This window comes from Ciconia boyciana, chromosome 2, assembly GCF_034638445.1.
Source record: "Ciconia boyciana chromosome 2, ASM3463844v1, whole genome shotgun sequence".
NCBI classification, from domain to species: Eukaryota; Metazoa; Chordata; class Aves; order Ciconiiformes; family Ciconiidae; genus Ciconia; species Ciconia boyciana.
In genome coordinates this window covers 106,627,260-107,203,975 of record NC_132935.1, presented here as the reverse complement: position 1 = coordinate 107,203,975, position 576,716 = coordinate 106,627,260, and the positions used below count along the sequence as shown (strand labels likewise).

The window sequence follows — 576,716 nt, the reverse complement described above, 5'->3', positions numbered from 1 at the left end:
CTTCAAATCTGAATAAATCTCAACTATAGAGCTTTTATGGGAGTTACTCCCAACTGAAAAAAATAAAAAGGTATCATGTCTTCAGTTGTCAGTAGAAGGGATTAACTTTAGGAAATTCTTATGTTTATCAATACAGACATGAAAGACATGAAAGAAAAAGCATCCTTTTTCTGAAGTGTTTCAGAATCCAAAAATGAAAAGCCTGCTACTTAGGTTACTACGGATTGACACATTGTTCATTTTGATATAAAACCCTAAACATTCCAATATTTGATAATATTGTTATATTTCATTTAATGAAGCTATTTTAATTATAATTAAACTATAATTAAAATTCCACATGCCTATTATAATACCTATCCCAATGCAGGACTTACTTTGCTTTTCACTGTAACTCAGCTACCACAATACTTGTCAGTACCTGATATATTTCTTAACCCATGCTTCCCTTTTCACCCCTGAAGTATTTGCAGATCTCCAAAACATCCCTCTTTTTGCATAGAGCTGTGCATGGAGCTGTACTTTGAATGAATCAGTGGTGTTGTCAATATGAGGAACCCTTACAGTTTAGCACATATGAACTGATTATTTCTGAACTCCTTTCATGATTCCTATTCCAGTAAAAGTGCAGGATCCAAAGCTATTACAGGAAGGGGTTAATGGTCACTCTCTGGGAGTCAGTCACTGAATTCACATCACTGGGAATTCACGTCACTGAATGTGTCAGCAGATGTTTACATCATCCAAGGTTAATCAGAGGGAATAAGGAATTAGGGTTATCAACATCATCATAGGTCAGTGGAATTGCATAGTCCATATATAGAGGGATTAATTTGTGAAGTGCTATAAGCATTAAAAAAGCTTTTGGTGTAAAATATGGACTCCACTAAAGAATACTGTTGAATAGTCTATCTTCCATTTACACTCCGTGCATGGAACTGGGAGGAAGAAAATGAAGTCAGAAAAGCTGGGCCATGTCTAATCACACAACTTTTCTTTTTAATGTTCCACTTGAGCAGAAAGCCTATGTTTTAGTCAAGTCCTCCATTTTTTAAAGTGATGTAGGGGAATGAATTTATCATTTCCCTCAAAGGTTGTTGATGTGTCACTGCTTCTGATTTTAGTATGCATCTCACAAGCCAACAGAGACCCACCCAATGAATTAATTTTTATCCTTTCAATTAAAAGAAAGGAGTTAGAATGAGGAAAAAGAACTTGCAAAAGAGAGGGAAAATTATTCTGAACTGTATTTCTTGTGAACTATAAAGAGATAGCAAGTTAGAAAAGAGATTGTATATGTAGATTCACATGCACAATGCTGGCCAAATGTCAAGGAACGGAAGGAGAGTGACTGAGAAAAAGTTATATTAAAAATTTAATTCTAAAGACAGAACACTTGAGCCAAGGATTGAATAACTAATTGAAAGGAGGTTTGATATAAAGGCCAAATAATTAAGCTTTCAACAGGAAAAATTTACAGGCTGAGATTACACAGCTGATAAATGAAAGGCATCTGGGATGGAAAAAAAACGAGGTACTGTTGAAAACAGCATAGAATTTTGAGAACTAAATAAACTGAAGGTCATAAAAAGAGTTAGTGTTGGAGATGAGAAAGAAGACATAAATTGGTCTCTTTGGTGCTGGGGAAAACGGTATATAAAATACAAACATACAGGTGAAAGAATACAGTGCTTCTTGAGAAGATTGGCCAAAAATAAGGGGGAAAAAACAGAACACAGTACTAGATGTTATTATCAAAGTGGAAATCACCCAGAAATAAAGGAACTTGGCTATAGAACTTATATGAAGATGAAGGAAGCAATCATCTTGCACAAGGGAAAACAAATTCTGTGCTGGATAGACAAAATATACCTGAGGAAAAGAAGAAACTATAGCTCTGACATGGCACTCGAAGTTAACTATGGCTGTGAAAGTTAAATAACATTGCAAAATTAAATGGCATAACCTTCCCCAAACCTGGAAGCCTTTATCTAGACAAAATTTTATCAGTGTTGAATAAAGCTGAGGTTTCTTTCATTGGTTTATGTAACTATGTGTTCACATATTCCTGAATAATATTAGGTGTTTTCCCCCAAAGATGTTGGTAATAAGCTTAGTATGGTGTTCACTATCACCCCCCAAATCCTCTCCCACTGAACCACTGCCACCATTTTTAGCTTATTTCACTATGTTGATTCCATACCATCTTTACAATTTGTCATTCTGAATTCTGGTTCTGTCCTTCCTTGCAACTTGCCCTCATCATCCTTAATGCTTATAAACACACAGTTCCATCATCAGAAAAATATTAAGAGCAGTTATTTTCATACAGCAGGTCTGAAAACATGTATTACTTAGAAAAAAAATTCAGCTGAAGTAATTCAGTCAATTAAGCAAACAGAACAGATGAGAATCAATGTGAGTCACTGAAGAAAATTATACCCAAAAAGAACATCAGTATGGAGTCATGTAGTAAACAGTAGGTTTATTTGCCAGGAGAAAAATTACTGCAGTCACAATCTGAAAATAGTAGGACTCTGAAAACGGAGGGGACCACAGCAGTAATAGTCATAGGCCTTCCAAGTCAGGTGTTTGTAGGTTCTAGAGTAGTCGCTATACAATTTTGAGTCCAAATAAAAGGCAGGAAGTGGAAAATAGTTTTGGAAGAATTCCACTTCACCTTAAAAATTTAATGTAGATTGCTCACCCAACCTCCCTGCAGCTTTGATAAGTCAGTTTCTATTCATTAAATCTTATTAACCAGCTTTAAAGATCCTTTATTAGGCATCCATAAAATAGTTAGGAGTCAATTCTTAACCAGAAACAAGCATTTCTCAAATAATTTTAAGTAGTTTATATTAATACTCTACACTCAGTTTCAGGTTTTGAATGACCCAGTAGGGTTCCCAGGACGTTTAGGATGCTTCTGATATGAATGCTCTGCTGGGTACAAAGATTACTTTTGTAATCACAGTATAGACAACCAGAGATGTTAAACAGTCTTTAAGTACACAACCTTGTGCATTATGATAACAACGTTACAACAATAATAGCAATCTTTCTGATCCATACGACTCAGATAACAGACAAAGATCAGTATTTGATCTTCTAAGTTGATCTTCTAAGTTCAGACTCTTCCAAGTTCAAGAAATTTTGCAGTATAACATGAGCTGATAAACACAGACTTCAGGGCAGACTTTCAAATACATTTAGGCTCCAACAGAATATCCAGTGGCATTTAAATAAGCACATCAGGTATCAAGTTTTATGATAACCATTTCACTTATCATCATTGTTAAACCTACCTTTGTAGACATCGTCTGTGGGTACTAGGTCTTTTTAAGGTAGACTAAAAGCAGCACCAGAGATAAAGAGACACTTCCTACACTGTCCACTGTTTCTTAGCACTTCTATAGTCACACAGAGTTGAGCAGAAGGCAACTAGCTTATTAGTTAAAAGAGCTGCAACAAAAGTAAGAAGGAAGAGTTGCCCAGCAGGGTAGTGGAGTCTCCATTCTTGGTGATCTTCAAAAGCCATCTGGACATGGCTCAATTTTCTCTAACATGATTCTAGTAAATGGGAGAATATCTGTATGTTAAGTCAATATAATACCTTCAGCGAAGTAGACCTCATGAAGAGTTTAAAGAGAGTACTAAGTTTACTGCATTAATCAATCTATGAATTTCTATTTCTTCAACAAATATAAAGCTGAATCTAGCAAATAGATTACCTTATTCATTACAATTACAGCTATTTAATTGGTTTCAGACATATAATTAAAAAAAGAAAAAAAAAGCTATTTTCCTGAGTACAGACTAAATATCATGGTTTCCTTCAGAAACTTTCTAAAAGCTCCCAGATCATAGATACTTTTTTCCCCATAGTGGTTTGTTTTTTTTTTCCATCTGGTTATGATATATAGGATACCAAGTGAATTATTTCAAAACAGTTTGGCATTGCTATCTTTTCCATTCATTATGACTGCTGATTGAGGTGACATGCTACTAAAGACATTTTGAACATTATGGTTTGTCTGAATTATGATTTGTCAAGAACCAGAGTAACTCAATATATGATTTATACTTCTTTCAGTTATTTTGACACAAACCTACATATAGATAGTTTATAGAACAACAAAAATGCACTTTTTTTTCCCCAAAATTAGCAAAAATGAAAACAAGGTGGTTTATATCAAAACGGATTGTGGTGCAATCAGAAAAAGCATATACATAGACAAGTTAAGTAAAAAAGTAAAAGTAAAAATAAAAGCATACATAAAACACTTTCTTAGGGTGTCCATCCTAATCAGTCATTTGTCTTCGCTTATCACTAATCCAAATTATGCTGGAACCTGAAAATATATTACATAATACACTGAGAATACACTTATTTCTTGGACACAATTATGAGCATAACACTAGAAAACATTTTCTAGTTCTTTTAGCCCAATCCCCTTCTTTTGCAGTTATTGCCCTATAGAATTCCCTTCATAATCTTACTGAGTTGCATCTTGAAAGTAGTCACTCCAATTAGGAGTTAACCTAATTGCTTTACAATGAGCTTTACAATGTTTTACAACTTCTTTGCATTTAAATATTTCTTTTTTTTTTTTGAGATAAATGCATTAGTAGTCACTTTGCTTATTTCTTCTTGTGCTAATACTATCCTTTAGCTTAAATATCTTTCTTTCTTTCATGTTGTATGCCCCACTAAGGTTTTTTCTAATCTTCATAAATATATTCCCTCTTCTTTGCTTTAGCTTTGCCAGACCAAACAAGCCAACTTCTTCTGCTCCGTTCTTTTACAATCATGTCTCCATTCCCTTAATCGTTCTAATAAGTATACTCATATCACTTTTTCACATGGCATGCATTTTCTATAGGAGTTATTCAAGTTGCACACAGCTTTTACACAGCCTTGAACAATGGCATTACTGTCCTTCTAATTTCTATTACAAGTATCTTATCCAGTAAACTCTAAATCACTTTTTCATTACTTCCTCACACTCAACCTGTGCTGAACACACAGATATTTTTCTTATTTCTTGCTTCTGACACTAAGTCTACAGCAGATATTCTTACTGCTAGTCTCTAAGAAAACAGCTTTATCATATCTGATCTTAACCCATTTCTTTTATATCAGTCCCCAAAGACATTCAAATTAGCTCCTTGCACTGACAGCTAGTTTAATCAGGATGTGTCTATTTTTAAATGCCAAGGTCATTAACAAAACTATGAAACAAGAATGTTCGCAAAACTCTTCCTTCATGTTCGCCATTTATAAACTCATGCCAGACTGAGTACAAGCCAGCATCTAACACTTAACACTGTTAACCTCTGCCAGCATAGGATTTTTCCTACCTTTTCATTATTTCCCCTCCCTCCATGATAGTTTAATATGTGGTGCTGAATGCCAGATGCATCACAAAAACACCAGAGAAGTCTAATTTTGACTTTTTTTCAGATTTTTGTCTACAGATGATCAGACATTTTAAATGAAATAAATTTGATCACCATATATGTAGTGATTTGCAACTGGTAAAGTTGTACTGCATTTTTTTGTGTTTTCCATGTTTCCTTCATAATTGTTCTGAAATTTGCGTCCTATTGAGGTTAGACCAATTTTGGTGTAGTTCCTGGATGATATTATTTCCCTCTCTTTCCCCATCTTCAGTGCAATTACTGCATTTGTAATTCTGTAAACAACCACATTTGAAGTAATCAGTTTAAATGCAACTGCTGCCCTGCATTCAGTCAAAATATTATTCATAACATAATACTTTTACATTAATTGTAAATGTATATTAATATTCTTTATTGCCTATAGCAATTACCAAACCTTCCTATGGGACTGCTCACTAGAAGGAATAGGCTAAAATTCCATTTTGACATGATTCATATTTCTTTGAGCTCAAGGTACTGAAGTATTGAAGGTAGTTTACTATTTAGAAAAACATACTCTGCTTAAAAGGACAAAAGGTTAATTTTTCCCTGAAGCTACTGAAAACTTTTTATCAACACCTATGTTTATGTGTGCGCAGTCTTTCAATGAGGTAATATGTAAAATGAGTGACCAACATTCCAAGTCTAAATCAGCTACTTCCTCTGAGTCATTTTCAAAAATATGAAGCTAAAATAAGTTAAAGAAGGAAGATTCACATAAAAGGTTTCCTCACAGCCAGTTTGCTGATGGATGACCTTTCTCACAAGTATTAATCTGCTCAGAGAAAATTCACAACCATTGCATTTTGTCTATTGAGCCAAATCTCATACTAAAAAAAAAAAGAAAATAAAAGAAACAACATCCAAGCCCTCCTCTTTCCTGAAGGTATGCTACACCTTGTTGTGATAAACTTTAAATGAAGAGAGTTCCTGCTGAGATTGAATAGCTGTTGCCATAGCAGGAAAAGAAAGTGGGTTGTTTTTTTTCTTTTCCAGAAGTGCTATGCCCTTTAGCTGGCACTCTTTGTAACTCTCTCACATATGTAGCACACTTGCTGAGTATACCCATAAACAATATTACAATCACCAAGCCTATCAAATTGCTTCTGATTTTTTAATTTAACATTTCCCCTGAGCAATTACCAAGAAACATGACCAATTTTTCCAACAATATCCAGAAACCATTTTTGGCTGAACAAATAAATTATAGATGAGTTAAATTTAGTCAGAGGTAGCATTGGTTTAATCTTTGAGAATGATGAAGGCAGTAAGTGTAACTTACTGTAATTCACAGCAAATTAAAACTTATTCACACAAGCAAGTAATCTTAAAAATCCCTTAGAGATAATTTGAAATCTCTTGAAATTAATTAATTAAAATTAATTGCTTTTCCTGTCCCATCTTAAAAAGGCAAATGTGGAGGGTCATAATTAAAAATAGATTAGAATTAGAACTAATAAGAATGTTTTCTCTAACGTTCTCCAAGAGAATGTTAAGAGAAGGTTTTGTAGAGTTTATTTTTACAAGGAATACATGAATGGTTTTGAATAGAATTGCACATTCATAATTGCCCCTGAATTAATTTGTAAAACAACGTGAACATTTAAATTTAATTTTGTATTAGCTAGCCATCCATTTAGATACCCTCACTTTGTTCCAAAATATTTATTCTCAGTTGACTACAAATTTCATATAAACCAATAACTTTGCTCACAAAAAAAGAAAGTGTATTTTTACCAGGTCTCAGTTTAGGCTATTTTTAAATATTTTTAGCAGGACATTTGAAGCTTCAGCCATCTTTTGACTTTTCCATAAAACAGACAAAAACACTGATTCTACCACTTATCTATACTTCTCCAGTTAGTTTTATGGCTTTCAAGGTAAGAAGCCTGAGAGCAGGTCTGCTAAGACAATACAGTTGTGTTTAGACCTGCATATCTTAGAGTCTAGTCATAATGCAACTCCATTTAGATATTTCTGAAAAATGTTTCTTCCAATTTCCATTTTACATAAAGTTTTCCAAAACATAAGAGATACCCAAAATAAAAGTTTGGAAATCAGACAGGTCTAAAATGATATGCCATTAACTTTGCGACAGCCTTTTCAGATTTGGATTTTTACAGACAGTGAAGTTAAAATTCTTAGGTGTGAATTACACATGTTTTTGAATATTAAGAAATGTTACAAAGACATTGAAACCAGAAAACTCCTATTATTATAATCTGTAGAAGCATATTGCCCATAACACATGTAATAACATTGTAGTATATTTGGTCTGAGACATAAGAAATAAACTGTACATTTGGTAATACCTATTTACTTCATAAACAGTTTTTTCCTTTTCCTCAAATTTTGATACAGACACACAACACTGTCAAATTAAAATTCAGCTCATTGTTTTGAGATGTAACTACCAAATTCTCTTGGAAAGCTAGTAATTTCACAGGTTAACATTCCCTAGTCATCTGTACAATTAACATGGACAAAACACTTGACTACAAAAGCAGTAAAAAACAGAGAAATATTTTTTTAGATTCAGACATAACAATGAGAAAGGAAATGTTTCTATAAGCACACCAAAAATTATGAAATTTAGTTCTTATTTAAAATCTAAGAAAACAGTATATATATCCTGAGATACCACAAAATAATGTAGGAAGCTGCCACTTGGTGGCTACAAAACTCACAAGCACGTCTATGCTCACAGCTCTGGCACCTGATTCAAATTTGAGTAGTTCATTCAGATTGCCATTGTCTTACCTTACAGGATTTCTACTAAATACAGAGTTGCAGTTCCCATTACTGGAGACTATGAGCACTTGAGAGGCATGCTATTGAAATCTACAACAGATTACAGAATCCTCCCTTGGTTAAGGGGAAATAGAGAAAGACAAAAAAATAAACCCACCCAACCTTAAACTTTAAATTGAAAATATTCTTGCTGATTAAAAACACTATGAAATGAACAAAGTAAAGTTATAAAATTCCATAATTTTGCTACCTGAGGGCTCAGTCCAACAACTTGCTAAAAGACTGTAGAGTACCTTTGGTGAAAGCCTTCTGACACCAGCAATATCTTTGTAATTGAGGTTTTATGGAGGACATGCATTCATTAAGCCTAACAGTATGAACTTAGAAGATGACTAAACTTGAGTCTATTAAGGATGTATTTAAGAAAACTATATTAGGAAATATATACATTTAAGGGGAAAGATGTCATTAACTCTGAACTGTTCTCCATTATGTAGTCTCTAACTACCACTCCATCACATTATAACACATTTTCTGTTGTGATATATATATATTGCAACCTGTTCCAGTGTCTCACCACCCTCACCATAAAAAAATTCTTCCTTATGTCCAACCTAAATCTACCCTCTTGCAGCTTAAAACTGTTGCCCCTTGTCCTGTCACTACAGGCCTTGGTAAAACGTCTCTCCATCTTTCTTATAAGCCCCCTTTATATAACGAAAGGCCACAATAAAGTGTCTCTGGAGCCTTCTCTTCCCCAGGCTGAACAACCCCAACTCTCTCAGCCTTTCTTCATAGGTGAGGTGTTCCAGCCCTCTGATCATTTTTGTGGCCTTTCTCTGGACCCCCTCTAACAGGTCCATGTCTCTCTTGTACTGGGGACCCCAGAGCTGGATGCAGTGCTGCATCTGGGGTCTCACAAAAACAGAGTAGAGGGAGAATCACCTCCCTCGACCTTGCTGGCCAAGCTTCTTTTTATCCAGCCCAGGATGTGATTGGCTTTCTGGCCTGCAAGAGTACATTGCTGGCTCACGTCCAATTTTTCATCCACCAGTACCTATCCCCAAGTCCTCCTCCACAGGGCTGCTCGCAATCCATTCATCCCCCAGTCTATAGTGACATTGGGGATTGCCCCAACCCAGGTGCAGTACCTTGCACTTAGCCTTGTTGAACTTCATAAGATTCTCATGGGCCCATTCCTCAAGCCTGTCAAGGTCCCTCAGAATGGCATCCCTTCCCTCTAGCAAATCAATTGCACCACTCAGCTTGGTGTCATCTACAAGGTTGCTAAGGGTGCACTCAATCCCACTGTCTATGTCATTGATGAAGATATTAAATAGCATTGGTCCCAGTACAGACACTTGAGGATACCACTGTTTTCCACCTGAACACTGAGCCATTGGCTGTAACTCTTTGGATGCATCCAGCTGCCATCATAGGATAGACAGGTGATGTTGAGGTGGGCTATTCCAAAGCTTGCTTCTCTAACTCTTAGGTTTCAAACTTGGGAATTGAGTATCAGAGATGGCATAAATCATATTCCAAAGCTAGCTGAAATATTAAGAAGAATCCATGTGATTTTTTTAATTTTGAAAAATAATCTTTAGAATCGATCATGTATATGTTCAGTATAACTCTCAAAACAGTAGGTGACATAGTAATTTCATTCATTTCATTACCCTTTGACCTTGATGCTACTTTTATAGATAGCTTATGCCACCCTTTCCACAGATATTCTGACAGCAAATATTTTTAAATGCCCAATGGAAGGGATAAGAAAATGGGGAGATATTCTATACTTTATAACATAAACTTTTTAAAATTGAGAAAGTGAAAAATTACAGTATACAAATTATAATTCTTTATAATTCTATGTGATCCAACTATGTTTAGAAAAAGACGGCTATCTAATTTTAGTCACTACTAACAGACCAGACAGTATAATTTTTATCTACTGAAGATACAAATTCTTCAACCTCTAAGTAGTTCAGGAAAAGTGGAATATAAAGACTATTCACTAAAAGCAAAAGATGCTTTGTAGTAAGAAACATATATAACTGATACTGATAAATAAGGCAAGTGGAAATTCATTTGAGGCTTTGACCTCTGTTAGCCTGTGTTAGTAGGTCCATTTGACCTACTATTTAGCTAGTACAGATGATAGAACAATTGCTGACTCAGAACAGGCTTCTGTGTAAGCTCTACACATCTAAAATAATAATTTAAAAAGTGCTATGCCATACTCCAAGCAATATTTTGTAATAACTGATGCTGATCAGCGATCTGCAAAGGTACAGTTACAAGTTTTAACATGCCCTAAAGGGATATTAACTTTCTCCTGAATACACAAAAAGTATTAGTATGAAAAAAACATTTTAAAGGAAGATAGTTATGTAAATTAATAACTCCAATATTTAAATTAAATATCTAGAGATTGAGACTGTCTGTGTGTATGTGTCTGTTATCTTTTACACTGAGATGAAAACATGGGTGGTTTCTGCACATTTTTCAAAGGGGTTAAGAGCAATTTTTATTCTATACATCAATGTTCTACTTTAATCTATGTAAGGTTAAGAAAAATGTCACACCTAGTTAGAGACATAATAAATGAACAGCTGTAATAAAGCATGTATATTGTGGGAAATGAGCTACATGGGTCGTGTAAAAAGCTGTTTTGTCCACATAACAAGGAGTCACATCTGCAATGTCATTATATTCGTTCACTGGAGTAAAGCTGTTCAGACTTACATCTCAGGCAATCAGCCACCTTGCTTGGTCCTATTGAAATAAAAATTTCTATAAGCTTCTTTGTGAAGTTCAAAATAGTGGAACTATAGCAGTTTCTATGATGTTTTATCAATTTCTCTGCAATATCTAAAAAGGTAAGGATACAGAAAAAAAATCAACTCTTGGTGAAAATACATAGCTGGAATACATTCTTGGGTAAGTGCTATGTGAACCTATCATAAGAAACAATTACTTTCTCATACTTCACTGGTCATAAATATGCCATTTGTCTAAAGACAAATTTTACGTGTAAATATTTTTCGTCAAATTTTGCATACACTCACTACAAAATGTGATTTTTATCATTTTACTCAGATAGCATTATTAATGACAGATGTTATTAACAAAATAATAAGTGAGCTGAGTCAAAATTAAACTCAGAAATTGCCAGTTTTGCATTTTGTATTTGTGACATTGGAGCTGTTTGATTCAACCCAAATATTCCTCATGGAATGAACTCAAAAATTCTATATTCAGAAATTTAACATTTCAGAGCAAATGTGTAGTTCTGATATAATTCACTTTTTACTTCTGTCACCCTTGCTTAGGGCACATAGATATAAATACAAGCATAGATACATATGCATACACACAGATGTGTCTATATATATATATATAGCTTTTGACTAGAAAAATGAGAGGGTTATTAAAAAATATACAAAGTCTTCAGCTAAATTCCTCTATTAATCCCTTTATTTTCTGCCCACACACTTCTCCTTTCTTCTTTCCAGGTATGGTCTTTCATGTATGTCTGGTTTATGCCTTTTTATTTTTGTGTATTACAGCTACATTATATAAAACTTCTTCATGTACATAAGCTTAAGATAAGTAAGATATCTTGGCAGTAAGATATCTCTATTCCATATTTTTGGTCACTTTTTAAACCTGGAGATCACAATTTGATATACTCTGGGCTTTATCAGGATTAACATAGTTGTACTGAAATTCATTCTCATTTGAGAGTGGTGATTACGTAAATTATAACAAAATGTGGGTTTATAAAGTAAACTGATTTAATTTCTTTTCTACATTGAGCTGACGTTTCTAAACCATACTGACATCTAACATATAAGTCTGTGTTTTATAGATAACAAGGTAGCAAGGCAATATTCACAGATGAACATATACAGAGCTTATGGTTTTATTCTTTGAGCATCATTATTTGTACCTGGGTTTGATGCAGTTTGTCTGTGGCTCTCATTCTGGTTAGGCTATAATCTTGAAATGGCTAGTTATCGTGCTATCTGATGCGAGGAGGCTAGTGGAGTTCCTTAATACTTTGCTGCCATCGTGTGGCTAGTGAGACAAATGAAAAGGCGGGGGAAAAACAGCTATCAAAATAACAGGCCTCTACAGCTTATCTGGAAGACAGAGACGGGATCCCATATGATGTTAATAACTTACCAATGAGCTGACTGACTGGACAGCAAGACTGAGCTGTTTTTTAGAACCGTGACATTTAGTCACTGCCATTTGCTAAAAATATCCACAACAAATGTTATGGCTCACTTCTCTCTTTCAGGTTCTCTAAGACACCAGTGTTTACACTGTGCCTGCTCCAGGTAGCATTTATCACCCCTTCAACTAGCAAAAGCATCTGACTTGCATTCAGTACCTTTCCACGTAAAGCCCTGAAGAAAAAGTTCTACAAATCCTGTGGTAGTAATTGCTATGATCAAAACCAGCTGTTCTCAGGAATACCAGGTTTTAGAGTCATAGCAGCATTTATTCTGATGAACCTGGGGTGAATTAAAAAAATGATAAAGCAAAAGAAACTATGGCACTGAGCCTTACTCAGTGTTACTAATACCAACCATGGTCCACTGTGTAATATAGTAGAAGTGAATAAAACCACGTAATTTTCAGTGCCTATAATTACTGTGGCCAGAATTTCATCTGTGAGCATTGATAATCCCATAACTTATCTTAAAAAAAAAAAAAAAAAGAGTCTTACAATTTAAAAAGTATGCTTTAACAGAAGTTCATTTCTGTGGCAGTGCCTGGTGGTAAATGAGTCCATAGAAACTTGGAGGGAGATACCCAAAACCTGTAGTATACTGCAGATACTTTGATGTTGACAGAAGGAAAATTATCTGGAGAAGCGTGCTGGTTTTGACTGGGATAGAGTTAATTTTCTTCATAGTAGCTAGTTTGAGTATATGTTCTGGATTTGTGCTGGAACCAGTGTTGATAACACAGGGATGTTTTTGTTACTGCTGAGCAGTGCTTACACAGAGTCAAGGCCCTTTCTGCTTCTCACACCACCTCACCAGTGAGTGGGCTGGGGGTGCACAAGAAGTTGGGAGGGGACACAACTGGGACAGCTGACCCCAATCGACCAAAGGGATATTCCATACCATATGATGTCATGCTCAGCATATAAAGCTGGGGGAAGAAGAAAGAAGTGGGAGGAAGTTTGGAGTGATGGTGTTTGTCTTGCCAAGTAACCATTATGCGTGATGGAGCCCTGCTTTCCTGGAGATGGCTGAACACCTGCCTGCACATGGGAAGTAGTGAATTAATTACTTGGTTTGCCTTGCTTGAGTGTGTGGCTTTTGCTTTACCTACTAAACTGTCTTTATCTCAACCCATGAGTTTTCTCACTCTTACTCTTCTGATTCTCTCCCCCATCCCAGTGTGGGGGGGAGTGAGTGAGCGGCTGTGTGGTGCTTAGTTGCTGGCTGGGGTTAAACCATGTCAAGAAGGTATGAGAAAACTAGACTGTATGGAAAGAGTTTGGCTGTTAATTGCAGTTACAATACTACTGTTTTCTTAAAAATGTTCTAGTCTTGTAGTTGGAATCCTTTTCTAAAATTGTTATGTAGCTTGTGGTATATGACATAGTGTGCTCAGTACTACTTTAACAATCCACAAGGCCACTAGCAAGGGATGATTGCATTTTACCCTTCTGGATTCTTGGATGCTTATCAGAAAATGAGGAATTCTATATGCCAAACTCTGGAAAGTATTACTTGGATCCCTGATAGATTCTTTTGGCAGTCCTAGTGGCAGGTTTATGGTTGCTACTGGGTCTGGTCTTTTGTGAGGCTTGTGTCAGAGGTGACTTTGTTCTTGAACACCGTTTTGGTCTTAGCATGGAAGTATTTAGCTAGATTTTGCTGGTTTAAGTATTCATTTATTGTATGCTTTTTTTATTGTATACAAATAAGAGATATACCCTCAGACTGAATACTTCGCAAGTACTCAGTTTCATAAAAATAACAAACTTTACAATCTTCAGTATTTCCTTCCTCCTTACCACAGATGGAAACCAAGATGGAAAAATTTAATCCAGTACACAAACACATTTTTATTAGGAACAATATAATTCCTATTTGTTCACAGCTTCTTTTTAAAAAATATTCTGATGTAAAACTTTCATATTACTTAATTATAAAGACAATAGCTATTAATGTCTTTATTAAAAAATAATATTTTCTTGAATCTCCAAACTCCTACTAGTTCTCCTCAAAAGGTTTTAAAGGCCAAAACCCTAACCACAAGATAGAATTTTGACTTGGAGGAAAAAAAAGTGTCACAAAGCAAAGACTTTTTTTTACTGATTTTACTCTAAAAAAACCCTCAATTTTTATGGTGAGACATAAGTTTAAAGCCCTGGGATACAGAAATGTAAAACTCCTGTGATAACGCTTTTCAGTCTGCATGCATGCACATGGAGACCATGGTTGAAGTACCTTGTTCCCAACATCTCTTTGCAAATTAGGAAAATTCAATAGCTTTATTGATAATACATTGTTTCTCTAAATCTTATAAGAGAATCTTTTCCCTGCCTTTCAACTCTAAAATGAGGGGGGAAGAATGGCATCTATGCCAAACAACATCAAACAATCACAAGCCTAACAAGTCCTGGGTCAGACCCACAATGGGTAACTGAAATGTATAACATTAACCTTCACTTCACTGAAGACAATGAAAGCAATGAGCCCCGGTTTTAAATAAATAAATAACGCATAAATCTAAAAAACATCCAAGTTGTTTTGCTTTCCAAAGGACTGTTACACATAAGGTCTAATGTAGCCGATACATGTTAATTTAAGAGATGTTTAAAAAGGAGATATGTAAGAAAGACATGTTTATCATTCTAATAAAGAAAAATTGGACAAATTGTTTAGAAAATAATTTGATGGAATATCAGCTTTTTATGCTCACCCTGCAGCTGGCTAAGATTTCCTAATAACTGAGTGAAACAATTAGGAGTAAAAAAAAAAACCAAACAAACAAAAAAACTCCTACATTTTTAACCTTTTTCAAATTTTTAAGATGAGGTTCTTACAAACTTGACATTCAAAATTTCAGAAGTTTTAAACACAAATCAAAATGAATGTTTTCATTCTTACAGCACTTACTATTGAAAATACTGCCATTTTTATAGAAGATGTGCCTTTTTCATGCATATTTCTGCCATTAAAATAAAGTCATTTACTAAAATATTTGAAGACTGTTTAGGGAGAGTATGAATGCTGTTAGAGAATGAATGTTGTTATAGAAAATTCACTGGTCATGTGAATAAAAATTTGGGAGTAAAAGTTATGTTGAGCTTTAACATTGAAAATATGAGGCTCCTTTCCTTGATCATCTCAACTTTTTTTTGACACTGTTGTCTTTATAAGTGTGCCAAATTCTGACATGTTTCTTACTATATACTTCAAAGCCCGTGTAAATTTCAGTGTATTCTCCTCTACCTACAATTTTCTACTGTATCTGTGAAACCTGTTTGAGTTCATGAGCCATTTCTTTAGCAGACAAAATCCTATGTCTCCAACACTGCAAGGTTTACTATTTTCCATTTCCTCCAATCCCTTTTTCATTTTGGTTTCTTCTTCTTTGCCACACCTATTTCCTTACCTGAAGAGAATTGGGGTTAGCTATTCTTCATCATGAATATTTTCCACATTCCTCCTTCAAACCTTGGAATAGGAAGGGAATCATGCTGCATGCACCAGATATATTGGCACAGAGAAACAGCCTTGTTCTGGTATGAGCTGTCAGCAGTCCATCTCAACTCATTCTCTGTGTTGTTGTTCCCTATTTCCCTCTCCATAAACTTGATCCGTGTCATGGAGAGGATGAACAACTACACCATCTATTAATTCCTTCTCTGATTTCTCAAATGAGTCAGTAGCCACCCCACAGCTTGTGAAAAAGTAATCAGTGCTTGACAATCAATATCACAGAAAGATTAACAAAAATTGTAAAACACATGGGTGAAAGTCTCTAATGCCTACATTCATTAAAGAAGCAGTTTTCACTTCACATCTATGCTTTAAACCAATGGGAAATTATTTATGTTTGGAAGAAATTTCTTCCTCTCAGAGAAAAGTTACTTGTTTGGGATTGCTTGCCTTCAGGAAAAGAACTATAACTCTGTGTTTAGTGTCCCTAGTGATTTTTTTTCTTGTTTTCCCTTGCTAAAAAAACCTAAAGCCTTAATTCACTACTCTGTCATTAATCTTAGGACCTCTGCTAGTAAGACTGTTATTAGGTATAGTCACAGAAGAAAACGTGGTTTCCACCCTCAGCTCCAACCTCATTTCAGAAAGCTAGTGAGATTCACTGGATCTTTCTCCAGGAAGTAGCATGATAGCTTTCCTCAGCAGGTAGTATTCACATCTGGAAATGTGCGGATATTATCCACGTTGGCTAGGACGGAGATCATTTCCTTTATATTTTGCAAGGAAAAAACTATTCTCCAACACCAAGTTGATGTTTAGCTTTATTGTGCATAACCAAAATGCCTTGTAAGAAGTTCAAAATTGTAATTTCAATTGATACAGTGCCAGACTTGTGTAAGTCCTCATAAAGACATTGAAATTCATGATAGGTGTCTGTAGGAACAGCAAGTATAGGACAAATTCCATTACTTTCTACAGAGAGGATGTCTGAATTTCTTCCTTGCTCTCAAACCATTTTTCACAGAATCCTATAGGTTGGAAAAGACCTTTAAGATCATCGAGTCCAACCGTAAACCTAACACTACCAAGACCACCACTATACCATGTCCCTAAGCACCTCATCCAAACGTCTTTCAAATACCTCCAGGGATGGTGACTCAACCACTTCCCTGGGCAGCCTGTTCCAATGCTTGATAACCCTTTCAGTGAAGTAAAATTTCCTAATATCCAGCCTAAACCTCCCCTGGTGCAACTTGAGGCCATTTCCTCTCATCCTATCACTAGTTACCTGGGAGAAGAGACCGACCCCCACCTCTCTACAACCTCCTTTCAGGTAGTTGTAGAGAGCGATAAGGTCTCCCCTCAGCCTCTTCTTCTCCAGGCTAAACAACCCCAGTTCCCTCAGCCGCTCCTCATAAGCCTTGTTCTCCAGACCCTTCACCAGCTTCGTTGCCCTTCTCTGGACATGCTCCAGCACCTCAATGCCCCTCTTGTAGTGAGGGGCCCAAAACCGAACACAGTATTCGAGGTGCGGCCTCACCAGTGCTGAGTACAGGGGCTTCTGTACTCAGATCACTTCCCTAGTCCTGCTGGCCACACTATTTTTGATACAAGCCAGGATGCCATTGGCTTTCTTGGCCACCTGGGCACACTGCTGGCTCATATTCAGGCAGCTGTCAACCAACATTTTGCTTAATGTTTTGCTTTAAACATTTTGCTTTAAACATTTTGCTTAATGTTTAAAAGGTTTTATTATTCTTATCATTAGTAACTTCATAAATTCTTTTTTTTTAAATACACATTATATTCAATGAAACACTGTACTGTCAAAATAAAAATCCTTCCAAAAATCAACCTCTTGTTTAACTGTGATCTCTGGATATACCTGTCTTTCCTGACAGAAGACTTTCAATTTGCTCTAAATCTAAACTTGTCATGTCTCTATAATGTACTACTACAGCCCAGTATTTTTTATATATAAATATATATAAAAGTATATATACAAATGAGGATATTAATTTCCATTATTCATTGAAGAATATTACAGCTTCTCTTGCTCTTTGGTACAGCCCAGAATAGCACAGGTGCTATGAGGAGGAGTCTCAAATTAAAAAATTAGCAAGACTGAAGCTGTAGGATCAAGCCGGAATATTTATATCTTCTACTTTTAATAACTACTATACTCTAGGGTACCTCTAGGCCACCTGCAAACATTGCTGAGGTTAGCATTTCTGTAATTTTAAGAACTACTTCAGCAACTGAGCTTTGTATTAAATTTATGTCTCTTATATTTAAGAAACTATTTAATGGTTATCACAGAAATCCCCAAATCTACCAATCTCCTGTCAACTTTATTATTATTGTTATTATACTCTTCCTTACTAGATCATAAAAAGGGACAAAGATCTTTCTTTCTATAAACAGACTTTGAAAACAAAAGGCTTCTAAGTGTTACTGATAACAACTCTTGGTGCCTCTCTTTCATGTGTTATGCATGAAAGTCATAGTGATCATCACAGTGAAAATAACAGTATGGGTCTCTTAAATATTATACAGAAAAGCACTCCTGGCACTCAGTGTGGAGACGAACACAAAAGATAATGACTCTTGAATGGAAATCAGTTCTAGCACAATTGATCTTACCTATTCATGTATTCATCAGTGCCATACTTGCAAAACCACAAATTTGATGATCAAGGTCAGAGGATGGGAAAGCAGTCAGTGATATTGCCAGACTTACTGCTATTGAAGAGGAAAGGAAACCATATCTACAGCAACTGGCTGTTCCTGTGCTAAAACGCTAAACCAGGGTGTAAAGCTAGTGTAGCTAAATGCAACTCCATAGAGAACCGGTACAGGGTGGATTGCAAGAGCTACAGGTACAACTTGCCATTGTGTGAGGCAGTAAATCCCAGACTGCAGGAATTCACAGGAGCCAGAGATTTGCACAGGGGCAAGATTCTGACAATGAGATAATTGCAAGCATTTTGCTTCTGTAATGCATAGGATCTCAGCTGGTGCCGATGTCCAAAACTTGAAGGAAGAAGAGCAATATATCAATGATATGCTGATCTACCAAAATGTAACTGAGTGGGGGCTCTTGTAAGCAAGTGGTTTTGGAACCAGAGTGAAGCTTGTGAACCTACTGACTTGACAATTACAAACTCTTCAATTCTAGCATTTGGTACAGTATGTACTGTCTATATGCCTTGTCCCTCTGTCCCCGTCCCATCATACTTTCTTTAGAGCTTAGAACCGTGCCTTCATCTTCTTTTCACCTCCAGCACTGCCCTCTTGAAAAGAGAGTAAAGCCAACATCTGAACTTAAATGCAAGTGATGAAAACGAAGTTGCATTAACATTTTAACAGAGCCCTACACCAGATACAAGTCATCTTTCTTGGCATCATTATAGCTTGATATTATTAAAGGAAATTGATTCTTTGCTTGGAAATACCAAATATTCTCATTTAACATAACTCAAATACACTGAAAAGCAGTAATTTTGAAGTTTTTCTTTATACTTTGTGTACCTAATTTGTAATCAATAATACTTTACATTCCACATTCTCTTCCCTAGGTTGTCTGGATTACCCTTAATATGGTTAACACATCAGTATCTCCAGCTTGTTTTTCCATCCACTACTTTAATTACATGGTTAATTCTCAACCTTTTGAGTTTCACAACATTATTCAACTAACCTTTTTGCCTTCAAATGAGAAAATGCTTAAGACCCCATATCATTTCAAACACATGAGTTAGGCCATCAGCCACAATCTTTTGCACATTCCCACCATAACCATCAACAACAAAGAAACATGCAGAACATTGACAGGGATACCAAATGTAAATAGAAAATCAAGGAACTTTGTTCAAGACAAAATGAACTTCTTCAGAAGTGGATAGCCTAAAGTTGACAGCAGAAAGTGTCCAAGACTGTCTGGTAGACTATTAAACCTGGAGACATAACAGATAGTGTGAAGGTAATGGCTATGGATATGGAGGCAGAGAAGGAAATGTATGCATAGCCAATGCAGAAAGCACATGATAGACAGTCAACCTGTTACATGGCAAGAGATAAAGGAAATAATATCTTCAGTGACGGTCCTTACATTAATAGGTTACAGAGACAGTCGTGAAACCAGTATTTTGGTCATCATTCTTATTTGAATATAATAAAAATGAGGCCCTGTCTGAGCTAGAATAAATAAATGTTACCATTATCATTAGAATAACAAAAATAAGTGGGTATTATAGATCTGTTAGTATCATATCTGGTAAATTATTAAAAAATCAAGAACTATCAAACAGGAGATACTAAAGGGAGCCATCTGAACTACTCAATGAACTCAGTGTTGTCTCTCCATAATTAAGCTGCATTGAGAGAAAGAGACAGAATATACCTTAAAAATATATTTCCTCTATCAACCAAATCTCTGGAAGAATATGGCATAAACAGAGAATGATTGTAAGGAAGGAAAGCCTTCTACATAATTGATGATTAGAAATATTTCATTAAGAATAATTAAGGTTTCATTATGAGATCCAGCAAGAAATAAACAGGAACATGTGCTTACCATGTAATAAAGCAACAACAAGGAGGCATCATACACTTTAGAAATTAACAAGTCATTTCTGTGCACAAGATATAATTAGACTGCTGATATTCATATTTCTACAGGAGCAGGAAATCTAATTGCACAGCTCTCAACCTTCTGTCTATAAACTATATTCCCAAGATTAGGAAGAAAAGCACCCCATAAACATTGCTTTCTATTCTCTCTTCTAGTATCTGCTAAAACCAGGTTTTGTGAAAATTAAGATACAGTCACTGAATTTTTCACATTCACTCTTCTCTATCTGTATTGTGATTTACATAGCTGAAGTTAAGTAAGACAATACCTATGTTCATAAATGACAAAACCATTCACTGCAATTCAGTTCTGATCATTCTTTGTTAATGGAAACTCATGCTAACTATTCATTTATACAATCTAGTTTATAGTACAATTTGAATCTACACAAGATACTTGGTCAATCAAGTTTGATGATTAACTGGAACTGTTCCCAAGTATAGAATATTTAGTTAAAGCCACAGTCATGCCATCAGGAAACAAAAACAATTCAGTGGGATTTAATTAGAATGTTCAAGCAACAAATTCCAATTTTTGAACTATTCATATGTAATCTATAGGCTTTCCACTGGCTATACTGTTTCATTTAAGGTAGTAATCTAACCAGTATACACATATTTTTGAAAGGCCAGAACTTTCTGTAAATCACTATGGCAACAGGGTATCTAACTGCTAGTCGTACAATAGGTGTATTGAGAGTTCTAGTTCTTTACTGGATCTAATTATGCAAATAGGAAAAAAAAAATGTTCAAAGGCAAAGCATGGAAATCCAGTATATGTAAATTTGTATTTCTTTAAACAGCTGTGCAAGATCTGCTTTCAAACTTATAAGACAACATATCAATTTATGACATCCATATAAAGATTAAAATCAGCAACTCTTGAGTCTTTTTATACAACCATATAGTTACATTTACACTGTAAAACCATGATATGTGAAACTATTTTCCTTACTATCTCCATTCCATTCCTTTCAACACAACAGTTTGAATACTCTAGGTTTAAAAAAAAAAAAAGCATCAAATATAAAAAAATACAGCAGTCTACACTTGGATGAAAGTCAAAGTCCCAGTAAACCTTCTTACACTGTTGCAAAGATTGCTGGTGTCACATTCAATATTTTGTTGAAATAAAGTAAATGAAAGAGGAGGGGAAAAAAGGAAGATGAAATAATCACATGATGAAGGAGATGTGGAAAAAAAAATATTTTTTAATGCATAATTCAAACTCAATAGTCCATTTTCCCTCACTTATTAGTGGCAGGGATCATAAAGTCTAACATGAATTCAGACTTCAAAAAGTCAAATTATAGGCCAATGGAAAAGGAAATGTCTTTGACCCACACCAATGAACTTCAATTTATTTTTGGCCTCTGCTAACATCTACTCATAAAGAGGAATGTACCTAGCAAGAGGAAATGTCAGTCTCAGCCTAATCAAACATTTATGCAATTCAAGAATGAATGATACTCGTTTTTAAAAGACCAGGAAGACCTGTATAATGGATTAGCTGCTTATACTCATCCTATGTAAAATTAAGTAAAACATTCCAAAATATCTGAAAACATATCACGAGACAGAGGACAGGAACCATCACCTTTACTACTGTCCTTTATTTCATATCAGGCAATGCATTAGCTTAAATACTTCTATTTGTTCAACAGTTGACTAGGTTTTTTTCCCTTTCAACAGATGCTTCATGGTCCAGACATTAAAAGTGAATATAGTTTTGCAGAGAAGAGGGAAAGGAAAGATATTTCCATTCAATGTGCCTGGAAAGCCACCATCATTGCTGACTTCCTTACTGTTATTAACAGATGCCAAGAAAAGAAAGGAACATGAAAACTTTTCTTCTAACAAAAATTAAGCACTGTCCAACACTGAGGTGTCAAGAGGAAATGTAACAAAATGATAAATTAAAAGGAACAATGCCCAAGGCTAGATAAATCTTTAAGAAATTTTTGAGTGAAATCTTAATCCTTAATGCTTACAGTTGAAATGCTTAAAAACTATTTCCAAGGTCTCAGGAAAGTAAGCCGCTTACTATCATTAAGTCCAGAAAAAGCAAGTAGGGTGGGGTAGACATAGTTCATTAATCTCAGGATAAGCTCAGTTTCTTTAAAATTAATAAGTAAATAATTGTTTTAAAAAGTCTATGTACTCTAGCTATAAATTTCTCAGTACAAAACAGGATAATCTTTTATAACTTAAACAGCAAAACAACTACAATTATTACAAACTTTTACACAATGCACAATTCCCACAACCTTTGGAATTTCCAAACACCAAGACACTTTTTATGGTTAGGGGATTAAAAAAATTAGTGATCTAATGACAAAAAGACTTCAAAACTAATGACAAAAAAACAGAATTCTAATTTTCTGGAATGAAAAACTGTATGGAATTATCATATTTCTAGGGAATAAGTCAGTTGTTTGCAGATGGAGGCTACATAGGAAACTTCCCTTATAGTAGAATATTCTAACTTTTTTTTTCCCTTTCTCAAAAGTACTCAGTATTCATTATTACAAGTCAAGAGAAAGTACTACTGACTGCTGCAAATCTGTTATTTGAGGTTCTTTCTTGAATATTTCATTTTTTCAGCTATTAGTTCAACTCCTTTTAGTGAATAATTCTGTTACTTTACAAAAATTGCATTTGTTTTCAAATAAAGGGGTTATGAAAAATTGTTAAATTACTTATTTTTCTCCAAATGCACTAATAGCATTGAGATATTAGGCTTACTTTTGATTCATCCTTATTTGTATTATTATTTTATATATATTTTTTTAGTTTGTTTTCTTAACTAGAAGAATGTGCCAGCCAATTATAGGCCAATAACCTGTAGGTACGCATATGCTTAAGTGCATAAGATTTTGTCGTTATTTTTAGAGAAGATTTAGGATTCAGATGTAACACTGATATTTTCTGAGGCTTTCTAGAAGCACTCATCCATCTGAATATGAAGTAATTGAAACTACATTTTAAAAAATACTGTTCTCATTGCAGTATACTGTGGTGGACACTGTACAAATATAAGGTAAGAAATGGTTTAGCCTTAAACAGCTTTGGTTATAAATGGAGAAGACATGCTTCTTCTCTAAAATAGTAATTATTTGTATTCTATTATTTTAATAATAAAATTTATTAGTAAATTAGTAAAAATTTATAAATAAAAAACTACTAATTTCACAGGCTTTTTGTTTTACTCTTTGAGTGCTAAGAGGTGAGCTGGATACAAAAAATAAACTAAGCAGAGTAAAATCAAGAGCAGAGATGCAGCCCATGGAGGACCCGCACTGCAACAGATTTTCCTGAGAGGAACTGCAGCCTGTGGAAGGACCCATGCCACAGCAGAGAAAAGGGGTGATGAGAAAGGGGGGCAGAAAGAAACCATTATTATCTGACTGCAATCCCCCCCATTTCCCCATCCCCCTGCCCTGCTTGGAGAAGAGGTAGAGGAGTTGGGAACAAACGAGTGAAGCTGTGTCTGCAAAAGGGAAAGGAAAGGTGTTATTTTAATGTCTTTTTTTTTCCCACTACCCGAAAAATATTTATTTCAATTGGCAAACAATTAAGTCCATTTTCCCCAAGCTGATTCTGTTTTGTCCACATCAGTAACTGGTAAGCAATTCCCTGGTCTTTATCTTGACCCACAAGCTTTCTCATTCCTGCTCTTCCCATTTCCTTTCCCTGTCCACTTGTGGGGGAGTGGAGGACTCAGCAAGCAGCTGGGTGGGAGCTTGGCTGTTCGCTGAGACTAACCCACCACAGCTATCAATAAACTTCCCGTTTGACTTTGAAAGTTTGTGAAAAGTTTTTCCATGTAAGTTTCCATTCTTTTATGTCTGTCACCCTCATAGCAAAATGGCCTCTGTTTTCTTCACTGGATTTTCCAAAGCAGCAGGTGACTTAGGTGGGTAAGAATTTAATATTTTAATGTCTTCAAAAAAAAATTTTCGAAAGAGTTGCTGTGGGTGTAAAATTATGACTGTTGCTTGTATGCAGGTTAAATTTCTAAGAATTATTGTTGGCATATCCCAACAAGTACAAAATTAAATGTGGAAGCAATAAAAGGGGTTTTTTTAAGTGGCTATATATTAATCTAAATTTATTCTATGCAAAAAAAAGATACTTTTAATCACATTTTAAAGTTTGGGAGTTTTTTGTTTGGTTTTTTTTACTTTCTGATACAGTTTCAGGACAAATTTTAAGGAATGGCCCCTATTCTTATTAACATGTATACAATGCACAAACAAGCTTGCTTGTACAAGGCCTTGAAATGTTAACTTCAACTTTGTCTACTTAAAACTAATTTTGAATTAATATGTCAGAAAATACTGGAAATTTATCTCACTCCTTCAGCTCTATAAATTCTAATTTAGGTGGATAGTGGTCTTAGTTATAACTCCATTTATCAGGCAGGCGCTTGTGCCATGATGACTAAGTAGAAGTTGTATGGGTCAGTGCCTGTTCATGATTTTCCAAAGTTTGTTTTAAAAGTATGTAACAATTTTACCCTCAAAAATAGACTGGACTAGGACTTAAAATGAAAATCTCAGTTGAAAACAGATAGAAATAGCATCAGTTTTTCTTATCAGAGAGCATACCTCAGCACAGTATTCCAGAACAAGCCTCAGAAACCCAAACTCAACTACTGTACAACCTTACCCTGTTTAGCTGTTGAAACAATTTCTCCATTTGAACTTAAATTGTGATATAGCATCAGTCCTTCATTAGTAATCCTCAATCAAGAGGGACAGTCCTAGTCATTTTTGCATGTTTAAAAAATTATTTCCCAGCAGGAACATTAGACTTGCTATGACAGCCATGCTATATACAAATACTTTTCCTTCTCTCAAATTGGACGATTTGACCTATTCCATCAACATATTTGATACAACTTCTTTTTGTCAGAGTTAGTCCATTCCCAGATAACCTGTGCTGAGAATTACAGTGATTGTTTTGTATGTATAGTTTTGTAACAAAGCCTTATTTTTTTCACCAAGATTTCAGGAGAAGCAAATTAAAATTTGACACAAATATACACATCCTTTTCCAGGAATGCCTGTAACTACCTAACAAAACTCAAGATATTCTAGTTTTATAGTCTGAAGAATAACTTCTTTCAATATCAAATGAGAATCCTTTGTTTAAGGATACTGGGCCACAACTGAATTTCAGTAGCTGAGTAACTTGTGTTTTCAAAACTCAATCAAACAGTCATGGCACCTGCAAAAGATAACAGTTGAAGTTCTTGATGTATAAAATTGAGTACAATGTAAGATTTTGGTATAGCTTGAAAATTCAGAAAAATACAAACTCATTTGTATCAATACTCACATACAGAAAATAGATTTATTTGAAAAGCATAAATGAGCTCTTAAGAAATGCAAGAGCAATCATTCTATTGGGAGAACACTATTTTCTATCATTAAAACTCTAAATGATGAAGTAAACACAAAAAAAAGACTCACAGGAAGTCAAAAATTGTGAGCCCAGTAAAGATACACTTTAATTTTACCACAGAATTGGTTGATGGTTTAAAAAAGTGGTAATAGTCTACTTAAAGGTCTACCAAAATAAACTAGTTAAAAGGAAAGCAGCAATTCAAAAGAGGAAGACTGATTTAAGCTAACATTTATATTATTTGTTTATGTTATTTCAAGGTAAATATATTTCAGTTATTAAAAACATATTTGGAAACAGAGGGAGTTCAAAGGACAGCCATAAAAATGATCCAGAGACTGGAAACACACACTACAATGAGAAGCTGCAGATTTTAACTCACTCGAAACAGAAGGCAGAAGGGAGATTTCATTGTTGTGCATACGTATTTAAAGGCAAATCATTTTAAAGGCGAGACACTTTAACTTTGTTGAATGTGACATTAAAAAAAAATGCTTGGCGGAGTTAGCATAATGAGTGTACAAGAAATTTCAACTCTGAATAAAGAAGTGATTCTTGTCAAGGAAGCTGATGAAACGCTGGAACAACTACATGCGTAAGGTGGTGAATTTATTATCTAACAGGGATCATTTCTAGTGAAAATGATTACTTCTCTAAACTATCATGTGACCTTGCTACTAGAAGGATCTCTATTCTGAAAGCACCGTCTATGTTGGTTATCCCAAGTGAATGAATCAGTGGATTAAGATCACTTCCTTCATTTCTGCATATTAACAACTTGTGCCACATAATAAAAACTGCATGCTTTGTGGTTTTAATGTATCACCTTGGTGATAATCCATCTTTTTGGAGAATACTTTAGCTTCTCTTTTGTAGTTTTGTTTTTCTGAACATATCAACAGGATACTAAAGGGGACTCACAGTTACTGTCTGAAAGAGTGCAGAAAACCCTGTCTTGCTTCAAACTAATGTTTCTTGCTCATGCAGTCAGAAGAACTGAGGTTAGAAAGGAAGTCTCCTACTGCTTAGAGTTACAATTACCTGTAGAAAGTAGAAATGTATGACCTGGTCATTCTTTGTTGGTTTATTTTTCAACTATTTTAGCTGAGCTTTGTAGCTATTTCTCCTGAACACTTGCATTACAGGGCAAACACATGCTATCTGGATTTCTAGGAACCTGCAACTTCATGGCAGTTGAGAACAACTCCAGTCTTTTATTGTTGCAATGGCTTAAATAAAAGGAATTATGACATATCAATGAAAGAAAAATGAACAGAAATTGTAGTATCTGCCTTAATTATTGAATCATAGAATCATTTAGGTTGAAAAAGACCTTTAAGATCATCAAGTCCAACCATTAACCCAACACTGCCAAGTCTACCACTAAACCATGTCCCTAAGCACCACATCTACACGTCTTTCAAAAACCTCCAGCGATGGTGACACAATCACTTCCCTGGGCAGCCTGTTCCAATGCTTAACAACCTGTTCGGTGAAAAAATTTTTTCTAATATCCAATCTAAACCTCCCCTGGCACAACTTGAGGCCGTTTCCTCTCGTCCTATCGCTTGTTACTTGGGAAAAGAGACCAACACCCACCTCGCTACAATCTCCTTTCAGGTAGCTGTAGAGAGCAATAAGGTCTCCCCTCAGCCTCCTTTTCTCCAGGCTAAACAACCCCAGTTCCCTCAGCCGCTCCTCATAAGACTTGTGCTCTAGACCCCTCATCAGCTTTGTTGCTCTTCTTTGGACACACTCCAGCACCTCAATGCCTCTCTTGTAGTGAGGGGCCCAAAACTGAACACAGTATTGGAGATGCGGCCTCACCAGTGCTGAGTACAGGGGCATGATCACTTCCCTAGTCCTGCTGGCCACTCTATTTCTGATACGAGCCAGGATGCCATTGGCTTTCTTGGCCACCTGGGCACACTGATGGCTCATATTCAGGCAGCTGTCGACCAATACCCCCAGGTCTTATCTGCCAGCCAGCTTTCCAGCCACTCTTCCCCAAGTCTGTAGTGTTGCACGGGGTTCTTGTGGCCCAAGTGCAGGACCTTGCACTTAGCCTTGTTGAATCTCAGACAACTGGCCTCGGCCCATTGATCCAGTCTATTCAGATCCCTCTGCAGAGCCTTCCTCTCCTCAAGCAGATCAACACTCCCACTCAGCTTGGTGTCATCTGCAAACTTACTGAGGGTGCACTCGATCCCCTCATCTAGATCACTGATAAAGATATTAAACAGAACTGGCCTCAATACTGAGCCCTGGGGAACATCACTTGTGACTGGCCGCCAACTGGATTTAACTCCACTCACCACAACTCCTTGAGCCCAGCCATCCAGCCAGTTTTTTACCCAGAGAAAAGTACACCCATCCAAGCCATGAGCAGCCAGTTTCTCAAGGAGAATGCTGTGGGACATGCTGTCAAAGGCTTTACTGAAGTCCAGGTAAATAACATCGACCACCTTTCCACCATCCACTAAGCAGGTCACCTTGTCATGGAAGGACATCAGGTTAGTCAAGCAGGACCTGCCTTTCATAAACCCATGCTGACTGGGCCTGATCACCTGGTTGTCCTGTACGTGCCGTGTGATGGCACTCAAGATGATCTGCTCCATAACCTTCCCTGGCACCGAGATCAGACTGGCAGACCTGTAGTTCCCCGGATCCTCCTTCTAGGCCTTTTTGTAGATGGTCATCACATTTGCTAACCTCCAGTCAACTGGGACCTCCCCAGTTAGCCAGGACTGCTGATAACTGATTGAAAGTGGCTTGGTGAGCGCTTCCACTGGCTCCTTCAGTACCCTTGGGCGGATCCCATCCGACTTGTTTGTGTCTAAGGTCACTAACCATTTCTCCTTGGATTATGGGGGCTTCGTTCTGCTCCCCTTCCCTGTCTTCCAGCTCAGGGGGCTGGGCTCCCCGAGAACAACTGGTCTTACAGTTGTAAGGCAAAGAAGGCATGAAGTACCTCAGTCTTTTCCTCATCCTTTATCACTAGGTTTCCCCTCGCATACAATAAAGGATGGAGATTCTCCTTAGCCCTCCTTTTGTTGCTAATGTATTTATAGAAACATTTTTTATTGTCTTTTACGGCAGTAGCCAGATTAAGTTCTAGTTGGGCTTTGGCCCTCCTAATTTTCTCCCTGCATAACCTCATGACATCGTTGTAGTTCTCCTGAGCTGCCTGCCCCTTCTTCCAAAGATCATAAACTCTCTTTTTTTTTCCCCTGAGTTCCAGCCAAAGCTCTCTGTTCAGCCAGGCTGGTCTTCTTCACAGCCGTCTCATCTTTTGGCACACGGGGACAGCCTGCTCCTGCACTTGTAAGATTTCCTTCTTGAAAAATGTCCAGCCTTCCTGGACTCCTTTGCCCTTCAGGACTGCCTCTCAAGAGACTCTGTCAACCAGGCCCCTAAACAGTCCGAAGTCTTCCCTCCGGAAGTCCAAGGTAGCAGTTCTGCTAACCCCCCTCCTTATTTCTCCGAGTTCTTCTATTGAGTTTTGTGATGGCACAACAAAGTTGTCACAATGATTGCTGGCACTTATATGTGATCCTTTCTGGAATACCAAGAACTGAAAGAACTGCAATGACAGAATCTTTGCCCTTATCATGCTGAACGCAGAGGCATGCCTCAATACAGAAAAAAGAGGAAGCTTTGCCAATGCTAGCATACTACCCCATACTACACCATGAACATTAAAAAACAAAGTTGCCTGTTTTAATGCTTTTTAAGGACGAATTTCATGAACATTAAATAATAGTTCATTTCATGATGTAAACTTAATCAAAAGCAAAAAAACCCCTGCCATTCTATGTAGGACTGTTTTTTCTTTTAAAAATGAAATTCTCAGTCTCTATTTTTCACTCTCCTTACACCGACTCTATGGAAAAGCCTTTCTGTCTAAGTGCTGTCAAGAGAAAACAGCTGAATGGCTTGCACTGAATGTTTGTGTCAATGTAACAAAACAATTTATTTTTAACAACTTTTTTTGTTGGGTGGGAAATTCTTAATCTACAACAAAATGTAATGCTGCTTTAATAACCTTTAATAATCTTTCAGAATACACATAAATTCCTGTGAATGATGAGCATCTTGAGCAACACAAATGATAGCCAGCCAGCCATAAAATAAAAAAAAAAAAATTAAAAAAAAAACCACAAAAAAACCAAACACCCCCCCAAACAAAACTTATTCTTACCTTACTTCTACTTTCTGTGTCCCTCTCCCTCAATCTGTTTTCACAACAACAGTTCTTTAACCAAAATATTTTGTAAAAGACAGAGACTCATTTTAGAGAACAATCATTCTTCAATCTCAGCTGAGCTGCCACAGAGCAATAGGACTCAGTTGTGTTCAGTTGCCACATGCTACTTCTTCAGTCTTCCTGCATCTCTCATTGTCCTGTGGGTCACATCACAAGCCTGTATGAGACAATATCCTCTGACTGGTCCCTCTCTCATGCCAATAGGAAAGCCTGAAATTATGCAGAACCCTGTTGGCTCGCTGGTTTGGCTCTTAAGGATTCAAATTGAATGCCAGCGAGGGAACAGCTACATGCAAGTCCAGTTGCACACATCTACTGTTGGCCATTGCTTGTCAAGAAAATTATTGCAACAGGATTATTATTCACACAATATTGAAAATAAAAGTACAAATAGCACCACTTATTTAACAAAGCTGATTTTGACAAAATGTTTCCCTAGTGCTGAAGTGAAGATTGTATATAGTCATGAGACTGAACTAAGAATGTTCCAGTTATATGATCTGGAATTGTGTCACAGTCAATGTATACAAATACAATGATAATGTTCCACTTATACCTTATATTACTGTTATTAACTGAACTGCTGCATGAGCTAGAAAGAATATAGTTTGACTATTTTCAGTCCCCATCTGCATTTTCAAGACTATCTGCTTTTTTAAAAATAATATATAAATACAATAGTTTTGATGAAGAAAATTTCCATAGGATTTTTTTAAACTATTGTTTTTATAGTAACTAACCTTTCATAACACACATGACTATAACTCATATGTTTATAATTAATAACAACAAAGGTTGTCCCTATACCACCTTTATTTTTTCGGATGGACATCGCTTCAGACAGTAAAATTAACATTTAAGATACCTTGTTCCCACTGATAAATTAGATTATATAGATGATAACTATTCTGATAAGAAAAATAAATTATAATATTAAAGAAATATTCTGTTCTCAGATTTATTATTCCCTTCTGTTAGTTTCCATCCCAGAAAAAAGTCACCACTTGGTATGAACTAGAGTTTTTTTCCAAAGTATGTAATATTAAATTTTAATTGCTAAAATGGTGCTGAATTTCATATATTAATCTTTAATCTAATTCTTTTTTATGACCATCTCAAAACGTGATCTAAGAAATTAAAATCAAATCAAATTTGAGGAATCTATTTATAGCCATAAAAACTAAGAATTGTTCTTTTAGTCCTTGGCTAGTTGGATAGAATTTTTTCCTAAAATAATAAAGCAGAAAACTCATGAGTGTTACTCATTAGATTGTAATATTCTGAAAATCTAGAAAGTTATCACTATTCTGAGCTGTAACAAATAGAAAAAAGTCAATTTAAACATAGAAGTTGATTCATAGTTCTGAAAGCCAGCACAATCATTTTGATGTGGACTCCTCTCAAGATGTTATTACCACACCAACAAAAGTTATTACCATAACTTTTAGAACTTCTGATTGAGTTGGACTATAACTTTTTAGAAACACATCAAGTTTGGGGTTTTTTACCTAGTAATAAAAAAATCCACTACTTCCTCAGTCAAGTTATTTCAACTGCTAATTACTTCACTGAAAAAAGACACAGTTTCTGATCTCAGTCGGTCAATTTTCAGCTTCCAACCAAGATATCATTATGCTTTCATTCACTGACACCAGAAGTTTTTGTTTAATGTAGGTGCTTTTAGTCTGTGACAAGGACAGCTCTTAAAATTCTGTTTTTCCTTAGTCTCACATCACAGAGCTTATATTTTTAGACCTTGAGTATTTGTTGTAAATCTTCAACCCTTTCCAATTTGTCATCAGTCTTCCAGATTTTTCATTGGCTAATTAAAGCAAATATCAGTTCAGCAAAATTTAATTAGGCTCATCTGTTTAGTTAAAACTACATAAAATACGATGTCAGACATTAGGGGTAAATTTGAAAATAATGTTTCCAGTTGCACAGATTAGGAAAACTGGTTGCAGAAATAGTTTTATTTAATCTTTCCAAGGGTCTTCAGGATCCTTGCCATCATCCCAAAGTTTATTCCTTCTGCATTGCACCTAGTCCAAGAGCTATGATAGCCATTATTTTAAAGTAATATGCAGTACAACCAGTTGCATTGGTAACCCTGAAAAAGATGAAGCAAAATTATGATCAGTTGAGCAGAAGCTATTATTCAGAGTAGGCATGCCATACTCAGTTTATTTTTAGTCTTAATACAATGCTCTCAGAGAAACAGTAAAGATAGATCTAGCAAGACAACTGTGCGTTTCAGATTTCTCATTGTATGATGGATAGAGACAGCATCAGCAATTCCAAAGAACAGAAGCACAAGAAATTTCATATTAACAAAGGGAAATTCCAGTTCAACCTAAGAGAAACAGAGAGGGAAAAGTGAAAAATAATATGCTAATATGCTAAAACAGCCAAGAAAAATTTTATTTTGAAATTATAAATAATGTATTTTATTTTGTGGTTTGACAGGATATGCCTTCATCTTCCTTATCTATTTACTCAGACATATAGATCTGCATTCATAAAATAAAGCTGTGAAAGACAAAATCAATTACTATGCTAGAGTTTAAAAAGTAATATAAACATTCTTCACCACTGAAACATTGTCCAGTGATGAAACTAGCAGCCTGGCATACAAAGTACCTCTGTAGGCATGAAATGCAACAGCGTGATTTGTCTAGCGTGATTTGTACTGGGACACCAGGAAACGTCCAGCTCCCCAAAATACCTTTGAGTGGCTGAGTTTGGTCTCTACAAGTAATAGCAGGTGACACACTTCAAAGGTTGTATGTAAGAATCTCAGTGAAACCATTTTTAGGTATAGGTAACTGAGAACACACGTTGGAGAAGACAAAGGCTTGGCTACACCCTAAGTTTTTCATTTGGGCTAATTAATGTGCTACAAATATACTTTATAATTCTAGCAAACTTAATAAGCCCATAGCAAAAATTACAAATACAACTCCATTGTTGTCCCTATTATAGTACACATGTATGCACGTTGTTTTATGTACAACATGTATAAGCACGTTGTATAAGCACGTTGTCCCTACTCCTGAGTTCTCTGTCTCTGTTGACCTTAGTTAAGCCAAATACTCCAGAAAGCATAAGTTAGAAACATACAATTCCAGGTCTCTGGCTCACTTAAACATGCAGGTCTTCCTTCTAACAAGGAACAGTTCCCCAAAGTTAGAAAATAGAAAAAGGCCCAGTGTAAATAAGTAATGCTGAGAAAGTTTTATCAGATAACTAGCAAAAGGAAAAACGTAACTACCCCTCTTCTGCTACACAAAGGCCACTGAAGATCAAACTGAGTTGTTGCCCTAACTTACCACTCAAAGAATCCCTACAGAACTGTATCTTAGTAGACAAGAAATGCATTTGTGCTGCCCCAGTACTTCTAGCACAGGCCTATACCTTCCTTGCTCTCTGCCTCCTTTTGGCTTGCAGATGCACTACCCATAATAAATGTGAAATAATAAAAAAAAAGAAATAATAAAAAAAGTGAAATTAAAAAAAAACAAAACAAAACAAAACAAAAAAATCCCCCACCAAAACAGTTTCTTTTAGCGGAAAAAACTTGTACTGTCATTTCTGAAAATAATATCTAGACAATGGAAGTGACCAAATGTGTGTCGTGTAATCTTCAGACTAAAGACATTTCAATCTGGACTTCTGGTGTAAAGAAATGCTTTCCTTTTCTAGTTTTTTTTACAATCTTCAGTCTTTTTACGCTGTAGTTAATGCCTTTTCGCAATGTACAGAGAAAATAGTTAGTATGTTAAGTACCAGTCTGCTCTGTAACTTTTATTCATGTGGCCTGAAATATGCCTTTCTACGCAATATTCAGAATCTATTTCAACTTACCTTTAATTTCTTTTTAATTCAGATAAATTATTTCAGATTAAAGTACTTTAAAAATTGATTCAAACAGCAATAAAAGTACTTTTTCCAGTACTGCCTGCTTAGTGGGGCTTTGGCATTTGATGATGTTTCTTTAGCAGCAAGTAATTTAGGGCTAACTTGTCATCCGTAAAGCAACATCTCAAAGATCCAATTTTTCTTTGATGCTCATGGCCCACAACATAAATTAAAACCTGCGGGCTTCCTGGTTATTGCTGGTTTCCATTTTTATCCTTCAGTATTTAGTTAAAATACCACATACAACCAAAAAACTTACACTAGCTTTGCTAATTTAATCTCTGTGTGTTTATGGAAGCAATTAAAAATAAAAATGAATTGCATATGGTCTGCCCTTGGAATTTATGTTAAGCTAAACTTCCTGCTGTCATTTTCTGATAGAGTAGAACTAATTTAAAGCTGTTCTACTAAGTTATTATAATGAAAAACAGACCACAAAAAAGATCAATTTGAGAATTACATGAGTTTTACATGAAAATAAACTCACTTTACCTTTGCAGATGTCTGTGCAAGTAAGGTCTACCTGAAATAGTGCAGATGGTGTGGAAAATTGAGTTTGTACTTTGGGCCATATAGCTGAGACTTGAACATCTGAAGCCAAACCTCATCTGCCCACCTACATTCTTTGCAGTGAAAGTCATACCCTACCATCTAAATTCATACATGTTAAAAATGACTTAGATATTCTTATGTGCATTAACTTGACATCTTCAGGCTTCCACAGAAACACAATGCATCATAGGGCTGCAAAGTGCAGAAACCTATCCTTAAGAAGTAAAACAACTAAAGAAGGAAAGAACTGAATACAGAAAACCTTTTCTGGAATTACTTTAGTACTTTAGACAGTCCCAGTGAAGCAACTATTTATGCTTTGGTCAGAACTCATTCTGTAAATGAGCAATTAAGATATTAAATATTTCCTAAAAAAGAAGGGGGGGGAGGGGTTGGTTGGTTGGTTTTATTTTTATTTGGATTGGGGTTGGGTTTGGTTGGGGTTTTTTTTAAAGTAGGGTTTTTTTTTTAAAGTAGAGGGGTTGTAGAGATTGATGAGTTTTAGAAAACTTGACTGTAAAGCATTTAGTAGTTTGAAATACCATTGTTGTGCTTAGACTATTTTATTCTGGAGATGGCAATTTGAGGAACACATATGTTCAGACTTTCAGTTTTTCTCCAGTCAAGTAGATCCATTCACTCTGAAGATGTATTTGTGTGAATAAAGGTCACAGAATTAAGCTCAGACTTCTTCAAAATACAAATAATGTTTTCACTGCAAAATCAAATCCTAGGAAGTCTGGAAAACATGCATACATGTTACTGGCACTGATGAAGTTATTATTCTTTCTATACCACAAAAACCTTAAATTTTTTCTCGGATTCTGCAACATTATGTAAGATATTCACCAATGGGAAAGCTGCCCCTATATTAATTTTCACATTAGCTGAAGAAGTTCTCAGTGACTGTTCCTAATTCACAAAATCCAAAACATTGACAGATTATTATTATTTTAAAGAGAGTTTTGAAGGTCAAGAGTGTGTAAACAAACTACATTAACTTGAAACATTTCTTTTTCCTACCTTTCCTACCATTCATTAGTGCATTAGGCAGTAAATACAGTTTGCCTAAGTCACCATCCTCAAACGCATTAAAAAGCTTTTCTAAAATCTTAGAGTACACGCAAGTTCTGGCAGTACTGTATATAGAAAAATGTATGCATGGGATACATGTTAGCTATATGCTAAACATGGTATAAAGTGAACACATAGGATGATATAACAAAGTGTAAGGATGATAGTGAAGATGTCCTGTTAAATATAGCTTATTTGAATCATTATCACACATCCACAATCTTAAACAAATATTCATGTAAATTTATTTCCCTTAAATCTTTCACAGAAAGAAATGCTTAGAATATCAAAGCCCAAGCTAGTGTCACATCAATTTGTTTACACTAATTCTCAAGTTCATCTGTGTTTCACATTCAAAAATCAGAGCTGCCTCTAATGTAATCAGTAAAGGTCAGATCTAAGAACTCAGATGTAATAATTCACATCAGTCTGTACAATTATCTGTTCCATTTTTTTCAGATACGTGTTTCATTCTTCCTTTTACTTCAACTAGAGAGGCATTCATATTTCCTGGATTTAAAAGCTGGAACTGTCCAATTTGTATAATCTTTTTTTCCCCCTCATGTTCTTCGAGGATAATTTCAAGGTATAAAGTGGATACCATGCCTAAAGTTCCAAATCTTTTTTTAATGCACATTGTCGTAATATTACTTTTGTTTTTCTTAAAATAAATATCCACAAGTGAAATAGATGACATAATTAACCAGGTGACTTCAAGGGCTGAGATTTCCAAAGCTCTTGCTGCACATACGGTGGGATAGCTGAAACAGTTACATAAAACCAACCATGAGCTCACCTACATCTTCATGCTATTTGCGTGCAGTGGGTATTACACTCCGTAAGCAATGTCGTATTCTACGCAATTTAAGCTATCAGAATCCTGATCTCATCTAAGATTGGCTTAAAACTGAGTAGCAGGATGTTTTATTCCTGTTATCACCTTTTTACTTAGCACTACTGTTGGTGCAGAATTTAAGTAGTTCAACATGACAAATGTTTCTGTGGAAACCACAGGACATGCAAGTGCAGACCAAAAGCAGTATCAACAGTTACCTCAAATCTAAAGATGAAATATGAGCTCAACTTTTATAGACATCTTGTAGGTATGACAAAGACTTTTAGATGTTTAGGGGTTTTTTTCATTCTCTTTTCACAATTATGAAAAACTTGTATCTTCCTTAAAATTAAAGAGATTTTGCTCAGTCTGTCTGACAAGACCTTTCACAGAGAGAAATCACAGACAAAACAATTGCAAAACAAATACTAGTGATTCCAAAGGCTGTTTTATTAGATTACATATGGTACATAATGTATTTATTTAATTGAAACAATAAGGCATTATATTTCCTTATTTGTAGATCTAAAAAATTACTTTTTTTTTCTTTCAAATGCTTACATGATCAGCACCAGTTGTACTGAAAACTGGGACCATTCAGCAGCAGTAGAAATGCCTATAAATTCATGCTTCATTCCTTCCTCCTTTCTGTCCTTCATTTTTCACTTTTATTTTCTTCCTCTCAACCAGGCTGGCAACTCTGCAGAGAGAGGATTAACACAAGCATTCCTGAAAAAGAAATCTTTCCCAGTAAGGTGAAATTGAGTAGAGTCATACCTTACAAAACCTGTAGTAGGCACTGGTTTATGATTCGGGGACACATTTACAAGCTCATCTTATTTTTTGAACACTTAATGGAAAACACTAGCAAATATCAATGTGTTCAAATTTTTAAAATACCAGAACTATTTTAATTGCTGAAAATTACTCAAGTTTCATAGTGTCTTTTTGTTACTGTTGGTTATTCAAATAACACTGTACACTATTGTGGTTACTCCAACCCCAGTGACAGGCACTGTGGCTACTCAAACCCTGGTGACAAGCACTGCAGTTATTCCAACCCACGACAGGCACTGTGTGCTACTCCAACCCCGGCGACAGGCACTGTGGCTACTCAAACCCCAGTGACAGGCATTGCAGCGGAAACAGAGTACCAACCCATGCCGGTATCAGTCCCCCCATACACAAGAAGAAATCTTGGAAGCAAAAGTCAGCTCATTTAGTAAGGGCTGAAGAAACTTCTCCTAAGAGGGAGCAGGAGGAAGAAGCATACTGACCTGCCAGCAAGGAGGCAGACTACTATAAAGCAGGGCACCATGAGAAGAGGAGGAGGAAGAGGAAGAATTCCCCACTTCCCCTCGAGGAAGAACTCGGCAGGAGGGTTCCTCCTCTTCCTTGGAGAGAGAGGAAGAACTCATAAATGAGACAGTGGGTTTTAGGAACCTACTCCTGATGGTCTGCACTCAACAGTGGGTCTTTATCTGCTTAAATGGTAAGAAAATTGGAGATCTAAATAGGCTAACATTTCCTGTGAAGAACCACATAGTGCATTTTGATTGAAGTTTTTACTTTCTGGAAAAGAAAAGGTGCCATACAAATGGTCAAATTCCTGATTGTGCAAGTTCTAAACATGTATTTAGATTATCCTGCCAGTGTATGCATTTCAGTAAGGTTATAAAACACTCACAGTACATAATTTATCAAACAGACAGGGTATCAAAGTTAGTCAGAAGCTTTAATGCAACATTGATTCCACAAATGGTTCATGGTAGTGGCAGTTTATTCAGTATTTACAGAGGCTTAAAAGAAACTTTTGAAGCCAGAATTGTGTGTTCAGTCACACAACCGCAAACAGCAAAGGGACCCATGAGGATAAACATAAGAATGCCTCCAAGACTGTAAATACTCATGTGCCCAGTTAGTCGTACTCACACAAACAGGAAACTTTGAGCTTGAAACATCAGAACTGAATGCCTGAAGGAATGCAGAGAATAGAAGGATATTGCAGTGAGCATCCAGGGGAAAAAAGTCTGAAAACAACTGAAAATGGATAATGTGCAGTTTGACTTGCAACAGTTATTTTAGTAAGTGTATACACTTTATAGCCAGGAGACAAATACTTTTCCTGTGACTTTTAAAATTAAGAAAGTTGAGATAGCAGGAGTGGTGGCCTTTGTGGATATTCAGACACCAATTCTCTAATAAATTATCAGACCTGTACATTGCCACGTAGAAGTAGGTTCAGTACCTGCCAATACAAGACTTCGAAAGTGCAAAAGTCATGGTAGGACAAAAGCTTGAACTTCACTAAAAGAGATTTCCATATGTAGAACAAAAAGCTCATGGAAATATGTTCAGTGTTTTCCTTACTGTATAATATTAGAAATGTAAAATGAGTTTTACTGAGGCTCCTTTAATAATTACTACAAACAATTTGTGGCCACATAGCAACTTCTACCTGGCACACTTTGATAGATTAGTTACTTGAACCCTAAAGCACAGCCAGTACTACCTAAAAGCTAAATAATATTCACATTAACTTGAGGCAAAGAAGTTCTTTCAGAAATGACACAGTGGCAGAGACAGGTGTAGAGCCCAAGAAAGAAGATGAACAAGCAATTAAACATACTGATTATCAACTCCCTGAAACTGTTTCTGCACTGGCACAGCCTGTTTTACTGTGCTAGAATTAGTCCCAAATCACTGTAATTGTAAAATCAGAATTAGCCCTACAAAAAGAAAGTTAAAAAAAAACCAAAACTCACTAATTCTTCAATTATGAGATTAAGAAAGTTTGATTTTTTAGAAAACAAAAACTATTTATAAAGGCATGTGGTCTGTCTAGCTTTAAGTCCCTTAAAAGCCAAGTATGCTTCTCCCTGATTCCACAATAAGAGTAGACTTGCCAGCATCCTCCAAATCTTTCTTCCACAACTGGCACTGAAATCCTCTTTGATTTGTGAAGTCTTTGAGGACCTAGTAGCTCACTTCTTCTTCAGTAATATCATCTAAAAAAGGCTGTTGCTTCCTCCCCCTAAGAAATATCTTTATATTCAGCAATACAAAGACAGTAAGAAGAGTGTGAGAAGAGCCTTCTTCGTCTCAAGTCACTGTCATCATAATTCATCACAATACCACCTAATTCATCCAAGTAAGGCTTTCCTCTTAACTCCCAAGACTCAAAGATTTGGGAGATGGGGAGAAAGGAGTAGGTCATGGTGACCTGCTAAGTCTAACCGAGATTGCATTTTTGTCCCTAATTTCTCTTTTTCTCAGTCTTCCAACATATACGTTATTTGAATGAGTTCAAAGATATTAAAAGTAAAGCCATCCTGTCTTCAGAATCCTGGAAAACAGGGAAGCCATCTGTAGTACAACCTCTGTCTTGTTATATCTGCTGTTACCTCCACTCTTTTTTCCCAAGAATTTCTGTGACTGATCTTCCAAAAATTACAAGTAATTTTCCTGAAAAGCATTTCACACAAATTAGTGAGACTATAATAGCTTTCTCTCCTTTCCAATCATCCACAGGATCCGAGAGGCATCCGTGGGCATATGTAGTAGAGGCAGTTGAAGAAATCGCCTCACTCAGCCATGCAAAGAGGCAGAGAAGAATACAACTACACTTCGGTCACTCCAGTTCACAGCCAGGTACCGTAGCACAGCCACCTTCTTGAGCAATTTAAGCTAAAGCCACGTTTTCATGCATGCTTTAAGGTGGAGCTGTAAAACAAGGTGCCTCCCCTAGCACTCGTCACATCCTTGATCCCAGTCTACACAATCTGAGTAGATTGCATGATTGCATGATGAAATGGATCAAAATTAAAAACTTAGCAGAAGAGCAGGACTGCTTCTTTTGTGCTGGTATCCTGAATTGGTGTTGAATGCAGTTTCTCTGATTTCCAATTAGTCAAGTATGACTGGGAAGTTTGACTGAATTCTCAAACAATGGTTTCTGATTCCAAATGTATGATGGGGTTGAACTGCATGCACCCATATATAGTGGCTAAAAATATGGAGTTAAGTTGTGGGGAACTCAAAGTTACTCAAAGTTAGATTTTAAAGTTCGAGTAACAACTATGAACTCTGTGATATTTCATTATAATATTTTGCAAAAATAGTATTGCATCATTTAATAACTTTTTTTAAAGTAGGTATATCCTGGTTCTTGAACTTCTTTTCATATCCTTCACACTGTGACATTAAAACATGCTGTGAACATACTGTACACTAATATTGTCCTTAAATGAGGCTGGATGACTTTCACAAATGGAAACAAGTTGTTATCTGATTGCAAAGATGATCTCCACAGTGGATGTGTTTCCTGCTGTTAGCTCACTTAGAATGTTCTTGGCTGAGAGTCAAGGTCATTCCCTGGCAAAGCTAAAAAAATAAATTAAAAAATGTCCATTGTCTTGCCTGCTTTTATAAAGTGAGAATCCAATCTCTTTTGAATGCTGTGAATTGTGCTAACTCTAATTAAGTTTAAACGAGTGTAATACTACTTATGTACATTATAATTAGAGGCAGCCTTGCCAGGGCACTGCATTGGGACACATGAGACCTGAGGCTCTGCTAGCACTTCTTGAGGGCAGGGTTTGACTCACAATAATGTGGTTTAAGAGTGCTTACATACAGGACAATCTTGATTCCATTGGAGGCTTTTAAATGTTTCTGAAATGTAGTGAAGGATAAAAGAAATAATGTTTTCCATCATTTGGTGGCATTTGCATGCTGCTCTGAATCAGTACTAATAAAAACTAACTAGCCCATGTACAGGAACATACTAGCTCTGACATCACTGTCATTGAAAATAAATACCAAGATAGAAAACACTTATGCTAGCTCATGGACCTTTCTCTTTTTTTTTTTTCTTCTGTTTTTCCCAAACTCTATATAGAAACAAGCCAAAATCCTTAAATATTTTATCAAGAGAGATAACCTACTGACCCTAGCCTCCTCAATCTCATGCAAGTTTTGGCAATTCTCATGCAAGTTTAGCAATAACCGCAGCAGGTCTGGAGAAAAGAATTATTCCTTTATTCTCTGTAGAAAGCCAGCAGCCCGTTTTCAGGTACTGAAAACTACAACTTCGTGAATCTTCGAGTTGCACCACTAAAAGCTAAAAAAAGCCCTTGCTTTATTATTACACCAGTTCCTGTTCTATTTTGATCACATGGCTGAGGAAATCTTGAAGGAAAATAAAGGTTACCCCTTCCTATTTCTCTCTGAAAAGCACCATTTAATATGGTAGACAGGAACTACATTTGTTTAATTTCTTTAGCATTCCTTCCATTGAAAAATAAAATTTAAGGTGTTCAGGTTACTGTTGTTACAACAAACAGATCTATAGGAGGTTTATGTGGTTTCTTTACATTTACACAGAAGTTGTAAATTTAGCCCAGAGCTGGCTCTTCAGTAACTCTCCTTCAGAAATTATGTCCTGCTAGCTAGATTCAGTTTCAGTTCCTCATGGTTTTTTTTTCTTCTAAAGGCAAGAAACTACAAGGGGATAAATGAAAAGCTCTATCAGATCGATTGACATCAGTTCACAATTTACCAGTGGAAAATCTAAGGTGTATAGTTTCAGAACTGTCTACCAGTAAAGGACTTCAAGTTAATTAAAAGTTGAAATGAAAGAAAAAAGATGTTGTGATTACAGAAGGTCTACGCTAATCTCTGTTCTGGTGGATTCAACTGAATACCTTGAAGTTTACTTTGAAGAATTTAAACAGCAAGTGCCTCAAGTTCATGTTACTTGTTATTCGGATAAAAGCTTTCTTCCTATTTCAGCTTTGAGAAGAGCAAAGGGGATTTACTTTCTTTAATATACAAAGGCCGGTTTAACTTCTTGACAAATGTCCAAACCCTGGTGGTTGATTTAAATCCTATTTACATGAGCATAGTCTTGAGGAAACATTACAGATTGTCAGGTTTTAGGGCCCAGGCTGTGGCGACACCTTTTTTTTTCAGTATTGTTCTATCAGATATATTCCAAAATTATAACCATTGTGATGGCCCTACACTAGAGGACTTGACACGCCAAAGACTACCTTCAATCCCCCTATGCTTTATTAGATTAATTTTAACTTCACTATACCTCACAAAAATATGATATAAAGGAGTATGCTACTAGCCCTCTCTCAATCACCTTGTTTTTCTTCAGAAAGGCACAGAAGGAATACAAATAAAAACTATTAGCACAGAAGCAAAGAACAAAATTCTAAAGTCCTACTGATTAAAACTTCAGCACAGCGTTTTGCAGTTATTTTTCATGACACTTAGTCAATTATTAGATCTTCATTCTTCTCTTGACAAGCAAGAAACAGGATTATTAATCCAACTTCCCCCCCCAAAAAAAACCACATTCCAAATATTGTGCTGCTGGATTTCCCTCATAGCAACAAAAGGTGAAGGCAGCATAGAAGGGAACTAGATTTCCCAAATGGAAAATGTAAACAAAGCACTTAGCAGCCTTTTAATAAAAGATAGAAAACTAATGGTTCTTCCTCTACTGGCTCACAGTACAATAGAATTGCTGCTGTTGTAAGAAATTCCAGGATTAGTACAGGAATTATGTTTCAAAACATGAAGTTTAAATCATTTTTTGAAAAAAAACCAGTATTTAAGTATAATTTTTTCTATTGATGCCCATCTTGTAAAAAAAAAAGGTACTTCCATAAAAATTTGGTTGAAAAAGAGAAAAAAAGAGTAAAAAATATTCAAGAATGCTCGATCTACCTATTTTCTCCATAAAGACAGCAAGTAAGAAAACTTCCACTTACTACATATATGGAAATTCCATAATTAAGGTATGCATATGGGTACAACTGCAAGCTGAAATAGAAGACTATTCAAGTACAACCTCATGGAACTCAGACTTTTCTCTTCTTCCCCGAAGTACCATATTCCTAAAATCTAAAACACCCTCTTTAATGAAGCGTAACCTTCAAAACAACAACAATGCACTTACCTTACAATTAGGTCAAACTATTTTTCCATTCCATTCCACCTAATCTGTATCAAAGTACTTCTAATGATTTTCTTCATAACCAAGTAAGCAGTAAATTAATCCCATAGATCAAGCTATAGAAAAGTTACATTTTGTACTCTGAATACCATCCTTTTGTACAGGAAAGTATGAATTATATGAAATGCTGCAAAATCCCCTGTTTCACTGCTGTTAATGTTTCTGGGATTTTATTTTAATAATAGATAGTTATTCATAGCATATATTTCATACTAATGTTAATAGCATAATAATATTTATATTTGATATGATAATATATTCCAAAGAATTTGATAATGATATTACTATGACTATATTGATTTTTTATACTAAAATCTTCAGCTTACTCCATTCTTTTTAAGAAATTTTGAATGCAAGAAGGCTGGAAACTAGCATAAGGATCTGAGAGGAAGTGTCAAGCTTGTGCTGAACTATAGACATTTTTCTTTGAGGCATGCCAGTAGCCAGCAGGTATAAAGTGGTCTACAGGCAGCAGTTTGTGGGGAAAAAAAAGGCCCTGAGATGTGGAAAACAATTGTTCCTATTTCAGGTGATGGCAAAATTATAGTATTGAACTTAGGCAGTTATGTTGCTATTCATCAGAGCAAGAATCAAAATCAAGAACACGGAAGCAAAAATACCTTACACACCTCTTCCTGCGATTTCTTTAACCATATCCAGTATTAGATCAGCAACTATTGTTTATCAGACTAGTGTGCCACCAAGGATTCAAACCCACTCCTAGAAAGTACAACCTGGCTTTCAGGCCAGAAGGGGGGAAGTCTGGTCACCTCAGCATTGTGCTGCTCCTACCTCAGCAGCAGTACAGAAAGGAAAGCATCAAGTTCATTTGGAAAGTAGCCTGATATAAAGTGGGCTTTGAGCACCGACACAAATACACATTAACATCAGGGTGTTGCGTTAAGAGTTACTGTCGCATACAAATAGGAATTTGAGGAGTGGCTGGGGGGGGAACCCTCCCGTTGAGTCACGAGGTTCAGACAGGACCCCCTTGCTTTCTAAACTCCTTCTCAGAGAGGAGTCTAGGTGCGGCTAGGTCCAGTCTTAGTCTCAGACTTGGTCAACGGTTTATTTTCTAAGGACTGTGCGTATAGCCACTTATTAGTTCAGGGCTTTCGCTAAGGCGACAGCATTAATTTTTTACACCCCCCAGTCTGGTCGTATTGAAGGAACTGTCACGGCCAGAGCAGTTAAGAGTGCAGCTTATTAGAGCAACAGACACACAGATTCTTTGGATTACCGGTGATAAATTCACTGTCTGCAAAGCACATGCAAATACCAAGAATATGAGTATGAATAACACGGCTGGACACAAACATGTATATAACACAGCCGGACACAACGCGTATATCAAGAATATGAGTAACACGGCCGGACACAAACGTGTTAAAGATAATAAAGCGACTCTATATATAGAGAGATTTCTAAGTTTTCCGTGGAGGCACTTGATATAACCAAGTGTTCGACCCAAAGGCATCCCGATGGGGGGGAAGAGAGGCTCAGCCCGTCGACTGATCCCAAACGTCAGAGTGGTACACGATGGTGTCTTCCCCAACATTCTCTTTCTCTTAAGCTATTTTATACTATCTTTCACCTTTCGGGTGGAGCTTGAGTGACTCTAGTCATACATACCTTTGTTTAGGATTGGTGTAAAGTTTTCTCGCTTCGCTTTTAAAGGTATAAGCTAGAAAAATTCAGTGCGCAAGCTCAGTGAGGGGTGGTCGCACCTTGGAGGCGGGTAGCTTTTGGGATGGAGGTGTGTTTTGGTATTATAATGATGTTATAATGAGCAAAGTTCACCAAAAGGACAGCATTTTGTCAAAAACGTGGCAGGCTGTTTGCCCAGGGTAGTAAATATGCAGCTTATCAGTTCCATGACACCTTTAAGTTCCCCTATTATTGCAGAGCCTAGCCGCGGCATCTCCACACCTCTCCACCCTCCAGGCAGCGCCTCTTAGAGTCAGCACACCAAGTTCCCCTGGCGTTACCAACATCTAAGGTTGCAGGTCTAGGGAACTCCCATGGAATGGATTCCTTACATGTCAGCCGCATTCCACCTGGGGAGCTTCTTCAATGCTGTGCCTTACCTAAAAGTGTGAATATAAGTTCTAATTTTTAAGTCACCTCAGCCATTATCCCACACAGGGAAGCAAAAGTTTTTGCCTCAGGTGCTCTGTAGTAATTATCCTGACCATGCTTCTGTTTTAGAACACAGGAAAGGTACGTAGAGATTGCTTGTTGGTCAGTGAATGGATTAGTAAAATGAAACATAATAAACTACAAAATGTTATAAAAGAGCAAAGAACAGTGTATTCTATGAAGTTGTTTGCTGGCTTGGCAACTTAAAATAGTAGTTCTCACCACCACAATTTAACCCTGGATCACTGAGCAAAGCACAGCCTGTATAGCCCAAACAACTCAGACATTGAAAAAAGGAAGCACTGATCTCCTCCTTCAGCCTGACACAATTCAATTCCTTGGCTGTATGTAGCTCAAAGGACCTAGTCCTGTTTTGGGGTCCTTCTCTTTCCTCTTTCTGGCTTTCCTTGTGTATTTTACTTCCTTTACACACTTCACTTGTGTGTTTTTACTTCTTTTTCTCTGCCTTTCCATCTCCATGTTATTTCTATATCTCCCTTCTCTGGTGGTAAAATTATTAACATTGAAGATTTGAAAAGTCTGGCTAAGAAGTTTATCCTAACTATAAGAACATTCCTTTCGACTAAAAGCTAAGAGTCTGTGATTCTTTCCAACTCCCCACTTCTGAGCTAAGATAACACTGTGTGTTCCACTCCTATAGGCTCCACCAAGAGTCATCTCTCCATACTGTCACATTATTTATTACTGTTTTATTTCCTCTTAGAATTGTGGCAGTTAGCAAGCCACTTAAGGAGTCCGTCCCTCCCAGGGATGGATACTTGGCCTTGTTAACATTGAAAAGATTATTTTCCTCACCTTTTTCTTTTTTTCTGAAACAGTATATAGGCTGGGTCTCTGCAACTGCTTGGGAGATAACAGAGGAGCAGAGGGGGAGATGCTGTCTGAATGTTCTCTCACTATGATCACAGTTAGTAAAGCTTCTGTCTGCCCTGTCCTAAACTGTACTTGCGTTGTTATGCACTTGGAGTCTCCAGATTCTCTGGCACTTCTTTAAACCTTTGATTACATTCTCACCATTTGTATGGAAGAAAAGAGACAGAATGTGCCAGGTTTTGCCAAATGATAACAGAGGCCAGCAAAAGACAACCAGTAATTAACTTTCCCACATTTGTTCCAAAAGGTCAGTAAAGTATGGTGAAGATTCCCATTGATTTCCATCAGTTTCCTGAGCATTACCTTAGAGTGGAACGCTTGCTGAGCAAAATGTACTGAAATCAGTGAGAAATAAACTTTTCCCTTTTCTTACATTGCAGTGTTTTTAATCTTCAAATACTGAATTAGAAGCATTGTTGTAGTAATGGTGTTCTACAGAGATACATGAGGCAAGGTGTCTTGGGAAGGCTAATTATTTTGTATTTAACAAACAAACAGATTTGGGGAAAAGAGAGGCAAGAGATCAAGCACACAAACCTTTCTTCAAATCATGTTGACATAGATTTAACATTGTTGCTCCTAGCTCCTTAAACATTTCCCAATTGTTCTCTCCTTCCGTTGCCTCCAGTATAATCTATTTTGGTCCAAAGTAACTCATGGACAAAATAATACAATTTATTTGCCTGATATTAATTCATTACATATGCTTTACAGGAAATCAAGGAAAAGGTGTCACTAAACATGGCAGATTTACACATGCCTTATATGATACTTACAACTGCATACATTTTCAAAACCATAGTCTCAACTGGGTAGTTCATCTTAACTTGGAAAAAAGTTCATTCTCCATGCACTTAAGCTTTTGTCTGCTGATCTCTTACCAGGACTAAGATTAGATACATGGATGAAAAAAATGTCAGAAACTACTACTTTTTCCGATAAGACACAAAGAAGATTAAAAGCAAACCTTAGTGATGATAATATTTATGTTACAGAAAGAATAGCAAGTAACATTTACCCATATCTGAATGTTTTAATTTTGCTTTTAACAACATGGTTTGAGAAAGCGTTTAGGTACCTTCTCTGTTTCTTGAGCCTTTCTAACTCCTCAGGAACATGATGCATATGTCTGTAGTCAGCATCAAACAGAACCCAAAAAAAAGAGCCTTTAAAAAATGGAAAATTAATTTTTAATTTAGTAAATGGCAGGTATGACTAAAGCAACATAAATATTGTAGCAATGCTAAAATCATTGGGCTTGCTGCAAAGGTACTACCAAAAGTTCTGTTTCTCCTTCTTCTTCCAGCTAATAAAGTGCAGATATTAAGTAATTTAATATTTCTTTCATAGTGCTTTTATAGCTCCTTTGAGTTCCCTGTATACTCAGTAGAGAGAAGTATGTCAAGCATGCAGCTCCTTTTCTCCCAAACTAAGACACCTAAAATAGCTCAAGTGCCTATTCTGTCCTATTTGCATCCTTTAGCATTAGAAGAGTCTACTGCGGCTAACATAAATGCAGAGGTCTACATCATCTAAGTGAATTCAAATTAGATTAATCCCTCCTGAGCAGTATTACTGAAATAAACTGGGTTCCATTCTAGAGTGAGACAATAGCTTATATTGATTATAGCATCAGATGCTAAACCATTCCCTTGTCCTTTAGTATTTATAATGCTATCTGGGATCTAAAAATCATTCAATCTATGTAGCAGTAGTTTTGTATCTGATCCTGTTGTCCCAAAAATCGTGGTTCATTTACCTGGCATGCAAAATGCCAATATACACACAGAGCAGAGGTATTTTATTGCATATTTGCGCAGGTATGGGTGACTGTCTCAAAATAGCACACCAAGCTTTCAAATTAAGTTATTAATACACAAAAGATTAACATATTCAACTTCCTAATACATATGCAGTATTCTTCTATTAAATGATTGGTTAAAATCTCTTTGCCAGCATGTAAATTAGTACACATGCTTAGTTGTTCTTCAACTTCATCATTTGAGTCGGTGGTATAATTGGGGTAGATGGTCCATGAGTCAGTGGTCGCAATCTCCACCTTCCGCAATTACCTTTCCCCTAGTTTCCTACTTTTTTGGCACATCTAAACATTTCTTTATAGTTTACTGACTAAACTAGTAATACATCAGTTAAATGTCTGCTTTTGGCAGCCACATCCTGCTTATTAGACATTGTCTAATTAGTACATTGTCTAAGTTCCTATGGAGATAGGGTAGGGCTCTACACTGGATTTCTATAGCAACATCAACATTACGTGAATTGTATACTTACATTTGATTATTACAACACTCCCACTAAAACACTGTCAATAACATACCAGACAAGAAGACATTATCCGTAATGAAAATACCATCTTCTCATCTATCCTCTGAGCTACCCAAGCATCTAATACAAAAATAAATGTATAAATCATAAGTAGCACTGTGAGAACAATCCGTTTTCTATTTCACTGACCAACAGAAACTTAATAGTTTGAGCAAATACTGTTGTTCTCTCTCCTGAGAAACAGCAAGCGGGAAAATAAGCTATTCTTTTGAAAGGGCTTCAGTAAATTGTTTTCTCCATCTCATTGACATCAGAGCAAAAGAGATTACAGGAAGAACTATACCTCCTGGCCAACATACTTTAAAGCTAGTCTTCACACGGGGTAACATGTAAAATACAAACCAATCCTCCAAGTACAGGAAACTGCCTGTTTCTAACTGGCAACTACACAGTGTACCTACAACTAGAAAAGACACTTTTGAGTTAGTAGACACTTCTGAGTTACATCTGCACCAGTATGGTATGCTACCTTTTTCCCATAAATTAAAGACAGAGTTCTGAAAGTGGTGCTCAAATAAGTGACATGATGGCTTATCCAGATATAGACAAGCAAGAACTTGTTTTGATAAAAACAACCAGTCACACAACTGAAAATGTAGAGAGCCATGTACAGCTCTCTCACTGAGATACAAAATGTAATAAATAAAAAAAAATCCATTGTGAAAAATAAGCTCCTCTTTTAAAATGACAGACAGTTTAGCACATTGTGTTTAACCCATGAAAAGGTGCTTTTTCCTATTAAACTCATCTTAAGACGAGTATGGAAAGATTTTGTTCAGCCTTACTTATATTCTTGGGGGCCTATCTTTAAATAACGTTGCTAATTCACTGGCCTCAGGGTGCCTTGGTTTCTGTTCTGAGACAGCTGAACTCCAAAAAGGTTAAGTGACTGTTAGCGGCTCTGTTGATAAAGCACACAGTTGTTATTGCTGCATTGCACGTTAGACTGGAGTGTTCTCATCTTCCAAGTGGAGACTATCGGCTTCCCCTAGGCTCTCGTGCCCCCATATGTTGAACTCTAGAATATCAGTTCCTCACACTTTCTCACTCTTGTAAAAGCTTGGTAACACTTGTGCCACATACTTATGCTTACCTTCTCAGTTAGGAAAAAAGATACGTTCAACTCTCAGCATGTTTTTATTTACATGGACAGAACAAATGTCAGCAGTTATTCACCCAATTCCAACCACATCCTTCAATGTTAATATTAAAAGTAACTTTTTAGTTCCTGTTGTATCACTCCTAAAATACACAAGTCTTGGTAGGAGCAGAAATCAGGTCCAGCTAGGAAACCTGATCTATTATTCTTCTTTTTTTTTTTTCCTAAGAGAAAAATATAAATTCCCCTTTGTAAGCTGGGGAATATATAAATCTTTGGTACAATTTCCTATTTAATATGGCTTTACTCAAAACTAATTCATAAAAATGATTTATGATGTAATGAAATTCTGGATTGGAATTTTTGCAATTTTTGGAACAACTTGTCCTTAGTTTCAATAATTTCTGTAAGCTATAGTTTTTTATTAATTCCTTGTTTTATTGTTTTATTAACAGCTTAGTTTATTATTAATTACTACAGGAGTTTTTAAGCTGTGGTTACTTTCTTTTAAAGCTGTAGAAAATTTTCTTACATACATTAGCAAAGCATCAAGTCACGTCACATCGCTGTAAGTCTACCAGACTATTAATTTTAAATTGCACTGTGTTAATTCTCAAATATTGTTTTATAATCAGATATCAAAAAATGAAATTAGAGAACTCCAAGAATAATTCTCAAGTCTGTAATTAGTGGTCAGATTCCACATGAAAATTTACTATGACTTGGACAAACAGTCTTGACTCAACAACTCAACATGCAGCTTGCAGTAATATGGAAAGTATGCAGGGTAAACCAAGTTTGTGATCCCCTCTGCAGTCACACTTGGAATACGTATGCATGCTTTATTCATCTGGTTGATTCCAAAACCTGCAAATCCATTATTTTATCTCTCATTTCCTTCTAGATGGGGACACTTACTTCTATACAGTGGATCATGACAGGATCCACTGTATAGATCATCACAAAAACCTCCAATGAAAGCAAGAAAATCACATTCTGTATAGTGCTCTGTTTAAAAGGCTCACATATGTGTTAAAGAGTATGGGATTAAAAAATAAAATTAAGCCGTAAACAACACTCAAACATACAAGAAGCTAGACTGGAGAAACGAAGATCTGTAAAGAAAGGTCATTTACATTGAATATGATCATGTAGAATCACAGGCCAGTTAGAATGGAATTATATATACTTTCTTTCATAAGGAGTAAAATTACTTTTCTTCCAAGTTTGTAAGTGAAAAAAAAAAACAAAACATGCCACTTGTGATTCAGAACAGAAACGGAAAGGTCCCACAGATGTTCTAATGGAAGACAGGCCCAGATGAACTTCCTCTGCCAGCTTCTGCTCATTTAGTCCAGTGTCAGTTCCACAGATCAGAAAAGATTTGCAGAACTAAATTGCACGTTCTGAAAAAAAATGAAACCGAGGGTATCATCTGGCCCCAATCTTTTAACTGAATACCTGATTTTATGAAGCTGTCTTCGTAAATGCAGTACAGTAGTATTTGTGTTAATAAAGACAGATGACAACCATTTCTCTACAAGCTGCTGAGAATCTGAGTTTAAAAAACTCTATCACATTTTCTCAGGAAGAAGTTACTACAAAACTTAAAAAGCTGAAGATGTTAGAATTGTTCTTATAAGAATACAGGAGATTTCAAGATGGCTACTAAGAAGTTTGAAATATCAATAGCCAGAATAAAATGCCAAAGAAGATCAATAAGGTGGGAAAGGCTTAGAAAGGAAGACTACAGCCTTAGGGCTAGATTTGTGTCAACATCCCTTAACAGTGGACAACACAAACTGGACAATGGCCCTAGAGCAGGCATCCACATCTGCACTAGCTAGAGGGAGTAATTCATTTAATGTATGCTATTTCAAATGTGCACATCAAATATTATAACCTAACTAGTATCGTGAAGAAAAACAATAAAGCCAGCACTCTACCTGTTCTTTTTCTCTTGGCTGGCCAGCTACTTTTATTGAGAAGCCTTTGAGCCACAGTCCACATCATGCCCAGAATCAGTTCTTAAAGAAAACACACAAGAGGGAAGGGAGGTCCATATTTTAAAACAGTAATTTAAGAGATAATATGTGTTCTACATCAAATATCTTTCTGGAAATAAGGCAACTGTTTAGTATGTTGGAAAAGTAAGAAGATCAAGACACATCATTTAAAGGGTAAATGTGTGAAACCAGGTTGCTTTCTCCTGGCACTTGGTATTGGAAATTGCTTTCCAAAATGCCTGGTATGTTTTAACTGAAAAGTTAACCTGTGAATCACTAAAACCCCAACTGTGTTACAGAAGCCCATGATAATATAAAGAATCACTATAAAGACTGCTTGGAAAAGCATGATTGACAGAAGTTTTGTTTATAGTTACCAGTTAATCTAATCTAGATTTAAGTAGTAAACAGATTTTTCACAGAAAATATGAAATGCAACTTGTAGATGGAAAGTAATATCCACGTTTTTCAAAGTGCAGTTCTGAGCTGTGCCTTTACTAGAACCTTGCCAAATGTCAATCTCACATCTGATGATGAGAGAAGGTAGGTGAGGGTGAAGAGAGATTTTGATCATACTGAAATAATTCTGAAATAACTAAAGTCAATGCAGTTATACTGACACATCTGGATGCACAATACATTTGCTTTAAAGGCTTATGAACACTTATTTTGATACAATATAAATTCAGATGTTGCAAACTTGTATTCTTGTATTTCATTGTAAATTCCACATATGTATAACATGTGAAGGGTGAAGAAACAGAATTCACTGCTGTGGGGTGCTCCACACTTCATGCTCTTATCTTTCATAAAGCTCTAAGTCTATAACCTAAATCAGCTGTTTTGTGAAACCCATCTGCATCCTAGTATACTGGAGTACTAAAAAATTAATCTGCAGGCTGCTTTTGGTGGACCAATTGCAGGCCTTTCAACATCCTTACAGCAGACAGATGGTAGCTCACTGATGAATAGACTGAATACGCTGTGGAATCTTTGTGTCACTGTTTCAGACTTTGGGGCTATTGGGTTACCTAGCTGCAACATGGCAATGTAATGCTTTCCTTCCCAGGGGTGTGGCAAACCACATGATATCATTTAGACACATGCTGATACTCCTGGCTAAGACCATCTGTTTACAAAGTGGGTCAGAAGGTCAAATCTGCTTCTAATATCCTGTTGATAAAATTGTGTTCAAAATGGAGTTAAATGTATTTAGCGCCAACTCTTTATAAGAAAATAACATAGCCACTTAAATAAAATTTATTCTTTCAATGTTAATACCTTTCACTAAATTTTTCTCAAGTCATTTTGTCTTTAGGAATCAAATATTATTTTTAAAATAACTCACTGCACATTCTGTTAAGAAAATATTAGAACACCAAACCAGAGCCCTTAAAAAGTCATACATAATTGTATATTCAACAAGAACAGTCAATTAATCCAAAGAATGAAAAGACAAATAAAACATAAGAAGTGTTGGAATGAATGTTACAATGGAGATTCCTTTCTATTCAGAAAGTGAACAATCAGAATATAGTAAAAGCAACACTACTCATTTTTTAACATCCCTATCAATCGTAAATTGCTAATACTTAATTCCCAGGCAAAGTAGTGAACTGAGAATTAAGTTTACTACCTCACTATCAATACAAAGCTGTTCTGTTTTGGGACTGCCTACTCCACAAATTGTGAGTTTTTAGAAAATTCTAAACATATATTCTATAAGAGTTCCTGAACAGTAGCTCAAATGAAAAATATATTACAGATATAATCTTTAAAATAATCTCTGTAATTTTTATAAGGGAAGGAAGGTGTTTGTACTGGATATTCCCCACAAAGTTATTTTTTTATGTGTATAATCTCTATAATATCCATGGCTTTTTGTAACCAGTTACATTCAAAAATCTTATTTTGTGCCTTCTTAAAAAGTCTGAATTTCAAAGGTATCCATTAGCACTACTAATTTTAGGGGAAACTGCTCTAGCATTTATCATTTTTTGTTGCTGCTGTGAAATTGGACAAGTGTTTTCAAATAACTAAATGCAGATTGAGAGCCCGACATTGCTTACTCATGATATAAAAAGCCTCATCAAATAAAAGGGAAATTTTAGTTTCCAGTTTCTTTCTGCAGCAATGAAGCTTGTAGTCATTCCCCTATTTCATTAAGGGCCCACGAATTGCAAACATGGCTAGCTTGGGAACATTATCCAGAATCATTCATAGGCCTACACTTTAAATTAAGGCAGAAGGAAACATGAAAGGGGCAAAGGAATGGGGAAGAGAAGGAGGGGGAAAGGGGCAAAAGAGGGAAAAGGAGGGAAGGGGAAGAAAAGGAGGAGGGAGAGGGAGGAGAAAGGGGGAAAAGGGGAAAGGGAAAAGAACAAAGGAAAAGCAAAAAGAAACCAAACAGGGAAGTTGAGGAATGCACCAGAAATTACACAGCATTCAGGACAGATTATCCCTGAAATTTACTCACTCTGACATAAAATTGAGACAATATAACACATGTATCCAATGGGGTCTGCTGAGGCTCAGTGAGTTAAATGTCTGTCAAGTATCTTTCAGATGTTCAACAGAAGGTTCTGTATGGATGAAAAAAGACACTAACTTGCTCACTGTGTTCACACCGTTCCACTTCCTGCCGTTACCTCAGGAGACCCACTCCTCACACAATTTAGACTTGTGCCTGGCGTTACTCCATATCTCAGGTGCATATCTGGCATTTGGACTTGTTCTATTTCATACCGTTAATGATTGTCCACTGCTCCAATCTATCTAGATCCCTCTGCAAGACATCTTGTCCCTCAAGGGATTCAACAGCACCTCCCAGTTTGGTATCATCAGCAAACTTGCTAATGGTGCATTCAACTCCTGCATCCAGATCATTGATAAATATACTGAACAGAACTGGCCCTAGAATTGAACCCTGAGGAACACCGCTGGTGACCGGTCACCAGCCAGATGTAGCCCCATTCACTACAACCCTTTGAGCTCTGCCCTTCAGCCAGTTCTTCACCCAGCGCACCATGAACCCACTCATCCCACAGCTGGACAACTTGTCCAGAAGGATGCTGGGAGGGACAGTATCAAAAGCCTTACTAAAATCCAGAAAAACTACATCCACTGCCTTCCCTTCATCCACTAGGCGGGTCACGTCATCATAGAAGGATATCAAATTAGTCAAACAGGACTTTCCCTTTGTGAGCCCATGTTGACTGTGCCTGATGCTTATTCTTTAAATGCCTTTCAATAGCACCCAGTATGATTTTCTCCAAAATTTTTCCAGAGACAGAGGTTAGGCTAACAGGTCTGTAGCTCCCAGGTCTTCCCTCAGACCCTTCTTGTAAACTGGAATAGCATTGGCTAGCTTCCAGTCAGCGGGGACCCCCCCAGACTCCCAAGACCTTTGGTAGATGATTGAGAGGGGTCCTGTCATAACATCTGCTAGCTCCTTCAGCACTTTGGGATTAATCCCATCAGGCTCCATGGACTTAGGAACATTCAGCTGATATAGCTGGTGCCTTACAGTTTCCGTGTCCACAAATGGAAAGTCACTGTTCCCACACTCGTGGTCCTCCAACTCAGGGGACCGGGCAGCCCAAGGTCTATCAGTATTATTAAAGACTGAGGCAAAAAAAGCATTTAATGCCTCCACTTTTTCTTCATCCCTATTTGTCAGGTGACCATCTTCAACAAGTATCCGTCCAATGTTTTCTTTAGACCTCCTCTTGCTCTTGATGTACTTTAAAAAGCCTTTCTTGTTGTCTGACACAACACTGGCCAGTTTCAACTCTAACTGAGCTTTAGCCTTTCATGTCTTCTCCCTGCATATGCGAACCACAGCTCTGTAATCTTCCTGTGAAGCCTGACCTCACTTCCGGAGATCATACAATTTCTTTTTCCTCCTGAGCTCCACAAGGATTTCCCTGTTCAGCCAAGCTGGTCTTCTTCCCGGCTTGCTTGACTTATGACACAATAGGATTGCCTGCTCTTGTGCTTTTAAAAGGTGGAAAGGTGTGCTTTTCAAAGTTGTCATACTGCATTGTGACTCATTGTACGTGAATTATTACAGAGTCCAGGCCAGCAATGGCCTCCCTGGTTTTCAAGGTATTCCTGTGATGTATGATGCGGGTGTCAGATGTGTGTTCTGTATCCTGTTTAGAAAGGTTGTCCTGCTTTTGGAAAGGTGTTTGGAAATTATTAAGCACTAGAAGCACCATTTAAGATATTGCAAAAAACATGTTTGGACATGTTTTCAAGGTTGTCAACCTTGGAAATGCCCTCAAATCAGGAGGGTTCAGGACTTGCTTATATTCAAAGAACAAGTCTTAAAAGAAAGAGAGCTGTGTCGTGCCCCTAGAGGAAATGTCCACCCCAGCCTTTTAAAAGAAAAAGCAAGGTTGGGCACCAGACAGCAGTCCAACCAAGACAAGAAGAAAAAGAACAAGCCAGGCCAAGCAGTGCAAAAGAGAGAAAACTAGAGAAAGAGGTCCCTTTCTACCTCTAGAAAAAGGAAATATATTTTTAAAAGGATGGCTTTGGTTCATGGCTGCTCAGAATAATGTACCTAATACAATCTGGATTTATTTGAAGTGTCCCCAGCACAGACCAGCATTGAAAAAACCCTGTTTATTGAGGTACGTCCACTTTCCACTGTTGTAGAGTCTGCACCTCTGGACATTTTCATAGCTGGGAAAGGTGAAGATTACATATATATGAACAATACTCTGCAAGATTGTAAAAGCTGACAGGTCCAACCTCAGAGCCAGCAAGGCTGTGGGCTTCACGAATTACCTGCTGGCCCCTGTTTTCAGCCAGGTGGATATTATGCTGGGGGATCAACCGATAAGCCAGAGCAACAACTGCTGCCCCTACTGCACCTTCATTGAGTTGCTTCTCAACACACAGTGTGTGTGACATGCTGTCCACACACTTATCCATGTGGCTGTTCTACAAAGACCCAGTCAGGCAGCAGGAAATAGTCATGCTGGATGGTATGGGTAATGAGGGGTTTAGGCAATGCTTGGCTCTGACAGCCCACAATAGGAGGATTGAACTATTGGGACCCCTCCACAGCAATCTGTTCTTTCAAGACAAGGTTTTGTTGGACAACATGGATGTAAAAATTAAGCTGAGGAGCAGCAAAGACAGTTTTTGTTAAAGGAGCTCCTCAGCAGCACAAACCTGCAAGCTACCTATGCCTTGCTGTTTGTTAAGAATGTGCTGGTGATGCCTGGTGTGTGTTTGAGGCATGCTGAGGCATTACTTATGGCTAACGCTAAATACCCAGTGGACTGAGTGGGCATGAAAACATTCAGCACATGAGCCAGCAGTCAGTCATGTCAGCAACCAGGAAATTTTGTTACTCTAGCTGCAAGGCTACTGTATTTCCACCAGCCCCACCTGCCACTTCCCAGAGAGCTACAAGGGCCTCACCAGTTGTACAGTAAAACTCAAGTTGGTGTTTTGTGGACATATTCTGGCTCTGGCATTGCTGGGCAGCGTGATGTAGAAACCACCCCCTGCCTTCCATCTTTTCCCCAAATGCTATCCAACTATGGATATCCAGCTGCTGCTGTCCAACTGTTAAAATTTCTGGGGCCAGCCATACCAAGTCACTAGCAGCTGTTTCTTCCTTTCCCTTTTGCAGTGATGATCTCAATTTTGTACATTCTGTCCCTACTAGGATTAACTTTTTAAAGTTGTTTAGGATACAATGTCCCCTCTATTGCTTCATGATCATAGTTTATTAAGCAGTACATAGATGTCTGTTCCCTTCTCACAATTTCAGTTACTATGAAAATTTCATCTTTGAACATGTACTCATAACCTTTCTCAAATCCCTCTTTTGTTCTAGACACCCTGCATGGTCTCCCTTTTTAAGCAGAGGTGCAAATTCTTTAATTTTAAAGATAACCCCATATATGGTTTTCCAAATCCTTGCACAATTTGAAGTGTTCACATCCACAAGCCCAGCTCTGATAGTTCTGCAGAAGCTACGGTTATACCTCTTTATAAACTCTGACAATACATCAGTGTGTGCCATAAAATATCTCCACATCTTGGTTTTGAGCATCCTGTTAAAATGCTCTATGACAGAGGTTTTTACTTCATTATTAGTAATAAAATGATGAACACTGCTTTGAAAGCTTGTTTAAAGGCTGGTTTAAAAATTCTGTTCCACAGTCAGTCTGTAATTTCTGAGGCTTGCGCACCCTGCTAAAGGGCCCCTGGTTTGCCTTTTGCCATGGCCCAGGCATGATTAGATAAGATGTCTATTACTGTTAAGATGTACTTCACACAATTGTTGCGTTTGGAAAACTGTTGCATAACCTGTACAAGTCTGCCTGCCATTATACATCTACCTCTGGCACAATCGCTTTGTTTCTTATTAAGAGCTTTCTTCCAGCCTTGTATAAGCTGTAAGCACCCAGACTTGCAAGCCATGTTGCCACTTGTCTTCTTGGCAGGCTTTTCCCCACCCCCCTTCTTTCCTGTATACTTGTCCCTTGCCAAGAATCATGCCATGTTCATGTGCAAAAGGCAAATTAAATGAAATTATCAAATGTCTGCTCAGCCTAAACTTCTAATTTTTTTGCACCTTGCAATTTTCACAAAAACTTCAGAGGTTTCTGAATATTCTGGAAATTTTGTTCCAAGTTTCCAGATTTGTATCTTGCATGGCTTAGTAGCGCCTCTAGTTACAATTCAGGCCAAGTTCCTGTCTGACAGCATGTGTGATTGGGCAAGAGCTGTCAACTGTGTGGTTCTAATTCTGTTGTTGTTGTTCTTGTTGTCAAGAAAACTTTGGAACTTTATTCAGAACACATTTCTAGTGTTTTTGTTAATATTTATTCCTTTTTTTTCTTTTTTTGAAGCACAGTCTATTAAATCATAAGATTATTTTTTCTTAAATCTTCCTGTTAGAGTAAGAAGATAATATTCAGATGTATGAGATTCAGTGTTGTTGTTGGCTGCTGATTTGCCATCTGACAACCAGAAAACAGACAAATTTTCGTGAGGATGAAGGTCTGGTGGAGGCATTCCCACGGTCTAGAACAGAAATAACACAGAATGAAAGATAACCTGTAAAACATTATACAATTTAGGGGGGACAAACTGTTCTGAGTTTATACTTCCTCAACAACACCGGGTTGCTTTCTCCAGGCACTGCCAGCCACACACTTACAGTCCAGCAGGAGGAGTCCAGGATAGCATGGGGCAAAAGGACCAGAATATATGTCTTTCCCTTAACATAATTCATAAATACCTAGCCTCCAAGTGAGTATATAAAGTTTTTTGCACATGTGTTGCTTAAATATAGTATATAACTACCAGCTGGAGTTGGATATTGAACACAAGTCACCCCACCTCATTCATTACGCAAACTGTTGAGAGCCTTATTAAAATTAAAGAAAGGTGAGACCCTTATTAAAGTTAAAGAAAGCATACCTCCACTGATGAACAAGAATGGTGACCTAGCATCAACAGATGAGGAGAAGGCTGAGGTACTCAACAACTTTTTTGCTTCAGTCTTCTCTGGCAACTGCTCTCCTCACCCCTCCCGAGTCAATGGACAACATGTTGGGGACCAGGGGGGTAAAGCCCCTCCCACCGTAAGGGAAGATCAGGTTTGTGACCACCTGAGGAACCTGAACATATATAAGTCTATGGGACCTGATGAGATGCATCCCAGAGTCCTGAGCGAACTGGCTGATGCAGCTGCCAAGCCACTCTCCATGGTATTTGAAAAGTCATGGCAGTCAGGTCAAGTCCCTGGTGACTGGAAGAAGGCAAACATCGTGCCCATTTTTAAAAAGGGTAGAAAGGATTACCCTGGGAACTACTGACCTGTCAGCCTCACCTCTGTGCCTGGGAAGATCATGGAGCAGATCCTCCTAGAAGCTATGCTAAAGCACATGGAGGACAGGGAGGTGATTTGAGACAGCCAACATGGCTTTACCAAGGGCAAGTCCTGCCTGACCAACCTAGTGGCTTTCTACAAGGGAGTTACCACATCAGTGGACAAGGGAAAAGCAATGGATGTCATCTATCTGGACTTCTGTAAAGCCTTTGACATGGTCCCCCACAACATCCTTCTCTCTATATTGGAGAGATACGGATTTGATGGGTGGACTGTTCAGTGGATAAGGAATTGGTTGGACGGTCACATCCAGAGGGTAGTGGTCAACGGCTCAGTGTCCAGATGGAGATCAGTGACAAGTGGTGTCCCTCAGGGGTCCGTACTGGGACCAGTGCTGTTCAATATTTTCATCAATAATATTGACAGCGAGATCGAGTGCACCATCAGCAAGTTTGCAGATGACACCAAGCTGAGTGGTGCAGTTGACACGCCGGAAGGACGGGATGCCATCCAGAGGGACCTGGACAAGCTGGAGAAGTGGGCCTGCATGAACCTCATGAGGTTCAACAAGGCCAAGTGCAGGCTCCTACACCTGGGTCAGGGCAATGCTCGGTTTCAGTACAGACTGGGGGATGATGTCATCAAGAGCAGCCCTGCGGAAAAGGACTTGGGGGTACTGATGGATGAAAAGCTGAACATGAGCCAACAATGTGTGCTCGCAGTCCAGAAGGCCAACCGTATCCTGGGCTGCATCAAAAGAAGCGTGGCCAGCAGGTCGAGGGAGGTGATTCTGCCACTCTGCTCTGCTCTGGTGAGACCCCACCTGGAGTACTGCGTCCAGCTCTGGAGCCCTCAGCACACGAAGGACATGGAGCTGTTGGAGTGGGTCCAGAGGAGGGCCATGAAAATGATCCAAGGGCTGGAGCACCTCTCCTATGAGGACAGGCCGAGAGAGTTGGGGTTGTTCAGCCTGCAGAAGAGAAGGCTGCAGGGAGACCTTATAGCAGCCTTCCAGTACCTAAAGGGGGCCTAGAGGAAAGACGGGGACAGACTTTTTAGCAAGGCCTGTTGTGACAGGACACGGAGCAATGGTTTTAAACTAAGGGAGGGCAGATTTAGACTGGATTTAAGAAAGAAATTTTTTACAATGAGGGTGGTGAGGCACTGGAACAGGTTGCCCAGAGAGGTAGTGGAGGCCCCATCCCTGGAAACATTCAAGGTCAGGTTGGATGGAGCTCTGAACAACCTGATCTAGTTAAAGATGTCCTTGCTCTTGCAGGGGGTTTGGACTAGATGACCTGTAAAGGTCCCTTCCAATCCAAAGCATTCCATGATTCTATGAATAAAAAATTGTAATAATAAGAAAAATCATAACATTGAGACACACAAGTAAAACAAAACATCACTGAATGTTGTCTTGCTCCAAAAGTAACAATAACTAAATATTTAATATACACTAACATTCATAAAGGATAGAATCACCCTGTAACATGCACATTATACCTTTAAGTCTTTTACAATTGCCAAAGAAGAAACTTCGTGCTGGAAGAATCCTCATTAAAACAAGTTATGTTATTTTTCCTTTTGTTGCATAAAGAACAGGACAAAATGAGAGCTATTAGTCTCAACCTTCCCTTAACAATTAAAACATCATTTTAACTTCCACAATACTTTATCCTCTCAGTAAAGACTACCTACATCTATTTTCAACTCCTAGACAATGATAACCCACAGACAATGACAGAAGAGCCACATCTGATGTCAGTTAGCCAACATTAAAAAAATAACAATACAACTGAGATCCATCACAGAAAACTCTTTATCTAAGCTCATCTACAGCAAATAACCACACTATCACAGTGTGATTGAAAGGTGAATGAAATTCCAAGTAATTTTGCCAAATAAATTTGTAAATCAGTTACCTGACATTGCAATTACAATAGCAAAAACATCTACTTGGCTTAAAGATTTGTCAGTTATTAAAGAAGTATTTCAACGAGACAGCACTGCTTCAGCAATAAGCTTCAGCGATGAGCCTTACAATACAGATTGTCTGCTTGCCACCATTTTATTCCTGCTCATGTACCAAACAGGTCCCTTGTTCTATCATACCTATTATTTGTCAGGCCATATTATGAATTAATCTACAATAAGATTTGGAAACTGATCCCTCTTTAAAAATTAAAAAAAAAAAAACCCTGCAGTTTACGGATACAGATGCAGCCTGAGAAAGTGCCACAGTCCTGGAAGGACTGCTGTGTGCAAAAAGAGGTTATTGTTGACAAAGCTTTGCTCCATAACCTATTTGTTTACTATATAAACATTGCTTCATAATCTAAGTAAACACTACCTTAAAAAAAAAAAACAAAACAAAAAAAAAAACCAAGCCATTGTTGGGTTGGCAACTTTCCATCGGCTTGGTTAAAACTAAAAATCCCATCTTCCAATTATTTGTAAATCTAGTTGTCTTAAGTTTAGTGCCCAAATTTCTTTGGCAGTTTAAAGTCTGAGTAATTCCTCTCCATCTTTTTCACAGTCTGTGGAAAAACCAAAGTCCTGGGAAGGGAAGAATCTTTACATACCCTCTCCAAATGCAATTAATTTTTTCAAAATCCAACAGAAAGGTGATTAATTTTCACACTGGACATTATTAGGTATAGAAGTTCCTTTTAAATTAATTTTTAATTTCTAAATGTAAAAGAGTGTTTTGCAAGTTGAAAAAAATACTGTATTTTACCCTGTGCTGCCTCTAGCATGGCTCACTGACTATGGAAGAGAGCCTAGGATTCAAATTCAGGCACTTAATTTAGGGAATTCTAACATTAAGTAGTGTAAATATCTCCATGAAAAAATATTTTTGGGAGAGAATAAGGGTGGGTATTTTGGATATTTCCAGGCTATGCTGCAATATTCAGGACTAAGATTTTACTGGTGACCACCTTCCTATCTAGCCACCTAACTATGAGCATTGCAATAGATTCCCTTTTCATGAAGGTGTCTGAAATATGTAATCAGATTAAAAATCACCACCAAAAGTATTTTCAGAATTTTGAAGGGGAAAAAATCTTCACTGGAAAATTTGATAAAAGGTGTCCAATAGTAGTTTCAGAATCAACCAATGAGGCAATGTAATGTTTCAAGGTACTAAGAGGTATCTCTCCAATGCTGCTTATGTTTTTTGTCAGAGATTCAGATGGATAGACAAAGATTATCTTCTGAAGGATAAACAACAGAAACTGTTTTTCTTTACTAATTGTCAATTTACAGCAAGTCCTAATTTTGTCAGTATCCTAATGACAATCCTCAAGAAAGGAAGACATGCCAGTGAAGGTCAGTGAGGCAACATGATGGGAAAGACAGCATATGTGAAAAGCAGATAAATATTTTCATAATTCAAGTTGTGCAAAGGTATTATAAGGTTCATGCCCAATGATTTTGGCATCAGTGTGTAACTGGGTAATTTTCACCAAAATCAGGTGCATCTTAATAGCAATTTTACAAACACTCAGGAAAAAAGTATATATAATAATTTTGTCTTCAAATTAAAAAACAAAATCCTAAAGTCAGCAGCCATCTTGAATTTATCACCTTCTTTACCACAAAATATTTTAATGCATTCTTCAGGCAAACTTTATTAGATCCTTTGCTGGTACGTAGTATGGTCAAAGCAGCAAGTTTAAGGTGATAACGCTAAAGAAGTATACATCTTCAGAACGAACTCTTTTGCCTAAGACATACAACAGACCAGCATATGTATTGTGATAAGGATCACAAGAGATAATAATTCCAGAACAGATCATCCTCAATATCAGCAATACTTTAAAAAATACATTTAATAAGTATTGCTGATAAGAGGACAAAAAGAGAGTAATTAAGTAAAACATAATGCTGTCTGAAGTTTACCTTCCAGCCCACAAAACTGCAACGAATGAAACATTGTTACAACTAACAACATTTACTGTAACTATGAATTTAGAAAAGAGAATTGCAGATTTGAAGGATGATGGCCTTTCTTCAGCCAGATTGAAATGTGTTTCTATATGTGCCTAAAGACAAGACGGGCTTCCTACAAATAGAAATATCTATATGTTTTTGCAAGATGTGTAATTTTTCTTTTGTTTGGGAGTAGATTTGCATTGTATGAAAAAGTAAAAAGGAAAGATCGTATTTAACAAATAGGGTAAAATTGTTCACAAGACCATAATAATTGGCTAGTAGATTTAGGGTAAGTATTATTACTGAAAACTAATTCTGACTCTAGGAAAAATATTACTGGATTTTAATTTGACTTCATGTCATGTACATTTTCAGCAATAGATATTTAAATAAAACTTCATGTAAATATTTTCCCCTTAATTTCAGCCAAAACTGAAAAACTTCTATTAAAATTATTGTAGGGAGAATCTATTATAAACATACTATTTCAATTAAACAGATTTCTTTTGTGGTTTGGATAGTTTTCTTCCTTCATGAAGGCTAATTAAATAAATCATAAACAGAAGAAAAAATCTGCAGATAACAATTTGCAAAGTAAATCGCTATCAGGTATCTTCTTCCATAAATATTGCTCATGTTTTTCTCCACATAACATAAGCCATACATGAGCAGCCCAAAAATTCAACATCTAGACACTCTGCCTTATAAAACCAGCTTTAAGAAAACAGCAATCACTGTTCACATCCATTGAATTTTACTTTCTTGGTCAGATGCAGTGAGCAAATGCTTTTCTTTTCAGGGTAAGGGACTGGGCCTGGAAATGTTCTCCAGAAAAAAAAAAAGCAAGCAAAATATTACTTTATGGGGCTCTGGCAGTTCATGTATTCCCTCAAAACTCAGACAAATCAGTTTATTCATGACCTTTACAGAAGAAAGCTTTGAATCAAACACTATTTCAGATGCAGTAGCTCTCAGTCAATGAGACTTTCATACACTGTTGTGAGAAAGGAGTTTATTGCATCAAAACTTTCCCTTGAATTGTTAGTAATTAGTAGTAAGACCAATGCTTTACAACATTTATTAGTACACTGCAGAAAATAAAAGCAACTCGGAAAATGTAGTTGTGAGTCTCCAGTAAATTATTATTTTGTATTATAAAAAGAGAGATATGGAGTAAATGTAACTATTCATAGTTCAGGTTTTTCTTAAATATTCCAAAGAATTGAGTATCAGCTGATCTCAAATTAAAGCCAAAGCATATAGTTACCTGCCAAGATAAGCATGGAACATTTTTAAGTCCACTTCCTATAACCAGCTGCTTAAAATATACTTGCACTATTACAACTCTTGCAAGAAGTTGATGGAATCAGGAATTTCTCGCACTAACTGGGTAAGCTGAATATATCAGATATAGTAGTTGAAAAAAGGAGAAGGTACATTTTTCAATGTGTTCCCTATTCATATTAGAGTGTACATATGTAGAGACACACACGCATATATTGTTAGGGGTTCTTTTCCTATTCTTTCCCCAAGTATGAAGGATTAATTTAATTTTCAGAAACTGATTTCAAGTCAAATCACCCCCAGTCTTCGTTTCAGAAACATTCAAAACCCAAAACAGAGAGATTATTTTTCCTAACAATTCAATTCCTATTCTAATGTAATAATAAAAACACTAATTTTTTGCCAGGTGTTTTTCACTGAAAAGTTCCTATTTTTCACATGGGCAACTGATATATGATAAATACTTCAAAATGTCTAATCTTTTATATTCTGGTGGGGTATTAAGACATTTTAAAAATGTTTTCTACTTCAATTCTTTCTCCATATCTTCTATTGAACTTGAACATCCTTAAAAAAATAACATATGAAACACATGAGAAGTTGGATTGTGAATTTTAACTAAATTAAAAATGTCTCATTTGAGCAAGATCAAGGTTAAATTCTTCTTCGCAGCAGGGAGGACGTCCCTAAATAATAAATGTTGCCCTGGTTTTTAAATCCTCTCTTTCAAGATGTCTTAGGAAAACACTAACAAAATGTGAAAGGTTTTATGGTGATTAAAAATAAACAAAATTGTGAGCATATACATTATCTGACCTTTGTGCCGCTTGAGGCTCATACAGGATGAAATGTTCTGGAGCGTCACCAGTTTGGGGTTACAAAATTGGAAAAAAAAAAGCTTCCCAGGTTAGTTTTTGTGCATAAATAATTTTATAAACACATAGGTATCACTCTCCTAAATTCTTGGTTACAACCTAATATGACCATGTTGAGTCCTCTTTGAAGACTGGGCCTGCAGTATAGTTCCAATATAAGAAATAAGATACCAGATTCTTTGCCTATTGCAGCTGGAAAACTTAAGTGAGTACATTGGGCCCAGTACTTTCCTCTTTAGTCCAATGAGCGCTGGCAATAATGAGGAGAGGAACTAGATCCAAGAGAAAAGTTAATCCACGTGGCCTCTGCTAACCATCTCCAGTCATTTGAGGGGAGGCACTGGAAAGCTGTGAGGAGAGACCACCTATCACATATGGAAGCCAAAAAGACATTATTTGTCCTCTGAAGGGTGTGTGTGGCAAAGACAAGGACTTTGCAGATAGAGAGAAACTCTGCCAGAGGCCTAGGTCAAAACAAAAACTCAGCAATACACCCTTTCTACGGTGCCTAGGTTTATTTTACTAATTCAGCCAAAAGAACATCCCCCAAAAAGTTTACACAAGCACATTCCTCATACATTTAGATATCTAGCTTCATAAAGAAAACAAGAGGACAAAACAAAATAATTTTTGTTGTTGATGCTTCCAGGACTTGCTGGGTCTGGCTGCTGCAGGACATATAGCTTGCCTTTCTCACCAAATGCAAGGGTAGTATATATTTAAGGTTTTGAGCCTAAACATGCCCCACTTGTATCTAATTAATTCTTCTCAGGAAGATTCTTCCAATTGCTACTCCAAAAATCCTGCTGGATTTAACTCAAAAACACATACACCCTTACATTCTCCTGTTTGGTGAAATCTATACCTCCCTTTCCCTAATCTTCAGTTTTACAGCAACAGCAGTGTTCCTCATGATCATAGCGGGCATGGAAAGACACCGCCACATTGGATTAAAGAAGGAAATGCAGGACTCCAAGGGATATCCCCCAAACCTGTCCCCAACGCACACAGTTTTATAGGAATACGATTAAATGCACATTGCCATTGTGGACAATTGTTCAGTGTAACACAAATTTGACATAAAGCTTGATGAAAAAGTTTAAAAACTCTTAAGGGATGCTACATAATTTGGCAGCATTTGCTTTTACCACAAAATATTTTTAAGGACAGTACTGTTTTGAAATATAGTCTGTGATGGGACATTTGAGGAATACAGGTAAACGCCTTTGACATGCAGGAAAACAGCAACGGGCAAAGAAACATAATGAGTAAAACTTTATATGCTTGCTTTGCTATGTGGTATTTCTCCCCCCCCTCCCCCCTTTTTTAGTGTATATCTGATATCAAATTTTTAACTGTGTTTAAACGATTAAGAATGCTGGCAAGATTTTGTGAGTTTGGAAACATGAACCTAGAACTACATGCTATACATTCATTACTGAGAGTGATGTCACATTTTTAATGGGTAATTTTAGTGCCTATTGCTGTGTAGTAAAGGTGTTGACACTAAGAAGCAAGCTCCAATGGGAAGAGCCATGTGTCTGTCCTTGGAGAGTATTTTCCCCTACAATGTGCATAAATTCCTTTATTTATTATATTTATCCTGCAGGGTTCTGAAAGCTAAAACTTTATATTTAACTTTATAATTTTATATTTAACTTTATATTTAACTTATATTTATTTTAAACGTTATAATTAAAATCAACTTTGCACTGACATTAGCAGATTGCTTCAAGGCAGAATTTTAGTAACCTCCAGAATTCAGAAGATGCAAAGACTTTTCCAAAGTATGTGAAAAATAGAAAAGTATAGCATAAATTTTTCTTACTAATATTTGATTCCAAATAATATTCCCAGAATTTAGTGAAAATAAATTCTGAAATGCCACAGTCCATTGACCAATCACGCATGTGAGAAACTTAAGTCATTTGAACTTCTCAAACTGATTCTTTACTCTTCACAGTGAGGTTAATCATCTAGACAAATACAGAAGTTGGAAGGAAATCCTAAATCTTTAGGTTCACACCCCTAACACTCAGGTCAGGTCATATCTTCCCATGTAATACTGAACTGAGCCCCATTTTAAATACAGACAAGTTTAAGAGAGGCCTTAGACATTTGTGTGTGTACAGTGAACATCAAAAACTTGCCTCTATTGTCTGTACTTGTAGAAATGTTTGAAAAGCTCAATTCTTAGCTCATAGAAATGTTTCTCCTAACTTTCAAATTGAAGGAAATTACAGTATTTATAGACAGCCAACATCTTTTAGAAAGCCAACTTTCTCTTGTGAAGCAGGTTTTCTATTCTCCCATTTATCCCTCTCTGCAATAGCTTCAATTTAATATGGTAGATTATATTCAAATGAGACTTGTTCAGTATGTTTTAAAATTACATTTACCTTCCTATCCTTACTGGAAATACCTCATGAAATACATTTGAGGACTTCTGCCTTTTTCATGGTGGGTAACAACACTGACACGTGCCATATAGCCAAGTCTTTCCATGTTAGATACTATTTCCAATTAATGATCCCTTAGCTTACCGTAAACATTCCTGATACACTCTAAATACATGACTTTTATGTAAATGCCTCCCAGCTTTGTGAGAAAGTGCATTTCATCAGATACTCCTAATTTTGTTCAAGATAATTAATAAAAACACAAGCCAAAACTGTTACAAATACCACTCACTGAATAACTCCATGATAGATTTCATTAAGCTTTTCAAAAATCTCATTAAACCACAACAGAGCAAAGATAATGCAGAATATACCACCAACTTCGCAGTCTGGAAAAACAAAGTATGAAGCATTCATTCAACACTGTTTAAGTGTCTTTAGTGAATTTACAAAATTGATGGACCAGCACAAAATGTATGTAAATATATGTACTAATAACTATATTAGTCACATGTGACATCTGAAAATGCACTTTTTACCACTGCAGGATAAAAATTATAGGTCATGAAAAAAAGAAGGATTAAACAAACAATTCTTGAAAAGAAATCCCATCAATTGTGTTATGTGTTAGATTATGTTCTTAAATTTATGCCAGCCAAGACCAATTCTTTTGAGGAGGTGACGGTAAATTCTTTAGTCCTTCCAGGCACAAAGTGTTTGAGAGCTTTGATGCAAATCAAGTAAGAAGAAGTACAAAGAAACAGAAGCTACTTTCATAATATATTAAAATCAAATAGCCAATATTCAGCCCCTCTTAGCCTTGTAAGACTATCATGAAAGCTTTCATTTAGCTATAAATGTCAGTAATGATGGGAAAGGTAAATGGATTTAACTGTCTCAATCCCAAGGGAACTTTACTAGAACCTTATGGACAAAAAGCAAAAAAAAAAAAATCATTGAATTGGTGCAGCTTAGCATACCAGACTTGAAAGACTAACGTTGTTATTAAATAAGTGGAAATACTAACTGAACATTATATACAGTCAAGGAAATCTCATATACAGACTGTCTCCAGGCACTTAGGAGATGTACAGGAAGCCTCTGTGATATTCCCAGAGCGCTCCAGTCCCATTACAGAATTCTGAGCTTAAAAGGTTTGAGATTTTTGTCCTAGACCTTCATAAAGGATTTCTTAAAAAAAAAATACTAGCGTTTAATTACAGTGAGACAAAGTTACTACTGGAAATACTTCAACTCTTGCTGGAATTTCTGACATTCTGCCTCTCTCTCCCTTTTCACAGATTGAACTTTTTTTAAAAGGCCTGGTAAGATAAATACATAATCTTAAAAAAATGGGTTTGTCAAACAGCAAGACATAGGCTGAATAGTGCAAGGAAAATAAACCCATCTCCTACACTCCTTCCCCAACACGGCAATCAGCTAGCAGCCAAGGATAAGCACGGTTAGCTTATAAGGCTTTCAAACTCAGCTCAGCCTGCCAAAGACACATTGACATTTGATGTCATTGAACATGGAAAGCCCCTCCTCACTAATTCACTGAGATAGCAGCCTCAGCTGGGCATTTATATATAATGACCGAGAAGCATGGAGAAGCAATTGCAGAACCATCTTTTATCTGTAATTGACAGTAGGAACACTTCTAGATGTTTCCAGTGTGAAAAGGCAGACATTAGTTTAAAGCATCCTTAGCATTAGGACACAGCAAGATGCTCTGCTCTGTGCTGCATCAGCCCTCATTGCCTCAAGTGGCAGCTAGCATCAGCTTACTGACTCCCCTTTGCCTTGTACAGCCAACATAACAGTTTATGATAATTTTACAGAACAGTACCAAAGGTAATTTAAGCTCACTCTTTGACTTTGCCCTGGACTGGGAGCATTCTCGCAGAGGCAGACTACAAAAGCACAGCCATCCTATGGGGCACTCGCACCTGACTCCTCTCCCTGGAGAGTCGGCATCATCCCACTGTGCCTGCTGCTGTTGGGGCTGGAGCACTGCACCTTGATGCTCCGCTCCACTCGTGCTCTCTGCTCCAAGTTCAGTGCACATGATTCTTTAATGTCTCAGTGAGAAGAGTGTTGGGCTCTAGCTTGGTCGTGAATTATGTTAAGTTACTATAGACATAAGCAGTAAGCATAAGTTATAGACATAACTAGTTATAATAGTTGTAACTAGCATAACTGTTTGCATGTACAGACAATACTACAGGAAACTGAAAAGACTGTTTGAGCTTACCAACTCACTGTAAACCAACACTGTGACAATGAAAATAAAATCTTAAAAAATAGAATTCTAAGTAAACTACTGCTGTATCTGAAAAATATTTCACAAGTGTCAGAGAGCAAATGCCCTGTGGTCCTGTAACATAAAGGCCAAATGGTTTAAAATGGTCTACTGCTAGTAAGAATGAGTAACTACTGCAACAAAATGCTGCAGTATTTCTCTAACTCAGTTCTCAAAAGTATTTATCACAAATAACTCTAGAAATTCTGACAAAACATCCGTTTACTAGATGATGTGCATTATAGATAAGCTTACAGGCAATATTCTTTTCAGAGGAACTTGTTTATTTAAAAAAAATCAATTATGTGGTTAATCAAGTTCAAAAATAGTTATCCTTTCTACCTACTACACAGAATGGTGGAATATATAATATGTACTAGTATTGATTAGAAAGATTGCTTAATTGAAAAACAACGTTCAAATGGGTCAAATATACCAGTACCTATTTTTTACTATTTTTGATAAATAGTAAAAAATTCAAATGAGTAATTGAAAGGATTTACTTAGGTCACAAACAAAAGGGAAATTTCTAAATTCTGCTAACTTAGATTAAATAAAATCAAAGAGGAAGTTCAGCTTTGCTAATCAAAAATCAAGCCCAGACTTGCATGCAATAACAATATTCAATGAACTTGAGTTATACACATGCACGCATACACACTCTTATTTACAGTCTTGTTCCTTCTCCAGATTTTAAAAAATTGGATTTTTGGAAGATTCTGATATTAGAAAATTTCTGCAAAGGAGATGTAAATTTTGGATCTGCTTTGAATTAACGCAAAAACTGTACTGCACTCTTCTGTCATAATTTAGTTTGGTCATTAGTGTTGCTGTTCAGTGGTACGTCAAGAGCTGTAAAAATATACAGCAACGCATCCTTTTTACTGATTTGTATAAGCGAAAAGAAATATTCAACAACCTTCCCACAAATGACTGGTAACTAAAACTGAGTGGGTTCGTACATTCAGATAAATCCTGAATTTTTTTTTTTTAATCTCTACATCTGGAAACATGGCTGACAATGTTTCACAAGAGCTGGTTGTCTCCTAGGATTTCCAGTTGTTTGTGGTTTCCCCAAGCCAAAAATAGACTAAAGAATAACATTTCTGCAAATATTTCAGTATTTCCGTTTCCAGGCCTGGTTCAAACCAGGAAGGGCAGAGGCACAAGAAGAAATAAAATACAATGAACAAATAAAATACAAACGAACTTTTTCAACCATAAAAAAGGTTCAATTTCAGGTTTATACAAAGGTACAAGTTCATTCTGAATCTTCAGTGCTAAATTTTCTTATGTCTGCCTGAAATAACATGCACCACACAAGATCTGTGGTTAAAATCTATGTATAAGATCTGCAAAGGATTTTTCCGTAGCATTTGGTGTTGACTGAACATTAAATGACAAAGTGCTTTTAAAAAATCCTCTAGGCATCTTTCTGCATTTTTTCACACTCAAAACCAATAAAAAGCAACATTAAAATCCAAACTTAAGTTGCTTGCAAAATGTACATGGAGATATTGACTGTGAATACATACTGAACAAAAATAATAAGGGCACTAGAGAAAGTGTTCTAATGATAACATGCTTAAAACCTGCAAGAGGAAAAAATATTAAATATGCACATTAAAAATGAATCAACATCAATAAATTTACTCACATCTTTGACACACTAAGAGTACTGCCGATTTACTTCACCATTGACCTGTTAATTGACGGTATGAAGCAATGAAGGTCTCCTTGTGTTCTGTCCTACAAAGAGAGGCTCATTTTCTTCCTGAACTCTTAGACTGAAGGAAATATATTTCCTGTTTGGTCTTAGTGGAATGTAACAAAAAGTGCTGGCGAGAACTAAGTTATGCCAGGAATTACATCTGTTTAATAGGGTTTTAAGAAGTTGCAGATGCTGAAGTGTTTAATTATTGTATGGCTGGGATGTTAAACTTAAGAGCTAGATAAAAACGTAAATTGTGTTAAATCAGCATTTCCTCCACTATCTGATGTATAAGAAAGCTTCCTATACTTTTCTCTAAAATGTTTGTCCCCAATACTTCAAAATGTGTTGCAAAGTGCCCTTTTATTCTGTTTTATTTCTAAAAGGAAGACCTGAACAACAAAAGGTCTCTGCAGACAAGGGGATAATACCAGCAGTCCTAAAAAAATGCAGCAATTTTATATATAGAATTGTGAAGGCCCAGGCTTTTTTTTAAAATTTATTTAATTCCTCTCTCTGAACACTCATCTAGACTTATCCCTGTTTTCAGTTACTTTTAGTCCTTGATGACATTTGTGCATATGCAGGGGCTTCTTCTCTAGTTGTCTTTTTACAAAAGTAGGGTTTGAATGCAACAAGTCCAATGCAAGCCCTACTTCTGCAAACATCTGGACACATGCTTAACGTCAAACACTTAAGTTTCTAAATAGTCTCATTCAAATCACTTGGACTGTTCTGAAGCTTGTGGGGAACTACTTACGTAAGTGCTCGGAGGAGCAGGGCTTTATACTCTGAAGTATTCTGCACTCTCTTGTGACATGCTGTAAATGCAGTCCCGAAAGGAGTTTTGCATATTCGTTATTTATATGCAAGGACATTTTTCAACACGTCAGCAAAAGCATATTAGGAAAATAAATACAGATTTATAACTTCATACAACACAGCATAGTAATCATAAATATCTAGTAATAAGTTGTTCGCAATTAAAATTCTAATATGTATCATAAGCACGTATTTACTGTTTTCTAAAATGTATTTATAAATGGCAAAGAAAATAATGAATTAGTCTTTGAGAGTAAACACATTAATTATGCAGCTAAAATCTGAAATTAGAGACAACATGTGTGGGGCTTTTTTGTGTGTGTTCCTTTCAATTCTCTGACCAGAAGCAATGAAAGGTGATAAAAATACACAATAGCCCTGATATGAAATCTATTAATCCTGCAGCTGGTACCCAGGGTAGTGTATGTATTATATATCCTGTATTAAGTTGCATGTATTATAACAACATAATATTACAGTATTCTGGGAAATGCTGGTATAATATGCTAAAACACATCTGCCCATTTAAATTACTGTATACATATAATACTGTAATTCTGTAAGTAATTCTGTACACACACACAGCAAATATACACCACAGAATAAAAAGGAGCGGGTTCTTAACCTAAACACCATCACAGCCTATTAGAGAATCAAAGAGCTACAATCCTGGTCATCCAAATACAGGTGCTTAACTAAGCACTGAAGAAGTTCTACCATATTTCTTGATTATCAAATAAAATAAATTGATATCTTCATAAAATGGAGATACAAAGAAACAGAGAGTATAGCAAAGACCCATCAGTAACAAAAATTGTACTGTTTCTTTCTGTTTGATATAAACACATATGCATCTAGATAGGATGTCCACAGTAGGAAAACAGTGTGATTCCTGGTTGTTTATGACTTTGGAAGCTAGGTTTCTGGGGAGGAGAGACAGAATTATTTTTAATAATATTAACTTCAGGTTTTTTACACTGATCTAAAAAAAATTAAGACATTACTGTTTATTGTAGAACTAAATATGCTTTTACTGTCAGCATACCCTGGCAGCGTGGAAGACCAACCCCACACTGGGCTGTATTGAAAGGAATGTAGCCAGTAGACTGGAGGAAGAAATTGTTTCCCTTTACTTAGTACTCAGAATACTCCATCCAGTTTTGGCCCCCCATGAAAAGAAGGATGTTGATAAACTGGGCCAAGTTCAGTGGAGGATCACCACGATGGTTGGGGCTGGAGCACTTACCCTGTGAGGAGAGGCTGAGGGATCAGAGCTTGTTCAGCCTGGTGAAGAGACAGCTTCAGGGGAACTTGATGGCAGTCCCCCAATACCTACAGGTAGGTCAAAGAGACAGGTCCAAGCTCTTTCTGAAGGTGTATGGTGGGAGGATGAGAAGTAGCAATCAAAAATAGAAATGGGAAGTTCCAGTGTGACACAAGGAAGAATTTGCACCACAAAGAGAGCTGCACAGTGAGTAGGTTGCCCAGCAAAGCTGTGTAGTCTCCATTCTTTGAGTTTTTCTTTGAGAAGGAAGGTAGACTAGAGACCTCCTGAATTATTCTCCAATTCTAAGATGTCTGCAGAATATAAAATCCTAAATTAAGCAAGTCCACATTGTTGAATTAATGGCTGCAGAAATATATCAGCAGTGATGGTTCAGTAGTGATTTGTATCAGTATCTGTTTACCTATGTAGAGGCAAATGTCCCCCCTTTTCAGAGAAAGTTATGTACCTCCTTACTACTTCTGTTCCAAACTGGAATACTTACAGGATTTGGTTCTGTACAGTTAATTTTAATTTGTCCTTTGAAAGTCTAAAATATACTTAAAAATCCAGAAATATTAAAGATGTATAAACTCATGATGAAAAAAAGGACCACAAAGCTGGAGGGGAAGGAAGTGAAGGAGAAAAAAAGAAAAAAGAAAAATTTCCAAGGAAAAAATATACATTAATTTAAAACCTTTTTTCTTCAGAACTTTTAACTCTAAAAATATTTATCATGTAGTTGCTAGAAGCAACAGTTATAGACTAACAAGTATGTTCATCTGCTTATATAATTTGAAAGTTGCTTATGGGATTGTTTCTTGACCATTTGTGTTTAAGTAAACTTTTCCCCTCTAGAAGCCTCACAAACCAGCCCCAATTCCTACAAAACATTTTCAGTTGACCACACAATAGAATAGAATAGTATGTCTTAAGACAGTACAACACAAAAAGAGGGGGGAAGGAAGAGTGATGCATTGATATAATGTTTGTGGAAACATTACATCCCTCTCCCATTTCTGAACCCAGGTTACTTCATACATTGTGGAACTTCTCTTACAGAATTTTAAACAAAGCAGGGAGATTCAAAATCTTTAAAACACAAAACAGAAGCAGCAAAGCAGTAGGGGAAAAAAAAAAAAACAACAAACGACAAACAATTAAAGATAGGAATGTTATATAGCAGAGAGAGGCCAGCGTCCTCCACTGCAGACAGCTTCATGTAATGACAAAATGAAACAGTCTGAGGAACCTCTTGGGAAAACTAAAGGTCCCATTCCCAGCTGATATGAAAGCAGGTAGTCATTGTAGCCAACAGTACTTTTAACCAGCTGAGTATCTGAGCCATATACTTGTCTGTTTTACAGCACTTCAATATTGCAGGATCATCCATCAACTACAAACCTGTCAAGAAATACCATTAAGTATAATCTGCCACGACAAAATGTGAGCTTTCCTAAAGACTGCAGGCTTCAATGCAGAACCTTTCTAAGGTTGTACTTTAACCATATTAAAAATGCCTCATTATAGAAGGCAGAACATCTGCATCTCCCAGATGCCATCAAATAAATCCCCAACCCCAACCTGAGCTTCTTCTGTGAGATCTGTCAAAGAACCATCCAGATGTGGCTTTGATTACAGTGATATATTAAGATGTATCGTTTAGATATCATGAGATCGCAAGCTGAAGTTCAGTGTCTTATCTGGATTTATTTTCATACTCCTATCTCCACCTTTCTCTAATCCTAGCCAGAAATAAGATCACACTTTCTACAGTATTTGTGGCTACTCTTGCATGTCATTCACACTTCCTCTTCTATCAAGTATTCCAAACTGTAATGTTCAAGTTTAGTTAATCTCACTTCAATCCTGGGCACTTTTCACATGACTGGTCATCCATCCCTAAAATTAGCTTCTGTATTAACTGTAGCAAAAGAACTAAATAGTCCTTCCAGAGGATGGTTTAAGCACATGGTGTTATAAAGATGGGCACTTTGCGTTGTGATCAATTTCTCAGTAGACCATTTCCAAAGCTAACAAATTGTAGTTTTCAGCAAGCTTTATAATTCAGTAATCATTTCTGCAAATAAAGCATTGTATTTTGAAATTTGTTTTGGGAATTGAGTGCTTTGCTTACTGCTTAGTTTTGTTATCTGTCACTATTACTGCAAACTACAACCTCACCTGAAAACACGTATGTACCAAGGAGTTCTACCCTTGGTGCCCCTTTGTTACAGGAGCACTCAAATTTCAGCCTTACATTTGTGAGCCCTGAAGCAACTGGCATTCGTAAAAGCTTCACACTTCTATTAACAAGATCTTTTCCTAATATTATCAACTTGAAGCCTATTTCTCTGCAGAACCCTGTAATATCCCAACACAATGGAGTATTTTTTCCTTTTCAGAGTGTATGGTGAACACCCAAACAGAACTAAGTAAGCAAAGGGAATTACGGGAAACAAAGGTTGGTGTTGTCCTGTTCCAGTTGACTCCAAAGCCCACATTTAAGCACTTGGGATCTCCACACATAAGATGTGGGACACTTGATACAGAGTCAACTAATATCAGTCAATAGAGAGAAATGTGCCTGAAATCATGCCTTTGCAAGGAGTATTAATGTCTGTTTATATTCAGAATTCATAACCCTGAATTCATTCCTTAAGGTAGGCACCTAAATCAACTCCTCCATGGAAAACACATATAGAGTTATTCTACTAACCCAATTATTCTAATCCAGTCCTTACAGGACCCATGCAAGATGTGGAAGACAACATTCCATTTCCTTATCTGCATGGCATGACTTATTAATGTAAAAGAAAGAAAAAGAGCATTGGCAGGAGATTATAACATTTAAAATGTCACATAAAACTAATCCTTAAATCTGAAATTTCACCAGGATTAAGGAACACTTCAACTTAATCTACATTTTGAACTTAATTTCCTACAGCATGGCTTAGGTGACAGTTAAATACCTAGGTCTTCGTACTGAACACTTAGATTCTTCTCCAAGGGATATATAGTTTTGGTTATATTAGCTGTTCAATGATTTAGATACAGTGTTAAATACACTCTTACACAAATTGCAAATACAGATAGATATTTTATGTGATGTGTGGTGTTAGTACACCATAATCACTTTTACATAGTATTTTCCTGGATTTTTATTGTCTTAAAGAAGACTCATAAAGTCTTCTATTTACACAACACTATTAACATAAATATTGACTTTTTTCTTCAAAAACATTTTTACACTAGGTTACCATGTTTATTTTTCCTTTGTTACCGGAATTACAGAAGACTACCAAAGATTACAGTGATATTCTGTTTCACAGTTTCTGATTCTTGGACATGATATTTATGTCTCAAACACCCCACATATTCCAGGTCAACAAGATAAATAAAATTTCAATATAATACAGCCAATGCAGCATCTGACTTTTAGACTGTAAAGATCAAAACAGCAGAAAGAGAATAAGACTGCCTCGCCCTTAGTTTTTTGGACAAGACTTTTATGAATGCTTTACTAAAACTTAAGTCCAGAGTTGTAAAGGTACTTAGATATCCAAGTTTCCAAAGATGTAGCAATATTAGCATATATTCAGGTACCAGAAGTTAGATGCCCTGCACAGTCCAAACTAATACTTTTAGTAAATTTCTCAGTTGATTTATTTCACAGAAAATACAGGTACAGAAAACACTAAAAAATTCTAGTGATCTGAAATAATGAGACATTATGTACCAAAAAAACCCCCACCTTTAAAAACATGGGTATTAATGTGTTCTTTAAGCTGCTTAAGTCATATATCACATTTAGGGTCACAGTCATGGATTTTCAGATGATGAAGAGATGCTTCAGTACAGCCTGCTTTATTTTGCTTTTGTATAAAGATGGTTCCCATTTTTCACAGGACATGAAATAATTTAATCAAAATTTTTCACTGAGTCAAGAAATTACGAGTTTGAACATTCCCCAAAAGGAATTCTAGACAGTCTAATTCAATAGGCAGATGGGAATTATATGCCTTAAGACATTTCCTAAAGATCTGAAACAAGCTTTTTCAAATTCCACGGGAAGCAAGTGTGGCATTTAAGACCACTGAAAATTACCTCCTGCTTTTCTTAGCACCTCAGAGCTAAGTTTTAGTATCTTATACCTAGCTACCCAGCTTCTTTTGCCAGTAACTACCGGTAGTGATGGCCTCCTAAAAGTTAGAATCTGTGCTATAAACTAAAAGATAAAGAGGACCATACGCTTAGAACTTCAATCATGAGACTCTGAAATGTGTTTAAGAAATTTACTACCTAACTGCTAATAATGTCTAGCACGATATCACATGATATGGGTGAATGGCCAGGCCCAAGGAGTAATGATCAATGGCACAAAGTCTACTAGGAAGCAAGTCACTAGTGGTGTACCTCAGTGGTCAACACAGGAGCCAACTGTGTTTAATATCTTTATTAACGACCCGGACGATGGGATAGAGCACACCCTCAGCAAGTTTGCAGATGACACAAAAGTGGGAAGAGTGGCTGATACACCAGATGGCTATGCTGCCATCCAAAGGCACCTGGACAGGCTGGAGAATTGGGCTGAGAGGAATCTCATGAAGTGGAACAAAGAGAAATGCAAAGTCCTGCACTTGGGGAGGAACAACCCCAAGCACCAGCACAGGCTGGGGGCTGAATGCTGGAAAGCAGCTCTGCAGAGAAAAGACCTTGAAGTCCTGGTGACCTCAAGCCAGCAATGCAACCTCGCATCCCAGTCAGCATTAGGAAGATTCTCTCCCAGGAATGAGAGCTACGTTCAGTTAATTAATAAAGATGTATCACAGGTACTTTTTTGTGGTAATACTGGCAAGTATTAAAGTAGTGCAATTATCCTCAGTAAAAAGATCAGATATCCAATCTACATAAGTTGATTAAATGCTCCTGAAATCCAACTTTGCAAATTCATGAGTGATCACTCCGAAAACCTTGGGTTTATGCATAATAATAAATCAGAATCCAGAAGTACAAAAGCAATATTTTTAAACCAGTGTCCTTTAACAGATTTTTGTAATTTCAAAGTACTGGTATTACAGTCTAGAATATAATGCCAATCCTTACTCACACTGGGAAGATTATTTCCTCTGCATAATGCCAGGAGTCTCCGAAGAACCTTTTAGAAGGCAGCTTCTGGAATATGCTCCTATAGCAATTGTGCCTCAAGGCAGAGGCTTATTTAAAGACTGATAAAACATCTGCAGTTACCTCTCCTAATTTTAATTGCATTATTTTCACAATGCCTTTCTTAGGTGCTGCCAAATACTTTGAAATCCAACACACCTCAGTATAAATAGGTTAATTTTTCCCTTGGGAGCTAACAAGCTAATCAACAGAGTAATTCATAAAAACAGCTGGAAGTCTATATTGGACTTGAATGTTTAAAATAAATTTTGAAACACAGACAAGCTTGATCCAAAAATAATCTTTTCATAATAATCAATATTTTGTTTGCTACAGTCTACTGACTTTTACCAGAGCTGGTCTTGAGATTGCACATTATGGTACTCTTGAATGCTTTACACTGGCTTCACCATAGACCTCAAAAGAACAAGTTACTCTGTAGTTATTCCAAGAAGAAATAGCCTCCTAGATTGTTTCTTATTCTAAATTAAATTAGTGATACACAACATCATGTTTTCTACTATGCAACCTACTTTAGTTGGTTTGCCCTCCCATGTGACTTCTAAAATTTTCAAATGATGGAAAGCTCCAGAGCAAGTATCGCTGAGTTTCTTTCATAGGTATATGCCTTGCATGTGCCAACATACATGTCCTACAAATACTCCAGCATAAAGACATTACACCAATGCCACTTCTGTTTCACCAACAAATAGCAAATTATATTTGAAGACTACAGCATTCAGAATTTTTTAATTTGAAAAGATATATGTAAGAAGTCAAACAATAGAATTCAGTAGTGTTAACTACAAACAAAAGTTTATTACTCACACATCATATCTACCTCTGTACACCACAGAATATACATTGCATAGCACATGCTACATGTAACAGTACCTTATGGTGCATTGACAAAACACATGCCAGTTACTGGAAATTCAAGCAGACTGGAACCTACTTTTTCCAAGCAAATTATGTCATCCTTTCTCCTCTTATGCAGGATTACCACAGGAGAACAAAGGCTCTGTTAATCTATCTGCCTGTCATACTCATTCTCACAGAAGGGTAAGCTCTTTCCTAAGAGTTAACAAATTAGAGGAATGGACTATATATAGGAAAATATCTCCATCCATTTTCTCCCTGGGCAGGTTTAGAGAACAACCTAATCCCCTTTTTAGATCTAATAACATCCCTGCAGCTGGACAACACAATGTCCAATGCCAAAATACACTTCAGAAGAAGAAGTAGGCAAACTAAGGTCCCAAAACCAAACTAGTTTAGTTTCAGAAGACAAAAGGGAAGAGGACCACATCAGTGAAATAGCTTCATTAAGAAGCATGTTTCCTGAAACTGGAGCTTGCACTGTGTCAATTCATCTATATTTTTCACTTTATAAAAATCCCATCCTTTCTATTCTTCTCCAGTCCTCAATATGCAAATAACTTATCCTCTCAACATGTGTCTGCATATAATAGAATGAGGAAGTCTCTCTATGTTTAATACTATGCAGACATGCAGATAATTAGAGAATTTGGTCTCCGAGTACCACAGACAGGATTATAAGTATCGTGCAATGACTGTACAAAATACTATTCAGTATTGAGAAGGTACACCATACTTCCTTTAGCTAACTTGACAGAGTTTCTTTAAGCAGCCCAACAAAGTTCTGTGTTTGTGGCTATGGCTCTCACAGGGAGCTGTACTGAATACCAGGGATGCTTCTTCAGAAAGGATATTCAGGCTGATATTTACAATGTAAATTATACTTAACAAATCTACTCCAGTCAGTACCCACCACTTCTGTTCCACTGAGAAAGTGAACTTCTGGCCTACCAAGCTTCTTATATCACTATATACTATGACTACTCAGACAAAGGATCATACTGATTGCGTGAGGACTGAAACATATCATACGTGACAAATTTCAGATAATTGTGGGAATATCCCCATGTAAATTCTTCTGCTTACCTTTTCTTCCTCACAACCTCTTCAGCTGCCCTTCCAAAACAGTCAAGTTTCCAACTCAGCTTTAGAGAAGTTATTTGTATTTTTCAAAACTTCCTATTTTCTTGGGTTTTTTTAAGAGAGAAAGGAAGTGAGTTTCCTGGAGAACTGCTGTGAACGTAATATACTAGGCTCTAGGTGCCAATTACCTGTAATGAGTGTACCACATTACAGGTGTCGTGGTTTAACTCTAGCTGGCAACTAAGCACCACACAGCCACTTGCTCACTCTCCCCTGGTGGGACGGGGGAGAGAATCAGAAGAGTAAAAGTGAGAAAATTTGTGGGTTGAGATAAAGACAGGTTAATAGGTAAAGCAAAAGCTGCGCACGCAAGCAAAGCAAAACAAGGAATTCATTCATTACTTTCCATAGGCAGGCAGGTGTTCAGCCACCTCATCTTCAGGAAAGCAGGGCTCCATCATGCCTAACTTGGGAAGACAAAACGCATAACTCCAAACATCCTCCCCTTCCTTCTTCTTCCCCCAGCTTTTTATTGCTGATCATGACATCATAATGTATGGAATATCCCTTTGGTCAGCTGGGGTCAGCTGTCCCAGCTCTGTCCCCTCCCAATTTCTTGTACACCCCCAGTCTACTCAATGGTGGGGCAGTGTGAGACAGAAGGCCTTGATGCTGTGTAAGCACTGCTCAGCAATAATGAAAACATCTCTGTATTATCAACACTGTTTTCAGCACAAGTCCAAAACATAGTCCCCTACTAGCTACTATGAAGAAAATTAACTTTACCCCAGCCAAAACCAGCACACAGGCTACTAATATTTTATCCTTTTAACAAAAAATAAACTATATTTTCTCATCAAAAACCAACATTAGTATGGATGAATAAAGAATAACCATGCTGACAAACTTAACTGTACAGGAACCTGAAAACTCAAAAAGCTTGTCTAAGAGGATAGTGTGACTTAGTATCTCCTACCTATTTTAAAGTATCAGTTAATCTTCTGGATTCTGAGAAAAGCTGTTCTCATAATATTTCCACTAAGAGCAGATGCACAAAGCCTCACAAATCTTGAGAATTTATGTTTGTGCCCTTTCCAGCACAAATTTTGAGACCCAAGATAAGCTTTAGGTAAGCATCTAAAACTTGTGAGAGCTTATCCAGACTGAACTTCTGAAGCTTATCCATTGCTAATTGTCTCATCAAGCCCAATAAGAGTACAGGATACAGCAACAGCTGCACCCTAAGTACCAGCTGTGTCAGCAGCTTGTTCCTACCATTTTGCAGTTTTGATGCAAAGGCTCTGGATATCACAGGGCAAATTTCTTGCCTGTATTGAAATTACTCCCTTGTGGTTTTTTAGAATTTCTGTAGCTGAGATGAACTGCAAAAAAAGCAAGTATAACTTTTAGATAGACTAATCTCTTACATGATACATAAAATAAAATACATATAAAAGTGAAATTAATCCTGGATTATAGTAATGTGTGGGCAAATAGAATACATATGGAGAACTTACGTATTTCTACTTTTCTGATATTCCCATCTTGTAATCTTTCTTCACTTCACTAACCATAAAACCATCCAGGTAGATAACAAGAAGGTATCTTTCAAACAAAAGAAACCACACAAAAACAAGGCAGGGCAAGATGGTTTCATAGAGTCTAACTTTATCCTGTGGAGGCTAATTATGTTGAGTCTATGGTCAGTTAAGTAAGAGAGGCTCCTCCAGGGGGCAAGTGAGAGCTCGTGTCTGACTTGAGACAGCTGGAAAGCTCTGTTGCTTTGCCAAGCTTCAGCCACAATGATGAGCTCACAAAGTTCACTGGAAACTCTAGAAAAGTCTAGTTTTTAAAATTCAGACTCATATATGACCCAAATATATGACGTCTGAATTTTGAACTGGCACAACTGACCAGACATCTTTTGTGAAGTTGCCATTTCATCTCAAGATTTAGGAGGCTTTGTGCATATTTCTTTTATATCCTGCCTCAGGCTGCTTAAGAAATAGAAAAATACCTTGTTCTGTATTTCTTGTGTTCTGCTTTCAGACTAATTCAAAAAGTGAAAATAAAAAACATAAAGGAATGTGTATGTGTATCAGTTATACTGAGTTTTAAAGTTTCAGAGTTCAGATCATGTTTGGGGTGAGAGAATGAGGATGGGAGGTCTTGTACAATGCAAGCAATCTGCCCGTCACTAACACTTAGCCCTTACTTAATTTGTTGTCTATTTTACTTAACTGTTTTCTTTAAAGCAGTTCTCACACAGACTTCCATGGGGAATGGCTGACAACTGTAGATCATTTCAGGTCCATTAGGAGTCTTAAAGTAGGATCAGACAGGTGAAATTACACTGTCTGCAATTCCAGAATTTTCCTTCATACTATTTATTAACTGTTTGTTTCATGTTTAGTGCTGAGCAACCATATCAGAAAGAATCAAATAGAGAAGGGAACTGTTGCAGAATTTTTATGGTACCCCTCAAGGCAAATTAAACACACGTTTATGCTTAAATATGAAAATTGATGATATAAAAATATAAATATAAAAAATTGATGAACAATGCATTGGGCAGAGTTCTACTACAATACGCAGTTCTATGTGGAGCCTGCAAAGATGCATCATAAGCCAATTCCTTATATACACTTGCACCAGCACCAATCCAGAGAGCAGTTGCATGGGGCAAGTCAGTCCAGCCCTGGGTCCATCCCCCAGCCCAGCTCTGCTGCCCAAAGGTGACCCCTGAGCTTGGGCCCCTGAGTGCTCACATTCCAGGATGGTCTACAAGACAATGCTGAGGCTGTTTCTTATCACCAAGGGAAACTTCACTCTCTCGAAAGGAGTCTGTTCTGTCTCTGGCATTCCTGCTTCCAGCCAGTTTAACCCCCTCCTGCAGTTGGGCCTCCTTACCCTCCATGCCAGATCATTCCTCGGTCACAAATTACCACTGCTGAGCAGTTACAAATAGCATTTCCCCTTGAGAAGTAAATGCTAACCAAGATCTTTTCCTGAACTGAATATACTGTGCATTTCTAGGTTGGGTCTGTCTCTCTGTCTTGCATTCTTTCCCTGTTTCCCCAGTTGCCACCCTCCTCCAGTGCCTCTAACCTAACAGGAATTTGCATTGATTTGCAAGTGTTTTACTTCTCTCCATTTTCCACAAACAAGAGCAGGAAAAGAAAGTGAGCAAGCCCTCGCTCTAGGCTGCCTGCTGTCCACAAAAGGGGTTAAGCTAATGTGCTTCATATGCTTTTTTCCCAGGAGAGTGCTCAACTACTGAGAACACACAGCTAAAAATTTCACACATCTATCAGTCAGATTGCAGTGGATCAACTGCTACAATGTTCAATTCATGCCGGGACAGGTGCTGAGTGGTGGCAGGTTTTTAGGCCAGAGAAATGTTTTCCTTGGCACTTAGCCCCACATTCCTAATTCTATCCAGCGTGTTTTCATTTGGGACAGAACAATAACACATTGCACCAAGAAGCCAGCCAGTTAGCCATGAAGGGCTGGCATTTACTAGAAAAGCAAAACAGCTTTATCACATAACCCTACTCCTAGATCCGGAACGTGGGGGGCAGGGAGGGAAATCTTCTAGCTATGCTTTGTGTTGTCTAGCTTTTTCTGACTACAGAGCTGTTGCCTCATTTGTCCTTGCAATGGGTATCTGGGGGAGGATAATCAGTGCTATTTCCTTCCATCAGCACATGAACTCTGCAACATCAACTCAAGTAGCAAGATGTCAAAAGAAACATTCACTGTAGTGAGCCTGCCAAATAGTAGCCAGACATTGGGAAAGACCTAATTAGTACAGTTGCCCACCTTCTGCTGTGAAGGCAGTGTGCACATTCAAAGTGGGTTATTAACAGAGGTGAGAATTACTGGATTCACCAAAAAGAAACTTGTCCTCTGGCCAAGTCCATGTGCTTTAATCTTATCTGTGCTTAGAGTTGTGCTTTAAAAAAAATCATATAGTCCACAGCTGGAACAGAGAACAGACTGTTTAATCACTGTCAGAGCCATGATTAATCTCAGAATTTCCAGTTCCCTGCCTTGTGTTTGGTGCCATGCTTCCTCTCCTGTTTATGTGGAGTTTTCCATTAAAGTTACATCGACATGCACATACTATGCCCCTTCTGCACACAGTTGGGACTGGAGGAGACAGGGCTCCTGGGAAAAGAGCTGGAAACAAATACAATCCTGAAGCCTCATTCTCAGTGTGAAGACTATGCAGCAGATTCACCACTAAAGGTTACTGAATTTAACCTTCATGGCAAAGACATTGGCCCACTTGAAGGAAAAGACCTCTTCTCCTCTGCTCTGCAAATATGAAACCAACCCCATTATTTGTTTCAGCTGCCAAAAGAGCAAAACTTAACCTACTCCCCAAAAAAGACATATTCATGACAGCGTTTCAGGACACTAGATAAGACAGACATCATGTCTGAAATAAAAAGACAGAGTTTCTAGTTGGTGCTGTTGCCACAGCTGAGTAGTGGAAAGTCATTAAGCCTGACTAGTTTTATAGTATGCCAGGGTGCAGAAGAGAAAACAGCATTAAGTTCTAACAACAGCCTCAGACACTTCCTAAGAAGAAAGCTTCAAAATTTGAGAATACACTCTAGTGACACAAAAACAATTAACTTCAGAGTTGATGAGGTTTCTCAATCATGCACAGCAGCATTTTAATTAACAAAAGAAATTAAAATCAAAAGGCTAAAGAACAAACTGCAGTGTAACCTGCTATCTGTAATATACAGGAAGAAAACGGAATAAAAGTGTGGGGAGGAAATGGAAAAAGTCTTTGTGTTCAGCACAGAGAGGTGCTGAGTAATTAAATTAAGATCTTTTCTGTCTTAAAAATGTATAAAACTAAAGAATAATAACTTAAACTCGTACAGTTTTGTCTCTTACACTGATGCCGAGAAGGAACAACAAGCTCAATGCTGCCTCTCACTGGGCAAGCAACATCAGTTCTGCACTATTCAGTGAATTACAGCAGTGACCCAAAATCTTGCTCATTTCCTCTGTTGCCTTTCATCCCACCACAGCAGTGATATTCGCTAGAACCTTTCAGAGCCTGCGTATTTCATTCTCTTTTCTCAAACTAGTGCCAGCACAGCTTCCACTTGTTAATACAGAGTGCTTCTCCTTGACGTGCCTTTCCTATGGAGTTAATCTATTCAATTCTTTGTTTCATCTATGCCAAAAATATTCTACAAGACAAAACAGTACCTTCTAAGTATTGCAAAAACAGTTGTCTGTCAAATGAGCATAGCATAAGTGCCTGGGAATTAATGTAATAGGCTGAAAATACTTCTCCACTCATAGGAATCTTTTCCAACCCAAGCATCAATCTAAATGCCAACTTCCCTCTCTACCACCCTCCATCCCTCCCAAAAAAAGAATCTGATCAAATTTGGACTAGAAAATATAAATGTCCCATAGGTTTACTGAGGCCATAACCAGTTTCTGCAGCTAACTTCGAAGCCATCAAAATATTTCTGAAAATTTGTTAGCTGAACAACCTAATCTTGAATCAAGGGCCATTTTGTTTTTGTCTGATACACAGCTAGCTGGATACTTAGTCTTCCCTGCAGCAAATGCTCATCTCCATGATCATGCTAATATAGAATAAAAGTTAAAAGAACTTGGTGAACAGTCTTGCTGCATTAAGTCTGCTTAGTCATGGAATACAATACAACTTGCTTGCTCTTAATTTAAAAGGCCTTTTAGAAGAGCAACAAAGGAACAGTGAGCATACCTGAAAGAAGGATCTAACAGTGTCTTTAGGAGGTTATATAGAATCATATCATTAAGATTGGAAAAGACCTTTAAGATCATCGAGTCCAACCATTAACCTAACAGTGCCAAGTCCCAAAGTGCCACATCATCTTTTAAATCCACACATCCACACATCTTTTAAATACCTCCAGGAATGGTGACTCAATCACTTCCCTGGACAGCCTGTTCCAATGCTTGACAACCTGTTTGGTGAAGAAATTTTTCCTAATATCCAATCTAAACCTCCCCGGTGCAACTTGAGGCCATTTCCTCTCATCCTATCACTTGTTACCTGGGAGAAGAGACCGACCCCCACCTCTCTACAACCTCCTTTCAGGTAGTTGTACAGAGCAATAAGGTCTCCCCTGAGCCTCCTTTTCTCCAGACTAAACATCCCCAGTTCCCTCAGCCTCTCCTCATAAGACTTGTGCTCTAGACCCCTCACCAGCTTCATTGCCCTTCTTTGGACACGCTCCAGCACCTCAATGTCTTTCTTGTAGTGAGGGGCCCAAAACTGAACACAGTATTCGAGGTGCAGCCTCACCACTGCCGAGTACAGGGGGACAATCGCTTCCCTAGTACTGCTGGCCACTCTATTTCTGATACAAGCCAGGATGCCATTGGCCTTCTTGGCCACCTGGGCACACTGCTGGCTCATAGTCAGGTGGCTGTCAACCAACACCCCCAGGTCCTTCTCTGCTGGGCAGCTTTCCAGCCACTCTTCCTGAAGCCTGTAGCGTTGCATGGGGTTGTTGTGACCCACGTGCAGGACCCGGATATTTTCCTATCCATAACCCACACCTTTCTTCATACACTATTATAAACTTAGCTTTTATCTGGGTCAGGTATGCAACACGCATACTGTAAAGATATAGGTCGAAATCATACAATTTACACCTAAATTTCAAATTTTCTAGTTTGCTTCCAGGGATTTGAGACTATCTATACTCAGAAAACTGTGCCCTAATATGAAGTCACTTTTCAGGATAACAAAAAAAAAAAAAAAAAAAAAACAAAACTCCAGATGATTTTGAACCACTAAGAGCCAAAAAAAGCTTTGGATCAGAAAGTTCTTGCAAGCAGCCCCAAGGGCCAGAGAAAAGTTCAAAAAGGCTGAAAGAAATGGGAAGGTTAGCTGACAGAGTTTTTAAGAGATTCAGCAAGACCAAATGTTTGGATTTAAGGCTCAAAATACAAATAAATTATTTTCTATTTAAAAGACAAGTCTTGGAAGAAAACTCTATACAGAAGTTTACTTCTGGGTTCTACTATATCTTTTATGGTTCAACATACCATTCCGAGATTCCGCTACAGGCGGTATTCATACAACAGACTGTATCATGATTTCCAACAGCCTAATTAGCAAGACTTCCATATGACTACTCTCAAACTTTTCTTCCAGAGACAAAAATGGACCCCACTATGCCCTAGACATAGTTTTCATTAAACAGCTTTTTTAAATCCTGGAGGAATGTCAAGACTTTAAGAATAGTTCTTCCAGCCTCCTGCACTTAAGGCAACTTATTTCTCCCTTATTTCTCCCTCCCATTTTCTAAATCAGTATTAAAAAGGGAAAAAAATTATTTCTCTTTCTCTGGAAGCAACACTTCTGCAATGAGCTCTCAATACCACAGGAAGAAGCACCAGGAGGGCACCAGACAACTTTTATGTATCCGTAGAAAAAGCTCCACTTTCTCTTCTTCCCTCCACAATCCAGAATGGGCAAACAGTGAATGGGCTGGGGAAAATCGCAAACAGAAAAGCACAACAGCAGAAGCTGCTGAGCAGGGCTGGCTCTTCTATTTTGCAGCAAACTTTCAGTTTTGAATTATGTTCTCCACTGAAGCAGAAAAAAGAAACTTTAGAATGTTTTCACAAAAGAGAATTGCATCAAATGTTTATGTTATGACAAAATAGTGTTCTTTGATGGAAGCACATTTTGCCAGAAATATTTCTATTGGCTCAGTATGAATTGGTATTGGCAGTAAGAGAAAATAAAGACATAAATTATTTCTCTTCAGGAACAAGCAAAGAGCAGGGCAGAAACTATCAATCTCTGAATCATAAACCTGACCCCCTCAGGGCTCCTTCTGGAAAATGTAACTAATATAGGAAGTAAAGAATCAATTTAATTCCACATATGCAAAATTTCAAAGTTATATGTTATCCAAATGAAAACATTATCATCACATCATTCATGTCCCAAACACTTGCATTTGTAAGACTGTAATATATCTCACAGTCACCTACCAATACAACTTTCTTACCAAAGTGAATCATTAAGTGAATTTAGGTTATCGAACAGGTCAAAAATATCAGCTGAATTTGCAGTTACCTCCCTGAGTCTTAAAGATCTTTCTTTCTTTTGATGTTGAAACATACTACAATTTAACCCCAACATGTGAAAATATCCTATTTGCAAACATGCCTTCCCTTAAAAACAAAGAATAAGAAGTATTCAGTCTTAATGATCAGATTACACGTGCACACATCACATTAAAAGACAAATGTGTTAAGTGAAATGAAAGACTTTATAAAAAATTATTTGTCACTTCAATTTAAAATAAACAGGGTCAGGTACATTATTACATAACTAAGTTTACTCAGTTTCTAGTGAAAAATTACAGATACACTGGCAGCCTCCCTAATAATGAGCATTCTTTCTCTATTTATTTCCATTTACATCTAAGGAAAGACAGAGGGATCATCCCACAGAAGGAAAAGATGTATGAGAACTACCAAATTATTTAGGAAAATACATTATTTCAGGACTTAATAACATTTACATTAGAATAAGGAAAAATGAACTCAAATGTTCTATTCTTTATGGAGCTATTTTGTATTAATCTAATTGCAAAGAAGAAATGAAGCCTTCCTGCTGAAAAGTAACATGGCTATGCAATTTACTCGTAACAGTTTCTTGACTAAACTGCATTTTTCCTCCCCAAAGCTGTCTAAGAGTTCAAATAGTAACAGCACATGTCTCCTTATAAACTGAATTCCCAGCCTTCCTATGTGGAAGAAATGTCAAGACATAATTTTGTCATTCATAGCCAGATAGCACGAGATTTTGTAGGAGACAGTACTTTTGTGGTAGGACATACTTTGTCTACCTATTAGCAAGCAGAAAATACATCAGGAGTTTCTTTTCTGCTGATACTTTAAAATGAACGAAATACAGAAGAATGATAAGTTTAATTCCCATAGAACTTTGTCAAGTCTTCCTAACAGAGCATGATTCATGTATATGAGTTCTGCCTCTCGGTCTCTTCAGCAGCTACTGTTGCATCTCAGTTGTGATGCCTCCACTCTCCTCATACCCCATCCTGGCTGTAGCTTGTTGCCCATTTGGGGAGCCCCTACCAACTACACCTTGTATATGGAGCCTCAGGAGCAGGGAAAAGGTACAAATGTTTTCCTGTTGCCCTCAAATTCTTCTTTTTCTGGCACATGCGACTTCATGCTTTAGTCTGTGTGACAGAGAGGACCTTGCTAAGTCTCTACTACTAGCAAGCACACTCTGTTGAATTTACAAGATGCAGTTATTTCCAGTGGTAAACACAAGAATGCAGTGATATAACTGAAGGCACAGAGTGGAGAGCTGGAGTTAACAGGCAACATAGAAACTAATCTGCTATTACTTAATAGATTTGTGCTTGTAACTTACCTTGGATAAGATATTTAAAGTGATTTAACAACATAAAAATGCATGTGCAAGGAGATTTTCAAATGTCCTTCAACAGATTAGGCATATAATTTCCACTGAATTAAAGTGAATTAGATTCCTAACCTTGTTTAGTACTTCTGAATCCCATAAATGACTAGCTGGTACTTACCACTTTTGAAAATATGAGCATGGAGAATAGTTTGAATTCCCCTTTGGCTCCTTGAATCAACAGCTACTCCATTAATTAATCCTCTACTTAGCCTTTTCTTCGATAAAGTACAACAAGTCCTAGTATCTTTGGTATTCTATATTTCCATCTTGAAACTGGAAGAACATAGCCATAAAAAGAAAAGCTTACTTAACAAATTTCTGGCACCCTTGCAATGATTATAGTACTTACTTCACGTGTCTTTCTTTAGGGTGCATGCAATTTTTTTTTTTCCAGAAGAAAACTGTTCAGTCAATTATTTTCTTATGAATGATAGGACAAATGTTTTATATTGGCTTTCTCATTAGCTTTAATTTTCTTATTGTGCAAAAGCAACAATCCCAAACAAGTTCTGCCTTTTAATTCTTTTAATCAATACATGGTTCTGAAAGACATGCAGTTAAGACCAAGCATTTCTTTACCATTTTTCCAGTGCCATTAAGCTAATTATTACCACACTACAATAACAGAAATATTTCTGCATTAAGTGCTCAATTTTTTCTCCTTCTACATCAATCAGCATGTATGTTGGAGGAAAACAAAAAAATCCATTTACTTGTAATTTATTTTGGTTTCAGCTCAGTATAACAGCAACACAAGTGAGATAAGTTAGAGCTGAACCACGCCATTGATCCGAGGCAGTTTAAGATCAGTACAAACTGAAGGGAAGAAAAAAATGAGAGACAGAGACAGAGAGACAGAGAGACAGAGAGAGAGTGCCTGTTCCTGGAAATGTGGGAGGTTCAGGTTGTGTTAAATTTATTGAGAATTCTATGGTAATTAGTATCGGATTAATTATTCTTGTTCATAGACTGTTTATTGAACAGTGAATTCTCTCAGAACAATGAGAGTATCCTATAGGAAGTGGCTTCCCTTCAGGTGATGACCTTAATATTTTGTTTGAAAGTGCTGTCACAGTCCATTTGGATCTCTCCAATTTACAGGACAACATACTCTGTGATTTAAACTTTATTTCATGAGCTCATTAAGAAATGCAACAAACACACATGATAAACAGGGGCTCAATCCCCTTTTGCCCAGACCAGTCTAGCACATGAATTTACTTACTCACCATTCAAGTCATAGGGTTTCATAACTTGTAACCTGTAACTCTTAATATCACGCACTTATGAGGAAAAAAAAAAAAGGTTTACCTAGCCAACAATGAGAGTGCTCATCCTTCTGCCTACATCACAGTGCAGGTGTCCCTTGGGTCACACCAGGAAGCATGAAAGCCTCAGGAGTCCAGCTGCTGTTGTATCTGCTTCAAAAGCTTTCTGGGTAAGCTGATGTTGTATACCTTCCAGCTTGGAGCACTGTTCTGTACCATTTCCATAAGTTAGTGGATTCTGACGAAACTGCCAGACAAAACATAGTTTCTGCAGCAGAGAGCAATTCTGCAGGAGGCAATGGCTGCATAATGGCCCTTTAACTTTGTCTGGCCACCTGTCCTGTCTATGTGGTGCTTTGGCTTTGACCTAGTGGCACTGCTCCCAGCATGCATCAGGCCTTAGCCAAAATCTAAGCAGAAGTTGAGTGAACAGTCACAAGTTCTCAATAGCTTTGTGTTCAGGCCATTCAGTCACTGGGGGGAAAGAACAAGCCAACTAAAAATACCTTATAGCCAGACAGGAAACTTCTCACAAATAGCAACTGAATCAAGAAGATGGTAGGTAGAATTTAAAAGTTCTGTATCCTACTTTGCCTTCTTATTGGGGCTAAAGGATAAAAAGGAACCCAGTCCTTTTCCGGGGGGGAGGAAGGGGTTGGAACGGTGTTTGATCCAGCTTTTGATTCATTGCATTTGTGAAACATGCAAGCTATAATTCCTCACAGACTCCACAGAAGAACCTGAAATGAATGTATTTTCAGATTTTCAGTTTTCTTAATTTAGCAGCTTTAAAGTATAGATCAACAGAGTTTTCTTACAATTAAAAGTTGTAAAGTGTATCTATAAAAATAAATGAAGTTTAACTTGGTTAAAAATTTAGTCTCCTTGTCTTTCACTTTCTCTGAAACAGTAGGAAGATCAATCAGGCCTAGTAATTAGAGGAGAGTCAGGATGTTAAAATTAGAATGCTGTAACAGAGGAAATAAATGAAGCTCTATCTACATATGCACTGTAATACTTTTATAAAACAGGAATTAGAATCAGTTACTTCTATGATGGATATGGTTACTACTATGACAGAATGTGATTCATTACAGTACCAAACAGAGCGTAAATTCAATTTTTTGCTGTATTCAGATCTACAATTACTGTTTGCACAACCATGAAGTCCACTGACATGTATGTAGTATTTGTGTAAGTTGGGTGTACTGTAACCAGTTACAACCCTTACATCCTTGTCAAATGTTGCACGGTAGCACATTTAAATTTGGGGCAATCCAGTTCAGCTGTGGCCAATTCTTGGCCATTCTACGGAAACAGTGTAACACAGGCATAGGACCAAGAATCTGTCTTCCAACATACTACGGTATTTTTCTGTGAAAAGTCTTTGTCTTTCTCCATTCGTTCCATGGCTTCCTTAACTTCTGTTCTCGTAACTACCAAGACATCCCATACCTTATATAGTCAAACGTCTTTCCTTTCAGTTTTTAAACAAACATGTCTGATCAGAAGTTTGGAAAAAAATACTGTTATTAAAACACATATAGTGAAAGACTATAGTTAATCATGTCTAGTTAATAGTTAATCATGTCTGCAACATCTGTTTAGGATTTGACCTTGTGTACATAATTCCATAAATCTATGCCTTGATAGCCCTGTTTCTGGAACAGGCTTCAAAGCATTTTTTTCTTCATCAATAATCAGAAGTGTAAGGTCAGATCGTAGTACCTGTATTCAATCTAGATAATGCTTACTCAGTCCTAGCCTCACTTAGCCTTCTTGGGACAACTCAAGAAAAGAATGTGGGATTCTGGCTCTTAATTATAAGTAATCTAACAATCAAAGTTTGGATTTTCAAAATAGTCTAAAATTACTGAAAAGGGACAATTACTTAATGGAATTTAGGAACATAAGTCTCTTAGGCTTCTCTGGAAGTCAGGGCCTCAAACCTGTTTTAATTATTTTTAAAAATAATAACAATAAATATGGTTTGAATTATTTCTTCGTTAATGCCTTGGTTGAGCCAGAATCACATATTACTCATGTATGGCAAAGTAAACATGAAAATCTTTTCAATTGGCTTTCTTTACTTGTTTAAATATGGTGTCTGAATAGCTTAGTTTTGTCTACTTGGAATAATATATTTTAGTAAAACTAGTTTTTTCATTAATCGCAACTGCTCTAAACACAAATCTGTGTTTCAGTTATAAAATTAATTAGATGAAAACCAAATACCCAGAAAATATATAAACTATGTGACCTCTATTCCCTGACCACTGTCCCACACACCCAATATACAAATAGCTCCATGCTGTTCAGGCATTTGCCTTAACTACTCACACTTCATATAGCAATACAAGAAGTCACATAACATAACACTCTTAATGGCAAGGTCCAATGCAGCAATTAAGCTGGAAATATGTTCAGTTAAATCTTTGAACATTGTGTGTGCAGTGTTTTCATTCACAGTATGAGAGAAACACAGCACAGTAAAGCTTTGACTAAAAGTCAAAGCTAACTGGAGCCACAGAAAACCCACAACTAGCAGAGCAGTTCTGCTTTGAAAAGTGGTTACTAAACAATAGCACTTTCTTGGCAAGTAAATGGAGCTGATCACTCTATATATGAAAGCCTATTTGTTAATTTCTGTAGCAAAAAAGAAATACATGCACATTTGTCAATTTTGCATAGAGATAGAGTACATGTATTTGACCCCTTTGAACATAGAAGGAAAATTAATGGTTGAATCAGGTAATGCTCTTGGAAAAATAAGTACTTAGGATAACATTGAAAATTGTGGTAAGTTCCCTGTTCTGCCTCAGCTGCTCACTGTGACCTCCAAACAAGCTACCTAGATTATATCTACTTACAAGATTAAAAGCAGAACAAAGTATGCAATACATTGCATGAAGAGCTCACTTTCTGCTCATTTTGCTTGTTGTGCTTCTCAAAAGCTGAGCTGAGGATATCTCTGTGCGTACAGCATTGTTGGCTTCCACACAGCCTTCTGTCCAACACTTAGAGTGGGAGTAGGCCTGCAAATATGGACCCTAAATTTGCAGTACTCCTGAATATAGTGCATGCCTGTGTGGGAATAATCCAGGGGACAGGCTAGCCTGTCAAAATCAAAATTCTTGACAACAGGCTCAGACTCATTGGCCACAATCAATGTGTACAAATACCTTTTAGCTCTTAGCGTTTCAGGCCTGGCATAAGTGAAATGTTCCCATATAGGCATGAAAAATATTTTTTTTCCTCCTCAGGATGTACACGGGTTGTTATTCTGCCTCACCAATGACTGACAGAATTCCTTACTAAGCTTCTGTTGTGGAATCTGCACTCTATGTGATGAAGCACAAGCCAGAAAGGCTGCTGCTTAGATCCCAAGGCTTGATGTGCAGGAAAGGTCATTAGGAAAAAAAGAGCCTTTCTTTTTACAGAAAAATCACAGAATTCCACAGTAGCATTCTTTAGGGAGTCACCTCTCAGAATTCAGCTGCTGTGGGAGAGCCCCTGAAAAACATAATCTACCATAATACAAATATTGGCATGAGATATATGGGGAAGAATTTTAGATGGGAAAATGCCTACAGGCCTGGCTGGAGTGAAAAAATAAACAAAATATTCTGAAGCAGAAGGAGAGTGTTTGAGCACTGATTTGTCCAGATTAAGGGCTGTACTGTGGTTAGTCCTGCATGGATGCACATGGAGGGAGATGTACTAGAAGGACCAAACTTTCCCTGTTAAGGGGGTGTTGATTAGTATTCTTTAATATTGTTTAGAAATATTAATTAGCTAATTTAATATGTTTAATACTATTTAGCAATTTAAAAATATAACAGAAATCAGGGTGGTCTAGCATCACAAGTGGCTCCAATACACTAGGAAGATGGCTGCAGCCCCTGCCTGTCCTATTTCTATATAGGTCAGCATGGCCTAGTGGGCAAACCCGAGGCATGCCTCCTGCTACAAAAGGTAGTACTCTAAATCACCCAGAGCCATTCTGGAGTAGCAAACTAGAGTGTCCTTACTGTCTGTACAACACACACAATGTTAGAAACTTCATCTCCTTATTCAGCATGGTAAAGTAGAGAGAATGCTAGCATAATAGCCTATTTTTTTTTTTTTCTTGCTGATTAGTCATTGAAAAAAAAGATGTTGAAGTTCTTTAGGGGAAATTAAGAGGTGAGATTTTTTTGGACTTTTAAGTTTAAATAAAACTCAAAAAGCACAGCCTACATCTGCCTTCTTGTTGGCTTCTGAAGCTGGGAAGGAAAAAAAAAAACAAAACCAACTTGCAACCTGAATCTATTAAGCACCCCACAAATCTTTGAAAATATTTGTGTGAAAATTCTCTCTAAAATTCTGTACAGATTTAATTTCTATAATTTTTTACCAATTTTGTTGATCTGTAGTCCAAACACATTAAAAAATATAAAGCTATATTTTCAATCAAAACAGGTAAGTGTGACCTGACAAACCAGAAAAACCCAAGCAGACAAGGGATACACTTTTTCCATTTGAATTGTTCAAAGTCTAGCCTGATTAGCTTGTAACTATGTTTGCTCAAAAACTTCACAGTCAGACTAGCTGGATCTGTCTTATTTGTCTGTAAATTGAAATGCTGAAGAAAAGGCCACATACGTTTCTGATTTCACAGTGAATACTGGATACGAAAATTCTTAGTGTCTAGAGAAATCACACACACACACAAAAAAAACCAGACAAAAAACATAAAGGGAATAAAGATAAGTCTTCAATAAATGGAATTTCCTTGAGGATAGGGAAATGGTAGTATTATTAAGAGAGAAATTCAATACTATTAGCACCGATGTACTCTAAAATCCAGCAATGTGGAAAACAATGTATGCCTGCATTTTTTTTTCTTTCTTTCATGCTTTTTCTTTCTTTCAATGCTTTCATGTCCAGAATAGAATAGACAGCAGTCATTAAAATTTCCTTAAGCTTGGCTAGGAAGCAAGGTCTTGAATGTGATATTCAGAATATTTCTAACAGGTACAGCATCAGTATTCAGGAGTTCAGTTTTGTATTTCCTGGAATTCTTAAAGTCCAGCACAGAACAGTTATGCAATGACTCAGTGTACTAGGAACTAGAACAGCGATAATACAACACATGAGTATACATCTGGGACTATATTTCACACAGGTGAAAGGCTAAGAAAATTTGCACTTCCAGATATTACCATGCTAAGCAAACAAAGTAGACAACATCCACACAGAAAGTAAACTGTGACATGGGTAAAGATGACCCTGCCAGAATGCTTAGCAGAATCCTGGATAAAATCCCTTCAGAATAATTCTGAGCATTAGAGGCATCTTTCTATCACAGGGAATGTCTAAAATAGTGAAGCAGACATGTAAAAGAAGCCTCCTCAAAATTTTAACATTGTAAAAAAGAAATCTCTGCATATTAATGAGATGCTGATGAGACATTTTAGTTGAAGTTATTTGCCCATTTAAGTTTTAGATGTACAGAATAGATCCCTACACTTCTAGGATTCTTAGGATCTAAGAATTCTTAGGATTCCTAGGATTCTTAGAAGTGTAATGTGAACTTTCTCATTTTGCAATGTGAAACACAAGTACTAAAAACTGTAATCTGGGGTGTAATAAAATTACTTTCTGTTCCATACTGCCTCAATCAAAGGCTTTGAAAGTATTCACAAATATTAAGTCCAGGGCTTAACTTTAATAAACCATGTAGCTCTTTGCTTTGCTAAATCAGGATTTCAGTGAAGTAAGGCAGGTTTGTAAAAAATGCTTAAGGACACACGAATCCCATTGATTTTGGTACTTGAAAGTTGTGTACTGAAATCCCTTAGATGCTTTTGAAATCCATACCTTCAAGCCACCAGGCTCTTGTTTCTTCTGCCCTCCCTTCCCTTAGTACATCTATCAAAGCTATAATTAATTTATCCGTCAAAGCTAAAATTAAGTTATTTCTAATGTACTACAGTTGCTGGGAGACATTCTAATATAAATGTCTGACAAAGCTTTTACTTTATTCCATCATTTTAATGAGGTTTCTTTAATATATAGGTAGAAAAATTTATTTTAAAACATATTACTTTTCCATCTTAGTAGGTATCTGAATCACAAAAAAAAAAAAAAAGTACTGGTAATTGTTCTGCAAGAAACAGTGCTATGGGATGAGATGTCTACTACCTACAGGAGCTGTCGTCATAATTTTCAGGTCACTAGATGCAAGTTTTCAGCAAGTTAAAAATGAAGGATTTTTAAGGGTCATTCCTCTTCAGTAGCAATGTAAATGCAGACTAAATCTACCAGTCTTTTAAAACTTCCCATTCACTTATTGCTAGCAAATGTTATTTTTTCCTTTCTTATTATTTTAACTTGATTACAGTTATTCCAAATATACAGTAATGTGATTGAGTGTAGAAGTTGATGACCACAGAACTTGGTCAATTTTCTAACCAAGATATATCCAACTTGTAATTTACACCACAGTTTATGTCTATACTCATCTCAGCCAAGTGAGAGCAGACATTGCACTAGGTTGCATATGGCTCAGAATCACATAGCTTTTTTACTTGAGGAGGCAACAGAGCGGCATAAGATGTAAAAAATAGCCATGTTGTTAAAGCATTGACTTAGATCTCAGGTGTTCTCAGATCTCTCAGGAGATCTCTTAGATCTCAGAGAGTTCCAGGCTTCTGTCACAGACTTCATATGAAGTATTGGGAAGTTCACATGATCTCTCTTAAATCTTTCTTTGAGATCAAATGAAACAGGTCTTAAAATCCATGAATCCTCCACTTTCTCCCATACCACTATAAAAAAAGAAAATCAACCAGAGCCTGGGGGCAATGAAATTGGAACTACCTTAAAGCTTTCCCTTATCATTTAACAGTAGTAAGACACTTTTTAAGTTCAGAAGTTCAGCACTTTTTTTTTTCCTTTATTTTAGATTTTCCATTTCAGCCAGAAAGGAATGTCTGAATACCACAAGAAAGGCTACTCTTGTACAAGTTTCCAACTCAGTCAAATCTAGAGAATACTGGAAAGTTCATGACAAACGTTGTTCTCGATAAATTTCCTACCCAATTTCCATATCAAAGAAGTTCTAATGAGTTTGTTTTAATTTAGAATTAATAACCCTACCTGTCCAAAGGAATCTCCAAACCTCCAGGCAATTCAAAGTAAGCCAGAGCTTAAAGGGTAAACTTGTTTTCTCATTACCAGCTAATTAACAACTTCCCCGAACATCCCTGTTGGATGTTGCCCTCACAAATAGATACTTATCTTTTTGTATAGAAAGAGTTCAGAAGTTAGCATTCTGTCCTATTCCCTACTACAGCTTTTTGGGGTCTACAAAGTAATGTGCTATTTCCTCTTTCTTTAAAAGTTTAACAAGGAATTCCCCAACTGTTCCAGTAGCCAAACTTTCTGAACAGTGTAGTTTCAATATTTTGCATTCCTGTAAAAACAGCATACAGGTGGGCAGGTTTAAAAATAAAAAATTGAAATAGCCAGCTAAATCTGAAGTGGATTAACAGGACCTTGAAAAGCCCTGCAGAAAGAACTGATCAAATTACATTGGCTGGATGGAGCACTGAGGTAAAAATGTGTGTGTATACACATACGCACACTTATGAACATAGAAATTATTTATTCCAAGTATAGAAGAAGTATCCTATAGCAGATTCAAATTGATTTACTTAATAGGGCAGATAGTGTTGGCAATTTATAGCACTTAGCACATGTCATTCTGGGATGAATACTGCAACCCATGTTAGCCCAGCTGTATTTCCTTATATTATATATCACTTCTATGAGCTTTTCAATCACTAATAAACCTGTCCCCCTTAGTTGGCTAAGAAGGCGATATGACAACAGATTGGAAAAGTAACCAGATATTTCATTGCCAAAAAAAGGAAAGATCAGAAGCTTTTCAAAAGGTGTGTACTAATAGGCAGATCTACTTTATTCTGTTGCCATTCTAGTTTAGGAAAAAAAGCTTGTTTCACAGCTTTATCGATTTTCTCCTCTGTTCAGAATGTGATTCCTATAATTCCTATAGCATCTAATTATATGTGCAATGCATTTAGTTTCCTTTGCTTAAATGCTGCTATACTATACATTTATTAACTGGTCAGATTTTATTCTGTTTAGTGACTTTCCCAACACCTCCAAGCTCTTATTCTAAGATATCTTATTGTCTAAACCCTCAGATAGATTGCCATTTATTTTGTTCTTGGAATAAAGAAATACTTTTTAAAATCTAACAAAAGTGTAAGAACAGAATCAGAAAGAAAATCTATCAGAGGTCACGTAGAAGTAGGGCAATGCAAACAGGAAATAGCCATTCACTACAAAGAAATAAAAAGAATATGGTCAGCGTACTGAGAACTTTTGTGGAAATCATATACATACATCATCATGGATATTATACCTTTGGGTCCATCTACTGGCCTTCTATCTTATTACAACTTTAGACTGAGATGTATCGTACACGATGACTAATGATTTTTAGTCAACTAGTATGTATGTTACTGATTACATAACGAAGTGTCTTAGTTTGACCATCATTTCTGGACTGACTTCGGGGATTTCCTGATGCAAACTCCAGTTCACACAGGTACTACATATATAACATTTCTGGAAACTATTAGCTGCATGGAATGCACTGAATTAACTTTGTGTTAAATACCCTTGCAGTTATTGCTTAAGGATCTGCCAGCAGTACTGTGGCCCATTATTCCTATCTCACTTTTTTTTTTTTTAATATATAAACCTCCATAGGTTTTATACCCATCAGTTTAAGTATATCCTAAACACATAAAGCATTATGATTTTCAACCCATTCACAATTTATGAACACTTCATAACTTTCTAATGGAAGTGCAGACCCTTTTATAATAAACATAAGCCGACTGACAAGCAACTTTGTTTCTCTATTGTCTGTCATATGGTCCCCACAAGCACTCAGAAGTTCTACAGAGGTCCATCCATCACCAGCTGAAAACCAGAACTTCTGTCCTACGTGGAGACAAAGCAACACAGGCCAAGGAAACATCCTTTACAGCCCACCTACCCTTGACTAGAACCAAAAAAATTAGCTGAGCCTATGTTATCCCTCTTATTGTCTAAACTGTTCAGAACAGTCAGCTTTTCTGAATGGAAGTGCCCACATAAATACACATACATACATTTTAAACTAGCTAATATATGTAAAAATTATAGTGGTGGTGTTTCACAGCATATTGGGTTTACATGGCAAGGTTTTGGTAGAAGAGGGGCTGCAGGGGTGAGGTCTATGAAAAGATGCCAGAAGCTGCTCCTGTGTTGGACAGAGCCAGTTCCAGACAGCTCCAGGATGGACCAAATGCTGGCCAAAGCTGAGTCAATCAGCGATGTTGGTAGCGCCTCTGTGATAACATATTTAAGAACGAGTAGAAAAGCTGCACAACAGCAGCTGGTGGAGAGAGGAGTGTGAATACGTAAGAGAAACAACTCTGCAGAAACCAAGGTCAGTGAAGAAGGAGGGGGAGGAGTTGCTCCAGGCACCAGAGCAGAGATTCCCCTGCAGCCTGTGGTGAAGACCATAGTGATCCATGTACTCCCTGCAGTACATGGAGGTCCACAGCAGAGCAGATATCCACACAGCAGCCTGCGGAGGACCCCACACCAGAGCAGTTGGACATGCCCTGAAGGAAGCTGCAGCCCGTGGAGAACCCAGGCTGGAGCAGGCTCCTGGCAGGAACTGCAGCCCATGGAGAAGAGCTCACACAGGAGCAGGTTTTCTGCAAGGACCTGTGACCCCGTGGGGGACCCATGTTGGAGCAGTATGTATCTGAAGGACTGCACCCCATGGAAAGAACCATGCTGGAGAAGTTCTTGAAGAACTGCAGCCCATGGAAAGGATCCACATTGGAGAAGTTCATTAAGGACCCCACGCTGGAGCAGAGGAAGAAGGTGAGGAGGAAGGAGCAGCAGAGACAACGTGTTATGAACTGACCACAACCCCCATTCCCCGACCCTCCATACCACTTGGGGGGAGGAGGTAGAGAAGTCAGGTGAAGTTGAGCCTGGGAAAATGGGAGGGGGGAAAGGTGTTTTTAGATTTCTTCTTATTTCTCATTATCTTACTCTGATTGGCAATATATTAAATTAACTTCCCCAAGTCGAGTCTGTTTTGCCCATGATGGTAATTGTTATGTGATGTCCCTGTCCTTATCTTGACCCATGAGCTTTTCATTGTATTTTCTCCCCCTGTCCTCTTGAGGAGGCAGAGTGATAGAGTGGCTTGGTGGGCACCTGGCAGCTAGCCAAGGTCAACCCACCACACACAGCTTCCAGTTTGGCCCAATAGGCAGATTAAAAAACAAACGAGGACTGCAATTACATGCTTTTTGCTGAACTTCTTAAAGGTGAATCTCTCTGTTACTTAATTAGGTAAATTATGTCCAGTGGCTATGTCTTCCACATCTCAGCCACACCTTTGATTTAGTAGGTGGACAAATAGGAGAAAACCAGCTTTTACTGCAAACCACGTGGCAGCAGAGCAGAAATACCAAAACATCAGTTGGGAATGTCTACCTGATACGAAGGGAGGCCAAGAGCTCTTGCAATGGTGAATTTGGCTACAATGTCTGCATAAGGATTGCCGAGTTTCTGCATCAGATATGTGACATTATTAAATTGCAATTTCTAATTGATACACAGTACTTAATATGATGTGACACTAGTTTTGAAGTATAAAATTTGCCTCATAGAGAAAAGTATCATCACTCTTGAATTCATAGGAGTCAACTAAGCATGAGTATTAGTGCACTGGTATTATCTTGTGCTAGGAGTAACTTGTGTCATAAAGTGAGTGGCAAAAGCTGGATGCTGCCATTTTGAGTGCAGATGTGCAGTTAAATGAACTCATCTTTCAAGAGGAAATCAGAATACCTTCCCAATTACCATTCAGCACATTTAATGAAAAGCATTTTAAATTAACTATTTATGCATAATTTGGGACATTCCTAGCAGTCAAAAACATGTTATATAAAGCATAACTGGAGTTCTCTCTACATATTTCAGGGCACACAAACTGAAAGCAACATTTTTCCTCCACCTTTTTGGCCAATTAAAGTATATTATTCTAAGAAGCAAGCCAAGTTCTCTCAACATTTTATTTTTTAAGCATAAAAACCTGAATATTTTTTCCATTTTTTTCTCCTCTAAGTTTTAGTCATCAAAAGAAAAAATCCTAATGACTAACGAAAAGTCTTTCTCTGCAGGAACACAGTAAGTAAAGAGATACTCTGTTAAAAAGCAATATTTAGTTTAGAAAACACAAGAGTATAATTTACATTTTTACAGCACTACTTGATGATGCAGGAAACTGCTAAGATATGAGAAAAAAAAATCTAGACAACCATTTCAAATCTAGACCAGTGACTTTTGTTCTTTTAACAGGTTCTTTCCAGTCTGTTTTCTATACATCTAAATCTGTACCATGGCAACAACTTAGCAGATATTCTCTGGTGTTTGAAAGTCACATATGACAATGCAGTATAAAATGTCCCAGTAGCTCCAGCTCAGAACATCTGCACAGGTTAATGAGGGGAACTCAAGCACTAAAGCTGGTGTACTGGTTTCGGTTGTGCTGGAGTTAATTTTCTTTGTAGTGGCTCATACGGTGCTATATTCTGGATTTGTGACCAAAACGGTGTTGGTAACATACCCATATTTCAGTTATTGCTGCAGTGCTTACAGACCATCAAGGACTTCTCTGTTTCTCACACTGCCCTGCCAGTGAGTAGGCTGGGGGTGCCCAGGAGTCTGGGAGAGGACACAGCTGGGACAGCTGACCCCAACTGACCAAAAGGATATCCCATACCATATGGTGTCATGCTCAGCAATAAAAGCTGGGGGAAAAGAAGGAGGAAGGGGGGGATATTTGGAGTTATGGAGTCTGTCTTCCCAAGTAACTGTTATGCATGATGAAGCCCTGCTTTCCTGTCAATGGCTAAATACCTGCCTGTCTATGGGAAGTACTGAATTAACTCCTTGTTTTGTTCTGCATGCGCACGCAGCTTTTGCTTTACCTATTAAACTGTCTTTATCTCAAGCCATGAGTTTTCTCACTTTTACACTTCTGATTCTCTCCCCCATCCCACTGCAGGGGAGTGAGTGAGAGGCTGTGTGGGGCTTAACTGTCTACCGGGGTTAACCCGTAACAGCTGGGCTCGCAATGTGGTGCTCCTAAGCTAGTGAATATGTTGTCTCAGACTTGTACTGTAATAAGTATATTACATACAGTACTGAAACAATTTACAACATTTCTAGTTTGGATGTTCCAGGACTATGCTACCTTGCATAAGTATAAATGTGCTTAAAGAGATGAAACAATAACATGAAGATACAGATTTGTTAAGTCTCACATGCCTAACACATTTTGGTGCTTAATTCTCATGCCTAACTCTCAGTGGGAGTTACAAAGCTTTTGTAGATCTGGGTCTAGAGGATCGTGAGCTATCAATAATGGCAAAACAGGCTCAATTGAGGTATGCTGAAAAAAAAAAGTATAAAATTTACACTCTTTCTTTTACTGTGTGGTAGTAGAGTCAGGTCTTCAGTCTTTAAGGCTATAAATCAGCTTTCATGGTCACTGACCTCCCTAAAAAAAGCACACTAACATGTACCCGTCAATTGACCATATTTCTTTGACTCTGTTCTTCTCAAATATTCAAAGCAGAGAAGTCCATGTGGAAACAGTATATAAACATTAATGACTAACTACCAGAGAGAATAATTTTAAATTAAAAAGTCATGGGTAAACTCTTTCCTTCCTTTCTGTTAGTTATTCTGCAGGAATGCAAAGTCCTATTTCCTACCAGATACCACAAATTTAGATATTCTCACAATAAATTATTCCCCTCCAAAATATACAGTACACATGGTCTGAGTGAAAGGTTCCTTGGCAGTGATGACATTCTGTGAAATTCCAACACAGAAAGAGGCTTTCCATGTATGGCCTAAGGCATCATTTTTGTGCATTACATTTTTGTGCATTTTGTGCGATACATGGATCCTAATTTAATACATGTTTGCCTGTATTAGGTATTGTAGCCTGCAATTTAGACTGTAATAGTGGTTCAGGCTAAAGCAGCATTCTTGTTTTCTAATCAAAAATTCCTGCTCTCTAAGAAATCTCATATAGTCTAATGTTCTTCCAGCCACATGCCATTAACATAACTTTACTACTCACCTAACCCTAGTATAAGTGAAATGTCCAAAGGCAGGCAAAGTAGAAACAGAGGCTAGTAAAGATACTGTATAAGTTTTCTTTTGTTCTATGTGTATCTTCTATAATTGTTAAAGAAACCTGTGTACAATAATACGTATCTCTTTTTGCTTCCTTCCTGCTTGCTGGCTGATAGCTACCATGCTCCTGCTCTGTGGGTCAGAATAAACAAGTCAGTCAAGATTTATCCATTTTACCCTGCCAGTCACCCTCCAGGCTTTCAAATATACAGAAGTGTATTTGGTGGAGGTGGCAAGATGTTGGCAGCAGGAGGGCTGCAGGGGTGGCTTCTGTGGGAAGAAGCTAGGGGCTGCCCTGGACTAGTCACAGCCAGTTCCAGCCAGACCCATCACAGGCCAAAGCTGAGTCCACCAGCAAAGTCTGTGGCACATCTGTAAAAAAGTATGTAAGAAAAGACATAAAACACCATGGGCCGGGGGCGGGGGGGACACGACAGGGACTGAGAAACAACAGAGGGAACACCAAGGTCAGAGAAAGAGGTGAGGGAGGAGGAAATGCTCCCGGTGCCAGAGCAGAGATTCCCTCCAGCCTGTGGAGGACCTGCACCAGTGCAGATAGTCACTGCAGTCCATGAACAACCCCATGCTGGAGCAGATGGGTATTCCTGAAGGAATCACAGCCTGTGTAGAGCCGACACCAGAGCAGATTTTCTTGACAGGAACTGCAGCCTGTGGAGAGGACCCACGCTGGAGCAAGGGAAATCGTGAGGAGGAAGGAACAGCAGAGAGGAGCTGTTACTGACTGACTGCAGCCTCCTCTTCCCCATTCCTCTGCGCCACTTGAGGTGAGGGGGGAGTAGTGGGAGACTAGAATAAAGGAGTGAAGTTGAGTCTGGGAAAGGGGGAGGGAAAGGTGTTATTTTAATGTTTGTCTTTGTTTCCCACTACTCAAATTAGTGATTACATTTTTATTTTAATTGACAACCAATTAAGTTAACTTTCCCCAGGACTAATCTGTTTTGCTCGCAACAGTGACTGGTAAGCAATCTCCCTATCTTTATCTCAACCCACAAGCTTTTTCATTCCTGCTCTTATTTTCTCCCCCAATCCTGAGGGAGGAGGAGGGATGAGCAAGCAGCTGGGTGGGAGTTTGGCTGTTAGCTGAGGCTAAACCATGACATGAAGTCATACGCATGTTTAGCTTCACTGCAATGATTTACAAACCATTTTCTTATGCTACTAGTACTAGGGAGCCACACTGGGCTAATCTGTACACCAAGACTTCCATCTTTAGTCATCATTATAGTCAGACCTCTGAAATATAAATAAATAACCAAATAAATACCACAACAAGAACAGTCTACCCAGCCTGAACATGAGGCTCCTTTGCATGCACTGGTGATCTGGATACAACAGGTCACAATCTCAAACCTAGAAATTGTTAGGTACAACAATAGGAAGATGCTTTTCCCCCTCTCAGTTCATCAGCTTAAAATCCAGTACCTTCTCCACTAAGATGTGCAAAAGATGTAAAATTCTTTTAGCCCAAATATTTTGCAATTCTACTCTATTTTTTTTTTTTTTTCATTTTTTCATGGCATCACAGTCTTTGTCTGCATTTGGAAGTAATATAGCACAATAAGGGCAGGTTTGTACAGCACAGCAGTTAGTGCTGAGGACTCGACGTCCACACCACATGCATTTGGAGGGCTTACTTTGGAGTAGCTTTAGTCTGGCCACCTAGACTGAGCACCTATTAGTGGTTAGAGTGCATTAGGTGCATTTTTGGAGCACATTTTCTGATATAGCTTTACAAGGTGGGGAGAGGGGGAAGGGGGGAGAGAGAGAGAGAGTAGTAGTTCATATACTCCAAGACTGTTTCAGGATATGAACAAAAATACTTTAAGTTGTAGCAACTGGGAGATAAAGTGCATTCTTAATGCAGCCTTAAACACTGATATGGATGTTAGTTATTCAAAGAAAGTTAAAAGAAATTCCAAGGACAAAAAATGCCTGCAGCAAAATAGGAATGCTGTTCTGTTTCTATTTCTTTACATGCAATTCCACTAAAGTTAACTTTACAAAATATGTAAGATAAGGTACATTAACAAATCCTTTCTCTTTCATTCTATACCACATACGCTACATCATACTTGATGCTTAAAGTCACAAAGTCCAGTGTATTCTGTAGTTTGGGTCCCTTCTATTTCCTGGCATATCCAAGCTCACCATTTTAATGGGTATGTAGTTATTTGAATGACATGATGTCTGAAAGTAACTATTTTTCAACAATAGGAAATTAAGGAAATTGTTAAAATATGTCAATCATTTAAGTAATTATTATATATTCTAATAGATATATGATTGTCTTTGGGTTTCTTTCTGGATGGTTTATTCCTCCTATAACCTGGTATTACTGATTTCACCAAATATTTTCCAACCACAGCCATTCAGGCAAAGAAAAAATAAATACCTATATTATGCAGCAAGCTGAAATAATGGACATCCTGTACTCAAAGTAAAGGGGACACTTAGGAGCACAGCTGTTTCTCCTTTCATAAAACTTTACCACTTCATTACTTACAGAAGATTAGTATAGCCATTATACACCAGAATATACTATAGTATCCATAATTTGCATGTGTCAACAGGTGTGTTACACAAAAGCCTGCAAAGATAATTAATCTATTTTCAAAAACATCTTGCCTTGGATTCACTGGCAGGCCTGGGAACCATCGCTTTAAACAAATGTGAACTACATTTGTGGAGTTTAAATAACAAATCCATTTATTTTTGGCTTTTGCAACATAGCCACTAAGTAAAATTTAGCATCCATAAATGGCCTCTGTGTCCTAGTGAATGGACTCAAGTTAAGGACGGGAGCTTTATGGTTGGCCCCTCTCCAGAGTCTGAGGCTTCAGGCTACATTCCTGGGATTTGCTGTCCATGGACTCTTTTTTGCTGTGATTAGGTAGTTCTCTGTTAGAACTCATGGCAGCAAATCAATGTCCTTTTCATATTACTTGCTCTGCTTTCTTAACCTCTTAGAGCTCAAAACCCAGAGAGGCCATATTTCATTCCAGCTATATATCATACTGGTAATTTCCCGTTGATTAACAAATATGCTACTAATGTTTACTAGTGGTCCTACCCTAATCCTTATATGCATGCACCACTTCCTGCCTGGCAGAGATGGCAGTGTGATCTGTCAAGGGAGTAGACCAGACATGTGCTCCTGGGTCAGCTAATTTGGCAACTGTAAGACATAAATACAAGAAGATAAAAATAAAATCATGTTGGGAAAACTCTAAGAAAAATGTTCTAACACACCTTCCTTAGGAATTGGTGGGATGAGGGCAAATGAACTATGATCCTTTCTTTTTTTCCCTGCTCTGGTTTTGAGCAGAGTATGAGGTGTCAACTACAAATTCAGTAAGAAGATGGTGGTACCACACCTACATTTTGTCCTCTAAAATAATAGATACAAATGTGTAACTGGACCACCTGAACAACAAGCTGTATTGCTGTTGGCGACGCTGTTTGATACTTGGTTAGGAAACTGCAGACTTTGAAAGTGTTAGGGCCTGATCCTAATGAGTGCATTACAAACCCTCCATGCCTTACCTGTGTAGGGGAGTGAGGCAGACACAATCCCTGCTAAAGAGCCTCCACTCACCCTGCAGAAGCTAATGCTTTTGCTCCAGCAATCCCAGTTCCCAGCAGGTCAACCAAGGTGGCAGCCATGCATACACATCTCTGAGCACCTGTGCATTGTTACTTATCACAGAATATGAAGATCACTGAATGCTGCCTCAGTTGCTTGCAGAATTAGAAATATGAAGCCACAAAGCAACTTTTAAACCTTTAAAACTGACTAAAAGTGTGAATGAATGGCAGAGCAAAAAATCAAAGCAGCATTTAGGCCATGATTCAGGACAGCTTCCTAAAATTATGAGGACATCTTCTGCCTCTTTATTAGTTCACACACTTCTAGTCATTCTAAATTAATACTATGGCTCAGATTACTTATGTGACAAGTGATTGCATTTTGAAGCCAATTTGAAACACTAACACACCAGGGCCACTTATAAAAAGTCCAAGTTTATGTACCTGATAACGTAAGATTCTCCTGGCTGATAGTGGGAAAAAACTTCTACTAGTTATCTAAAGATAACTTCTACTTTGCATCTAGAGTCCAAGTTTAGAAAAGCTCATAGTAACTCAGTCTTTACCCTCTCTCTTGAGGAGACTTTGCAATTAATTTTTCTCTTGCACACCCAAATTTTCAGGGAGCAAAAAAAAATATTCATATGTGTATTATGGAGAATGTAGCATGAACTTTTTCTGGTATTTAATGATGTGATTCAAAAAAAAAAAAAAGAAAAAAAAAATCACTGACGTTTTCAAACATACACAATTGGAAGTGAATCAAAACTTTACCATGGAGTGATCAGCTGAAGTGTTCAGTCAGAACCTACAAATTAACACTCAGCCAGAGCCTTCCTCCAGCATGTAAATGCTAAATAAGGAAAAAAAAATCATGCAGACCTTTCAGTCTTTGTCTTCTATGGAGTATCATGCACTGAGTCTCAAACAGGCAAAAGAAAGCACTCTCCCTAGCTTAAATTACGTGAGATGGAAGAGCAAGACAAGAAGGCTGCAAGTAGGAGGTCACTGCCTCCCACACAGCCTCACCAGGCACTCCTTAATTGCAACTCATTCCTGTGTTTTTCTCCAGAAAACCAAAAAGTTGCAGCACAGATACCCAGAATGGAGAGAATATGGAAGTTGGAGGTCATGCCATTAGGAAAAAAAAACAAATGCCAGAAAAATGAGGCTCATGCACTACCTGTGAAACTTTGGAGATTTTAGTTAGAATTCACTAGCAGAAAACCTTGCATATCAATGTTTGTGCTGCTCTATATAGCCTAGCATACACATATTGTAAAGAAGTTGATTATTTTATATATACTACAGCCTTTCTTCTGGATAAGTTGAACAAGATAGAGGTTTAAAGGAAGGAACACAGATGTTTTACCATGCCACAGTAGCATAAGAATGTGGCATACACTATTTTCCCCACAAGATACAGCTGCATAGTTTCATAACCTACCAATAAAATTAACGGTCAACCAGCCTCTAAAAGCTACAACTTCCAGAAGCTTAAATGAGATTACAGTGCTCAATAGGCAAAGTCAGTACAACTAAAATATCGTCAGCTTCTTCTACAATAAAAGGCTGATAGAAGACCAAGATTTAGATTTGCAGCATGTAGTACCCAGCTGTGATCTGCCATTCAGAGTAGCAGTGTTTTGTCTAAAGACACTTACTTTTCAATGCTATATAAAGAATTTCAGGTATTTGCTATTATTCCAGTTATTTTGCCTTCCCCAAATCAATAAGCCATAGGTTTGGACTGCTGTACTGTGGAAATAGCTGAAAGGAGAACAGATTGTTATCACAATGGTTTTGTGGGGCCTTTGCAATCAAATGTTCAATAGGGCTACAACAAGCAGCACCTCTCAAAGACAAAATAATCTGGATAAGGGAAAGACCATTTTCCTTTGACTCACTGATTGTTTTTTCTGTCGTGCCCCATGCTCCTAGCTCCTTCAGTGTGGCTTGCCAATATATGATGTACGGTCACTTTTCCTGATTTCCTGGTTATTTCTGAATGGGGGAGGGAGGTACACCTGGTGCAGCTTCCAGGTCAGACCAAAGGGCCTCCTTTTTCACTCTCTGCATTAGAAGCACAGACTTGTGGCTCAGCCTGCAGAAGATTGCCACTATTTACTCTCTTTAGGCACATATTCCTTAGTTCCCCAATGCAGGGATCAGAGTAAGAACCGAGTGGGTCACTTGAATACTTTTTAATACTACAATTCCCAAAAGGAGGCAGGGGGAGGGAAGGGGGAAAGCAAGAGACTCCATGACTATTACGTGCTCTGCTGACAATCATGTGATCAGCCAGGGTAGGGCAAGCAAGGTCTACAAAGTTCCTGTATAGTGGAAATTGGTAGGGGAGTGGCGAATATTTAGCTAAACAGCACAAAATATTCTATCTATTTAGCTAGATAATTACAAGGTCCTATCAGTGTAGTATCTGAGCACAACCAATATTTCTAAGTAGAAATAACATGCTTTCTTTCTTTCTTCCCTTATGTTTTTGGGGTTGTTTTTTTTAACTCTTTCTATTCTGTATGTAAGAGAAGCAGCTTAATTTATAGGATTTCAGTTCTCAGAAGAATTGTTGGTATATGTATGAGCAACTGTGCGTGAGGATAACCTAAGTCACAGAGCTAGTTGTATTTTAATGTTGAGAACAATTAGTTCCCCACTTATTCTTGTTACTTTCCCCATAATGACATTGTGGTGTTTTGTTTGTAGCCAAAGCTGCATCTTCATTAACCTGCTCTATATTGGGTTAGCACTATTCACATCTGAAAGTAGAAGTCTGCCTCCATCATGAATACACCCATCAGCAGTACTGCCAGCTTTCTCTACATCTCATCACAGCTTCCTTATTCTAATGTGAGGTACTCAAATAAAAAAGTGATTTTTCAGCTAAATGGTGCTAGTCTCTGAAGCAGGACCTCAAATAGATCTGTACATTACAGCCAACATAAGAAAACGTAAGAGTAGATCTTCTGCTCATAGATTCTAAGGATGGCTTCTCTTCTTGGTATGAGCTACAGCTTTTCAACATGTATTCGGTTTCCTGGCTCTATGCCATTGAAATTAGCATATATGAAAATGCCTCAGTAGGGCACAAATTCTGCAAAACATTCCCCTCCTCACCCAGCCAGTATCTCATCCATCTCGGATAGATTTGTCCATAGGGAACTATTAAGACAAACACTGAGAGTATGAGCATGGTTTTGGTCTAGAGGAAACAGAGTTCATTGCCCTCTACCTCTTCCAGTGTTTCTACCCAATTTCTGCCCCTCCTGTAATTTCATGCAGATAATAGGGGAATTCTTACATCCATATGATTCCCTAATGTTGAAAGCCTAAGCCATTTCAAATTCCAGATATGTAAAGGAAATTTGCACTACAGTGATGTAGTACTTTTTTACCATCAAAGGCACCAGTCTATACCAAGTTAGCTCTATCTAGATACCCAAAAGCAAATGCTGAAGCATCATTGCAGTGTGCTGTCCATGTGGTTTATTGAAGAACTGTTGTTGATTCACAGGCAGATGTAGCTTAAGGACATAAATACTCTTTAACTACAATTAAAACATATCACCCAAACATCACTATTCTTCTAAAAGTATTCCTAGAAACCATAGCTTCCCACATATCATAGACCCTTCTTAGCTCAGTACAGGCATCATGGCATTTGTGGTTCATTTATGTTGTTGCAGTTATTTTTCCTTCTTCCTGCACTTACAGTAAAAATGTATAGCTTTTTACTTTTAAATTCAGAAAGGAAAAAACAGTTGCAAAGGCAACTGAGTGCACTTTAGCAAGCATGACTACTTTTTCCATCCTTTAATGTTTTTCCCATAAGCGCAGCTGCCAATAGCTAGTCAAAGACATACTGCCTCTGTTTCTTACACTGTCAAACCTTCACTTAATTTCTCCAGCACCACCTAAAAATGTTAAAGTTGGCTAAGGTAAAAGAAAGAATAGCTTTTCTATAGGACACTGAGCAGACAAGGTTTTTGTTTAAAAAACAAAGGAGGTATATACAAAAATATTTTAAAAGCTGTTGTCAGGTGACCATTCATTAAGGAAGCCTTGCTCAAACCATGCCAGAATGGCCTAATGGCTGTAAATCACCACCATGCCAGTTCAGAGTAAGAACTGCTTCTTCTTGCTACAATACTTTCCGTTGTTTTTGTTCAGACTAAACTAGAGTCAAAATGGAAGCTACTTCTTGTGAAGTTTCCTTCATTTCAAAGTTCAGTAATATCTGGTATAGTAATCTGTACCTTCTTTTAAATGGGGGGGGATATAAGTGACAATTGTTTCTGAAAGCTTTGTCTTCGCTTATCTAAGGATTGGCACTGGAAAATCCTTGTAAGATTCTTTATGAATGAGTGACACCTGCTGGACAAAATAGGCTTTTAAAAAATATATATATCTCCCTGGAGTTCCATAATCTTATTCCTCTAGAAAATGGAACTTAAAAACAGCCACAGCTTCCTTTTTTTTTTAAAAAAAAAAAAAAGTGTAAAACATTGTATCTGCCTTCAAAGTCCTCAGTCAAAACAAGTGAAGTTTCTGCTAAAAACAAATGAGCTATCACATTAGTCTCCTCATTTTTCTGTCTGGAAGAGACAGAGAATAAGTAATAACCAATTTATACCAGCTAAAGACCTCATCGATATATTCTATAGTTGGTTATCTAGCTGTTCCTTGAAGTTGACTCCATATTATGGTTCAGCAAAGATGGGAATTACATTTCATGCAGGATTTCAAAGTCTTCAAATATAGTTTCATTTCTGTTTTAGACTTACTGTTTTCAAAGTTCTTTTGGAAAGAGAAAGGACCCTCATCTCCAGTGCATGTTGCCTGATGGGGTGCTGTGGAAGAGAGGCAGCAGTGGTTTTCAGCTTAGGTCTGCTTACTTGAATTTGTTTTAAGGGAGTGCATGTATCCAATTAGGGTGGAAAGAAAACACAAAGGAAAAAGAGAGGAAGAAAGAAAAAGGTAGCAGTCCAGTTCTGCAAAGAAACTGCCAGACAGCTAAGTGCCTGAGGCGGTGGGACGTCAGGAAGGTCTTTCTGAACGCTGCCCCTGGTTCCACTGGAACCACCTTCAAATCAGTCTGAACTGCTTTCTGGAGATAACTTACAGAATTAGGATGTTTCCACAGCAATCATCCACAACACATAAAAGGGCTTTATTAACATGGCATTCATACATATGGCCCAAAGCAGTAAATGTACCCTTTGCACAACTCTTATTAGTAGACACTAGTAGTGACACTACAGCTGGTAAGTAACAAAGCTGTTCTCTAGAAATTTTAGATAAAGGCAAAGAAAAAAGGGGGAAAAAATCTCTTTATTTCCCTTTAGTTGCCAAAGTAAGCCAGAAGAAACAGTTGGAGTCAGATGACTAATGCCAAGAAATACAAATTAGAACCATAATATGGAGTCAACTTCAAGGAACAGCTAGATAACCAACTATAGAATATATCGATGAGGTCTTTAGCTGGTATAAATTGGTTATTACTTCTGTAAACAGTACTTCTACTCCTGTCTTCCTTCTTTACACATTTCCCCCACTAGAACAAGTTGAAGAGTGGTCTGATAATACTCCGTCCCCCAGAAAGATACATAGCATATTCATACCATGCCTCAAGACATTTCATGGAAACACAAAGGACCTTACCTAGAATCTACCTGCTCAATAATTTTCTAGGCAAGGAATACATTTTTTAAAAAATCTTTCTTTGCATGGAACCTGCAAGACCTGCAATAGGAATAACCAAAAAAAACCCCACTAATGGCTACTTTACGCACAGACTCCTAACCTTTGTTTGAGTGCATCAGGACTTTTGTACTGCTTATAGAGTCCTTCCTGGTAATGTCACAAGTAAATCACAGGTTTCAAGTAATTTATTCCCAGCAAAACATGACAATCCTTGCAAGTAGAATTGTATTGAACTAGGCATATCAGCAATAAAAAAAATCAGTCCAGTCATACAGCATCTGTAGTTGATTATCTGAAACTCTTTGAATGATGCTCAGAAAAAAAACAGAAAACAATCCATGTATATAATATACACTATGTTTACCACTCACAAGGCACCGTAAAAACTATTGCTCTTGTGTACCAAAGCAAATCTAACAATCTATTATGGCTGAATTCTGTTATGCACATCAAATGTTTTTTTATCAGTATGGCTTTTTATTAGTGTTAAGTTGCACTTTTTTGAGCTACTACTTGGCCCTGCTTTCTTAAGGAAATAAAGCTCCTGCAATCTCACTGCTTGTGGAGGAGATTGCTGACCAGACTCAAGAGACAGCCAAATCATGTGGTATTTGATCTCTTTTTTAACTAAGGACAGGAAGATGGCAAAAAAGGTTCACCAATTATTTAGAAAGATTCCAGTGAACACCAAGAGACATCATGCCTGTAAGCCTGGTAAGCACTGGAAAAAGTAAAAGAGAGGAATATGATTAACAAACACATGTCAAAATAGATGTGTATACACACAAACACTATGTACTTTTTGAAAAGGGAAGCCTTGCCTCATAAACCTATTGGATCCCTCTGAAGGGTTCAACAGGCTTGTGAGTGTGATTCATCTCATGAGGAGAGGGAAGAGGAGAGGGGAGAGGGAAGAGAGAAGAAAATGCCCTATCTGTTCACAGTGGACAACCCTGACTAACTCTGAAGACGCAGACCTGAAAAGGAGAAAAACAAACACTGCTTTTGAGAGAAAACAGCCAGGCTAGGAGCCAGACAAATACAGCAAGGGACAGGTGTCTTTGCTAGCATAGATTAGAGGAGGAAGAAGAATAAACCTAACCTCCTTTTAGGGACTAAGTACACGCAGAAGTAGTAACTAAATGGGTTTTCAGAGAGGTTGTGGTGTTTTGGCTTCTTTCCTTTTAAAGGTAGGCTTGTGTCATATGAAATGCCGGGGAGCAACGAGGTGGGCTGGGCACCAAGGTGACCCCCTCGCTGGTGGGGTACCGCCCCCCAGGCCTGAGCCAGGCAGGCAGAGCTGCAAGCAGATAACAGGCTCCATCAATGGCCCCGTCATTGCAAGGGATGAACCAGGTCCAGGGGCCAGCCAGGAGAAGCATGAGATGGGGCCATCTGTGGGGGGCGCTGGGCCAAGCTGACCTACAGCCCCCTCTCAGGGCACCCATCCCTGCAGCTGAAGTGGGACCTCAGGCAGGCAGTGAGTAGAGGCCCCAGGCCAGGCCGGTCAGGGCTGTTAGGGCCTATTAGTGCCCTCAGGTCCCTGATGTAAAACAACTACTTCAATAATTATATTTTCTCCAACAGGCCAGGATTTAAAAAAAAATTTTTCCCTTTTGGATTTGACTTCTGACAACCATATTATGGCACCAGCAGACCCGCAAGGAGACTGTTCGCCAGATATTCAAGCATGGCACCTGAAACAACAACAAGTTTCCAAGTCAGACAGCATGTGCCAAAATGTCTGGACATGCATACCAGATCACAAGTCATATATTTTTGTCGTTCAGAATATAATCTTGACAGGTTATCCTCTCCCAGGATTTCCAAAGGAAAGGGATTGGGCAGTGTGGCAAATTACTCCAAGTACACTGGCTGTTCCTTATTTCTTACCTGGGCGTGTACTGTCAGCAAATTGGGATGACATAAAGGACTGAAGAGAAATTATTTACTGTCCTACCTGTGGTTACTCAACATTTTCCTCTTAAATCCATTAATCTCTTATATGTAAAGAGCATAATTCTATTTGTCTATTGCCTAATACTGCAATTCTTAGCGTTTCTACAACAGTCAAGAAATCCTCTGAAATACCTGCAATATATCCTGTCATTCTAGATTTTGACAACCTAGATAGTTAACTTATAAAAAGCTGTATTTTTCACTAATAGTTTCTTTCTAAAACTTAGTGCATTTTAGTTAACATTTTAGTTAAATAATTTTCTATTTGGTATAGCTTCCTGTAGTGTTAAAATTAGTAGATTGAACACAGCCATGACTGGGTAAAAACTTGAATGAAAAATTTTTTTTACAGAAAAAAAAGTTATGGAAAATATACATGAATTTTTTCACTTCTAGAAAAGTTTAGTATTCTTGCAGAAAAAACTATCAGGGTCCTGAGAGGACTAATAGGCTTTGATGGCCCTGAACAGTCTCCCTCGTTAGCCCCGCTCACTCCTTGCCCACAGGCCCAGGAGGGACACATCAGCTCAGGCTGGGGAACCCTCCCCTGCTCTATGCCATAGGTAGGCCTGGGGCCAGTCTCCTGGATGGACCCCTCAGACCCTCAAAGTAGCCTTGCCTCCAGCTCTGCCTTTGACCCTGCCTGCTTTTGCTCCTGCCTGAAGCCCACATCCAGACCCTCGACCTGGTTCATCCCTTGACCATGTCAGGGCTTGTCAATGGAGCCAGTTACAATTTCCTAGCTCTGCCCACCTGGCTCAAGCCCAGGGGAGCAGCAGCCCATTGGCGAGGGCACAGCCTGCACCAGTGTCATCCGCAGGTCCTGACTTGGCCAAGCTTGCACAGCCCCACTCCTGCTGCTCCCTGACAAACAAAAATGCCCATATGAAACACAAGAAATTTTTTATCTACTTTCCTTTTCCCAGGTCCATGACTTGTAAGCATCTGTATGAGGAACATTAGTGAAATGCAAGTTCAAACTATAGGCTTATTAACCTTTTGATAAAATACCTCCTGACATCCAGCACAAGCAGTAAGGTTTCAAAATAAGAACTGAGAAAGAAAAAAAAATCTCTAACCAAATGTCAGAAACAACTGAGCCCAAATAGCTGCCCATAAAGACACTGAGTTGGTCCCCCTAACCATGGTCCAGAAGTCTTCAGCTGATGAAGGTTCAGCACAGGAAAACCAAGTTCTACACTGTGTTTGTATGTATCATAAATAAAACACCCTTCCCTCCAAGGAACAAAGGGGAGGGAGACCCTATTAGGCCCTTAATTTATCCTTGTCTCTTTTTTTGTGGATGGGGGCAGGGGAGGAAGGAGGGGTGGTAGGAGATAATCCAAACCAAGAACAGTTTGAGCCCTAAGATTAGAGACTGTTGGATTTACTGCTGTATTGCTTCTGTCTTCCCTGAGATGCAGCTACAGCTTAAGCACTTCTCCTGAGTGGACACTGGGAGAAGGAACAGAAAGAAGCTGAATTAGAGAACCAACAGGTCATGCCTCCATTCCTGCATAGCACATTTCAAGATCAGTTGAGTGCCTCTAGTTCAGCTGCTTTGTATGCAATGATTGAGTAAAGCTGCACTAACAGCTAGACAAGTGAGACTAGCTACAGGCACCCCTCAGTGAAAGTAACAGAAATAAAACAAGTGGTTCTCCAACCCGAAGCTCAGAGCTCAAACCCAGATTTAATATATAACATTGTACAAAGTATAAATTTAGAAGGTTACACACACTTTAGGTAACTAAAAGATTTTAACATAAATTCTTTTTCGAAGTTTTCATTTTTACTTGTGAGTAATATAACCAGAGGTAAATAAACCAAAGTTAATTTTCACATTAGTTTTGAGCATCAAGTCTAAAAAAATGGCAGTAATGACAGCTGCAGTGATGAAACTTCTAATACGTTTACACTAGTTGTTAATGACAGTAAGTATATTAGCAAGATACCAAGTGTCTCGTCCTGGTCAGCAGGTTGCAAGATGGGTGAAACTTTTTGATTCCACGATGGTTTGTGTACCGACAAAGGCCGATCTCTGCTTGGCAGAGCCACGTGGCCAGTAGAGTCACAACAATGACTCAGAGGAACAGTCTGGCCAGCAACTTTATTAACTGGTGATTTTGACAAATGGACAAACTTAACGAACTGGCAAGCCCAGCGAACAAATAGAGGTGATTTGGCAATGGAGTTATTTTCCTGGCAATCCATCACAATTTATCCAAAACTTATATATAGTGGAAGAGTAGAGGAAGAGAGAAGTGAGAAAAGGAAAGGAAAAGAGAGGAGGAGAGAGAAATGAAAAGTATCACCACGCTTGGATCCCACGATGATGGTGACAGACGTGGCAATCCTCCGGTGATGGGCGCGCGCACGGTTCTCTGGAGGGCGTGTCTTTTATACGTTAATCCCCGCCTCCAGTTACACCCCTTGAGGACTTACACGGTTCTTGTTCTAGAAAGTTCTCAGTCTTCTGCGCAGGCGCTGGAGGAGGGGGGTGGTCGCAAGCCCCTTCCTCAGATAAAGGGGGTGTGTGACCTCTGGCCATATATGGTAAGGTCCGTTGGAACCCGGAACCGTGCATCCTCCGACGCACTCTCAACGTCCCGCTCTTGCTCTCCCCCACCCCATGCTCGCCGACCTGCCATCGCCATGCAAATCGCACGTCTCCTCGCCACAATGTTTGAGACATTAAATCTTTCAGTCTCTCACATCAAGGATGTAATACTTTAGACATCTTCACCAATATCACCCAGTAAGAGTCTAAGAGATAATGTGTTTGAATACATTCACCCAAAATACTTCCTTCAGGTATTTTTCAGAATCACAGAATTGTCAAGGTTGGAAGAGATATCTGGAGGTCATCTCACCAAACTTACGTCCTGCTCAAAGCAGGTTGCTCAGGGCCCTCTTCTACTGAGTTTTCATTACCTCCAAGGATGATGATACTACAGCCTCATTGGGCAACCTGCTACAGTGTTTGACCACCAAAATGGTGAATTTTTTTTTTTCTCCCTAATTGGAATTTTCCATGTTGCAGCTTGCATATGCTGCTTCTTGTACTATCAACACACACCTTTGAGAATAATCTGGCTTTATCTTCTCTACAGGTAGGTATAGACACCAATAAAATTTACCTTTAGCCTTCTTTTCCTAAGGCTGAAGGGATCTCTCAACCTCTCCTCTTAGACCCCTTCACCATATGCTGGTAACCAGCCACTAGACTTGCTCCAGTATGTAACTGCCTGTCTTGTGGCCCAAATTTGGGCACATCACTCCAGATACAGTCTCACAAGTATCACAGAGAGGGGAAGAACCACTTCCCTCAATCAAGGGCACATTGCTGGCTCATGTTCAACTTGTTTTCCACCAATACCCCTGATCCTGCAAAGCCTCTTTCCAGCTGTCTCTCCTGTTCTAGTGCATAGGGTTATTCCATCCCAGGCACAGGACTTTGTGCTCTCCTTTACTGAACTAACTCAAATCTGCTGTCCTGAAGTCCAACACGAATTCCACTGTTTGTCTTGCTCACCACCAGCACCAGGGAGAGGGACCAGGTACTTCCCTCTCAGGTCCCCAGACCTGGCTGCTCCCTCTGGAGCCTGTCTGCATTGAGGCCTCTGATGTGCCTGGGACAGTGGCTTCAGAAACCATGGCACATTGCTACCATAGTTGCACAGTGTCAAGCAGTCCCATCCAGTCTTGATCAGTGTTTCTGGGCCCTAGTCTGTCCTTGGGATAACCGCTGCAACAATTGTTGCATCTGTGTTAGCTGCCTATGTTTGCTGCAACAGAGCAAGTAGTAACTCCGTGTCATTCTGTATCTTCATAGTAACAAAATAACTATCGTTATAAAGCATGCTTTGCTGTCTTAACTTTTAATGAACATAGAGATGGGAACTTCAATGAGAAGAAAAATATCTATCACCTCTTCAGAAAGTCTTTAATTGTTATCATTTGGTTAAAGATTCTGGGAATAGACTCTTTCACTGCCCAACACCATATAAGGCGGTAATAGACATGAAAAGATACACCTGTAATGAGAAGCCACATTTATTTTCTATTAAATCATAGCAATGCTACAGTTGAAAACCACAAGCCCAGCCATAGAGCCATTGTTCATATAAGGAGACAACAACCCCTTTTGTAGGTCTACTGGTCTACAACCCTGAGAATTTACCACTGAGGATTATTTGCCAAACTGGACTGAACCTCTACACCTGTGTTAAAAAACAAACAAACAAACACCACACACACCACATACTACATGAAGAAGGCAAGAACTTGTGAGGCATAAGCCAAAGTGCCCTTTCAAGACCACCTAAACTTTGAGTGAGAACATATTCACCATACAGTCCAGAGAGAGAAGGAAACAACCTTGCAGTACTTTTGTGTCCAAGTCCAAAGTAAATATGTAATATCCAAAAGGGGAACATCTGGAAAAACATAGCCTCTAACAGGCAGCATCTATTTTGCTTAATCCATCTCCCATATGCGATGCAGTCAAGAAGCCAGTTCTTGCACCTATATGTGACATGGCAGTAATCTAGCTTTACCTCTGGAGCTGGGAACATCTTTACCAAAGTACTATACAAGAATGCAATTCTCATGAGGAGACAAACAGAAACCGATATTGAAGATGCTGATTGTGACTATGCTTAAAAAAATAAAATTCTTCTCTAACTAATTGGAAATAAAGCTATATAAAGTCTTCTCTGTGTACTTTTAATTTCTCAGTAGAAAGATGTGCTGGAACTAAATCAGTTATAATCATAGAACAGTTGTTCATGAGAACAAGCCACAAAGAACATTCTCTTTCTCAGAATACAGCCTTTCCCTGTAAGCCAGTACACTCTTTTCATTTCGTCCCTTCTGTCTCCCGCACCACACATACAAAAGTCACGTTGACATCCAGCTGTTTGCTGCTCCATCTTGTGGCCACCTACGAACAATGGCATTTCCTATACCACCACCACCCCAGTCATCTAATGCCAGTGAAGAATTCAGCAGTCTCTTAACAATTTAAGACCAACATAATCTACCAGTAGTTGCACTCTATGTAAAGATATAACAGTCAAAACTTCTTTAGAGCATTTCCTTCTAAACAGGATCAGTTCAGTCTTACTCCTATGTGGAGTCCACTGATAGAAACACTTGGAAATGCTGTCATGTTACAGTGTTCATTTCTTTTTCTCATAATAGAAAATAGTGGTTTACAGTTTTAAATTATAATGAGGTTATAGTAAGTAAAGGAGATACTTAAATAATAGTTAAATCCAAACCTCATTCAAGACAAAAAAAAAAGCAGTTTTCCAGTCTTTCCAAGTGTACTTTGAAAAGTATGCACAACAGAAAGCTGTTACTGTGTTCTCACACATGTTCCATAAGCTGTGTTTATTTAAAAAACAAAAACAAGCAAACAAAAAAAAAAACCCCAAACAACAACAACAAAAAACCAACACGTTTTACTGACCATAAAAAAATCAGGTCAGATCTCATGTTTGAATACCTCACAGAGGTATTCAAATTGTTTAAACCATAATCCAAGGTTTCAACACCTACACCAAGTCTGCTTTTAAAGCTACAAGGACCTAGAACCACACACAACAGCCAGGTCATCTCTGTTAGACACCATAAGTGGGACGAAACTCAGTCACAGCTCAACACCCAGCTTTCAGGGACCAGAGAAAATGTGACAAAGCAAAACTTCTCCTTCCCCAGGCTGTTCCAGGGCTTCGTTGGCCAATCAGCACACCAGCCAGGAAAGTTTCCCTCCTTTGTCAACCTAATATCAGAGCCCTGAAGTGCAAGGGAGGAAGGCAGCTCTGTAGCTGGGCCTTGCTCTGTTGGCTTACCATACAAGGCCATTGGGCAGAAAGCTCAGAGATCACACAGACAACTGCTGGGAGCCCAGCATCCCCAAATACCATTCCTTGACATGACAAGTTCTAGGGTTCTGTAGTATGTAGCCAAAAGCAGTAACTATACACTGCTACAGCAAGAGAGCAGGAGAAGTCAAGAGAACCAATGTTTTCCTTACTGCTCTGAGCAATGAAATGCAAAAGCACCTCTTATCTTTTCACTTTTCCCTCCCATGAACCATTTCAAGTAGAAATATACATATGAAGAAATGAAGAAAACCTATTCTGCATTCCAAAACTGAATCAAACCTTTTGGTCTCAAATATTCCAGGATTCTAAATCATGTCACTAGAATGGATCCATCCCTTTAGTTATTCATTTCTGCTCATCTACGTACTTCCAACTCCAGCTGTAATGGAATTAAAGCAAGAATATAGTATAGGACATTTCAATAAAAATCCTGTTTTCATACGATTTGCAGTATGTACAGTCACTTGCAGAGTTGAAGTTATATAAAAGGTATTTGAAGGTTCATACAAAGCATGTCAGACTTACGGTGGGATCAGGGATTAATAAACCGTGATCAGGCATTAATAAAACAGTTGTTAATAATCAAGATTTTCTGAAATTTACTCATTATTAAGTTCACTTAATTCACTTCTATTCACTCACTATTAAATTCACTTACTATTAAGTAATTTGATTCAGCATATCTATCTTGACACCTATTTTTAAGACTAAGTCCTATTTTTCACCTATTTTTAAACTTGCAGACCTTTAATTAGTCTTGTTAAATTAGTGCTTATTTATTTTGTTTGCAGATATTTACTAAAATTAAACTTTATGCTTTTCTTTTAAACAAAGTCCTTCACAACAGCAGTTCTAAGCCAAACAGATAAACAAAAAAGTCCTCTGGTGGAGTTTTTTGGAAAAAAATATTAAGTATTAAACCTTTAAGTCCACATTTAGGCATACAGCTGTCTTCAGTGGGAATTACTACCTGCTCAGTGGTGTCTGGAAGATGTCTACAAAAGTTATGCCCTCTGTCTGCAGGGTATTAAGTATATTTTTAATGCACAAATTATTCATACAGAACATTTCAAATCTTCACTGATTATACTATCCAAAAAAATGTCATGATGTCAGTTAATCAGAGTTCATGTCCAAAGCAGGTAAGTAATATTCTACTGTTTTGCATAAATGAAAGATACTAACAGAAAAAAATATTATGCAATAGCTGTTTTTTCACATAACTTGCCATAGCCACCTCTTTTGCCTCTAGAAGGGTATAGTACAGCTAGAAAGGTGACAAGTATGGCCAAAAGCTTCCAAACTAGAGATGAAACTGACTTTAAAAAGAGGTGACAGAAGGAGTAAAAGAAATCTGTAACAGTATGAATAGTAGAGATGTTTACACAGTTGTTTGCTCCTTCCTTCACATCTAAGGGTTATTGAGTAAAACTATCAGATACTGTTTACACAGAATCAAAAGTCCATTTTCCATTTTTTAAATAAGTAAACTGCTGAATTTACTGCCTCTGGATATTGTCAGTCACAGGCATTTAGAGATGGTTAAAAAAAAGATTAAAAATCAATTTGCCATTAAACCCAAAGACCATTTAGCACAAAGGTACAAATGTAACCTTCATAAGAATTAGCTATAACTAAAGATTAGCAAAAGACAGCACAAGGCTACCCATTCTGTTAGCTGCTAAGACACAATGCACACTTTTTGGAATCTACAAAATAGTAAAAAGGCAATAGGACAGTTTGTTCTACCCACTGGCTAGAAAGGAGAGGCTAGACAGCTAAGCAGCTCCTGGGCAGCTGACTGGCCACCAGTTGGACAAGTGTCTGGACCAAAACCATGTACTGCTTTCCCTGTCAACTGGACAGAATTAAAATAAGTTATTTTGGAAAATACAGAGTTTTTTTCGAGGGAGATGTAGAAGAGAGATGTCAGAGAGTTGGGGGGATGGGGAAAGGTGAGGCCTGATATCAGTAAATTGAAATCTTTACAAGCACAATCCTCTGCTTAGTAGTAGGCTCTAGCTCCCTGCCACCAGCAATAAAATGGAAATCGAAGAAGGCCGTGACATTCGCGAGCAGACAAGAATCAGAGATATTTGTGACCAAAAAAGGTCACTAAATGACCAAAATTAACCACTGAAGTGATTAATCACAAATGTATCAACCTTGCAGTAGGATCTTCATTGCTACATTCTGATTACGTCTACACCTCCAACATTAAACTGATTACTTCTATTTCAAATGTTTCATGTCAGAGAATATACTAAAATATTTCTCATTTTATGTAAAAGAATTCCTAAAGAATGTGAAATGACAGTTCCTATGATTTTAAGAAAACAGCATTGAGTACAGACATAAATTTTACTGCTGCAGGTTTTTTTCAAGTATTTTTACTAAAACCAGCCCATCAAAAATCTGCTGGCTATCAGCAGTAGAACTATGCTTTATGGTCAAATCACGTAAGAAGGGCAGTGGGTGGTACAGGAGAGGTCCTATCCTAGTCCTATTCCATATAACCAAAGACAATGGAGGCTGCATCCAGCAGTCTCTTCCACCTTCACCCCAGCGACTCTGTTTAAGAGATCATCAAATTATTTATACTCATGTGAATTGTGCTATATGCATACAATCCTTTAAACTTCATAGATGTTTGGAACAGCTGCCTTGAAATTGAAGCTTTTCAATGAAGCATGCCTTCTATTTATAGGCAGTTTTTGTGCACATTTATGCAATGGGTTTTGACAGTCTATTTTGCCAAACAGGCATCATATGAATATTCATTGCTGCTGCAATGATAGCTTGAAAGGAGCAACAGGAGCAACAAAGACATTATAATCTCTGTGCTAATTTGTGTATCTTCCTGAGTTCTTCACATCAGTTCTATCCTTGAGCTTTTCCTACTTCTCTTCTTCAATGAAAGTAAAACAAAATCTTACCTTCGGATAAGATTTGAGAACTGTACCTAGATTGCCCATCATCATCTAGTTCTAATAACTTACTTGGACTCACTTAGCTGTGGGCTACACCTGATAGAAAGGATCCGCTATAGTATTTGTCTGACCAACTCTAGTTCCCCTAGTTTGTTTAAAAGGATCATCATAAAAATGTGTAGTTTTTAGAAAAAATGGAGCATTTCAATAGTTTTAATTGGACAATGTGGAATGGAAAAAGATGATTTATTACAACTTTCACCTTTTAGCAAGTTGAGACCAACTGTTTTATATGGCGATGAGTCATCTGTTGGCAATGCAGCATCTATGTAGGTGAATTTATGCAGAAAATCAAAATATCTCGATCAGCCATAAGCACTCGTTCTTAAACTCCTTATCATTTACATTTTGATTGCTTAACCAATTTCTTCAAGGAAAAGAAAGGCCATCTAGTTTGTTCATTTTTCAGCTGTCTGGCCTGAACAGATGTGGAATGGGTTTCTTAAGCTATGTTTTGACCATTACTAATGTTCTTCAAGCCTTCTGAAAAAAAAGGCAAGGAGGTTATTAAAACGAGCAGATGTATAAGCATGTCTAATGGATTTAAGCCACCAAGCTGACAGACGCTGTTGCTGCATCCCCGAGATTACTAACATCTCGTAGTCCATTTGAAGTTTGGACATTTTCCAAAGCTTCTTGCTTTGACTAAGGAACTACATTCTGAATAGTTCAAAGCAAAGTGTTTATCAGTCTGTTAATTTTAGAATAACTATACCTAGAACAGTCTCTTTCACAGAGTAGTTTACAGTAAGCCAAGACTAAAATTGGAGGGGAGAGGAAGAGGGCAGGAGAACTGAGAAAAAAAGTCTGCTGTAATACTGAAGCAGAGTTGAGCTTATATGAAAACCACCCTCCTGCTGCAGTTTGCTTCTGCTTACACTTCCTTTCTGTTTTGCACATACACCGATCATGTGGCAGTAATGAGAGGTGTGTGAACCCTAAAACTTACTCCTTATCTAATTCTTGTCAAAGGACTCAGTGTTCTTATTTAATTGGGTCAAGTCACATTTGCCAGCCCTCTTCCCATCACAGAAATGCTATGTAGAAGGGATTTGGAGATAAATTTTGGAGCCCTAGCAAGAGAAGCAAAGTCCTGGAGGAAGTTAATTTGAGCCAAAAGGGGATACCCAAGAGGAGAGGGCTTTGGAAACAGTTCTTTGACAGTGAGTACAAAGCTGGCATGGCCCAGGTGGAGTCAAAGTAGATTATAGACAAACATCACTTTTTTCAATTGTAGAAAGAGGAAAAAAAAGACAATCCAAGGTCTTCAAAGTCTCCAGAGTATAGAAAGACCCAGACTAAACAAAGGAGGTGGGAGAGGGGGTGGGGAAGAAGGATTTTGTCCCACCCCCACTGTGCTTCTCTCCTCCCCGCTACTGATGGGAGGGTGGGGGGAATTGAATGTAACAGTCAGATAAATGAATGATAGAAGTTTAATATGATTTTTCAAGTAAGATTTATGGACAAAAATATAAGACGTTGTCCATTTCACCTTTTGGGGAGAATCTTGAATTTTCTTTCTATATGTTAAGTAGCTTTGTAAAGCTCTGACCAAAAAAAGGATACGGGGACCACAACAATAGGAAAGGTTTGCTATCTCCTAGGCTCACCTCTCAAAGGAGAGCACATTTGGTACAAGCCAGGAGAGAAATAAAAGGAGGTCATAAATAGATCTTACACAGCCCACTGCCTCTTTGCAGAGCAAAGACCTTCCACACACAATCTGCATATAACAACTCAGCAACTTCTGGAATCCCAGCAAACCCTGTGCTGCCTTCCCTCAGTCTCTAGAATGAAGGTCTTCCTTTCCAGCAAGGCCTGGTTACTTTGGCTCCTCCCAGTTCACCACAGCCCTCCCAAGCCCCTCGCTCTCTGACTACTATGGTCACCATTGCTGGCACCAACTCAAAACTCATGAAGGGACTCAGTTCCCACTTAGTCAAACTGCTCTCAGGCAGAGCCTTCCCAGGCCCTCCAGACAGCAACCAGAGCATAGCAAAGGGGCAACTCTCTTCCTGCCTGCCCACCCCACCTCCCAGAGAGATATCACAAAACAGACCCATGAACAGAACAAATGCCCATCTGTCCCATCCACATATTAACATCCAGTTAATATGTTAATCCACAGCATTAACATCCAGTTAACCTTTGTGGATTAAATGTAGTATATTAGTATGTCGCAGATGGAGTGAGCATGCACTTCACTCGTAAGAGAGAAGTAATAATATAGTTTATTGATACAGAATAAGGAGTTAACAAAGTTCAATGCGACAGTGTTTTAACAAGATTTGATGGCAAGGTACACTTGATCATTTACTGCATAGAGGACAGGGTCAGACAAAACTGTCAGGGAGACCCTCCTGTTGAGTCATGAGGTTTGGAAAAGGATCCCCTTGCTTTCTAAACTCCTTCTCAGAGAGGAGTCTAGGTGCAGCTAGATCTAGTCCTAGTCCCAGACTTGGTCAACGGTTTATGTCTAAAGGATCATATGTGCGCAATCAATCCTTCATATCACTTAGCTAAGATTTCAAAGTTTAGCATGCTATTAGTCACTTACTGAGGATCTGTTGCGCCAAGGAATCCCTCAACCTTGAGGAGTAACCTTGAGAGGTGTCCCTGCTCAAGGGGAGATCCTGGCGTGCAGCCCACTGCCGTGCAGGAGAGCTCAAAAGGCTCTTGGGCTGCTCACTATTTATGGGGGATAAGATGGTTGACCCATAGTCATATTTGCATGCCGACCACAGATTTGAGTTTCTTTGGTGGGTGCATTGCACAATAGCCCTAGGCTATTGTGTTGTTATCTGTCTCCTGAATCCACTTTGAGCCAATGCAGCCATCGTGACCAGATGCATCCATTATAATCACCACTGGTGGTTATCACCTGAGCAGGGTTGCAGGAGATAAAGGTCGGGGGCAGGGGAAGCACACCGTCACATAGTAGAACATAGTCACTCATTAACTTTAAGCTGCCAATGAACATGCTTATGTATTTACCTTCAGTCAAACTCTAAGCTGAGTTAGATAAGATTTCTTCTCTAAAAGACTGACTACCTGTCAGTGATCCTCTGTGTAAGCCTTAAATTCTCACTTAAAACTTTATTTTCTTATTTTAATTCTTCCCCTCACAACTTTTACCCATGTAACTATAAACTTCATATCGTTGCCATTTTATCTGTGCTGTGTAATAAATGAACATGAAACAATACCTGGTAGGTTACTAAATAAATACTCGCAAGAGCCTTGTTTCTCTAGGGCTAGTTCCTTGAATTCTCTTGTTTCTCATCTCACGCTTGAGAAGTCAATGTACAGTTAAAACTGTTAACACCTATAGCTAGTAATTACAGCCAGTTCTTACTTTTCAACCCTGGAGAATGCCATCTCAGAGAAAGGAGGAGAAGGACATAAAGTTTGAGAAGCAGTGTCATCTGAAGTGTGTCCATAGCATGAGGAAGCACAGTGAGACCAGTAAATAGGCTTAGCAGTACTTCAGATATCCTAACACAAGTTTCTGAACAATTCATCCTTTGAAGGCTGCAGCTTCAGGATTTGCAGGGAACAAATCTAACTCACTGCTATTAAATGGGGGTGGGAAAGTTCTGTTTGTGCTAACCACTCTCACCTATCGCAATTGTCAACACATTCCCTGCTCCTCCATTCCTCCAAACCGCTACTCATTGGATCTCCCTAACGCTAATGTAGCGAGGCTTGCTTCTCCAATTACATAGGAAATTACCTGGTTAGATAGGAACATTGGAATCAAGACCTCCCAGCAGAACAGAGCAATTAGATAGGCTTAGGACGTCTGTGAATCAGAATCCATAATAATAAGCAGCAAGTCAAGGCTTGCATGCTGTTCTGGAAGCTATTTCTACTGCTACCCAGATAAACAGAGCTATTTGAGCCTGTGTTAACACTGGGCTCACACTTTTGGATAACATGGCAGACATGCCCTTGGACTTCCCATGTTGGTGTGGAGTGAGTGATGATTCCTCACAAGAGTTCCCACAGCTGGAAGTCACCCAGTCCAGGATCCAAGTGAACTTCAAAGTGTTAGTCTGTAGACAGCTCCTTGCTTTATGCCTTTCTTACCTTTTCTTCCAAGCTAATATACACATCACTTTACCCCCCAAACTGTATTGGAATTTAGCCAATAAGTGGCTTTAACTACCACTTGTTATTTATGCCACAAGAAAGTCACAAACAGAGGAAGCTTCTCTTAGATCAGTCCATCACACATAAACACTTGAATGACAGGAGAACAATGTGCCAGTTGTAGGGTAACTAAATCAAGATTGGCATTTGCTTGTTTTAAGTCTTTTAAAAGCTTTCACTAAAAACTTACTTTGGCCAAGCATTAAAGTTTGACAAAGGTACCATGTTAGGTTTCTTCACACATCTTTTAAACAGCATTAATGTGAACGATAGCTACATAATTGCTGAAGCTGGCTCAAATTCAATTTGAATTTCAGTTTCAGAACTCCAAAAGCAGCTTGCTCTGCACAAAACTCTTAGCAATCTTTGTCACCGAAATCGGGAATCAAACTCCTTAACACCAATGTAGTATTAAGAAGCAGGCATTCTTTATTACGGCACCGGATGCACAGGGGATCATTCCACCTAGCGTGCATACCGCAGGTTACATCAACCAAAACTTATATTGTCCGATCACATACACATGCATCAAATTTCCCGGAATGATCATGCATATTCATTCTATTTCCCAGAACTAATTATCATACTCACGTGGTCATTACGCATGAGTCCTTGAGCTCTGAGGGGCTTCTGTGGGGGTCTCTGGTGGTCCTTGGTGGTTGTACAGGTGTGTCCTTTAGTTGATCCCTTCTTCTGGACATGCGCAATCCCACCTTGCTTATGTAACTTGCTTCCCTTCTTCATGGTGCATGGTCCCTAACAATGATTTGGCACCCTTAACACAAACCAATTATTCTAACTACCCTCAACTCTTTGTCAAGATGGGCTGGGGCTGTACTGGGAACATAGCAGCATGACCATACTACTCCTTGTCCAATTGTCTTTGGGCATAGTAGCATATCCATAGCCATAGGTGTACAAACACAATATTAAAGTATTTTCTACCCCGCTCCTATCTCTATGTTGCTTAGTTACAACAGAATGAACTAATAATTTTGGTTACGTCTGGTTACATCTTGACATTCATATAGCACTCCATATCCCAATATTTAGTGAAGCTATAGTCATAAATTCCCTGTGAGACCCCACAGTGGTCCTCCTTTCCCATTATATGGGGGATGGAGGCTAACAGATAAAATATAAAAAGATGCACCAGGCTAACATGCAATATAAAATTTGAGAGATCTGCTCTTCTATTTACTGAAGACAGCAGAAACACCAGAGATACAGAGTTCCTCTATGCAACGGCCTGCTCATTAACTACATTGACAACATGTGATGGAGCCCCAAATCAGCTAGAGCTTCAAGACACATCTGCCTGGGCCTGTCTTCTACAGCAAGCTGCTGAAAAAAGATCAGACAGTTTATAATCTCAAAAAAGCCATGTTTCATTAGCATATCAAATAGGTTATTTTGGTTTAAATGAGGAAGAAGAAAAACTCAGTGGTTAAGATAATAAGTTATATGAAAGGCTTAAACATAACATAATTCTCTTCCTATAGTTGCAGCCAAGAAAGGTGGTACTATCTGACCCCTGGAAAGGTATTTCTAGGTAAAAGTCCTGACAGTTCACTCACCTCTCTTCACAGCAGACTGCCAATTTTTCCACTTAAGTAGGGGGCTGGAACTCCCTCCTGTGAATTTTGAGCACTCTATATTGTGCAGGCTTGTGAACTTCCTCTCCCACAGCACAGCCTCCCAAGGCAGAATAACGAGCTCCCTTTTCCTCCAGGAAGGTCTGTCTAACCTCCTTCTTCCACAGAAATACAGCCCAAACGGATAAACAAGTAAAGCGAATCTACAGCTCATTGAACTATAATTTACCACTCTTGGTGGTCCAAGTGGCAACACAACTCAAGTGTCAGAATGTCATTGCAGGCCTTCTGGGCCTTATTCCATATGAAAGAACATTTTATAGTCATTACAGAATCACAGAATCGTATAGGTTGGAAAAGACCTTTAAGATCATCGAGTCCAACCGTAAACCTAACACTACCAAGACCACCACTATACATTTCCATAAACACCTCATCCAAACGTCTTTTAAATACTTCCAGGGATGGCGACTCAACCACTTCCCTAGGCAGACTGTTCCAATACCCTTTCAGTGAAGTAAAATTTCCTAATATCCAGTCTAAACCTCCCCTGGCACAACTTGAGGCCATTTCCTCTCATCCTATCACTTGTTACCTGGGAGAAGAGACCGACCCCCACCTCTCTACAACCTCCTTTCAGGTAGTTGTAGAGAGCAATAAGGTCTCCCCTCAGCCTCCTTTTCTCCAGGCTAAACAACCCCAGTTCCCTCAGCCGCTCCTCATAAGGCTTCTGCTCTAGACCCTTCACCAGCTTTGTTGCCCTTCTTTGGACATGCTCCAGCACCTCAATGTCTCTCTTGTAGTGAGGGGCCCAAAACTGAACACAGAATGAATTGCATATGAATTGCAATATGAGGTTGGATTTGATAAAAGATTAATCTAGTATCTCATAATAAAAAAATGATTGTATCGTGTTTCAAAAGGAAGGTTTGCTAAAAAAGTTTGAATTAATTTTTCTAATGAAGCAATCCACAGCAAGATATAATCATCTTTGGTATCATTACAATCATTATAATCCACAGGGAACATTTATACCATATAACTTATGTGACTAAATTAGAATCTTCAAAAAAGGCTGCGCTGTATTTATTCAGACCAGAAATGTATTCTCCTCAGGGGCAATTTGAAGTACCAAAGTGGAGATATTTCCTCTCTAAGACTTTTCCTCTCTTCATCTACATAAAAGCATCTGTTTCGTGGACTTTAACAACAGTTATCATAAAGTAGTGCTTGAATTACAGGTTCTCTCTTAGTAGAAATAATAAATAAATAGGTAAACAGCTACTTCTGCATTTTCCCTGTAAAAAACAAGTTGTTATTCCTTAAAAAAGATATACCAATTCCTCTGTTTCAGAGTCTTCTACTACCAGTTCAACATCAGCCAGTAAAGGCCCATTCCTCCAAGGTCAACTGCCCCAAAAATTCATCTGTGAAAATTAAACTGAAAGGAGGCGGCAATGATTTTAGATATTATACTCCTGAAAAATACAACTGTGTATAAAATTAGCGCAGTACTCTTTACAACCAGATTACTTAGAATAGAGGAGAAGTTGAGTTAAGATTTTATGAGGATACCTGGGACATCTTCCCACAGCATATTTTTTTAAACACTTGCCAGTTTGTGCAAGGTCATTCCAAAGGGAAAAAGAAGAAATGCTCCTAAGTATTTTTATGAACCTTAAGGGATCAGTTGTACCTGGCACAGGGAGTTTAGCTCTATCCAGAGAGGAGAACTCCAGAAGATAGAGTAATCATTTCTACTCCCTCGCTTCAATTAGATGAAGGAATTTTAATGCGAGAGACCAAGAACTGTGTTCAGCTCATCTCCACACTCTGCCTCACGGAAGCATGCTACAACTAACTGCAAGAGCAACATACGCTCCCTTCTTTCTCAAGCAATCCACTGACATCAGAATCAAGAATCTCCTTTCATTTACATTTACCTCAGTTAAATTTGCCTAACTGTAAATGAAATAAAGCTACATCAAAATAAGTCTAGCTTGAGGCCAAAGCTAATACAAATGGTAAGAGTTACAAACAAGACAGCAAAAATAGATTCCAATTTAATAGCATTTTACAACATGTCTCTAAGTCACAAAATATGTCCAGTGACTTGTCATTCGGATTCCCTTCATACATTAAAGACAATACATTAAAGACAAGGACTGACGTTTTGGTTAAGGTACTTGACTAAAGCTGAAAAGATGCCAGTTTGTTTTCAACTCCTCAGAAAACTGTGGGCAAGTCACGTAACTTCTAAAAACTCATATAATAACAACTTTACATCAAGATACACTCATTGGAAGAGACAAATATTTTGGCCAGTGTTCTAATAAATTACTCAGTCTAATTTTTCTTGATTGTGTACTTCTCAGAAATTCAGTCCTGTCCAGGAATTTCAACCACATCAGAGGTCAAAAGTCTGGACCTTATGGACCCTCATATTAATTATACAAAACATCTTGAGTCAAACAACATGTGCCAGTGTCAAAAAATAACTATGTGAAAATCTGTTTTTTGTTGGAAGTCCACTAGTATAAGTAAACAACTTGTGAAGGAGAGCAGTAGAAAAGCAATACAGGCACAGAGACTTCAAGGCCTTTTCATTGGCCCAGAAAGTCAATCATGGCCTGTAGAGAAGTCATGGATGAACTTCCATCTGCTTTCAGTATGATTAAATTTCCACTATCTGCCTCATGACTTGCAATTCTACTGCTGTTTCTTTGAAGGAAGCCCAAAGGAACATACACAGAACAGAGCCAGAGGTCCAAAGCTTATTTTTCTGAATACCTCATTTTTAGTATGCAATTATTTATCTTCCAAGCTACTCTGAGATTAACTGATCATTACCACTTCAACATTACCACTTTAACCAGTTACTTTGTAATATAGCATCTGTTGAAGCTAGCACAAACAAAATGATCATGTAGTTTTATAAATCTTTTTTCTCTTTTCCACTTAACATTTGGTGGCTTCCTAGGTTCATTTTGTACATTGTAAAATAGGTTTCACCTCAGTTTTGAAGTGTAACAGAGAAAGGATGTTTACTGATAGCTTGAATGAGATTCTCGTGTACTAGATTTATCCCAATGCTACATGCTGTCTCTCACCTGACAGGAGCAAAATGGTTATTTCTTCAGCCATAGTCATCTTGCTTTGCAAACTCCCCACTCCCTGCTGCTCATCAGATCACCAGCAAAAGATGAAAGCATCTCCAGATATCATAACTGTCTCTGCTCCTTGGTATTTCCATGCCTATTGTTGCACTTGAAATCCAACAACAGTGGACAGAGACTTCTGGACAAAGGCTCTAATTACTGACACCCTAAAATAATTGCAGACTCAATCCAATGAAATGGAGGTCTGAGAATTTAACAAAATGAACTGTAGCAGCATTTTTACATCTAACAATGGCATTAATCTACAATTCAGCATCTTCCCTGTCCTTCAAAGCCTATTACTGAGTATGTTACTTTCTTCTGTCAGGTAAAGTCAGGCTTTTTAAAGCTTGCAAGGGGCTGTGTCGCTGCAGAACAAGTTTTAAATATGTGGCATTGCTATGTCTACAAAGCTGAAATCATGAGGAAATATTCTTTTCTCTCTAGGCATACACAGTTTCTGGTGGTCAGAGCCATCAGCACACCCTGGGGAAACAAAGTAGATATCAATCTGATACAAGCAGGAAGTTAAACAGTGCTTGGCATCACTGAAGCCACGTGCTAGTGAGTCTGTTCATTATAAGACAGAGAATATTTCCCCATCAATGAAAGGAAATGAAAAATAATGTAGAAAGACTCCTCAGCAGCAAGCAAGAAATACGTACTTCATTGCTCTGTGGCTTCATGAAGGAAACTGTACTTCAAGCTAGTTAACCTTGCTTCAAATGGCCTGGCCTTCAAATACAGCTTGATGCCTAGGTCCTCTTCAAATCGAGATGAAGCTCTAAGTCTCAGCTTCAGTTCGCATCTTTGTCTACACGAACCTCACATGTCTCTTATTTCAGTATTCTGCCAAGATTTCATAGTAAAAAAAGAAAGCAATCTGACAACACAGTTATTCCATCTCAGTGAGTCAAATATATGTCTATACTGAAGACCACAGTATAATATGAATCATCCGATGTAACTTTAAAGAAGTCAGCACAGGTACCAATGCTAATTCACCTTACATAAAAGTTTATTTGCCATGGTTTGGCTTCTTCTAATATTTAGAGTTAGCTTTAAATGAGCCAAGTCATATATATCCATGTTAAGCTGTCATTTACATTACAAATATATGCTTAGTCTTGCTTTGTACTGTTTAAGAGGCAATAGACACACAAATCTGCTTGCAATATTTTACCAGGTGAAGTGCCCAAGTGTGGTCTCTGTGAGGAGAGGCTGGGGCTGCCCCGTGCCGGACATGGCCAGCTCCAGCCCACCACAGGACACAGCTGAGCCACTCAGCCACGGGCAGGCACCTCAGGGAAAGTGCAGCTAAAAAAGGGCAGAATGCTGCCTGGCAGTGAGGGGTGAGGGAAAAAGTGTGAGAAATAGCCCTTAAATTAATTTTCCCCAAGTCAAGTCTAGTTTGCCCATGATGGTAATTGGTATGTGACCTCCTTGTCTTTGTCTTGTCCCACAAACTTTTTCATCTTATTTTCTCCCCCTGTCCTGTTGAGAAGGGTGAGCAAAAGTGCAGCTGGGTGGGGGTTTGGCAGCCAGCCAGTGTCAACCCACCACAAATATCTATTGGAAGGACTGAGCATCTAATTAAGTGATTATTTATTAAAAAGCCAGTGCTAGAATACATGTACAAATAGAAACAGATCAACAGGTATAGGTAACATGATGCCAGGGTTGCTAACAGAATGATTTGGTTTTTAAATGATGGGTTTTAAAAAAAAATTAATTCAGTACTCAAAAAGTAACAAAAGGTAGAAGCTATTGAAGTAAAAAGAAAGGGAAGCACTCTGTCAGTCTTCAGAATAAGAGGAGGACTGATGCCAACAATTACCAAATCATAAGTCTAACTGGGGAACCCATATTAGAAAGGAAAGTCATTCTTTTATACTCATGCTCCACAGAGACACATGTGCAATTATATTCACACTTAGTCAGATAAAAAGCAGAATGCCCCATGTGATGCTAATGTCTTCCAGGTTTCTGACAACACAGCTGTTAGGTCCATGCTTCAAGAACTATAATCAGCAAGAATATATGTGTAAAAATCTAGAGGAAAAAGATGGTGTAACAAAGAATACCTGATTTTCTTTTAAAATTAAATATCTAAGGCAAGATCACACTGTGTAACTCGTATAACTAATTCAGATTGGCTTGGATACTACCAAATAGTTTGCTTCAGTTAGTTTGCAATGTAACTGAAGCAAAGCAAGAAAGCTCTCAATTTGTAAAATGAAGTACAGTATACAGTTAGCCACTAGTCAGCCCTATTGCACTCATTCTGTAATAACCAGGAGGAAGAGTTAACTATTAGAGTCTTAAATGAAGCTGCTGTGCAGACAGGCAAACATTGCAAAACCAGAATGAAGAAAATACCTGTGGTAAAAATGGACACGAAATAATCCAATTAGATAGAAACATAAATCACTTCTTCTGGGAAGGGAAAATGAAACAGTTTGAATTGGGAAGAAGAAACATGGAAACGGAAGTGACAGGGGGAAAAAAAAAATACACAGAGCTGAATTATGTGAAGAGCATTTCCTAAGCCTCTGGTGAAAAGAGAAAAATGGAATGTCCTAGGCACCATGCAGACGAGCACAGACACACCAGTCCCAGCCTCCGGAGGTTTGCAATTGCCTTGTCCGTCAAGCAGATGGGCTTAAACAAAGAAATGTGACTGAGTTGGGAAAACAAGGTAACAGTAAAACAAGAGTTTAGCATAAAAGCAGCTACATCTGTATTAGATGTGTTTCGCAGAGGAGATGTGAAGCACCAGCAATAAACAAACCATCCATTTCGGGGAGCAGAGCAGGATGGCATCACAGAGCAGGACAGCAGAGAGTCTCACTGTATATCTCAGCTGAAAAAGTAATTTGTCAAAAACTGGAAAGGAAGAGTAAAACTCAAAAGCTAAAATGCTTTCATTTCCTAGCATTTGGGAAGGAAACAATAAACATCCCCTTGGCTGAGATTTATAGCAAGGCACTTCATACGCTATTAAAAAAGAAATGTGATTCATTCTCCACTGGCAACAGGGCAGATGGGAAGTCACATAGCAATTTATATTAACTTTGTTGCATATTTTCACTTTTTTAGAGTGGAAATGGTGTCCACTATTTATACATTTATTCTCGTCCACTAGTGGGTTTTTGTTTACTATTTTACTGGAGGTACCACAAATTAAAGATGGAAAATACATTATTCTCTGTATAGTCTAATAAGTTTTCCTCATCCTTTCCAAAACAGCAGAAACTTCTTCACAGTTAGTTCTTCTGATCACTCTAAATGATTTGGTCATGACTTCACTAGTGCCTGTTGGCACTTGCTGTTTTAATCACTATAAATGAGGTTGGCAGGGTTCTATCCCAGAGAACATTAGCCTTTATATGTGCAGCGACTGACCCTTCAATGCAAGGTCAAGTCTCAGACTCATGTATCAAAAACAAGCCACTGTTGGCCTAGTCTCACCCTTATTTTTGCAACAGGAGATCACTGACTTCTGACTCATTTATCAGCTGCTGAAGATTTGTTTGTTTGTTTTTCCTTTTATTGTACCAAGTGCTTCTTAGATGTCTGCAAACTTTGTTTTCATTTTGTTTATGTTTTTCTGGAAATGTGTTTTCCTACAGAGGTTTCTGAAGCAGTCATCATCTCTTCTTTCCCAGATCTTTGTGTTTTGGGACACAAAATTCAAGTAATGACCTGTCTACTGCCAGATGTAGGATATCACATTATGTGTAGCACAGGGGAAAAATATGCCCAGAACCACAGATTTCTAAGAACTTCAGTCACTTATTCCAGGAATAATATTCCTGGTGTACACCATACTGAAGCCATGACCGCTGGGTGCTATGTTTATTCACATATGCTCACAGCACGGAGAGCAGTTCCACAAGCTGTACATTATTAGATCCAGCCAGTTTGCCCACTTACTAAGTCATATTGTATGATTTGTGTCTGGCATAACTACTCCTTGAAAAGCCATTGTCCCACATTTGTTTCATGCCTGAAATCAGTCAGACCTGAAGACAGTTCTCTCTCTGTGACATCCCATTATGCCAACCAGTACTCACTAACAAAAGCTTAAGGTATTTCACCAAACTTCTACAGGAGAAGAAGAATGGTGATTCAGTGACAACAAAAAAGACAGAAGTACATTTAAAAAAAATCAGATATTCACTTGCTTAGTCTTACAAAAACAGTGGCTGAAAAATGGTTCATTAACTCATGAGTCAGTATCCCCATGTGAGATACACTTGCATGATGGATTAATTCAAACTGAATCTGATCCCAGAGACGAGGAAAGCTGGAATCTCTTCTTTCTATTCTGTTATCCCTGTTCCTCCCAACTATACCTTATATTCTGGAAACATCTGTACAATATAGCTGTGTTTTCTGAAGTGCTAAATAATATGCTATCAATTTTATCTCCATTAGGTTGAACCCTGAGGTTAACCATTTCAAACCTATGAAATCCATCTATTGTATCTGATAACTAAAGTCCTTTGAATAATGCAGTGATCTTATTTTCATAATACTCTTTTAAAATAAACAAAATCTGATTATTTCTTACATATATGGTCAGTGAAAAGAAACCCAAAGAGAGCACTGTTTTACACCAGAAGTTTATGGCAAAGCTTAAAGCTTAAGCCTGGCTTTCTGCCAAGCCACTACTCTGAGCCTGAACCTCATAGGCATCCTTTCAGCTTCCCATTTATAGTCAAAAGTATAGTCTATTTACATATTTAGCATTTGTAATAGTTGAGTTGATCCCAGCCACAGTTCCCCCCCCCCATGCTGCCGTGACCACACAAACAGGGACAAAATGTTTCTGTTAGATTAAGCTGAATTAAGGAACACTCAAGCATAAGTGACTGTGCTTCTGACTTGCTCCAGTGGACTCTGTCTATGTGGAAAGGTGAAACCACATCTTTTCTAATTTGCTTTGGCATACAAACCCCTCCCCTCACCTGTTCTGCAACAGCAAAAGGTAACACGTGCCCATTAGATATACGTTTGCTCTAATGCCTTATTGTACAATTAGAAATTTCTAAAAACATTGCCACAATTCTTTTTCTGTCCTACTCATTTATTCACACAGGATTGCAGGTGATTCCATGGTAGAGCATTCTTTAAGCACTAGTTTAAAGTTGCAGCAGCCAGTTCTGTTCAGCTCCCTGAGGTCTGAGTAGGAAAAAAGTGTGGAATAGTATTTACTGAAGAAAATAAGGCAAAAAAATACAAGTGATTCAGGACTCGAATTTACACAACTAAAGCAAGGCACTTCAGCAATCACAGCATGCTGTGTAGCAATCTGTCACCAAGAACAGAGAACAATAAGACCACATGGGAGTTAAAACTATGCATTGCCTTATGGTAGATTGGGAGTACCTAACCCTGACAAATACCTGAAGATTTCTACTTTTTTGCACTTTCAGAATATCCTCATAAATGAAATCAAACGTAACCCATGTCTTGAGGAATAGAAACTGTCACTTCCCTCTTTGAAACAGAGCTTGCCCCTACATTGTAGGAATGAATTTGAAAGGAAAAAGTGAACTAGGAGAAAGCTTTCTGATAACAGGGGAAAAAATCCCTCATTTCCAAATTGCCTTTTCCCTGTAATCAAATTCCACAGAAAGCCTGTCATAGGAATAACATGACAGCCAATTGCTCACATGAGGGAATTCTTTGTAGGAGTTTTGCCTGGACTCAAAAGCTCCCATGTCTCTCATCTACTGCCATTGCTTTGATTAGCTGTTTCTTTTCATCTCAAATTCTGATACTATCAAATTCATGAAAGCAGGTAGTAAGAAAGGTAGTGGGGGGGTGGAGTGGGGTGGGGAAGGGGTTGCCTGCTTGGGTTCATTTAAAATATTATTTGTTGTTTTCAAAATATTTTTATAAGGGTAACTTGCTAGGGAATTGTCTGTAAAAAAACCACTGCTGCTCTCCTAAGTGCTTCAGGCTGCTGACTGCCAGAAAGTGAGGGTGAAATGGGAGGAGTTCAGCTGGCACAAATACATGCCATGGAAAAAATATTTTCAGTAAAACACTAAACTTTTTTTTTTTTCAGTTTAGTTCACTTCTTAATTTTTGGAAAAGTAGTCAGTGCTATTTTTCATTCTCTGACCCATTTGTAATGTCCTGGAAAGATCTCTTCTGTGTGCTGAACTAGACTTGGCAAAATGAAGAAGTTAGTCCCTCAAAAATCTATCTCCAGTTGAGATTATTTATTTTATAATAAAAGACTTCAGATGTTTTCAACCCACATTGGCCTATACATAGGTAGCAGCCACATGCACGTAACAGGAGGGATACTCTAGAGGACAGAGTCCTGCACACACATTCAAGAGGCAAGAAGTTTGTTTACACTGAAACACTACAAAGGAACATTGGCAATTAATTTAGGGATCACTAGCTGCTTGACTGTAGTGCCATATGTGGATATTCACAGGCCTTTGACAGACATCAGACCAGTTATCCCCAGGGTAGTTCAGCCCCCTGAACTGAGCTGGAAGACAGGGACAGAGAGCAAAATAAACCTCCCATAATCGAGGAGGAAGTAGTTAATGACCTAATACACCACCTGGGCACTCACAAGTCTATAGGGCTGGATGGGATCCACCCAAGAGTGTTGAGGGAGCTAGCGGAGGAGATTGCCAAGACACTCTCCATCATTTATCAGCAGTCCTGGTTAACAGGGGAGGTCCCAGATGACCGGAGGCTTGCCAACATGACGCCCATCTACAAGAAGGGCCAGAAGGAGGATCCGGGGAACTACAGGCCTATCAGCCTGACCTCAGTACCGGGGAAAATTATGGAGCAGTTCATCTTGAGTGCACTCAACAGGCATGTGCAGGCCAACGAGGGCATCAGGCCCAGACAGCATGGGTTTATGAAAGGCAGGTCCTGCTTGACCAACGTGATCTCATTCTACAACCACATGACCCACCTAATGAATGAGGGAAAGGCTGTAGATGTTATCTACCTGGACTTTAGTAAAGCCTTTGACACTGTCTCCCACAGCTTCTCCTAGAGAACCTTGCGGCTCATGTCTTAGGCCAGTGTACTCTTCGCTGGGTAAAAAACTGGCTGGGTGGCTGAGCCCAGAGAGTTGTGGTGAATTGAGTTAAATCCAGTTGGTGGCTGGTCACAAGCAGTGTTCCCAAGCGCTCAATTTTGGGGCCAGTCGTTTAAGATCTTTATCAATGATCTGGATGAAGGGATTGAGTGCACCCTTGGTAAATTTGCAGATGACACCAAATTGGGCGGGATTGTTGATCTACTTAAGGGTAGGAAGGCTCTACAGAGGGATCTGGACAGGTTGGATTGATGGGCTGAGGCCAGTTGTATGAGGTTCAACAAGGCTAAGTGCAAGGTCCTGCACTTGGGTCATAAGAACCCTGTGTAACAGTACAGACTTGGGGAAGAGTGGATGGAAAGCTGCCCGGCAGACAAGGACCTGGGAGTATTGGTCGACAGCCAGCTGGATATGAGCCAGCAGTGTGCCCAGGTGGCCAAGAAGGCCAACACCATCCTGGCTTGTATCAAAAATAGAGTGGCCAGCAGGACTAGGGAGGGAATCATCCCCCTGTACTCAGCACTGGTGAGGCCGCATCTCCAATACTGTGTTCAGTTTTGGGCCCCTCACTACAAGACAGACATTGAGGTGCTGGAGCGTGTCCAGAGAAGGGCAATGAAGCTGGTGAAGGATCTGGAGAACAAGTCTTATGAGGAGCAGCTGAGGGAACTGGGATTGTTTAGTCTGGAGAAGAGGAGGCTCAGGGGAGACCTTATTGCTCTCTACAACTACCTGAAGGAGGTTGTAGCGAGGTGGGTGTTAGTCTCTTCTCCCAGGTAACTAGTGATAGGATGAGAGGAAATGGCCTCAAGTTGTGCCAGGGGAGGTTTAGATTGGATATTAGGAAAAATTTCTTTACTGAAAGGGTGGACAAGCATTGGAACAGGCTGCCCAGAGAGGTGGTGGAGTCACCATCCCTGGAGTTCAAAAAAAGTGTAGATGTGGCACTCTAGGACACGGTTTAGTAGGCATGGAGGTGTTGGGTTGATGGTTGGACTAGATGATCTTAGAGGTCTTTTCCAACCTTACTGGTTCTATGACATTTGTCGGTGAATTAAAGTGAGCTGGCTAAATCTCTTGCTGATGGCAGGTACCCATCAGACTCCTGCCTGTTGTCAAACCCTGAAAACAGAAAAAAATTCGGCACAGAGTATTAAATACAATCAGCAGCTAACAGATTAACCTGATATGCTGGGCTCCACCAGTTCAGGAACTAGGCTGTGAAGGGGTTGGATGTCTGTGATTTTGGGGCAGCAAAGTGTAGTGGAAGATGGGATGTGCGGGAGGTCATCAGCAGTAGCAACTTCAGGGGAATAGCTAGCATGCTGTTAATTCACACTCTGACTTACTGAAGTAACTTTCCAGTGTAGACACCAAAGAAATTCAATTCCAGGTTCCACCTATGACAGAACTGAATCTGCTTCATGCCTCAGCTACCCCTCTATTAAAAAGAGATAATGTTATTCTAACTTAGTGGAATACTCTAAGGATAATTCCAGCAATGTTTGGGTAAAGCCATGATCAGTGATCAAGAATCAGTGGATAAATCTGGAAGGGACCTCAGAAGGTCACACAGCTCAACTTAAGTGATGAGGCAGATAATCTTAATGCATAGTTAATTAATGACCTGACTTCAAGAGCATGCAACTATGATCCTGAGCTGGCAATATGACAGGTAACTTACTTCTAAATACCAACACAGTCATTAAAAACTTCTCAAAACTCAGTAGTATGTATTGCCTTCTAATATTAAACTTAGTTTCATCACCTGACAAAAAGCAGAGTGAAACACAGGCTACACTCACAAGAAAGTTGGGAAACCCTTCTATTCACTTCATAGTCAGCATTAGGAAACCAACTACAGTAAACCTGATGTTTCCTGACTTCCTACAAGTTATTTAAAAAAAAAAAAAAGAGGGGCCTTTTCATCTGAAATACTGCATGTATGGAATTCTTAAAAAAAGAGAGAGAGAAAGAAAACTGCCTCTCTCAAATGAAGTAAATTATACAGTCTTCACTCTGAAATTCTTGGCATCTCTTAGAAGACATTTTGTAAGAATTTGGAGAAGATTCAAAGTACATTCTTGATAGGTGCAAGTAACTTAAGGACTTTTTTCTGCTTGATCTAATCAGTTGCAGTACCCATCTCTTCAACATACCCATCTCTTCAACGTGAGTGTCTAATGCTTGCAATCACTCATCATTAATATAATCTTTTTAGGCATCTACAGAACAGTTTCTTTAAAACATACTATAAATAATTATAGTGCTCACAGTATCACTTAACAGTTAATGTTTGACACTTCTGCCTAATTACTCTCTGACCTCATACAAAGGATGAGATGACCACATCATCTCTGACATGGTATAAATTATTTTGTGTCTGTATAGCAAAGAGTATTAACTTTGAAAAATAACCTTGATAATTCAGAGTCCCTCCTAGGACACCTACTCCTAGATACTATGTTCCAAATGGAAAACCGTATTCAAGAAATACGGTTTTTTGGACATATGGGAATACCATAAATCTCTGAAAGACCAAACTCCTAAAGAAAGACTCAGTGGAACTTGCTGGAGCAAGGTCAGGATAAAATACACACCTTCAACCTGTAAGAACAGGATTTCAGCAACCTCAGTCAAGATATTCTTCTTCCAAAGGTTTTCCATTTAAGACCAGCTATACCACACAGTCAAACGTTAAGCTCCAGTACTGCAAAATGCCATCCTTCATGTATGTATGCAAAAACATAAGGGCTATATGGACCCATTTCTAACACACAGAAAGGAATTTTATTTGTACACAAGAATTTGAATTACTAGGATCTACAGGGTCTTCTGTGTGTACTAGTTCTCATGCTGTACTAAAAGAGAAACCTATGAGCTGAAAAACAATGGAAAAAAAATAGATAAAAAAAGGAAAGGGAAGGTAGGTTCAACAGAGCACAATGCATGAGAAAAAAAGAATTTATCTCACCTAACAGGTCTTGGAAATAACAGCAGGGGAAACTGGTCCAGTTTGTTAGTTTTCTCTTTTTTTCCTCCAGACCTTTTACATTTGCAAGCAAACAGAAATATATCAAAGATATCTATTTCCTTTATAATTCTCTTCTCCTATGTGGAAAAAAAAGTCTGCAAAGCATCATGTTTAGAGCTAGTAATTGAGGTCAAAAGTGGTCACAGTATTTAAGTAACAATGTACAATAGAATATAGCTAGTTCTTTCTAGTCATTACTAGTTTCTGTCCATACTGATTTGCCTGTGAACTCAATTATTCACTTATTTTCTCAAACAAGTTTTCACTCAGAAAGTGTGTTGTCTCTCTCATTAATGTCAGGCTTGATCAATGGCTTGCTGAAGAGGATGAAATTATATGACTAGTTCAAGGGGCTTTGGAGTAGGTCCATGTTTCCAAACTACTCACCACAGCATCATTGCCAAGTAATTATGATTTTTCTTTGGTTTAATATTACCTTATGCCAAATAACTTCTCTTTGCCTTGCTGTTTGAAATAGTATCTCTTTTAAAGTAATAGCATGCATTGGGTTCAAATTCATACTGCTATTTTCAGTTATTTATTTTCTGCTGACCTGTTAGAGGTGTGTTTCCTTTCTTAATTTATAGTTCTTGTGAAGAATATTGTTTGCATTTTCTGTGTTATTTGACAGCTATCTTAGGACTAGCTAGGTTGCAAAACATTTTCTTTAGTTATGATTATTTTCTTTTGCATAAAGTTTTTGAGATAAAAAAGTGGAGCAGCTGTGGGGGAGAAGAACGTGTGTAACATAGATGTGCTTTTGCACATGTAATTTAAGATGAGCAGATCCAGATTTTCAAAAAGTATTTAGGTGTCCATGATATCTCATAAAAACCATCTAAATAGCAAAAAATTTACTGCATTATTTTACATATATAGTTATGAAAATCTAACTTTTTTGGAAGTTTCAGACACATCGTTTCCTTTCTTTCCTCCCTCTCTGCACTCCCCCACCTTTGTCCCCCGTATCTGAATATGCAATCTTTTCCTGAGCTAGCTTTAGGCTATTGCTGACTCTTTGCATGGCATACTTTGTATCTTGTTAGACTCTTTAAAGACAGACAATTATGAAACATGAAATTAATTTCATCATATTTTGAAACAGTGACCTGAAGATTGACATTTCATTTTCATAAATACCCGCTTATATATTTTTCAGGACAGAATATTATTGTTTCATTTAACATTTTTTTAACAATTTTTCAACTGGCTGTTGGCCAGAGATAGATCTGGAATAAATAAGTTTATCATATTTTATACTTATTAGCCAAACAGTTTATGATCCCCATAAATAATCCTACATCTGCTTTACATTGTGAAATCAGTATTTCAAGGACAAGATTTTGTTTGTCTGGAAGAGAGAGTATAAACTGCATTCTTCTTTGTCTAAGATACATTTTCAATTATGAAAACATTTGAAATTTTATTAATCAGATTGAGGATCTTCTTTTCTTTACCTACTTAAAACCTTCATTAGAATTTCATAATTGGAGCAAATGGAACCTAAAATATTTGTTATAAATGTATCACTTTGTAGTATCTCAAAAGTCTGTGATATTTTTATGGTTTGAAATACTACAAGCAGACTAAATTATATTCCCTTATATTTGAGACACTGAAATAATATCTTAAGTCTCTAATTTAAGTTTAACTCCACAAAACCAAAATTAAAGTCTTATTTGCAGTCATCGGATCAAACCCTTTGGACAAAGTTTATCTGTACTGGAGTTCATTCATATATGATCTACATGACCAGGATAGTTCATTCTACCCTTAAACTCCATAGCTTCTCCTCAACTGACCACGAACATTTGGCTAATGCCTAAAACACCTAAATCTCTGTCTTTTCAGTAATTCTCAGGAGCTTTTTTCAATTAAAAAAAAATACATTTTTACTTCTGTAACAGTGGTGGATTTGTAATCATTGGTGAAAAAGATTTTAGAGTTACTGCCTCATCTGAGGAAATATGGTTATCATCCCAAAATCTATCCTTCTGGAAAATCTTGAGCATCCTTCCACTTCTGTTTGTACTTTAGACCTAGTTCATGGCATTCATAGGATAAATGAAGTTCTTCTGAGCATCATAAGCAGACCTCCTTCCTTGTCAAGAGTCTCCTCTACCCTAACTAAAAACTCAAGTTTCACATCTAACATTTACTTTCTGTAGCCCCCATCATCATGCCCATTCCATCTTCCATCTCTGATATACCTGAAATTCACTCTCTTCCATTTCTTGCTTCTGCCTTTTTCTTTAGCAATATAATCATACACAGTATGATAGTCTCTCCTCTCCCAAAGAAACTCACATTTAATGCAACTTTCCTCATTCAAAAACGTCATCTTACTCATTCCTAAACTCATAGAATATATCCACTGATACTATTTTTCAAGTTTGTGTACTTCTCGTATTTTAGCTTCTACCATTTACACTCAGCTAAAAAACACTCTTAAAAATCTTTGCTGACTCCTTAAAATATCCTTGTTTCTTCAACTTTAGCATAAGTGACAACCAGACTCATTGTCTTTAAAATCTTGTCCTACCTTGATTTTTGGCTGTTCTCATTGTTTATTTCTTTCACGCGATCTTTGGAGGTTTGTCTCATTCACCTTCACCTTCTCAAATGGACTTCAAGAGAATGCCATTAATTCAACTCTATTGTCTTTCCAGATCACAGCCCTAAAGGAATCCATACCAGAAGTTCATTAAATCCTGTGCTTCATCTCCAACAACAGCTGAACACAGACAATAAATAAATAAAAAGAATAAAGAAGAATAATAAAGAATAAAGAAGCATATTTTAAACTTTCCTCTGACCAATTCACCCATTTGCAACTTAAGGAGTTAAACATATTTCCTCTGCATTTAGACGCCCTTGGTGCATTTCTGTGGCATATAATAATCTTGCCTCCCACATAACCTTTAGCCACAGGACATTGTAAATGCAAGAATTTCCTCGGCTTAACTGCATGTTGCCTGAAGAATTACCACCTTCTGTTTGCCTTGAACCTGTCACCCTCTAGCTTCCCATTATGCCCTAATTCTTGATTACAGCCTCATCCGGCACAATCAGTCCCTTTCCAAGCCACTAGTGATTTTTTTACGTGTCTATCATATCCTTCCTCACATCTTTTCCAGGATGAAGAGTCCTAACTCAGTTGTCCCTTAAAAGCAAGGTACCCATAGTAACTTACTGGCATAAGCAAATAATGTCTTCTTACTGCTCATCTGCCTTTCTAGGTGATTTTTAAGCACACTGCAGGAACCTCTGTTGTATAGAAGTACACTGTCACTGTGACCCTGCTAATAAACTTCAGTAAAAATTATTAAACTTACAGAATATCCAAGAAACTCTTCTCTAACCATTAAGCTGGTGAAGGCTCTCATCTTGCACCACTACATTGTACCAATCTATTCTCTAGCCTTGACAAATACAAGCTTACACAGCTTAAACTCATTTAGACATTGACTTTCCTAGTCCACAGTTCTTCCCTGGCCATCCCTTATTTTTACTCCTTCCCTATTATATCAAAGAGAAGCTGTCCTTCACTGCCCGCAATCTCTTATTCCATTACAGGGGGTTAATTCCCTGCTTGGAGAGGCCAATGAAGCCTTCATAGTTTACTCTTCACCACCATGTTTGTTCTGGACAAAGAAGCTGCATATAAACACAGAAAGACAATCTTAAGCACATCCTTTTCCATTATACCTCAAAAAATAACCTACAGTCAAACTTGAACATAAATTGTGAACCAATAGTCTAGATCTCACAGCCTACTATATTGTCTACAATCTTGCTCCATTAGTTTACTGCTTTGCCCTGCCAACTCCTTTGTATTTGCTCTCATATACTGTTGGAAAACTGTTTTGCAGAATGCAAAGCCTGGATAACAGGTTCTTTACCCACAGCTAAAACTCCTTGGCACCAGAGGCCATATCCACAAAGATATTTATAAACCTAACTTTCCAGTGACATCAGAGGCAAAAAAGGCAATTAAGTATTTTTATGGTCTGAACTCATGTAAAATAACATTAAAAGATGCATTTTAAAAATTTAGGATGATTGAAGGAGTTTCAGCCCTATTTAATAAAGACAGATTGAGTTTACATATCAAAGTACTGCTTGTTTTTATTGTTTGTCAGTATGTGCAAGATACACAAATCTTTGCATATCATTTGCAATTTTGACTATGTTAATATCAACCAACTGATGAACCTTAACTAGGAACAACAACAATATTAAAATCTGTGTTCTGCCAAATACACATCTGAATTATACAAAGCATAAATACATAAAACAGCTGAAACATCTGAAGAGAGTTTGAAGTTCTCCAAAGGACCCCTATTGCCTTCCACCAGTGTCAGAACCCTGCTGTTTAGAAACATTAAATGCTTGCACTCATTCTAATGTTTTGTTGTAAAGATTTTCTCTGTTTCATTCACTGACAGTACCTAGTTGATGCTGTCATCCCCAGCCACAAGGGACTTAGTCTGAAGAATAATTGTATATATCTTTTAACAGCTGTCTTGGATTTTTCTACATTTTATAGATTTTTGTGTCTAGTCCTAATGTTTCAACTCCATTATTTGCACCCATTATTTATTTTATACCAAAACCATTATTTGGCTTTGTTCTGTTAATAAGTATTATCACTAATCTATTGTTCATATTTCAACAGTAAGTAACCATACCTGCAACAAGTTTTTCACAACAGGTTTTATCCTTCCTCTGAAGAACCTCACTTTTGAAAGACTGTATTTTCAATATCTCAGGTTTATCCAGAAACATGTATCAGACCTATTTTCTGTCTGTTATGTTTATGTGGTTCTATTACTGTTCAGCTGATCCTGTTTATAAAATATAACTTTATTCTTTGGGTGCCTACCTTGAAATGCACATATTGGGGAAAAAACATCAAATTGACCCTAACTTCTCCATAAACCCAATTAAAGGATAAGGAGTAACCGAACTCCAGGGATAAAGCAAATAATATTGTATTATATGCCATATGGACTGACCAGCCAGCTTAGGGCAAGAGATAACCAATAATTTTTATCACATGACATAAACAGCAAGAGAGAACAGAGACAGGTGAAGCCTTGGAAACTCCACCTTGTACTTGGCATGGTTGAGGCTAAACTGGTACTGGCACAGCCTTTCCTTAGGGTTGTGCATAAGGCTTTTTCTTCCTGCTCTGGGACATCAGAAGAATGAGTATATTTTCTGTAATTTTTCATGTCTTTTTAATGAATCACAGCTGGCTATGCCCTACAAGACACAAGTCTTCAAAATATTTACGTCACCTCAATAACTGTAAGTTAATATGTACTTCACAGAGTACCTTCTATTGATGTTTTTCATTGTTGTATCCAAAACATGACCATTTAATGTTTTTCACAACATGCATGCACAACATTTGTTTCTCTCAAGTTAACATTAACAGTGTCTGAGAGTGATAATCTTGAATTTAAGACTTGTTTTTAAACAATCAAATGGAAAATAGGTCATTTCCCTTTCCAGGACATCCACTACTGCCACCATCATGTGCTAAATATTTTGGGGTATTTATTTACAACACAACCAGGAACAATTTTTATTCAAATGCCTAACAAGGAATATGGCAAAATTTATCGTAGTGTCACCTCAGGAAAAAAACTACTTTGTTGTTGTGGTCTTGACTTTGAGAAGCATCAGGAAGTTTGTTAAGAACTGCTGAGCTCCTAGGAGAGCTATAGCCCTCCCCTATGGGGTACTGCAAGCATCAGCCACCATGTTCCCCTCTGTACATACAGGCCAAGGATTATTGCAGTGAAGTAGACTGCAACCTATTTTTTCAAGTTCTTCCCAGAAACAGGAGTATACAACAAGGTTCAAGATCATCAGTTCCACACTATGAAAAAGCACCATCAGTGAGCAGCAGCATTTTTAGAGTAGCTGTGGATAAGAGCCATACAGAAAAGGAACTGAATCTTCAAGACATATTCTTAAAGATACTTAGGGACCAAAAGATATAGATACAGGCTCAAGTAAGTCTCTAGATACGATTGAAAAAATTATTTTGTACTTAAATAATGCTCCAAATTTGTCCCTGTTTCTCAGTATTTTCTTATCCTTCCTCTTGTCCCTTCCCTATCACACACTTCCCTATCCACTTACCTTTGGTGCACTGCCTTTGGGATACATACTTACATGACTGGCATACAGGGTTTATGTAGGTTTAGAGACATTTGGGTGACACGAACAGAGAGAAATCAAAGGCTTTTCATGCTGTTGGGGGCTGACCTTCCCCAGCCTGTCCATGTGCTTGCATCTTTCTTCCTGCACAAAATTATTTCACCTGATTTCTGTTCTCACCTGACCTCCCACTGCCTTCCTACTTCTCCTTCACCTGTCTCTATAGAAGCTTAACTCTCTTTTTAGAAAAATCCAGTCATCATCCCCAACTTTTACATATTATCGTGGTACTCCTGCTGCTTTACAAACTGGGTTGTGTCTGCCTGCGAGAGTGCATGTGTGATTTTTTTCTGTACTATACAGACAAAAGGGCAAAATGCCTCCTCTACTTCATCCAAGTTATAGTGAGTTTATAGGCTGAATATGAGCACAGCCTCACTAATCAGGGATAGCACTTTGCACAATGCAGCCCTTTTTTGTTTGTCCCTGCACAGTCCTATAATAAACATGACATTGTTTTTCACTGTTGTATGCCCAGATTTTTTTCTACGCACAAACCTGGGACAAAACACTTATCACTGCTTTTGATGGCACAGGAAACTCACTGCATGTACTTGCATAAGCAATACATGTACTGGGACAGGTTAGCAAAGAGCTTTGAGTGAACATTGCAGCTGAGTGCTCTCTGCTGCCTGAGATGAGGTGCAGGGGTAGGGGTAGGGTCTCCACGTGGTGCGGCATGGGACAGAGCACTGTGAGGACAACTGGGCTGGAAAGGGAAGCATCAGCGGTCACCACAGCTGTGACATGTCATCCCTTCCCAAAGTTTTCCACCACTGCACCTTCCCAAACCTGGACTCCTGGCAGAGAACGAACAGTCAGAAATAACTAATTTCTGGCCCTTCCCTGGTATAGCTGCCAGCCAGGCGAGGCAGCAACCTTCTTTGTCTGGGCCTCCAGGCAGCCCTTACGCTATGGTGTATGTAAGCTGTTTAAATCAACAGTTAGAAGGCACAGGCAAATATGGAGCAATGCAATAGGCTTTTGTGTCCTGCAGAGACCTAGCTCTTGCGTTCACCATGAGGAAATTGAAGTTCAATTGAACAGGCTGTTACAAGAGCCTACATTCACCATAGAAAGGAGTTTCTTTAATAGATTGTAAAAGGCTAAAACTCAGATGGTAGAAAGAAAATGTCTCTTAATTCCCTCCAAAGGATTTCTCCCATCTTTCACTGGAGCATCAGGCTTTAGTCAGGCACAAGGGGTGCATTTAGATAGATGGGGAATGTAAAGATGCTTCTTTGATCCAACACCACAGGTCTTTGTGTCCTCTTGGATTTTTCCTGGATTTACGTAACTGGTAAAAAAGTTTAAATAAAATATTGTAATATTGTAAGCATCCTCGGAGATGAAATTATGAGTCGTACTATTCGTACTATGTTAATAATGCAATGGGACGATGAACATGGTGACGCAGCACGGATGGCGCCGTCGAGAAACGGTTGTTTTTCCCCTGCTTGTCCGCTAGGTGGCAGTGCCGGCCCAGCGGCAGCGGGACCGCCCCAGGCCACGAGTGACCGGGTCCCGGGCACCCGGTGTCCGCCGTTGCCTTCCGTCTCTGAAGGGAAAACATTGCTGACAGAAAGACAAAAGCTCGGTTTGCTCACGCTTCATGAAGGGTAGGTGCGGGGGAGTTTATTTTAGCCTTTTACAGGGTAGAAAGGGTGCCCATGATGAAATGGGTTTTTTATTTGGTTTTGATGGGGTTCTTCTGCTTGGTAGAAGCAAGCAGATGCACAAGATTTTGGTTATCAGTCTGGAAAAAAGCAGGTACCTGCTCTGCCACAGTCACGTGAGGCGAGGAAGGGGTAGTAGGTGGGACTAGGCTGAAGGCATGTTCATTAAGGATGGAGCCAGCATTCTCCATCACAAGAGAGAAATAATGCCATTCTGCTTATGGGGTAACAAGACTGAACAGGAAGGAGACTCACTCGTGATATCACACCATTTCAGCTTTCAGCACACATTGGGGATGGGGGTATGTAAACTTAGAGAAGCTACAGAAGGAAGTTCATGCCATTTTGTTTGAGCTGGACTACATATCTTATGAAACATCAGTGGGCCTTGTTTAGTATTTGTGTGTAAAGCTAAAAGCACAAAAAAGGCCAACAAGGATGAGATTAAAAAAAAGTTCATGATTATATGGGTGTCTCAAACTGGAAAGCTGATACTTCTATTGAAGTTGTACTGCAGTAGCACTAAGATTTAATTCTCCTCCAGCTGAAAATCTCTCCCACAATACATTAGCAAAGAGTGGTAAATATGATGGTGAAAGCTAGAGGGGTGGATGGAGGACAAAAGCAGATATTAAGAAACTGGTGCATCAAAATGTTATATAATCTATAATCAGGCTTACTAATTTGAAGCAAAAACTCAGAAATTAAGGCTCTCCTGAAAATCTAAAGCACAGCCCCAACCACGTATCAGTTGAGCACCTGGAGAGCTCTTGTTTAGTGTTTGTATGTAAAGGTAAACTCACCATTTCCACCATGACTGCAGCCAACCCTGAGGACTCTGTGACTATTTTCAATTGAAATCATTACATTTTGGAAGAGACCCATGTCACAGACTTGTGCCTGCCACGTATTGGATCAGCAGAAGAGTTTGTATCTGAGACCAAGGTTATTTGGGTCCTGATATCTTTACTGGTTTCTAGGTCAACTCTCCATGACTTACTTCACCTCCTTCTTGACATTTACTTTGCAGCTTGAATGCTGCTTTCAGAAACTCTATGTTGGCTTTATTGTTGTCTTGGTTTTTGATATATATCCCTAAAATGGACGTTCATACAGACCGTGCCAAAAAAGAATGTTTCAACATACAGCTAAGAACAAATTTTATCTTTCCCATGCCATTGTGGAAGAAACAATGAAAGTGAGACTTTTTTTCCCCTAGCAATTCTAATTAATTTATTACACTGACATGCCACATTTACCATTCCTCTTTAATTACACAGTTGACATAAACATCTCATGATGCCACATCTGTGCTGATGTATACTGTTCAATTCTTTCTTTGTGCAAATTAAATGTAAGAGGGAGAAGGAATTAATCACTGTGACAAATTGTCAGAATAGCACTTTCAAAAAGATGAAGTGGTCACCTTGCAATCAGGAAAAGAAAGATGGGGGGAATGCATTTTAAAAGTTTGTCAAGCAAAGGCAAAGCTAAGCAGCTTTAATTAAAATACCTTTTACTGGCTTTCCTCCCTTGCTTGGGAGCCCTAGTCGTGGGCTGGTCTCCACACTCCCTGCACTACACCCATTTCTAATGAGGTACTTGCACAGCAGAGTCCATGTTCTCACAGCTGCTTTCAAGTGACCTTGGAAGGAGGTGGAGAGTCCTAGTGCCACTATAGATACAGCATCTGAGGCACATTATTCTTGCAAAAACAACATTGTTCTTTTAGAGAAATTATTGTAATGAACTTTTGTTATTATGGGCAACCTACTCAGCGGCAAGATTGTTAGAGCAGTAGAGGAGATTAGCATTGAAAAGGAATATAACACAAAAACATGTGATTTGGAGTGTGTGTGTGTGTGGTGTTTGTTTGTTTGTTTGCTTGTTTGTACTTTGCTATTATTATAAGCAGTTAATCTGTTCTGGTCTCTCATGAATTCCACCTAATACGCAATCCTGGGGAAGGGCACCATTTGAAGAATGCATTCAGCATTACTTTAGCTTCATCAAATGTTCTGGGCCAAATCTGCATATTGGCAGATCTTCAGTGGACCTCAGCCAGTTTATATTCAGCTGAGTATTTGACCCAGTTAAAAGTTTGATTAATACCATATTCAGTGTTCTTACCCCAATGCAAAGCACATTTGCACAGAACTATCACTTGTGTAGTAAAACAGTATTTCTGGGGAAAAGAGAGGATGTGACTGTATTAATTTTCAGAAGTTAGGAAGCATTATACCTTCTGTTTACAAGTAACCAGCAAGACCAACTCTGTTACTTAAAATAAATAAATATTTTATGATAATAATAATTGCCATAGGCCACACTGACCCAGTTTATACTAAAAGATGGAAGCTGATATCCCTCACAATTGCATTGTACTCACTATTGTATAACTGAAAAATCTTCTCACAGAAACATTAAATGTTTGTGTGAGTCCTCTAGATGCTTCACTTTATCACAGAGTTCTTTCCTCTGTATACAAGAAGGGGATATTCAAGCAAAAAAAGCAAAAAAGTATAAAGTATCACTTGTGCAATGTTTTATAAAATAAAACCACTCGTTATCAAAATATCATTTTGAATGACAACAATCTTCCTATTGTTTAGTGCTTTTCTTCTCTTACACCTCTTAGTCATCTCTGGGAAAAAAAGTAAGGCCAAGATTTTAATGTCTGTTGTCATCTCACTGCCTTTTTACTGAATCTCTTCAGCTTCTGCTATATGGCTTTGAAAATTAGATTTCCAACTCTGTATTCAAGATGGAATAGCCAACTCTAATTCCATAAGGGCTCTATAATTCCTTCATTGCACTACTTTACAAACTGCCATTTCTGATTGCTGTTGTACATCGAGCAGCTCCTTCCACTGACCTGCCTAAAGTGTGCCACAACTGTGAGCAGTCAAACATTCACAGCCTATCCAAAACTGATCAGCTGAAACTTTCCTCCTCTGTAACAACTTCATTTCTGCATTGAATTTAACACATCACTGGAGAAAACACTGTAGGCTAATGGCTGTAACACCATTCTTCCATTAGGCACATATGAGTGAAAACTCAATATGAAGAGTAAATAGGATCATTTTCTGTGATTTTCTTTGCTGGTGTATTGTAGCTAATTTCACCAAGTGAATAGTATTTATCTAAACCCTTAACATTTTCCAAAAATTTTGTACAAATAAAGCAATTCATTTTCATGTGGCTTATACTCCCAATATGTTTGCCTTCAATTCCCTTTTAAGAGAAAGGGTTTAATAAAAATGATACTCACATGTTGATACCACTTCTAAGCTGAAATGGACAGTTGGTTTTGAGATTATTAAATCTTACCTTTTAGGCAGAATAGGAAGAGAATAACAGTTTATTACCTATAAGGAACAGTTCAGGCTGCTTAAGGCAGCTTGTAATTTATCTTTTATGTCAAGTCTGTGCAAAGAAATGTCCATACTGCTGCAAAAACAATTTCTTAATAACTTTGAAGATATATATTTTTAAAAAAACTGATTTCCTTAGCTCTCAAGAAAAAGAACTATTAAGTCAGTCCAATTAGTTTTCTTCATCTTCAAAACAGTCTATAAATATACACCTCTTAAAAAGTAGTGCAGTAGATAGATAGGTGTCACACCACTACCTTATAGACGAGCAAGCTACATCAAAGAATTTACTTAATGCACCTGAAAGGAGAGAAGAGTGAGGCTCAGTAACAATGTTAGAAATCAGAAACCTTTTACGCAGAAATTTTCCTGCAAATGCATATATCTGTTGCTGTAGCCTTTTTGTTATTCATTAAGGTCTGATCTATTGTCCCCTGAAGTGAATGGAAATCCTTCCACTACAGTCCTAACTGGAAAGCACAGTTTGGGAAAAGCGCCTGCAGCCACACTGAATGGGAAAAGCTGGAACAGATCCAGCGGCAGAAGCTGTGCGGCCTGGTTGTCAAACACCCACTGATTATATCACCACCGGGCAAGTTTTCTGGGACAGAAATAACAGGGCTATTCAAGCAGCAATTAGATGCACTTCTGTATATATATATCTAGATGAGAAGGGATAAAATCTCTAAGGTGGCACCTTGCCAAATTGCCTTTTGGATCCTAAGACTTGTTCCTATGCTTCTTCTGGAAGAAAAAGCAAGGCACTTAGGGATGGGCCTATGAGGAATACAAAGACGACCTTTAGTTTCACTATCTAGAGCAAACATTAGAATTGTGCATTTGATCGTCATAGGAAATATATGTAAAAAAACAAACACTAGCAAAGTTGGCCATTGGTAGGTAAATGTCCTTTTCTGGTCTGTAAGGCTGAACTGCATGTAGCACAAGCAAGGATGGATGGAGAAAACTAACACCTGGCAAAAGGTCTGAGTCTCCAAAAGGGACAAAGTATTTCAAAAAAAGGTTGCAGCCAGCGTCAGCAGACCTGTATCAATCAGCAGAGCTGCTGCAGGCTGGAAGACCACACTAACTGGTTTTTAAACTCTACTGACCTCCGTTCTAGAATGAATCCAAGTCAGCCGAAGTTTCCTGGTAGGGACACCAGCTGTAACATCCCATCTAAACACCCAGATTGCTGGCTATGGCTTCCAGCTATGTGTGGTCTTTTTACAAATTTTTATTGGCATAAAAATTTCTAGTGATAGTGCTTTGGCCTCTCCAGTCTTTGCAAATTATTTATTAAACTCTTCTAAAAGTTATACAAAATACTATTTCTAACTCCTTGTAGCTGATGACATGATGTCAAGACTCAGCTTCTACATATGGCTGAGTGAGTAACTATAGGAGAAAGTGATCCGGCTTCATGGTGCTTCCTGGCAGATAAGTTGCTCATCAAGCAAACAAGAACAATTATCCTCCAACTGGGAGCTCAGTACAGTACAAAGAAAACAAAGTTCAAATCCAGGACAGGATTAGGAAAATATCCTCTAAAGACATTTCCATGGATTTAATAGAAAAGCAGAACAAGATGAGGCAGCCTTGAAATGGATCTGTAAGGGTCTATTACAAAGATTAATAGAAGCTAAGTTATTTTAACCTAAACCATGTGTATGGCAGTGTAAATGTATAAAAATGAATCCAGCTTATGAGGCACTGTTGGACAGCTGCAACCAAGGATAGTTTTTGATGTGCACTGTGCAGCTATATTTTCACTAAGCAATGTAAATTCTCTCCCAGTGCAACTCCCCTTCTGTACTCCTGCTGTTTGGGTGAACAGGAACCCACAACTATCTATTTAACACACTCTGGTCTGCTGTGTATGAGTACAGGCAAAATCAAAGACTTCTAAGTACTTGCCTGTAACCAGGACGTTTGATAGTTTTTCATAAGGGTATATCCGGATCACATATTTTTCAGGTTTGGCCTTTTCAAGTATCAGAGAGTTATGAAATGGCTTCCACAACCATTGTCAGCAATGATAGGAGCAAATACTGCTTAGTAATAAGATTGTTTCAGCTTCTTACACAGTTCATATTTTTAAATAAGACTTGCAATAAGATTTGATCAGAATGAATTCTGGGACAATTCAAAGTGTGGGATTTAAGTGACATTGATCATTCGGATTATCAAATCTGATTATCTTCTGTGCTTGATCATGGACTTGCAGTATCTGCATAAGCACTCTCTTTTGGAAAGTTCAGTAAGAAACATTACGTAGTAACTCTGCTGTTTTTCTCCTTAAATTTAATCACAGATTCTACAGACATCTTCCATGAGAGCCATAAAAATTGTAGGGATGTGGCTCAGGCTACATTACTCTGCTAGAATTTTGTAGGTATGACAAAGCTGGAAAAGCTCCACTTGTGCATCTAGGTTTACGCTCTGAATCCATCTTCACAGATGAGAGGAGTCAGTGACAGTAATTACAATGTTAAGAGCTCACTGTTGAGTTACTCTCTCCCTATTTCTTTTGAGAAAAGCAACAAAAGTAAGGCAGATGTTGGATTCTCCACAGAGCATTTCTCTACTTTCCACAAGTTTGCTATACAGGGCAGAGGTGGGGAAGAAAAGTGTCTATGCTAGCCAGAAGCAATTTTTTACATTTCTAAACTCCATACTTAATATAAAGCAGCTCACAATATCAAAATATTTACTCTGACCCATTGCCGTGGTTTATCCCCAGTCGGCAACCAAGCACCACACAGCCGCTCGCTCACCCTCCATCCCCCAGTGGGATGAGGGAGAGAATCCAAAGAGCAAAAGTAAGAAAACTCGTGGGTTGAGATAAGAACAGTTTAATAATTGAAATAAAACAATAATAATAATAATAATTGTAATGAAAAGGAAAACAGCAAGAGAGAGAGAGAGACGGGAACAAAACCCAAGAAAAAAAACCCAAGTGATGCAACCACTCACCACCTGCCTACCAACACCCAGCCAGTCCCCAAGCAGCGATCGCCGCCCCCCGGCCAACTCCCCCCAGTTTATATACTGAGCATGATGTCATATGGTATGGAATAGCCCTTTGGCCAGTTTGGCTGTGCCCCCTCCCAGCTTCTTGTGCCCCTGGCAGAGCATGGGAAGCTGAAAAGTCCTTGACTAGTGTAAGCACTACTTAGCAACAACTAAAACATCAGTGTGTTACCAACGTTATTCTCATACTAAATCCAAAACACAGCACTATACCAGCTACTGGCAAGAAAATTAACTCTTTAAGAAAAAGAAAAAAACAGGACAGTATCCACACCTTATTCTATACCATGTATATCATGCCCAGGTCCTACCCTTTCCAATACATTCCAATTAATCACCACCATTTTTCCTGTCTTTTGATATATACATACGGATATCATTCCCTTAGCGTATGGGCCATCCCTCTAAAATGTCTGTTGAGTTCTTTTAGTCCATGACTTTGGGCTGCATCTGTCATAACAGTCTTTCAGGGCAGGAGAGATGGTGTGTGGATTGTTGGATTGTTGCATGCTGGAGCCAGTTCTGGTTCCAGCACCACTGAACTTTGCTCGGTTTCATCAAAGTTCATTCTTCATTACTCTGGGTGATTCTTACTGTAATACTGTTGATATGGCATATAGCAACCATAAAAGTAATGACATACAGTATTATATAGCAATTAACATCATACCATTCAGTTCATTGGCTATTTTCATCCAAAATCAAATCCCTTTGAGGTACACAGCGGAATTCCCCATCCTGCCGCATCATCCACCAAGTGCACCCAGGACCTTGAGCAAAAGCAATCCCACAAATGGGCTTGTCTTTGCCCAAGGCATGGATAACCCAGACTGCCTTCCCCAGCATATTTTTTACATGCACTACAGGGCCTTTATCCCCTTCTACAGTATGTAAAAGTTTTGATTGGGCAGGGCAAGCTTGATTGGCAGATCCCCTAGTGTTGACTAACCAGATGGCCTTTGCTAAATGTGTATCCCAATGTTTAAATGTCCCAGCACCCATTGCTTTCAGTGTAGTCTTTAACAGTCCATTGTATCGTTCGATTTTCCCAGAGACTGGTGCATGATAGGGGATGTGATATACCCACTCAATGCCATGCTCTTTGGCCCAGGTGTCTATGAGGTTGTTTTGGAAATGAGTCCTGTTGTCTAACTCAGTTCTTTCTGGGGTGCCATGTCACCATAAGACTTGCTTTTCAAGGCCCAGGATAGTGTTCCAGGTGGTGGCATGGGGCACAGGGTATGTTTCCAGCCATCCAGTGGTGCTTCCACCATTGTAAGCACATGGCGCTTGCCTTGGCAAGTTTGTGGGACTGTGATATAATCAGTCTGCCAGGCCTCCCCCTATTTATATTTCAGCCATCGCCCTCCATACCATAAAGGCTTTAACCACTTGGCTTGTTTAATTGCAGCACATGTTTCACATTCATGGACAACCTGTGCAATAGTGTCCATGGTCAAGTCCGCCCCTCAATCACAAGCCCATCTGTATGTTGCATCTCTTCCTTGTTGGCCTGAGGTGTCATGGGCCCACAGAGCTATAAATAATTCACCCTTATGTTGCCAGTCCAGATCCACCTGAGCCACTTCAGTCTTAGCAGCCTGACCCACCTGCTGGTTGTTTTGATGTTCCTCAGTGGCCCAACTCTTGGGTACGTGAGCATCTACGTGGCGTACTTTTACAACCAGGTTCTCTACCTGGGCAGCAATATCTTCCCACAATGCTGCAGCCCAGATGGGTTTGCGTCTGCGCTGCCAATTGCTCTGCTTCTATTGCTGTAACCACCCCCACAGGGCATTTGCCACCATCCATGAGTCAGTGTAGAGATAGAGCATTGGCCACTTTTCTTGTTCAGCAATGTCTAAAGCCAGATGGATGGCCTTTACTTCTGCAAACTGGCTCGATTCACCTTCTCCTTCAGCAGCTTCTACAACTCGTCATATAGGATTCCGTAAAGCAGTTTTCCACTTCTGATGCTTTCCTACAATATGACAGGACCCATCAGTGAACAGGGCATATTGCTTCTCATTTTCTGGTAGTTTATTATACAGTGGAGCCTCCTCAGCATGCGTCATCTCCTCCTCTGGCGATACTCCGAAATCTTTGCCTTCTGGCCAGTCCATGATCGCTTCCAAGATTCCTGGGCAATTGGGGTTTCCTATTCAAGCCCATTGTGTAATCAGTGTGACCCACTTACTCCACGTAGCATTAGTTGCATGATGTGTAGAGGGGACCCTCCCTTTGAACATCCAGCCCAGCACCGGCAGTCAGGGTGCCAAGAGGAGCTGTGCTTCAGTACCAACCACTTCTGAAGCAGCTCAAACCCCTTCATATGCTGCCAATATCTCTTTTTCAGTTGGAGCATAGCAGGCCTCAGATCCTCTGTATCCCCAACTCCAAAACCCTAAGGGTCAACCTCAAGTGTCCCCTGGTGCTTTCTGCCAAAGGCTCCAGGTAGGGCCATTCTCCCCGGCTGCAGTGTAGAGCACATTTTTTACATCTTGCCCTGCCTGGACTGGCCCAAGGGCTACTGCATGAACTATCTCCTGTTTAATTTGTTCAAATCTTGCTCAGGGCCCCATTTGAAATCATTCTTCTTCTGGGTCACTTAATAGAGAGGGCTTACGATCAAATTGTAATTTGGAATACGCATTCTTCAAAAACCCACAACACCTAAGAAAGCTCGTGTTTCCTTTTTGCTAGTTGGTGGAGACAGGGCTGTTATTTGTTAATCACATCCATTGGGATCTGATGACGTCCATCTTGCCATTTTATTCCTGAAAACTGGATCTCCTGTGCAGGTCCCTTGACCTTACTTTGTTTTATGGCAAAACCAGCCCTCAGAAGGATTTGGACTATTTTATTCCCTTTCTCAAAAACTTCTTCTGCTGTATTGCCCCACATGATGATGTCATCAATGTATTGCAGATGTTCTGGAGCTTCACCCTGTTCCAGTGCTGTCTGGATCAGTCCATGGAAGTGGTAGGGTTGTGTTTCCACCCCTGGGGCAGTCCATTCCAGGTGTACTGGATGCCCCTCCAAGTGAAAGCAAAATGGTCTTCACTCTGCTGCCAAAGTGATTGAGAAGAACGCATTAGCAATATCAACTGTAGCATACCATTTGGCTGCTTTTGACTCCAGTTCCTATTGAAGTTCTAGCATGTCCGGCACGGCAGCACTCAGCAATGGCGTGACTTCGTTCAGGCCACGATAGTCTACTGTTAGTCTCCACTCTCCATAAGACTTTCGCACTGGCCATACAGAAGTGTTAAAAGGTGAGTGAGTGAGTTACTGATGACTCCTTGGCTCTCCAGTCGACGAATCAGCTTATGGATAGGAAACAGGGAGTCTCGGTTGGTGTGATATTGCCACTGGTATACTGTTGTGGTACCAATCAGCACCTGTTCTTCAACTCTCAGCAACCCCACAATAGCAGGATCCTCCAAAAGACTGGGCAAGGTGGTCAGCTGTTTAATTTCCTCCATCCCCAAGGCAGCTATACCAAAAGCCCACCAGTACCCTTTTGGGTCCTTGAAATACCCTCTCCTGAGGTAGTCTATGCCAAGGATGCACGGGGTCTCTGGGCCAGGCACAATGGAGTGTTTTTGCCACTTATTCCCAGTTAGACTCACTTCAGCTTCCAATACAGTTAGCTGTTGGGATCCCCCTATCACTCCAGAAATACAGATGGATTCTGCCCCTTTATAGCTCGATGGCATTAGGGTATGCTGTGCACCAGTGTCTACTAGAGCCTTATACTCCTGTTGGTCTGATGTGCCAGGCCATCGAATCCACGCAGTCCAGTAAACCCGGTTGTCCCTTTCCTCCACCTGGCTGGAGGCAGGGCCCCTCTAGTCCCGGTCATAGTATTTGTTACACACTTCTTGTAAATACAAGTCAGGACTTCATTAAAATCAGGAGTAAGATCAGCCTTTCTATTCTGCTGGGGAACTGTCCACTGGAAACCAGAGCAGCAATTTTTATGGAAGAATCCCCTTGTGTGATTGTTTTTCCTTGCAACTCACATACCCGTGCCTCTAGGATTAAGGTAGATTTTCCATCCGACTTCCTCATATCCTCTCTGTGGTCATGCAGGTAAAACCATAGGGTGCCTCATGGTGTGAACCATCTATATCCTCTCTCTTGAGCAGAGGAACACTGACTCCTAATAGCAGAGATACTGGTCCGTACAGGTGAGGAGCAGGACATATCCTCTTTGACTTGTTGGAACTCCTGGGACAGTTTCTCCACAGCTGAGACGAGGGAGGAAGAGATACTTTCTTCATATTCCTGGAGTCGCTTCATCCACCGTTGGTCCCTCTTCATCTTTCCAGGTCAGTACTGCCAATGAGTTGGCATATGACACTGGTGCACTTTGTACCAATTTCTGCCACATGAGTCATGTGCTCTTGACTTCATCTGGATCTTTGGATAACTGCTTGTCGTCCAGGTGATCATAAATCCCTTCCAGCATGGCTAATTCCCTCAGGTACTGGATACCTCTCTCCAAGGTGGTACATTTGCCTGGGTGATATATAACATCTTTCCTTCACACCTGACAGTAGTTGCCTCCAGAGGCTGAGGGCTTGTGCCCCTTTTCCAATCACTTTGTCAATGCCCCCTTCCCTAGACAGGGATCCCAGCTGCTTGGCTTCCTTACCCTCTAATTCCAGGCTACTGGCCCTGTTATCCCAGCATCGAAGCAGCCAGGTGACAATGTGCTCGCCTGGATGATATCTTTTTGCATATCTCACAGCTCACTGAGGGATAGGGATCGGGTGGTTTCAGTCTCATTTACGAGTTCTTCCTCTTCCTCCTCCTCTCCTCGTGATGGCCCTTCTTTTTCATCATCCCTTTCTAAACGTGCTGACTTTCACTTCCAAGATTTCTTCTTGTGTACAGGGGGGACTGATACCGGCACAGGCTGGTTCCCTGGTTCAGCCACAGTGGCTGTCACAGGGATTGGAGTAACCGCAGTGCCTGTCACTGGGGTTGGAGTAGCTGCAGTGCCTGTCGTTTTGTCATCAGATCCAGAGACCTTCTCTTCCCCTTGAGGGTACTGAATAGTGTTGAACAGGGCTCGGTAGGCATGGGCCAGGCCCCAGCACATTGTAGTGATTTGTGTCTCTCTAGAATTGCCAAGGTGAATTGACAATTCTCTCTAGAATTGCCATGCAATTGCCATTGCATACTTTTTCCAAATAGTCTACTAACTTTTCAGGATTCTGCACTTGTTCAGGGGTGAAGTTCCAAAACACTGGAGGTGCCTATCATCCTAGGCATTTGCCCATGCTATCCCACACCCCCTGCCACTCATAACTATCCAGCCTTGGGGCAGATCTCTGGGTGGTATTCTTAAATAGTTGTTTAACCTTAAACAAGGCCTGAAACACATTCAGGAGACATAGCACTAGGAACGTGCTGGTTTGAACATCCCAAGGATATTCAAAATTCTCAAGAGCTATTGTAATCAGCAGGGAGGAGAAGGGGAAGGTGAAGGAAGGTGTCTCCCCTGTAGATTGGCTCTCCAAGGAGAAGAGGTAAAAAGTGTAATTATTAATAGTTTCTGTGAGATGGCTCCCAAAGTACGGGGATGCAGCAGTGCTGAGTACAATCTCACAACCAAGAATTTTATCATACCATAAGCCAGCAAAGGGATAACTTTAATCCAACTCCCAGAGGTGATAAACAGCACCACAGGGAGTGCATACAGCAAGTAAGGTGTTACATAACACAGCTCTGAGAACAAGCACAACTCTGAGAGCAAATGAATCAACATTGTGACCAGTGACTATTCAACTAATATAATGAATGCTTATCACAAATTTGTTTTAACATGCTCTGGTCAGATCTGTTTTTATCACAACCCTTCGAGCCCCACATTGGGCCCCAAAAAGGAATGTCGTGGTTTAGCCCCAGTCAGCAACCAAGCACCACACAGCCACTTGCTCACCCTCTGTCCCCCAGTGGGATGAGGGAGAGAATCCAAAGAGCAAAAGTAAGAAAACTCGTGGGTTGAGATAAGAACAGTTTAATAATTGAAATTTAAAAAAAAAAAAGTAATGAAAAGGAAAACAATAAGAGAGAGAGAGAGGAACAAAACCCAAGGGAAAAAAAAAGCAAGTGATGCAACCACTCACCACCCGCCGACCAACACCCAGCCAGTCCCCAGGCAGCAATCACTGCCCCCCGGCCAATTCCCCCCAGTTTATATACTGAGCATGATGTCATATGCTATGGAATAGCCCTTTGGCCAGTTTGGCTGTGCCCCCTCCCAGCTTCTTGTGCCCCTGGCAGAGCATGGGAAGCTGAAAAGTCCTTGACTAGTGTAAGCACTACTTAGCAACAAGTAAAACATCAGTGTATCAACATTATTCTCATACTAAATCCAAAACACAGCACTATATCGGCTACTCTATCCCAGCTGAAACCAGGACACCCATGTAGATAGCAACTACAAACATTAGCAGGGAGCAATCCAACCTAAAAAGCCTTTGAATAAATACCAGCTTTTCAAATTTCCTACAGATTTCTATAATTTCCATATTTAGATGCCAGCATTGTAAACTCACTAGAAGTGGTAAGTGAGAAAAGAAAGAAGCTATATACAAGCAGATTTAAAGTTTCCAGTTTGAAGTGTAAGAAGAGATAACTCTAATACAAGAGAGTTCAAAGAGGTGGTTATAAAGGCCTGCTTGCACAAATGGGAGTGGGCATTGCAGTTTCTTCACTTCAGTATCAATGTACTAAGAAGGTGTTCTATTTCTCTTGATAATCCAAATGTCTTATCATTTCTGGATGTTCTCATGGCAAAGAAATAAAGACCAAAAAAAAAACCAAAACCAACCAAGCAAAAAAACCCCAGCAAACCATGCCACAAAGCCCTTAAGGGACAAAGCAAAAATGCTTGTCTAGGGAACACCCATTAACAGCATATTTGACTTCATTTCATCTAAGCCTTAGGACCGTTTTGTTTCAATCCTCCAAACAGTGTTGAAAAAAACATCATGTTTTTTCAATTTTAACTACACATGGAACATGCAAGTTCATAATTGGCCTCTAATTGCACAATAGAATAAAATTTTCCTCCAAACACTATGAGGCATTTTTGGAATGATATTGTGCACAAATTCTGCTAGAAATTCACTTACAAGGTGTTATTTATTAAATAACTGTAAAATCCATTCCGAAATGAGCTATACTAACATCTTTAAGGAAACAAACGTCTGTATGTCAGGGTGTGCTAGCAAAGAATCAGACACAGTCCAGGGTAGAGGCTAGTGATACAGCACGAAAGAGCGTTATCCTGCCTCACTCACAAGTCTTCATATTTCCCTCTGGGTTTGACCATGAGCAGCTGGAAGGAGGTGCAGTGAGCTAGCAGAGGGGCCACAGTGGGAGTGTGGGGGTACAACTCCCATAAGAGGGGCACCAAGAGCTCAGGGTCCTCCCCAATATGTTTCGAGACCCCTTTCAGACACTTTTCATTGCCCATGTCCACCACAACCACCTCCCTCATTTCCTGCATTTTAGAAATAAAGTGGCACCATTCAGTTTAAACACAATGGCTTCAACTTTAGAATACAACAAAGCTGAACTACTTATGCTGTTCAAAAGGACCATCTCCTCCAAGGGTACTGACAGACACAATATGTCCCCTGTTTTCTGTGGAACAAGAAGTGTGCATATCAGTGTGCAATTACTCTGTGTAATCTTAATTAGCTGACAGCACCTAGAAAAGTCAAATTTAAGAGAATTACAGTTTTACATTCCCAAGTAGGTCTCAGCCACTGTACAATCGTGCCATCTGCTGGGCAGAAATTTTTAGCTATCAGCAAAAACTTTTGAGGAGCCTGGGCAATATTTTGGAAAGCATACTGCAGTCCTGGCAACTGAATTTTTACAACTTTTTTTTTTTTTAAATTGTGTCGGGAGAAAAAGGATCACCAGGTGGCACTGCCACTGCTGGAAATGGAGGTGAAAGGGGCGACAGTGCTGGTACCTGAGGGACATCCAGTCAACCAGCCTGACCCCACTTCCAAGCCTTTCTTCATGGATGGTTAATTCCAAAGGCTGAGAGGACCCCTAAACAACAATCAGTGGCTTTAAAACACCTAAGTACAATTCCAAGTACAGCCAAGCACAAACAGTAAATTAAATGCAAAAAAATTCCCAATAAAGGGTTCAGTTTCCACCCCAACCATCCTCTTCCTACTGTGTTCTCTCAGCAATAATAAAAGCAGATGCTCCTGAGGAAATGAGCTGAAATAAACTTGGGCACAGGAGTAATTTGATGGCCATTGGGACTGTCAAGGGCTCTGAAGTTAAGGTTTGGTTTTGGCTCTGTCATCACCTTGCATGGCCAGACTCCGTAGATTTTCCAGACTTTCATTTCCCTCCATTTCAGTATATACAAAAATATAATACAGTGCACATATATGTATATATAAAAAATACAACACAATTAGTCCATGCATGACAACTTTGATTCTGGAAGTCTTTGGTTAGCATTTTGGTTACATAAGGAAAACCAAACTCTATATACAAGTTAGGCAAAATGACTTCCACTCTCCTCACAGATCTACTTATATTCTGCCAAACTTTTCCTCACATTTAGAAATCATCACATCAGTCATCAAGAAACCAGTAGGAAGTAACAGCACCATTATACACATTAAAAGTCTTTCCATTCTCCTGAACTACCTGGCCATTCACCCCATCACTCAGACTCTCCACTGAACAGACCAGCACTCAGCAGTTAACTCCTGAATTTCCATTTTGCTTGCGTTAAAATGCACAGCTTCTGAAACTCAAGTTCCTGTAAGTTAGTACACTGTATCATTTCTATAAGAGCAGAAGTTCTCCTCAGATAGGATAAATTCTAATGAAAAGGCAGGAGCAACTATGTAAAAATTGACAAACTGAGTCAGACTGTCAGATACGTGATGTGTTCTTCTTGTCTGTGAGAATGCAGGAAAACAAATTAATCATGCCCTCTAAGATGTCTTATTTATAAAAAAAGTTTTATGTCTATTTCATATGTCCCTGAAACAGTAGCTCCTCTCTGTTCTCATCCCTTTTCTATAACCAAGCTGTCCAAGTTGTGACAAAAATTCTCCATTCCTCTGGATAACTTACAGCTGTCACACAATAGCTGTATTGTCAGCATCACATTGTTAAACACTGGTGAGCATGCCACTGATGGAGTATCTAAAGTACAATCAGCTGCTGATCTGCAGCAAGGAAGACCTTCAGTCTAAGTGTAATTTTGAATGAGATATTGGAATCCATGCCGAAGCAGAAATAAGCACCATATGCACAGCCTAGTAAGCTTAACAGGTAAACATACAGACATACATATACTTCTATAGATTTAATATTATTATGTGCATATAAGATTGCTGATGTGGCAGAAAAATAATATATTAAAATGGATTCTCTTTGGCATTGTGAAATTTATATAGAAGATATATACACATACATATAAATAAGACATAGGTTAATGTATATGCACCTGTATTAAAGGTGTTCAGATGCCTTTCCATGATATATTCAAGCAAGTCATCAGTTAAGCCAACAAATTTATCTCTATACATTACCACACAAATGCTCTCTATAGGGTCACGTGCATCCCTCATGCAGGGAACCTCTACTTTAAATTGGCAATAAGAGATACCAGGAATGGCAACAAAGATGCCTGTAGTATGGCTTTAAACAGCTGACAATTAAACAACTAGAGATTAGCAGATTTGGTTATAGCAAATAAAATAAATCTATTTCCTGGTTTATATACACGTCAGCTTTCTTGCTCCACAATAAGAGCATCACAGAGGAGATTATTGCAAAGCTATTGCGTCATTTAAGCTCACACCTTTGCCTAGGCCAATTTAACCCTCCAGTGGAGGAGACTCCAAGGAAGATGCAAGTGAGCTTTACAGTTTTAGAACATGGTATCATGGAACAGCCCAGGTTGGAAGGGACCTTGAAAGATCATCTGGTCCAATCTTTCGTGGGAAAGGGAGCCTAGATGAGATTATCTAGCACCCTGTCCAATCCATCTTGAAACTCTCTGCCACGTGCCTGAGAAGGTTATTACAGTTTACTCCCTTCCTAGACAGGGATAAGAAAAAAAAAAGGGGAAAAAAAATAGGTATGTTTCTATGCCTGCCTACCAATGCCTAAAGCATAGCTGTCTCATCCACTGTCACAGCAATGCTACAGCCCTAGTGTCAGGGTTCACATTATGCTACAAGCAATCTCCAGACACAAACAGGAATCATACAGTCTTGTGAGCCTCTTCTATTCACAGAAAAACCCAAAGCACTAAAACTTTTCCATTTTTCCAAAGTCTGTATCATTCAAAAGCAATCTTCTCCCTAGTTCATACAGCATCCTGAGTGCCATAACAAGTTAATGCAGGCTGCATAGGATAGGGAAAAAAAAAAAATTATTCCTTCATTTGCTCCCTTCCCTTTTCTTGCAGGAGACTGGGTACTTATTAGCAACCTCTTAGTCCTCTAATTTCTAGCCTTATCTAGGCACTCCATCCCAGCAGCCCCTCTGTTCCTGAATTTGATAGGCAAACTTTCTGCAGGAGTTAGACAGGTCAGCTCCCTCTTCCCAAAATGGGCCAGGTGATAAACAGCAAGCAAACTTTAAGGGTTTAGCTAGGTCCTCCTCCGCTGTATTCCTTGCCTCTTGCAGCTGTCATTTTTTTTACTCTCCCTGCCTCACTCAGCTACCCAGGGCCTGCAGATTTGCAGGTCTCTACTTCCCAAATCCTTCCCTAGCTCTCATGGTGGTAAGGAACGTGTCCCACAGCTGCCTGTGCCACAGCCAGCAGGGTTGGCCACTGCTGCCGGAGACCTTGGGACTGCTGCACTGTGTGCTCGCATTACCAAAGTCTGTTTGCTGAACACACAACCTGGAAATACCTATTGCCTTCCACCTGCCAGGCAACAGCAGGACCCACTATCTTTACTGCCTCCCCGTGCGGAGGTGTATGCTAATTTAGTGGGTGTGGGAAGACAGGAAAGGCATAGGTCCTTTCACGTTCTGCACAGTAGCTCCTAGTTGCACTGTTTGTCCTTCACAGTGGCTAAGCTTGCAGTAATACATGGCACACATGGACAATGATCTTGCTCTTGAACAACATCGTAGTACAGATAAATGAAATCCCTCTCCTAAAATGGCCTGTCTCCCTGGACAAGCTTTGCCTTCAGACAAGCATTGGAGTGCTTATGATGCAAGGTTATGCTTTGCAAACTGCTCCCCACTCAGCAGCTGCCCGGCACGCAGCACGCCTCACCCTCACTGTTATATGGTCAAGTGCTTGCACGATTCCTGCTGTTGAGGGACACATGTCCAGCTCCCCTCTCCCCTTCGGTGCCAGCCCAAGTGCTTGTGGGGTCCTTGCCTGAATGGCAAGGGGGACAGCATGAATGCTAGGATGCAAGCTAGTAAACCTCCAAGGACAGACAGAACCAACAGCCCCCAGACGATCTCAGAAACACGCAGTGTCACACGTAGCTCCCAGAGTAACTCAGATACTGTATTTATCCAAACTATCCAAAACTGCATTGCAAAAGAACATGTGGACATCCCATAAATATGTTTGCATACAGTCAGACAAGAATATAAGTGACATTGTGTTAGATTACCAGATGTATAATGTAGCGCATTGATCCACCTGGTATAATTAATTATCTGCATATTTCTAAATATGTTCCATAAGATGTGCATTTGCCACCGGCAATTCTTACTGATTGTAAAAGTCAGGTGATTCTTTCAGTGTTATCTTATACAGGAATTGATTCAGCAAAGTGATTAAATTTGCTTATTATCTATGATTCTGTCTCTGTACAGCAAAGCATTGAATCAGAAGCTTCACAGCATTGCCAGTCCATGCATGTAACTTAACATGAAATAGGTTGTAGAATAGTTGGTATTTTAATTTAAAACCCAGCTGCTGGAGTCATGTATTTATGAAGAACTTCTCTGGTTTTATTTTTACCCACATAGTGTATTTCCAGACTTCATAATTAGAGATATGTAAATGTTAAATGCTAATATTCAGGAGGCAATTGTATTTTTTTAAAAGTGTGAATGGTGATCTTAAAAAAATCTCACAATAATTGTTCTAAGAAAATATTTTTTCTGTTTTTAAACATTAAGATAGACAGCTATGCATGCCACATCTCCTCATAGTAGATATCCAGACTTTGATATAGTCTCTAATCTTAATAGAGAAAGCCCTGACTTTTCAGTGCCCATAATAATTAGATTTGGAAACTACCAGCAGCCATTGGTTTTGCTAAATAGTTTTTTGTAATACCCAATTTCACTGTGTGTCCAGCATTTAAAAATTGTTATCAAGATTCAAATACTGATTAGGCTAAACCAATTCATTACATTTAGATATGTTTTATGTGTATGCTATTGCTGGATCGTGTAGTGCTCATCCTGAGAGGGTTTTCACTGAAAATTAGAATGCTATAACCTTTCTTTTGAACAAGAAAGAAAAGTAAGCTACTAACTTGATTCCACGTCTTGAAGCCTTAAAAAACCACCCACAACAAATGATGGCCAGCTCTTCAGAAAACTCCAAGAGGCTCAGCAGTACTGATGGTTCACTGTGAAGAAACATGAGTTTTCAGTGGTGTAACAGCATCTATATAATTTACCTCTAATAAACAGAATCCAGCCCATTCTGACAGTACATAGGTAGCAAAGTACTTTACAAGATAGATTGGATGTTTCACTAGCACTTAGGGTTTTGAAGGAGTGGCATGTGGGGGAGGGTAGAGTTCTTTTTTTGTTGGTGAGTTACGCTATGAAAAATGAAACAGCTTACTTAATAGTGAACACGATAGATGTTGCATTCAAACTACAGTAACTCCTGAAGTGTACTACAACTCAATAACCAGCTACATGCTTTATTATAGGTTCACCAGCAGATGGAAGTGAAGTTCATTTATTGGATCATTGCTTGCAGTGAAATTCAAAGACAATTGAATTTCTTTTATGCTGTTCTGGCAAAGTGGAGGGAAAAAAGAGATTCTTCCCATCATCATGTGAAATGCTGTGAAGGAGAAAATTTTACTTCTTCAACAAAAATGTGTATAAATATGAATTGTGAGGTCATCAAAACACTTTGAGTTCTAGTCACAATTGTTATGAGGAACAATAAGGGAATAGTTAATCCTGCTAAGGAAAAATCTGATCATGTTCCAGTTTCTTATTCGCATATTTCATGCACATATGGGAATGGAATACTTCAGTTGGAAGGGACCTACAATGATCATCTAGTCCTACTGCAAGATCACTTCACGGCTGACCAAAAGCTAAATCATGTTGTTAAGGGCATTGTCCAAATGCCTCTTAAACTCTGACAGGCATGGGGCATCGATCACCTCTCCAGGAAGCCTGTTCCAGGGTTTGACCATCCTCTCAGTAATGAAATCCTTCCTAGTGTCAAGTCTACACTTCCCCTGACGCAGCTTTGAGCCATTCCCATGCATCCTGGCAGTGGGTATCAGGGAGGAGAGACCAGCACCTCCCTCTCCACGTCCCCTCCTCAGGAAGCTGCAGAGAGCAGTGAGGTCGCCCCTCAGCCTCCTTCTCTCCAAACTAGACAAACCCAGAGTCCTCGGCCACTCCTCATAGGACATGCCTTCCAGCCCTTTCACCAGTTTTGTTACCCTCCTCTGCACACATTCAGGGACCTTAACATCCTTCTTAAGTTGTGGGGCCCAGAACTACACACAATACTCAAGGTGAGGCTGCACCAATGCCGAATACAGTGGGATAATCACCTCTTTTGACCAGCTGGTTATACTGTGCTTGATGCACCCCAGGATGCGGTTTGCCTTCTTGGCTGCCAGGGCACACTGCTGACTCCTATTGAGCCTCCTGTCGACCAGCACACCCAGACCCCTTTCTGCAGGGCTGCTCTCCAGCCGCTCCTCACACAATTTAGACTTGTGCCCAGCATTACTCCCAGGTGCAGAATCCAGCATTTGGGCTTGTTAAATTTCATCCCATTAATCATTGCCCAATGCTCCAATCTATCTAGGTCCCTCTGCAAGACATCTTGTCCCTCAAGGGATTCAACAGCACCTCCCAGTTTGGTATCATCAGCAAACTTGCTAATGGTGCATTCAACTCCTGCATCCAGATCATTGATAAATATACTGAACAGAACCGGCCCTAGAATTGAACCTTGAGGAACACCGCTGGTGACCGGTTGCCAGCCAGATGTAGCCCCATTCACTACAACCCTTTGAGCTCTGCCCTTCAGCCAGTTCTTCACCCAGCGCACCATGAACCCACTCATCCCACAGCTGGACAACTTGTCCAGAAGGATGCTGGGAGGGACAGTATCAAAAGCCTTACTAAAATCCAGAAAAACTACATCCACTGCCTTCCCTTCATCCACTAGGCGGGTCACATCATCATAGAAGGATATCAAATTAGTCATACAGGACTCTCCCTTTGTGAGCCCATGTTGACTGTGCCTGATGCTTATTCTTTAAATGCCTTTCAATAGCACCCAGTATGATTTTCTCCAAAATTTTTCCAGAGACAGAGGTTAGGCTAACAGGTCTGTAGCTCCCAGGTCTTCCCTCACACCCTTCTTGCAAACTGGAATAGCATTGGCTAGCTTCCAGTCAGCAGGGACCTCCCCAGACTCCCAAGACCTTTGGTAGATGATTGAGAGGGGTCCTGCCATAACATCCGTTAGCTCCTTCAGTACTCTGGGATTAATCCCATCAGGCCCCATGGACTTAGGAACATTCAGCTGATATAGCTGGCGCCTTACAGTTTCCATGTCCACAAATGGAAAGTCACTGTTCCCACATTCGTGGTCCTCCAACTCAGGGGACCGGGCAGCCCAAGGTCTGTCAGTATTATCAAAGACTGAGGCAAAAAAAGCATTGAATGACCCCGCTTTTTCTTCATCCCATTAGTCAGGTGACCATCTTCAACAAGTATCAGCCCAATGTTTTCTTTAGACCTCCTCTTGCTATCAACATACTTTAAAAAGCCCTTCAGCCCTATCTGACACAACATTGGCCAGTTTCAACTCTAATTGAGCTTTGGCCTTTCATGTGTTCTTCCTGCATATGCAAACCACAGTTCTGTAAGCCTCCTGTGAAGCTTGACCTCGCTTCCAGAGATCATACAATTTCTTTTTCCTCTTGAGCTGCACAAGGATTTCCCTGTTCAGCCAAGCCGGTCTTCTGCCCCACTTGCTTGACTTATGACACAATAGGATTGCCTGCTCCTATGCTTCTAAAAGGTGGTTCTTAAAGACTGACCAGCACTCATGGACTCCTATGCACTCAAAAGCAGACTCCCAGGGTACTCTGCTAAATAGCTCCCTGAATAGCTTGAAGTTTGCTCTCCTGAAGTCCAGGGTAGCTACTCTGCTGTCCTTTTTCTCATTACACTGAAAATTTTAAACTCAACCATTTCATGATCACTGTGGCCAAGACAGCCACCTACCATCACATCTCCCATGAGTCCTTCTCCATTCACAAACAGCAATCCTAGGAGGGCATCTTTCCTAGTTGGCTCACTGAGTACTTGTGACAAGAAGTTATTTACTACAGACTTCAAGAATGTCCAACACCTGCTTGTCACAGCAGTATGATATTCCCAGTTGATGTCTGGGAAGTTGAAATCTCCCATAAGAACAAGAGCTACTGATCCAGAAATTTCTCCTAATCGCCTATAGAATAACTGACCAGTGCTTACATCCTGGCTGGGCGATCGGTAGTAGAAACACAGAAGGAATCACAGAATTGTATAGGTTGGAAAAGACCTTTAAGATCATCGAGTCCAACTGTAAACCTCACACTACCAAGACCACCACTACACCATGTCCCTAAGCACCTCATCCAAACGTCTTTTAAATACTTCCAGGGATGGCAACTCAACCACTTCCCTGGGCAGCCTGTTCCAATGCTTGATAATCCTTTCAGTGAAGTAAAATTTCCTCATATCCAGTCTAAACCTCCCCTGGCGCAACTTGAGGCCATTTCCTCTTGTCCTGTCACTAGCTACCTGGGAGAAGAGACCGACCCCCACCTCTCTACAACCTCCTTTCAGGTAGTTGTAGAGAGCAATAAGGTCGCCCCTCAGCCTCCTTTTCTCCAAGCTAAACAACCCCAGTTCCCTCAGCTGCACCTCATAAGGCTTGTGCTCTAGACCCTTCACCAGCTTTGTTGCCCTTCTCTGGACACGCTCCAGCACCTCAATGTCTCTCTTGTAGTGAGGGGCCCAAAACTGAACACAGTATTGGAGGTGCGGCCTCACCAGTGCCGAGTACAGGGGCACGATCACTTCCCTAGTCCTGCTGGCCACACTATTTTTGATACAAGCCAGGATGCCATTGGCTTTCTTGGACACCTGGGCACACTGATGGCTCATAGTCAGGCGGCTGTCAACCAACACCCCCAGTTCCTTGTCTGCCAGGCAGCTTTCCAGCCACTCTTCCCCAAGCCTGTAGCGTTGCATGGGGTTGTTGTGGCCCAAGTGCAGGACCTTGCGCTTGGCCTTGTTAAACCTCATACAATTGACCTCGGCCCATCGATCCAGCCTGTCCAGGTCCCTCTGTAGAGCCTTCCTACCCTCCAGCAGATCAACACTCCCGCACAACTTGGTGTCATCTGCAAACTTACTGAGGGTGCACTCGATCCCTTCATCCAGATCATTGATAAAGATATTAAACAGGACTGGCCTCAACACAGAGCCCCGGGGAACACCACTTGTGACCGGCCGCCAATTGGAGTAAACTCCATTCACCACCACTCTTTGGGCCCGGCCATCCAGCCAGTTCTTTACCCAGCGAAGAATACACCCGTCCAAGCCATGAGCAGCCAGTTTCTCGAGGAGAATGCTGTGGGAAACCGTGTCAAAGGCTTTACTGAAGTCTAGATAGACAACATCCACAGCCTTTCCCTCATTCACTAGGTGGGTCACCTTGTCCTAGAAGGAGATCAGGTTGGTCAAGCAGGACCTGCCTTTCCTGAACCCATGCTGGCTGGGCTTGATCCCTTGGTTATTCTCTACATGCCATGTGATAGCACTCAGGATGATCTGCTCCATCAGCTTCCCCAGTACCAAGGTCAGGCTGACAGGCCTGTAGTTCCCTGGGTCCTCCTTCCGGCCCTTCTTGAAGATGGGTGTCACATTAGCTAATCTCCAGTCAGCAGGGACCTCCCCAGTTAGCCAGGACTGCTGGTAAATGATGGAAAGGGGCTTGGTGAGCACTTCTGCCAGTTCCTTCAGTGCTCTCGGGTGGATCTCATCAGGCCCCATAGACTTGTGAGTGTGTAAGTGGTGCAGCAGGTCACTAACCATTTCCCCCTGGATTATTGGGGCTCCATTCTGGTGCCCCTCCCTATCTTCCAACTCTGGGGGCTGGGTACCCAGAGAACAATTGGGCCTACTATTAAAGACTGAGGCAAAAAAGGCACAGTACCTCAGCCTTTTCCTCATCCTTGGTCACTGTGTTCCCTCCCCCGTCTACTAGGGGCTGGAGATTCTCCTTAGCTCTCCTTTTGCTGCTAATGTATTTGAAGAAGTATTTTTTGTTGTCTTTTACAGCCAAATCGAGCTCTAGCTTCTTCCCCGCTGGCTCATCTTTCGGCACCTGGGGACAGCCTGCTCTTGTGCCTTTAGGACTTACTCCTTAAAGAATGTCCAGCCTTTCTGGACTCCTTTGCCCTTTAGGGCTGCTGCCCAGGGGACTCTTTCAACCAGTCTCCTAAACAGGCCGAAGTCTGCCCTCTGGAAGTCTAAGGTGGCAGTTTTGCTGACCGCCCTCACCACTTCTCCACGTATCAAAAACTCTATCATTTCGTGATCACTCTGCCCAAGACGGCCTCCAACCATCACATGGCTTACAAGTCCTTCTCTCTTTGTGAACAAGAGGTCCAGCGGGGCACCTTCCCTAGTTGGCTCACTCACCAGCTGTGTCAGGAAGTTATCATCTGCCACACGCTCTAGGAACCTCCTAGACACCCACTACAACATCTCCTTTATTTTCCATCCCCCTAATCCTCACCCGGATGCTCTCAACCACATCATCACTAACGGTAAGGGCTGTACAATCAAACCTCTCCCTTACATATTAGTGCGACACCTCCACCTCACCTGCCCTGCCTATTGCTCCTGAACAGCCTGTAGCCCTCCATCCCAGCACTCCAATCATGGGACTCATTCCACCAAGTCTCACTAATACCAATGATATCATAGCTCTGGAAACTAACCAACGCTTCCAGTTCATCCTGGTTCTTTCTCATCCTGTGTGCGTTGGTATACAAGCATTTCAGATATGCTCCTGAGCCCTCGGTGCTCCCAGGAGCAGTGTAAATGTTCCCACTAGCATTGCCGTCCTCAGGCAATGCTATGCCAACCCGTGGCTTAACCTACTGCAATCCTGTTTGTATCTCCTTCCCCCATTGATTCTAGTTTAAAGCTCTCTCGATCGGTCTTGCCAGCTTAAGCCCAAAGATGCAATTTTTTCCCCATCAGGATAGGTGGATCCCATTGGCCCCCAGCATACCTTCTGTCTTGAAGGCTCTTCCATGGTTTAAAAACCCCAAAGTTTTGGTGGCAGCACAAGTCCTGGAGCCAGGGCTTGATATCCTGGGCTTGCCTTGTTTCTTCCAAAGTCTCCCTACATTACTGGGAGGATTGAGGAAAACACTACCTGTGCTCCCAGATTTTTTAGCATTCTTCCCAGGATTCTGAAATCTCTTTTGCTCGACCGCAGATTTTTGTCGTGACATCATTAGTACCCACGTGAAAGAGCAGGAATGGATAGTAGTCTGAAGGTTGTACTAGGCTCTTCAGTCTTGTGGTGACATCCCTAATTCGGCCCCAGGGAGGCAGCAAACCCCTCTGAAAAGACGGTCCGCTCTGCAAATAGGTGCCTCCATTCTGCACAGGAGGGAATCGCCAATGACCATAACTGGCCGTTGTTTCTTCTCGGCACTGGTCATAATGCAGGTTTTGATGCAACAGGGTTCGTCTCTCCGACCTTGGCAAGACTACTTGCACAGGTTCCTCCTCTTTCTCATTATGCACTTCATCTACCTTACCCAGGGCCTCGTACCTGTTCTGCAAGGGTATTTTAGAGGGTAAGGAGGGGTTTCTCTTACCACGCCGTGCTGTGACCTTCTTCCACCGCTCCTTGTCCCTTGTGACGCTGCCTTCCTCCTGGCACAAAGCAGATCCAGGACCTGCCGCTGTAGCGACCATGCTGAGTTGGCTTGCATGCATCATAGATAGCAGCGTACAGCTCCATTGATCAATCTCCCTCTCAGACTGTCAAATACTCCTCAGTCTGCCCACCTCCTCTGGCAGCTCGGCCACCAAGCAAAGCAGTTCATCAGTCTGGTCACACCTCCCACAGGCTTGCTTGCAATCACTTTCCATCTCTAGGAATATCCCTTCACGCATCCCACAGTCAGAAACCTGGGTAGTCGCATGCTTGAACAGGAGCTCTGTCTGTGTAGCTGCATTGGTTCTACCAGGTGCTAGAAGCTCAGGTGAAGTAGAGGACACTCCTTTTTGCTGGGTGGTCACCATGCTGCCACGTGCCTGCCCACTGGGAAATATTCCATTCCAGTCACCTGGGCTGACTGTTTTCGCCTGCTTAAATCTCCCGCGCTGCTGGGTGCAGGCTCCGCCCCTTGCTGTCTAGTCCAATCCGTGGGTCTGGGGTCAGTCGCTCGGGGAACGCCCTCTGTTTGGACAAGCCTCTGCTTCTCCACGTGTATCCCTCCGCGTGTGTCCCGCCACTGCTGGTGCTCCTCGCACTGCTCCGGTGTCCGATGCAAGTAATAGTTACTAACTGAGAAGTAGAAAAACGGAGTAACAGCTCCCTAGGAGCTGCTCAGGCATCCTCCTCCATGGGGCTGTGCTACTGTGAGCTGCATCACTACAGCTCTTTGGCTGCATCACCCCACCAGCTTACAATAGGTCAGATCAGGAGTAGACAATAAGGAAAAAAAATCAGCGCTTCTTCTATTGAGTTTTTTTGATTGTAAATATTTGACACAAGAGCATGCAGAAAGGGAATGCCTTGTTCACATGACCAGAAATCCCAGCGGTAACTTGAAGTCAGAGCCATCCCCCTGGACACTCTTCAGGCACACCCAGGTCCAGGGCAGAGTTTACAGAGATGTGAAGCAGAAATACAAGCCAAGTTCCATTATATAGTGTAGGTATCCTGTAAACAGCCCTATAAACTATGCTGCTGACTCTCACAATCTTATCAAAGGTCTCATGGCATTTTGCCTTGTGTTCCCATAAAGGTCCCGGAGTTGGCTAATTAGACAAGAACCTGAGCTATCAGTTTTAAAAATAAGCATGTTTCTAACCCTGAAGAACTCCTGAAGAACTAAAGCCAAAAAAACAACAACACAAAGCAACTTTTGGGACATCCTTCTGATTTCTTGAGACTTTGTAATTTTGCAGTTCTCCAGGTCAGCATTTTTTTGTCAACGGTGAAAGTCTTTTATATTTTCCTTAATTACCTGTTTATATCTAGATCTTCCACTGTATTTTAAGAAGTATTTTCAGTTTTTTCCTATATTACTGCTATTACATTGACCTAAATGTAAGGCAAATGCAAGTCTTAAGCCACCCTTCTAGAGCAGAAATAAGAACTAGCAATGTTGATGGTATTTAAAAAAAAAGTTAAATCCCCACATATTCTTCCTTTTCACCACAGCCCACTTTCCAAAAACTCCATGCCTAGTTCTGTAGCCTCCTTCTTTCCAAGGCTCAAGTTTACATGTTTTTCCACAGCATACTGTACTGCTAGCTGTCTCTCTAGGCATGTTGCTCTTTCTCTCTCAGCACAGCCAAAAGGACATTGTGGATAGCGGCCAAGTTTCTACATGGGTTTAAGGGCACAAAGCCCCATAAGCCCACACACTTCTCAACACTGTTGGTTGCAGCTTGGTTTAAAAGCACCATACTCAGGACTTGGGCAAGCCTTGGGCAGACCAAGCAGTACTCCTTCCCCTGATGCCATCTAGCCCAGGTGAAGCTTTGAGCCATTGGTGGTGCCCAGACCCTCTTGTTTCTGTACCCTTTGGCTGGGGTGGGCGCTCAGCCAGGGCATCCAATATTGATGCAGAGCCTCATCTTGGGAGAAGCTTGGACCTCAACTGAAAAGAGCAGACATATGTGGAGGGTGTGTTGATCAATAGACACAATGCAGCAGCATTAGTGGTCTGGGCTACAACCTTTCTCATGCCCCACTTCCTCTTGTCTGACATGAATGCAGCAGGAAGCCCAAGTTCCTCATCTCTCTTTTCTCCTTCTCCTTTTTGTCATGAAACAGCCTTTATTTTAGTGTCCTCCTGCACTGGGTCAGGGAGCCCATGTGTTCCTGCCCAACACCCATTGCAGCACAGCCCTTCTCAGCCAGCTCCAAACAGCACAGAATCCTGCCAGTCCTCAGAAAGGGCAAAAAATGGTAAATCCATTTTTCTGGGGCACATTCTGGAAATGTATCTGGAAATATTGGGCAAGCTGGATTTTTCAGAAAGAAAGTTTTGATAAACTATTTCTCCTATTCCTGAGCCAAGTAGCATACACACAGACATTCACTCGGACTATATGAGTGAAATTGGAGAGCGTTAAAACTATGACTGCTTAAAAACTGGTTAAATCCCATCATCCTTAAACAGCTTTGGAATCAACCCAATACGTACAGAGATATAAACAGCTCCTGAGATACTAAGTCAACCTCAGCTACTGCCATTAAACATAGGAGGAATGGGTAAAGATAGGCCAAGGTCCTCATTTTTCAGATGCACATCCCTAGAACTTTACTACCATCTCAGAAATCACAAGAACAATTCATAAATTTAACATAGTACTAATGTTTACAGGCCCACTACTCAAGGCATTTGCCAACAACATCTAGCATGTCTAGTTTATAGACATGAACTTGGGACTGGATTTTTCCATGCAGAAATCTACTGTTTTATACATGATTAATCATCTTGTGAGACAAGTCTTGTGAGACACTTTACATGGTTTCTCTTTTACAGTGATTCCAGCCATTTCAAACTCACATGGGATTTTTATCTCTCCAGCACTTTCTAAAAATCTTACCTATTGCATCTCAGCAACATATTGCTTTAGTCTGAAAGTACATACACACTTAGATAACCTTATTGAGAATGTAGTCGTTACAAAAGGCCTTTGTATGACTATGCACACAGGAAAACGTATACACAGACTGCATGTCACTCGGTGAACTGGACTGAGGTTCAGGCATGAATGTAAAGGTATCCCAAATCTAACAAATTTATCGGAGGTAACAGCAAGCAAAATTCTGAGCTCTTCAATGAGTCATTCTAACAAAATGAGGCATAGGACTCTGTGAAATGTGACTGAATATTACCATTGCAGAGATACAAACCATGTTTGTTTCACTTCTTCTGAGGAACAGATATGGGTGGTTCCAAGAAATAACCCAGAACAAATAAAATCAAATATCAAATCTGGACGTTCTCCAATTAACTAGACAATGCAAGATCAAATATATATTTGACAGGAAAAAGTTCATATCCACAAGTCTCAGTGCATGTATATACCATATACTGTTGGTTTGTCACTACATGCTCAATACCACCTTTTGGGATTTTTTTAGGTAACTGCCTTCTGAGGAAACAGACTGACACATGTTAAGCCATATTTCCTCATAAAAATCCTTCACAGACTTCTAAGTGCTATTTCAAATGCCTTACATTTGCTATGGAAAGAGACTAAAGTGGTAAAAAGTTGTCTGAGTGCTCCCACAAGGGTAACAATTTCATCTAGCATTTACTTTCAGGGCTTGTTGTCCTTCTTTGTCACTTGGAGCAAAACATGCTTATATGTGAGAATATGGCTGTGAGTTTGCTATAGTACTCAGTTATATGAATGCGTTTTAACTACTTTCATATGCAGGGAGAAGTTTGCATGCTGGGAAGCTTCCTGCTGAGGTCCAAGGGCCTCCTCTCATCACTTGCATGTCCTAGGTGTAAACAGCTATCATCCACTTCAAATGAGAGTTTCACATTAGCTTGTGAATGAAAAGGCTGGAAATTAGTACTTCAATATACAAATCAACATAGTTTATTTTTACAGCTGGATTATTCTACTGCAGTAAACATAAGCACACAGATTTCCTGGACTGATTCCATCCCATATTTTGATTGCCCATCCATACTGCACTTCATCTAAGTTTGTTTTCCTGTATTTTCTTTCACACCTGCCATCTGCTTTTCAAACAAATCATGACTTGTACATAATAGAGGGGGCAACAGGAGAAAGCCCAAAAGTCACATTTAATTAGGCAGGAATAGCTGTAGATAAAAAAAATATTTGAGGACAGTAGGTACAAAATACCAGAAAAAAGTCATTGTTATGTAAAAAGCTAATTCTGCTTTTTCAAGAACTCTTGAAACAACTCTTTACCAAAGATTTTAGAAGATTTTTACAATGATGAAAATATACTTTAATGATTTTAAAGGTTTAGTTTTTTTAAAAGGTCATGCAGGAATTTGAGGTGAATCAATTTTTAAAGCCTGCTTAGATCATTGGAAGGGCACAAGCAGTTGGTTGCAACCTGGAACAGTTTCCATATAACACTGCCAAAATGGCGTCCCTAAGAAGAAATCTTTACAGGGCAAAGCACCAGCTGTTTGTGGATCATAGAATCATAGATCATAGAATGGTTTGGATTGGAAGGGACCTTAAAGATCATCTAGTTCCAACCCCCCTGCCATGGGCAGGGAGACCTTCCACTAGACCAGGTTGCTCAAAGCCCCATCCAACCTGGCCTTGAACACTTCCAGGGACAGAAGTGTTCCAACTTCCACAACTTCTCTGGGCAACCTGTTCAGTGTCTCGCCACCCATATCATAAAGAATTTCTTCCTTATATCTAATCAAAATCTACCCTCTTTCAGTTTAAAACCATTACCCTGATCCTATCACTACACTCCCTGATAAAGAGTCCCTCCCCGTCTTTCCTATAGGCCCCCTTTAAGTACTGGAAGGCCGCTATAAGGTCTCCCCGGAGCCTTCTCTTCTCTAGGCTAAACAACTCCAAATCTCTCAGCCTGTCCTCATAAGGGAGGTGCTCCAGCCCCCTGATCATCTTTGGGAAGTCAGCATGGCTTCATCAAGAGGAAGTCATCCTTGATCAACCTGATAACCTTCTGTGATGAAATGACTGGCTTGGTAGATGAGGGGAAAGCAGTGGATATTGTCTTCCTGGACTTCAGTATGGCCTTCAACACCACCTCCCATAACACCCTCATAGACAAGCTGTTGATGTAGGGGCTGGATAAGCAGACAGTGAGGTGGATTGAAAACTGGCTGTATAGCTGGGCCCTGAGAGTGCTGATCAGCAGTGCAAGGCTAGTTGGAGGCCAGTAACTACTCATGTACCCTAGGGGTCAATACTGGGTCCAGTCCTGTTTAACATCTCAATCAATGACCTGGATGATGGGGCAAAGGGTACCCTCAGCAAGTTTGCTGATGACACAAAACTGGGAGGGGTGGCTGATAGGCCAGAGGAGCATGCTGGCATCCAGCATGACCTCAACAGGCTGGAGAAATGAAGTTCAGCAAGGAGAAGTCCAAAGTCCTGCACCTGGAACAACCCCATGCACCAGTATATGCTGGGGACCACCCAGCTGGAAAGCAGCTTGGCAGAAAAGGACCTGGGGGACACCAAGTTGAACATGTACCAGCAACGTGTACTTGCAGCAGAGGAGGTGTGCAAGCAAAGTATTGCCAGCAGGTTGAAGGAGGTGATGCTTTCCTTCTACCCAGCACTGATGAGGCCACACCTGGAGTACTGTGTCCAGTTCTGGGCTCTCCAGTACAAGAGAGACATGGACACACTGGAGACAGTCCACTGAAGGGCCACAAAGATGATTAAGGGACGGGAGCATCTCTCCATTGAGGAAAGGCTGAGAGAGCTGGGACTGTTCAGCCTGGAGAAGAGAAGGCTCACGGGAATCTCATTAAGGTCTATAAATACCTGAAGGGAGGGTGCAAAGAAGATGGTGCCAGGCTCTTCTCCATGGTGCCCAGTGACAGGACCAGAGGCAATGGCACAAACTGAAACACAGGAGGTTTCCTCTGAACATCAGGAAATGCTTTTTTACTGTGAGGGTGACCAAGCACTGGCACGGGTTGCCCAGGGAGATTGTGGAGTCTCCATCCCTAGAGATATTCAAAAGCCGTCTGGATGTGGTCCTGGGCTCCAGACAGCCCTGTCTGAACAGGGGAATTGGACCAGATGACCTCCAGAGGTCCCTTCCAACATCAACCACTCTGTGATTCCACAAATGCTAAAACATCAACATGGGTACAAACATTTGTGCTTTATGCAAGACACTAAATGTCTGCAAAGGAAGGGAATAGTCCTGGTTTGATATCCCTTGCAGTGACATGTAATGCAAATCCCTTCTCAGTTATTCAGCAAGACTCTTAAATTCCCTAATAGCTCCCCTTTGCCCTCTTGGTAGTCTGCCAGACTTGCTAAGTCTCCTGCAAGCTTCCTGTTTCTGACTTAATGCTTTTGAGAACTTCTTTAGCTATTTGCCCTCATAACTTCCTTTGTGCACACTGCCTGATGTAGTTTATACTATTGTAACCCTTGCACTAGGTGTCAACAACAGCAGAAGCAGAGGAGGGGTTTACTCTGCCTATCTGGTGGGCCAAGTTTTTCTGTTCCAAGAGTTTTCCAATATAAATATTTTAAAAATCACAAGGCAGCAGCTTGTGCCCCTTTTTAAAGAGTCTGTCTGTTCACTTCAGGGTCCCTCCAAAGAAACAATTTAACAAACAAAGAGTAAAAAAGAACAGGCCTCTGCACCCTTTCAAAGACAAAAATGTAAGGGCTGAGTGCTGACTTGTTTAGCCTTGCCAAAGGAAGACTGAGGGACACAAGGAGGGGGGTCAGATCTCTTGCTATAAATACCTCAGGGAGAAAACAGTTATTCATGCTAAGAGACAATGCTGGCATAAGAACAACTGCATATAAACTAGCTGTGAATACATTTAGGATGAATACTGAAAGTAGATTTTCATCCACTGGAGCAGAGAGACCCCAGAGCAGGCTTCGAAGAGGAGCAATAGCAGCACATGTGCGCACAATGGCATGCGAGTTCAAGAGTTTAACAGGAGACTGGACTCTGACACAGAAGATCCATTTTGCATCCTTGTCATCTGTTCCGCATTATAATTCACTCTGATAAAAGATGAATACTTTTAATGAATAACTATTGCGTGTTATGCCCATGCTTAAACCTCACGATGGCCTGTAGTGATGAATGACAGTCAAGCACACTGGATGAAAAATTCCTGCCCATCTATGCCTCATAGAAAAGGCATCAGCATGACATACCGGAGTTTATCAGTCTCAGAAATAATCCCAATAAAGTATGTATATAACTCAACCTTCAATGTGCGGCTGATGCACAGATTTTGTATTCAGAGAGCTATTTCAGCTAGGGGTTAGATTTCTCACCCCCCTCATGCTCCTCTGGAAGTTTTTCCAATGTAGTCACTGTGGAGGCACAGTTAAATGGGTACAGACATCTCAGAAGGTGACATCATACATTCTTCCTTCTTACACTGAAATATGCAATGCAGGCAAAAGGCACTTTTAATACCATTACAACCGCAAATGAACTAAGAAAATCATATGCTTCAACTAGAGTTGAACCACTAACACAGACTCATGTGAAGCCAAGTCCTTGAAAGAAATCTTTAAGAAACAAAAGTAAACCAGTTTCAGCACACAACCTATTCTTACTTTCACCAAGAAGGTTTTGCTCATTAGCTAGTTTTGAATGCCAGAAGGTAACTTTCTTTCAGAACAGACTGTTCTGTAACATTGTGTTGTGAAATTTCACATTCATAATTTTATTATAATCTGAATAGAGGCGATATCTGAATAGCACAGAAAATGACTATACAAAGAATTTATAGAACATTCATTTACATACTGGAGACCTTTGATGCTTCTTTACAGTTTCAAGAAAAAGGCAAAAATTTTCACTAGTAGGTAAATCCAAGAAGGAAACATTAAGTTTTTAATGATACTGTTGGATACATGGAAACCATTTAATTAAAAACATGGCTTTTAGCATTTTTGTAGTTTAACACTGTACGATTATAGTAGTACATTTACTAAGCAGGTTAATAGGAGTCTGGCTAAATACATGTGTCAACTTGCTGCCATTAGTTATGAAACTGCATATACACATCTACCAAAAACCTTGAAACAAAGTGCTGTATTAACTATTTAGTCTTGTATTTGCCATGAACGTAAGTTTCATGAATATCTTTCTACATACACTACACAATGGTACATACGGAACTATTTTGCTTTGTGCATTTTTTAATTCATTAAAAAGCAAAAGCATGTGGCAATATACCATCCAAAGGAATGCATAATAGAAAACCTCCCTTAGAAACAGGGCAACTTCTTTTTTCCCACTTACCAAGTAGAGCTAAACTCCCAGGAAACAGCACCAGGAGTGTCAGCATTCAATTCCTTATGCTCATGAATTCAGCAGGCCTTGAGAAAGCACAAGGAATAAAAAATAAGGCCCTGAATGGAACTGATAATACATGGGAAAAAACAAGACACTTTATTTTCAGTCCAAAGGCCAACACTTGGTGTCTAACACTAAAATTTAAGTATCATCTACAGAAGTGAAAAAATATAGTAAAAAATTCCTCCTCATTTCAATGCTCACAACACATCAGATTTAAATCTGACTGAGACTTAAATCTAATTGAGATGTCAGCTGAAGAAATTCACTGGGCTCCAACTGGCTGACTAGATTATGCTACTGGGTTCTTCGTGCATCAAAAGAATATTAAAAGGAAACTTGTCCTCACATGTTTCAAAAGGATCAAAGCTCCTAAAAGTAAGAACTGCATTCTTTTTTGGATGGTACATAAACACCATTTAAGTAGTATACCTCTGTGTCAGAAGAAAATAATTATTTGGTACAAATCAGAGGCACTTGCCTTTGTTGCTTCAACGGTAGCTGCTACGCTTTGGATTGCTTCACCCTTCTACAAACATCCAGTGCCCACTACTACTAATACACCACTTCCTGGTCCAAATACACTAAACTTCAAATCTTTCTTCTTTCTCCCTCTCTTCCCCACTTTATAACACTTTATAAAAAAAGTTATAAACCAAAAATAGTTCCTACAGATTAAAAAAAGCCAAAAAATCCCCCAAACGCCAATAAAAAGGGGGCCAAAAGAATCCACAAATATATATTAGGTAAGGGAACAAATGTTACTACCAAAACAGTATTGCAGAGACAGGAAATGGGAAGTATCTGATTGTAAGACAAAGTCAAAATATGAGACTATTGTCTATAGCAAGGCACAGGCTATACACACTTTTACTTATGCAAAATAGCACTAAAGAGGCAAAGCTCAACAATGGTCTAGTTTAAGTATATCCATATGACATATCAAGATCTGAGATCTACTATAAATAATCTGGCACAGGTGAAAATATATAAATTATAAAATTTTCTTCTTTGCTTTTCCCTCATTTTTATCCTGCAATTATTAAAATAGAGAATCTTCCCTGCTTAGTTCTCTGTATAAAAAAATAATACAAAAAACCCCAACTACAGAATAGGTGTCCATGCAACCTTTTTTTTTTTGTTCTGCCACCTCTCCCCTATTTAAAATTTTTCAAACTAAAACAGCCCAGTCTTCTTAACACCAAATGCAGAGCAATCTCCCTGAATATTCCACGTTGTCGTTCCTTTCTTATCAGAAATCAACTTACACAAACCTTCTTTTCACATACATCTTCCCCATTCTCCATTCAATTCCCATCACTGATCACATAAAGATGAAGGAAAGAGCAAATAGTCTTCCTCAGACCATGATTCTCTTAAGAGCATGTTTGCAAGGCCTATAGCTACTATTGATGCAACTATGGCAAGTGTCTTTGCGGAGGTTATATAAAACATTTTCTGCACAAAAAAGTAGCACAGCCTAGTGAGTATTTCTGCTCCAATAAATGATGAGAAACAGCATGTGAAAATGTATTAGAAACCCTTCAGGAGAAAAGTTTTTCACTTATGCTTCATTCTGGTATGGGCTACATGGGTTTGGGTAGCACCCAGCTTCTTTTGTTTTGTCCTTTGATATAAAAACCAAGAAATAATGCTTTGTTAAGTCAGAGGCATCCTCAAAGAAAAGGCTGAACTCTTGCAAACACAATGCAAACAGACCGTCCTCTGCTTTCCTTCTTGGGAATGACAATATTCAGACATTGCTGCTGAACAGGCTTTCTCCCTCTCACAGTGCTTTCCTTCAGTGAAGTCAGTGAAGAGCTCTGAGTCAAGGATGGAAAGGCATCAGATCTTCTTCTGGGATCCGATCATGACCTTTGATACAAAGTTCACAATGGCGCTGGCAGGCTGCTCTGGATCGTGCTCTGCAAATAGGTGGCATACATTGTCTGTGGCACTGCCTTGCTTCCTGGCAACGAACCCAAATACTCTGCAAGGGCAACAATCACAGTATATCAGAGACAGACAGACAGGCATTGCCTTGTTTCATAAAGCAAAAAAGATACTGCAGAAACCAAAATCAGACTTCATCTATTCTGATGGACAAGGTCCTGTGTGACTGCTAAACACAGTGGTCCAGACGCACCAGCCAACTCGGGAGCTCCTGAGTGGCTCAGGATGGCCAGAATTGGAGAAGGAGACTGTCCCCTTCCTTCTTCTGTCTATATTGCATCCTGTACTGTTTGCTGTCAGAGACATGCTGCTGACCCTGGGGATATATTTAGTCTGATTCAATACTGCTGTTCTCTTACCTACCTTGGGGGGTGTGTGGTGTAGTGTGTCAGGAACTGCCTAAAGAGAGGTTTTAAGGGCCACACATCTCACTGGACAGAGTACTGGAAATAGGACTTAAGCCATCTATTTCTGTTCCTTTCTAGAAATCAGTGCCTGAGCTCTCTCCATTTAGGTTTTTTCTTTTGGTAAAAGGGGGACAACGATGTTTGCCTTCAACAGAAAACATGTTGCAATCCACTGGTAAATATATATTTATGTCACACACTAGTATTAATGAGTGTTTTCATCTATGTGTCATGTGTAGGATTTTTTTTTTTTTTTAAAGCTATCAGTCTAAGTGAGACAAATAAGCTTGTGTTAGTATTGCTGGACAAGTGGAACACAAAACTAAGTAGCAAATGGCTCTGTTTTAATTTCTGAAACTTCAGTCAAATCACAGACCTGCGACCTAAATAAACCACTCTAGTTCTTGCTCCAGACATCCAACCACCACTAATTAGGCCCTGACTTGCAGAGGTGCAGATGAAGTAACTGAAGTCTAATTACAGTGGCCAGAGAGATTTTTGTCTCTGAACAGCTGCTTCCCCTTCTACATCTCTGACAAAGGTAACTGAGAACACTAAGAAACTGATCACTGTAATGATATTCCTAAAACATTCATTTAAAGAGACTCAGACAGGTGTCCACTTACTTTGCAGAAAGGCCATCTTTCATCCATCTTGTCCATTAAGAAAGCAGTAAAAAAAAAAAAAAAAAGGAATGGAGAAATAGAAATGAAACATATGTTAGGGTTTTTTTGTAGATCAACAATACGAACAACACATTAGAAATACTGCTTGTCTTCCTTACTTTCTGTCCTGTGGATCCAAAGCACAGAAAATAACAGTGTTGACTGGATAATGTCGCCGAAAAAAGAGTCTAAATAGGAAGAAATAAAACAAGTTTTAGGAATAGTTAAGATGCTTAAAATTTTAAACAATAAACAGATCTGAAAAATAAATTATATTTAATCTAAATTTAATAATGACGATATATTCTTTTTGCTATCTCTGAGTGACTTTGAAAGCCACCTGAACTGCTCCAACCACATAAATCCATATTTAGAATAGTAATGTCAAGTTTTTGAACCGAAAGAAAACTGACCCTCAAACTAAGAAAAAGAACTAGAAGTATGAAATGTATTTTTTCTAAAAACTTCCCATTCAGATACTATGTCAGTGGGAAATGCAACTTCTTGGAACTTGTGAATAATTTGGTTATATTAAGTTTCAAAAGATAACCACTCCTAGGCATTATAATTTAAGGCTTTGTCCTTGATCTGCTATAAACACTTGCAGACCCCATGGAATCAAGAAGTCTGGCACTTTTTTTTTTTTTTTTAAACCTATAATTAATTCCTGTTGTCCCTCCTTTGTTATTGTCAGTTGTAAAATCTGAAGACTTTGTGGTAGCCTTAATAGCATTCAGTACAAAGTACATATAAATTAACTTTTTATCATAGTATTTTACAGGCTATCCAAAGCACTATTTCAAATATTGGAGATACACAGTGTCTGCTTAGGCCAACTCTGTTCAATGATACTGGTGAAAGATACCGTGAAGATAAACTATTTCACTGAATAGGTTGAATATCAAATGCTGGCAAAGCCATTACTTTCCCTTTTTATAAGAAATAACGATGATGAAAAAAATGCCATGGCAAAGTGACCTTCCAGAGGTAAAAGCTGCCACGTGGAAGTAATGTTCATAGCTTAAAACATTCATTCTCCAGTACTGCAGACAGCTGACACTGTCACCGTCATTCTTTAGATAATCCTGTTATCCTCTCAGACAGACTGCAGAACATAATTAGGAAAATCAAATCAACAGCAGCCAACACTTGTTGGGGACAAGGCTGGATATTCTCTTCCCACCCCTCTTTTGCTTACTTTCTTTGATTATCTGTCAATGTGATTCCCTGCGCAGACACCTTGAAATGGACAACGGTTGAGACAGGAGAAGGATCTTGCATCAGCGTCAGGCTCAAGGCTTTCTGTACTGCCTGGTAGCCTGTGAGGGACTCCATCTCCACTGAATTCAGGTACCAAACGTTACACGCTGTAATGAAAGAGGGGAAAGACTTTGAGAGGTCATTACCCAACAGCAAGCAAACAACTATCTTCTGAACAAAACCAAACAAAATATAAATTTTCCACCGTTGTAAAGCAAACAGGGAAGACCGGCAGCAAACTACCAAACCTTCTACGTGTGCCTCACCTTGTCCCACTGTTGCTTCACAGTTTAAGACTATAATTTTGGAGGTCAAAGGCCTTTTGCTGTCCCTTTGTTTTTAATAACTTTATATTTAAGCCAATGACTGTATTTATCACCCACAGATCCTGAAATTTAAATAAATACAAGACAGCAGCAGAGAGAGGCCACTCATAAGTACTACTACAGCAAAGACATTCCTGAGGGGAAAGAATGGGGATATTTTGCTTTTAAGTTCAATTACAGCAGCCAGTAAGAAAATACACATTTCTGCAGCATACGTGCACACATTTTGCACTTTCAAATGATATTTAAACTATATTCAAAGGAATTCACTTGTTTGGCAAGACAAGAACATTTTCACCCCATAAAGAATTGAGGGTTGCTGCAAAGCTCACTTGTCATTAATTTCATAGTGTTTTGCATGTTTAGTGATTTTAGGGCAAACAAAACAACTTCCACATTGAGAAAAATTACTGACTTATGTATTTTTAGGTCTATTCTTTACCTCAGCATGCACTTATTTTTAAAAGCCCTATTCCTCTCCTAGAGATAAATAGAAGCTCATTGGTTTCTAAGGCTACTGAACAGTTAATTATTTTACTTGGTCTCATATCAAACCTGCAGTGAGCACTAGGAAAAGAAGTAGTAATATTATATAGCATTATATAGTAGTACTACAGGACTGTATAATACAACATAGTACTACATGGTAACAGTGCCATATAACATTATACAGTATTATTATTATTACTATATAGTATTAATAGAATTATTCACATGCTTAAATACTTTGGGACTGTGGTATAGTCAAATTTACAAGCAGATTAAGAACATTTTTGAAACCGAAAAGCCGCCTTAGTCTTACTCTACAGCACAAGCAAGAATGATTAAACACATCCGTAACTAAACACTGGTACGAACAGACTTTGTGTTTTCGTAAAAACATTTGTGTAGGTATCCAGCACAGAATTTACAACTCTGGCAGCTGACATATGCAAATTACCATTCTAATATTTCATTTGTTTAGCAGTTTAGCTTGGCTTGCCAACCTTACTATGAAAGCAAAGATTAAATTAAATCTAATAGCTTCTCTTTTCATATGGCTATCCTTTAATCTGATTAAAGCTTTCTCCTATGACTATCTACATAAAATACACAGCTAGACATTGGCACTTTCAAAGCAACGAAGCAATTGTACAGTTAAAGACGGCATAAGTGCAAGTTTGATTCCAGCATGATAATCAGCCCAATAACTTCAAGCTCTGGAGTCTGTCAGTGAAAGAAGGGATCCAGAGGTTTGATTTATTTGATTTGTAAGTGTAAAATTTCCCAAACATATTTGCATACTGGTGTGATAGTTTCAGTAACCTTTGTCTGAATCAATTACTATACAATTCAGGCAGAGAGGGACTTAAGATGATGAATGGCAAGTTCAATGAGGCCTTCTTCGCTGAACAGCTTTCTGTCATGTCTATCCAGAATTGTAAATGACATTCCAAACCATAAGCTCTCATCTTCTCACATCATTACTGTGTATGTTTGGTACAGATCTAAAGCTCTTCATTATCCTGTAAGCCTTTCCCACCACAGGAAGCTTGCCTTGTTTCACAGTCACACTCATCACCACTTCTGAGACCCAGATGAAAGGTTTCCCTTCCTCTTCTGCCACATGTTGCACTGGTGTCAACAGACTGTGTTCAGGTTTTGTTTCTAAATGAAATCACCAAGCATTTTGTCTAGATTGACGTCAATGTGATAGTTCAAGAGCAGTCACCAAATACAGTAGATTCCTTTACTTCTGTAGCACAAATAAATGGAACCTTTTTCAAAAGTGTTGGAAAGTACAAAAATGTTGGCTTATAAAGGAGATTACAGGAAAGGAAAGGTTATGAGAAAGGCTGAAAGATTTCTCATTTAAGAACATCATGCATGGTCTGATGGGGCATCGAATGACAGCAATCCCACAGAAACCATACTCAAGGCTAGAACAAAAGGCAGGCATCTGTGTCTTTCGTGCAATGCAGCTGCCCTGCAATGTTGTTGCTCTCGTCTTCCACAGGTGGCATTTGTAGTCACGTCTGTGCTACCACCAACAGCTACACAACGTGGCCATTTTGAGTAACCCCTGCTGCTTTTAGACTGGGAATGTGCTTTGTTCAGAATGCTTAGTCCCTTGACTGTATTAGTGGAAACAGATACGAAGAACTGGGATGTATTCTGGGGCAGAGAATTTTGCTGCTGAACAGGAAGGTTAATAAAGTAAGGTCTGTTCTAGGGAAAAGCCACTTATCTGTATAGTTTCTAGTCTTCAGTTGTCACTCTCTAGGAAGCAAAGGATTTCTGGTCAGCTTCTGCATTTAGAAAATGACTGGAAATGCTCATTAGGTTTTTCAGACAGCTATAAAAAATGATCATTATAGGAACACACATCTTCATTTTTTTGCTTGTGGATTGGGAAAAGGGTGGGGTAAAGTAGGGCAGGGAAAAAGTGCATCTGCTTTGACTAAACTGCAGGTGCTCACACAAGCTCAGATAGTTGGTAAAGAAACAATTTACATGTTTCAGGTCTGCACTTCAGTGTTGAACTCCACAGCCTGAATATCTCTATGACTGGAGAGGGACCTCTGAATATGGAAAATCAGTGGTAAATGACGTATCAAGGCAAAAACCCTCCAAGAATCTCTTTTAGCTAATTTATCTATTCAGGTTCCAAACCCTTGTTTAAAAACAAAAACAACAACAAAACAGGGAAAAACCAAATGTACCAAGTTCCCCAAATGATCCATGATGTGACAGCCCCCATAAGGAGTTATCTGACTACTGCCCCAACTGAAGTAAGAATTACTTTTTTTCTTTGAAAAGCATTGCCTGAGCAAGGAGAAACCAACATTTCTCAAAAGACAACATATGACCCTTCTGCTGGGTTTTAAAGAGGGAAAGTTCTACAAAAATTCATTCTCCTCAGTTTTTGTCCTGTTGGCTGCAACACACACCACCAGCACTGGCAGACAGAAAGGCCAACACGTTTTCACTCCTGGCACAGCCTTGCAAAGGCTTGCCATTGCCTCAGCCACACATTCCTGCTTGATTACAGCACTCAAAGTGGTACTTCAAATTTTTAAGTCAAAGCAGACTGCTGCACAAGCAAGGAGCAACACTCTCTCTCTCCAGAGCTGCTCAGCTTGGCAACTGCCACCTTCAGAAGTGCCCTAAAATGGGTGAGGGCAATGAGACAGCATTCTTATAAAGGCATGCTTGACCACAACACTTTTGCTTGTGGCTCCAGTGCCACGCTAAACTCAAAGGAGAGTGGCAAATGTGGTGTATTCTCCTGCTCTAATGGGACTAATCAGGTGGACAGAGAGATCCTGGGGAGAATTCATAGCAGCCTGAAAACCAGGGACCACAGGAGGGTTTGGACTGGATCCCCTGGGCATGCCCACTGTACAGGGGAATAACACAGTGGCTGCATTTCTACTAAGGACAGCCTTAAGATTATGAAGTACTCAGCACCATGTCCAATAACGGTGGGTTAGGACGCCACCATACTTTTTCAGACAGGCTATTTCACTAGCTGTCTCCGGGTCAGCTGCACACAAACAAAGCAGATGAGAAGCAGAGCACACCTCTACACAGCTGCTGCAAATACCTCTATTTGAGAGTGATACAGATGGTACCAATGCATATAGCATCACATCATTTGGAGGTAATCTTGTCAGGGTTCTTCTGACACATCCATAAGCTCACAGTAGGACAACTTAACTTGCCAGAATGGGTGCTGCAGTCTGCACGAGAATCCATAAAACAGCATCCAATGGAGAAGACACTGGACATTTCCTAACAACATGCAGCATCAAGCAAAGAACAGGGCAATGTTTGGGTTTTGGTTTGGGTTTGTTTGTTTGTTTGTTTTTTCCTTCAGATTGATGGGACAGTAAGCATTTTCCAGTGGTATTGTTGACCTCTATGCTGAGAATTTACCACTACTGAACACTTTCCTTAGTTGCCTTTTGGAGACCTCAGACACAGCTCATGAACCTCTGCAAGAACAGGTTGAAAATATCTTCTCTAAGTTCATCAGTTATGAAAGCAATGTCACCGCTTAAAAATTGCTGGGCTTGAACCAACCCTACGTGTACCTCATATTCTCATGGGAGGCACGATTGGATAGCAAACACAGAGTTGAAGAACTTAAGAGCTGGCTGCAGAAAACAGAAAGAACTTGGTACATATCCTCACAGTGCCCTTTACAATTCTACACAGCACTCTAAATGTAACTGCTCTCTTTAAACATCCTCCAGTCCAGTCTAAGCCTCAGCTTCTCCCAGCCTGTAAGATACAAAATTTGGTGACAGTCAAATGCAAGGAAAAAGTTTAACAAACCTGCACCCTGTTTGAGAAGCTCCGCTGCTGAGTTTGCAGCAGTTTGTGGAGAAGTTTCTGCTATCTCTTCCAAGGGATCTGCAAACAGAAAACACTGTCCATGTCTTGTTTGGACTTGAATTGACAAATCAACGCACATGGTCAAGTATGAGTTTAGCTTTTGTAATTGTGATCTCATCTACTGGACAACTCTTGGCCAGAAACATGAAACAATCTTGTATCTGCAACTATAACCTTCATGTGGTTTTTGTGCTGCATCATTTTTTTTCCCTCCAGCACTGCAGGACGGATGCTCAACCTTTATTTCCTGACAGTAAAAGATGTAATTACATAGCATATGCTGCAGGGACACACATTATGTCACATTAAAACAATATGAATAGCTATATTTCCTCATTACAACCTCTAAATTCTTTAAATAGTGCGATTTTAATTATCTCATTTAATTTGTATAATTTACACTAATTTAGGCACAAAGACTTGTGTGTTTCTATGATGAAATCAATTAACCTTATTTTCATTCAGAAGATGACAACATAATCCTTCTTTCTTCATACTTATGTAGAAAACAAACATCTGAACTATTAAGACAGCAGTGGAATGTTTGCCTCCAAATCTTCTGCTAAAATTAGTGAGGTAACTGTCCATCAGTATGTTATTTCAGTTATATAAATGCATGTAAAAAGATCTCACTTAGTGCTGTATTTAACATGATGCATGCTGTCTTTGAATACATTCAAATGAGGAAGAGAGCAGTAATATGGTGTGTGACACTATTCACATGTTTAGAGTTATCCATGTGCTTTAAATACTCCACACACTGTGTCCAGAATCATTAACAACAGAAGATCATCCTAAAATGCGTGATCATATGGGATTCAAAAATAAATCCAAAATAAAATTTCACTGTGGTATATTTATTCAGGACAAGGCAAATGTTTCAGTCCTGCACCTCTGCCAGAACAGAAGGAGCTTTCCATTTTAGGTGACGAGGATAAGGAGAACCTACCACACTGGTTTGCCATATAAAGAGATCTCTGGTCACATCTACCATAGCGTGTTTTTGTGCTAAAATGGTTTCATTAATGTATTTGCATAATTCAAATGCTATGTTTGAACACTGACATATGACCTGTAACAAAAGTTTAAAGAGTTCAGTAGAAAACCACAAGAATGTTTAACATTTCAATAATATATCTGGTGTTAACTTCATGTGGGAGAGTAACAGACAACTGAATTATGGGGCAAACATAGCTACATTTTGCTGTTGTCTCAAAGTGGTTTATGAAATCACCATAACCAAAATTAGAATTACAGTCCCATGATGCAACATGGGCTTTTTGATCATATACTTAAACAATATTGGGACCTGTGTAAGTTGCTACTTCCTTCCTGCTAGTGTCACGCTCAGGGCACCTTCTGTTCTTTACCTACTTGCCTTCCCTAAAGCCCTTTTGCCACCCAGACCTGAATGAGTGGTTACATCTAACAAGAAGTACGTTTGTCTTCCTACATGCTAGATTACTGTGTGGATTTCCATGATGCATATATGTTTATGACTGGAATATCACAGTACTATTCTGCTCACAACTACAGCTTAGATAAGAGCCATCAGCAGTACTGAAGAACCACTTTTAAAACACAGCTTCCTTCCCTGTGCATTCTTGCTTAGATCTTGACTTGTGACATGTTCACCTGCCTTCAGACACTGGCACTTTGAAGCAGAGCTTGGCTGGGTATCTCTCTTCTGTACTTTAACAAGCATACCTCTGTCTGGGATGAGGAGCTTGCAGGGCAATGCCAGTGGAGTGATGGAATGTTGATACACCAGAGCTGTCAAACTCCCTGTGGTCAGAAGAGTAACAAGACATGCACAGTTAACTTTGTGGATAACAAGAATGCTTAACAGTTATGTTGGCTCTCAAGTATTTTATAGACCAAGGGGCCTCCTGCCCCTGCCCTTTAAAAATAATTCTCTTGGCACCTAAGCCAAGATCTTCTTCGGTCAACTTTAGTGTACTCATGTCTCCCAGCACTGTCCCAGTTGGATGTACTTGAACTCATTAATCACAATCATACACTCCCTCTCCCTCCTTAAACACACTGCTTAAATCCTAACCTAAATGGCTTTGCTTCAAATGGAGAAAGCACAAAAATGACAAAACCAGTAACATAAGGAAGTCAGTAAATTCCTTTCAATGCTCTTAAATTGTGCTACTTGAATTCTTACGAAGATGGTAAGAGCACAAGGGGTCAATGCTATGTGATGTGGCAGAGAAAGAGTGAGGAGTTCTGCCTCTTAGCCACCTAGTCTGCACTGTCTAGTGCTTTGTCTACACGCACCTCTGTTTTGTGCTTCTAAAAGTATAAAAGACGGCCTAGAGAAAACCTCCTCCATTCAATACAGCAGTGATGTACATAGCATTCTCTATTAAATTATTCTTCTTTTCTCTTCAAAGTCACTTTTGTCATTTGGACTTGGCTTACTTAAGATAATTAAACATTATTCATCCTTGACATTAGTACATGAGACTATATTCTAAGGAGTGAGAGGAAGGCGTAATATTCATCAGTCTGTTTGTACAAAAAGCCATCCTTCAATCCCATTTACTAACAAACATTGAACATTATAATCATGCACTTGAGAAAAATCACAGTTCCACCAAAACCAACCTCATTTTCACAGCCCATCAAAAATTTCTCTGAAATGGAAAGATGACCCCATTCTGCAAGGGTCTTACAGAAATGCAAAGACCAATTGATACTATTAGTCCTTCATGGTCTTATCCATACAAGTGTGTGATAGTGCTTGCCCACCTACTTTGTGAAGCAGTTTTGAGGCTGTATACACTGAAAGATTAGGAGATGCTCAAACTAAATGATTAGTAGGACTACATATGTGCCATAAACAGGTACTTCAAGATCAAGGTAGGACTGGGCTAAAAATTCTGATTTGAAATAAGTCTTGTGCCAAGCACTGACAAAAATCAATCCATCTTTACTTCAAATAGGATTTGTCATTTTACACTTGTTCATTTTACAGTAGGTGACCCTTTCACAGGTGTATTGGGTGTATGAGACAAGGTTGGTAGGTAGGGGGTGGGAAGGCTGCAGGGAAGAGGCCAGGGGCTGCCCCATGCCAGACACAGCCGGCTCCAGCAGACCCACTGTGGGGCACCGCTGAGCCACAGGTGGGATGCCTCTGGGAAAGCGTATCTAAGAAAGGGCAGAAAAGGCCACACAGAGACAAGAAGGGAACAAAAAGCGTGAGACACAGCAGAGGGAACACCATGATCAGAGGAGGAAGAGGAGAAGGAGGTGCTCCAGGCATCCAAGATGACATCCCCCACCCTGCAGCCTGTGCAGGGCCTCACACTGGAGCAGATGGATATTTCCTGAAGGAACTGTGGCCCACAGAGAGCACATGCCAGAGCAGATTTTTTTCCTGAAGGATGGCAGCCCATGGGGAAAGCCCACACCTCAGCAGGGGAAAAGTGGGAGAGGGACGGAGCAGCAGAGAGGAACTGTTCTGCAATGACCATATGCCCTCCAGCCCCTCCTGCACTGCCTGCGGTGGGGGTGAGGAGTCTGGGGGGAAGCAGTGAAGTTGAGTTTGGGAAAAGGGGAAGGAAAAGTGTTATTTTAATGTTTGTCTTTCTTTCTCACTACCTGAATATTGATTTTAATTGGCAAAAAATTAAATTAATTTTCTCCAAGTTGAGTCTCATTTGCCCACGGTAGTAACTGGTTAGCAACCTCTCTGTCTTTATCTCGACCCATGAGCTTTCTCATCCTATCTTCCCCTCCCACCCCAATGAGGAGGGCAAATGAGTGAGCAGCTAGGTATGTGTTCGGCTGTTTGCCACAACAAGTAATGCGCTTTCATCATATTACATTACGTAGGCTGATGCAGCATAATGTACTTTGTGAATGTCCCACTCCGGTGTCATTTTAGCCAGCTAGTATACAGTATAAATATAACACAGGACAAAATAAGGCAAAGGTCCTGAATCAATAAGGCCCATAACAGTCATCTAGTTCAGCTGTCTGCAGCAGCATTGGTAGTGGTAGACAAGCTTGACCGCTTGAAGCTTGGTCATGTGCATCTGTGCTAGAGTGCCCTGCACATATACTTAAGGTAAATGTGTACAAGGCTCCTATAACCTTAGAATGGGTTCCTACAGAAATCATCAGGACTTGAGCAAAGTATTCTCTCATTTGCACTCCATCCAAGTCTATAAAACAGCTCTGACAAATGCAAACTGTTTCCACTTTCTGTGTCCCTGCGATGCACAGTACTTACCAAAATATGGTTCATTTGGGCATCCTTTCAAGCGCACCCCCTTGTGAGTGCATTCAATTAGAAAATGCCTTACAAGTTCATTTGACAAATCTCCAACTGCGTTGAAAAAGAAAAAGAAAGCTCATGAAGAGAAGCAACGAACTGACAACAGTCTCACAAATTAGCAGGTCTTTATGAAGCAGTTTTCCACATTACCACCAAATGTTTTATATACAGCATGCAAAGAATACACTAGACCTGCTCTGCTGCAAGGTTACAAGCTGTAGTAAAAAGGCCATTTTGCAAAAAACAAACAAGCAAATAGATCGCTTTAGACAACCAGAGGAAAAGGTTTTATAATCATAAGCGATTGACATCCAAAAATACACTGGGGTCCAAAATTTCCAAGCGTGGTCCCAGCTACAGACAGGAACAGAAATCTGGAAAATGAATGGTTAGAAATTCTGATGCACTTGCTCATTAGAAGAACTTGTATCCAATGTGACAAGGGAGTAAAAGTATGATAAAATACTCAGATTTCTAGTGAGAGTTCTGCTCGCATAACTTTTCCAGATTAAAACAACAGAAGATTTAGCTACACAAAGGTAACAATGCCAAGTCTCTCAGTGAATTTTTAAGTTTTAAAATGTTTGCACTTTTATGCTAAGTCTTTGCTCCTGAAAACAAACAATTACATGAAACACTCACGTTTCACTAGATTTTTAAAGGCTGTTTTTATCTCTCAGGAATCTAGGACAAATCAAAATTATTAAGTTGGATGTAATGAGGAGATTCAAAGTCCAAGAGGCATATAAAAATTCCTTGAGATTTAGCATTCTTTTGAACATATACATACATATGCACACATATAATTAAGACAACTTCATTATTTCTTGAAAGACTGGTTCACAGTATTTCACACCTGACTACAAACTGAATCTCTCTCCACGTAATTAAAGGGTTATTTCATAGCAACGGGACGAACCTACCCAACCATTCAAACTTTAACAAAAGAGCCACAAACACAAATGCTCCCTTTGACTCTGATCTATCAGCCACAGTCCAGGAAACACATGACATCAAGGGTTGACTTTCAGGCTAATACAGATGAACACATTAATCTGGACAGCAGAAACTTCTATGCAAGCAAATACTGCATAGATCACCTTTTCAAACAGCTTACTGTTTGCCGTTATGCTCTCACAATATTCAAAATAAATGACTACAACAGTATGTGGGAAGGGGAAGCCTGGAACAAGAAACCCTGCAGAAGACTGAACAAATTTGTGCCTTCTGGGATGAAACAGTGGGAACCAAAAAAGCTAAATATCACAGAGCGAGAAGTGGAAGAATGCTACAGTCTCAACTAAAATTTTCCTCTTACTACCACTCACCTGTGGTACAACTAACATAAACTGGCTCTTAAAGGCTAGTAGTTTGAACTTTCATGTCTTCCTGGACTTCACTGATCTGATGATAAAAAAGGATCACTAAAAATACCTTAAAAATACCTACTCTCTGTTTGCCTCCTTGTTGTTGCTATCACCACCCCAGTGCACCCCTATTGTCTTCATTAAATAAGACATTGCAGTGGTTCTGCTGATGTTTCTTGGCAATAAAAGGAAGGATTACACGGCAAATTTTTATTAGAAATTGTCTCAAGATACCAGATTAAGTATACAGAATTTGAAAGTGTTATTATAATAGAGGTGGACTGCTAACCTTGCCTGAGAGTAAGCATGAAATCTAAAAAAACCAACCAAACAAAAAAAAACAAACCCCCCCCCCAACCAATAGCCAACCAACCAACCAACAGACAAAACCACACTTCCATAGCCACAACACTAAGAATCACTGCTTTCCTGTGATCTCAGTTCCTTACCTCACCAGGCAGCGTGTACTAATGAAACATAATAAGCTTTGTAAAAGGAAAACAGCAGCAATGAAAACCACCCCACTACCCTTGCAGTAGCACAAATGGAGCCAAGAACACTACAGATACTGGCTGCTGAGTTTCCATACATTGATTAATACTTTCCTTATGTTGTTCTCATTTTACCTTTCACAACTATCAGGCAAAGTTATACGTGGAGTCACTGGAGCTGGGAGAGCAGGTGTATTTCATCACTTCTTTTAAACAACTACCATCTTTCCTTAGGGAATCTCCTCAGATGTGTATCTAATGTAGAACTGTCTCAAAACAAAACCTTGGGGTCAAAAATATTCAACCTTCCAGCCAAGCAAAAGCTTTACATGGTGGTATGTGGATCAAATGCAGACTGCTGATTGCTAGGGAGGACCCACTACTGAGATGACACCGATTTTCTATTAGGTTGATAAGGTACAATACATGCAGAGCCACAATGAACTTACATTTACAAGCCATGGAGAAACTGTGAAGTACAACAGACATGTTACCCAGTCTCATTTAACAAAGTACCGAATGGAGCCTGTAATTCAAGTTGCACTTACTAGAAGAGGGGAGATTCCTCCAGATTATTACCCAGTAATAAGGAATTCCTACTACGTATGGCTTGTTAAATAATAGATAGTACAGTACCTTTCTTGTTTAACTGCAGCACAGAAGGAGGTGGTGTAGCAACTTTCATTGCTAGCCCATAGGCTCCCCGGAAAGAATGACTGTCTCGAACAATGAATGACCCAGGTTCCTTGTCCTTAAGAACAGCAATGGCTGCAAGGGATTCCAGGAAAGAGAGAGAAAAACAGTTCCAGAACAATGCACACACCCGAAAAGTACAGAAGTACAAATCTATAATTAATAGGAGACTAAAGGAAGCAAGATCCTTTTCTCTGTCTCCATTGCTGTAGAACAGAATACAATCAAGCATATTTGGGGGATCAGAGTGGAAACATCTTGTGCAAATCTCTCAGATACTTATTTCATGAGAAGCCTGAAGTACAGATCCCTACTGATTTTTAAACTGAGCAGGACATGCAGGTCCCACCAGGATTCCAACAATCAGTGAAAGAGCAAGCTGATTCCTCCTTACATTTTGCCAACTTGTTAGAAGCGTGACAGAGAGCACAGCTCGCTCTAATTCCCAGGCTGACTAGTCAGTAGTTTTTCTTTTCCTATGCATCAACAGGCGGAGTACATCAATTTTCATCCACCACCAAGTTTCTGTCCCTGCAAAGCAGTCTCACTCCCTTACTAGTTTTAAAGCAAGGGAAGGGATGTAAGTGAATATTTGCTTTTTGACTGTCCAAGCATTGAAATGTTTTACATCTATATTCTGTGATCTCTGCTGGAAGTGTGATATGAAGTCCTCTCCAGGAGGAACCATGTGCAGGGAAACTGCTCTTGCTTTGCATGAGTCTGCTGCAGACTTTGAAATCTAGTAGCCCAAAATCTTAAACTCGCTTTGAAAAAAGATGAAAGGTTCATCTACTGATTGATCTTAATAAAACCATAGTACTTCGGGTTTTTTTTTCCTTGAACTTTTTGGAAATACTTGTGTTTGTTTCCAGAATTTCTAACTATCAGTAAGCATTCAAAAAAACCCTGGAAAAAGCCCAAATTTGACCCTGGAGTCTTTAACTGTCTGTATACACAGATCATGGAAATTATGCATATGGGACATGAAGCCATATTTTGCAAGGCCTGAGCAATGATTACATCATAAACACATTTTTTTTCCATGAAAAAAAAGTAGTAACAGAAAATTGGGAAAATGCAGACATAATTGTCTCTCCTGTTTAAGTGAGTAAAGTAAATGCGTATATATTCTGTGCTATTCATCTGTCAAATGGTGAAGAAAACAACTACTTTCACAATAACCTGTCATGTGTTGAGAGGAGGAGGGTGAATAAATAAAACCCTGCAATTCAGCAGTACTGCATAACATTTCTAAATCCGCAGGGGGACAGTAATCTTTTGTCACAGGAGCAGTCCATTAAGCACAGGAAAAAAGAACAAGTGTCCCCCTCCTCAGCAACAGTATCTTAACACACTTTTTTAAAGGAATTTTACTTGGTAGGGTGAAAAGAGGCATACTAAAAGGTTGGGAAGATTTTCTTTTCATTTGTTCAAGCAGCTAGGTTTAAACTTTCGTTATGACCTACTCCCCTCTCTGGACTTGCATCAAGTCAGGAAATTTTTTTTGCACGTTTAAAGACTCAGTTCTCATTATGGATGGGAAGTAGATAAGGGGAAGGGGACTGGACTGAAAGGACCAATAAAACATCAGCCAAAGATGAATTAATGATCTGTTTTCTATGATCTTTATTCCCCTGGGCTCATATTTACCACTACACTATAAGAGGCACCCTCACTATTTGAGAAACTATGAACTAGACAGACACAGCAATTCATCGTTTGCCAATAGCTGAAGGCTATTTTGGTTTAGTGTGAACTTCCTTCCCAATGCAGAACTAATTTGTCATTTTTCCTTTTTGACAACCACATTTTAAGAAGCCCCGTTTAAAATCCTGCCGTAATTCATTAAATACAATTCAGTACAGCTGAATATTACAATATGGACACAAGGACCGTCAGACCAATTGCATTTGCAAAGCACCCAGCATGCTTTATTTATGCATTGTTGCAGGGACAAGGTATAAGTTCACATGTATACATTTTCACATATATAATAAAAGTTTTATCCATCTCATTGAATAATACATCTACATATAGATGTACTATATCTGTATTGTACAACATAAAGATGTTGTTCCATGGGAGTGTTATTTTGTGACCTGTAAGAAATAATGTATGTCACTTGCAGCTGACAATGAAATTCAGGCTACAGAACGACTGGTAGACAAGGATGCTTTTATGATGACTTCTAGCTAATGAATTATTCTCTGATATTTAGCGTCTCTCAACCTATTACCTGTGCAGGGAAACACACATGGCTGAGATCATGCCAGAGCAGCACACTTGTACTCAAAAGGTTTCTGAGAGCAGACAGTTGTTTGGTATTGCGTCATGTGTATCTGCCATTCCAAAACCTGAAGCTTTTCAGTAAAGTACATTTGCAGCAGCTACCACACACAGATTTAAATTAGTTTGTAGTTAGTTCAGTTAGGCTAATAATTTGTCTGATTAACTGAATATTTTTTAACGACTACTTGACTGCCCTCCACTCTCAAATTCAGCCTTTGGACAAAATAAATTAAGTGAGGTTGTCTGTGGCCCTTCTAGGTTTTATGTTTCTTCTTGTATTTCTCCTAGACATCAGGTATGCATCAAAAAAATTTAAGAATTCACCAACTAGCCTTTCTGTGAATGGACATGCCAGAATATATATCAGTTGATATACCTTGTTCTCTTGAAATATCTGGCTTATACCAGAACTTGGATGTGTCCTGGACAAATTTTACAGTCACGTGTTTATCCGTTGTGTTTTCTGTGAAATAAAAGGGAAAAAAATGTCAAGAAATTTTTTAAATACAAAAGCATTTTTTACTTTTCTTATCTACAATCTTATCTTTCTACAATCACCTTAATTATTCAAAAAAGTCATGATTAGAAGGACAATTGAGAGAAACTGAACTGTTTTAGAACCAGCAAATATAATACCATATACTAAGATTCTGAAAGCATTCTTGAAATTTCATTTTGCAAAACCCATAAAATATTAAAAACTCTTACATTTATAAAGCTGCATTAAATACAAAGCTTCTCAATGGAGTCCAGTGAATACACATCTACATGTTTAACTATCCTTGACACAAGTCTAGAAAGGCGCAGAGAGAAGCCAGCCCTTATTAAAAAAAAATGGGCTCCACACCGCTCGCTTGTGGTCTGGCAGTTCAAAAGGTAGGCTGCCCTTGGCTGACATCTCAGGAAGCACAGAAAGAATTCTGCAGCCTTGTTCTCTGAATAATACATCCAAAGCCAGTGAACTGGCACCACTTACTGCAAACATTCAAGTCCTCTGTGCCATTTGCATTGCTTTTTTTTCCCCCCTTCCCACTTTTAAAATCCCCTAAATGCTTTTTATAAACTCATATAAAATCTAATGTATTTGGCATTTCTCTGATGCAGAACCTACCTGGCACTGGGGAAGTGCTTAACATTTTTGAGAAATCTGGGAGGACATTTGGGAAGGGGATGCTGATTGTGCTTCCACTGTGGGGGCTAGAGAAGCCACTTGAAGAAGGTGACACGGAGGCAAAGGAACGGTCTCCTTCAGAGGACCTCTTTTTCTCTGGAAGAGGTGGTTGAGCATGTAGGTTCCCTCCATGGTGCTGCTGAACCGCACTGTTCTGGCTATTGTGTCCAGAGGCCACTGTAAGAAAGTTTTGTGTCAAAAAGCCATTGTCCTCGGCACTTGCCACTGATGAGCTCATGGTTTTAGGAGAGATGCTAGTACTGGCTATGAAAGTAGCTTGTTTCTCATCTCGGGGGGAGCCACTGCCCCTGTTGCCCCCACTGTAGCTCAGGTAGGCCCGGGCACTGCTGCTGACAGCAGGTTCTTGCTGTGGCTCTGCTGGTGAATTCTCCAGGCTGCTCAGGGTGACGACTTGCAGTCCTGGAGTTTGGAAATGAGACAAGAGAGACACATCTTGCATGGCGTTTGAAAATTCAGAGGGCACAAGGTAACCTCCTGGCGGCCTGCTGTTTCCCATTGAAATCTGGAGCGACGGGGAAGCTTTAGGGCTGCTTTCAAGCCAAGGACATTCTGTTGCAGAAGAGCTGTCACAAAAAGCCAAAAATTGAACACAAAAATAAAACAACAGCCAAATCATTCCCTTTAAACATCCCTGTACAACCCACACTGCAGCAATCATTGAAAGCACTGAATCACCTCACCCAGGACAATACCTGAGGGTGCTCTTTGACAACATGCTAGACCTGGTGATGCAGCTGGATCAAGGGATTCCAGCCCCACCCTGAATCACTCATTTCTTCAGTGTAGGTCATTACTTTCTGCCTCATCTCACCCTCCACCTAGCCATGCTGATGGGACAGTTTCTGAGTTTGCACTATAAACCAGGCCATCAAATTAATCACAGTTGAAAATACTCCTCCTTCCCCCTGTTTGAGAGGGTTACTTTTAATATGAATCAATTCAGTGAGGTTGTTCACAGCATTGCTTCACACACAGTGGTCCTGAAGATCTCTACATGGTGAGCTGCTACCTGGAAAAGAGCAGTAGGAGGCAAGAATGTCTTAAGCCAAGGCTGCCATCAAAGGCAGAGGTTTATGGAAGAAAACTGACACTGCCACAGCAGTTCTTACATGCAGAGTCTCTTATGCTCATTTAAAAAAAAAAAAAAGAAAAAAAAGAAGAAGGAAAGAAAAAATAAAAGAAATGGGCTACGGAGGTAGTTGTGCACCATCACACAATAAATGAGTAACTATGATAAGAACATAGTTCACAAGATCCAACTTTTAGACCAGGTCCCTTTTAATATAATTTATATTAAAAAAGGAAGGGAGGCAGGTCCAGTGGTTAATTTATTCGATGATGGAATCATTTTGGTTGATAGAATTAAGTAGTTCAACAGTAAATGTTAGATTTTTCTACTGGGTAGCAATTCCACCTGCCCAAGCAAAGAGTAACTAATATCCTTCTAAACAAGAAAACTAACTTTCTGATTAAACCATCTGATAAGAGTTTAAATTGTCTCCTTGCTTCTAAAAGTGAAATACCCTTAAGACTGTAGGTGGAAAACATTACCAGCAATATCAAATGTAGAGAGAACAAACTCATTGTGAGATGCAAAGGGAAAAGAGCTGACATAAGATATATAAAAAAAGAAAGGATATATAAAAAAGATATATAAAGAAGATATATAAAAAAGATATATAAGAAAGATATATAAAAAAAGAAATTAAAACTGTGGAAAGTGATACCAGTAGATTTGAACAGATCAAAGTAGAATGGCCATAAAGAAATGGCAGGGAAGCAAATGGAAGAAGACATCACTGCAAGAAAAAAAAAACCAAAACCACAGCTGTAGCTATCTGCTAGATTAAATGAAAAATGACAGAAAAAATATTTAGAAAGAAGGGAACAAAATTTTCTAGATAAAGTTTGAAGGAGGAATGTAAACTTGGTAATGACTGCATTGCCTCATAAGGTTTTAATTCATATCCACTAATAATGAAATGTTACATTGCCTCCTCCTTAGAAAATACTAACGTACTTTGTTCAGTCTTATGATTCACATTCATAATCACAAAATGAAAACATTCTTTCACAGTCCAAGTACTGACTGAAAATGAAATAAATTAGATGGGAAGATAAATAAAAGATAAATAGGTATCAACATACTTGAAGTCTTCACTGAGAGTCTGACACACCAACCAACAGCATTCCAAATACTTACTGTGAAAAAGGAGCCAATTATCCAAGAACAAGAATAGGATAATTAGCCACAAAGGAATGTTGTTGCAGAGTGATAGAGAAGGAAACCTAATCAGCTGTAATGTAACACCTCATCTATTAAGTAAATATAGGGCACAGATAATGACTGACCATTCATTGTCATGGTCTTCTGAACCTTCTAACAGTAACCTGGGACTCCTTGTTTGTTTGCTGTGTTTCATCTTATGCTGTAAGCTCCTTGGGACAAGGACTATTTTCTAAGTTTATACTATTCAAGCTCTGGTCCAGAGCCCTACATGTTTACCACAACATAAATATGAAATAATAAAATCTCTCAGCCTGCTGAGTACTTGAAAGGGAGTCAGCTATTCACTACCAAAAACAAATCCTCTGACATTTTACTGACTAGAAACGCCCGTAATACAGTGAGAAGAGTGCTCCGTCTCATATACAACTTATTCCAAGTGAAATTTCATTAAATGCTTTTCAGTAAAGCATTAGAGAAGCTGGTTAAGCACACAGGAAAACATGTATGAGCTTGTGCTAGCACATAATAAAGTAACTGAGCTATAAGGCCCTATTTAGTTTTGTATTCCTATTTATCTTCAAAGCTAATTTATATGTCTCTGACATATAAATAACATCTGTGTACGTGGTAAATTCCAGCTGGTGGACAACATCATCATTAAATGTCACAACCAAACTCGAAGTCCTTGGACAAACGATCTGCAATGAAGATGCAAGCATAACATCTTGGCTGGAAACTATAGTTATGAGAACTAAACAATAAGGTAGGAGAATCTTTTCCTACCTTTCTCCCCCTGGGATACGACCGTTACTTGGAACAGTACATGAAGATCCAAAACAGTGCTGAAAGGAAGGATCCGTCTGCATGTTGGCCCTCAGCAAAGCAGGGTTAGTGCCCACAGTGCTGTCAGACATCACCATAGAGTGGTTAACGGCTTCTGTGTAACTTCGAGATTCTGCAGCAAAGGAAACAAAGTAAAAGGCAAGTTAAAAAACAACTCAGATTTTTATGGACCTTGTACTAAAAGAAGTATTTATAAAACAATCTGTTTTTCTCTTAATAGAACTATAAAGAAGAGTTTTTATTTGTTTGAGCAGTAACATTTTATTTCACAACATTACATTGATTGCTGAAAACATCCAGCAGGACAAATGGCAGAGGGAATAAAGATTACAGAATTGCACCACTCAAACTGATCAGTTCTCTAGGGTACATTCTCTAGCCCTAAAGATGAGAACAGACCCATCTGTTCCAAGTTGTTTTGCATTCCACAGTCCACAGTGTTAATCAGATATGTCTAGTCAAGTGTCTGATGTGACTATACACACTGTCAGTGTGCACTTAAACACCAAAGTGATAGAAAACTGGAGTATTAATTCAGGCGGCCCATTCAGACCACTGCTGAATGGGGCAGGGGACGTGGTGGAAAACGACACAGAAAACACTGACGTACTCAAAACCTTTTTCACCTCAGTCTTTACCAGTAAGACAGGCCTTTGGGAATCTCAATCTGCTGAGACCACAGGAAAAATCTGGATCAAGGAAGACTTACCCTTGGTGGAGGAGGACTAAGCAAAGAAGCACTTAAACAAACTGGACATATGCAAGTCCATTGGGGCCTGACAGGTTGCACCCACAAGAGGTGAGGGAGGCTGATATTACTGCAAGGCCACTCTCTATAATCTCTAAAAGGTCACAGCAACTGGGAGAGATTCCTGAAGACTGGAAGGAAGCAAGCGTCACTCCTATCTTCAAGAAGGACATGAAGGATGATCCGGGGAACTGCAGGCTTGGCTAGCCTAACCTCAGCCTATGGGAAGGTGATGGAGCAACTAACCTTGGAAACCATTTCCAAACACATGAAGGAAAAGAAGATGACTGAGGGTTGTCAGCATGGATTTACAAAGGGGAAATCATGCTTATCCACCCTGATAGCCTTCTTCAGTGAAGTGACTAGCTTAGTGGCTAAAGGAAGAGCAGTAGATGTGGCTTATCTTGACTTCAGTAGGGCTTTTATCATGGTCTCCTATAACATCCTCATTAACAAGCTGACAAAGCATGGGTTACATAAGTGGACAGTGAGGTGGACTGAAAACTGGCTGAATGGCTGGGCCCAGAGGCTTGTGATCAGCTGCACCAAGTCCACTAGGAGGCAAGTCACTAGCATTATACCCCAGGAGTTGACACTGGGGCCAATACTGTTCAACACCTTCATTAACAACCTGGATGATGGGATAAAGTTTCATCAGCAAGTTTGTGACAACAGAAAACTGTGAGGAGTGACTGATAAACCAGATGGCTGTGCTGCCATTTAAAAGTGGGAGAAATGGGCCAAGAGGAAATCTCAGAAGAAGTTCAACAAGGGGAAATGCAAACTCCTGCACCCAGGAAAGAATAATCTCAGGCATCAGTACATGCTGGGGACCAACTGGCTGGAAGACAGCTCTGCAGAGAAGGACCTGGGGGTCCTGGTGGACAGCAAGCTGACCATGAGCCAGCAATGCAACCTCATGGCAAAGGCAGTCAACAGTATCCTGGGCTGCATCAGAAAGAGTGCTGCCAGCAGGTCAAGGGAGGTGATCTTTCCCCTCTGCTTAGCACTAGTGAGGCCACATCTGGAGCTCTGTGCCCATTTCTGGGCTCCCCAGTACAAGAGAGACATGGACTTGCTTGAGCAAGTCCAGTGCAAGGCCACAAAGATGCCTGGAGCATCACTGGGACTGGAGCATCTTTCATAGCAGCAGGGGCTGAAAGAGCTGGTGCTGTTCAGCCTGGAGAAGAGAAGGCTCAGGGGTGTATTATCACTGTGTATAAAAACCTGATGGGAGGGAATGAAGATGAGGGAGCCAGTCTTCTCTCACTCTTCTGCTCACATGAGGAGAAAAGGACAGAACTGGGGTTGAAAGGCAGTTGAGCAGCACAGAGCAGCACAGGGTTTAGTTACCATTATAGATACAGATTTCAGGTGTGACTTTGTTCACACCACACAGACAAAAAAGTAAAGCAACTGTAAACTTTTCTTTCCTAATAGCTTGCAAAAAGCATTGGAGTAATTGGTTTCTAAATTGATTCAAGTCTGAACTATGTTCAACTTAATTATACTGGACATAAATACTATGGGATATAGTTAAAATGGATGCATTTGGATAAGGAATACTGTGGATGCTATTACTGAAGAGCTTTATAAAGGAACAGCTTAATCCCCTTCTTTACAGGTACATTTGAATAACCAGTCAAGCTCTAATGAGGATTACTTTAATTATTCTGGTATAGTCTATAGCAATCCAACACCTATTCACATAAGCCCAGGTTCAATGGCACTATTTTCTACCACAGAAAAGGCCATGCACTAAGATACTGCAAATACCTGTGCATCTGAATAGCTTCATGCACCTGAATAGTTCCATTGACCTCAACACTTGCAGGACTGGAACTCAGTAAGACAGTCACAGATGAAACAATCTCTAATTACTGTCTCCTGAGTAGATATACTTCAAAAGACTGAGGGAGAAAAATTACACAAGAAAGTTACAGAACAATTCCAGTCCTACATAAAGTTAAGATCATGTTAATGTATCTTTTCCATAAGGGAATCTTTCTCATGTAAAAAGGAGGAAGGTTCTCAATATTTCTGTGAGCGCCACTGAAACAAGTCTAAATAAATCTTCTTTTCCCTTCAATTCACGGCAGAACCTGGCTCTGCTGTTAGTTGAATGAGGAGGGTGCAAGGTACTTAAAAGAAATGCCTGAGATAAGAAAATCTGCAAATCAGTGCCATGACTGAAAACTATTTGAATTCCTCACATAGCACACATACTCTACAGAGCAAACATTTAATTAGATGAGGGAAACATTAGAAAACTGCAACACTGTATTTTAACTGTACCCATTACTTTAATTATAGCCTCGTCAGCCATAAAAGTGAACTTTAAGGAAATACTGCAGAAATGTGTGTGATGTGGAAGAGCTAGAGAAATCTGAATCTGTATCTATCTAATAGATCAGATATATTACACTAATTCTCACACTGGTGCAAACACAGTCAGAAAAAGCTGGCTGTATAAACCCATGATTTGGGCCATATTCCTACTTAAATCAGTGGTGCTTGTTTACACAAGTATTACAAAGATTGACTGTCTACCCAAGTATTATAAAGATTGATGTTAAGCCTTGAGCAATGATGTCAGCGTATAATAAAGTAATATTACTTTGTCTTAACTATTATCTGAGAAAAAGCCAATTAGTTGAAGGTGGGTTGGTCAAACTAATGTTGTATGTCTGAAGACTACTACAGCGTCCCCAGAAACACAACTTTCACTAGGCTAAAAGCAGATGAATCTACCGAGAGCAGCATCTGTAAGACGAAATATCATAAGTGCAACAGATGTCTCATCTCTGCACGTGAACCTGCAGATGCTTCCCAATTATACTGCAGGTTGAGATGACTCTGCTACTGTGGGAGAGGTTAATGCACTCCCTGCAGGCATAGGAATTATGATTACAAGCTTAACTCCATATGCTTGCTTGTTTTCGTGCCTCTATGTCTGCTCCCCTGATATCAGACTATATAGGGGAGTCACTGGACTCCAGTTACCAAGAACCTGGGGGCAGAAGTGGCACTCCTTCTGAAATAGCTTAAAATCTCCTCCCACTCTAATATGATCTCAGCTATGTGCATAAGAGTTAATCCAAAGCATTTATACACAAAGTCCTCTCCTTCCGCCAATAACAGCACCTGCTTGAGGAAATGGACCAAGACCCAATTCTTCCCTGTTTCAGGCCTTGTACTGTTACTATTACCTTTAGAGCACCGAATGCTGCATGAGGGAAGGACCACTGTCACACTCACAGATGCAGCATTTCTTTTCATACCCAATTTTCACAGATGTAAAATACTAAACTAAGAGTGAAAAGCCAGTGGCAGCCAGGCATGTAATCTGCAGAAAGAATGCAAACTCTGTACAACTCTTCCCAGGCTAGAAACAAGTATATCTGAAATGCACTTCCCATGAAAGCAGCTTTGTTTATATTTCAATTAAAAACAAGCTTGCTGAATATTTCAGCTATGTCCTCTCTATTGTCTCATGCCAGAGTCCACACTCACCGGTACGCTGTTAACTCTTCATCTCACAGAATCATTAACTCAGTGCAATCTCATAGCTTCTACAGGATTTCTGTATGCATGGTAGTGAACTCTCCCGGCATGTTTGCTGCAAAGTATTGGTGCTTCTTGTTGCAGGCCCCTACTAAACCTATGCCATTATATCCGTGAGAACACTGACAATGTAAAAGTGCAGCTCCCTACTCAAAGAACTGACATGACAAAACCAGGATCATTCATGTTCATGTCTCTTCATGCATGCGGATCAGACCTGCGTATCTACATTTACTATCACTGATCATCAAACTTACAGGCAGAACCTAAGAGAGGAACTGAACTCTTTGCATCATACCCTGCTGAAAAGTGACATTCAGGAAGAAAACAAATACTATTGTGCCCACATGCAAGGCAGAAAAATATTCAGCTCGCTCTTCTACTGTCCCACTTGGCAGCAAAGGGCAAATACTTGTAAAAGTTGCAAGCTTCTTTCAGTTGTAAGCAGAAACTCCTGGATGTGCCTAGGACACAGCTATATAAAGTAAGATGTTATAGATTAACTTGTATTTTAATCTACTAAATCTGTTAAAACAAAAAAGAAAAAGGAATCCCCAAAAAAAACCCACCAAAAAACCCCAAAGTGGCTTAACCCATGCCATAGTCCACATAAAAGATATGTAAAAATGTCCCTTTTCCTCTTTCTTGTAGCAGCTGAAGGGCAAAATCGCATCACAACTTTAGAGACAGTGGTCCAACAATGGCAGGGAAGTGAAAGGAGCAGTCATTCCACTACCATACCTTTTATTTTAGCAGCTTCTCAAACATTCCCATCTTTGTAGTCCTTTTTGTGAGAAGATGATAGCTAACCTGCATTGCATGAGCTTGAAAACTCCAGTCAAGATCCTCAGTTACATCTTTTGGGGAAAAGGAGCTCTAAGTCACTGTTGCACTCCCAAAACCCTGAGCTGACCACCCCCAAATCATCTCAGGCCAGCCTAAAAGCTGAATGGACACAGAAAAGCATATTGCTATAAAGTAAGCCAAACTAACTGAGACACTGCCAACCCTAAAGAGCAGCAGAAGGATAAGAAGCTTTGTGCAATACTTTTAAATTTCAGCGAAGCCTCCGAGGCGAGCAGCTCTGAGACAGAGGACCGTGTCGGGGGCCCGCTGCTGGATCGGCTAAACCGCGGCAAAACCGCGCAGGGAAGGGAGGAAAAAGAAAAAAAAAGGGGGGGCACGGAGAGAGAGGGCTACCGCAGCCACGCCCCGACCCCTGAGCAGGAAGGAGGGAGCTCCTGACGAGGGCCCGGCTCTGACTTAGCGTGGGCGGGGACAGGAGTGACGGCGGCAATTCCCTTCCCGTACAAGAGCATCTCCCAGGGAGCGCGAGCGACCAGGACGGGCAAACAGGGCGTGGCGCGTCAGTTTGCGTAGGCAGGGCGTGTAGGGAAGGTGAAGGCATCTACTAGCTCAAGAGGTACTGTGAGAAGTGAGTTCATTCGGTAGTCCCCATCCTTCCAGAAGAAACTCAGCTATGGTCTTCACTCGTCAGAAAGCGATGCCCTCTGTGCTCGCCAGAGTGGATGTGGCTACCCAGACAGAGCTCCCACAAAAACATGCAGCCTCCCAGGTCTCAGGCTGCAGGGAGTGCCTGGGCCTCTCGCTGTTCACGCATGGCAGCCGTGCGGGCAGCTGTGTGAGGTGCGACCAGGTCGATGATTTGCTCTGCATGGCAGCAGAGCTACGGGAGGAGGTAGAAAGGTTAAGGAGCATCAGGGAGGCTGAGAAAGAGATCGACTGGTGGTGCCATGCTCTGCCCCCCCTGAGACAGGAACAGGAGCAGCATCAGCCACCAGTAAGAACCCATGATCAAGGGGATCCTCTATCCCCCCCCCCCCGCCCCCCCCCCCGGGCTGAAGGCAACAGCTCAAAGGAGGAGAGTGAATGGAGGCAAGTCCACGCTCATGGTGGCAGGCGAAGGCCCTCCCTGCCCACCTCGCCTCCCCAGGTGCCTCTGTACAACAGGTATGAGGCCCTGGAGGTGGAAGGCCAGGCAATGGAGGATGGGGACGACAGTCTATCTACACCAGAGGTGTCACCCAGGTCAGAAGAACGTACCTCTCGTATTAACACCACCTCCACAAGGAAGAGAAGACGGGTTATAGTTGTGGGTGACTCCCTTCTGAAGGGAACCGAGGGTCCGATATGCCGGACGGACCCTCCTCTTAGGGAATTCTGCTGCCTCCCTGGGGCCCGGGTGAAGGATGTCACGAGGATACTCCCTAGCCTGGTATGGCCCTCGGACTATTACCCCCTACTGCTCTTCCATGTGGGGGGCGATGAAGCTGCAACACAAAGTCCTAGGGCAATCAAAAGAGACTTCAGGGCCTTGGGATGGCTAGTAAGGGACTCCGGAGCACAGGTTATTTTCTCCTCTCTCCTTCCAGTTGTGGGCAGTGACACTAGAAGGAACAGAGACACCCAATCTATTAACTCATGGCTCCGTGGCTGGTGTCATCGCCACGGATTTGTTTTTTTTTTTTTTTTTATAACGGGATGGCCTACACAGCACTGGGTTTGCTGGTGTCAGATGGGATTCATCTTTCTCAAAGGGGAAAGAGAATCTTTGCTCAGAATTTGCGGGGCTCATCAACAGAGCTTTAAACTAGACTCGAAGGGGGAGGGGAATAATATCAGGCTTGCCTGAAGGAAGCTGAGGGACGACGTGCCACAGTTAGAGGGAGCGGGTGCCAGCGAGGGCACTCGGCCTGTGTCTCTGAGATGTGCAGGGTACGCTGGGGCACAGCCGAAGTCGAACAGAGTTGAGCTAGGGGATACTGAGGCAATAGGAGCCAAGAGGGAAATGCCAGTGAAACGCCTCAAAGCACATAAGGGGTGTTCTTCTATGAAGGAAACATGGACAACAGCCCAGCTGAAGTGTCTCTACAGCAATGCATGCAGCATGGGCAACAAGCAGGAGGAGTTGGAAGCTGTTGTGCATCAGGAAAACTATGATATGGTTGCCATCACAGAAATGTGGTGGGATGACTCGCACAACTGGAGTGCAGCGATGGATAGCTATAAACTCTTCAGGAGGGATAGGCGAGGCAGGAGAGGTGGTGGGGTAGCCCTATATGTTAGGGAGTGTCTGGATAGTTTAGAGCTCAATGATGGTGATGATAGGGTGGAGTGTCTATGGGTAAGAACCAGGCAGAAGGCCAACAAGGCAGATATTGTGTTGGGAGTCTGTTACAGACCACCCAACCAGGATGAGGAGACTGATGAACTATTCTATAAGCAGCTGGGAGAAGCCTCATGATCACTAGCCCTTGTTCTTGTGGGGGATTTCAACCTACCGGATGTCTGCTGGAAATACAATACAGCGGAGAGGAAACAGTCTAGGAGGTTCCTAGAGTGTGTGGCAGATAACTTCCTGACACAGCTGGTGAGTGAGCCAACTAGGGAAGGTGCCCCACTGGACCTCTTGTTCACAAACAGAGAAGGACTTGTGAGCCATGTGATGGTTGGAGGCCATCTTGGACAGAGTGATCATGAAATGATAGAGTTTTTGATATGTGGAGAAGCGGTGAGGGGGTTCAGCAAAACTGCCACCTTAGACTTCCAGAGGGCAGACTTCGGCCTGTTTAGGAGACTGGTCGAAAGAGTCCCCTGGGAGGCAGCCCTAATGGGCAAAGGAGTCCAGGAAGGCTGGACATTCTTTAAGGAGGAAGTCCTAAAGGCACAAGAGCAGGCTGTCCCCAGGTGCCAAAAGATGAGGCGGCGGGGAAGAAGACCAGCCTGGCTGACTAGAGAGCTCTGGCTAGAACTCAGGAAAAAGAGGAGAGTCTCTGACCTTTGGAAGAAGGGGCAGGCAACTCAGGAGGACTACAAAGATGTAGCAAGGCTGTGCAGGGAGAAAATTAGAAGGGCCAAAGCTGAGCTAGAGCTCAATCTGGCTGCTGCTGTAAAAGACAACAAAAAATACTTCTTCAAGTACATTAGCAGCAAAAGGAGAGCTAAGGAGAATCTCCAGCCCCTAGTAGATGGGGGAGGGAACACAGTGACCAAGGATGAGGAAAAGGCTGAGGTACTTAATGCCTTCTTTGCTTCAGTCTTTAATAGCAGGGCCAATTGTTCTCTAGGTACCCAGCCCACGGAGTTGGAAGATAGGAATGGGGTCCAGAATGGAGCCCACATAATCCAGGGGGAAATGGTCAGTGACCTGCTACACCACTTAGACACTCACAAGTCTATGGGGCCTGATGAGATCCACCCGAGAGCACTGAAGGAACTGGCAGAAGTGCTCACCAAGCCCCTTTCCATCATTTACCAGCAGTCCTGGCTAACTGGGGAGGTCCCTGCTGACTGGAGATTAGCTAATGTGACACCCATCTTCAAGAAGGGCCAGAAGGAGGACCCAGGGAACTACAGGCCTGTCAGCCTGACCTTGGTAGCGGGGAAGCTGATGGAGCAGATCATCACATGGCATGTAGAGAATAACCAAGGGATCAAGCCCAGCCAGCATGGGTTCAGGAAAGGCAGGTCCTGCTTGACCAACCTGATCTCCTTCTAGGACAAGGTGACCTGCCTAGTAGATGAGGAAAAGGCTGTGGATGTTGTCTGTCTAGACTTCAGTAAAGCCTTTGACATGGTTTCCCACAGCATTCTCCTCAAGAAACTGGCTGCTCATGGCTTGGATGGGTGTACTCTTTGCTGGGTAAAAAACTGGCTGGATGGTCGGGCCCAAAGAGTGGTGGTGAATGGAGTTTACTCCAGTTGGCGGCCGGTCACAGGTGGTGTTCCCCGGGGCTCTGTGTTGGGGCCAGTCCTGTTTAATATCTTTATCAATGATCTGGATGAAGGGATCGAGTGCACCCTCAGTAAGTTTGCAGATGACACCAAGTTGTGCGGGAGTGTTGATCTGCTGGAGGGTAGGAAGGCTCTACAGAGGGAGCTGGACAGGCTGGATCGATGGGCCGAGGTCAATTGTATGAGGTTTAACAAGGCCAAGCGCAAGGTCCTGCACTTGGGCCACAGCAACCCCATGCAACGCTACAGGCTTGGGGAAGAGTGGCTGGAAAGCTGCCTGGCAGAAAAGGACCTGGGGGTGTTGGTTGACAACCACCTGAATATGAGCCATCAGTGTGCCCAGGTGGCCAAGAAAGCCAACGGCATCCTGGCTTGTATCAAAAATAGTGTGGCCAGCAGGACTAGGGAAGCGATCGTTCCCCTGTACTCGGCACTGGTGAGGCCGCACCTCCAATACTGTGTTCAGTTTTGGGCCCCTCACTACAAGAGAGACATTGAGGTGCTGGAGTGTGTCCAGAGAAGGGCAACAAAGCTGGTGAAGGGTCTAGAGCACAAGTCTTATGAGGAGCAGCTGAGGGAACTGGGGTTGTTTAGCCTGGAGAAAAGGAGGCTGAGGGGAGACCTTATTGCTCTGTACAACTACCTGAAAGGAGGTTGTAGAGAGGTGGGGGTCGGTCTCTTCTCCCAGGTAACTAGTGATAGGATGAGAGGAAATGGCCTCAAGTTGTGCCAGGGGAGGCTTAGACTGGATATTGGGAAATTTTACTTCACTGAAAGGGTTATCAAGCATTGGAACAGGCTGCCCAGGGAAGTGGTTGAGTCGCCATCCCTGGAAATATTTAAAAGATGTTTGGATGAGGTGCTTAGGGACATGGTATAGTGGTGGTCTTGGTAGTGTTAGGTTTACGGTTGGACTTGATGATCTTAAAGGTCTTTTCCAACCTATACGATTCTGTGATTCTGTAAATTTCACAGTGTATTTCTCGATCCATCCTTTGACGGCTTCAGCAATGATGAAAAAATCCAGCCTAACGGAAGACTTGCAAGAAGCCACATCAGATGTGGCTGTGAAACATTCCTCGTATCAACACTCTCATTCAGAGGTCCCTCTGCTTCCACCCCTCACTGTTCACACAAACAGCTGATGAGCCCATTCCTTTAGACGGATTTCCTGACAAACTCATCTACAAAGAGAGAACTGAAGGCATCTAGGAATGTAATGGAAGAGTGTTTGGTATCCTCTCTACACAGTAGAAGTAGTTTTTTGGTTTTGGATGTTTGTATTCCACTAAGGACTTGATATTTCTCATTCTCCCAGGGCTCACCTTGGACTTGTCCTACCAGACAAGCATTCTCAAACGTCTCTGGAAAAAAAGCACACAGTACTCCCCAGCATTCACCAAAAACCCCATGACACTTTGCAGCTCGGCATCCAGCTGGCTCCAACTACCATTTGGAGTTTACATTACTGCCAGTGAAAACTCCAACACAGTGCTGAGCTGTTCATCTCTCCTTCCCACATGTAGGGAACTGTAAGAGTTTCTATGACAATAGTCTCTGCCGATACAACTTTATTTTATCCAGGAGACCAAGGGTCAAAAGATGGCCACTTCCCTTTTCCAATATTAAATTTTAATACTCGTTAAGCAAGTTACTCCACCATTCACCTGAATGTCTTGCAGAAGACTTAGGCTCAACTCAGAGCTGAGACACATACAAGAAAAGGTAGAGCGAGGATTGAAGAAAACCCTAGCCTTTAGCATTAAGCATCAGAACAACCCATCTAGAGACACAGTATATGGCTCCATGGCTTGAAGTATATCAGTAAGTCAAAAAGTACTGGATGAAGATCTTAAGCACATCTTATGAAGAAGGTTTGTTTAGATATATTTCTTTCCAAACCTTAAAATCTACAAAAGGAAAAAAGTGGAGAAAGCTTTATCAGGGAAACAATCAATGAAAGCAAAGTACAGAGCTAATGATACTGAGTAGGCACAATTTTAGTTCTTCTAAGACATTTTGCCAATATTTCAGCAAGGGAAATGTTTATGCAAAGATTAGTTGGAAAATCACAGTTTTGAAGAAAAAATTGAAGCAAGGAAGAAAGCTTCAGTGGAAGAGAGCTACTGACATGCAACGTCCACTGACAGCTTAATTGGACTGGATGAAGTGAAAAGGAGCACACAATTCCAGCTGCACAGTGTGAGTATGGAGTAGCAGGGGCTTATGCTACTATGTAAAGCCAGAAACCTTGGAAACAGTGAATTCATCACAAAAGGCTTTGGCTCCCTGGGAAAAGAGTCCCTCCAGCAGCTGACAGAGTGCTAACAACAGAATTGGCACTGGTGAAGCTAAGGAGCTCCTTAGCAACCTCTACAGAGGTCATGAGGAAGGCCAGAACTAAAAACCCTGCATATGGAGAAAGGAGACAGCAAGATGGCCCACTTGAACCAGTTCACAAACTAACACCTTTCCAAGGCCATTAGTATTGTAAGGTTCTTATGGTGTAGCCATCTTCCCCTTCACTCTCTCTCCTGCTTTTCCAAATGCTAAGGTGCCAAAATTAGTAAGAGAGACTGAGATAACACTGAAACTCTCTCTTGCTTTCAGTCTGGAAACTACTGACTTTACTGAAACTTTGACCTTTTGTACTTGCTATATTCCGCTTTCAATTTCACAAAAATACAGTGAACCAAATTATTCCCTTCCATGAAACCCATCAACTTTGGTCCCACTGTTCCTTCCTTTCCATAGAATACGTGGAAATCAATGAAAGATGCTTAAGATCTTGTCTTTTATAATTTCAGCTGCCAGGGAAGGGAATAACTGTATTACCTCTTTTGCATATGCTATCCTTTCCAACACAAGTTGTTCCACCTCTCATTCAGGGCTAAATTCCCCCAAGCTGTTGCTGCTAGCCAGCTTCCACCATTATTTCTTAAGTGTTTCAAACAAAGAGCTCTGAGAACAACAGCTAATTTACTGTATTGCTGTTTATTTTGAGTTAAAACACAGGTAAGCTGACCTGAGCCATACACACTGAAAGCAAAACCCCTAACAAACCCAGGCAGCAACAGAACATCTTCCTGTTCATTGTCCTCAAAAAAGAAGTCAATTGCTTTATGCTCTTCACATTTCTGATAGGACAGATTTGGAGGGTTATATTTTAGAAAACAGGTATCTGTTAAGAAACTTTCAAAATAACAACTTGTAGACGGAGATAATGATTGTCATCATTACCCTACTTTTCATTCCGGCAATCTTCCCCCGAAATCTGCAGCAACCAAATGCTGAATCATCACCTTGCCATTTGGCCCACCATAGTCACCAAGCTATATAATAAAGTCTCCACTGCCACGGAGCTCTGAGGAAGCATGAAAATCGGCAACATTTTCTACAAGTATATTTAATAAATAAACTGGATTTTATACTACTAGTCAGCTATTTTACTGACTTTGACTGTAGCAACAGAACCTCTGCTTTTCCCAGTATTTCTTTAAAACCCTCATTTATTTAGAAAAAAAGAAAATCCTAAAATACTAATATACTTTTTATCTTTTCATGTTTTTTGCTTTTTACTTCACCTTAGACAACAAAAATAAAGGCATACCAACTAGAATATAAAGACCCTGTTTTGCTCAGATTAACTACCCCTCCCACAAATGAATATTATCAATTCACAAGAAATCTGGAAATCCACCTTTTTAATTTTCTTAAGAAAATCTGAGAACTTAAAATAAGGGTTAATGTCCATAACAATGATTCTGCTTCATCGAACCACACTGATAACGAGAAAAGGGATAATATTAAGCTCATCTTTAAGAATGGCAGTAAGTATTGGGACCTCGGTGAACTTGAGGACTGGACCAACAGAATTCTTATTTAAGATCAATATGAAATAAAAAAAATCTGTACCTGGTGCAGAGAAAGACCTTGCAACAATACAGGCTGGGATCCAACTGGTAATTAGCAGCCTTGCTGAAAAGCATCAGGAGTTGCAGTGGGTATCAGGCTGGAAGAGAGTCTTCACTTTGCTCTCATCCCAAATAAGGCATACTGAGCTACAGCAGGAGGAACATGGCCAGTAGATCAAAGGAACCTAGTTATTACCCCTCTGAATCTGATGTTGGGAAAGCTTCACCTGGAATACTAAACTCAGTTTTAGGCCACCAGTTCAGGAACATGAGAAACTGGAAGGGATACAGTGGAAGGCTACCAAGATGACCAGGGACCTTGCTCACACAACCCATGATGACAGGATGATGGAGATGGGATTGTTTAGTCTGGAGAAGAAAAGCAACTAGGTGAGGAATCTAAAAGCAGCCTAAAACTACTAGAAGAGGGTCTCTTCTCTACCAGAAGAGACAACAGAGCCAAATTCTTCTCAGTAGTGACAGACAAAAAGGTCTTGGGAAATTCTTACTAGAAATCAAAAAGAGCTTTGTCCCTATGGGCAGTGCAACACTGGAAGAGATTAACCAGGGTTGTGGTGGAACCTCCATCAGGAGGGGTTTTCCTAACTCAGACAAAGCACCATCCAGCACTTGTGACAGTCCTGTTCCAAGTCACAGGTTGGACTACACACTCCCAGAGGTGCTTCCCAAACGTCATTTCTATCTTTTTATGGTAACACTAATTTCCTCATGCAGAAGAGTCTAACACAGTCATTTCCAAACTTTTTTAGTTGCATACCCCATCAATAAGGAATTTTTGAACACGCAACCCCGATATATGCAAATTTATTTAATTATGAATTGTATACATGTACTACTGAAGTTCTAATATTTTCTTCCCACACCCCAATGGATTGTCCTGTGCATCACCTGGGGTGCACACACCCTACTTTGGAGACCACTGATCTAACACACTGACAGAAAAAAAGGGCATGCAGTTAAGGGATAAAAAGAGGGGTTTTTAGGTTTTGGTGGTTGGGGTTTTTTGTTTTTTTTTTTTTTGTTGTTGTTTTGGTTTGGTTTTTTGGTTTTTGTTTTTTTTAATGGATGAACAGGGGTAGTTTCTCTGTTGGCCTAGAATCTGCCGGTTTTTATGCACATCCATAAACTCTTCTTCGCAATTGCCTAAGTTCTTTCAGAAGAAGAACATGTCGTGAGCCAAAATCATGTACCATCACGGAGGCACCTGCAGTTTCCCTACTTTTCAAAAACCCACCAATAGCAAACATATGTAATATAACAGGGTTTTTTCATGCTTGTGAAGGAACAGACAAAGTTACTAGTGCTTGGAGATTCTGCTAATGCCTGTTTGAGTCGATCAACTCTCTTTGCAAGTAACCAAATCAGCCGGGCTGAACCTGGAGAAGCTATGAAGATGGTGGCTCTAGCATCCACATACTAACCTCTCTGCACTAGAAAGGTCAGCTTCAGTTGCTTCATTAAACAGTACTGAGAAGGATCTCAGTGGAATATGTATTACGTGCTTGGCTCCTACAGAAAACACAACAATGTGGTGGCTGACAACCTGGGAAATAAAACACCAAATCTGGAGAGGCCGTAAAGTATTTCTCAGAGACATTTATTTGGTGGAAGAAATAACACATTCAACAGCTAGAACCCAAACTGCTAGTAATAAAAGGTAAGCTACGCTGCAGTACCGAAGGCTTCTAACTTCACGCGATTATTTATTGTGTGCATTTAGAAAGTGTTCACTGTGTTTTGGGAACCTTTCAAATGTATTCAGAAATAAAAAAATCCATTCTTGTCTTATGCCTAAAGAGGGCTGTAAATCATCCATGTTGCCCCTTGAGGAAATATTCTTGGCACAGCAGCCCTCCCCCGCAAGCACTGGGTGAGCAAGGCTGGCGCTTCGCCACCTCCATGGGAGATTCTGGCCTGCTGGCAAGATGCATGACAAGACTGGGTGCACACTGGGACATTCCTGTGTTCTGGAAACTTCTAGCTCCCTAACGGCCCACAGAGGCTCCTGCCAGTAACAAACAAATGCAGCCTCTGAAGCTGTGCCAGGGGTCACCTTATCTCCAGACAACCCTAGGATGAGGGAATTAATTGCACTTACCCTCTGTCCCTGCCTGCACAGGGATAAGTATCAAAAGGATGATTTATCAGACCCCACTTTCCCCCACTCACAGTCCCTGCCCTGAAGATCTTACCATCTTGCTTCCTTTCTACTGAGGAAATCGCCATTCCATTGACAGACCCTTACACTGTTTTACAGACACTTGGTATCAAATATTCATTCAAAAATACCAAAATACAAGTAACTCATATTTGCTGAACAGAAGTTGCAATACAGCATCTTCAAAGCAGTAAATTTTTAATCACGCCTTTCTGAAGGACTTTCTTATACTAATTTATTTTCCCAAATAGTACCAGGAAAAAAAAAAGAAACTTCCCCAGAGACTAAAGCAATCAGTTGCATATGTCTTCTCATGTATTTTCAAAGATCTTGCAGATGCTCTGCTATTGACTTTAAGCATAGCTTTGCTGTCTTAGGAATGCAAATCAGCTGCAGAGGCATCTCCTCAAGCCATCGGGTCACATGCAAATGTAAAATGTGACATTTATTAAAACACTCCTTAGCAGAAAGCCACTGTCAGTCCATAATGCATAAACAAGAGCACTACTATTCTGCCTTTAAGTACAGCAGATCATTCAATGATGAACAAAAACAAATCCAACAAAACAATTAGAATATAATTATTAACATGCCCATATTAAGTTTTCACAGCAAATTAGCTAAGTGGCTTCAGAAACAGTCAATTCCATTCTTATCGTGGTTTATCTCATAATGGAATTTCAGATATTCACACTGCTGAATACGACAATTTCCATCAAATTGTAAAACTAAATTGCAATAGTTTTAGAGGAGAAAAAAAACACTAGGAATCAGAAGTGTACAAACTGGTACCTTCAAAATGAATAGTAATACTTTTTCAGGCAGAACGCCCTGAAAGACCAAGCACCTTTCAAGAAAAGAGAGAGTAAAATGTCTGCCCTGTGCTCCAAAGTTCATTAGCTATTAAAATTGCTTGAGATGTGGGAGATGCAGGTCTGGGTTATCTGTGCTGAACTGAAAAATGCAACTCATGTCTACTGACAGATCCACTGCAAAGACAATGCAAAGGGGGCAAGGGTGGGGGTAGGGGGTGCAAACTGGAGCAAATACTGAGTGAACAAAGACTGGACTGAGCTTGGGGCTGACTTTCTGGCATTCCTGGAAAGCAAGCACCAGGACTCATTAGTGAAATTTTCAATTTTGTGGTATGGTCTTATCTACTCTTCCTAAGGCAAAAAAGAGGGAAAGAGGGAGTTTGAACTTCCCTTTTCCTGTCTCAGTCCAGTTCCCTGGTGACGGCAGGCACCAGAGAGGTCCGGGTATGCAACTTTTGATGTCTGAAGAGTACTTACCTAGCAGGAGGAACGGAAGCAATCAAACTGATGTTGGGACCTTCTACCAAAAGTCTCACTTTGGTCCTGCTCTTCTACTGTCAGAAAAATTCTGCCCAAACGTGACCCTCTTCAACCTGTTCACTTTTCTGGAGTCACTTGCCTGTAACAAATGGCTGAACCCAGCTCGCTACAGCCTGAATACCAAAAGTGAGGGCTGCTTTTTAGTTTTAAAGTAGTCTACCTAAACCATTTTCATTTTAGAACCAGAAAAGGAACTGATTTTTCAGAAGCTGTTTTTAATAATCTGGAATTGAAACAGGTAAACACAAACTCAGTTCAGTTTATCTTCAGTGTTGTTCAGTATCACGTAACAAGACTGAGAAGTGAAGCTATTAGGTGTTTTCTTGGCCTCTCTCTTAAAAATTGTGATTCAGTAACTCTCCTTTTAGGGTTGCAGTCCTTACACAAGCATCTGCTGCTACTGACTGAACAGAAAAATTGTTTGCATTAAGGCCGTAAGAATCAGGCTCTTTAAAGTATTCTGGTGCATCCTGCACATCATACCATGCAATAGCTGGCTGCTCTAAGACTGTATTATTTTTTGATGGAAAATTCAAATCTGAAGTAAGAAAGCAAGAATATTTTACATGTACTGCCTGAATTAGAAGAATTACTCTGCCAGTGCTAGTGGCACAATACACTGTTTTTCTCATTAAGCAAAAAAGCAGGAAAACTGTGATATTCCTCGTTCAGGAAGGACTTATGTTTACAAAGTCAGTTCATTTTTCATGCTTTTGAAAGGAAATTTAATGCTGTTATAACATTACTAGGAACTCCTCGGGGGAGGAAAAAGAATCAGCCTAGACAAAGTTTTTGTACGTAGTCAGCAATTATACATGTTCCAGGCAGTCCCCACTTCTTCTACTTTGAAAAAAAACCATCACCACACACAAAAAATTAGAGTCTTCCTCAGCAGAAAAATAACTTCACAAAGCTCATGAACCCTGCCTCAAGCCCTCTGTCATTCCGCTAACGATCACAGGAAAAAAGCTCATACTGACAAAACTCCTTGTCTGCAAAGCTTTCCAATTTCTCTGTGGACTCCAAATGTTGCTACATAACCACACAAGGCATAATTCTTCCCCCTACTTCTTTCCGTCAGAACTTGCAACCAACACAGCAGCACAGCAGCACACCGCATGCTCTGTGCACCCCCCCGCCCCCGACCTGCACGCCCGACCCCGGTGCGCTCCGGCGGGGCACTGCCGGAGCGGTCTGTGTTCGCTGTTTTTAACCCCTGCCTTCCCCTACGCCTCGCAGGCCGGACGAACGCATACGCAGGCACACACAGAACGCAGATCACATTTCACTGCCGCGGCGCGGTACCAGGAACGCGGCCAGTGAAACACAAGCCCCACAAAACGAGTTTTCAGACTGAGGAAAACGCACAAAAAAGAGAGCAAGCAGGAAACCAAGAACCTACCTATGGAAGCCATCATGACAGAAGCTCTCTCGTGGAGCACGGGCTGCGCGAAATCTTTGTTCTCTCCTGCTGAGCCGGCTCAGAGGAGCACAGCAGCCAGGCGAGCCACTCCGCCACGCAGAGGCTTGGAAAAAGCCATTTCCCACAGTTGCCAGCTGTAATACCATCTGCTCTCCCCCGCGCGTTAAAACTTCACAGCAAAGAGGATTCCAGTGTCTGCAGCGAAAGAAAACCAGGCTCCCGCTCTCAATACAGCCACTCAGCTGAAGACAGCCAGAGTTCACTCCATCCAGGCGGAAAATAACTCCCCGATTGTTGTTGGGCTAGCTCGCTCTCCAGCCAGGCTGCCTATGCAGGGCATCCCCGCTCTGCTGACTCCACCTCACTTGAATGTGACTCCCCCCGCCCGGCTCTCGCGGCGGCTGACGCCGCCCCTCGCACGCGCAGCGGCGCTCCCAGCGCATCCTCCGCTCGAGGCAGCGCAGCGCCTCGGGGGCCGTGGGGGCGCCTCGGGGGCCGTGGGGGCACCTCGGGGGCTGGAAGCTCGCTGCCCTCCTCTGCCTCCCAGCACACAAGCCGTAGCGTTGTCTGTTTGTTTCAAGCAGATGCCTAGTTCCCCCACCCCTTCATTTGACCTCAGAGGTTTGCTTCTTTCAGAGAGATGTAGGACACGAAACTGAGAACCGACAGATAAGTGCCTTTTAATGTGGACCAAAGCCCAGCTGCTCTGCAGTGCCAAACTGGCTCAACGCTCTCCGATAAATTTAGCATCCAGAGCTCTGAATAAAGTTTGACTCACTTCCCAAGATTTCTTTCACAAAACACCACGTGCAACCCTACTGTGTTGCATTCAGCATCACCCTATCATTGTTCAGAGCAGGTTTTATTTACGGGTCAGGAAGATGAGTGGAAACACTGCAGCGCCGCAATGGGCAGCACATTTCCTCCTCAGATTGTTCTTCGGTGTCCCAGGGCACTGGATTTTCTGAAAAGATGACTATAGGAAATTACTTGATATGGACAGAAACAAGAATGACCATTTAAAGCTTTCCTGTAATGAATTACTCAATTGCTTTCAAATTTCTAACAACATGTTTTGAACATGTGTTAGAACACCCTTTCAATAGCTTTAAAATATGCAAATTGGCTTGATTATAGAGATGAGTAAACTAATTAGAATTTTGCTTTCTTCCACAGACCAAAAGGTATACTAAATCAAACTATTCCTTTATAAGAATATTCACTCCTACACTGATTTTCTTCATAGCAGCTGCTCCTATTAAACAATTTCGTAATCGTTGCACCCAGGAGACCCAAATAGCAAGGATTAGTTGTGATATACACCATCCTGTCAGGTAAAAAATGAGGGACAATCCTTGCCACAGGGGCAGAACACATTATTAATGCAGCAGTCCAGAACTGCCATCAGTTACTTTGATTCATTTATTATACAACTACACGTTCTCTTTGTCTTGGATGCTTCCTGGCAGAGACAAACGCAGTCGAACACAGTCTTCAAACTCCTATAAACAATAATTATTAGAGAAAATTGCTCTCCATAGAAAGCATTCCTGGCTCTGCATAAAAAGCACTGTAATCACAGGAAACCTTTGGATGTCCCATTTCCTTCCTGATTTTCAAGTCTTGGAAGCTTTGCTTGTTCAGCTATTTACACTTGCTGAATTAGAAGAGAACAAGGATAGTAACATTTAACCAAGAAAATAACAGTGGTCTGAGATACCATATGAAGGCTGGGTTAAGTGAGAAAGTGTTCATTTCCAAAGTAATGTATGAATGTAATGTAAGTAGAAACCAGGTAATTAAAATCATTAATATACTTGAGTTTTGTCAACATTTTATCAAATTCACCCTTCGTTAAGGTATTTTTTTGCATGTAGCTTTCTAACAGAATCAAACTTGGTTATACTTAGGGGGCTGTTCAGCAACAAAACCTCTTTGACATGAACACTTTTAATGACAAACAAAAGGCACTTGAGACAAAAACTTGCCTTTTGTTCGTCCTTCTGTCACAAGTTCAAAGTTTCAACCAGCTGAGTTCCAGGGAAGAAAAAAAAAAAAAAAGTATCTGAAACTCTATAGCCAGGAGAAAAAAGGACCAGACTGAAATTTTATTGTATACAAAAGCATTTCTATGAGTTAGGAAGGAGAAGGGGGTGTTGGATGTCTCAGGTGAGGAACTGGTTGGGTTTAGGTGAGCGCAGTTTGTGAGATAATACCATCCCAAAAGGAGAAGGTCTGTTATTTGGCAAGGAGAATTGGTTTCATGGCTGTGCCAGGCACAGCACAGAGACAAGGATCAAGTCCTCCATCCTCTGCCAGGTGCTGGTATTAACTCACATAGCAAGGCCTGTGTACAGTTCTCCTAGGTAAAGTGCGCAAGATTCCCAGTTTCATCAGAACCATCACACTGTAAGATCTATACAAAGTTGCTTAAAATGCAGGGCTTGAATTGTAACATGCACCTTTCTCCAACAGGAAACCCTGCAGAAGGGTGGCTATGCCATGGCACTTAGATGCAAATTCAGCAAACTCCATGGTACATTTCCCTGCTACTCCCATGATTGACAGAAATACGGGAGTCAATCTCAAACAATAGTGCATTTCAGATTTTGTCTACTACATGTCTGAATATGAATGGCTTCGTGAGGTAACATGCCTAACTCGGGCATAGAAGAACACAGACTAATTTAATTTTCTCCTCTTCTGCAAGAGGAAATAAACATGAAGAGAATTAATGCAGGGGAGAACAGCATCTTAAAAAACATAGAGCAATATGGCCTTTGGACTGTGAACACTTAAGTGGGACTGAATATATATTTTCTCTATGTCCTCACTCAACACTGGCAGGTCTGTAATTCTGAAATTACAGAAAATCTTTGACTTGTAAATGCAGCAGACCAGACCTTCCCAGGCACCCAAACACAGGATCATTTTAAGACTTTAATTATTTTGAAAAGGTGTGCTCACAGCTGTACTTCAGTTCCTGGAGCTCTCTTCTCCTTCAGCCCTTCCCTCAAACTACGTGGATTACTCTGGCACATCACAGTCATTGAGTGCTAGGTCATATAGTAGGAGGCCTCACCCTGGAAAACTTGAAAAAGCTTGTTTCATGTAATCATAGCAAGGCAAGTAGTTGTTCCCATGGATTTTTGTTAATTTAAGCTTTTCCAGACAAAAGGACTACTAACATCTCAAAAATGCATGCTACCCATGTGCACTGCTAATTAGCATCAGCAGGTACATGTAAAAACAATCCACATCTGCCAGACTGCCAGCTCATCCAATCCTGTATTTCTCTTAAACTGCTGATAACTTTCTGCCAGTCTTCAGAACAAGCAAAAATTAGTGGTGGAATTCTCACCTTCAGATTCTTCTCTTTTTTATATATGTGTAAGGTATTACTCATATATACTTCAATGAATACATGCATAGATAGTTATTGGTCAAATGACAGATTTATATGGGGAAATGCATGACTTTTTCCCACTGAAAGGGAAATGTAGAAACCAAACTCTCTAAAACTTAGTGCTTCAGAAACCTCTCAATTAATTAATTTTTCACTGGTTCTTAGAGAGGAAAAACAAAAGTTAAAAAAAAAACCACACCACCACCACCCACCAGTGCATTATCAGGGTGTATTTCAAGTTTAACTGAAGAGGCACATCTGCTTTGAGACCATGATCAAAAGTTACAACACTGAAGGCTTGTATAAACACATTTTTTCCTGTGTAGTAATTTGATTATGTAAACAACATTTTTTTGGTCTTTACAACTTCGGAATTACACTGTTTATTTTATCACCTGAATTTTAGAAATGATGAGCTCTCATAGATACCAGTGAAGATAACAAAAAACTGTGTTCAGCACCTTTGGAAATGCCATCATCTTTTCAGCTAATACATGTATATTCCAAGTATAGTTATCTTGGATGGCAAGTATAAAAAAATCTTTAAATAAATAAATAAATAAATACCAGATAATGCTACTGCTTTTTCTCAAGAGAAAATGCCTTTGGACTAGAGCTACAGGAAGGATGTCAGCTGCACACTGCACAATTAAACTTTCAGATGTATCGCTGCTGAATGGAATTCAAAGCCCCAGGGCACAAGCCTGGATTTGCCATGTAATAGATGGGAAATGCGAGCTTTGGAAGAATCATGTCCATTTGGTCACCTAAGACTAGGTAATAAACACTGCACAAGGGAGGTTTTATGCTACTGTAGAAAGCTGATAATTCCAGACCAAATAAATATTTTTACATGAATTTCACACTTACAGACTTCAAGTAGTCTAATAGAATTAGCCCTTTATCCTCTATACTATTCAGAGGACCTCCTCTAAATCAGGCCACGGATTTGAATTCAAGTTTTCCTCCTGTGGGAAGCTTGCTCTGCCATTATTCTAACTTGTATTAAATAGTAATGTGTACGAACTAAGCCAGAAAAAGAAATTTCGATCAAAAGCATCATAGTTTTCAGACTTGCATAGGAAAGCCTGGTTCAAGTCCTGCAGAAGAGGGAGACGACCTTGGACCTCTCCTGCGACATATGAATACTCTAATTGGCTGATAGATTTGCATGGAAAAAAGCTGCTCTTCCTTCTGAATGTGATTTAGAAAATGTCTAAGATTTAGGTTCAGCTGGTGGAAAATGGAGAAGACAATCACACTTGTAAATGCCACCGGCTTTAACAGCACAACTGTTACAGATCTGTCAAGACCTGAGTGATCACACATAACGTCACTGCATTGAAGCCACAATATTTACTTTGCTGGTTGCAATGCTGAACTGAATGCCCACTGAACTCACAGCCCTCAGCACTGGGAGTAGGAGGAGGATTCCTCAGACTGTAAAGTGCCAGAGCTGCAACCGTCAGTGCTAACACTCCCTTGCTTTGGTATTCTCTTCTGGCAACCCATGGTCATTTTCTGACCTGCTTTTCCTCTCAGTAACTAAACCTGAAGTTTCCAAAATGCATCAATTTCCTGAATGATGTCTGAAAACAGTTATGTGACATGCAGGTATTTATGAGCCTCTTAGTGCATCTGCTTGGTAAGCTGACTCTGGTGCTTAGCAATGATCCACACAGACTGGTTGTATATTATGCTCGCTGACAGAGCAAATATAAATAGGAATGAAATTTCTAGAACAAATATTGCACACAGAGGACATATTTTGAACATATTCAACATTCTCTATTTTGTTTTCTAATGTTTTCTTAAACTTTGTCTTCTTTTTCAAACATACTTTATAATAAATTAATTGCCAAAATATTTGTGGCAATTGAACACAGGCAGGTAGAGTTTTCAAATTGCTAGGCTGCCACTCAGACATAGAAATAAATGGTAAGATAAAATAAATAAAATGTAAGCACAGCAGAAACCTTTTCATTAACATTGTACTTCACTGTTTCATATGATGTTTGAGCTTGATCTTATAATTTCAAGGGATGTGAGCACAGTATGAGGTCCCTCTTATACAGATATACAGGTCTCAGCTTTCATTAAAATGCACAGTTTATGCATACCTGAGTACTAGGTAGTTTTATCAACTCTCTGAATGTGTCATCTCCCAACTGGGCATCAAATCAGTTTGCAGAGAATTACAACCAACAGCACCCTTAAAAGCACTGAATGAAAGGTATTAATAACATCCTCTCTTTTGACCAGATATGAAAGCATCGAAATAACAACAATGAAAAAAGAAAGGCACAACTGATGTGTAATCTCAAGATATTTTTAAAATACTCCCACTGTTTTCCAGAACAAAAAATATTTTGCTAACCTTCGGATAACGTTTTGCTGTGACCAAGTGTAGAATGGATTTATAATCTAATGCATCCCTATTTTAGGAAACTAGGAGCTGCATCTATTCTCTACCCTCAATACAGAGGGGTTCTTGAGTGCTCAGGAAAAAAACCCTTTTCTTGACATAATTTATTCCAATTTTTGCATTAAACAGTTTTAACAAAATAAACACTATATAAACTTTACTGTCATTTATATGATTCAACTTTCTGATATTGGTGGGTAAATGTATACAAATGAAAGCTCAGCTTGGCTGCAGTAATTAAACACATCAGAATGAATGTTCCCTTAACCTTATACATTTCATTAACTTGTCCTCCATTAATCTTCAATGAAAAAAACAGTGTAAACAGCAATCTGAATATAATAAATGATAATAACAAGAAATCACAGAATTTTTCAGGCTTTTCGAAAGCAATAAAACTCACATGGTACAATTTCATCTTCTTATAAAGAAGTCTATATAATTTTTCTATTATAATTTTGATCTCCTAGAGTTTATATGGTACACAGATCAATTCAGGGATCCCAATGACTATCCCACAGATCCAGAACATCTCACCTGCAGCACTACATTATCTTCATAGCTATTTTATAATCTCCCAGCAAAGAATTTCATTTTTATTTACTTTACTCTTGAAGCTTTCTGGACAAATTCTTAAAACATTGTGAGAGCACTGACACAAACTAAGAATATTCAGGAAGTCCAATTACAATAGCGGGCACAAACTAGCGGTGTGATTGAAATACTCAGATTGTTTTTCTTGAAACGCTACAGATGCAGTACTATTCAGACTTAATTTTATTTACACCACATTTAGAGTTTGGGCTTTTAACACAGTGTTTGATGAAGGACTGAAAAAAAACAAGAATGTATTCTGCTCTCTGTACTAGTTCTTCTTAATATACCTTCATTACATCCCTCAGCCCCTGCTATAGCGACTCTACTCCTCCCCAGCTTCCTTCCTGCTGTTTCTCCCCCAATACACGCACGTAGTTTTTTCCTCTCCAGGAATTTTCTCCCACTTTTCCCATTCCAAGTTCTATGTCAGTGCCAAGCCTTCTGGGAATGGAGGAGAAAAAATTCAATGTACCTGTGGGCCCTCAGGGATCCTCAAGTCACTTGGGAAAAAAGTGTATAGCTATATATATATATATTAGAGAAATCTCATATATCAGGTTTTCAGAGCAGGGGGTGGTGGAAGAGGGCAGGAGGTGAAAATAAATGAAAGCAAACTGACAATTCCAAAGGCTATTAAAGGATTTGTGTGATTTTTCAAGACTTTTTGAAACTAAGAAAGCAATATGCAGACAATAAGGATTAACCTTAAATCCAGTACTTAAATCAGAAGTTTTAGTTGTTTCTTGTAAATGTCTGTTTGTTGGATAAAATACCTATATAGTTAAATAAATATAAGAAAATGAAGCACCACTTAATCTGTTTACAAAGAAAAATATCAATGAGCATCTTCCAGAACACACAACTGGTTTTGCAAAATGGTAAACAGAGACAAAGAGAAAGGGAGAGAGCACACAAGTCAGTGCTCACCATACAATCTCGGTGCAATTTACTAACCATGGTAGTGTATCTTATGCAAAACTTCATTTTTACAGAGAACAGGAATACACTAAAGGTGATAGTCCAAAAGCTCAGTACCTATCACTTGATAAACATAACCACTTCTTAGAATGAATCAAGCAACTCTGAATTTCCTAGCATACTGTTTTTTATTTCCTTTCTGAAATACCAGAAAAATGGTGGGCCACTTATTTTTCCAAGTTGCTACTGTAATTCATAAGTATATTTAGTACATGTATTAGCAGCATATTTGTGTGCTTCAGTTGGTAATGCTGACAGTGCACAATGAACAGAGATTAACATACAGGTCACAAGGTTTTTTGTGTGTCATTTTGAAATGGTGGTATGTCCTCAAATTGCCCACGTTTCTAACACCTAATTCAAATTATGAGGGTTCTTCAGTCTATCTCATGTTTATTTTGCAGTCACCAGTGAAGCATTTCATCATATAAATGCACTAGACAAAATGCATAAACCTCAGGTCCCACCCCTGCAATTTCCCTTATATTCTTTGGATTTTCCCCCTCAAATATGCAGGAAAATCATGCAGAAGAAGCATGCTTTATAATTTGTTGACAATACCACAAGGTTCGTGGTCATTCTGTTATGCACTGTAAATTCTACACTTGGGGGCCATCTGTTGAAAAGCGTCTGTCCTAAGTACTCACTAGTCTTACTTCGGTGGCAGGCGCTTCCATTGTTGCAGTACAGCGCAGCCATGCGGGGCACTCAAGGCCACTGATGGCCAGTCTTTGAAGAGCTTGGGAGCATCTGCAATGCAGGCTTTGAAGACAGAATCAAAGCCTTAATATTGTGTGGCTGTCAAGATACGCAGAGAAGAGAGTTTCTAGTGGACTGTATTGCCAAGAATGCAGGTGCTGTTTTCTGTGTTGCTGCTGGTTCCAGGTTTTTCTCAGTTAGTAACTCCTTTCGAAAAAAGGCAGTTGTTTCATTTTAAATTCACAGTGTTATAAAAAGTGAGTCAAGACCAAACAAATAGTAGACAGACTGGATTAACGTGAGATGCCCCAAATAACGGATGAAGTCTACAGGGTGGGCCTTCTTGAAGGAGAACCTATCAGCAGTTATTTGCTTTAATGGTATTAAGTGTAGGATTGAGGAGCAGTCAGACCTGTTGAGCTACCATTGATGGAAGACTTATAACGTGTAAGAGACTTTAAAGATGTCCCAAGCTAAATGAATTTCTGTAGGACAGCATTTTCGTCACAAGATCTACCATTCCTTTAACACAGTTCAACATTTGACTTGAGAACAAAAGGAGTGGGTGAGAAAGTGGAGAGCTTGTTTCTATGTTTAGGGTCCCTGCCACTTGGATACTCATTTCCCTGGGAGAAAAATTCATTCGCATTTGCTATTTTAGGCAGACGACTCCATGTAACTTTTCAGCAGTGTCTTGGTTCAAATGGATAATGCAGACAGTGCCAACTGGCCTCTGAGAGGGCTGTTAACTTTCCCTTTTTAGAGGGACAGTCTCAGTCTTGTATTTGCTTATCAATCAGCACTGTCCCCGCATGGAATGAAAAGTCATCCAGTAAAACCAAGAAAAAAGAGCAATGTGAATACTTTTACAGAAGGTGAAACACACAGTATAAACCAGAAAGTCTTTCCAAATCAGTATGTGATTCATTCTCCAACGCAATTTTAACAGGGCAGGATACGGCTTAAAGCTTGTTCTGATCTGCAATCACAGTGTTTCTGTCCGGATGGAAATCCTGCTACAAAAGTGAGGGTGGGAGGAAGAGGAGACAGTGATTAGCTTCACTGATCATCTCTTCAATGTAATGGCTGAAGCACCCAACCTCTCTTTGTCTTTTTTTTTTATTCTGCAGGATTATAGAGCAGCTGCACACAGAATTACATACCTGTGCACTAGATTATGCATTCTGCTAGCACTCAAAGTCAACGTATTTTCCATGACCATCTGTAGCACATGACTTTGTCTCATGTCCAACATGATATTCAACCTGTAGGTCACACCAAACCCCATCCCTTGCAGAAGTTTAGCTCACAGGGCTGTAAGGACATCCTACCATGAAATATCTTTGTCTTGACATAAGCATCAGATTCAAAGAATTTTTGATTCTGTGATCAGATACAACATTGGCTACAAAGCAAAATATATTCATGTTCCAGAATATTTTATCAAACTACAGTATCCAAAACCAATGCAAGACAGAGCAATGAGCTCTGTCTTTAGACAATGAGCTTTCTTATGAAAATTCAGTAACAAGAATAGCATCTTTTTTCAGCTTTAACATATCAGCCAAAGAAAAAAACATTTATATTGTCCCACTGCTTCTTCATCACATACTATCTTCCATGGACTTGGCACTCCCTAGCTTTTTATATTCAGGTATGTATATTTGTATTCCTTACTGCTCTGAAACAATGACATGTCAGAATTTTTAATGAGTGGCTAAAATATGTACAGATTTTGTAAAGTTTTATGTAGAGACACATAACATGGCTAAAAACAAAAACAGTCCATATTTAGCTAGCTAAATGGATTAATCTCTAAATCATTTCATTCTTATCTCTAAGCCAGAGAATAAGGCTTTGGTAAGTTAATCAGTGTGCACTGGGAGAGTACCTCCCATGAAAATCTTAGCCAAACTGGGGGGGGGGGGGGGGGCTCAATTAAACCTGATTACTAAACAGCTCAGCTGTAGACACTTAAACTATAAGTATTTTGGTTAATATTGCTCAGTAAAAGCAGGCATAGACTGCAAGTATTTCAAGTTATTTTCAGTTTCAATTTGGTTCTTCTGTTACAACATATTTTCCACCATTCAGATTGGCATGAATTAAATGGAACCGTTAAATCCATTCAGCACGTGAGATGGAATGTTATTACCTTTGCTGTGAATTTGGATTATCAGACTGAAATCACTGATAATAAGCATTGCTTCTTTCTCCACAGGCCAGACAAGAAACACAATTTCCATGTTTGTATTTGAAAGGTATGTTAAGAACTGTATTATAATCAGTGGCGCAAAGGGAAGGAGGTCTGTGACAATAAAGACTTGGAAATACATCATCTCCAAACTTCATGCAATAAAAAGTTTGTAAAAAGGTTAGTTTTACTGAGCTGAACATGTCAATGAAAGTAATTCAGGGAGGAAAAAGTGTGACACAGATCATAGCACATTAAATTTACTTCAGTGTTTACAATGGCCAAGAAGTGGCCTCTGAACATTTATGACTATGCTTTACAGCATTCCATGTGCTCTTTCTAGAAGACCTGACTATGTTCATGTTGGTAGAATCCAAACAGGAGAACTGAGTCCTTTCCTACTTGCTCCTGAACCCTATGGAGGCTTCATATGCACTAGTAAATGACAAATTTTATCATAACTAAGAAACATTAGCTGTTTCGTTATAAAAATATTGTGGAGATGAGCACTGTATTTAGCCACAAGATAAACATGTCAAGGTCAATTGCCAAACAATGAAAAACATAACACAGACCTTGTCTATCTTCCTTGTAGTAAAAATCATAAATTTCCTGTCTCCACTTGTATTTTTTGTTGCTCATTAGTAGCCTCAATGTTTAAAACAAACAAACACCCCCCCCCCCCCCCCAACTAACAAAAGAAAACAAAACAACCCAAACCCAAAATCACAACAAGAGCAAAAAAGCAAAATGCACCTTTTTTTCCAGGAGAACAGAGCTTATGATAACCATCCACTGAAGTGGATGCACTGATGTTCTAAGCAAATAAAGCCAGATGTCGGAAAACTTCCATACCTATCTCTTGCTTTGGACATGTATACCTTAAATAAACAGTTAAGGGGAGGAGAGGAAGGCAGGTATAAATAAATATTATATGAAACCTTTTCAGATTGTGGAGGAAGTTTTTGTACATCATAAACTGGGAATTTTTCCCTCTCACAAATTAGTATCACTTTTATTTCCTATGCTATTAACCCTTCTGACACACAGAAAATGTTTTCAGTTCAGAACCGTGACTTTTTTTATCGAACAATTAAGCAATACGTTTCATTTGCCTTGCAAGCCAGTGACTAGAAGAAATTACAATCCTGGAATAACAGTATGAAATTACAACAGTATAAAATTATAATCAGTAACAAAATTATGCAGTAATGAGGATATCTGTTAAGTTGTGGTTTTGCCTTCCGAGAGATTTATGAAACACTTATCACTCTACTGGGTGATGTAACAGAGTAAGCCTATGTTAGTCAATGGGGGGAATTTAGGATTACAATGTTTCTGTCAGATAAAAACAGAGTCTGTATGAGAAAAACCGTGGAAATATGCCAGTGTCTGGTCTTGAAGAGTTCCATGACAGCATGAGAAGAAAATATGACCTTTTGACAACTTTTAGAAAAGATGCAGCTCATATGCGTAACACAAGCTTTGAGTACGGTACCTAGGCTAAGCTCCATGGTGGGTATGAAAAGGCAAGGCCTTACACATGCTTGAAGGCTCTGAGATTCCTCATACCAGCAGCAGTGCTATCATTCCACCATATGTACTGCTTGAACTATGCAAGTTTACTTAGGCTGTTCAGAAAAGATGGAAAAACAGGACATCATGTCCTCCCTTTGTCAGTACACAGATAAAGGATTATAGACAATCGTCCCTTGTTCCACAGATCCTTGCCTTCTGCTGCAAGACAGCGCCTGCTTGTGAATGCAGATTTTTTGCAAAGCTCTGTCTATGCTTTGGCCAGGGCTGAAGAAGGGGCAGCTCCTCACATCCAGCCTGAGGAATGGAGTGGCAGGGGTGGTTAGCCAGAGTTCAGTCCTCTGGCAAAGAGCTTCCTATGGTTTTATTTGTTACTTCTATATACAAAGGGACTTCAATTAGCCGTACCCTGTCTGAGACAAGAGAGCCTTTATAAGCTTCAAAATGGCCTACAAATAGTGCTTCTGTTCCTTCACTGATGTGTGGGACTCTCCCATGGGATATACAATGGCTATTGTGTTACTCAGAGAGCTGTATCTGGGTTCTATCTGGAGCCTGCTTTTTCATGGGGTATTTATAAAACTAGCCAATTTATAGACTGCTCAAGTTTGTCTTAAGAAACAAGGTGTCTTTCAAAAGATGATTCAAAATGAACTCCATGGGTGCTGTATTACTTGCAAGCTATGTAAAGTGAGGAAAAGGGCAATGAAACCATGGCAGCAAGTGCTCACTGGAGCAGCAGTGCTGACATGAAAGGACTGCGTGCCTGAACACAGACTGAGGGAGGTTGCTCCCATCTGAGAAAGAACAAGGCTCTGGAAAGGAATTCTGCTCTTTCTAGCTGGCACAGGCAGGCGTCTTAAAGAAATGTATGGGGAAAAAGAAGAGGTAGGGCATAGCTAATGAAAGGGAGACAGATACATAACACCACTGGACTGACTTTCCCTAAGAAAGTGGTTTCACCTGGAAAGAAAATTAAGATTTCTAGGGCTAACAGAGCACCATTTTATACAGGGTTTTGTCAGGCTTCAGTGAAGATAGTGCCCTTCACTTCAATAAATAGTTTAAGAATCAGAATTAAATGCATTCAAGATATGATACACAGTTTACAACAAGACTAACTTACAAAAGAACAGATAATTTTATCTTTATGTATACATAAAGACTGGATGTCATTGTAATTCTTGAATATAAAATACACAAAACCATGTATTGCTCTTTTAAAATGTATGCTTTTATACTTTTCTAAAACCACAGTAGTTCTCCCTTGATATGGTAAGTGCTAACTACACTGAAAACTATTCTCTACAAGGAAGTGGGGAGGAAGTAAGACTAATAGATCTAGATAATTGGTAGCCAGATGTTACAATATCCTCACTACTAACTTGGAATGCAGATAAGCAGCAAAGCTGAGACGCAGAACAAAACAATTTTGAATTCAAGGGTGATCTGAACTGAGACAAAAGGGGCAATATCTTAGTGGCAGAAATTAAGACTCCAGAGTCCATGACTGCAAAGGCCTCAATCTGTTGAAAACCTCTGGAGAAGTCAGTATGTTTCCCAACTTCTACCAAAATAAAAACCATGAAAGCATTTAAAAGAAGAGCAAGGCTGCAAAGGAAAGTACTAAAAATCTGGGCTGTAAGAATTCTTGCGAAGTGCATACTGTTAGAGTCACCTTTGTCCCATGCATTAGAGCAGTCTGAACCACAGGAACAGCTACTTCTGTTCCCTTCAGATTCTTGGCCTCATTCAACACACAAAACACAACGCTCTTGCTCTGGCCATGAGTTAGGGATTGGTAGCAAAAGTAATGAGAAGACGTCTCCTTCACTTCTTGCCAAAGTCAGAAGACACAGAAGCAAGTAAATAGATACTTACTGTAGATACAGGCAATAAATAGAATAGTGAAGGGAAAAGAGAGAAAAGAAAAAAAATATTTAAAGTAAGATTCTAATATTGCCTCTGGCAATAGAAGTTTCCGTGTTCTGGTGGGAAAGTCACCCAACTCACATTTCTTAGAGGTGCTTGCTAATGGTGTATTGCATGTTTTCTAGCTGACCCACCTCATACACCTTTAACCTTTATTTTCAAAGTACATTATGTTTGCAGCTAAAAGCAAAGCCATAGGGAGCTGAGCACTTAACCTGTAGCATTCAGTACACCTTGAGCATCATTTTTAAAGGGGCATTCAAAGGGAGAATTATCTGTTTTGGTCTAAGCTAGACTAATTATTTTCAGTGTCCCATTAACTGAGTATCCAAACCCAGCATTTGAGAGATGACAGCATTTGGAATTAAGCAGGAGAATCACCAACACGATAGAGAAATACACTGAAAGCCACAAAATTTTCCAGGGCAAGTCCTAACTCTTAGCAACAGTGATGGAAACCATTTAACAACAAAGTGTTCAGCAGATTAACTCAACGTAAGCAACATGCAATTGATTTGCTGAAGCTACGCTCCAGAGGATATCTACCACTAATTGTTTAAGAGTTGAGAGAGTAAAGGGCAAAGCCACAGCAACTGAACCATAAAGAGATGTCTTGAACTGGGTAGAAGACTGTTTTATTACTAAAGATAATTTTATTCTGTGTTGATGTTGTTTGCTTTTGATAACTATTAAATGAGGCAAATTAAACAGCAAGGTTTTTTTTCCAAAGTTAAAAACACAAAACTAACTATTATTGCTTCAAAAGCCACTATCAAATTTATTGGAAATTCTACTATCAAGATCCTGCCTGAGAAGACAGTCATAGCCCAAGCAATAAAACCATATATACACATGAATTATCACCTGAACATCTTCTAATGCATACAATTTAAATGAATGTCTGTGATTTTTATTCAAGTTTTAAATAAATTATGTCGACTTCCTTCTATGTCCAGCACTTTTGGATGCAGTCATGTGAAATACTTTTTTTTAAACTTGTTGTTTTAAAATAATTTCACACAGAAAAGGTGACAGCTAACAATAGCTGTGCTAGTTTTGGCTGGGATAGAGTTAATTTTCTTTATAATAGCTAGTATGGGGCTATGTTTTGGATTTGTACTGAAAACAGTGTTGATAATGCAGAGATGTTTTAGTTGTTGCTAAGTAGTGCTTATATTAAGTCAAGGACTTTTCAGCTTCCCATGCTCTGCCAGGTGCACAAGAAGCTGGGAGGAGACACAGCTGGGACAGCTGACCCCAACTGACCAAAGGGATATTCCATATGACATCATGCTCAGTATATAAAGCTGGGGAAGAAGAAGGAAGTGGGGGACATTAAGAGTGATGGCATTTGTCTTCCCAAGTAACCATTATGCATGATGGAGCCCTGCTTTCCTGGAGATGGCTGAACACCTGCCTGCTGATGGCAAGTAGCAAATAAATTCCTTGTTTTGCTTTGCTTGCTTGCACAGCTTTTGCTTTACCTATTAAATTGTCTTTATCTCAACCCAGGAGTTTTCTCACTTTTACTCTTCTAATTCTCTCCCCCATCCCACCAGGGGGGAGTGAGCGAGCGGCTGTGTGGTGCTTAGTTGCCGGCTGGGGTTAAACCATGACAATATTTTTAGCAGCAAAGAGTTAAGGCCTCAAAGAAGAATCCTTTATTAATAAAATTCATAGCTACATCACATTAAATCATTAACCATGTAATCATCTATTAACAACTACTTTTCCATGCTTGCACATTTACAAACTGTATTGTGGCAAAAAACCCTCCAGAACATTCACTCCTTTGATTAAGGATCTCCTTGACTTAAGCATAGCTACTATTTGTCAAGCTCTATTGTCAGCTTCACCTGCCTGGCAAGATGGCAACATGGATATCACCCCTCTTTCCTCAGATGGAGACAAAACCTACTAAAAATCACAAGGAACTCAAGTCTCCTGACAGTACTGTTTTGATATTATCAAATATCAGCAGAGAGATCATGGAACATTGAAACCACACAAACACATACAGAGAACAAGAGCAGGATAGCCTCAAACACTGAATTGCATTTCCTGTTATTGCCATGACGCAACTGCCTAATTGCTCCACACTGATTTTGGACACTGAACATGAACATGGGACTCCCTGTTGGCAATTAACGGTATTAAATCTTTCTTGGATAATTCTTCATTGTTTACTTCTTTTTGATATGATCAAAATAGTACTGCTAAATTCTATTTCTCCAACTTGCACATGTCTATTCCTATTTATAAAGGAATTTCTCCAACTTGCACATGTCTATTCCTATTTATAAAGGAATAACCACCATTGTGTTAGTTGCCTTCATACACAGTTCAGTTTCAAATTATTTAAATAGGGGTATCTTACCAGGACTGGTTCTGTACAGCTCAGATGGGCTGCTGACCTTTTGGCTGAAGGGAATCCGCTGATGGTATAGTGGAGGTGTTTTCACTAGGAGAGAAGGGAAAGTACAATTCCTCTTCAGTAACAGCTAAAATGTTAATGGTGCTATTAAAATAAATAAATAAAATGAGACAGACATTTCCTTACCATATGATGTCTCTGGTAACAGGGGAAAAGCTGGTGTGGATGGGACAGCTTCATTTCCATTTTTTGTTGGGGAGAAGATTCCCCCGTCTATTTCGTCTTGGTAACGTGCAACAGCCATCTAGAAAGGGCACAAAAAAGCAAAATTACAGTGTGAAAGTTCCCACTTACCCCTACAACACAGTGGGGCATTTTTCATCAGATTACAGAAGGCTCCATATAATCTAGTCCACTGTTCCAGCAGAGAGATCCTGGAACACTGAAAACATGCAAACACACAGAGAGGACAAGAGCAGGACATCCTTAAACACTGAATTGCATTTCTGAGATAACCACAGTAATTTGTTCTTCTTATTGCCACGATGCAAGTGCCCAATTGCTTCACATTGATTCTGGACACTGAACATGAACATGGGACTCCCTATTGGCCATTCGCTTCAATAAATATTTCTTGAAAATTCTTCATTGTTTACCTCCTTGGTCTCCTCTACAGGAATCGGTGATCCTGGATTTACAGCCTGGTCAGCAGCAGGAGACTTCATCCATTCACCCCTATTATACGATGGCTGCCCAGGGACATCGTTGTCATACTGCCCAACACTTAACTTTCTGATCCTTCCCCCTGTTGCATCATCATCTTGCATACCTGTTGCTGAAAACAAATAAGTAAACTGATTAATAAACTAATTTTTTTTTCAGTTAGAGCTGTTAAAACAAACTTCACTATTGTGCCTTCAGTGATTCTGTTCAAGAATGCTCATGAAATAACTGGTTTCATAACTGCTTTACAAAACCACACAGGTGGGGGAATAAAAGTCACTTGTAGTTAGCCTTGCTGACGCAAGTTGGAACATAGTTGCAGTACACCTGAGGTTCGAGAGGAGTGAAGCAGTATATTTTTGGAAGAGGTTACCCCCGGTGCCTCCGGTAGAGCCTGCCAGCAGGGGCCGCTACGGGCAGCCAAATGGGAAACGTCTCTTTCCATCCCTAACGCACAGCAGCTCTCGGCAGCAAAACGATTGCTGCTTTCCAGGACTGCATTTTCCCCGAAAAAACAGCTTCTTTTTAGCTAACACAGACCCTGGCCCTTATAAACCCCAGCTCACTGTACACCTTTTGTGACACACATGGCAATCACACTTAATCACAAAAGTTAGGTATTAGATATGCACAGGAGCTGTAACCTTTTGGAGTCTGAGGAAAAGAGCACAAGAGTAAGCTGAGCCACCAGAACAATCCAGGATATTCAAGGGCATAAAGCAGTATTTGCTTCCAAAGTCACTATTAAGAGAGTGTCATTAGATACAGCTTTATGATTAGCAGGACTTTATACTTAGTCATCCACTCCCACCAACAGGCACTTTCAGAATATTCCTGCAGCAATTTCTTTTTCCACCCTTCTTGGTAAGAATAAGTCAACAATAAGGATCCCACAGTCCTTATTGTGTAGTCACAGGACAGTACAAAAATAACCATATGCGTAGCAACTTTTCAGGTACTCCTCTGAGAGTTTTTATTGTCTATATATGCAAAAAGATCTTTGAGAATTAGCTATTTCTCTTAAAAGAGCTGAGGATTTCTGAAAGAACTTATTTTCATTGCTTGGTGTCATTTAAAACTCTTACAATCATTTACAACTGTAAGTATGTGTTGATTAAGCACATCTCCTACACACCCTGATCATAGAGCCATAACAGTAGGAGTCCAAAGCCCTTCATCTAAACCAGCAGGAGGGCAGAACCAGCCACTTCGGTAGAGAAAGACAAGAGTGTACACTTTCCACACACATCCATTTCCTAATTGGATGTAGCTGACAGAAGCCAAGGTGTAAAATCTGGTGTGCCTGTATTACAGACATTTCACCTTGATTATATAGCACAATTATAGAGCATCATGCACAAATAGGTTTCTGTATAGGAGAACAGTTTTTATTCAAGATGAAAATATAGACAGGGATTTCAGACTAAAATCCATGGCACTTAAGTGATTCTGCATTGACATACATATGTATCAACCTGAATAACTTGCTGGCAAGTAGTGGCTTATCCTAAAAATATTAATAAATCTCTTGTAAAACTACAGAATTAGACACTTTCAAAAATCCAGGTCTGCTACCATCAAAGCCAGTGTGATAGTAACTACTACTAAAGCCAATAAATAAATAAAACCCTGCTAGTCACTTATGAAAATTCCACCAATATGGTTAAATTTCAGGGTCCAAATTTAGCCAGTTATTTATTTTATTGAGTCAATATAAATATACCTAGCACATCTTGGAAAAGACACAGCTAAGATTCTGTTTTTATGGTACAATTTTGAAAACTAAAATAGTTTTTAAGCACCTGTATTTTCAACAATTATTTAACCCTTTTTTCCTGACTTTATATGTGGTCTTTCAGGTGGAAAGAGTATCTTCTAAAGACACTGTGAGCAAACTAGATGCATCAAACATGATCTTCGAAGCTAGAAAAGAAAAGGACATGAAATCACAAATCTCTTCCAAACTTCTTAAGTGATGCTAAAAAGTCATGAAGATTTCTACTGACATTGAAGGCACTTAGGAACGTAGACAGGGTTCATAGTACTCCAGAATTTACCGACTTTTTGCATTGGAATTCCTTTTTTATTTGTAATTTCTGTAAAGAAAAATGAGTGGGAATCACTGTGCAGAATCTCAGCCTTCGAAGAGACCATCTGAGACCAGGCACTCCCAGTCCCACCACTCCTCCATAGGAGGCAATGGGAGCCAGGAACAGCACATCAGAGTTTCACTCCATTTGTAATGAGGTTATTAAGGTACAGGCAGTTTCTTTCTGAATGTGCCTCTCCTACTTAACACAGCCACGTAGACTCCTTTATGAGAGAGAACATCTACCTTTTGGATGGGTCGAAACAGACCTTAAAATTTAATGCAGATTTGTCACGCTAATGAGAAGGCTTCATCATCAATGATATTCATACACTCGTGTTATTAGTGTTCATACACTCGTGAAGCTTGTAATTTCTACAAAGTTAATATAATCCTCAGAAAGCTGCAAACAGATATCTCAGGGAAACTGGACATTCTCTTGAAATAGACTGGAAGTGCTTTACATATCAAATTCCCAGCAGATGTTGGACAACAGAGGGAAGAAGTTGAGATGATACATTGCAATAAAGCTTAATGCAAATAACTTGAATCTAAGATGAAAATTAAGTGAAGAAGTCAGCAAAAAATGACTTTTACTTAGTTTATTAGTTTCATGAATGTACTTCAGAGCTGCCTCACTTAATGTAACAGATGCTTAGAGTTATTAATTTAAAAGATGTCTTTTACAGTGTAAAGTGTCAGGAGCCAAGACTTCCTAGAAGTCACATCATTCATTTTTGTTCTTGTAGTTTAGCTTAAAGTTTTGGCAGAGCTTCGTAAGTATCACAGGAGCATATATTTATTTCTTTGAAAGCATTTTGTATACTTTCATTTCTCTCTTTTTCCCTTGTGAACTACAAAAATAATTTTGTTTTCCCTGAAGAACAAATAATAACATTCCAACAGATTGGCATCAGAACAGCATCAGGCATTCATCTTGTCAGATGGTTATCACCATGCCAATGCTACAGCTAACAGAAGCATGGCCAGTGGTTAAAGGTTAATCTTTCTTTGGTTTCTTTAGCTGCTTAGCTTTCCTGGAGTACTATTGAGAGGTATTTATAACTACCAGAAAGAAAACAACACTAAGCCAAAAATCTTGTCTGCAGTGGCATGTCAACAACAGTGCTCTATCTTGTATATTAGCAGTTGTCCCGGCTGAACTTCAAAAACTGTTAACTCTTCATGTGTTATACACGTTTGTATTCACTGAGTGCATGAGGCACACCATTAAAAAGGTCCACATTTACTTTCACTTACCACAACAACTAGTAAGATGATGCTTACATGTTTCCACTTGTTTCACAGGGCTTGTAGGCTAGCCTCAAAACCGGCTTTATGTGACAGTGCGGCAAGGACGGCGGTAGGACTCTCTGGGAAGAGGTAGGACTCTCTGGGAAGAACTTTTCTTGTGGAGGTGGAAAAACAAGCTGGACCAACAGCCCTTCTGCCCATCATTTGTAAAATAGAATTATCAGTCTTTTCCAAAACCCAGCATAGTCCATCGAAGACCCTCCCTCAACTTCTACCTAGTTTGTATCACAGCCAACTGTGCAAATTACAGTCAAACTGGAAACCCCTTACAACAGGTAATTATAAACCAAAGTTCATAAGAAATATGAAAGTTTCAGCATCTTGTTTACTCCTCTGTAAGGGGCTCTAAATCACATTATAACTTTGTGCATGAAGAGGTGCGGTCACCTTTAAAGATCTGAATATTACTTCAGGCCACTCAACTACCCTTCTATTCCTCTGCATTGTTTTTCTTGGTAGAGGTTTTTTCTGTAATACATTGCTTTTGTTGAAAAGCAAAAAGACTAACATAAACTCTATAAAAAAAACTTATTCAAACTGGTTTGAGGCGGGGGGAAATATTATGATACATTGAATCACAACAGGATTAAAATGCTTTAGAGTCTCTAGATCTGTATGTTATCCTGGTTACCATTACAAATAAGTAAAAAGCATATTTAGCAGTTATTTATCCCTTGAATAACCTCCAGGCTCCATAATGTACTTCAAATTATCAAAATAATAATAATTTGCTCTCCTTAATCAGATTCCTCTGATTAAGGAATCAGAATAGAATAGAATAGAACAGAACAAAACAGAATATTTCAGTTGGAAGGGCCTATAATGATCATCTAGTCCTACTGCCAGATCACTTCACGGCTGACCAAAAGCTATATCATGTTGTTAAGGGCATTCATTGTCCAAATGCCTCTTAAACTCTGACAGGCATGGGGCATTGATCAGCTCTCCAGGAAGCCTGTTCCAGGGTTTGACCATCCTCTCAGTAATGAAATCCTTCCTAGTGTCAAGTCTACACTTCCCCTGACGCAGCTTTGAGCCATTCCCATGCGTCCTGGCAGTGGGTATCAGGGAGGAGAGACCAGCACCTCCCTCTCCACATCCCCTCCTCAGGAAGCTGCAGTGAGGTCGCCCCTCAGCCTCCTTCTCTCCAAACTAGACAAACCCAGAGTCCTCGGCCACTCCTCATAGGACATGCCTTCCAGCCCTTTCACCAGTTTTGTTACCCTCCTCTGCACACATTCAGGGACCTTAACATCCTTCTTAAGTTGTGGGGCCCAGAACTACACACAATACTCAAGGTGAGGCTGCACCAATGCCGAATACAGTGGGATAATCACCTCTTTTGACCAGCTGGTTATACTGTGCTTGATGCACCCCAGGATGCGGTTTGCCTTCTTGGCTGCCAGGGCACACTGCTGACTCCTATTGAGCCTCCTGTCGACCAGCACACCCAGACCCCTTTCTGCAGGGCTGCTCTCCAGCCGCTCCTCACACAATTTAGACTTGTGCCCAGCATTACTCCCAGGTGCAGAATCCAGCATTTGGGCTTGTTAAATTTCATCCCATTAATCATTGCCCAATGCTCCAATCTATCTAGGTCCCTCTGCAAGACATCTTGTCCCTCAAGGGATTCAACAGCACCTCCCAGTTTGGTATCATCAGCAAACTTGCTAATGGTGCATTCAACTCCTGCATCCAGATCATTGATAAATATACTGAACAGAACCGGCCCTAGAATTGAACCCTGAGGAACACCGCTGGTGACCGGTTGCCAGCCAGATGTAGCCCCATTCACTACAACCCTTTGAGCTCTGCCCTTCAGCCAGTTCTTCACCCAGCGCACCATGAACCCACTCATCCCACAGCTGGACAACTTGTCCAGAAGGATGCTGGGAGGGACAGTATCAAAAGCCTTACTAAAATCCAGAAAAACTACATCCACTGCCTTCCCTTCATCCACTAGGCGGGTCACATCATCATAGAAGGATATCAAATTAGTCATACAGGACTCTCCCTTTGTGAGCCCATGTTGACTGTGCCTGATGCTTATTCTTTAAATGCCTTTCAATAGCACCCAGTATGATTTTCTCCAAAATTTTTCCAGAGACAGAGGTTAGGCTAACAGGTCTGTAGCTCCCAGGTCTTCCCTCACACCCTTCTTGCAAACTGGAATAGCATTGGCTAGCTTCCAGTCAGCGGGGACCTCCCCAGACTCCCAAGACCTTTGGTAGATGATTGAGAGGGGTCCTGCCATAACATCCGTTAGCTCCTTCAGTACTCTGGGATTAATCCCATCAGGCCCCATGGACTTAGGAACATTCAGCTGATATAGCTGGCGCCTTACAGTTTCCATGTCCACAAATGGAAAGTCACTGTTCCCACATTCGTGGTCCTCCAACTCAGGGGACCGGGCAGCCCAAGGTCTGTCAGTATTATCAAAGACTGAGGCAAAAAAAGCATTTAATGCCCCTGCTTTTTCTTCATCCCATTAGTCAGGTGACCATCTTCAAGTATAGGTCCAATGAGGGACTAGGACTATATACAGACCTCTGTAAACGAGATTAAGGATTTATTTACAAGGACTCAGTTTATATTTACAAAACTCTGTGATTTTCTGGTTAAGAAATGCATCTAAGTGGTATTTCAAAATAATCTATAAATTTCAGAAGACAAATACCATTACACTATTTTGAAATTCCAAAAGGTTAAATTAACTTTGTGTTTATCCTTATATCCTAAAAGGCATGGGGGCTAAGGAGGATGTAAAGTGGAAAAGGTGGTTGCAGGAACCTTACAGTAAGTGCTAAAAATCTTTTTTATGGCTGTCCCTGCGGAATGAATAATCAGTTCACATTAAGAGGAAAAAAAAAAAAAAAAGCAGGACACTCCCTTAATACTCCTGTTCCATCACAAACAAAATCATCACAAACCAAGTTTTTACAGTTTAGATAACTGTAGTGGCCACTCAACTAGTCAAATGTCTTTAAATTTATAGTCTCAAGAAAACAAAGATGTGTTGGGTCCCCACTTTTCCCAAATTTCTATCTCTTTTAACTTCTTCTTTAGCACCACTTACCCTATACATTGCACAACCAGAAGTCACTCTTCACAACAGAAATACCACAATATAGTCAAAATTATAATAATACTCAAAAGACAGTATTAGTCAAAAATATTTTTAAAATATGAATTGTTCCAACAGTACCTGATTTTGTTTTATCTAATCCATTTAGACAGGGTTCACCAGTACCTTAATCTCACAGGTTCATAACTTCAGGTCATCCCACCTTCAGAGGGCTAAAATGTAGTTGTAATTTCAGAAAGTCAGTCTTCTAACAGGATTGAAGACACTGAGCTTCACAACATGAAATAATACGGATGTGAAAAAAACACGACCTGAACCGTACATTTCAGAAGCTCAGACAACTCCTTTGTTTTAAAGCGGTTATCTTGGATTCAGTTACTGAAAGATAACAATCCAAACAGTCTCCATTTCAACAAAAATTTATACATGACTTTGCAGCTATTTGAAAGGTCACTGGAATGCCCATTGTTGCTACCAATCCTAAAACAAAAACCCTTACTCTTTTGGAGTATGAGCTCCACCAAAGCCAACTGAAGCAAATGATAATTTCAACAAGTTTTAGATCAATCCTAAAAAACAGGGTTATTTTTTCTAAGAAATTTAAAGCCTCTGAAGTGGTCTAAGAATAAATAATCACATTGTATTACATTTCTCCAAATTGTTTAACGTAATTTTTTTTTCTGGTAACTTCCCTTGTCAACATTTCTCCAAATTGTTTAACATCACTTTTTTCTGGTAACTTCCCTTGTCAACCAGAAAAATTATTCAGCACTAGAAATAACATTCATCTGATCCTTCACAAAAATTGTCTTTGGATGGAAATTCACTGATGTATTGTCTATTACAAGGAAAGAAGAAACAGGTCACAGTCATGTAAATGGTGACTAAGAGGAACTTCTGTGCAATCAGTGATCTATGCATGTCCTCCACTCCACAAGTGAAACAAGAAACTTATCCAAAGTCTCTCTGCGTTTTTAGAAGCCACAATTATGATCTCCGCTTTCCATCAAGTCTCTTCACAGTGTCAAAGCCCGTTCAGTGGGTATCAGAGCATCAGGAGCTATCTCTGCACAACATGCTCAGGAACTTCCATTTCCATATGCTGCAGAAACCACCACCAGGACCTACATTCTCCCAGCCTCTCTGCAGAATGCATATCCTCATTCATTACATATACTGAGGTGCATGCATACTGATTAAAAAAGCTTGTCAAAATATGAAATATAAACAAAATACTAACAGAGTATGAAAAGTGATGTGAAGCGTCCTGGCCTTCAGCATCCCACTTGATTAAAAGCCCCTACTAAGCTGCAGTGAGATTTCAGTATGAATTCTGCCTTTTTTAGTTACACTAGCCTAAGAATACTATGCTACACAAAACAAAAACAACCCACCAAACAAACAAAACCACAAAAAACCAACACCAAACCACCCAAAATATTAAAAGGTCCCATGAAGATGTAAGGTTTGCACATTCTGTTCCATAATCCAGTTTATTCAATTGTAACATGTCTCTGTAGAAACTCCATCAACTTGGTCACCAAATAACATTTAGCTGTGGCTACATATATTGACACAGCATACAAAAAATAGTCACAGATGAGAGTTGTAAAATCAAAACTTGTACTAGTTTTCAGATGCTAGCCTCAAAACGTCCATAGTGGCTATACAGCTAAAGTGATCGCACATTTTATAACTGCTGGCTTAGGTTTAAAAGAGTTTAGAAAAAATCCACGTCACTTAAAAATGACTGAACATATCCTTGTACAGCCAACGGAAGTTGTAAGGCCTCCTATGATGCATCAAACCAACTCATCTTGAAGTATGGGTGGAAGAAATCCCTACCTGTAACTATCAAGAGAATCCAGAATTTATAAACCAGCTAACATTACTGTATAGATTCATAGAGCAGGCAGTGAGGTGGACTGAAAACTGGCTGAATGGCTTGGCCCAGAGGTGCTGATCAAGGCACCAAGTCTAGTTGGAGGCCATTAACTAGTCATGTACCCTAGGGGTCAATACTGGGTCCAGTTCTGTTTAACATCTTAATCAATGACCTGGATGATGTGGCAGAGGGTACCCTCAGCAAATTGGCTGATGACACAAAACTGGGAGGAGTGGCTGGTAGGCCAGAGGGTCATGCTGGCATCCATCATGACCTTGACAGGCTGGGGAAATGGGCTGACAGAAACCTCAGGAAGTTCAGCAAGGAGAAGTGCAAAGTCCTGCACCTGGTGAGGAACAGCCACACACATCACTATACGCTGGGGACCACGCAGCTGGAAAGCAGCTTGGCAGAAAAGGACCTAGGGGTCCTGGGGGACACCAAGTTGAACATGTGCCAGCAATGTGCCCTTGCAGCAGAGGAGGCTACCAGCATCCTGGGCTGCATTAGGCAAAGTAGTGCCAGCAGGTCGAAGGAGGTGATCCTTCTTTTCTACCCAGCACTGATGAGGCCACACCTGGAGTACTGTGTCCAGTTTGGGCTCTCCAGTACAAGAGAGACATGGACACACTGGAGACAGTCCACTGAAGGGCCACAAAGATGATTAAGGGACTGGAGCATGTCTCCACTGAGGAAAGGCTGAGAGAGCTGGGACTGTTCAGCCTGGAGAAGAGAAGGCTCAGGGGGATATCATCAATGTCTATAAATACCTGAAGGGAGGGTACACAGAGGATGGAGCCAGGCTCTTCTCCATGGTGCCCAGTGACAGGGCATGAACTGAAACACAGGAGGTTCCTTCTGAACATCAGGAAATACTTTTTTACTGTGAGGGTGACCAAGCACTGGCACGAGTTGCCAAGGGAGGTTGTGGAGCCTCCCTCCTTGGAGATACTCAAAAGCCATCTGGACATGGTCCTGGGCAACTTGCTCTAGATGGCCCTGTCTGAGTGAGTGGAGGGGAGGTGTGGATAAGATGACCTCCAGAGGTCCCTTCCAACCTCAACCATTCCATGACACAAAATAATCCCCATCTTTCAAAAGGCCCAACACAGACTTTCCTTGGTGTCTGCAAATGCTTCCAGATATGGTTTGAGTAAGTGTAATTTCAGATAGCAACAGCCTCCTCAGTGCTTTTCTTAACTTAACAAGTTGGTTCTGCTCAGACAGGTGATGCAAGGGTGCGTAACATGCTTGGCAGGGGGACAAAAATGCTTTAAATCAGACCATCCTCTGATTTAATAGCTACAGGTTGGAATTTCAGATCGTATTTTCTAACATGTCTTTTAACCCTACAATAGATTTCTGTCTCCGTATGTCTCGTCTCGTAATAATCAGCTGCTAGAAAAAACTAAGTATTTTAAATTAAGATTAAATTCAATCAAGATTACATGCACTTCATCATATCTGTAAGACACACTCTTTTTCTTAATTTATGGCACTGGCATGGAGTAATCCCATGAAACCGTACAGGCTTGGTAGAATAGAAAGCAGCTATGAATAGAACTGAATAGAAAAGCAGCTGAATAGAAAGCAGCTATGCAGAAGACATGGTGATCTTGGTTGTTGCCCTTGTGGCAAAAGTCCAACTGCATGCTGGACTATAATAGCAAGACAGTGGCCACTAGGTCAAGAAAAGTGATTACTCCCCTCTATTCAGTATTTGTGAGGCCAAATCTGGAGCACAGTGTCCAGTTTGGGGTCCCAAAGTACAAAAAATTGGACTGAATCCAGCAAAGTGTTACCAAAACAGTCAGGGACTGGAGTACCCAACATGACAGGAGGTGGGGGAAATTGGCTTGCTCACTCTCAATAACAGAAGGTAAAATGGGCCCCCACTGCTGTCTTCAACTGCCTACAGGAGGGATTACAGAGATGCAGCCAGACTCTTCTCAGAGATGCAGAGTAGTAGGACAAGAAGCAACAGACAAGTTGCAACAAGGAAAATTCTGATGAGATATAAGAAAAAAGAGCTGCCCAGGGACAGGGGTCAATCCCTGGAGCAGGCGTCTGGAAATGCCGTGAAATCTGCAATCTTGGAGGTTTTAAAAACTTGACTGGACACAACCATGGGCAACTTGATCTAACCAAATCTGCTTTGAGCAGCAGGTTGGACCCAATGACCTCCTGAGGTTCTTTCAACCTGAATCACACTGTGATTTTGTAATGCATGAATTAGAATAAAGTAGAATAGAACAGAATATTTCAGTTGGAAAGGACCTACAATGATTGTCTAGTCCTACTGCCAGATCACTTCACGGCTGACCAAAAGCTAAATCATGTTGTTAAGGGCATTGTCCAAATGCCTCTTAAACTCTGACAGGCATGCGGCATCAGGGACTGGAGTACCTCTCCAGGAAGCCTGTTCCAGGGTTTGACCATCCTCTCAGTAATGAAATCCTTCCTAGTGTCAAGTCTACACTTCCCCTGACGCAGCTTTGAGCCATTCCCATGCGTCCTGGCAGTGGGTATCAGGGAGGAGAGACCAGCACCTCCCTCTCCACATCCCCTCCTCAGGAAGCTGCAGTGAGGTCGCCCCTCAGCCTCCTTCTCTCCAAACTAGACAAACCCAGAGTCCTCGGCCACTCCTCATAGGACATGCCTTCCAGCCCTTTCACCAGTTTTGTTACCCTCCTCTGCACACATTCAGGGACCTTAACATCCTTCTTAAGTTGTGGGGCCCAGAACTACGCACAATATTCAAGGTGAGGCCACACCGAATACAGCAGGATAATGACCTTATAAAGCAGTTTTATTTGACAATACTGCCTTCAATCAACTGCAGAGCCATTTAGACAATGCCAGATGGTATCAAATCACCAAGAACTAACTTCAAATTGGAGCCATTAATTGTAAATTTTTTCACATTTAAATGTAAGACCAAACACATTTTCATTTAGAGTATCTTTTGGAAATTAGCAAAGATCTACATCAGCTTCAATGCTTAATGAAAATGTGTTAGATTGTTAGATTTTATTTGTAATTTTATAACTAAATGGGTGATCAAAGCTTGTGTATAGATGGTGGTTTGTATTTTTCTAAATCAAAAGGTGCTATCAAGCTTTGAATCTAATACTATTAACTGAAATTTCACATTGGCCTTAACAAGTTTGAAAAATTCTATCATACTGAAAATCTGGAAAGCAAGAATTGCTGCCATCAAAAGGGAAGAAATTGATTATTCAATTTTTACAGGATATTAATCTTAAAAGTTCTGTGCTGAAATTATCCGACAGGTTGCAACCATGGTGTATTGTTATGGCATTGAAATATAAATGTCAGAACTTGTAAAACTAATTTTAACCACTTCAATCATCAACACTTGAGTAACAATTAAGATCATCTTCTCTGGATAGAGCTTAAGCAATGTTAACTATTATTTCACAGATAGCTTCTCAATTAGTTAACTTTATTTATTCCCCAGCAGGATTTCTGGAATACTGAATTCATTTCAACACTATCCCTTTCACAAGAGACAAAAGGTAACATCTATACATTTAAGAAAATCTGACAAGCATGTACACCAGCCACATGTACACGGTTTCAGAAAACCACATGTGGTTTGAAGAAACAAAAGGAAAACTTACTAGGATGTATGTTTAATCAATCAACCAACCAATACAACTTAACAGATACTGTAATTAAAAAAATAATACCCACAACAAATAACAGACTGCAGACACACAACTTGGAAGTCTTTGCTGTGTACAAGCATGTTATACACAGAGGAACACAGAGAGGAACAAAGCAGATGCACTTCAAGTGAGCTTCTCACCATAGCTTCAACCTGTGTGAAAAGTTATCATGACGTAAAAGAGATTCTACCAGTTTAACCCACAGATCAATAGAACTCAGGGTGCTCTTGAGAAAGATACAGTGAAAACTCCCACAAGGCTGTTTTTTCCAGTGCCCCCTTCACAGACCTCAGCATAGTCATGAAGGCTGAAATAAGACTCCAGGGAGAATTATGTTAGCATTGCAGAAATTCCAGATGCTGCTGCCTATACAGCAGTTTAAAAAGACCTGCATAACTCCAACTACTCATTACTGTAAAACACGGGGATTCAATCCAACAGGAAGCTTAACAATTCATCAAGAAAAAAAGAAGTCTCTAAGTTAACTTCTAATAGAGGAGGCTTCAGGGACTGCCCCACATACTAAAAAATGTTACCACAACACTATCCAAGTCAAAAGTGATTTCATTCTCTGGCACCATTTATCTTCTACAAAGTTCAAGATTTTTGCAGAAGGCATTTAATGATCAAGCTTTCAAGACAGCTTTATGCTTAAACCAAAGCAAATCTATTTTAGGAATCTAGAATCAGCTTCACAATCACTGTTACAGATCTAAAGGAAAAATAACATCTTCAAAGACAGCAAGACAAAACTCGAGCTAAACATTGTTGTGGTGGAAAAAGGACAAGCAAATGTATACCCTGTTGAAACAAAATTATAGATTTCCAATGCAAGTGCTAACAGAGTATCTTGTTATGCTCAAATTTTCAGATTCACAACTCTATAGGAACACTGTTTCAAAGTGATTAGTCAGAACCAAAGCCAACTGAGCTGTGTCTGTGATATCTTTAGTGCCTTAATCTTTCTAAAATGTAGTAGGAAGTGCTACTGCAGCCAGAAAAATCTCTCTTGAAAAAAAATATCCGATGTTTAGCAATTATTTACAAGCAAACTATTCTTTTTTCCCCTATCCAGAATGGGTAGTAGACTAGAGTCCAAACTCCTTATAACCCATTAGTCTAACAAGCAAATGAAAAGGTTTAAACTCTACCCCAAATCCCAGTAGGCCATTAAACCTGTCCACGTAGGACACAGCAGCTTCACAGGTCTGGCCACTTTAGTTTCTTAGCCCTTTTACACTGTGCCAAGCATGGGCAGCAAGCCTACTGCAAAATGCAAACTGGTATCTCCAAACCCATACAGAGATGTCATAATGATGCTATACTCAGGCCCACATCCTGAAAGTTACAGGATTGATAAAAATTTGTGGAACATGACATAAATTGTGGAACATGACAAAAATTTGTGGTACATGACATAAATTAAATTAAAAATTACTGTGCTGCTAAATGTAACTAAAATTCCATTTTTAACTTTAGCTTAAAAATTAATGTAACTAAATTTAGTTTAGTTTAAAAAATTGAATTTAGTTAAAACTCCAGTTTTAACTTGAAAACTCAGGTTTTAATTTTAGTTTAGCTAAAAACTCCATTTAAATTTACTGTTAACCACTGTAAAATTAACTCCAAGTCAGATACCAAAATTTTCCTGTGCGATGGAAACTACAACAGGTTTTGTAGTGTATTGTTAGTACATGTAAATAAGGCACATGAGGATTTGGACAAGCTTTGTTCTCCTGTCACTTTACAATTTATTTCAGATGGACTGGGTTTGCTCTCCCACAGAATATCACAGAGCGAACGGGAACATCTGGAACAGTTCAATGCTTTAAAAATTATTATTTAATAAAGTATGCAAAAAGTGTTTCTTCTCCTCTCCTTTGTCTGCAGATACACTGTAGCATGATTTATGATACTGTAATTTGGACCATCTTCAAAGATTTATTTTCAATAGAGGAAAGACCTCTGAAGATGTTCCAGACACTTGTAATCAGATGTTTAGCGACCTCAGTTTTATTCATTTTGCATGTTGGGATTTTTTTTGAGGGAGGGAGGGAAGATGGGATGGAGGGAGGGAGGGAGAGAAGATGGTTTTGTTTAATGCTCAATTCTTTACTGAGCTAATAAACTATATAAACTCCACACAGAATGTAAGGCTGTGTGAACCGTGTATCTGTGTTGTCCCCACCACATTAGGTGACCTAAGGATGTTTTAAGATGATATTTTCAAACACAATAACTCATGCATGAAGAAGAATTAGAACTAGCTGAGAGCAGCAATGTAATTTCAACCTTATGGAAAACACAGTCCCTCTCTTCCTCATGCTGGCCGATTTAGATAGACATGCATCTCTTGGTTACAGCAATGGAAACAGGCTGCCCCCAAATATTGAATGCATGTGTTCGTGTGCTTTGCCTTAGATTGATCACATAATTCTTCAACTGCTTCTAACATTCTTCTAAAGAAACAAATTGTAAGATTTTAAGAGTGAAAAAGTGGGGGGCGGGGATGAGATGTGGGTGACAGTAATGGTAGGTTTTACTGAAAATGGGTAAAAACCTTTCTGTTCTCTATGTTTATTAACAGATTCTTGCTTTTAGAGTTTTCTAGGTAGAAGCAAAACATTGTTTTAGCTTTCCTTCTCTACCCAATATGCATAAGCTTTGTAATAAAAGATGGCTGGTCAAGGAAATAAGTCTTACAAATTATCTTTAACATTAGACTGAGGTCATGTGTTGTTAGACATGAAAGAATATACATAGAGTCAAGTAAAGGGGGAACATAAGGCTGCAGAGAAAAGCTTACATATGCATCAAAATTTCCTCAGGCTACCAACTTTCCTGTTATTTAAAATTAAGAACTACTGCAGCACTGTGTTACTAGTAAATGGCAGCTTCATTTACTACCAGAAACTCAGCTCTGTGTAACTCAGCTCATGTAAAAGCAAAAAACCTGGAAAATCTTAATATACAGTGTACTGATTCACCTCTGATAAGCGACGCACATAGCACTGAAGGAGAAAAGGGATCATCAGCCACTGTTCTACATGGTTAATAAAGACACATCCTAGCAAAAGGAAATTCAAGGATCACTGACTGCTTCTTCCTGTTCTCAAAAACACTGAGCACTTAACCCAAGACATCATTTGGGACAGAACCCAGAACTCTGCTACATGGGCAGTCAATAGTTTGTGCCATGTTAACCTGTGTTAAGCGTACATGTGTATAAAAACCTCTAGGAAGAAGCATGAAAGGAGAGGTAGCTGCCTATTTGTCAATCAGTGCAGAAACATAAAAGCAAAAAGAGGCAAGGATGCACCATAATGTACATCCCAGCTGACACACACACATTTCATTCTTAAGCTCATTCTTCCAGCTTTGCAGGGCACTGGAAACATGCACATGCCTTCTTAAGGTATACATTTTCTGCACACTCATGCAGGAAACCAGATAACCTCACCATCCTCTCGTAATTCAACCCTCAAGTTAGGCACACACACAACGTATCACATCAATCCCATTCATCTCCAGCACTGTTTGCTCCCGCTCACTCGGAATACCTCATTCGTCCATTCAACCTCACTCAGAGCCATTCAGCCCTGATCTGCCAACTCCCTCCATCACAGGCCAATTCATTCTCTTGATATACTTGTTACGTCAAGGACTGTTTAAGTCACAGGGTATAGAGCTCCCCCTAAAACCTGACTGTGTAAAACCAACCATTACTCATCAGTGAACAACTGCTGTTTTGGTTATCCTTTATTCACAGCTATTTCCTCATCCCCATGGCAGCCAGCATTTCTTTGTACTATCAGTTACACCTCCTGCGCTACAGTAGTTTCAACAGCTAATTAATTGCCTTGGAGAATCTCCTGCTTATCCTAATTCTATGTGTCTACTCCAAGGTAAGGTAAACCACATCCAGCAGGCCTGGGCTCTGTTAACACAAACTGGCAATGAACAACCATGTATTATTGTTATTTTAAGGGATTATTTAGCTTATATTACAAGGTTTTCTTTTCTTTCTAGTATAGCACGTTTACAGCCTTTCACTGCAAGTATGCTGAGCACTTCAGCTTTACTGCATGTGTGTGCATGTGCAGGGGCATGGAGTCAGACTAAACTGATGCTTCACCTCTGCACTGTGGAGGGAAAGCAATGTTAAAGTCTGAAGAGGAACTTTCCATGACATTATACATTAATTTGTTCCCACACATGCAGGAAAAGACTTTTGACTTTAACCAAGCACAATGAGTTATGTTTTCATCTGATTTTTTTTTTTAAACTGTTTAACACTTGCCATTTATCCCAGTGAGTACAGAGGATATTTCTTGTTATTTATTAACCCTTGCACAGAAGCACTAATTCTCAGTAGGAGTATGAAGACAACAGACTTTTTAGGGGCTTGGGTTTGTATACTGAAACTCTAGAGCATTTGACAGACCTGCCTACCCTAAGGCTACTTTCTTTACTTCTCCTCACATAGATAATGCATACTGTCGTGGTTTATCTCCAGTTGGCAACTAAGCACCACACAGCCACTCGCTCACTACCTCCCACAGTGGGATGGGGGAGAGAATCAGAAGAGTAAAAGTGAGAAAACTCCTGGGTTGAGATAAAGACAATTTAATAGGTAAAGCAAAAGCCATGCAAGCAAGCAAAGCAAAACAAGGAATTTATTTGCTACTTGCCATCGGCAGGCAGGTGTTCAGCCATCTCGAAAGCAGGGCTCCATCATGCGTAATGGTTACTTGGGAAGACAAATGCCATCACTCCTAATGTCCCCCGCTTCCTTCTTCTTCCCCCAGCTTTATATGCTAAGCATGATGTCATATTGTATGGAATATCCTTTTGGTCAGTTGGGGTCAGCTGTCCCAGCTGTGTCCCCTCCCAGCTTCTTGTGCACCCCCAGCCTACTCGCTGGTGGGGTGGTGTGAGAACCAGAGAAGGCCTTGACTCTGTGTAAGCACTGCTCAGCAATAACTAAAACATCCCTGAATTATCAACACCATTTTCAGCACAAATCCAAAACATAGCCCCATACTAGCTGCTATGAAGAAAATTAACTCTACCCCAGCTGAAACCAGGACACATACCTATGGTCCCCAAAGACAAGTGAACTGTCAAGCATGTTTGAAAAAGGAAGGGAGCTAATAAAGAGTATTTCCTTGTTTCTCAAACTTTAGGCTTGCTGCTCCTTTTCCCACCTACAGTCAAAATTGACTAATTTTGCTGTTTCAATTTATCTACCTATTTTCTCATACAGCTGAGGCTTGGGAGGTGGTAGGGGCTTCTGCAAACAGTAGGTTACTTCTCCAGTATTCGGTTATCTGCCTAGCAGAATATTGTGATGTTTGGACTACACTTCTGGATTTACTCCTTTAAAGTGCTATGCAGAGTTTGAAAGAACATATGAGAACATCTGTGTTTTATGCTCAGAACTATGACCATCATCTGGATTCAGATGAGACATGAAATTATACTCCTGCTGCTTCCATCTGACCACCCCAATTCACAATTTCTCCTTGCAGCTAGAATGCTCCCTTTCCATCAGATGATGTATCAAGGGAAAAACATTCCAGGTCTTCCTCATTCTTAACATTCATTCAGTCAAACTGCTTTTTCCCCTTGTATTGTGCACACCGTGCATAAATGATTCTGTATACATCAGTGGGGCAAGTCCAGATATGTAAATAAATAAATCCTACAGCATTTGGAAAATCAGTATGTGCTGGTGACCTCCTAGTCTCAAGCAGAGGTGGCAGCATGCCACATACACATATTGTTTTACCTTTGGAATCATGGTTAGTTTTAAAATCAAGCTCTTACTCATATAAACTGAATGATACCTGCAAAAGTCAGAAATGAACATTTTAGCACTTGACATAAAGGCAAACTTAAAAAATTACTATTATTGCGCTAAAGCTATATGAAGGAATATTTCTTTCAAAAAATCTTTTGTTTAATTAAATGCTATTCTTATGTTACTTACTCCAGTATCACATGCTGAAGCACATGCAGAAAATGACAGGTGAATCCTGACATCTCCAACCTTAGCCTTGGAGCTAATGCCCTAAAATACTGAATTTACCTTTCTCATAGCTCTGCCCCAGTATTAATCATAATTTCCTAATGGTGTTTGGTAACACAGTGGAATAACTGTGTTCCTCACAGTGAAGCTCCTACAGATCAGATCCTGTCACAAAGATATAGGTATGTGGTTTCAAGATAAACCTGTTCTGTCTAGTTTAAAGGCTGCTAAAATGGCCGTTGTGCTTGCCCTCCACTGCCAGCCATGTGCCCTCACCTCTCTTTTTGCACATGGCATTTAGTGATTACCTGTCCACATTGCAAGTTTAACTCTCTGATCTGACAGAGAACTAACCCATAAGAAAACCTTCAAACCATTAAATTAACAAGCCAATCCAACAAACCCCACCACTGCAGAGTTACCAGATCCGATGCAGAGATGAATGGGGTAATGCATGTCCAAGGATCATGGAGGCAGCATAAGGCCAACTCTTTTGGGAACAGTCTGCTGCTTTTCAATTGCTTTAGACAACGTAAAATTGCACTGTTAAACACAATGTACTCAAAGAGTTCAAAGGGCAGGCAAGGGACTCAACACACATCTAAAATTGCTGCTTACCACTCAATAGCAAGGCACGTCATCATTACACAAGGGAAACTCCTCAAGACACTGCCTACATTAACCACAAGCAGAGGTCTTTAAACTTTAGGGCACTCAAATGCACTCAGCTGCCTAAAGGCCCTGACTAAATTAAAATATCTAAATCCTTACTATTCCTACTCTCTGCCTCTTCTACCAGAAGATGCCATCCTCTGAAGTAGCAGTTGTTGAAAATGATGGTGCTTTAGCTTACACCTCCAGAAATGTAAACTAATAATGCCTCCCCACACCCCACCAAATTAGGAGCTGGAGGAAAGGAAAAGCACCCATTTAGTTTTGCTGCCTTTGATGAAATGAACTATAACCTCTCAACAAGGACCACCACAAACAGATTTCAGTTGAGAATATCCAACACAGTTTTACACTAGCATCCTGTTTCAAAGAGACTACTAAGGCTAGAAGATGCTAACCAACCTAAACAACAATGGCAGCATAAGGCCCTGAAAAATGGAAGGTAAAATGAAGAGAAAGCACTTTAAGGGTTAAACTTTTAAAGGACTTTTTCCTAAACATAAATATCCTAAGTCACTATAAATATGACTAGAATGAGGCCCATAAATCTCGAGGATGTAAGCCAAGACTAGAGGCCAACACAAGCCTCCAGTCTTGCATCCTATATCCTGGATTCCACACATTTTAGGCTCTCTGCAGTGCTCAAACTCTAGATACAGTTCATTCATTTATTTTGGGCTCTAAAAATGCAAGGGTAACCCTTTACTTGCCACCTTCCTCCTTAAGTCTCTAATGTCAATGAAAGTTTTGTGAGAACTTCAACAGAATCTGACTTCAGGACAGTAAAAGTGTGAACGGAGTAAGTACTTCCTCGAAGCAAAAATTTAAGAAAAGATTTAAAGACCCAAATACTAGTTGATTCAACTCCCTGATTGTCCCTTAAATAATTAGCCTTTTTGCCAGACAAGGTATACCTAGTATGCTGAAATAAAACATCATGCAGAAGTAGTCATGATTTGGTAGAGTGCAGAACTGTCCACAAAATACTGGATGGCACTTCTCCTGTAAGTTCTCGATTAAACGAAAGTGTGTTGGGATCTCATCAATGTCTATAAATACCTGAAGGGAGGGTGCAAAGAAGAGGGAGCCAGGCTCTCTTCCATGGTGCCCAGTGACAGGACCAGAGGCAATGGGCATGAACTGAAACACAGGAGGTTCCCTCTGAACATCAGGAAACAACTGTTTTGCTGCAAGGATGACTGAGCACTGACACAGGTTGCCCAGGGGGCTGGCTGTAGATAGGAGACAGTCAAAAGCCATCTGGACACGGTCCTGGGCAACTGGCTCTAGGTGGCCCTGCCTGAGCAGCGAGGCTGGACCAGATGATCTTCAGAGGTCCTTTCCAACCTCAACCACTCTGTGATTCTGTGATTCCAGCAGGAATGTGGGTGCTGCTTTGGAGCACAGATAGAGGGTATGGGGAAAAAATTCAGTGTCAGAAACAGAGTTGCTGCTGATAGCAATTAGCACTTACATACCACTTCCAGTATACAAATTGTGCTCACCACCTCACTTTCAGAGACATATACTCTATGTCTAATTAAATCCATCAAAGAAGTCTTCTATTAACTTGAATTGGAAGTGGATTAGGAATCAGTTAGGTTACGTTTGAAGCTCAGTATGATGTAAACATCCTGTAAGGATGTTCAATGTTTCTGAGACAGGTTTAAAAAACAAATGGAAAAAACATGAACCCTCCTTTTCCCTTGCTCAGACTGATGAAGGAGAGAGAAATGCCTTGCCAAAGGCAAGGGCATGACAAAAAGTGAAAGAGCTTCCTGACTCCTAACTCCTTTCTCTTTCATACTATGCCCTGTTGCACCCCCAGAATTACCCTGGATTCTAAATGCTGTCTGTATATTCATATTTAATTCCAAATTCATCACTACCTTTAAAACAAATCCTCTTTCAGAACATGCCCCAAGGACTCATATTCTCACCAGTCTTTATTAGGGCAGGAAGTTTACCTGCTTTACCTGACTTTACAAATGGAAGGGAATTGACAGTGACTCCTACTTCCTTTGGGAGACAACCAGAATCTGTGCGAAAAATTCAAACAACTCTTTTTCAGATTCATATCTTTAAACACAGAATTGTAAAAGGTGGCTTATTCTAAATGACCCTTTTATCCCCTTCACTAGCTTTACTGTAAACCAAAGAGATGAGTTCTCTCCTGCTGGAAAAATCTCATTTTCAATTTGTCAATCATTTGGAAAGATTCAAGAGAATTACAAACTAATGAATTTAATCCTGGAAGAACCACAAAACACATACCGTGTATTAAAAACAAACAATGAAGCAGCTCATATATATTCATCATGGATTTCTGGACTTCTTTAGTCCTCAGTTACCCTCCTAAACACAAAATTGTAATTTCACCTTCTCTACAAGAATCACCATCCTTGATCACATAGGCCTGCACATTAATAGAAACCACACAGTAGTTAGGCACAGTCATCACTGAATGGTTTGGCACATCCAACTGGGCTTGAGCTGAAGCAGCTCATTTGTGTCCAATGAGGCCATGGACGTGTTCTGGCATGTTGGCTGATACCAAATCAAATCCTGGAGACACAAGCAAGTCTTTTATTGCACCAAGACTGGAGTTAGGAACAGGGAGAAGAGGAAGAGGGAAGGGAGGGAAGGAAGGGAAGAGGATATGTTCTGCCAGAGGAATTAGACCACACAGGATTTTCATACATGACAGCAAGACTAGCAAGACACTGTCACAAATTTTAGCTACAGCATTAATGAAAGGTTTCGGTGGACTTAAGCAGAGACAGACTACTCATCCTTTTGCAAAGCTGCTAGTTCTAGTAGCATCACTTAGGCAATATAGTCAGCAAGTGTTGCATATTTAATTCCACTAGTTGATTTCTGCAATCATATCAGAGCCAGAGATAACAAACAAGCACTGTGATTTCTGAATTTTTAAACAGAACAAAGTTTCAGAAAGAGTATGTTTTAAAATACTTTACTGGCAAAGTTTACATTATTTATAAAAATACTGCACAGAAATTTAATGCCAGCAGCATTACACTAAATTTGAAGATAAAATTGTTGGAGCTTTTTCTCATACTTTAAGTGGAAATCATAAAAAATAATAATAATAAAAAGCATATAATCATAAATCATAAGCCATTTCACTACAGATGCCTTCCAAAAATGTCTCAATGTAGGAGTTGTAGGAATTCTGCTCCCTTATCACTTAGACTTACAGCAGCAAAACATCCCATCTGATGATCAGGTAAGAATTTGCTGAACAGTACTTTTTTCAAGCAAAAAACAAGCACCTGCAAAACTCACTTATGTTACATCAGTTTGATTCCATAATTTCTTGGATGGTTATGTAAAGACGGTATCAGAAATAATCCCTTGGTAAGCATCCTGAAAGTTGTAAGTCATAACCTGAGATCCTGCTGTACCATATCAAGAACACACAAGTGCTAAGAAAAGCATTATATTCAGAAAGTATTACAACAGCTTACCATGCCGGGAGGGATTCCTGTTTGTGACCTCTAATTTGCCATGGAAGCCAGGACTCCTGCCAAGCCCTTCCACGTCTACATCAAGGCTGGTGAAGCCATTTACTTGATTTCTGTCCCTGGTGACAGTGTTAATGCGGGTCGGGATAGGTTCAAATGTAGGGTCTAACTCCAAGATCAGCCTGTTCAGTTGTTCAATGGACTGATCAATATCCAAAGTTGGAGAAGCTGGCAAGTCCCCTGCATTCCGTCCCAGATCCAGACCATTTGTGTCCCTCTGAGGCACTGGCCTTGACTTAAAACTCTCGGCACTGGCATGTTCTGCAGCTTCAGCAGCACCTGGCATGCTTCCTAGCCCCCTCTGCACAGCATCTCTGCTGCTGGAGCCACGTGTCGGCGTGTCTGGGACTCGGGACTGGCTCTGGATGCTACCTGAATTCTCCACAGTGTTATGAATGCCAACCCTAATTTCATTCTCTGGGGCAAAACCATACTGGTGAGCAGTGACCATCTGCTGCTGGCGTACCCAGGTCTGAGTAGAGTAGTTACTTGGGCCATAGGCTTGAGGCTGGGGTGAGACAGAAGGATTCCCTTGCAATTGCTGAGTTGACTTTGGCTCAGTGCTTCCAAATGATCTCTCATAGATGGGATCCACACCAATTCCCAGGTCTGGGGCAAAAGCATTGTGATGTTCTTCCCCAGTATTACTTCCAAAGCCATCTGAAAGAAGTGAATTCTGACTGCTCTTGTGGCAACTGAAGTTCCCTAGGTGGGTGGAGTGCTGCCCTTCTGAGGAAGACAAAGTCCCAATGCTGTCCACGCTGTGAAGGTCATGATTAGGCATTTCGTCATCCAGAATATCAGTCTCCCTATCCTTCAGTTTGGTGTCTCCAGTCACATGAACTTGAGCTGGCACTATGTGGCGAGTCCCACTGTACTTGCTTCGGGCATCAGTCATATCCTTGGTGGTGTTGACAGAATCCTCCAGACCAAAGCCACTAAGTAGCTGGTCCAGTTCTGCCTTCTCTTGTGGACTCAGACCTCGTTTGACTCCTGGCACAAGGCGCTCCTCAGTCTTGTCTGTCCTGATGGAAGCTGTTGAGTGTCCTGAATCACTGCTGACAGACAGGGTATGATCACTGTGATCAGGACTGCCAGTCACAGGAACACCCTGAGCAACACCAGGAATGCTGCTGTCTGAAGAGCTCTTCTTTCTCACTTTTGCATACAGACTGCCATCAATGGGACCTTGGGTATGCAGCACTGTGGAGAGATAAATAACAAGGAAAGGGAGAGAAAAGGACAAGGCATTATAAAAGGGCTTTGACTGGTGTCATACCACATGACAGAAGTACTGCTAATACTAATGGTATTGTTTCTGCAAAACTAAATTGGCTCTACAAATACAGCGTCAACCAATGGCACTATCTTCCTTCATTTTACATTTCAATTTATAACAGTTTTCTTGATGGAAATATAACATGCCATTCATAGCTCAAGATCAAATACAGTTCTCTCTTTTTATGCTGTTTTGAATGCATGTTTATGGGTCCATAAACTCTTCATACTAATTTGAAGAATTACACTATTACAGTGCTAGAAATGTGAGAGGCAGCTACCATGCATTCCATTCAGAGCAAGAATGGTAGGAACCTACCAGCAATACTTGCCTTGAACATATATCATGCAATTACCAGTTCATCCATTTCTACTTGATGGTCTAACTACACTATGAAGAATCATTTACTCCTTTTCTTGGTGGTGCAAGGAAAAAACAGGCTTTCAATCAGAGCTGCAGTCCTTGGAATATATGTAAGGCCTCTTCACAAAGCCATGCACGAGGAAATGTTAGACTACGAAATTTCTACATATGTGTGGTGGATGTGGTATGCATTTCACGTTTCAATTTTAACAAGCAAGGCCATAATCCCTTACAAATCAGAATATAAATCCTTCCTCATCAGTGATGGGAAGAACAAGAACCTAACTTTATTTCTGATCTCTGAGGTACTCACTCAACTAAAGTTTATGAATAACACCATTCATAATAAATATGGGCTAGATTTTTCCTTTACTGTTTAGAACATCTTTAGAAAATACAATTTTTCAGGAAAATGCATCTACTAACTTTACTAAGGCTGGGTGTTGAGAACAGACAAATTCCTGCTTCCAGTTGCATGAGCACAACTTAGCATGCTTCACTGACATCAGCTATGCACAGATGCACAGAAGAACTGGGTGAGCCAAGTTTTACCTTCTTACAAGGCTAATGAACTCAAGTGGAGGGCTTCACTGAAGTGACTATACTGCTTTTGATCCCAGAATTATTACTGGCATCCATGAACCCTGCTGCTTCTTGCTATCTCAAGGCACACATCCTGTATTTTTTAATCTGATATATTGCTTTTCTTTCATGCTGCAGCCACCAGCCCATCTTAATTACTTCTTTTCAATAATCAACAAAAATGAATGTAAAACATACAGCAGAAAGACAAAAGAATCATAAGTTAGAGACTAAAATCTCAGCCTTAGAATTGTCTCCCTATGTACATACCTCTACAAGTTTTATCACATATGTAACATTTTAGATATTATGCTATACTGCTAACAGGAATCACATAAAATATATACTCAACGATAACAAATACGAAATACACACAAAATTGGTAATTAAAGTTATTGAAAAAATATCTTTTTGCTTCCCAGAAAAAACCCCACAAACTTGAGTAGATTTTTATATACAATCAGGAAGTAAAAAATCCATTAGAGTTAAAAATACTACTATGAGAATAATCTCTTCCATGTTATTTCAGTACTACCAACACTGGCAATGGATAAAACCACAGAACACTGAATACAGCAATTTCCCTCTGGAACATTTTAAAAGCTCAAGAGTTTATTTGAATCCAGCTTATTTTATCCAAACCACTTTTTCCCACCTCTGCCTGTCAGGGCTTTATTAAAGCTCTCCTTGACATTATAGATTAAGGAGACGAAACGAAGCTGTGGGAGGCACATTCTTATGATCCTTTATTGGACTTGTTTGTCCAATTCCCACACACATTACACAGGTTAGACCAATCTGACATAGAGTATGGCTACTGGGCTCTTACCCAGTGCTGAAAATGAACACAATTAATTCTGTTTCTTATTAAAAGCTTTAGGAGTAAATATTGCTACTGTCTGCCAAGCCAAGAAAGTAAAGCGAGTGGGTCTACTTTCAAAGCATTTCATGTTCATTTACCAAAACATTTATATTAAGCAGAAGTTTCTGAATCACTTTTCCTACCCATAGTTTGAGAATTGTTTGATAACAAAAAAATTAGACCATTGCAATTTAGAAACAGGCAGATTTTTGTCAAAGGTAACCAACAACTTAGTCTACATCTGTGGCAGTTCCAGAATCAAAAGAGCCATGGAGAGCCCAATACATTTCAACATCAACTCTACCACATGTTTTCAAAATATACTTAAAATGGCATCATGATCATGAAGCTTCCGAACTAGGAAACTTTTCTAGGCAATAGCATTTTAGAAAAGGCATTACAATTCAGAAACTGTACCCACGATGGCAATGAATTCATCAGTTTATAATGGCAAGAAAAGTGGTCTGGTTGGAAAAAGCCTTCATTATGGGACACACTGCCAAGTTTCCATCAGTTAAAATACTTAAACACTAGAGGCTGTATGATAGGTTTAATAGATTTTAGCTAATAATTAAAGGACAACTTTTTACTTTTTAAGGACTAGGTACTATTCCTTGTCTGCTGTTGATTTTAAAAAGAGCACATGCAAAAGACCAAAATACTCCTTTTCAGAACAAGTCATCAGGCTAAGGAAAAAAGAAAGCAATTCCTCTTGCCGTAGAATTTCTCTATGGGCAAACTGTTAGAAGTTTGCTGAAGGTTATGATGCGTAAATCCCATGGTGAAAAGAGCTGCTATGCATGAGGTTGAATGTCTATATACAGCTATTTAAAACCAACATTTATGAAAAAAATACCATATATAAGGAAAATACAACCAACTGAATGTTTCTCAACCTCTTTCATGCTGTGATTTCTCATAAGCTCTCACTACTGCTAGGACAATGAAGCACACTTGGCACTTCATGTGGAATTATTTAATACCGTTACCACAATGAATTGCAAAAATTAAAAAAAAAAAAAAACGAAACCAAACCCAAAGCACTAAGAGTAACTATCAGGTGATGTGTTTTTCTTTTCTGTGTGCTTAGTTTTGAGTTTAAAAACTAGAAAAGAAAACAATACAAAACTGGGGTTTTTTTAATAGTTGAATATCCTGACACAAAATAGACTTGAAGAGGTTACAGGTCTGAACTGGAACGCAGTTAAGTAAATACAGGACTAGTACACTTGAACCATTAAGAAGTCTTCCTGTCTAACTTTTCTGTTACCCAAAACTATGCACAGTGCTGTAAATCCTTCAAACATGCTAGTCAGCCATAAATGCCTCACACCACGTGAAAGATTCTAGCATGCAGATTTGGTTTGCCATACAGAAATGTACAAAATCTGTCAAATTCTCAAGTACAGCCATGGAAGCAATGGAAAACCTTAGTGCATTTCCCTCCATTAGCCCTCCCTGTACCATCACACAGTGCCATCCAAGCATAGCAACAGGAGTACAGACAAGAAGACGGACAGACTGCCAGTGGACTACTGACCTGAGGGTCTTGCACATGTGCACTCTGTAAGGTTGAGAGATAACACTGCCCAGTACTGCCCACTAATACAAAATTATTAAATTTATTCTGCATGTTGCCTGGAATGCTGAGCAACCACAAACCATTTGGAGGTCTCCCAACTGTGAACCATACAGCTTTCGTTCTGAAGGAGAGACATGAGTTCAGCTTACCAGTAGCATCTCTACTTAAAATTATGCCATTTCATTTGGGAAAAAAAAACCCGGAAAATTAAATACAAACAACAAACCTACAGTCACATAAGCAGATTATAAATCTCAAGAATTGTTCATCTCCCCTCTTTATGTTTCCATTTGAAACAAAGAAAGCTTTTTTAGAAAGTTGGGGGTTTTTTTAAAACATCTGTACGGTATCTCTACACACAAATTGGGAAATGTGCAAAAATAATTCCTCAATGTATTTTTATGGTGTTAAGAATTAGCACCATTGGATATAAATATGAAAACAGCTTTCAGCAGAGGATGGGGTTTTGGTTGCTTATGATCTTTGTTTGCTTTTTACCTATTAAGTATGCAAACTAGAGCACTCAGGTGCTTCTTTACATTGGACTTTGGAGTGGATACAACAGCTTTACAATATTGAGGAGTTTTTGGGGGTTTTGTTTTGTTTTTTTCAAATTCTGAACAATTTACGTTTTTTAGAGACTACTCCTTTTCATACTGCATTTACGTGTCAGTACAAAGCTTGGACTTTACTTCAGGATTCTAAGATGTCTTTTAAGTAAATTTAAAAGCATCTTTTTCTGATAAATGTAGAAGTTAAATGGCTGTCTTTGAACTCTCAAATGATCCCATTGCTGGCTAAGACATTTAAGTAATTACTACTCAAATCCCAGTTTTAATCTGAGCTATAGTTCATAGTGAACACTAAGAAGAGATTGTAAAAAGTTTCATGTTTCTCTGAATAGTTAGCGTTAACTGGTAAGTGTCAAGGAAGGGTGTAGGAATGTTTTAGACAAGTAAATGAGATGAAAGGAAGAAAAATTTTGCTAGAGGAATTTCTTCCTCCCCTAACTGGTTATGTAGATGAATGAAAATGTCTTTTTTGCAAACAGAGCTTTTCAAAAATACTTAAAAATATAGATCCTAGTAGGCATGGAGGTGTTGGGTTGACGGTTGGACTAGATGACCCTAGAGGTCTTTTCCAACCTTAATAATTCTATGATTCTATGATCTCTACTACAACGAAGAATGGCATCTGTACTCATTAGAAGCCTGACTGACAGAGAGATACTACTGGGAACAAGAGTCTTTCTGGGACTTCTCATAGGGTTTGTCTCAGGATGGGCCAACACAAAATTTGGTTCGAACAGAGGCAGCAAACTTAAGAGACTGAAAGGTTCATGGCCAGGAGAGGGAAGCTTACGCACAAGTCTGTGTATGTTCATGAACCTGTATATGGAAACATCTCATTTTTATGGGGAAACCTCTGTAAATCTGATCGGAAGTTTTAACAGTAGTAACCATGGTTTTGGTACAGTATGGTCCTGTTCAAAATAAAATCTCTGAAATTTGAGATTCTCCTAAGATGACTAGAACCACCTGTACAAGCAACCAACAACTGTGAGCTGTCTGGGCTTCCCAATTACTAGATGTGCTAATGAATCACACAGCCCTGTCAGAACTGAACACCATGGCAGAAGGGATGATGTCAGCCCACTAGCATCTCTGTGAAATATTTCAGCACCACAAAACTGGCAACTAGGTTTTGCGGCATTCAGTGTCTCACCCTGTTACCTCAAGATTGCTGGTATGTGGCATGCCAGTGGATTAAAAAGCCTGAACAGCTGTGGACATGAGTACTATCTTATTCAGCATCAGCGTAACTGTGTTCATAACCAAAGTAACAAGCCTACGTATACCACTTATTAAGAAGAACTTAACAATGAAAGAAGCTAACAGCTTGAAATATGTTATACACCCTGCATTATTACCTGATAAACGCAGATTACCTAAATTGGAAGGAAATGCATATACATGAAAGGAGAACCAAGAACTCAACTTGACTAAACGAGCAAACCATTTACCAGGATTCCCAGTCCTGCATGAACCATTTAAAGTGACTGCCCAGCTACATTAATAAGGCATTTAAGCTGCACAAGGAAAATGTAATCAGTAAAGCATGGGATCTAGATGTCCTACTTAAGTATCCGTATCTGCAAGTCTGGTCCACTGCCAAGCTTCAAAAATCCCTAAGGCAATTTCTCAAAGCAGTGGCTCCCCAAACAGAGGTCGCACCGGTCACAAGTAGGATGGTGAGCCTAACAGACACTACTTTTGATATTTATGCTAGAACTTGAGAAGTCGTATTATGTTATCTGACTGCAAGTGAAGCAAGAAACAGAAATATTTGGGACCTGCTGACTTTTGGCTGTGAACTTAAAGATGAATACAATATTCACAGAATCACAGAATCGTATAGGTTGGAAAAGACCTTTAAAGATCATTGAGTCCAACCATAAACCTAACACTACCAAGACCACCACTAAACCATGTCCCTAAGCACCTCATCCAAACGTCTTTTAAATACTTCCAGGGATGGTGACTCAACCACTTCCCTAGGCAGCCTGTTCCAATGCTTGATAACCCTTTCAGTGAAGTAAAATTTCCCAATATCCAGTCTAAACCTCCCCTGGCGCAACTTGAGGCCATTTCCTCTCATCCTATCACTTGTTACCTGGGAGAAGAGACCGACCCCCACCTCTCTACAACCTCCTTTCAGGTAGTTGTAGAGAGCAATAAGGTCTCCCCTCAGCCTCCTTTTCTCCAGACTAAATAACCCCAGTTCCCTCAGCCGTTCCTCACAGGACTTGTGCTCCAGACCCTTCACCAGCTTCGTTGCCCTTCTCTGGACACACTCCAGCACCTCAATGTCTCTCTTGTAGTGAGGGGCCCAAAACTGAACACAGTTATTGTTAGACTTCACAACGAAACACCTGCGATTGTGGCATAAAACAATTTACTTGCAACTAGACCATTTTGCTCTAGTAGGCAGCTGCCTTTCTAGAAACCTCAAATAGCCACCTGTCGTGGTTTAGCCCCAGGCAGCAACCAAGCCCCACACAGCCGCTCACTCACCCTCTGCCCCCAGTGGGATGAGGGAGAGAATCGAAGAGCAAAAGTAAGAAAACTCTTACTTATAATTGAAATAAAATAAATTAAAAATAATAAAAATTGTAATGGAAAGGGAAACAATGGGGGGGGGGGGGGGGCGGGGGGCAGGGACAGACACACACAAAACCCAAGGAAAAAAAACAAGTGATGCAACCACTCACCACCCGCCGACCAACACCCAGCCAGTCCCCAAGCAGCGATTGCTGCCCCCTGGCCAACTCCCCCCCAGTTTATATACTGAGCATGACGTCATATGGTGTGGAATAGCCCTTTGGCCAGTTTGGCTGTGCCCCCTCCCAGCTTCTCGTACACCTGGCAGAGCATGGGAAGCTGAAAAGTCCTTGACTAGTGTAAGCGCTACTTAGCAACAACTAAAACATCAGTGTGTTATCAATATTATTCTCATGCTAAATCCAAAACACAGCACTATATCAGCTACTGGAAAGAAAATTAACTCGATCCCAGCAGAAACCAGGACATCACCAAAAAATTATCATTCTGCATTATAAATAGATGACAAAGAATGAGACTTACAGCTAAACAAAAATCCAGCTGCTCCTGAGGAGTCTGGATATTTCAGCTTGCAGCTACTGATCATGAAAACACAATGGATATTGCACATAACAAATTTAAATTATTTTCAAATTTGCACAGTTGTAGGAAAACATTCTTAGATTAATTTGGGGTTTTTTTTATTTAATTATGACAAGCACTTATATGTAATTACCCAGTAAAGATAAAAAAAATTCTGGTGTGTGATGCTGAACAGCATTAGGAATTTAGCTTTACCTCAGACTTGTGTAAGATTTGTCACTGCAAGTCCAGTGGAAAGAATACAACTTAGTTGAGGTAAAAAATCAACTCTACCTAGAATTTTTTCCCTCCTAACTTGGTTTAAAAGGAACATAAAATGCTGTAAGAGGCAAAAATCATAATTTTATTTTAAAATATAGCATTTCTGTCGGGGGGGAATTAAATATACAGTATGACAGTCTGTTCACAGAGTCAGTAGTTATAGTGCCCATGTATATTTCAGTGGTTTTACCCAAATGTTATACTGGGCAGCCTGAGGTATGTTTCTGAACCAGAGTAACCCAGAGAATACTTAGATATGACTTATTTTAAACAGAAACAACCACCAAAAATCTATCTGCAAAGGTTCAATAATATCATAGCAGAGAACATGCAAATAGTCAAAATAAATACAAAATTTAGATTTTTATTTTTGTGTGTACGTACATATAAAATACATATATGTACACTATTTTTTATATATAAACTCTCTATATAAACTATATATAAGAACTATATATATAAATAAACTATATATGTATAGTTTATTTGTTCATAAAACCAGGACAAATGAACTATTCAAATACTATAAAACTTCAAAATACAAGGTTTTGAAGTGCTTCTTCTTGTATTACGTAACACCTTCATTTCATATTCTTCTTTTTTCTAAATCATAATTTTGGAATACCTCTCCACTAAGACTTTCGGACTTCACTTTACTCTGGTTCTCATCCACATTTTCTCCCAAAAAGTGATAACCAACTTAATTGCAGAAGTGAAGCTATGAATATTGGCAGGGAACATTTTTGACCACAGAAAATGAGAAAATACACTATCAATGCAAAATTTTATTCTGTGCACCTTGCTAAGTAATGGTACTGCAGAGGCCCTATGCATTCAATACCTCATCTCAATGCACAACTCAATCCCCGCTCTCATTTTTTCCAAGGAAGCAACACTCTGTAAAATGTTGGAGTAACACAGCTGTCAAGAAACAAGGGAAGTTCACAACAGTGGAGACCTAAGTAATGCTGGAATTTAGTTAACCAAACCGAAGGGGCCCACTTTCTTTCAGCCTGACCTCTCTTCCCAGGAGCTGTTCCAAATCCCTGAACTGCCCAGGCTGAAGCCTGACAAAATTCCCACGCTGAATCTGAATTACACACCCCCACCCCTAGTATCAGGGACTCTCTTATAAATGAAAGCCTCAGAGCAAAGGGTATATGTGTATTTTCACTCCCATACCTAATAGACAAAGAACAACTTATATAAAAATTAGGAGTTGAAATACCAACACATACCAAATTCAGTGGCCTTGTTCCAAGCCTGTGTTTCCTGGCACTTCCCTCCTTGAAATCCAAATACCCAAAGGCAGGCTTGTGAGTTAAAAAGAGGTTTCAGTCTTTCAGCCTTTTGACTTGTCCCCACAGATACCTCCTGTCCATTCACCACTTGTGAAAACACATACAAATGCAAGCCAGCTAGGTAAACACACATACCACAAATTCAGCAAAAGCCTTTCTGACCCAGTCCACCTGAACAAAAAGAAGGTTGCAAATACACAAACCTTTGCACACTGTACCCTTGTTCATGTTGCAGCAGGAAACATTACAGGAGATCTGGATTATTTTTTTCAACCTCATAAATAAATATTTCTACCTTCAGGCAAACCTGGACAAGTCCAGAGCTGCATTCCTTCAAAGTTAAATCTTTTTATGTGTGCTTGTCTTTTCCTTTCTCCCTCCCTAACAAACACAAGCCCTCATTCCTTGAAAACTCTTCCCATATAATTCCTATAAAATCCATACAGAAATATACCTGGTTCATATTTCCAGCTCTTGAACCACAACAAAGCTTCTTACCTCTTCACTAGACATGATCAGGAACTTTCTGCAATAGTCAATCATTGGCTCATTTAAATCAACTAACATTCTCTAAACAAAACCCTGCACAGAGGAAAGGCAGAGTTACGGCAAACACCCCAGCTTAAAAAGGCAAGAAATGTCTATACTCCTGCTGTTTGAGCTGCAGCTGCTGTTCCTGCTTCTGGAGGTAGATGGTCTTGCTAAAGAAGCATGAGACTTGTATCAGCCAGAAAAAGCAAATGAAAATGTAAACACAAGGGAGGAGCCTGAGGGGACAATCAGGTTCAATGAAATCTGAACTCGTGGAGCCAAGGAGGAGTGGAAATGTGTTGGCTGGAAAGGTAATTCAGTCTACAAGCTATTTCCTTACAGTGGTTCTTTTCTCAGTCTGTTTCAATATCTAAATGAAGCCGAGTGAGTTTCAGCTCCCAGATCATTTAGCCACACACTTATGATTGCTTGCTTTTGATGTCTTTTTCCTAAAACGAATAGCCTTTAGAAAATGTTGTTCTTCCACACTGAACAATTAGGTCAGACACTCTCATCCGCTTCTTGAAGAATTTGTGTATTATTGGAGTTCTCAGGCAAGAAAACCTTTCTGGAAGTCCTGCAGCGACAATGCTTATTTTTATGTAGCAGCTGCTGCTCTCAAGCTCCCAAACCCCATCAGGCTTTGACTCCTTCTCTGTCTCTGGAATGAATCAGCTAGTTCCTCCTTTAATAACAGCTGTATCTCACCACACGGCAGCCTGCAAACTTTTGCTCTAAACATTATTACAAATGTACACATGCACCACCACCAGACAGCCATGCCCCTAGACAACACTCATTTTCTATTTCAGGGACTGTCAACACTTCAATGACTTCTCAGTTGAAGGAAGGATAAAAGTGGCTCTTGCATCCACAAAATACATCTATCTGTTCATTGCTTATGAAAGAGTTAGAAGTTAAGTTCAAACCTAATTCAGAAAGTACACACTTTTCTGTTCAAGTGTTGCTGTTCTTTCAAATCAGTAAATGGCTGCACATGAAACCAGTCAGGACTCTGACAAAAGACACAAACCACACAACACAAGCTATGTTGGCAGTACTTTCCCAGAACCAGAGAACTGGCTCTCTCCTCTGGGACAGTGCAGAATTGCTTGTAAGCTGGAAACTTCCAGCATCTGCCTTGAAGATATGAAAAGAAACAAAAAGGTATATTCAAAACTCTCAATGCAAACTGATGAGTCTCACTTAAGATGCAAATTCAGTTTTAGTCTCACTGTGTTTTGGTTCTGTGAGGAAAAAACCCCAACTGTATTCCTTGCTTCAATTACAGGCCTCTTCTGCTCCTTCATAAGCCTGCACTGCACGTGCATGCTGGTGATCTTGGACCATTAGTACTCAGCATGCTTGAATGCAGGCTGAGGCTCAGCACCGACACCTGCACTAGCTAGATTACCAGAAGAAACCTAGACAAGGTTACCAGCAGCTCTGCATAAATTAACTTATCCTATGGATAGTTTACCTGCAACAGATTCATTCAGACAGATCACCATGCTGCTGAAATGTTATTGTTCTAGATAGCCTTAGTGGTGCTCCACACAATCATCACAAGAAAGCTTTGGGAACTCAAGCAAGCCTACAGGTTAAACCTCTCCATGGATGTGTTTAGAAAGATGTTCTCAAACCATATCACTCAACTGGTTTTGCTGGTGCTTCCTGTGTTATCAGTTCCAGGCTTTCTGGGACACATCACCCTTTGCAGTATTGGGTACTTCTGGTTGTGTGCACGTTGCCACATCTGAGGACTATCAGATTACTAGGTGTGCCAGTCTGGTCCAGTTCAGGTATGGAACATTTAAATTCTGTAAACTAGGCTACAATATACACCTCTTCAATCCTTTATGCTGACTGTTGCGAGTACAGATGATACCTGGTCTGGCACAGGTGGCAGAGAAGGGTCATGTAAACGAATGGATCACAATGAACTGATCAAAAGTTTTGGGAGAAAGATATGGATCAGCATTGTGAATCCGTATCATCTTAGACCTTTGCATTTTCTACAATTTGGAGACCTAAAACTACATTTAGTGCAACTCTCAAACTGTGATATAAAAAGTAGGTCCTGATTTGGTAAATGGGTCCAAGGCTGCAAGATCAATTCCTGGTTCATAAACATTCATCTGGCGATCCTTTAATACATTTTTAGAGAGTTTTTAGAGAATTATAATTTGACTGGAAAAGAAAGGAAAAAGGTATGAAGTCATCTTCTACCACTGTTTTTCCTTCCCCTGACTATCCAAGACATCTAAGCAAATGCTGATGTTCATATATGCATTCCATTTTAAAGAACTAGTTTTCCAACATGAAATAGCAGTAGCTAACTCATCAGGAAGCTGTTAGGTTTGCTATGCTTCTCAAGTCCCTGACTCTAACAGAAAAATAAAGGAGGCTGAAGAAAACAAGGGATGTATCACAGAAACAAAAAGTGAACAAACACTCTGAAAGGAAACCAACTGAGGGGGTTGCTGTTACCAAAATGCTAACAAGCAGGACCCTCAGGCTCACATGAGATCCCTACACCCTGAATGTTTTGAGAAGCAAAGGAGAGGGCATCCAAGACCCTAAAGAATCTTTATGCTGTGCAAATACTAATGTATATTTCTCAGCCATTCAAAAGGATCACATTTGTACTTCAATGGTTTTACAAGTACTCTGGAGTAAGAAAAAAATGCTTCACAAAGCACAGCTTCTAGACTGGAGGCTGGCTGCTGTCCAGCCAGCATGGAACACAGGCAGAGCCAGCCAGCACAGACTCACCCTTAGAATACTACTGTAACATATTGTCCCACTTTTCCCCACCTGGGATCAAAAGAAAATAATACTTGTGCCATGATCCAAAGTACAAACAACAGACATACATTTATTACTGCAACCCGATATACAGAAGCTAGTAGCTATTGTGTCATTTTGATTCTACTTCTGCAAACTTTTCTCAGTCATTTAAGCATAGACTTAACTTGAAGTAGCCTGTGCTTGGATAACCAGCAGAAGAATAGCAAAACATCATGGTACAGAAACATCACTACAAGTACAAAATGCTAAGCAAAGTTTAAGGGCATTACAAAGTCACTGAACTATGTGAAACTATTTCCTTTCATTCATTCCAAAAACAAAGCCCATCTTCAGGAACACTCCATTAATTTGCAAGTGTGTACTCCAAATGTTGAGGTTCAGCATTCACAATTATTCTTCCTTACAGCTGGAACAGCACACTCACCTTGAGTCATGGCTTTTCTCTTACTATACTGTTAGGCTTCCAGCAAAAATTAGTTATGGCCATTAAATGTGAAGCAGCAGAAAAACACTGATGACTCTACATGGTTGCTGGAAACTGTACAGGACCACAGTAAAAAAAAGAAAGGGCTTACAAGGGCTGTCTAAAAGGTCAACATAATGAATTTACTCTTCCTGTTGAGTATGGAACGTGTAATTTAACAGTATTACCATTATTAATAAGATTGCTCCACCACTCTATGGCGCTTTCAGTAAACTGATCTTCAGGCATTTCTAAACAAGTCCACATAGCGGAAAGGGAAGCTAAGGCACAGATACATTTAGCAGAGCTCTTTGATTTCCTAACTTACTAATTAAACTTAGAGGGTTTTGCACTGGGTCTTTGCATTCAAGAGACTTGTGGCTTATTTTCAGGTATTAGAGCAACAGCAGAAGTAATATATAGGAACCTTATATGATAATAATTATAGTATTTACCTTTCTCAAAAAGAGTATTTGATCTACACATGCCCAGTACAAGCATATACTAACATAATAAAGTAGGTAGTTTTGGTGGAAAACTTCTAATGTGCTTAAATGACTTAGAAGCAAAAGTTCTTCCTACAAAGAGTATTTTATGCTTATTTACTAAAAGGAACACAGGGAACAGCTTGATGCCAGAAAAGTAAGATGAGCTTCAGAAGTTTAGCAAGTCTCTTAAATGGGTAACAGATTAGGACACATTCTTCAAGGTCCAGAATAAGATAGAGAAACAATATAGAACATGAAGAACCTGGAGATATAGTCTAGCCTGTACTACTTGAGAGATGGCTCAGTGCCCAGGGCCATCTCAGAAACTGCACAGATGAAGGCTTGTGCCACAGTACTTCCACCTGTGCCTAGTAAGAAAAAAAAAAGACCTGCCCTTTCAGCAGGCAACATTTATATATTGATAGACTCCAGCAACAGAGAGAACAATAGAAAAGAGCTCTAGTAATGCAACTTTTGCTTTCACAGTTGGAGAGACAATGTCCACAATAAGAAGTCGGCCTGGGTTCTGACAAAAAACCTTCCCTATGCTTACTGCAAGTTGCCTCCTTCTGTTCGGTCCAGAAGGAGTTTGAACTAGCTGCTCCTCCTCAGCATTCAGACACTGTCCATGTTTGAAAGCAGAATCTAGAGGAGGTATCATCAATACGCAGGCAGACCTGAAGTCTGCCCCATCTCTCCATTTCCCCTTATTGCTTAGCAGTCTGACTGAAAGCTCTCTGATGTTCATGGAAATCTTTGCAAAGAACTTAAGCCTTAAATAGAACGGATCACAGATAAACATTTAACACTCAACAAGTGAAACTGCTAGAGCAGGGGTAGAGATTCCCAGGACAGCTTTCTGGGATCGATCCTTGAATAAAAAGTGTACTATCTTTAGCAAAGCTTCACTTGCAACTACCAGGTACCACTGAAAAACTAGCAAAACACTACAGCTGACTGCACTAAAGGCTGCTGCTATTTCTGGTACAGCTAAAATTCTGCTGTTGGTCACTTAAAAAAATTTATGATCTCATGGTTTGGAGGAGTTTATTCAACCACATTTTACTATCAGAAGTGCCTGTGGTTTATAGTGCTAAGAGGACACTTACAGAGTGGTATGCTTCGTTCTGTACAGACTATCAAATATAACAGGTAGCTCTTAAAAATGAGACATTGAAATCAAAAGTTGTGGGACTCAGGAGGGCTAGTCTTTCATTCTGCTCTTTTCCAAAGTCAAGAAAAAAACCACCAGCACATATATGAAGTGGTTGTGTAAGTATTAACATCACTTTGGAAACACATGCAAGGGGGAAAAAAACCTCTCTATATATCTTTCTGTGGTTCACTAAAGAGAGCCACTATTTGCAGAGAAGATGCTTGCTGCAGAAACCTTTCCAGGAAGAGACCTCAGTTCTTCAGTACCTGCTGTATGTATTCAATGGCAGAAACTAAGACGCATATTTCATTAACTAGCATGCCGGACTCAACAAAATGGACAGTTCCAGGATAATCCCAATAGTAACGCATGCCCAATTTGCTGGAAGAGTCCTCCTTCAAAAACCAACACGCATTATAGAACCAAGCCTTCCTGACAAAATCATTAGTCTTCTTATGAAGGGAGTGGTGTAGTGGCTAGCTGAAACCCTGAAGCAGGACCAGGAGAGAGTCATTGAAAAGGAACCTCGCCAAAGAAGGCAAGGTGCATGATGTTAAAGGCTAGCAAAATGGGCATAATTACACCCAAACCCAGGAACAGTCACTCAGAACAATCTGATTACTTCAGGGATTTATCAGAAAAAGGATTGCTATTGCTTCATGGTGGCCTCAGAAACCCAAGAAACTCCAATCACTTTCATGCTGAAGTTTGTCTTTTGTTTTGTAAGTCTTCCTAGAGATTTGCCATTTGGGGATTATCATGAATTTGGTATCATGAATCACGAGTTCAATTCATGCACAGGCATTCATTTAAGAGAGAGCATGACCTCTTACGTTGTGTGCAAATGGCACGATGACTGATGATGCCCTCTGTTCACATTTTCATTGGTTACTGGACTGAACACTCAAATAGAAAGCATGATGCACAAGGTAGTTCACTGTATGCGTGCTTGGGTGCAGGCACAGACAGTGGATTTAATTGCTTCTCTTTCTGGTCTTAGGAAAGTCACAGAACAAACAAGCACCAAATCCTAATTTGTACTAAGGCATTTTGGGTTGTTTCTTCCAGTTACACTTTCAATCTCTGATGCCATGCTAATTTACTCCCAAGCAAGTAAGGTGTTACAGGAAAAAAAGATACCCAGTACCTACACCATCATGAAGGTTATTTTTCCTTGTCTAATGAAGCTAAACAGGTGGGATGCCCTAATGCCTTCACAGAGTGTTGTTCAGGAAGCAGGTGCAGGGAAGGAACACACACCTCCTGCAGAGGTTTGCCTTTCAGGACTCTTTATTCAACCTGGGCCATTAAGCAGATTGTAAGGTTGGGTGAAAAGGCTTCTCCTCTGCTATCTATACATGGAAGGTGATATTGATTGGGACATTAGTGTTTAAATTAACAATATTAACAACCATAGACTGTAGTTGACGTGACTAAGAAACAGGCACATGCTAAAAGGTAAATGCAAGCCTGCTCAATAACCCAAATAAGCTGGGCGAAGAAAGACTTGCTTGAAAAAGCAGTGTTACATGGCCCCGAGATAACAGCCTTTGGGCAATATGGAGAGAATATGGGAAGCAGAAGAGAGAATGCTAGCCACATTCACATGTGTTACCTTCCTCTGAGCTTCTACTGTCTGAATCCTCCTGTGCTGAAGAGAGAGGTCTTTTGCACAGTCTCATAAAAACAGAACTGCAAAAGATATCTGAATGTACCACAAACTACCATAAACATCTATTAAACCACTCAAATTTTGCCCTGTGGTCTTTGGGTCTAAAAGTGTAATGAAAGCCTTTGTCAAAGGGCTAGTGAATAACATCCTTGGGATAACAGCACTGCCTATTACTGAGACAGGACAGAAATCAATTGGAGGACATTAAAAACACATTTTTTGAAAGCAAATAATTGGCTCTGCAGTAGCTTTGAAAGTGTCTGACATGTGCAACCTGTGCTTCAAATAAACCTGTGCACTGTTAAAGATACTGCTGTCGGGGGGTGTGGAGGCAAGTGTGCCCGAACAGCCTTCACAGAATGAAAGGCAGAGCAGCTACAGGAGAATATATAAATAGGAGCTGACAAAGATTTAAGGGCAAAGGAATTCATATGAAAGAGAAAGGGAAGTACAGGCAATCAGAGGCAGGAGGCTAAAGGAAAAAAACAGGGGCCTAGGGTAAATGCCTAGGGAACCCCACTTCTAATCTGTTCTTGTTTTCAGACATAAGACTTCCAATATTTATCTTAAGTATAACTGTCCCTCTCTGGCACTTAGCATTTTGGGGGGTTTTTCTGTTTTTATTTGAGATAAATTTAAACTCAGCAGAACTGACAAATGGTACCTAGCAAAATCAATGTCCCAGTGCACTAAGTAAAATGCACATAATTCCTCACTTTGGACACTGCCTTATTGATACATTCACACGTTTGGGTAAAAGGAAAAAAATATTTTTCAATAGAACTTGACAGGCCAAGTTCTGGAGCTCAGCTTAGCACTTAAGTAAACACTCAAGACTTTCAAAAAGGTATTCAGTATATCTTAAGAGATACGCTTTAAAAATGAGCCAAAAAAAGTCACTTTGAATCAGTAAATCCTTTGAAAGTCTGGCCCCTGACTACACTTAACTGTCAGCTCCTAACTGACCTATCCAAAATACTCTAATACTTTTTTTTTTGGTTAACAAACAAAAAACCCCCAACCAAACAAACAAAAAACCCCCACAAAACATGAAAATAAGATATTACAGTCCAGAGCAATCTTAGCTAATCAAGCACAATCTTGAAAACACCTGCATGAACTTATATTTAGTCCCTAACACATTGAGCTAAAAAAATATTTAAGCCACAGTACTGTTACAATCAATGCTGTATTAAAAGAGGAAGAGAGAATTAACTATTGCTGCGCAAGTAGAAATGAAACCTTGTAATCCTATGTTTGCATTCAGTATTACTGACATACAAAAGAAACCATTTTATATTCATTTATCTCCAACTCATTGTCAGCCTCATGATTAAGAAGACTAACCAGTTTTAAATTACATATATAAAAAAAAAGAACATAGAGAACTTCAAGAAATAGAAGACACCGGTTTCCTCAGAGAAAATCAATTAAAGGCAGACACTCCAAGGCACTTCAGATACTGTTTCAAGCTGGCAACATTTTATAGGGTAATTTTTTCTATTTTCTGTAGATGTTTCTATTTTCACTGTCAAATAGAAAGAGGGGAAATTGTTGTAGGACACCTTTTCATCCCTACCTTCTAACAAATCTCTCTTTGTCTCAAAGAATACTGCATCCAGCTGGTGACTAAAAGCTGGAGTTACCATTTATTCACTACCAATTTATCCTTCAGCTTCACTCACCAGAAATGGCATCAAACCTGCTATTTTCTTTGGTAGGCATCTGCATTCCTGTTAAGGTACCAAAGCCAAGCAGTTTTGCCTCAGCCCTTGAGTTTTGCAATACTGAAGGGGCCCTCTGGGAAAACAAGCGTTTAACTACATGAGAGGGCACCTCCCCCTTGAATAGCTATTTACTTTGGGTTGAAGAGGAGAAAAAATTTCAATAAAAGTCAAACGTCCCATCTAATCACATGACATGGGTGCATACCAGAATGTTGGTTATTGCCTACCTGGAGACACTTCTCAGATACTTTCCTTTATGAAATTAAAAAGAGCAGGAACAAACCAGTTTATAAATATTTGGCACTTTCTGACTAATTGGTGTTGATTACAGTTACAAAGGGCTAGAAAATTTGTAAAGGAACAGTCTCAAGATACAGGAATTTGGATTCACTCAGACGTACCCTATTTGGCTTGAATTAAAAACATCCTTTTGTTTCCAAAGTTGTTTCTTTTATAGTTATCAAACACTGTTAAGCAAGCAGACCCATTTTGCTAGGAAACAAACAGTGAGGTTCTGTTGAGAAAGATACTGCCTTGTAAAGACTTGCTGAAAGTCCTTCTCTTGTCATTTTAAGCCATTTCTAACATGTCCGCGTGTTCTTTTCTTTCCACACATTGTAGAGCTGGCAGACGAAAGAGTGCAGAGGGATTTAGTGGTTGTTAAAATAAATGACATGTCTTAAAATGGAACACTGAACAAGAACCAGGTGCATTTCTGTTGCCAATCCACCGAATTCAGTCAAACTAAAACAAACACTATTTTGGCCAACTATAACCTTTGATGCTTACCAGTTTTCTTTATTAAAACAAAACAAAACAAAAAAATCCTATATCTCGAATAACTGAATGCTGTGCACACAAATGGTAGTCTAGCATCCCAGTCACACATATCCCACAGTCATTGTCTTAAGACAGAGTTGTTCCTTCATGGTAGATTCATTCTCTCTCTAGAATAATCTTATCGTGCTATCAGGGTACTTAGAATAAACCTGAGACAAAGCAGTCATAGTGCAAAAGGAACAGCAGCAGTAAATTTTTCTTCCAATTATTCACCTTCTCTATCAAAATGAGTTTCTGCTCTTTGACAATACATTTAATTTTTATTTTAATATCTCTGATCTTCCTTTCAGAACAACCCAGAGCCCAGGCTTGTACCAGGATCTGCCAGTGGGTTCCACACAAACTGATGGTTCCTATCCAAAAGGAGACTTGCATTTTCAGCAGGAGGGAAGTGTTTGTTTTAACAATAGTCTCTCTCACTCACTCTGCCGAGTAATAATCCTGAAAATTGTCATTGAGGACTAAAAAAAAAAAAAACCTCAACAAAAGACAAGTCAAATCTTTTCCATTTACCTCTTCCCTCTGGTCAGGGGGAAGCTTTTTTCAAAACTAGTTGTCATTTGGTATTTGAGAGAGAGAGAGAAATATTAGTAAGTGTAAAGCATATGAAAAGTTTTTCAGGGAGTGGGAAGGGATTACTTATTTCTTTCAACTTTCTGTTCCCATAGAAAATACTTGATCCTCATTTATCACTACTCCCCCTCTCCCTGCCCCAAATGCCATAATTACTAGTTTTTAATGATAACAATAACTACTAAGCTCACATTACTTCACTTCAAACTACTCCCAAAATACTATCATGAACAATCCCAACCCCTATTCAGTCTAAATATAAAGGAGATGCATATCACCTTAGCAATCAAAAGGAAGACAGACAGTGAAGTGCGGCTGAAAGTATGTGAGCTACAATATCCAAGTTATAAACTGAAAAACATGATTATCAAGAGGAATTGGGACACATTTAAATCTCTTGACATAACAGAAGATACAACTCATTTGTGGCCACAGGTGGTATATCTTTGTGGTCAACTTGCTATTTTGCAGCAAATGAGCAACCTTTCGTAAATCCATACAGATGTACTGTATAGTAAGTGATGTCTTAAGGGGGAAGAAAAAAAAAAAAAAAAGAGTACTCAGCAAGACCAAAAGTCATTTCTGTTCCTTCCTGCCCACAGAACACACACAAGACTTGATGAGTACCATGACTTTAAAACCACAAGAAAACCAGTGGCAACTATCTCACACTTCTACATGGCAGTAGGAAGACGTTCTGATTCTTATGGTTCCAAATCCTGCGTTTGACTGCATACTTTTAAATCAGCATAACAGAAGTCTCTGTGCTAATGTACTGCTCGAGGAGGAGGAAATAAGATACAAATTTAGAATTAGAAACTTAATAAAATCTTCAGTCTATTATGGAGGACCATTAGTGCAATATACAAGAGACACTTCCCAAGGGATCTGAAGAGAAACAGTATTTATGAGAAGAAATTTAAATAATGTATTGCTTTCCAGTTGTCAAAATTCCTATACTGTTAAGAATGAGGGATAAGGAACTCAATCCAGAGAGCAAACTGTCAAAAGCCTGGCTATATTCAACACAAATGTACACAACCTTATTACCATCAAAGGGTTCAAGATCATTTAAAAGGCAATTGCTTCTGTCTGCAATACTGTATTCATGCCAACAAACCAAGATACTTTGGGTACATTTTTCTTTTATCATATCTTTTTATCTTTTGTTCTTTTGGTAACAAGGCCAAATAGGTGTAGGATTTCAAAAGAGACATACTGCTTTCTTATTCATTTCTAATTTTCCATTTTAACACATCAGCTTGGAAACAGCTATTCCACACATATACCTACAAAGCAAATCCTGTTCATTTCACAAAGCTTGGCTGTAGCCTTGCTGGCCACCTTGATCTGGAATTTCATAGGCACGCATTTTTGAAAGAACAAAAAGAAATCATCTGTCACATCTCATATTATTCCTATTGAAATTCCTGTGGGAAAACAGGTAAGTACAACTGTGAAGACTAGTTCCTACATAAGGCTAGGAGTTTAACTTATCATGCAGTATATCTGAAACAGGCACTCTGTATGAGATTTTCCTGCATCTTAAAGATACCACCACTGTTATGCAGACTTTCAAGTGCATCACATCTTGTACCTTAATCTTCTCTGAGGTACAGAAAAGATTCTCCCTCTGCCTTCAGGACTGTAGCTAAATGCTTCAGACTCTAAGGTTTTTGACTTTGCTCACTTTCTGGATGTGAAATCAGCATCTTCTCTTAGTGGTCTCTCACCTGTGGTGAAAACTAGGACTCAATACATCTTTTTAATGCAAAAGCACAGTATTGAACCGCTGTAACAAACCATAAGAGAATTCTGTCCTGGTGTTTATAAATCCTACGTAAAAGAAGATCTAAGCAAACTATGTTTACCTCAAGCAGCAGACTAAGCTTACCTTTGTGTTGAGTACAGATCTCATCCTTAAGAGAAAAATCTAGCTGTCCCCTGTGTACATGCTTTAGCCCCTCCTGATCTTTTGCCTAGCCTATGCAGAGACAAATGCTCTGCCTACAATTCAGTTGTTGAGCATCATAGGATAACACCCTGCCTCCTAAATGTTTGCTTGAGAAAAGAGTATCTGGATACATCTCATGTTTTTATGGTATATTCTCTAGCTTCGACTCTAGTGATTTCTCTGCAGATGCACAATAAACTTCTCAATATCTATGCTAACACATCACATTTATGTTGTATCTCAGGTAATTAAAATATATCATGCACACAACTTACACATAAAAGCCTATTAAGTGGCACGTATGACTTCTGAACATCAGGAAAACAAGCTAATTGTACTTGTGAAAGGTCTGTGATCAAGTCTTCTACAAGACATGAGCAGCATACAGTTCTGTATCTTCCAACAGTGTGCTGCCTACACATTTATCTCTGCTTTCAATTTCCTGTACTGATGTAGTTACCTACAATGCAATGCATGAGTATGGGAAGGTCAAATCCATCTATCCAATCAATCTTAGGAATTAAAAAATATTTGACATCAATGCATTGCTTGCTGAGGGCTATGTATATACAAAGGATGAGGAAAAGGGTGGGGGGAAAAAAAGAAGGAAGCAAATGATATGGAAATATCCTGGGTAGAAATTGAGACATCTTCAGCCAAGATTCAATCTCTCTGATGTTACTCCTTCTAAAAGACACTGTACAGTCTTATCCAACTATAAAACCTCTGATGACTCCCTACAGAGTGCTCTACCTGCACCATGTAACGGTGCCAAATGACTGTTCTCTTCCCACCCTCTGTTCTCCCCTAGTTTTCTACAGACTGGAGTCTGCTGTGGATTAAGAAATGCTCCTGTACAAGAGTGGAAAAAAGTCAAGCTCCCAGTATGCCTCCGCCCCTAAAACCCTCACCGATGTAGTCGTTAGATGGTCAATGCTGAATTCAGATTATAAAAATCAGTGGAAACTGAGCCTAGAGAGCAGCTAATTAAGTATCCCAGCTCTACCTCTCTCTCATTTCGTAACAGGAGAGTTGTAAAAACAAGAACTTTGGCATCCATTCAATACCTTCTCACATGTTTTAACTTGCAACAATGTCAGGCTTGCATGTGCACTGAGGTGGGCAGACACAGGTGTGACATTTTGAGTCCTTACAGGAAAACTATATCCATTAAAAGCACAACATTCACTCAAGCAAAGCTATAGGAAAGCATCCACACTGCAGTCAGAATCTGAAGGCAGCTACTGGAGGCTTTCATCTTCTGCTAGTATCAGCAGATTACAGAAGAAAAATCTAAGAAATAAAAGGGCAATTCGGAAACAGGTAAATTTATGAGGGGAAATATGCAAATATGCACATCCTTTGCTGTTTGCTTATCCATAACTTTACAGCCTAGTGCACCTCTTGCAACACTCCAGGTAACATAGTAAGTACTGAAGGCTACAAACTCACCACATCATTTTGTTGTTCTTAAAATTCTATGTTAGGATTCCAGCTAGAAGCTTTAGAACAAAAAAATCTTGTAAGCATATTTACAAATAATAAAGTAATTCATATCAACCAGTTGTGTCTCACTCCAATTCAGTCCATTAACAAGAATCTCTCTTAAACGACTACTACAGCTTTCTTTCCATTAGAACCACTAAAGCTAAATAGGGAAGTGTAGACAGCTACTTAACACACCAGTGAAGTGGCATTAGGTTCAAGCAAATGAGCTCTCCTTCCTCCCTTTCAAACGCTCTGGCACAGTTGCAAAAGGTTTTGCCTTGGTCTCATGTGACCAAATTACTCACCTTCCCCATCAGGGCTCATATTTTCATAGGAATCCCAGCGTATTAGTGGGTCTGAGGTATTGTAATCAACTATCACTCCATGGTCATTCTGAAGGTGTTCACATCCTAAGAAATAAACATCTGTTTGAGACCAAAAATTATCATAGCCACATTTGTAATGATATACACACACATATGTATGTGGCCTTCTGACAGCAGTTTGCTCCCTGAACTGTAATACCATATTCTGAAATGTAAGAAGCAGCAATAGAGGAAGAAAGGTTATATAAACCACCTAAAAAAAGCTTAATTTATGTTTCATTACAGAAGGTACAAGTAGAAAATTTTATCTTGAGATTCTTGATTATGATGTAGCTCTGATAACCTGGATCAGCTCCTAAACACAACTAACACAGATAATCCACCCAGCCCTATAGGCAGGCACTATAAATAGCTTTTCAGAATGAAACCACAAGTATCTATAAAGAGATGGTACTAAAGGAATGATAAAATAAGACTTTGTTACAGATTATCATTCTGATACCAGAGCAACTTATCAGTAAAGATTAATAGGGAGAGCTGAAAACTGCCACTCCGTGTCCCTTCCAGCTCCCCCAAGGTGCCAACTATGCTGCTTCATCCATTCTCCAGCCTCCTGGCAGAACCTGAGATTGGGCAGCTTGCCTTTAATGCGTTTGGCTGCGCTTCAGTACGCTCTGCCAAACGTACCTGGAATTTTCAGCAGTAACCCACGTTTCTGTGCACTTAACGAGGCATAAGATAATATTCAGCTTTTAAATGTATACCATGAGGAATTTAGGTGTGGTCCAGTGATTCAAAAGCAAAGCATGGGCATCAAGAACTCAGGACCTTGGACTTGGCTTTGACACTGATACAAATCAAATTCTCTTTCTGGCTTTGCTCCTCTATCTAGATTAGGGAACAAAGAAATCCTCAGTTCTCAACTCTTCAGCTGTGTCTGGAGAAGCAAGTCCTATTGTAAATTGTTCTAAAGCAGCAGAATGTTATGCACATGCCGTGACTTTCAAAACAAGGATAGTTAAAATTAGAAGGAGAAGAATGCTATGGTCCTGTACCTTTATATGCAGGCAGAAAAAAGCCATCTGTAGAGAGTTTCTGTAACACTGTCACAAGGCAGATTTATGAAGTTTGTTACCTAAATACTTAGGTGTCTCATCTTCTTGGCAAGTGCATTCTTTCTTAAAAACTGTATCATAGTCAGTTATTTTCTAGAATACTGTGTCCAGTTTTGAGCTACAGAATACAAGAAAGATATGAATAAAGTGAAACAAGTTCAGAGGAGGGTGACCAGGGTGGTCAAGTCTGAAGGACTTGCCCTGTGAGGAAAGGCTGAGGGACCAGGGCTTCTTCAGTCTGGAGATTAGATGGTCTTGGGGGGGACCTGACAGCAGCCCCCCAAAGGCCATGGAGGAGACAGAGCCAGGCGGAAGGGCAACAAGGAACAAGCATAAATTGAATCTAGAGAAGTTTAGAGTCAATATAAGGAAAAAATAAATCCACTGTGAGAACAGTCAGACATTGGAACAGTCCGCCCATTGAGGTTGTGAAGTCTCCATCCTTGGAGGTTTTCAAGATTTGACTGGACAAAGCTCTGGGCAACCTGGTGCACTCTCACAGATGACCTTGCTTTCAGCAGGAGGATGGACTAGAGATACCCTGCAGTTATTCTACAATTCTATAATATTTTCAGATGTGGAAAAGTCATTTTGCAGAAATAGTAAATAAATATTTCAAGGTGAACTCTTCTTCCTAGCCAGTTAATCCCTTAGATAGCAATTTAATACAAATTTCCAATTACTTAGAACCTTACTTTCCAACAACTTGGAGCCTGCTAAAAAACACACTTCTGATTAGCCATCTAAGGAAGGGAGACTTGAAAAAATTTTGAGCCTTTTTCAGACATGTCAGATGGCCTCTCTTCAAGCATTTACTATCCAGAAATATTTAGAACAAGCTGGACAAATTTATTTATTAAATTGCTTTTCTTATATGGCTTTCCAACAGGGTCAATGAGATCTTCGTGTTCAGCTGAACAGAATCCAACTTCTTACTCGCTGCTACTACAAGTTTCTAAGTGATCAAACTGGTGGAAAACAAAAAAGAAAAGGAAAATATGCAATTCACAGGACACTGAATGGGACTATGTATGAGACAGACAGTTAAGAATATTCGGTTTTCATTCAGTTTCAGGCAGAATCTGTACTTTTTGGGACACCATAAAATGAGTAAACATCCATTAATGGAATTAAACTGCAGTATAAAGCATGATCTTAAGTTCTTATTGCAGGTTGTAATTATTTATGATCTTAGACATATTACAATAGAATTCTGGAGGCATACAGGCCTACAAGCCAACTTCAGAGCAGAAGCGTTTCCAACAGAACTATAGCTGTATCTCTTCATGCTAAACTGAAGACAGTCCAAACTTCACCACTGCAAACATAATCAGTTATGACAACATCCAAAAAAGGTTATGGGATAGGCCACTCCTGTCACTTATGCAGAGCCAAACTACCTATACTATTCATGTTTTACACAGACATACAAATGTTTTCTACTAGTTGTCAGCAACTGTTCTGGTATAGTTTTAAAACAAAATCTGATCACTCCTATGCTGATGTAGAGTCTTCATTAATTTTTTCAAATTTAAACCAGTAACTATATTACATATTTTAACAGTAAAGTTGAATTTCAGATCTTCTACAAGACAAGTGGAATAAAAGAGGAAAAAAGGATTTTTAAAAAATATATACATTTCAATGTGGTTTATTTTCAAAGTAAGCATATTTTTTCTTCTGTATACTCACCTTGAATTTTCTCTGGAGTTCCTGAAAACACTAATTCTACTTTGCCATAATCAGGGAAACGGTCATCTGAAAACAAGCGATAGTATTTCAGCAAGCTATCTCCCAGGAAAGCAGTTCCAAGGCACTCAGAAATTAGGATTCTCTATAGTTATTAATACACGTACCCACGTCACTCTTCCCTTCTCACTTGCAGTTTAGCGATTTGCTTCTAAAAGAGCCACATTCTTTGCCCCACACATTCTTCAGAAAAGACCACATAAGTGTCAGCTGGAGTTTTGTTTACTTCCAAGAATAGTCAAAAGCAGAAGAAATGTACAGTTCCCAAACCCCTCTCTAGACAGACATGGCTGGCTTTGGCTTTTAAAGGAAAACACACCCAGGAGCAAGCTCAAATTGTTCTCTATATTGGCTAAACTACAATTCTTGACCACAAAACTTTTGTGTAGCCATATGTTGCAGGAACATATGTTTGATTTTAGTTTGCTAGTAACATAGGGTGAGGGAGTTACAATCCTGCATATAAACATAAAACTGAAGTAATAATTTGGAAAATACAAAGACTAGCACAACACATTTTCAAATGTGTCTGAAAACTTTGCCTCCATTTTTGGATATTCTGAAGCATATTAAAAGATCTCCATACTCAAGCAGACTAGGTCAGAAACACAGTATCAGACTTTGTGACTGTTTTCATCAGCCAAAAAAGGAATTGGCTTAGCTCATCTTATTTCCTGTAATGGTGACTAACAGAGTCACCATTTAAAAAAAAAGTCTGTTGTTTTTACAAATGTGAGAGGAGGTGATAAGGACTATGCAGGAGTATCTGAATTATTTTGATAAGTTAACTCACTTGAAGCACTTTTCTCATTAGGGGTTTACCTGTGTTACATGCTATGAGTTGACTAACACAAAGCAGTTTCCCTTTCCCTAAAAACAGGGATGGAAAAAAAACAAAAATCCTTTTGAAAACAGGTCCCAAAGATGATGATCACATGGCACACACGTACACCCCCACACACATACACATCCAACCAACCACAGAAGGCAAGTACCTTTGTTGGCATTGTCCAAATCCTCCTTGCCAAACACCAGGCCATGTCCTTGAATAGCTCCAGTGTGAAACTGAAGGCGAAAAACCACATCACGAGTAGCTGACCGGTATTTTTTGTGATAACACTTCAGCTAGAGAGAGAAAAACATGTCAGGAAGTAATTTCTTACAAATCTGAACAAATGTGTGTATATGCATTAGTTGCTAAGTAAACCAGCCGCAGCGCAATTTACTGCAGACACCTCTGATGTTGTAACAAGCTGGGTATGTGTTATTCAATACTTTAAAATTATACAGGCCCAAGGCAAGATAGTTCTGGATGTGTAAAAATAATAATTACTATTTTCATCACTATCAATCAGCAATCAGTAGATTATGATTCAGAATCACATTTCTCAGTACAATGTTGGAATGCTGACTTATACCATACTTCTTCATGATACCAAATTAATATAAAACTGAATTATAGCACACTCATTTCAAAATAACTGAAGAATATTCAGAGTGTTTAGAAGCAAACCTGCAAGCTGATTACATCTATTTTAGGACTTTTTAAAAACCTACTCTAGTGATGATAGGATCTTGTTTTATGTTACTGTGGGAAGTTGGTATTAGTTTTGACACCTTGGCTGGAACAACACAGAACTCTATAAAAATAACATCTAGTCTGAATTTCAGCAGATAAAGGTGAACACAATACAACTACTCTCTAACACCAGCTTCCCTTAGACTAGACCTATGGATATTTTACCTACTAATTCTCCGAGTCAACTGTAATGCGAAGCCACTCAGCATTCTTACAGGAATACATAAACATTTTGGTAGCCTTACTCAGAGGACTAAAAATTTTATTATATTATCCTGATGATATCAGGACTTTATGATAAAGCAGATGTTACTGAAATGCATTAAAAAGACAACAAAAATCACCTTTTTTAAGGCAGACTGAGAAAAGTGTTCTAGACAGAAAATACTGAAGAACTGAAGAACAAACAGTTATTCAAACTGAAGTAATACAAGAAAGATGTAGGTGTTTAAGAGGGACACTTCTGAAAGTTGGGATTAAAACATAGTTACGAAATTCTTCTCACTACAGGATTTGAAAATCTAACGTAAGCTGTTGCTCTCTACCCTTCATTATAGTAAGTAACCCCATGATGCCTTAAATTCTGGAAGTTAATCAGTGCTGACCATATACATGGCACATAGGACAACTTCTGAAAAATTTCAGTCCATATACCAGAGATGGGTTTTTTTCAGATATTCTCTAAGCAAACCACATATTCCTAACTCTTTAAAAAGGCTGGGAGATTCTCTATGCAAGTAAGCATTATTTTATCTGAAAGTGAGGATTCGGGGTTGTTTGTTTCGTTGTTTTTTAAGAGAGAATCCTCTACAGCATAGTGGTAATAGAGGTAAAATAGTATTTGCTTCTTATTTTAAACAGTGCTTTACACCCACTAAAATTAACATAGTGTACAAACCCCTGCGTATTGAAGGGACCTACTTCCTTTTAGTCCAACACAACTACCAGCATAATTTTGCTAGAACCATGGCCGTAAGTCAGTCCCTTAAATTACCGAATCAGTAACAGTGTACATCTATACCCAGGATACCGAAAACATCTTTTAGTGCTTGGTGTACATAATAAGCTTTCAATGAAGTCTAACCTTAACTTTGAATTCTGACTCCACTACCTTCTGATGCCAGAATTAATGCAAGCCACTGTAATATGCTGGGAAATACCTATATGTATTTACAGATGTCAGTGCAGCTTTTCAACAGCTGTGGCTGTGCTGTATCACCACATACTATTCACATTGTGTTAACAAATTCTCTAAACCTAAGACAAGAAGGTCTCTCTTTTTTTTTTTTTTAAAACCCATGCACTTCAAGTGGTTAAACCTTTTGGAGTTGGAGGCGGAGCACCCTATAGGTTTTTCTTTTTCCTGAAGCCACTGATGTTTTTGCCTAGACATAGTAAAAAAATCTTCACAACTGAAATGAAGTCTTTGTTTAGGAAACAATACAATGCTAAGTAAAATGCTGGCTTGCTCAGAAGAATTACCTCAAATAATAGCAAGGGATTAATGAAGTTGATCTCTTTTAAAATGACGCAAGCATTACTGAAAAGCTATGTGCTCATTTTTCATTTTAAACACACATTTGAGAGGTACTGAATTTGCCTCAGACTGATTTCTTTTGTGATCTATTCCAGTTCCTCAGGCACCAACAGTCCTCTGATGAGTAACAAATCTTTCTGAATTTGAAACTGTCCCAAACCTCCAGAGTATACCAATTTATAACAGTATATTTAAAAATTGTTACTCAATTTTTCAGTGAAAGAAAGAAAGAATAATATGCTAAACTGAATGGGCGGGGGAAGCAGGAAAGGGAGAAGGAGGAAGGATAATAAAAAAGTTTATTGCAAAAGAAAAAAAAAAAGAAGGGGGGGGGAAAAAAAAGAATCTGTTACCAAGGACCCCTTACATTGAGGTGCAACATTTCTCAAAGTAGTACATAAAACAAAAAAACATTCTGAACCCTCCTAGCAACAGACCAGGAATACTTTCTGACAATACTTCCCTCCACCATTCATTCCACATGTTCTTCTGTCCTCTTAGTTTAACAAACTGAAAGGCACAGCAACTATCTTTCTTCACTTTCTCTATGCATAACCATGTATGACAAGCAAGAGAGAAAGCAGAGAGATTTAAAATGATAGTGCTGCAATTCAACCATAGTCATGCTTTGCACACAGGGTATTACACACACTATATTAGTATACATTGCTTTCTAAATACTGCATGTGCTTGTAGAATCAAAAACCTTTTATTTGGTATCACACCTTTTTGAGTCCCAAAACAATTTAGAATTAGTTAGGTATTTTCTTTACAGCATATAGTTTCATGATTGGGCATGTTGCCTGCCAAGTTACAGGACAAGGTTATTTTAATGCCAAGTTACAAATACTCCCCAAAGCAATTTTTATAAAGAAAATAGCAATACTGCACTTGGTGATGCTATGAAATGGGTATGCTGAGAGCAACTGTTTCGTCTCCTAAAAACCTTCTAGTCTGAGTTTTATAAGAATTTTGATTCCTGTAAGACTCAAGGATGATGACTAAATTAACTTACTAACCTATTTTGTAGTACGTCTGCAACCATTTGCTCAATTTATTTTTTTACAAGAACGCAAAACAGGTCAGAGACCGTAAACTAAATGGCAGAGTACTAGATTTTCATTCCATACTTACCATAATATCTCCCTTCAAAAGCTGGGCAGGGTCTATAGCAATGCAGATTCGGCTTTGATTTTCTGGCCCTACACTACTTAACAGGAGAGAAAAGAAAAATAAAATTTATGGTTTAAAGAAACAAAAAAAACAAACAAAAAACCCCCAAACCAAAACAAAACAAAAAAAAAAGAAAAAAGACAAGACAACTATGTAATTGTCCAATTATGAGAATTTAACCCTGGATTCAAACATAAAGGAAAATGCTTACGACTTACTATATTCCAGATGTGTAAACTGGTTGCATAGCCTGGTATAACTTCAGAAAAGGACGGCAAGCTGAAAGGAAGTCAACAGAAAAGACTATTTTGTAATTATTTTCCTTTATCTGAATATTACAACTAGGAAGCTTCATGCACAACCAGACTGAGCAAAGTGGCACAGAAGTGGCACAATGTTGACTGTCAAAATATCCTTCAAAGCAAAATTGACTTTGACAGATTCATTTTCCCCCAAAAAAGTATTTGATTATATTTTACGAAAAAGTAACTTTTTCCTGATCTTCACTAGTTCTGAATTGGGGAGGAAGGGATTTTAAAGAATTCCAATAAGGAAAGAAAGAGGGAACACTTTGCTCCTTATTAAATGTCTGGCTGCCTTCCTTCCCACTTCTTCTGCAGGAAAACAAAATTATTAATAGAAGAAGGAATATGGACAAAACAAAACAAAAAACCAAAACCAAACCCCAAAACAAAATAAAAAGCATTTTTGAAATTAAACAAAGTATTTGATCTACAGTTCTGTTTCAAAACTAGTAAGTCCCTTAAATTTCTTACTACAACAAAAAATACCTTGCCTTTATTGAAATAATTATTTTGGAAATAAAACCAGACTAAACAGACTAAACAACAATGACAATAGAGCATTGCAAATTCATGCTGATGACATTTCAAAAGACAGGTGCTATTTAACTCTCGGATGATAAAAATTATCATAGTAAAGTTATACTCCTTTACTAAGCTCTAGCATAATATCTCAGTTTAGCATTTTAATTTTAGAGCCACTTCTTATAGCAGGCCACCTTAGAAGCACACCATATCCAAATGGCTTTTCTACAGAAAATCCAATCTCAAAACAGAAGAGAGATTATGTTTATGATTATGTTTATTTCCTAAACAAGGAGGAAATGACTGTGAAACCTGACCAGGTTCTCAGCTCTTTTGCAGGGACTGGGATCACAACTGTTCAGAAACTAGGCAGACATGAATAGCATCAAGTCTTCATTTAACAAAGGACAATAATTTTATTTCACCTGCTGTAATTTATACTCTTAGGATATTTCTCTCCTCCTGGTTCTTTTATTGGGAATATTTGGACTGATATCAAGGAGCATCAACTCTACTTTGAGATTCATGCAGGCTTTCTAGAAAGCTCCAAAACGAAACAAGTCTTTGAGCCTATGCTTGGATAGGAAAAGTTAGGTAATTTACCTCCCCCAGCATCGAAGGTTGGGATGCCATGAAGGATAACATAGTGCAGGAAAAGAGGGGTTGCATTCATTTTCACAGATGCAGATAGAAGGCCACTTAAGAATTGCACGTATCTAAAACCACAAAATTTATCTGAATTAAATAAAAACAGTATTGCAACCATATCAGGGAAATACATTCTTTACACATTAATATTTGTAGGCCATGGGTAGTGAATAGCATTGTGACATTACACATAACTCCAAAAGAACAATCTTCACAAAACAGCAAGAAAAGACACTTTAATTTACCACTTTATTAAATCTATGGCTGTTACATTGCTATTGTTGATATCCTCATTTTAGTTATTTACATCACTACTCTAAATAAGAAAGGAAGTAGCAAAGATAGTAAAGTCAATCATTTAGGTATACATTTCTAGCTCCAACTGAAGGTCTCAATTGGCTTTCACAGCAGCACAACATGGATCCCCCTCCATTTACAGTGAAGCACACTTTATTAAAACAAGAGCAAGAAGTTCCCTTGTCAGAAATCTTTGCATTAAGGCTAATGCAGGCAAATAACATATTCTTAATGAGAAGTGATCTCATTCAGCACCAAACAGAGGAAAACTACCATAGCAACAGAAAATCTTTGTATTTCTGCTATTTAATACCTGGTTTGGTCACAAGTTCACGAGCAAGTACATGCAAGTGAACATCACTGCAGTGTGTGTTAAACAAATTCCTCCTATCTCCTTAAATAACCAAGGGAAATCAGTCTCCTTTAATTTTTCTACTGGCTTTGAGTCCCTTTTTCTTCCATGCCCATGACATGACCTTCATTTAACTTCATTCTCAGGAATGTACAGAAAAAAGAAAATCACCTCTTTTTCCCCCTTTATGCACAGATCTCATTAACCGATCCCTTACTGCATGCTCCTGGTAACACCACAACTAAAGATATCCTGCCCAACGACAACAGCTTTACTAACCCAGAATGGGGGTTGTGGTGGTTTAAAATAGGTTTCATTTTATAGACAGCTAGCAAAGCTCACTTTATTTTGAAATGTTAAGAAAAGACAACTTTGCTTTTTGGTTTCTGAAAATATTTGGTACATCAAAAGCAGAAATTTACAAATTGTCACACCTACATGATAAAAAACAGTGTGGTAAAACATTTTGTCAGTGACCTCTGAGTCTGAACATTTTCTCTCTACCACTACCTGTTTTTAATTATTCCAAAAATTTGACTGAATTTTTTAACACCTTTCTCAAGGTAGTGCATTTAAGAGCCTTATAGGCAGTTGGCTTGTTTTTGAGAAGCGTGTTCAAAGATTTATCCTGAAGGTTTATGAGAAATTTTTAAATATGAAGGGTCAGTATCTGCACTTCTTATTCAGGCAAACCTTCAAATGCTTATCTAAGTATCCATTTTAAGTATTGTCAGAATAGACTCACAGTAGGAGATCTGGTCTACAGTTGCTTTTCTTGCCACTGTTACAGCATCCAACTAGCAGTGAGGAAAAGCTAAGTGATTTTTTCAGGACTGATGCAGTTTATGGTCACAATTTATTTTTTTCTGGACAAAACTTAGTGGAGAAAAAGTTTCAAAATACAAATAATGGGTGTATTTTCAAATTTTATCATTTTGATATTCACCTAAATTATACCTGTTTATATCAACTGAATTTTAACAAAGACATCGCTAATTAATTATCCAAGAATGGTTTCAGAGAAAAAGCACATTAAAAAGGTGATTCGGGCCACTAACTGGTCAAAATGGGATCAAAAAAGGATTATAAAAATTACCCACAAATATCACAGAGTTGGTTTTCCTTTCTCTGCAATAGGACTAGTAGCCACTGCCAGGCCAGGGAAAGGTAGGAAAGGCCAGGTTCAGGAGGAGAATGGTTCTGACAAATGGTTTGGAGAACCTCCTCTGTTCTCATGGGGAGTGATACCCCAAAGTACCTGTGTGCGCATGTGTCTGGAAGACGGTAAGGGCAGCTCGAGTTCCATACTGCTGAGCAAAGATGCTAATTCTATCCATCAGGAGGTGAACAGAGTCTCTCAGACTTCCCCCTCTCCACCTCCTAGAAGAATTAAGCAAGTGTCCTTGAAGAGGGTAGGAAAGCTAGATACTGTCATTTACACCTATTTCATCTCTAGCTTTAGGGCCTGCATACAGATCACCTGAGTTAGTAGCTACTGAAGCTTCCTGTCAACATGGTTGTAAAAACTGCCCTGATGCACAATTCACAGAGGCTGCTGTGAGGGTTCCTGGCTTTCATGGAAATATGCCTGCTGCATAAGGCTTCTTGATGGGAAGATTACAGAATCACAGAATCGTATAGGTTGGAAAAGACCTTTAAGATCATCAAGTCCAACCATTAACCTAACACTACTAAGACCACCACTACACCATGTCCCTAAGCACTTCATCCAAACATCTTTTAAATACTTCCAGGGATGGCAACTCAACCACTTCCCTGGGCAGCCTGTTCCAATGCTTGATAACCCTTTCAGTGAAGTAAAATTCCCTAATATCCAGCCTCCCCTAGTGCAACTTGAGGCCATTTCCTCTTGTCCTATCACTAGTTACCTGGGAGAAGAGACCGACCCTCACCCCTCTACAACCTCCTTTCAGGTAGTTGTAGAGAGCAATATGGTCTCCCCTCAGCCTCCTTTTCTCCAGGCTAAACAACCCCAGTTCCCTCAGCTGCACCTCATAAGGCTCGTTCTCCAGGTCCTTCACCAGCTTTGTTGCCCTTCTTTGGACATGCTCCAGCACCTCAATGTCTCTCTTGTAGTGGGGGCCCCAAAACTGAACACAGTATTGGAGGTGCGGCCTCACCAGTGCCAAGTAAGGGGCACAATCACTTCCCTACTCCTGCTGGCCACACTATTCCTGATACAAGCCAGGATGCCATTGGCTTTCTTGGACACCTGGGCACACTGCTGGCTCATATTCAGGTGGCTGTCAACCAACACCCCCAGGTCCTTTTCTGCCAGGCAGCTTTCCAGCCACTCTTCCCCAAGCCTGTAGCATTGCATGGGGTTGTTGTGGCCCAAGTGCAGGACCCAGCACTTAGCCTTGTTGAACCTCATACAATTGGCCTCAGCCCATCGATCCAGCCTGTCCAGGTCCCTCTGTAGAGCCTTCCTACCCTCCAGCAGACCAACACTCCCGCACAACTTGGTGTTGTCTGCAAGGACGACAGATTAAGAACATCTATTTCCTTTTGCTCGTTCAGTTCACATGTCTCTATCTGATAGGCACCACTCAAATCCTTATTATTAAAATGTGATATACATATATGCAGGCATAAAACTAGAAAAAGAAAAAAAAAGAGAGACCAGTAAACTTCTAGTTATGAAAAGTTTATTTCAAGTCTAATTGAATGCTGTGTTACTATTTTTCAAGTGAAAAAGAGCTGTGCAGGTCACCAAATGGGTTCAAGAAGTAACAGAAAAGTTTTTCTTATTTAGAGATTAACAGAACCAAATGCCTTATGCTCATTGTTACTACTTATTTTTCTAGTTTAATTACTAGCAAAGCCTTATCCTTTAAACAACTTCTAAAAACCCTACTATATAGATGCTGATTAAGACAAAAAATGAACAGGAATTACTAAATCAAATCCAATGGATAATTTATGTTTCTAAAAGAAGATTCACCTATATCACAACTTGCCTGAGGGATATCAATCTCTTTTGGTACTGAATCCTTCATTACCTCTCGTCAAAACGAGGTAAATAGCAAACCCCAGAACTATTCACTTTCCAAACTGCTTACTTTGAGTCCTAACTCAATCTTATACATGCAGACAGACTGAAAAGGTAAGACATCCAGATAGACAGAATGAATAAAGCATGCTTTGACAAACATTTACTGGCACAGACATGGGGCAGATGCATAATCTCCAGATCCTCCAAACAAGTGGTAATAAGATCTTTATTGCACACTAATCAACACACATCATTTATGCCACAGAAAAATGAGTTGATTATTATCTTGGAGCAATCAAGAAATAAACTGTGACATCTCTTTTTGTTAACAAACAATGCAGTAAGACCACATAGATAACAGTGTGGTACAAAAGGTCTTCTCTGTCTTGGGCTATGTGCAGGAACTGAATGAGAGATCTCATCAATCAAAGAATATTAATATAAGATAAAGTGCTGGGAGTTCAGGAATCACTGGAGGATCTTGTGGAAATAGCGTTCACATAGCAGGGGAGGGGGGCAGAAGATAAGGGATGGGGGCAGAAGATAACGATGCCATTTCTTATTGGTATGAATTAGAAACAAATTAAATACCTTCTTTGGGATGGCTGCATTAAAGCTGAAACTTTATCATCAAAGAATTTCTTCATAGCAAATCTGTCTAGAGCCTGATCAGCACTGTCAAAACAGAGACACAGATACCGTGTTATTCCAGTTCAGGGTTATCTTGGAAATTCAGCAGGTTACTGCTTGAAGTATGCCAAAATATTTGGAAGGAGACGGGAGAGGAGGGGAGAGGAGGGGAGAGGAGGGAGAGGAGGGGAGAGGAGGGAGAGGAGGGAGAGGAGGGAGAGGAGGGAGAGGAGGAGAGGAGGGAGAGGAGGGGAGAGGGAGGGGAGAGGAGGGAGAGGAGGGGAGAGGAGGGGAGAGGAGGGAGAGGAGGGGAGAGGAGGGGAGAGGAGGGAGAGGAGCGGAGAGGGGAGAGGAGGGGAGAGGAGGGGAGAGGAGGGGAGAGGAGGGGAGAGGAGGGGAGAGGAGGGGAGAGGAGGGGAGAGGAGGGGAGAGGAGGGGAGAGGAGGGGAGAGGAGGGGAGAGGAGGGGAGAGGAGGGGAGAGGAGGGGAGAGGAGGGGAGAGGAGGGGAGAGGAGGGGAGAGGAGGGGAGGAGAAAAGCACTTAACTAGCAACTCTGGCACTTAGAGGTCAGACAAGAATGTTTTTTCCACTGACACCTTCTCATTCCACACCTTAAGGCAGTTTCCTTCCTGAGGCAAAGTACCTACTCCCTTATTCAATTAACTGGATTGCATATTTCCAACGTGAGTATGTTAAAGTCATAATGCAATAAACTTGAGCAATTCAAGCAGCCCAGGCTGCAGAAGAAGGATACTTGCCATAATTTCCTGAAAGTGCCACTGGGAAGTTCTCTCTGCGAAATACAAATTTATTCTCTTTTTAAAAAAGAAGCAGCAACATTATGGAGATGAAAACCACTGCCTAGCTTTGACTGTAGTACAGTACATGATGTGCAAAGGATGTCGGGCTAGCGGACCATTTAAGCAGCCAAATAATTCATTCAGTCTTTGTTTCCTGTGCCCTGAGCCACCAAGGGAGAGAATGTTTAAAATAAAAGTGTCAGTCTTTGAAAAATAAATGTTTTGCATCAGACAACCACAAACTCTTCAAATGCACAATTAAGCAGCAACATATTTAGAAAAATACATTTTCTTCCATTCTCTATCCGGAATGGCTCTGATGTGGGTCTTCTGCATCTGTGCAGAGGAAGGCAAGAGGGTATAGAAAAAAGAAATAGAAGTGCCAAAAATCAGTAAGAATGCTGTTAACCACATATGTCAAGTAACATGCTATGCTGATTCTGTTGTATCTACACCAGATAAAAACAATGTGTCTCTTACAGATGTAGTTGACAGTGTTAATTAACATCAGGACATAAAAAAAGCAGAAGTTTCAAAATAATTAGACTCTGGAATCTCAAATTTTAAATTCCACATCTAGTTCAACCTAAATGAGTTCTGAGGAAAAAAATTACGCAAAGTATACATATGCATATCAAGGTAAAAATGGAATTTGTACCTTTTCCAAAAATTTATCAGAAGTTACCGATTGTCTTGATGGGGGTGCTGGATCAGGCTGTAAAGTCATGCCTTTTCTTCGTGGATGTTAAAGATTACATAGTGTGTGCTTTGAATATTCTTGACCCAAAAACTCTCTTCTTCACCCACCCCATCACAGATCTTCAATACATCTTCACCCACACTACCACCCAGAATTAGGCAACCCACTCATAACTGTCCAAAGACTGCCAGTACTTTACTTGTTAAAACAGAGTTTACCAACTATTACAAAAAGCTCTGTTTGCCCTCGTTAAATTTGACGGCACATTATTCCTTCCTAAATGAGAAAATCAGATACTTATAGCATATAACCAAAAGGGGTTTGCATCATCAGGCTTTTTCACTAAGCCTAGATTTTTTGGCATGTGCATGCAGACAATTAGGAACTTTATTTAGTGTGAAATCCTCAAAGTCCTCCAAGTACCATTTCTGACACAGCAGCTGGTACCCTCAACAGCAGCACCTGCAGTAATTTCTGCTTCTGTGAGGTTGCTGTGTACCATTTTGAAGAGTCTTGATAATGCTAGGAATATACAAATCCTAGCTGGGAAACTTCCCCAACCTCATTCTTACACAGAAAAGTTAGGTTTTGGATAGGAACTGACAGATATCCAGAAATTTAAAGGAGGGCTGCCAAACTCACTCCTCCCCTGCAACCTAACTGGAGGAATCCTGAATTTGTTTGGGGTAAAAGACAATGTTTTTCATCGGTGGGCTTTACAATCACATCCAGGTGTTGTTCTGTTATGGCATTACTAAAATGTATTTATAGCCAGGTACCACCTTTAAGGATGACATAACATGGCAACACTGAGATCACAGCACAGTACTATCCTCACTTGACAGATTTTGTCATTCACAATACTTCCCAACAAAATATTATAAAATTGTGGCAATCACTGTCCCAATTACTACTTGAAGATATATGTATTTATTTTTTCAGCACATGTTGGTGTGTATAATGCACTTAATTTCTTAGTCTACAATCACCTGTCGATCAAGCTTACCAGAGTGAACACAGATTATTTTCTGAGATGCTCATTTTACTGAAATCCACGAGTAATTTGCCATCAGCCTATAGTGATTCAGGACTTCATCCACTACAGTATTGGATGAAATCTATTACTGACAGACTGGTGTGAATTCAGAACCAAATTTGATTTAACCATGGCCTTTACGTGCATTTTTATTTTAATGCATTTATATACATATATACAAAAGAGAACAAGGGAAAACAATTTGATTAAAAACCAAACAAAAAACCCAAAACAAAACACATTTCATCCTTCTGAGACCATTTATCAAATTTTATCTTTGCTGACAGAAATTGTCAATTGTCATTTCATAATTTGGGCACTCTAAAAGAAACAATTAAAACCAAGTAATCAGACACCTACTGTTTGAACTGACTGCAAGATAAAGTCTAGATTATTTCTTAAACTGCATTCTGCACTTTGATCAATGTCTAGGAATTCCCTATTCAAATATTGATTCCAAATTCTAATAATTGTTTTCCCTAAGTACTTTAGGAATAGTTTCTCATTGATTCAAAAGAAGCAACTTGATGGATGTGGCAAATAGATGGGTTTAATAGAATAAAGATGGTATCATTATATAAAAATGGTTTCTTGCACATTTCTTCATTCATCTCGAAAGACCCTTTAGAGAATTTTCCTGCAGAATCATTGAATATCTGAGATTAGAAGGGACCTTAGGGTGTCCAACCTCCTGCTGAAAGCAGGACCACAAGAAAACTCTGTCATGAAAGCAGGCTACTTTAAGACATGCTCCAAGACTCTTTGAGAAGAAAACCTGACAAACCTTAACTGACAAACAGTAAGCTGACAAACAGTACTACAATTAAAAGGCATCTTTTTCTGATGTTTCCTTAATTGTAAAAAACACACAATATGCATTATTCACAACTTACCTTGCAGAAACATTGGTGAAGTGCATATATGATGATATGACTACGCCTATCCTTCCTTTTCCTCCCTGTATTAGGAAAAAGGGAATTATAACTTTTTAAATTTATTACATTATTGAGCACTATTTTATTTAAGACCCATAGTAAACAAAACTTTAAGACAGGAGATTAAGAGAGTCCTATTGCTCATGCATCCCTTTTGTTGTTGGAAAGGTGGTAACGATGGGCAGCAGCTTGTCTGTCTATGCAAGCTGGCCGACAAGTGACATAAAAAATACTAAGTAGGATTTCTATGTGTGTGCCTGTTGAGTCTTACTGACCAAAAGGAAATTATAAAAAAAAAATTTTGACCAGTAGTAGAAACATTGCATCAACTATTCTAATTTTATATTACTTTTTCCAGAGATCATTCAAGACAAGTCTAGATAACGTTGCAATTTCTGGCATGAAATGCTATAAAATACCTATTTCAGAAAGCATATGAGTTTCTGACAGGTTTGGGCATTTTTACCTCCCCAGCACCTGAGATTTATAACAATTACTACTTATTTTTCTATGGATAATTTAAAAAATGTTCCAAAAATCTTATTCAATAATTTACATGACATAAATTCAATACAATTTACCAAGCAGTAATTCTCACAGATTTCAAAACAATTTCAGTCTCTCAGCTGATACAAGTAGCTGTTATCTATCTTTGTGTTTGGAAACTTTAAAGTCATTACTGAAAGGCATTAATCAACAATGTGCATTACCAATTTGTATATAAAATACCTAGGAATACTTTGCCCCCTTTTCTTTTGTCCCATGTATGGGCCATTCTCCTGGCTGCAGTCCTGCAACTAGTGAGAATTCAACAGAGTTTCATACAATTATGGCATTCTCCCTGCAAGCAATTCAGGACTGGGGATTATACAACTGACTTGAAGAGAAGTTTTGGTCCCATTATAACCCTCATTCTGTTTAGAGTAACATCTGCCAGTGATACAGAGACAGATTTGCCTTGAGTGTCACCAGCACACCTACCAACTCAGTTCTAAATTCATTTTATCTGTATTTAATTAAGGCTTCCCTTTACTTCTCTTCATTGTGAGCAACCAAGGAGAAGAAGTAACACTGCACAATGATAGCTTTGCTGTAAGGCACTGCAATGATGCTGGCAGTTAGAACCTGTCAGAAGTACCCAGGAGGTACTTAATGCCCTCATTTCCTACAACCATACGACAGTCTAAAGGGATGAGCTGCGGTATGTTGCCAATCCTTATCCCACAACAAAATCCATGCATGTCGCAGAACATGAAGAGCTTCTAAAGAGTTTGCTATTGAGCTGGAAAAACCTCAAGCTTCTAAATACACTCACAGAAGTAGCACTGACCTTTGAAGGAAATGAACTGCAATGCTATACTCAGAGCAGAGGCTAGAACCTTAGTTAGCATAAAAAGCAATATATAACAAGCATGCAACGTCAGTGGATTTAAGCTTACTTAAATCAACTGAAGATCTGGCACACTGTTTCCAACATCAAAAACAGATCAAACTTCTTTTTTTATTTTTTAAAATGAGTAAGAATAAAGGACAAGGTTTTTGAAAATCAATACAAACTGATAGGCGATGTGTATACACAAAGCTCACTTACTCTGCAATGGATCACCACCACATGTTGAGGATCATTGTTCAGCCATGACTCCATAGCTTTGCAGATGGTGCACACCTTATCAAGAGGCGGAGCATGGAGATCAGGCCACCCCACATCCATAATCTGCAATTAAACAAGTAACATTCACAAGAGACACCTTGACCCTAATACTACATACTAAAATCTGGCTTCAAATAATTGTGATGGTGAAGAGTCTCCACATTTTTCCCAGCCCCAGATAATCATGTAATTTGAATGCCATGATGTAACTAAAATATGCTTATATGTCTCTCAAGGGGAAGAAGGGGATTTGTTTGTTTTTTTAAGATACCAGTACTTTTATAAAAACAAACAAACAAACAAAGAACTCCCCCCCAAAACCCACCCACCACTCACAGGTGACAACATTTCTGAAGATCTTGATTTCTTAAATAATTTTCAATTAGAAAAAAAAAAAAGAGGTATTTTATAATAGTAAAATATTCAGAAGGTCAAATTAGAACAAAGAACGTTAACTGGCCTAGTCCAGTATTTTCTGATTGTTTTCTATTCAGCTTTAGTCACTATATAATACTGTTTACTCAACCTATTATTATATGCATATTTAACCCTAACAAAACCAGTAACCATGAACAACTTAAATCCTTCATGATCAATAAAGCATTCAAAGGGTCAAAATTAAGAGTTCTTTTCATATTTTCCTCAGGTAGCATATATCCCTGTAAATCCACTGCTATAAATATACATCTGTGCTACTCTGGCCTTATAATAGCTGCTGAAGACTATCTGCATATCATTTTTTACAACAATTGGTGAGGAGGAACAAAAGACAGACACCAATAGCTCCCTTCCTTTACATCTCTATTGTGCAGAGAAACAACTATGGAAAGATAGTGTAAAAGGGAAGTCTATATCTGAACCGAGTTCACTAGCTTCAGCTATCAGACTATATTACAGTATATAACCCCTAGTATCCTGTGACTGCTGGTATACTGAAAGTATACCTGGAGTAAAATTTATATCACTCAATAGGAATTTTTCAGTAGTCACAACAGGCTTCAGGTCCTGTGTGAAAAGTCTAAGAAAACAACAGGAACGGCTATGTAAAGCACAGACCTAACAGACACAAAAGAGAACTTGGGAAAAAATAAAAAGGGATTCATGTGGGGTTTTTTACCATCTTCCAAAAGTTGTTCTCTTACTCTGTATATCAACACTTGCATAGCTTCAGGGCTTATCGGGCCATTTAAGTTGTATTTAACACTAGAAAAAGGTATGTTATCGAAGACAACCAATACCTTTGGGTTAAGCTTGGCAAGGTCATATCTCTTTTCAGAGAGGTTTAACACCTGTTCAGAAAGAAAAAAACGTCAACCATCAAGACTTCATAATTTATGTAGCAAATAGCTGTATTTGAAAGACATGATAATTACAAGACACTACAGTGGTAAGGCTTCAGGTTTGCCTACTGTTTTACTAAACTAAATTAACATTTGAAGTCAGGTAGCACTAGCAAATGTATTTCAGGTATTCAGTTATTATACAATGAAACTAAAGATGAAACTAAATGCACATTTTGAAAAAGGACAATTAAAATTCTCCTACATTTTATTTATTTCACATGGCTTTATTTTAGTCAGAGGTATACTGAGAGACCTGGGTACCATGCAAAATAACTGCACGGCGTAAGAATTAACAAAGAAAAGTCTGGGAGGGCGATAGAGTCTTAAATACTTCAATTTGAGTGTCTGGCAAGAAAATATTGGTCTGTCAAAACTTCACAGGGATGATATGGCATAGCCATTTAACTACAGCTTAGCCTGTGAGATCTTCCAACTCTTCTGTTAATCCATTAGACAGTACACTTAGTGCTAAATAAGGGACAATTAAAGAGATAGACTGCTAAATGAACATAAAGAAAAATAAAAATAAAGCAGTGTATACAAGTGTATCTGACACTTTCATTAGGAAGTACCTTTAGGAAGTACATTAAATCAGTATCAATCAATAGCAAAAAGCTGAAATATCAATACTCAACAACTGAAGCAATGCTACTGAGGCAGATTCTCTTTCATAGTGTGGCTATTTCGCATCACAAGGAGTTAAGTATAAATGACATTCATAATAATTTAAAAAGCCTCATTACACTGCCAGATTGGGATAAACAGACCATAAATATGAGAAATAGTAAATATGAGGGATAAGTCCATTATACAGTTCACTACTACCCAAGGACAATTTAAGAACCCTTTTCTAAAGTGTGTCATCCCGTTTGGCGTTAACGAGCACTCTCATCAGCAGTGTCAGCAAAGAAGCCAAGAACTGAACAGGCTAAAGAAACTATATAATTTCGCTTTTAGAAGCTGGTGCCTGCTGCTCACTGATGTGGTACTTATCTAAGTTGAACATGCAAGCCCATCATGGACACAGTGGAAGCAGGAAGACATACCATCTTTAGGAAAAAGTACACTTTTTGAACAAAAAAATCATCCAGAGAAAGAAGAAACCCCCAAATTAACAAGGTACCTAAGAAAATAGCTTCTATTTTAAGCTGCATAAGGTTCTGGAATCACACATGATATTGACCATGAAGGGTATACACCACTTTCATTGACCTCAAACCCCAAAGGAAAGCATAAAACATCTTTATATGATGAGGAACATGGTCTTTATTCCAATATATTGTTTGCATTTTAAACAGATTACTGCTGAAGAGCTAAATGGCAATCAAAAATTCATATGTGCACTGCCCATATTATTTTGGATCAGGAAGATGTATCAACATTTACAATTAAGACTATAGTTATCCATCCAGAAATACCAACTGTAATTTAACAGGAATGAAACCAGAAGCGTCGTATACAAATGACTCACAAAAATTTCTGTAATTTTCTATCAGTCTTAATATTTGCAAAACAATTTAGTGGAGAGCTGTATTTCTCAGTACGGAATTCTTAAAATTACTGTTAAAGCTATGTTAAGAGATCAATTACCTAAAATTTTCCACAGAAAAAAAAGTGCTATTTGGTGCGGACTTTTCTTATTCATCTTTCTTGTTGATTTATATGCAAGATCAGTTTCAAATTCCTGTGTGTCAAGATATGGCCCTGTTCATGATGGGTATTTGTCATTGCTGGATCAGATGTCAAACTCAAAGATGCTGTTGTACCCAAGTCCCTGCCAAGCTATAGAGTAGAGATCAAACTGAGATACTCTAGGAGCCCTGTCAGTGCAGAATAGAGACCAGAAGGTACAGGAACCAACTCTTCACAAACAACAACAAAAGAGGTCACAGAATTTTTTGAAGAGAAGCATATGCTATAAATAGATGTCAGTGGAAGATTAACTGCATCTTTTTTAGCCCCTTTTTGGCATACCCTAGGTCTACTGACTTATATTTTGGTACAAGAAAGAGGAGCATTAGCCTTTAGTTCTATGAAACTTAAACATTTTGCCCTAAATTTTAGGACCTCATCTAAAGAATAAAAATTAAGGAAGATAAAGCAAGTGGGGAAAAAGAAACCCTTCCTCCTTATACACAGTGGAGAGGAAACATCCCCCTCCCCCTTCCCATATGATTTAATCCTGAACTGGGAAGTAACCAGTACTATTAAGATAATATTAATTCTCGCATTCTGCTGAATGCTCAGCAACACCATAGACCAAAAATAAGGAGACCTTTTAGCTGGAGAAGAGACCTTTATGAAGGTACTAATGGGTCTTAGATTTGGTCTGCTCCTTAATCAGACAACCAGAAATACAAAATCTCATGCGAAAGAACAGAAACAAATAGCACGTAGCTGGCAATTTTGGAAAGCGAAAGATGTACTGTGGTCATATGACACAAAATACTGACTGGGGAACAATTCACCAGCCTACAGCTTGTTCCATTAAGGAGAAGAGACTGGGAGAGCAGGCAGGCAAAACTCTTCTACCAGGTGGGACCAAACTTGCTTGCCAAAAACAGCGGTAACCTTGTGTTGAGTAAAGAGCAGGGCAAAGAGGAAGGTGGCCAAAACATAACATAAGCTAAAATTAACAAATTGTTCCAACTAGTAAAGCAACAGCAACACAAGCATTACGATATCATTTACATATGCAAGATGAAGAAAATGCACAGTAGTTATATTAGTCTAACCTAGTAACAAATACGTATATGCTAAGACTGCAGTGTAACCACTGAAATCTTTTTATAAATTGTAGCAGTGGGTTTGGGGTTTGTTTCACTTTTAAAAAAGAACTGACCATTAATTTAGACAATAGTATTTATTATCAGATTCCTAATGCCTTTGATATAAATGAGTTACTGTTCATCAGCTGCTCTGTATGCCCCTATGTAGATATCTCTCTAACTAGTGAGCTAATTTAGAATAGTTTACTCCTCAAAAAACTTGATTACCTTTCAGTCACTGTGGATACAAAAATGTAACTGGAGCACACTAATACAGCAGCAGACAGAAATAAGGTAACTTGCTCATTTATCACTGCTCTAAATCAACATCAAGCGAACTGCTTTGACAACTGTAAGTAATAAACACAGCAATAAAACCAGTTGGAGTCACTGAAAAAAACATACATATTTATCTATTTTAAACACCAAAACATTCAGTTTTAGGAAATGAGCATAAAATCAGACAAATATACAGACAAGCTCATAATGGGTTTTTTTGGTTAAAAGCTCAAAATATCTGAACAATTGAGCATTACTCCTCTCTAACAAGTGCAATGCATGGCAAACATTTCAGTCAAAATAGCATGACAAATACGTTACTGATGAAGTTGATCGAATGGTAACATAATGGTGAATTTATTTTTGCAAACTGAGTTTTTCAGTTAACAGAGCAATTGTGTCATTTAAACTGTTTTTTGCTTTCTGACAAATGTTTGCACTGTGTGTATTTTGAAAGTACCGGTGTAAACAGCATTCACTTGGAATCAAGCCTTTGAATCTTGCAATAACATATGCATTCCTTTGTAACCAAGAGACAATTTTATTAGGGAATAAAAGGATGCTTCATACTATCCTTTAAATCCCCTTACTTTGAAAGGTTTGGGTTTTCAAATAAACATTTGTTGCAGAAAGAGTCTGTCAATGAAAATACGCTGCATGAAAGCAAACATATCAATGCACTACTGTTTCTTGGCCACTTTAAAAACTATGTTTTAACAAATGTATTATGGAATATTTTATCTCTCTCATTTCTTTCTTTTCTCTGTCTAATCCAGAGATTCTTAATTGATGATTAATATAAAACAATAATAACTTAAGGATGAGAGGGAATGGCCTCAAATTGCACCAGGGGAGGTTTAGATCGGATATCAGGAAAAATTTCATCACCAAAACAGTTGTCAAGCATTGCAACAGGCTGCCCAGGGAAGTGGTTGAGTCAGTATCCCTGGAGGTATTTAAAAGACCTGTAGATGTGGTGCTTAGGGACATGGTTTAGTGGTGGACTTGGCAGTGCTAGGTTAACAGTTGGACCTAATGATCGTAAGGGTCTTTTCCAACCTAGACGATTCTATGATTCTACTCTATGATTGAAAAAGTCTTCTGCTATTTTTTACATAAAAGCTTGCTTGTTATAATGGCCAATTTCTAAGGGCTATCAGCATTTGAAGAACAGGCTTTTACAACTCTACATGAATTTTGGACAACAAAGCAGAGAAAAATTTACTGTAAGCTATGGACAGGCTTCCATCTCTCCATAATGGACTCTGGTCTTGGACTGTCGAAGTATAATGCCCTACTGTTAGAGAAAATGAGATACTTATGATTTTTTGTTCATACTCCTTGTAACAAACTGAGACTCAAACAGACAACAATGCACTCACCCAATTCTTTGGGTGTATCATTCTCCTTTTCTGTCCTCACTATCAACTGTAGTGGCAACAGTTGAACATATATAAAAATCTGGAGGGAGAACAGCTAGATAAGAAGTGACAAATGCTGATTTGTAGTATACGTTCTGCTAGCTGAGACCCTGACCCTGAAAGTGTAAAACTGTTCTCATCAACTCCAACAGAACTGCTCACTTGCATACCTTTTTTGAGGGTTTTGGCGGGGTATTTTTTGCTGCTCTACACGTGCCTCTTGAGCAGACTGAAGCAGTCTTTGAAACATGAGAAACAAAAGATAGTTTAAAAATGAGCCCTCTCGATCTACAACCTGGCTGTGGTTTGCCAGGGTATCTTGCAAATTTGCGGAAACATACTTGGAGCAGAGTGCATCAAAATTCCTTTTGACCAAGCCAGCCGACTTCCAAAGTACTCATTAGGATATAAATAAATAAATAGAACAAAACTAAAACAAAACCAAAAACCCCCACAGATCCAAACTTTGCAAGAGAAACTGACTGCAATCCCACTTAGAGAGAGGACACCCTAAATAAGACTTACCATGTATCAGATTTCGTAATACAAACAGGTGTTTAGTGAGATTTAACTGGACTGAGACTACAAGCTTATTTCAGAAATACCAAAACACTGCTGTTGCATGGGAAAGGCCACTGAGAACAGGTGAATTTGAGCAAGAAAAGCTCTACATACAGGTCACCTTCAAACTATTACTATCTTGTGCCTTACAAGCTACCAACGCCTGATGGAAGGGAAGCCAAGGGCAAGAAGATGGCATGCTGAGGACATCAGACCAAAATACAAGCATTACAAGTGCATCTTGAGGACAACAGCTGGCTCATAATGCATCTATGACACCTCGGTTTGTGAGCAAAAGGTAATGTATTTAAATCATTAGGTGGAATCTCTCCAGAAACTAATTTCCACCATGAGTCAAGTTCGTGCTCCTGAAGCCATGGATTTGATTGTAATAGTTTACACATGCTAACTAAAAAGACAGTAGAAGTAAATAAAATATTGGCCCTGTTTTAAATTCACCTTAAATGAACAAGCTGAGACAATTCACACCATAGGATTTAGATGCACTAGCCAGAAAACAGCACAGGAGATTAACAGTTTGGGCCATCATTAAAAAAAAAAAAAAAAAATCTGCACACGGAGCTCATTATAGATTTGCTTACAACTTAATTTCCTATAGAAAACTAAACAGCAGGAAAAAATGCATCTAAATCAAGTTAACAAGAAAGAGCTGGACAGAACACACTAACAGGAACCCTACTTTGATATGTTGTTTCACAATATATAGTAGAGACAGCCAAGACATGATGGTGAGAGACCATCAGATACTCAGCTGAGGACCCAGATGTAGCTGGCTGCTAGAAAAAAAGAATGTACTCCACATTGCAGGGTGTGTATCTTTTAAAAGCATGCTTTGGACAATGAAAACGGTCAGTGCAATTATTCTACAGCATTTGACTATGTGCTATCATAACAGAGACTGCAGTGGCACCAGCAGAGAACTGCTTTTAATATCTGCCCTTGCCTAACAGCTTAAAACACTACTGAAAATCTTGCTGTTGCTTGCAAAGCTGTAAAGGTGGACCAAAGAGACTTTAGATGAGTGACTTTTGGTTTATAATGGTACATGTGGACCTACAAGTGGTATTCCTGCAGGACAGAAGAAGATGTATCACAAAAGACTGATCCTACACATACCAAGTAATTATCCCCATGTTTGGATTTGAGCATTCGGGTTACATCTTGTAGATTGTGGAGGTAAGTTTCCTCAGAACAGCTAGCAGGGAAGGATACAGCGATGATCCGCTCTGTGATGTAAGTGAGGTCAAGTTCATAGCCTTCCTCCATAATGTGATCAAAGTCTGCACTTCTGTGAAGAAATGAGATGTGGCAGTTCAGACCAAAGCAGCCGAGAACAAACATAGCATATTAATGAGAAGAAACTGCAACTTGGACTCATACAGTCAAGCATCCGATGTTTCCAATATTTTCATTACAATTACAACTTATCAAATGCCTACAGAGCTCAAATTATTCAGTTCAGTACACAAATGGAGTTAGCCGAACATCAGAGTTCTTCACATCAGAACTACAGTGAAAAAATCTCTGCCACCAATAATGTAGAAAAGCAGTAAAACAAGCAACTTTGACAAACACTAGTGCAACAAATATGGGAGTTAAACAGAAAACATATACGTACTTATGTCTGCACAAATCTCTCTTTCTGTGGAATTCTGAAAATGCTTTACAAATTGGTAGATTCACCAGTGATATGTAAAACACTGCAGATAGATACCATCTTGAAATTTGCTCTGAGTAACACTGCAGTGAATCCAAAACCAGTCCCCAAACTGCAACAGACATCAATGTAATGCAATTAATCTCACAGGTTAGCCTACACATACTGTTTACTCTAACTTCTCCTTTTCCAGGTTGAGGGCACAACTGGGCACCTTACCTTGTCCTTCTTAATAGAATAATCAGAAGATCACAGTCATTAAGTTAAAAGTAAGCTCAGCAAATATGCCCAGTTTTTTTCTCAGATAGGAATTGTAAAAATGGTCCTTGCATAGCAGGACATGTCTTGCAGAAGACTGAACTCACAGAAATCACAACCACAAATAACAAAACCTAAACCCACCACAGCATTATGTGATACTATTGCACAAAATATGAAATAAATACTTGCCGTGATCCTTTGTCACAACTGAAAGAGGAGTTCTTTGAAGCACTGCTGGAATTCTGGAACAAAGAAAGCAGAGCGGTCAATTCGGTACCTTCCTTGCTGCCACTCATGTCAATGTTCCTGCCTTTTTTCCTCATTTATTATGTACATACTGTGGAAAACTATACCAACAATAGGATAAGAGAGTATCATCGCCTTATGTTTTGACTGCAAACACTGTGGTTATGGCCAGGTTATGCCCAACTCTTCATACAGACTCACTACTACCTCTTCCAACTCACTACATCCAGAGAAGGACTGGTTGTCTTCTGTGCTCTTCTTGGTAACTGCATTAAGATTAGAGAAAACATTCAATGGAATTCTGAGATGAAGCTTGAATTTCTGTATAAACCTGCAAAAGTAAGTTCCTCTCAAGTGATTCTCCTACGACAATATTGAAAAATATACTCAATTTATTCCAGTATTAGAGTCCTGGGAGTTTGAATAGAAGCCTGAGCTGCAATGGTTTTGCTTTATGAGAATTTAGTGTGTGTCTTTTGTACTTCCATTTGTTCAGTAATAGTAACTATGTGTTATAAAGTGTCAAAATGTTCTTCCCCATGAACTTTAGTAACAGAATTTTTCTCATCTAATTTTAGCTGTCTCAGAATTAAGCGCCAGTGCGATAGTCACCCAAGCTCTCTGTACGTAATGGAGAGAAACAGAGACATCTAGAGGGGGCAGTATCGCTTCCTTCCAGGACAGGTTTTTAGAAAAAGACAGCTATTACTATACTAACATTAAATAAAAATTAAAAAAAATATTTACTTTTCATTTAGATATATCTTTTTACACAGAAAATCAGAAGTTCAATTTAATATCATGCATCAGTAACTCCATAACAGAAAGAGTATTCACTCGTCTTCCTGCCCTGAATTGATACTTACTATACAGAAAAATGCACAGAAAAGCTTATTTAGATGAAGGGTAAGAGCTGGAAAGTTGATAAACCCTATCTATTTTGGTTACACACCTGACAAATATTCCCAAACCAAATAAATTGTGTTTGAATGGAAGAGGCCTTAGAACTTTCCATACAGTGACGCTGTATATCAAAATCTGGGAACAGCTAGGACACATACAAGCATGCAAGGGGCACGTTTCCTTCCAAAATTTCTGGAAATGAGCTGTTCTGGCAAATTTTAAAGCACACCTGATGGCATAAGGTGCACCTCACCAAAGTGCTTGGTCCCAGTTCCACTAGTTCCTGTCTTTACTTAGACAACAAAAAATAAGGAAACTTCATGGTATTTTCAGCTTCTGTTTACTCAATCCTTTCTTAAGGTTTTAAAGGCTGTAGGTAATACACCGTGGATGCCAAAACAAGTAAATAACTAATAACTGAAATTCAAGGCAAAGCTTTTAGTTTGTTTTGTTTTTGTAACTAGAAAGCAATTAGTGGGACATGCTTCTCCCTCCACTTCCTTGGTCTCTGTTGGTCACACAGATGTATCCATTGCTTAAGGAGTACTTCCACCACTTTTAATAAATTCTATAACTAAACCTCCATGTAACCTGAATAATCAGTCACTTAGCGGCTTCCTCTGGTAAGAAAATAAGTGATAAAATCATTCTCTATTGCACACTGTTGTAGCATATAAACTAGCATATAACCTAGTAGCATGCAGCGTATACGCATATGAACAATAACATAATGCAAACCACTAGCAGAAAAAAACCCTGTTAGTGAGATCTATATTTACTGTATGCATGCTGTGTCACCTACTGAAATGCGAAGTACCCTTTCCTGCTCTGTGTACAAAAATGGATAATCCTGACAACTTCCACAATTCAACAGGTGGTACAACTTAAAATTTAAATTACCAGTGCTGTTTGAAAAGAAATTGTCTTCAAGTACCTATAATACAGTTTAAAACTCTAGCTGATAGGTTGCATGTAAAAAAATATATCAGCTTAAAAGGACTCTTCTGCTGAAATCTCATCTGGGTATCACGTTTCATTGCATGGTCTCGAATAGCTGCAATACTCTTCAGTCTGTCATTATGGGTATGCTTTTATACTTATTCTGGACAGCTCCCAAAATCAACAGAACCCTACCACCTTCAAAAAATACTTTGATTCAGACCATGAAACTTCCCATTGCCTGTCTGTGGTGCACCAAAGTACTAAATTTTACTTAACCCTACATAAGGTCAAGATCACCTTGTACATTTTATGTTGACTACAGACAATGACTTGTTGGCAAATGGACAAACAGTCAAGGACATACCTCCATTTTTCTGCATGTCCTAGATTATAGTCACTCCCTCCTCTCTTCCATGGCTTAATTATCTTGTAGCTAGCGATGCCTTGTTTTTTCTTCAGTTTCTTCTTTTTACTATTTATTTTGTTTACTAATTATCAATGACTACACCACTAACTTTTCCCCTCACAGCTAAAATATTTAGCAAAATCCAACAAAGATATAATACATGATTTACTACAGAGGCAAAATGGTTACTGAAAAAGCTTAAAGGTTTGATGAAACACATAGAATATATGCACACACCCCTAACAACATGTTCTCAAACACATGAAGAAGCTGTTACAGCATTTCTCACAACAGGCAACCTGTAAACGTGAGACATATCTTACCATGCTTCTGACTGAATTCAGGTTTAATAGTCAAATAAAACCAATCTTGAACTTCTGTGACTGCTTGTCTCCCCCCCCCCCCCCCCTCCATTTCTGTATGGTTTCAGGGTCACTTCACTGATAAGGAGGAATTCTTTGTTCTGGACCAAGTTATACACACCTACCAGCAGAATACAAGTTTCACCAAGCACAGCAACAGCACAGGGCAGACTATCCATAAAGGCAAACCATCTCCATCCAAGTAAAGAAAAAACACTATTTTCTGCCGTGCTGCACACTGGGGGGATAACATTTTGCACATTTGGCTAATCTTCCAAGACAGCAAATGCCATCTGGCATCTGCCAGGATGGACAATTACACAGAAAACCTTGTAAAACTAGATATGATTTTCATTTCCTGTCAACCAACAGCAGTAGAGAAGATGAAGGGGAATGAAAAATAATGGCTCAAAAAGGGGTGTTTAACCACACCTGGCTAAAAATTTGGAGTTGTAACTAGGACAGATCCAGTGGAACTAGCGCTTGGTTTGTTGCCAGTAGGACAGACCACCCTGAGATTATTCTTCCTTGAGCTTCTTGCCACAATTCTTGTTCCCCTGCTTCCCTGGGACTATCTGGCAATGCAGACAGTATAACCAGTCATTTGAGAAGCAGAGTTTTGAAAAAAGAAAACACCTCCCATTTACCTATTAATTAAGTTTTAAGGAATTTTTATATCCCAAACAAACAGATCAATCCCAAACAATAACACATAAAAGTTATCCCTATGTAAACAAGTGCAAAGAGCCTTTTGGTCAGACAAATTTAGCTGCAGTTGTTGCATGAAAGCCAGAAGGGGGAAGCAATTGCTTCTCAAAAAACAACTGTCTTCTCTCCAGCCACAGAATGATATTAACGAGAAAATTCATTGCATCTAAGGTACGACATCATTGCCCTTTACCAGTGAAAAGTCAAGCCACGCACCTCTTTCCTTTGACATCCTCCTTACTGCTTCTTTTACCATCTCTGGCTCCTGAATCTAGTCCTGGGCACATTGCAGAGCTTGCTATCCCAACTTTCTCAAAAATGCAGTCCTCGGACAAGACCATCCCACAGTCCAGTACAGCCTAAGCATGATACAGAAGCTAATAAACAGGCCCATATTTAATTCTATATTGTTTTCACCAGGTTACAACAGTCACTAGAAGGTAAGTTTCCCAGCACAGCCTGCTTGCCAAGGAAGCGGGCAAGAGCAATTAAAGCACAGCTTGGGCAAAACAGGCTTTTGAGATCAGTCCTGTTTATTCACCTTCCTCTGACACCAAAGAGGGTGAACCTGCTTATGGATTACCTAGTCTGCCTCAAATAGCAAGCTTGTGCTGTCCCAGGCAACAGGCTGCATCTCATACCTTTACAATCTCTTTTCCAGTCTCTCCACAGCTTCAGAGCAAAACCACGACACAGGTATAGTACAGGCCATCTCACACAGTGTGGCACTGAGGTGGCATTGAGACACCTTCTGCACTAGTCCAGAAACAGAAGGAGTAAGAAATAACCTCTCTGCTAAACCTGCATCCCCTTGCCTATGACGAAAGGCTGCCTCTCAAGGAAAGAAATGGGGACAATCAAGTAAAAAAAATTAAAATAAGTCATATCTGTAAAAAAATTGTGTCTCTCAGCAAGATGATCATCCTCAACCTTTCCAACAACTGAATAAGGGAACTTGGGTTATAGCTAGTAGGCTATAACCCAAGTTAAAATGAAGTGGCTTTAATCCACTTCATAGGCTAAAGTCCTCTGTAGTAGGACTTCAGAGACCAGAAAGATCATGGAAGGGACAAAGGGTAAAGGGTGATCAGTTTTGCCCCAGATAAATTCATTTGCATTTTGTCAGTACACTGATTTACTGTCTTTTATATGACAGATCTGGGGAAAAAAAATAATCAAAAACCTAGTATGTAAATGGCTAGTTTCCAATACCAAAGGAAAACTAGACATGTGGACCACACATGGGCTTAGAAATACCAGGTGGGATAACGACTTACCCCTTTTAAGATTAGAATCAAAGGCAGGCTAAGGAAGCCAAATGAAAAATCATTCAGTAGCCTTTCCCAAGGCCCTGTTCCTGGCATTGAACTATAATATAATACAATATCTGCTTAAAAGTGATCTCAGCAGAATATAAGAACTACTGGTTTCAAGGACCAGGTTGTTTTAAACAGCTGAGACAGCTGTACATCAACTATATGCTCCTCCGAGAAACAGCACTACCGAAATCCCACAGCTCCAGAATCTGACATGCGTTCACACAGTTCATCTATTTCTCTCCTGGGCTCCTTCTTAAATGGGAGCATTAACAAGTGTAAGGACCAATGAGTAGAAACTACAACTATCTGAAATGTAAATCAATGAGTAATCTGTGTCTTAAAGGTAACAGAACATATTTTGAAAGAATGACATGGATCTATTTGGGATATAAATATTTTAATGTTGATATAAACATCAGAAAACTTGATTAGCTAATTTGTCATAAAATTACATGCATTTTACACAGCTTTTAATTAGCTTGTGAAACTTTTTTCCACACAAATCACCATTCAAACCGCCACAAATAAGAATATGAATAGAGAGACTGATCAGTGGGGGACCCGAATGCATTTTAACCAAATTTGTGACGGTATTTTCATTCCCCAAGCCATGGACAGGAATCAGAAGAAATTCTCTAACCTATTCTAAGGCATAGTGTAACAGTTCTATATACTCCAGGGTACTGCAGAAAAGACAAGACAATGAACTACACTGATCGTTGGACTGCTCCACCATGATAATTCTTACTGACACAGTAAGCTGCTTTTAGAAGCTACAGTGAAACATGTTTGGATGTCTTGGATGAGAACCAAAATTTGCATAATCTTTTGGCCTCTGGCTTTAGAATGATTCCTAATGCGGAAAAATAAAGATTCATGCCTTGAGAATGCAAGTGTCTCTATGTTACTGTGTATCTATTCCTGCAGTAAATATTAAAATATTAATAAAAAAAAATCTTTTTTGGAGTTGACTCTCTGCAGAAGACATTTATGATTATTTCTACTGCAAACAGCTATTTGTTTGGCTATACATTTTACCTGTGTTCTGTATACTGTGTTCTGTAAAAATAATGGTCTGTTCCCCTATGTAGTGTAACAGCAAGAGTCCAGACAGATGTGCCCCTTGCAAGTAGCAGTGTCTGCAAAAGTTATAAATCCCAGCTTGCTGTCTCCCTGACAAAAACTACCCTGACTCTCAGCTGCTGGCAAAGCTGCTCCCACGATTCTTCCCTATAAGACTTCAGCCAAGACAGGTCAGGCTCCCCTAAACAAGTTAACTGTAAGGCTTTCTAATCCAGCTCATCTTTATCATGTTCGTGGGGTACTTGGATATGGAGTTCCATCTACCAATCTGCCAGGGCAACAAGGAACTAATCGAGGCAGGAAGATCATCTTCCAACTCACTTAGATTCAGAAAAGCAGCCCTGCTCACAGCCTGAAAGTCCCTGGTACAACTGGGTCTTCTATCCATCCTTTTATCTTCTTTTAAAAAATTGAAATTCATAACAGAGAGAAGCATAACATAGCCAATTTTTGCTACTAAGGGCTCTTTAGGAGAGAGTACTGCATGCCTGTAAAGTCCATATTTTCAAGTGAGAATGCGGCACAATTGATGTTTTACTTCATATACAATTTTACAGATACACATATTTACATTTGGAAAACCATAATATTTCTGAAGCCTTAGTTCTACAATGTCTCAAGACTAGGAGTTCACACTGAGCTTCATGAGGCTAGCACCTAGCCCTAACCAGTGCTGTGTAACACTGTCCCTAGCATGCACAGAACAGGAACACACCTGCCTGGGTGAGTTAGAGTCGTGTCAACACTCAAATGACTGTGTTCCACTGCAAACCTATGGGGAAACTTACTACATCAGTATTTAAGTACTACCATGTTTAGTGTTGGGTAAGGAGTTTACCTCAACTGACTAAAATAATACATGTGCTCCAGCTCCAGTTGTAGCATAGTTTCAAAGTTTCATAGTTTACTCCAGAGCTTTGAAACAGCTTCCTGAATGAATACTATCCACAGGCAATGTAATTAAGCACAAAAGACACAGCACAGCTTAAAAGTTTCTGCATTAATTCACACCTACCGCGTTATGAGGCTGTGTAGAAGTCCTGTACAGCATGACTCAGTAGCACCTAACGCAAAGTTCCTGTATGTATGTGCTCTGCTCCCTAACTCTGTAAAAAGATAGTGATGTTCACAGTGGAAAGAAAAAATGTGGTGGCAGAGGGAAAGACTTCAGAAGTAGATCTCCCGAGTTTCTCTCTGACCTAGTCAAGATGCAAGAGATCAAAACTGAAGCAAACAGTCTTCATCACAAATTTAGCACCCTATTAACTAACAGAAAATTATGTGCCTGCAATTCTTGGATAGAAAGTGACAGAATCACTTCTGCCAGCCTTTAGTTGAAACAAGAAGCTTCATTTATTTGTTTCTAATATGTTAATATTAAGAATAAAATAAGATTCCAGTCCATAGGGGCATGAGAAAGCCCTCTAAATGTAAGAAAATGCACTTCTGACTTCCTGAGTAAGACAGTGTTATCCATGCCTCAGAGCTATCCCAAACATTAGAATTAAGCTAACAAAATTTTGGTTCTGACTCTACCTAGAATTCAAGCCAAACTCTCTTTGTTGAGGTTTACACATCTTTCTTATAAAGCAGTAAGGGCTGATGCTAGAAATATTCCATTAGCAGCCACATTGCTAGGAAAAAGCAGGAGAGCTTTTTTTTCCTGGACCAGATGCCATGGAACAAGATGCAAAGGAGAGAGAGGAAGGAAGAAATCACAGAGCCAAAAAAGGGTCAGACAGGTTAAAGCAGTCTATTCCAATTTAGTTAATAAACCAAAAGGAGAGTAAGTACGGCACAAATTTAGAAGGAAGAGAAAGCAGGAAGACGAAGAATGCACCTCCCATTAGCACTACACAGATGGGATGTGAGCTGCAGTCATGGGTCACAGAACCAGAGCTGCAAAAGCCTCATGCAGGCAACGGCTGCATCTAGCCCCACTGTCTGGAGACAGAACTTTCTTATGAATCCACCAGCCTTGCAGCTTTACACCTCCTCTCTTTTCCAAACAGGAGTATGTGTTCCTACCACTGTATTTCAGTTGGGAACTTTATTCTATTTCCCAGCGACCCCTTGCCCCTCATCCATGTCACCCTTTGCTCCTGGGGTATACTGGTCCACAGAAAGTAACTACCAAAAATTTCAGGAAACTTGCTAATGGTCAAATAATAACTAATGCAAAATATAGTAGGACAAGAGGCACAGCTGAAAAAGCACTGCTTGCCATTAAAGCTGCCTTCAAAATGGCTGTGCATGAGCTACTACATATACAGAAAAAAACCAAAAAAAAATGACCTTGGCTTGTGTAATAAGCAACCAGTACAAACAGAAAGCCCTGTGAAGTATTCAGATGTAACACAATGAAGCTAAAAACTTCCAACTAACAATAGAAAATTATCTGCAATTATTTTCCTCATAATGTATCTCATTATTTTGCTTCACATTTGTTACACTAGAAGCAGCTGTCAAAACCAATTATTCACATGCAGATAACTAAGAAGTTTGCTCTATTCTGATTTTTTTATTTTAGTTAATTTGTCTAGTTAAGGAAGAGTGAAGGGAGAAACAATCTTGTCACTAGACATTTTAGCTGGTTTCAATATCAGATATATTCTAGCAACTTAGAAATAATTATAATTTTACTGGAACAGTGTGGATAATAGCATGGACCCAATCACAGAGATGACCTCGGTTGTACAAAAATATTTATCACCACCCCAAGTAAACAATACAAATGCAACCTCTGTGAAGTTCTCCTGCCTATATAGGTAGTCAAGGATCAGAACTGTTCACCCCCTGCACAGAGTGGCACCAGCAGAAGCCTGCAGCACTGAACCACTGACGACATCGCAAAACAAATGCAACGCGCACACGACTAACACTGTGAAATAGATGTTCATTTATTGCGAGAGAGCGCTGCTCTTGAAAAATGAATTGTTGGAGACCACATGCATCTTGCAAGTCCTTTCCTCTGCCTCTTCTTAAATGTTAACTTCATCTTTACAGCGGTGAATCAAATACCTGCATCACAGTTGCCTACTAACAGACAGTTACCCAACAGGCATCTCCCATAATGAATTTAGAAATCAAAGAAACTTGGCATCTCTGATAAAAGGCAACTGCAAAGGACTTCAAAAAGTCTTTTCTTCTTGGTCTTACTTATTTCACAGAAATTGTGCTAAAAGTACACTTGTAAGTGCTATCAGTATTGAAATGTGCAATACTTCCCATTTGCAGAAATTTCTACATCACTTAGAAGACAGGGTTCTACTACACTTCAATAAATGTATTTAATACTACTTGTACCAGTAGTACTACAGCAGCAATAATAATAAAGGATTGGGAAGGGGCATTTAATTTGTTTTGTAAATAACATGGCACAGTAACTTGAACAAATAAAGCCTAAAAGATCAATTGCATATTGACCACAATACAAGAACTAATATTCTTCCTGCTGGAAAAAAAAAAATCTCTTTAATTTCTGAACTCCTCTGGATACAATCAGTCTATGAAGATTTTAATATTTCTCTTTACTTCTCCCTTGCTTGATTTCGAAATAAGGAACACAGAGTTCATTTCATTGTTCCTCGATAGACTGGGAGGGGGGAGGAACCACTAATTATCCTAATCAAAGGCTAATTTCACACAGTATAGAAACCAAAGTGCGTGCTCTGAAAATGGCTACCAACAAACGCTTTGTGAAGATGTAATACAAATAAGCAGCCACAAACAGGAAAATAAATCAGGCCAAGTAAAGCAAAAAAAAATAAATAAAATGCAGTTACTTACAGTTCTGGTTACATGATTTTTAACAGCCTCAGAGTTATTAGCCTGCAAAAGGAGAAAAGTTAACAAAACTAACTTTAATTTTCCCGATAGTTTAACTATATTCTAAGAAATCCCCTCCTAGCATATACACACAACAAATAACATCAATCATTCAGAAGTACACATAAGTTCTACAGTATTAATAACCAAACTATCTTTTAAACAGATACTGAAAACAAATTGATATTATCCTGCATATTCAGGTCTTATAAGCCAGCACTCAGCTACTGAGGGTGCTTACTCTAAGTTACAATATACACGGATAAGTATGCTGTTAACCATGTATTCCCTTTTGCATTTTTTTCCCAACCTCTCATTTTATGCTTTTTCATGAAAACAGACACTTGCATGGGTATTGATAAAGTGAACTGCCTAGGATTTTCTTTAAGCACTGTGTAAAAATCTCTGTTCAAGGCTTTAAAACATGCTAAGTTGTATCTGTGGAGGTTTAAAATAAACCTTTTAAAAGAAAGAGCCAATCCATTACCACGAAAATCTAACATGAATCACCAGAAGCACAACCTTCCATGAGTACATGCTTTTCTATTGATGACTACAATCAACATGAAATCAAAGTAATGGAATGGGAAAGTACAGTAGTAAAACTGGGTTAAAAAAAAACCCTCAAAATGTTTGCTTAAGACTTCAACAAAGTCAAGATTTGGCATTTCACAAGAAAAGATACCCTAGATTAAGGGTTTTACCATTTGGAATTATAATGGGAGAATAACAGAAGTATTTCACCTTGAAAAACACTCAAAATGAGAAAACTAAGTAACACTAGAACTAAGTCACTGCTGTACGTTAGGTAAGACTGCACCAAACTTCAGTGTTCCCCACTCCGCAAGTCTGCAGAGAGTCCATTGTGCACAGAGCAATATCTAACGTTCAACTGCATAAAAACATTGCTTCAAAAGACAATTTCAAATTCTGTGCAAAAATCAACAAGGTTTTGCTCAGAAGACATTAAAGCGAAATTGTAGCAAGCTACATTAGTGCTGTAGCAACAGCATTATCATTACAGCTAACACCCCATCCGCATCTTTACCCTGTGGAATGCAAAATCATTTCACAGTCTGGAAAATCTTGCATGCAAATTTTATACAGAACAGGAATCACTGAAATATATCCACCACTGAAATATAGACACCTCTGGAACAAAACAGCCATTAAAACAGCACTCTGCAACACTTTGCAAGAGTTTAAGATCAGAAGTGCAAACTTTATGCAAATCAAACAATATATATCTTGTACATTTAAAGCATAAACCTTTTAAGGGGCAGGAAAGGAACACGTAAAAATGCACGATGAAACTTGGTTTTCCTCTTCATAATTTTCATTGGCACTACCACATACAGACTAAGTGACAGGTAACAGAGTAACTGGTATTGGAGAACCAGTTGTCTTACTTATTTGGAGAACACACCCAAAGGAGGGAAAAAGTCTCAGGAAACTGCTTTCTGATTCTGGGTAAACAAGCAGACCATCTTAAAATGGCACAGACAATAAAACGAAAACCCAGTTCTTCCTGTTGAATCACTTCGCTGACCAGAGCTAGATTCTCCTGCAACTTCAAGACTGTGCAGTAACTTACAGCTTAGAAAGTGTTAAAAAAAAAAAAAAGCTAAAGCAGCACATACACACACAGGAACAAAATGTTTGCCTGAACTAAGAATACCAGCCTCTGCCCAAGACAGGTTATGGGTACCCCAGCATACTTGCATGGCCACACAACTCCACCATGCAGACATCAGTAGTGGTACAACTGAAAATTTTACTCCAAAGCCTGCTGTGAGAAAGATGCTTTGAACTAGAGATGCAGCTTTATAACTGTCAACTCATTTTTTTGGTAGCTCACTGAAGTTCGGATGCACTCTAGTTGCAAATCTCAACTGGAAACACAGTTATAGATTTTCAGAGTGTAAATCATAGTAGCAACACCTTGCTTAATTCAATGAGCCCACACACAATTTGCCAGGGCATACATCCTGCACTAACCATAACCCTTATGATGCAAGACTGGCTCACAGTTAACCCTTGAGAATAGACTTTGAGGTTGCTTTATTTTTTATTTAAAAACTTAACTTGCCAGCTATCAAATCTCCACAGTGTTAAACATACAAACCTGTCAGTCAGAAGAACTAACATATAGACTGACCAGTGCTATTAATTCAAGCCAGAAACCCTAAATTGATTGAAACTTCAAAGTTCTCAGCAGATTAAAGGTGATATATAGGACAAACACCCGTACCCCTATAACCTTAGTTACTACTATTTCACAGTCTTAGGACACTCACTGCTACTTAGCAGATATAAACAGACCCATATAGGAAAAGGCAAAACACACAAAACACAGATTTTTTTTTATTCACTTGGGGGTCTCTGTACAAAGAGACTTCATGGGCTCCATGAGCAGAGCACCTGGGAAAATGTGCCACCTGCTTTGTTCTTCACCAGAAAGTTAATACACAAGCTGAACTCAGCACCTACCCTTCCAGAACCACCAAGCAGCCTATTTGTGTTATTGCATATAAGAGAGACATAAATGAGCTTTATACCTAATGTTTGCCAGCTCAAAGGGATTTTTTCCTTGTATTGCTCAGTTTAGCACTGGATTGGTGTAGTCTGAAAGTTTTCCAGGAGAACTAGTAGATGGAACACGGGATAAGCAGCAAGAATATCCTCTTCTCCTCTTTCTTTTTTAATGTTTTGAATTTGCTCTCCAGCCTGTCCCTACTGAAATGCGTCATATTCTCTCACTCGGCTAGGAAGCGACAGCTCTCTCCACCTTAATACAGTGAGGGAACACAGAGTGCTAGAGCAAAGTGCTTGACATAACTATCTCAACTAGCAAGAACACTGTTCCCTTTTTCTTCTGACTTAAGGGGAAGAGTGCTGAAATGAGTTGTGGTGAGAAACCCATCTCAAGTAAACACATGTGTTTGTATATACACATGTATGTGTGTGTGTATAAACACACATATATATACATACATACACACAGTAAGCAGATGCCCTTTCTTTCAAAACTGGTTCACCTAAGGATGTACACTCAAGTCCCCATATGCTCCCTGCACAGCTTTAAAATGGTTGCCTCCAAGCCAAATACTGCTACTCCAGCTGCCTATTCATCAACTCTAGGATTAAAATTACAAATAAAACTCTTCCGTGGCTAACTACTGTGGTACACTCATTTGAGACGTGGAAGATCCAGCTTCAAGTCTCTGACTGGACACAAATGAAGGGGAGCTTTGAAAGTATATTCTAATATCCACGCTAAAGATCTTAACCAACACTATTCACCACATTAAGATGGAAGAGCTACATCTCAAATTTCTAAAGGTTTTAGTGAAAGCTTGACATTTCTTCTTGAAACTTCATCATTACTTTCTACATTGGCATGGGGTGACCACTCTAAGACATAGTTGTGCCAATTATAAGTCTTCCTGTCTTTAAGTCCTAGAAGAGAAAAAGGAAAAGAGATGGCAAAGAAGCCAGGCTGGCATAAGTTTATGGGACATCCAGGTGAAAAAAGTAAAGCAAACCAAAAAATTCTAAGCAGAACAGCCAAATTTACTGATCTTACAAAGCCCTCCCCTCCCTCCTTCCCTACTTCTACAGAGACATCAATGCTATTCGCTTCACACCCGCTTTTTCTAGTTCCTGTGTTCTCTCCCACTCCTCTCTCCCAGTTGGAAGACACACTGCCATAGGCAAAAGACCTGCTACCTCAAAATGGAAAACATCACTGCACATTACAATATCTTATCATGTCTCATTTTTGGGGTGTTTTTCCCTAAGACTACCTGTAAAAGGAAGAGAAATGCTACTATTCTCCATGGCGAAACTGTGACCTATATTAAGAGAATTACTTTCCCATTGTAAGATTAGAAATCAGAGATAATAGGAAATTAGATGCCTCTCACATCTCATTAGCCCCATGTGCAGCCATTATACTTTGACCCAATATAACATACTGAACACTGTGATGACAGTATATTATAGCTAATGTGTGTTACTTGTGCACCTCACCAATCATAGCATTTCAAGAATATCAAACACAGCAAAACATTCTTGTCTGCACCCTCCCATAAAGCCAGTTCAAAGGAAATTAGATTCACATGGTTAGAAATAAAAACCACTTTGCTATGGAACGAGGAAAAATTGTTCCAAAAAACTTGTCCCACCTCCCCCTCCTGCCATTCCAGAAGAAAACCATCACAGATTCCTGCCAATGGCTCCCTAAAAAAGCCTCTCTGAAGGAAGAATAAAGCAATTAAAGCAAAAGATAAAATGACACTCTACTTCAAAAAAAAGAAAAAAAAAAAAGAAAAGTTATATTCCTTTTCGTAATTACAAAAAAGGAACACACATCAGCCCTTAAATGAATGCCCCAGGCAATGCTCTACCCACTTCGTTCATTCAAGACACACAGTTTTTTCACCTTTGTTAACTTTTTGCTAATCAGTAGGGCTATCTTGCCCTGAAAGCTTCTCATTTGGATTCCACTTTAAAGACACCCCAAAACCAATGAACTCCAGCTTCCCTCACTTCCTTTCCTGAATCTACCAGGTAGTGCTGTGACATTGCTCAAAGAAACAGACTTGAGCTTTGACCTCTCTCACTCTAGTATTTAATGACATTAAGTGAGAAGAATCAAAAGCAAGTTCATACATAACACTTCTGCCACACATACTTTGTTACTTATATGCAAGTACTAAATTTTTGAGCCAATGTGAAAAACATTAACCTAAAGCAAATTAAACCAGCATGATTTCTGACATGACAGTGAACTAAAATTGAATGGGATGCTAGGGACTGAAGATTAGTTAAGCAATGAGCAAATATGATCCACCATTATACAATAGTCAGACAAAACATCAGAATTTAACTTAAGGAATCACATTTGCTTCACAGTTCTGTCTGAAGAGAGGGGTCCACATAGATACCTGTGCTTATTACAATGAATACTGACTATAAGAAAAGCTGATTTTTAAGTTAACACTAAAGGATTTGTCTTTTCCTTTTGAAAGACAGGTGGCAGTCCTCCACAACACTGTAATACTTAGGGCTACAGTAAATTTTTTTTTTGACTGGCAGACACTTTATAGAGATGGGATTGGTACTGTTCTTTCCTTTCACACATTCCACTGTCGAGAAAGCATTTTCAAAGACTAACAAAAAGCATGTTCGCAAGGGACATAAGATCTGTCACTGTCCGCATAAGCTATGAAAGAATAGAAAATTATGCAGAAAAGCAGAAAAGACCTACCCTGGAGTGTGTAATTTCCCTTTTCCAGTGTGAGCTGTCAAGCAGAATCTATGCAAGTCCATTTGCTGTTCAGTAAAGTCAAACACATGTAAAAAGTCTCTATGCCAACTGAAAACTAATGAAATGATACTGAGGAGTCTGAAACATGGATAATTTCCCTTTAGCTAATAGAGAGCTGGGAAGGCAGAAAGAAGCATGCTATACCTTTCAAGAACATCATGCTACTGGATTTAGCTGCTATAGCAGCTAGTGTCACATTTCTGAAAAGCAGATGCTTCTGCCCCGGAACAAATATTTATTTTCAAAAATAGTGTCACATTTCTGAAAAGCATATGCTTCTGCCCTGCAACAGTACCACTCTAAGTGGATAGCTTAGGAGTCAACTTGGAGAAAATAAACATACAAGCAAGCAAACCTGGCTCTGGAAACTAACAAACGTTTCCCTCGCATTGATCCCCTATTTCTGCAGATTGTTTTTGTTCAAAGAAAGCCTGATTTTCATTTCATTTTGGATGAACACCAGGGACTGAACACAGTGCATTAAAACAAAACTTCATATTTAAACTTTTATTAAATCTTGTACTCCCTGGAAACAAATGAGCCTTCCCTCCTGGTAAATATAATGACTGACTTTTGAATTTAGTATACACTGCACAGCTCAATTCAGGATCACTACGTTTCATTAATTTGGGGGAGTGGGGTGTCCATATTCATGTAGTTTGATTCTCTGTTCCCTTTTATGGCTATGTCAGAGACATTTATGAACAAGGCACCGACTGCACTTTAAAACAGCATTTTTGAACCTCTACCCTGCAGACTTGTGAGGTCCATGGCCTTACTCTGGTAAGCACTTGGAACATAAAAACAAAAACCAAACCCCATAGAAATGCCTTATATAGAGGCCCACATCAATCCCATTCTGGGGATCCGCAAATCCAAAAAACTTTGAAAAATAATCGTGTCAAGTGTTTCAATTTAGGCAGCAGCTCACAGGTTTTGTCAAGAAGGTGTCTCATCAGTCCGTGCTTCTGCTATCTGAGGGAATGCGGCATTAACAAATCACAAAATCAAGAAAAGTAGCAATATTATTCATTGATGAAGCTGGAAAAAAGGAAGGGAAGAAAAAAGCACAGCTCAAAATTTAATAAAGCAAAACTGAATAGCAAGAAAGAGATAGCTTTAAAAAAAAAAAAAGTTTCAAGGCACTTCTGCTTCCTTATCAGTTCAGGAAAGTGGTATGAACCAGAATTGGAGAAACATCTCCATAAAGGTTTCTCCAAAGCCCACAGATTTCTTCACATGGAGACATAGGCACTATGGTTCTGGATGGTGACAAAGCAGGAACTGAACGGGCAAATATAAACCTCCACTGGATATTCCCACCCTTTGCAAACAAACTAGAGAACAGCACAGCCCTGTTGCATTTCCCTTCCCATTATGTGCAGGCACGTTCATGAGACAGGCAGCTACAGCCTCCAGCACTCCCTGGCAGAACTGCTCTGGTGAGACTGAGGAAAGGAGGCAGGAAAGATCAGAGCAATGAGGAGGTCTGGTAGACTTTGTGTGCCCTTTACCTCCACCAAATCATGCTTGCTATGTGTGTACAACGCTTGCTTTGAATGCGTCTCATAGGTCCTGTGACCTAAAGTTTGGATGTAGCAAAAAGGGGAAAAAAGTCAGTCCCTGTAAATAACAGAGTTGGGTATTTTCCTAGTTTTCCATAAGATTTCCATGCTATTGCTTGAAAGAAGAAAGAAAAAGGATACCCAGAAACAAATTAGCCATAAGTCACAGAAATTTATTATAAATCAAACCCACTTGACGCAATTTTCCAGCAAAGCTTTTACTGATGTAAGCCGGAAACCAAAATCATAGCATAGAGAGAAATTGTTGCATATGTCAGTTCCTAATTCCGCTTAGTCACTGTCACCATACTCCAGGGTATTTGGAGGTCATACCTGATTAACCCAAGTTAAAAATCTTACATCTTCTAGTACTGAGGCCCCACTTAAAATGAAATTGGACAATGCAATCCTTCATCTACATGCTCAGGTAGCTCATGCTACAGCCCAACAGCACAAACAGTAATTTAGCCTCGGATTTCTCAAAAAATTTATTGCAGGCTCACATTAAAAACAGATGGGCTGTGCTCCATGGGAACAACAGAGCGCCTCACATTTTTTTTTCTGGGAAGATGCGTTTAAAAAGTAAATTAATGCAGTAAGGATAAAAATACATGTTGTCTTATCTACTGATCTTTCTCAGCCAAAGCACGTGGGGAGGATTGCATTCACCAGGCACCATGGAAAAAAAGGAGCGGGAGGTTTTTTTGCTAAAAAGGACTAATTTTCTTTCAAACACTGTTAGAATACCACATTTTCTTAAAGTTTTCTGTTCTCTTCCTCTCTTTCTCCATATATACTTGGTTCTTTGTTTTTGTTTTTCTTTGTATCATAATATATTTTCACAAAAATTCACTTTTAGTTTATTTTGAGAAAATGCTGGCACTAGGTTGGACACATGAAGGTATGTGTTAACTACCATAGATTTCAAGTAAAAATGAGATATGCATTTAGGATGAGGCCTTTGTAACTCCGCCACTCACTTCTTCAGCCATTTTTTCAAGGTATTCTCCCATGCCTTCAAAAAAGCAAACAAAAAACACACACACCTCCCAAAAAAAACCAAAAAACCCACCTACACAAACCCCCCCCTTTTCTCCCACAATTAGTTTTATTCTGTTCCCCTCCTTTTTTGGGACAGGCCAGAGCACAGTCTGACTCACTGTTCAAAATCAGGTTTTTCATTTGTTAGGAGGGGCCTGAATGTGAAAGTCTTTGATTTTTCTCTTAACAAGCAGAAGAGAGGCTTGCATACTTAAGAAAAACAGAGTTAAGCAAAACAAAAAAAGCAGAACCACTGCCACGCCTCCCCAATTTCTATCAAAATGATTAAACTTCCACCCAAGACTTTGCAAAATAGCTAAACAGACTTCAGTTTGAAGTGATGTTACAATAAAACATAATTAGCTGGGTCAGTGTCCACTTAATCTTTCCGCATTATAACAGCTGTTTATGAAATGTGATGTTTAAATGGCAGCACAAAAAAGAAGAGGCAAAAAAAAAGAAAGGGTATAAAGGTTAAATCAGAAATTTCTCTGGTAAAGAACACTACTTAATCGTGCCTTAAATCTGACAAGTCATGCAGTGATAAGGACCATTCAACCACCGGAGTAATTTTAAGATAAGAATCCATATACGCTAAGAGGTTCGGGCCTTCACACCACATTTCATTACCGCAAGACATTTGGAGGGATATGTGAGGGGCCTCTGAGGAATTAAGATTTCATTTCCTTTATTCTTTTCAAAGATACACCATCATAGAGGATGGAAAAAATATTTCAGCGAAGGAGACAAACTTACTGCCCTCCTTGAAGCATCTTAAACTGTCCTAGAATACTTCCTAGAATCTAAAAATTACCTCAAAAATAATATCCTTCCATTGGCTTTACTTTTATTTTTAACTTTTTAAAGTAACAGATGAAATGAAAAGTATTTGGAGCTCTAAGGTTAGGGCTTAAAACCTCTCTTCTTTTTGCAGCACTAGAGAAAAAGACTTGTTTGAGAAAAATGTGTGTACTTGTTAGCAAATTTTTTTTAAATTACAAATGTTGATTTTAAAAGATAAGATCAACTGAGTAATTGTCAATCTTTCAAAATAAGATCCAACAATTCCAGAAAAGGCTGTTTAAACAGACTTGCCATCTTTGATTCTTATCAAATTTTAGGAGAACTGTTATATAGGCTAAGTCAGCTCTTAGATTAAACAAAAAAAAACAAAAAAAAACCCAAAAAAAACCAGTGACCATGGCACTTTTTTTCCTCCTTTTTTTTCTTTTTTAAAATCTTTGGGTCATGCTATGTATCTCTGCAATGAAAGTCCATTGCCACAAATAACCTAATGCCTCTTCATTAAATAAAATGAAGTGCACCAGAATAGGTCATCTTTGCTAAACATTTGACTTGAATTAACAGAGCTGGACTAACATCGTCCCCCTTTCTCCGGTCAGAGGAATATGCATGACAACATAAAGTAAGTAGTACTAGAACACTTAACAGCGGCTGGTTTATATTTTAGCACCTGAAACTCCTAACAGCTGCATTGGGTTGATAAATGAGGGTCATTACAAAGCTTCAAGATACATGGCTCATGAGAAATGGGAAGAAAGGGCCTCTTCGGAAACAGACATCCAAGCTGAAAATAATCAATAAAACCCACATTCTGAAGAAAAAGAGCATCTGTGAGTTTCATCAGGCTTCAACAGTCTTCCAACATAACACTGAAAGTAACTACAGTTCTTGCTATAAGCCACATTAAGGAGAGCAATACAGGCAATGATTACATTGGCTAAATATATGTAGCGCTAATTTAGAGCAGGCGTATGCATCATTTATTTATGTGAGAACTAAAAGGTTAGAATTCCTTGGCTGGAATGAATGGGGATAAATCCATGGCTCAGCAGCAAATTTGATGCAACCAAGTTTTGGTTAATTTTAATTAACCAAACTACCAAACAAAATACTGCCCTCCCTATTATCTAAAGATCTCTACTACTTATTCTTGATCTTCTCAATATTTTACACTCAACATAGTTGTAAAAGAAATTGCTTACAGCTAATATGGTCACAGATTATCCTCCTTCAGAACAACAGAACTCTTCACTAAACAGATAAAATTCATTTGTGCTCAAGGCAGACTCCTAATCTAAAAAAGTCACCACATTTCACATCAAAAGCAAAACACATTGCTCAGTCTCACTCTCAGTAATAAGAACGTATTGCACACTATGTAGTGAAAGTATTTCACCCACAGCCTTCCCTGCAAGAAATTTAAATAGAATTCCACCCTTTCTTCTGCCTAAAACTAGTAAATGTTTTATTCAGGGACTGAATATACCTCTGGCTACATCCCTGCTAGTAAACTAAAACAGATTAGGCCACTTTTGCCATCCATACTGCTCAACTGTCAGCAGGTCACAGAGTCACTTGGGTCCAGATCACCATCACTGCCCCATGTTCATAGTTCACATAAACCAAGTTCAACTAGAATTATTAAGGGTAATGACTGGTAACACATCCCACAGGTTGCTGTATGTTTAAAATTGTTGCTGAATCACAATGACAAATTTTCCATGTCAGAATCAATATTCAGGTTGTGTGTGAAAAGAGATAAAATCCCCAAAGACAAAAAGAAATGTTGTAAATATCTTGGTTGCTCAATGTTTCCTTTTAGTTTCCCTTTCGCAGATAATTTAGCCTAGCTTGCCAGTATTGTTGGCCTTAAGTAAGGAAGCTTAGATAGTAGAATTGCTAACAAGCATTCTTTATTTGAAGGAAACCTACATATGGTCTTTCCCCCCCCAATAATAACCATTAGAGTAAGAATGCTTTGCCTGTGTTAAATCCTTGGTTAGCTGAGATAGTTGCAATGTAGATAGATAAAAAGGAATTCTTCAGGCCCTGTGTCCCTGGAAAGGGCTGATAAGGAGAAGCTGCACAAGAACCACCTAGTTTTGGATACGCAAGGAAGGTATGAGCAAGACAAAAATGGACTGAGCATGCGTAAAGACAAAGTTCAGTCAGCGGTCAGAGTGATGAAGACTACTGACTTCCTCCAACGACCACCAGAGGATCCCTAATGACCACCTAAGGACTTAAGTACACATGCGTCAGAGACATTTACATATATTAATGAGTTCCAAGAAATCTCATGTTTATATAAATTAATCTTATGAATATGTATGATTTTGCAACATACAACCTCTGCGATCTTGCTTGTTTGTCGGAGAACTTATGGTGGAGCGATCCCCAGTGCTGCCCAGCGCTGTAATAAAGGATGCCTGCTTAATAGTAACTCCGTTGCTATTGAGTTTTATTTCGGGAGCACTCTGAAACTCTGATTCACCTGTTGGGAGATTTGGATTTTAAAGGGTAGTCTCCACGAATTTTGTTTCATGTGCACAACACAAATGAAATAGCAACCGCAGTTGCCAGTGTACATCTAATACTGTGGAGCTGTAGACATAAGAAAGGGTTTCTTTTCTATTTATAATTTTAGCAGTAATGCCATACAGGATCCTCAGACTCTGACGTGGGTTAATTCATAAAATTACTGGGTCAAAATTAGGAGAGACCTCCCATGAGTTGATATTCACATTCCTCATAATACTGCAAATCACTGATTTAGGTTTCCAGCCTTTCTTTTAAAGGATAATAATTAAGAAAAGCATGAACCAACACTTCTATAGCACCTTTTTACTTCTGCGGTTCATATTAGATAAGTATCATTACCTATATTTTTCCAGCAGGGAAATCAAGACACAAAAATATGCAAAGTGACTTGGCCAATTCACATAGCAAGGCAGAAGCGAGATGTAGGATTCCTAATTGTCAGTTGCTGCATCACATACCTACAATACACAGAGTTCTTGGCTGACACTTGGGCATCAGCTGTTGGCTGATCAGTCCTAGTAATGACACTAGCAGGTGGCACTGGTGGTTCAATAAATAACTGCTACACCCCACCCTCCAGGCATCATTCATATTACCCTTGGAGCTAAAATAACCAAATTCAGTCATGCAAGCCAGAAAAGGCTTATCATTTTCCTATCCTGAGCAAGCATGGGTTAACTTCCTCTCTTCCACCTTCAACGAAAAATAACAGGCCCCAACCAAATCGTCTGCTATTTGTACTTTCAAACTGACATGAGACATCTGTATGTTGAAACAATTAACGTCTGTCTTTTTTTATTTAAAACACACAAACAAAAGCAGATAATGTAATATTGACAAACTGCACATGGTTGCTGCACCACAGGCAGGTCGTCCAGACCAGTTTAAGAAGAATCCTAAACAGCTGAAAACATTTCACCCAGTTAATCCTTAGCCTTGCAAAATGCTCAATAAAACAACTAGATTTCTGCATGGGATAGGAGCTTCAGTAACAAGCTTCAGGAATAGACCCTTGATTTGCCAAGCCCTCACAGGGGAAAGGTGATGGCACAGTACTGAAATAACAAGAGATTATAGGAGGCTAAAGGAATAACCTAATCTATAACCTAATAAAACCTGATGGCTATCAGTAGTGCCAAAAATACTTACCAGTTCGTAGTTGCTTGGAAAAAAGCAGGGTGTCACCACCTGGAATAAAAAAAAATAATAAAATAAGGGAAAAAAGATACTTCCTTTGGACATGACCCAATCATGTTGATTGAGCTCCCTCAAATACTGTGAAATTCAGGCAGAGTCAAAGGGGCACCAACCAGACCAGGTGCACAATCTGAGTGTCCACAGCTGCTCTTGGCTGTATTACTTTCTCTCAGCTCCCTGAACAGTCAGCATTAGCTCAATGCTAACTCAGTGCCTTGCTCACATGCTGTAACCAGTGAAACAGGTTGAAGAGTAATGCCTTCCCTCAGATCACATATGCAGAGAAACATGGAGGGCTTTATCCCCCGCCTCCATCCTTTGCAGCATTCTTCTAATATCATCTCAGTTTTAGTTAATAAATAAGTATTCTGCTTTTCAAGTAATCCAGAACTTCAGCAGTTCCCAATACCTTGTCCTTGTCGTGGATTTTTTTAATGGGGTGTGGGCTGAGCAGAACAAGCAGAACAGATATTCTGTGGACTCACATAATTTCAGATGCTTGGCTCCAAGTTAAACATTTCCTATGGAGAACATGTTCTGTATACGTTGCACCAAAAAAACCCCCAAACAACCTTGTTTGAATACGGTTCAAAACCAAAACACAAAGAAAGACATGAAAAGCATGACTAACTTGGATTACGTGATGATCTAGGGAAAAGCAAGTGTTAGCTTCTTTCTACAGTCCCTTTCTACAGTCTTTCTACAGCAGGCACCCTCAGACCTCACACATACAGTCGAAAGACTGTGGTTCATCAATTTATGCCACTCAGCTGAGCTTCAGTAATAGTCATCATGCATGCTCACTTTAACAAGCACCTTCAGGTTAACCCCAGTGAAAACTGTTTCATTTAACATGTTCACCTTCACAATTACAGCTCTCCAGGACAGACTTGCCTCTCGGCCAGCAACTCTGTGCAACTGGAGCCAGAAACTCTGTGGCAACACCTGGACTACAAAGGTGGAGTTTTCTCTCAGGAACTGTTGGTGAGCTGTCCTACCAGCTTGCAAGTCATGGAATACAGCAGGGTTACTGAGCAGAAGGGGCTTGATGTGTCATTTATAATCCTTAGAATAATAAAAAGAAGATGCAGTCCGTGCAACAGAGCAAGCTGCAAGAACAAAAAGAAACATCAGTCCTGTAGGCAGCACAGACAAAACGACACAGACCTGACTACACCAGGACAACCCACTCTGGTCTTAACTCTCAGGAACAGCTTTTAACCACTAGCATGGAAGGGATGGCATTTGCCTCCATAACTGCTTGTGAAAAATATACATCTCTGATTCTCAACGCTTCTTAAATCACAAAGTACTTATAAAAAGAAAAAAAAAAAAAAAGTAGCACATTGATTTTCAGCTCCCAGCATCCTCATGATCACCACACTATCCCTAAAGAAAACAGGACAGATACGAACCTTTGAGGTTTATCTGCTGCACCCTCTGACTCGTCAGTGGGCTTGCAAGTCCAAGGTCTTAATAAGCTCAATTTCTGCAGCTCATTTCACGACTGCCACTCATGATTCACTAGTCTATCCAACTGAATACCCATACTAAACACATGGAAGATGTTAACTAAGCTGTCATGATAGCATACCAGTTGCTGAAAGCAAAGACATCTGCCTCTGTGACCTCTTGCCTGACACAGCATGTAAAACTTCACCTACCACCTTCAATTACAACCACCAATTCTCCTTTCAAGCCAAAGTGGCAAACCACCAGGCAGAGCAGTCCGTAGCAGGAAGAACCGAAGCCACGAGCACCCTGCACCACCACCATGAGCAGCAAACACTGCATCTATGGAATAAAGACTGTCCCCAGTTGTACTGACCATGTGATTACCTAGTACTTATTTATAAGCACTAAAAATCAGTTTTTGCTAGTGTTCTCATTAGCAACGCCTAAGGTTAAAATAGATAAAAACTGAAATTTCAACAATTACTTTTCTCTCACTGCCTATACTAGGAAGAAAAGAGAATTAATGGAAACCCCGAAGGAGTTTGCAGGCTGGCTGGATAGTGCAGTGGGAAAGCAGAGATGAACTAATATTACATGCTCACATAATTAATAACTGGAGCCACTGCAGAATAAAATTGTCGTCACAGGAGTGCATAAATATCATCTCTGCTCTCTCCCTTCCCTCCACTGTTAAAAACCCTCAAGGAATCAAGCATCTCCTTTCCCCTTGGCTAACCAAACCACAACTCTGCTGTGACCTCCTCAATAATTACAGTTGACTCACTGCCTAAGAAAAAGAAAAATCTCCTTTATTCTGACACAAGAGCACTGGGGAAATCCACTGGAAAAGAACTTCAGCAGAGAATTATGGATCTTTTTTGGCAAATCTGTGGCATCTTATTCAGGCAACTCAGACTCAGGTCTGTAAGAAGGTGAGAGCTAACGTTACAGGTAACGCTTGATTTTTTTCTTCTCTGAGCTTCACTAGGCCTACAACAGCTATATATAGCAACCTGACTTTACAGATAGACTCCATCTTCTCCTGGTTGTGCATCTTTTGCACTTTCTTTTTACAAACATCAACACCAGCGTTAGATGGTACTGTTCTAGGACTACCAATCAGTCACATAATACCCGTTCTGGTGTACACAGCAATCCCTTCACCCTTGCACACTGCCACTTATCAGTATGTTGAACTGTCACTAACTGCAGAGCATTCAAAATGCATCACACAGCCGAAGACTTGGATGCACTGCTACTGTTTTCGAGCTACAAAACTCAATGCAAGACACACTGAATCACCCAAGGTGCACTGACTTTTTTTTCGTCTGACTCCATATACACAAATAGTATATTTCTTCCCAGATTAAGCAAAATAGTCAAGATCTCTAATGTATCCCAATTTCAGTTCTCATGAGCAGTTGCAACAAATTCTTCCACTGTTAAATCTAGACACAGGTTAAAAGCAAAAGAGCTGACGTGTTCGCAGATAACAGAGAGGCTATCACAAAGTCTAGACAACCTAAGCTGAGGATATGAGTGGCCCCAGCTCTTTTTCCTGGTTTGCAAAGGTCTGAGGTGTACTAAAAAATCAGCATTTAGAGGAAAAGTATAGAGCTGGAAAGCAAGACTGCAGGACTTCAATCCAGTACCAATGCAGAGATAGAAAATAGAGTATAAACGTCTCATTCATTGGTTTAAAAAGTTAAACACACTGTGTACCAACTGCACAAAACAATAAACTTCAAAAACACTTTTCTGATTCCCCCAACTGAAGCTACAGCTAATCTTAAAACAGACATTTGCAATCACCTGGTTTGCCAGCTTTCAACAGTATATTTATTCTTGTAAGAAATATACTGGATATGCATTAGTGTAATATTTCCTAGTTCTACACAACCAAGGCATATTTAGCTTCTGTACTTCTGCAACGTTCACTTATTAACAACCAATACCAGAATAGGGGAATGCCTTGCCTGATTTTCAAAAACAGTTACCTCTTCATTGCCCGGCGCATACACACACATGCATATAGACACATTAGTCTACCCACAAATAACCAAGTAAATACTTGAAAGACAAACTACCTGTTCTTGCATACACAGTTAATATGGAAACACTTTCCTGGTGTGATACTTCCTGAACCGAGCGTTAGTTTGAAAAAGTCCCGTATTGATGTAAAAAGATTTAAAATAATTACTTTGATGAAGAATTCTGACTCCAATGAATCTGCGGGTAATTTTCCTTCATACGACTGTAACACCAGTCACATCAGTTAATGAGTAACAGACCAACATGAGATAAATGTTAACTCAAACAAGAAAAAATGTCAACAAATGGCAGGATATCTCGCACTAAGAAAATAAAATCTGTCCCCACTGGCTCTAACAGAGACACAACAGTGCCCCCCACTGTTGTACAACAGGTCATTCGCTGGGATATCCGGTATTTACATTTCAATGCTTTGTTTTCACTCCCAGATGCATCTTTCATTTTTATCTTCCTTACTTTTTATTTTTGCAAGAAGTAGGTGATCTTTCAGAGGAAGAACCATCTTCAAAGAATGAGCCAGTTATTACCAAAGGTGCATTTCAAAGTCCAAATCTCAAACACTATTATATTGCTTTTGCAAAAGCAATTTAACCATTTGGCTATAATGAATCACTTCCAAGCTACAGTTTTACCAAGTAAGAAATGCTGGCATGCCTGCCACAGGTTATGAGTAACATGAAATATGTGCAGGAGGAGGAATCTTCGCCAAATATATACGTGACCTGCTAAAAAATCTGTACATTCTAGTTCACTACTAATCATGTTACAAAATTGATGAGAAAAGGTGAAAAGAGCAAAATGAAGCCACTGACATCCTCCAAATAATCTAAAGTTACAGTGATGTTAGGAGACCTTGTGACTGTTGCATAAATAACTGTCAGGAGCCCAAATGGTAAACTCATGGAAATATTTAATTTGCGTTTTTATATTTTTAACACACACACACACTTATCTATTTATTTAAATCTATAGCTTTGGAGTTAAGTCTTGAAAATGTAAGAAATTTCTCTGCTTAGTTTTCTTCTTTTGACATGCTTGTCAGTTATTGTCCTTGTTCTCCAACCCACCCCCCAGAACACTAAATCATAAATCCCCTTACTCACTAAGGAAACAAACTACAGGACACTGAGTGCAGTATATCTTCAAATAACTCTGTGCTCTCAAAGATGCAACTTGTAACATGACAAAATTAAAGATGTAATTCCAAATTTAGAATAAAAAGGGACATTATTGGGATATTAACTGGGGATTTAAAAGCTACAATGGTAATACATGACTTTTTTTTTTTTACATAGAACATCTCCAGTTGTGCAATATTAATATCTAACTCAAACTTTTGTCCTGGAGATGTTAAGTATCCTCAGCACTTCATGCCCGACAGAACAGCTCTAAAGCATGCCTGAAACCCACTGAATTTTCCTCTTCAAATTAAGCATTTTTGGACGCATTGAAAACAGCAACCTTAAAGGAAGATTTACCAAACACAGCAGGAACTGAACAAGCACTTTGCAGTCACCACAATATTTTAATAAACAAGATATAACTGTGTTTCCAAAAAGAAAAAAAGATAATAGATACAGTAAAATCAACACTGAGATTCGGTGCAGCTATACACCATTTCCACTCTCACTTCAGAACAAGAGATTCTTTTGCCTGATGGAAACAATCCTCCTACTTAATTAGTGTAAAGCAGTTTTGTAGTTAAGTTTGGAAGAAACAAGCAAAAAAATTGCACTGTAAATTGCAAAGACAACTACAGTTGAGAAACTGTTAATGGGCTTGGCTCATGATTATCAATAAAATGCAAAGATTTGTTCATATATAATGCTATCGTGCAGCAAGCAGAAGCCAAGTAACATCAGAAAAGCTTCCTAACAGATTACTTTTTTTCTCTCACCTAGTTCTGTGATAAAGTTGCTACAGGGAAAGACAGAACAAAACACAGACAGGAGCTCTCTGAATTCAAAACAAATTCCAACAGTGATATTTTAGCGCCACTTAATTTCTCAGCTTCAGTATTTTTTTATTTGCTGAAATAACACTAACACAACATGTACCCACTTCATCAAGGTGTAAAGAGGATCAGCTGAAGCTTGAGAAACTCTCCACGAGTTTCTTGGAAAAAACATGAGTAACTGAGTACTGTAACATCTAAGCCATGTTCCTACAGTCCCAACCCATGCACAACTCCTTTCTGTCTACTTGGGATTATGCCTTATGAAACAAAGTCTGAAACCAGCACCTGAAATGGAAAGCTACGTACCTTCAGGAGGTATTTCAAAATTTAGCATATTTATGTGCATACAGATCCCCGTTTCCCAAGACAATGCAACAAAGCTGTTTCAAACAAAGACGCTGAAGGAAAATAAACTTTTCACAAGTAACTAGGAATGCAGTTATCCCAAGATAGAGAAATTTATTGTTCACGTATCTTTGCCACCTCAAAGTCTGTCTTTCTTCCATGCTGTGATATTTGATCTTGCAAAGTCACAGTCCTGACCTACGTTGTGAAAGTTGTTCTCCAGCTCTCCGAAGAACACATACAGGGGAAGACATTTGGTACACAGCTTATTTGGAAAAAGGATAAAATAGAAGAACCTCTTCAAAACTCCAACAAAACAGAAGATTCCTAGAATAAAAAATGGATGAGTTTCTCCTGATAACTGTAAAACAGTAACCAGAGATGAAGTCCTTTCCTTTATCATATCACTGGATTTGCTCCAAAAGAGTTCAGAAGCAAAGGACAAGAAACTCAGTCAGAGCTTGGGTGTAGCTAACAGGGGTTAAACCAGCCAGCAGGAGCCAAGATCCTAAAACTAGATTTTTACTGGACTTTGCACTAGCCCTCTGCACTGTGGTTTATTTTGCCAACGTGAACTGTAAATGCAGTGCTAGCTACTGTCCCTCCTGAGTTAATATGTTTAATGACAGGTTTATAAAGTAGGTTGAAATGATTTGATGCTAAATGAGTGCAAAAAATATAGTATCTTTGCTCAAAATGTCTCATTTTGCTGCTTCTTTAAAGAACAGTTAAAAAAATAATCCTAATTTTGGCTATTGTATACATCTTTGAGAGACTTGACTTCTGCTTTCTTTGTATCAGATCTGATCTCTCCAAGCTTAATTAGGTACACATTCCTCAGTGAGCTATGTTATCCTTTCAGGATTCCAGGCCTATTTATTCTGGTATAATCCCCATGAGAAAACATGCTTCATTTGTAAAGTCAAACAAATCTTGCAACATTACCAGACAGGGAGGGCCCTAGCAAGCAACGGGGATACAGCTCCATGGGCATTTTCCTCTCCCAAAGGAACAAACTACCAGCATGGATTGGATTTTCTTGAGCGGAAACAAGCAGTGCACCAGATCTGTAGTACCTCAGAATTTTGGACCTTTAACACATATGTTGGTGTCATTTCTCAGGGTTTCAGTCTGCTTCCAACATCTGAGCAATGGTGACAAGAGCTACAGGCATTATGGTTCCTGTGGTCACAAATGGCAGCACACAGTCAACAGTATCAGAAGTTTCAGGAGGAGGAGACGGGAGCTTTGTCACAACAAACTGCAGAGGTCACTGCTCAGCCCACAGGTTTCACTGCTTCCAGTGTGCCTCTAACATCTGGGACAGGTAAATGTCCATCAAATGAATGTATTAAAGATAATATGAAATCAATATTTACTTAGGATAAAATAGGGGGAGTGGTTCTTTTTCTTAACACATATTACAGAGAAGAGGGAAATGTGGTAGAGAAGGAGGGCTCCAGAAGGCAGCAATACCAGTCATTTCTACTGAACGTCACAGAAAGATATGACTTGTTGGTAAGTCATGTCTTGGTAAGTCAGACTTGTTGGTAATGAGTTTGGGAGTTTTTTGTTTGTTTTTTTGTTTTATTTCCCTAGAGTTGAAAATCATCCATCTGCAGGATGACTCTCTGCATCTCACTAAGGCCAGTTTAATGCATAATTGTGTTAAATCACAAGAAGGAAAGATAGCTCTCTGAATCAGGCAATCCAAAGATAATGTACAGCAATTTAGCACAGTCCTGGTTTCAGTCTGTGATGGAAGGTCTGCAAGAGTCATGTCAAAAAGGCAGAGTGACCTCTCCAGCAGGAAGTTTACAGAAATCCTTTGGAAAAACTGTTGGAGTACACTGCTCAGCAAATCAAAGGAGGCCAAAGTAGCCCAAAGGGTTAAGAACCAAGGAGGAACCTTCCACTTTCCCACCAAAATGTATACTCATGTTTTAAAGAAGGGGTCCCTCAACGAGATCCCAGTTCGCCCATTTTTGAGATTGAAAGCACTTTGTTGGAGGCAGACATGAAGGCACTGGAAGCATCTGAATTTTATTACAGTATTTCTGACTTTCTTATATTACAATGCTGACTTTCATAGCCCTCTAGTCATTTTAACAAATTTCCCTCCTCTCAAAATATATTAAAACAAAGTCTTAAACATGTACATTCCAAATACATCTTCAATTTTCCAGCTATTCAGAAAAGAGATAATGCAACAAAAGGGTACAGAATGCTCTCCTTATGACAGACTTAAAATACGTATTTTTTTATCATCAAAACTAGCTCTCCCAAACGGACAGTTTTCACTAAGACTGAATTTGCTTTATTATGCTTTAACTGTGGGAGGTATTTTAAATGTTTTATTCAGCACAACAGACCAAGGCAAGGGAAGCAGCCTTTTACAAACAATTACAAGTAAAATACTACGAAATGCTGTGTTATCACACAGAAGTAGTAAAAGCTAATTCTAACGAAGCTTAGACACTTCAGCTTGCTGATACAAAACAGTCAGGACTGCTTCTGGGATAGTGCTCATAACCTTCAAAACACATAGTACTCATTCTCTTTCATTCTATATTTCCACAAAATTGTGGTTATTCATGATGATGCCTATAACTCATTTTCCATTCTTCCATCAAGTCAGTAAGGCAACTCCTTGCAATCTAAGGCTGGGGTGGCTCCAACTTTTTGAGATGCAATATTGCAAGAGGGAATTCCTAGGAGTTCCTAGGAGTATGCACTCTTCACCAAAACCCCCAACAAAAGCAATACAGTATGACACAGCAATGGTGCAAAATGCTATATATCATTGGGACATTTTGCCTGCTGACCAATTACAGTCACTGTTTATGTTCAGAGTACCCTTCAAGATGTTGCTATTGCCTTTAGCTGCAACAGTGGACACAAAAGCAATGCCTCTTGCGTAAAAGCTAAGAGCATCAGGTACAGTAAGGGTAAGCAACTTTTTATAACAGTAACTCACAACAAAAGCAGTGGTATATTCTTGTAAGCTACTTGATTCCCATTTTCCAGAGACGAATGTGGCATAACGTGACCTAAGAGAGCATTCCAAGCAGCAGCAATCATTCCCACATCGTTCCCAGGTTCTTTGATCCCACTTAAAAGGCTGACAAATGCTTTCTACCTCTCTTTAAAAAAGTTACACAGCAAGTCTGTGTGAGATCTCCTGTATCTATAAAAAAAGGAAAAGAGCTATCCAGAAAATAACCGGACCAGTAAAGACGTCCTTCCCAGAACCAGCCAAAGCAGGACAGGGCACGGGAGGAAAAAAAACAAACAAAAAACCCCCAACTCTCCTAAAACTTCCTAAGATTTTCCAGTGGAAAGTTCACATCTGTCATGAAAATGTAACCTATCCATATTTTGGTGGTGAATAAAGAAAAGCAGAAATTGTTTTCTTTCCTTCCCTCAGTAACATCATCTTATCCTCTTTTCCCCTTGCCAACAGCTAGATTTATTTTTAAAAGAAAATCAGCAAGGAAACAAACAAACCTTGAAGTTGCACATGTATCAGCTGGGTCTTGTACAACATAGCCAGCTATCTGAAACAGTAAGTCTAAATGAGAGTTCTTATCTAAAAACACTAGCATACTTTAAAATACTTTTTCATTTTTGGAAAGCCCCAGCAAATTAACTGCCAAATACACAACGCTCCAGCACAGCACTTCTGCTCCTTAAACAATGCAAGGTTTATGCCCATAGAAAGCAATTTCAAGTCCTCACGTCCCAGCATACAGTTCTGGTTGAATCTGAAGGTTTATTCATTACGCAGTTCATTACAGCGATATTTTATCTAACAGAGGACAAAATATTTTGCAGACAGGAAGATCTGCAACATACTGCTCCTGGGTACAATCAGGAAAAATCTGAAGACCCCTTTGAGCTGCAAATGTCAGTTACAAAACTCATACAGTTATCCCCTGGACTTCAACTGCGAACATTTTTATTCTAGCCCAACACCAGACAGCACTAAAAGGGTTGCATGCATAGTAATATAACATGCTAAACACTGCCTATGAAGAAAAAAAACCCTTGAAGTCTTCAGCGTTATTGAATGTGTTCGGATTTATGAATTCCCACAAAATGTGTCAACCACAGAGGTTCGTTCACTCATCTCCTGGAAACAACATGACACAAGTTTCCATTTAAGTCCTTGATTCCCTCTGCCCAAAATCTGAGAGGGTTAAGGAGAACCCATACTGGAAAAAAAAAAAACCAACAAGCAAAAAAAAACAACTCACATGAACCCATTTGAGAAGCTAAGTCGCCACTATTTGGTCCACTGCTGGTCATGAGAGTTTTAATCTACACTTTCAACAGTGCCATATTAACTAAGGTCTAAAAGTTGACAGTATTTTGCTGACCTCAGCAAAGCAAATCTTTTCCAGGTTGCTCAATTATTTTTAGAACGAAAGAGCTTTACTTCAAAACCACTTAAAAATAACAATGTAATGATTGACAAACCCTGGGCATTCAGGTGAAAAGTTTGTGGTATTTCATTTGTGTCTCTTCCCCCAAAACTGCCTTTATTTTTCTGAGAAAGTTTGACACATTATCTGTAGTGCTTGAAATGCAACCGAGTGTAAGTATGAAACAATGTTAGAAAGTTCAAGAGAAACACTGTGTTTAAACTGTCACTACCAAAGTAGCAGCCATCTCTTTAGAAAGTAATTCACATTTTGACATCTTGCAAATCTGGGTTCTGCTCTAATTTTGTATTGTTTTAAACATTCAAAGAGGAATTCTTTCCACCCTTTTGAATACACATGCTGAATTCCCTCAATAGCAAGCTGACGCAGCATGCAAACCAGATAGAAAAGAAATAATTATCACCCTCAAAAAGAGAGAACATTGGCAATAGTTTGAGAAACTGTAACATTGAAGATACAGTTGCTTTCCTTTCCAAACTGACCAAGTATCAGTGTGAACATACTGGGCCAACCTTCACACCAATTTCAGTGCAGTAATCAAAGCAGCAGCACAGATCAGAGATTAACAGGAACACAGTAACCTTGGAAACCTTGGTGACTTGCCTTTTTTTTTTTTTCATTTGAAGAGAAAGGGCCTCACCACCACTCTGAAGAGTCCAGCCCACTGCTTACTCGCTTCTGCTATCAGTCTCTTCCCTGGTTTCACCTTCCTAATTGAACCAGTAGTCTAACAAGACGGACCAGGGTGCACTTATGTTAAATCCAGTTTGGGGTTTTTTTTCCCCGAGTCCCCTTGCCTGGGACTACAAGTCAAAATTCTTTCTTACAGCGCTAATGGAAGTCTAGAGAGATGCTCCTTTACGTTCTTTACTCTTCAGCAATGAACAACAAGTAGTGTCCTTCAATCAGGACACACTGTGCACTGCACACAGAGTGAGGAGTCACCACCCTTCTGCTCACATAATTTCAATGCAATACAGAGGAGCTGGAAGTGAAGAACTTTTAAACAGAAAGTCTTCTTTCAAGTCTTTCTTAAAAAAAAAAAATCAAAGAAAGCCAAGCGTGCACATTTGAGATTAGGATTTAAAATAAACTCCTGAAACAGGAGGCATAAAAGTAAAAACAGAAGCAGAGAGGAGAATGTGCAAAACAAAAATTAGATTCAGTATTCTTAATATAAAAGAGGACTAAAGGTAAAAATATTTAGGTTGGGGGGTGGTTGTTTTGTTTTCATTTGGACATTATTTACACAAGTAGTAGGAAAACGTGAAACTAATCCACAATCACAAATGAAATACAGTTTTGGTTATTATATGCTAATAAGAATGCATTGTCCATAAGTCAATTCTGAACAGTTAATTGAGCTGTTTAAAAGATGGACCAGGGTGCACTAATGTTAAATTAAGGTAATGGTGAATTTCTGACAAAGTTCAGGGGACGTTCCAGTTACAATGAATTATAGTGCATTACATCAGACCTCTCTTTATAGAGAAGCCAGACCAGAAAAAGAAGGAGTACCTCACATAGTTGCCTTGCTTGCATGTGTGTGTATGTTACAAAGACAAACACGTATGACAGAGAGAATATGAGCATGTATATATGTCAGCCACTTGGTGGGAACCATTACATTAGACATCATTTCAGGAGTCTATACTAAATTTCAGGAAGGTAAATGAAGCAATAGTCCACCTGATTTGCCCTGGAACTTTTGGCAAGGATGACAAAAAATATGCCATCTCTTTTCCTCAACCTTACACAAGAGAGAAGGATCTTTCCTTCTTGCTCCAAAAACACACAAGAGAAATTGGCATATGGCAGTGCACCATATATCTACCTCCTAAGTGTCTGTCCCACTGGACTGCCAAGGACCACTGATTCTCTTCACAGGGCAGAAGTATCTGCCTTCATGCCCATCCACTGCAAGAGCCAGAGCCCAGCCTTACAACCTTAACAAGGCTGCCCCAAGTAAGCACAAGGTTTATTCACAAACCAGTCCAAGAAGTGCCCAAGTGACAAAAGTCAATAGAGCCTTTTGAGAGCCAATACAGCTTGTGCTTTAAATGTCCAAACTGAAAATATCTGACCAATATTAGTCTCTCTATATATACAGATATATAGAGATAGGTAGATAGAAGGTTCTTTATTTTCACAATACAAGTTGAACATGCAACCCAAAACCAACTGTCACTCCTTGCTAATTTTTATTGCTGTGATTACTGTCACTCTCCCTTCTATAGCACTGCTAGTCACGTTTTTTACAGTAATTCAAGTTAAATTTTTGTTTATTTCTATGCATTTTTCTGTAATCATGTTCATATTTCCTAGACTATTAAAGAGACTAAGAAAGAAAAAGATTAGGGTATAACAAGGGACTACGGATTTGGCGGCAGTGGGGAGCCTTCCTTCACTCATCTTCAATCAGCAACAGCTTAAACAGTTTAAAGAAAAAGGAAGGGCAGGGTCAAGGGAAGAATTACATTTTCTCAGATACAAATGCCTAGAAAAAAAGAATTAGAAAAAACATGGCCTTTGAGAAAAGTAGCAGGACAAAGTGTCACGTCAGAGTTTATACCTTTTATGATTAAAACAATTTTGGTGGCTTTATAAATGATAAAATGCTAAAAACATATTAGAAAACTGTTATTTCCCTACAAGAAATAAACTACAGAATTTGAAAGTAATAAATTGTTTGGTCTAGCTTTACCAGCATTCAAGTGGCATACTACGGCTCAGGAAACTAGTCTAAACAAGGATTTTAGACCATTAATAGAAAATTCTGAAGCTTTGATTAAATCTGCACTCCACTGAGATGTCTAAGACAGCTTCTTGAAAGGTGAAGGAGGAAGTGTGCTGAATCAAACCCATATATAAATAAATTAATCTTACTGGAAATGGAAAAAGGCATAGAGCCATCTGCCTGGGATATTTGTTTCTTTGAAACATAATTTCAGACTAGCAAAGAATCAAACTGTAAACTTCTTTATATCAAATTATGTAAAGAAAATGTCTTTTTGGCTTAAGCATAGCAAAAATACCTTCCAGGTTGAACTGAGGATACATGCAATGTTTGCTAGGCAAAGGCATAAAGCTGGATCACACCTGATTCAGCAAAAGACTTCAACAAATACTTAAGCTTACCAATTGTAAGAGAATTTAAGCATTTGCTCACAAACTTAATAAAATCACTCAGTTCTCAAGAGGGAGAATTAGCATACAACAAACAGGTCAAGAAAATACAGTCAAAACATTCCCCCTTCTGCTTTCAGTCTTCCCACAGGACAGGAGGTAGAAACTGGTTTTCAAATTCCCAGACTTCAAAGAACAAAGTTGGCTAGAGTCATGAGATGATGGCGTTCAATGCCCAGCTCTATACCACATACCTAACTGACAGAGTAAAAGATGTAAAAAATGGTATCCCAGGACAGAGAGCTAAGTGAAAGCCTTGTGGTGGGACAAACAAGTATTCCTACATCACAGAGAGACATGCCCCAAGACGAAGCTACAAAGCAAAGGGGACTCAAGTTCCCAGAGCAAAATCCATGGGCATTAGACATGCTGTAGCTTCAGAAATCTCAGGGAACACTAATTAGGCATGTACATCTGAACAAATAGCCATACAGAAACATTTCCAAGTTAAACACACATAGACTGAGGCCATACAAGATAGTAATTACCTAAATGAACTGGGATTTATACAGCAAAACAAAATTCTTTCAGAATTCATTCTTACAATGTTTTTCAGAGTGAAAACAAAAATGTTGCCTTTTAGAAAGAGTTTTAAAATACAGGAATAGCAAACAGTTTCCTCTAGAGCGGTTTTCTGCCCCCATTACTTTAAAGAAAAAAAAGCAGAGATTACTAAAGCACAAAAAAAATATTTTTCTAGTAAACTGAGATAGTATTATATGCTGGTATAACGTAACAATTTGAAAGGTTGGCTTTAATTCTAAATAAGCCTGCTGCAAAACCAAACATATTATAATAGCTTATCTATGCAAGGTCAATAACAAGTTTATGAGGGCTGCCCATGATCAGAAGAAGCATCACTATGGTCCAGCAAGTTAACAACACATCAGTACCGTTCAAGCAGGGCAGCATTTTTAGGCTCTCTTTTCTATCAACACGCAGAAAAGTATGGTTCATCAGGCCTCCTTGATGAGCATGCATATATGTCAGCAGGACAACACCTCACTATGAGTATGTACAGCCAGAATACTAGAAAAGTCACATTACAGATACAACCATGTGTCTTTCTATTACAGATACAACCACGTGCCTTTCTATTACAGATACAACCATGTGTCTTTGCTCTGAGGCTCAGAGCAACAGGGCTGTCCTAGCTCAGCACTGCCAATGCACACCATGCTGATGGGTGCAGAAGAGGCCCATCAAGCAGTACACAGGCAAAACAGCTGTCCTGCGAGGCTGTACTGAAATCAAATGCTTCTACAGACCCCAGTGCACACCAAGATCTCTGACATTGCACTGGCAGGGATGCAGCAGACAGTTTCACAAATAGGTTATGAGAGTTCGCACAGGCTACAGGAGTTGAGGGACATGTTCAGAGCAGACTGATGGACCAGCTCATTTGCAGCACAGTCCACTTGGAGCTCTATCTCCCAGGATACGATTAGATTGCTTCAGTCCTGAGTAACCTCGCTGCTTTTTATCTGAACAAACTTGCCTGGGAGACTTGTTCACATATTCATTGCTCTCTGTGTGAAATACTGCTTCCTGACATCTGTTCTGAATTTGTGGATCCTTAATTTCCATTAGTTCATCCCTGTAGCCATGCACCCACCCTCCCTTTCAGGGCTAAACTGCAAATAGTAACCTGACAGAGATGGATATATCTCAAAGTTTTATATCCAGACATACACTACATTCACTTTTTTGTTTGTTTTTCTTTCCACAGACAATTCCAAGACAGCGGAATTTGGGCTTTTGGAACTTTTTTTGGTTGGGTTTTTGGGTAACTTTCTTTTACAGCTCATCCAATTTTCACACTGGTATCCATCCACACCATCTAGTGGATTTATGCTACATAATTTCAAATATTATAATCTTTCTGCAACTGGTATAACGGCACCAAATGCAACAGCCTAAATTGGTGCAAACTAATCTCTGCTTCTTTTCTTTTGTTTTTGCCACTTCAGATTTTCTTCCAGTTGTGCCCTAGCTTTTGAAATACTACTACACTGCTTGCCTGCATTTGTTATTTTGTACTCAATTATGTCAGGGGCAACTAGAAAACCCTCACAGAACTGGTTCAGGGTTCATCCTACAAGGCAGCAGCTGACACCCCAAACAATTCCAAAACGTGATTCTTCCTTCATTTGTACCTTCTGATCAAATTCAGAGTTTACTTTATTTTCAGGTCTGCATAAACTTTATTTTCGTCTATGATTTATATAACAAGAAACATGTTTTTCATTTGCAAGCATAATAGTGGTATCGTCTTGAGAAACTCTTGAAAACCTGCATTGTAGTGTTGCCAGTGTAAGGCCTGAGGTGCTGTTTTTACCTGAACACATTTATGACATTATCTGTTTTGTTACGGGGCTTTATGGCTAGACTTGCACATAATAATGCTTTTATGAACACTCATGACCCCAGTAGTCTTTTGAGTAATGCTCTACTGTGCTGATGCATTATTCTTTTCCAAAATGACTACAGGATCTTGCAAGTGCAACGTTCTTCGTTCTCACTCACTCCCTTTCCACATGACTGTCAGCTGACTAACTGCTTACACGTTTTGTCTTGGGGAATGTTTAACTAATGCAAAAATAGTTACACCCCATAAAATGTGGACAGGGTAGTTCTATAGAAAATGCAGGGAGTAATACTTGTCTTGGAGGTAAAATATATTCTAGGGAGAAGAGAGACTTGCCAGATCAGCTGGAGTCCATGAAACTCTTTCCACACACCTGGATCTGAATCAGTGCATATGATTATGGCTACAGGTATCCTGAAGGTTGCCACATCCTTAGATGGTCTTAGTACATTCTCAGTCCAGCTTAAAAACCACCATAGATATTCCTGCCTTAAACTGATAACCAAATGAAAATATGGATGCCATTTTAGGCAATAAAGGCAAAATTCAGATCTGAATTGGGATGAATGATGTAACACGATTATATACAACATTGCTGTGAGCCTCATATAAGTAGTCAGAAAATAAAAGACTTGTAGAAAAATTCTCAATTTAAGATACTTTTTGGCTTACTATTTCTCTGAAAATCAGAAAAAAGCCGCTTGTAAGAAATAAGCGATTATTAAATTTGGTCTTGTTCCCGTACCTTATTTTTCTATCTTCTGTAATACATGCTAGTAATTTCTTTTCAATTATTTAACAACCATAAAATATATCAGTATCTCAATGATAGTTACACTACTATATACTTTTGGCACTCCATATATTAGTCTTTTCAACACTCAACACCCAAATGCCTGAGAGCATAAATACTAGTTGAAATATAGCTTCCCATTTTTAACATATGGCACACGTATGAAATTACTTGTCTCCAAAACAAGTTTAAGGAATTTCTTACCACAGTCTCCAGCATCATTTACATACCATCACCTCTGGAAACTCTAGACCTATGTAGCACCTACGCAAGCAAATCTGCAAGCTACCAATGTTATCAACAAACCAGATTCTTCCCCATGGAAGAAGGTAGAATTCCGTACTGCAAGTGGTATTTGCAGAACCAAAGCTACTGTGCAAAGAGGGATCAATTACACCATCTGGTCTAATAAGAAATACTTCTTTCTATTAAACTGTTTCCCTTCTACTTCTAGACCACCATTACTATATTATTATTACTAACCATTACTGAATGTATATAGTTGAGGAAAACCTTCAAAATGTAATACCTTACTTGCAAACTTAATTACCACTGCATGTACTTTATCATCTTACTTCATGAAAAACAAAATTCTGCATTTATTCAGTGTACCACATAACACAGCAATTTTCAAATGCACAAGTACCATTTTCCCATTTTCACTCAAAATGGGAGATGCTTAGCCAACTGACACTTGTATTTACTATAATTTCCCCAAATGGCCTGACAAACCTCCAAGTCCTTCACTAAGTAGAAGTTCTTCTCTTGAATTTAGTTATATTTCTTGGAAGCACTGAAACAAACAAATCTTTGCACAATGCCAAATATCAAGTCAACACAGATAGTAGGACTAGATCTGTGGTCTCCAGAAGCTCCGTGCTCTAACTACAAAAAATGCTGTCTTCATGGATAGCAAGTACTAATCAAAAGTTTTAGTTAAAAGCAGGGAATATTATGCCATGAGGGTGGCTCTGGTGAAATAAAGTAAAGGCCTCCAAGATTGCTAGATTTAGGCTGCAACACTCTGTAAATGTCTTTGATTTACACAAATCTAGGGATGGGAAAATTTTAAGTCATCTGAGACTATGGAAGTACTGATCTCACCTTGTGTGAAAGGGACTCAGAGTTTTTAAAAACTAACAAAAATATAGTAATGAAACTGAACTGGGTGGAAACTATCCACAGTAGACACTGAAAATAAATTAATAATATGCTTATACTTTTCATAATCCAATGCCAAAAGTTTGCCTTAAAATCTCTGTTGCTGTAAAAATTTTATATATATAGGGGGATATATATATACACACACACATTCACACACACACAGGTGTGTGTGTATATATATATTTATAGGTGTGTGTGTATACATATACACACCTTATTCACTCAGATACATTTTTTCTTTTCTGGTAGAACCGTGTGGTTTGTATTTCACCCACTTAACTTGCTGTTTTCAATGTGAAACATGTCCTCCTGTGGGAGGAATGAGAAACTCAACCACTGGTGCAGATGTTTTGACTACATAGGGACCTGGTTTTTATCAATAGCAAGAACAATACCCCAGGAAAAAAAAAATACTTTTTTAACAGCTAGTCATCTGACTTAGTAATCATCTTATTCTTAATTAGTTGATATAGCTTTTGTAGTCTCAACTTCAAATACATGTGGATCAACAACAAGAAGGGAGGCAAATAAATATGCTTACCTTTTCTTCACATTTCCTGTGGCACGCATACCTGCAAACTAAAACAAAAGCAAATAAAATATATGAGTAAAAGAGTGGGTGGATTCTCCCCTCCATTTCTTTAGATCAGCTTTCTACTAGAGATCTGGCCAAACTCAAGTCTGTAGATATAAAAGTACTTACATACTTCAAAACAAAACAAAAAACCCTAAAAAAATGCATTTAGTTTTTACCCATTCCTGAAAGATTAGTTAATTACAGCAATGTTATCACATTTGTGCATTCTATCAGTTTCTGATAACATATGTCTGGTTAAACTTCATGGGTTGATTGTCTTGACACCTACCTTTACAGCTTCACATGCACCAGAAGTGTTACCATCTAAATAACACAGATAGTAAGATCAAATTGTTCCCAATGTATCCTGTGAATCTTAGTCATATCACCGCTTCCAGAGACCCAAGACAAGCAGGGTGACTTCAAACTCACAAGTGACCACAACTGTTCAGACTTTAATGTCTGATTGTGAAATACAGTTTACACAATGTTCCAAACTACTTCCAAGAGGCAAGCACCTGATTTCTTTTAAATTCCTGCTGACCTAAGAGCAGGAAAGGATGAAATGTACTAGCAAGTTTAGATGCAGAAAACAGCACTTAACTTAAAAAGTAGCCAGATGAGCAGTGATGTAACTGTGATGCAACAGCATAATCGCTAAAATCTGACAGAGGCTGGTTTTAATAGATTTTTCCATTTATACGCACTTCTTTCTTTACTCTGAAATTTCCTTTATTTCCATGCAATGTCTGTCCTTCAGGTTACTGTGAGCTAAACTGTATTTTAAATTCAGGAAAAATTTACTTATTCAATCTCCAAGATCAGTAAAAGCTGCAGAATACCACAGAGGTTTAGCTGGAAGATTAACTGGGGCCTAATCTTAGACCACTAAAGCTGAAAGCCATGCTCATTCTCAGTGCTTCTACCAAGAGAAAGATATTCTACAGCCTGACTCAACAGAAAAGATACAGCTACCAAGATGTGAGGTCAGCAAATACATGACCATGCCCATTTCAGATTCAAGTGCATTGACTGCTGAATGAAAAACTCTCATGCTCCAGTCACTTCTCAGGTAAAAATAAGTAAGGCTTACTGACCCATTTTCTTATGCAATCTTGTAGGTGCTACGTTCACTTATTCTCCCCAGGTGTAAGTTAGGAACTAGTTCTTTGTTCATAGTGCTTCACAGGATCAAGAACCTTTATTCTAAAAATTTATTAGTGTTCACACAAATACACTACTCTAACTATCAGCATTGATAATGATCAATAACCACATACCACTTACAAACGCTGTCAACCTTAAAGCAAACAGAAAATAGTTTTTTATCCATGAGGAAAAACTTATTTTTCTTGCGTGACAGCATGGGGGATGCCCAAATTCATTAAGTGATTTCATGTACCAAAACTGCTTATTTAGTAGAATCCATATTTTAAATCAGCATGATTAGCTTTGACTTTGCAAAAGGCTAAAGATGCTCTAAAAATATGCATGCATATTATCTGTTTCCTCTATAACCTACTTTGAGATCTCCTGCAAAATGGTAGGGGGAAAAAAAAACAAACACAACACACCCCCCCCCCCCCCCCCAAAAAAAAGAGACAATCACAAAAAGTAAAGACTAAAACAGTAAATCCATCAGGAAGCCCTGATATTACAGACAAGGTTCTCATCTTCTTTACTGATGCTTAAGCCTAGATTTCTGGGGGGCAGGATGAAATACAAAACAAAAATAGATTTCATTCCATGACAACTTCCATGATTTTGCTACTGGCTCATGCAAAACCAAATCACAAATGTCACCAACAATACACAAAATCTTTATTAAACACATAGATAACAGTAAATGCAGCCATTGAGTTTTTTCAGTTTCCATGTACATGAAAAGTCAGTTTGCTGCTCTTGTGTAACACAACAGTACTGTCTTCACCGGAAAGAAACCACTGAAGTCAGATGTGAGTTTAGCATAGATAGCAACAACAAGACTGAATCTTACAGCAGCATCCCATTCAAACTCATAAGCAACACAGAAATATGGCATACAAACTCCATACATAATTAAAGGAAGAACACTTTACAAAGCATTGCTAAATTTATGAGATGCAAAGGAAACAAAGACTAAAGCCTCAAAAGATAATTAGCCAAATACACATCAGGTAAAGCTCCCTGACTGAAACAAACCACGTATTTTTTCAGGTATTTAAATCTGTAACATTCTGAGGATAGAGATCCAAGTCATTCATAAAAACAGCTTCACTCCTCCTCAGCATCCAGAAATACCCTATTCATATCTAAATCCAGCACTTTCATGGATTAGACTGTTAAGTCATTACCTTCACTCCCTCACTGTCTAATAAAGCTGATTATGATAATAAAACTGGATAGAAATAAGGACTCTGAAATGAGATCACTGACTGTCCAGATGCTGGGAGCAAACAAAGCATTCCTTTGTGCTCAGAAGCAGAAAGGAGATTCTCCCCCTTCCCTCTTGGGTGAACGTCAAACTGCTCATGGCATACGTTGCTCCTAAAAGGCACACCAGCTACATCCCAACAACAGAAATGGATCCCCAAGCATAACAGATCCAAACACCAATTCCCTTTTCTTGGCAGGTCTGAATTTCACTAGTAGACCAAATCTCTGCCCAGAACAAAACTTAAAATGACTGAGTCCATTTTGACAGACAGTTCTTGGCATTTACCAGATGCTCAAGTGTCCAAAGCATTTCACGTAATGTATGTATGTCCCACTGAGGTGCAGAAAGCGTCACAAGTTTTCATTTGCTGGTAAGGTAATCTTTTTATGTATATGAAGATCTATATAAGTATGTGTGTGCATATAAACATTTACAAATACACATATACATGTGTGAACATGTGTGAACATATGTACACAAATATATACATGCATATGTATGCATATACACACACTCCAGAAACCACAAAAGTCTTGTTTGTAGTAAACATACAAACATTTGCTAAAAACAACTAAAAAAAACAGGCAAAAAAAGAAAAAGGCTGTTAGCATAGAACATTGCTTAGGAATTAACAACTGACTGGAAGAAAGTATACCTTGGATCACTAATCTGCAGCCAATTATCAATCTCTAGATGATAATTCCTACCAAGAATTTTATAGCTACTGTGGTCGAGTCATGAGAATAAACTTTGAGGTTGTTTTTAAAGTACAGCTAGAGTTAAGTCAGAGTACCTTTAAACTAATTTGTCCTTCTATTTTCTTGTCTCCTCTGTTTCCCACACCCTCCATCCCTTCTCTGGAAGAGAGGGGAAAGAAATAGGAAAAAAAAATATATATATATACACACATGGCGGGGGGGGGGAGGATGAATGGAATAAGAGTGAATGGAATAAGGGGCGTGCTGCAGCAGTCACAACTCTCCAAGTATCTGAGCATAGAAGAGTTAGTGGAGAGAAGCACCACTGCCTTTCCAGGCACATCCTTTTACAATGCAATTCATATGGTTTTCTGCACTATAGCTGCTAACATCATGAACAGTGAGAGATCCCTTCACCAACACTAGCAAATTAACCACTCACCCACAGAGAAAAATCAATTTGCTTGATACTTCATTACTTAGAATTCATCTTGCCACAGCTAATGCTACTACCTCGCAGAACTATCCTGCCTGGATGGTTGCACCCCCTCAGCCCAAGGCTGGTTTTGTCTCAGCCCAAGCATTTACAGTACTTGCAAAGAGACAGATTACCTCAATCATTAGATTGCCAGAGAGACTGAATCATGTTTCAATATGCCGGCTGTTTTTATGGAAAGCCTTGAATAGTAGACAGATGCACTTTCAGAAAATTTTTAAAACCAAAAAAGCAGTATTATACCACAATCGTGTAACTTATGCCCTTTCAGTGCAACAAACATGCAATGCAAAAACATATGAACAACTGAGCATACTCACAGTACATCAATTGTTCAGGAAAATACATGCAACTTACAGTTAAAAGGTCTCAACAAGCAGCTTCTACTGAATGCTGGCATTCTTCAGGCAAAGCTTACAAGTGAAACAGCACTCGGCTCTTCTCAGGACTACAGCCCAAGTGTATTCAAATTTAAAAATGTGCCTGAAACAGTCCGGAGGACTTAATCAATGTCACACTCAGCAAGGCTACTTCAGTTCTTCAACTGAACAGCTGAATGCCTGCATCCCACACATCAGCTCTCGTCAAATACCAGACTTTCCAAATTTGTGTTTAAGGATTGTGGCATCAGTTCCAAGAACAACTGTCCCAAGCTGGCTGGCAATGAAATGGAGGCCAAGCCATATTTAGTCAATTTACTACACTTCAAAACAGTTCCTAAACAATAGCTCTGAGAATCCATTTTTTTTAAAAGGGGAAGAAAGAGAGGGAAGGGGAAAAAAAAAAAAAAAAGACATTTCTTTGCATCAAAATGAAGATGTGCTAACTCCTGCAAGTTAACAATACTGCTGCCAGGGTAAAGACAGAAGGATAAGCATAATGAATCTTATTTTTCAGACTTAAACTCAAAAGTTTTTATGAAATGAAAGTTCTTCTTACATTCAGGGACGTAAGATGCTCTCTGAAAACCAGTAGCAATGTATTTACAAAGCAAGAAAGTACTTCTGTACTAACCACAGAATGATTTATGGTTTACCAGGACAAAGAGCTTAAGCTTTTCTCTGTGTGGTAAGGGCTTCTCACCTTGTCACATTTTAGCATTTAATGGACATATGGCATGGCAATATATTCCATATATTCCCTACAAACATTCTGTCACACTGTACATGCAGTGAATATTAAAACATGACTAGTTTACAAGGACAACCTCCCACTTAACCTCAGCTTTTATCAAGTGATTCTCCATGGTGGGTTTTTGTGTGTTTGTTTTTAAACAACTCTACGTATGGCAAGGGTACAAACAAGATAATTCAGAAATCTTCTTGGGGCAGAAACTATAAATAGAGAATCTAAGAGATGTAACTCAGTTTAATACCTTACTGATCCCTAAGAAAGGTTGCTTGCCCCAAAAGCATGTACTATAGAGCTCTTAATATTCATTTTTAACTTCCTGGTGAAAAATAATAAATTAGGATACCAAATTACAGGCCTAGCTGCTTGAAAGATGCTTTCTTTCCCTCAGCATCTCCAACTCAGCTTCCCCAAAACAGACACATGCTATTACAGCTATTTTTTGACAGGAATAGAAGAGTCCTTGATGATCCAAAATAAAATGTAATCTAAACCAATCGTATAAAAAGATTTGTGTAATCAAGACTTAGTTTTTATAGTTCCCAATTCCAGTCTTCTCTCTTAATACTACAGAAAGATGGGTGTCAGAGTGTCACAGGAGTGGTAAAGCCCCACCATTTTAGTAACTAGGCTAGTGATACCACTACTGAGCAACATCTCCCTCCTGCAGGAAATGTTTTGCACCAAATCCCAGGTCTGTCATTAGCTCTGAAGAAAAGATGTTTTCCTTTTTTCAGAAACCAAATCAAGATGTTTTAACAAATGCATAGCAAAGCCACCAGAACAGGGTCTTTTCCAGGCAGAGCTTGGTATAGAAAGACATCCATGACCAAAATGTCCCAAATGGAGAGAACTGTGAAACTTGCTGGCCATTTATATTTTGACAAGGGTTTAGTAACATTGTCATCAGATTACTAGAAAAAACTCTCACCAACACACATACGCTTTTTTGCTGACCTGTTCCTACCAGCTCTGCAACAATTCAACTCAAGATAAAGATCCAAAATGAAAGCAGTATGAAAAGCAGACACATGGAAATTATTAACTGTAGCATTAAAAATAAGATGGCACGCAGTCTTGCGTGGGGCAGAGATGCCTTTGGGTGGGGGAAGAGTCCTCTAGCTGGAAATATTGGGCTTCAGCTGCAAAAGTAAACACTTTTATTTTTAAGAAGTTATCAGAGTCACATGCCAAAGATGTCGCAAGTCTAAAAGCCACACTACAGCAACATCATCTGCTGGTGCATTTCCTGTGCCTCAAACATTTTCCTATATTTTCTTCTGGTCTTTTTTCATATTCAGCCAAGCATTGTCTCTTCATCTGAATATTGCTCCCAGCACTTCATGACAGGGATTGCAGACATTGTTTTTGAAGATGAAGCCTAAAGACAGTTATGGGAAATTTGTGCAAAGCTTCATAATTTTTTACTTGGGGTGCCTATACAGTAAAGAGTGTTGTGAATGAGCTTTCCTGCAGATGAAATATTCCACTTGCTGTTGCTGACAACAGCAGTGAAAAAACTTTATTGAGAGAAAAATATTTTGGCACTACTGCTGCAATAGTATGTCTGTTCTTTTCCTTTATTCCCACCTTCTTCCTGTCTTGTAGAAAGAATCTTGACCACCAAGGTTTTTTGGGGTTTGTTTTTGTTTGGTTGTTTGTCGTCCCCCCCCCCCCCCCCCATAGGATTTATAGTCTAATTTTAACTCATGGGTGGCTTTGTTTGTAATTTCCCATAGATGCTGTTACAAAGGCAGAACATGAGCACAGTGAAAACGTTTTCACATTTTTAAAAATAAAGTACTCATACAGCAACTTTTTCTCATCTTTTTAAGCTACACTTGCAAGTCAGGTAGGAAATGATTAAACTTTAATCCAGTTTGGAACCAAAGGTTATTTTTAGACCTCCTCCCTCCAGCTGAACAGACAACCCCAAGTTGCAACATTTCATCCACAAAACCATTTCAACCAGACTATGGTTTACTGTAGCCAGCAACCCACATGAAACAAACAAACAAAAAAAATGGCTGGACTGTCTCCAGGTTTGCTGCAGACAGTGCAAGAACTGTAAGATCTCAAAAGCTTGCACGCCCGTAATAATCTTGAAAACATATCCTGCATAAATTATGCTAAGAGCAAGGATCAGAGAAAAAAAAGAGATATTGGCTTAAAATGGGTGATCTTCAAAATAAGAAAGCCAATGTTGTTAAAAACTTATTTATTATGTGGATAAAATAAGATTAGGTGGATGAGCCCTAATGGGCTTGGAAGGTTTGATTCACAGCTGTTCTTAAGCTCCTACAGAAAACTTAAGTGACAAAGACCTTCACCAGAAGAGAAAACAATACAGGATATGCAAAGGAGATAATCAACATGATCCTCCAAATATTTATAGAGTTGTAGGCATGTTTTCCAAGGATATTTTTTAAACCTCTTAATGACAATAGATGGGGACTCTCCATAAAATCAGCTAACAACTCCCCCTCTTACCTATTTACAAGTTTCAGATCCTGAATGTGTCTAAATGGAGTTATGTCTGTAGCCCAGCTTAGTTTCTTGAAGCTTTCTTCACGTACCAGAACAAACTCTTCAGCATTACTTACAACACATTTCTTCACCCATCTCTTCTTTATTTAAACTTTATCTTCCTATACATTATTTGTCTCCTATGGTAGTTCCCCCTCCCCCCCACCTTGTTTTGAAGCCAATTAGAAGCATGAGGTTTTAGCCAAATGCATCAAGATTTACTTTGAGGTTCCCTTCCCCACATGGCATATCAAGTTCATCACACTCAAATTATATTATAATGATAGTAGCATTTCATTTCAGATTTTTGTGTTAGAGCAGATAATTCTAACTTCAATTTACCCTTAGGAACTTTGGGTTCTCTTCAAGCGGGCTAAGTTTATAAAATTGCAGGTATACCAGATCACATAGCAATCATAGGTTTTCCTGGAAAAAATGCAGTGGGGACCACATGGGATCACATTACTTTGCGCCTTTTTTTTTTTAATTTATTAGCTGTGATGAACAGAAGCTGCAGCTTTTTAGAAACTTTAGTGGTTTGAACTTTAACTTTAAAATAATTTTTATAACCACAGATCAAATTCTGGCATGACTAAGTCGGTCCTTATGAGGTAAACAAACAGGGAACTCATGTTTTCACTACAGACAACTTTCTGAAAAATAATCTAATATCTGTGCCGCAGCTATCTGCTATGAACATTAAACATTCCACTAGAGGTTTTTGCCTTGTGTATTTTTTATTTTTAAATTAGTATAAACTTATCTTAGAGATTTCTGCTAAAATTCCTCCTCCCTCCCCCAGTTCCCACTGGGGTAACACCACACCATCAAAGGATGTCAATTTTACAGCTTGTCTCATCTCCAGAGAGGGCTGTGTTCAGCCAGGATGCTTGTGTATGACTTGTGTAATGCCTACTAATTACAGTGGCTTCTTCCGTATCTCTGTATGCTCCAATAAGTCTTTATTCATCCTTCCCTTTCATGTCTTTGCTGTTGTTATGCACATAGCTTCCATGTTCTGCTAAGCTCTGTGCTGAAATATGAATGCATAGCTTGTACAGCTGTGTTAATTAGAATACATTTTACTAGTCCAGTGGAAGTTGCTATTTACTGCGTGCACCTTTTTTCTAGAGAAGAGGGGCTGACCTTCCCAGGCTTCTGGTGTCACAGATGGGCTGCAGTCCATGTTTCTCTTTCCAGCCTCCTCCCCCTCAGAACAGTACATGCTGTGTCACTCATATCCAGGTCAACATCCAGCCATTTCTGAGGGGTTCCTAAAAAGACTTCTCTGCTGCCACTAGATCAATTCATGCAGTCTCCCTTGGACATCCTTCCAGATACCTTTCACAAACAAGGCTGATGGTCAAATGAGGTTTTATAGCAAGAACCTGGGTCCTTACTCAACCCATCCTTGTTTGGGCATTCCATAATCCCTCTTCCTTGGAGTTCACAGCAGCTACAAGCTATTAATATGCTCTAGGGATAACAGACCACACTCCTTAGTCCTACAGCCTGCATATCTGGGTTTACATGTAGTTGTCTGTCTGCCATATCACCAAATGTTGGTTGTAACTGAAAACATACAGTGCTAGCAAAAAGAAATTATGTCTCATTTTCTCACAAGCTCATATACCTTTTAAATTTAGAGGTAATTAGCAGTTAATTGCTTAGGAAAATAGTAAGGTTTTCTGCTGTTTCTTGATGAGTCTGAGCCATACAAGAGATCCACCATTACGAGTCTTAAAAGTATTAACTGAAGCAGTTATCTTAAAACCATCTTAAAACAGTCCCACAGAAGGCAATACAATTTGCTGGATCAGTGCTCAAGAAAACATGTAAGTGTACATACAAACATCACACAGAAAGCAAGAGTGATACGATGAAAAATTATTTTAATTTGATGACAGTCTTTTCATTCTCTCAAAGATCTCCTGAATTATAATACTAATATAATTATATGGGTATGCCTATTGCCATAATTAACCATAAGATGGTTATGTTATAGTTATACTGAAGTTACAGTTAATATATATATGTATTATAAGATCAATAGATGGATAGATCTCATAATACATCCATATAAGTGCCTAGTAATACAGGATCTTATTTCACAGGGATCACTCCATGGAAACCAGGGAGACACAAACACCTCTACCCCACAAATACACACTACATGCTTCACCATTTAGAGTCAACTGTAATGCCACTCGGCCAAGCAGGATACAAATTCCTTTGGCATTTCTAGCTTTCTCATTTGTCTGCCAGAACTGTAACCACAGACATGCTTTGCACATTATTAAGATATTAATATGTTATTACTGAACTTAGCACCTACTGAAAGATAGAGTACATAAATCACCTATCATATAAGATTAAATATGCATATATTTACACACACAGTACGCACAAACAAGCTTTAAGAACAGTTTGTCAGCTCCAAATGAGTCTCAATATAAAAATGTATTTTGTCTTGCCAGAAGCAATGAACGTTTGATTAAATATAGAGAACTCTTTGTATCGGGTAACTCCAACTAACCCAAAATGAGATTTTAAGTGGATCGCCAGCCGTGACCACAAGCACGATCACAAACAAGCAGACGAATTTCAAAGGAAAATACCAAACCTCTTTAAAAGAAAAACAGCTCCAACTGTCTTCAGATCCTGATCTATGGTCTGTAAGCGGCTGGAAGCTCTTGATTAAACACAGATATTGTAATTTGATGACAAAATGTACTTTCTACTATCACTTCATGCTACATGCTCAAGGAAACAGTCCAGGACTTAGTTACTGTAAGCCAATCAACACATGTACGAGACCATATGTTAACATGCCTTACAAGACAGAAGCTATTATACAGATTAATTTTAAGTAAAGAAGGTGAATTGTATTCTTTATTACACTCAGCTTGCACACAATAGCATGGTAAGCATTTCTCTGCTTACAATATAGCTAACAGTACTGGTCAATGTAATTTAACACCTCTTTGGCTAGCATTTATACATGAGAAAGTTCAAAATATCAGGAAGAAAGCAAAATACACATGTAGTCAAATCATCAAGGAAAAAAGCTTTCATGAAAAAATAAAAAAAACTGAGGAACTAAAATTCTACAAGCGCTCCTATTGGGATCACTCCAATACATATTCCCAAAACCAACATATTCCTGGCTAGGTTAGATTAACAAAAAGATACTCAGTTCATTCAAACTACCATGAATTGCTTTAAGTTCAAAATCTAGTTCATGGAATGCTTTGTATTGCATGTAAAGCCTCACTAGCAGCACCTAAACATGTTAACTTAATTATCAACTGGAGGGGAGAGGAGTTTTATCAACAGAAATTTATAAAGTGCTTCAATTCTTCATACTTATTTCACCCATCAATACTCTGAGAGCTAAGAAATAATACTGCATTATTTAAAACTACTCAAATTTCCCAAATCTAGTCTCCAGTTTTTAAATTGCCAGAAAAGTACTTTCTAGAGATTGGAAGATTCAGAGCATCTAAAAAGCTCTCTGTTCTACACTGAGTCATTTGATCACAACACAACAAAGATAAATTATAAAAAGCATAGGAAAATAAAGTAAAATAGAAATAAAAATGAAATTTATATTTTACATATATAAAATATAAAAGAAATATAAAAAATAGAAATTCACATGGAAAATACATAGAAATTGTATAGAAATACATTCACATAGAAATTACATAATTTTGACAGCTTGTTTACAAATAAAGTAAAATACTGAATATTCAATATCTAGGGTAAGTAGCTTAAAAAAAATTAAAAGGCTTTTGTTACACTGCAGCCCTTTGGCTAACTATGTAAATGTGCATGATTAGGATGTATATCCGCCCAGCCCTGAATTAAAATTAACTGTACTGCAGGGAAGATCAAACCAGAGCTCAAAAGCACATGAGTTTCAGTTAGTGCTGCAGAGACATGGGGAGTCATGTGGTCCTTGGTTTACTGCAGAATGTGCAGGTACTGTAGAAATCAATCAACAGCTGTTTGTCCTTTCTTCATAAGAAGAAGCTGCATCAAAGACACAGCTACAAACATACTTACCAGGTAGGGAGACAGCCAGGAGCTTCCCCTTCTTCAAATCTGCCTTTCCTTTTTGCCACTGTTTTTGTAGAGCTTGTTAAAAATAAATTCACTGTAACTCAGTATGCTTTACTGAGGTGGACTGAAGTATACAAGGACAAAGGCACATCATCATTCAAGCGTACCTTTCAGTCAATCATTCATTTTTCATAGAAACCTTTAGGCACTGCATTCAGACCTGGCTACTAGCAAAGGACACATTTTGCAAGACAGAGGTAAACAACACACCTCCAAAATGACTGCCACATACTAACAAAAACTTATCTAACCAACACAACACCCAGTTATAGCTTTTTTTTCTTTCAACAAGTAGATGATTCATTGCTAGATAAACAGCAAATACTATGTAGTGACCATTCTGGAGCCTTTCCCCTCCCCTCATTTCTCTTGACACGTAACTTTCCTTTAACTGATAAGATGTTATAGTCTGGAAGGAACCTGCAGTCTGTACAAAGAGCTATTATTTTCTGAGGAGAAACTCTTAATAAGCAAGATTTTCTCATTAATACATAAAGGAACTTTATTTCTTCTTAACTAAAGGCTTTTCTTCTCCCTCCCCTCCCCCCAACGCCAACTTGCTCACTTTCATTCAGCAACATCAGGGAGAATTTACCAGAAGCAGCAGCACCAGGATTTGGCTCTGAAACAGCTGGTTTATTTTTCTTCATATTAACAGAGTTTCACAGTACTAGGGTACATTTCAAGTACTGCAGTGCTGGCAAGGAAACAGACAACTTTTAGTTCTATCTTTTCAAAAACTCTGCTTTATAAAGCCCATGGCTGTAAGTTAAAATACAAATAGGTTCTTATTAAACTGAAAATACTTAAGAGTCATCACTTCACTCTGTGCAACTCTGTTGCTCCCATCCCACAGGTAAGTATCAAGCAACTAACAATCAAAATGTACCAGCAGCAAAGGTGGATGGTGGGTCTGCCTAGTGCTCACATCAACAAGAGGGGCTATGGGATACTATCAAGGGGCTCCTTCTGAATATTGCACCCAGAAACCTAGAGAAAATTATCCCAGACTTAGACATGGACATAGATGTATCATAGCCATGAATGTATTGGTTTGGGGAGTGTGTTGGAGGGATCCCTGTAGGAGTGCTTGTAGAATTTTAGTTCCTCAGGTTTTTTGTTTTTCCTGAAAGCTTTTTTCCTTGATGGTTTGAATACATATGTGAATTTTGCTTTCTTCCTGATATTTTGAACCTTGTATAGCCAAAGAGGTGTTAAATTATGTTGGCAGGTACTGTTAGTCTCTGTATTTGAACCAAAGCTATCATACACTGGGGCAAAAGGAAAACTTGCTCAGACTCATCCTAACCTCTGACCTGTTTACAAGATATATGGTAAATCTCTTAGCACCTTTGGTAGGTAAGCACACTGACACAGCTTTTGCAAATTTGATACTTCTAGCTTCGGGCTGTGAGAACTCAAATTCAGAGCAAAATGGCAAACATTTTTTTCTGTTCCCACCCCCAAGGCCTTTCCCTTCAAAGTACTGATTCTCTCCTGCTACAGTGCTTTTTACACTGAAACTGATCAAGTGGGTCTTCAGGCAGTTCCTTTACTAAGCAGGCTTCCTTCCAACAATACTGCTTCTGCTAAGTTGAAAACAACTAAATCCTAAGAGCTTTGAAACCAACCTTCATAAGGACAGACAGAAGAAATATGTTAAATACATACATACATAACTACCACTCCTATGATGATAACTGTAATGCTAAACAAGTGATGTATTTTACATTTAGCTGTTCATCTGCAGTCTGCCACAGGAAACGGCCACATTCCTTCCACATCCAAATCTCTCACCTCCCTCTCAATCCCTCAGAGGGATCCTAAGGTGTCTGAAGAATATGGGATGGAGGATGTGGGAGAAAGAACTGGGAAGTCGTGCAAACACCTCTAAGTGAAAACAGCGACTATGCTTTGGATGAAGAGACAATAGCATTCTCTTACTAGGAGGCAAACCACGCATGCGGCAAGTAAAGAGACTGTTTTATTAACATGGAATAACAGGAGTTGAATATTAACCAGGCTAAACCAGGGGATCGAAACCCCTACCCCTGGACAACTTGCAGAAAGGACCTATGGAGTTTTCCCAAGATTTAATTCCGCCACAGGTATCCCATGGAGAAGAGGCAAGTATGCTCAATTCTACATAGCAAGGGAGAAGAGTGAGGGAAAACAGCAGTAAGGAGCAGGCAGCAATCCCTGAGGTGGCTGAGTCTCTGCAGTCTGTGCATCCAGGAGGACGATCTCTTTATTGTTTCTGTGAGTGATTAGACTGAATGACATTAGACTGTGCACACCTCCCTCACATGCTCCTCAGAGAGCCTCCACAGGCATTGCCTTATTCTGGAACCTGCCTGAATAGCACAGTAATAAAAGCACATCATTATACAAGTCCAATTACCTACTCCCCAACAAAAAGCAGGGAACACTATTGTACAAAGGAAGAAAATAAATCGAGGTAACATTTATATTTAGAGTCCAGGGGGAATTCCAGAAACATGGATTCCTAGAAACTTTAACATCAATATAAAATCAATTTCCTTTACACAGCAAGAAAGTAAACAGCACATCGTATGTTACTCACCTCTGCAGGAAATGCCTTGACTATCAATTACTTGTTTGCAGATTCCACAAATTTTGGATTTCTTGAAAGACTTGTTTTTGAAGGTGTGAGACCTTGAAGCTGTTTCTTGAGGCTGGAAGCAAAGGGAATAACATCAGACCTTCCCTCAGCTTTTGAGTCATACTTCTAAGTGAAATACAGGTAATTTTAAATTAAATGTAACAGTAGTGTGTCAGTAGTATAATAGCAGTATGTCAAAGTGCTCTCTCTCTCTCTCATCCTCACTCTTACTCAATAACATGAGATTTCCACTCTCAAGTATGGGAAGCAACAGAGTGTGAAGAACCGCTCACATATCAGGACACAGACACCGCAAGACATTATTTATCATAACTTCAGAATTCACTCTATGACTTATCTTTTAAGAGGAAATACAGAATAATCTCTATTATATGAACCAACAACCTTCTGATCCAAGGTCTTATCTACATAAAAAAAATTTACATTGGTTCAGCTTAAACTTGTTAAAAATAACATAAGTAATGCTCTATCACAGTAGCCAATTTAACTCATCTGGTGCAGAAGACACCTTGGGCTTTACATTTAATAAATGAAAAACGTCCATGCAAGCTGACTTTGGCACAGATTGCTAACTTTAAAATCACTTTTGCTTCTTTCTTGCCCATGAGAAGTACACTAGTTTAAAGTCTGTACTTTAAACTAGTGTACTTTTATAAAGTAATAATAAGTAATAAGTAATTGGTAATTAAAAAATAAGTAAATAGTAAGTAATAATAAAGTGATATTATTTCCACAGTGTGTCACAGTAACTGAAATATCATGTTAAAATATAACGCAATAATGAAATTTCTAATTGGGGACAGAACTGTAAAAGTCAATACCATATATGCAATGGATATTATATGGTTTCTATAACTTAGGCAACATTTAGGTAACACAACAGAGGGGTCTACCAAAAGACTATGACAGAGTCAGTATCTCCTCTGGAAGGGTACAACAACCTACATTTTCATTGGCAGATTTTTTGGAAATATCAGTTATCTATTCAAAAGCAAAAAATATATTTCGCCAGACCATGAAAATCCCCAAATGATTCTTCACATTCCTCGTTTTCATTTCGCATTTGCACCTTACTGTCCTTAAATTCAGTACTGCAAACTGCATTCAACATTTCAACACGTGAGCTGAGCTTTAGCAGCACAAGCGTCTAGAAGCAGAAAGCTGTCCCTCCACACGCAGCCAGGTCAGGCCACCGCAGCGCCAGGCTTCCACCCATACGTCTGATGAGAAAGTTTCCCAGAGTGGTGCAACACACAAGTCTCCGGCAGTAAGGTAACATGGGATTTCTTTGTGGCTTTGAGCAATTCAACATGTGGCTCTAGGCAAAATGTTTACTGTCTCCAAAACTGTCTACAACACAGCTGCTCAGCAGGCACAAGAACAGCCACAAAAAAAAAAAAAAAAAAAAAAATCAATGTCACCTTCCAAGTACTGCCTCCACAAAGGCCTACCCGAAACTCCAGAGGAGCCCCGAGGAACACAAATGGCAGCGACTGACCACCCTGAGCAGGCCTGGGTGCTTGGAGGCCATGCTCACCAGTGGGGATGCAGAGTCAGCCTGATCTTAAGAATAGCTTCAGGAAACATTGTTGGTCTTACCCACAGTGTAAAGCCAAGATAATTAACAAACTCCCATGAACACCACGGTAGAAATTACTTAGGCTGAAGGAATACAACTCAGGCTGGACTCTCAGGAAAATCTTTCCACCAGTGAAGTGTATTAATCAGCAGAAATTAGTGAAAGAAATAGTAGAAGAGTCCATACCCTCGAAAGGCTGAAGCAGGGGATGAAACACTTGAGAAATACATTTGAATTGTAATTACAGTGCTTCATTAGACACTTCGATCACTCACTGGAGAAGCCAAAGTCAAATATTCCCCTGTAACCCCACTGCTGACATTTGTATCATGTAACTTCAGGTCAAATCAAAAGATGTTGTCAGAATTATGATTCATATTAAAAGTAAGCCATAAAGAAAAAGAACAGCTGAACTCCAGCATTATGTAGGAACACACTTGATAGAAAACAGATCAAATTTATTATTTTCAAAAAATCTCTGTCACAAATGGGTTTTTTGCATTTGAAAATACAGGAGATGTTTTTGAAGAGACAGAGGTCTAGGAGGAAGGAAAAGTGTCATTACATCCAGGTAACTTCACTAATCTGATATGAGGAGGTTCTGCACCATAATGGGTTCAGGCATCGTGCCCAAAGAGCTGAGTCCCCCATCTCCTCAGCCTCTTCTATGTAAAAAATTAGCAATGCCATCATCTCCGCTGGTTGCTGTAGTTTCTCTGCTTTGTAGATATCTAGACAAAAACCAGAATTCTCATTTCAGATTTTATCCACTCTTCTTCCCTGCAGAGTTCCACTTCTGGGTAAAGTTTACAGGACATGTCTGCAACTCTCTCTGAAAAGGACAGTTTTGCAGAGCTCACAGTTTTGAAGAAATTCATGGATAAACTTCACAGAAAGTTTATTCTGTATCTAGGCCTGCTTCTCCTTATTTCCTACCTCCCAAACATGTCTTCACAAGCTTCGACGCTTGCACTGTTCCAAAGCAAGACAACTGTCAAGAGAACTCACTGTTCAGATACTGGAGTTTACTGTAAGTAGGTCTTGACATTACTCGATCAACTAGTCAATCTGTCAATTTCATTTGTAATGTAAGCATCAGATAAAGTAGTTTTCCTCTGTGGCATTTTGGAAATATTCTGCAATGCAGCCTTTCCATCTGAATTTAAAAAGTGTGCATTTTTTTGTTCCCTGTTGTTCATTTTAAGTACATACCACTATGGGCTCTCTAAAATTCACTTAAACAGTTCGTTTAGGAGATTCAGTACTCACAGCCATTTATACAAGAACTCTGTATAATCTACTGTGAAACCTAGAGCAGCCTAGACCAAGGTTTCTTTGTTGTCACCTGGTACAGCCTTTATGGTTCTCCACTAAGGAAGATGCCAAGGAAAAAGAAAGGAAAGAAAGAAAAAAAAGAAAGGGAAAAAAAAAAGAAAGCAACCATGGCAGGCAGCAAGCAATGCTACTTTCATGAGGCTCAAGGCTGGAATCTAAACTGCATGTAATTGTTAGGAGCAAAAACTGGAAGAAAACAGTGCAGAACCACAGGTTACAGACTCAATTTTTGCCCAAGGAAGAGGCTGTAATTATGTCTGGTCTCAACTGCTAGCATTATGAAACTCTCTTTTGTTTACCACACAAGGAAGTATTTTTGGCCATGCTCTGCTCTCTATGGCACACAGAAATCTAATGAAGCTGAAAGTTTATCCCAGACTTGCATCGATGTAACACAAAAGACTGTAAAGATTTACATGGGCATCCTCAGCTATGATAAACTGCAAATACTCCTCATCATTGACCATTTTCATTATGTAGCAACATGCTGACCATCATCAGATAAAAAAAAATTCACAGCAACTCTGTAAAAGACTTTTGAGACACATAACATTTTGAGAAAAGCAGTTTACACAAAAAACACTCTCCAGATTTCAATTAAGCCAATACAGACTAAAGCACTCAAGATACACAACTTGGGTTTTGGCAATACTGATACAGCAATTCCTCCTTGGCAGAGACTTAACACGGGTTCATTACACCTATGGAAGATGCATTCACAATGTTATTCCCGAATACCATACTACATCATAACAGTTAATTATTCAATGAAGAATAGAACCAAGCAACATTTGGTTATTTCAACTCCAGGGTTCCAACATGTAAACTGCAATTGTGATACTGGTTCATTCTTTAAAAAGGTAGTCACAGGGCTTAGATTTTTTTATCAAAGAATCAAGCAAAATTAAACCTGTTTAAACAGCCTTCAAGAAAAGTGTATAACTATATTAATATATACACATGCTCAATTAAAAAAAAGAATAATCAAACTTAGCTGATTATTTATTACTTCTACAGAATCGGTTCCCTCCGAAGTCATCCAGGCACTGACTAAATTATACTTACGAGGAAATACAAGTATCAACATAAATAATTAGACTTTTTAAAGGAAGTTGTTAATTCCAGATGTTACTCTCTGTGGAGGGGAAAAAAGAGCCAGAAAACTGTTTGTACATTATTTCGCTATCTCCAAAACTTGTAACAATCCTTGTCATATATTCCAGCTAAGAAAAAAATTATAAACATGCATGCAAAGCCCCATTAACTGTCCCTATGTCAGACACTACTCCTGCTGAATTTTACATGGCCCATAAAAACCTTCTTAGCGCAGCAGCAAATTCATATAAAGCAAAGATGTTTTGTTCATTTCCCATCCACAGTCATGCAAATATGATCCCTTTTCCCTATCCTCTAAATAACTTACCAACCAATACTGCAATTTCCTGGGACTCTCTTTGTGCATTCTTCTACTCTCCAAAGTAGCTTTAAATCCACTGGCTGATATAATGCTTATGACTATTATTTTAAATACATGGAGGGAGGGAGTAGCAGTGTATTAGCAGAATGGGTATTTCACCTCCTTTTACCAGCTAGGGAAATTTCCATAGGGGATGTCCAAAAGAAAGTTCAAATACAGAATGACTGAAAACAGTCTTTATGAAAAGGCCGAGCCTCAGTTAAAAAACCTTTGCAAAACTAAGCCATATATCTATTTCTGTAAGATTGCTCAAAAAATAAATCACACGACTAAGGAAAAAACAGCACAGCTAGCTGAGGGGAATGCCAGACAACTCACCCCCTTTCAGCCCCTTCTGTTAAAGTTACTTGCCATTACTTCTGTCACCTCTCTACTTCCTCTCCTCCCATCTCTTACACAAAGTCTCCACAGCAAAAGTCCAATGATTTCTGCACAGTTACTTACAGCTCCCATGGAGAAATCAAAGAATAAAATCCCATCAGGTTACCTGCAGTTCCCCGTAACTAGCATTCCTGAAGCGAATACTGATGAGACAGGACTGCCCAGAATACAACAGTTGGTATTACTGGTAACACAAAATAGTTTAGAGCTTTTCTCTTTCCTCCCTGTAGCAAACAGCATTTTTAAGTTTCCTAGTCCTGAACCAGCATTCCACATTTGCTGCAAGTTTCAATTTCCAGAAAAATATTTAAGAGTGCCTACCATGCATACAGGCCAAGTAATAGGATATTATCCACCTACCCTCTAAAATGGCTTTTAGAACAACAGGGCTGACCACAACTTTTGGTAACTATAAAAAGTGATTATGTCAAAAGTCTCACTCACACAGGGACAAGATGGATATACAATGAAGAATCTTCCAGAAATAGCAAACACCATAACACATGAGATTCTCTGCAGCTCTTCCATATGAGAATAATTTATTGGAAAACATACTATTGCTTCAAAAATAGCACAGTATTTTAGCCAAATGACATTAACTGAACATATCACACACGTTTAAGTACACACACAACTACCACCAGTGAACATATAAATTTTGTAGAGCCCATGCTACATGACAAGAATACAGGATGGTGGCAAAAAAATGAAAAACACCAAAGGATTTTTACGCAAACTGAAATACGGCATTTTTGGTTGTTTCACTCACATTCAGAGATTATTTCTACAGTGACAGACATAGCATTATATATATATATACACACACATATATTTTACACACACACACAATAAAATGTACACAAATAGCTAGTTATACTACTATCACTACCATTTACTGTTACCAAACAAATTCAGAGGGATTGCAAAGACAAGAGAGTACTTGTTAAACACCCCATTTACTCCCCATTCATTCAAGACATTTCACAGAAAGACAAACAAGCAGCCCAAGCTAGACAAGAGAGATTTTACTTAGGATCATGCAGCCTGAGCTGGCTAATATCCCTCCCAGTGGAGTCTGCTCCTGATTTGTGACTCAAGTAAGGGCACATGGAGACGGTGGTGAGGAAAAAATGTCTCACTGAACCAGCTGAGTAAAGTTCATGTCAAGAGGAAAAAAATCGTATGATTTGGTAGTACAAAACTGCCTTACTGTATGAGCATAAGGGGCCAAAGAATAATAGAAAATGACAGAAGAGTACTTTTTTCCCCCCATTTAAAATATTTGGTGCTATAATTTTAAGCAGAAGAAACCTTTGTAGTTTCTCAGACAAAAGAGATCAGGGGTCTGCATTGTTTTAATAAGAAACTCTGCCTAGGTACCAGGGTTTCAAAGCTATACACTTTTCTGAACCAAAACTAAAAAGGAAATTTCTGTCCAAATGACCTTACAGGACTTACATAGATTTAAAGAAAGAGGTCAGAGATGTGCAAAGCACCTACATTCAAGGTTTACTCAGTGCATCAACACCCAACTGTAGAACATAAGGCTCAAAACATAAGGTATGCCTTACTGGGTCAGCAAAACATCCATCTCACCCACCCAAGCACTTCATCACTGTGTCAAAAGGAGACACTATTCAAACAGAGCAAGCCAGCCCTGCCCCTTCTGTGTCCCGCTCCCTCCCTGCTCCTGCTGTACCAGGGACGCTGGAAGGTCCACCCCTGACCCATCCTCTTAGTATCTGTTAATGGACCTGTTTTTCCCTAATTTTGTCAAACTCTGCTTTGAGCATGCTGGTATTGTCTGCCTCATGAACTTCTACAGCAGCAAGTTCCAGAAGGTCATACTCGCCCTTGTTTAAAGTACCTTCATTTGTTCATTTTAAAGTGAACTCCCACCAGTTCTGACACTTGTTAGTTTCTGCACTGTGGGACTGCATCTTTATGTTTTTGTAAAACCTTGATCATACTCCCCCTAAACTTTTCATTTTCCAAAATGAAGAGTCCCAATCTTTTCAGTCTCTTCCCAAAAACCAGCTGTTCCATCCCCTTGACCATTTCAGTCATCCCTTTCTGGACACGCTCTCATTCTACCATATGCTTTTATACATACTGGGACCTGATACATAATGTTTCAAAGTTTCAAGTTAACAATTGAAATGAAAAGGATAGATTTGCTCCACAGCCTGTTCCACTCACATAGCCTAGCACTTGGGTCTCTAGATCTAGATTTCCAGGTATAGCTGCTTCTAATTCCAGCTGCCAGAAAAAAACACAGTGGTCATGAGCTGAAAGGAAAATTGTACTGGCTCTCACACACAAAGCTTTTCACCTTAGCGCTCTCACAGCTCTGAAGTAAAAAGTTAAAAGCCAGATGGACACAAGGCAGCACAAGATGCGATAGAGAAGCAGAAGCACAAACCTAGTCTGCCACAGGGTTCTGGAACAGGAGTCTGCAGCCTCAGTCGCCCTACCAAGTGACCCGTCCAGAGGGAGCCATGACTGAACATAACAGCAACTTCACTGCTCTCTAACAAGAGACAGGACTTATGCCTCATGTATTATTCTTTCATGCCACGTACATTTACATTTGTCATTTGTAGATAGTTCACCTTGGAAGAGGTCCTTCATCTAGACTGTCAATTGCGCATGCTCTTCTCAAAGTTTTAAATTCTTGAGACAAAGCAATACCAGCTTTCTTTGAAAGATGGTTTCCACAGGATGCAGAGGTAATATAAGGGACTAAAGTGTTTGGAAAAGACTGATCAGCAGATAAATCTCTCTCCCCACTTTAAAGTTTGAGGTTGGTCACCTCAAACTTTAAACAACATACAGGAACTTTTTCGTATTTGCTGTTTTCCCAGACAGTTTCAAGTCCTATGATTTGGCTGAGACTTCAGTTCAAAAAACAATAGGTCCAGGTCTGCCTAGAGGTGGGTGACATGCACTGAAGAAAAACAGTGCCCAAAGGTGTCTGAATGCATGCCCATTAGAAGCCCCCCCACACTCCTTCCAGCAGGATGCAGGCAGAGCAGCACACCTGCTGGAGAAAGGCAAGACGACTGCCTTCCTCTGGCCAAATCCTCACTGCTCTCCTTCATCCAAATATCGCTAGGAATCGGTTGCCTGTAGAGAGCAGTGGTTCATCCCCTCTCCTCCCAGTAGGAACAAACAGGGGGGCTTGTGGTCACTCCTCACTCATAATGTAAATAGCAGCAGCTCTCACATTTTTCCATTTCATCAGTTCTTTGCATTTTTGTTTCAACACCTTCATTTCTCCACTGCACATGAATCTGTATTGGTGGAAAAGCAATTAGGAGACAGATGGAAAGTCCATTAAAGACAATCGTTACTCCAGACACTGGAAAACTTGTCTTTTTCATCCTCATCTCATTGGCAAACCGACACTTTGTTCTGTGTGGGAAAATACTGTACAAAGGAAATGCCTGAAAACAGCAAAGGACTATGTGCATCATGAGAGCTCAGTGTTTGTCAATGGCTTTTTTTTTCTTTTTTTTTTTTTTGTTAAAAGAACTGGCCTTGACATCTCTGAGGCTACAAAACTGCTTTTATTACATGAAGACCGGAACTCCCACATATTCATAGCTAGACATCTGAAGACTAGAATTCATGTCTTTAAATAACAGGGGGGAAAAGCTATTTCTGAATATACCTGGTTTATCTTCAGTTCACAGAAAAAACAATGTTGAAGGACATAACAAAAGTAAAAATTCAGAGACATCAGGTGTCTACCCTTGAAATGCTGACAGTTAAATTATATTTTTTTTTAAATCATCTTCATATAGAATCTCTAATCAAATCTCTTCCTGCTGCAGATGAATTCTTGCAGGTACACAAAAACATAGAGCAAAGTACATGCTTCTATGCATATTTCCTCCCTCTGTCTTGATAGTCCCTAATGAACCTGTTTACAAAAGCAGCAAATGCACAAAGGACTGCAGTGACATACAACATAACCCTCCTATGACATGATGCAGTTCGTTAGAAGGCCAAATACCGAAGAGCTACCAAGAGCTATGTCTCATAGTAAACAATATCAGATGTGATAAGAAAGAACCAGATATTTAAAAAAAAAAAACAACCAGGAAAGTTACCAAAATCTGCAAAGCAAGTGGAGAAAGGGAGAGCAGAAGCAAAAGAAGAGGTCAGACCCAGGCTAGAACAAGGACAGACAGCAGCAGCTGTGTGCCAGAACACTGACCAGGAAAAACAGCTGAGAGGGATGAAGATGCATGTCAGTAAATCAGTCACTGAGAAAGAGAAGAAATATTATTAATACTAATGCAGTGAATAACTTTAGCAATTTCATATAGGCTAATTTTGCTACACAGCTTGAGCTTTCCCCTCTTACCCTCACAATCCTGCTTGAGGCAGGTGTGCTACACTAATACATACTCAATTTGGCACTTTAAGTTCATGCAGGTACTCTGTTGTCAGCACTGCTACCTTTCAGATATATCTTTCTTCCCCCCTACCCTCCAGAGAAAGTCAGCGTCCAGGCTAGAAATACACAGAGGTAAGCAAGCTGATAGTTGCACACTTTGTATATGTGGTGCATTTAGCAGCTGCTGTGCTAAGGAAGCAGGCACACTGAAAGTGCATGCATCAAGGAACAGCATGCATCAGGTCATCTGTCAGGATCTGCCTTCTGTAACATCACTATGTTACATCTTCAAGAAGTAGATAATACATGCTTTCCAAGTCTGCAGGAAAATCTCATTAAAGGTGATTCAGTAAGATGGGAAAATGGCAACCTCAGTTCAGTTTCCTCCTCTCCCTGCACACATCCTTGTTTAACTGCTTTATTTCAACCCAGGCTATCAGTGTGGCTCTTCGGACCTACTGACACAGACAGTATTAATGACTTCGTGAAGTCTACCTGGCCACTGTACTTTGAAAGGCTAGAGTCACACTAAGCAGGGAACAGAGTGCACACCAGCATCTGTGGCCAGAACATCTTCACCCAACACCTATGCTCCCCACCCCAAAGTATGTACTTCAATTTATTCCCCTAGGCCAGAAGCAATGGTATTCAAAACACTCCTGCTTCAGTATGTAAACAGCTCTAGTTAAACATGCAATCGTCTCTCTCTCTCTCTGTACGATTGGATTTATGTACTTAACCATTTCCTCAATTTATAGTTATCTTACTTCATAGAGTTAAGACTATTCCAATCAGTAATCTAAAACAGTATATTTTATACAACAATTTAAAATAAGCATATTTTCTGCACTTCATTAAACCTGAGGATCCAAAATTCTTGGCTTACAAAATTTTGTATTCAGTAATTTAAGAAGTGGGGGAGAATCCAATGTGGAACACAAAAGTCTTCATTGTGCACTTTTGGGTAGAACTTCATTTATTTCGTAACATCTAGTTTAACTTTTTTGCTGCTATTTTATTGAAGCTTTCCCATTTTTTTCCATCAAGTTATAATCAACCATTTGCAGGAAACGGAACCAAACTAATATTACACAGACTTCTACAAAAATTTTTTATAGGATAATGTAAGTGCCACTCCAAAAATCAGAAATGTTTACTCAACAATCCTGCTCCAGGATGTTATTTCATTATTTTCATCGGACAGCAGACAACTTGTGGTTAGCCATTTATTTTGTATTTTTCCTGGTGTTCCTGTGTGGTCTTGTCAGGTGAGTCTATGGGAACACAAGCTGATGAAAAACGCTCTACTTGCAACTGCAGATTTTGTAAGCCTTCTATTTATTTTCCTCTGATATTACAAGATTAGTTGTACCAACCACTCTGAACACATCTCTCAGTGTTTATCATGTGATAACAGTATACTAAATCAGAAAGTCTCAATCATATTCCCCTATTGCTATTAACGACAGATTATATTGTACAGAGTCCACGCTCACCTAAGCCCTAACAGACAAACCAGAGGAAACTTTGAGAGAGCAAAGGCTAGTACTAGGTAGGTTTGTATTTTTACTGAAGAACATGAACCACACACACACAAAAGGAAAAAAAATTTAAAAAAAATAAACAACACAACCAAAAACCAAACCACACACCCAAGCAACAATGTCAAAACCTCCTGGTTAAAACTATCATTCATACTACAACAACACTTTCATGATGCACAACTATTTAAAAAATGCTAAGGAGGAATCAAGGTTAGCATGACGGCAACAGACACATCACTCACTGTGGCAAACAGCAAAATGAGGCTCCTCTTCTGATCCTCGCTCTGCTTCCAAGCTCTAAACATCCTTCTTACTCTGGTACCCAAACCAGTACTATGGAAAACAGGCTGCTCAGGCTCTGGCAGACATGCCTAGCACAAGATGCAGTCACGCTCTGCCATACAGAAAGAGAAAGCACTTGCCTTTGTTTGAGAGAGGAACTCACAGTAAATGTATTAAATTATATAATGTTCAGTTCACGTATACATTCTGATGTTTGGCATGCAGCTCAAAGTAAGAAAAAATTCAACAGCAAAGCATACCATGTTACAGTAAAAGAATGCGTCTATAGCAAGCTAATCATCATAATTATACCTATTTCTGCTGAACCACAGATTTTTATACCTAAAAAAATTTGAATTAAGTTACCCTTACCTCCACTTTATTATTGTAACCATTTTCAAAGTCACGTCAATTACAGCCTGGAGATAGGATAACACCCTTGCCTGCCTGCCTGAATGGTCTCCGCCTTCCCAACTAGCTATTCCCATTCAAATATTAACCTCTAGTATGAATACAAGAAAATAGCCATCTTGACAAATGACATCAGTTCCAGTCACTGACGAGTGCAGGTTGCTACTAACCGGGAGCCCTGTGTGCTCCCACCCAGCCAGGAAAAGATTTGTTGCTACTGGCCTGAGGCTTGGAACTTCAGTTCCTCTCCTTTGCCATGTAAATGAACCAGGATAATGTAAAATGGCTTAAGCACAAGGATCACATTCAGCTACAAGACCTAAAGCTCTTGTGGAAATGGAAATCAAACACAATAGACATTTATAAAGTTATTATACAGTGCCTGCTCTGTAGCTGATTAACTTGCTCATTCACCCAAGGACAAATAGTTAAACTATTATGTTGAGAAAAACAATTACATAAAACGCAACTTTAACTGACCTGCTCCTTCCTTGTAGCTCAAAATAACTATTCACTTTGAATTTCCAAATAACTGTCGTAGTATTTCCCTGGCACTAAAATCAGGACCTCTTATCACAGTGAGTAAAGAAAAACTCACCAAAACATATGTTGAACTTGACTTTCATGATCCCTTTTTTTAAAGGCCCAAAGAATCCCACCTGAAACCCTAAATTCTTCCTTCTAATAACCAGGCACAAGCCCTTACTCTTATCAAATCTCTCCAATCTCATCCGTATCACTTCACCAGGGTTCTTCAGTTTCCATTCTCTTGTCTGTTGCACCAAGGGTACCTTTCACATTAGCACACTGGAAAAGTACTCTCTTCTCTCCCTTCTCTCAGAACAATGACAGTTTCCTTTAAAGCATTTGTAATTTTTACTCTATTGTAGCTTAGATTTCTTGCACTTTTAGAGGATTTAATTCATTATCGCAACAGCTACTGCTCCCTCTGCCCCACAGAAAAAAGAAAACATTCCTAGAACAGATTCTTCAAATAAAGCAAACTTCTAGATCACAGCAATTTACAAAAGTAACAGTCCCATGGTACACTGACAAAACCTGAAATAATTTCATGGGAATGTACAACAAAATACAAGTGAGACTAGAGAACACTCATTTCCTGGTTCTGACATCCAATTGTTCCAGTATGTTCTTCACTATTACAGAGCACATCACACAGTATATCAATATTGCTACCGAAATAAAATAAAACTTCTGAAGTAACTTCACTGCCTAGACATGTTTGTTGGCAGATCTGTGGACAAGGCAGATCTGTGGACAAGGCAGATCTGTGGACAAGGCAGATCTGTAGGCTGGTATTTTTATAAATGTTGTGAAGAGAAAACACAAATACTGTTTTTTTCAAGACTTGAGCTGTGTCTCTGAACATGTATTAATGAAGAACAGGTAATTGTTCAAAAGAAAGCTACCAAGTCTCCATCTAGCCAAAAGTATTAGTCAGCAGGTATTCATCACTCAACAGATTTCACTCAAAATACCAGGACCATCAGAAGTTTTACTCTTTCAGGATCTTTGATCTGACAAAGGAGGCTTCTTTACAAAGAGCAAGCCATTTGACAAAACCAAGAAACTAAGAGCAATCAGCGATACCACAGCATTACGCAGATACAACCTGCAAGCGTACGGTTAGCTATTCAAGATTTGTATGTTGGCTTTTTAGTATATGTGACTTCCTTCATATAATGCCGTTCAGGGCAGGAAAACCTGTAAAATTTTCAGTCTGTTTTTGTTGTTCAACCTGACACTATATATCAATGTAGCCCTTTCCCTCTCCTTTACAGCAAATGTACAATTTCCAAACAAGAACCCACTTTTCCACAAACACATAAAACTTTATTGACCAAACCACAGTCAGAACATACACTGTTCTCCCAAGCAAGAGCATACACAAGAGAAAGGGAACAAGAAAAAGAGAGGAGAACTGCCTCTTGCTAACATTCTTTCAGCAAAAATTTATAATCCCTTAATTTTGTTATTCAAACAAACCTGATGCCTCCAGCCATAAAAAGCCTAGTACCTGTATGCTTGTTTTATTTGTTAATTTTCATTACACACATGGCTTTAAGGCAATAGAATTGTTTATAGGCTGCAACCCTCAGCAGCAGAGAAACCACAAGGAATTCACAGATGTGATTACCCTCTTCCAAGTTAAAAGCATTACTTCAGAAACATCAGCATATAAAACAGGTTGAATTGCTGAGGAATGAACATACCTTGGTTTGTCCACCAGCCAACTCTCCAGACGAACTGTTGTCAGCCTGGTTTAAACAAAAGATTGCTTTAATTAGTGAAATATTACTAACTGACAGGGCAAATTCCAAAAATACTTCACTACAATTAGACACCCCCCCCCCCCCCCATTAAAACAAATTTTAAATAGCATTTAACCCCTACACAGCCACATGGGTGTGCTCCAAGTATATCCATTTCTCCTCTGTACATCAAACAACAGTTAAGTAAGCAATAAAAATGTTTCCCAAAGCATCTGAAAAAGCTTCCCAATATTATTACCAGAGGATCAAGGCAACATTTCATTTCAGTCCTGTTTCAGATCCCACTGGGACTGAAGTTATTGCAGTCTAGCTCTGCATTGAGTTTAACGGGAGGGGCCGGGGGGGTGGGGTGGTGGTGCATAAAGGAAAGCGAAATGCCAAACAACTGTTCAAACCAGTTTTCAGTTCACGTTAAGTTCAATTCACAGCTTAGTACTATACTGACTGTAGTTGTCACCTTCCCCTAGCTGCAATTAATTTTCCATCTTTTCACTTTCTAGAAACTGTTCAGTTATTCTTCCACCACCTTGAGCAACCTAACAGGCCACGGTTCACCATGCACTCACGAGACTCCAACCTGTCCCCACACAGTCCCCCACGCAGCCACCAGCAAGTTGTGTTTATGCACGATAGCAACTTGAACTGTGCAAATCAAAATCAGAATTTACTGCTGACAGAAGAGGTAGTAAGACATCAACCAGTGCAGATCTTTTTAAACAAAGAAATATCATTCTGCAAGCAAATAAAGGGTGGAGCTTAGTATTTTTTTTCTTAGAAGAAGTGATAAAATCCTTTAAAGTTAAGCCAAACCAAGCCCTGGGATTTAGTAACCTGAACTACTGTACTCTATACACTCAAGCATGACAAATGAATCTTTTCCATGCAAAACATGCACATATACAGAAGATAGTAATTGTATAATACCTGTAGAACAACATACAGATGCCCTTTTTGTTCTTACTGCTTGTATGTCTTGCATGTACAGACAGATGCCTTCAGACTAAATGAAATGTCTCGTCATAATGACATTTTGCAGAAAATTTAAGATCTATTCCTCTGCCTCTTTGGAGGATGGCTGTGTTTAACTGTCTCTCTGTGACTGAATGTGGTCACAGCAGCATCCTCCATGAAAAGGAGAGGACTGCTTATAGACTTCTTGGTTTATGTGAGGTATTCCCCAAACATAAGGCTCCCTGAACTGAGATTAAGATTAGATTCATGCAACTCAGTGTTACAGTGACCCCAGTCCCAGGAAAGGTGATCCTGCAAGGTCATCTAAGTGAAAATTTCTAGCAGAATCAGACTACTTGGAATTTAGGCTTACACTTACAGCTGTCCAACTCATGCCATTATTTATAGCGGCCATAATTTCCAAGCATTACAGCCAACATGAGCTTGTGTAGCTTATAACCTACAGCAGTGCTTGCTTACATCATGACCTATGCTATGACTTCCTCTTCAGTGTCGACTGATCTATCTAAATCAGGAAGGAAGTATTTCCACAGGGACAGCAAGATGCAATCATCCTCCAAGGACCTCCAAAGATCCTCATATAATAAGTCCTGATATCTAACACAGTTCTCAAAAAACTCATTTTTGCAGCTACTACACAGTTAATTTTCTTTCACTCACTCAACTTGCTTTAGTCATCAACTTCTTTTGTTCAAGAGACATTTGTCAAGAAAGCAATTCAATTATTAGGAACCACTTAATGCTCCTGTAAAATGGTGGGATTTGTCAATTTTTCTTTCTTTTTTAAAACATTACCATATCACCTATGGAAGTCAAACGCAAGACCTCTTAGACATAAAAAAACCATGCTTTACTTGGTTTACTCAAATTTAACCTCAAATACACAAACTGGAGGCCCAGCCACCAGCAGGTGACAAAAAGTCACCTTGAATTTAAGGGGATTAAATCACCCCCACAGCTTCTTTTAAAAAGGCCTCTGTGAGGTGGGTGAGAAGAGTCCTTGTACTCTTTCCTTAGGACCCCAAAGCAGCCAGAGTAAGCCACCAACTACAAAAGCAGAGAGATAAGGGAATAGTGTTGTATCTAATCAAAACTGAGGACAGACTATAATTATTCATCCTGGAACATGGCCAAACCCCTTGGTCAATCACATTTATGAACAAAATTCTGTGAGACCTTAAAGTAATCAAAGAGACAACAGCAACACTCCAAGTCAAAGCAAGCCCCTAAAATCTTTAAATGTAGATGTATAAGGAACACAGGAAAAATTCCACTAAAAAAATACTATAAGCTTACACCAGGACTCTGGCTGTTACGTGCTGCTATTTTCTATCTTTAACAAGAAATAAAATTTTCACTTGTGGCATGATATACCCTCACAGAGACAAAAAGTTCCAAACAACACATGTGCACACACAAACCTTTCCAAAGCATCTTCTGGGGTGAGGGAAGAGATAGGAGATCAAATCTCTTTGTAATCTGACCAGTGCTATCTTACCTGCAGGATAAGCACCCAGGCAGAATTCTGAGAAAATCCAGTGTGAAGAAAATCCTCATACTTTTGGAAAATCTTGACTTAGAAGAACAACTTGAGAGGAGGCAGGGCAATACGAGTTCAACAGAACACAAGTTTAACGATCTTTAAGAAGTTTGGTTGAGAAACAGAGCATAATATTTGATATCACCAAATACTTGTCTACTTTCAGGTCACTTAAATATATATAATCATTCCTACTCATATTTAAGATATCAGAAGTTGAAATAAACAAGAAAAAACACTCCCATGAACATCATCAGGTTAACTATTGCGGATTATTGATGAAGAAAACTTTCCTAAACTCACTGAGGTTTCTACACAGTATCCATGTCCTACAGGCAACCACACTGTTATACACTAAGGCACAGAGGAGGCTGAGAGTGCTACTGAGCAATTTTACTTCCCTCACCCTGCAGAATACATGGTGTTCTAGATGCAAACACACATGGATTAGTGGCCATTTCTTCAAGAATCATAGCTTAAATAAGAGTTGTGTAGCCCTGCTTCCCTTATACGTTTTTCTTGCATTCCCTCTATCTAGTCTGGAACTCCAGCTCAGCAGACAGAGCAATGTCTTCCTGCAGGCAAGAATGAACAATCTCTCCCCAATTACAGAGCCATGTGTGGGCTATGAGCAATTTTCCAAACATAAAAGAAAGGAGGGAATTCGCTATCCATATATTAACAAGCTAAAACAAGCCAACCTGCAGATGGAAAGGATCAAAGTGTCTGTTTGAGTCACCTCAAAATTAATCCCCTCCAGGAATGTTCACCACCTCCCCCCTCTCCCCACTACGTTTCCCCAGTCCCTCCCAGAGCAAAAAGTCAAGCTCAAAGAATGCATCTAGCTCTTTTAGATTAATATGATACTCCCCAGAATACACACACCCTCCTTTTCTCTTTGAAAAACTATGTTCTTCCCCCTTCCCCCTCCATCCCCAGACATGCACATGCAGATAGCTGAGAGACAATTTTATCCCCATTGTCTATCAAACATGATACTATGCTTCATCAAAAAGATTCACTGCAGGTTCAGGTTGGAAATGGCACCTGCATCACACAGAGATATGACTGTCCTTTCCAAATGCTAAAGCAGCAAAAGTAATATTTATCATCTGTAATACAGATTCTTTGAAGCAAATTTGCTTTATAAACAGGAAAAAGTGAATGTGAGAAACTAAAGATATTAGGAAAAGCAAATATATACATTATGACATGTATTCTTCTAGCATTTCCAGGATATTATTCACATTCAGCTGCCACTGCTCAACTGTATTTTACACAATACCTTAGTTAGATGTCTAAAGGGCATCTGTGATGTCAAACTCTTCTACATCTTTCTCTTAAGCAAGCTGAAAACTATCATGATTTGGAGAGGGCCTGAAAAGAGATTCTTGTTCTGCTAAACTATGGACAAAAAAAAGCTATATTCTTCCCAAAAAAGCCTAAAGCAGCTCAGTGTTAGCATAAACAGCCCAGTTTCATTCCTACAGAAGCATCAAAATTCCCATTTTTCAAAAAAGGTGTTAGAAACTTGAAACCTAGTAGCTGATGGGGTTGGTAAGAGCTACAAGAGTAACATTAACACAGCCAATTCTCACCACATCAGAACACCGGCCAGATTAAGGAGGCAATGCTGCTGGGAGTTTACAAGCAAATCTATCCTGCTATCACCCACGTTACATCCATCACCTCCACTATACTGAAGAGTGTATAATTTGGGAAATTGCCACGTACAGAATGATATGGCTCACTGACAAGCGACATCAGTTGCTCCAACAACTCATGAAACAACATGAGTTGTGCCAGGCAGCGTTAATAGGAAGGAAGTGATGGACTGGGAACAGGTGCTTTACCTTCAAATTCCACCTGCTAAATCCATCCTTGGGCTTTGAATTTATCTCATTTCATTACCGCTCACAGGCTTGCCACTGCCTCCTTTGCAGAGAAGCTATACACAAAATTAGATAAAAGGGAGCTAAGAGACAAACCATCTCGGCTACCATCCCACCATTTGGATCTTGGAAATGTCAAAAGCTCCCTGCCTCACCACAGACCTCTGGAGAAACATGGACAAACGGCTTAGTTTTTCCATGCAGCTGTGCACCATCTCTAAAACAGAGATACCAGGTTTTTTTAAGATTGGGATGACATGCAGCTAAGTAACTTTGAGAAGGAGAATAAACTGTCCACAGTAACATATAATGTAACAGACAGGAATGAAGGTTAGTACATTTGTGCATGAACATACTTGAAATTTCAGCAGTACACCAGTTTCACTACACTTATAAAAGAAAGCTAGCAATAAAGGAGGAGGTACTCAGAGGACTGGTTTCTAAAATTATATCACATTTTTGGAAGCACTACTGTGTATATGGACACCAGAATTAATAGAAGAAAAGGTTTGTTTTTTTCTTCAGTGAACTAGTATATTTCTCTTTCCCCTTTAGAAAGTTTCAGTCATTTGGTTAGGAAACAAATTTGTATACAACTACTCATGATTAATCAATAATCTTGTTGCTACAACATGGGTAACTAATAGAATACAGCACACCTTAAAAAAAAATTATTCGACTACAAATAATGAAGAAAAATAGAAAAGGCATCTTGAAGTATTTCACCACCACCTGGTATAGACCTTATAGCCAAATAATGTATTATTTTTCAGAGTATCTTGCTGAAGTCTGTATGTGTAAAGTTCATCTGTCATTGCCCCCCCCATTTATTCATTACAAATACATCACCCTAAAAATTAAATCTTGATTCCTAGCAACAGACAAATAACTATAAGAGCCAAAACACAATCAAGAAACGCTCTTTCTGCTCCTGAAGTACAGAAAAGTCTGGGTTAAACGTCAGATCTGCCAATTCTTAATCTCCATCAACACAAAGGCCTAACAGCATACGTAGACTCTGCGGCCCCAAAGGGATCTCAACTGTTGCATCTCCCAGGAACTCTATATTCAAAGACCTATGCAGGTTGAAAATATCACCCCAGAAATGCTCTTTCCTTTCTTCTCTAGGCCTTTTCATACTGCTTTTAAGCAGGAGTATTTTCATTTTTCCCCATGCTTTCCCACTGACTGCCTCTCTCTTGAATACCTTCTCTCTTGCTGAATGCTGCTCAGCAATAATCACGATACCTAGGAAATTGTCTGTGCCTCTAGGCAACATGCCTAAATCTGTGAAATCCTCAGTTTGTATTCTTGTAACCTCCGTCAGGTGAATTCATACTTTTCCCAATCACTAAATTTTGTCATTAGTTAATGGATCCAGCTACACCTGAAATACTTCATTGTATCAGCCATATCACACTGAAGTTGCACTCAATCTTCATGTGAGCATAACACTTTTCTTTCAGGAAGTGCAGGAGAACTTCAGTTCTGAATACCGTAAGTCAGAGTTACTTGAACTGCAACTCCCAAATCTATTGGCATGTACAGCAAATTTCATGGCCATGGTAAACAAATAAAATTGGTGCCCAATTTGGTGTCATTAAGACATAAATGGAGCAAGCTCACCACTCTCCCTGAGAGCTGTCAAAAGATAGTTAATGACTCATAGGAAAACCTTGATTTGCTCTGCACACATGCTTCATTTCCCTCACCACTTCAAGTACAATGAAGTGAAAAATTCTGCCTGCTTGAACACTCCTACTCTACTTTGAAATGTTTTTCCCTTCTCAGCTCTACAGGTCTTCAGAGCACTTATTAGAGAACAACTACAAATAACTGTAACAGCAACCACATGGGTAAGCCAAAGCAAGTAAACTGAACAACCCAAAAATGTTTATACAGGCAATGCTCCCTCTACAAGCAAACTGTAAAAAAAGCATCCATTTCCTTGAAAGACTTGAAGGAGAAAGAAATTGTTCCAGGATGCCCAGGAAAGGAATGACATTCATGATACTCAGAATGCAAGCTGAAAGCAGAGGAACACGACTCAAAGCTCAGAAGTGCCATCAGGAAAGAGAAACCGCATTTTCCTGCTGGCAAGTGTCTGATTCTCAAGAGTGACAAGGCCCTCCAGCTCTCAGCTCTTCATAAACTCCAAGCTTAAAAGGAACCACGAGGGCTTTCTGCCCGTTAAGAGCTTGCCCACCCCTATTAGCAGAACTGCCCAGCCTCCCCAAGCAGCACACTTCACTGGGCCTCCCAGCAGGCAGCGCCCTTCCCTTCCTCTTCTCCCACAGCAGTAACACGCACAGCCCTGCTCTAAGCACAGGACGCACAATTCCACCTGGTTAAGCAACAACAGGCATCACCATGCAGATGACACCCGAGAACCCGCAGTTGCTTTCCAAGAGGTAGGAACGATTAACGCCTCCAAAAAGGCAGAAAATGGATCCCAATGAGGCTAAGCAACAAACGTTTTCACTGTGTATCGTTTTACATTTCAAGCTATGATGACAATACCGGCGTGAGCCAGTGACATGGAGAACATGTAACAGTGAAGTCTGCTTTGCTTGAGCTTCAGTCCTATGCTCCAAGCATTAGTCACCACATTCTTTAAAAACAAAATAAAACCCAATCAAAAGAATCTATTAAAAGGAAGAAAAGCCATTACTCACATTTCATAACAGCTCAGCCTAACCATGTTTTCTATTAAGCAGAATAATTATGTTTTCATAAAATCTCACACCTGCAGGGAACACAGCTTCACTTAAAAGCACAAGGATAAGGCACTAACCAGCTCAATTGGGTGTTTATATGAAGTGTTAATTCATTAAACCAGGAATGACAAGGTGCTTTCCCCTTCTCAAATGAGCACAAGCCATTAAAAAACAATTCTCAAAGATGCTTCTGATTATTTATCAGTTCCTTCTGGCAACACATTTCTTTAACCACACAATCACTGACTATTTTGATACTATTATCTAAAACTAGACTATGAATCAAGGTTTCAGTCCTGGTTTTCCCCAGAAGTACTGTTCTAGACTTGCAGATTCCAGATGTCACAACTGAACACAGCCACTCTTTCCCAATTAGCTCCCAAATTTTCTTTCTTGGGGAGTAGCACCCTATCTCCTGCAGGCCATAATCAAAGCTGGGGTGCCTCATGACCTAGTCTCTCATGTTCAGGAAAGGTCAACTTGTTGAGACACTTCATGCCCCTAACGTACAAAAAGAACGGCTATTATCTCTTCAGGACAGAATGAGCATCTCCATTTCAAAATAAAACTGAGAGTAACAGCATGCATACACACAGGAAACACTCAAAGTGTTTCAGTTACATGAAAGTCAAAACTGTCTTTTTAAAAATTAGTGTTCTCTTCAAAAGTACCTTTGCACAGCAAAGAAAGCAGGTATTTGACAAAAGAAAACTCACAGCAAGAGCCAAAAGATTTTGGCACGCTACTCTTGTGCTTCCTGGGGGATGGAGTTCTAGCTGGCTTCTGGCATAATTCCTCTAGAGATTAGTTTCTTTAGCGAGAACTACAAATCCCATGATGCACTTCAACTAACAATAAAACCATTCTGCTTCAGGAAAGTCACTACCTGGAGAAAAGTCCAGTGCTTACCAAGAGGGAAAAAAAAAAAAATTCACAAATGAAGCATATCCCATGAAGCAGCACAGAAGTAAAAGCAAAATATTATATTGAAAATGCAAAGTTTTTAAGCCTCAAAAGGCAAGAACTCTATGGAAGAAAATTAAGTTTCCAGCCAGAATTAAACCCATTTCTTCCCCTGCCCCATCATTAAGCATCTTGAAACACATATGTAATTTAATATAGACAGACGAATCTTAACATAAGATTCAAGCCTACACACTTAAGTATGCTTTTGTACAGCAGCCAGACAAAGGAGTGGCAAGATAGCTCTGAAGTATTTTAAGTAACCACAGTATATAAGACAGAAAGAAATAAGACAAGTAAAGGAATATTGGCATCCATAAAAATACTGCAGAACATGAAAAGTTCTCCAGATAATGCAGAACAGCTGGACTCAAGCTGCAGCAAGGCCACTGCTGAGTATCTGCTGAAAGGGAACACCTGCAAGGTTACAAAAAGCACAAGACATGGAACTTTTTTCTGAAAATGACTCAGAATTATTGTCAGTCACTTCTTTCCAGAGTCGCAAGTTATAAAGAAAGTGTATGAGACTTGCCAATATTTACTTGTCATATTTTACTTTCGTATTGAAGATGCACTTCTAAAACAGGTGTATTGCCGATATTTGAAAAATACAATTTTGCTTTCAACAAACCATAATCAAAGAGCAAGAGCAGCTAAGCCAGAATAGCAGTTTTTTAGATGTTCATAATCTTACAGCTCAAAAAAATCCAGTATTTGGACTAGATAGGAGAAAGCAGAGAGGAATTTTAAGAAACAGACTAATAACAATCTCGGTGTTTTGCCTGAAATCTACTAATCTAAAAATTTATTACTTAAAATTCAGTCTACTACTGAAAACGTACATCCTCCCCTCGAGTCTGATCTTAAACACCCTAATCTATTGAAACTGTCACTGGAAATGCCAGGTTTCCCAGAAGCTGCAGGAATAGGTCATAAATTGTACTTGTCTCTTCATCTTCCAAATCAAATCCATCTCAACTGAAAATAAAAATAATTCTGAAGGCTGAGAGTTGCTGATAGCTGCAAGAATAAGTGAATGACTGCAAAAAAAGATAGCACACCTCAGGAAAGGTTTATTTTTAATTACTGAGATACCTCGTGTTCATAAGGAAGTGTTTTCAGAGGTTCTTCAAACACAAATTAAATTGATTACATACTAAAATCAACAGCAATGAATTTAGCCATACACCTAGTCAGGTTCCAGGCTTCTTCCAGGTCACTTCTTGACCACAGCAACAGGCTGTGTGTTTATGAACTAAAATCAGATAACAACTCCTTCATCAAACCCAAAGGGAAAAGTTTGTTACCGAAATGCACGCAGCTGAAGTTTCCTCATATTATATATAAAATAAAAAAGGCAAATTACCCATAAACTGGCAAAAGTACAATGTCAGCAATTCGTAAAAAATTACATTTGGATTGCAAACACTATAGAAAGGCTCAGATACACCAGGTAAACAAAACCTAACACATGTTCAGGAAATTGCACGTTCCCAGACGTACAAGCGTGCAATATCCACAAAGATATTCTTTGCTCTCATACTTGATATTTTCAGGTTAGTGACTGCTAGGAAAGCCACTAGCCACCTATTAATTAAATTAATTAAAAGCCACTATCACCTATTAATCATGAAGGCTAGACAAAACAAAAGCTTGCATGCACACAAGTTGCGTTTCCATGACTAATTCCTTTACAGCTTGGGGAAAACTCATAGAAGGCCTGTGGAACACAGATCATGTCGCACTCTTCACTAGCCCCAGGAGGGGCAGAAAACAAGGACACCCACGATGTGGTACCGAGCCTAACACTGCTAGAGCTAGGTGTTACAAACCACCCCACCTCCAGAAGAAACCTCTAATGGAGTAATCCATTAGCTTGTGGTTGGTATCAGCCAGGAATGCTTGAGCTATGCCTGGCCAGAGCACCTCTCAGTCTCTCCCGGTACAGCAATTCCACTTCATACTAAAGCACCGAAGCGGGAAGGGGAAAGTCTGCATGCGCAGCATACAAAGGGGGAAGACCACAGGACCTCTAAGCCAGTACACTCTCCTGTGAAGTGGAAAGCTCAGGTTCAAGCTCCTGCTCTCCTTTGCAGATGAGCACCCCAAACACCGTGCTACAGTACCCATGTCTTCCTGGCTCCATGAATACTGGATTATTTACTACAATGGTCTAGTCTCAGATCCCAAAACCAACTTTTCCCCCTCCCTCCTTCCCAGTGGAATGCCCTCAATTCCCCCCACCCTTCCAACTACCAACTTTTCTGCCCGATAGCAACAAGTCATCTCCGCTAGACACTACAAACCCAGCTGTTGCCCTGAAACAGGAGGACTTACGCTAGCCAGCACAGAGGACTGAGCTACTGACACTGCAGCTGCCAGAGGACAGGAGGAAGAGGAAGACAAGGCAGCCACTTCTGCAAAGACAAGAAGCAACAGCAGCAACCTGACACTGACCAGGAGGCTGGAAGGAGGTGCAGAACATAGCATACTGCTGTCTGGGCCTTCCTCATCCCCTCCAGAGAAAAGGTGGCAAGCCAGATGAAGTGTCTCCTAGGCCACTTTCAACTGCAGCACTTGCTGAATCACTAAAACAGAGATACAGAAACCTGAGGGCAGAAAAAAGCCTCAAAATGTATTAACTGGGATGAATACAAGTGATTAGGACACAAAAGTGTCCTAATTCAGCAATCAAGAAGCCTTGCAAAAACCTGAAGTTTTTGCCCGAGATATTTTCATGCTGAAAGACAGAAGGTGCAATGTGCTTTATTTTTTTTATTGGTGCAATGAAACACTGCTACAGGAAATATTTCTGCAGAGACCCTCATAACCAACAAGACAATATTATGCAAATGTAAATAGCCCTCATAAAATTACATACTAGTGGCTTCTTTTTTCACCTTACCTTCTCAAATGAATTTTACTAGTACTAGCTTCAGAAAAAGGGCAAGTATAGAAAGACCTATGGAAGAGGAAGCCAACCCATTTTACTTCAACTAAAAAGACAGCTGTAAATACACTTCTATCAATCAGAGGGAATGTGCTTACAAAACATACAGTCTGAGAAACAGTAAGCAAGGGACAAGAGGGCAGGATGGTACATTGAAAGTTTTATATATGGTCTAATGATTTTTTTCAACACAAGGAAGAACTAAAAATTCACTTACATTGCAGGATTCCACAGTTTATCCAACTAAAATTACCTCCTTCAAGAAAAAAAAAATACAGCATTTTAATTGAAAGTAAAAACATATGTTTGCATGTTCAAGTTATGATCACTCACTTTTTCACTCTGTCGGCAAGCATACAGCTTTCAACAAACTGGGAGGAAAAAAGATGACCTCAACCCTACATTTTTTGTTCGTTTCTATGGTTAAGGCTTAAAAGATATCACCACCACCTTTGTCTTTCAGTAAATCAATGCAAGACTGATAGATTAAATAAAAAAGCTAATATCTAGAAGTGCCTCCTGAATATGTAAACCTAATAGACTGCTCTCCAAACACCACCATTCTCTTTTTTGTTCCCCAAAATCACAAATACATTCCTAAATGGATTAACATCCTCTTTCTGCCATCCCCAAAGCTAGGAGAATGTCTATGTAGCTTAAGGAACTACAAAGACATAACAGCATCTTCCCTTCCTCTGTCTCCGAGGCTCCTTAATTTCCTCAGATCTTTTCCAGTGGAGGTGCACTGGAAGCAGGCTGCATCAACACACCTGTCCATTAGATTACTGCAAATCAATCCGTCACCTTATGCCTCAAGCAATTCATTATCTCAATTCTGTTATCACACAGGTCTGTACCAGCAGTGTAATTAGATAGTAGCATGCGCAGGGGAAGAAAAAAAAAAAAAAGAAAAAAGAAAGGTGAACACCTAGGCCCTGTGAAGCAAGGCAATGTTAATTTCCTATCACTGGCAGATCACTACAACAGACCCTGCAGGCTATGGAAATTCTGCCTTAATACATCAAGCACAGAAAAGCTATACCCCCTTCCTGAACTTAAGAAGAGTGTGCAAGTCCAGTTACATTCTTAAACTATGCAAAAAAATTTAGCAACTTTAAAAGTACAGTTACATGGTGAAATATATCAATACAGGAGACTACCAAATCAAGTGGGGAAAAAAGGGAGAGGGGGCAATTAGATGCATGAAGTGTATTACCATTATCACTGCAGACTCTTTCACACTGCCATAAAGATAGTTTAAACTAAGAAAACCTCCTGACTCATTTATTAGATGTAGCTTATTATGTTTATTCTGCCATTCCAAGCACTGCACTAAAGGATTAATTTTAAAAGCCAAAATGAATACAATGAAGTACACTCCCATCAGAGTGCCAGGAGTGTTGCAAGGAGCAGGATAGCAGACTGCTCTATCCCCAGGCGAGAAATATCATCTTCCAGGTTGTTTTTCTGAAACTCAGTTTTCATTCATCATCAAATGGCAGGCCTGACTTTGGGGACATTGGCCTGCCAAAACTTTAATAGCTTTGACATTTCCAGGACGCTTGCTTCCCCCCATCTTATTCTCTACCCCTCACTAAAATAATTTGCTGCTAAACACCTGCAAATACTTATATGCAAATCCCTGTTACAGGCCTGCTGTGTAAGAAACAATTAAGCAGGGACCGAACTGACTTTCAGAGAGGCTGTACAGTCACCTGGCTTGCTTCTTGCCTTCCAGTCACAGAGGTACTAAGGCCAGGAGAAAGAAAAAACAAAAAACCCACCAACCCCAAACAAACAAAAACAAAAAAAAATCCCCAAACCAACCAAAAAAACCCCCAACAATAACAAAAAAAGCCTGAACCACTAACTCACTCCCTGTCCCACACCTCTCCTATCACACACATCTTCTTTCATGGCTGGAGAATCTCTATAAAGAGGCATTTTCCAAGAGAAGGTTCTTGAGCAATGGCTCAGGTGTGTAAGTGATACATTCAGACTCTCATTAGGATTTGGTAACTTCTGGTTACTTTCAGTCCTGTATTTGAGCCCTCCATATGGAAGGCACAGGAGCTGAGATTAACTTGACCTGCAAAGGTTCTTTTTTTCTAGGCTTCACTTCCTTGTTGCTGGTCAGTCTTAGCCTATCAATCCACGACAGTGCTAAAAAGGGCTGACATTTCTGAATGGTAAACAACAGGAATTGTTTCACAGTACTATTTTACTCAAGCAATTCATTTTAATTCTTAAACCATGAACATGAGGTAAATTAGTACCTCACTTAACATCTGGATAAACACTTCCACTGTGATCTTCCCAACTTTACTCAATGACTCAGTGTCAGAATTAGGAATCAGACTACCCATGCAGTATTTTAGGTTGCACGTAAAGGGCAAAAGTGTGGCAAAGCTGAACTTACAGCAATACATAACATTTTTCATATCACAAGACCACAATGACAAACAGCAATGTGCAAGCTGTTTCAGTACTTTTTTTTTTCTCCACCCAAACAAATAAAGCTGTAAGTTTCTGACAAGTTTTGTGAAGCTGATCAATAAGGCACATTTAGCACTTGTTACTATGGTAGGAATTGTACATTCTCAACAGGTACTCAGTAAGGATCAGAAGATTTTTCCAGTGTGCAAATGAGTTAACAATTTGATTCTTCAATTGGCAGCGAGAAAAACACCACTAGAAATTCTCACTAGGGATAAAACAGAACTCTAAGCCCTAAAATTAAATGCCTAACCAACCATTACGCTTCTTGTAGTATGTTTAGTGACTTCTAGATTAATTTCCTTGTATTGCAAATGTTTGACCACATTTGGTTTTCCTTCATTACACCTGTTCTGCAATTTTAGCACTGCTTGCTGTTTTGGTTACCAACTCTGTTTTTGTTTTTGTTAAAGAGTATGTTTAGGAGACACACAAGTAATTATACTAATAATGTTTTACTCAAATACACCTCACCAATCTCTCCAAAATACCATCTCATTCTCTGTCATTTTGGTCATTTCCAGAGAAGGAAAGTCAGACACAGAAGAGATGAAGAAACTCTCCATCAGCTTTGTCAGACACAAAATAAATTGCTGTATTCTTGCAATCTTCTGCACTATTATATCACTATCTCAGTGATACCACATCTTCTGCCAGCCATAGAGCTTATGGTCAAAGAGACAGATAAGCCAGAGGAATGAACTCACATGCCGCTCTGCAAGCAGCACAGCCAGAGAAGGAACCCACAACAGGGATCCTCTTCTATGTTCCAGCCATAAATATTTTCTGCATGACCAGGAAACAAGAGCAGGCCAAAGGTAATGCCAACGGTAACGATATCCCAAAATATCACAGCTGTTCAGTAAAACAAAGTGTGAACTGCAGAAAGGTACCGTGGATTAAGTCAGAGATTGCAAGGAACACTGATGAAACCACTTGTGGCCACTGCCTTCTCTAAATAATCGTTCCCTGTGGCACATACACATCTATGCTGAAATGAAATGGATTGTTTTTAATTTAACTCATGGAAAACTCTTGGCAATGCAGCACTGATTTGTGAGCACCTGTACTTCCAACAAATTAAATGACTAATTAAGCCTTCCAATAAACATTACTTATTAGAAGTAATCAATTTAATTACAACAAACAAAAAACCTCTTTTGGCTATATAGGATGGAAAACCCACTACTTCCAATATTTCAGAGGTTCTATTTCACAGCTTCAAAGACATGAAGAATCTCATTAGTTTCAGCAAAAGCCCCACTTAGCCTTCTATACAATAGACTAACTGCAGCAGTTTCTTTTAAAAATTAGCCAGCTTAAGACATCTGTAATCAGTCATGGTGTTGAGCAGTATCCAGAAGTTTCCTATCAAACATCACATAAAATAGACCCAAAGTCTTGTTCGTACAGCTACACCCCTTGTGGCTCTCATCACTGTTTCATTTCATACCCAGTAAAATGTAAACACTGCTATGACAAATGTAATGACTACCACCAGGTACTCCTCAACACAAAAAAATAATATACTGTTTAACATTTAAACAGCATTTAAAAAAAAAAAAAAGAGCATTTCAAATTACACAAAATACTGTAGTTATCACCTAATCCTAGGCTTGGAAATGAAACACTTGGTTGACGCACAACTCCTTACCACTCAGGACACAATCCCAACTTGGAGGACGACGGCTCTGGAGCCTGAGCCATCCGGCCTGCACTCCTGTCAGTACCAATGCCAAAAGCTGCTTACAACCTGGGCAGTTGTCAGAAGACACACAAAGATTCTGAACTCGATCCTCCATAAGAATAATTTATCTACAAAAAGCACCAGTAAACAACTAGAGATTTTGACCTTTCTGTAAAACAGGTGCCAGTTTTAGCCAGTGATTGCAAACCACTGCCAACAGTTAGAAGTTGGGCATCGGGAGAGATTTGGGTGGGTACCAAAGACAACACCATTTATCACAGACACCAACCAGATGCGCTGTAGCGGTTCAGGGCAGCCCTAGAAGGGGCTGGCAGCGGACGGCGACCCGAGAAGCCGAGCGCGGGGGCGCCTCCGCACTGCCGGACGCACCTCAGCCCCGCACCAGGGGTTCCCCCTGCCTGACGAGCCCGCAGGTTTATGTGACTTTCCAGGAGAGAATCGCGTGCCTCGCCGCCAAGCTGCCCGGCATGGAGAGACCCAGCCTGGCTACAGAGATACGGGAGCGCCTTCCTGGGCCCTCAGCCGGACCCTGCCTGCGGACGGCGCAGCCCCCGGCCCGCCGCCGCCATCCTGCCCTCCCCGCAGCGGCGCTCCGCCACCTTTGCACTCCCCCTAACACGAACCCTTGAACGCTCTCCCAATGGACGGCGTTCCCGATCCCTCTCACCTGCCCCGGCCCCCGCCCGGCCCGCGCCGCCGGGAGCAAGCAGGCAGGCCCCGGGGGGCGCTCCGGCCCGCCGCCGGGAACAGCGCCCCTCCCCACCGTAGAGCGACCTGGGGGCTAGAGCGCGGCCCCCCCGCCCAGTCGCGGTTGGCCCCACAGCCGCCGCCTCCCCTCAGTCCCCGCCGCGGAGGCACCGCGGCCCGCCGACGGGCCTCCCTCCCCGCCGCCAGACCTCCTCCGCCCCACCAGGAACAAAGCCCCGCGCCGCCGCACGCGCTCCCACTCCCGTGGTTCCCGACGGCCGCCTAAGTTTACCTCGCTTCCCCAGCTCCGCGGCAGGGCAGGGCAGGGCGGCTCGGCTGGAGAGCGGGAGCAGTGATCCCCCCTCCCCCAGCGCCGCACACACTTGTTTTTATTTCCTACGGTCCCTCCCGCCGGGGAGAAACCTCCAGCGCCCCGATCAAGGCTGAGGAGGAGGCGGGGAAGAGGCGCGTAGCACCGCTCCCGGCTTGGGGGGGGGGGGGGGCGGGGGGGGCGGGGCAGCCCCGCCGGGCCGTGCCGTGCCCTGCCCCGCTGCGCTCACCCTGGGGGCGACACCGCCCACCCCCCGGCCCTGCTACCTGGCGGATCCCCCCGCGGCCCCGGGACAGGCCTGACCCCCCGCCCGGGAGGCTCGTCGCTTGGGGGCGGGGAGGGGGGGGGGGGGTCTTCGGGCCGAGGGGAGCCCTGCCACTCCGTAGGGCCCTGCAAGGCTGGGCTTTCCTAGCCTGTGCGCCGGCGGCTTTGAGGTTAAGTGTAAGGCTGGGAGCCGCAGCTCCTGGGACACGAGCACTTACCTCTCTCCGGGACGGCCAGCCATGGCTGCCGGCAGAGGAGTGAGCTTAACAGCCCTGAGCAGCCACGTGCAAAGCGGCCGCAGTAACGAGGCCAAAACCAGTTGGGTGTTGAGGGGCCCGCGCCGGCCTACATTTCTCAGCACAGCATCTGATGTGCCAAGATGATCCCCAAAATCGCAGCTCAGCCGCTGCCTGAGGCCATACATTCCCTGTGTACACGTGTTCGTGCAAGTACAGTTCTATACTGCACTGACATTTATGCTATTTACACACCAAGAATTACCTCTCCTTTGAGGTAGCTCAAGAAAGGGCAGCTCCGCACCTGGAGTTCCTGCAGGATCCACAAACGAGGCACTGTTCTCTGGACCTGCTGGATCACAGCTGCTGCCACTTGCAGAATAGGGTAACTTGCATGACATAAAAAACAGCCAAAGAGCAGGGCAGGGAGGAAATAGAGGTATTACTGTCCTTTTGCTCAGCATTTCAGAAAGCAGAGGTCTCACCCTGGATGCAAGAAATGAGAGTTCATGTTCTTCCTATGGTGAAGAATTTCATCCCCGAAGTTACTCTGAAACTTAGCTGAAACAGGCATAACCTGAGGCTCATTCCTTGCATTAAAACAAATAATCAAATATTCACTGAAGCAAAGTGGAATTTAACAGGATTGAGATGCCTAACCTGGATCATGCTATCAGCTGATAGCTGGGACCTCACCTGAGAGGTGGATGCATATCACTACAGACAAAGGAAAGGATTTGAACATCCCTCTTATGACACGGACCCCATGGTAAATGGGGTGTCCATACCGATGTGACCTCTTTGTAGCTTGATCCAGAAACAAGCTCATAGAAGTGAATCCTAAGCAGGAATAGATACCTTACTCTATTACTCTTAGAGGCAGGATTTACAGCCAGCCCATTTCTAGCAATAGGCATCTCTCCCTGGCTGATTCAGGCAATACAGTGGTTAATATTTGCAAATCCTTTGGACTAAGCAGGAAGAACCCCCAAGAAACAGAGATGTCTAGAGATCCCAGAGCTGGGCTTCAAAGTTCAAATTTAAGTCTGTTCTTTGCAATGCTTCATATTATGGGAACAGGCAGACAGGTGACCATATGGAAGGCAATGACATTCAAATATAGATACATTACTTACCGAGAGATACCCATATAATGAACACTGAGTGAACAGAATACAAACTAGGTCCCAGACATGCTTAGTGTCTCACTTGGACAGGATGGACAGGACTGTATTGTATTGCTAGGAAAGCTCCAGCATATTTAGAAGCCAGACATAATCAAAATCCTTTATTCATCATCACATCTTAAATTTCTTCTCTCCCTTTGTGCCAAGCAGAGAAAGAGAACATGTGTTACAAACCTTTTAGACATGTACATCTCACTGTTCTCTGAGATACAGTTTCTCTTAAACTTCCTGCTGGATCAATGCCATCTGCATGACCCCACTATATGGTTCATATTTAAATAATACCTAACAAGTCCCTAAATCAAGCCAAGAGACTCTGGAAACAGGATCAAGCTCTTAAACAGCAGTACTCAGGTGCACACAATCAGCACCTTCAAAGCCTCACAACATTTGGTGGTTTTCTTAAAGCCCCATCACATAGATCACATGATTACCTGAAAATTTCACCAACAAAACAAAAAAAAGAATTACAATCAGCTTCTAGCTTTCAAGCAAAAGTTTCAAAACTTGAAGGAAAGAAGGCAGAAGTTATTATATTTTTAAAAATTTAAACCATCGTGTGATTTAGCACTCTGACACATGATTTTGAAATGCTTGCACTTTGGCAATACTTCATATACATGCAGATACCAGCTTGCAGATGCACATATTTTTTACACATAAATGACACTACCCAAAGAAAAAAATATTTATTTTTGCATACCACCTGCAATACAATGTTAGAAAGTTCAGTAAGTAGGGTTACTGCCACAGCGTTAGGTTAGCGTAACTGCATGTTCTTTACATTTTATAACACATGGCTTTGACAAACAATATCTTCTTATAGGTTTACATGCCTAATTATCACCTCTATATTCTGAATTCCTCCCCTCCTCGCTTTTCCTAGGAATGGTGAAGAATTGGAAGGGAGAGAGAAAATCTGTGTCTGTGTTTTAAAGAGCTTTAAATGTATTTGAACCTGCCTAGAGGTGTAGTCAATGATGAAGTTAAACATTCATCTCAGATACACACTTGCTGAATCAAGGAATCTGCTGTGTGAAGGGAGTTGCTAAGCTAACCTACTAATCAAAATAGTCTTGCTTTCTACCTTAATGACACTACAAACACTTTTAAAAATTCCAGAGAATGGAGTAAGAGGAGTGATGGTAGTGACTCATACCTTTTACATGCTGGGGGTCACTTGCCTCTGATTTTCCATAGTGCTTTATTCTTAATGGTTTCTACAGAAGTACCAAAATCTGAGTAATGTATCAGGTCAACAAATAAAGTTTTTAAATCAGAATGAAGAGGGACTGCTTATTCAGTCATCACTGAGCTGAAACTAACCATCCACACTTGTCAGCAATCAAGAACTTGGAGAGTGAGTTATGCAGAAATCAGGGCACAGAAAAATGGTTTTCAGTCCTATCTACCTGTTGCTACTTTGTTTAAATAACACAAATCCAAACCAAAACAGTGTTCTTTCATGTGCATAAAATATATACAGTGGTGACATATGCTATGTTTATAACCACTCATAAGGCATACAGATACACATCACATTTGTGTCAAGAGTACCTGACATATACCAAGTTTCCCTTGAGCAAGGCTCCTAAAACTTGGTACACTCTTTCAAAGCAGGCCACCTAATACAAATTTGTAATCTGACTTCAGTGCCAGAGATCACAAAATAATAGTTTCTTTGGAGCTACTTAAAGCTATGTAACATAAACAGTAGCATAAGAATTTACAGTGTTTCATAAATGTCTCCCCAGAAGCTCTGTATTCTGGCTGAACAACCCCTAAATCCCAGTCTGTACTACAGGCTCACTATTCTGCATGCAACACTTATTTTGCTGCAATATGATTTTACCTTTCATTGGTAAGGCCTCTTCCCAAGATAACAAAGACAGGCAGTGAAGTTTTACCTTTCTGCTAGAGTATTTTATAATGGAAGAGTTGTGAAATAAGTACTTTCTAGAAAAAACAATATAAAAAAACCTCCAAGAGAATATTCAATTGATCAGCCCCGATTTTATTAAATCTGATCTAAAGCAAAACAATTGGTTCCCTCAGGAGAAGAGAAAACGGTTTGTGGATTACTCTGCTAATACAAAAATAAATTATAATCAGTACCTCAGAGTACTGCCAAAATGTGCATTAGTTTCCCACATAAGCAGTTTACCACGTTTTCTTTCAGGGGTACTTTTCTATGTATCTGCAAGTTAGGCAATTCCCGGAACCTACTGCTCTGTTTTGGAGAAGATTGCTAGGAAACTATCTTACTCAGATGATAGCTTAATCTTAACAAAAGACAGTGAGAAACAATTTCAAACTTAGCCTGAACTTCGGATCTTAAAATTATTTCCATAAGCAGTCAGTGAAAAAAAAAAAAAAGAAAAAGGCACAAATTAACAGCGCTTACATTTTTATTTGCAACAAGAAAAAAAAGCAGAATTATCTGGTAACTAGGTTTTATTGTTTTCTGTCTTTTTCAAAAAAACCAAATCCTTATAGCTGCAGTGCTGTACAAGGAACAATCATCTCATTCATGTACTGTTTACAGAACTGCCCCTGCATAGGCCAACTTTGGGCACTAAGCCACAGTTTCATATATTTTCAAGCTACCACACCAACTGACCATATTTACCCCTATGTTCTATGTTCTAGGAATCAACCCACATGACCTGTTTTGCATCATTGACTTACTGGTACGGAACATGATATCTGTGGTGGTCAAAAAGCTCACATTAAATCTGCTGACTTGTCAACCACACCAGTGGTTGTGTTACAGGTGTGGCAATGAAACATCAATCTACATTAACCTTCTGAAACATTCAATTGGTACAAAACCAAAAGAGAAATATAAAATCTCTCTAAACTGTATGAATAACTTCAGTCCCTACCTACAGTGTGCTGCAGGAAAAAAATCTATCATTAATCTTATTCTCATTTGGTACTCTGATTCTTTATGAAGAATGGACAAGGACAAGAATCTTGCACAGTATTTACAACATTTTGTCCTTGTACTGATTCACCACATTTTCCTAATAAATGATTGCATTTTTGCAGGTTATCAGCTTGCAAGGCAGAAGTAAGGGCATGTCTACATCGCCCACTACAGGATAGTATAGGCATGCTGAAAATAACCATAAAAAGTAGAAGTAGGACTATACAGTTTTAAGGTACGCTCATTTATATTATGATACAATGAGTACTGTATGTGTAATTATTCATGTCATCCAATACTTAATGCCCTGTAATATAACAACAAATGCCTGGTACTTAACATTATCCGATAAACATTTTACTGTTCTCCAGCTTCCTAGAACTGTTCCTCCTTTTTGTTTTTCTTGAAAGAACAAAAAAGCATTAAGAAGAAACTAGTGAGAAACACTGAAATTGGCAAGTTTAAAAGTGAAATTGTGAAGGCTGCAGAAAAGCCTCTAATGCATTTTATAACTGATGCTTTGTATAACATATACTAGCACTACTATAGTCCAGAAAAAACTCCAACTCCAGAAGATGCTTTCAACACAAGTCTGGTGGTACTGAGTGAGGGAAGTCAAGTGTTACTTGATACAGAGAAAACTGGTAGGAAAGAGAACTAAATGGAAAGTAAAACAGTTGCTGCTTTTTACTCTTCTCAGAACTCAATCAGTTCCTCTCATAGGACTCATGCAGAAGTTCCACACACAGGGATCAGTTGCACAATTCTTCAACTCTTGTGATGGGAGGCAACGATGAATCAAATGCCATGTATCATACACTCAGTGCAACGTGACTGGAAATTTAGTGCGGAGCATACAAAAATTGCTGCAACTGGCTACACAAAGTTCAAGAAAACAGAGAACCAAGAGCATGATGTTGTAACACGCCTTTATCAAACTTCAGTGCATCACTCCTTGTGTACTCTAAGCACTGGCAACTGCCTTTTTTTGGTGGCACGGGAGCTTCAAAATGATATATTCCTCCTCCTCCACCTCCCTTCTTCACACAGGGAAACAGGGCCCACCTCAGAACAATGTGTAGAGGACTTTTTATTTTTGAGATAACAGCTCTGAGAGAGAATCTGCTGTACATGTTGTGTGCCTATGAACAACATTACTATTTATATACACTAATTAATAGTGGAGATGGTGGATTGCCTTAAACCAAACAAGACAGCAAGCTTTCTCCAAGCCTGTGCATAGCATCCTACCTCCCAGTTATGGGCCAGTAGTATCAGTTACCAATTATCAGTGAAGCCATACAATACCTTGTAGCTGAGTAGCCACAAGTTTACATGTCCATTTAGACCCTTCACAGACTGCAGGTTAGCCACCACTGTTTTCTAGAATATGGAGCCACAGAATTGGGTTTTCAGGCATTAATTTGAAAATAAGATTCTTTAGATAAGGGTAGAGAGCCACACTCTTTAAATACAGTAAACATGAAATTTATTTAACCAAGGGTTTCCTTATAATTATCCCTTCTTAAGCATAGTATGCGATGTCTCTGTAATATGTAAAAGCAATGGCTGTGCCCCAGGAAGCCTAAATCTTTGTCCAGTGACTCCATTATTGCCTGGCTCGTTTTTACAGCGCTACATACCATCTCCAGTTTAAGGAAGTTTCCTCAGCTTTCATTATAATGTCAGCTGTACAAAAGCATTAAGGATTTGAATGACTCATCTATCATTCAGTTAGATTATAGGGCTGGTAGTTAGTCTCCTCAGGGAATACGATGTCTTCTTTCTAATTCACAATGACATGATTCAAAGAAGTCCCAAAGAGTGGAACCTAACCTGTAAATGTACATTATGAAAGGGAGATGCAACAAGACCAAATTTTTTATAAAATATCTTCCTGTGAGTTGACAGATGTCTGCCTCCAGGGTCCAGGCACCAAATCCTGTTTGAAACTCCTGTATCCTTTCCTCTCCACACTCCACAGTTTATAAATCAAAATAGTCCTTTCCTCCCCACTTTGAATCATATGGGGAGAGGGGAAGACACCAGATTTCAAGTCTGGCATGGGCTTATGTTGTCCAATGACTTCAGGAGAGTTGCAGTGACATAACTGTAGTCACAATGAATTAGGAAAGTATCTCCAATTAGCTATAACAAAATAGAACAGAGGAACAGCATTACTCTGTGTGAACAAGAGACACAAATAAGCCTGTTGTATCTTCCCAGGACTTCCATTCAACCCTACAAGACAAACCAAAACTATGAGAGTTGAATGAGAAGGAGGAAAAGTTTTAGCATAGCAGCAATTATAAAGCACAGAGGATCACATTAGCTATTCGCGCAATACCAAATCTCAGTGTAGTACCAGCTAAGACAAATTTAGGATAGAAAACAAAAAATTCTCTCATTGAAATCTGTTGTAGGGATGGAGAATGTTTTAACAATTTCAGTACATCTTTGGTACTCATATTGTCTCATTGTACTCAATGAAGGCAAAAAACCACCTTCTTAAAATTCAGCATTCCCAGGAGAAGTTTCTGAAAAGTTGCTTTCTACCTACCTGTTAGATTATGTCACTCTTACACAAGGAGAATCAAAGATGTTATTTATAGTAAGTGGCAGGAAGCACTGGCATGAGCTGTTTCTAGGTCCATTCAGGCACCTGGGAAAGCCCTTAACTTCTTGGGCAGAGCTTGGGAACCACTAATTGGTGCTACCCCACACTTTTGGCCCACTTATGCTGATACAGCCTCGTAGCGCAGACTCAGTTTGCGCTGGCCTAAAGGGTCTCTTCTGTCACTACAGCCATCTCACCTATTCAAACATGAGCCACACACAGAGAATTACTCTTCTGCCAGGAGGCTTCCATCTCCACTGAGGCTTTGTCAGCAGTGCTCCATCAGTTTAGAAAAGGGGATTTTTCCTAAAAGGAGTCCCAGTTAACATGGCTGTGCCAGTCCAACTTTACAACTTTACAATGTAGAGCAAGACAAAATTCTGAGACTAAGTCCCCCTTCATCCATAATAACCTTCATTTTAATTCTTTTTCTATGCCATCTGTTTTGTAAGCCTGGAGAGTTCACATTTTCAAGCTTTTATCCAGAGCCAGGAACTTTCCTCATAATAAAGAAAACTGAAATTAATGTATTATTTACCTTCAGAACATGGACTTTATAAAAACAACAAACTATTGCAAGACTCATGATAAAATGAACAGTACAGCTAAACACATCCACTTTCTCAAAGCTACAGGCAGAACAAGATGTTGCCTAGGACTACAGAAAGTTGCTATGGGCAAGGCATATCTACTTGTTTGCCTATGTCAGCAAAATTCATACAGAATAGCTGATGTATGTCAAATTTACAGACTGCCGGATCTTCCTGATCTCGCATTATTCCAAAAGCAGCACCACTGAAATGACTACTAGGTACAGTGCTTTTCTCTCTTCAGTACGGAGAACAGAACTAAGCCTAAAATAAGGGACATTATCTCACACTCAAATTTCTTGTGCAATAAGGGAATTTCTCTTTCAAGCTCTATCAAGCTTATGGCTATTTTGGATCATTCCTATGCCTACTGCAATAGCAGACAAATGTACAGTGGCAGCCTAACTGCGTAAGTCAGATTTCTGTGACTGCTCTTTCCAAAGATTTTCCCCTTCTCTTCCAACATTCACCGCAGCAATGCTTAATGCGTTTAGTGGAGGAGAGAGGGTCTAGAAAAGGAAACTTGGTGGGGTCCTAAAGTCCTGTTTTAAACAGCCCCCATAAAAAGGTACAAAACTCAAACAACTTGAAACACACCAAAGGCTGTGTTTTGAGATCACAGGGTTGTGTTTATAACTTCACAGAACATCTGAAGCCAAGTTATCAGGCCACCATGATGCATGCTAGGAATAAGTTACAATATGAGCAGCAAACATGTCTTAAGATATGTTAGCACCTTAACAAACTTCAAGAGGACTTTTCAGTCAGATTCGGATAACTTATCTGAGTGAATATAACTAAGAAAGCATAATTCTTTGGCTCATCAGAAGAGAGCCTCTTACTACTGGCTCAGCAACAAGGCAACTGTTGACCTTGAACGTTTTATTCATATTTCTGCCTGGGGATAAATTGTGGGTATATATTTATACACATACACACACTTATAATCCTTGTACCATTTAACCAGATTACACAAAAACTGTTCCCCAAGGGAAACAAGATAAAACCACAACATTTACTGTTTGCAAATGAGGCCACAGAAACCTCAAGTGTGCACACCATGCAGCCTTAACTCTTGTGCCCTGAGGAATTCTACTAGCTACTGCTCTGTAATTTATAGGTATAGGAGTGGAGGGGAGATCTCATATTCAACATTTGGTAATGATATATCTGAAACTAAACTCAAAGAAAGGGAATGCCTTTGTCCAAAGGAAGGCTACTTTATTTTCCTTGGTTTAGATCCCAGGGCCAGGTTTAATCAGCAACGCAAGTGCAAGTACCCTACTACTGTTCTGCCCAGGTACTTCCAACAGCAGAGGTTACTCAATAAAGAGGTTACTTCTACCATCAGATGCTCAGCCCATTCAACCTTGTTTGACCATTTTGATGAAATCTCAGCATTTTGATGAAATAGCTGAAACGCCAAAATGCTAAATAAACACCATTTCAGTTTGGGTTTTCAATAGTCACTCAAACCAGACACCTGTTCAGCAAGAGCTGTATTAAGGTCACAGCTTATTTTGCATAGATCACAGAACAGTACTGATCAGATAACAGCATTTGCTTACAGCTAATCCCTAGCTGTATTAGAAGGGGGGGAGGGGAGGACAGGGGGAACAGTTTATCACAATACCAGTGACTTGAGGTAGAATTAAATCCATGTCTTTATTCTTACATCCAAAGCATCTTGCCATTTTTCAGTGAGTTATCATTGAAAGTGATATACAGTGAAGTAGACTGGCTTTACAACTACATACAACAATTTTTCCTAGCATAACATTAACCCATGCCCAGGTCTTGTAAGCTCCATCCTGTCAGCCACTGCCTTCTCCATACAAAGAGTAAGAGGAACTTCTTTACATATTCATTTTAGGATTAAAATACTTCCCAAAAATTTGGAGATAGGAATTTTTGTCCCTTTTTCAGAACATCCTTGATATGGATAGAGAAATCAGGGAATCATGTAAATAACTACTTTGGAGCAACAAATTGATCAATTTTGAAGAGTGCTATGGTTTGAAATAAGGTTTACCTAACAGCAACTCTTTAATTTCTAGTGGAATTCTCTGTTATACTTTTTGTCCTTTCCAACATGAAAACTCTTTGGGATCAATGCTGGTCCTTATTTCTTCTATATTTACTATGTTTCCTTTCTCTATGGCACCTTTTTATTATCTTCAGCTTTGATCACCACGTATGTAGTTGCTATTAGAGCTGATGTATATGGTAGCTGCTTTACTTTTGCTGGTGTCCACCTTTTTGTCAATTATGAATGTGCCCATCCTTCAGTTGAACAGCACAGTTCATCCTAACTGGGATCCACTCCTAGCTTCCTCCTGCCCTGCAAGGCCAGTAGCCCTCAAAACCTGGGGTGCTTTTCTGCCACCAGAGTATTTGCACATAAGCTCTGGGTAGCACATAAAGCAGAATTACATTAGTTTATATCTATTTCTTCTGGTTTTATACCTGCCCTTTTACTTAGCTCAAGCCTTTGTATTTTCATAAATGCCTGGATCTGCACAGTCATTTTAAATCACTCCCCTTTGCTAAGTTTGTAATTTTCTTCTCTTCATTCCATTTTTAGCACTATCTCCAGATTATCAGATTTCATATTTAATTCAGATTTATTTAATTTCATATTTAATGTCAACTAACTTGATTTTAGCAATATGGCTAACTCCTAGCCTGGTTTTTTTGTAGATAAATAATACCTTACAAAAACTTTTTGCCAGTGTTTAGAGGAAATAATCTAGCAAAATTAACTAACTAACTAACTGATTAGAAACTTCCCTGAACACTAACATCTTTCTTCAGTACAAGTCTTTACAATGGTTTAAATAATTTGCATACATTTTGATGGCATTTTGGTCTTGAAGTATTTATGCCACCTCTCTTTGGACTTCACAGCGCTGCAGGCAGACAGCTATAACACTGCCAGCAGGGTCTGGGTGTCCCACAGATAGTTTGTGACACCTTCTTCTGCAGGTCCATAGGCAGCTATTAAATGTATGTGACTTGTGTATCTTAAGAAACACCACTGCATATCTTAAACCACCTACTTCCATTCAGCTCATGCTATAGCCTCACATACACCATGCTCCCTTTCATTTCAATCACCAAGGAAAGACATATTCAAGACAAATGTGCCTAGGGCTTCACTGTGCTACAGGACAACAGAAGTGCTGTGAATAAAGACTGAGGAAGGAAAAGAATTTAAAATTACACATGAAGATAAAACATCAATCACTTTTCTTACTGTATTCACACAAATATCTTTCTCATCAAGAAAACTTGGAGATAAAAATAACAAATTAAAGAAAGGCATACCAACTAGTAATAAAAAAACCCCACCCACAACATACTTGCAACATGGATTTAGCCACTGACATCTGGAATACACCTGACTAGCTGTGTCTCAGTTGATTACATGGAAAGCTATTGGCAATATACCAGTGACTGTAATATGAAGGACACAATCAACAGTGTATTGTGTCAAAGTGCTCATTTTCTTAGTACAGTGGAAATGCAGACAATTATGGCTGACACTTGAGAAAATAATATCCTTGAAAAGATTAATTGCAGTGACTCTGGTCCTTCTCTTCCAGTAAGGCCACTCAGATGTTTAACCAAATCATCCTAATTTCTGAGGCTGTACTGAGCATTTTGATGCAAGAGTTTTCAACTCCTGTCTCAAGCTTGCCAGTCAACAGCTTTCTTCTCCCTGAGGGATAAATGGGTCAAATGCCACCTGCCTCAAAAGGTGAATCTTTTACTGTCTATAATAATCAGCTAGAACAGTTAAAATCAGAGTAAAATTACTTATAGTTTTATAGTGAGATAAAGATTCCAGTGGCACTTTTGCCTGTAACCTTTATATCCTTTATTATATATCCTTTATATCCTTTATTATAACCTTTACCCTTAAAGGATATCCTTTATAAAAAATGTTTAACAGTAATAAAGGTTTAATTATCATGAAAGAGGATGTAAATTTGTTTAATTTATATATACTCCTCTTAAAAAGTACCTCTCAGTGGCATCAGAACTGCCTGAGGTTTTTAAACACGCCTATTACAGAGCATCCTCATGCAAGTTTGCCAGATTTTTCTGACTCAGCTTTGGCTGGAGCTGTTCATTTACTCCCAGAAGCCTTCCAGCTTACTATAAACCATGAGCTTGTTTAATGCTTGTGACAAGCTGAAAGTTCACAGCAAGCTGTAGTGTGAGAGGCAGCAGATCCTAAACATCTAACTGCTTTCTTGCAGCAGATCCTAAACATCTCACTGGTGGCCTTGCACAATGCATTTATCTTTTTTTCTTTTATTTTTAGCTTGGTTTCATAACTATTACTTGTGAGTTCAAAAATCACCTTGCTTTAGATCTCTGTCTTTAGTGTCTTCTCTAGCAGTTTTTAAACTCAGCAACTTCAATCCTGGATAGTTCCTTCAGGTTTCCTGAAAACAGGAGTTAGCTGGAGGATGCAAACTATACTAATGCTTCCATCAAAAGAATACCATCATAAGAGCACATCCTTGCTCATCAAAAAGTCCACTCAGGAGACTGACCTCGAAACACTAAAGCACAGGAAAACAGATTTAATTAACTTTGCTGCTTATAGAAATCTTTGTTTTAAATGCACTTACTACTTCTCTTTTCTCCTTTCCCAAACCAAAGGGCATTCAGTTAATTGCTTCTCCACAGCCCAAACCACAGTAAAGAAACACAAGCTTCAGCATCTTGAGCACAAAAGGGGAAAACAGTGTTTGCCAGAGCTGAATTCGAATTTAACATTGTCCTTAGGTGTGAGAGGGACACACATCAACAAAACTGTTCTGCCTTTCACAAACCTGCCAAAAATTTGGCCTCTGCCTCCCCCCTCCCTCCTGCCAGTTGCCCTGTACCATGGGAAGGCTCCATTAATCACCCCATTCCTGGTCAACAAGGGCTCCTTCCCCCTCACTACCTCTCCCTCCAGAGGCATGACGGTAAACTGGGTGAAAACCTGGGACAGTATCTTTAACACAGCTGAAGTCCTCTGACTGAACTCTGTGCTAGTGAAAATTCTCCTGTTCTCTTTTTGTTCATGTTCTAAGCAGAAGTTAGCATTAAACAGCAACCTTTGAAGGAAATCTTCACTGCCTATGTTTGTGTGTTGTGTTGACCAAGACCCACATCAAATTACAAGCACATCTGAGGGAAAAGAAGCTTTTCTGTCCCTCATTCATTTCCTCTGGGTTATGAAAATGCTATGACATTTGAGACAAGATTCTCTCTGTCAGTGATGAACATGCCATCTCTAATGTTTTGCTGCTCCTTTTCTAGTGCCAGGGGAATCAAGGACCAGTCAAACTCTGAGAGAGCTACAAAATGAACCACAGCAGAGATGTACAGAAAACAGCAGATGGAGACTAACTGGTTTAGGGTCAAGCGATGGCCGTGGTAGCCCAAGGGAGGAAAGAGAAGGGTCCCTGGGATTAATGGCAGTGTTCCGCAGCTCCTTCAGACTGCAGAATAGAGGCTTGGAAAATGTCCCACTTGCTGTATAACAGAGTCAGCTTGACAGCTGACACAACTTATTTTATGGAGATAGCTTGCTTACAAGTTAAAAATCAGCAGGAAAGCAAGCTGGAAGGAGTACTAAAGCAGGCATGTAATGCTGAATATCTCTATGCTTGCAAGCCATTCAGAGTCACTTCCCCTGTTTTTCAGCAGTGCTGCAGTACAGCTTGAAATGGCTCCGAGTTTGACAAAAATGAAAGTCAGGCTCTTTGGCATGTAGTACCTGACCCAGGAGACCTCTCTCCCCAGTGCCGTCAGCTTTTATCACACATGAAGAAAAGAACACTTGGTATAACCAAAAGCAGGGTATATTACAAGAGCTATAATTACCACAAATGTTTCTGTTTCTGGAAACATTTATAAAATTTCTGTTCAGGTTGCAGTCTGATAGATCCCAGACTTTCTCTTTTAAGCACTTCCATTTTCAGCAGAGAAATCATCACGTTAAATAAATATACACTTTTCAGGTTACAAATTTATTTAGGATAGCTAGACATCACAGAGGAGCTATTTATAGGCCTAAGGAAAATATATTTGCATTTGTTCTTGGTGGTCAGTCTGGGTTTTGGTTTTGCTTTCCTTCGGGTTCTTTGCGTGGGCATCCTTAATATTGCCATTTCCTGATTTACATAACCATTATCTTAAAAAATAGGTGGTTTGTATAGGATTGTGTTATGGTTTTATTCTTTTATTTTGGTTACGAGAAATAAAACAATACACAGTCATCCTGAAAAATAAGGATAAAAAGAAATGTAAAAGCATATACAGGGAAACAAGAGGCAGTGATGGTTAATTAGGGAGAGTGAAAAGGATGGAGTAATAGCGAAAGGAGATCAAGTCACAAGCTGTTCATGGTAACCACTATGAAACCATGTAAACATGTACATACTGGAATAGAACTAAAAAGAGAACCAGCTTAATTAGTCCTAGAATGAGGAGGAGCTTTTTGATGTTTAAAAAAAGAAAAAAAAATACGCGCTTCCTCCTGAAACTCCACAATATTTCCCAGAAATGAGGCCGTGCCTGGGCAGTGCCTATGGGGCGGGAGGGTTGCAGTGCCCTCCCGTGGCGGCAGCGCCCGCTCTCCGCAGGCTTGCCGGCCAGGGCGGGGGCTGCGGCCCGGGCATTTCGGAGCCTCCCCTCTTTCCACCTCCGCTACAACAGCAGGTGATGGCCGATACGCTAACCCCGCAAAAACCATCTGCTCTCTTCTAAACGCGCACGTTGGTCAGAGTTGCTAATAACTAATAATTAACTAATAATTGATCGATTTTTACTCCCTCCAGGATCAGGTCAGAGCATTGGCACCTGGCAGATGCTCATACAACAAGGTGAAGCTGTTCTGAGCAACAAAAACCACCGCCACAGCTTCAGTCAGCATGAGGGTGCTGGCTGCGCAGGTGGGACACACAGGACGAGGGCTATGACAGCATGCTGCAGGAGCGTCCAGAGACATGGTTATGCAAAGCTTCAATATGGAGCATCCAGCCCACATGCACGCATTTCACTTTTTACAGACTTCATAATAAAAAATGCCAAACATAGGCCTGGAATCATACAGGAAACATAGAAAAGGCTTTTGGCTAATCTGTGTCAGGATGTCTGCTAGGCTGTACTGTGCTAATTTCATTTGTGCAATTCATTCTTCAGAGATGTAGAGAGGAATACGAAACATTTAATCCCAAGGTCATATATGCCAGTAAGTATTCTTCTTTCCTATGTAAAATTTAGTTTGCCTACTTAATCCTTTCATTTCCCACAGAAATATTCTATATCTTTCTACTTTTTTGGTGTTTTAATCTTTTACATACACACAGTAACCACATTGCTTTTTTGTCTTAGCACAGCCAAGGCAAACATCACCATACACTTCAGGCTTTCCAAGTAAGAAGGTACACAAACAGAGTCAATTGAACCTAAACCTTGTGATGGTCCTAAGTACCCAAGACTACCTGCAGCATTTTAGCAAAATTATTTATACTCAGACATTTTCTAGTGGGTCCCTAGTCAGAGGCTCAAGACTTTTTCAGGGAAGCAAAAAGTTCCTAGTACTTTACTTTGAAACAACAGGGACTGAGAAACACCTGCACTCACAGACACGCATTTAAACACGGCAGAAGCACATGCGTGTGTGAAAAAGTCTTCATTTCTCCCCTCAAAAACAATTAGCAATGTTTCTTCCATAAGCATCCCAGATTAACGCAACTGAATTCAAAGCAATGCTTTCCCCTTCTCAACTTGTCAACTGGAAGACAAGCCTATAGATGTCAGTGCTGCTAGATAAGTAATTAGAAGTCAGATGACAAAGAAACATATAAAGATCCCTTAATTCACACCAAGTAACATTCATATTCTCAGTCATGGGAATTGAAGTTTTGGGAGATCATAATTGCAAGTGTGGAGACTGGGACAGCTTAACAACAGAATTAAAGTTTCTTATGTAATCACAACCTTTTTTTTTTCTTTTGTAATCTCCATTCTAAGGTGCTGTGCTCAAGAGATCTTTCCTATAGTTATATTTACACCCTCACAATTTGGCAATAATTCTAAAAACCTATTAGAGTTGATTCCTTAGTGATATACAAATCACACACACAAACCAAACACTGTTACATTTTTCACACAGGTGAAGATAAAGTATAAGCGTCAAGCCAGATTATTTTGACCTAAACAATTTTTCCTCCCCACCAGTAAGGGTGCTGACCTACAGTTCCATCCCAATCCTACAAGAACGCCAAGATCTCTTCTCTCTAAGAAAGCCACACCTTTTACAGTTTTTAAAATAAGAACATCCAACTCTAATACAGTAAGTAGAAATCATTTTACCAAACTTTAGCCAGCTAAAAGCTGGCCTTCAAGTTTAAAGTGTCTGAGCTCCCTCTGTAGTCAGCAAACAGCAGTAGCCAATCTTAACATGAGTTGAATAAATCATCTTCTGGGATACTTAAGTAGGAAGCCTAGATTCTTAGTATCCTAGAGCATAACTTTTAGATAAATATTACTGTAAGCCAATATATACATATTACAAAAATTTATGCAGCTTGTGGTAAGTTATCTCTTCTTGGGTTTTCATCTTTTGCTCCCTCTCCCTATCTCTTTCCCTCCCCATCTCTAATTTCCTCAGCTATTTTTTGTTTCACTTCTCGTCCACTTTTCTTTGCAGCTCTTGCTTTCATATCCATCTTCTGGTCCTTCCTGTTCAAGATCTCCTTTGCTCTCTCCCTTCCTTTTTGAATCTCCACATACAAATCATTCACTCCCTGCCTCCTACTTCAGAGTCCCCCCCACTCTACCCTCTCTCTTTATTCCTCCCTCCCAGTTGCCAAAGGTTTAAGGTCAAGAGAGTGATCAAGCAGCAGCTTTATTACACAGATGGGATAGGATGAAAGCAGAGAGAACAGCAGTATCTGTTAAAGATCAGTTTCTCCGTCTGTTGTTGAGAGCCAAAAAGAGACTCAGGACTGAGCCTGCTTGCACAGCTACCAATCAGTAATTTAATCAGTAAAATCTCTTGCTTGACAAAACAGTGATCCTTCACCAAATCTAATATAGGTGCAATTAAAGAAGGCATGTGGCTTTGGATGTGTTAAGTTTGTTCACTAATTCCTGATGCCAAAAGACCCAGAGTAAACATAAAACATCTGCTTCTCTGGCATCTTTAGATGTATAAACCTTGTTTACATAAATCTGGCATGGCTGGGTGGACCAGCAATCAAAATTGTAAGTTTCAGGAGGGCACCAGATATCAGCTTGCAGGCAGATCAGGAAGTTAGGAATAAGATACTCTTCCTGTAGTAACTCACAGAGACAGTTACAACAGCTGAAAAGGAAGGAAATTATTAAATTTTTTTTTCACTAAAAATTCAAGTCTGCTGGAGCAGGATGTAATTTTAAAGCCAAAAAAATGAAGTTATAATAAAAATTAGTTAGAAACGGAACAGAATTTGTTTATTCCCTCTGGTTTATGAATGTATTGTAGTTCAGGGTCCTTTTGTCCTTTTTTTTTTCCTTCCCTCAATACAAATTTACTCTTAAAAAACAGGAACAGCCAACCTTTGGGTAAATGGTCACAGTTTCAGTGAAACTTTTCTCAGGATCTCCAGAATCTGTTTCAGAGGGATATCTTCTAACTTCCCATAGCAACTCATTTGTACATCACAAGAAGCAATCCCATAGTAAACTGTGTGTGCATTGTAGGGGAGGAGAGAAAGGCTGAACAAGAGAAAGGAGGCAGCAATGGGACTCGTTTTCCTTTGTTTTTCTCTGACAAAACTGTCATGGCCAGGTATTAGACCTAATTAAAGCATACAGAAGTCTTTCATATTTGTTTCCATGGCTATTTCCCTTCACCTGCCACAGGTTTTGGTTAGAGCAGACCACATCACATAAAAACGCTGGGGAACTAATACAGTCTTCAGTGGCCCTATAACAGTGTAACTGATGTTCCCTTTTCTTCTTTTGGTAATTAGCCTTGATTATGATAGATTAATCATGAGCTGAAGTGTTGGAAATCATATTGTGGAACTCTTCTTAGGATTAATTTGCCTTCATCCACTCCTCCAGGAGCCAGTCTTTCTTAGACCTCATTTGCTCTGTTTTCACCTCGTGCTTTCTAGTACAACTAGATGGATGGCCATTGAACTGGCAGTCAACCCACCAACGCCCCCTGCTACATCCTTCTGGAATTTGAGGGGGAAAGGGGAGCAAACAAATAAAAAATATAATTTCTGTATCACGTAGCGAGAGGCCACAGCACATATGAATGTCCTAGGTGCAAACATGCATGGTAATTCTAAATGGCCCCACGTGGCCATGTTTGGTTGCGGGGCTTCCCACTCTGTCCTAGTGCTGGACAGAATCGCTGGCTGCTGCTACTACCACACACACACCCCCCCACCCCCACCCCCCCAGGTTTCATAAGGAAAGCACAATGTTCTCAACCCACACCTCCTTCCCAGCACTGGAAAACTCACCACCGGAAAACTCACCACCAGCAATGCATGTTGCAAATAGATACCACAGCTATTCAGGGATATCCAGATCAGTAACAGTGGCAACAATCAGAAGGGCAAGGACCAATTATAGAGGCCTTTCCTAATGAAAGGTCTGCGGTTGATGTTCTGGTTCTAGCAACCCGAGCAGAGATTTGCTACTCCGGGGAGTCAGGATTTCCCTCCCTTGATCTTTGTACTTCTCTTCTACATAGTTTTGACAGAGGCTAAAAAATAAAATAATTCTCAACTCCTTGAAAATTATTTTTGCACCTTTATAAACACCTGCGCTTTCAGATGGTCATAACACTAGGAGAATGTGTGCAACATGCACCGAGGTGGAAAAAGCCACAGGGCAAAAGCCAGAGCACTTCTTTGCTGACATTGATTATTCAGCTCCCAAGGACAGTGTTTCAAGAACATACAATAAATGCAGTAAACACCACCAAACTGCTGCACCAATTCTTAAGACTGTCAGAAAGCAAGACGTTATGTTGCCTTTTGCACTTTTTGCAATTGACAGCACCATATCATCTCAAAAGCCTGAACTCTCTTCCTGGTTAGCACTGCAGCTAAACCCAGTTAGCCTCACGCTGTCTGCACAGAATGAAAATACGTCCCTGTGAACTTACTTCTGGGTGCACTCTGCCAGTTATGTTTGCAACCTATGATTTCTGCTATGTCCTGAGAGTTGTATGCATCTATGCTGTAATTATCAACTCTTCCCTCCTCTTGCACTTTAATCTGAGGTCTTAGATGTCATCCAATTGGCTCAGAAGAAGCCTCTCTCTACAACAAGGTTTCCGTTTTTCCCACACTCTGAATGTATTCAGCTATGAGAACTAGGCTCACAAGTATTCCACAGCTCACAATGTTATGTCCCAGTTAAACATTTTCATATGTGATTTAAAAGAAAAACAAAACAGGTTATAATCCCATATGTAGATTTGTACCTTGTCCTCATGTCACTTGCTTCTCTTGTGTAGGTTTTTGCATGACATCTTTCCAGTCAATAAAAAGTGGTCGTCAATGGAAGTCAGAATAAGTGTGCCTCAAAATATATATAGTCCAGCAGCCCATGAGACTATATTATAATCAGTACTTTGAGGTGCTCTTCCAATCACCATAGTGTCATGGCCAGGACGCACAGTTACACTGGGTACAGTATTTTTCCTCAATCCCCCAATCTCTGTGTCTCTCTAAGGAATGTACAGCATGACTTCAGCCAAAGGAAGGAAGCTCCCTCTTAGGCAAAAAGGTCCTGTAAGAATTTCTAACCCATGTAAGCAAAGACTGTACCCCAGAGTCATTCCACTAGTCATTTAGACACTACCAGATCTATTTGATCTAGTCACTGCTAAAACTGGCCATACTGCAAAAACTCTGCAGGAAGCACTCAGTGAGTCTAGCCCTCTCCAGCAGCAAGGCAGCCTTTTAGCAGGACTTGTTAGGAACATGGTTTTCGATGTTGGCATCACAGCTCCTTAGGTTAAATACCTGAGGTTTGAAAATTGGTTGAAAAGTCTCTCCAAAAGAGTAGGCTATAAAACAAGCAAGGTAGACAGATGAAGTATTAACTGATGCTGCAAGTATCATTTTAATCTGCAGGTCACAGACATACAGAAAATTTTTCTTACCTGGTGGGACCCGAAGATGGATAGATGGGTTTCAAAATTATTGTTATTGTTGTTATCAACAGCAGCAGCAGCAACAACTCCTCACCATGTAAAAGGAACTTGGATTTCTAATCCATTGCATCCCCAACACCAACACATACCCTCTGAGAGAGTCAGAATACGATTCTCCTGTAGTTTCATTTAAGAATAAGATATAAAATCCAATATCCTGATGCTAGATGTTGATGCTGAGGTTTCTGATTTCTAAGTCTGATATTCATTATAGACGTTATACACCACAATATTTGGGATATACTCTAGAAAACAAATAGCTAAGCTAAATCTAGGACACACGTAAGGAAGCATATGAGCTCAATGCAAAGATCTTCCTTCACCACTGAGTGATACATCCCTTTTCTGTCACTACCAAAAAATACAATCGCTACTGCTGCATTAGTCAGTCAACCTCTCCCTTTTTTCATGCAAAGGACTGAGACAGCACAGCAAAAGAACACAATATGAGGCTAAACCAGGTCCCTGTAAGGACTCTATTATTCTTAATTGTTCTTCTCTATACTGAATCTCTGAACCATCACAATATTTTCATTTATTTAAGAGTTTTCAGAAAAGAAAGAAAAAACCTTAGAAAAAAAGCCAATAACCCCTCTTATTAACAAAGCAGTAACACTTTACTGGCCCTCCTTTCCTAAGTAATTTGATTTTTATATCCATTAAGAACTTATCTTCAATGGAAGCATGATGAAGTAAATAGTCACTATGTGTCTTGCTGAATACCCTGAACATTTCTGCAGCTCCTACACTCTATTAGATCAATATTTAGTCTACAAGAAAGAGCATACATGAAAAATAGCTTACACAGAGCAGGCAAAAGTCATATGGAGGGTGCAAAAGCACAGCCTTTACAAAGTATTAGAATTTTTTTTTTTTTTTTCAGGATGATTTTTTGTGTTTTCTTTTTAAAATGTAGCTTAAAGCAAAATTATCCCCCTTCAAATAAGAAAACAATATTAATATTTGGATCAAGTGAGATGTAACTATAAATACCTCTGCATTCCAGAATCCAATTATCCCCTCAGCTGAAAGGACAGTATAAGGGGTGGAGTGGGGGTGTGAAACCACCTATGTAATATGATTTCTAAATTTTACCTTATATACTGAGGGCAGTCAGATTTCTTAGCATCTAGGAGAATGTGATCCACAGCTCAATGTCCAGCTTGCAAGTTTTTTTTAAAATCTACAGGTATTTTCAGAAGAATGCTTTCAATGCACTCTGATTTTCATAGAGTTTAAGGCCACAATATGAAAGTAATTAAAAGTGTAAGCCTTCCAGTGACACCAGTAATATTTTTCGGCTTTCTATTTTTAGGATTTCTTGGCAAGGTTTCCTCTTTCATCCTGGCTCCCAGTTTCTGTATAACAGCCCAAACTGCCAACATTATTTTAGAGGAGGAATGCCTTGTGGCAAGTTTTTTCTGACTTATTACAGGAAGGGCAAAATGTGATTCTCCCCCCACCATTAGCCAAAAACGGAGGTTCAAAGAATTTTCAAGAATCCAGCAGCCAGCAGTCCATTCATCTGTGTCAAATCCCCATGATGCTTATTCAAGTCGGGATCCCAGCTTCATAGCACAAACTCCCAATTCAAATCCTTCTTCTCCGTAAACACAGACTGAAAATGCACTTTTCATATTTGCCCTGTCCATATAAGCCAAGTTTTAGTTTGCAGACACATGCAAGATACAAAAGTGTTGAAAGCAATAATTCAATTAAGTAGATCTTCAGCTTTAAAAAGTTATGGCGATAATTGATCAAAACACTGAAGATAGCACTGAAGTGCAACTGTAGTAGTATTAACAAGGATTCTTGCTATTTATTTATTCCTTGCTTTTATTTTTTGTGACAAAGTATAATACATAAATTTCTTAATGAAAATTTCTACAGTATGTGGAAGCAACAGAATGTTTGAATTTATGAATATTTATAAGTAAATTATTAAATCCACAGTGTATTTCATAACAGCTACCACTTTAAAGTATTTTGTGTGCAATCTTGTAGCAAGGTTAATCATTCTCATCCTGTTTTCTCATTCTCACCATGTTTCAGCAAAAAGTTAAGATTATATTTTTAAATCTTGTGAACCAGTCCTTTGCAGCTAACTTTATCTGAGTTGGAATTAAAAGGAATTTAAAACAATTTAAACTGAAAATACTATTCTCTGGTGAGTTCCACATAATTCATTTTTCCACCTAATGCCCTCCGACATTGCTGAAACCAGGTCAGGTTTGCTAAGTTTTTGAATGACATTCCAATGCTGTTACACTGACAACTTCAATAGAGCTGCAAAACCCAAGAAGAAGCAAGCATCGCTGGAATCTCAGTCAGAGCTGCCTAAGGCTCAGCTCCACACTTCTAGAAGAACCTCTGCCTCTCAAGATGGGGGCCATCCACAATGAAACCAAGCACTTGGTTCTGGTCAATTAATTCCACATTTTAATGAATATTTAGCATCAATGGCCTTTCAAGATGGATTGCAAGGGAGAAATAAGGAAAACACCTTTTTGCTTGCAAAACAGTATTATTCTTCAATTTCTCCTTTTATGGATGTTCAGTGCATTCACTGATCCCAGCTGATACATTAAAACCAGGCTCCTTTTTCTGTGGGGAAAACAGCAAAGTGTCACAGTTTGGTGACACAGAGGCTACCCCATCACTCTTTTTGAGCGTTCCATCAGTGTTCCTTTTGTCTAGACCCTCACATCTTGAGAGTCTTCATGCTACATGTGTAAATGCATTCCTAAATAGGAATTCTTTCCAAATGAGGGCTGAGGAAAGAAAAGCCATCCCCATACTGTTCTGACATGGTTCCACAGTGAAGAACACTACAGCTTTTGCCTTCAGATCACTGGATTTAAAACACCACAATCGACAAACCCTAAAATCCTGCAAGTTTTGTTCCGTTTAAGCCAACAGATTCTCTTTTTTTCCCAGGTGGGGACACAGTTGATGCAACTAAAACTACCCAGATGTCAATGGGAAATAAGTTAGGAATGACTCAGGGAAAAGCTATGGGTCAAATGTCTCATAAGCAGTTAACAGAAGACACGCTTTTGTGTCAGAGTAACTGTGAACCTCAGCTTCCTCCTACTTAGGCAAGTTACAACCACAGGACCTCAGGGCAACAGATCAGCCACCAGACTTCCCTCTGCATGACTTCAGCCTTCCTCAAGTTAGCACTGCTAGTGGTGCCATGGCGCTGGAAGAGCTGAGTGAAGTGCTATACTCACAATCATTATTTTCACGTGAATATAGTTCTTCTTACAGTGCCCATCAAAAACATTCATGCACAAAGTAGCACCTTCCCCTGCTCAAGCACAAAGGCAAGAAAAAACTGTTCCAAATACCTTAAAGACAGGCTAAAAATACAACCCTTTGTTGAACCACCCACCAAAATTAAAGCAGTATGAAATCCAGGTCAAAATCCCCAGGTTGAACTCATTCATCTTCTGTATCATCTTTCTTTCTCTCTCGCACATGCGTGCGTACACACACCCATGTCTAGGTCCTGGTGCCACTGTGCATATGCTTAAACAAAGCCCTTGGACCACTGCATTCAAGACCACAACATAATCAGCCTGTCGCTGAAGCACCATACTGAATACACACACTGAAAACCCATGAACTGACATTGCAATAAATCTACAGAGAGCCTTCATAAATTGTATGGGGAGCCTTCAAGGACAAAGACCCAAATGGTTTTAATTTCCCTCTAAGTGATAGCCATAGTTAATACCAGATTTGGCAGGAAGCAGGCATTCCATGCCCGTTGGGCTTATATGGACATGAAAAAGAGTTTATGTTTGACATTTGCTTTAAAAGCATAATGAAAACCTTTTGCTCTTTCAAGTCCCAAACTTGCATTAGTTTCTGAGAGTCTGTTACTTTAAAAAAGCATTTGTTGGCTCTGATTGCTTGGATAACTGACAAAAAGCATTAGGAGTAGACTCTTTGTTAGTGTTCTGTAGCTGGATGACAGAGAACGGGGAGCAACAGAAACAAGATGCTGAACAGCACATTTATTCTCTGTCCCCCTTACAACTGTTTTTGATAAATAAGAAGTGGCTTATGACATCAAGCTGTGATTCATCACTGGCAACTCTCCATCAATTAACAGAAAGGAAAGAATATGTAGTATTTCCACATATCGCCCCAATTCTCTCCACGTGTTTTCCCCCTGAATGTCACATACAGCCGTCTGCCTGGTGAGCTGGTGACACAGCCGAACAGTATGGCAAGTATTGGTAACAGTGGAGATCCAAAAGCAATGGCCCATTTTCCATCAGCTGTGCTCCACATTCCTGCCAGACATGTAATGGAGGGCTAAAGTATCCACAGTGTTACATGCATTTGGGGTAGGTCAGAGCTGGGAAGGTTTGTGGATGACAGTCTTCTCAGGGCAGAAGGTACGAAAAGGCCAAGGCCAGCTAGTTGTGAGAACGGGAAGCAGCAGTTGTTTAACAGAGCTCTTGCAAGTCCCACAGCCAAAACATAACCAACCTGGTCCCTCCATCCTGAAATCTATATGGGAACCAAAAAGATACATCTTGCTCTGCATGTTGCAGCTCCTGAAAAAATGGCTGACTTCACACCATGTGTAAGGCAGCATATATAAAGGCATAATTCAACTGTTAAAAATCATGACCTAAGGAAAGCAACAGCTCTGTAGTGTGCCCCAGATCCATCATAATAATGACTTATTGCTTTATGTTGCATTACTTAAAATTAATACACCACCAGTTTAGCCATGTGGTCAAATACATTCTGGGGTTCACAAGTAACTTGACATATGAATAACAACCAGCGTGGGCATGCAAGTACATTCACACATGTACTGACGCAGCACTGTGCTGCGTTTTGTAAAAATACATCTATTAATTTTTTTTAAAAACCTAAACTCTTGCTACAGAAACTGCTCATATTCATACCAGGGAGTAAAGGTGCAATTAGGATTATCATTGTAAGTTAAGTATCCAAGAAGTGACAGAGAACTTCTAGCTTTGGTGACTCGAAGGGGATCTGGGACATAAGTAACTTTTCTTAAAGCCCACAGGGTCCAAACGGGTTTTAGAAAACAGTAAGTCACCTCAAGATGACTCTTATATTATCAGCTCTCCTTATATTACCAGCTGGCTGAGGTTGGAAGCCAGAAAAGACTGGGATGGAAGAGGGGTTGGCCCTTCCCCAGAGAGGCAGTAACTTCCATGACCAGCTGGACCAGGGCCAGTGGGAAGATCTACAAACCAAGTACAGCGGCATGACAAATCTGTGGATTAACAGCAGCATTGTCAGGGAGCAAGGCATGCTCAAAGCTGGTTATCACATGGGATTTGGGAATGAACTCTGTTTTCAAAAGCCAATTCAGAAATACCAGACTGAAACACCTCCTAACCATCATGATTTGAAGTGGTCATCCTTGCCATGGCAAGCTCTTGAGATCTGATAAGAGTCCTTACAAGAAAATGTACTGTATGGCTGATAGTAAGTAGGAATCTCAAAGACCTTGAGATAAACTTCACTTTACCCTATCACCCTAGAGACTTCTTGCTTTAGTTTTATGTATGTGTTATAAAATGAAACAGGCCTGGAATGAATGAGAGTGCCTATTCACTTCAGTTAGCTCTGGCTTCATTCAATTTTCTCTCCCCAGATCTGGAACAGCTCTGATGAACAATGGTGGCAGTTGACTCTCTAAAACATTTCACGTCTATGTTATTTGTGATAGGTGGAACAGCTATTTATGCCCTTAATTCAAAAGGGAAGATCCACAAGGCAATGGTATTTGGCTTTAATTGCAAAGACCTTATAAGAATAAAAAAAATAGCCAGGAACCCATTATTGTAGAAAGCAGTATTGACTGATGGTTAAAGCACAGATAAACTGAAGTAAGAAGATCTGTTACAGGCTGTACTACCAAGTTTTTTTGGTTAAGTGTCTTTTCACCATTCCATTTATTTCAGTACAGCCAAGATGAAAAAGTGCTGTATTGTGACAGAGACAATGGAAAACCTGCAAAATTGGAATAAAAAGATGACTTAAAAATTCCCATACTTCTTAGAAGTGACATCTGAGGTTGCCATTTGCTTCATATGAAAATGAACCTCTAGGACTTTACATACAAGTTTTATTTTAGATATGCTACTAATTTTGAAAGTAGAGGTATTCTCAATGATCATCCAAACTGATTTCAAACAGAACTTTTAATTAAAGTTATTGTTTCAGACAAAGTATAAAGGTGTACCTATACATTTCAGGTGATTCTCATACCTATTCTTGCTGTCCTCTGGTGATAAAATTTGTACTGTGCCTTCTAGGTCAAATGCCCTTTCCCATTTGATCTTAAAACTGCCAGGTCATTGAACAAAAAAACAGGGTTTCATAAACACATCCCATAGTAATTCTCCAGGAAAAATGAGCTACCAGTTAAGCAGAATAATAATTTCTGACTCAGAAATTGGTGAAATAGTAGGGCAGAGACTGCATAGAACACCAGACAACAAATGCAGAAATCCTGAACTATTTTAATGTTTTTTTCTAAGGACAAAAACATTACTCAAGTCCTAAATGGGTGAGCTGCCAAACAGCATCTCATAATGCCTTTAGTTGTCACGAAGCAGAGTCAAACTTCTCTCTCCACCATCTTGCAAGGAACTACAGAGGGCACAAACTAAGACAAAAATAATCTCAACCTCTCACACACACCAAGAAACACCTAGCATACACTCAGCACTGGGCATATACTTACTTTTTACATTCCCACTGTGTTTACTTGAGTTAGCGTAGCAAAATCATGTCTAGTTGGAAAATCTAATCCCACTTATTTTGGCTCTTTATATATTAAAAACATAGCAGGCTGGAAGGAGAAAAGAAACAAAAAGTTAGTGCACTGCTGTCTTCTCTTCATCTGTTTTTAGGAGAAGGCCACTTCACATTTGGGGTTTTTTTGGCCATGTGGAGGGGAAAGGTTTCTTCCAGAAGTCATCAATTATAGGAAGTGGCAGGTCACATAAAATAAATTCACAACATGAAGGTAGCTGCAACATCCAGCCACTGGGACTCAAGTCGTGTCATGTACTATGTACCATAGCCTCTTTTCTAACAGTCAAACCGAGATGGTGGGAATTCACATAAATAAAGCAGGAGTACAGCATATGAGCTTACAGAGTTTCTTGCAAGCTGTTAGCTGGCTTCTAACTTAAATCTCCTTTTCCTCCCTTGGTCCCTCCCACGTATGCCTCCCCAACCCAGTCCATACATAAGAAGGTTAACATGAAGAATATTGTTAACTACCATCCATGCTAAAGATGAAAAAGCCCCCTGAAATGTAATTTTCTGCAGGGTATTTGTATTTTAACTGCCAGGGCACTATATCCCGTATAAATTATTTCCTGAGTAAGAGGTATCTTCACTTGCCTAGATTTTTTGAGCAGTTGTTAGCAGCTTTGTATGAGACTGAATCAGGATTCTTAAACCTTATTTATGCGTTTTATGTTGCACCAGTAGTCTCTTATAATGCTATAAGAGATCCACAAAGAGCTGTGTTCGGCACTGGAAGTTTTGTTGCTGTAAGAGCCATCGAATCAGAGCCCAATTCAGCAACTGCAGATATTTAAACCAGGGCCTATATTATACATAAACAACTAAGCATGTTAAAGTATGAAATATCAGGGTTAAACAAGTGAAAATCTATACCTGGATGCATCACAGATACAGTTTCACACCCAAGCATCGTGTGATCTATGTACCCACTTTAGGGGAAAAAGGAGGGCAGTGGGCAAGAAAGCTGTTTTTGTAAGGGTATCTGAGAGGATGCAACAAAGCAAAAGGAAATATCAAGTAGTTATCTCTTTGGAGGAAAATAAAAGAGGGCATAATAAGTGTTGTTATGTTTGGTGAGGAGGGGGAAATTTATCATGACCAGCATCATACATTAATATACATTATATTATGTATATTATACATAATATATGTATATTAATCCCCATAAAGGGGATTAAACATTCCTAAACTTTAATTCAGTAAACTATTTTAAGTCATCTTTAAAATTAATTTTCAATTTTTAGAGATGTCAAGATCACATGAGCCTGTAAGTATTTTATTGTATAGGAACAGGCTTAAGAAATTGCTTAATTTTCAAGTGCTTTGTTGAATGAAGAACCCTGCTGCTGGAGCTAAGTACAACATTCAACCATCGCAGACTCATGATGATTCCTCAACCTCTTACATGAGTAGAGCAGAGTGGAGGAGGAAGGGAAATGCTGCTAACATTTTACTTTTTCATGAGAGAGGCCAAGACTGCTCAGGCACCAGTGCTACTCAAGGATTTATTAAAATCAGCAGGAGCTCGCTCTGCTGTTGGAGGGCCATGGGATCTGTATCAGCCCTGAGGTCAGGAGGGAGGACCAGCTGGAATGAAGGAGAAATAGGAAAAGGAGCATGACTCTCATTCCACATATCATAAAAGAACTCACATGTTTTGAATAACAATTATGATAATTTAATCATTGGTTTGGATGATTAAACAACGTGTATCAGTGATGGAATTGTGATCTGAACCGTCTGTGCAAAGAAACAGCTTTATGAAATGGTGGGGTGACTGAAACTATTTAACCTCCTTACTTTTAACCATCTAGATTTGCAGCAGATGGTACCTGCTTATATTCAACACAGTCATTTCTCCCTCACTGTTCTCCAAGACTTCTGTCGGTTTTCTGGGTAACCAAAGACTGTCCAAGATCCAGGAAACTTCCATATTTAGATTTAAAAAACAGAACCAGCAATGAATTTTCTTTTAAAATAATACAATTTAACATTCATAGTCTGTGGGAAGAAACAATTCTGAAATTATAAAGCTACAGCAATGCTCAAAAGTAACCCACAAACTCTAAAAAAAAAATAAAACCACCTGTTTTCTATTGTAAGTTTCATGGGAAAGTTGTTCATCTTACAGGATGTCACTTGAGGGCAGTAACTGAGCCATTTGGGGAACCTTCTCTTTCCTACTATTCACTTGATATTCTTCTGGAAGGAAGAAGTGTTTTAAATCCTTTGCTTATCGGTTCGTCTAAGAAATTATTTTTGTTAAGTTTTGAAGCTGCGATTATTTTTCTAAAAAAATCTTTAATCCAGTTTTACAATGGTTTTCAGCAAGAGGGAAGTAAAATGACTGAAAACTATCTAGCCCATTTTCCACCGGGTATATCATAGCTGTCAGACAGAAGGCAGGATACTGGAGATGTAATTCTTTCCAGTAACAGCCATTATGTTTCAGTGTACTTCACCTGCCTGAGACCACTTGGAAACCTAACTTATACAGCAGCTAAAACTGCTTGAGAGTTTTGAAAAGCTTTCCTTGGTCATTAAAAATATCATAGACAACTTGCACTTAAGGAACCAGATATTGTGCTGAAGACCTTGAAAAGAACTCCAATTGCATACTGTTACGTAGTCTGTATTAGGCTAGCTTCCACTTTCCCCAAGATTCTCATGTACTAAAAAACATTACTGACAGGGACATCATTACATGAATTAACCTGACTGGTTAAATAATAATAATGGAGTGGGAACAAGACACATAGTCTAAGGGATTTACCATCTACGTACAATAATAAAAATGATGCCACTTTCCTCCAGAATTTATTCATTAGATGAAAGAACACATTCATTAACAAAAGGGTGATTGGCCCACAGGATTCATCAGCTTCTTGATTAGGATTTGACTAATAATGTTCCCCCTGGCTGGGTCTTCTACAGTTGTCATCATCTTGGCCTGCAATCTGCACAGATGACCTAGCACTGGCAAAAAAAAAATTCTTAAGGATTCTTGTTGTTTTATTCTGACTCTTCTGTTGCATAACACAATACAAGGAAATGATGCTAAAGACTTATGAGCTTGTGGGCATTTTGGCCCAATGCTGCTATTTGCTTAGTATTAAATCCAAAAACCCTTTAAAATCTTTCTTCCTGGAAGAACTACTTTTCTTCCTATTCTTTTCATCTGTACAAATAAGTCATCAATAGCAGAAGCCAGAATATTCCTGCAGGGAGATTATGGACTCTGCAATATTGGTGACTACTCTCTGATGTAGAGTAGCATCCTCACATTTGCACACTTTCACCCAGTCAGAGATACCTAGATAGAATATGGAAGCCTACTGTACAGAGAAGAAAGTACAGGAGATCCATTTGGACTGTCCTTTTTCCTTGCTTTGCACAAGTGACAAGTCATTACTTAAAAAGTAATATGCTTCAGTGGAAAAGCATTACACTGAGGATCAGTAAACCTGAAGTCTTTTATGTATTTGCTGAGCAACTCTGAAAAAGTTACTTTATTTACGTTACTTTGCACTTCAGCTTTACTTTGCTTTTTTGCTTGCTGATCTAAGCAGGACTGAGATAACTTGTTTCTTTTTCAAGAAAATATCAGCAATGCAAAACACAGGTGTTTATTATCATAAAATGTTATGAGCTGTAAAAATACGAGTCCTTGAACTGAACTTATCAGAAACTATATGCAAACAAGTTCCTATCTCTCACACTCAACTTCCAATTTAAAAAAAAAAATCCCAAGAATTGCTCCTCTCAGAAGTCTGACCTCACTAAAGATTGTTCAGGGAGTCTGACCTCCCTTACAATATTATACACAAAGAAAAAGAAATTTAAAGGCGTGGTTAAAAAGTAAAGATTAAGACAATGAGTTTTCAGGTAACATTGGGATCTGCTCAGGAAGGATTGCCTACAGATACTGAGCCAGGGCTGGTGCTTGCATTCAGTACTGACTCCAGTCCAGACTGAACAGGGAATTCAATAGTCACTGTCACAGCGGCCCCTCACAGAAAGCTGATAAACCACCCGAGGACGAGACCTAACCAAAAAACATAATTGCAAACCTGTGGCATTAGTGCCAATTTTAAGTTAGCTTAATTCCATTGATTCCAAGAGAAAAATAGTTGTCTAGTGCAATCATACTAGAAAAATCTACCCCTCCCCTTGAAAATACAAAACAAACAAACCACCTCTTTAAAACACCTTCCCAGATTCAAATTTATGCTATTTTCCCTTCAACTTTGTCTTAAGACCTTTTGGCATATTCTGAGGCAGAACGTCTAATATTACAATTATTTCAACCACCCAGTGGTAGAAATTCCTATTGTATAATCATATATCTTCCTGCTGGAAGAGAAAGATCAATAGAAATTCAACAATATAGAAAGCTCCTATTTTAAGCTGTTGCTTGTTGCCTCCTTTTTCATCTTCCAGATGTAAAATAAAGCCACTGATGTTAATACATCCTGCCCACGTTTTCTGTTCCATAATAGCAGCATAAATTGGAGCCTATGCCAGCTTTGTAGACTACTCCATCATTTGAACTCATTTTATAACCAATATTTTGAGAATTACTGGTCCAGCTTCCCCTATCACTCATACTAATTTAAAACTGATGAAATGCAATTTGTTTCAGAGAAGAAACTCTTGATTTATACTAATATATAATAAGAGAAGAATGTAGACCATCCATTTCATGGTATGAGAGTGGTGAAGCTCTGCTTAGCCCCAGCAGTCCCTGCTATATCCCTACGGACTGGTGCTAGGGAACTACCAGATTTCTTTATCTTGCTGCTTGGTGTTACCCTCTCCCTGTCCCTTTAAGTGTCACAGGAAGAGGAGTTTAACATCATTTAGCTTGTTCTCTTGCTCCTGGGTTCAATGCTCAGGTTCACTTGACACTTCAGGATATCTTTAACAAGGAAAAGAAGAATCAAGAACAAACTTGGAAGTAAAATCTAGCTTAAAAGGAGTTATTCCTAAGCAATATTAATAACATTAATTATCTGGAGAGTACTCTGAGCAGCAGACTCTCAATTAGCAGCCCCAGGCAGCCACAAAGAAAAGCAGGAACCAAAGTGTAGTGGGGCAAAACTGTCATGGTGAACACGTACCACAGCAGTGTGACACTGTTTCTGAGCAATAGGGTTACCCATGCCTAATTAAGTCCTAGTAATAGAAATGCTGGCATGAAAAAGAGAACAAGGCATGGCTTTTGCTCCCAAAGTCATATAGTGTGGAACATTTTCTTTATGTGTTTCAAGAGCATCCAGCAAAATTGGGGTCCTGGTGTCAACTGAGTCACTGTGCAATGACCAATTAGTAACCTTCCCTCTAGTAAAGCATGCTCCATTAAGATTCTAAAATCAGACTCACGGTGCTGGAGCTAAGAGTTACTAGAAAATTTATATTTATGAATCCCTGAAAAAAAAAGAAAAGGTTCTTACAATAATTTTTCTTTCCATTGTAACATTATGATTTTCAGGTTTAATATTGTGCCTAAGGTCACAGGCTAATGTTTCTTTGGCAAAGAGATCACTGGATATCATTGTATATGCTTTCAAATGGAATAAAGCTCCTTCTTCTAATTCTGAGAGAAGGCAAAAATTTAAGCCCTTTAAATGAGTCACTTGTCTACAACAGAATGCTGGCCATCTTACACCTCAGAGGAAAGCAATTCTGGCAGGAAAACATACGCTCAGATATTTCCCTGGCAGCTTTTTATAATAAAATGGTTATTTGAAGCTGCTTGGTTTGAAACGTTAGACACAAGAGTGAGGGAGATGGTTTCACAGATAGAGCGCACATGAGATGGTCAAAGGGAGCTTGAAACCAGTAAAGATTATTTAGTGCATATATCCACAGTTTACCACTTGTGTGGTATATTATTCATAAATTTCTGGGAAACTAATCCTAAAAGGTTTCAACAGAAATGGTATGTCTTCAGAAGGGATTTGAAATGAAAGAGGTTGCTCACTTAAGCATGCAAGAGGAGAGGGAGACTGCTATAGCGTGCCGAACCCTAGTCAGCAAAAACATTTAAACATATGCTTAAAATTAATTTAAATCCATTGTTGAATCAAGCTTTCAGAGGTAACCCAGAGGAAGTGCATGAAACTTCAAAGGTCCAGAGGTTTGCTTAGCAAACCAGAAATAGAGATGCTTGAATGAGCCTCTGGAATGAGTTCTGTGGCGCTGAGACTCTTGGCTAACACTCTAGAGGTTTCTGGTACTTCCTATTTGCAGTTGTGCCGAAAGGCTGCTATTTTGGCAGTTTCTCTGTTTTTGTCCACAGTCATAAAGTCAACGGGAACCCATCACTGAGATCAAATGGGTTTTAAACCAGAATTAAAGTTGATCAAACTTTCACACCCGTTAAAAGTTGGTATGTGTACTTCAGGATTATCAACCCATCCTCATTTTTGGGCATTTCTTTTCCGTAACTGCCCCTCAAAGTGGTTTAGGTGCATATTCAAAGGTAACAGGGAATATTTACACGAGTGGGAAGGCGAACGCATACTCTGGCATGTGCCGGCTGCGGCCGGCGTCGCAGGGGAGCAGCACGCTGCTGACCAAGCTCCGCGGGCTCAGCACCCGTGACCGAGCCGGCGCAGCGGGAAAAGCGAACTGCCGCCTACGCGCGCTGGAGCCGAGCGCCGGGCTCAGCCCGTGCGCCGGGCAGCCCCCGGCAGGACTTAGGGAGGGCACCGAGACGCCGCCCCGCATACCCGCGCCTTTGCTGTCCTCGCCGCCGCGGAGAGAGGCGGGCGCTGCCGCTGCCACGCACACCCCGCGCAGCCCCGTCCCCCAGCGCGGCGCGGAGCGGAGCTGCCGCCCGCGCCCCACGGCAGGGCCCGGCGGAGCGAGGCGATGCTACCGACGCCGGGCGCAGGCGCCTCCCCGCGGCCCGCCCTTCGGCGGCGGCGGCGCCGAGCCCGGCAGGGGTGGCCGCGGCCCCGGCAGCGCCGAAACCCGCCCCGCCGCCCCCGGGCTGGGGGGTACATCCCGCGTACCTGAATCATCGTCTCGGCCTCTTCTTGCGCCGAGCGGCGACGGGGAAGGGGAAGGGGACGCAGCTCCCTCCCGCGGCACGCCAGGCTCGCCCGGCCGCCCATGGGGCACTCCCGGCCGCTCCTCACCTCCAGCGCGGTCCCGGGGCCCTGCCCTCTGCCCGCTCCTCACCCGTCGCCGGCAGCCATGAGCCCCCCGCCCCTGCGCGGCCGGCGCTGGGCTTCCACAGCCGGGCTGAGCTCCCCTGGCTGTCACCCGCTCGGCCGCTCTCCGAGCTCCTTCCCTCTCCGCTTTCCCTTTTGTCACCGGGCTCCCGAGCTGACCACACCGTGCCCCCTCCGGGGCTAGGACGACAAATCAGAGAGCCGGTGCCGAAAGCTCGTGTCTCCAGCTGGGGAAACTTAGCCTTCCCTATCCTGGTGGGAGGGTTTTTGGATCACTGGGTGGTACGGATACCATAACAATGAAACTAATAACTCGCAAAACAGTCTGCTTCGGAGGGTGCGCTCCTTTTGTGCAGAAGAAAAGCGAGCTTTCCAGCAATCTGTCACTAAAGCAAGCTGATAGTACCCAAGTAACTTGAGAGAGAAAAATGGGTATTTAAAGTTGACATCAAAAATGACTTTAAAAACAGTTTCAGAAGGGAAGAACCTACAGGGATTTCCTGCTTCTTTGTATAATCTGCTTGCCTGTGTACGTTAATTAATTCCCTTAATTTCCCTGCCTGTGAGGGGATGTACACTGCTTGTAAGGGGCAGGGAAGATAACCATGTGATGGAAGCACAGCACTAAGCTTAGAGGCAGGGGTTCTGTTTCCCTCTTTGCCAAAGACGTTAGCTATCCTGTGCAATTTAAGTTTGCAGAAATGTGCTGTAATTTTGCATGTTTTAATTCTTAGATCTCCAGCTTCAGGAAAGGCAGAGCTGCTTTACCCACAGGGCCGAGAATCTGTATCTCCCACCAGGACATAAGGGCGTAACACTGGATAACTGCTACTATAATTAAGGGATCGTGGGCAAAAACTTTCAGCTGTCTTCTCTTTGGGTTTCCAAGTTTCCTCCTCTGCAGAAAAGGACAGGGTATAAATCAGTGCTTCCCTGCCTCTGATGTGTCCTGAGAAGTTCAAGACACATTTACTTGACTGTCATGCTGTAAAAGATGTCTGTAACTGAACAGCAAAGAGAGTTCATTACCTATTTCCAAACATTTGCATTTCAGTGTTCTAGCAGAGGCATCTTAAAATAGATTTGGAGGAACTGGGTCGATCAGTTTTGTTTTTCCTTAAGGAATAGAAGAGATGAGAAATCATTTCTGAACATTTGTGTTGTGATAACATCTGACATGTTATGCTTTAGGTCAAAACAATATGTCTTTTATACATCTAAAAAATAAAATTAATTAAATGGGTTTTAACACTATTATTATTTATTTGTACCATTTGGATGTTCTAATTGAGTACTTGGCCCCCATTATGCCAGGCACTCATCTTCAGGTGACTTAAGTCATTTTACTTCATAAATTAGTTGATCTTGTGCATGAAGGAGTTCAGGTATACACTGAGTAGCCTACATGGGGTCGTTTCTGGGCTGTCAGCTTATTTTCACTGCATAAGTCTTCCCATGTTTCTCCCCCAGCCCTCCATTGCCTGAAGTCTGTGTTCAAAGAGCCTGAATGCACAAATGGGTTATTTTTGCAGGATGAGGAATTGATTAAGGGAGAAAGGGTCATTGTACAGGAAGAGCTATTCTTAGATAACTTGAAGGTCTGATATTGTCATGTAAGCTTTTCTGAGAAGTCACAAATCATGACTAACGAGCTGTATTTGAAATACCCCAAACTGACTGGAGTCATAATATGGGAATGTGTATTGTGAAGGTGACTTTTATGAGCTAGTCAAAAGCAACCTCTCCAGCTGGCATTTGTACTGTCTCATCCACTTCAAGGTGAGTTCATCTGGTCCTTGTTGACTGATCCACAAATAAAAGTCAGGAAGAGGAGAGAACTTAAGTCAGTATCATTAATTTGACAGTATAGGAATGACTATTGACAGGTTTGAAATCCCTCTTCAGAAATTAAATGGTATAAATGTGGAAATGTCAACCCCTTCTGAAAGACTTTTCACTGTTCTGCCTTACTGGAATGATCACTTCCATTGCTTTAGTGCTTTGACCCTACTTTTAATTACTGTCATCTTCTAAATATGACTTGGTATGTGTGAAAGGGTTTGCAAAGCTTAACTAATCAAGCCAATGTTTCATATGGCTCTGCTGCTTGTTCTGGTATTTTTAAAAAAACAGTATTTGTTTTCTCAAAACCAAAGTAGAATCAAGAATTAGAAGGTGACAGAGAGTCATGCTGCTGGTAGATAACTAAGGTTATAGCTTTCTTGATTAGTGCTACCACTTCCCTTTTTATACAGATTCTTCAAATGCAGCTGGGCAGCTTGTCAGCTAACCTTGAAAAAGAGATCACAGAACTTTATTATAACTTTCTTTAACAGAGGTAACCAAGATCATTTTGGGACTCAAATGCCAAGTTCCGCTCTGGATTAGTCCTTGACTCTGGCACCTGTATGCAAAAATATTCAGTGGTTATTTGTTCATCATTTGAAGGGAATTTTATCTGTGGGTTCCACAATGTGGTGACCCTGTCCTTGACATGTCAAATGCTCTCAACTGCCATTAATTGGTAATTCAGGGAACTCATTACCACAAACCTGATCCAGTGCCATACCTGCAATGAAAAGGGTGTCTTTTTAAAGAAAGTAGTAAATGTGTTTTTATTTATAGGAGGGGCATGCAAGCATTAATGACCCATCATTATTTAAGTAAATAGGAATGGAAGAGTTTCCTTAACTATTCAGTCCCCCTCCTATTTCCTCCACCATTGTCAGCAGTTAGAAAAGATGGGTTTCAGCCTTGTCATTAGCAAAACCAGAGGGAGGTTGGGGAGGACCAAGGAGTGTGGGGAAAGAAGTAACAAAAAATGCACAGATGTGTAATGATTTCAAATTAACTAACTGTGGCTAAGACATAGATCACTTCCTAGAGAATAATGACCAAAGCCTCAGGCAAAGCCAGGCATATTAGCATCAAGTCTGCCATTAACTCTCCAGGAAATGCACCACTCTGAAGTCAATGAAATTATAGCCAGTTATTTGGTGGGAGAGGGATTAGTCAGGCAAGAGGAACATTTTCCTTATGGTGCCATTATTTTTACTGAGCAGCACAAAAATTATATTCATTTCATGACCCTGCTTCTGTGTTGGAACATCTACAGAGAAAAAAATGGATTGCACAGAAGTTATTCAAAATTCTTTCAAAAGCTCAGGGAATTTTTGCATTATTGCAGTGGGAACGGGAGCAGCTCCTAAATTTTGCACATATTGTCAGGGTTGTGCAATTCTCAGCCTTCTGTTCTTCAAATACTTAGCTTCCCTCTGTACTGAACAGTTTTGTTATTCCAGTGTATGACTGCCAAAAGACTCCCATTAGCCCTAGAAGTATGTGTTAACAGGCTGTTTCTTATTATTCAGATTATGTGGACATAACAAAAATTATGTTTTTAGAAGAAAAATGTCAGTCAGCTCATTCTGCTTGGGCTGACAAAAAATAAGCATTAAGAAGATCAATCTATGCCAGTTTTGAACAGAGCTCAATCAACAGTGTTTTGTGAGAGCAATAATACATTGCATTTAATGCATAGTGCTTTTAATGGCACAATCTAAGAGCCAAGCAAAAATAAGGAGGAGTGTGCTCTTCTATAACACTCACATTTTTCAAAGTCTGCACAAACAGTACTGTTTTTTGGTAAGGAGTTTAGAGGTAGCATCCAGTTCTAAAGATTGAAGAAACTAAATACTCTCTTCTGGAGGAGGTGAAATGGTACCTCAGCTATGCAGAGCAGTACCTAGACCCTCTGACATAGATGGAATGACGGAGTGATGCATTGGTGTCAGTCACAAGCTCTAAGTCTGGTAACTCTGCAAGAGCAGCGCTGCTGTTAATTTTTCCAAAACACTGTTTTTTCCTGAGAATGAACAAGAGCATGCAGAGTTGAGGGAAAATTAGGTTTATCAGGTTTAGTATTTCCAGAGTGAATTCCAGACTCAGGATAACGATCATTAAATACTAACTTATCACAGAATCACAGAGTGGTTGAGATTGGAAAGAACCTCTGGATGTCATCTGGTCCAGCCTCCTTGATCAACCAGGGCCACCTAGCACCAGTTGCCCAGGACCACATCCAGACAGCTTTTGAATATCTCTAAGGATGGAGACTCCACCACCTCTCTGGGCAACCTGTCCCAGTGCTCAGTCACCCTCACAGTAAAAAAGCATTTCCTGATGTTCAAAGAGAACCTCCTATGTTTCAGTTTGTGCCCATTGCCTCTGGTCCTGTCACTGGGCACCACTGGCACCATCCTCTTTGCACCCTCACTTCCGCTACTTATAGACACTGATGAGATCCCCCTGAGCCTTCTCTTCTCCAGGCTGAACAGTCCCAGCTCTCTCAGCCTTTCCTCAGTGGAGAGATGCTTCCATCCCTTAATCATCTTTGTGGCCCTTCAGTGGACAGTCTCCAGTGTGTCCATGTCTCTCTTGTACTGAGGAGCCCAGAACTGGACACAGTACTCCAGGTGTGGCCTCACCAGTGCTGGGTAGAAAGGAAGGAGCACCTCCCTCAGCCTGCTGGCACTACTTTGCCTAATGCAGCCCAGGATACTGGTAGCCTCCTCTGCTGCAAGGGCACATTGCTGGCACATGTTCAACTTGGTGTCCCCCAGGACCCCCAGGTCCTTTTCTGCCAAGCTGCTTTCCAGCTGGGTGGTCCCCAGCATATACTGGTGTGTGTGGCTGTTCCTCACCAGGTGCGGGACTTTGCACTTCTCCTTGCTGAACTTCCTGAGGTTTCTGTCAGCCCATTTCTCCAGCCTGTCGAGGTTGTGCTGGATGGCAGCATGACCCTCTGGCCTATATCAGCTACTCCTCCCAACTTTGTGTCATCAGCAAACTCGGTGAGGGTACGCTCTGCCCCATCGTGCAGATCACTAACAAAGATGTTAAGCAGGACTGGACCCAGTATTGACTCCTGGGGTACACCACTACTTACCAGCCTCCAACTAGACTTTGTACCACCAATTGCCACCCTCAGGGCTTGGCCATTCAGCCAGTTTTCAATCCACCTCACTGTCTGCTCATCCAGCCCCTACAGCAACAGCTTAAGGCGCTATGAGGCTGTTACGGGAGACAGTTTCAGAGGTCTTACTGGAGGCCCAGTAGACGCTAGCCACTGCTCTCCCCTCATCTACCAGGTGCATCAGTTCATTGTAGAAGGTTATCATGTTCGTCAAGCATGACTTTCCCTTGGTGAACCCATGCTGACTACTCCTGCGGAGTTTCTTGTCCTTCATGTGCCTGGAAATGGTTTCCACAATGAGCTGCTCCATCACCTTCCCAGGGATCAAGGTGAGGCTGACCAGCTTGTAGTTCCCTGGCTCCTCCTTCTTGCCTGTCTTGAAGATAGGAGTGACATTTTATTTCCTCCAGTCTTTGGGTACTTTTCCCAGACGCTGTGATTGAGCAAAGATTATTGAGAGTGGACTTGCAATGACGTCTGACAGCTGCCGCTGCACTTGTGGGTGCTTCCCATCAGGGCCCATGGATTTATCTCAACAAAAGTTACTATACATTACACTGGTTGGCTCTGATACCAGCAACATTTTATGCAAATAGCAATAAAGAGCTCTGCCATGGTGAGGCTGATATGCTGGCTATCCTAATCAGTTTCCAGATCTGAACACACCATGAGTATGAGGGACGTGGAATAAAATAAGCCTGCATCTCATCTTGACACACATATGGGTGAACTGTACATTAGAGACAGAAATGGAAAGTTCGCCAAGAAAAGCATAGCCTCTTTGCATTGTCAAAATTCCTCCAATTCTTCTGTTCCTCTAATAAGTAACATTATTATTGAGATACTTTAAAAAACTGTTCTGAGCTTTGTTTAGAAAAAAAACTATGTGAACGTAATTCCCATCAAGAACTAAAAACTCAATCTCCATGAACCACTTAGATAAGACCTGTAACTACCTGGGTCACAACCTTAGACCAGCATATGCAAATAAACTAATTCCTGTGGATTGTTTTGGAGAAAGAACTGAACAAACTTCACATGTCAAAAAGAAATACTCTGGCTGTTCTCTTATCTCTATCCACTACCTCCATTAACCTCTCCTTTTGATACCCCAAAAATAAAACCTAAGCAAAAGAATTTTCTCCCCAAAGGGGCCAGTGTTAAAAGGCTTTAGAAAAGATGACATTTAGCATGCTCTGCTATTCAGCTGCAGGAACACCCCCTTTCCTGCTCTGCCATCCGATTATGGGGGAAACTGCTCTTTCACCCCAAGCCAAAAATGTGGGAGGTCGAGAAAGGACAGACAGATGTGGCAGACTTAACAATTTCACTATGTCTGGGAAACATAATGAAAAGACATGTGTTTTATAATCCCAGTATATGTGCCTGGAAAGATTAGAAAGAAAAGGGAGTTATGCTAAACCATTTAAACTGCTCCCCATATAGTTATGTCCTTAACTCTCCCACCCCAAATAAAGCCTCACCCTGAAAGTAAATCAGCTAAGAATATCATCTTTTGTCAAAAGCCACTTTACAGTGGGACTCACACAGCAGAAAGAGAAAGGCAAACCTCTGCATCAATGCAGATCTGAATGAGAATTGTTCAGGTTTTGTGTTTGTTCTTAAATCAGCTTAGCTATTCATGAAAAGTAAGAACACATACTTAAAACTTACTTTGTTGTAATGATGAAAACATCAGCCAAAAGCTCTGGTGGTACCTTGAAAAGAAAGGAAAGTTAAAAAAGCCCAAACATGTTACATAACTGTGCTAGATTTCCAAGAAAAACACACAGCCATGCAACAGACAGTTACTGTCTGCAAAATTCCAGATTTTTTTTTTAAAATGCCCTCTGGGGCCAATTTAATGTTTTCCAGACCCTTCCCCCTCCCACCCCCCGCTTGCTAAAAAACAGCAGCGAAATACCAGGAAATGGTCCTCAGCTGCAGTAATGTTTTCATTTGCCCGCTGTCCGAGCTTTTGAGCTGTTGCCTAGCCCTTCTGCCCCAGCTTTCTGGTGCTTTTGGCATTACAGGAGCAGGCAGGTGACTTGGGCTTGCTCTCTGCCAGGCTTTTTTTACTCACAGCCAAACTTGGCTCTGCAGGCTGCCTTCAAAAAAAAAAAAAAAAAAAACCACAAACCCAAAAAAATGCATGCGAAGAGCTGCTCTGCAGAACTGGGGACAGTTTATACAAGCTGCTCCCTCCAAGTATCCAGTAAACCTTCCCCTTGCAAGGCTGTCTCCCCACTCCTAAACATATAATCAAAACCACCCTTTCTCCTAAGCATACGATCAAAAACACCCTTTCCAAAGACATTTGCTTGCTTACACCAAAGGAAAAAAGAAAAGCTGTGTTTGATATGTTTATCCTGTTATTTTTAAAGAAAAAATATTTGGTTCTACTCGAGGGTATTTAGCTTTTATGGTCTCCCATGGGTTGTTGAACAGGTGATAAGATATGCAGGTCCAAAGCAGCACTGCTAATTAAGTCTTACAAATGTATGAGAATAAATACACAAGAGGAGGAAGGAGAGAAAAGTGAGATTTCAAAGTAAAACAAAAGTAGCTTTTAATGGACAAAGTATATGCATTATCCTGCAGGCCCCAAACTGCAAGCACTTACGTGTGAGTGTAATGCTGCTCTTAAAGTAGGTTCCAGTGTGAGCAATCCTGGTAATTTAATTTGTGTGTGTATTCATGTGTCTCTTTTGCAAAGCCGTCAGGCAGGCTCCTTGATGTGGACAGCAAAAAAGCCACCAACAATGGGGTCTGATTAACTGTGGAGGCTGCAACCTTAACCTTTGAAAGTCACTATTCCTCTGCTTTCAGTCACCCCGGAGTATGGCAGCAAGTTTGTCTGTGTTACTCTTTCTTGCCACCAATCCCCTCTCAAGAGTCACAACTAAAGAGGCCGGGAGGGGCCTTGCTCTCTCCACGCTGCCATCTTCAGGTGAATCCCAGCTTGATGCCAGGTCTTCACCTCTGTCTTTCACTTCCCCAGAAAGAGAGATGGAGGAAAGAGAGCCTGATCCATGCCAGACCAAAGGGTGCACACTCATCACCTTGGTCAGCCGGTTCTGGAGCCTCGAGCCATGCAATACTCTATCTGTGCAAACTAACCAGTTTTTATGTGAATGCATATGTGCTGGCTCAAGGGATAAAACTTCTGCCCCCTCCAATTTTACCCTTGTCTTTTCCCATCTTTGTAGTTTTGCATCTAAGTCCCTTTGACTCATGCAAACCAATGTGGTTGTATTGTCTGTTCCTATAATCCATATGCTCCTGAATTCTCTCAGATCTCTTGTCTGCCAAATGCAAGGTCAAAAAACTTTCATTGCAGACACAAAACCTCAAAGTCATTTGACATAAGGCATCAAGAGAGACTATAGCAGGCTAGGTTAAAGATGGACGTGCTGAGCTGAAAGCAGTTCATGTCTTTTAGGTGCTTCAACTTTAATAAATTCCTAGTGCAGCTGATATGTTAGAAAACAAGTTTTGCAGAAAAACAAGGAAAACAAATGGGGATATGCTTCAAAGTCATACAAACAAGCCCCCCGCCCATTCCCCCCTAATCTTAGTACTGCAAAAAATCAGAACTGATCTGACTGTGTAACTGCAGCCTGGGGCATTTACTCACCACTACTAGAGCGGCAATGCCAACATTTCTTTAGTTACTTTATTCCCAATTATTCCATTGCAATTTCTAGGACATATTCAAATTTCCATTTGATAAAAGTTAAGTCATTATTTCCTCTACTTGGACACTGTCAAATAACAAAATGTTTAGGCTTTTTGCACATGCTAAAAGTATATGAATAACCAATCAGGCTATGTGAAGAATGAGTTTTCTATCCCATGCAGGCTATCTATAATTTCTAAATTTGCCTGAATTCCAAATACCACACCCCACCCCCCACCCCCTTGCTCAAAAATCTCCATGAAAAAAGCGCCACATTTTGCATACATACATCTTGGGGATGGGTCTCAAAGTATGTTTTTTTCAGCAGAAACAAACACTGGTTTTGGTTTTGATTTTTTAATCCCCAATGGTAAAGTCAATGAAAGTGAAAAGTCTCTCCAAAAATAAGAAGTTAAAATGCTGGACTAAAAAAAGTCCGAAGTCAGAACTGCAGTTCCCAAATAAAAATTCCAAATAAAATTACCTACTTTTATTAAGCATTTAATTTAAAATGTAACTGTGTGTCCTCACACAGCAGGACCTTCTAACTTTGTACAGAATATTTTATTGTCTTAAAATTTTAAGGGTAAAAAGACTGATTAAAAATCATTGATTATGGGGAAACTAAGATTTGCAGCCAGACTGTGTTTAGATCTAAAACAAAGAAATAATTAACATTTCAAAAGATTTAAAGTTTTTTTCCCCAGCTGGTCTAAGACATAGAGACTAATTTTGTTGAATGCCATTGTGATCCGAGAAGAAATAGAGTTAGTTGCAAGTGTCCATACAAATTCCTTAATGCATCTAATTTTAGTCACGCAAGCGTCACATTAGGGGGTCACATCCTGCATCCCTTGTTCCCCCAAAAGCTCTTTGAAATTTCCCTGCAATGCTGAATGACCAGATTCTCAGAATGTTTAGATATCTGGTTGAGTGCAAATAGTAAGCAACATATGGAAGTGAGTTTGTATTTCTTTGTTCAGTTGTCATCAAAGATAGATTGGGGTCAACCACCTAAGACTTACGTTCATTCCAATGGTTAATAAAGACTGTGATGTTCCTGTATGCCTGTATTTAAACAAAGTAAAAAGAACTAAAGACGGTAATAAAGCTACTAAGTCTGTAGAAAATAGCCTTGCTGCATCTCTTCTTGCAATATCTTCTGAAAATGTGTTTGGAAAGTAGTAAAACAATTATAGTAAACAAAAAGATTAATTGTGAAAGATGACAAAAAAGTATTGAGGTATTATGTTTCCTTTTCAATAGTTGGCCAATTCAGTTTTATTAGTGGCCATAAGTAGATACTTGTAAAACTTGTACCACTATGAGGGCTTAGACCTTCTGAAAATTGGACCACTTGTTAAGATGTCTAGTTTAAATCATCCCCAATTTTGCGTTGAACCTGTCTAGTCTCATTTCCTATTTTGTGAAGTTGGCATAACACTGCAGTATCTTTCACACAGTAAATACAGTTAAGTTGAATTAATCAGTGTTTCCACAACACTTTGAAAATTCCAAATGAAAAAAATACTCTGTAAAAACAGGAATTAGTTATTCTTGCAAATCCATTAAGATGAATCCTTATGGATCTGAAAGTAGTTTTTAAATCTGCGTGGCCCAAGTGAGGTGGAGAGGGCATGAGGGAAAGGAGGTTCCAAGGGTTTATTTTTTGCTAGTTTCTTATTCCTTAAGACCTCAGTCCTCCTACGATTAGTGTGTGCAAACATTAGTGTATATACTTCTGAACTAAAGCTTCTGTGAACACATCAAACAGAAGAGGATGCTAGCTAGTGTACTGTTCAGCGGTGTAGAGAGGAATCTAGTTCACATGGTTACATGCCTTCAGTGGCTGAAAAAACGTAGCTTCTGCTATTTTCTATATGTGCAGTTTACAGTTTGGGGGGGGGGACACATGCATTTTTAAACACATACACAGCTGCTGACAAAGCAGGAGGATAATGCATTTTGCATGTCCCTAGTGGATGACAACAAGGAATAAATGGGTTTAAGCAGCAGCAGTATAAACTGATATCAGTCATTAGGACAAATTTTCTACTGATAAGGATACCCTGGACTGGACTAGATTGTCAGGGAAAGGGAGGCTACTGGAAGTCTTTAGAAACACATCAGATCAACATCTGCCAGAAGCAGGACCCAGGTATTCCTGCTTGGAGGCAGAGGCTGACCTACAGAGAGGAGCTCCATCTCTGCTACATTATTTTCTATTGCAGGTTGCACAAAATGCTCTTTCAGGGAGTACTATAAAGATGGGATACACGGAGTCTTCCTCCCCACAGAATTATCCTTGTCTTTGTAAGGACAGCAGTTCTCCCACTTCAGGTCTGGACATGAAAGTTTTGTTCTCTATAAAATATAAGCGTGAGACATGCAGTTAGACTATGAACATTAGTTAAGTCACCATAAGACAGACTGCGCATCATTCACTATGCAGAGATTGTTTATGGTGTCGTTTGGCTGAGCATTCCACTTAACCGCTACCCCAAACCACTAAACCGAAAAGCAGAAGGTAAATGTCCTGTAGACAAAATATATTCCTATTAGAGCATGCGAACACCTGGATTTTTCCCCACTGGAAAAGTAATATATTACTGATGATTTTTTTGTCTCAGTACCTGTCCTACAAGCTACTCTAAATAGCCTTTAACATTCACTGTGCTCTTCTCTCTTGGCGGCTTTAGAATCAGAAAAGAGATTTTTTGCACATCAGTACAGAAGATATGTAAATATAGTAGGACTGAACAATACATTAGTCATTTGGGGGCAACTATGTTAAGGCTGATACAGCACCCCAGGGGAAGAATGATAAATGCAAACAAAGGGTGCAGGAAGAGAACAACTGAAAGGAAGAGAATATAACCTGTGTGATTTTCTCTTTCCTTCCTTTCCACTTTGTTCTTAGATATGTGTAGCATGTGCTGGAGAAGCGAAGGGGGACATCTGGCCACCTGCAGAAAGCCACCACCATATCTATGCAATAATAAAGGTTTTTTTGGAGCCCAGGTGATAGCAATTTTGGCTGTTGCCTGTACTGTAATACACATAATAATAAGACCTCTCCTGCTGTGTCTTCAGCTGAGGTTAAATTCATTCCAGTGCAAAAGATAAAAAGCAGACAGCAGAGGCTTAAAGAACCCATCTGCCAACACTCAAGATACACGTACACAAGACGTGAGACCTTCTGGTTTATAAAAATGACCATGTCATCTGGTCTTCTGTTGGAATGCAATTTCCAGCAGGTCACAGGAAGAATCCCATTTTCCAGATGCACGACCATACCGCATCTATGTTGCAATACTATCATCAACAAAATTTACTTGCAGACCTTTTGTTCTTCACAGAGAGCTAAGATGTATGGCTACATGCTCCAGACCACACACACACAGTGCCACCAGAGAGATTCGCCTCCTTACTCCCAGAACCAGAATGAGCAAAAACAAGTTATAAAAGATTCATGTGGTGAAACGTGGAAATGATTTCAGAGAGGAAAAAATATAAGAGATTATAACAATTCACAAAAGAATTATGTACTTTTGCAAGAATACCTTGGAGCCCAATGAAAGAAACCAGTGTTATTTTGTTGGATTCTTCAGGCAAAACTAAAGCTGTCACTTTTGCCTTTTTAGTACACAAAAGCACAGATATCCCAAAGACCTGAGTCTTAACCATAGAAAGTTTTAATAATAAATAACATACTTGTGTTCATCTGTATAAATGCTTTGCAAGGTCAAATCTCAAAGGAAGCAAGCAAAGAGTATGTATTATTATAATAGAAACACAGTGTATAAGAACAATGGTCACCAAACTATGTGAAAATTAATTGTTGCCTTTTAAATAACTTGTAGAGGGGGAGTTAAGACCAGGAGACGCCCTTATGCTTATAAGCAGCTGTTCTTAATTTGCAAGAAACTCTAAACAGTTTTTAATCTCCTATGCCAAACAAGAAGTAGTGAGGGTTTAAGTACTCAAAGCAATGTCTGTTCTTGCCTTTCTCCTCACATTTAGGTATTATTTTTCCTAAGTGAAACCATCAACCTTTTCTATCTTAAGTGAAAACTCCATGGGATTCTCTGGCAGGGAGAACAAGATCACTAAACTCTGCCACATTGCCTCCTGAATGGTAGACCTGAACGTCCTTCTGGGCATCCCCTGCAGTCCAAGCTGGGATTAGGTCTGGAAGTTAGATAGAATAAAATAGGGAGTGGGGAAGAAGATGTAACTCCCCTACTTTACCATATAGAAGTTAAAGATGGAAAAATACAGCATCCTGTGGCTTGAATGGAAGTCAAGGGGCTGTGGTCATAGGGAATGGCTATAAGAGGCTTTCTTCTTCTATATGGTAAGGAGAAAAGAAACAAAGTTCCCACAGGTTATATATCTTATGAAAGGCAATATCCAGAACCCCTCCATGAACATTCATTTAGCATATGAACTATGCAGAGCTGCATTTAGCATCAACCACAGACAGCTTACTCCTCTGATTTTTGTTATGCACTTTTTTCCCCTGAAGATGAAACTGGAATTTATGCTTTCATAATATTTCCACAAGAAAGACCAGAAGCTGATAGTATCTGCCATGCTTTTGCTAGCACAGATGATGTTAACAGGAATGGAAAATGAAGTTATCTATGGCATAGCTGCTTGCTGTAAGAGACGGTGTACAATCTTACTCTCATGCCTGAAAAAGTCATGTTATCAGGTTAACATTATTAAAGAACATGAAGGTGGAATTCATCCCTTCATTAGTGTTAAGTTATGGATAATGCAAGGCATATATAATTACCTAAACAGAATGACAATAAATCTAAATATAGCAATATTTTTCAGGAGGCACTTTTCTCATAACCACACATTCTTAATCCTGTGCATTAAAATGATGTCCAAGCAGCAAGTCAGAATGAAGGCTGATAATGCTAGGTACTGGACAAACCCTGCAAAGTACCTAGGCCTCAAGAGCTTACAATGCAAATTGACAAAGAGAGGAGGCATGGGGTAAAGGATGGGATAAAAAAGCATGATTATGGCAGCAAACTTTTGTTTTATTTTAGTGGTTATTTAAGATGGATTTAGTTAGTAGACTAAAGTTCAATCAAAATGACTGCATAAGAAACTGTGCATTTTCCCACTATCATGCCTAACTTAATTAACCACTACATTTCTCCATCCACATTTATTTTTTATACTTGAATAAAAACATCCAAAATTGTTGCAAAATGTTATTTGAAGAGCAATTAAAATAAAAGACCATATCAAAATTTGGCGCAGCAAACCCAACCCTGTCATGTTGAAAAAACATACTTTTGTACATCTGGAAGTTTTGTTTGGGTGCTTTTTTTTTTTTTTTTTGTGGGGGGTAAGACAAGCCTGCATTTAAAAAGAGATTCCCATTGAGTCCTCTTTGATGAGGAAACTACTAGGCACATAGAAATGGCCTTGGCCCATCGATCCAGCCTGTCCACATCCCTCTGAAGAGGGATCCCTCAATCACATCAACATTCCCACCCTACTTGGTGTCGTCTGCAAAATTACTGAGGGTGCACTCGATCCCCTCATCCTGATATTAAATAGAACTGTCCCCAGTACTGAGCCCTGGGGAACACCACTTGTGACTGGCCACCGACTGGATTTAGCTCCACTCACCACAACTCTTTAGGCCTGGCCATCCAGCCAGCTTTTTATCCACTGAAATCACACCTAAAAAATAGAGATGTTTTTGTTACCTTCATTACTTTTATGAATCAGCTCCTGTTTCTTGCTTTCAGTAAATGTTTTGTTTTTTCAATCTTTATTAATATTATAGCCCAGCTTAATGATTTATTACAAGCAGAAGTCTGCACCTGTGTCTGAGCTTTTAGCTCTGTAGACACTGAGACTTAGGTTAATGTGTTTGCTTTGCACTTGTCATTGATCAAAGAGCATGCAAAGTCAGTTATCCTAGCTCAGCTGAAAGGCAATGCTTTGGTTCAACCACCATATTGCATTTGTATGTCTTAGTTCTATGTAAATGTGTGGAAGGTGGTATGGGCTGGACAATAAAGGCTGCCAGGCGATGCATCTTAGAGTTTCTTATGCGAAGAACAGATTGCTCCTGAAATCTTCAGAACAAGCTCCAACCCTGGAAGCCAGCCAAGTAACCAAAGGACTGTAAGATCCAGTTTTATTTTACCCATGGCTAACATAGCTGGGCAGGGGCTATTACAAGATGAACCAGATCAATCAAGATAGGTTTGTAACAGGAAATATATACAAATACTTATATAAGAAGGATGTAAATAGGACCTTATATTATGCCTTGGTGCCAGCATTAAGAATTCTGGCAGGCACCTGCAAAGACCCCTGGAAAACCAGCACAAAATTTATCTGCACTGGAATCTCCAATCAGCTACTAATTCTGTGGGTCCTGGAATTAGTGTGCCCCACTGAGGGAACTGAACTGCTCCTCCACATCTTGGAGGTGTGAGCTAACCCTTCTCTTTTTACCTGAAGGGGGGAAAGGGTAAGGGGCACATCCATCTCTCATTTTCAAATGAAATAGCTACTTTTGGTTTTTTGGGAAGCAGGGATGCATCTTAACCTGCGATAGACATCTGTGTTTAGGCAGATGAATTGCTTCCCTAGAAGCTGTAACAGGCCCATGTCAGTCCTTAAGCCCCACTGTGGAGCTGGACTGTAGCCCTATTTTCCACATGTCATTTCACCAAGCAGGCAGTTCCTGCAGGTTATAGTACACTATTCTGAAGGTTTCTCACATTCTGATTTACTTAACAAATGCATCTGCTTAATTTAAGTACCAAATTAAAAACTAGTTTAAAATATTTAAAATATTTGTATGTGTATATATATTTAGAATCTAATGTTTATGAGAAAGGACTGTAATTTTCTTATGTATCAGTAAATTGCGTAGCACAGTGATCTTTCACTGGAACCTTTAAGCCTTTTTAAGATCTAAGAAAAAAAAAGTGAATAGATACTGTTACAAGTTAGTCCAGTTTATGACTTTGCAGCGGGGTCTTTGGGTATAATACTGATTTTGCGCAAGTGTGAAGCTGAACTATTTGCACTAGTTTTAGTGCATTCTGGATTGCCATTGATGGCAGCAGAATCTCATCCTTACATTTTCATGTTCAATATTCTGAACATCAAAAGTTTATATTTATGTTAAATTGTTTATTTGTTGAATTTATCTAATTAGTTACTAATTACAGCCTTTTGAAACAGAGTATCTCCTTGGCTCACTGAAGGCCTATGCAGTGATGCATGATCTTTTCAGTAATTTGGTTTTCTGCCTAGGATTATTTGGCTTGTTTGACTTAAACAAATGGAAAAATACAGTTGTCTACAGAAAGAAATAATTTCAGGGAGGATAAGGTAAGTCCTATATAATGAGGGTCTACTTTATAACCCAAACTAAAGTTTTTTAAGCTATATAGGCTACACTAAATGACAATCTGACATTTAATAAGAAGCCATAAATAGCTAATTAATGTCAGGACTTGATGTTTTTTTTCAACACTTGTGTCTTTTAAGAACAATAAGACCACCCATCCAGACAGCACTTAAGCACTTGAAAGAATAGTTGTAGTTTCTTTAGTACAAATAAATAGGAAGAACATTAAAGCTAATTTAGGAAAGGATAACTAAATGATTAAAAGCAGGTCTAAGCTTCTATACAACAAAACTGAAAGGGCTAAGGGCCAGGAATCTTATCCAAAGAAATGGGTGATAAAGCCACCAGTGACTGCACTGAAAGCAGGATCATGCTCCAAATCTTGCACAATTTTCCCATTTGATTATTCTACTAATGTCAGTGATAAAGCAGAAATCTGATCAGAACTCTTAATCTCCTGCTTCTCCTTCTTGCATGTTAGTTAGAAACTAAGTCCACTTTCAGTTACGTATTTCATGGTATTTACCTTTTTTTATTTTTCTTGCACTGTAAACTAGGAAGTTTTTCAGAAACTTGTAAAAACATATCATATAGAGGTTAAGACTTAGCCAACCTGTATGGAGTCAGATGAATCTAAGCTTTCACATCCTGTTTCCTATGTTTACTTAACAATGGCCTATGGAAAAACAAGTTAAACCCGGGAGTGGTGCCATCTGTCTCAGACTGGAAGAAAATGTGCTTCAGTGGCCATGTATCTTCACCTGCCTTGAGGCTTGTCAGAGTCACCTCATGCACAGCTGGGAAACTAGACCTGGGGGAACTGATTTGCTCTAACACAAGTTAACTAACTCTGCTGGACAAGAGGTCTGATGCAAACAGAATTTCTTTAACTTCTTCAAAGCACAAGGCTGAGTTTTAAAACATTTCAAAGGCCCCTCCCAAGTGGTTACAAATTTTTCCTATGAGTTCTCAGTATCCTAACATATTAAGAACAGGTTTTATATAGGGTAGGAATACTGATACAAAAGAGGGGCAGGTTCAGAAATTTCCTGATAGAAAATGTGTATTTTAGCTTTGCTGATTTTATCCAGTGCTATGTAGGTTGGAATAAAGTATTTTGTGTTAGACTAATTTGGCCTAAAGTGAAATAATTCTGCTTAGCAACTGTTTTATTCCATTCTATTTCAGTGTTAAACTGCATTACTTTATGGTGATGCACTGGCACACAGGAATTGTGCTTCAGCTGCCCAGTGCTTCAGTCCTCTTTTGGCCTGAGCACTGGTGTCCTGCAAGAATCTCCTATGAGCTGCAAGAATTCAGCAATAGGTTCACTCCCATCCAGCCAGTTTTACTGCTTGGATTTTTCTAAGACCAAAAGTCATCTTCGACTTGTCCAAAATTCTGCACTGAGTTTTTGTGGTTGGAAACGCATACTACAAAGCCAACTGAGAAGTGAAGATCACAAATATGTTATCTCTTTAAACCAGTGAACTATTTTTTTTTCCCATTTTCTCTAGTTGATGGTGCAGCAAAGCTAATAAACTTCTTATAATAAAAATGTGTACTCAAACTTCTCTGCTTTCATCTGTTTTGCATTACAATATTTTCAAGACAATTTTTCCACAAGCATTTACTACTGCTCTACCTCTGGTCCAGATGAAGTCAATAGGAGTTTTCACTACTGATTTCCACAACAGCAGAGTTATGCCAACAATGAATACATTTGACCACTCATCTGTTACAAAAATAAGCTATTAATTTATAAGAATCTGTGTCTAAAGATTAGAAAGAGTTGAAAGCATTGCATTTTATAAATGGGCCAGTTTGCTTCAAGCATTTAATCTGTTTTTATTTTCTTCTTGCAATGCTAGTTAAAATCAGTCTTCTCTCTTTCAAAGTTACAGTAGCTCAGAAGGAAAATGAGTACACAGAGAGTTAGGAAAAAATCTCTGGGCAGTTATCCTGGCTACAGCCAGCCACAACAGGAACACAAGGGGTGTAAAAGCTGGGACTTCACAAGCTCCTCAAAATCTGATTGAGACTGTGACCCTCTGTATTAAGACACATTGTGATATAACATGTAGGATCTTGTCAAATCAGCAAGCAGCCCCGCTTCCCCAGCACTTCTCAGTGGTCCCATGAGGCAGCATAACTTTCATGTGTCTTAAATACTCCTCTAGTCTCAAAATATCTTTTTTGAACATCACTACTGAACCGTTCACTTTCCACTTTCCAGACAGCACATGACTCACAGCAAAAAGATTGAACCATCTGTGGGCGAAAGTGGAGAAGTGGTTTGGAATAATCCCCTCAGCACCATCAGTGCTTGGTTTCTCTATGTTCTAAGCTAGTTTGCTTTGCATTTATCAAACATATAGGCAGAGCTATCAAGAAAAGGGGAGAATCTTTAAAAACACCAAAAGCAAGACAGTAAAGCAGAAATAGTGCTAAAATCTTTAAAGGGACTTCAGCAGCTTTCACATATATTTTAGCCATTCAGCAGGCTCAGGGTACAAGACTAGACATCTAAGGAAAGCCTTTGGTTTGCTTCAAACCAAATTACAATCGGCAATTTTTTCTAAAGGTTCCTCAGCTTGCTCCAATTGTTGAACAGCCTATTCTCACTATTTGGCATCCTTGCACAATTAATGTATTTTCTGTCTAGTTACATTACACAAGTTCCTGATGTGTAATTCAGTAAGATCATCCCTATAATGTATAATGGCTATTTCAGGCTATGAGATGCCATTTCTTATTAGTCATCAGTGATAAATATTCGTTTGGAGAGAGGGTTTTATGCCATACAAGGTACCATTGCTAGAGTTCATGTCTGTTCACTTAGAGATAAATGAACTGGAAGAATAAATCTTTTGACCAATGTTACAGCTCTTTATAAATTCCACTGGAGACAGTCAGGCTTGTAGGCTAAAGAGAGGGCTGAATGCTCAGCAGAACAGCCTAAGTTGTCAAAGAGCTAGGTTCAGATTAATCCCTTGTCCTTTTCTGTGTATCTCATGACTAAGAAGGACAAAAGGAACTCACCATTAAAAAAAGTTTCAGAAAGCAGGGCAAGGCACAATGCCTCATCCTATGCTGTATGCAGTTTAAAGCATCATATGAAATGTGGCAGATCTCTTCTGGAGAGTTGTTGCCTTCCATGTGCATGTTAAAGGATCGTATGCTATTGTACCACTTGCACATTAAAACAAATCAATATTTTCCCTGTTTTTTAAAGTTGTGAAAATTAACTCTGTTTGAATCCAAATATTACTAGCGTGTAAGGAGAGTTATTATTATTCAGTTATTCTAAAAAAGAATATGTAGCAAAAACTCCTTGAAGTTGAAACATTATAACAGAAAAATTAAAACGGACTGCTGTTGAAACCACTGAAAGGCACAATCCTTGATTGAAACTGGGATTTTGTTCAAGTGAAATTTTACCTTTTTATCAGCTTTCCTTTGGGTTTAAGAGATGTTGAAAAGAGGCAGGCATTAGGGCTTTTTCTTTTGTTTTTAAATACTTCCAATATATCCCCCTACTACTGCCCTCTCAAAAACATCTGCCCCCTTTCTTTCTGTCTTCACAGATAAGCCACTCTTTTGACAGACTTGACTTGTAATGATCTCTCCAAAAGCTGTCTATAAATACTTTAGGAGAACAGAATAGGAAATGTTTACGAGCAACTTGAAAAGTCAAAACATTGATACCCAAAATATAAATTTACTTCCCAGTCATCTTACATGTAGATGAAATAAAAAGTTGAACTGTGTTATGGCTTCAAAGCAAAATCTTAAAGCTATGCATTCAACAAAGTACGTATGGCTGGGGCTGGACCTTTAATGCTCATTGTCATCAAACATAGTGCTTATCTATTTTGAGGAGCTCTGATGACTTGGCCGGAAAGCTCATTTACACTGGCACCCTGCTGCTCCTGCTGATGTGGGCTCTTGCATGAGGGAAGCTCTCAGTTTAGGTAGTCACCATCTGGGTAGCGCAGCCATTCAGCAAATACCCTCCCTCATATGTTGATTGTAGATGCTGGCTTCATTTCAGAAAATCTAGTCGTGCGCCTGGAAGGGCAGTTACACTGTTTGGAAGTCCACATGCTGGCAAGGCCTTTGTTTAAAACAGACTCACTTAAAGTGCCTGCCTAGGGCTGTGACTAAATAAGCACCTGAAATGACCTGACAGCCCACCAAATACTGCCTTTCCAGCAGAGTGAAAATTATTTTAAAATATGCCAAACATATGAAGGGGATGACCTGGGTAAAAGACAAGAGACAAGTTTCCAATGCTGAAAGGAAGCTCAGAAAAGGCCCTCTAGTCCTCCCTGGCAGCAAGCAGGAATGATGGCTGTTTCTCACTAAACCCTCTCAGAAATGCTCTCGAAGAGCACAGAAAAGAGCTCCCCCTTTACTTCTACCCCAACTCTCTGTAAGGCTGCCAAGTGCAATCTTCCACCCTGGCAAAATACAGAACTATGGGAATAGTTATCACATTAAATAATAAGTAAAAGCTCTCATGAAGAGTTTATGACACGATGCACTAAACCAAAACCAACAGGGGTGAAATATAATGGGTTACAACCAGATCTATTCACGCATGTTTTATCAAAATGGATTTGTTAAGGAAAAAAAATTAAGATATGAAGTCTTTACTCATGTCTGTGGCTTTGTCAATAGACAGAAAGTGTCATAGTTTCTCTCCAGACTACTCTTTAAATTAGAGAAGGAGAGAAGCAAGTAGGATTGTGAATGTGAATTGTGGATGTGAATGTGGGTGTCCGTGAAGTAAATTACATGCATAGATTGGAAAATAATGAGATTAAATAGAGGAAAGGATGCAGAGAAGAATAGTCCTTATTCCCACTTCACAGAAGATGATCTAAAGCCCGATGTGGATGAGAACCTTCTCCAAGTACACACAGGAAGTCTCTGGCAGAGCCAGGGTGCAAACCCACAGGGTATAATTCCCAGCACTTGAACCACAGGCTCATTCTTCATCATTGAAGAATTTTTTCTCCCAATACTTCAGCTGTTCCTATTACATATGCCCCAGTTAAGCCATAAACTTGCATACAACAGCATGGCTTGAATTTCTGTTCCTTTCCCATAAATCTGAATGTTTTTATGGCATGCACCAGAATGATATAACTGCCCGTGTTTCAGCTAGAAAGCTTTTCCTCAGGTTCAGGCCTATGGTAGACAAAATAACTAATTCTTCACCAGAAAAATATTTATTTTGGTAAATAAAAGTGGGAGAGGGCTTCTCTTCCCTCTGAAAGAAATTTATTCAAATTCAATTAAAAAAAAACCCATCAGCTTTGTCAAATAGTTTTCTTGTGACAAGTATCAAGACTTGTAGTGTAATTTTTAGTAAAGAAAATAGGTTAATGACATTTCACTACGGAAAGATAGAAATACGGATATATTGAGAGGGGGAAAGAAGCTTTTTCTGCCTCTTTAAATGTCTTATAAAGTGTTTTTGGATTTGTGGTTTGTTTTTTTTTCTCCGCAAATAAACTCCCCTCTGTTAATTTGTTTGGGTGAGTTGTTTTTAAAATATTTCTTAATTTCCTCCAGACATTAACATAATTTTTTCATGCATTTTAAGTTAGGAAATAGTTTACTTCTTTCAAGGTGTTTAGTGGCATTTCCTCCAGAAATCTCTGACCAGATGCCTGATCTGCAAGTGCTCTTGATAAGAACTACTGTTCTCTTCAAAAGGAGTTTTGAAAAGAGCTCAAACCCCAGTTTCATAGTTCTTTCAAAAATTGGGCTGGTGTCTACATCTAGTACTGGCTTTCTACACTGGATAGATTTCACCAACGATTTGACTGGACCGAGGTCACGAGGATTAAGTCATGATTCCACTGAAGTCAACGACAAAGCCCCCACTTGACTTCAGCAGAGGCAGGATTTTACTCCTGGTAAATATTAATGTAATAGGATTGCACTATCTGATGGTATGTTATGTCAAATCTTCCATAAATTATAGATGCTTTTATGTTTATTCTTCTGTCACTGAGAGATACATTGGGCCTGTTGATTGAGAGGTGTAAAACAGCATGTTATCATCGTGTGGCCTTGAATCACAGCCAGAACAGCTGGCACACTTTCCCCCACAATTCTGGAAGATGGGTTTGGAGACAAAAGACACATGCTCCAGGGCACTGCTGCCTGTGCATGAGCTCCTGCTCCTCAGAAACAAGTTTTCCAGCATCCTACATCAAGTCAAGTTGCAGCTTAGAGCAGCTGAATGTTCATTCATGAAATTGTTTACCATTTTACTAATTCTGTATAGGAAAAGCTGAGAAGAAAAGCTTTTCTCATATGCATATAGGATGCATATAAGATATGCATCTTATATTTCATTCCCCATACTGAAAGCATTTTCAGCAGTATGTAACCTTGGAGAGGCTTACACGTTCTTATTCTTTTGTCTGGGTTCCTAGCACAAGTTTTAGAACATGTTAGGTTCATGCTGCAGAGTGGTGGTTTAACTGATATGTATACAGAGTGCCAGACTGAATCACAGGACATGGCTCCAACAGAGAGCGTCATCTCAAAGGGAATACACAACAATGATACCATTTTACTGCTGTGGTAACAGTGTAGTTATCTTCTTCTTCATATTCCTGAGTTTAAAGTCTTGGTGAGCAGGAATTTAAAGAAAAAAGGAAAAAGAAAAAAAAGGAATCTTCATGTTTAGAGACAGTTCTTAGTTTCTTGGATTTGCATTTCATAGGAAATACATTTTATTTTATTCTAAAGCTAAAATAGATCAGTAGTCCACTATTGAACAATTAATCCAAAGTACTTCCCACATGGCCCAATTCTACTGAGCAATGAGTGATGTAAATAATGACAGCAGTTCCTCAATGTATAACATAAGAGCCAGATTTTCAGATCCTTTGGGGAAAGCTAGCATGCCATGGTTTCCAGAGAAACCAATACTATGAAAGAGAGTTTTTTAACCTGATCAAGTGCAGTAAAAGAATTTACATAGAAATGTTGTTTAGCATTATGCTTTATAGGTGAACTGATGTCAGTAAGTAACAGGATCCTCTTAAGATAATAAGAGGACAAAAACTCATGTGTCCTCCCCAGGAAAATTTTTTAATCTTCACTCAGTTTGCCTCAAATCTTGACATCCCTTATCAGTTATTAGCTTTGCTAAATGACAAATTATCAGTGTCATCTCACTGGCAGAAAAAAGAAGAGCATTTTTGCTAATGCCAATCACTCTTTATTGAGAAACCTACCATTTGGCAAACAGGTTTTGCTCTTCCCAGTCACCTGCGATCCTCCTCCTCAGTGGGTCTGATATTGGTGGTGGCTCACAGCCTGCCTGAAAAGACAGACAGCATCTTCACAACAAGCTAAATCTCATCTGTGTCTGGTAAAGTAATCACTCACACCATGATGAACCATCTCTTAGAGCAGACTAGGGTAAACAGAAATACCATGTATAGCTTAGCAAGGCCCAGTTGCATACACTAATTGTACATAAAGCCATCTCTCACGTGCTCCTGATCCTAAAGATACTATAGCTGAGTAGAGGAAGCAAAGGGAGTTTGTAAAGATGACAATAAAGTTTCTCATAGGAGCAAATTTTATTTCGTTGGATTAAACTTTCTGAAAGAGAACTATGAAGATGTTTGGCAGTAAAGAAACAAGGAACTCTACGAAATACAAGGGTTGAAGCATGACTGAAAGGTAAAAGCCTACAGCAAGCAACAGAAATCAGCATATGCAGAGAAGAGTACAGAGAAAAGATTAGAGAACAAGATGAAGGCTAAGGGGAAAAAAGTGGGTTTGTTAGATGAAGAATTACATTTGTGCCATTTTCACAACAACACTTCGTAGAAAGAAAGTGTTATTTAACCAAATCATAAACAAGAAAGGATTTAAGGGTGACATACAGTAGAGAAAAATATCAATTGTGGACAAGCAACAACTGAACAGAAACCTGGCTCTGGGATACATAGAAATGACTGTGCTGTCCCTGGGGTCTTCGTGAGCAGTGTCATACCATCTCCAACACTGGCAAGAGGCTTTACTGCTCAGCCAGAGCTGGCCCTGGGCCCCTCTGCAAATAGAGCTTGGCAGTATTGGCGGCACCACAATTAACACTTCTGGTATCCTCCTGCCTGTGAAAGTACCGCACACCCAGCCCCTTAACTATTTTACTTATTGGATAGTCAAGTTGTGATAATTATTCCTTGTTTATAGCAGTGAAGAGCTCTTTTGCTATAATTACAGAAGCTACTAGTAATATAATTGCATTCCAGGTATTCTAGGAAGGATAATAAATTAATTTTTCTTTGATGGAACACGTTTTAATATCTCTATTTTCTTAAACTTGGTATTACTGAGCAAACAGGATCTGGGAAAAAAAACAGGGCAAATATGTACAAAAAGCCTTCTCTCCACACCGAGTGTCAGGCTCACAGGAAAAATGCTTCAGGGCCCTATCATGCAGAGTAGAAGATTGTCCTGGCTGGCCTTCTGCTGACAGATTGAGTCTCCATGCATCAGTTTCCTTTTCTTCTGAGGAAGATCTAAAGCATTTTGCCAATTAATGATGATAAAACACTACAGGGGATCATTTAGGGCAAAACACTGGAACAGCTAATTATGATAGGGATTATCCTGTTCTGTGAGATAAAATGGTAGTAACTAAGAAGTGGCAAGATTAATCAAATATGCTGGACTTGGAAAGGGCAAGAATGCATAGTGAGGTATGGGTCCATTAGTAAAAGTAAGATTTGGGAACAGCAGGAGACTTTCCAAATACAGCTGTTTATGCGCACGTGGGCACTGACTGGGGAAGCCTTCACTGGCACTGTTAGTGAAAAGTGCAAGTCTGAAGCCAACCTGATGCCTTATTTTTCTTCCAAGATTGTGGAAGGACTTGATGTTTCAAGTCCTGACGCTGACTAGCTACACTAATCAGAATGGTCAAGATTCATGAATCCCTTAATCACCATTTTTTCTTAATTCTGCAATGATTGTTTAAAGGTAACCTGATTATTTTGTTTTGTAAAATACTTTATTTTCATTTTAGTTTCCAAACCTTTGACTACTTTGTGAATACACACTTCTTAGTGAGTTTTATATCTCTCTGTATCAAAATCAAGAGACAATTGAACCATTTGCTCCTGGCTAGTTAGCTTTGCTAATAGCAGTACATTGACTTTCTTTCATTACCTCTGTTTTAAAGCTGTGGTATTTTCTCTAGCCTTGTTGCTGAACAGTTACAAGGTCTCACAGTAATAAGGCTTAAAACAACAGACTTTACAAATATTACCCTACATATATATCACCATTCTAAATGCCAGGGAAATCTGTGTCTTCTTTTAGCCATGTATTCATGTAAGTCCCACATAAGGCCTTGTAAGGTACCTGTTTTCAGTAGATATTTAAATCATGGGAAGAAAACTGAGAAAGCTGAGACCCCTGCAACTATAAGGTGTATGTCTTCTTTTTCCTGAGGTCATACGCAGTTCTGGACAAGGCAGTCCCTCCTTGAAGGGAACTTCTACAGATCCTTAAGACAACTGATTCTGTGCTTGCTCTATGAAGAGTTATTTAAACTGAGATGTCATTGAATTTCATTGAATTGCCTTAACACTGTTCTGTGCCTGGCTTGCACAATCCCCTAAAAGACTTTTCAAACACACTAAGAAAGAGATATCTGGAAAAAAACAGCACAGATTTGTAGTCCTGACTATCTGGAGCTGTGAAGACCTGTTAAGAAAATAAAAGCAAGCAGATCTTTCCATTTCCTTACAGATAATGCATACAAAATGCCTTATCCTGGCTGATATGTCAAGGCAGAAGCAATTTTTCCTTGGAAGGCAGCAGGTGTACAAGCGTGTGTGTACATGTGTAGGGAAAGGGGGGTCCTGCTTCAAAATAGCTGAGAAAGATGATGCTACAACAGATCTTGGCACGCTGAAAGGATGTGTTCAGTCTGACGGAAAGATGCTGCTCACATGTTATGCAACAAAGCAAAAATGACATTCAGCTTATTCAGCTTAGAAATCAGACTTTTAGAAATGTGTTTTCCTTCCTCTAGTGCATTAGAATTTAATTTCTATTATCCTTTCCAGAATTATATTTTTTATAAACTCTTCTAATACAAGTTGAATCATCCCTCTTTCACTGTATTCACAGTATCTATAGTAAGTCTATGTGTTTGTATCCCTTCCTCATATAATCAAATGTTTAAAAATGTCTCAAGCTCATGAGTATAGGCCTGCAAGGCTTTCAAGAAGATGCTTGATTACTTCAAAGTCACCAATTTATCATAATGCTACTTCATGTTGCCATATCTCTTCTGGGGTTTTATTTTGCAGGGGGGAGTTGGTTTTGGGGTGGTTTGCTTTTTGTTGTTTTTTTTTTTTAACGTCTGCCTGTGCTGCCTGATCTCCCTAAAAGGAGACCCATGAGAAGCATTTAAATAGCTTTGCAGTGCCTCATGGCTGAGTAATGCTTCCAGAACTCCAGACTTCCTGAAATGTAATACTTTCCAGGTTGCATAACTGTTTGGTTTGTTTAAGCTCAACATAAAAAAAGCCCTGAAAAGGAAGTAATTGAGCACAAAGTTCTCTCTTCTCTCCTCCCAGGTGTTGTACATAGCCACTGAGGGAAGAATTTTTCACATATAAGCATTCAATTTAACTTCTACATTTCTTTTATGTGATAATAGCCAGTAAAAGCATCCAATCAACAAATTACTAATATCAGAAATTTTACGTGTAACATTGCACAGCTTTGGGGGGCGGGGGGGCAGTTATATTAGTAATTGCAGCCACAGAGACGTCTATGGCAAAATTTCCATCTAGAGTGAGATAACCAGTCAGAGACTAACCTGACTGTACAACAGCAAGTCCTCCTCACTTTTCCTCCAATATTCATGCTCCATGCAATATTCAGCAATATTTTCCTGAACTTTATTTCTAAGCAAGGAAAATTAGATCAGTACTCCTTAATTTAATAAAATTTATATCTTCCTCTTATATTGGTATAGGCAGAGGAAAAACAACAACTTGTTCTTTTAATCCATTCTCCTATTACATTGTAAACATTTTTTGCCTTCTCCTCCATATATCTGTAACATTATCCATCATCAACTGCCCTTTCCTGTCCTCTCCAAATTCCTTTAATGGTAAATGAAACCAGAAGCATTTTTCAACGCTGAAAACTGGATCTCTGCTTTAACTAAACAGTCTCTTTATTAGCTGAGGCTTCTAATTTATGTCTTTGGGCCATTACATGTGACCTTTGGGGAACTCCAATGCATAAACTGTACCTCTTTATATTAGCAGCCAGCTGAAAAGCTGACATTCTCCCAATGTCTCTGCACACATTTATTGATCAAGCGTTGCCATGCATTGACGTCTTCTTCTATTGCCATCTATACTGACATTGTTTAGGGTCTTCTTAGCAAATAAACTATTCCACGCAATGTAAGGTCATGCAATCAAGCATGTGTTTTTCTACAAGTTATAAAAAGTCTCTTGCTAGTTTTCCCTGTGTATCTTTTGCCATGCAAACTAAAGCCTGCAGCAAGGATTTAAATACTTGTCTGTGCTGAGAAGGACGGTACTGAAAAAAGATAAATATGGTGGAATTTTGGGGTGAGAGCATTCCTTTGCACTACACGTACTCAGAGGTACTATTTAAGTGTTGGGAAATGTATTTCTTCCACTGTTTTTCCCTTACCTTTGGAAATTTTAACACATAATTAAATTTGGAAGGAAAGAGCCCTGTGCTGGAGGAAGCACACAAGGAATTATTTTGGGAATGCTTTTTCTAATGATGAAAAGTATTTCTGCTTTACTGACTCCTCTTTGCAGTCCAATTTCACTTTAATCATCCTGCACTGAAATCAAAACCCTGAATTATAATACAGACACTGTTTTTTAATTCCTGGGCAAAGTGTTCACTTAGGCTGGCTGAAGGACAGTTAAATTTGAGAGAGGCAAATTTAGTCCTTTAGCATGACTAGATCAAATAGGAGACATAGGTAAACAGTAAGGTAGTAACTATGGTCTAGACTCTAATTGCTAACTTAATTAGGCAAAAAAAAAAAGCACTGATCTACCTTTGGAGCTGATTAATGCTTGATTGGCTTCATTCTGGAAAAGCAATGATCAGTACTACATAATGACCCCATTATGTCCTCTCTTCCATACCAGATAACATTCCCCAACCTCAAGAACCTTCTCAGCAGAGCCCAAGAACAATAATGGCATGGAGATGTGTACACTATGGAAAGTGCACAGAGGGACATCCAAGAGCGTTGCCCTCTCACTGTGCTGTGAGCCAGGGTGATAGAGGCAGGCACAGGGCTGTTGGCCTGCATGGCTGTCATGTTGACACTTCTCATGGCATTTTGCTAACTATCATTTTCAAAGACTTACACTGGAAGAAAGCATGGCTTAAAAATGCTGCATCTGAGTCTGTCACATTGTGGCACACCTGCAGCCTGAGCTACCCCAGCCGGGCAGCATGGAGGGAACACCTCCACTGCCCACCATTCTTTATGGTCCCATCCTGGGCCAGATTATTGTATGAGACTAAATGTAGGAAGTATTAAAAATCTACATACATGCCAAAACTAAAGTATCAAACACGTTGCATTCATGCTGTCTTTCTTGAGGCAAGTTGCTTCATTCACCTTATAGCACTTACTAGTAGGGCATAATAGAACTGATTCACCAGTTTCGTGGATCTCCAGTGGTCATTTACACTGGGCAATGCAAGGCATAAGGAATAATGAGGCATAGCTGTCTTTGGAAAATAATTCTGTGCTTTTTCTTTTAAAATTGATTTCAAGCTCATTATATTGAACTAAGTATGGAAACCAAATTAGTTAGAATTACCACATCTTTCTAGACCAGACTAGCATTTGAGCTAAATACCAACAGCTTATACAGCTTAGTTTTTCTTGATTTATTTTCAGACCAATCAATTTATTACCACATTTTCTTTTCCATTCGCTGAAGATCATGACTTTAATGTGTCAGGCACCTGACCAAAGAGTATCCGCCATACTACAGATGTTCTCTAAGAAAGAAAGGACATGGAGGAAATCAGGTTTGGGCTGTGGAAAGAGGTGAGCAGTGGGAATACTTTGACTTCTGCATTTAGAGCTACATTTGGAAAACTATGAAATGGACGCTCCAGTGTCACATTGCACCTCAGGCCCATCTCTAGGATGACTGTGAGAAATAGGGGATTTGAATTTCAGCTCATTGTGAACACCACTTGGCTTTGGATATTGATTTCTCAGGGGACATGGAAACACATTCTCAGTAATTATGACTTGATTGCTCATGAAGAACAGCACTTCTAGAAGTGTTTCCTAGCAGTTTACCAAGCAAATGCTTTCCTTTTGGCCTGCCATCAACTTGAACATGGTTAAACTTTACCATGGAAAGGCTTCAGATGAGGCAACAGAATAAACAAATATTCATTCTTACACAAAAATCCCCCCAGGAAGACACAGATACTCAAATGCACACAGCTGATGTCTCTGGTATAGAACTCCCCTCCCTCAGCTTCATCCAGTAAATGCAGTATATGGCAGGGAGAGGTGGAGGCTCATTGAAAGCCTCCTTTTCATGCCCTGAAGCAGACAAAATTTTCCATGCAAAGCATTTACTTTACCTCTCTGGCCTTTAAAGGCTTTATCTTGGCATTTAAAGCCAAGGAGAAAGCCAGACTGAGGGGATGGCAAGGTGCCACACATTCAGGTGACCAGTGGGCTGGGTTGCAGACAGTCCCTTCTATGTTGGGAGCTGATGCCTTGAGAGATCTCCCCAGGGGGACTGAATCATCCTCTCCCCTGCCCCTTCTCTTCCCACTGCATCTTTCCATCTTAGCCTGCACTTAGAGAGGTAATTGACATCTGCATCTTGATCTAGCCCCAGCCTTTCTGAACATAAGGTTGGCAATGGTATCAAACAGTGGCTTCCACTTCCCCTACCTGTTCCCACGTATGGTGGAAACCCTAATGAGATATCAAAGCAGATTTAAACACATTGAATAGAAATTAGCCAGACCACTGCTTGCCAAAGTCAGGGAAGAAAACAAAATAAAATACACACATTTATAAATCAAATAAAAGAGCAGTTAGAACTGCCAGTATTCCATATCCTAAGAAAAAGGTTACACAGAGAGATCTCTATGTACGCTTGTATCTCTTCATATGTGGTCCAACATACTAATGCCTACCATACTGTATCTTTGCACACTGTGTGCAATATGAATTTAGAAAGGATTAAAGATACCAGTTATATCTGTAAGAAGAAAACATGTTAAAAAATTTAGGAAAAATTGTAATTTCAAAACATTTTTACTGTCACTTATTATTGCAATAGCATCTTAAATTTGCCGGGGAACCATTGAGTTACTCACTGTATATCCACAAAATGAAAAACAGACCTTGCTCTTTGCAATGTACAGTCTAAAGAGATTTAAAAAAAAGCCAACATAGTGAGTGGCACAAACAAACAGGTTATTGAAAGGACAGGTATGGAATAAGATGGATGACAGATGTTGATTTCTGCTGTGTTGCAGACATTTTCCACCAGTCACATTGAAAAGAAATTGCGTCAGCATTATGTTTAATCAAGCAGCCACCAAACAATGAATGATTAATGGTGTTTCATTCCATAAGCAGAAAAAAAGGGTTACTTTGACATTAACTCAGCATAAAAATATTTTTCTGCCTTCTACAGAAACATTTCTCAAGACTTTAGCTTCATTTTTTTCACTTTGCTTTTGTTATAAATCTTGTGATAACTGGTTCCTCATTTTCCTTTCTGTAAAAACTTCAGAATTTAATATAAAGTGATATCTTTTAATAGATTTTTATTTAGCATGTGTAGAATTTAATAAAAAATTTGATCCCTGCTCTCAAATTCAATAGGCTGGTTCAAAAAAATCCCAACACAAAAGACACAGGCTTTATCCTTAGGTTTATAAAACTCTACTGGTTCCACCACTATTACATTCTGTAGGCTTTGTTCATATATTCTGGATTAAGGTCTTCCAAAACCTCTCAGAATCCATCTGGAAAAGGAATGTAATGAAAATTACCAGGCTTAATTTATATTTTGCTGTTGTTGTTCTGGATTCAATAACATCCCAATCACAGAGTTAAAAAGAAATAAAATCACAGAAAAATGTATAACAACTGATGTGACTGAGAACCAAGTTTTTTTATGGTACTGTCATTGTACTATGGTTGGAAAATCAGTTAGAGAAGAATTTATGGAAGTTTTTAATGGACATCAGCCATATAACCATGATTTGTTAGTGTTAAACATATGGCAAAATATTAAAATCAATGATATCTTAACTGGAGAGTATGAATTGTGCCCTAGCAGTACAGAACTGAGATTACAGACTGGCAGTAATCCTGCTCTTTTACAATTACACACAGAAGCCTGGAGTATAGTATAAAACTTCTGGGAAACGAGAAAAGCAAAAGAAAAGAGGATGATGCAGGTAATTTTGGAAAGAGACAGAGAGAGGAAGTTGTGGATAACATCAGAGACATAAGGAACAGAGCTGGGCTGCCAGGGCAGGTGAGGAGGTGCAGGAGGTGGCTCTTTTTCTTGGTAACGCCATGTGCAGTCCAGGAATTTCATTTCTGTGACCTTTGCATCCCTAAAGCAGAAGACCTGGGAAACGTTGGCACTGCTAGGAGCCTTGAGTACCCCGGTACAGGCAGGGAAGGCCAGCTAATGGGGCTTGGAGGTTTGTGAGCATGCAGTCCCCTAGCACTTGTGCTACTAATATGAGCAATGCTGTACATCAACTTACCTGATGCAGATGCCTGCCCAAGTGGCAGTCCCTCCTCAGGTCACGAAAACAAATGGGTAGCAGTTCAAAGCCACACATCAGACACAGACTTAATAGACATGTGATAAAGAAAATGCAAAGCACATTCGAATGAGGTATACTGAACATCTCCAGTGACAGCTTTATGTTGCCCCAATGGAAAGTGCCCAAGTAGGAGACACTGCTCAAAATGAAACAACCAAGAAAACATCCATATTCTGAGCATAAGATCATCACATCAGTGAGGAAAAAAAAATCTATTTATCTAGTTTAGGCACAATGACATATTCATAAAAAAACCACAGAAGTTTCAGGGAATCACAGTGGCAGGAACAAGAAGCTAAATTATAAAAACACTGTGAGGAACAGGCTGGAATACTTTCCAAGTAAAGCAGAAAGATAGAAAGTGAGGCTGCGTGAACAAGGGGACTGAGTGTGGAAAGTAGTTAAAAAATAGACACTTTTACTGGTGACTATAAGCATAATTGAAATGTTGCTCTTGGGTGTGTTACACAAAGCTAATTTTGTCTCTGCAGAAATGTCCTATAATGACTATGCAACCAGTGCAAGAGCTGACACTATAGCCTTGCTACTATTAAACCTTGAAAAGTTCTTCAAAATCAATTTAAAATCTAAGGCAGTCTTCATCCTATCCATCTGAATGCATAGTGCTAGAAGAGACTGATATGTAGGAGTCAAATATCTGAAAGTTCATTCTTACCATATGCAATGAGAGGGCTAAATTTAGGAGACTGTGTTGGAGTTTCATCCTTCAAGGCCAAATTTTCCTATTACTGCCTATAGCTGAAGTCAAACAATAAAAGGAGAATTCAGTACAACTGGAATCCAATCTGAAACGCTTGCAGCTTCATATCTAAAGTAACACTCCAACATTCACATAGGAGTAATCACCAACAAAATACTATTAGAAGAAACTGGATTCCTCATCCTTCCTCCCCCAACCCCACATCTGGCTCACTCACTCCCACACTGAGCCCCAGCTCTGTAACTTTCACCCTTCCCAGCCACCTAAGCCTCCCTTACAGCACTGTTGCGGTTATTCTGGCTAGGGTGATGTTGACATCTGAGAGGCAGCAATCTCCCTAAAGCCCTCCATTAAATGCATATATTTACTAGGCAGAGTGGTACTTTTTCATGCCTTAGGCTCCTGCAGTAGATCTCCAATACACTGGGTCCCTGGCAGTCATTGTCCCTGGGGTCATGAAGCCATTTAGAGCATCCACAGGGCTGCATAAATCCCATTTGGAATAGTAGTGGGAGATGTACAGATACTACAGCAGTACCTATAAACACGCACCAAGCCAGCTGTATGTCATGCCAGCTGCAGTGTCTCCAACGACAAAGGAAACAAGGAACTAGAGACATTCTCCTGGCCGACCTCCACGGTGGAGTGACTCTGTTGCCTGCTGAAGTAGTGTGGGCTCCCCTGCATGGAGCAAAAGCGTGAGGCTGTGATTCAGGTGGATGGTAGGATCTCAGGGAGGGAGAGAGGCTCCATCATCTCCAAACACAGTCTGGTGAGGACAGATCCTGTCTAAACCCCTCCCAGAGACACTGGTGTGAGAGACACCCATGCCCTCAACAGCAGAACCTAGGCCCCACTGACCAAAGGGTCTCACAGCATCATGGTGTGTGGTGGCATATGACTTCAAGGAAGAAGAAGGCAGAAAAAGAAAAGAGCTTTCTGTCTAAGCCCTAAACAATCCTAATGACATCTCTATCACTTACCAAAGAGGCAGCCTGCAAATAAGTGATTATTTTTTTTCAGATCTTAGCTTGTGCGACAGGCAACCAAAACTAAAATCTTGATAAAAACTCTTTGCTTTAATTTCCATTACAAACAAACATTTGAAAAATTGCTGTATACTTATGATTTTTTTTTTCTGAATTTGACTAATTTTTGTGAGGAAACTTCATTTGTACAAATGAACATACAAAGCTCAGCATTTACTATTCTTCTCTTTAAAATGCTTCAGCCCTATGAGAAGTATTTAGGAGATCAAAACAAACCAGAAGTAAGTATGAATAAATAGCTAAAGCAAACAACTGAAGACCAGTGCAACTTCTAAATCAATTAACTGTGTCAGGTGGCCAAACCCTAATAAGAGAGATTGTCTACGGCTCGAGTAGGTGTGTGAAGCCAAAGATTTTAGGAGGGAAGCTTCCTGCAGTGCAGTCATATGGTTGAAACACTACTGTTTATAGTGGAACCATTCTGCTGGTACCATGCAATATGGCTATACCATACAGTACAAGAGTACCATAAAATATGGCTACCTTAAAAATTGGCTGTATGAGTATCTCAGAAGACTACTTATTGCACTGTAACTGTCTGTGTGACTGCTCTTACCTGAAGGTGACTGCACAGCAGCTTACCCCTCAATGAAAGTAAGCCAAGCTGCCATGTGTTTACGATGAGATGAAGTCCTCGGGAGCTGTAGTTAGCATTTGGTAAATCTATATGGTTGCTTAATTCACAATCTTTTGCATGTACTGTAGCCAGAATCAGGTGGATGCTTGAAGGCTTGAAGCTATTTTACCCTGGGAAGGATGAGGTTTTGTGCAGGCTAACCAAAGCACAGTCTAACCAAAAGTGAAGTAAAAATAAGGCAAAACTTGGAATTGCAGCATCAGGGTACTAACTCTTAAAGCATACTGTTCTTTTGGAAAATCTGACTTCTTAGTCTGTCATATGAGGTGTTGCAGTTATTGTGTAGTAGCATCATTTTTCTGAAAGCTTTACACTATCAAGATTCAACTAGATCTGTTACAGAGAGCCTTGGAGCTTGCAGTAGCACTCCACTGGCAGAAATGTTTTCTGTAAAGTGGTTACAGAGCTGAAAGTGGTAAACATAGCAGGAATTGCCAAGCTGTACTTTGAAACCTAGATCATTAATGTCCTGAAAGAAAAGAACATCTGAGTGTACACCCTGTGTTTTTTGAAACACTGCTTTTTCTAATCCCTATTAATCAGAATCTGGTTGTCCCCCAAGGGAAAGGGGAAAATGTGAACTAGAAAAGATAGACGGCATCTGTAATCACCAGGAGAAACCATCATCCTGCAGCTCAACCCGCCCATCTCAACAAACTGGCCCCATGATGCATGGCACAGAAATGCTTCACTACAGGCACATCACAAAGGATGAGAGTGCCATCATTTGTAGAAAGATATTTACCTCTTTCCCTAGATTTTGTCTTCAAGAAAACCCATTTGGAGTAAAAGAACAACATTCTGCTTCTGCTTTCTGAAGTGACAGTATACATACAAAACTAAAAATAGTATTGCAGTGATTAAAAAAATCACTTAGGTTCCTTAAATGTAGTTGCAAGCTCATCTCTCTCCTCTGTTTAGCAAAATGCTCAAATATTAGAAGGATGTGAAGACTGTGATTATATTTTAAGTATTTGGACTTAGCCTTGGCTATCAACTCTCCTCTCAACCAACACTTTAGAGAGACATGGCACCACATCCAAATGAAGCCAGGCCTGTTTCTGTGAATCTGGCCTGCTGATGTGAGTGGTTGTAAGTACAGGAAGAATAACTGTAAGAAATAGCCACAGAAAATGGAGATCAAGCACAACCGTGCATTGAATGTGTTCATATGGAAAAAAGGCCTATGCATGATATATCTAGTAGTTGTAGAGTGTTTTCTGAAATGTAACTCTAGCCTTGGAATGCAATGTAAAGGTCAGATGTAGCAACAATATCACCACCAGGTAGGCAAAATTACAGAAGTAGTAGCCCTCCTATCTTCCCTGCCAGAGTAAATTTGACCTTTGGTCAAACTCTGAGGTTAGCCTTTCAAAATCAATTGGAAGTTTGCTGTTAACTGCAGGAGCCAGACTTTCACCCTGGTCACAGTCCGTGTGATTAAGTGAACACAGGTCTAGTGGCAGCCTTCACGGTCTAGTCAAAGCATGGGATTATTTGAATGCAGGCAGATTTCCTTCATTTTACTAGACAATAAGAAAACAAAAATAAACACCAACACCTACAGAATTTCTTGAGATAATTTGTAACTCTTACCATGGGTGGGATGCATCCCTCTTCCCTTTAAAACTGGGCTCTATAGCTGCAGCCAAAGCATAATCTTTATTGTAGGAAAGGAAAAAGGGACCAGTTCAGTCAGCCTGAATACCACCCTCTGAATAGTGAATGCCCAACAAACTCCTCAAAGTAAATACTGCAGAGAAATCTGCGAAATTTAACGCTGCTACAGCTGTGGCCAGTGGCAGAGTTTGGTCTGGATCCTTCCCTTACAAAGAGAAAGTGCTCTGGCAGCGGCATATTCTGAGTTGAGGCCCCAGGAGTCTGGAATATATTAATTTCCCTTGGTTCAAAATAGCCTCAATTTGATGTACTTCCAGGCATGCTGCAAAAGCTATTTGCTTGATGAAGTGGGGGTGGGGCATTTGGAGGCAAGAAGCTCTTCTGGAATGTTTCTCTTTCTCATGCCAGCTGGCTGAGGGAAGCTCCTATGTCCATGTAGTCACTGAAGGCTTCTGGCTGGCAAATTAATTCTTCTGTGGGATACTTCAAAACAAATCTCAAGACACACAGGGGCCTGGCATAGATCTCTTTTCAATGCAAAGATGAAGAAATAAATCCAGTTTGCAAAAAAAGTTGTTTAAGCAATTCTGAACAGAAAACAAATTTTAAAAGATCATAGACAATTGCTGGCAAAGCAAAGCAATTAAGAATTAAATATTATAACTAAAATCTTGCTAGTGAAGCTTCCAAGACTATTTTATTGTGTGAAAAAAAAGGTAAGGGTATGAACTGAGAGGTTTGAAATGAGAACTGAGAGACGAGAAGCATAATGAGGATCTCCTCCAGTTCATTGCACTGCTTAGCAGGCCCACGGTTTGCTATCCTGTGCCCTGGAATTTGATCTTTGAGGCCTGCAAGTTTTACTGCATCTCACATGTCCTATTGGGCAGGGGGATATGGGCAGAGGTCCACATCCTTGAGACTGTACGAAGAAAGACTAGTCACTTACGCCAAGGGAAAAGTCAAGGCTTGGGATTAGGACAGGCAATAGTTTGGACTAGGTTGAACAAACCAAGCTTCTCTGCTCCATTTTCTAGTATTTCACTAGCAGTGGTATTTTTACCACCTGGGTCCTCTCGTGTGGAAAAACAGCGGATCAATCATTCCACATTTAGATGTGCCAGATAATGCTGTCGAGTAGAACACATAAGCAAAAGCAGTGAGACTTTTTGTAGCACTTTTTATCATTTCTGCTTTCCAAAAGCCCGAGGTGTGTGACCTTGGTTTTGTTTCTGTTCAGAACGTAAACACCTCTGTCTTACAGAGAAGATAGCATAGACAGAGACTAGAAGAGAAACTGCTTTGTTAGTGCACTGCTACGGAGATGCATGGACCTTGCAAAGAACCAAAGTCTTCATGCAGGTCATTTGATATCCTAAATATCCTCTGAGATCTTCCAAATTTGGAGGCGGGGGATGATTTCCTGAGCAATTGCAGGGAAATTGCAGGAGACACTTGCCCAGGTGATCACCTCTAGTGCCGGCTTGGTCTGCAGCAGAGCGGCTGATAGCAGAGTACACCAGGTTTCCTCAGCCAGCGAAACGCCAGGCGAGCAGCGCGAGCTGCCAGGAGCCACCAGCTCTCACGAGCGAGGCTGACGAGACCTGGGCAGGGACAGAGCGACCACAGCCCCACACTATAAAAGGCAGCCCTAGGACGCGCGAGGGCCTAGATGTGGTGCGGCAGTTCGCACGAGGGCTGCTGCCCTCTGTTACTGGTCAGCCCCACCTGCTTTTCTTAGTAGAATGGTGGGCACTTGTCTCAGAGTGAAAGCTGGGGTTTCTGCAGCAACAACCCCCCAGATGTCCGATGCTTCCACCCAGACAGAACTGCTAAGGAAGGAGATTGTGGTGCGGACCTCAGGTTGCGATGAGTGTCCAGACCTTCCTCCTGAGGCACAGGCAAGTACCTGTGAAAGATGCAAGCAGGTCGAGGATCTGTCACACCAGGTGGCAGAGTTACAGGAGACAGTGAGAAGACTGTGCAGTATTAGAGGGGCTGAATAAGAGGTAGATGAGTGGTTTCACAACCAGTCTGTTATGGTTGATGCTACTTAGAATGAGACACCATGAACCCTGGTGACCCACAAGAGCAGGACTCTGCTTCACTTTCCACCCTCTGCACAACAACCAGGAACAGATACGATGCCTTACCAGCTGAAGACGCCTGAGCAAGCTCTGCAGGGAGAAACCGTACCAGCAGCACACACTAGAAACCACAAAAAGAAATGATGAGTGCTCGTAGTGGGTGACTCTCTGCTAAGGGGCACCGAGGCACCCATTTGTCAGCCCAACAGGGAATCACGTGAAGTTTGCTGCCTTCCAGGTGCTAAGGTCTAGGATGTTACTGAGAAGATGCCACAACTTGTTAGAAACACAGACTGTTATCCACTCTTTCATGTGGGCACAAATGACATGGCAAGCTGGAACCTAAGCAGAATCAAGCAAGACGACAAAGCTCTGGGGTGTGATTGAAAGGTATTGGTGCTCATGTTATCTTTTCTTCTGCTTCACCAGTTAGAGGAAAGGGTGCAGGCAGGAACAGACGCATCATGCAAATCAGCGTTTGGCTATGTGGCTGGTGCTATTGCCAGGGTTTTGGCTTTCATGATCATAGGACACTCTTTGGTGACTATAACCTGCTAGGGAGAGATGGGATCCACCTGACTAGAAAAGGCCAAGGAATCTTTGCCAACAGGCTAGCAAACTTGGTGAAGTGAGCTTCAAACTGACAAGCCTGGGGGATGGGGTCCATAGTGGTGACATAGGTGAAGTTGAATGCAACAGGGTAAAAAGCCAAGCAAAGCAAAACTAGCAATGAATGCTCCTTAGCCATCTCAGGAGGGGTAGGGGATGGAAATCCACGCAGCAGCAAAGACACAAGGGTTGTTAATGCATTAGAAACCACGGAAGCACCTGAGAACAGTCACATAGGAGTTAGGGCTTCTCCCCCAAAAAAGGTAGCAGGGTCAATAGCCCAACTGCGGTGCATCTCTAGCAATGCACGCAGCATGGGCAACAAGCAGGAGGAAGCCGTTGTACAGCTGGAAAACTATTATATAATTGGAATCACGGAAACATGGTGGGATGACTCACACAACTGGAGTGCTGCAGTGGATGGCTATAAGCTCTTCAGAAGGGATAGGAAAGGAAGGAGAGGCGGTGGGGTAGCCCTGTATGTTAGGGAGTGTTTTGATTGTCTAGAGCTTGATGATGGTGATGAAAGGGCAAGTGTTTACGGGTAAGTATCAGGGGAAAGGCCAATAAGGCAGATATAATGGTGGGAGTCTGTTATAGACCACCCAACCAGGATGAAGAGACAGATGAAATATTCTATAAGCAGCTGGGGGAAGTCTCACGATCACTAGCCCTTGATCTCATGGGGATTTCAACTTGCCAGATATTTGCTGGAAATACAATACTGTGGAGAGGAAGCATGCTAGGAGGTTCCTGGAGTGTGTGGAAGATAACTTCCTGACCCAGTTGGTGAGTGAGCCAACTAGGGAAGGTGCCCCGCTGGACCTGTTGTTTGCAAACAGAGAAGGACTTGTGGGTGTTGTGATGGTTGGAGGCCATCTTGGGCATAGCGATCACAAAATGACAGAGTTTTCGATTATCAGGGTGGTTAAGGAGGGTTGTCAACAGAACTGCTACCTTGGACTTCCGGAGGGCAGACTGGCCTGTTTAGGGGCCTGGTTGATGTAGTCCCTTGGGAGGCAATCCTGAAGGGCAAAGGAGTCCAGGAAGGCTGGACATTCTTCAAGAAGGAAATCTTAAATGCACAGGAGCACGCCATCCCTGTCTGCCAAAAGACAAGCTGGCAGGAAAGAAGACTGGCCTGGCTGAACAGAGAGCTTTGGCTGGAACTCAGAGGGGAAAAACAGAGAGTTTGATCTTTGGAAGAAGGGGCAGGGGCAGGCAACTCAGGAGGACTACAAAGATGTTGTGAGAACTTAGAACTTAATTTGGCTACTGTGGTAAAAGACAATTAAAAAAGTTTCTATAAATACATTAACAACAAAAGGAGGGCTAAGGAGAATCTCCATCCTTTATGGGATGCGGGAGGAAACATAGTGACAAAGGATGAGGAAAAGGCTGAGGTACTTAATGCTTTCTTCGCCTCAGCCTTTAATAGTAAGACCAATTGTTCTCAGGGTACCCAGCCCCCTGAGCTGGAAGACAGGGATGGGGAGCAGAATGAAGCCCCATAATCCAAGGGGAAATGGTTAGCGACCTGCTACACCACTTAGACACACACAAGTCTATGGGGCTGGATGGGATCCACCCAAGGGTACTGAGGGAGCTGGCAGGAGTGCTCACCAAGCCACTTTCAATCCTTTATCAGCAGTCCTGGCTAACCGGGGAGGTCCCCATTGGCTGGAGGTTAGCAAATGTGATGCCCATCTACAAGAAGGGTGGAAGGAGCCAGGGAAGGTTATGGAGCAGATCATCTTGAGTGCCATCACACAGCATGTATAGGACAACCAGGTGATCAGGCCCAGTCAGCATGGGTTTATGAAAGGCAGGTCCTGCTTGACTAGCCTGATCTCCTTCTATGACATGGTGACCCACATAGTGGATGATGGAAATGCGGTGGATGTTGTTTACCTGGACTTCAATAAAGCCTTTGGCACCGTTTCCCACAGCATTCTCCTGGAGAAACTGGCTGCTCATGGCTTGGACAGGTGTACTCTTCTCTGGGTAAAAAACTGGCTGGCTGGCCAGGCCCAAGGAGTTGTGGTGAATGGAGTTAAATCCAGTTGGCAGCCGGTCACAAGTGATGTTCCGCAGGGCTCAGTATTGGGGCCAGTTCTGTTTAATATCTTCATCAATGATCTGGACAAGGGGATTGAGTGCACCCTCAGTAGGTTTGCAGACGACACCAAGTTGGGTGGGAGTGTTGATCTGCTTGAGGGTAGGAAGGCTCTGCAGAGGGATCTGGACAGGCTGAATTGATGGGCCGGGGCCAATTGTCTGAGATTCAACAAGGCTAAGTGTCAGGTCCTGCACTTGGGTCACAGACTTGGGGAAGAGTGGCTGGAAAGCTGCACAGTGGAAAAAGGAGCGGGGGTATTGGTCGATAGCAGGCTGAATCATAGAATCATGGAATGCTTTGGGTTGGAAGGGACCTTTACAGGTCATCTAGTCCAACCCCCCTGCAAGAGCAGGGACATCTTCAACTAGATCAGGTTGCTCAGAGCCCCATCCAACCTGACCTTGAATGTTTCCAGGGATGGGGCCTCCACTACCTCTCTGGGCAACCTGTTCCAGTGCCTCACCACCCTCAGTGTAAAAAATTTCTTTCTTAAATCCAGTCTAAATCTGCCCTCCCTTAGTTTAAAACCATTGCTCCTTGTCCTGTCACAACAGGCCTTGCTAAAAAGTCTGTCCCCGTCTTTCCTCTAGACCCCCTTTAAGTACTGGAAGGCTGCTATAAGGTTCCCCTGCAGCCTTCTCTTCTGCAGGCTGAACAACCCCAACTCTCTCAGCCTGTCCTCGTAGGAGAGGTGCTCCAGCCCTCGGATCATTTTCATGGCCTTCCTCTGGACCCACTCCAACAGCTCCATGTCCTTCGTGTGCTGAGGGACGCAGTACTCCAGGTGGGGTCTCATCAGAGCAGAGTAAGTGGCAGAATCACCTCCCTCCACCTGCTGGCCATGCTTCTTTTGATGCAGCCTGGGATACGATTGGCCTTCTGGGCTGCGAGCACACATTGTTGGCTCATGTCCAGGTTTTCGTCCATCAGTACCCCCAAGTCCTTTTCTGCAGGGCTGCTCTTGATCACATCATCCCTCAGCCTATATTGAAAGTAATGATTGCCCCGACCCAGGTGTAATGAATATGAGCCAGCAGTGTGCCCAGGTGGCCAAGAAGGCCAACACCATCCTGGCTTGTATCAGGAATAGCGTGGCCAGCAGGACTAGGGAAGCGATTGTCCCCCTGTACTTGGCACTGGTGAGGCCACACCTCGAATACTGTGTTCAGTTTTGGGCCCCTCTCTACAAGAGAGACATTGAGGTGCTGGAGCATGTCCAAAGAAGGGCAATGAAGCTGGTGAGGGGTCTAGAGCACAAGTCTTATGAGGAGCGGCTGAGGGAACTGGGGTTGTTTAGCCTGGAGAAAAGGAGGCTGAGGGGAGACCTTATTGCTCTCTACAACTACCTGAAAGGAGATTGTAGAGAGGTGGGGGTCGGTCTCTTCTCCCAAGTAACAAGCGATAGGACAAGAGGAAATGGCCTCAAGTTGTGCCAGGGGAGGTTTAGATTGGATATTAAGAAAAATTTCTTCACCGAAAGGATTATCGAGCATTGGAACAGGCTGCCCAGGAAAGTGGTTGAGTCACCATCCCTGGAGGTATTTGAAAGACCTGAAGATGTGGTGCTTAGGGACATGGTTTAGTGGTGGACTTGGCAGTGCTAGGTTTACGGTTGGACTTGATGATCTTAAAGGTCTTTTCCAACCTAAATGATTCTATGATTCTATGAAATGTGGTAGGGCTTGGAAACCAGTTAATTGAAATTTTAATAAAGAATAGAATTTAGAAGAGAGTAAAATTATTATATACATGGACAAAATAAGCCTTACAGCTCTGGCAGGCATGCTTCTGTGCAGCACACCAGATCATTTTTTTTTAATAACACTAGTCATTTTCTATATTAGCACACCTACGCCTGAATACTGAATGCATCATTTTATCAGTCACACGACAGAATGTCATCCAACAGGCTGTCAGATTTAAGCCTATCCCAGGTTCAGTGGCATAAATAACTTTATTTGATTATCTTGCTACTGACTTTGATCTGTAAATCATTAATGGCTGAATTTCTCCACCCAGGGAGTTCCAGCTTGCAAGACAGCAATGTAAATTCCCTTGTATAAAAGGATGACCCTGCAGTCATTCTTTGCTTTTCCTCAAACTTGGCCATCTTTTCAGTTTGATTCACTGTGTTGTATCAATACTGATGTTGTCAAGGATTATTTCAGATGTTCAGTTTCATAGCCACCCATATTTCTGGTTTTCCTGGTGATTCTCACTTAATCTTGCTGTATCTTCCATGCTGAGAAGTGCAGAACATCCTGTTACTGCACTTTTAACTGAGCAAAGGGGCAACATTAAGTTTATTACCAAAACACAACAGACGAAGGAAACTCTGAAACAGATTTAGTATTAATCTGTTTTTGAAAATAGGGGTAGTCAATATGGAGAAACATTCCTACCCATCTTAAATTCTGAAAAAAATACCCAAAAAAACCCACAAGATATCAAAGCACTGGCTTACCATCACTTTCTTTAGTGCTACATGAAAAAAAGTTGGGTTTTTTCTATCTGCTTTCCCCAAGTTACTCAAGATTTTTTCCTACAGCCCTACAGAACACAAACATACTTTTTTGAAAGAGTTAGCAAAAGGTTCATACAAATCCCACCAAGATAAGAGAATCACCAGCAATCATGCTATCAACATGATGGGATCAACACAGTCAAAAGGGCAGGGTCATGAAAAACTTGAGTTCTGTGAATAACTTAAGTTCTGTGAATTAAAGTAGGTAGGAAAGATTTTAGATAACAATGGGCACAATGGGTAAGAAAGGATTATTATTTGTATTTACACCAAAATATTAAGAGAGAACAGGGCTTCTATCTGAAACATTATATGGCCAACAGTTGTTTTACTAGTAACAGAATTGTCCTTTTTGAACTTCCAGCAGTTCCCAATTATGGCTTTATTGTTCATAATAATGTTATTTTTATTAATGGGCAAGCAGCTCTAATTAAACAGGAAAATTTAAGTTCCGTTGTGGAAGCCATGCAAAGCCAGTTCATTACCCAAGTTGCATTTAAGAGCTATTATAAAGACACTATTCTGAGGGACTTTTTCAAAGAGGGAAATTTGCCCTGGAGAGGAACCCAGTATTAAAATCTCCTTAATTGCCGCTTGAAAACCTGCACTTTTAAAGACTTACCAATTTATGGCTTTATGAATGGCTTGTTTGGAATAAGTCATGCCTCCTGCTGACCTCTCTTCATGGCTTTAATAAGGCATCACAGTGAGGTAAGAATTATCGCCATTAGCCCTGTTACCTAATAGCCCACAGGCTTGTTAAATTTCAGATAATACATCAACCGTGGCACAAAATCCAAAAGGAGGCAGCTACATAGGTACCTGCAATCTGAGCACCAGATCCAATATATGCATTTATAATAGTATATTACATGTAAGTTCATGTACATTATTACATGTAAATTATGATTTTTAAGAACACCTCCTTTGTCCCAAAATTAAGTGGAAGTGGATAAATAAACCACCCAGGTGATAACAGCTGCACCAATGCAAAATGCTAGTTTCCTGAAATAAAAGGGCACAGAGGCCTCAGGAGGCTACATCAGAGACAGTATGGTGCATGCTGCAATTTGAGACTCCTTTTTGAAAGTACAGTTGAACTTCAAAAAGTAAATAAAAATACTGTGGGATTTCATGTTTGTAACTGGAAAGGTGGTTTTATCTTGCATGTGCACAGTAACTGAAGAACTGTCTTTCCCAGTGCCAAGCCTTGTAAATTCAGCCTGAAGCTAACAGCCAAAGTTGCATTCATTCATTCTCATGCATCACTGAGTAAAGAGAGTTTTCCTTCTCAGAATATGTCCCATTAAAGCAAGACTGCAGTTCAGTTGCTGTCATTGGATTTACACATGTGTAACTAGCCGCAGCAATTGTAGTGAGGATATCAAAGAATATACTGGACTCCAGCTCCTGCTTTCTTAAGTGCACAGCTCAAGTAGTACTAAAGGAGTAAAGAAGTTACCACAAAATGTTGTTATTAGCATGAAGAGTCTTGACCCAGGAAGTTAGGAGGTGCCATTTCTAAATAGAAATTTCATCACAGAATGTGGCCATAACGCCTTGCCAGCCTTCAAGTGGGGACAGCCAGGCATTCAGGCAAGGGTCCCAAGAAATGCCACAGCTTCTATGAGGAGACACAACCCACGTGCCTTTGAGTCTGCATTTTTTGTCTTGTGTGGCATCATGCCCCCGAAAGCATCTTTCATTGTACCAGTTTCTCCTACCTATTTCAAGTTTCCATTAATGAAGTAACACTCAGAAAGGCAGGAAGATAATACAACTTTCATTAAAAGAAACAGTGAAGCATCTCAGAACATGTTTGCACACTAGCATGCAAAAGGATTACTGTTGTGTTTAAAAAAAATGTTGATTCAGGAAACCCACTGTCACTTTGTAAAATAATGACAACAGATGTGCACAGTCCTCTACAACAAAAAAAATGTGGTGGGTTTTTTTTTCCTATCCTCTCTGTTGCAAATCATTGTTTGGTATTTTGGGTCCCATGGACCATTTTTTAATGCTTCTTTTATTATTACAAACGATGTCATTCACATAATGTATAAAGGAAAAGCTTGCCTCAAACCTCGCATGACAAATTAGCTTTGGTAGGACTCTTGATGTGATGAATGAGACAAGTAATAGTGAATGACTACCTATGCTAGTTAAGCACTGTCTCTTTGCTAGTGAAATTGTATTGTAACCAAGTAACTGCAAACACTAAAGTTTTGCCCCAAGATACACCCCATCAATAGGTGGAAATGTACAGCTGATTCTTCTGAAGGATAAAGAAATTAAACTTGTGTTACTGTGTTAAATTAACTTTTAACATCAACATGGTAAATATCCTAGAAGACCCCTATGCATTTCAATACTAGAATGAGATTGGCTACAAACCATGTGTGGATTACTTTAAAGGCAAAAAAATTATATTATTTTCACAAATCTCAAACCTCAGTGTTAGCAGGGCTTATCAGAGTGTGCGTGAGAATAAACAAATATAACAGGCCTAAGTGAATTCTTCATATAGTCCATAAATAATATCTCAATCTGGAAATTTAATTTTTTCATTGCTACTTTTTTCAAATAGTAATATTTCTTTCTAATAGCTTTTTAAATTAATAGCAAGTAAGAAGACCTTAGAAGAAAAACTTTAATCTAGCTACTTTGTGGTCAGTGAAATTCACTGTTCAGACCTTCAAAATGTTTCACAAATATGATATTAGCAGCATAATTTCTCAGAAAACTCAAATGAATGTACAACTTTATTTTCCAAAGTAGCATCAAGAATGAAAAGCTGTTCAGGTCAAGGGCAAAACTCCACTGCCCTTTAAAGGTATGAGCTGGAGAAGAGGGGAGGAAAAAAAGTTACTATTAACATTGGCTTTTTGAGTTGAGATACAAATACATTTGCTTTCCACTTGCTGTACTGGGAACTTTGAATACATACTTTTAACTCACACCTTTTCCACCCGATTGACAAAGAGGAGAGCTCTAGCATCATTTAAGGCATATGGCACACTTTCTGGAACATGGGTATCTGAAGCTTGCTTTTAGAATAAGTCTAAGTTGATGTATCATGAGCCACCTCTAATTCCACAGCTTTCACTTCCTTTTTTTCATTAGTATGGGATCATTTTAATTAGTAGTGCAGCATGGGAGTCACTATCCAAGATAGTGACTCCCATGTTGTATTGATACCCTGTTGTATTGATACCCTGTTGTATTAGGAATACCTAATACCTTGATACCCTGTAAATACCTTGATACCCTGTTGTATTAGGAATTAAAAGGCACAGAGGAAAAAGACTGAAGAAATATTCAAAAACCATATTAGTCAAAACATGGAGTTAGATAGCTCCAAAAATGCAGCTTTTTTTTTTTTTTAAATACACCATGATTTTTCTTAAGTCTATACCTGTCCTAATTCACAGAACACATTGTTCAAGATGGTACATTATTTTGTAGAATGTTTCCAAAGAGCTCATTTCACAAGTCTGGCATATACCTGCATTTTATCCTTACAGCACAGGAGCCCTCTCACATTATTTTTGTAATTTTAAGATCAGAAGAAGAAAGTTGGGAAATTTGTGAGTTACCATCCCAGGTATGGTGCTCCAAAGCATTACCTGGAGTTGCATAGTGAAATACTTGTGCAGCTCATGGAAACATATTGTCTCATCACCCCTCAAAGTGAGAACAGGCAGAGACAGGTTTAGTTTATGTGTCATTCAGTTAAGGACAGGGTGCACTTTTTGAGTGGAGTATTCAATAATTACATAAATCCACTCATGCCAGGAACTTTGCTTTCAAGATCCCAACATGCAGTGCAGTTAAGCAATAATCATGACAATGGCTGCCCAAAATCGAAACTTCACCTGCAGGCATAGATGCTCATGAGAATTTCTAATTCAGAAATAGTTATCCTTAAAAAAAAAAAAAAAAGAATGAATCAAATAGGATTCTGTATTTTGTGTAGTGAGTCATTTCCTTATAACAAATATTATTGATTATAACAGCAGTGGAGTTGGCAGGCTTGGAGAGCAGAAACTGTGCAAAGTATTGCATTATATAAAGATTTGTTCCTAAAAATCAGAATACTTCATATGTATTCATACTTCATATGTACAGCTATGTATTCCTAGAAGACACATATATTTGAAATGTTACCAACTCTGTTTTTAACCATAATAATGTCTAAGCATTCTGTTTAGTTAAATTTGTGAATAATGCCTACTCTCAGAAAGGAGAAAAAGGAGAGAGAAAAATAGAATCTATGCTGTATGGAATAATATTTTATTTAACTTCTCTGTGAAGACCTGAGAAACATACCCAAAATACACTCAGAAAACCTTCAGTGTGACAACTGATTTTTATTTTCTGTAAGGGGGTGACCAACAGATGCAATATCAGGCAAGCATAGAAACTGCTGTAATCGTTGAAGACAACATACTGTGTATGTGCCCATGTAAACATCATCGTAAAGGGACATAAATATAAATACTGTTAAAAAATTCTGTAAAGACAAATACACATACTATATATGTTATACACACTCATATACATACAGAAGGTATTCCAGTAATGTGACTCCAGTTGCAGGCATTTGCTTCAGTATTAGTTTGCTAGTAGTAAAACTAGTAAAAGCTAAAGCAAGGATAAACTTCAAGAAAAGTTGTAAAGTCTGGTACTCTAAATTACAGAAGAAAGTAGATCCACCATTTCTCCCCACTCTCGAATATAAACCTTCAGCTAGACATAAAATGAGCAGCACTGTTACTAGGACTACGTATGCTATAGTGCTTATTTGCTAGTGTAAACTCAAACAGCCTGGAGCGCAGCTGTTAACGTGAGCATCTTAAAGGGCTGCTCCAACATTATTCTCTCAATAAAATCCCACCAGCAAGTCACATTGCCTTCTGAGAAAACAGTGACTATCTGAAAGCAAACAAGAACCCCTTTCTCATTCTGCATAACCTTTTCTCTTTCCAAATACTTCTGCAGGCATAAGAAAAACAATGAGTTAAATCTTTCATTCAGCATCTACTTTGCTGTTACAGACAGCAGCAGCCCTACAACACTCCCTGGAGACATTTGAGAGTGGACTGTGCAAGATGTAAAAGACGAGAGAAAAATGAGATTATTGAACGTCATTTAAAATGCTGAGATGTGAATGTGTGGGAAGTACAGCCCAACACAAACACACGTCTGGACTCTAGCAGAACCCTCATTATCAAGCTGACACTTTTGCTGCCAAAAGGGAGGAGACGGGCAGAGCCCTGCGCACAAAGCTGCAGAGGACACTCTCCTCTGTACGTGTTTCAGGCTAGGTTCCAGTAAAGACAGAGAGCACTCCAGCGGGAGCTTGCCATTGCTCTTCCTGCAGCAAAGAAAACTAACTCCTTGCATCTTTTCCAGGGGGGACCCCGCAGACAGGGGGAGGACACTGGGGGCTCGAGGAGAGCCCACCCTTCCAGCATGACATCCTAGTCCATTCTGGGTGGTGCAGGGCAGTGGCCTCACTTTCTGCTGGCTAACCAAGGGCTGTCAGCCCCCTCCCAGCCCACCCAGCCTAATCCGCCCTGCCTAGGTGGATTGGCCGGCTCCCTGACCCCAGGGGCTCCCCAGGGCATTTCAGATGTCATCATGCATTTCCAACATATCCCCAAGCATCCACTTGGGAGATAAACTCCATGCATGCCCTTGCCACAGCTGCCCTGCCAGCTGTACCCACATCCATGTGTCCACCTGAGCTCCTGAGCACCTCAGGTTATGCTGTGGATTTATTTAGATGAGGCAAGAGGGCTTAAAATTTAAGATTTGCTTTCCCACTGGTGATAATACTTTTCAAGAAGCCTATAGGTACTAACTGTTTTCTGAAAAATGGTAGGAAAAAATGAGAATGACTATCTGTGCTTGATTTCCAGACTGGGAATTTTTAAAAGATACTTTGTTTTTTGTAAGAGTTTGCCAAATTTTTATGGTTTTCATAGTCAACATCTGCTAGATTCATGTGTGCTGGGTTTCAGGTACACATGATATGGCACACAGAAGTGTTTCATTTCTCAGCAAAGAAAAGCACTACAGAATGCACCATGTGCACGCATAGACAAGAGCAGCATAAACACCAAATTAAAGTCCCTTCTCACAAGCAGCATGAACACCACATTAAAGTCCCTTCTCAAAAGAGGCTATCATGGCAGCAGTGAAACTTTTTCTTTTACCTTTTCCTACCTTTCAGATTTCCTCAAGAAATGTAGGTTGCAGCATTCTGACTGGCAGTTCTTCATTGCCTCACAGAAAATCCTTGAACTTACTGTGAATTTAACAGAGCTTACCTAGCTTCAGTTATGGCTATGCCTGGAACCTAGCAAATAAAGAACCTGCCAGGAACTGTACAAATGCCATTGCCATTTTTAGAGTACAGGAATCATAGCATATACCATAAAAAGCCTCGCAGACCAGGAGAGACTGCACCATGAAGTCTACTATAAACAGTGACACAAATAGATAATGTGATCTCCATTTACCACTACTTGGGGTTTGAACAGATGTCAGAACTTCATAAAGGAGCTCTTGCCTCAGGCTGTTAGGTAGAAATGACCACTTTAATGTCCAGGTCAAGATTAAGAGGAGATGGAGACCTCATTTGTAAAAAACCAAGCAATAGTTTGTGTATTTTTCATAAATGAACAAGTAAGCTGAATGTTTCCCCTTTATTTTAAAGTGGCACCAGTATATTAGTCCCTTGAAAGGAGGAGTTCAGAGTTTTCCAATTCCATAGAGAAGTTTGCAGCTCAAGCAATTATGTGCATGCCACAGCATGTGCTTCTTTGCCATTTATAAAAGAGCTATAGAAGGTACGCATACATTTACCAAGTTCCTCTTAGGATATATTGGTTACCCCACCTCACAGGAGCTGGCTCCCAAGCAGCCTTAATGATAAAACTCAGAGTCCTATTCTCTGCTCTCGTGGTGCCTGGGCACATAAATTTGATGGATTAGTGAAACACTGTGGAGTCATTCTCTAAATTAACACCAGACAACCTGAAGGTGGTATTTGTTGGGCTGACATCAAATGACTCTATGCAGAGCAGTCACAGACAAGCGGGTCAGTCTGAGGCTACCCATGTAATCAGCATTATTTATGCTGTAGCAGATTACTGATTTTAAATAGATTTGCTCTAACTAAAATGTCTGCTTAGAGAAAATGCTAAGAGCTGAATTGTGAGCTTGCTCCTTTGGGTATGAGTTGGAGGAACCCTCAGGTTTGGAAAGTTAGATACTGCATTTCAGACTGTCAGAATTTGAGCTCAGCATGTCTAAAGCACTCAGGTGAATTGATGTCATTGGAGTTTGCTGCCCAATTTATTTAGTTTAAATCCCAATAGGTACCTAAATATCTTTATGAATATGGCCACCTGGTGCAAAGGGTCCTTTTTTTCCTGTGATGTCTTTATACTGAACAGTCTGTTCTTGCTCAGGAAGCATAGTAAACCAAATGTGAATAACATACCATATCATCTAAGAAATAACAGTTTGCCTCAGTGTGCACTCTGTTCCTGAAAAGAGCATGCTTGGCATTATTTACAAGGCACAAATACTTAGATTAGCAGTTGTATGCATGTGTGCTTCCTGCATTTTTAATTTCAGACTCTAATTTGGATATCTGCTTAAGATAAAAGTGGCTTCTCTTACAAAGAAGAGATTGGGCAAAAATATGTAAAAATAGAGTCAGGGAAAAATAACGTTGTATTTGTAATTGGACAGAAAGTTACAGATAAAAGAAAAGCATGGCATAGCTTTTAAAAAACTATTCTTTTTAATTTTGATACTTCTAAATTAAATATACTGTCTATTTTTATGACTCTGCTTATTATTTAAAATTCCTGTTGCAGCAAAATATAGAATGAAGTGCTTAGGATGAGAAACTTGCTCTGTGAAGGAATGTTAAACATACTAGTGCTGCCAGACAGTTTAGGGCACTTTTAGAGAATTCACACATTCTGGCTTCTTAGAAAAGGAAATGAGGATATATTACAGTATGTGAAAAAAATCTATCATCCCTAGAGGTACAGGAGAGCTGAAACTATTAAACTCTAAACACCTGTGAAGACTTTTTAAAGTGCTAAAGAGGAAATGGGAATCCAGATTGCTTCTCTGTATGAATGGCATTTAAAGAAGAGAGAAAACACACAAAATAAATTGATACTACTTCAGGAGTACTTCAGAAAGAAAGCTCAATGTCTTTTCTATTTTCTGGCAGACAGTGGAAGGATCAAGGGTTTTTTTTATTTCCTACTCTTATTTTAAGTAATTTGGATTTATGATGGGAGAGAGAAACTTGGCCTCCCACCCTCCCCAGCAACTATTGAGGTAAGAAACCTTCAGTGCTTGAGCATTGGAGACAGACTAGCACTGTGTTATTTTCTCCACTGAAGTACATACGATGCTCGCTAAAGACCCGTATGTCATGTTAGGCACATAAACTGTCAGCTGCTGCAATTATAGTAGGTATAAAGTGCAAGGAAAGCTAATCATATGCATTTTGCAGTACCACAAGATACCCTGTTCTTTCCTGCAACGATCAGCCAAATGCACAATGTAGGCTAAATACGCTATAAAAAACTGACTTAGTCTCCCTGCAACTAGAATCTCATGAGAATGTTAAGTTCAAAACCCTGGGAACAACAGGGAGAGAAATCGCTCAGGAAGGTGGTTTTGAAGTGGCCAGGCTATGTGCCAAAAATCAAAATACATATAGAGAGGTAATCTTACATGAGGAACTGTAAAAACTGCCCCTTTTTGAGAAATAGCAGCTACTACACAGGAAAGAAGAAGAAAAAGCAAGCCCTTTCAAAATGGCTGAAGCTGCTTTCCTAGGTCATCTTTAAGGGGACAACCACAGAAAAGAGTATAGGAGCAAAACAAGTCCTTTAAGAAGATAAACCTGCATTAATGAGAATTAGTAGGGACCAAAGAATTACAAAAAAAAAAAAAAATTGTCTTCAGAGAGTCACTTCTGTGCTTTATAAATCTTCCCTCTCTGAACCCACGTACAAATAATCCTACACATTATCAGTTATATTTTTGTATTGCCTGGCTTTTCATATAGGTCAATAAAGTTTGTGTTGGTGATACATTATTGTTGGTGATACATTGTGTTGGTGATACCTTATTTACATAGTCTGAAGGCCCAGCGCATGGCCACCAAGGGCAGGGACAGCCCCCTGGGCCTCCTGGGCACAGGGACTGCCTCGGGGCCAGCACCCCAAAGGCCTTCCTCCGAAGGATGCTGGGGGAAGGGGTGGTGGGCAGGGCTGGGCAGGAGGGCCCCGTCATCCCCATGTCACAGTGCCACCACCCAGCAACGCAGCAGTCACAGTTTCCCGGGGCAGGATAAAGGGGGCATCCTGTTGTGTCCTGCTGCCAGAGATGGCCTGGGGACAGCCTGAAGACATGCAGGAGGAAGTCCTCGAGGAGCTGGTGGAATTATTTGGAGGGGGCTGAGGGAGGAAGACCAGAGGAGGCTGGACGAGGCTACTGGAGATGAGAAGAACCACCAACACCTGGAGGTGCCCGAGGCTATCAGGCCTTTTCAGCTGGACAGCAGTGGCCAGACCAAGGGAATGCCTTCTTGAGGAGCATTGCAGAGCTCGCCATCCTCATCCCCTGAGGAGCCAGGGGCAGCAGCCATAAGAAATGGGATGCAGAGATGTTGCCAGGGGTACCAGTGCTGTGGAGCAGCCACTGGTGCCCTTGCCAAGTGCAGGAAGGATTCTTGTCCCCAAGGTCGATCAGGCTGGGGGCCTTTTGCCACTTTAGGAAGCCCTGAGATGGCTCCAGGTTGAGGGAGAATAGTGCTTGGGCATCTCCTGAGAGGCGTGACCAGCCTGTGGGACGAGGAGGCAGGTCTTGCTCACGTGCTCAGGGAATAGCCGATCGCCAGCTCTGGGGTCAGGAAGGAATTTTCCCCCGGGGCAGGTTGGCACTGGTCCCCGGGGGTTTTTTGCCTTCCTCTGCAGCACTGAGCATGACCACTTGTCAGGGCGGGGCTCCTCTGGTCCTTTTTGGCTAGGTTACTGCCTGCTGCTCATGCACCACGAAGATGGCGTCTCATGCCCTGCAGCTGGGGGGAGGAAGGCTTTTTTCCCCCACGCTGGCCTAGCAAGTGTCCCCGGGGGTTTTTTGCCTTCCTCTGCAGCACTGAGCACCACAGCCCCTGCCAGGGCTCCTTTGGGCCATTTTGGCTAGGTGCCTGCTGCTCCTGCTCCACGAAGGTGGCCCTCGTGCCCCACATCCGGGGGGAGGAAGCTTTCTAGACTGCTGGGTGGGCCCCCAGGGTGGTCCCTGGGGGTAGTTCTTGTCCTCTGTAGCATTGAGCACAGCCCCTTGTCAGGGCTCCTCTGGGCCCTTTCGGCGAGGTTCTTGCCTGCTGCTCTGGCACCTCCAAGGTGCCACTCGTGCCCTGGCTCTCTTGGGCTCTCTTGCCCATTGCAAGTTTGGAGCGGGAGCGAGCTCTGCTCTTCCCTGGGCTCCGTTTCCCCAGGGGTTCTTGCTTGTGCAAAACAGCCCGTGCTTGGAAGGGCTGCAGGCTTGCTGCCCCATCCGGAGCTGCCACTTTCCAGCTCTCCCTGCGTGCAATACAAGCGTGGGGCAGGCACGAGAGTGCTTGTCATGCATCACTGGCCAAGAAGCACAGCAGGCAAAAAGTATGCATGTCATCAATTTGTGTCATGCTTTTGAAAATAGCACATGGTACTGCACACCTCCTCTTCTTCCTCTTTCTTCTTTCTTCTTCTTTCTTCTTCTTTCTTCTTCTTTCTTCTTCTTTCTTCTTCTGTCTTCTTCTTTCTTCTTCTTTCTTTCTTCTTCTTCTTCTTCATCTTTTTCATCTTTTTTGTCTTCTTCTTCGTCGTCTTCTCCTCCTTCTTCCTCTTCCTTCTCTTCTTCCTCCTCTTCCTCTTTTCCTTCTTCTCCTTCTCCTTCTTGTTTTGTGTGTGATCGGTACCTATCTTCATTCTTCAAATTCTCACTCTTCAGGAAATGGGGACTGCTTGGCCTGTGTTCCTGCTGCTACTTTCTGTAGCTCTGTGACTTTCCTTTGCCAGATTTTTTCAAGCTAAACTGAAGAATGCATCAGCCTGCTCCTGGCTACACATTCATATTGTGTTAATGCTGGTGAGCATTGGCTCTGAAACAGATTCAGAAAAATAAAATAAAAACCTGTTACCACTTGTAACCTTTCAGATTTGTGTCCTTGAAAGTGTTTTTGGAGCTGAAAAACCCCTGGCATTTCAGGCAAATAACGGTCTTGTTATTCGACTTATCGTGAGTGCAGGGGATAGAATAGAATAGAATAGAATAGAATAGAATAGAATAGAATAGAATAGAATAGAATAGTTGAGTTGGAAGGGACCTACGATGGCCACCTAGTCCAACTTCCTGACCACTCCAGGGATGACCAAACCTTAAAGCATGTTATTAAGAGCATTGTCCAAATGTAGTCTAACAATGTAGTCTAACAGGAGCTGGTGGAAGGCCAAGGCTTATGTAAAGCTGGTAAGGGGGATTCAGACTGGAAAGCGGAACATCTAAACAAGAATTACTTGGGAGTAAAGCACATCCTGGAGAAATATGTAAGCTAATTAAGTTGTTTTGGAAACCATCTGAAACAACTAGTAGAAGTGTGATAGGAAGCACCCTCATGCAAACTGTCCTCATTATAATACTAAAAGTCACACTCCTTGAGCTGGAGACCCCAGCCCAAGCAGAGACCTCTCACCTTTGAGCGTGCGCAGAATATTAAAGTAGCACTGTAGCTTTAAGTTGAAATAAGAGAAATGTAGACCAATGGAAAACTGCTTTGTGTAATTACTTATGCACATGCATAACTAGACTGTATAAATACTGTACCTGTATGACTGAACTTTGTGCTAGCTTTGTGGAGCTACCACCTAGCACTCATCTCTGCACAGACATGAAATAAAATACCTCTGCCCTGTGTGTATATTGGTGTCTCACACACTGGGTAAAAGACCTCACACTTGTGGAATAACACAAATGCCTCTTAAACACTGACAGGCACGGGGCATTGACCACCTCTCCAGGAAGCCTGTTCCAGTATTCATTGTATTTATGCTATGATCTACTGTCTTTCCTAAATGCAGTTTGGGAAGTCACATGCACAAAATGTGAACATACAGTACCTTTCATCTACATTCTCTAGTAGATGAAACATACCCTGCCATATATGCATATGTTCATTACAGCTTTTTTTTTATTGATACAGATGTTATTTGTCTCCTATTGTTAACCTTGCCAAGCAGTGGCACATTCCATTTTATTCTGCCTTAAAAATAAAATAACCAAAGCAAAAAAGTTACCATCCTATTCCTCCTTCCAGATTCTTTATCATTTTGATACTTGATTTAAAAAAAAATAAAATCTCTGCAATAGTCACATATATAGGTTTGTGGTAATAGCTGTTCAAAGAATCTCTGGATACTTATATTAAGTAGTAGGCAAATATATCTGGCAGTAAATCAATATTAAACAACAATGTATCACATTTTACTGGACTACATCCAGATGTAATTTTTGGATGAGACTTTGGAAAGCTCACAGACTTTTTACTGTTAAAACCCTGTTAGATTTCAGTAAAAGGTAACTGTAGATTATTCTTAAAAACTCCACATTGCCTGAGATAGGATGGTCCTGGGATCCAGTCCCTGCTTCTTTGTATATTGCAATTTTTTATGCTAATAAAGAACTGGATTAGACTGAAATGCAAGTCTTTCCCCAATAAGTGTGTGCAATAACCAGAAGACTGTTCCAAGAAGCAGTTAATAGCACCCTTTGGAAGTTGAAAAGGCTTCTGGAAGAGGGACTGAGTAGTTAGAGCCTGCTTGCAGAGGCATGATGCAAAATCACCTTCCCTTGAACAGCACTAACTGAGAAATAAATGGTAAAAGCATCTAACCCTAGAAGGAGGTACTCTGAAGACTAGTTCAGACAGATGCACCTCCTTGAAGCTAACTCTAATGCATGTGTACCAGAAAGGAGGACAATTTATGACATACTCCTTTATTCAGCATTTTATTTTGGTTGAGCTTAGCAGCTTCCTGTACAATATAATCTTAAATGTGTTTACCATTCTCAGGTTCACTCATCTCATGTATTACGCAGGAGATGATTTTGTATTCCCACTCAGCAAAACTTCCATTACTTGGTGTTACTGCAAAGAAGGGAGGTATCTTGCTGGAGTGTGCAGGATCAGTGCATCTGCTCAGTGTTACTCTGTTGTCAGTCTAAACTTTGGAATAAAATCAGAACCTTAATTAAAATGGTATAAAATATATGCCATGAATTAGAATGGGATACACGAATTCAGGTTTGTTCCCAGTCATCACAAACAAACTTGTTACATGTCACTTGCTAATATTTACAACCAGCAGCCAGCAGCAGCCTTGTAAAAACAAAGAGGACTAGTGTGAGATGATGCTTATACATCATTTGAATCTTCTTGGAGGTCACTGCTAATGCACTTACTTCTGTTTCCACAAGGCAAAACAAAAGAGAGGGTTAAAAGGGACTTTTTTCTGCTCAAGTGGGAAGGGAAGCAGTTGCATATGTGGAGGAGAGAAAAATAACTAACAAACAGCAACACTTTGCCTGCTAGAAATTGCCATTTGCTGCTGGCTCAGGGAATGCTACCTTGAGAGGAGCAGCTAGTTATGGAGCTGCTCCCCTCTTGGTGATGCTCAAACATCCTGGGACATGTCCCCATGGGAGTCTGAAGATCAGCAGGAAAGGCAGTGGGGGAAAGAGATAGCTGTGGAAGGTAACCTCTTGATTAATTAGAGGTCAAAAGGATATTGACAGGCTTAATTCATTCGCAGGCAGACATGGAATCACAAGACAGACCACAACCTGGAACAGAAACATGAAAAGTAGTCAAAACAGAAAGGGGATAGTTTGGTTAGTCTTCAAAAGCACAGAGGTATTTTTTACCTCATTTTTCTGTGCCAGTCTGAGTGCCTAGTAACCCCTTACAGTTGAGACAGGTTCAGAATCAAATACTTACACTTCAAAATGAAAACGTGTTGGAGCCAATGGCTTCTGTTCAGCCTCATACATTCAAAGGGAACACAGCCAAAACTGGCGATCAGATTTTGAACACCCGTAATATATGTGAATTCCAAGTACCACTAACACGTATGGATTCCTATTTTCTAAATTTGTCTTCAAAGTGCAACTAAGCCTTTAATTTTACGTAATCACTTAATTTTAATTGTTATTAAATTGTTTATGTATTATATAATTATTTTAGTATGTATATTTTTTTGCATTAGATATGTAACACACTCCTTTTCACAAGCCATTTGGTGTGAATGGTCTTTCAGACAATTGCTTGCTTATTTTGAGTGAAGTAAGGACATGGAAAAGTTCTGCATTTGTAAGAACTGTGCTGCTCCCTGTGGCAAAAAAACCCTCTTTACATCTAGAGAATAGACCAAGATTCTTGCTGCAGACTCTTAACAATGTCCTAGCGATTTTCTACCTTTCCAAACTTGCTTATTTCCACAATTTTTTTTCTCAGTGAAATTCAGGTTGTTTCAGCTATCTATATGCATCAGCATAGAGATGCCATATTGTTTCTGTCATTCTCATTTCAATTTCATAGAATCATAGAATCATTTAGGTTGGAAAAGACCCTTAAGATCATCAAGTCCAACCATTAACCTAACACTATCAAGTCCGCCACTTAAACCATGTCTCTAAGCACCACATCTACATGTCTTTTAAATACCTCCAGGGATGGTGACTCAACCACTTCCCTGGGCAGCCTGTTTCAATGCTTGACGACCCTTTCATGACTGCTAAGTTTAGATCCCCCCCCATACAGCTACATGAAAAGTCTGTCCATATAAGCAGTCATTTCTAGCACTAGCAACAGTTGTGTATATAGCTAATATGCATAGTCTTATATTAAGTTTAGCTGGTGCAATAATGCCAAAACTAGGAAAGATTGTCTGCAGCAATCATACACTACCAGTTTTCTAACAACTTCCAGTATTAATTCTGAGGTCTTTTGCTTATTTACATAAAATGCATACTCCTTTTACTGTACTCTATTATTTGTAATGCAGTAATTTCAGAGAGTCTTCTTGGGGATCACTAATGAGACAGATATATTAGAGAGCACTTTACACATCTGGCAGAGATCTACAGAACCAATCAACCCTGCCCAAGCCTCGAGTCCTGCATACTCTTCATGCCCGTGTGGATATAGATGTTGCACACAAGTCCAGGACTCCTGAGGTTTAAGCTTGCAGTGAGATGGAAACTTTCCTGTGTGGATGCAAGGCATTTTTTAGTTGGAAATACTGTAAGATGCCAGTCCTGACATCTACTTGGGAAATTCATTACTTCCTTCATTGAGGCTATCAAACTGTCTCATTTCAACATAATCACCAGGGTACAGTGGCTGTCAGTACCCCACAAGGTTGCTTTCTTTAGGACTCCATCCACACTGCACTTCTCACCTTCACTTGATTGAGTAATCTGCATGATATTCAAAGATGTATTTTTACTTATTTATTGAAAGGAGAGCTTCCAGGCAGGAAATGCTGTCTAAGAGCCAAAGTTAAGTAAGGATAGGGTATTTAATCTGGACTGCCCACCTTTATTGAAGAGACAGAGGGATTTCAAGTGACACCTCTTTTAAAAATGAAGATATATAAATAGATGTAGGTAGCAAAACAAATGTAAATCAAGTACCTTCCCTACGTATATTGGAAATAATTGAGGAGAGTGCAAGGACATACATACTTTGTACAGCATTATATGATACACCTCCCTATACTTGTCACATTGATAGCACTGATACATTCTACTTATATTCTTATGTATAAACAACAACTCTTTCATTCTATTTTTATTCTGCTCCTACTAATATCCACCACAATTGGAACTCATTTACTACCTGGCTTTCAGGATTGCACACATCCTAATCTCCTTTCCTTTCTAACAGATGTTTTTCAAAGCTTCTTATACTCCCTGAAAATACTGAAATGCATTGCTGGCCTTGGTGTGGGATCAGTGGGACTGGCAACCATCTTCCATGGCCTCCCTCCAGCTTGATCTTTGCAATAATATCCTCTTGCCAGCTCTCAGCCTGCAGAACATGACAGGGAGAGAGCTGAGGGCTATTTAGGAGAGCTGGAGCTTTATCATATCAGAGGATGTGTCTTTAAAATCCAAACAGGAGGAAGTTTTCTGGCAAAAGTAATATAGTTAAAGGACTAACATGCCAAAATCTTAATCTCTCTTTCATCATATGTTCAAGCCTACATTAGCCCTGAGTTTATTTTAAGATTGTGCCATCATTAATTAATTGCTGAGAAGATTACTCTACGTTTTTCCCTACAGGTTAGTGAAGATGATCAAGTAAGATGTAGAATACAAGAGGAAATAAAGATTAGTATGACTTGTAGATAGCATATACAACACAGAAATGTATATAATTAACTTCAAACTGCAGACATTTTACTTAACCTAACTTTCTGCTATAGATGGCATGACTCACACTGTCTACAGATATTTAGTTACATGTTTTTGTACATTTTGAAAGTATATATTAAGGATCAGATCTGATTTAGCCCACTAAAGAGACAGACTACATAAATGTACACATACTTTAAAGCAGGTCTTCCACCACTTGTTATACAAACAGGAAACAAGTCAGTGTAGTGAAACTGCATCTTTCCTACAAGGCAGCGGTCGTGCCCAGGGACTCAAGAGTCCCCCAGCTGCCTACAGGACTTGGTTATTAAACCACAACCTGCAACAAAGCTGAGACCTCAGAGTGTCATTGGCTCCACATTTTGCCATCCAAAGTATGATTGTGTCTTTCTAACTCTAAAAGTAGAATCAGCCAATTAACATGCTTATTAGTATTATTGGTATACTAATAATTAGTGTACCAATTGATATATTAAGGCAATAATTAGCACATCAGGATAATAGAGGTATAGTAGTATTTATATACTATAACCAAATCTAGAGCAGTGGAAACTAATACAGAAATGGCTGTTATACTTTCCCCCACTCCTGAAAAGTGGCCAAATTTTGTATTAGATCCTTTCTGTTGAAATATTGTGATTGTTAGGCTGTCATCATGAAAATACTTAAGAATATGCGTAGCTGTACTGCCATGACATTGTTCGATTTCATGATAAAAATTATGCAGGCTTTGTGCACTAAAATACATTAAGTGATTTAAAATAGTCTTGGTACTGGATTGGATATTTCTGACACTATTTTTGCCATTCCCTGTTAAAAGTACTGAGGTAAAAAGAAGATTTTAATTAAAAAACCTACCATAAGAAGTTCTCTAGTTCCATAGTTCTTAATTATAGGTGAACAGAAAAGCAGACATTGTTCTTAACTCTTTCCCATGCCTCCTTTCTCTGAAGGCAAGAAGCCCAACAGCTGTTCATTTAGGATGGCATGTGTGAAAGAGGCTTGCCCTCCCTGCTGCAGTTGCAACACAGCACCCTTGGATGCTGTTGATGCTCCCAGGCTGTAGCACAAGCACAGCATGAGTTCAGTTGCTGCTCTGCTCCAAGCTACCACTGTAGCAGTGGACAGGACACCTCTTTATTCAAATCCTCTTTGCTTCTCTGTGCATCATCCATTAACCCAGGCTGTCAATAAGCCCAATCTGTGCACACTGCTCTTACGGTGGAAGAAACTATGGCTCCCTGCTCAGCGTCACAGCTGATATCACATATCTACCAAAGCATACCACCCCTTTGATAGGCCAGTTTTTTAAAAAAAAAACAACCCCAAACAAACAAACCTACAGTAGCTGGAACAGCTGAAATAGTAAATCTTGGCATGTATGGTCTTGGTGAGTACATAAGGGTTGGTGCTCTCACTGTAACAGCTTTGCCAGTAGTTCTGGCAGAAAACAATGACAGATTGCTCTTGGGTGTAACTTCCTTCGCTGGCACAGTTAGATCTGGAAGATGTTCTTTGTTCATTTATCTAGGCTTTTGATGAATTATCCTGTTCCTCTCAGTGGGGTTTTAATGTTGAAACATAATGAAAATTTAAAGACATTGTTCCAAAGGACTCTAGGCCTATGTCTACCTAAGGAATTTGCAAGCTGTGCTATTGTTTCCTGACTCTCACACTTTCTCTTGCCTATTTTGCTTTGCAGGTACGTGGTGGATTTCCACTCATTCATGGAATTAAAATGTCGACTATTGCCACAACAAGCAATGGTGTAGCACAGATGATCCAGAACAGTGATTCACTTTAAGGGGTTTCTTTGATGTTATAGAGCACTGTTCTGTAGAGGAACCATTCACATGCCCTCGCCATGGCCATGTGCTGCAAGGAGCACACCCCTGGCTAGGGCCCTTTGAAGCAAGGCCCCACAGAGTCTAGTGTGCAGTGCCATGGACCTCAAACAGGAAAGCACTGCCCCTGGACACTTGAAGGAGCAGGGCAGCAAATGCTTCAACATCCCAAATTGTCCTAGGTGTTTACTGGTGTGTGCCAAAGCCAGGAACTGTGCGGGGAGCCTGAGAAGGGCACAGGAGCTAGAAGGAGCCTAACTGCAAGTGTACTAACTCCAGCCCTCCAACCCAAAGTCACTGGAAAGTGTTGCTTTGATATTGAAAAAGGGGGTTTCCAGCCATCTTCTGGAAGCCAGGAGTCCCAAGAACACAAGACCAGACATTTAGGACTGGGCAAAGTCACAATAAGGCAATGGATACAAGGGTAAGTACAGCCTGTTGAGCAAGATAGTGTCTGGCTGAACAGTGACCTGGTCAGTGCACTGGAAATAAGAGAGGGATTTGAAGTATCCCATTTCGGACTCTTCTGACACATAAACAGAAAAGATGACTGTTCTGTGGTATACAACTGTTGATGAATTGCAGGGAACTTCGGAGGACAGGAGCATTGGCTGACTAGAGAAAAACCATAAATCTCTTATGGTGAACCCTGAGTTTCTGGAAAGGCTGCCTGCAGATGTCCTTGTTAGGGGTGAGGAGATGGCCTCAATGATTCTGGCGCCCCTGCCCACACATCTCTGCCTGGGCTCACAAAAGAAATGAGGCAGCTGCTAGAAAATATACAGCTGCCATTTAAATAGATGCAGGATGCTTTTGGCTGACTGAAAACTTCCTTGTAATGCCCCATCATTTAAACACATCTCTGTAAAGCAAACAGTTATATAACTCTCACTGGGTTATAAGTGTAATATTTTATCTATAATCATTATACAGTGATAAATGATTGTATTTAAACTATCTGCATTTCTTCCAGGAAAGAGTTTGGCAAGCTGAATTTTGCACTAATGTTTTAACTTACAAAATTATGGAATTAAAATAAGGAATTATATGCAACCTTCCATTGTGGGTCGGTATGAATACTGTAAGTATGCTAAATCTATGAAAAAGCATATTGTAAAAATGTAGCAACTGAGGCAGAATTTTTTTTTTTTTTTTTAAACACAGAAAATGTGTTTTAGCACTGTACCAATACTTGAGTGGGAATCAAAATAATTTGCTGTGATTTAAGAAAATATTTTACTAGCTGCATTCGTGGAGCCAAATACTCAGAGATTGTTCTGTATCTGTGTGTGATAAGAGCTTTCCTTGTCTTCACCAGCAAAGGCAAAATGGGCCTCGGTTGGCTCGGCCCAGGTCTAGCACGAGGAGCACCACTGTGCTGTCTGAGAGGATTCATTTGTGAATGGGACATGGTCTTTAACACATTTACATTTTTCTCCTTATAAAGAAAAATAGGAGAGGAAGCAAGGGAATCACTATTACACACAGGAGTGTGTAATACCTGCATGAATTATGCTCCTGTAAGAGGCAGACTACAGTGTAAACGTACTTTTCTTGCTCTGTCTTAGCAATGTAACAGCTTTCTGGGATGCTGCTGTTTGTAGCAGATCCAGCTCTACCACATAGCCCTAATATTACTTTATTTCATTGCTAATATATTTTTTGTAAGATAAAATCCCTACTTTAGAATCCTATTCTTCTGCTCTGTGACTATATGTAAAGGCAGCAGTTTCAAGTAATGGGGGAAGGGTTGGGATGCTGACATGAATTAAAAACACATGCATCAGGAAATGCATGGTTGAAATTAACTGAGTTTCCCCTCCATTCCCTACCCTGCTTCTCTCATCTTGGTTCCTGTGAACCCAACTTGCTCTTTGAAATACTGACTGCATTTCCCTGGCATCACGCTTCACATAGAGAGAATACTTAATGGAGTGCTCATGAGACACCCATGGAAAAAAGGAAGGAAAAGGTGCATTTCCCATCATGTCTGGAATGCATGTCTGCTATGCAGCCTGTCATAAGGAGAATATGTCTTGGGGACAGCTTCACATCTCCTGCTTTAGAGACTTGCCCCACAGTCAGCCTGCTGCAGACCTCTTGTTTTGGCGCCTGCTGCTTTCTAACCCTTGCTCTGCTTCTCTGTTTCTCTGGTAGCCCCATAACTTGGCTATCAGATCACTGGTCTCTTCCCACAGCTGCCCAAATGTCCAGGAGTATCTCTATGGGCAGATGAGGCAGGAGCAGAATATCAAGCAACTGTCTCTTTTAATGTGAAACTAGACCTTTCTGTTCACAAACACAGATTAGAAAGTAAAGAGAGATGTTAAAGGATGTTAAGGGGGGGGGGGGGGGGGGGGGGAAGGCAGGCATGTTGTCACATAGTGTCATTAAGTTTCCAAAGTGTTTCAAGAGTGGTCAGTATTGTGACACAGGGCACAGGATCGCTAAGAGAGCCATGCTGCAGCAGGCATGGACAACTGAATATCTGTTAGCATTGCACACACCAGGAGCAAGCATGTCTTGGGCAGTAAAGTGGTGTTATTTCACAGGCAGAAACACCCTTTTGGCTAGTTCACATTGCCACGTATGGATACTCCCCAGCTGCAAATTTTGTAATGCAGATCAGGCTTGGGGATGGTGCGAGGAATACAATAACACATAGAAAAACACTGCAAGTTTCATTCAATCTCAACATATAGTTTTAAAACCTCCGTTTCACTTCAGTCCCCATGATGGAGAAGTAAAGGTCATTTTTTAGCATCGTGTCAGAAGGAAGTGTTACATGAAATGCAATGTAATGTGCGGAGTGCATAACAGACATTTCTGCATTAAATCACCGTGACAGTATGACCTGAAAGTAAACAAACAACCTGAGAAGCCAAAGAAAACTGTGGAGAGAAAATGGTAGAAGAAAGTAGAAAAATATTGACCTCTAAAAATAAATGCATGTCTGCAGTATGATTCTTTAGCAATGAGCTATTTGGAAAACAGCCAGAGTTACACAGATATGTCTGTGGTACACTGATAACAGCACTGTTTTGCTCCATGCAGCACCCAAAAGCAACTTGGCTCTAAAACTTGCATTCCCACCCCATTTATCCTAAAACACTACTTTCCTCCAGTAAATCAGCTGTGTGGCGGTGTTCCTCTCAGTTAAACCTCCACGCCATTTGAAATCTTTCTTATCTTTAGAATGGAAAATACCATGGTGTAGTCTAATATCACACCATGGTAACTTACTCCTGGTTGTATTAAAGTGGTCTTTGGGGCCTCTGCCAGAGAGCGGAGCTCCTTTGTTTAAGGTGCTGTATAAACACATCAGAGCCGGTCCTTGCTTCAGGGAGCCACTGATCCATGCTGACTCTCAGAGGAGTAATGACTACAGCTCTGCCCTGGTATTTCTCTCTTCTCTTTGCCTGCTGATATCAAACGTGTTTCAAAGAAAAGCTGCTGCAAAATAAAATAGGTTATTTCAAGTGTTCTGTCATACTGCAAAAAAAAATTGATCTGATGCACTCAGCCTTACACACGTATTTGATTTCAAGTTTGTGAGTCCTATTGATGCACTATGCATCTTCCAAGCACATAGTTTGTATTAATTGCTAGCTATTTATAAATTTGGAATAGTGTAATTACAGCATAAAAATATTAAATACTACTTGAAGAGAATAGGTAAAGGGTTTACAGGCAGAAAAAATAATTACTCTTGACAGATTACTCTAGGTTATAACGTAACCTAGACTGGTTTGCAGGAATAGCTCACTATCAGAATGAGATGCAGATTGTTGTAAACAATTTTTGTTATTTTTTGAAGAGGTTGATTCAATTAAGGTGAAAAAAATATTTTTCATTAACTGAAAAACAAAGTAGCTGTTGTAGCTGAGTCATTACAAGACAGGTTTTGCCCCCTTTTTTGGGGATAATCTGCAACACAGTGTCCTCACCTGAAAGCAAATAGTTACCAGTACATGAAATGTCATCTTCATTACACTTCAGAAACAACTCTCACAGCAGGTCTTTCATCGAACAAAGTATTATTCTCAGCTGCATTATTAACTGGAGGGAAAGTGCAGCAGCTACACATGTATTTCAGGGGGTCCAATTCCATAGCTGGAGTCTTACATCACTTTCATAATACAAATAAAAGTTTTACTTGCTAATACACATTCCCATTGTATTTGTACTAGTTTTATTTTAATGATAATAATAGCTGGTTAAATGTGTAGCTCATGAAAAGAGGAAAAGTAAGGTTTCAGAGTCTGGACTTCAAAATCTTAAATTCTTTGTCTTTGGGTCATCTGCCTTTTTTCCCCCCTTCTTACAACTTCTGAAAACACTAAAATAAGACAGCCCCTATGTTGAAGCAGATGAAATCGTCAGGCTTCCTGGGTGCCTTCAGTTCATCAGATGTGACAAGTTCAGCAAAGCATAGGGACCTTGACATTAAAAGTGTGTCACTCCCTATTTTCTGTGAAATGTGACAGAAGCTAGGCCAATTAACTATTATTACGAACTTAGGTGGTAATTTTGTATGCAAGCTTATTGAGTTTCTACATACTTCCAGCAGACACTAACCTACATGGCTTGTGCAAGCAGCTCAGAGCAACAGTCAGTGAAGGAGCTGAGTCTGTTAGCAAGCTCGCTAATAATTAACAGACCCCGGAAGCGGAGCCTTTTTTTTCTCCTGCCGCTGTGAGCGGCCCTGACAGCTTCTCAAGTTACTTTGGCTCCAGCGATTTCTCTACCTGGCGGTCAAGCCAGAGTTAGGGGGAAGATGGATTTTGTCTGCTGTGCCCCCAGTCCATCTCCACGGGAAAAAACATTTCAGGAAATAGAAAAAAAAAAAGAAAGAAGCAAACACCTGTGGAGACAGCTGAACTATTGGGGTATTTTTAAAGGTTCAGAATGTGAAGGCTCTAAGAGGTTAATCACAGTCCTTGTTATTTTTTCCAGTGCAAATGCAAGAAGACATGTGTTTAAGGATATCTTGATAATCATCCTCCTCCTTGAGAGAGAGGGCTGACATTTATATTTTTAAAATTGAGTACTTACTTAAGCTATGTTCAATAGCTTAAGTAAGTACTATATTCAATATTTCTCTATAACGTAAGTTTTCTGTCATGCCAGTCCCATGATACCTTTTAGATTAATGCTGGAGAGGTGATTAATTTTGCAATTCCATAGCAGTTAGTATGTGACCTGGAATTCAAATTTGAGCCTTTGTTTTGCAAATTTTTGTCTTTAGTCTTCTCAACAGTGAGATAAATAGCTATGTTTTTGTCTCTTTTCCCCAGAGTGATCCGCCGAACTACTAAATGTATCAATATGCATCTACTGAGATCATCCAATCCTAAATTCCAGATACTGTAAATTATGTGGGTAACTCTAATTTGATGTACTTTAGACAAGCCACCATTTTCTATTAATGTTCATTTCCATCTGTTAATGGAAAGGATCAAACAAAACAAGAATAGCTATTAACTCAAGGCCTAACACTTCCAAATATTATGCCTCACAGGTCCTATGTAATAATCAAGGATGTGGAAAGCAAAGGAAGGTGGTTAAATGATTTACCATTTGCACCACCCAGGCACGGATTCCACTGTCTACTGTGGCATTTATAATTGATAAATGCACACAGTGATACTGATAAAAAAAAGGACTAGTGAATTTACATTCTGAATCTGTCTCATAAAAATCAACCCTTATGTTACGCTTTGTTGTGATGCTGTGACATTTCAAAGGAGTAGGTGGAACAAACGTCATGTTGTGTATACTTCAGTTTCAAGGCAATTTAGGAGCCCAGCTTTGCTCCAACAGCAGGTTGGCATTCCACACTTTTTTTTCTCATGATTCCCCTTAGCACACATACTCAAACCTCAAAAAAAGGACCTGTTTTAGCTGTCAGCCCTGTTGTCGCCCTTAAGTAAGGCTGTTCAATGCTTTTGGAATAAAAGTTTTGCAGGATCAGCATTTCCCTTATTTATATTTGAGGTTCTCAATAGAATTGCTCGCATCTAAATGAGGTAAAGCTTTGACCTTGTGAATGAAATGCAATAGCTGCATCATTGGTGAGTGCCATGGAAGAAGCTCCAGCAAACACTGCCACAACCACTGTGCTTCTGTGCTCCTGAGAGGTAAAAACACATGTAACATGTTTTTGCTGCTAACTGCAAATATGCCATGTAGCTGGCAGCGTAAGAAAATAGGATTACTCTGTAGAGCTGTTTCAAACCAGAGCCTGCTTTTTTAAACCTGGGTCCAGAATCACACCTGGTTTTACTTATTGAGCTGGAGTTAATTCAGCAATGTCAGTAATATTGACTGGAATGAAGTTGCAACACAGAAAAGTGCAAGATACAATAAAATAAAACAAAGTTACTGTATATTACAAAATATTTGCTTTTAAAGGGAGAGAAAGTTTCTGAGTAGGAATCAACTTGCTCCTTGCACTTGCCTTTAGAGCCTTGTTGGAGCTCTGGAGAACCCTGCCACCTCAGTGCCGCACCAGTCACCCACGGTATCTGCCCAGGGTCACATCTGTCCAGCTCTTCTCCTGACGCTGCTGAGCCAGGATAGATAATGACGACAACATCCAGATCTTTCCCTGGCACTCTCCCACCATGCCACCCCTGTTTTGAAAGTTGAATAGTGGTGTACTCAGGGTACCTTCTCACAAAGAAAACATCCTGCTTTGTCACTTCCACTCGACACTGCAATTTGTAAAGCCTTTCTGGAGGCACAGAACAAACAGCAAGGTTTGGGTTTTTAGAGCAAACACTCCGTGAAAAGGGAAGGATGTTATTCCAGGGACAATCCACTGCCAGCCCAGCAGTGCTTGTATTAAGCCCCAAAGCTTTTAAGGGAAAACTGTTCTGTTACATACTCTGTATGCCTATTAATTTTACCTCCACAGGTATTCATGTAAAAACACTTGCTCTGTTTCAGTTTAGCTGCCTCGGTCCTCTAGGCCTGCCACATCCCATAGCTCTGCCATTGCGTAGCGGTGATGTCAGATTATGTCAAATGGGGGCTTTGCAGCACAGTAATAAGAATGCTTGTACCTGAGTGAGCATCCCTGAGACCTCCTGCTTTGATTTTTCTATCCAAACCACTCTGCTGATGTCAGACCTGTTTGCTCCTAGTTAGGAAAGGCAACACGGGAAAGTAAAGAGCGCAAACAGCTCTACTGAAGCAAATGGCTTATCAAGGAGGAATGAAAACAATATTTATACTTAAATTAGTTAGAGTTAAAAGGGAAAAACAATTATGAGCAATTTCAGCTTCTGTGCTTTGAAGCATAGAGTGATCATCAGGTAATGGCAAAAGCCTTCTTTCCCCAGCAGTCTGTTGTTCTGAGCAGATGCATGGTGAAAGGAAAGAGTTATTTACTGAGAGACTGCAAAATACGTCATCTCTGAGCAAGGTGGGGAGGATCCTCAGGTTTGCTCCATCCATGTTTTATAAGACCAACTCCATCAGTCTTATATCCAGCTGCAGTGCTTCTTAAAGATTTGAAAACACTTCACCAATAGCTTAAGATTTCCACCTTACCTGCCCCCACTGGCAACCAAAAAATTAAACAAGAATTTATTTTGATGATTGATTCACTTTTTTCCTCCCCAGTCTCTCTTTTCCATCCCTTGTCCCTGTCTCTCTCTGTCATTCTTTGACTTCAACTTTTCTTTCCCTGTGGGAATGATAGAGTGAATATTACATTTAATTTTGGGGGTGTGAGATTCACAGTTACCTATACCTCACAAATTAACAAGCACTTATGTTTCCTGACAATCAGAGCAGCAGAAAGAAGCAGCTGTTCCTAGGACATTTATCCCAGGACACTCAGGCTGAGTTGACTGGATGCTTTCCATCTGCCTGGGAAACTATGATATTAAGTGAAATCCAGCTTTTGTGGCATAGCCAATCTTATCAGCTAAAGACTAAGGTGCCACCTGCTTTTGGGAAAATGATGTGAGAAACCATCCATGACTAACTATAGTACTTTATTTTAAAATATAAACATTTGTATGAAGCTGAACTGTTGTAATCTAGCCTGGAGATCCACAGAGGCCTGATTATTACCCATATTTGCCAGCTCCAGCCAACTCCCCCCCTGGAAGGAGAGGTTGTGTTTGTAAGCAGCACCGTTTGAGCTTCCAGGAAAAGCCATGGCTTCAAACATTGTCTGCAACTTTAGAGCAAGATGAAGAGCTGAGGACAGATACTCCTGGGAAAGCCTCGGTGTGCACTGAAACTCAGTGATGAATCCGCCAGAGCAGTTTAACCTCCATCCAGGGTAGGAAAGGAAGCTCAGGATCAAATGGTTTGGAAGCTGGGGGAGACGTATTGTTTCTCTACTGTTATCTCTGAATAAAGACAAGAACGTAAAATGAAATGTAGTTTCACTATTTCCTACCCACATGTGAATCTTGTGCTAGCTTTTCCTTGCTCTCTTTTTCCCTCTCTCTCTGGTATGATTTTCCATCATTGTTTGTCTTGGAAAACTATCTGCTTCACCCTGGAGTATAAAGCGTACTGAAACTAATACATCTGTAAAAAAAGCAGCATTATCAAACTTCCTTCCATGGTAGTTTACCAGCTTTAGTATCTCTCTTCTGCACTCCAGGGAACTTGAAAATGCTTTTTTACATAGTCTTTCACCTTTTGATTGTAGCTTATATTCTGACCAGGATGTAAGTTGCAAAATATGACTATTTTAGTTGTGTAATTTCAGATAACATCATGTACGAGGCACAGACAGAAGCTGTTGCCAACTACAAATGTTGTTGCCAAACAGAATTGCTGAATTACTATGTGCTGGGTCTTTCTATCTGCTCCAGCATTACAGGGATAACAAAGATAGGAGACATTCCACCTGACTTCCCACCAGCCAGCTGGATCACTGTTTGCAGGGGGAGATACTGGCCCAAATCTTTTCCTGACTAGTCCAGTCTTAGGCTCTGAAGCATGGGTTGCTTTGTGGGTTTTTCTCACCAAGCTCAACTGTTACTCATCTTTTCCATGCTTATGGAACTGGGGGGGAAATCAGAAGGTCTCCCAGAAGGGGACTTATTCTTTTTGCCAGCTCATGCCATGGTTGTTATCTACACACCAGGCTTGAGGGAAAAACTTGCTTTTAGTTCCCTGACAGGAGCTCCAAGAGACCATGACTGCACATGCTAGGGTGATGGTGGCTCTGTCACAGTATGTACCATTAGGCACTTGCTCAAGGGCAAGCATGCACAGATGCTACTTGGGGTGTTATAACAAAATATAGTTTTGTTTATAGTATATAGTGTATGGTATAGTTTATCTATGGTTTTTTATATATATAGTTGTTATAGTTTATAGTATAACAAAATATATAAGGCATATAGTTTGGAAACATTACTCAGGAATCATTATTCCTGCAATAGTCAGTTTTCAGCTACTTTCCTCAATTCCATGCTGTTTCCATCAGGGACACCGGGTGAAAAACAATAATACCTGAGCACAAATGAAACAATGTAATGAAGTCTTATTAAAAGAAGAAATCACCCATACTGTTTGCCAAACTCAACAACATCACTGACTTCAGCATCATATAGCCTTTCCTCTTCTGTTGGTCTGATTTTGTTGTACTTTAATGTCCCTTTGTTTCCCAGGGAGTCCTGCACACCAACCTGAAAAATCATAGGAAATAGGGCTGGAAGGGACTTCAGGAGTTTGCCTAGTCTATCTCCAAACATCACGACACATCACTATGCCAATGTCATTTTGAAGAGATGATTACCTAAGCACTTATTGAAATCCTTAATTGATGAAAGTTTAACATCTGCTCTAGGTAATCTATTTCAATGCTTTGTCACCCTTACAGCTACCAAGCATGTTTTCTAATGTCACAACTGGGACTGCCAAGTGTTATTTTCTACTTAGAAATTTCCCATTTGTTTATTCCTTAATAAACAAATGGGAAATTTCTAAGTAGAAAATATTTTTTTTCTATCCTGTATGGCTGTGGTTACCAAACAAGCACCGAAGAGAAAGAAATACTTACTTTTACCACTGTCTCTTATAAATATATCTCATTGTAAGGCACCATCTCTAGAGAAAATTACAGATTAATTTAGTCCAGCCATACTTTTGAACTGTGATTGAAGTAGTCGAAGCTGTCAGTTACTCAGTGCTTTCACAGGCAAATACTTCATGAGAACACAAGGTTTTGGTGCACTGGGTTCTAACACATTTCTCAACCACCTCTGTAAATACATATGCTTTGAGACAAGTGCTTTCCGGGTAACCTCTCCGGGCATTCCAGGCAGTGCATCAGCATCTCAGAACATCTCAGTTATATGCACATGTCCCTGTGCACATAGGGCATTTCCAAATACAAGGCAGATCTAACTTTTTGGCCACAAGCATCACAGTTTAAATGACAGTTTTCCTTGCAACCCTAAAAAGGTGGATTTAATTATCAGGGCAGGAACACAGGCATCAACCTTCAGGATTATAACAGGCAAGTAATAGCTTAAATAATTATGACATCATGGCATGAAAGGTCATGTAAAATTATAGCACTGCCAAGAGTACAGTGCCCTTGGGATTAGTTCACCAGATGTGGAAACCAGACAGCAGTGGAAGAAGATTGTTGCCATCTGAGAAGTTGAGACATTGCTATTAACCTCAGTCCTGCATGCTGCTGAAAGAACAAAAGAGCAAGGAGAACAGCCTAGAGTATTAAATTAAGCAATAAGGGGTGGTGATTGCGTTTTGCAGTCACCACTCTTCTCATGTGTTGCAGGAGAACAATCAAGATGAAGAGTTGCAGCTACTCAAGGTGTGAAAATCTCTCTTCACAGTCCCCATCTGTGGATGCGTTAATACAAATATTTTGAAAAGGGGAAAAGGCCTGTCTGATACAACTTATATTTTAATTCATGTGTTGTGTTACAGGGAGTTTCCTATGTCAGCTTAAGCAATAAATAATTAAATTCATGATTTAAAAAAGAATCCAATCTGTAACTTCATTTACAAAATCTATTCTTTTTGCTTGTTCCCATTTTATTATCTGATTACTCTTTACTCCAAGAGGAACACAGAATGATGTGCTGAGCCTTCTCTTATTTTCAGGAAAGAGGCACTTGCAGCTCTAGGTAATTAGTGCTGACACATCCACATGCATGAAAAGCAGGAATTGGGACAGGCTAAGTGAAAAAGAAAGTTAAAGGCTTCTCTGATTTGTCTCATGGTTGTTTGCATCCTGGATCATGATTACAAAAGCTTGTATTTGCAGTAACTGGGTTTTAAAGCTAGTATTAATTACTACAGTCATTTCCAGCACAGATATGATATTGGAGTGTGTGGTTATTTAATTTAAAAAAAAGTCTTTGCTTGTCACTGGCACAGAAACATCCTTTGTCCATATTGCATACCACATACAGAGAGATTACTGTCATAAGATAGTCACTGCAGATCTGGATTTTTTATGCATCTATTTCAAAAAATAATTACAAAAGGCTACCTCCCTTACTTTAAATCCATAACTGATTGCACTAATTTGCACAAAGAACCTATGTAATATTTACTTTTGCTGTGACGATATTTCCTTAACTTTGTCTGCATATGAAGTTCTCTTCACACTTACACAGTCCTAAAGAGTAAATTGCCTAATGGACAGGTGGATAATTTTTTCTCCTCTGTCAGGTACCAGATGTTGCTGCTGCTTGGAAAGACCTATGAGGATAATTTATTATTTCAGCTAATATTCGAGTTTGTCACATACTTAATGTATTTGCACATGGATAACTTGCAGCCCTTTAAAATATCATTTATTGAAGATAAGTAGTCACTCGTATATATAATCTGTTGCAGCTGTGAGGCTGTCCTGGAGGAGGCAGTTGTGGATGGAAATGCCTCCCTAGCAATCCTAGAAGCTTGGTGAAGTGGAGGCAAAGGAGAGTTGAAGATAGGGTAAATGGTGGATTTATAGAGGACCAAAGACCAGGAGATATGGGAGTGCTCCTGGGCAAGAGAGCAGCTCCTTATAACCTTGCCTATCATTCATGAAAAAACTGTTTGTTTTTAACGTATGGGTTATAGCCATGAAAACACAGCAATTAGTCTGACAACACAACTGAAAGATATGTGTTCAGAAAATTTATTCTCTGCTTCAGGCTTTGCCAACTTCTTTCAACTCCTTTCTCTGTTGTACAATTGCTAAGCCTACTTCTCAGACTTTTCCAGTTTACTTGAACACAGTTCAGTTTTTTTTATAAAACAAAACAAGCACTTGTTAATACACTCAGATAATTACCTCTTAACAGTAAAGAGGTCTTTCATCCCATGTTAGTCAGGATACAGCTATCACCATCTCCCTTGTAAATAGTACATTCATTATGCTGATGTGGTTTAACACCATGGCTTAAGCGTCAAGACTGCTGGTACTTCAAATTGCAATTTACAAGTTGCCTTTTATTTTTACCAAAGTTTAAATTTTTGGGATGATAATTTTTATATTTTATATCTCCTCAGACTAAACTTTACTGAAAATTTTCTGCAATTTTGGAGAATTAGAGGGGGAAAAACACATTCTTCCCTTGTTAAAAAATACCCTCTCTATAGAGCTGTGAGTGGCCCTGTTGGAGGCAAGCAAACAAAAAATGTCTTGTATGTGCCTTTTATAGTCCTTACAGGAAAAACAAAAAGTTTGCGTATTGTCAGTTTGTCATGTTGTCAAGAATTTACCTATCTATTGATAATAAACCAGTCTTAGGATAAGCAGGGATTTTTTCTTGTCCGTTGAGGCCTGGAACAATGCTGGACACAAGTCAGTTATAGAATGAAGAATAATTCACTGTAGGAATCATGAAGTTATGAAAATAATGATGTAGAGGAGTGCATGAAGAGAAAAATATTATATAATTTTATAGATTCTTTGAAAAACTATATTCTGCTTTGGCCTCTACCAAAGGAACTGCAAGGAATCAAAGATGTGTAAATCAAACTTACCTCAGGTAGTCACTAATTGTGATCCTTATTGCCTGATTATCTAATGGAAGACATTTCCGAATTTAAGATGTGGAAAAATTCCCAAATTATATTAAATCACCTGGAAGCTGTGCTTTGAACATATGAATGGCTATTACATATTCCTTTGAAAAAATCAGGTCTTCAGTATTCCTAACTGGGTGCCCAAAATAAAAAATTTGTAACATTTATTGACTGTATCATAGTACACGTGCACAAACACACAAATCAGTCTTGTATAGTACCTCTAAGTCTGACGTTGCCTAATTTAGGTGGCTGGATTTTGTAATCTTGGTAATGCTGTTGTAACCCGATTTTGCACATGTATTTTTGCATGTGCAAAGAAAAAGAAGAATTAAAAGAAAAACAGGAAATTAAAAAAAGAAAACAAAAAGAAAAAATAAAAAGGAAAATAAAAAAGAAAAGGAAAAATAATTGTAAAAAGAAACAGAAAAGCTTTTTCACTGAATAGCACTAGGTAATACAAACATAGAATGTTTTCTATACCAGTAAGTTTAAAGTGTTGGGGGAGAGTAAATTGCTTTTCCTCTACATTACTGTGTTGAAAAGTCCACTTTCAGAACATTAGTAATCCCATTTATTTCACTGGTAAAGATAGTGGTTCAGTGGATATGATGTTCTTGTGTGGCGAGGAAGATAAAGAGGTATTTAAAAAGGCATCCCTGGTTTCTATGGTTTCTTCAGCCAGGTAGAGGACAATTTCTAGCCATCTGGTTTTTAATTTAGCCTTTGTGGATCATGAGACAAGTTAATCTTTAGACTGCCTGTCTGCAAAGCAGAAGGGAATTTCTATATTCTCTCCTTTCAGAGATTTGTAAGACTAAATTGCCTTCAGAAAAATAAACTTCAAATGTTCCTTTGGATGGAAGTTGTGTTAATGGCAGTGCCTTGTTCTGCAACAGTTGTTGCAACAGTTTGACAAATGCCTAATGTCAAAGCCACCATACAAGGCAAAGTAATTGCTCACGTGTTTTTTTCCAAGCTTCCAACCTTTGTTTTACAAATAAAGGTAACTACAGGCACAATTTCTTTTAAAAACATACAAATCCCTCACACTTTCCAACTTCCTTTGAGTTGCTGAGGGAGAGGGGAAGGTAAGCTGTCAGGGTATGCAAAAACTGATACCGTGTTAAGCCATGGTGATGCACTGGAAATACCCCCCTGACATTAGTAACAGCGTGCTTTATCCTGAACAAAGAAGATGGTAGCATCTGCCAAAAATATTTTATGGAATTGACTTACATTTGCTTTGGCTGAGTTATGGCTGACTGAAAACAAAAAAATAATTCAAAGCACTCTTCAAATGTGTTATATTTCTTGTTCAGAAATAACTGGGAAATAAAGTAGGAACAATTTATTTCTTTACTGACAAGCATCAAGGATTTGACAACTTATTCAAAATGTAGTGAAAAATTTTTCTGTAGTAGTAGTAGTATTTTAATGAAGAAAGCACTAAACTTTCAAAATCTGTAAATATGATTGACACTTACAATTAGTCTAGAGTTTGAATGCTTCTAGGATCTCCACAAAGCTCTTTAGAAAGTAAAATTGAAGTTGCAGATTAAATGCAGGTACACTTTCCTTTTTTTGTACATGAACACCCTCAAAGGAGACAGTTGATAATTAGATGCTCAATCTCACAAGTGCTTTTGATACTATCAGAATATGAAATAAAAAAAATAATTTAATAACATATGTTTTATGGTAATTAAAACTAGCATTGATGTCAGCCTTCCCAAACACTGGAGAGCTTCAAATCAAGATACAGGTCTGAGGATTCACAGAAGGGTAAAGTCCCAAATACTTCTCAGACTGGTCCAAAGGGTGGAGTCACACTCGAAAGAACTTTGTAAAAGTTAGTAAAGGTCATATAGACCAGCAGTAACATGTAAGATAAGCAGCCAATAATGCCTGAATAAGTACAATGTTCTCACCTCATCTTGTCTTCTGAATAAATAAATTTGAATTGTCTATAACAAGACATTTTGAGAGGTGGCTTTAAACACTATAATCAGGATCATGCCAAAGTATGGTGCAGCTGGTATTTGAAAAACATCACAGCACAGGAAGAAATTGTCTGTTAACCTCAACATTTCAGAAACAATTTCCCTTTCTTTCAGATGGAAAGCATGCCTGCAGAACTGAGTGTGGAAGCAATTTGCTTCAAAGATGCTGCCCTGTTACAGGGCTCACAGCACACAGAAATCCCATAGCAAGCCCATGCTGTCAAATACAAAGTGGTGCCCTAGTCTACATCCACCTTAGCAGATAGAGCAGACCAGCAGGAGCAAATCTGAACAGTGTAACGGTTGGTGTTGAGAACCTGGCATCCTCAATGTGAGTTTTTAATACGTTGCATTTGGGGGACAGGGCATTCCCCATTCCAGCTAGCTTCAGAGTGGTCCCGAAGACCAAATGCCCACTTGCAATTGAAGCACATGTCTTCTTACTTAGCTTCATCCAGAAGGAATCCAGTTCATGTGCTCCAAGGCCACTCCACAATGTGAACTGAAGTGCTGTAAAAGCAGGCTACCAGGAGATTCACATCAAGAGCACCTTCCTGATCCAAACAAACAGACTAATTTTTCTATGTAATTACAGATGTTCAGAGCATCACAGCACTCCCTTGGCATTTTGGAAGGTCAGGTGTTATAACTGTAGTAGTAATACTTCTGGAAAGGGCTTTGCTTTAAGACAAAAATGATTTCCCAGCCACTATTAGCCAAAAATTTCATAATGCTCCTTCCTAGATATCACTATATTTTTATAGGAACTTATTTTATAAACACTAGGAAAGTATTTTTCTGTAACACCAAAATAAACATGATGCATCGATTTTCCTTTTGTTTGTCTATTTAGTAAAACAAATGATCTATCATCCAGTCCCATTTGGTTACAATGGAGCAGTGCATTGCTGACTGATGCTCTACAGCACAATGACTGAGTTTTATGAAACTGATTTGTGTGCACATTTGCGAAAATATAAAGCCTCTAGTACTGCAGGCTGTAGGCTGGGTGCAAAGCCCCTGGTGGGGTGCTGGAAAACACAGAGGCCAAAAAGTCAAGTCAAAACTAGGTAATAGGCTCCCTCTTTACCTCTTAAGATCAAAATCTGAGTTTTACTTCTGAGTTAGAACAGGATATTGTTACCGCCAGAGTGGGTTATTGGTACAATTCAAGATCAGCCAAAGGTCACATATTGAAAGCATCAGAGTCAGCTCCTGTGGCACCTTAAGTTTTTTCTTGGAATTTACCCAACCAGTCCCAGAGAAGGTTTAACATTTCCTGGGATATGAGATCATTATAGCCCAAGCTGGTGTGACAGCAGACCATAACAGTGATGTTTCTGAAAAGGCAGATTGGGAAGAGGAGACTTACAATCCAAATAAGACAGTGATAAAGGAGCTTGTTCTTCTTAATAAGAAGCACAGAATTTCCTGTACTAAACCAAATTAGTAAAGAGATTTCCATCTGGGAGATGGTCCTGTGCTTTGTCCACATTATTCTAACAACAGTCAAATCAAATATTTAAAGTCCGAAATTTGTCTGAAGACTATCTGCAAAAAAACTTACACTTTCTGTCTGCAACAGGACATCGTGTTCTTCAGGGCACAACGTGTTGCAATAGTACTTCTGCCTTTTTGAGTGTTTTAGCTACTGCCATGTGTAGACAGTTGCTATTTTTCCTATGAGACAGAATAGAAACAGGTGTTGCTGCCAAAAAGTTTAAAATACTTTTTCCTAATGTGTCTTAAACCTGTTCTGCTTGTCTCCACTTTACTGAACTGACGCCGAAAGCCACAAAAACATTTCTGTATCTCTGGATAGCATTCCTCCTGCCTACCCTCATATTCTCAGTTCCTAGCTCATCTTCACCTGTAAATAGCTAACCTACTTTGAAGGAGGGCTTCTAATATTAGAATATATTACTACTCACTTTAGGAATACAGTGCAGCAAAACTTATTATCCCTGACTAGTAAACATCCTGTGGACTGTCTCTGTGGAAAGGGCTGAGGCATATGCCATTTACTAATTAGTCCATCTGGATGGAGGTTAAGCTACAAGACTGAGATGATAGCTGGGAAAGTTTGCCTCTACCATGACTTGTTCTGCAGGAGGAAATACTGGCTGCCTTCTCTCAGTACTTCTAGGAAGAAGCAGACTTTCAGCCTCCAAAACTAGCAATGTATGTCAACCTCCTATCACAAGGACTAAATCAAATACCAAGGAGCAGGCTGTATAAAGGATTTAAGTGTTGTGGTCTAAGTGATACCACAGCTGTAGGTGGGTATAGATAGGCACTGGCATACAGCTTCAAGGACCGCCCCCAAAACAAGCTCTGTCATACAAATGGCAAAGCTGTTGGTAATTGCAGTGTTTCAAAGTGTGGAGGGGTATCATATAGCTCTTTTGCCCTAATGTTTACTACATCTGTAAGGGGGGATATTATTACACTGTTGAAAAAAAAATTAGGTATTCCTGAAAGACTCCTTAAGAAAAGGAAAAAAAAATTTTTGTAATCCATTGGCAAAAGAAATCTGATACTTACTCTATTTCAGACCCTGAAAACCGGCTGAAAGAGGGATGGGATTTCTGTTTCATAAATTTGATAGAATTTATAGTATTGATAGAATAATTTTTAGGGTATCCATTTGGCTGTCCATGGACTGGATGTGGCTTTCTCTGAATTTGGCCAAATCTAACAGAACCCATGCATTCATGGAGTTTATTACCCAGCATGGAGATTTTGTTCTCTGTCTTCAGGGGTTGTTAGATTGTTTGACAGTCCCTTGCAGGAAAAGCCAATAATCTTTTAATCCCTTTGTGCCAAATATCAGCTCCAGTGCATGCCCAGTTTTGGAAGATGCAGTCAACATTGGCATCTGCAGGTCTCATTCTGCCAGCAAGAGCTGGCATGTGGCAATGGCTTTGTCCTCTGGGTTAGTGCCACAGGTCAACAAAGCCTTGGGGCACGTTCATCAACATCATTTGGACTTCAGACAAAAAAGGGTTAGTAAAGATCGCCATGGTGACAAGTAACATAAGGTGCTCCCCTTGTTTCTTTCATATTTAGGATAGTTTAAAACAGTTCTGTAGTTTTTCTTAACCCTGAGCATCCATGAAGAAAATACTTTAACACAGTTAAAATGTTGCAAGTGAAAAGGCAGACAAATTATTAATATTTTCACAGAATCTGGGTCTATTAGCAAGTCTCAAAAAGGGCTGAGGATCCGATACATGGTAGTAAAGTCAGGGAGACACACAATTACAGCAGGCTTTATATCAGCCCCTTAATGCCACCAAATATTTAAAATAAGACATTAATTTTCTCAAGAGTGTATCCCTCATATGTCAAGTATACCACTAAGTGCTACATAGAACAATTTTAACAGTACCATTCCCACACTTATCTGGAAGTAAAATGTGCCTTGTGTTACTTCAAGCCTGAGATACTGAAAGCAAAAGCGGTCTGTCTTAAAAGAAAAAAACCAACCCTCTTCTCTGCAGATGGTCTGAGCAAATGGTGTCTGTCAGCTTCTCAGTAACAGAAACCAGATGCAGAACGGACGTCCAGTCCTATAAGTTTGCCCCCAATTTATGCTGCAGAAATTACATTAAAAGAAATTTCTGGAATTGTTTAGAAATGATGTAATTGCCATCCAAACACAGATTATAACTCTTTATTACTGTTATTCCTGCTAATGCAATCATTCTTGGGTGGCTGTGTGGATGCATCAGACATAATAAAACACAGTAGAGATAGCTATTTTCCTGAAATACTTCAGCAGCTGTTACAAACTTAGTGTCTTTTGAACAACAGGATTAAATCATGGAAAGAACTGAAACTGACATTCCAGGCCTTTCTAAGGCTTTAGGGATTTGAAGAGAGGCTGAACCACTCTGGCAACAGCATGTAGCAGATAAAAAGGGCATTTGCTTTGGGTAGGAATGGTAACCAAAAATGGTTACTAATACTTGAAGCCCATTGGACAAGGTCAAGATTTTCCCTTAAAATATATATAATAAAATTATATCAAAAACAAGGTATAAAAATAAAAGTTTTATTTTTGACAGACTGGACTTTTTGGGGAACTGCTCTTTGAAAAAGCATTTGACTGCCTCTACCAACTCCATCAGAATGAAATCTCTGAGCTGCCTTATGAACAGGAAGCTACAGTCAGTTTTCAGTAAACATGTGAGACCTACAGCAGTTTAAACGGAGCAGCAGAAGCTAGTGAAGACAGGAAAATACCATTATCCCAGTGAAAGGTACAGTAGAGCAGAGCTCTTTCATTAACAGTTTGTAATTCCCCATGGCCAAGGACCTGTGGCCTTAGGAAGAATCATAATTTGTCTAAAAGACAAATGTCTTTGATGAAGACAGAGAGGACTCCAAAATCAGACATAAAATGATTTGTTAGTGGTGGATAGTCAATTGCTGTGGGAAAGACTAAGAAAAAAAAAAAGTTGCAGTAAAACATTAATCGCTAGAGTTACACAGCTCACGAGCTGCTATGTTTTGGAGTCTTTCGAGACATCCCTTTGATCTCTTGAAAGTAGAGGACAGGCTTGACACAAAGACCTTTAGCCTACATTTCTACACAAGGAAGGTGCTGACTGTGATTTTAAGGCACTGACACACTGCTGTATCTGCCTGGGAAGACCTTGGTGTAACTGAGAACAGTAATGTTGATTCTGCAACAAAAATACCCTAAAACCTGAGATGAAATAAGTTCACCCATAAAATCTTTTTATCGGTCAGTCCTGTTTTTTCAGGGCTACGTAATTACCCTAATCTGATCTTTCTTTCATTGAAGAGGATACAGGGGAACAGTGTGGAATGCTTTATCACTTATGGGCAACATTTCACACTTTTAATAAATTTGTGTGCAATTAGGTTTTATATATAAATTGAGTTTTATGACATCCTAAAATATTCAGTATTAATCAAATGAACAGTAGCTTTTTATTGATCCCAGTAGAATGGATTTGTTAAAAAACGTGGAAACGATCAGCACATTGAAGCAGTCATATTGTTTTTGAAGCAGGTGGTCGTTCTGATGCAAAACACAATGTACACTTTAAGGAAAGGAGAACAAATTTACAGGAACTTGGATTCAGTCTCGGCTGTTTTCATTGGGCTGGACATCACTGCTTCTCTGTGGTAACTGTGTTTATAAAATCCCAGCCAGCCCCCACTAGCCTCCCCCCTCTGCCCCCGCCACTAATTTAGCATTTATACGTAGCTTGCATTTCTGTAATGAAAATAAATGAATTAAGATATATTGAATTTCCCTCTAGAAACAGGATCTACTTAAAAGGTAAACAAAAAAGTATAATCAATTTAACTTCTGTATTATAAATGCTCCAACGCAGTGAGCCAGACATTGAATAGTAAAAAGATATTAAAAAATAGTAAAAGTCCTGCCATCCATTCTAAAGCTTCTTAATTATTATACCATATAATAGGGTCATATTCTCAGGTTTTGGATATATTTGGATATTTCCCATAGGCTTTAATGGAACCAGAGCTATATGAACATGAACTAAATCCTCCCTTCCTTCTGCATCTCTAGTGAATCTAGATACGTTCTGTTTATTGTTTGTTAGTGTTTTATAAATAGTGAGTTTTAATGTCTTCTACCTTTCTTTGGTCTAAATGCTCAAGACTGGCTCTTTCCAAGAGAATTGCACAGCTTGAACACATATTGTGGGCTGGCATGAAAATCACTTGATGAGCCTCTAGAGCCTGTGTTAAACTGCTTGTCTGACTGGACAACTGTAATAGTCTCACAGTGCCTGAAAAAACTGTGACTTTGTACAGCCTACAAAGGAATCTCATTGACTGCTTTGTTTTCAGGCATTTCTGAGGCAGAAGGTAGGAACTTTTCACCTCTGTAGTTTAACTTCATATTACTTTTTTCAAAAATGCTGCTTCAAGTAGTTTGAGCAAGCAAAATTGTAGTGAGGCAGGATAAGGGATATAACTACCCTGATCTGACTTAATGGGAAGCAATGAAGATTAAAATCAGCTTCAAAGAGGGAGAGAATGGAACAATTGGTGATCACAACTACTGGGCAAAAATTAAAGAGAGGCAACAGGAAGTTATGGTGAGAGGGCCATCCAGTTACCTTCACCAGCTGTTGCCACTGCTGAAATACATGCAAATTTGCATTTCTGAACCCCCATTTCCCCACAGTTATCTGTTTAACCTCCACTAAGGTACTCAAGACGACAAAGCACCTTGTGATCTCAACTGCTAAAGACATTTACCTCCCAAAAGCTTCTATTTGCTGTTAACTGCCTGAGAGAAAATACTTCTCATAACTGTCAAATTCCCAACATGGACCATTAAAGAAAAGCATTGGAGATTGAACCACCCTTTAAATTCACTCTGGATCTTGGCACAGACAGTCTAAGAGGCTCTGGAGCTAGGCTTCTGCTTTGACCCATCGTTTTCTCAAGAGGGAGTGGGCTAACCGATGTGGCACTCACTTGAAAACCTCCGCATCTGAATTTCACCTTTTCACTCCTGAGTTCTCTTGAGAACTGAAGAAGATCTGATCTTCTTCCTGTTTACACATTTCAAGTAGATTGACAGGGATTAATGAAAATGTAAGACATTTATGTCTGTGGAAATGAAATGTGATTTTTTTTAAAATAAATTAATGTATTTAAATAAATTGTGAAAATATTTTCACAAGAAAAAAAGCAAGCAGGGACAAGAAGCAAGGGCAATGAAGGCCAGACAGTGAAGACAAAAGTATAATTAGCTATTTTACATGACAGCATAAAATTAAAAGTCCCTTTTTTAACTTTTCAGAAATATTTTTTTTCAGTTTGGAATTCTGAATTTCTTTTTCAGTTTGGAAACAAAAAAGCTGCTGTGAATGCTACTACTTCTGTTTCCCTACTGTTTTACTACTGTTTCCCTACTTCTCATAAGTACTGCAGAGAGCAATGCTTGTTTATTTTTATTACAAGTCTGAGAGAAGCGTGCAATTCTGAACTGTTGGTTGCAGGAGTAAGAATTGTTAATTATGGTGAAAGGTCACGGTAAATGTTCTATTAAGTGAGGCAGCGGTTTGAAGAGGACCAGAGTGCACCTCTCATGCCAGGATGGGACGAATAATGGAAGAGGCATCTGGCTATGTTAATCTGGTTACAAGCTCTATCAAGTCTCGTTTTTGTCTCCTTAATTTTGAAAAACATTCATGATATGACAGGCAAACATGCCAGGCAAATGAAACCTGGCATCCAGTCTTCTATCAAGGCAGGCAGGAATGTAGGTGTTAGGTTTTGACAGGTTGACCAGACATGAAGAAAAGGAGAAACTCTCTTGTTGATCTAATTGGGTAAGTTCACCCATTCCTCACTTCAATTTATCAACGCACAGAGAAGAGAGAAACAGAGAGACAGTTCTGCTGCAGCTTTCCTATTCTTCATTGCTCTCAGAAGATGAGGAAGTCTTCCATGCTTGGTCCCTTACCTGCAGAAATACAGAAATTGCCATGTACCTCAAAAGACCTCTGACGTATTCCTTTAGCAACTGAGTAAGCTTCTTCCTCAGCGATGTCATTGACTCCTGACCTAGGAGATAGAAACACACTCCAATACCACCAGGTTATTGAGAAGCACCTTCATCAACACAGTAATAAATGCCTCAGTTCTGCCCACTCTGAAGACATCCCTGGGTTGCCATAAGCCAGGGCTGGGGGCTGTGAGATGAGGCCGGGTTCTTCAGCATCTCAAGATAAGCTCAGAAGATCTAGCAAGATTAGGAACCAAACAAAGTCAAGGTCTAAAACTCATCTAAAGTTCTCTGTGTTCTCTCCAAGTAGTTTATCCCAAGGGAAAGATGAGATATAATTGAGTTGTCCTGGCACCATGTCTTGTACTTAGTCTTCTAGTTAGGAGTAGCTCATTTTCGTTGTTGATTTCATTATTTTTTTCATGAAGTCATTGACTGTATCTAAATGAAGTGTTTTTAGATTATATAAAGAAAATCCAGTGCCTTCACCTCTCTCACACAAACCTCAACATAACAATCCCGTAGGTCTAAGCCTGTAAACCTTAATCTGAAACATACCACCACACAAGATAATTCCTACTAATAAAACATGGAATTATCTTTCAAGACTCCAGTTTCTAAAAGTAACTGATTACATTTAACAACTTCCTGCTGCAGGAGTGTCACTGAAATCAGGAATAAACCTCTTAACACCAATTAAGAAGCAGGCATTCTCTTTATTGCAGCGCTGGATGCACGGGGGATCCTTCTGCCTAACATGCATACCAGTTTACACAGACCTAGGTTCATTTATACAGTATAGCTTTCCATATGCATAGGTTTTCAAACTACTAGGTGGGACTATGTTAATTAGTAGCTTACATAATGCTGATTTAGCATAATGCATGCTCAGTTTTTCATGCAGGGGTCCTCCGGTGGTCGCAGACCCCAAACCCATGTTTTTCAGGTCATGAATTCAGGGCCATTCTTCCTTTTAAGGCTTAATTTTCTCCATTGTTAAATATCACATGCTGAAAGATCTGGTTTTACCAGGATATTCTTGGGTTTTCTTCTATTTCTTCTTGGTTGGCCCTTTGAACTTTATTCTTTACATGTTCCTCACTTATTTTCCAACATTTCCCCCCTTTGAGACTTATCGATAACTGACCCTTATTCGATGAGTCTCACTTTCATTTTGCACAACCAATACATGCCCTTGGGATAATTGTCTAGTAATCAAATTTCTCAAACATGCAAACAGAACAAGAACAGCTATCATTATTATTAGAAAGACAATTACATTTTGCAACAGACTCTGTAACCATCCTGTTAGGGAGAATCCTAATCCATGTAACATCTTGTTAAGCCATCCTGTTTCCATAGCCTCCCTTAAATTACGACTCAACTTTGCCACATTTTGTATAGTATCAAGTTGTTTCTCCAAATTCTTAGTTGTGTTTGGGATATGTACACAACATTTATCATCGTTCAAACTCAAATAGCCACAAACACTACATTCATGTAGTAATAAGAGATCTAGAGCAAGGTGATTCTGAAGGGTCATTCTTGAAGTAGCCTCTAGTTGTATGTTCAAATCATGCAGACCTATTTTTGTGGCATTTGCTAAAGCCTCAATTTGCCCTGTTAAGTTATGTAACCACACGTGGTTCCTAAAAGATGAGATCTGGGGGCTAAATGTAGATTCCAATATCCAACCTACTTTTGTTCCTGTTGATGGATGCTGCCAAGGGTCATCAACAGAATGCTTAACTCTTCCCCACAATTCAGAGGAGAGAGGTTGCTTTCTCCATAAAGGACATAAGGTCAACATTCCTAAAGCAACTTGCTTTCTGGGCCCTTTTAAAGATAACTGAGTTGACGAAGTTCCATCACTACTTATCCATACAGTGTGCCCTATAGGGAGAATTATTTCCCCTTCACAGTTCATAACTTTATCTTTAAGCATCATGCCTGTCCAGGTATCCTTTATGTTTGTTCAATAATTATGACATAAACATCCTAATCATAAAGTTCTAGCTATTGGCTCTATTCTTTGAAGTTCAGACACATTTGTCAAACAATCATATACTCCAGTACAGGTCCAATTAGGACCATTGGGGATTTTTATTCTACTTGCGGTTAAATTAGTAAGTAAAATTACCTTTTTATTCTTTCTCTCCAATCGGCCTCCTATCCAATCTATACACCAAGGGGTCGGTTGCATATAATGCTATTCTCCTTCTTCAGCAGTTTTCCATATGGAGGGGAACTGCATCCCCCATGGAAATTGATCACAAGGTTCTGCCTCTTTAACTTGTCTCGGCATCCAGGTTTCATTAATATGCCAGCACAGATTTTTGGTTTTGTCTCCTAGAATTTTCCATCTTCCTAATCCAAACACTCTTTCCTTTTTTTAAACTGAACTCTAATATTCTGGTCCCATTGGTTAAGATGGTCTCAAAGGTTCTACTTAAATCTATGGTTAAGATTCCCCAGTCTATAGGAGACGCTGGTGACTTCGGCATTGGTAAACAGGCAGTGATTTGGCTAACATTGTGGATTCTCCCAAAGGATTGTACGAGCTGTAAAACCAAGTTACCATTACAATTATGAGCTAATTGATAAATCAACAAGATTAATTCCAGTCTCTGTTTTATCATCATTTTTGTTGGTCCCCTTTAAACACAGCCTATTGGAAGCTACTATAATTAGAAAAACAACGAGTATAATCACAATTACTACTAAAAATCCTTTTATATATTCCTTATCTGAAAATAATCCTCTACCATTCCTGGTACCATTCATTGAGCATGGTAAAAGGTTAATTTTAAAGGTCCTGTTTCTTTAGAAGCCCATTGTCCTCGCTCCAGAGATGGTGCTTTCTTGACTCTTGTATAATGAATTCAAGAGTCTATTCCATCCACCTTTATGGCAGTGTAGGTTGTCAGAAGCACTTGGAAGGGTCCCTTCCACTTCTCTTGCAGGGGTTCAGAATTCCACGTCTTTATGTATACTGAGTCCCCTGGTTGATACCGATGGGCAGGAGTGTCCAATGTGAGTGGTCCTGTTAAAACAATATATCTTTGAAGAGCCACGAGGACTTTTCCTAGAGAAATCAGATATAACTTTAAATCCATTCTACCTTTTACATGTATTTCCCCTGGAATCAATGCCGCTTGGTATGGTTTTCCATATATTATCTCATAAGGACTAATTTTATTTCTAGACCTTGGTTGTATTCTAATTCTTAAAAGAGCTAATGGAAGGGCCTGTGGCCATTTTAAAGAGGTTTCTTGACATATTTTACTAATCTGTTGTTTTAGGGTTTGATTCATCCTTTCTACCTTCCCACTCAATTGTGGCCTCCATGGAGTATGTAAATCCCATTTGATACCAAGGATCTTACTTAATTGTTGAACTATGTCCGCCACAAAGAGTGGGCCCCAATCGGAGGACATCCTTATTGGTACCCCAAATCTTGGTATTATTTCTTTAAGTAATAACTTAGTTACTTCCCTAGCTTTGTTGGTGTGACAGGGGAAAGCTTCCGGCCATCCTGAGAAGGTGTCAACCAACACCAGAAGATATTTATAACCATTTTGTTTTGGCAATTCAGAAAAATCAATTTGCCAATAATCTCTGGGGGAATTTCCTTGCCTAGTGGTCCCTGAAGGCGGTCTTTTCCTGTTCATGGGATTGTTTTTCAAACAAATAGGGCATTTCGCTGTTATAGATTTTACTATTCCCGTCATCCCTGCACATATAATCGAATCTTGAAGACTAGAAATCATAGCCTCACTACCCCAATGTGTTTCCTCGTGTCTTTCTTTTACAATCATCTCAGTCATTACCTGTGGTGTGACAATTACTTGTTTTGTAGGCCTTACTAACTAACCCTCTTCATTTATGGTTGCTTTTAACAGCAATGCCAATTGTTGATCTAACTCACCATAATTAGGTTTTAGAGTTGGGAACTTCATCTGTTTTACTGGTACCAATGCAAGGATGCTTTGTTCAGCCACCTCTTTAGCAGTTTTATCAGCCAATGGATTAGCCACATTTACTGCGGTTTGCCCAAATTGATGCGCTTTGCAGTGCATTACTGCCAATTCCTTAGGTCTTTTAATATCCTGTAGAAGTTGAAGAATTTCTTCCTTGTATTGGATAGGTGATCCCTGAGCTGACAACAATCCTCTTTCTTTACAGATAGCCCCATGTGCATGGACTATTCCAAATACGTACTTTGAATCAGTCCATACATTTACTTTTTTCCCTTCAGCTACCTTCAGGGCTTGTCTCAATGACATTCTGCCTTTTGGGCTGATGTGTTAATGGGTAGGGCCCCAGCTTCTATCACCTGTGTAGGTGTAACCACTGCATATCCAGTCATCTGCTTTCCATCTCGTACAAAGCAGCTACCATCTGTAAACAACTCCAAATCAGGATTAGTTAACAGTTCATCTCTTAGATCCTGTCTACTTGAATATACATGCTCGATGGTCTGCAGACAATCATGGTGCAAGGGTTCAGAATCCCTCACTTCTGAATTCAAAAACATTGCTGGGTTGATTGCTGTGGTGGTTTTAAGTTCCACATCATCCTGTTCCAACAGGATGACTTGATATTTAAGCATACGGCTTGGAGACAGCCAATGTCCCCCCTTTTGTTCTAGAACAGAAATTACCATATGCAGAACATACACAATGATTCTTTGTCCTATTGTCAATTTTCTAGCTTCTTGAATTAAAAGAACAGTTGCAGCTACAGCACGCAAGCATCCTGGCCATCCCTTACTCACATTGTCCAATTGTTTGGAGATATACCCCACGGCTCTCCTCCATGCTCCTAGTCTTTGAGTCAACACGCCCAGGGCAAGATGTTGTTGTTCATGTATGAATAGCTCAAAAGGTTTGGACAAATCGGGCAGTCCCAATGCAGGTGCTGACATCAAAGCCCTTTTTAAATTTTTAAAGTCTACTTGGCATTCAGGGGTCCATAGTAGGTGGTTCTCTTTTGACCCCTTCAAGGCTTCATAAAGGGGTTTTACCAATAGTCCATAGTTGAGAATCCACACTCTGCACCATCTGACCATACCCAAAAACACCCTTAGTTCTCGGTTCTGGAGTTTGGCAAATCGCTTCCTTTCTGTTGGCTCCCAGTCTCTGTTGTCCTTGTGAGATCTCAAAACCTAAATACATCACAGTCTCTTTTCCTATCTGTGCTTTATTCTTTGATACCAAATATCCTCCTTGTCCTAAGATATTCAACAAGCTTATAGTAATCTGTAGACATTCTTCCTGAGTTTCTGCAGCCAACAGAATGTCATCTACATACTGCAGTATTGTTCCCTTGGGGTTTTCCTTTTCCCATAATTCCACCTCCTTTGCCAGCTGGTTCCCAAATATTGTGGGACTATTCTTAAACCCTTGAGGAAGCACCGTCCAGGTAAGCCGTGTTTTTCATCCAGTGGTAGGACTTTCCCATTCGAAGGCAAATATCACCTGACTGTCTTTGTCTAGAGGTATGCAGAAGAAAGCATCCTTGAGATCAAGTACAGTAAACCACTTATGCTTTTCCTTCAAGGATGTCAGCAATGTGTATGGGTTAGCTACTACTGCATAAATATCTTGAACAATCTGGTTCATGGCTCTTAAGTCCTGAACTAATCTATATTCCTTACCATCCTGCTTTTTCACTGGTAATATCAGAGGGTTGTATTCCGATTCACACTCTATCAACAATCCATAATTAAAAAATTTCGTTATTAATTCTTCCAATCCCTTCCTAGCTTCCCACTTAATAGGATACTGTCTTTGTCTTACCAGTTTAGTTCCAGGTTTTGGAACAACTTTTACTGGGTCTGCCATTTTAGACCAACCTGGGATTCCACTAGCCCATACCAAGGGTGTTACTGCATCCTCCACTTCTACAGGAATTTCCTCCTTCGGTTTTGGTGTGTTCTGTAACATAAAAATTCTCGCTTCCATAGCTTTTGATTCAGGTATGAGTAGTTGTACCTCTCCATTCTTAAAGGTTATCTGTGCATCTAATTTGCTCAATAAATCCCTTCCCGTCAAGGGTATCGGGCGTTCGGGCATATACAAAAATTGATGAGTCACCCATTGCTTCCCAACCTAAATTTTAAAGGTTGCAAAAAGGGCCGTTTTTCCTGCTTCCCTGTAGCACCAACAACACTTACAGTTTCATGACTAAAACTGCCCTTGTAAGTATTAAGTACGGAATAAGTGGTTCCTGTATCAACTAACAATTCTACTTCATCATTCCCCAGCCTCAGTGTAACCAGGGGTTCAGCTGGGATTGATTCCCCCAGTCCTCCTCAAGATTCATCATTCAATGTCATTAGTCTGATGGCTTGCAGGGCTGGGTCTAGGTTCCCAGCTTGAGGACATTCCTTTTTCCGATATCCCCTTTCTTTGCAAATTGCACACTGATCTTCCGCAAGACAGGGATGCACAAAAGGAGGTGGTTTTCCCACTCCCCCATCTCTTCCCCTTCCTCGAGAACCCTTTCCCGTGCCTCCCTGTCCTCTATAAGGTCCTCCAGGAATCCCTGTTAAAGTGGCAATCAACCTCCCCTCCTTCAGATTTTCCCTTCTAGCCTGCCGCATTTCCTTTTCCTTTTCCCTGTTGTTAAAAACTGTCCACGCCACCTCTAACATTTTTCCCAAATCCCTTGAGTCTGCCCCTTCTAATTTTTGAAGTTTCTTTCTGGTATCCAGGGTCGGTTGTCCCAAAAAGATAGAAGCCAATTGAACAGCCTCTTCTGGCTTTTCAGGGTCTAAATTAGTATATTTCCTGGCAGTGACCTTTAACTGCTCCATGAAGGTGGATGGAGATTCATTTGGTTCTTGTTTAATCTCATATAGTTTAGACCAATTAATCGCTTTTGGCATAGGGTGCCTTATGCCAAACAGTATCCATCCATGCCTTGATAGAAGTCCCCAGGGTCCCGGCTGATTGGGATCCCACTCTGCGTCTGTGGCAGGAAAATTTTGATCTATCATTCCCTGCAAATCCCCATTAGCATGTGCCCCTTCTACCTGTTTCCGAGCAGTATTTAATACCATCTTCTTTTCAGTGCCATCCAACAATGTATCTAATATTACCTGTAAATCATTCCAGTCAGGATCTTGAGTCCTGATTATAGTTTCAAACACCTTAGCCACCCTTTCTGGGTCTTCCCTATAAATACCCGCCGTTTCTTTCCAGGATCTTAAGTCCATTATAGAAAATGGCACTTTCACAGTTACCAGTCCGTTATTTCCAACAGCCTGGCAGAGGGGAGCCTGAAAAACTTCCCCAAATTCCCCTTGTCCTCCCCGCAATAGGACTAAATTTCTCTGTTCCTCTAAACCGTTCCCCTGCAACCCTGGTTTCACCATTCTGCCCATGAGCTCCTCCCCCCATGCCGTTTGCATCATCTCCTTCATGAGGATTTTCCCCAAGCCTTTGGCGAGGAGCTATCATAAATTCCAAATCATCTTCTTCTTGTCCACACTTTAAACACTTTTTCCGAATGCTACAAGCTGAGCAACATAGTTTTAAACTCTTATTCCTTCCCTGTTTTTCCAAAGTCAATACCATAGAATCTTGTGGGATCATCCCACACTGCTTTTGCCACTCTGGATGATTTCCAGTGAAAAATAGTGAAAGTGAAAAATAAATCTACATAAGGTACTTCATCCTATTTACTCTCCCTCCTGCAAAATAACATAAATTGTAATATAGTGTTATATCTTAGTGTTCCATTCTTTGGTAATTTTTCCTGATCTTCAAGAGTATACATTGGCCACCAATTATTACAATACTCTATAAGCTGTTTTCGAGTGAGAGGGTCCCCCTCCACTTTTCCCCTATGTTTCAATATACAACCTAGGGGACATCTTTTCAAAATCCCTCCTTCCGCTGAAGGCTTATTACCGATTATAAAATAGTCAAATACAAAAACACAAAGACAATGACTTACAAAAACACACAGACAATGACTTAACACGAAACATAAAAATACAACTTAACAAAACACTGGGGACTCAAACCCCTTATACCCTTTTTTTTCAATGGGACTTTAACCCACCTCTTCCTCCGGAGGTTTTAATTGATTGCCAAATCCAATTCCAAATTCCAAACCCAGGTGTCCTATGGGCTTTTGTCCGATAGGATTGATGCCTTTCTTCCCTTAGGTACCTTTATAGCCCAACCCTGAGGAGCTTTCGCTGTGTCTTACGGACAGGCACCCACCCTTTTAAAGAAAATTTTAAAAGGAATGCCTTTACCTTCCCAGGGGTCTTGCTCAGAGCTCTTCGGTCCAGGGATCGGAGGTTCTCCCTGAGAACCCCTCGGTGCCAGCTGGAGGTCTTGCGATACTGCAGACCTGTCGAGATTCAGAAGCAGAGTCCCATCTGGGGTGCCAAAACTGACACCGAAATCAGGATCCCCCATGCATCCAGTGCTGCAATAAAGAGAATGCCTGCTTCTTAATGCTACATTGGTGTTAAGAGGTTTATTCCCAATTTCAGTGACAGTAGCATATAGTTAAGTAAATTTCTCAGTTTCATTACTTTAAAGCTTAAAATATCAATATTTCAGTTTTACATACACAAGTATTTTTGAACTAATTGTTCGGTCCAGAAAAGGCTGAAAATCCAGATTTAGGCAGGATAATATAAAAGGTCTGTAATAAAAACAAGCACAGATTGGTCACCAACCAAAACAAAATCTGTAAGGTGCAGACAACGCCACTTTATTTAAGAACACAAATTAAAATAAAGTGCAGGCCTCTTGACATCAATATTACTGTATTTGTTGATTTCTGTCAAGCCATTCAGACTGATGCTTTTTTGAAAGTATACTTAATTTCATTAAACAAGTTCATATTATTTCTCTTGACAAGAAGTGCAAAATAATTGGAACAGGGGAGGCAGGAAGCAAATAATAAACTTTAAAAATGAACTAAACTCCAGGACATTCAGCCCTCTGTAGGATGTTAAGCTTTTGTTCCCTGTGCAAATGGCTCTAATCCATAACTCTTTACTAGTGAATGTCAGTTAAAATAATTAAGTCAATTTGGGATATGATTTCATCACCATTCATGATAGGTTCAGGAATGACACTGCAGCCACAAGGTAGGTGTACTTATGATAGCCCATTCAGTTGAACTGACATCTTCACCACAAAGTTATTAAGTAGTTATACAAGATAAAATGATACCTAGATCATATTATAGGGGGCAGCTCTGACAAAACTGCTCATTTGCATGTCATCACCTCATCTGGTCTTTACTCAGTGAATTATATGAAAACTCCTGGCCTGGCCTTGATGGCACTTGAACATTTCACTAGAAATTCTCTGACATAGATATAGACATCTTAATCTGCATTATGATGGAACTAAACTAACACTGGGAGAAGACCAGCTTTCTGATTATTTTTATTAGGATGATATATCTCACCCTTTAAGCAGCATGTGTATTTTCAGAGTACTGAAATTTATCCCTTGCTTCTTGTCTTGTGCAATCTAATGCAGAGTTTCATCTTGCCCCTGAAGTCCAAACATTATCTGATTATTTTTAAGAAAAAATAGAAGCTTTTGTAAAATTTGCCAATCAGCTGTGTATCATAAAGTTATCATGGACTTTATTCTGGAATGGAAGGGCAAACACACTTATTCTGGTGTCTAATCCTCAGATCTGCACCAGTCCTTTGCTAGTGTGAATTGAGGATAAAGGATAATATATGTTTTAAGCCAGTCTGTGAATACAGTTAAGGAATTGCTGTTTAGAGAAAGAGTATAGTGTTCTACAGCATTAGTGGGGGTTTTCTGTTATATTATTTTTACAATAGAACATATCTTTTTCATGCTGAAGACACTTTCCTTTCTGATATATCAAAACCAAACACCATTCAGAACAATATTTTCTTATTAGAAAAGGCATAGAAGAAGCTTGGAGAAATTATGCTTCAAAAGATCTATTTTCCCGGACACACACTGGGGTGAGAATGACAGAAACTTATTATTATTTAATATATTTGAAGACATTCTAATGCCTTTGAATATATGAACCATTTAAGAACACATAAAATTGGTTCCTATTTCTCTATTTCTGTCAGGCGAATGTGACATCTAAGTTTTTACAATCAAAGCTGAAAGAGGAATTTTTCTCCTGACCAGGAATTAGAAATGGTTTGACCATCAAATTGTTCATTTAAATTATGACAGATCTCCAACTCTCCAGTGAGGTGTCAAGCTTCATTGTACAGATGGGGAGAAAAGACATAACATATTCACCTGAGAAGTGCAGAAGGGACCCCACTGACCCAGCATCTAAGCATCTCCAGGCCTGAGAAGAGTTTTGCTGCCAGGTGTGTATGTCAGACCACTTCAAAACAGCTTTTCAGGGCTCCATCTTCAGTCAGACTCCAGTTCTTTTACCAGCCTAATGATCCAGTCACAACTACTTGCGAAGCCCTCCTCATCCTGGAAAGAGGCTCTGAATATGTTCTATAAATGGGTAAATGACAAAAATATATTTTCATGATTTCACTGTTTTTACCTCAGAAAAATGCTAGAATCACTCCAGTTTGAAGAAGAAGCTGAGTCATGGGAAAACATAGGCAGGTAATCAAGACCCAGGCATAAGAGGATCCAACAAAATGGGAGACCAACATACACTTTACGAATTCAGGAAGAAAATTTTGCCTACTCTGAAAGGGCCTCTTTGTTAGAAAGTTGGATTATCTCTAACTAAGTGCAAGCGCACACATTTATGCAGGAAATCTGATTCCTGAATTCTGTTCAACTCTTATTAAAGAGTTGCCAGTAGCTGGGTATGGATAGCTGTGGCCAAAGCTGGAGTGGATAGAGCTAGGCTGCGAGTTGTGAGGAAGTGGTACAATTGCAACTTCATGGCACATCGTGGGAAGCATAAGATGCACAGCCAGCAGCATTGACAATAAATAGGCACCAAACCTCCTTATAACACTACCTTCACTTAAGATACTCAGATGTCCATGGACAGTGGAAATGCACATAAAAAGTCACTCAAGATACAAGTGAGATAAGTGCATAATACAGCCTCTGCACTGAGCAGGAATTGATCTTGCACATCAACAACGTTCACTTTCTTTTCTCTCAGAGTTGTAAAGATCAGCAGGTGATAACCAGTGATAACCAACATAGTTTATGGCACAGGGATTAATGGGATCTTTATGCCAAAGCAGTTGTTTGTCACATGGTTTCTTAGATATGTCTCCTGAAATCAGTAGAAGGAATTTGGTGGAAAATCACCAGCAGTCTACACAGGATCATATTCCAATATGCTCTCTTATCCTGCTAATGATTTTCATTCTTAGCATAAAAATGCCTCACAAATAACAGTGAAAAGAGCATTTTTCTCTCTGAAGTAGGAGTCTTTGTTCACAATGTGATTATAAATATTTTTGGTTTCATAACAACAGTTGATAAGTCTTGGTAGCAGACATTAAGACAGTTACACTGGGGCAAAAAGTTTGTTCATAATTACAAATCAGGAAAAAAATATTTAAAACAATTACAGCAGTCTTCAAGTATGGTATGATATAGTCTACAGGATAGACAGCCAGCCAACACAGTTCTCACAGATGCCAGGGGGAGTTCTATTACTGATTTAAATGGGAACAGGATCAAACTCAAGTTCAGACAGAAGCAATACAGTAAGCCCTCACTATTTCCATTACAACACTACTCTGGATGTCTAGCCCAAAAAAGCAGTTTTATTGGGAATAAAAGTGATATATGGGAATGATAAAAATTGGAAGTTTTATCCATAAAAACATATCACAAAAGGCAGCATTGTCAAAGGTAAATCATTATTGTCAAGCAGCTTGAAAATACGATGTAAAGAAGAAAGATACAACATGTGGCTGTTACCACTAGGGAAATGCAAGCCCAATTATGTGGTACAAACATCGTTTTATAGTGCAAAATAAGCGAGGAAACTGTTCACATGACAAGCAGATGCCTTCTATTTCTAAAGAAAAATCAGCTTGTAGCTTTAAATCTTGTGTGGAAAACAAGTGATTAAACCATCAACTTGAGCACTCTTTCTTTTTTTTAAATGAGTATACATCATTAAAATGGAACTCTGAATTCAGTGGGATGTTGCTGAAAGACACTAAAGCCTGGATCCTCCAAAGAAGTGAATAAGTACATCCTAGTGAAACTGCAGGAACACGTTAACTGCACGGCTAAAATATAGGCATCTTCCTGGAAAAAGGTCAAAATTATCTTTGCTGTGATATTTTTACCTTGACAAGTTGGTATCTCTTGTTAAATCAACACTGGAGGTGTAGGCAGGAAGCAGGAGAACTGCAAGTCAGGATGCGACTGTTCCCTCGTGTCCAGATTTCCTTTCACAACACCTAGGCAGACAGCCAGGAGTCTGTGGTGAACTCTCATACTCTCCAAGTTAGGGACAACGAGAAGGCATCCAGGCCTGCAGCATTGGCCATGGAAAGCCTTTGCCCTATAGTAAAACCTCAGCCTAGGCAGTTTATGGTTGATGGAAAAGGTTGTCAGTCTTGAAAATTATGCAGGTACAGGTCGCAATGTCTAGAACTGTTGCATTTAAATTGCTGTGTTCTGTGAGAGTCTTTAAAATGTGGACATGAAGAAAGAGTTACTAAATAAAAAAAATTCAGCTATGACTTAGGAAATGCATTACTCTAAGCTTTGCAGACTGTGTTGTAAAGCGGTATGTAAAACCTAAAGATGCTTGTTATGTGATTTCATTATATCAGTCACTGCATCTCATATTTAACCTTCTCCAAGACAGGAAGCAGACGTATGACTTGCACTCGTTCCTACAGATAATTCTCAGCAAAGATAGCAGACCACAGTGATGGAGCATGCTTTCAAGGTAGTAACTGTGATACTATCCTCTTTGCAGCTCTAGACAGAAAGGGTGTATCCAGGGAAGAGGAGACATGGTCAGAGGGTTATTGCATTTTGTTCATCTGCAGCTGCTGAAATGTTTACAAAAGCACAACTAACCAGGTACAAATCTGAGAAACTCCAAAAACTCTAAATCTCTTCAAGGGATTGGACCATTCCTTCCATTCAGGGACAAGCAAAACACAATAGGTTTTTCAATTACCTTCTCTCTCTGAGGTCTGTAGTCTATGCAGCACAGCCCCCTTCACCTCATTGGCATGGGATTTAGCTTTCCAAGCCACCACAACTGTAATTTCTCCCATCCTCCCTCAAAGGATCAGGTCCTCAGTGGATGTAAATCAATGTCGTCCTACTCATGTCTGAGGGACTGTGCCACCTTGCAACAGCTGAAGGTCCAGCCCATCTTGCTTCCTGAAAACAAGCTTCTTCTGAAATAAAATTTTGAACTTTGGTGTGATTACGCTTTCAACAACTGTGTTTATTATTATTAACAGCAGCTTTTTGCAAATCTAAGCACATTCACGTGGCAGCTGGACCACGAAGGTTAGGGGTTTCTTGATGCAGAGTACATTCCTTGAGGAAAATTCACCAGTATGTTAAACAGCTAATCTCAATCTGTTCAACAGAGCAAACCGAAATTAGATGACTTTGGCCAATCTTAGCTACTGATATATAGGGCAAATCAAGAGAGATGTTCAAAGACCTTCTTCTTAATTTTCCTTCTACATATGGGGGTGTGGGAAGGTGTAGAAAGGGAAGAAGATAGCTAGCTACAGATCACTATTCCAGATCAGCAGTCAATCTACCAGATTTTCAGATAGGAAATGTGCAGGAAAATAATTAAATTACAGTAGTTACTTTACGAAAGACACCCATACTTAGCAGCCTGTGGTGAAAATGGTAGCCGAGAACATTAATTATCTCAGTCACATTTCCACATTCTCTACTGCACTTGTTTTTACTGTGTGGTGCGAGCAAGAAAGATGAAACGTAATCACAGTGGTCCAGATAATGATCCCATTACAGAAGTGGATTTCTTCACTTCTGTGATGACCATAATAGGACATCCCTACTTGAAATGCCACTTGTATTACTGCTGCATAACTTCAAGAGAAGGAAGAATGGGTAAGCAGGAGTATTTTAGATACTAAGGAATAAGTAGTTTAAGACAGCCTCTCTACTGTTTTAACTCCTTTACTTTATGCTTAGCAGATAATTTGGCGGCTTCTTTTACAAATAACAATGAGTTTTGGAATGAGCAATTTCTGCCATCAGGAATTATTTATACTAAGGAGCACTAAGTCTCTATCAGTTGACTTTTTCCTCACAATAACTAGTGAGAAAACATCTTAAACCAAGTACAGATCTTGACTTCCCTGATTATTGCAAACATTTTGGGTGATACATTTAAGCACTTAACAGAGACATTTAAGTTAAGAGTGTGGCTGTCCTTGGCTTACACTTTGATAGTCAACAACCAACAAATAGAAACTGTCAAATCCAGCTCTTGCAGACTTGCAGTTTTAAATTCCACCTGTAACAGGTGTAGGGGTTTTCTTAAATAATGGTTAAGCAGCACTGTAAATAATTACATATATAACAAGTAAAACCACACTGAACATCAGAGAAAGACTTAAGACTATGTTTTTACCTAGTGTTTTTCACAAAATTTAGCTTTAGAATGTTATAGCATGTTCCACACCAAAACCTACTGGTTATACACTAACAAATTGCAAATAAATCTGTTGGAAGGGTACATTACTTTCTGGGAAAACAGCAGCACTGTCTGAAGGCCCTGTGCTATGCAGTCACAAAACTGTATAGGACCATCAACTTTCAAATAAACAAGCAAAGGCTCCAGTAAACAGAGAGAAGAATTTCTCATTAACAAAACCAAAATGGACTGAATGCTATCTTTCAGAATGAAAATTAAAGACTGACACGAAGTGCCAGTGAGAAGAGTTGAAAATCATCTACTGATTTGAACAAGTTTGGCTGGAGTGAAAAATGGACTTTGTAAAACACAAAGTAATTTCAGAGATGTTCAATATGACAAGTGCTGAATAGTCAGTGAGATTTTTTTAATAATGCAACTATTTCACATATCTCCAAGATGAACGCTTCCATCTTCTGGGAAGATATGGCAGATGACTTAAGAAGCCTACAGACTGTTAGGGAATATTGCAGGGAAACCAGTGGGGTTTTAGATACTACAGTACCAGCCAGTCTTTAAATAAGGCATTACATGAACTTATTTATATAAGGCAATTGAATCTTGATTAAAATTGAATAGTTCAAAATTCCAGGCTCAGGAGTAGAAATCTCTCCCAGTGTCCCCTACTTCCATAAAAGCTTCAGAGCCCCTTTTCGTAGCGGGAAGGCCAGTACTGCTTGAGCAGCAGTTTGCAGGAGGATTTGTGATGCCACAGGACCTGCTGCAGACAAGATACTCATCAGCGGGTTCTGCCATATGTGTTACAGCTCCCTAGGTGATCAAAGTCCAACCCAGACACATTCCTTCTGGGTTTGCTATGAAGTAGATTAACAGGAGAAATACAATCACCCTCTGCAGGCCTCAGATGAGAGAAGGCAGAATTTTGTTTTAGTTTGTTGCACTTTGCATGAATGGGACCAAACAGTTTCTGTATGTTCGTAATGAGTAGATTAAAAGTTCTGGAAAAATAGTTTTGAGCAGAACAGGTCAGGCAATGCATTTCTTTCCCTGACGAAAATGTTAAACTTAGCATAAATAATTTAAAGCGGAAATATTACAAATCTGATATTGTATAGAGATCTGCAACAGCTGCAGTAACTTACAGGAGGGTAGTGCAGACTCTGTACTTGCCCTGTCCCCTTCCCACTCACTTTAGGCTCCTTGATTAATTGAAACTTCTACTATATAGATGTACACACACATATGTTGTAGCTTCCATTTCTGATAAGAAGTTTTGTACTGGGAAAGAAAGTCTGCACAAGGAACCTGACCCATAAGGGAGAAAAAGACCAGAGGCAGCAAAAGTACACATATATTACAATTTTCAGAAACAAAATAGCTGGCATTTCAGATATTTATATTTATAATTTAGAAAATCATAATTGAAAATCTAATTTTTCATCCAAAAGTATTTTTGATGTAAAATATTGGGTGGCTATTTTTAACTGCTAAGCACTGCTAAGCATATTTATACAATAATTTAAATGTTTAGGTTTCTATATTTCTGGAATAAATACCTCAGTCAGTAACATATCTACTACAGACACAGAAAACTAGGGAAAATATTTGCTCCCCACAAGAAATTGCAACCCAGCCCACACCTCCTCCACTCTCCTTTTTTCTCCATAATTTTAAAAAGAGAGATTCTTTGGGGTAGAACTAAAATGAAGGCTTTTCTTATGATTAAAAGACATGTTAGCATAGCTTTTAATTTTAGGTTCTCCAGCAATTCTGTCTTACAGTTGAGAGACCTTTTTCTCCAGTACATTCATGGTGAACAGGGTTCTATCACAAAACCATGCACACAGTGCTAAACACACTAAACACACACATCAAGAACAAACTGATTAATTTACAAGCTCAAATTAATCAGAAGAAACAAGCCAGGGATAAGAAAAGTACACTGGGATAAGCTACATAATTACTAAAGTAGTAACCACCATGTGTTTTACCTGCTGCATGTTTTTTTTACCTTGATGAAATAGGCATTGACAATATGCCAATTAATAATACTTATAGCATATCAACATTATAAATGTAAAATACACAACAGGAAAAAGTAGGTCAAATCCTGGAGAACTGTAAAAAGATCCCCAATCCTGAATCAAAATTTTACTTTTTACAATCAGTGTATTTCAAGACAAAACAAAACCCAGTGTCTATTATTATGTGCTTGATTCTGTAAATTGCCAGTTGCTTCCTGGGAGATGCAAAACACCAGGACAATCCATAAACTGCAAAATCCAATTATAAACTGAAGCTCACAATTTTAAGGAATTTGAGATGGGTACAATGAATTTCCTCAGGATTTGCCCAGAGTACTTAAGATATCCCATTTCTTAACCACTATTTACTGCCAGAGTATGCTGTACGAAGAATGCTTGCAGATATTACAGTGTTTAGTACCCAGAACACTTTTCTAAAGTAGTTAGCTTAGGTAAGCCTCCCCCAGCCCAACACCAAGACAGCTGAACATTTACTTACTATATGAAGGGTATCACTTTGATCAAATTAAGATGTCAGAAGCAGATTAGCCTTTATAAATGAAAAGACAATAAACAAAAGTTGTCATTACTGTCATTAAAACTTTTAAGAGACTAGAGATGTCAGAGAAATCTAATTAAGACCACAAGTAGGAATAAATCTTGTCTCTGAAACCATGACAATTAATGATGGAAAGAATTGATATGCTAAATACTGACATTATAAATTATGACAGAGCACATTCTCTGACAGACATTTTAGCTTTCAGAAATCAGGTAGAAGTAGGAGAGATGAGGTGCTAAAGAAAAGGAGATACCAGAATGTGAAAGTGACAGAAATCTGTTATTTTTTCACAAAGATTTTTTTTTCTTCCTGTTAGCTGTGCTGCTACTGCATACAGTGCAAAAAAATGGAAATCTGATAAAGATTTCCATTACCTTACCCTGGGAGGAACTAAGGACAGTTCATCAGAAACCAAACCCATCCGTGGGTGTAAGTCAACTGAACTGCAATGAATGCAATAAAGCAGCATCAAATTACACCACCAGAGCGTAAATTATCTCCTGGTTTTTATAACTTAGATGGTATAAATGATTAACTTTTAAACAGTTCCTCTGCTGGCTTGTTTTTGCTAGCATAAATCAGTTATTATATCAGAAAATTAGTTTTCTCCCAGGTTCTGACAGCTACTTCCTTCCATTGTCTAAGAAAAGTTTTACTGAATTCAAAAATTCAGTGACACTGTCAAAGTCCAGTCCCTACAAACCTTCCATGAAAGGATTCTTGTCATTTTTGTATAATACATGTAACAGCTACCAGCGGTAGGAAGATGAAATTCACCCCCTCATTCTATCTCATTGTATGACAGAGTTTTCTTATTTAATTTAACAATGAGAAAATTGTGAATAATCATCCCACCATTTCGCTGACAGGATTGCTATAGTATAGCACAAACCAAGTATATGAAACTTTCCAGATGTACAGAAGCTGCAGGGTTTTTTTTGCGGGGGGGTAGTGGTGGTGTTGGATGTCAAAGTATGGACGTGTTGGTATAAAGCTGGAGGACACCAGCAGAACAGATGTCTTTCCACATCTATGAGATTTTCTCCTTTGGCATTATAGCAACAATCCTCCTATACCTTAGTAAATGAAATAAAACTCTTTCCAATATTTTCTTATTCTTGTGAAACCTCTTTACAAAAGTGACATCACCATCTGGTAATATTCCTTCAGTCAAGTCTGAATGTGTGGTTTACACTTCAAAAATGAGGGAAATTATGTCAAAGATGATGCTGAACTTCCATGCTGAAGTATTTTAGGACCTTATTTGGCAAAACATTCAGCCTGGCAATAAATTCATCCTTAACTTGAAGTGTTCCTTAAGTCTCATTAAAAATCAATGGACTTCCTAGGCATATGCTTGAACTGGGCTAGAAAAGAGAATGTGTTGAAGTCCTTTGAAAAAGCAACACCCTACAGATCCAAATCACCCACTTATATATTGTATAGGTGTTTTGAGTTTGAGTACATAGCAAATCCACAGGGAGAGATTACCTCTCTCTACTTCAAGCCTACAGTAGTGGTGATCTGACGGAGCACCCTGTCTGTGCGTGATGAGATTTCCATGCCATCAGTGCAAGGTAGCCAAATAGAAGTTCATTTGTCAACTAGTCTAGTTGTGAGAGAGTGGTTTTGTGTAAAAGAAAAATCCAAATGAATAGGGTCTCTGCAGCCTCCTCTCTCCTCTCTGTAAATACGTTCATCCCCTGCAACTCACAGGCTATCACAGAATGAAGGAAATAAGTTTTTGTGGTCATCTCATTAAAATATTGGCAACTGTGGCAACATAGACCATACTTGAGGTAGTTAATCACTCATTCCCCCTCTGAGGGGCCTATCTTCTATTTGCCTTCACTATCTTCTGCGCTGTTGTAGTATTTAAGGGCCCATCTGCCCATCTGATGCAAACTGTAATTTCTCTCATGGAAACTTACAGATTTTCACCCACTGAGACTTTAGCCTTAAAGAGTCAGATCATGAACTTGCAAACTTGCAAACAAGGGGAAATGTTCAAAGATTTGGAAAGGAAGCTCACTCACAGAAACTGTCCTGAAGGCACTCTGATATGATACATATAGAGTAAGTTCAAAACCCCTTGCCTATCTCCCAGAGACAGAGAGACTATAAGGCAGATGGGAAAGGGTCACTGTAATGACTCTTGCTCTCTAAGAATCCAAGAACAATACAGAAATTGCCTTCAACAGCATCAGTTACAGATGTAGGACGCTTTACTTTATTATCCTCTGGCTGACTTGAGCACTGAAGCTGGAGCCAAATTTTTGAACAACGCTACCACCCCTGACCGGAGGGCTGGAGCTCAGATGGCTACATTACATGAAGCAGGCCAGAAACATACAATTCTGAGAACTATTTCTGAAAAGACTTGGAGTCAGCATGGCTCCATGGTGGAGATTTAATGAACCATAATGGTCTTCCTTATCTCTACTTCTTTAAAGGTAAACATATGAACTTCCCAAATATGGGTTGCCTCTCAAAAAAGAAGCATCTTCAGACTAGAATGAAGCAAAGAACATGTCACATGTGCTCCACGTCTCCTACTCCTACATTACTGAATGCATCCCTCCTGTCCAAAATGCCCTCTGACTCCGTCAATCTGAACGACCTCTGGGGAGACAAGCTTTGCAGAGATCAGTACCACCTCCTGAAAAACGAGCACTTCACTGAGTCCCAGCCCCTGAGAGAAAGCCCTGCCTCAGAGCAGTGGAAAAAGCTTTGGTAACTGTGAGTCTGCTTGATCTTGTTCAGCACACTGGCCTGGGCCTGAGGCAGGTGCTCTGTGACTTTTTTGTCTACGAAAACTGCCACGAGGATTAATTTTGCTCTAGAGGAACTAAGTGCCCTCCATTCTCTTAATATTCGGTCTTGTGCTGAAGACACACAGGCTCACAGACACCACAAATCAAATAGCTACCATTAGCGGAGTAGAAGCCAAGCCAAATCAAAACCAAACCCCATGCCAATGGCATGTCGATGTTTGTGTCTTCATCAGTAATGCCAGCGCCTTCTGGAAATTCAAATGTCATGACTGGAATTTGGGATTTATTTTCAGCTTCCAAAAGAAATGTCACAAATGACATCTATGAAGAGGGTTCCTGTGCCACTGGGCAGACCACCTTCCTGATCTAAATTACTGAAAGCTTCACAGAGCCATATATTTCAGCTGGCATAAACTGGCATAACTACTGATTTCAAATGAACTAAGCTGATTTATGTCAGCTGAGAGCTGGCCACTATAAATTATCAGATATTTATGAGCTGCTCAGAAGTCTAAAGCCTGTATACTAATTACTCCATACTACTTCACTAAATTAGAGATAATTTCTTGAGTTGCTAGTTTGCTTCTATGTTCTTTGAGGAGTGATAAATTCACCAAAGTGATAGTGGTAAGTAAATTTTTTCTAGCAAATGCTGTCATTGCCAGTTCTTTTGAGTGAAACAAAGGCAAAAGTTGTTCTCAGTTTTTGCTGCAAATTATACAAGTGCCAGCACATGACTGGACATCACTTAAAAATGCTTTAAGATCTGAGTGGGATTTAACTTCTGCTTGTATAACATAAGACAATCTTTTCCTGTCTGTTTTCATTTTTGAAAAAAAGACTCCTGGCATGTGATTGATTACATTTAGTATCCCACAGTTTCCATTGCTGGGGGTCTATCTGATTCTTGAATACGAGAATAAATTACTTGGAGCTCCAGCTTGGCATCTTCCATAGTTATATGACATGACAGTAAACCATACAAGCTCATAGAATACAGTCTTTAAATCTGTTAAGTATAAGAAAAATCAGCTAATTAGCCAACAACTTAGTGCAGAAAGTGGGAAGTCCAACATTCCTTTACTGAACTGCAATAAATTGTACTTCAGATTGTCATCAATAGTACATCACAAAGTGAGAGATTAATTAATTATTAATTAACTGAGTTGAACACATGTATCCTCCCACCTAAGGAAAGGAGAGCCAAACATTTATGGCACCAGCCCACACACATTCACACAGTTTGTTTCCCTGATTATTCACTGAGACATGCGCATGAATAAAGATGTCCCTGAGTAAATACCTATGAAGTGAAGGCTAGAATTTAGAATTAGGCCTCTATCAGAGAAACCAAATGCACCGCAAATCCTTCATGCATTTATTCACCACATATCGCACCCAGCTATACAGTACAAAGATACTTGTTTCACAGGTGAAGCACTGAAGCACAGAGAGCCTTAGGTCCAGATCCTGTAAGCTATTTAGCCACCTAATCTCAGTTGAGTTCAGCATCTCTCAGGGTCTGTGCCTAAATGATTTGACCTGGGTCATTTATGATGCTTGCTCTAGAAACAATATTTCTTCCATAGCTTACAAAGTTTAAACAATTCCAGTCTTACATTTAGTCACTGGCAACCTGCCCATTTGAGAAATGTTATTTATGAGAGACTATAAAAATATCGCACCCTCTCACAAGTGTTAACTGAGGTCCCCTGCTTGTTCCTAGTTTTGCTTTTCTTAGAAGAGAAGAGCAGAGTAATAAATTTTTCCACAGCTCTTTAGCACCCTCTATTGTTTTCCTTTTCTAATCAATATTTCACTCCTTTTGAATTGCTGTGGCATTGTCGTGGTTTAGCCCGTCAGCAACTAAGCACCACACGGCCACTCACCTCACCTCCCCCCACCCCGGTGGAATGGGGGAGAGAATCTGAAGAGCAAAAGTAACAAAACTTGTGGGTTGAGATAAGAACAGTTTAATAATTTAAATAAAATAAAATAAAATAAAAATAATAATAATAATAATAATAATAATAATAATAATAATAATAATAAAAAATTGTAATGAAAAGGAAAACAATGAGAGAGAGAGAGAGGAACAAAACCCAAGGAAAATAAACAAGTGATGCAACCACTCACCACCCACTGACCAACACCCAGCCAGTCCCCGAGCAGCGATTGCTGCCCCCCGGCCAACACCCCCCCAGTTTATATACTGAACATGGTGTCATATGGTATGGAATAGCCCTTTGGCCAGTTTGGCTGTGCCCCCTCCCAGCTTCTCGTACACCTGGCAGAGCATGGGAAGCTGAAAAGTCCTTGACTAGTGTAATCATTACTTAGCAACAACTAAAACATCAGTGTGCTATCAACATTATTCTTGTACTAAATCCAAAACACAGCACTATATAAGCTACTGGAAAGAAAATTAACTCTATCCTGGCCGAAACCAGGAGAGGCATTAAAAAAAAGAATATATGCAAAGTCTTTTTCTAAAGCAGCATAAAAGTAAGGATCAGTAATATAGTAGTGTGTACCAGAAAGCAAGGAAAACAAGAGAAGGTTATAGATAAGTTTCTATACCAGTTCACTGACTCACACAAAAATGCTTTCTTGAAGGCAGAGAGATTTTTGCTACCCACTTCAGCAAAGAGTTGAGCCTATGACTGCAGAAGTTTTGACTAATAAGACCTGAGTAGTGGCTGCAGAATTTAACCTTATAAATGTAAACTGGAAACCAAAATACATAACGTTATACTAGGACAACTATAAACAATGTGAAATAGGTCTAAAGATTTGTTAATTCTTCTCAAATGCTGAACTTGTAAGACATAACTCTGTTTTGGATGGTTACAAAAAGTGCCAAATGGATTCAGTTTGTCAGACAGTTATTCAGCCATTGCATGGCTACACATTATTATTGCTTGCTACAAACTTCAAGGAGGGGGGACCAAAAAGCCCAACACAAAAACCGCACACTCAAAGATTTAACTTTGAATTGCACAAAGTCTGTTTGCATGTGAAGAAATATAATTGATCTGAGGATCTTCTAGAAATTCCTTAAATCTCTGAAGCTGCTCAAGAACAATTTTCATGGCTGCCACTTAAAATGCTTGTTTCAGTCAAACTCACTAACTTGCTATCATTCTCTGAATTAACTCTTATTACCTTCTAACTGAGGAATATAACCAAATATTAAAGTGGCACATGTGAATTTGGATAGATCAAAAACGTAGAGCTTAATAAAGTTCCATGAAAGATATAAAGAGTCATAAATCAAATCCAAGAGCCATGAAGGGCCCAAGCTCTTTAACAACTATTGCAACTCAATCACAGAATCACAGAATCGTATAGGTTGGAAAAGACCTTTAAGATCATCAAGTCCAACCGTAAACCTAACACTACCAAGACCACCACTACACCATGTCCCTAAGCACTACATCTACACGTCTTTTAAATACTTCCAGGGATGGTGACTCAACCACTTCCCTGGGCAGCCTGTTCCAATGCTTGATAACCCTTTCAGTGAAGTAAAATTTCCTAATATCCAGTCTAAACCTCCCCTGGCGCAACTTGAGGTCATTTCCTCTCATCCTATCACTAGTTACCTGGGAGAAGAGACCGACCCCCACCTCTCTACAACCTCCTTTCAGGTAGTTGTAGAGAGCAATAAGGTCTCCCCTCAGCCTCCCTTTCTCCAAGCTAAACAACCCCAGTTCCCTCAGCCGCTCCTCATAAGACTTCTGCTCTAGACCCTTCACCAGCTTCGTTGCCCTTCTTTGGACACGCTCCAGCACCTCAATGTCTCTCTTGTAGTGAGGGGCCCAAAACTGAACACAGTATTTGAGGTGTGGCCTCACCAGTGCCGAGTACAGGGGCACAATCACTTCCCTAGTCCTGCTGGCCACACTATTTCTGATACAAGCCAGGATGCCATTGGCTTTCTTGGCCACCTGGGCACACTGATGGCTCATATTTAGGCGGCTGTCAAACAACACCCCCAGGTCCTTCTCTGCCAGGCAGCTTTCCAGCCACTCTTCCCCAAGCCTGTAGCATTGCATGGGGTTGTTGTGGCCCAAGTGCAGGACCTTGCACTTAGCCTTGTTGAACCTCATACAATTGGCCCCGGCCCACCAATCCAGCCTGTCCAGGTCCCTCTGTAGAGCCTTCCTACCCTCAAGCAGATCAACACTCCCGCACAACTTGGTGTCATCTGCAAACTTATTGAGGGTGCACTCGATCCCTTCATCCAGATCATTGATAATGCAAAGATATAAAAGATAATGCAAAGATATAAAAATTGTTTGGGGCCAGACAGAGTTCAATGTGGAGGTGAATTTAAAAGCAAGTACATCTGAAAGATCAGGAGCAAGTCAAAAGCAATATAACATATCTAACTTCCTCCTGGGCTTTCTCAACAGGGCAGAAGACTTGCCAGGGACTTGCTTGTGTAAGGCTGCTCCACAGAATTGGCTCATGCTAGAACAAGACAGATGGGATTGGATGTGAGTGATAGAGAGCATCTTCTGGTCCTTGGGACAGATGGTGGGACAAGGCCAACATCTTGTCTAAATCCCCTGTCTTATATTTAGAATTTACCCTTTGACATTTCAAGTTTGTCTTCTCTTGTTACCTAACCCTGACAGAATCTTGGGTGTTCCAAATCAAAGGAAATTTGATTAAATGGAAGTACTGCTAAATGTCAGACCAGAGCAGATACTGCAGCATCTGAACTTAAACTCTATTTAGCCAGGAGTGAGATAGCATGTGAAATGTTAGAGCAAATAATTTTCTGTGTTAACCTTGCAGTGCCAGAATGAAATAAATGGTAAAGAAAGTTAGTATTTTTCATTACTATCTTAGCAGCTGGTGATTGGTTCAGAGAGTTCTATGCTCTTGCCTTCTTCAATGCTCCTCTAAGACACCCTTTGAAAAATTGGATGAAAAGAATATAAGATAGCAGAGGTTGGTAGTGTATCAAAGTGGACAGTTAACATTTACATGTAAAGATTTCTTGAAAACCAAGGCCCTGCAATAGGAAATTAATACAGTGTCTGATACAAAATGGGTGGGGATATCTTAGGCAATATCTAATGGCAATAGTGAGGGATTTTCACTAGTTTTCAAAATTTCAACAGATAGATCAATATTACAGGCTTCTGTAAAAACCTGTTTCTGTGCTCCATAAATAACTTCCAATTTGCACTGTAAAAACCTGTTTCTGTGCTCCATAAATAACTTCCAATTTGCACTGCACCCGGAACAACTGTTTTGGTTAATCTTTCTGGACAATACTGTGATTTAAATATAGATCAATGGCAATCATACTACTCTGAAATGAATCCAAAGAATTACAGTCAACCCAGCCAGTCTACTGCAAAAAAGAAGCAAAACTAGCACTTCAGCAATATAAGATGAATATAACTTCAGCATTTCTCCTATTTGCCTCTCTGTTTTGAATGTTAACTACATCTGCGCTAGGTTTTCAAGCTCTTTGCAATAAATGAGTAGAGATTCTTTAGAAGAAAAAAAAATCATTAATATTTAACAACACTTTGTTGTGCTGGGACAGATCCTCCACTGTCTTGGAACTTTCATTTTGTGAGAAGCACAGCTGCCATGACACCCATTTCATCCAAATAAAAGGGAATGGGGAAAGAAGTAATAGCTCTTTTTAATTCATCCCTTGAAAACAAACATTGTGTAACCTGGGGAAAACCTCACCAGAAAACAAGACAAGACTGTTCCTTCCATTGGGTGGGAAGCAGGTATGATGGAGGATGGGGTGCTCTGCCACAGCTGGGTGCTGTCAGCCTGCCTGCCTTCAGTTGCAGCAAGATATCCCTACCACCACATTATGCACCGCTGTCCCATTTTGGGGGCTGAGTAAGGTATGCCCTGTCTTCCCTTCTCTGTGCCAGAAGACACGCTCCCTTCTGTAGGCCAGGCATGGAAGTGTGGCTATCAACTCTCCCTTGCACCCAAGCACTCTTCCACCACGTTTTCCTCATGCCAGGTCCAGCGCATCCCAAGATTCATGGGCCAAGGTCTAACATGTTCCACTCTCCACACACGCAGAGGCATGAGTCCCACACTCAAAGTAGGCAAAAACATTACAACGTAGTAAGAATCCCAAAATGGGATGACCTTCCCCAGATGGGATCTGCACAGCATGCTACACACTGGTCAGAGGCCTGTTTGAAGCTCCACAACCCAGTGTTCCCAGCATCTGAAGGGATGTAAGATTATCTATACTAGTCTCTCTTTCTTTATAGTGTTACCTTTAATAAACGGTATTTTAAGTGATACTTTACAGTGTCTGAGTGCCTTTTTTACTGGGATCATAACAAACCAGCACCTCCTAGTGCTAAACGGATGAAGAGGACAGGAGAGCTAGAATGCTATAAAAAAAGAACTGAGTGATCAGAAGGACTAGAATTACATATATGGATGACATTTGAACAGAACAACAGCACAATGCAGCACCATTCCCTTAGGAAGTAGAACCAGAATATATCGATGCAATGTAGGAACTTGTCAGTTTAAGATGACGTAAAAAGCAAAAGCTCTAACTCAGCTGCAGAGGTGTTAATGTAACAGGTGTTGGATTAAAATTAAGGCACAAACTTCCATTAAACATACAAAAAGTACACACATAACCTTGTGTACTGCATACTCATGTTCAGGAGCAACTACTCCAAGTATGTACCAGCACAGAAAGAGGTCAACAACATCACCTTCAGCAACAGAGTAAAAAAATTTTCTATCGTATCCTGCTCAGCAAAATTAAGGTAGTACAGGCATACAAGCAGCTTCAATAAACATCTTGTGGTACAGAGGAGGGCTTTTCTCACTAAGAGGAGGGAAAAAATAAAACCTATCTCAGTGAAAGGGACATTGTCAGCAGAAGATCGTACACGTATAAGGCCTCAGATACGCACATTTAAGCCACAAATCAGAGGAAGGCCCTAAGAAGAGGATGGAAAAGCCCCTCAGAGGTGAAAAAAGTTCAGAGGGAATCCAAGGAGCTTGTGATGCAGCTTTTCAGAGTAACAGAAGCTAGCACAGAGGTCTAGCAGCTTCCCTGCTATCCCTCAGTGCCTGTCTCCATCCTCTCACCAGGGCATTAACTAAGAATGCATGGATCTGGCCCCTCAGTAGGAATTAAGGAATCTGCCAGGTTTTACAAGGCAGGCACAGGAACACCCAGAATCAGTTCCCCCACTCCAAAGAAATAAAAGCTCATCAGCATGTAAACTTAGGGGAAGAACTGGGAAAGCAGAGAGCAGCAGGTGGTGGTCAGGGGTAGGTGAGCAGCCACTTCAGGCCAACTTCTCAGAATGCAAATCACTTGTACTATTTGACAAACTATTCCAATCGCACAGCTCTCCTAAACTAGAGACTTAAACTCAGTGACTTAGACTAGTAGATGTTAATCCTTCTTCTCCACATTCTTGTCTTAAACCTTGGGTCTTTTTGCAGATAATAAAACAATACACAGGAACATCATGCCTGTTCTTCAGATTTTTCTAGTACACAACAACAAAACAATGTTTTAAAGCCACTTCTCTTGGCAAGACTGCTCCTAAACTTCTCTTTACAGCTGCATGGCAAATTGGTATTATTTCCCCCCCTCCAAGAACAATTCCACATTAGGATCCCAAATCCCAAATCCCTTGCCAGTCCAAAAAGTTTCAATTCCAGACTAGTCATCTGCTAAATGCCTGCCTTCTACTGTACTACTACTATTTTAACTGAAATACAAGGTCAGGAAGCTAGAAACCTCTCCAGAAGCATAACTCAGCAATAGCTCATCTCAAATACAAATATCAGGATAACTAGAAAATTTATGTCAAGTTTTCTGCTTTCAAGATTTTCTGCCATTGGAGGCAGAAATCTTGTAAATTTTTTCCCAAGAACATAATATTGAGGCCCCCAAGCCCGTGGCTTAAGTGTTGTCTGATGCTCAGTGCTGCATGACCTCAAGTCAATATACAAGCAGCAAATGCCTTCCTGACTGTAACACATGGTCACGTCACACCTCAACTCGTTTTCTTTTCTGACAAAGCAAAAACACTCAACGTGAAAACCCAGAGGCTGAACATCCCACACATTCAAATAAATATTTCCAACAAAGAAGAAAAGAAAAACCCCTCTTGCCCTTTCTGGAGGCAGAGTTATGTAGAGGCAGCACCATTAAGGAGATGAATACTTACCCCTGAAATTTCTGCAGACCTAGTGACTCAACAGCACAGGTGTCAACTGGTTCAAAACAACAGTATAAAGCATGCATTTGCCCAAATTGTCTGATTATATCTTAAAATTTATGAAATGAAGAAACTGATCCTTTTCTCCCACCCCATCTTACAGAGGGGTACAGTAGGACTTACAGAGCCAAGTAGTCTATAATAAAAAACCAGAAATTTATATATAAACCAAACAAGTAACACCTGCAGAATTTTCTATCCCCCCCTCCCAATACTGTTGATGTCTCAATCACATAAAAGTAAATTACTTCTAACCTTTGCCTATAAGGTTATGGAATGTCAGAGGAGATGCAGCTCACTTGTTTGAAAGAATGGTGTTAGACACGGATGTTAGTATCAAGAGAGAAGTTGAGGTTGTTATTTGCCTGATACATTTAGGTGTGATGCTCAGTCCCTGTGCTTGGCCTTCCAACCCAGACAGCAATGTCCTTCCACATATTCCATCAGTAAGTCTAGAGCATACTTCTCTGCTAAACATCATTATCTCGCTTCTATTCTGGCAATAACTGTTTATACATTAAAGTAAACCAGTGTGGCTCAGAAACCCAAATAAAATATCTTTTTTTTGGTCTCATTTAATAACAAGGCAGAAAAAGGACTACAGCTTGAAAAGTATATGGTCCCACATCAATGTAAATGTATTTGCACTGAACTGTTTACACTGCCTGCCAACAGCAAGTTGTCAAATTTTCAATCCATAATACAGATGCTGAATTTGTAGAGAGATGTTTCCAAGAAACATTCTCCAAAATTAACAGATATTTTCAGGAAGGCACCAAGATCAACTGGGATCACTCATATGAAGCATAGAATTGCTTGGGACATATACTAACAGGTATACTTAGATCCAACAAATGTGAACCCAAAATGAAATCCAACAATACCTACCACTCACCACCCTCACTATCCATTACCACAGTGGATGCGCAGCACAATCTTACACAAAAGAAGGAGTTCCCTTAAAAATGGAGGGGAAAAATCCCCTCTTCCCCCTGGTTTTGATTTTTTGGTCTAGCAAGTAACCAGAGGAAGTCAGTGACTTCATATACTCTTCAGTAGCCTTTAGTAGGGGTTTTACTATGTATGTTATTTATGCAAAATAATGTGTTCACAAAACAACACTTACCTAAAACGTAGATCTGTGCCTGCACAGTTTTGGGAGCTGGTATCCCATTGACTCACCAAGGAGTTAATTGCTCTGGAGAAAATTTTAAGTAGAATTAGGCCAAACACATTATAGAATTTAGTCTTATCCCCTTGTTTAACCATGTAAGTCCTTCATCCAGTGTACTTTGTAGACAGTAGATGATAATTAAGCACAAGTTATCTACTGTCGGAGTGAAATAAAGTAAGTCTGTTGAAGAGCATGTATACGCCTGTGTGCACGCAGCAGGAGTAAACATGATGAGTCAGGAGAACAGAGTTGGCACCAGAGAGCTCACTGAAGGAAGAGCCAGAACTAGCCAGCTGCTCCCACTTACTTGGAGCCTCGAAGAACCTTCACAGGGAGTTTCACAGACAGCTACAAGAAAGCAATTGTATACAGTCACTTGCAAGGATTAATACCCACTTTCAGAATACCACAAGTAAAAATGAGAATCATTTAAGTATATTTTGTATGATAAACCATAACCAAATTCTGTTTCAATAAAATCATTTGCTAGTCTTAAGAATAAGAAGGATGAAAGGATTGAAAACTGCAACTGTATGTGGAAAAAGAGTGTCTGCTCCTTTAAGGGTATCTGGTCAAGGACCTTTTCAATGCAGAAAGGGATAAGAAGAGGAGGAAACCATAAACAAGAACATAACAGGACACAAAACTGATGGACAAATGATAAGAGAGGCAGTGTGTGTGGGAGTGTGAGAATTTTTATTCCAGCAAGGTTATCTGATTGAGCACATCCTATATTGGGATGATAAGGAAAAGGTAGGAGGCAAACACACAGATATAAAACCTGACCAATTAGCATTAACAAAGACAATAACCAAAAATATCCCCACCTGGTCATTCACACTAATGGTTGGGCTATCAAGAAACTGCAGGCTATATTGCTTTTGGCTGGGATAGAGTTAATTTTCTTCACAGTAGCTCATATGGTGCTATGTTCTGGATTTGTGATCAAAAAAGTGTTGATAACACAGGGATGTTTCAGCTGTTGCTGAGCAGTGCTTACACAGCATCAAGGCCTTCTCTCTCACACTGCCCCACCAGCAAATAGGCTGGGGGTGCACAAGAAATTGGGAGGGGACACAGCTGGGACAACTGACCCCAGCTGACCAAAGGGATATTCCATACCATATGGCATCACGCTCAGCTGGGGGAAAAGGAGAAGGAAGAGGAGGGCATTTGGAGTTATGGAGTCTGTCTTCCCAAGTAAGCATCACACAGGATGAAACCCTGCTTTCCTGGAAATGGCTAAACACCTGCCTGCCGATGGGAAGCAGTGAATGAATGCCATATTTTGCTTTGCTTGTGCATACAGCTTTTGCCTTACCTATTAAACTGTCTTTATCTCAACCCAGGAGTTTTCTCACTTTTACCCTTCTGTTTCTCTCCCTTATCCCACCACGGGGGAGTGAGCAAGCAGCTGTGTGGGCCTGAGCTGCCTACCGGGGTCAACCCACAACACAGGCAAAATGGGACTTTGCAACTGATAAAGATGCAAATCTCAGGGACCAGCATGTTGGAGGGCGTGGGTGGAAATATGCCAACCGATGAGGCAATATGCAGGGCAAGGGGGAGCAGGAAGGACAAAGGGAAAGTAGGCAGAAAGGCATATAAAAGGTGTCGGTCAATACGCTCATCACCACAGTCTGTCCTATCTTCTTCTTAAGCTGTTTCTTCGCTACCTCTGCATAACCTCCCTCTCTATCTTGTGTGTCTACATGCTGCAAGGACTAGGCAGGTGCCAGCTACAGCGGGGAACAGCATGAGTGGGATTGGTGCCAGCTACTGGAGTCAGACTGGGGGTGTAAGTGTCCGAGCGCTATGGTGTCAGCTACTAGAGCAAGTACGGGGGTCCCAGCCACCAGCCACTGGGGTGGGAATGGTGTGTGTCCCAAAAATCAGCTACTGGGGGGGACTGGCATGAGTGAGGCAGGTGTGGGGCTCGGTGCCAGCAGCTGGAGCAGGACCACAGGTCGCAGCCCATGGACCTGGTGCTGGCTGATGGCAGAGGGGCAAGTGTCTGTGTGTTCCCCGAACCAGGTGTGCGTGGGCTGCGCATTTGCTGTCAAACTTGAAGCTGGATGAGACAGTGAGTACAAGGGCCTGGGTCAGGGCTGGGGTATTAGGAAAAGTGTCTGTGCTTATATCCAGAGGGACCCATGAGTATGGAATGTCTGTGGGACAAGACTATGAGTGCTGCATGTTTGCTAGCGAGCACCAACCTGGACGAGCCAGGGAATGGGCAACCCATGGGGCGGGTAAGAGGGCCAGGATCTGGGCAGGGGTAACAGACAGTGCCAGTACTCGAGGGATGTACAAACGTGTATGTGCTTGTGAACCTACAGAGCATTGTGCACGTGCCTGCACTAGTGACCCTCTGTCTCTGCCAGCTGAAGAGGAAGGGGATGTGGCTGACAGTGCTTGTTTTACATGGGTCCTGTATGTAGATGCAGTTGAAGGCATGGCTTTTTTGTGGCAGTCTGTGACCAGCCATGTCAGTGTCCTGTGTATCTGTATGTGTCTCTGGAACACAAGCTCAGCTTCACTGCTGGTTGAACCTGCAAGTGGGAAAGCAGCAGCTATGTAGCTGCCCTCAGCCCAGGGCCTACACAGCCCTGGTACCCAGGTACCTGAGGCTGGGCTCCAGTAGCTGTGCAGGAGTCATCCTGGGCCAGAGCTGCTGGAGGTGGTGGCCACTCCTAACACCCCATAATAGAAATGTGCGTTAGGAGAACAAAGTGTTGGAGAGAAGCTGGATTGTCTTAACAGTTATTTTGTAGTCCCACCAGTGGCTTGTAACTCTGTTTTGTCTTGGTGGCTTAAGCCACAACAAAAACTTTCTGGCATAAAACAATTGGTTCGTCATGTGGAACCAGCTAGGGCTGTTAATGAGAAATATTTCTTGTCATTATTGACAAGGGAGCAGCAAGAGCAAGGCTGCTCCAGGGGCAAGGAGGAGCCAGGAGCAAGAGGGTGGCCACAATGCAGGCTAGGAAGCACCCCTACAGCTGGGGCACAGGCCTGCAGAACCTGAACCAGGCAAGCAGAACCAGGTGGTGAGAACAACAGCTCCCATCCAAAGCTGATCCAGGAAATCCAAACATCAATTCAGGAATAGAGCTGGGCCCAGGCCCACCTACAACGTAGCGTAGGGGAGTACAAGATGCCACAGACTGAACTGAAATAGGATCTGTGGGCCCATGGACAGGGGTGGGTAGGGGTCCCTGCTGAGGCTGCTTAGGGCCATTAAGGCCCAATACTACCCTCAGGGCTCTGACAACCGGATTCACAGATGACACCAGGTTTAAACCCGAATAAGTATTATTCTCCCTCTGATCAGCATGTATGTGTCAAAAAGATGGCAGGGCTGAGCTGTATCCTTGTGCTGTATTTAGGTGGGAAGGGTAAGAAAGCACTGGGGCTGGAGAGACCACTTCTGTTGGGTCCATCTAGCCTCCTCCCCTCCCGAATATGAAATGGACATCTCACTGCATACTCCTGACCTGTACCAGCATTACTCCCACTTTTATTTATTTTTTATAGAAAAAAAACACACCGCATTTTCTTGCAATTATAACTTCTGATCTCTTTTTAAAAATAGCAATCATAGAGCCCACATAGCTGAGAGGCCATTATTACCAGTTCTTATGCTACACCAGAAAAAGCCATTTCCATCAGGTTATACAGAACACATTTTTCAAAGGAGAAAATCCAAAGATTTCAAAGCCTACTTTCATAGTGCATACTCTGTATCATACTCTGAAAGTTTTTCCCCTTTCCTCAAGAGAAAACCCAGGAATATTTACCACATACCTCTTACTATGCAATTGCTGTAACCTGGTGTACAGGTATTTTCACCTTACACAGATTTTTTGCATAATTGCAGTTGCCCATGAAAACTAACAGGATTTGGAAGATGCTTTCTGGTTAGTCTGATAGAAACGGTGGAAGAAAGCACAGACATGTAACATTCCCAGACCACTGCCTCTCGTTCAGCCTTCTCTTGACCACTTGCATCTGCAAGAACAGAAAGATTAATTGCTCCTTTAACCTCAATTCCCCGTGGGGAAAAAAAAAACCAACAAACCATCAACCCAACACTTCTGTCCACGACAAGAGTTGTTACTGTCTAGCAGAAACTCCCAGTCCCATTTGGCAGCAAAGACTCATAAGATATTCAAAACGCCATGGAACACCAAAGGCTATACGGAACATGGCTGGATAATAAATACAATCACACATGAAATAAGGAGGAAAAGACCGCAGAAGATAACCAGGAATTAGAAGCAGGGGCAGTACTCCTGTCAGTGAGACTTAGTGATGTTCTTGGCTGCTCGGCATCAGAGCCTAGATGCAATCTCACCATGTCTGATACCATGACAACACAGGTTGTACAGTGCTTCCCATCTGGAAAGGGGAAAAAATGTGATCCACAGATAACTTGCCCTTTATTTCACACTAATTGCTGTGTTCATGCATGTCCTCATATGATAATCATTCTGTACATAGATAGACACCTTCACTGCCCACATTAACAAGGTAATTCGGACTGTTTATCTCATCCTCTCAGGCCAAGAGCTAAACACATCAGTTCAAGCACTAATAGAACTACTGAGGTATGTTGAAGCAAGTCAGATCAAAAGATACAACCAGGTACAAACAGATGCTGCTGAGCTGTTGGTGCTCCATAGCATGTTACATCCTGTTTCATGCTGGCAGCCACAGGAAGCTCCTCTACCTCAGACACATTTCTGCTGCACAACATGCAGCAGCAACAAGTCTGTATACATCACTGCTGGAACAGAAGTCAATCCAGTACCACTTCAGGAGGGCTGTGCTTACCTGCCCAGGCAAATACCAATCTGTCAACCCTCCAGAAGGCTCTCCTGCTCCATGGAGGTATGACAGTTTGCTTGGACATCCCTTAACTTGGAGCTGCATTGTCCAATACTGAATACACCCAGCAGCAGCTCCAGAAGTCAATTCTACCTTTATGTTTGTCGATGAGAAAAAAAATACTATGTTGCCTTCCCCACAGCTCAAAGCATCCCAAAAGCACATACAAATTTCAGTTTTGCTCCCCGTAATGCTCAGATATGCCAGCTCCCCAGTGTTGTCTCTTTCATAGCATGTAACTCTTCACAAAAATGGCCTTCTGGATGAGGAGATATTTTGAATAATTTCATAAATATGGAAATAATGTCCATCTGATGGTTGTATCTAACAATGTATCACATAAGAGTACTCCAGCAACTCATGAAAGTTTTCAGACTTTGTGGAAAAGGCCTGGAAAATGACCGAGATTCCAAATCATTCAGGCAAGTGCCGGAATAAAATACTGAAGCGAAACATCCTCATGGAGCAAGATGAAGTGGACAATTCTTTTACTTACAATATCTGTAGAGAGAAAAAAAACCACAAATCCAGTTTAAAGCAGGAAAAATACTTTAAAATTACATCTCCTACAGAATGCCCCCATAAGAATACAATGCTTCTACCACTTCTGACAGAAGGATGACTAGACATATCATCCTGTAATATTTAAGTTCTTGAGGGTCTATGAAGCATTACTAAAGAGTCTATGAAAGCTAATACCAAAAAGGAAATATGTAATGTGTAGGCCTATAATGTTATACCCATGATTTAAATCTTCCTTGGGAAATTCTTAGCATCTGCACTAAACCATAACACACAGATGTTCTCAGGAAAAGCATACAGAGTTATCAAAATGGGATATAAAACCCTGCTAGAAAGAACATATCGTTTCTATGGTTAGAAACACTAGCTGCATAAAAAGCATTTCGGTATTAGAATCAATTTGGTGCTGAATGCAAGAAAGCATCTGAGGAAAAAAAGAAAACAAACATGTCAGTAAATCCCAGTTTCTCTGCTAGAAACTAGGGGCTTTGTTTTAAGACTTTCAAAAAAAAAAATGCCTCAAAATAATAACAAAAAATAACAACTTCAAAACAAAGACAAGAAGACACTCGTGATTAGTCAGTCTGAGTATTCAATTTGATAAATTATTCAATTTGATACCTTATAAAAGGGCCTGGCTTAATTTTTTTTTTAATTTTTTTTTCTTCCCCAAAATCCTGAGGCCTGAAGCTTACTGCCTAAAAATAGAAATATTAAAAGTCCTCAGGTACAGTAAAAATAGTCAAGTTTCAAACAGACAAAACAGAAGACATGCTGTTGTGCTGAGACTACAAGCACAGCAAACATCTCTCCTTAACTGGAGTTTGCAAGCAGAGCTGCTGAACTTACTGCACAATGCTTTTGTGGGATTGACCTGCTGTCCAGCAAGCAGCTGCTGCAGCTTCTTGATGTCTATGCGTGCCTCAGCCATGCTTTCCAGATCTCTGCCTTGAGCAGAACTTTGACATCCATCCTCTGATGCTAAAAGCATAAGAATACAACACTTAGTCAAAATGTCACAAGGAGTTTCAACACCTATAAGGACACACCTGATAATCACTGAACAGCTGGTACTCAAATGGGTTGTTTTTCAGAAACAGCAGTGCAGGGAAGAGAAAGCTCAGTTTTCCCACAAAGTTGTCAAGGATACTGGAAGAGATTCCCCCCAAAAACATGAAACAGCCATTGGCCACTTTTCTTTTTAAGCTTTCATTTGAAGACTTCAAAGTACTTGATGCTATTTTGTAAGGACTAACGGAAGGTAAGTACTGTTATCAGCATCACACTTAAGTAATGAGATCAGACAGACGCAAGAGGCAACAAACAGGGAAACTTACCCCAGGGAGGATTTCCTAAGTCTTTAAAATGTGTTGTTACAGATACTAAGTCAGTTTCTATTTTCAAGTTCATTTCTCCACTCAAGTTTGCTTCAATCACCTGCAATACAATCAATCTCAATTTTAGGCGAGCCACTTTCGTACTGCAGAATTATAGAAGAATAAAGTGCAGCTTTGTTCAAAAACAAGCTTCCAGACACACTTCAGTGCCTTCACAGCTCAACTGTACTTTTTGAACATGGTTTGAACATTTGAATGTTCAGCTACAAAATGTATTTCTCATCATTCCTGTGTGAATTATCCTAGACCAACCTCCCTGAAATTATGAAAAGAAAGAAATTAAGTGTTCTCCAGTACTTTTAGAACAAGTACTGGCTTTGGGAAGTTCATGTGATGAGGAAAAAGCTTTAGAAATAAGAGACTGAAGCTGGAGAAATGCAAGGTTTCCTGCATTTCCATCCAGCTTTTCAACAAACAGAAAGGCACCTACACAGTCCATATGACACACACAGAAAATGGGATGCACCAAGAGCTGACCTGCAGTTGCAGTGTTGCTTTCCAAGACTTAAAAACAGACAACAGCTGCAGCACAGCAGTAACTCCAAGCAGGACTCTGAGCTGCTAGAAATCCTGGAAAAAGTGCTGAAAGCTCTCAAATTCCATCCTGACAAAGTGTTAAAGCAGAAGGAGACTATATATGATCTTACACAAATCCCAAGCAGATCAGAGGATTCCTAAGCACATCTAAGCATTTCATTTCTGTGATTAGAAGAATTCTCAGTAATTTTAAAAGAGGCTCATATCACAACCAGAATCTCCTACAGAATGGGAGATGCCCACAGATGAATGCTCCCAAACAATGGCCAAGCACTATTCGAAAGAGCTTCTAAGCCCTTTTTGCAGCACTGATCTTGACCAGTTTTACTACCAGGATGCATCTAGCACAAATATTTATTTGTGACACTTGATGTTTTTGTTCTTTAACAACAGGAAAGCACGTAGAGGATGCATGTAGTCTGCCTCCTCCCTTAGCGCTATCAAAGCTATTTCACAGACATTTATTTATTTTCCTGCTTTGGAGCAGGAGATAAGGAACTTGAGAAGGCGGGTATGCCCAGTGTTGATATGCTACCTCTTCTGAGTGTTGCTGAACACCAAAGTTCAATCCCATCATACAGCTATCCTGTGTGAGAAGAGATCCTCAACTCTGGAAACAAAGCAGTTATACACTGTGCTTAGTTGTGTGTAAGCACAACTGAGGACATGGGAGAAAGAAGGAGAAAGAAAAAATAAAACCCCCAAAAGACTAACAAAGGAGAAGAGTTTGAAGTGTTACTCTTGTATTTCCAAAATTGCCAGAAACCCAGGATGATCTCTCAACTCTTCCAAGCCTTGGAAGACTGAGACTGTCCCAATTTCAGGATTCTCAGTTTACAGAAAATTTCCCATTTCTCAAAATTGGTACGAACAGCCCCAAAACCAAACTATTCCAAAGCTCTTACTAACTTACTAACTTTCATGTCAGTCAATTCTGGAGACTGTGAGCAACAACTAAAAAAAACCCAAACCCCTTTTCTGGCCAACTGCAGAGGGCTTCTTTCAATGGAAGGCCTACCAGCACTCCAGAAACCCAGGGTGGACTGGAAACCCACCATGTCAGAGTCTAAAGCACAGGCTGACATCCAGGAGCTTCCAGCTAGCTTCCTGAAGGACCACAATTTCTTACCAGCTATAAAGAGTAGCATGTAGCAACACAATGCCATGTTCTTTCAAGGATTTAGTACAAAGAGCAACACTTTCTGGGAAGCCCAGGGTGAGCTCTTCAGTGTAAATCCTAAAATAAATCCCATCATTCTCTCCAGCTCTTACACAGTCTTCAGGTGCCTTTAGTTCAATGTCTGACCCATCTCAAAATAAGATAACACTGGGGCACCAGTCTGGGCAACAGGAAAACATGCTATGTCCAACATAAAATAAGGTCTGTAGGACACATGCCTGAAGAGCCTTAACTTACAATGGAATTGCTGAGATTCTTCATTCTCTCCACAACACTCTTCATTGTTTTCAGCACTGGTAGGTAAACACTGACCTAGAAGGACATAAGAACTGCATTCGCACAAATATTTCATGTGTGACTGGGATGTGATGCATTTATTTCTCCCTTCAATTCTACCTTATTTTGGACTCAGTTATCTATTGAGTGCAAGGAGCACAACATTTAACTCAAATCAGCAAATGACTCGGGAACTGAGGAACTCTTTCCCATTATACCAACAGGCCATCTCTCTAGCAATTGCTTCAGACATACTATCCCAAGTCTGTGTTCAAAACAGAGACAGGTTTTTGCAGATCAGATTCTCACATGAACCCACATCTGTGTTACTGAGCAGTTAATAGTTACTATAGCCAAAAAGGAAAGAAAGTGATTTCTGGAATTGCATCAGTGTAAATCTGAAATAACAGAACAAAATACATCAAGTTTCTACTGAGTCATATGTCTTCAGAATTTAAATACTCTTAGCTATAGAGGTAACAGACATCCATAACCTCAAACAGGAGCACATTTGCACAAAGACCTTTCCTTGCAACTCTGCTAAAAGTCAAAAAGGCTATAGAGGATATATAAAAATCACGATGAAGCACATATATAACTCCACCAGGCAGGCCATGAATTTCAGAAAGAACAGATTATTTGGGCCACTTGGTACCTAAACAGCTGAAACAGTCTAAACCTGTGTAGTTCGGAGGTGCTCCTGCCTAAAGCCATGGAAGTCCTTTGCTCTTCCCTTCCTCCACCCTGAATATCACAGCAACAACTGGTAACCACCTGCTCTGTTTTTACAGGTTCTGGACTCTCCTGTCAAGATGGAAGCCATGTCCCATCCCTCTCCAAACCTCTAGCCTCCAGTCTTCCCTCTTTCCTTTCACCTCCTCTCCAAAACCCACTGGTAGTATATACTGCAGCAACAGCATTCCATTTGCAACCTCCCCTTTCCATAGGGAATATAAAAACAGAGGCTTACATCAAAGTCTGGCACACTGGGCTCTCTGAAGTCATTCCATAATCTTCTGGGAATAACCCCCACAGGAATGTCATGTGTTACAATCCTACTGCTGCTTGATAAGGATGGCTTGAGGGAGAGAGAGGATGCTCTTACAGTTAAAAACAGGACTTGAATTCTGAATTCAAATTTTTCAGACCTGCTCTGGGAAATACTATAACTGAGTGCTCCAGACACTCAGTTTCAGTTTTGCATAGGTCTCTACCAGTCCGCTAGTAAGTGGACTTCCCTTTTGAATAAGGAAGAGGTTGTGAGGTATCGGTTATTAGTATCTATAAGCTATCCTTAGAGCTGGAGAGGTGAATCAGTGAAGAGGTGTTAACAACAACAACAAAAAATTGGAAGACAGCAGTTTGAAATGGAATGGCAGGACAATCAAAAGCAAAACGAAGAGCCAAAACACTACACTGAAACCTCCTTCACCTAATGGCTTCAATGAGATGGCAATAATCCACAAGAGATGTAGAGAATGAAGGAATCAAGAAAAGCAGACATTAGAAAAAGGTTTTTCAATCACATAGCTTTCATTATTCCTCCACCTCTTCCTTCCCTTTTGGAAAATACAAAGCTGGTCCTGTGTGCTACCACCCATGATGGCAAGAAAGGCTAGTGAAATGGAAAATGGCATGTTTTTTCCTTATTTAGTTTTCTAGAATTACACCAAAGACTGCCAAAGCTTCTATTTGATCTTAGGAAAAGCACTTAATTTTTTAAGAGCTTTTTCTTAGTAATGAAGATAAAAGCATGGTTGTACTTACTAGCTCCACAGCAACTCTGAGACAAGGACAGTGTTTGTTAGTCAACTTGATCTTCACTGCCTTAGCACCCTGGGCAGTTTTTAATGCTCTCGACAGGTTCTCAGGCACCAACTCTAAATAGATTTCATTGTGCTCCACAGCTACTCCTTCTATCTGAAATTCATCGAAGAAATTCCCCTACAATTTTTGAAAGTTGGGAAATAAAGCAAAGCAAATGAAAAAAAAAAAAAAGACAGAAGGGCACGTTTTACTTATCAGACCCTAAGCTTAGAACTGCATGTGTACAAAGGGAAGTTTTCCTCTGCCTGGCATCACCTGCAGGAATCAAGACATGCCACATAAGCATGAAGGCACATTGCTTCAGGCTAAACCTATTAATTTCAGATCCTCCCCTAACGCCTATCAGTCCTCAAAACAAGGGGTATGATGGGAGAGTTACACTTTCCTGTCTCCAGTTTTGAGCAGGCCCTTGTGGGCCAGCACACACTGAAGCTTTACAGTTTTCCTTGACAACCAAGCTAAAGGGGATGTCTAGCCAGAAACACCAGGTCTGTGCAACTAAAAGGCAGTCCTGCAAAACAGAGTGCCTTCAGTGACCAGACAGGCCTTGAGAGACCTGGCACATCTCGGGTGAGGGCTACATGTACAACAAACGCCTTGTACACTAGACCCAACTGCATGCTCTGGTTTTCAATTACATGTGGTTACTGAACTTTCCCGGGCTTACCTGGCTCAGCTCACACCACATACTGACACCTCCATTTGCTACTTTATCGGAGAGGATGAAATACAGCTTGCTGACAGTAAGGCGCAGGGTGCACGTCTTGGCTAACTTGGCGATTGTGTTAGTTACACCTGGCAGAAGGAGGGGAAGGTTACGGCGGTAACCGCTTCACACACCTCGTCCCAGGGGGAGAGGGGAGAAATGTTCAGCCCCCAAAAACGCAGTTCGTGCTGCTGCGGAAACTCCCAAACACCTCGGAGGGAAGGAAAGCGGCTCACGCTGCCTCCCCCAGGAAAGGCCTCTGGGCCCGCGGCCTGGGCCTCACGGCGCCCGCCACGGGCCGGGGGCCGGCAGCGCGCACAGCCCTTCCTCTTCCCTTTCCCCGAGAAAGCCGGCCCCGGCCGCTCGCTGAGGCACAGCCGTCCTCCGGTCCTGCCCACCCCCCCCGCCCTGGCATCCTCACGGCTGAAGTGGTTGAGGCAGGCGAGATCCACGATCTTAGCCCGAAATCGCATGGCGGCCCCCGGCCCGCTGCCGCCGCCCCGCCCGCCACCGCCCCGCCCGCTGCCGCCGCCCCGCCCGCTGCCACCACCCCGCCCGCTGCCGCCGCCGCCCCGCCCGCTGCCGCCGCCCCGCCCGCTGCCGCCGCCCCGCCCGCTGCCGCCGCCCCGCCCGCTGCCGCCGCCCCGCCCGCCGCTAGCGGCACGGCCGAGGGCGGGCCCGGACAGGAGTCAGTCAGGGAAGGAGCGGCCTCTGGGCCAACGGGCTCCACGCGGGAGGAGCCACTGCAGCCGGTCTCCTGCTGCGCGCCGGCGGGCCCTGCGGCCTGGCGCCGGCGGGGTCTGGCCTCCTGCGGCAGCACTGGCGATCGCTGGAGGCAGGGCGGAAGAGCTCCCCTCAGAGGAAAACCTTTCGGCACCCCCAGGACATATGTATAAATCCAGACATCTGTATGGGTCCCCGCCCCCATGTCTCGAGGAATTTTCTTCTTCAAAGCCAAGAGGCCCCTTGCAGCAGAAACCATCAGCCGCTGGCAGGGGCCAGGCCCAGACTCTGCCCCTAGGCGGAGTACTGTGCCCAACATGAAGCGATGGCGAGGGAGGAAAGGAACAGTCATGAAAGAAAGTAGAGAGAACAGAGCACTGTAACGGGCCCTTCCTCTTCCCCATAGGTAACCGGGCCACCCAGAAAGGGCTGGGCAACCGAAACTGTTTTGAGAAAGGAGCTCTCTGTCAGACTGGGCACCTCATGCAGACAGGCTCCCTTTGCGCAGGGCTGTTTCAGCTTAGTGCATGGTGTGCAGGGGTTTATGCAGAGACTGGAATAGCTCAAGGAAGTACTGAGGGAAAACCTTGCTTTACCTGTCCCTGTCCGTGTGTGGCATGCCTGTTTCCTACAGGACAGTTGGTCCTTTGCCTCTGTGGTGGTCTTGGTTCCTTGCAGTCCTTGAAAACTGCAGCATTTGCAGAGGCAGTTTTCTAGTGCTGTCCTCTTAGGTTCCTCGGGATTGGCTGGTGTGCGTTTGTCACACTGCAAGTTCCTCAGGTCAGCTAAATTGCCTTTCTTTAATTTGATTTTGAAATACTCTTGGGATGCTGCTCACAGTGCCTTGATGCTGTCTTTCGATACAGTCATTATGAAGACAATTAAAGAACAAAAGAAACAACCTTGGGTCTGCATACTGACAGAAAGAGCAATAGTTTCTGGAGAGGTTATTCTCTGGCTGTGTTGCTTCCAGGCCCTGTGCACTTTGCAGAAATCAGCTGAAGATTTGCCTAGAGAAACCACTCCAGTGCAGCAGGGTTCGACAGAATCAATCCCTATTCAAATCTTTGACCAATAAACTCAGCACTGTAGTTTGATATACACTGTATTTTTCAGAGTAGTATTTCCCTGATAAAAGTCATCCTAACAAGATAATAGTTCACTGTCAAATCTCTTACACAGTGTCCGTGAATATATTACACCCTTGTCTTTTGTGAGTTCCCATTTCTGTTGGCTGCTGTTGTCAAACTGGTCTGAGAGGCGTCATGGGGCCCATTGGTCCCCAGGACCACAGAAATGGTTCTTTATCACTCCAGGCTCCACTTTAATCAGTCGACCCCTGGCTGAGGGTATGGCTACACTGGAGAATGAGTGATCACTGATAGGTTGTCATGGTTTAGCCAGCAAATAAGCACCACACAGCTGCTAGCTCACTCCGCCCAGTAGGATGGGGAAGAGAAATGGAAGGGTAAAAGTGAGAAAACTCCTGGGTTGAGATAAGGACAGTTTAATAGGTAAAGCAAAGCCGTACACACAAGCAAAGCAAAACAAGGAATTCATTCACTACTTCCCATTAGCAGGCAGGTGTTCAGCCATCTCCAGGAGAGCAGGGCTCCATCACGCTTAACAGTTACTTGGGAATACAAACACCATAACTCCAAACATACCCCCCTTCCTTCTTCTTCCCGCCACTTTATATGCTGAGCATGACGTCATATGGCATGCAATATCCCTTTGATCAGTTGAGGTCAGCTGTCCCAGCTTCATCCCCTCCCAGCTTCTTGTGCACCCCCAGCCTACTCACTGGTGGGGTGGTGTGAGAAGCAGAAGAGGCCTTGACTCTGTGTAAGCACTGTTCGGCAATAATGAAAACATCCCTGTGTTATCAACACTGTTTCCAGCAGAAATCCAAACCATAGTCCCATACTAGCTACTATGAAGAAAATCAACTCTATCCCAGCCAAAACCGGCACATAGGTCTAGCAGGAAAAGGGGAGGTGAAGTGGGAAAGTGGCAACTGCAAAGGTGGAAAAAAATTATTCTTAGAGGGGTGATTTGGAAATTCTTGATAAGTCAGGGGTGAATAAGGAGGAACTAGATGGGCAGCCTGCTGCAGTTTTACTCATCCAGATTGCAAGAATACCTAGGAAGAACTGTAACAGCAACAATTTTGTAGTCTTCATCTTGAGAGATAACTGGTCACCTACTAGGTTAACCCCTTCCTGCATTAACCTTCATTCACATTTAACATCTTGATTTCTTTCAGGAACTTTCTCAAGTTCCAATTTAAGCCAAGTTGAGGTCTTCAACCGTTCCTTTCTCTCCTTTCCTTGTCTGACAATTATTTCTACTTTACACTGCACTATCATTTCTGCTAGTAGTATATCCCAACATTTCACACAGCAGTCCCCACCATCTGATAGCCAGTGAAAGCAATTCCATGACTTTGCTGATGTTTCTTTGTTATGTCAGCTCTTACAAGAGCACACATAACTTCAGGAACTAAATAGTTTCCAAGTTCTCTGCAGACACTACTTCTCCCTTTTTTTATAAACACTCTACAAAACCTTCTACTTTTTATTTTCAGAACCCAACCATGGCACTCCAGTGCTCAAAGCTGTTGCTTGAGATCAGGGTGACTTCTCAACAGGGCACACTGAGATGGAATTAAATGGCCTAGACTTTTCTACACTACTACAAGTACATGTGTTTTTTCCCAACCTTTTAGATTAATTCATTTTTAACAGAAATGTGTCACAAATACCTGCAAAACAGCCATGGTTTAGGCTTGACTGCTTGTCAATCCCGTTTCCCTCCTCTGTGTTCTACCAGGTGGATGTCAACAGAGCGCTTCTTTTGGGATGGTGAGCTTTTCCTTTCTGGAGTACTTAGGGTGGGAAGAAGATGTACAGTTTGCCTAACTCTACCATCTTAGTCCTTAGCCATCAAGTATAGAAATATTGTTAAAGCAGCCAAGCCTAAAGTACTGATGGCTTCACAAAAAGGAGAATAGAATGAGATGTGTTTCCAACTCTGTTCCCAGTCAGAGGGATATAAGTTAACACTGCAAAACTTTGTTTTAGATTTGCCTAGTTAGTTATGCTGTAGATCTTCATTGTATTTGACAATGGAACTTCTTTAGAATTTCTTAGAGCTTCTAAGAAATTAATCTGCTGAGTCATATTATCTATATTTGTCATCCATTTAGAATATTTGATGCTTAAGCACTGTGGCAGAGCATACATACTATACATACCTAATTAAAAAGGACTAGGTAATCAGGGAAGAGACACAGTACAAGAATTTGTATAAATTTACTTTTAAAAATTTACTTAGGCAATATATGGGAAGCAGGCAAAAGAACATGTATGTTCAGGCAATATCCACACTCTGTTCATGCTTCATATTCCAGTGAGTCATTTATATGCAGACAATTACAAAATAAGAAATAAGTCAAGCTACACTTTATGAACTTGCTATAACATTAAAACCAGATAAGAAAATAAATTGAAAGTACCTCGGCGATGTGGCATTTCTAGTGAATTTTCAAATGTTTCATTTCAACTTGAATATTCTAGGTTAGCCCCTCTTCTCAGACCTCTCATTACTGCGGGTTTTATATATTTGCTGTTACTTATATAGCGCCTTTCTAGACTGATATCACAAACTCTGATCAGTCATTTCCTCTCTGAATTAATCTTTTTCTTCCCCGCCCCCCCCCCCCCCCCCCCCCGGGAATGGGCCGATTCCCAATGAGGTAAAATAACCACAGTCTTTGTTTCTGTGTTTCAAAAACAATGATTTTATATGTTTTCCCCTAACCTTAACACTAACCCTAACCCGTATTCTCAGCCAAACCCTAACCCTTCTAACCCTACCCCCTAACCCGAACTCAAATCATAGAAGAGAATCATAGAATCATAGAATGGTTAGGGTTGGAAGGGACCTTTAAAGATCATCTAGTCCAACCCCCCTGCCATGCGCAGGGACATCTTTCCGTAGGTCAGGTTGCTCAAAGCCTCATCCAACCTGACCTTGAAAACTTCCAGTGATGGGGAATCCACAACTTCTCTGGGCAACCTATTCCAGTGTCTCACCACCCTTGTGATAAATAATTTCTTCCTTATATCCAATCTAAATCTACCCTCTTTCAGTTTAAAACCATTGCCCCTTGACTTGTCACTACAGGTCCTAGCAAAAAGTCTCTCTTTGTCTTTCTTATAAACCCTCTTTATATAATGAAAGGCAGCAATAAGGTCTCCCCGGAGCCTTCTCTTCTCCAGGCTGAACAATCCCAACTCTCTCAGCCTTTCTTCATAGGAGAGGTATTCTAGCCCTCTGATCATTTTCGTGACCCTCTTCTGGACCACTCCATGTCTTTCTTGTACTGGGGACCCCAGAGCCGGATGCTCCAGGTGGGGTCTCACAAGAGCAGAGTAGAGGGGGAGAATAACCTCCCTCAACCTGCTGACCACGCTTCTTTTTATGCAGCCTGGGATGTGATTGGCTTTCTGGGCTGCAAGCATCTATTGCCAGCTCATATCCAATTTGTCACCCACCAGTATCCCTGAGTCCTTCTCCACAGGGCTGCTCTCAATCCATTCATCCTCCAGCCTGTACTGATGTTGGGGATTGCCCATGCCCAGGTGCAGGACCTTGCACTTGGCCTTTTTGAACTTCATAAGGTTCACACGGGCCTACTCCTCAACCCTCTGGATGGCATCCCTTCCCTCTAGCAATTCAGCTGCACCACTCAGCTTGGTGTCATCTGCAAACTTGCTGAGTGTGCACTCAATCCCACTGCCTATGTAATTGATGAAGATATTAAATAGTATTGATCCTAGTACAGGCCCTTGTGGGACACTACTTGTTACTGGTTGCCACTTGGACATTGAACCTTTGACTATAACTCTTCAGATGTGGTCATCCAGCCAGTTCCTTATTCATCTAACAGTCCATCTGTCAAACCCATATCTCTCCAATTCGGCGGCAAGAATGTTGTGGGGGGCCATATCAAAGGCCTTGCAGAATTCAAGGTAGATGACATCTGTAGTTCTTCCCTTCTCCACTGATGCACGATTTGCCCTTGGTGAAGCCATGTTGGCTGTCTCTAATCACCTCCCTGTCTTCCATATGTTTCAACATGTTGTCCAGGAGGATCTGCTCCATGATTTTACCAGGCACAGAAGTGAGGCTGGCTGGTCAGTAGTTCCCAGGGTCCTCCTTTTCACCCTTTTTAATAATGGATGTGATGTTTCCCTGTTTCCAGTCACTGGGGACATCACCTGACTGCCATAACTTTTCAAAGATGATGGAGAGTGGCGTGGCAACTACATCAGCTGGTTCCATCAGGACCATGGGATGTATCTCATTAGGTCCCATGGACTTATTTATGTTCAGGTTCCTCAGCTAGTCTCGAACCTGATCTTCTCCTATGATGAGAAGGACTTCATTCCCCCAGTCCCTGCCTTGAAGTTCAGGGGCTTGAGAGATGTAGGAAGAGGGATTCCCACTGAAAACTGAGGCAAAAAAATTGTTGAGTACCTCAGCATTATCCATGTTGGTTGTCACAAGATCTCCTGTCTTACTTACCAGGGTGGGTGCATTTTCTTTAATCTTCCTTTTCTGGCCAGTGTACCTGTAAAAGCCCTTATTATTCTTAGCATCCCTTGCCAAATTCAGCTCCAGCCATGCCTTAGCTTTCCTGATCGCATCCCTACACATCCAGGCAGCATCCCTGTATTCTCCCCAGGATGTATGTCCCTGGTTCCACTGACTGTGTATTTCCTTCTTACACTTTCGTTTGACCAGGAGGTCCTTACTCAGCCATGCTGGTCTCCTGCTTTGCTTGCCCAATTTCTTACATGTGGGAATCGAGAGCTCTTGTGTTTTAAGAAAAATGTTCTTAAAAAGCGCCAGCTCTGTTCAGCTCCTTTGTCCCTGAAGGCAGTTTCCCAGGGGATCCCATCCACTAATTCCTTAAACAACTGAAAGTTTGCTCTCCTAAAATTCAGGGTTGTGACTCTACTCTTCACCTGGCCCATATCCCTCAAGATTGTGAATTCCACCAGGGCATGATCACTGCAGCCCAGCTGCCACCAATTTTGACATCTCTAATTAGTTCTTCTGTGTTCTTCTTCTAGCTATGTCAGGCTTTTACCACATGGGATATTCCCAGAGCTAAAGCTAAAACAAATGAGGCAGTAATCACTTGACAAATTGACAAGCTAAAACCAGCACAGGCCAGGACAGTTCTGAGACTATGCACTGTCAAGTCAGTACAAAATCTGTGGCCTTTAATTAGTCATGGCAAAAATCATATTTACTAGGCTGCAGAGGCTGGGACTACAGCATCTCTAGTAAACTTACTGTCCCTGACGCAGAATCAAATAGATCCTTGCACAAAAAAAAATCCTATTGCTTTTCTGTGGTATGTGAAAAATAGTTAAAATTATGGATGCTGACAGGTGGCAGATAATTGGGTGTATGTGTGTTTGTGTGTGAATTTCTCAAATTGAAGTTCTGAAGGGGGCACAAGCCCACTATTTGCTAGCTACAGCCAGTACAGGCTGGTTGTAAATTTTGATGAGACCTGAACTAAACAAAAGTGGCAAGTTCTGAATCATCTGATTAATAAAGAAATGAGAGGCAGAACCACCTGAGAGAGGCAGGAAACTCATCATTGTGTTTCTGCGCATAGATTTAGATTGGGAAACCAGGGGCTGGGGGCTTGCAAAGAAGAAGGTGATGATCCTGGCTGGAGGAAAGATCCTGGAAGAGAGAGGAAGATCCTGGAAATGAGGGGAAGTTCCTGGAGATAGGGGAGATTCATGTAGGCAAATACTGGAGGATGCTCGGGTTCCTTGGCTCGTAATGCCAGTGACTGCAAGCAGTTGCACAGCATGAAACCATCATAGCTTTCTGCCTGACTTTCCCAGACCAGCAGCAGTCTCCCTACTACAAAGGGAAGTCAGGACCTAGTGAATATAACTTGGGGGGAAAGGGGAGAGGGGCGTGAGAGGGAGTGTGTGAAGCAATCAAGTAGGGTAAGAGCTCTGATCTTGTTTTTTCTTAAATGAACACCAATGTCCTGATTCACAATAAGTTGTCATTTACTCTGTCTCACCTGTAACACCTTTGTACCTAATGGACTACATTACCTCACTAGCACAATGTAGGCACTCTGCTCATCTCTTGACTGCCCTGTGCCCTGTACTCTCAGATGGGCAACCTCTTCTGAGAACTTGGTGTCACAGGATTCTGTCTATCGTGCTGGTGCCTGACAAGAAGCTTACCTTGCTGCTCCTGCTACTCCTACTTTTGCTGGTTTTGATCATGGCCTAGCAGCCTTTGAAGTTACCTAAGGCCTAAGTGGTGGCTGCTTTCTTCCTAGGGAGCAAGCAGAGCCGTGCTTCGTGAAAGCTCCACGGTCAGGTACCTGATTCAGGACTCGGTAGCTTAGGCAGAGAGGAAATGATCCTCAAGGCCTGGAGTTCTCACTCCAGGCTGATGGAAGTAGCTAGGGCTGAGATCTTGGTCCTTGGCCTTTCCACACCCCTCATCATGGAGAATATTTGGAAGACCACTTCTTACTGATGGAAAAAGAAGGACATGATTGCCAGAGGGTGCAGAATGTCTGTCTGTAGAAGGCCACCACTAGGGCTCTCTGCAAGGAGCTGTACTGCCAGGACTCCACCTTTTCTGCAAACTTATTCAGATGGCTAATTCCCTCTGAAATCTCATTACCCCAACTCTTAAGTGGCTGGAGAGCCAGTTGTGATGCAGCTGGTTGCTATGTACCTGTCCAGGAAGGTTAGAGTTCTTCTAAGAGTGGCACCAAGTTCTCTGACTGAGGAAGCATGATGTGAGGCATCAGGACAGTGCTGGAGGACTGTGCCAAAGGGCCATGTCAGAGGAGCACACTCTTCTGCTACAGAGTTCAGAATGACCTAGGAAAAAGTTAAGGTCATGAATCTCAGAATAATCTGTTGAATACTACAATACTTACAATTTGTCTGCAAAATTTATTAAGTGTTTGAAGAGAATTGGTGAATTGGACTTACTTTCTACATCTAAAGAAAATAAAAATATTTGGTTTTCCCAGAAAGATTTAAGTTCATCTTACAAAATACTCTACCAACTCTCTCCATGGGGGGTTGGAGAGGTGGTCTTGGGTCCTGATGGATAGTAGTGGAGTTTCTCCCTGAATGAGTGTTTCAAGTATACTGCATTACCCGCAATGTGCCTTAAGCATCCTTAGTTTTAGGACTCAGTAGAGAATGCTTCATTGGTGATTAGTCTGCTCAGATTGTGCTGTTGTTTTCTGTGACCATTTTTGGCAGTCACAATCTGCTTGTGCCAAACACTTCTGGCATGTTCACGCCTCTTGATGACTAACTGGTTGTACACATAGTTCGGCTATCTATTTTCTTGAACACATTTCTTGTTGTTTGGGACAAGAGATTGGTTACATTTTACTTACTTCTTCTAAACCAAAAAGTCATTAAAGTTCATAGGCTTATGCTAACAGCTATGCTAACTAGGCTTAACTCATGTTAGCTGCTACATAATATGGTAGAGAAAAAATATCTGTCATAAGACCTAAAGAAATTAAACTGTTTACAAATGTTCAAAGATTTTTTTCTTTAAAATCACAGGCTATTTAATTTTTATTACTTTGATTACCCTTCAGGATATAAAAAATGTAGACATAGATTGCTTGGGTTTTGTTAGATGTTCAGATCCTATATCATCCCAAGATGATATTTGTGACACTCACCTGCCACTGAAGTTATTGAGCCCACCACAGACAAGTCAACAAGTCAACAAGTCAACAGCCTTGTTGTGGTTGGCTTTATAATGAAAGAAATGGGCATAAAGGCCAAGGGTGGGTAGGTAGGATGAACATTAGAGGACTTGTCTGGAAAATGTACTGATATAACTTGGTCAGTGTGATTAGAAATATTTGATAATATTCTTAGAAATTTACATTTTTTCCTGCAGCTCTGGTGGTACAACTCTGGCTTATGCAGAGATGGCACCTAGTCTGTCAATGCCATATTTGTATCTATATCACGAAACAGCTTGAGATTTTTTCCAATTATATTAGATGTGGCAAAAATACTGAATGTGAATAGAATAAAGCCTGTATGTGTGGTTCTTTGAAAGACAGACCTCTATTTTTTCATTAAATACTGCTCCATTAGCCTTTTGTTTCTAAAACAAATGTGGCTGCAGAAGGTATAGCCCTGATGGACTGAAATCCCGCACATCCAGGTAGATTCACTGCATCTTTTATACTTCCATCACACTTTGCAGTTCAACACACTTTCCATCTTTCACATGCATAGTTGCAGACTGCTTTTAGTGAAATGCTTGCTATGTGAAGGTTAAGTGGGATTTGTGGAAGGAATGTTGATCTAATCCCTTTAAAGTTGTGACATCCTGATACATGTGGATTGTAAAAGGCTTAACCGATCCACACTGCTTGCCTTTTCTGCCTTTGACTATTTATCATATGGTCACCTGAGAAAACTGAACACAAATTTGTTCTCTAGTTTTCTTTCTAGATGTGGTCTGTTTGTTAACAGTGCTTTGCTGCCTCTGAAGGTTAAGCCACAATGAGAGGACAAACTTTACATATACAGACAATTTCCATCATTTGCCCTAAATAATAAAGAACAGAGAATTAACAACAATTTAGGTATCAGAAATAAATTATTATATGCTATATATACACCTAAAAGCCTGCAAAAAATGGCTTTGTATTGCTCTGTGCTCTCATCAGAACTGACTAACAGGTGTTGCAGAATAAACACACACTCTGGTTCGGGGGTTCAGGCCAGGCAGGAGCAGTTTATTGCTATAGCTGTAGAAGAGAAGGCAGAGCGACAGAGGTTCAGCTCTCCATCCATACTGGCTTAAAACAAAAGTACTAGGGCATATACACATTTACAGCAGATACAAACAGCTTTGTGAAGGAGCCTGATATGGCAGAGCAGCGTCTGCGCAGCAGGAAGCTTTGGCACAGCAGATGTACCCCTCTGCTCCTGATAACTCAGAGCCTGCAGCGCCTCCCATGCATCTCCTCAGCCTGTCCCCCTCTCACGTGTGACACTGCTGTGTCCTTGGCAAACATTTAGTCCTCGTGAGTCCTGCTGCCACACAGCTACTTGTTGTGATCGAAAACAATTTCTCCTGCAGTGTTTGCTTGGTTAATGTATTTTTTCCAATTTTTCTATTATTTATTTATACAATAAATGAATTATACATGCACATGAAATCATTAGTTCTATGTTTTTCTGCCCATCTAAATAATTTAAAATATACTCATTCAGGGAAGAAGGCATTCACACTGCTTAACTGTGGGAATCTGACTTAGATTGCTTGATGCAGACAAAGAAAGTGAAAGAAAATTCTGAGAATGTCAACCCTGAGAACCAGAGGGACACTGAAAGGATGAGCACACCACCACAGAAAAGGGATAGATACTAACTAGGAAGGGCTCTTTCTCTGTGTAACAATTTTAACTGTACTACTGAGGCCTTTCCACATTAATTTGAACTACGAGTGGGTATTATTGTAACTGGTCTAATACAGTAACTAGACTAAACTAACAGCACATTCTTAGTTCCATATACCTGCCCATACAGATAGTTGCGTATATATCCCCTTTGTCCCAAAAAGAGTTTGAGTGTAACAGAAAGGAGAACAGAGAGCTTTAATTTACCAGGCATTCCCCCTGCAGCTCCCATAAACAGTCAATCGTTTGGCTTGAAAAGTCTGTGAGATCTGATCCCAGCCTGCTGAAGCTCATCTCTGAACGTGTCTATATCACTGGACTGAGGAGGTGGTAAGACAGCTTTGAGCTTTTTTTGGCTGTTATGGAAAACTTCAGTATTTTTTACATAAATGAGTTGAAACTGACCACTGTTTTTATCTAGATGTTAAGGTTAATCAGTGTTTCCAACTTGAAATTGGTCATTGAATGACACACACCTTTCTCATACACTTTGTTTCAAAGTTATTAGTGAAAACCCCTATGTTAAGTGGTGCTTTGAGCAAGAAATTACGAAGTGCAACATAAGCCTACACAAGCCACAAACCAGTGCTCAGATTCCAAATACAGTCTTTAACACATTTTTTATGATATGGTTAATGGATCCATTGTTATGATATGGTTAATGGATCCATTAATTTGTGATGCATCACAAATTAAAAAAAAATATAGTAATTTAAATATGGAAAAACATAAAAAGGGAAAAAGAAGACTAAAACACAACCTGCAGTTTCTTATTGATGAAGTAAGAGAACTTCAAGCTTTATTTTCTATCATCTTCTACACAAAACTGAAACTGAAGTAGTTTTGCATATAGGGTCAATCACAAGAAACTGTTTTGAGTTAAATTAAATAATTTTATCTAAAACAAGTTGTGTGTATTTTATTAAAATAGCATTACCTTCAGAATCCTCAGGGAGGCAGTACTTGCTCCTCTTTGTACCTTCATGGCTAAGTCATTCCCATTCACTTTCAATTCAGGGACCTTGTCTATATGGTGCCTACTTGCTGTTTTACTTTTGGGCTTGATTTCCCATCAGAGATGGGAAAGTGATGTGATCAGAGTGATGTGAAATTTATGTGATCAAGCGAATCACATAAAACCTCTGATGGGAAATCCTACCAGCTTGCAGAGAAAACCTACCAAATCAGAAAATAATATGCCAGATCTACAGACAGGCTGATAGCCTGAGGTATCTGTCTCCATATTTGTGCTCACGTTTGTTATAAAGAAGGGGTATATGGAGGTCTAAAGAGACTCAGAACTTTACTAACATATGTAGGGATCTTATCTTCAGGCAGAGATTTGCTGCTGGGCCAATATTCCAGCAGTGTTATGAAGCTGCCTACTAATATCACACTACCATTGAAGCAGTGAGCAATTACAAAATTTCAGAAGACCCTAAATTAACACTATACATTTGTCCCTAGCATGCTGAGATTTAAAAAAAACAAAACCAGAACAAACAGGTTATTGCCTGTGCAATCAATAGAGAATCCACCATCATCAACAGCTCTCTGGAGCCAGGCTCATGGCTGTATGTGAAGCCCAAGGAGACAGGTTGCGTCAAGTACTGAGCTGTCTCCTACTTGATGCTTAAACCATGTCAGAATTTATTCTGTCCAAGCCAAAGCATGCCAACAAAATGCAGGTTTTATTTAGAAAGTCCAGGCCATTTTCAGCAGCAAACATTTAGACATGTCCAGGGTGATGTGACAGCTCAAGGAATTTGAGCCATCTAAGACTAAAAGTCAAAATAATCAAAAAACAGTCCATTTGTGTAAATATCGCCCTTTTTTTTCCTAACTCCCATTAAGTACCTATTTGCTTCATTAAGCTCCAGAATGGTTTTTAAAAAAATGAAATTTAAAAAGTGCAAAAAGTAATTTCATAAAGTGAGTTTCATTAAGTTGAGTGCAATAGATGGGCTCAGAACATGCAAAAGCGTTAACATTTCATGGATCTATAAAACTCTGAACAACTAAACAAGGTTCAGAATTTGGAAATGGAGATCTCAACCTACTCAGTCCAATAACAGTGTCATTACAAAGCCTGTCTCTGAAAAAACCCTTTCTCTCTAATTTGACAGTCTTTTGATAGTAGTCTCTGACTTTTCTTGAAGAGAAAAGTTAGGTAGGATGGGAAGAATGTGAAGCTGTATGGTGATATTCCAAACTGATTTAACCAGCTAATTTCAGCTCCTTGAAAACAAATCTTCAGGTTGTCTGGTTTCCATTCATACGTGCAATTTCATCAGTTAAAACTGATTCACACCAGCAAAGATTTGCTACTATACCTAGACAGGTAGAATCATCCTGGAAAATACCCTAATGGTATAACAAGCCAACAAAAAATGGTAGCATATCTCAAAGGTCCTTATATATGTCCAAAATTAGTATTCCAGCAAGGGATGACTGTATGACTGAGCGTACAGTGGAATACTTCTGCTGATACAGCCAGCTAGGATACAGACACGCAGAAAAGAACTTTTAGTATAAAAGCAACTATACAAGTAAAATAAATAAATATTTTTTTTTCCTAGAATAACTTATTCCAGCATCCTGTTCATCTACACACAGACAGACATAAAGTTAAACTGCTCCCCAATATTTATGACAGGTTTCTTTTCCTGCAATAAATACGTGTCTGTCAGGGATTTTTCAAATACCTGATAATACAGCTATGAAGTCAGAAGCCTGTAGTACAGGGTGTCCTAATAAATAAATGATTGCACATGTTTACTGTCTCCTATATTTGAGTGGGGAGAAGTGCTAGAGCTGAGTATTTTAAACTGAGATCAATTTTGATGGCTAGCATTTTGGCTCAAAGGGCCCTAGATTGCTGACATTAATTTCTAAGCAACTGAGGCAGCTTTTCATATCTTACTTTAGGAATATGAGAAGGCATGGAGGAAGTGAAAACTTGAACATTCTCTGATACACATAGTTTGGGACAGGCCACATGGTCAATGTTCATTCAAGAAAGCAAAAATCTGCAAATGATGATAGAAATCTGAAAATCCCTGTTTTAATGGACTAAGTATTTTACACAAAATAGGATTTTAGTATTTGAAACACATCTCTGGATGAGAAATTTACTTATGCAATTTCTGATTAATGAGAATTACACAGATAATGTTTTCCATATGGCAAAAATCACTATACTTTCTTCACCTGTTTATGAACATCAACATTTTACAGCTCTTTAATTACTGTAAATTTGACACTGTGTGTGGGAGGTACAAGTATTATTTTTATACAAGTGATTAGTATTTAACAGAACCAAACACCTTCAGGTATTAATGATTCTGATTTTGCTTATTCAAATGCAGTTTGATCGGACAGTAGAGAGTAATAACAGAATTAAAATCAGGCTCACATTCTGGCACACGAAAAAATTATTCTTACAGTCATACTAGCAGAAGATAAGATTTTTCAGGTAAATGGCTTTGTGGGTTTTTCTTTTTTTTTTGTTTCCAAATTAATATAGCTGTAGATGTACGGTCTTGGAAAGCTCTGATATTTCCCCTGCAAATTTCATATACTTCTAATGTCAGTGTTCTATAAAAATTTTAAAGGCAACAGGATTTCTGTTTGCTGTGAAAATTTTTTGTGTTTGAATGTTTTTGCACTGAAACATCAAGGATCCTTTTCTCACGTTGTTCCTTTCTTTGTTTTATTTGATCTATTTCCCATCCATTTTCTTTACCAGATTTATTATCAACACTTTTATTGTCAACCTTTGCTTTTGTCCTTCTTCCACTCCAGATATTCTGTGCTCATTTTAATGCAAGATATATAAGTAAAGGCTATACATAAAATCCCCATAGCCCTCACAATCACCAAAATGCCAAGTGTTCCAGACATTATACAGCTTCAACCTGAGGCAAATTAATTTCTACAGATCCTTATTGGAAGCCTTCATGATAGACATCTGTAGCAGTGCCTGTTGCGCACAGGTATTACTAATACTACTAGACATTTTTCATTGACCTACTTGGCTGTGTTAAACTCGCTTAGGTCAATTTGATGTCCAGAATGCTAGCAGCTGTATCTACAACTGAAATCAATGGACACTTTGCTCTCCATGGTTTCACTTCAGAGGAAAAAACGTCTCAGAGGGCTAGGAGACTGCATTGGTAGTCAAGCGCTGAAGAGGCACAAAAATTACAATGCATATCAATACCAGCGCTTTTCACCAGAGCTGACCATGCCAGCAGCACTGGCAGCAGAAATGAAGCTAGAGTTGAATGCCCCAGACTACAGTACTAGCACAAAGCTGGAAATGGCCAAGAGCCAAGGCAGCACCAAAGAAAAATCAACACTAATGCAACCAAAGCCATCACATCACTGGTGCTGGCAGAAATCAGTATTATAAGGTTTTGCCTCAGGTGTGGCTGGAAGGAACAGTTGTCAGCAATTATTTTCTTGGTGCTGAGGGATGGCCTGAATAGCTAGGCATTAGTCTGTAGCAATCGCCAAGGCCTCCAGAGATGGAGTGTGCTGGAATCCAGAAAAGGCAGGTAGGAAGACTAGATGGCTTGTAAGGCACTTCTCGTTTGATCTTTCTTAAGCTAGTAGCTTTCAAAGATATCAAGGACAAGGCAGAATGATCTGGCACAGATAAAGTGACCCAGCCTCCTGGACCTGAAGACTTAATCCTTCTGGCATGAAGCCCCACAACGTGGAAGCTACTATGCTTCATCTGTGATATAGAAGAGCAGTGGAATTTCTCAGGCATTTTGTTCTAAGCTGTGACAATACAAATATGTCTGGAAGGAAAGTCATATGATGGAACATGACTATCATAAGTGATACAGAAAGGTGCTTTTGAAATCAAAATATAATCAAAAGGAGTCAGACACAACATATTGCAATTCAGTGAGGAAATGAGAAGAACTGAAGGTTCAGCATATGTGATACCCCTTATGTCACACACAGAGCATAAAGAACATGCCAGCTACAGATACCACAAAGACAGACTAACTCTGGTGGCAGACCTGAAGAATGGATGTGTGAACTAAGAACTTGCTTCTATAGATAAGCAATAGAGTGTAAAGCAAGTTGATCAGAAA

General features: G+C 39.7%; 2 protein-coding genes and 1 long non-coding RNA gene across 26 annotated transcripts; all 3 read right to left on the bottom strand.

Annotated features, from left to right (window-relative positions):
- Positions 1 to 186,367: 186,367 nt before the first annotated feature.
- On the bottom strand, positions 186,368 to 435,600 carry TNS3 (tensin 3). 14 transcript variants are annotated; one of them, XM_072853455.1, is made up of 35 exons: positions 435,200 to 435,600; positions 428,107 to 428,214; positions 384,982 to 385,026; positions 382,297 to 382,448; positions 371,274 to 371,385; positions 357,262 to 357,299; positions 338,908 to 338,946; positions 326,437 to 326,478; positions 316,868 to 316,920; positions 315,877 to 316,048; positions 309,606 to 309,656; positions 308,308 to 308,430; positions 306,675 to 306,739; positions 303,206 to 303,289; positions 298,905 to 299,017; positions 297,693 to 297,753; positions 297,436 to 297,511; positions 294,181 to 294,310; positions 293,129 to 293,194; positions 290,301 to 290,405; positions 266,302 to 267,561; positions 243,979 to 244,157; positions 243,509 to 243,626; positions 243,326 to 243,409; positions 209,184 to 209,355; positions 206,090 to 206,733; positions 205,355 to 205,441; positions 202,633 to 202,764; positions 200,094 to 200,189; positions 197,558 to 197,635; positions 195,791 to 195,868; positions 191,083 to 191,251; positions 190,004 to 190,072; positions 189,846 to 189,872; positions 186,368 to 188,849 (listed from the first exon to the last, which is right to left on the bottom strand). In XM_072853455.1, the coding sequence occupies exons 4-35, from the start codon at positions 382,357 to 382,359 to the stop codon at positions 188,705 to 188,707; spliced, it is 4,731 nt and encodes a 1,576-aa protein (XP_072709556.1). In that variant the 5' UTR covers positions 382,360 to 382,448; positions 384,982 to 385,026; positions 428,107 to 428,214; positions 435,200 to 435,600; the 3' UTR covers positions 186,368 to 188,704. The 14 variants fall into 14 exon arrangements, with proteins under 14 accessions (XP_072709556.1, XP_072709558.1, XP_072709557.1 ...); XM_072853457.1 differs by lacking the exon at positions 428,107 to 428,214 and having other exon boundaries at positions 435,326 to 435,600; XM_072853456.1 differs by lacking the exon at positions 428,107 to 428,214 and having other exon boundaries at positions 435,200 to 435,215.
- An 81,778-nt stretch (positions 435,601 to 517,378) lies between these two features.
- On the bottom strand, positions 517,379 to 542,205 carry LOC140648070 (uncharacterized). 10 transcript variants are annotated; one of them, XR_012041086.1, is made up of 8 exons: positions 537,067 to 537,160; positions 536,751 to 536,801; positions 532,755 to 532,980; positions 531,907 to 532,250; positions 529,910 to 530,122; positions 527,899 to 528,074; positions 519,613 to 522,669; positions 517,379 to 518,667 (listed from the first exon to the last, which is right to left on the bottom strand). It is a non-coding gene; the product is annotated as an uncharacterized lncRNA (long non-coding RNA). The 10 variants fall into 10 exon arrangements; XR_012041089.1 differs by lacking the exon at positions 537,067 to 537,160 and adding an exon at positions 542,184 to 542,205 and having other exon boundaries at positions 517,380 to 518,667; positions 531,907 to 532,020; XR_012041085.1 differs by lacking the exon at positions 537,067 to 537,160 and adding an exon at positions 537,193 to 537,268 and having other exon boundaries at positions 517,380 to 518,667; positions 531,907 to 532,020.
- Positions 542,206 to 553,450: 11,245 nt separating this feature from the next.
- On the bottom strand, positions 553,451 to 560,864 carry HUS1 (HUS1 checkpoint clamp component). 2 transcript variants are annotated; one of them, XM_072853447.1, is made up of 8 exons: positions 560,782 to 560,864; positions 560,322 to 560,449; positions 559,595 to 559,771; positions 558,798 to 558,905; positions 557,789 to 557,863; positions 555,775 to 555,874; positions 555,287 to 555,418; positions 553,451 to 554,416 (listed from the first exon to the last, which is right to left on the bottom strand). In XM_072853447.1, exons 1-8 carry the CDS (start codon positions 560,831 to 560,833, stop codon positions 554,334 to 554,336), a joined length of 855 nt encoding a protein of 284 aa, XP_072709548.1. In that variant the 5' UTR covers positions 560,834 to 560,864; the 3' UTR covers positions 553,451 to 554,333. The 2 variants fall into 2 exon arrangements, with proteins under 2 accessions (XP_072709548.1, XP_072709549.1); XM_072853448.1 differs by lacking the exon at positions 558,798 to 558,905.
- Between the last annotated feature and the right edge of the window lie 15,852 nt (positions 560,865 to 576,716).

Coding starts and splice junctions, on each gene's coding strand:
- TNS3 (XM_072853450.1), bottom strand. CDS start 435,301: ATGGGCGGCCGGGCGAGCCTGGCGTGCCGCGGGAGGGAGCTGCGTCCC. Junction 293,195..294,180: donor TTTGGACAATGCCAACAAAG/GTACTTGCCTTC, acceptor GCTTGTTTTCAG/ATGACCGTTTCCCTGATTAT. Junction 205,442..206,089: donor AAGCACTTCCCCAGTGCCAG/GTAGGTTCTGCA, acceptor TTTATTTCACAG/AAAACACAACGGATAAACAC.
- HUS1 (XM_072853447.1), bottom strand. CDS start 560,833: ATGCGATTTCGGGCTAAGATCGTGGATCTCGCCTGCCTCAACCACTTC. Junction 555,875..557,788: donor AGAATCTCAGCAATTCCATT/GTAAGTTAAGGC, acceptor ATTGTATTGCAG/GTGATTGAAGCAAACTTGAG. Junction 554,417..555,286: donor TCCCACAAAAGCATTGTGCA/GTAAGTTCAGCA, acceptor TTCTCTCTACAG/ATATTGTAAGTAAAAGAATT.